Source organism: Lepidochelys kempii, chromosome 2 (genome assembly GCF_965140285.1).
Source record: "Lepidochelys kempii isolate rLepKem1 chromosome 2, rLepKem1.hap1, whole genome shotgun sequence".
NCBI lineage: Eukaryota > Metazoa > Chordata > Testudines > Cheloniidae > Lepidochelys > Lepidochelys kempii.
Genome location: NC_136381.1, coordinates 261590273 through 262124819, shown reverse-complemented (window position 1 = coordinate 262124819; position 534547 = coordinate 261590273). Strand labels below are relative to the sequence as shown.

Sequence of the window (534547 nt, the reverse complement as noted above, 5' to 3'; positions counted from 1 at the left end):
GGCGCTCTTCCATTTTCAAGATGAATGGAACATAGTCCCTTCAGAGGGAAGAAGAAAGAGAGGGGGAAATACAGTTGATTATTCCTTATTGGGAGCCTTAGTTAGAAAACAAATCTTTATGGACACAAGCCCTTCAAACCTGATATTTAAATAATGTTATAATTTGTTCAGGGAATGTCCTATCAGTTGTAAATAAATTAAAATAAAGCCACTGCTTAACCACAGGAAAATAATAGGGGTTATCTGGGACCTACAATGGCTTTGCAGCAGTTCACTAAATTCATTGAGTTCTATGCTGCTGTCTCTTTCTGTGTGTGTACAGGACCTAGGGCAATTGGCCCCTGTCCTTGACCAGTCCCTAGGCACGACCATAATATCAAAGCAGGGGCCTATTCTAGTTTTATGTTGGTAGAGGTTCCATCTGAAGAACCCAAGGTTAGATGCATATTCTCATCACTATTTAAGTGTAGGACAATTTTAGCACAAAGTATTTGCAACAGTGGTGACAACCCTGACATCCTCCACTAGAAAGATCTAAGTTGGATTTCCTGCCTCCTAATACTTGTTCTTCTGCACACAGGGGAAAGTATGATCCTAAATCATTAAACAATATTTATTGGTTCTCTTTTGACCAATCTAGTTTTTGCTATTTAATTGTCTCTGTAAAAACAATTGTAAAAACAGAACAGTTGAAGAGTTGAAATGTACCTAATGAACACTGAGTTTTTAGTATCCAAGTCTGTATTCACTTGGGCTCCAAAAACTGCTAAAAGTGTTTGCTTGCAAATAAAAAATTCAGAACATAGACTAAAAGCCCTTAGAATCTGTGCTCCAAGTGACAACGTCTATTACTTCACCAAAATGGAAAATAATAGTGATGGGGCAGGAACTTGATTGTTAATTGTTACTAAAAGTAGACTGCATTAGGGATACAGCCAACAAAACATTTCAAGCCACTTAGGTCATTAAAGATCCCATTGCAATTTTTGTAAAAGCAGAGGTGTTTACCTCAGTGTATTGGCCATATTCCAGTTGCTGGGTAAAATGAAAAAAAAGTGCTATGACAAAGAGGATTACAGGTAAGCAATCTTCACTTATTTTTACATTTTCACATTTACAAATTGTAATCCTGATCTGCTGTCAACCTTGGGGCTGAAGTCATCAAAGAGGTCTGTGGACAACCTGCAGTATCCATAAAGATGACATCTCTGGTGTGTTTCCTTGGAATCTCTTATGTCAGATTATTGACAGTGATTCTAAAAGAGATATAAACCCACATGCATTAACTATAGCAGGTTACACTTCTCCAGGAACAGATTATCTCGTAACTGCCTACATCTGGGCTTTGTGCACCGTCCTCTGAAGCATCTTTTTGGTGTTGGCAGCTGTCAGATTGGATATTGGACTAGTTGGACCAGGGTCTGATCCAATAGAATCATAGAATCATAGAATATCAGGGTTGGAAGGGACCCCAGAAGGTCATCTAGTCCAACCCCCTGCTCGAAGCAGGACCAATTCCCAGTTAAATCATCCCAGCCAGGGCTTTGTCAAGCCTGACCTTAAAAACCTCTAAGGAAGGAGATTCTACCTTAGGTCTCTGAACCTATATGCACAGAGATGTTAAATCTTCCCCTTGTTATAGATGTGCATATTGGGAGCGTAGGGAGCAGCACCTTGTTCCGGTCTAATTATCACTAACCCTAAGATTTGGTCATGGGTAGTTTTAGTAAAAGTCACGGACAGGTCACGGGCAATAAACAAAAATTCAGGGAGTCCGTGACCTGCCCGTGACTATACTAAAATTAACCGGGAGCACGGCTAAGTATGGGGAGAGGAATGGAGTCCCATGGGGGGGGGGGGCAGGGCATGATTGACAGGCCGAGACCCCCACCATGGTGGGTGGCACAGCCCCAGTTCCAGCCGGGGGCACAACCACGGGGGGTGCACAGCCCCCAGTCCAGAGCTGGCCGCAGCTGCAGGACAGGGGTGCACAGCCCAGCTGTAGCCCTTGCCAAGCCTGGGCGGCAGCCGGGACAAAGGCACAGGGCTCTGGGAAGCTGAGAATGGGGCACACAGCACCCACTGCAGCCCTACAATACACAGACTCAGCTCCAGCCCCTGGCAGAATCTGCAGGACTGGGGCATATGGCCAGGCTGCAGCACGGCCCCAGCTGCAGCCCCCGGCCAAAGTGCAGGGCTGGGGCGCAGCAGGGGATGCAGCCATGGGAGGGACGCACAATCCCCGCTCCAGAGCTGGCCGCAGCTGCGGGACAGGGGCGCCCAGCCTGGCTGCAGTCCCCCCGCCTGCAAGCTGCAGGGCAGCAGCTGCAGGGTCCTGGTTCCAGCCATCCAGCCCCAGTTGCAGCAGGGCAGGGGCGCACAGTCCCGCCTCCTGCCCCAGCTTCAGCTGCTGAAAGCTGAAGCGGAAGAAGTCACCGAGGGGTCCAGTAAATGCACAGAATCTGTGACTGCCATGACCAAATCGTAGGGTTAATGATCACTTCCACCAGGTAGTAGCACAGGGCTTTCAACCACCCCTCTGCCTTTGGAGACTTATAGATCTTGCTGGACTCCCAAATTCTCTAGGGCAGCCACTGCACCAGTGAATTGATGGACTGGAAGGGCATTAGAAACATCTGTTGTCATCAAAGCATTAGCTCTCAGATGTCCCCTGCCTTGATGTGGTCTTCACAAGACACCATGATTTATGGATGCCAAGACAGATACAGCACAAGAGGAAGCAGGGTCTAGTGTCCTTGCCTGGGACTTGGACAAACCTGGTTTCAATTCCTTGCTCTTCCACAGGCTGTGTGAACATGGGGTATGTGACACAATGTGTCTCTGCCTCAGTATCTTCTCTGTAAAAAGGGAACAATAAATAGCACTTCTCTACCTCACAGGGGTGTTGTGAAGTCGAATACATTAAAGATTGTGCAGATACTATGGTAATGGAGGCCACATTGACAGAGAGAGGGAAGGGGACAGGAACAGCGGCAGGGAGCACCGATTGCAGAACTGAGAGATTTTACAGTTGAAGGCCAGGGCTCTGGTGAGGATTTGGAGGTCTCGTCTCTCCTCTGTTACATAACAGCTGTGAATTCCCTATCACCAGAACAGCCACAGACAGGGAGCCATCTGATTAAGCTGAGCTGTCTTCCCCAGGGCTCAGTCTAATGTTTCCTGCCATCAGGAGCTTTCATCTTACTTTGCAGAGAAGATGGTCCGGATTCATGACAGGGTCCCTATTGTCACTGTGAGGCAGCTCGAGGAGCCCTTAACTCATACGAGTGAGCACTTGGTTGGAATGGACTGACACCCATCAGTAAGTGATGATCACCAACACAAAGGTTTCACAATTCAGCCGTTCAAGCAAACTAGAGCAAGCGCATTTAACAATTCAGGGGGAGTTGCAATCCTAAACCCTAGCAGCTCCTTTAATAATCCCAGCCACAGGTCCATCCCATTTCACAACAGGGTATGCAGGGGAAATCTGCTCTACTGGGTGTGATGATCTATTGCTCCATGACTGATGAAAGCTAATGAGAAATGCCTAGATCTACTGCTGATGCGGGGGGAATCATTAACATTTCCCTTAAATATGGTTTAAAACTTTTAAACTCTTTTTTGGGGGGGTGAACTTTAATTTCAGTGACAATTAACCCTTTGGTTACTCACTCTATGCATTAACTGAGGTTCTTTGAGATGGTTGTCCAGTGGGTGCTCCTGCACTTGTAAACAGAGATTTGTAGTAGCAGTGCCTGGCTGGGTATCACATGTGCTGATCCCCTCTCACACCATCTCTGGCGGGTACATAGCGCTGTGACACCAACTCCTACTCAGTTCCTTCTCTACTGCAGAGTCACTAGCATGAAAACTCCGAAGTTGAGGGGAGGAGGGAGGGTAGTGCAGCACCCACAGGGACAACCATCTCAAAGAATCTCAGTTACTGCACATGGTGAGTGATCTTCTCTTCTTCTTCAAGGGATGTCCCTGGGGATGCTCCACTTTAGGTGACGGTAGAGCCGTGTCCCTCAGTGGAAGGGAGGGGCTTCGGCGTTGCAGTCGTGGCAGATGATAAAACCACTGATGTCGAGTGCTGCTCTGTGGCATAGTGCTGTGTGAACATACGAGCTGGTGCCTAGGTTGCTGCTCTGAAGATGTCCACAATGGGCACATTGTTGAGGAAGGTGACTGATGTAGAGAGAGCTCTGGTGGAACGTGTCCAGGTCCCCAGGGAGGGTTGGAGCCATTGATGGCGATAGCAAAAGTCAATGCAGCTGGAGATCCATTTCAACAGCCTTTGTCTGGATACAGCGTCTCCCTTAGATTGTTCTGTGATGGAAAGAAGTAAACTTTGGTGACTTTCTGAAAGACTTTGTCCTTTCAATGTAAAAAGCTAGTGCCCTTCGGATGTCCAGAATATGAAGCATTGCGTTTGTTCCCGTGAGGATTTGGGAAGAACGATGGGAGATGGATGGGTTGATTCAAATGGAATGATGGAACTATTTTAGGTAGGAACTTGGAATGTAGTCATAGGGTAACTTTGTTTTTGAAAAAAATTGTGTATGGGGGATATGCCATGAGGGCCCCCAGTTCTCCCACTTGTCAGGCGTAGAGTTGCCAACTTTCTAAATGCACAAAACCAAATATGCTAGCCCCGCCCCTTCAGAGGCCTTGCCCCTTCCCCAAGTTCCTGCCTGCACTCACTCCAGCCCCCCTCCCTCTGTTGCTCACTCTCCCCAACCCTCACTCACTTTCACTGGGATGGGACAGGGGGTTGGGGTGCGGGAGGTGAGGGCTTAACTGGGGGTGCAGGCTCTGAGATAGGGCCAGAAATGAGGGGTTCAGGATGTGGGAGGGGGCTCCAGGCTGAGGCAGCGGGTTGGGGTGCGGGCTCTGGGGCAGAGGGGTTTGGGGTGTAGGAGGGGGCTCCCGGCTGGGGTAGAGGGGTTCAGTGTGTGGGAGGGGGCTCTGGGCTGGGGCAGCGGATTGGGGTGCAGGGGGGGTGAGGGCTCCGTCTGGGGATGCAAACTCTGCGGTGGGGCTGGGGATGAGAGGCTTGGGGTGGAGGGGGCTCTGGGTTTGAGGGGGGTGCTCAGGACTGGGGCTTGGGCTTACCTCTTTGGTGGTTTATATAAAACATACAAGTGGCATTGTCTGTCAGCACCTTTATGACCTTGTCCCTTATCATGGGTAGGAAATGTGAACATGCACTGAGGACTGCCCAGAGCTCCAGGAGCTTTATGTGTAATGTTGCTTCCAAGGGGACCAACAGCCTTGGATCACGTGGTTGCACAGGTGTGGCCGCCCCTCCCCACCAGCAGAGAGGCGTCTGTTGTGAGTATCATCGCTGGATGGGTCTGTGCGAAGGGAACTCCTGTATAGACGTTATGTGGTTGAGTCCACCAATGGAGAGATGATTTTTTATTTTTATTTTTTTTACCTTGCTTGCCATTGTAAGATGCTTGTTTGTACTGTGTCTATGTGGAACATATACTGTCCTGAGCCATGCTTGCATTGCATGTGTAGTCTAGTATGCTTGATGACAAATGTCGTTCCTGACATATGGTCTAAGAGGTGGAGGAAGATCCTGGCCAGTGTCTGTGGGCTGCTTGTGTTATAGCAATTAGGTTGACTAGAGTGGGCAATCTGTGCTGGGGCAGAGAGGCTGTAGCTTCCAGAGAGTCGAGGTAGGCCCCAGTGAACTGCAGTCTCGGCACAGGTGTGACCACTGATTTTTGTTGGTTTATCTTTAGATCCAGCTGTATGAAGAGAGCTACTGTCTTTTGGGTAGCTTCTAGGGTCTCTTCCTGAGTTGAGGCTTTGAGTAAGTAATCGTCCAGATAGAGGAATATTATGACCCCTTGTATGTGGAGGTGAACCGCCACCATCGTGAGGATTTTCGAGAATACCTGTGGAGCTGTAGACAAGTCAAATGGAAATAAGTTGTAGTGGTAGCGATCTTTGCCAGAACAAATTTGAGAAATCACCTGTGTGAAGAATGTATCATTATGTGGAAATATACATCCTGTAGACCGAGGGCCGAGAACCAGTCTCCTTGTTACAGTACTGGAGTTATTATTGCTAGTGTGACCATCCTGAATTGCTGGGTCTTCAGGAATTTGTTGAGTCTTCTTAAGTCGAGAATGAGCCTCCATCCTCTGGTTTTTTTCTGGGTGAGAAAATAATGGGAGTAGAAACCCTTCCCTCTGTGTTATGTTGGTACTGGTTCTACTATGCCCAGGCATTTGAGATGGTTTACCTCCTGTCGTAGTAGATGTAGAGAAGAGTCCCTGGAGAGGGACGGGGAGGGATGATGGGTTGCGGGGATGGAGGTAAATTGGATGGAATAATCAGTCTCGATGATTTCTAGTACCCATTTATCTGATGTGATGTTTCGCCACATTGGGTGGATGGAGTCAGACAGTCTCTGAATGGGTGGATGGTATCGGATGATTCCAGCAATAGAAGATGTGGGAGATGTTTCAGGTCCTTGGCCAAACCCTCAAAACTGTTGTTTAGAGGGAGGCTGTTGGGATGTCGAGGGCTGAGAAGGGAGTGGTCTCCTCTATTGGATCTCTGCCTCTGCAGGTCATATTGCCTCTGAGGTTGGGGGTAGGGCACAGATTAGGTTCTTTACGCTGAGTAATATTTCCCCCGTTTTTTCCTTTTGAGTAGGTTTGTCAATACCCAAGGATCTGAGGGAAGCCCTGGAGTCCTTTAAAGTGAAGCAACTCATCCGTCTTGGCCGCGAATAGCTTCGGGCCCTCAAACAGAAGATCCTTGAAGGTAGATTGTACCAATTTTGGGAAACCCAGAGATGGAGCCAGGAAGCTTGTTGCATAACTATAGCCCTGGCAATGGAACGTGCTGCTGTGTCTACAGAGTCCAGTGAGGCTTGTAAGGCTGTTCAAGCAAGAAGGTGGGCCTCCAAGACGGTTGCTTTGAATTGCTCTTTTTTGTTCTCAGGTAGAAAAACCAATACATTCAGACATTTTTGAATAATTTGTGTAATTATATTTGGCGATCAATGCCTTGCAATTGGCAATCCTAAATTGTAGGCTGCTGACAAGCAGGCCTTATGTCCAAAAAGGTCCAACTGCTTCCAGTCCCCGTCATGTGGGGTGGTTCAGGAGTGTTGTTGTCTGACCCTTTCTTTCATGGCCTCTACCACCAGAGAGTTTGGTTTGGGATGTGAACAAAAATTCCATGCCAGAGTCTGCCAGATGGTCTTGGTCAGGTCCACGAGAGCCTCACATATTGGTAGGGCAATCTTGGAAGAAGTTGAAGTCTGGAGGATGTCCAACAGCTTTTGTTGGGACTCTGCAACTTCTCCCAACATAAACTCTAATGAATCAGTGATCCTCAAACAATTCTGGAACTGTTTAAAGTCATTCCCCGTCATGGGTGGTGAGGGCATAATAGCTTCATCCGGAGAAGGAGGAGGAAAAATTGGTACCTGGGGTTACCTTCTTGATCCAAAGTCAACCCAGTTCCTCAACTGCCTCTTCTGGAGGTTCAAAGGGTCCAGGTACAGAGGGTGATGGGGAATACCTTACCCTCTCTCTCTCTCTCTCTCTGTGAATTGGGAGGCTTAGCACAGAGTTGGTGGTATGCTGCCCATGGGCCGCAGTAAGGCCACTGTGATGGGAATGGCATTGGTGGTGGCATCGATGGGTGTCTGCAACATCCTGGAATTTCAGGTCTGGGGTGGTATTTGTGGTGCTCTAGTGGACCTGGTCTGGTAGTTGTGTGGATAGACAAGGACTGATGTGAGGAGTAGATTTCCCCTTCGTCATGATCATCCTCGTTGCTGGATAAAGGAAAGCCCGTCAGAAACCAGGATTGATGACCAGCAAATGAAGCAATATTTAAAACCTGGGGAGCTGGCCATGCCCCTTAGAATATGGTTTCTCCCATGAGGGAGGGTAACTTTTCTATACTATCGGGTGTCCTAATAACTGAAACTTAAATTCCTAAAGTTAAGAGGTTTTTTTTAAATAAACGGGGAAGAGGTAGGGTAGTAAACTAAATTACTAATTAACAAACTAGTATTCCAAAGTCAAACGAGGATAAAGATAAAGCGCAGAGGCGCTGCCAAATGCCCCGTCTCAAACCAAGGGCGGGAGAGAAGGAACTGAGGCGGGGTTGGTCACAGAGCACTATGTAACTGTCAGGGGGCGGCGCTAGACGGGGACAGCGCCTCTGTGACTCAGCTAGGTGCTGCTGCTAAAAATCTCCGATTACAAGTGCAGATTCTCCTAAAGTGGAGCACCCACAGGGACCTTCCTAGAAGAACAAGCCTTTGTTAAAGAGTAGCCGTACTACACGTAAGGTGCAAGTGCCAACAGCCTACATTCTCCAACAAGTCTTCCAGCAAAGCCAGGGAAGACCAGAGCTGCCGATCCTGATGCCCTTAAAGGGCAAATTAAACAGACCAAAACCAAAACACACTTTAATAAACCCTGACTAGAATTTTCTACATCATGGGAAACACAAAAAGGGCCACTGACCTGTCCCCTCCATGTGCTTGTTTGCCTCAGCCACCTATTATGTCTTGTCTTTTAGATTATAAGCATTTTGGGGCAGGGACTTTCATTTTATATTTTTTACGCAGCGCTTAGCATAACGGGGGCTCAACATGGCTTGCCCCTGGGTACTATCAATGTTAAATAAGTGCAATTAAAAAAAAACATTTGCAGATCACCTTTAAGGGCTTTAAATATGACAGATTGCAAAACAGTAAGGAATTATATTTATATATATATATATATATATATATATATATATACACATACACCCCCTCCCCCCACCCAAGTACCAGTGTTTTAGCTTTATAAAACACTAGTACACATTCTAGCTGGTTATACCCATGCAATTCCATTGACTTCAGGTTGAATGGGTATAATTAAAGGCAGAAATTGGTCCCTTTAATTAACAGTTTATAAAATTTTAATATGAGATTTAACCTCCTATAAATAAATAAAAACTATCCTAAAATGCAGGTGGATAAGTGTGTTTCACAACCATATTAGTGCAAAAAGTTGTTGGTACTGGTGTATGACTGGAGGAAAATTTGATGCTTTATCTTCTTGTGATTAAATCCTAGGCAGCATTCATGTTGGAAATTACACCAGATGGGTTCCAGCACACTGCAGCTCAAGGTCATCTAAATGCTGCGTTCTGCTCCAAATGGTAAGCATGATCATGATGAACCACGTAAGGCCATCAACAGAAATTTAATACACTGTCAGACAGTGGATGATCCTCAGCTAGAGCATTTTAAAATGCTGCTTACCACCCAGAACAAGGACACAAATAGCCCTCATGTAAAGGTGATACTGGAGGAACTAAAGACCTCTTCATGTGCAAATCTATTTAAAAAAGAAAAACTGCATTTATGTTGCTGCTCCTTAAACTGTTTATAGCACAAGAGCTAGTTATTCATGTGATGGATTCCATTATGCCCAAAGTTGTTATTTTCCTCCCTTAGGCATATTAAAAAGGAAATTGCTTACCTGTAATTGTATATTCCTGAAGATAGTATCCTCTACAGAGCTACATTGCTAGAGCAGTCTGGATGCCATGTAGTTGATCATCTAATAAAAACAGCCAGAAATATGAAGACATAACCCACTGAACCAAATTTAGCTTTCTTTAAAATGGGGTTCTACTATATTTGAACATAGGTACTTACAAAGTACTTTGTAAGAGTGTTCTAGGGTTTTATATTTCAATTTTATGGAATGATGCCCTAAACTAACAATAAGAAAAGGAGTACTTGTGGCACCTTAGAGACTAACCAATTTATTTGAGCATGAGCTTTCGTGAGCTACAGCTCACTTCATCGGATGCATACTGTGGAAAGTTTAGAAGATCTTATTATATACACACAAAGCATGAAAAAAATACCTCCTCCCACCCCACTCTCCTGCTGGTAATAGCTTATCTAAAGTGATCACTCTCCTTACAATGTGTATGATAATCAAGGTGGGCCATTTCCAACACAAATCCAGGGTTTAACAAGAACGTCTGGGGGGGGGGGTAGGAAAAAACAAGGGGAAATAGGCTACCTTGCATAATGACTAAGCCATTCCCAGTCTCTATTCAAACCTAAGTTAATTGTATCCAATTTGCAAATGAATTCCAATTCAATCGTCAAGAATTATAACATTCAAAAACCAGTCGGAGAACACTTCAATCTCTCTGGTCACGTGATTACAGACATTAAAGTCGCTATTTTACAACAAAAAAACTTCAAATCCAGACTCCAGCGAGAAACTGCTGAATTGGAATTCATTTGCAAATTGGATACAATTAACTTAGGCTTGAATAGAGACTGGGAATGGCTTAGTCATTATGCAAGGTAGCCTATTTCCCCTTGTTTTTTCCTACCCCCCCCCCCCCCCCCCGACGTTCTTGTTAAACCCTGGATTTGTGTTGGAAATGGCCCACCTTGATTATCATACACAATGTAAGGAGAGTGGTCACTTTGGATAAGCTATTACCAGCAGGAGAGTGGGGTGGGAGGAGGTATTTTTTTCATGCTTTGTGTGTATATAATAAGATCTTCTAAACTTTCCACAGTATGCATCCGATGAAGTGAGCTGTAGCTCACGAAAGCTTATGATCAAATAAATTGGTTAGTCTCTAAGGTGCCACAAGTACTCCTTTTCTTTTTGTGAATACAGACTAACACGGCTGTTACTCTGTAAACTAACAATGCATCCCTGGATGACAACTACATTATTTTTTTAAGCTGTAAAACCTACTCTGTCCACTGTTTATCTCCAGGTACCATTCTAATTTTATAAACAGTGATTAAAGAGAAATAAATATGCAGGGCTGGATTCTGGTCTTATAGTAGTATACTTTTCAGAGTGGAAACAAAATGTAAATTTTTAACAGTGAGAGTAATTAATTGGTGGAACAATTTACCTAGGGTCATGAGGGATCTTCAATCACTAAATTTTCAAATCAAGATTGGATGTTTTTTGTAAAAGATCTACTCTTGGAATTATTTTGGGGAACTTCTATGGCCTGTGTTATATAGGAGGTGAGATTAGATGATCACAGTGGTCCCGCCTGGCCACAGGATCTATGGATTCCATTGACTTTTGCTTGCAGTTTATACCAAAAGACAGAGATCATGTTTTGGCCCACAATGTAGAAAATACAGGTCTGCCAGCTTGTGCCAGAGACTAGATCTAACACCACAGATGCATGCTATTATTTGCCACTCCCTGCAGGAAATCCATTTTTACTATATACAGTGGCAATTAGCCTTTCCATTAAGACAAAGCTGATATTTCCAGTAAAATCTAGTTTTTCTGGAACAGAAGTTCTAAAAGACTAATGGCTTAGCAAACTAAGACATTATATCTGCTGACTACAGCTAATCCTCACGTTTCGAGTATTACACAAATGATGTGGCAATGTGTATTTGGGAAAGAATATTTAGCTCAGCATTTAAAGTGAGACAATTTCAGCGAAGATCTGTTAAGTGTATTCTTTCACAAAGAATATGCACATTTTACATATCTTGATTTGGTGACTGACCACTTCCTCACTTCAAAACTTTTCAAAATATTTGTTCCTCATGCAGTTATTATGTAAATTCACTACACAGATGTAAGAATCCTTTCCTATATAGATCAGGAAGAGAAAAGACAACTTGTAGTCTTTTAGAGAGAAAAAACCACACAGATGGATATAGAACTTGAAGTATACGTTTAATTTCTTTAAGTTCCCCTCTTAAGTACTAGAGGAATTTTTTCAAATGTAAAGAAATCAGTGTTTGCATATATGTACAAAAATTCTATTGATATTTTTGACCACCACCTGCTTCTGAATAACAAATTTGCAGTAAGTAAACAGAACATTATAAAAACGCTCAATAGTGCATTTTCTATTAGGACAATTCGACATAATACCATATTTAAAATAAAAATCCTAAAATACAGAGTGAATCCCTTTATAAAGCTGACAATTGCTGATGTGAACCATAAAAATATAACGTTCTAGCAGTATGCTTTGGACTGGTATAATTATTAGTTGACAGTATTTCTACTGCACCCCGTTTTTCTAGCTTTAAAAGTCAACTCTAGCGTGAAACGTGACAAAAGTTATAGCCTGGGAACACTTTTTGTTTTTACCCCATGTGATATGGCAGTGTTTAAGATTTTGGATGCCTTATTTCATGTTTAGCACTCAAAATAAAGTGAAAATTTAATATGAATTAATCCCTTGCAAATAAGGTGACATATTCACTTACTTTTGCATTTAAAATGATGGATCTGCACCAAATAACGTTGTTGTTTTGAATTAGCAATGACATATTCATTCATGATTCTGATTAGCAGGTTGCAACTTTATTAGAAAAATTTCTGTAAACCTGCATGACCTGCTAGAACACAACTATTTTTAGCTTCAGTTGAATGTATATTTCAAGAACTTACAAAATATGGATTTAAAAGACTGTGGGTGTGCTTTTTCTTTTAAAGCTACCATAAGTGTTAGAAGGGCTTAATCTTAACTTTTGGGATTAAGAACCTCATTTGAACCTATGTTTGAAAACTGGATATTCAGATCTCAATTAGTTCAGTTCTAGGTATCCCAGGACCTTGCAAACTAAATGCCCCCTCTTATCTATGCACAGAGGGTAAGTGGAGTATGACATTCAATTTTCAAGCTTCTTTTTGAATTTCCTTTGCATGTTTCAGTTGAGCGCCTGAAGACTAATTTTTAGTAATTTAATACTATCAAAAATTATTGTATTAACTAAGAAAAAAAGACAACTTTTTACAGTTCAAAGCTCCTGATGAGATAAAAAAAAATAATTTTCACTATTGCAAAACATTTGAGAAAAGTAAACAATCTCAAAATATTACAGAAAGTTAATAAAGCAAGCTACTATAGTACATTGCAGTACTCATTAGCACTGCTAAAGCTATATTTGTCAGCTTTTCCATTATAAACCCAGAGTTTATTACTGCCATTTCAATAAAAAAAATCATTTCTTAGTATACAAATTCTTAAACAATGAAAAATGTATTTATTTACAAGTAATTTTAAATCAGTTGAACCAGAGTTTCGCAAAAATTATTCAACATAACTTTTGCAAACCACTTGTCCATAATGTGGACTTACTTTTGGTATTAAACTTCCAAAGTACTGTGGATACTTTTTATTAAGCATATCACTTTTATAGCAATGCCATATTACAGATTAATAAATAGTCCAAGAACCACACAATGATATCTCCCGAAGATAGAAGAGATACATCCTAACTTAGAAGACAATGTTTTACCCACAAACATTTTGGAATGGGCCATTATGATTTAATCTGTCAAAACTAATTTTCATGTCTATTTTCATGGACTCGTAATGTGACTCAAAGATTTATAATGTTCAACTTCAAAGACAAACTGATGTGCTCCACGCACAGCAGCATGAATTGAAATAGGACTGCCTAGAAGCAATTTTTTTCCTGGGGTCTTAAACATTGGGCTAATTATCACAAAGAAAATCACTTAAAAACATTTAAGTTCTTAGACAACAAGTTGGATATTAAGAATGAACTCTGATTCATCACCCTTTTCTTTGCACATTGTGCCTAATTATTACAATCGGCATGGTATACAATATCTCACCCGTTTCCTCATACCTCTGCAATAGCAAGGTACAAACGGGTTGAGTGTTAAGACAGTGTGGCAGTCTGTTTTCATCACCTTGCTACTGTTAATCAAATCTATGGTTTATAAGAAGTATGTACAAGACACCACTGAACTGACAGCCAGCTTTTAAAAATTAGCATTTTAATAAAATATACAGATGGCAGCCTTTACAAATATTTTTCTTCAAAGTTTTATAGTTATCAGCATTTATTTCAAAATAATAGGCTGAGAGCCCTCCGGTATTTATAGGGATATTTTGAGACAGTACAGATTGCTGCACTCAGAAAAGGAATAACAGCAAATGTATATAAATGTAATTTCATGGCTTGGAAAATGTGATTCAATCAAATAAAGTTAGTCTTCATAGTTTGTTACAGTAGCATTTGACATAAGGGAAAAAACCCAAAACCTTAGTGAGTTGTGCTCAAAATGTCCATTCCTCAATGCAGCCAGTCAAATGAATCCACTGCTAATAAGGAAGTTTCACCTCACTCAGTAAACATCCTTCACTTTCACTTGTGACACTGACAGAACAAAGGTATTACAACATTTACATAGAATTACTAAATACAATCTACATTGCTCAGGAGACATTTTCAGCTAGATCTGCTGCTTTCACTGGGGCTTCGGTTGTTAGAGTAACTGCGATCACTTTCACTGTCAGAGCCATAAGACCTACAATTTAAAAAAAAAGAAAAGAAAAAAGATTAAAACTCCTTACAAATCAGATTTCAATCTTTTTGTTTCAAGTTCAAAACTGTGGCAATCCAAATCTTAGGAGATGAGTGTAGGTGAGGAGAAAAAAATATCTCTGGAAACTTCTACAGGAACACAATGTATATCCATTCTGAAGCACTTGGAGGAGAGGAAGGTGATCAGGAACAGTCAACATGGATTCACCAAGGGCAAGTCATGCCTGACCAACCTGATTGCCTTCTATGATGAGATAATTAGCTCTGTGGATATGGGGAAAGAGGTGGACATGATAGATCTTGACTTTAGCAAAGCTTTTGATATGGTCTCCCACAGTATTCTTGCCAGCAAGTTACAAAAGTATGGATTGGATGAACGGACTATAAGGTGGATAGAAACCTGGCTAGATTGTTGGGCTCAACAGGTAGTGATCAACGGCTCGATGTCTAGTTGGCAGCTGGTATCAAGCGAAGTGTCCCATGGGTTGGTACTGGGGCCTGTTTTGTTCAACATTTTAATTAATGATCTGGATGATAGGATGGATTGCACCCTCAGCAAGTTTGCAAATTACACTAAACTGGGAGGAGTGATAGATACGGGGGAAGGTAGGGATAGGATACAGAGGGACGTAGGCAAATTAGAGGATTGGGCCAAAAGAAATCTGATGAAGTTCCACAAAGGACAAGTGCAGAGTCCTGCACTTAGGACAGAAGAATCACATGCACTGTTACAGGCTGGGGACTGACTGGCTACGCGGCAGTTCTTCAGAAAAGGACCTGGGGATTACAGTGGATGAGAAGCTGGATACGAGTCAAAACAAGTGCCCTGTGTTCAAGAAGGCTAGCGGCATATTGGACTGCATTCGTAGGAGGACTGCCAGTAGATCAAGGGAAGTGATTATTCCCCTCTATTCGGCACTCGTGAGGCCACATCTGGAATACTGCATCCAGTTTTGGGCCCCCACTACAGAAAGGATGTGGACAAACTAGAGAGTCCAGCGGAGGGCAACAAAAATTATTAGGGGGCTGGGGCACATGACTTACCAGGAGAGGCTGAAGGAACTGGGCTTATTTAGTCTGCAGAAAACAAGAGCGAGGGGGAGATTTGATAGCAGCCTTCAAGTATCTGAAGGGGGGTTCCAAAGAGGATGGAGCTTGGCTGTTCTCAGTGGTGGCAGATGACAGAACAAGGAGCAATGGTCTCAAGTTGGAGTGGGGGAGGTCGAGATTGGATATTAGGAAACACTATTTCACTCGGACGGTGGTGAAGCATTGGAATGGGTTACCTAAGGAGGTGGTAGAATCCCCATCCTTAGAGGTTTTTAAGGCCCAGCTTGACAAAACCCTGGCTGGGATGATTTAGTTGGGGTTGGTCCTGCTTTGAGCAGGGGGTTGGACTAGATGACCTCCTGAGGTCTCTTCCAACTCTAATCTTCTATGATTCCATTGAAAATGTGATCATTTTGATAGAGCTTCATCATTTCTAAGCCTATTTGTTACATCCAAAACGTTGCTAAATTTCCACAGTGAAATCCTGTTTGCGGTGAGGTCAACAGGGCATTTGCCATTAACTTCAGTGTGGCCAGGATATCATGCACAGTAACTAAATTTTGGAAGCAGAACTAAAAAATATATTTTGTTTTGCTTCAGTTCAGTGAGCTAGCACAGGCTGAACAGGCAGAGTCTTTTTGAATGGATCCTTACAGTTCTTTTACTTGTGTTTTCTCCAAGGGCCTAATCCTGCAAAACCCTTACCTCATGTGAGCAGTATCAAATCAACAAGTGAGTAGGGGTTTGCAAGACTGGGCCCCCTGAAATGATAAAACTAGGTTTTGGAAATATCAGCATATCAAAATGAGAATAGGCACTTCCGGGCTGTATAAACCAGAAGTGTTGAATACTTGGCCAGTGGCCAGGATGCAACTTGCTTGATGTTCTTTTTTGGCCCTTTTGGTTGTGAAGAAAACCTTCCAAATGCAAGTAAATGTACCCTGATCCAATGTTGTCTTCCTGATGTTTGCAGGCAGCCTGAAACAATGATTCAGAGGGGTCTACTTCCCACTCTCCATTATCCTCATGAGGATATCAACATTAATGCATAATGAAACTTAACTTTAACAGTGTGGTAATGCACACCAGTGGGGTGTCAATTCTAGTGTTGTGCACTAACTGACTGAGGTAGACCCTGTTGATGTGCACTAAAAGTTCTCTAGTGCACAGTAGGAAACTTTGAGCTCACACCAGCAGGGTCTACACAGGCCAGTTAGCATGCAACACACTGGTGAATGTTAGAATTCATACCTCACTGGTGTGCATTACTGCACCGTGTAGACAAGCCCTATGTCACCAATGGTTGGGATGGGGAAGGGGTGGGAGTAATGTCCACAGGCTAGAAACGGAATTGTTACAAGTAGAGAAATACAGAGGAAACAAGAAAATTGGGGAATGAAAATGAAAGGAGAATGCAGAAAGAAGAGAAACAGTGATAATACTAAACACTGACACATTTTCCCACCAAGTGATGCTGGTTGAGAGAACAACTAAAACTTAAGTTACTACCAAAAGATCATATTCCACCCTTGATCTTTGTGCAAACCTCCCAAGGAATTCCATTGTGGATTGAGGGTGCTATATAGTCCCAAATTTATACCATGGACCACACTGTACAGACAGCAATACCAGCAAAGCACTAGGCTTGTAGACAACGGTTCTTTTTTAAACATGTGCTAGGAATGTCACCTTTAACAGCAATTGGACTGTGAAGAATGTAGCCGAAGTCTATAGAAGTGTAACTGTAATTACACTCACAGTTACTTTAATTGTAGCTGTAATTACATTGCAGGAAGCATCATTTCGATTGTCATTCCTGTTAGCATAGTTATTTTTCATCTCCCATTCACAAGTTTTTTGTACTGACATTGAGGTCTAGCTAAAAAAGATCTACCATCCAGTAGAATCTTGACACTCAGGGTAGTTTTCAGTCCTTTATACCTATGGCGTTTAAGCACAAGCATGGTTAAATTTAAATCCTGCAATTACTATTCCTGATTTAGCCAATGGGAATTAAGTGACAGATTTTTAAAAAATATGTATATGCATGTGTAGAGATGAACATACCCACACATACACACAATGGATTACATATAATAGTACAATGATTTATCTCTTCTCTTAAATTCCTCTGTGCTCCTCTTTCCTTTGGAATTCTTGAAGTAGGGATTGTGTGTGTTTGTGTTATCTTTTTATATTTCTGGTTCTTAATTTACCATAAAACAAATTTGCTAGTAACAGTACATTTTATACTTGAAAAAGACTGCATCTGTTGAAAGGTTGTTCCTTATAAACTTCCAATAAAGCACCTAAGGAAATTAATTGTGTACAGTTAAGTTTATGAAGTTGTGGCACTGAAAAATTACGTACCTGGACCGTCTGTCATAACTTCGAGATCTGCGGTAGCTGTCACTCCTCTGACTTCTACTTCGACTTCTGCTATAGTAACTATCATAAGTATATGACCTACTTTAACAGGAAAAAAATAATTGAAGACTTTGGAAAGTTCTTTTCTAAAATGATAAAAATTAGAATTTCGGATGTTTCTTGTGATGACATTTATATAAGGAAAGATTTTTGTTGCTACATTTCTATTACTACTTGAAAGATTTGGCAAATAAGCCAAAATAATTGTAAATGTAATAAAATGTTTATCAGGAAGAGTATAAAGTTTCTTCACAACGCAGTGGTTTACCCAAATAAGTGGTTTACTTTTAAAAAATAATTCAATATATTTTAAAACAAAATAAAGTATTTTACAAACCTGTCTACAAATTTTGCACAAAGTATCAAGAATATCAAGCCTTGACTTCCCTCCTTGACCATACTCTTGTAAAATAAACAACAGAAAAATTTGGGGGGGATTTAAAACGGAGGACAAAAGAGTAGAAAACAGCAGTAAAGGGCACCAATCAATTAAATTCTTTTCAGGGCCTAATACCATGCCCATGCCTGTGATATCTGGACACTCTGATTGCTCTTTTCCTCTTTTAAAACAACCTGATTTAATTTCAGGAAATTAAGTTTGCTATATTATGGCTTACTATAAAGATGTACTTTGAACAATATCACTGTCTTAATATATTTGCTCATTATAAAAATTACTTTGTTCCCAGTGGTTGTGTAGTATCATAATCCATACCTGGATCGACCGTGATGATCATATGAACTGCTTCTGGATCGACTTCTACTATAAGTTCGACTGTGACACAATCAAAGAAATACATTTTAATCATTAAATTCAGACCAAGTACTGAATTAGAAAAAAATTTTAAGTGACTTGCTTGGATATTCCTTGTCCACATTGCATGACATTTAAACATATTCTTCAAAAATAAGCAGTTACAGTCTGTTTCTATTCTTAAAAAGCATACATATTTCAGAGTAGATAGCTTCCAGGATGCACTTGCATAGCTACAACTCAGCATCAAAAAAAGTAATTTAACTTACTAGGATGTGTCTGATTTGTAGTTTGTGATAAACACATACTCAGGGCGTTCTTATCTCGATCACAGAAACTTACCTATGATTAAGGTTAAGATTTTGTCACAGGAATTTTTCAAAGTCATGGACAGGTCATGGGCAATAAACAAAAATTCACAGAAGCCTGTGACCTGCTGGTGGGTGGGGAACTGACAGCCCAAGCTCCGCTGCAGGGGGTGGGGCTGAGAGCCGCTTCAGCCGCGAGACTCCAAGAGGGGGGCAAAGAGCTGAAAGCCACACTACTCCAGACCAGGGGCGTGGGGAAAGAGAAGAGGGGCCTGATAAACGTTCCAGCCCTGCTGTTGCAGCAGGGCTGAAGCCAAAGATGTCACTGACATCCATTGAAGTCACAGAATCCATGACTTCTGTGACCTTCCTGACAAAATCGTATCCTTACCTATGACTCTTGTAAGTGTGGTAAGATCTACTTCGACTTCTTGACCGATCTCTACTGTACCATCCTCTGCTTCGGCTTCTTGTATAGCTTCTTGATCTATAATTGATAAACAACTTTGAAAAGCATATACTGAATTATTATTAAAATGAATAGTGACGGAAACAGAATTAACACTTCAAAATAAACTTGAAAAATAAAATGCTTTACTGAAAATTAGCGAAGAGATATATTGCTAGTTTCTAGTTAGCACATTACTGTTGGAAAATGAGAGATCCTGTCAACACAGAACTTGCACTTTTATCTCAAATTTGTTTGCTTACTGTTTAAGTAAAACTGTAGATTACTAAAACAGAGATTCATAACAAATTGCTAACCTATATGAGTAAGTGGAACTTCGTGATCGACTTCTTGAGTGACTGTAGGATAGAGATCTTGTTCGATGTCTGGATTTAGATTCAGATTTACTTCGTGACCTACTTAGACTCCTGGATTGGCTGTTGTCATCTCTACTTGGAGGAGACTGTTCATCACTTGAACTCTCTTGGTTCCTTGGTCTCCGATTTAACCGTGCTGTCTTTCTAACTTCATCAAACAGAGATCCGGGCCTCACTTTATTTTTACTTTTTATTTCTATTCTTAAACCTTGTGGCTTAGAGTCAGGTGCTGACGTACTGTTTGTAACTTCTGCAGCACTACTAGTAGTAGCAGACTGTAGATTACCTACACCCTGTAACGGTTTCCATTTATTATCTATCATACTGCTTTGTATATTTTCAGTTATTTCAGTTTTCAAAGTGTTTTCCACAGTAGCGACCATGGTGACGGAGCTACTGTCTTGTATTCCTATTTTTTTGACTTCTTTAACATTGATCAGTTGTTTAATACGGTTTCCTTGTTTGGCTGTATCTGGTCCAGGGTTCTCATTCTGTAAATCTTTGTTTGCATTAATATTTAAATTTTGAGATTTAGCACTCAGGATGACAGGAGACAAAACGTCCACAACTACCTTCCCAGGAGAGTTACGATCTGGAGTACAAATCTCCATGTTATCATCTGTCTGCATAACATCCTCTGATCCATTTTGTTTACTTTCTTCACTATGTTTAACACCTTTCTTTGAAGTAGCCACATTTATTTCTGAATTTAATGTACTGGCTGAATAGTTGTGATCACTGTTGTCTTTATTAAGGTGACTATGATCTGGCGATGTATCGCACGTAGTGTTTTTATTTGAGAGGTTCTCATCTTCACAAGACTTTTCACCATTTCCAGTTTTATCTTTGCACATTTTGTTGTTTTCATAAGCTTTTTGGTTTTTATCTTTACTGTCCCTGGTAAGTTGCTTTTGTTTTTTATCATCTCTGGTAACAGGCTTTTCATTCATGTCCTCATCTTCCTCCTCCCCAAACTCCAGTGGAGGCTGCCAGTGAAAAAGCTCTTTTTGTTTCTGAACCTTATGCTTCTTCTCTTTTTTATCCTTTGATTTCTCTTTGGCTTTTTTGGAATGTGACTTTTTGAGGTTCTTTTTGGACCCATGTTTGTGTTTTTTTGACTTTCCTTTAATATTTGGCAAACTGGAGTGGGATTTCTCAGATGCAGAAGAGGAGGACTGTTGCTTGCTTGTTTTCCAAGTATGGTCAGAAGAATCCAGAAAACCTTCTGAAGAATTTGATTTAGTTTTCACCCTGCTTTTGGTAAGACTGAGCGCTGTATCAGATCCTGATGTGGCCTCACCTTCCTCTTTACTGGATGAGGGCCTAGAATCTTCTCTACTATTTCTAGTCTCGCCTCTTTCTGAATTAGATTCCGAGTCCCATTTACTGCCTGAATAAGTCTTTCTTTTTGTCTTTGAACCACTTCTATGCTGTTCAGAAGTTTTCTCCCTCGAAGATTTCTTTTTTGAATGGTCACTGTCCCATTCAGACTTAGATTTCTCCTCACTTCTGTCAGCAGTCAAATTGTTTTTATTCTCTTTCTGGTTGTCTCCTTCTGGTTGAGAATGTCCTCCTTTTTCCTGGACTGGCTGTATTTTAACAGAATGCTCGCTATCTGTAGAAAAGTCTAAAGATGATCTTCTCTCACTTTCTTTTCGTCCTTGAGAAGACTCATCATAGGCTTTACTCTTCCTGACAACTGTGCTACTTTCAGAGCTACTCTCTTGCCTTTTCTTCAATGATTGGAAATTTTGCTCACTGGATTCAGATTTCCTTTTGCTTCCATGTCTATCGTCATCACTAAGAGAGTAATAAGATGATGACCCACTATAACCTGACTGGTCACTGCGGTATCTATTTGGTGACTGAGATCTACCAGTTGACCGAGATCTTGATCTTGAACTAGATGGACTCCTTGATCTTGAATAAGATCTAGAGTAGGATCTGCTTCGGGAAGACCTGCTCCTTGATCTTAGCCAACTATCCGAACTTCTCTCACTATGAGACCTTGAATAATCACTTCGATCACTATCTGAACTCTTTTGTCGCTTACGGGAGGAGGAGGAGGAGGAAGGATTAACTTCTTTAATATTTGTTAAATTGTAGCTACTTTGGGTAGGCATTACATGGGTTGTTTTAGCTTTCATTTCCTGAATTCGCTCATAGGATGGTTTCCAGGGCTTTTGTCCAGGTTTCCACCTAGAAGGTGGAGGACTGTCACTTAAAGGTATAACTGGAATATTTTCAGCTACAACAGGCTGTACTACAACTTTATCACTCTGTGGTATTACTGCTCTTACAGGTTCAGTCTTGTTTGGCTTATTTTCATTCAATTCTGCCGTAGTATTTCGTGGTGAATTTGAAACTGTCCTGTGGTGCCTGGAGTTAGTGCTAGATCTTGATCTGCTTCGAGAATGAGACAGTTTAGATGCTGTTCTTGATCTAGAACTTCTTCTGGAATAAGACCTTGATCTTGATCTAGATCTGGATCTACACCTGGACCTGTAATATGATCGAGAGTCTCTGCTTGACAGAGTTGATGAACTCCGGTCATCTTTGTCAGATTTAGACCAGTCTCTTCTGGATGAGCGTCTAGAAGATAATGAGGAAGGAGACCTCCTCTCACGATCCCGAGATGACTTTGTCCTCCTGATAGAAGAACGAGAGGATTCTACCTCTGATGAGGGTGAGGGTCTCTTTTTTTTAGTTTGTTTATGTTTCTTGAAATGCTTTTGCTTTTTGGCTTTCTTTCTGTGTTTTGTCTTCTTTTTCTCTTTTCGGTGCTTTTTGTGGTGGCTGGTATACCTCAGGGTACTGAGATCAGAATAGCCATTATGTGACCAAGACCTTGATCGCTGGGACAAACTTCTTTCATCCCATCTGCTTGAGCATGGGTCACTCAACCTTAAAAAAAAAAAAAGTACACAATATTAAAGGAAATTCCCTAAAAATTAGTTTGCTTATTTTCTACATCCAATATAGAATATCAATACAATTGGGTCTTCAGAGTGCTGAATGAAACTAGGTACAGGAGAATGTTATATTTGGTAATAAATAAGGGTTTCTGTCACAAGAGTACATATACATCTTTAAAAAAGCCTATTATACTATAAAAAATTCCCTTTCACATATGAAATGGCTTTATTAATTATGAAGTTATTAGATAGCTATCATCTCCCAGATGAGAAGTAGCTATCAAATATCAGTTAAAATAATTAGTTTTACAGCATGCAGATAAACTAAATGATGTAAATGGCTTATATAGTGCACAATCTCACCATCCAAAAAAAAAATATGGTAGCTTACCAGTACAGTAACTGTTGTTTTTTTAAATGTATTGTGCCTATATACACTGCATGTGTTTGTGCACCCAGTGCACTCGAGTCAGACTTTTGTGAGGAGTATCACCAGGTGGAGCACGTGCTCTGCTCTCCTCGTGCTCTAGGGTGAGGGCATGAAACAGGTATGGCTACTGCCTCCCTCTTTGTACAACAATGTGAAGGAACAGAATGTCCAAAGTAACAGAGAAAGTGGCAGGGTCCTAGAATGTATATGTGCACAACACATCTCAAAGAAGAATTGTTTTTTCTCTTTTGTGTGATTGTGCACATATACATTCCACTACAGGTGATGCATAAGCAGTTCCCTTACAGGTGGAGGGACTTCAGATAATCTGAACAGAGATTGCAACATTGGCTTGCCAAAGTTGGCATTGTCACGAGATGCTTGAGAGATGGTGTAATGAGCACAAAAAATATGGACAGACAACCACATTGCTGCCTTGTAGACATCAGCAAATGCAACACTGCTCAGAAATGTTGATGAAGTAGACATGGAGTGAAGTCATTCCTGGTGGAGGAGAGACTTCAGCAAGATTGCAGTAGAACTTAATGCAGTCAAAAATGCAATGTGAGATTCACTCAGTTGACACTGATTAACCCTTAACTTGCTCAGCATAAGCTGTGAAAAGCCTGGGAGAACTCTAGTGAAATCCAAGTAGAACACCAAAGCTCTACGAACATCCAATGTACAAAGTGTTCTCAGCTTTAAAAGAGAGGTTTCAGGAAAAACTCTGGCAAATGAATAGATTGACTCAAATGGAAATCTGACACGATCTTAGGGTGTGATCTAAAGGAAACTGTCTTAATGGAAGTCCATGAAAAGAGGATCAGCAAGAAAATGATGATGTTCTACAACCCTCTTAGCAGAAGTGACTGCCACCAGAAAGGCTACTTTCATACACTGTAACGGTAATGAGGTGGTAGCCAGAGACTCAAGGGGGGAAGGGGGGTAGGGGCTTATGAATTTGGAGAGGACTAGACTGAGATCTCGTACAGGTACAGGATCAGGCATAGGAGGGTAAACACTGAATAGACCTTTCAAAAAAATTATGTCCAAGCCAGCTGCTCTCCCCATTACTTTAAACAAGACTAAACTGAAATCCTGCCCCCACTTTAGTCAATGAAAAGCTTTCCTTGCCTTTAGTGGGGCAAGAATTGTACCCTAAGGTTTTCCAGTATTATTCACAAAAACTTTGAAGATGCCTCCCAGCCCATGCCACTAGACTAGCACCCCTCAGCAGGAATCTTTCCAGCTGGGGAAGGAAAAGGGGGGAAGGGGGAATGTCAAAAAGCTGCCTCTGTGCATGTGCCAGTAAGCAGAGCTCCTCTATCAATCCAGATTCTGGATTGGTGAATGCACTTCTGACCGAAGCAATATACAGTAAGAGAAATTTTATTGCTGTTTTTTTCATCATATGCTTTAAGCTTCTGTTTGGTTGATTGTAACACTAGCTGTTCTTGGGCTTGGAAGTGAAGACAGGCTGTGGCTCTTTGTACAAAACATTTTTCTTCTGAAGGCGTATTTCCGCAACTCTTTGGTAACTTTCCTTGGCATACTAAGGAACAGTGCTGTATTCACATATGGATTAGTTCAGTCATCTCTATTATGCAAGGACTGAGAATACCAAAATAGCTTCTGAATTACAAGTTCTTTCAGAAAACTGCTATGCCCAGTTTTCTTAATTTAAAAAACTTTTTAAATTTTATAACAAACATACAATTTTTAACTGATGTTTACTAGGGATGTACATAGCATGTAAAAATCCTACTCATGTAGCTGATTAAAATTCTATCGGTTAAACGTTTTACTGGAGAACTAGGGGGGATCCCGGCTGCTGGCCCCGCGCTCAGGGATCCCATGCACCGCTACAGACTAGGGACCGAATGGCTAGGCAGCAGTTCTGCAGAAAAGGACCTAGGGGTTACAGTGGACGAGAAGCTGGATATGAGTCAACAGTGTGCCCTTGTTGCCAAGAAGGCCAATGGCATTTTGGGCTGTATAAAAGTAGGGGCATTGCCTGCAGATCGAGGGACGTGATCATTCACTTCTATCCGACACTGGTGAGGCCTCATGTGGAGTACTGTGTCCAGTTGTGGGCCCCACTCTACAAGAAGGATGTGAAAAAATTGGAAAGCGTTCAGTGGAGGGCAACAAAAATGATTAAGGGACTGGAACACATGACTTATGAGGAGAGGCTGAGGGAACTGGGATTGTTTAGTCTGCAGAAGAGAAGAATGAGGGGGGATTTGATAGCTGCTTTCAACTACCTGAAAGGGGGTTCCAAAGAGGATGGATCTAGACTGTTCTCAGTGGTAGCAGATGACAGGACAAGGAGTAATGGTCTCAACTTGCAGTGGGAGAGGTTTAGGTTGGATATTAGGAAAAACTTTTTCACTAGGAGGGTGGTGAAGCACTGGAATGCGTTGCCTAGGGAGGTGGTGGAATCTCCTTCCTTTGAAGTTTTTAAGGTCAGGCTTGACAAAGTCCTGGCTGGGATGATTTAGTTGGGTATTGGTCCTGCTTTGAGCAGGGGATTGGACTAGATGACCTCTTGAGGTCCCTTCCAACCCTAATATTCTATGATTCTATGATTCTAAAAGCAGGAAATGAGAGGGTTAGAGAAAATGGAACCCCCATCTACTGGTGGATATAGTGAAGAAACAGAAGCAGGCGAACTCTCACAGAACTAACTGAAAGCCTGACCATTTTGGGGCAACAAGTACTCCAGTACATATGTAGCCTCTGTGTGAAGGGTGATAAATGTTAAGATTGTGCCCAAATCAAAAACCTCTTCCATTTTCCTGCATATGTGGCTCTAGTGAATTCCTTTTTGCTGTTCACAAAGATGGTCTGAACCTCTTAAGAGCACAATTTCTCATGAGAATTCAACCAGAGATCATCCATGTCATGAGATTGAGAGATTGGAGGTTTGGATGTAGAGACTTACCTTGGTTCTGAGACAACAGATCCTCAACTAGAGGCAAAGTTAACGGAGGTCAAACAGAGAGCTGATGAAGGGCTGTGAACCAATGCTAACTTGGACATGCTGGTGCATCAAGACTGAAGTTACTTTTCAGTTTTCTGAATACTCTCGGAATAAGAGAAATTGAAGGGAATGCACATAGAAGACAACTGGACCATGGAAAAAGAACAGAATCTGTGATGGAATCTGGGTTGCAGCCCATCCTGAAGCAAAATCTCATACACTTGTTGTTCAGGTTGGTTACAAACAAATGTGTTACTGGTGAAAAAATCTGGAAGAGAACATCTTTCCTGATTGACCACTTATGTTGGTCTATGAAGGAATCTGCAAGTGTGTTTCTTAATCCTGGATGGTGAAAGGCCTCTAGGGAAACATCATGATGAATGCATAAATTCCATAGGAGCATAGCCTCCTGGCACAGTTGGGACAATCTTCCACCTCCCTGCTTCTTCAGCTAAAATATGGCGATGGTGCTGTATGTAAAATCTTGTACCACCTGGTTCTCGATGGTGGACATAAACATCTTGTAGGCAAATGAATAGCTTGTAGCTCTACACATCTATGTGGAGTGAAACTTCCCGGAGTGACCAAAGAGTTTGTGTCCAGAGTTGACCGAGATGGGCTCTCCAACCTTCAGCAGATGCATCTGTTATCAGAGTCATAGTCAGTTCTGGGGACAAGAATAGAATAATTTTGCACTCATTGTGGGGATCCAACAACCAAACGATAGACTGAAGCACTCACAGCAGGTACGCAAATCCGTATGTCCAGAGGGTTCTGGGAAGGACTATATATTGAATGGAGCCAGGCCTGCAGATAGGTAAGGTGAATTCTGGCATGCAGAGTTACGTACATGCATGAAGCCATGTGGCCCAGAGCTGAAGGCAGGCATACACTGTTGTCATTGGGTAGGAGGAATTCAGGGTTTTGGAAAAGAAGGCTAAAGACTGATATCTTTTATGTGGAAGATAAAACTTGGCTGTCCTGGCATTAAAGTCTGCTCCTATGAAGGATATGCGTTGATTATAATTGTGATTTGTCCAAATTTAGTTTCAGACCCAGATGGGAGAACAACTGCCTGATTAGAATGCTGTTTTGGACCTGGTCGCTTGATGCTCCACGAACTAGCCAATCATCATGGTAAGAAAATATCTGAACACCCCAGCACTAGAGATGGGCTGCTACAACTGCCATGCACTTGAAGACCCTTGGAGCTGATGACAGTTCGAAGGGAAGCATTGCATACTGGTAATGATTGATGTCTGCTAAGAATCAAAGGTACTTCCTGTTAGGAATTTATCGCAACGTGGAAGTAAGTGTCTTGTAAACTGAGTGCTGCATACCAATCTCCAGGGAAGGGATAAAAGCAGTGAGGGTAAACAGCCTGATCTTGATTTTTTTTTTTTTTTTTTAAGATGAAATGGTTCAGCTTTCTTAGATCTAAAACGGGGTGAAGGCCACCAGATCTCTTTGGGACCATGAAGTACCAGGAATAGAAACCTTTTCTTCTGTGTTGGTAAGGAACTTCTGTCACTCAATTCTAGAAGAGACTGGCGTTCTTGAAGTAACAGTCTTGTGAGACGAGTCACTGAAAAGGTACGGGGAAGGTGGGTTGGGAAAAGGAAGGGAGGTAAATTGGAGAACATATCCCTCCTTCACTCTGCTGAGCACCCACTTGTCTGAGGTGATGCTTTCCCAAGCACACTGAAAGCCGGACAGGTGCGATCCAGGGAGGAGATGTAGTTGGTGTGCTGTCCTCGACTAAGAAGTCAAAATGATTGCTTGGAGGATGAAGCTGCCTCGTGAGAAGGGTCTCCCACCGATTAAGATGGCTACTTATGTCGGGAAGGGCTTGACCTTCTCTTGAACGCATACTATGACCTCTGTTGGAAAGAGGATCTGGAGTAAGATTGGGGCCTAAACAGTTTCCTCTTGGAAACCAGAGTATAAATGCTTAATAAACCAAGTGTTGCATGACAGTCCCTGAGTGTGTGCATAGCGTCATCTGTTTTAGCAACAAACAGTTCAGAACTCTCCAAAGGCAAGTCCTCTATTGTGTTCTGCAGCAACCTTGAAATGCCAGAAACCTGTAGCAAGAAAGAACACAGCATGGAGATTGCAATGCCTTTGGAACACAAAGCTGTATCAGCAGCATCCTGTAAGATGCCCCTGAAACCAGCACTAAAAACCATTCCTTATATTCCTCTGACAGCTTGTCAGCAAATTTAGAAATTGCAAAGAAATTAATAAAGTTATATTTTGACAAAACAGCCTGATAATTAGCAACTCTTATTTGAAGTGTGGCAGCGGAAGAAATATTTGGGCTGTATAAATCCAGCCTCTCATATTCTTTATCCTTGGGAGTAGCCTAAGGGTGAGACTGATGGGACTGTTCATTAGCACCTGTGAACACCAAAGACTCAGGAACTGGATGGGTAAAGAAACAGTCAAAATCTTGTTGAGGGATTTGGTATTGTCTGTCCACTAGCTTGCCCATAAGTGGTATAGAGGCTGGAGTTTCCCAGAGAGTTCTCGCTACCTACAGTAATGCTTCATTGATGGGAAGTGCAACTCTTCCCAGGGGAGGGGGATGTAAAGTAACTAGGACAGTGTGGTGGATTCTCTTATACAAGTTTCTACTGCACCCCCCGCCAGAGAAGTGTCAACCCTCCTAATCAGGTCGTGAAAAACTCTGAAGTCCTTGGAGGGGAGATGAAGTCTCTGGTGTGACTGCCTTATCTGGAGAAGATGAAGAAATAGGAGAAGAAAGATCTAAGGATTCTTCCATTAATTCCTCCTCTTCTTCCATGGGATTCAGCACAGCAGGTTGAGGGATGGTAGCAGGACGATGAGTAGAGGTTTTTGGCAGCAAGGGAGTAGGAGACTTCTTTCTAGAGTGAGGAAAATCTAGAGTCTCTTGGAGCAGCACAAGACCAGTAAGGGGGACCCCAAGCAGGGATTTCCTTATAGGACAACAGATTCTTCCAAAGGTGAGACAGATTCTTCTCTTTTTGAGTCAGAAGAAATGTAAGCCATCTCAGAATATGGAGGAGCAGTTCTCATTGGTGTTCTAGGTGGCCTGGATATGAGAGACATTGGGCTCCAAAGAAAGCAAGGGTTGGCAGAATGTAGATGAAGTGATCCATGCCAATGATGCCAGCATAACTCGTAAGAACATAAGAATGGCCACACTGCGTCAGACCAATGGTCCATCTAGCCCAGTATCCTGTCTTCCGACAGTGACCAATGCTAGCTGCCCCAGAGGGAAAGAACAGAACAGTTAATCATCAGCTGATCCATCCCCTGTCGCCCATTCCCAGCTTCTGGCAAACAGAGGCTAGGGACATTTCAGAGTATGGTTTTGCATACAGTCATCATACAGATGACTGAAACAGAGATAGTGCCCACAGTGCCAGGTACGCTGATGGCCCTGAAGACAGTGTCACTGGTTGTAGAAGAGGAGAGTCTGGCAGGGAAAAACAAAGGAGATCGCCTGAGGACAACAAGGCCTACATGGTGGAAGGTACCTCAGGTAAGTGTGTCAATAGTGCCAGTGGAGCACAGGCAGACTGAAACAGCTGAAAAGAGCTGATAAATTGTATAGTCAATTGCATGACCACATTTTGGTTCATTATGAAATATACTCAAGAAACCAAATAACCAATCTTAGTCAAAGTTTAACAACATGGTACAGGAAAAAGGTCCTATAGGATACCAGTCTCTGAAGAGCAGTCCTATGAAGCAATGTTATATTCATCTTATGCAGAAGGTGTGCCCCCCAAGTTACACATTTCAGCTGGTATTATTTATATGATTTTACAAGTTACACATTCTTACTACACGTCACCAAAATCCAACCCATCACTTTCTTCCACGTCCCTAACTTGTTATTCTGTTCCCTCCTTACTTTGGTTTTGGGTACTAGCATTCCAGGTACTGATCTGTGAAGGTATTTCCATAGCTTGTACTGAAACACAGAACCAATGTATCTTGATTTTGACAAGTTCCCTATCTGCTTGTGACAAATGCTGATTTCAGCAAATGCAAAGTGTTATGGGACACTTAGCATAGGAAGTGAACAAGATTATGGTAAAGGCCTGTTTAGGTTATATCACTGTTACAGTATTTGTGCTTAATGCATACCACACACACAATATTTACATGCTAACCAATATATATTAGTCAGCGAGAACAAAAGACCCATCATGGGTGAAGACACTGGACTTGACCGTGCTCCCTCATATGGAACTGGTGAGCACTTACATTTGTGAAGCCTCAAATGGGTACCAGAGGACTTACCAGAAGATTTTCTGGGGAAAGACCAAAACTTTGAGGTCTTATTAGCATTGGAATGCCCAGGTCGCTTTGTTGAAGCTGACAGAGAAGACAAAGCATGATGTTTGTCAGCGGACTTGCGTTTTGAAACAGGAGGAGCTGGAGGGGCACTTCTGCTTGAATCTGAGTCCCCTGCCTCATGGTCAGGGCTCAACTATGATGCAAGATGCATGGCCTCTTTCACAAGGTGGACCTTAAGTCAAAAGTTCCTCTGTTTTTGGTCCTGGTGGGGAAGGAGGTACAAATAGAGCATTTGTCCCTCATCTAAACCAGACAAATCAAGCAGCTCTTGTGCCTATCTGTGACCGGGATAACGGCTCCACAGGTTCCACACCTGGGGATTTTTTCCGTATCTTTTAGAGATGCTGGCTAATTGAAGCAAATACTACAGGGAGTTCCAATGCTTACTGTGAGCAGTGAGAAGGAACTGAGAGGGAGGTGGCCAGGCCCCTTTTATGTCTTTGCCTGAGAGAACAAGAACAGAGACACATGCACTGCATAGTGGGACTGCTGGCAAAAGTCTCTGACTCAAGTGCACTGCATGCATGAACACGTGGATTGGAATGTAAGTGTGCACAATCATTTGAAGGAGAACTATAGATTCATAAGCTATGTTGAAATCCAAGCTTAACCATTTTCTCATACTTTTTTTGTGCTTCTCTACCAAACAATCTTACAATATATTAACAGGCCGAAGGAATTCATAGCAATTGGGATGTTTTGTTTATGACGAATATGTTACTATTATTCAATAACCATCAGATACATAAATGCAGAAAACCGAATATTCTGATGGTATAACAAGATTCACACCACAGTTACCAAGTCATCAGAATTTTTTCATAGAGCTGCTTCTGTTGAAACATTTATAACTGTATAAGGACTGTTTACAAGATCTGATATATTTCTTTTTGACTGTGCTTCCAAGAGAGACCATGGCATAGTAACAATACGGAAAGGTTATGGAATAAGTCTTTTCTATTTTTATTATTCTGAACTTGAAGAGAGTATCTTCTCATTTTACAAGACAAATAACACATATAACAACTTAAAATTTGTAGTAAAGATCTTACTTATCTCCTTTACTCCACTTCTCCCCACTGGGTGGTCTGTATGTTCTTAACCTCTGCATCTCCTCTTTCCAATGAGGAGGGGTTTCACTGCTCTCATCATCATCTGATTCAGAACAGGATCGTGATCGAGGTGGTGTGTGGTATCGCTGGAAGAGTACAAAAGCAGGCTTAAACAAAGGCAAAAAGGAAACCAAGTACCCTGCAGGAGAGAACTGAGGCAAAAGTATCATTCAGCAGGTCTCAATAACACAAGCAAAATCAGGAGTCTCTTCCATAAATTCATAGATTTTAAGGCCACAAGCGACCATGGTGATCATTTAGGCCTTGTCTACACTACTGCGGTAAGTCGACCTAAGTTATGCTACTCCAGCTACATGAATAAAGTAGCTGGACTCAACGTAGCCTAGGTCGACTTCCTGCAGTGTCTACACCGTGCTGCATCGACGGGAGATGCTCTCCTGTTGACTTACATTAATCTTCTTTTTCCGGTGGAGTACCAGAATCGACGGAGAGCACTCTGCGGTCAATTTAGCAGGTCTCTGCTAGACCCTGTAAATCGACCCCCGCTGCATCGATCGCAGCAGCGTAGACATGGCCTTAGTCTCACCTCCTCAATAACACAGGACAGACAACTTCACCCAGTAATCTCTGCATCATAAAGCCCATAAAGAACAGTTACTTACCGTATAGTAAGTGTCGTTCTTAAACGTATGTTGTGCAGCAAAAGTGGAACCCATGTGGATATGTGTCCCTTGTGCATAAGATCTGATTTGCTTGGTCAGCAGTATTCACTTGAGGGCCCCCAATCGAACGGCATAATGGATTAAGCTAATCCAACTCTCTCAGTTTCTTTGCCAAAACAGAACCCAGAGCAATAGGATTCCATAAGATCAGAGAAGGAGGAAAGGTTGTGGAATCCATGCAGACAACACATCTCAAAGAACCACAGTTACTGCAGGATAACAAACCTTTCTTCTTTGAGTCTACATGTATTTCACTAACAAAGCAGTTGTCTGTTTGCTTGGAGGAGGGTGGTAGAAGTCCTATTTAAATTTGACTGCAGTACATCTCTTCTAAAATGAGTATCCAATCTGGAAGCCTATATTAAGGAATAGCATCTTGTAAATATGCAGACCAAGCTCAATGTAGCTGTTCTACAAATTACAGACATAGGGCCATTTGTCAGATAGTCTGAGCTCTAGTGCAATGAGCTCCAATATGGCTAGCTAGATCAAACCGGACTAACTCATAACGTGTCTTTATACAGCCGGAGACCTCCTTAGATAACATGAGTGTATATAGGTTACTCCCCAGCTCTATCAGCAAAGGCCACAAATGATCTGGGCGGTGCTCCTGAACAATTTTATCTTGTCATTGTAAAGAGACAGTGCCCTTTCTGTGTGAAGTTTAGCTTCTCCCACAGTTAAGTGAGACTTGGGAAAGAAAACTGGGAGATGAATGCAGTAGTTTATTTAAAACTCTGAGACAATCTTCCATTTAGCTTTGTAAGTCTGTCTGGTTGAAAATTTGAATCCACACTTGTGAACAATGTTCTACAGGATGAAGTCTGATAGAACGCCCTGGTTATCTGAGGATGCCTGCTGAATTGATCTGCCAAGGTGTTCTGAAAGTTGAAAAGGTGGAGAGCCACCAGTTTGATCTGAGTCAGAATGCACCAATTACAGAGTCAAATGGTCTCCTGACAGAGCACAGACACAGTCTTTCTCCTTCTTGTCTGGATATATAATGCATAGCTATGGTGTTGTCTATAAGTACTACTATTGTGGCTCTCCAGAGTAGAGAAAGGAATATTCTGCATGTGAGATGGACAGCTTTGAGCGTTAAGATATTTAAATGGAAGCAAGCTTCCAAAGAGGACAATAGGTCCTGAATTTTAAGGTGACCTCGACAAGCTGCCCATCTCTGAGTGATGGAGTCTGCCATCAGAGTCATGGTAGAGAGAAGTATAGATAGGATACTCTGTTGCAAACCTGAAGAGAGTCTCTTTCCACGAGCTTAACAAACAGTCTTGTGGGACTGTAATCACTATGTCCATTCAGTGTCTCTTGGGTAGATACAACGAGCATAGAACATAGGTGAAGTCTGGCAATCACTTCACATGGGTACATGAGACTGCATGTTCTAGAAGCCTGAGGCAGGTTTCCACTGATATTCTGGGTGATCCTGAAGTTGGCTCATGATACCTACTATTGCTTGGAATCTATTTTGTGGAAGGTACACTCTCCACTGATCTGGAGTCTACCAGTCCTCCTATTAACTCTATGCTCTGAGTCCAAATCATTGTAGATTTTTGTCTGTTGACCTTGAGGCACAGTGAGGCAAAGAGGTGTGAATTACTTGAACTGAAAAGATGACCAGTTGGAGTGATCTGCCTCGAATTAGCCTGTCATTGAGGTAAAGGTAGAGTTGGATTCCTTGTCTTCTTAGGTGAGCTCCTATAACTGCCAAACACTTGGAGAACACCCATAGTACGGAAAGACCAGAGGGCCGGACTCTGTACTGGTAATTAAATGTCCCATAGGAAATATCCCAGATTTCTTGTAGGGCTTGCTGGCTATATGTAAATAGGCAGCTTGCAGGCCACGAGCTCCAAACCAGTCTTGAAGACCTAATGAAGGAATTATGGAGGGTAGAATCACCATCCTGGACTTGAAATGATGGATATAGATGTTGAGATATCAAAGGTCCAGGAGGGACCACCAACCTCCTTTCTTCTTTAGGATAAGAAAGTAATGGAAATCAAAACCCCAGCCCTGAACTCCAAGGGCAACTCCCTCCACTGGTCTGAGTTGAAAAAGGGAGTCTCTTACAACATTCAGGACCCACAGGTTCCAAGTAATCCCAGCCCAAGCTTCCTGAAAAAAAGAGGCACTTTCCAAAGGGGTGGGGAATCTTAGAAAGTAAAAAATCCTTTAGTGGTTCTATTAGGCTCTCAACATTGGCATCAAACTTGATGTCTGGGGGAAGCCCAAGACTGTGAGGCAACAGATGAGGAGGCAGAGGGTCATCTGCGATGGCCTCTCTGGCCAATGGTAATACTGGGCAGAAGAATGCTGTCTGAAGGACGGCTGCAGCTGCGGCTACTTCATTCTTGGAGCTGAGTCATAAAGACTCAAAGTATACTCAGTTACCTTTGAATCTTTCAAGGAGTAGAGGGCCTCAACAATTCCAAGGTTAAAAAGTTTGTTTGCCTCAAATGGGAGGATCCACAAGGGCGGACGCATGCTGACGGCCTCATAGATATTACCGTGATCATAATATGCACCATGGTGCCATTCAAAGAACTTCTGTCTGAGTGACAGTATAACTTCTAGAAAAATATCCAGTATTGATTTAGAGATTTACTGATGGAGAATCCAACATATCCCTATGCAAATTGCTGCAGTGGCTAATTACCTTCACTTAAAAATCTGCACCTGATTTCTAGTGTAAATTTGTCTAGCTTCAGTTCTAACAAACTTCTTATGCCTTTTTCTGCTAGATTAAAGAGCTCTCTATCATACCACTCTTTCCCCACATAGGCTCTTGTAGACTGTGATCAAGTCACCTAAAACTTTTCTTGGATAAATAATGTATTTTGAGCTTCTGTGTCTCATTATAAAACATGTTTTTCCTAGACCTCAAACCATTCTTTCAGCTCTCCTCTGAACCCCCTTCTAATTTTTCAACTTTCATGACTAAATTATAGGTGAATGTGACTATGAGATATTGACCTTGCATTAAACAACATTAAACTTCCCTTGTGGCTCATGTAACTCATTGCACAGTGGAGCTAAGATGAGACCTATATTGACCAACTGACCTACAACTACATATGTCTCTTACTTTGGCTACCCAAACCCATCAAAACAGAGACTGAAAGGCTAATACATCCAAAGATCCCTCCCCCATACCACTGAATCCTCAGACCCCAACAATGTCACTCTACTTTCTCGACTACGTATATACAGTAATCAGAAGAGCACAGTTACTACGACTGGAGACATGATCAACAGCCATCATAACAAAAGGCAAAAGAGACAGTACTTCCTTATCTCTGCACCTTACAATCCTGGGGTTCAACTAAGGCTATTGTGGGGCACCCTGACAAATGGAGAAAAGTAGCAGCTATTGTCATTGTGTCTGGCTGCTTCTGTAGTCTATTGTCCAGGGTGCCATAAGTTGGGATCCAGCGGCGATTATGGGATGAATCTAGCGGGCATTATTTACCCTCTAAGTATTTCATCCTTAAGTGATTTTAATACCCACTCATGACGAAGGGGCAAACATCCTGCTTTTCCCATCAATCTAATAGGTAAGCCTGTTTTTAGTGTAAGAGCTATAAAAATGTGAGGGTTTTACAAATACAGTTTTAATTTTGCTGCAACATTTCAACACATCAACCAAGTAAGCTATGGTCCTTCAACCTCAGTTACAATAAAATCACATGCAAACCATACGAGTTATTTAAAACTCTGGGAAGAAAGGGTGGGTAGGGGAAAGGGTGAAAGAAATATAAACATACGATTGTTCCTCTTCCTTTAATTTTTCTTCCAGATTTAGAGACTGACGGCTTCTGGTCAGTCAAAACTGGTGCAACATCAAGAAGTTTCCTAAAATAAGAAGAAAAAATGGGTTTAATGTAACCCAGTAATAAAAATATGAATTTGTTCCTCATAGATCATTGTTAAGCTAATAATGTACAAAATATTTAACAAGAGGTCCAATAAAACAAATAGAGAAAGACTGAAAGTCAGTGTACTGAGAAAGCAATATTATGAGGAGAGAAAGAAAAAATAAGTGAATAGATAGCTTCCCTATGAAAGGTGGATCACTACCATATAGTAATTTTCACCTAGCTAACAAGATTAGACTATCTACAGTAAATAATGCTGACTTACTAATGAACTTGCAAAATGATGTTAGAACAGTGCACCCTTTTTCTAGGATGCAGTCATTTTTATCTCCTGTCTGCTAACCGTATGTGCACTGAGTAATGCCTGGATCTCCGCGTCCACAAATATATTACTTTAAGGGCTTGTCTACACAGACATTTAGTTCACAGCAAATTGGGGTGTAACTCTAACCCACACTGCACCTGCCACACACTGAGGTCCATGTGTACCTTGACAATGCACACCGACTAGAGAACTGTAAGTGCATATCAGGATGGTCCACACTGACCCTTATCGTGCAGCAAGCTAGCATGGGATAGAATTACACCCCAGCTTGCCACAAACTAAATATTCATGTACACAAGCCCTAAGGGGCATCACTAGTTTGCCACCTATGGACAACTGACCAGTTCTAATGGTTTTTAGCAATGAAAGGCAATTCAACATTCCTGTAAATACACTTCAGTATGCTCAGTAGAAATGAATAGTTGTCAAAGCTTGAAGAAATGATTTATCATTTCAAGCAGGGACTTACTGTCAACTTTTTTATGTCCATGAACATTGTTTGAATGTAAACAGGCTCTGTAGATGATTGACTAGTATTGTATATTAAGCAATTCAGCCCATTACACAGAGTATGCTATAGAAAGAGCATTTGAACTTTGTATAATATTTCTTTTATATTTAATTTGAAACTATTTTACAAATTCATGATTATTTGGTTTCTCTAGAAAGATAGCGTTTTTGGAAAATAGGGAGAAGCATATTAACATCAGGGTCTTGACCAAATTCCAACTGATCACAAGACTGAAATCAAATTCCTCTTACTGTTTAAATTGGAAAGGTAATACTTCATTTTCCCTCTTAAACTACTCTGTTATATTGCTATGCACTGCTAAACAATTACTGCATTTTATCCTGGGGTTTCATACAGAAGCAGTGGATGAAGTAATCTATTTGTATTGTTTATATTTCAATTTAGGTTTGTAACACATTTGGGATCCTTCACAAGTGGCACAATGTAAAGTTATTACTAGGGCTGTCAAGCAATTAAAAAATTAATCTTGATTAATCAAGTGATTAATCGTGCTGTTGAACAATAATAGAATACCATTTATTTAAATATTTTGGATGTTTTCTACATTTTCATATACACTGATTTCAATTACAACACAGAATACGAGGTGTACAGTGCTCACTTTATTTTTTATTACAAATACACTGTAAAAAACAAAAGAAATTGTATTTTTTAATTCACTTAGTACGAGCTCTGTAGTGCAATCTCTATCATGAAAGTTGAACTTATAAATGTAGAATTATGTACAATAAAATAACTGCATTCAAAAATAAAACAGTATAAAACTTTAGCACCTACAAGTCCACTCAGTCCCACTTCAGCCAATCACTCACTCAAACAAGTTTGGTTACAATTTGCAGGTGTTAACACTGCCCGCTTCTCGGTTACATCACCTAAAAGTGAAAACAGGTGTTCACAAGGCACTGTTGTAACCGGTATCACAAGATATTTACTTGCCAGATGTGCTAAAGATTCACATGTCCCTTCATGTTTCAACCACCCTTCCAGAGGACGTGTCCATGCTGATGATGGGTTCTGCTCAATAACAATCCAAAGCAGTGCGGACTGACGCATGTTCATTTTCATCATCTGACACAGAGGCGACCAGCAGAAGGTTGATTTTCTTTTTTGGTGTTTCAGGTTCTGTAGTTTCCACAACTTGAGTGTTGCTCTTTTAAGACTTCTGAAAACATGCTCCACACCTCGTTCCTCTCAGATTTTGGACGGCACTTCAGATTCTTAAACCTTGGGTTGTGTGCTGTAGCTATCTTTAGAAATCTCACATTGCTACTTTCTTTGCATTTTGTCATATCTGCTGTGAAAGTGTTCTTAAAACAAATATGTGCTGGGTCATTATCCGAGACTGCTATAATATGAAATATATGGCAGAATGTGGGTAAAACAGAACAGGAGATATAAAATTCTCCCCCAAGGAGCTCAGTCACAAATTTAACTAGTGCATTAATTTTTTTAACAAGCATTATCAGCATGGAAGCATGTCCTTTGGAATGGTGGCCGAAGCATGAAGAGGCATACGAATGTTTACCATATCTGGCACGTAAATACCTTGCAATGCTGGCTACAAAAGTGCCATGCGAACACCTGTTTTCACTTTCAGGTGACACTGTAAATAAGAAGCAGGCAGCAGTATCTCCTGTAAATGTAAACAAACTTGTTTGTCTTAGGGATTGGCTAAACAACATGTAGGACTGAGTGGACTTTTAGGCTCTGAAGTTTTATATTGTTTTGGTTTTGAGTGTAGTTATATAACAACAAAAAATCTACATTTGTAAGTTACAGTTTCCCGATAAAAAGATTGCACTACAGTACTTGTATGAGGTGAATTGAAAAATAGTATTTCTGTATCATTTTTACAGTGCAAATATTTGTAATAAAAATAATATAAAGTGAGCACTGTACAATTTGTATTCGGTGTTATAATAGAAATAAATATATTTGAAAAGGTAGAAAAACATTCAAAAATATTTAATACATTTCAATTGGTATTCTATCATTTAACAGTGCAATTAATCATGATTAATTTTATTAATCACGATTAATTTTTTTGAGTTAATCATATGAATAAACTGCGATTAATCGACAGCCCAAGTTATTACATAAGATTCGATCTGATGAGATTAGAGACACAGGCTGAAGTGGAAATTCCAGTGGAAAATGTTACAAGCAGCTAAGTTACTTAATGTTAAGAACCTTACTTTCACCACTGGGTGGCCCTCCGAGAGTCAGTACAGAAAATCCTTTATTAATGGAAAGAACATCCCCACTAAGTTAATACCATAGTGTAACAAAAAAGGTTAAATCTACAGCTTACGGCTCAGGTTCTACTTTGACAACAGGCACATCTCTTCTCAGCAAAAATCTATTTTCAGGCACTGGGGGAATTTCTTCAGGTCGAACCACAGGTTTGTCCCTTTTTGTGCTCAAGTCAACTGATTTTCTCTCATTTACATCACTCTTGTCAGAATGGCTGCTGGGTGGTGGGAGGGGGGAGAAAGCAATTTACAAAGCAAAACTATTATCTAAACCTAGGCTGAAAGACGTACATATTCTCAAAACTGATTTAAAAAAAATAACCGTAAGTGACATATCCAACACTAAGGATATGTCACATTGTTAACTCATCACATTGTTAACTCATTTAATTTTATGCCAACATCTACAAGTCAAGCTATCAAAGAACTAGAGAAACAAGGCTCCTTTCACATTTAACAGACAAAAGTTATATTTCCTTCTTGGATCATCAGTTAACTTATTACAGTGTCAACAGGTATCTTAATATTCTAAAATATAGTAAATCATAATTGAAAATAAATATCACATTTTAATATGAGCATCCTTAATACAGTACAGTAAATTTTCCTCTACTTTAAAAATGATCCCAAATAATTAAATGTTGTCTCCATGCATTAGTTTCTCCTTCCCAATGTATGTAAATATATTATGTCCCAAATGGCTGTCAGTGTGCAGAGATGCAGTTTATTAGTTAAGTTACTAATAGCTTCTCTATATTTAGTAAAAAATCTTTAATTAAATCTACAGTAAACTTTAATTTTAAAGGACGAACAAAATCAAACTTCCAGAATTAAATACATCTTAATAATGTTTTCCATAAAGCACCTATATAATTAACATGGTAATTTCACACATGATTTCTTTGGGATTCTTAACAGATTAGTCACCCTCTTTGGTTTGATATCCGTTTGCACCTTGGCTCCTCTTTCTTTCTCTCTTCCCGTCTTCGCTTTCTTGATTGTTTTATTTTAGTTCTTCTCTTGCGCTTTCTTCTTCTACTTTTCTCATTTTCAGCTTCACTTTCCGATGAAGATTCTGAAGAGGTTGATGAGCTAGAGGAGGAATCTGAAGCTTCTGAGTGAGTAGACGCTTTCCTCTTTTTCTCTAAAACTTAAGATGACACTATTATAGAAACATGGTTCTCCAAAAGAGCAGAGTGTAAACTATAAACAATCATCAGCTTCCTTATTTCCCGATTAGCCACAACAGAAAAGAAACAGGACACTTAAATGTGCAATTACATTAAGTAAGTGTTCGGACCATACATATTAAATGAATGAAATATCAATGAAATGATTAACCTGAAGTATAATAATTTTTATATCAGAGTAAGGATGAGTGTGGTAAAATTCTTCAGTTTCTACCAAGTGAACTATACAGCTCTCCAATTTACATCTCTCTACCCTAAAAAACAGAGTGTACCACTTTATAACCAACATTTCAATTATACATAACACAGGAGGATTTTTTAATATTTCAATAAACAAATTATAGTATATGAACAAGATGAAAAGCTTGCCATATTAACAAATAAATGTTTGATAAAGAAATGTTAATAAGTAAATGTGTGGATATTTGGTCATATGAACAGAACAGTTAACTCATGCGATTAACTCAAAAAATTAATTGCGATTAATAACATTTATAATAGAATACCAATTGAAATTTATTAAATATTTTTTGAATGTTTTTCTACATTTTCAATATTGATTTCAATTACGACACAGAATACAAAGTGCACAGTTCTCACTTTATATTATTATTTTTATTATAACTATATGCACTGTAAAAATGATAAACCAAATAGTATTTTTCAATTCACCTCATACAAGTATTGAAGTGCAATCTCTTTATCGTAAAAGTGTGCAGCATGCTTTCAGATTTCTTAAAAGAGCAACACTCTGATATGGAAACTATAGAACCCGAACCACAACCAAAAAAAAAAAAAAAAAAAAAAATCAACCTTCTGCTGTTGGCATCTGACTCAGAGGATGAAAATGAGCATGCATCAGTCCACACCACTTTGGCTCATTATAAAGCAGAATCCATCATCAGCCTGGACACATGTCCTCTGGAATGGTGGTTGAAGCATGAAGGGACACATGAATCTTTATCGCATCTGGCATGTAAATATCTTGCAACACCAGCTACAACAGTGTCATGCGAACACCTGTTGTCACTTTCAGGTGACATTGTAAACATGAAGCAGGCAGCATTATCTCCCACAAATTGTAACCAGCCTTGTTTGTCTGAGTGATTGGCTGACCAAGAAGTAGGACTGAGTGTACTTCTAGGCTCTAAAGTTTCACATTGCATTCAAAAGTAAAACAGTTTTTGTTTTAACATAATTCTACATTTGTAAGTTCAACTTTCATGATAAAGAGATTGCACTATAGTACTTGTATGAGGTGAACTGAAAACTTTTGTTTTTTTAGTGTAAATATTTGTAATAAAAAATAAATATAAAGTGAGCACTGTACACTTTGTATTCTGTGTTGTAACTGAAATTAATATATTTGAAAATGTAGTAAACATCCAAAATTATTTAAAATAAATGGAGGACTTGTGGCATCTTAGAGACTAACAAGTTTATTTGAGCATAAGCTTTCGTGAGCTACAGCTCACTTCATCGGATGCATTCAGTGGAAAATACAGTGGGGAGATTTATATACACAGAGAACATGAAACAATGGGTGTTACCATACACACTGTAACGAGAGTGATTAGGTAAAGTGAGCTATTACCAGCAGGAGGGAGCGGGGGGAGGGCTTTTGTAGTGATAATCAAGGTGGGCCATTTCCAGCAGTTGACAAGAACGTCTGAGGAACAGCGGGGGGGGAATAAACATGGGGAAATAGTTTTACTTTGTGTAATGACCCATCCACTCCCCGTTTTTATTCGAGCCTAAGTTAATTGTATCCAGTTTGCAAATTAATTCCAATTCAGCAGTCTCTCCTTGGAGTCTGTTTTTGAAGTTTTTTTGTTGAAGAATTGCCACTTTTAGGTCTGTAATTGAGTGACCTAAAAGTGGCAATTCTTCAACAAAAAAACTTCAAAAACAGACTCCAAGGAGAGACTGCTGAATTGGAATTAATTTGCAAACTGGATACAATTAACTTAGGCTCGAATAAAGACGGGGAGTGGATGGGTCATTATACAAAGTAAAACTATTTCCCAATGTTTATTCCCCTTCCCCCCCGCTGTTCCTCAGACGTTCTTGTCAACTGCTGGAAATGGCCTACCTTGATTATCACTACAAAAGCCTTCGGCTCTCCTGCTGGTAATAGCTCACCTTACCTGATCACTCTCGTTACAGCGTGCATGGTAACACCCATTGTTTCATGTTCTCTGTGTATATAAATCTCCCGCATGTATTTTCCACTGAATGCATCCGATGAAGTGAGCTGTAGCTCACAAAAGCTTATGCTCAAATAAATTTGTTAGTCTCTAAGGTGCCACAAGTCCTCCTGTTCTTTTTGCAGATACAGACTAACACGGCTGCTACTCTGAAACTTAGAATAAATGGTATTCTATTGTTGTTTAATTGCACGATTCATTTTTTTAATCACCTGACTACTTTAAAATAAATTTTAGCTTGCAATACTGTGACTTCATCTCATTGGTTCTTCCTAGGACAAAAGAGAAAGATGAACAAGCACCATCCACATTCATCTTTTTTTTGTGACTCAAACATCTTAGATGATCAACGCACAAGTTACACTTAAAATCAATATCAAGACTCTCAGAGTCAGTCCCAATATCCACCTCTTCTCGTAGAAACCACATCAGTCTGCTCTATCATTCATCTTCATACTTGTATAGAATTTGTCCATTACCCTCTAGGACAGGGGTGGGCAAACTTTTTGGCCCAAGGGCCACATCAGGGTGCAAAACTGTATGGAGGGCCAGGTAGGGAAGGCTGTGCCCCCCAAACAGCCCCCCTGCCCCCTATTCGCCCCCTCCCACTTCCTGCCCCCTTACTGTCCCCCTCAGAACCCCCGACACATCCAACCCCCGCTGCTCCTTGTCCCGACTGCCCCCTCCTGGGACCCCCTGCCCCAAACCTCCCCCTGGGACCCCACACCCTATCCAACCTCCCTACTCCCTGACTGCCCCGACCTATCCATATCCCTGCCCCCTAACAGGCCCCCCGGGACTCCCACGCCCTGTCCAACTCCCCGTGTTCCCTGAACCCTAACTGCCCCAGAACCTCTGCCCCATTCAACCTCCCCTGCTCCCTGTCCCCTAACCGCCCCCTTGGGATCCCCTACCCAACCCCCCCACTGCCGCCCCCTTACCATGCCGCTCAGAGCAGCAGGATCTCACAGCCATTGCCTGCGCAGCAGCCTGGCTGCGGGGTAGGGGAAGAACAGCGGGGGGAGGGGCCAGGGGCTAGACTCCTGGGCCAGGAGCTCAGGAGCTGGATGTGGCCCATGGGCCATAGTTTGCCCACCTCTGCTCTCAGACCACACCCAATCAACTAGGGGGAAACGTTCACAAATGGGAATGTCACCCTCCTCTCCTCCTGCAGGAATACTGTAAGCTGTCCCTCACGCAACAAGACCAAAAGTCTCTTTGTTCTAACCCTTTGAAAATGAAACTTCAAGAGAGAGTGTTTTTCCTCTCTCTCAGACCTGGTGTTCATTTTCCCAACCAAGCCAGGAAGGCTCAACAAATCTCTGCTAATCTTCACAAGATGACAGAAGGAAGTCACTGAACCAGCAGTCAGATAAGAAAGACTTTCCCTTCAATTCAAAAATCCCTCCATCTTTCTTCCTGGGGTCAGTATCATGTGAAATATTTTTTTGCTATATTGTCTGCCCATCTGTAGTCTCTCATTCCATAACTCTTCACAATTTTAAACGTTTGCACCATTTTAAAAAAAACAACAAAATCTTATATTTCACTCAAAATTTAAAGGGACTCAGTTTAAACACACAAAATCAATTTTGTCCTTTTTCAATTTGGCAAGCTTATTATTGTAGTTTATTCCACGTAATTCAGAAACCTATGCTGTCTTTAGTTTATTTGGCATGTAAAAACAATTTCATCGACACCAGCAAGAACGTATTTTGCACAAGTGTTTTGCAGAGCATTGAGGAAGCCTGCCTATCATATTTGGGTGTACTGTCACTAAAAGGGTAAGTGGTTTTGGTTAAGTTCAATTAAGTTGTGGAGAATTGGTTGTGGGAGAGGAAGGGGATGGATGGATGGGAAAATATTTAGAAGCCGTAGGCCTACCCCCATCTTTTAACAGTTTTCAGAAAGGTCAAATCTCGGCCTATACAAATTTCCAGTGATGCTTTGGATATAATTTTTACAAGTTATGGGATACCCAGTAAAGTTTGGTCCTCATACATTTTCCTCCGATGATTTAAGGGGAAAAAAATTCTGTTAACATTAATTTCATGACTAGTTTTATGTTAACAGCTCAGATATCCTGAAAGGTCTATAGTTTGTGCAGTACCAAGGAATATATTTAGAGCTCCACCCCTCAAATACTGGGAAAGAAATCTGCGTTCAAGTTCAGTATGGCAGTTCACAAAAATAAATGTCAACATTGCTTACAAGAAATGGGCATGCCCTTTTTCAAGTGAGAGAATCTTCAGTTTAGAAAAAAGTATCTAATTCTCAGACATCTTTAAATGCAAATTAAAATGCCAGAGAACCACTAAGTTTTTAGAAATAAGTAAATTTTGTAATCTTTGCATAAGACAATTTTCAATACGTTTCAAGCAACATGTTTGCTTACCATTTTTTGCTGATTTTGTAACAAGCACCCCACAGTCAATAACTCGCACGTCTGCATATGGCCTACTTGCAGTATCAGTTTTCAGATTTTCTATTTGTTCTATCACTTCAAAACCAGAAATAACCAGTCCAAAGACAACATGTACACTGCAGAAATACAAGATTCAGAAAGTACAACTGTTTAGGTATAGCTGGGATTCTTCTCCACTGACTTCTTCATAGACTGAAAGTCATATTCTTACATGGAATAATTCGGTTCCATCTGTATTACCGGGTTGTTCATGTCCAAAATTTAGCGTTAGTAAAACCATCTTTCAAAAAAAACCAAAAAAAAACCCCAAAAAACAAAACAAAACCAAAAACACCCCAACATCATGTTATCAAAAATGTAAGGATTTCATGCACTATTTAAAAAAAAAAAAGAGGGTCATGTCGTGCATAGCTTCTTCTGGAAGTCAACAGCAGCTTTGGAAGACAAATCCACCTTTGCATGTGCACTTTATTAGGCCAGAATTTGGCTCCTAATCACAATCAGGGGCAGCACCAGCCTCTTCTCACCGGAGGGGCTGAGATGGGCTGGATAGAAAATTGGGGGTGGGGGGGAGGAATGCACCCTCCCTCGCCACAAGATTCCGCCCCCTCTTGTGAACCGACCCCCGGCTCCTCCTCAATTAAGTGCTGGCACTGCCTCCTCCTCCACCCCCCTGCAAGGTCTTGCCCCTGGCCAGGTCAGAGACCAGAAGCCAAAGCTAGGCAGCTGCTGCCATGATGCAGGTGACTATGGCACTCCCCTCTTCTCCTGCTGCTCAGGGCCCTGGGGCTGAAGCTGCTCCTCAGCTCCCCATTGTCCTTTGATGGGGTGGGGATGAGTCAGGGTTTAGTCCAGGGTTGAGGTGCTGCCAGACTATGGCAGAGGGCAGATCCTTGGCACAAGGAGGGGCGGGGGGAGAACAGTTATCCTGATGGAGTGAGCCTCCTGCTGTGTTTGCAAAAATAGGGTGGTTGGCAGAGGGCCTTTTTTATTTCCCCTCTCATAGGGCCATACGTCTAAGCACCCACTGCCCAGGGCTGTGTCCTTAAAGACACAGGGCATCCCAATGCCTAGAAACAGCAGCTCTTCTCTATCTGATATAACATACTGAGGTGCTAAAGGAGACCCGATTCAGTGAAATATTTTACATATACCCCTCAAAAATTGCATGTCACACATTGAGTGTTTAAAAGAGGCCTTTATTAGATCCCAGTCTGCCTGGCAAAAGGGTATAATGGCTCAGGAAGGTAGGGAAGGCACAGCCTGCTGAAAGAAGAGCACAATGACATCCCAGCAGACAGCTGTGTGGGTCGCCCTTGTCACTGACAAGTCAAGGAAGAGTGGCATCATGGAGGCAGCCTGTGGAGTGTTCGCAGGGCTCTAAATTGCCTTTATTGAGAGAACTATTCAGTTTAGGTATTTGATATCTCAAGGCATTGACAAACTTATTTCTCACCGCATATCAGTAAGGTAGGTAATCATTATTACCATTTTAGACAGGAAACTAAAACAGAAGTTAAAGGACTTGCCCAAAGACACATAGTAAATCAGCAATATAGATGGGATTATTCTTTACTCGCTATTCATTAGAGCGCAACGACTTCTAAATTCTTCCTCCCATTTTCTAGTCCCATAATTAATATTTGCAGTGACTCTAAAGTATTTGGGGATACTATCTATATTGAAGACACTACAAGAAAATAAGATTATTATAATTTTATTTTTATATTTTTAAACCCAGAGGCCCAAGGGTTAACAACAAAAGCTGGAAGTTTAAAAAAACAAAAAAAAACAAAAAAAACAAACCCTAAGTTAAAAATAAAGCATTTGATTACATTCATGACTATGTAGGTTTTTTTTTAAAGATCGTCAAAAAAGCTGAAATGGCAACCCCCCGCCACATTTTTTTATCAAACCAACCAATTATTTTTTGTTTCTAAGTTCTGTCCACCTTTAAATTGAGATGTGAACTAATTATTCCTGAATATTAGAATTTTATTAACAGTACAAGTTAAAAATAGAAGACTTACCCATCAAGATGAGGAGCAGGCTTTGTTGTTCTAATTTGACATACATCAACATGGATATGATGGTAAAAAATCAGGAATTCAGATGAAGAGGTAAAAAGCAGAATGGCAGAGGAAACAAAAAAGTGAAGGTAAAAGACAAAAAACAGTGAAAAAATCCAGTTAAAAATTTGATAAAAGTCTAAATAAAGATTAAAATCATACTAAGTACAGGGAATTGTGAACATTAGTATAAAAAAATAATTTACATTAACGAGTACAACATTTACAAGTCCTATTTTAAAAAAATCATTAAATGCATGCAATAAACAATTTTTTCATGTATTAATGTCTGTATAAATATATACTCCAAGACATCTCATGGTAATATTTTTAAGGATAAAAAACTATACCATTTGGCAATAAAAAAAGAGTGGGTGAAGTACTTCTGAAATTATTACAGTACAAGAATGTAACTATTATTTTTAAGTGAGTTCTATTAAGCAACACACAAACCAAACCAAACCCAACACCCCTCCCCCCCGCCCGGCAAAAAACAAAACAAAAACAGGAGTTACAATACAGGAAAGCACATTTTTCCTACTTTCTCATTCTCCTTCTATTTTGCTGGCTCCATGAATCAGCTTCCAAAACAATACATCTATATATAACATCAAGACTACAATACTGCCTCTCACATATTAAGTTTGCAGTCCTCCCTACAGCAGCAGATTGCTCTGCTGGGTAGGGAATCAGCTGTATAGTAACAGATGCTAACATGGTCCATGATTAATGCCTCATATAGATACCTCCATTCATTTAAGTTAGAAAGAGCTGGGTGTGTAGGAGCCAGTAGAGAAACAGTCACTGCACTACATCTAGTACAACAGAGCTACGTCTGTCACATTTCTTATTTCCCTTCAAGATCAGAATATTAATTTAAGAAGATGTGACTCAAACAATTTTGTAAAAGAGATTTAATTTATCATAAAGGATTGGAGTCACTCTTTAAATTCTCTCCCAGTGAGGAAAGGAAATTACTTCCAAGTTGCAAAACACTAGCATGACATAATACTTGCATCCAAGTTCAGTCTGTTCAAAGCAAGGCTGCATTAAAAGATGCAAGAGGAACTGCGCTATTTAGACACAGAAATTCAACTAGGGACATCATTTAAAACAAACAACAACCCACCATCACATTAATTTTACTCATCAGAGTATCAACATGACCTGTACGTGAATTTCTTTTCTCAAATTATTCCCTGAACCCACAGAAATCATGATTTTCCTTTTCTATGCCCCCTCCACCAATTCTTTTCAAATCCTGGGGGGTCCACAATAGATGTTCCATTTGAGGTTTCATTAAAGCAGACTTGGTATCAAGGATTCAGTACTTAAACTATCATTGAAAAGTTACTTTTAATCAGACAGTTCAAAACTAGATTGGCGGCCATGATTCCGTCCAATAAAATCAATGGGGTGTTGCAGCACTGGATCACATCTGCCAAAAGATGGAACTACAAAAAATATTCATGCCTCACCTTTATTTTTGTCCAAACACCACCACTACCCTCTTTCCCCACATTACATAGTGCAGGAAATCATTCTAGTGTAACTACAAGACAAGAGCTGCTTACATGGAAGGCATTTAATTTATTTTCCTGTTTTGTGTGTCCCTTCTGTTCGTTCATAAAATAAATCTTACTTTCTTGATGAAATATATTACTATGGATAAGCAATCTCTTATGGCCATTGTAGTTTGATAAACAAAAAAAATTAATTACATTAACAATCTACATTCAAGTAAATATTTTATTTTAACCAAGTTTAATTATAAAACTGTTCTAAAAGATTGAAATTGAAACAAGCGGTTACTTTAGTGAAACCAGCACTGAAATGTATACTTTTAGTTTTTAGAAGTCAAGAAAATAATATGCAACAGTTTAAAACACAATGAATATACTAGTGACTACTGACTGACAAGAAAGACTTAGATACTGATTTGGCAAAGCACTAAGATGGGCTCAGGTACTTTGTTGAACTGGGGCTTTAGAGTCTTGGATTAACAAAGAAAAGGGCAGCCATTGTGGCAAAACCTATCTAGGGTTTTTCTCCCTTATTTCACTGGCAGTTTGAGCCTGATGAAATGGATAAACGGTTTTCTTCATTTGCTTGCTCATGAAACGAAAAGAGGAAAAAGTCAAGGGGGAGATTTTCAAATGCACAAATGAAAGTCAGGTGAACAACACATATGCCTTTAATGAAAGCTGGGTGCCTGTTCATTGTGCCATTGAATATCTCCTCACAAGACTACTTCAGATTAGATTTATTATATTTCAGTTAATTTTTTAAGGTCGGCTAATATTTCCATAGAAAGAATACTCTGAAATTTCATCTGTCTCATTTCTTGCACTATCACTTTTCAAGAGCAAGAAGTAGGCTCTGTCTATCCACAGCTGTGAACAGAATTCATTCCCCAAGAAACATTTAATTTCATATAGAGAACTGTATTTTTACATAACTTCATTTTACTAACAATTAAACAAATTTCAAAAACTGCCATATAAGAGACAGTATTATCCAAGTTAATATTTACAGAAAAAAGTAACCATAGTCAGTGAAGATAACTAGTAAATAGATTAAAAATATTACTGCCACACAGAAGAGAATCTTTCTGATAAAGCAAGTTTATTTGTATTCTTAAAAGGACTTCAGCACTAACACAGGATTCAATGCATGTAATAACATGGTCAGAAAAAGACAAGAAAGAAAGAGAAAAACAAGAAGAGAAGAAAAGAAGAAAGGACAGAGCCTTAGAGGAATGAGACATTACCTTTGGAGCGCACGATGTAACACTGTTTCTGTAAATTTTACACAAAAATGGCAAGAAATAAATTGTAATACATTTTCAAACAAAATGGAGTCTGTTTTATTAAAATACAAATTTAAAGTATGCAAAACAAGGATGCTTTAAAAATAGAGGGCTCTAAATTTTCTATAGAACAAAAAGGTATTTGGAAAGCTAGAACAAGTTTTGTTTTTAAACACTAAAGAAATGCTCTGCTTGAGCACTGAATTACAAAGATAAACCATTGTGAAAATGGAATCCACTCATACCCTTAATTAAATCCTCAATCCAGCAAAGCACCTGAAAACAAGCATAATTTAGCAAATGAGTAGCTAATTTCAATGGGACTTCTCAGATGCTTATAGTTCCACAGGTGTTTAAGAGGTTTACTGAAGCAAGTCCTAATTCTATACTTTATAGGATGCCATACTACTACATTTCTTATATAAATATGATACTGAAAACTACTGATTTACCAGTAAAACACATTAGAAATCTGTTAATCTACACTTTCACAAGTTCCAGCAACTGGCTAAGACCTCTCTCATGTTAATAAGTTTCCCTTAAAAAGGGAAAATAGACACTGTCATTAAAAAGCAAGGGAGGGCTATCATTTAACTAGAAATCTAACAAGGAAATCAAGATTGAAGATGCAAACGGAGGAAGTATTTTTACCCTATGACTTTACATTTTTGTTTTGATATACTTCTAAAACTGCAACATTATTTCAGTAATACAATTAACCTATTTGGAATAAAGAAGATATATTGAACAGCTAAATATTGCTTCATTAAATTAATCTACAAATTAACAACTAAACAAAGAGCAGGTTTTTTTTACTCTGCCTTTACGCACATAGGCTACGATCCTGCAGTGCTTAGGTATGTGCTTAACTTTACTCATGTGAGTCGTGCAAGTCAATGGGATTATTCATGTGTTAAAATTAAGCACGTATAAGCATTTTGAAGGACTGTGGTCAAAAACACTGAAATACTGAATCCCCTTTGATCTATTTAGTAATTTAATATATTACTGTAAAATAGTACAAATAAAATTAAATAGAAAATTTTACTTCAAAGTAGTAATAATGGAAAAATTCTGAATGTTATTTGGGACACTCACATTATAAGACCTTAACTGAAAAGCTTAGTAATTAACTGTTTCCAATTAGTCATTAGTAATATACAGAAGTGGCTGTAACAGTGGTCATATAGCACAACCCTCAAAATGAGTTTTCTTCTTCACTCAGGAGTTCAAAGATGTCTATTTATTCTATTTTTGTCACAAAACATGGCATTGTGCTTCTGAAATGTTAAAATTCTACCAGGAATTAATTTGTCAGCATGAAAAAGTAGACATGTAATTCCGTGGCTCACAGCATTAAACTGATACTAAGTAAGAGTTTTTCCTCAAATGATGTTTAGTGCAGAAATGAATGGCTTCAAAACTTCATAAACTAGCTCTAAGATATAAATGCAAAAATTCCAAACACTCAAAATAATGGGGAATAATATTTAGGACTTTTCACACATCTTCAAGAAGCTTTGGAAAAAAAAGTCACCTGAATTCTCAGTAGGCTAACTGGTTAGTTTAAAGAAATACTGACCAGATCACAATATGAAAAATGTGTACCTATTATTGTTACAAATAGTATCTAGACTACGATAACGAAGAGAAAATGTGTTTTCTAGCTTTTCAGTTTGGGATTTTTTTTTTTTTTTTACTTTGGGCCTGATCCTGCAATCAAACATGTGCTTATCATACTATTTCAAGTAGTCCCACCAAAATTAATCAATAAGGTCTGTCTTTGGATTCTTGAACTCTCCCTTCCCCCCTCCCCCAACTGTGTATGAGAAAGGTAATGTTGCCAACAAGTGTTTGAAGGATCAGAGCCTTTGTGAATTTTATAACATTTTGTATGTACTCAGTTTCACTGTTTTGTTGATGGTCAGTTACACTTGTAGTCTCAAGTATTATTAATATAATTATTACCACATTATGCCCATGCACCACTCTAGGAGGGCTCACACATGTTCTTCCCCAGGCGTTGCAAGAAGATATTTACCAGTAACAGCAGCAGCACAGCTAAAACTGAGCAGGCACTGGGCCATGAGGAGAAAGACGGGTAAGCCTAGTATATCCACTATTGATTTCTGTCCCATCCAAAAAACACTTCTGAATATCAGCATGGGATCAGGAAAATCTTTATTTGTTTTTTTCAAGGTTTAAAAAAAAGTCAGGACATACTATATTTAAAGGGTGTTCTCCCAGAACCCTGAATTATCTGAAAGTGGTTAATATAAAAAAATGAAGTTGGCAGTGGTCCTTTATGAGAAAAATATCAATGGGTAATTTTTAGCTTTACACTATTGCTTTATAATTTGTTTTCAACTTGTAACAGCCAAATCTAAGAACCTGCACCATAGTCTCATGAAATATTAGGAGTAACACCTTGAATATTTAAAATCAAATGGTATAGAAAGACTTCTTGAACATTTTCTTAATTAAGCAACAACGTGCTTCAGTAACACTGGTGAACAGAATAACTCCTTTTAGTACATTTAAAGATTGGTTATTCCAATAAATGTGATCTTGTCTTCAGCTAAGTATTTTCAATTCATCCCAAATCATTCCCTGCATTTAATAATCATAATACAAAGTTAAATGGCAGAAAATTGTCTAACAATAAAAACCTTTTATTACCACTTGTGACACAGAGCACACTTCATTACGCTTCTGTGACCATGTCTTATTCTCTACTAAAGGGTTTTTTTGCCCTGTTTGTTCTTCTCTCAAATTGATCCTTAATTTTCCCCCCTAACCTATTTCTTCAGTCTTTTCCATTTAAACTTCTCTAGCAGTACTTGATAAGAGACCAGTTTCTCTGCCCTACTCATTCACACCCATGACATTCCAGATCAATAAACTACAACTGAAGTGGTCTGAAATTAGTAAAATTCTGTGCTTAAAAGATCAGAGCATTGGTGTCCAGTATAATCAATTTCAAGTAACTCACAATATAATAATTCAACTTAAATTTGTTTTTCATTGGGCATTTGATGGAGCATCATACTGGACAGTAGCAACTGTGCGTTAATCCAGTCTACCTGCCAAGAGAATATTCACAGCCTAATAGGTTATTGAAAAGTCCACAGTTATACCAAACAGCACTAATGCCTGATAAGAGGAAAGGCCCTCTTAAAATGAGGCCAACAAATAAGTCATTTTGAACAACCATGTCTTTAAAGTTGTGCAATCCTTTATTTCTACTTAGGCTTCAGTCCTGCAAACACTTCTGCTTAACTCCAAGCACTAATCCATGGTTTTAGAGTTCAGCACGTGCATAAACACTTGACAGACTGGGGCCTCAGTTTGTCTGGAGAAACAGGGTGGATAAAAGTTTAAAAAAAAAAAAAAAAAAATCAGATTTTTTTTTTAATATAAATTGGATTTTTTTTTTATAAAATGCTTTTTGAGGAAAAAACCTATCTAAAGATAATTTTAATTTAGATACATTATAGCTCAAAGATATCTCATCATGGAATAGGGATTATTAATTCTAATTCTATAGTATGAGACAATATATTCATGTAATGTTTAAGAAAAACTTTGTAAATGAGTTCCTGGATTAGGGACCCAATCTTATGGGGTTCCACAGGCTTCTGTATAGATTATTTAGGTTAATCTTTCTATTTACTCGGTGCTGAGTCTAGAAGATACCATCAGAGATGCTTAGTTTTGCAGTTCTCAGACTGTGGATTTGTGTCTCCAGAGGTAACATGCTTGTTAACAGCAAAAATGGTTTTAAATAATATATAGAGGTGAGAATAGTTAAATAAAACAATTGAAATGTCTGTCTGGTGATGGTCTCCTCCTAATACAACATGGCAAGAAAATCCTGCAAATATTAATGATTAACCTGTTGAACTGGAGATAGTTCACCTCCCAATGACTTCATAAATATCTGCTTCAATTACTTTTGGTAAATGAAATAACCAATCATTCATTTTCTGATATAGCTATAAAATTAATCTGAAAAGTTTTCAAAATAAATCACTGTTTAAAAATGTGTGTACCTTCAAAAAATGAAACCTGCTTCTAATCTCTGAGCTGTGAAGAATATATATTTAGGTTGTAACAACCAACAAGAGTGCACTTTTACGTAGAAAACCATGATTAAATCAAGTCTTCCTGACCAGTGATTTAAATCATGATTGAAAATCAATTTGATTTAAATCAAATCCACCCTATGGAGAAATATAAAGCTCTTGACATCAATACAAATATGTGCAATATCAGAATATGCTATCCAATCATGCACCAAACCCTGTATGTGCAGGACTGAAAACAAAAATTAAGGAAGAGTTGACATATATCTCCTTCTATAAATCCAACAAGTTGGATGTATAATTTCAAAAAGGTATGACTGTGTTTTATTTAAAGTCTGAAAATGTCCTTTAAAACCTACCCAATAATCTTTGATTTGTCATCTTTGAAGAATTTAAAACCTTTTAGCTATATAAATGGAATTATAGATTTTAAAACAAACATTCTATTTAATATTTAATATTAAGATTTTATTATATTATATTAATTTTGCCACTCAAACAGCTTAAAGGATGAGGCCAGGAAAGGACTATTTTGGGTTTCAAGAATTGTATACTTTAATAAGGGTAAATCAGGCTGTACAAACTTAATGGCATTAAGCCTGGAGGAATACTGTAAGTTGAGGTAACTTTGCTGAGCAAGAGCAACTACTTTCATATATTACATTTTTAACTTTTAAACGATGAAATCATTGGGAGTGAAATCTGGAAACAATTACTTTTACGAGCTATCTAAATCTGAAACTGTGCATGTTAGAAGCTATCTTATGAGCAGTTGCTATGATTTGTGAGTTTATACCCATAAAGGAGAGTTTGCATGAAAAGAAAGCCATGGTTGTAGTCTGTGGTCTTTCATGACCCATTCTTGCCCAACCACAAATCAAATTACGAAAGACGACCCCGCCTCTGCAACTGATCATGCATAGCCATACTGCTGCACCTGTGTAGTGTTTCAATGCAACTTGTATGGTTGCAGCCATCCCGCCCTGTGAGCTATCAGTTGCAGGATTCACGCTTAACTGTAAAACTTTTTCTCTGAGAGAGAAACAAAAGTGATATCAATTAATGCAGTTTTTAAAATACACGTGCTCTTAAAAACATTTCATATGTTTGAAAAATATAATAGAAACATTTCTTTAAATATTTATCTTTCAGTGATTAAATCAAATAATTTAAATTTTGTATTCAATGTTACCTTAATGTTCTTTTTTATTTAAAAAAAGTTAACCTAAACACACCAAACACTCAGCTTGTTTATTTAAGAAAATTTGATACACATATCTAAATATAATATAGGAAAGATAAAAGAAACTTTAGAGCCCTCAGATGGTAGCTTCTTGATTGATGTAGCTTATTAAATTTCCAAGTTTACAGTTCAGATAAACTCAAAAATGGAAAATTATGACTTGAGAATCAAAAAGCAAGTCACTATATATTACACTTAAAAGGAACAGTGAACTAATCTGTTTTAAATACTTATTTGTAAGTTATGTAATTTTATATATATGTAACATATGTTATATATACACACAGCTAAATGTATAAAACGTACTGTACTCAGTAATACACAGCCATCTTCCAGCCAAACTGACAGAGATAACAGCAGGCGGCACCACAAAGCTGCAGCTCTTTGAGAAGCAGAGGGTTTGAGTGCAAAATCAGAAGTAAATCAATTTCCAAAGATTGCCTCTTGTGCTTCTGTTTTCCATTTTTAGGACATTCTTTAGGAAGTGACCTAAAAATGTCTCTTATCTGAACCTTATCAGATTACATTGAAGAACTCTTTTCAGGCAAAGAAAATGGGCATCCTTTTGGACAATTTACGTTTTTATTGAAGACAGTGAAGCGCCATTCATTCTTATCCATCAAGAAAGATGGCAAAGTAAACAAAGTTTTAATGTAGCAAACTATATGACTATTTAATTTCTGAAGAATAACAATGTAAAGATACTTCACAATGAAAACCTCCTCCCCAACATAAACCCAAAGTTAGAAACCACATTTTTTTCAGATATGCATAGCTCAGTGGTTTGATCACTGGCCTGCTAAACCCAAGGTTGAGAGTTCAATCCTTGAGGGGGCCATTTAGGGATCTGGGGCAAAAATTGGCGATTGGTCCTGCTTTGAGCAGGGGGTTGGACTAGAGGATCTCCTGAGGTCCCTTCCCACCCTGATATTCTATGAAATGTTAAAAAGGGGGACAATTTTTAAAAGATAGTGAAGTAGATGCATAGTCAAACATTAGCAAATTTTAAAAGAGATATTAGTGAGCCTAAAATTTGATATCAGCCAAAACGTTAGTTATTTCTTTCAGTATAGAACAGTTATTCCTGTTAGAGCTGTACTTTAGTCAAATATCTTGTATATTGTAACAGAAGCATGCTTATAAACTGGGGTGTTTTATAATAGAAATAACTGTACGAGAAGGGATCTTCTACAGTTCCTTCAACAAACACCCTTAATTTAAATCCAGTTTAACCAGTGTTGGCAGAAAAGCCATTTGTACACAGATATGTACAGTACTATGCAGCAACACAGAAGGAAGGTACTTCAGGGATAGACTAGAATAGTAAGTACGAATACCCCATAAAAACAGACCACATTTTGAAAACACATGCAACTGTTGACATTAAACTATCTATATATTAGACATCTTGTCCTTTTTCACAGAAAATTTTGAAGTTTGGAGTTTACAGTTGCTCAATTATAATTTATTTCATGTGCATGATATTGAAGAAGAACACAAAGCAAAAACAATCTACCCCAGGGACACTAATGAACACAAAAGTCTAGGCCAATGTTACTTTAGAAAAACAAGCAATAAACAAGTAACATTCATATATGATCAATTCTCGTGCTCCAGGAAAACACAAATAAATTGAGACTATCATATTTAATGTTTCCTAATTACAACAGCTCACAAACAGCAGGTACTCATTGGATTCTAGTCAAACATCCATATATATATTTAATTTAGCAATACCATCTTTCTCATGAACAGCGCTTCTCTGTTTAAGAAAAGTTCAACTCTCAAACTACATCTACTTACATGAAAAATTGGGAACCATTGGTATGTTTCCCTCGGTTTGCCATTGACAAAAGGAATGCTCTGTCATGTTTGAGAACAAAGTTTTCATCTGTTTGAAGAAAAAAAACCATGTTAGTCAGTTTCCCCCATAAATGAATACAAGTATAATTTTCTTAGCAGCACATGGACAGTACAATGAGAAATTCTTCTTCTGCTCACTAAGGAAACTTGAACACTTAAAAAAAAAAGAATTCTATGCAAAATCTCTCAAAAATTAAGAGCGGAGACAGATTTATATTTGTTAAGTCAGAAATACCGAGAAAAGAACACAGGAGTTTGCTTTTTTTTTTTTTTCTAAGTCACAACTGCTTTAGAAACAGTCTGAACCATATTGCTAAGAATAAATGTATTTAAAATGTTTTGTTATTGTCTTCCAAACAACTTGAACTCATCATACGCTTCCAAAAACTTAAACCCAACAGTGTCTCCTGAAAGAAAGCCACTTTGATAACAGACTCTCCCTCTCCCATCCTAAAACATGGCTGAACATATTCAATGCTATCATTTACACATAATGTTGAGTATTACTTAGGTAGGAAGACACAGTTAAACAACTTTTTCCCTGCCAGAGTGTTAACTTGTGCACTACATCAATCTGCGGAACTCAAACTTGAAGTTTCAAAATCCGAAAGGAAATTAATTTAATAGCGACACTTGCATGAGAGGAGTAAAACACGTCCTCCTCTTCAACCCAACTGTAAAAGACAGATTAGAGGTTGAAAAATAAGAATGTATTATTTAATCCAATAAACTAAGTAAAGAGGACCCATAGTTGTGCAGTCAAAATATTTTCAATCAGCAAAATGAAATAACTACACAACTAATTTACCACAGACAAAATCGTATTAGACTTAAGATTGTACCATTAATGTTTAAAAATGCAGACAAATATACAGTACCAGATTTTTAGCACTTACCAATCCAAGTGTATTCTTTAGAAACAAGAGCTCAACTTTTTAGAGTAGGGATCTGTTCATATAGCTGCTTCTGATTAACAGCTGTAATATTCTGACATCTAACTATGCTTCCTTATTACATATTAAAGAAACTTCACAGCATGCACCTAACTACAAAGAATTGTTCACAGCACACAATACATGAAACACCCAACAGCTTATGTACAGGCTTGTGTCAAGACTGGAATAGCACAGTAACTTCCCATTTTTTACACTTAAAAATTATACTGTACCTTGTCTCCTAAAAGCACTGATTACCATTACAAACTCTCACACCTCTTTCTTTCCAAAAAAGCTTTAGAAAGAAGGTGAATGGTGTACATTTATCCATTCTGTGCAAATAAATTACTTGCACAGAGTATAAATACAGCCACATATTTTTAGAAACCAACACTAAATATACAAACCTCGGAGGGAAAAAATGGACAGTGTTTTTAAAGAAATAAGAACGGTTTTGAACTGGGAATAATTCCAAGTATTTATTCTCCAAATAATTAATTTTCCCTCAAAAAAGTTAGATACAGAATTCTCCACGTCTCCAAGCAATACAGATATCCATCCACAAACTGATACATTATCAGTTGTCCATATATTTACTAGGGAGGGTGCAAGGGAACAGAGTTTGAATTTGTGTTACTGAGCTTGTGTCTCTTACCTTTTCATTTTGCAAAAGACCACATTCTCTATAAACAAAAGAATATGTTGACAGTTTTAGGCAGGAAGATAGGAGTTTTCATGAATCAAGTTGCCTAACCTCCATGCTGAAAGTCATGTTTAACCAGTAAAGTTAGCCTTAATTAATTTTGTCAGTTAACATTAAATATCTCAATAAATGTATCTGAAATCCATGCATATAAAAATAACTGTCATGCAATATTAGTTTCATGCAAAAGGTGACCTATAAGTAGACCTTTCCACATTAAATATCTTGGGAATCAAAACTTCTTTTATCTCCGAAATGAAGCAACAGACCATAAAGACATATTAGCCCTTACCTTTAAAATATCCACCATAAATAGATTCACCTCCTTTTCCATTACCTATGTAGTAAAAGCATGCATTAAATCTTATCAGAAGATTTTAAGTTTGCTTTATAAACAAACAGTTTTAGAATAGTAAGTAACAAATTATTTTTAAAAGGTACTATTTGCAAATACACCTCTACCCCGATATAACGTGGTCCACGGGAGCCAAAAAAATCTTACCGCGTTGCATTATATTGAACTTGCTTTGGCCTGGAGCATTTCTGTTATTAATACAGTATTTGACACAAGAAGTTTTATTCTTAGCATTGTTTTTAGAACGGGCGCATCTGATGTCATCCTTCACATCAAGCCCAGGGTTGGGGCTCGCAGCCCCGCAGCTCCACACGGGGTCGGGGCTCGCAGCCATGCGTCACAGTTGGGGCTCACAGGCCAGCGCAGGGGTCAGGGCTTGCGACCCCCAAAGGGGTCGCGACCCCCAAAGGGGTCACGAACCCCAGTTTGAGAACCAATGTTGTAGACAAGACAGAAAATCACTTTTGCTTTATCGCGTTATATCCGAATTCGTGTTATATCGGGGTAGAGGTGTAATATGAATTAAAGGGATACACTCAAGTATATCAAATACCCAACATTTAGATTTTGTACAAAAGTTTTATGAAGTCTTACATGAAGAGTTTCTTTTAATTTCATGAAATATTTTTGTTTGGCTTTAAATATTCCACTATGGAGTCTGCAACCCAGACATTTGCACCAGTGATGTAGTTCACAGTCCAATAAAGCTTGCCCTGGGGATGGAGAGGACTGGAAAAAACTCAAGTGAGGCTCCAAAGCAGTGGTGGGTAACCTGCGGCCTGTCAGGGTAATCCGCTGGCGGGCCGCGAGACAATTTGTTTACATTGACCACCCACGGGCACGGACGCCGGCAGCTCCCAGTGGCCACGGTTTGCCGTTCCCGGACAATGAGAGCTGCAGGAAGTGATGCAGGCTGCAGAGACGTGCTGGCCGCTGTTTCCCACAGCTCCCATTGACTGGGAACAGTGAGGCGCGGCCGCTGGGGGCCATGCTTGCGGACAGTCAATGTAAAACTGTCTCGCGGCTGGCCTGCCACTGGATTACCATGACGGGCTGCAGGTTGCGCACCACTGCTCAAAAGGCTACTCCTCTCCCTTAGTACTTAAGGATCTCCAAACAGGAGGAAATAGGAAAAATGTAGCAGCAGGTATCAGAGAAGAGAAACAAACAAGGTTGACAGCTTTCCACGCTCACAGAAACCCAGCTGTGGCTCAGATGCCACAAAAGTGAAAAAGTAGCTACCAGTTCTTTCAGAGCAACCCTGCTCTATATCTGTCCCCTAGCTTCTTCGTTGGTACAACGTACCTGCAGAGGCAGCCTTTTACCAGTTGAGAGAGTTCAATCTGCAAGGCCAGTAAGTAAGAGTGCAGCGGTAAAGAAAAATCCACTTTGGGGAGGGCAAACATTTTAAGGAAGGGCTGAGGGAGGGACCCTAAGTTGTGTGTATATTGGGGGAAAAGAAGCAGAACAAGTCCTTGTTGCTTTGAATTTACATTTGGAGGCTCATCCAATACGTATTTTCAATGCACCTATCACCATTGTACTTATTCACACAGTTACATCCCTTTAATGCAGTATTGTACCAGCACAAAAGAATCAGAGTTAACATTACCAGCATTGTCCACACTACGTAAAATGCAATAAGGAAAAGATTTAAAGTAAATTAGATTTAAGGTGTTTTCTTTAAACAACAAAAGATAGCGTTAGCAACTCAGGCAAGGAAATCTGTGTTTTAATACTATATATTTTTAACATCTAACAAGAACAATTTAGAACCTCAGTATCAAAAAATACCTAAAGGGATTCTTATGGTATTCCAAAGACTCCACAATATGTGCAATTCTAAATGTAATCTTAATAATAATATATAAGAATGAAAAATAATGTAATATTTGGTTTTAATATCTACAAAGTATAAAAACATTTAAGGAATTTTCTGGCAGTAATTTTAACTTTGTAAATTAGAACTGCAATTAAATCTCTTAGCACAGAGAAAGAATTTTCTGTTTTACCTTCACTGAAGTCTCCACCCTGAATCATGAAGTTTTTAACCACACGATGGAAAGTAGAGCCTTTGTAACACAGCTTTTTTCCAGTTGTTTTTCCAATTCCTTTTTCACCTGGTAAAAGGAAATGTAAAAAATAACCACCACCAATTTATTTGCTAAAAAAGTCAAATTACTGCCAAGCCCTTAAGCAGGGATATTTTTTTTCTGGGAAACTCAGAGCTTAAGAGAAGCCATCAAAATGGGGAACGTAAGACAGCCTCATACAGATAAGGAAAAAGGGATGAAGCCCCAGATACTACGACAATGCCCACAGCATCTGGTCACAGCACAGACAGTGCACCAAAGAGTATTTTAAGGAGGCAGACCGAGGAGGACAGCAGCAGTGAGCACTGCTGCAGACAGGAACTATCTGCAAAAAGGTGATCATCTCCAGAGAGTTCAGAACGGCCTTTGTAACAAAGAAAGGCAGTTTATAGGCAAAGCAGCTTTACAGAAGGCAGTTCAAGCAAGTACCGGTGCATTGGGCCCCTACTGTAAAATGGGGCCTCCTCCCAGCACCCTGCAAAACCACAACAGGGCAGGGGAAACTCTCCTCTTGGGGTCCAAGGACCCATGGGAAAGAAATTGCAGGATGAATCCAGTCAGAGTCTGAAGCCTGCACAGCAGCTGCAGAATGCAGGGACCAATGGACACTGATGTCAAACTGCTTTCTGCGGTTCTTTCTGAACATTATCTTCCTGTGCCGATTCCCTGTTTGCTCCAGTTCCCTCCCAACTGCCTTCCTCCTGGTCTCCAACCCATTAATCTCCTCCTAACATAATCCCAAAGAATTTAAACACAAAACAAAACAAAAAAACTGCAGAACAAATATGATAGTAGTAGCCATAGTATTGCTCACTCTGCTTGTATATTTTATCCCTTTTCACTTACCCTTTGTCTGTCTTGTTTGGTCTCACTATAAGATATTCGAGGCAGGGACTGCCCCTTATTCTGTTTGTACAGTGTCTAGCATAATGAGTTCCTATTCTCAGTTGGTCCCAATGCACTACCATAACGATGATGATGAAATAAATAAATAAATAAATAATAGGAACTGGAGGGAGAAATACATGGGGCATCACTATGGATGGCTCAAAAAATTAAAGTTTTAAAGCTATCAGTTCCCCACCGGGCCATATGTTGGAAGAATGAACCCAAGAGGAACAGAGATGGGTATTTTTGAAGAAAACAATTTTCTCAGCAGAAAACTATTCTAATCCAGGGTTTACTGTAAAAGATTAGAGTATAATCATGCCCTACCAAAGAGAGAAAAAAAGTGTGAAAAGTAATGCACAAATATGAAAATTAAAGACCATGTTCCAGTTTCCCCACCACCTTTGGATAGGTGATTATGGACCTCCCCTAAAGCATTTAACAATTCTAGATAACAACTGGCGTTTCTGGAGAATGTGCTAACCTCTAATATTAATAATAATGCTGGAGTTTCCCTATTGAGAGGGCATGCAAAGATGTCCCACTGAGGGGAAAAACCTGGTCAACAGAGTAGGTGTGCATGGCTAGGGCTCAACTCTATGCTCTGAAATGAATTTGTCTAATGGAAGCAAGTAAGTCTTCAACAAGACACTGTGTCTCAGGTTAACTAATCCGCTGTCTATTTAATTCCAAAACAAAAAAAGGCAACTGAATCCAATCGTGTGAATGAAAAATTCTACACTGCCGGCCAAATGAATACTCTTCTTGGTTAAAAGAAAAAAAAAAGCAGTTAAATGCACAGTAATCAGAAAAGCAGAAAAAGAGATGATAAAATACTAGAGGATTGCACACTTTACTGCTTACGTAGGACGAGCTGCACACCCAATGAGACAGCAGCATTTACACTGCTTCCTGTGATATGTACATGCATTGGGAGGGGGCACCAGAGAGATTCCTCTGTCTGCAGCACCAAATGGATACACTGGGGCCTGATTTTCTTTTCACAGCAGTGGAAATTGGGCTTTCATTGACTTTGGTCAAAATCAACAGGGTTATGCCTACTGATGCCTAGAACATCCCCTAACATTTCAAAATTGATCTGATGTTCAGCACCACAACCCTTCAGGCCATGTTACTGCTAAGGAGTCAGCAGAATTGTATGTTACAGGCAGGTGGTGGGAGGGGCAGAAACAGAGTCTATCCCTGAACCCGAATGCCCTACCCTTAACCTTGTAGATCTCCACCCACATGAGAACCTAAAAGCACTTTATAGGGCTGAGGAAATTCACCTTCCTGCCTCCTTGGGCCAAGAGGAGAGAATGTAATAACACTTAATTTCTTGTCAGTTCCTGACACTTTGACCCCCTTCTGTTCCCCCAGACTTGTAACCCAGACTTGTAACCTCAATGTTGCCTTTTACTCTCACACACATTCTCACCCCAAACATCCTGGCTGCCACTGAATCATCTTTATTCTCCATCACAAACGCAATCCCAACAAATCCTGACAGTTCTGCTTATATAGGCCAAGCTGTATACCCAACAAGAAAGAGCAGCCTATTAAGCTGCTGCCGGTGATGTGTGTACACAAGAAGCAGGGAGTGACAGAGATTTATGTCTGCAGCACCACATGGGCATTCTGTGGTACTGACTAGTGGAAATCCGGCTTTTCCAATTTTCACCAAACTCAGAGTTCTGCCCATTGATGCCTACAACATTCCCTGAAATTTTAAAATTGATTGGATGTGGTGTTCAAAAGTCATCACATTATATACACAGAAGGACATGCCCCTGAGCTGAGTACAGGGTCTCACTTTACTTAGCCAATAGGCCATACAGATAAACATACTGTTAGCGAGAAAAAAGCTGATAGTTAATGTTAAAACACTGTCTTAAAATCTTCTTAGGAGGTTTATATATTCAAATATGTGAAAAATATCTATGTATTTCACACAGTGGGATGAGATTTCAGAATACACCTTTTGTCAATTGCTCCACTCAAGTTAGCTTTTCAACCCTCAAAAGCTGGATCAGGAGTATATGCAGTCTCAACTAAACAGCAATGAGTTACTGAAAATGAGTAATTCATCTATGCTGCCATTCCCACCATAAAATAAATGTGAGTAATGCTACATTGCTAGTGCTCTGATCTCCATTTTCAGCTGTCAAACCCATGCATAACCTTCCTATAGTCCCCAATCCATTCTCTGGTACCAAACCCTCACAATCTTTTATTCCCCTAACAAGCACCAGGCAATAACCCATCCGCAAACCCCCCTTACCAATCTAGTATTCTGAATGTCCTTGAAAACTTCTAAAAACACACCTGTTCCACAAAACCTACCAGCAATAATATCCACCACTGTCTGTTCTCTGTGTGGTATGCATTTATGCATTTAGATTCTTAAATTTTGGGGGCTGGAATTGTGCTCTTTGTTCACGGTATTCTGCACATTACATACTACCAAACCAATTATGGTGCTGTAGTTAATACTAAGAAACAACTGTAATGATAATTAACAATAAATGATTGATAATAATGGGGAAAATTACTTACCTGAACATAAGCAAAGAAAGTTTTTGCAAGTTTTTGGACATACATCTGAGAACAGCTGAAACATAATTCGACCAACTGGAAGAAAATAAAAGTATATGGTGTTACAAAGTTTTCAGTTTGCCAATTTTTTGTCATAATAAACAAGTAAGCATGATTTTTATTTACCATTTCACTGAAAATGTATTTTAACAAGCAGACTGAGAACTGAGCAAGTTCTGAAAATGTGGTATTAAAATAAGTGGCTGGAAAGAGAACAGTGACTGGAAAAATTTACCTGAAATTAAAAATTAAATAACTTCACCATATGTAATTTATGAAAAATCCTAATCACTTAATATTGGCTTGAAATTAAGAAATAAAGGTCAAATTATATCTACAAAAATATTTTATCTTGTTTATAACAACGGTTTTGAAACAAGGCACCTAAATTGCTTTATGCCTTAGATAAATATTTTCAGTATCACAGGGGCTGTGGGAATATTTTTTAAGGTAGCACACTTTGTACAAGGATAGATAAATTTGAAGCTGTAAAGGTTATTTATATTTCGTTATCACCCAGAGGCCTCAACTAGATCAGGGCCCCACTGCATGAACTACTGTACAGATGTAAATCACAATCTCTGGCCCAAAAAGCTGAGTGCAACACCTAACTAGCTGCTTTGAGACAGCTTTTCTCTTTTTGCAAAGAGAGCTGCACAACTTCCATTAACAATAATGGAAGAATCATGGAAACAGAATAGGACTTGAAGAGACCTTAAGATGTCATCTAGTTCAGTGTTTCTCAACAACCAGTCTGTGGAGCAGCAACGGTCCGTGGAAGCCTCCTTGCCGGTCCCTGAGATTTCCCTGACACAGTTTAGGAAGGCAGCAAGCTGGTCTCTGGTAACAAAAAGGCTGAGAAACACTGATCTAGTCCATCCCCCTATTCAGGCACAGGCCAGTCACACGCATTCTTAGAATTAGGGCTCAGAATAAGTGGTAACTTATGGTGCCTTATATCATTACTTTATCTAGGCACATATTAATATGTTCGAAGGCACAAAAAGTTTTTTTAAAAGAAGTTTTCATATTTCATTTTGTATATTCCAAGCTACCTGAAACTGCATTCTGTAAACCAAAGATCTGCAAACATTGTTTATGAACAGTATAGTGAAACGCACAATTTGCGAAACAAAATTCACTTGATAGACTTTATTATAGCTTGTGAAATAAAAACCACAAAAACTAAATCATTGTCAAATGTTATACAGATCTTTGTGATAACCTATTAAAGAGTACCCTCTAGTGGTATAAAACAGTAACACTTCAACACTGACTGTAAAAGCAGCAAAAGATTGTATTGCTCCTAGTTTGCTGAAAAGTTACTATGGAATTAGTTCTACTGTCCTGCCATGAAAAAAGTCTCTTGAAATTGACACTGAAATTATTCTATACTGTGGCATCTAGGAATATTTTCAGATAACTTCCTTTCTAAGAAATTCATTAAGTTTTAATTCTGATTGTCAGAAAGTCTTCCCAATAATTTACTGGTTTGGAAAGTCAGGAGATTCTCTACCTTAGTGTGGGCACAATGGTTCATCCAAGACAGACTGGAATGCCCCACCTCCCTCCCTTCTCCCACCAGCAGTCAAGGAAGAGAGGAGGGGAAAAAAGAAAGATGAGCTCACACTTCAGCAGAATTTCCCTCCCATTTGCTTGAAGTTCCCTTCACAGGACCAGAAGCTGCTCCTGAACCTGGTTAAGCGCCCTTTTTTTAATATTAATCCTAGCTAGAATGTTTTTAGCAATTTTTATTAACATTAGTTAATAAACTATTTTGCTTAGTTAAGAACACTTGTAAAAGTCTTGTATGTAAGATTTACTGGTTAGTTTAATCTTAACCATCATTATGCATTATCATTATTTTTAATTCCACGTCCTTCGTGAGAACTGTCTCCCTTACGGCATCATGACAAGGGCCAAGGAGATGTGTAAAAGAATTTGTTTAACACATTAAACTGTAAAAAGAAAAGGAGTACTTGTGGCACCTTAGAGACTAACCAATTTATTTGAGCATGAGCAGTCTCTAAGGTGCCACAAGTACTCCTTTTCTTTTTGCGAATACAGACTAACACGGCTGTTACTCTGAAACCTGACATTAAACTGTGGAACTCATCATCACAAGACACCACGGAGGTCAAGAGTTTAAATGGATTTGGAAAAAAAAAAATCAACATCCATAGTTACATTTGATAGTATAAATAAAATATTTCTAGAAGAAAAACACTTCCTATGGAGGTAAATTATTCCATTATTGTCCACAACAGCATTTTTTCCATCTTGAATCATCTGGTACTGACCACTGTTAGAAACAAGATACTGGACTAGATGGACCATTGGTCTGATGTGGTGTGGTAATTCTATGAATATTAGAGCTCAAAACTGAGAATTTATAATAGAATAAAAAGACTACCCATCCTCATAGTACCACTAGAATATATGTTAATGAATCTAACTCAACTACTGTATATCCCAAATTTTGAACATTTTTCTTCATCAGCTTCCAATATTACACCATGATTTTACTTTGTTTGGAACACCTACAGTCAGACCAGTGGCTCTTCATAGTTGTAGACAGATATTAAAAAGTACTTAAATAACTAAAGATAGAAAAAAACTGCATGGTTTGTAGCAGCATAGATGTAAATGGTACCCAGCAAGGAAACAGTTTCATTCAAGCAGCATTTCAAACATAAAGGCAAAAACAAATATTGCACATTTCCCCTACCAGATAAAATGTTAAGATGCTCTTAAATGTTGAAGTAACTCTGTCCCAATAATTGTTTTTTTAAAAGAGTGCATAACAAGGGTATAATTAAAGACACATGGGGGAAGAATTGGGACATAAGTAAGTCTCCTCCTTAGATGAGCCCTGTTCTAGGAGCTAAAAAGTCACGATGTTGGGCATAGTATAACAAAGCCTTGTACTGATTTGAACAAAACTTTAAAAAGCATCTGTCACGGAGTCCCCGGGCGATGCTCTGGAACTGCTCCCTACGAAGCCAGTCAGGACTCTGGGGAAGTCTCCTTTCTGTGAGCAGACTGCAGGACACATAGCTCACATAACTTCCAGCTTCCTGGGTCTGACCTCGGAGCATTCACCATCCTCTGCCGCTCCGTGTGCTTCCCACAGCGAGTCCGCCCAGGCGGGCTCCTGGGGAAGCCAGAGGGTCCTGCACCCCAACTTCGCAGTCAGATGTGACTCTCAGCCAGCCAAGGTTTATTAGACGACAGGAACATGGTCTAACACAGAGCTTGTAGGTGCAGAGAACAGGACCCCTCAGCTGGGTCCATTTTGGTGGGCAGTGAGCCAGACAACCATGTCTGCACTTCACTCCATGTCCCCAGCCAGCCCCAAACTCAAACTCTCTCCAGCCCCTCCTCCTCCGGGCTTTGTCCCTTTCCCGGGCCAGGAGGTCACCTGATTCCTTTGTTCTCCAACCCCTTTAGCTGTAACCTTGCAGGGGGGAAGGGCCAGGCCATCAGTTGCCAGGAAACAGGGTGTCGGCCATTCTTTGTGTCCAGACCCCTGCACACACCTGCCCTGCAACGATCATACACCCTTATCCCACCACCTAGATACTCAAGAACTGCATAGGGGAAACCGAGGCACCCCCACACTATTCAGAGGAAACATTAAGAACAGTCCCGCTTCGTCACATCATCTGTTATCTGGTTTAAGTGCCCTGCCACAAATTAAAAATTCATTTCTTAAAACAAACAGTCTCACGTCCATCCACAACACTGGACCAACCAAAACTATGGCAAACAAAGACAGCCCTCTTTCCCCATAAACACAATTCTCCCTGTATCTCCCCCAAAGCTAGTGAAAATAGCTGGGGATAGGAACAGGATGCAGTCAACTTGAAACAGCCAGGATGGGCAACTGTGATGGAAGGATATCTGCTCCAGGGCTCCCTGGGTATGTCTACACTGCAATAAAATACCCACAGCAGAGTCGCGGCTGGTCCAGGCCCGCTGACTTGGGCTTTTGGGGTTTGGGCTGCGGAGCTTAACACTTCAGGCTTGGGCTGAAGTCTGGTCTCTGAAATCCAGCAAGGAGGGTCTCAGAGCCCAGGCTCCAGCAAGAGGGGAAATGTTGACACTGCAATTTTCAGCCCAGCAGCCCAAGCCCCTGAGTCAGCTGACCCAGGTTCTGAGACTCGGTGCTGTGAGTTTTTTATTGCAGTGTAGAACACACCCCGAGGCCAGAAGGAGATCTGGGTCAAGGGCAAGCATCTTCTCTACCCTTCTAGGAATTCAACATTAATATTGGGAGATGGAAGAAAGACATACAAACTTTCCTTACCCTGCCAGTAACCCACTGAGGTTCACCAGCTAATGACTCAAGGAGCCAGAGCCAGAGGAGGGCATAGTTGAGGGATACTGCGAAGAGCAGAGAGAGCAGGGGTGTTGAAACTGTCTCAACCAGCAAACTAAAGGAGATTCAACAAGAACAAAGCTGGTAGCAGTATTTTTAACACGCTCCTGTACTGTGAGGTCAATCTGAACAGTGTGTGCAGCATCTCTGTCCATACTCACAAACAAGTGACTGAGTCTGGAATGACTGAAGCTCAGCTGTTCCAAGCCCTGCAAAACTAAGGAGTTTCTGGAACATTACAGTACTTAGTCCTGCAAAATTCTCTACTGTAGGTAATGCTAAAGGTGTCTTTGATGTCAATACCACAAACCAATCCCATGGATTTAGAGCTCCTATAGCTGAGGCTGTCATAATACCCAATTTGCATTTTCAGATAAATTATTGAGAGCTCTCCAGAATAGGACAAAGCCCTCCAGTTCTCTTACCTATAAGAAGATAATGAAAGCATAACAACTCCCTTCTTCAATGCTTCTGAAGGACCATTTCTGTTGTAGAAGAAGTTTGAATTTGTCCCCTAGCAGATTCTTTATCAAATAGAGATCCTTGAAAAAGGAGTATGTATTAATCTGGTGGTATGCAGTGGAACTGTATAGAATAGCCTCTCTGAATGATTTCAATTACGCACTTATCAGAGATCAGGCTAATCCAGGGATGGGCAAACTACGGCCCGCAGGCCACATCCAACCCACGGGACTGTCCTGCCCAGCCCCTGAGCTCCCGGCCCCTACTGTCCCCCCTCCCCCGCAGCAACACTGCCACGCAGGCAGCACAGCTTGCGCCCACCCACCTCCCAGGCTTTCAAATAAGCCTGTCCTGCCGCTGAGCAGTATGGTAAGGGTAAGGGTAAAAGGGGGGGGGGTTTGGATAAGGGGCAGGAGGCCCCAGGGGGCAGTCAGGGGACAGGGGGCGGTTGGATGGGGCAGAGGTTCTGGGGGGAGAGGGGTGGTCAGAAGACAGGGAACAGGGGTGGTTTGTATAGGGGGTGGGGCCCCAGGGGGGACAGGGAGCAAAGGGGTTGGATGGGGTGGGGTCCTGGGGGGGGGCAGTCAGGTGACAGGGAGCGTTGGATAGGCGTGGGAGTCCCAGGGGGCCTGTCAGGGGGCAGAGGTGTGAATAGGGTTCGGGGCAGTCAGGGGACGGCGGGGGGTTGGATAGCGTCCGGGGGCGATGGTTGGGGAAGGGGGGCCCGGGAGGGGGCAGGGCCAGGCTGTTTGGAGAGACACAGCCTTCCCTACCCAGCCCTCCATACCATTTTGCAACCCCGATGTGGCCCTCGGGCCAAAAAGTTTACCTACCCCTGGGCTAATCCATAATGCAGTAGAACCCCATTTATCCAACCCTCCATAATCCGGCTCTGTATTAAATGAACAATGAGCACACATAGGTCCAGAAGTGGGTGATCTCTCCTGTGACCTCTAGATGGCATTGCAGCTTCGTGCTTTCCCATTCTCTGGATTATTTGAATTTTTGATTATCTGTTCTGGCCTGGTCTCAATTAGATTGGATAAATGGAGTTCTGACATACCAAAATCAAGACAAAGGGTCCCCAAAAAGGGGGCAGATGGAGAAAATAAAGGGAAAAATGCAATGGTTGGTTCAGGGTTTTCAAGTGCATTTTCAAAGGTTTTGTTTGGAGATGGCTCTAAGGTCACAAAAGACGACAACCTGTGGGTCTGTTTACTGAATTTCAATTTTTGCCTTCTGAATTCTTTTCTGACAGTCCAGTGCTGGAGAAAGCTGACATGAACTGTGGTAAATAAAGGGTGCTCTTCTTTTAGAGGATTGTTTACACAGGTGCACACATTTCAAAGTTGATCCAGGGTCCCTTGCTTTCTCCCAAGTCTGACTGTACAAGTTCTGAAGAAGCCAGATTCCTCTACTTCCACCTGTGTGTCCAGTGACTAACTGATGTGCACCAGTCTGTCAGCTCATTTTATGATGATAGCTCCAGAATAAACAGCTACGTGTCTGATGCAATGTAAACTGCTCTTAGAAGAATGCCTCACTGCTTTCTGACCTTCCAGATATTATCTCCTTTACCTCTTCCTGTAGTTCTTCCAGAATACAGCTTGACAGATTGCCACACAACAGATAAATGGTAGCTGAATATGGCTTTTACTGTAGAAGATCCTTCTTTCTGACACCACTGTAGCCTGTGGTGGTTTTGATCTTGTTTTTTTCATTTGCCAGGGACATCAGAAGAAAAGGAGTCTGGGTGTTGGGGGGAGGGGGAGAAGGGGGAATCCAATCCTCAAAGAAGGACTTGCTATAACAAGTCTGTCTTCTGCTAAACTAGTGGGATGGACAGTGTTATCCATAAACCCTTGTTAGGATCCATAAGGACTGCATTGAAAGGCAGGGTCAGTCTGCTGGTTGATGAAGTTTCAAGATCTTAAACTTATGAGCCTTTTCTTCAACTGTGGAAAATTTGAAATCCAATGGACCTTGTGAGCAGATCTTAGAAGGATTTAAATCTGCCATGATTGACGCTGATATCATCTCCAGCATAACACTCTCTAGAGAAGAAGAGGCCATTAAGATTATGGTTTACAACCTTGTCCTTAGGACAATTTCTTTGCCTATGGATTCTGAACGCATCCTCGACAAGATGCATAGGTGCTTTGGCAGGGTTCGAGGCTGACCTTACAAGTGCTGATGCAGCATGCAGGAAGATACTCAAGAGCAATTATTTGTTACTGCACTGATTCTTAGGTTGCTGACCTTATAACTGCAAATGCCATAAAGAGCCAAGTGACTCATAAAGAACAGCCTCCCCATAAGGATAAGAATGGAACAAATGATCCCAACTCTGCAAAAGCGCTCAGCGTGCTGAACAATTATTCATTAATAAAAGAACATCCCTCCCTCAAAAAAATTATAGACACAGTAGTTAAACAAAACAAAAAACAATAAATCAGTGGTCAGAAATCTTGTTCCTATATCTGCAAACTAAGTACAACCAACTGTGCTCCAGATCATTAGAAATCCATGTCTGGAGGTTCCTGTTATCAACTTGGTTTTATTATGCAAAATAATAAGTGATAATACTTAGCTTTTATAGAGCACTTTACAAATATCATTACCCCCATTTTGCAGAAAGGCAAACCAAAATACAGAGAAATGAGGTGAGTTGCTCAAGGTCGCAGAGCAGGTCAATAGTAGATCCAAGCTAGAATCCAGCTCACCTGACTCACAGTCCAACACCAATGCTGACTGCTTTTTGAAAAACATCCTACCCTCAGCCACAAACTGAGATGGTGTTTCACATTGCAAACCACTGCACTACATAGAGAAAAGTGGTCTAGTGGCTTAAAAGTCCCTGCTGTGACTATGAATCCCTGTGGCCCTTGGCAAGTCAACTATGCCAAAATTTTCAAACCTGACTGCATAACTTTAGGCATCTAAATGCACATTTGAAAATGCTGGCCTTAAGGACTATTTGCTTCAGACTATCCATAAAATGAGCACAGAAATTTACCTGCCCACTTCACAGAGCCATTGGGAAAATACTCCTGGGGGAATTCTGTGCCAAAAAATTAAAAATTCTGCACATGATATTTTAAAATTCTGCATATTTTATTTGTCAAAATAACACAATATAATCATACCAGTTTCAATTATTGTTGGTAATTTATTTCAAAATATGTCAGCAAGTATGTCTGTAACAATACAGACAGCTAAAAAGATTCAGGAAATGCGTTTTGACAAATATATTTCTTACTAGGCATATTAATTTAACAGAACTCTGAGTAATAACTCATTTAAACTACAATACAGAACCATATTTCCCATACCCTTCAGAAGCAGTGCAAAGGCTTGGGGGAGTCAGGGGTAATGGAGGAGCTGAGAGAGAGGGAAGTAATTGCTGGGAAGGAGCCTGGGTGTGAACTTTGAAGGTTGTTGGGTATGGGTGAGAAAAGTATGGAACAGGTTTTTGGGGGGTGGGGAGGGATTGTTAGGGAGCTTCCCCCATGCAGACCCTGGCTGACCCATAGCCTCTCCCATTCAGTAAAGCACATGTGCCCCTGTCCCCATGTGTCTCTCCACCCCCATGTGTCCTTGCACCCCCATCCATGTGTCTCTCCACCCCCAGACACCCCTTCCCCATGTGTCCCTGCACCCCCTATCCATGTGTCTCTGTGCCCTCACTAAGCCACCCCCTTGTCCTCATGTGGCCCTGCACCTCCTTCCCCCTGTGCCTCCACTCCCATTCAGCCTCTGCCCCAGTCTGTCCTCCCCCACTAGCCCCGGTCTGTCACACTCTCCCCTCCCTCCCCCAGCATTCCCATGCTGTCTTCTCTCCCCACCCCTCCGCTATAGCCCGTCTCCTGACCTGGCCCAACAGGCACTGCGAAGAAGGCACTGCAGGCTCTCTCTCTTCCCTTGCTGGCCAGGAGCTACTGCTCTGTTCTATTGCCACAATGCCCTCTGGTGGGCAGAAGGCAGAACTTTAGCAACTTTCCAGCAGAAGCTATTTTCTGCGCAAAAAATTAAAAGTATGCACAGCTCATTAATTATTTGTGAGCGCAATGGTACAGAATTCCCCCAGGAGTAGGAAAATAAGAACGTTTACAAAGTTCTTTAAACAAAACTACTTCACAGATGTATTGTTGTCTTTAGCCCACAACCCAATTGAAAAAGTATATCAATTGCCTACATACAATTTAATGGTGTAGCCAATGCTGTGACCAAAAAAGCCTGTTTTTAACTATTAAAGTCCAACCTACACTAACTAGAGAAAACACATTTTCTGCTGGGATCCATGTAGATGAGTACGTACAGCTTCTTTCACAGCCTGTTCTATTCCTATGTTGCCATTTTCCTAATTGTACGGCTCAGCAACAAAGCTGACACTTTTCCTTTTAGGGCTTGTCTATACGATGAGTTAGTGTGTGCAGCAAGCTGGAGTGAAAACTTACAGAGCTCCAGTGTGCCATGCAATTACTATCTGTGTGGACCCTGCTACTGCACACTGAAAGTTCCCTCATGTATTTTGATAGACTGCAGTACATGAAGCACATGAGGGAACTTTTAGTGTACAGCAGCAGGGTTCATGCAAGAGTTAGTGCCCAGCATGCTATAGCACTGTAGATTTAAACCCGTTTGCCATGCACTAACTCATTGTATAGACATGCCTACAGGCAGCTGAATACAAAGAGGTATTTAATAGCTGTGCAATCCCCACTAGTGAGCCTCACAGCCTGAAGGAATTTCAGGATATCACAGAGTTCTTAGCAGCAGCAAGATGTTGCAAAGTGCTGTCTTTCTGGGCATGACTGGAATTGTGCAGGAAAAAAACATATATGGTAGCATGCTGCCCACAAAACATGTTCAATATGTGGAGAGTGGCATTTTAGTGCGTGACCACTTTGTGACAGTGCCCCCCATAAGACTTTATGGGAATATGCTTATGAATATATATATGAGAGAGACATATGTTCCATGTTACATATATAGGACATAACTGGAATATGTTCTATGTTACATATGCCATGTAACATATTGCTGTAAAGGTTATGATCTACTGAATCTATTAATCCTATTTGTATGTATGTATCATTTTTGTATTCAAAGTTATGAATATTGGCAGTGTACTGGCTTGATTTTATACAGGGTAAAACGGATTTATTCAGGGTTTGGCCCTCATTGGGAATTGGGCAACTGAGTGTCAAGGACAAGACTACTTCTGATCCTGCTTTCCTCCCCAGTCAGCTTAGGACTTCAGTGCCCTGCCTCATTTGAGCCAGACCCGCTAGCCTGCTGCAAACCCAGACCCAGGTCTGAACCACATCCCCTAACAGCTGTAGACTTAACCGAAAGCAGGTTACAGAAGTGTGCCTGTCCTTGACACTCAGATGCCCAACTCCCAATGGGGTCCAAACGCTGAATCAGGGTCCCCAACGCAGCATGCCCCCGGGGCAGTTCTGTGTGCCTGCAGGACATAGCACTGCTGAAATGGCTGCGGCCGCCAGAGAACTGCCCGCCGAAATTCCGCCAAGAAGCGTTGCCATTTCTCGGTACTATTTCGGCTGAGCCGCTTCTTTACGCTTCTGCTTATCAGCAGCATTTCAGTGGCGGAGTATATGGCACCCACCACAGTCTTCTGGGAATAGGAATGTGCTATTCCCACAGAAAGGTTGGGGACCACTGCCCTGAATAAATCTGTTTTACCCTATATAAAGCTTATACAGGGAAAACTCATAAATTGTTCGCCCTCTATAACACTGATAGAGAGAAATGCACAGCTGTTTCCCCCTCCCCGGTATTAACAGATACTCTGAGTTAATTAATAATTAAAAAGTGATTTTATTAAATACAGAAACTAGGATTTAAGTGGTTCCAAGTAGTAACAGACAGAACAAAGTGAATTACCAAGCAAAATAAAATAGAACACACAAGTCTCTGTCTAATAAAACTGAAGACAGATAAAACCTCACCAGTTACAGTAAGCTTCCTTTTAGAGACTAATCTCCTTCTAATCTGGGTCCAGCAACCACTCTCACCCCCTGTAGTTACTGTCTTTTGTTCCAGTTATCCTTGGGGGTGGAGAGGCTATCTCCTTAGCCAGCTGAAGACAAAATGGAGGGGTCCCCCACAGGCTTAAACAGATTCTCTCTTGTGGGTGGAGACCTCTCTCCTATGCAAAGTCCAGCTCCAGGATGGAGTTCTGGAGTCACCTGGGCAAATCACATGTCCATGCATAATTCACAGTTTCTTACAGGCAGAAGTCATTGCCCACGTGGTATCTTGAATGTCTCCAGGAAGACTTATGTGGATTGGAGCATTCCAAGATGCATTGTTCCTTAAGTGCTTCTTGATTGGGCACTTAACTTTGCGAATTCCTTTCTCCAGGAACTGACCAAATGCTCTACTAATGTTATTTAGAAATCAAGCCAGCACACGGTCAATATTCATAACTTCGAATACAAACATGATACATGCATACAAATAGGATTAATAGATTCAGTAGATCATAACCTTTACATAGATATGTTACATGGCATATGTAATATAGAACATATTCCATATATATTCATAAGCATATTTCCATAAAGCCTTATGGGGGCACTGTCACACCCTCCTCCTGAGCTTACTGACAGAGACTTGGACATTGTCCATGGCGGAGGCAGTACACGTAAAATCCGTTTGTCTTTGGTCACATTCCTTTTCAGTACCTTTAAACCATACGATGTCATTCCTAAGGGTCCTAGCCAGTTTTGGGGTTCCTGGTCCCCAGATGCCTGAAAACAGTTGGCGTGTAGTACTGTTAACAGAATGCGGACAGCAATATCTGTTAAAGTGTGGGTGTCTTGGCATTTAGCCACCAATGCCATGAGGCAGTGTACCTCAGTTTCCCCTTCTACATAGCAGCATGGGCCTGTTATACTTTTGCAGCTGTGCCAAGCTTCCAGGCTGTTTATAGGTATAGGCTGAAAAGTAACATGCTTGTGAGGCTGTCCTGTCACCATCCCTAGCGTGTACAACAATTTCTTCCACAAATCAGGTATGTCCCACATCTTTGAAGGGTTAACCACTAATATGAATTCCTTTGTTTTATCCCATAGCTGAATTAGCAGAAGACACAAGGTTAACAGCAAATCTAAGGTGGACAGATTTTGTTCACTCAGTTTGGCTTGTTTACTGTCTACTGCATTTTCCCAGTTCTCTGTGCCCTCTGATAGACACTCTGATGCAGATTCATCTGCCTCTTTGGAGAAGGCTTTTAATTCAGGCCTGTGTTTGAGGCTTTGTCAAGGAAGGGGTGTACTGCAACCATGCCTGCCCTCTGCCCCTCCCTCTGGAATTTCTCTGGGCTGGACCCCACTCCCTTGTGAAGTTTCACCCATGCAGAGATTTTTCCCTTCCTGTCTTGGAGAGACAATTTTATCTCTTACAAGCGTTGCAAGAACATCATCTTTCAATGGGGTACCTTGGATTGGTAAAACCCCTTTGGGCACCCTACTTGCTGTTCCCAACAGGTCAATTGGATGGACTCCCTCCTCCAGGAGATCTGACCCCTTTTTCCCTTAAAACCTGATCCAGAATAGAGGGGTCTAGCATTTTAAAAGCAGATTTTTCACCCTCCTCCTGGGCAAGATCCTCCCTACAAAAGGTGGGTGGGCTCTCCGGCTCCCCCGCACCTTCCGTCTGGGCTTCACCCTCTGGGCTCACCTTTGGGCCAGACACTCCTGTGTTCCCCAGAAGGGAAGGTGACTCTGGTCCAGCTGTGGGCTCACAGCTACCAGCTAAGACAGACCCTTCACTGGCCAGTAAAATTCCCCCCTTTTCACTCAGGTTGGGCTTGGTTCCAGCTACAGAACCCTTGGGGTCTGTACCCACCACAGCGGTCACCAGGACCCCAAGTCCCACTTTCAAGACACATATCTCTGTGCACCCCAAGGCAGGTCCTTCCCCCTGCTGACCTGCAACTTTCTGGCAGGCAGCAACTGGGGTGGCCACCCTTTACAAAGTGGTACTTTCCCCTCCTCTGGGGAGATGATTACAGGACAAGAGCTGGCTTCCTTCAGCCCCTCCCTCTGGGACTTGCCTAGAGCCCCGGGGCTACAGGAGCTGGTTAGGACAATTCCTGCCCCTACAGCTGCATTCTTTACTGCTACAGAGGAATCTAAGAGACACCCTCCTATTCCCCCCAGCAGTCCACGTGACTTCACGCTCTCCCCCACCGGGGCTTTTAGCACAAGATTCCTTCTCACTGCTAACCAACTTTGGGACAGATTCTGCCACATTAAAGAAATCATTCCCCAGGAGAAATGGTGCAAAATTGCGTACTACCGTTGCAACAGTCAGTTCAGCCTGCAAATGACTAGTGTGCATGTGAACTTTAGCTAAAGGTGCAAGGACTTTGTAACCCCCCACCAGTTCTAATTCTGCCATTTTTTCTGGCAACAAATGCTTCTCCTAGATCAGGTCCCTCCTGACCACAGAAATCTCAGCAGCTGTGTCCCTCAAACCAACAATTACTTCCCCATTGATTTTAACAGCATGCATATGCTCATTGATTGATTGTGTGGAAGCAAGCTTTACAAATCCTTTGTGGAAAGAGGCCACAGCCTAGGTCTGAGAAGTAGCAGGTTCATGTGTTTCTTGCTGCTTGTTTCCACTCAGCAAGGGACACTTATTCCTCAGGTGCTCAGTGGACTTACAATGACAGCACCTCTTGGGCTCCTCCGCTTGTACAGGAAATTTGGGACAAGTAACAGGGGAATGAGGAGGCGAACGCCCAGCCTCCTTTTTCCCCGGGGCAAAGTAACCAGAGTTACCAGATCACATATTCCTTCAAAGCTTGTAATGCCTTTCCCCTTCACCCACTTATCCACCAAATCTCTCATTTCATTTACATAAGCCATATTACTCAATCCAGATCCCCTCTTAAGACTCCTGAATTTAACCCTGTAGGTTTCAGGTGTAACCTGAAACTGTTCAGAACCAGTTCCTTAAATTTACCATAGTTTGAAGCATCATCAGTAGGCATCTTATTGAATATGTCCAGAGCTCTGCCAGTCAATTTTGTTATCAATGTGGTCATCTTTTGGTCTTCAGGGATCGCACGGAGGGTGCAGAGTCTCTCAAAGGTGATGAAATATTCAGCAATATTGCTGAATTCATCATACTGGGGACATAGTCGCTCCCATTTGTGGATTTTTGGGGAAGTGGAGCCAGCAGATGGAGGGATTTGTCTCTTAAACTCCATAACAGCCAGTTGATGCTTCTGGGCCTCCATAGCTCTCTTGTGGGCAGCCTCTTCTGCCTCGATAGCCCTCTTGTGAGCAGCTTCCACCCTGGCTGTTTCTGCCTCCGCAGCATTAATTTCTAATTGTCTTAATTCTATCTGTCTCTTATGGTCAATTTCTTTCTCTTTTGCTTCCAGTCTAGCCAGCTCTAGTTTATTAGCTACTTCACTGGCAGTTATTTTCCTGCTTCCTTGTGCTGGGCCACATCCCTCTCCAGTTCACTGAAACTGGGTTGCACTCAGCTCAGGGGATTCTTAGTTAACAGAGACTTTCACAGTGCCCAGTGTTCAGCCTTTCTGGGTAATTTGCAACCTTTGCGGCTCTAGCTTGTTCTGATCTTCATTCTTTACTTATTTTGCTTCCTTTTCGGTCCCTACTTCCCTTACCCAAAATAAGCAAACAGAAAATAACAAACCAGTAACCACTTTGTCTGTTCTCCAGCCACCACACTTAAAACTCAGTACCAGTATCTCAAAGCAATCAGCCGTGCACAGACCTTACTCGCTGCGCCACTGTGATGGGTTGGTTCACAGAAACCCCCTGGGAGCTGCTACCTGATGTGCCAAGACTACTTCTGATCCTGCTTTCCTGCCCAGTCAGCTTAGGACTTCAGTGCCCTGCTTGGTTTGAGCCAGACCCGGCTGGCCTGCTGCAAACCCAGACCCAGGTCTGAACCACGTCCCCTAACAGCTGTAGGCTTAACTGAAAGCAGCTTACAGAAGTGTGCCTGTCCTTGACACTCAGATGCCCAACTCCCAATGGGGTCCAAACCCTGAAAAAATCCGTTTTACCCTGTATAAAGCTTATGCAGGGTAAACTCATAAATTGTTTGCCCTCTATAATGCTGATAGAGATATATGCGCAGCTGTTTCTCCCCCCACAGGTATTAATACATACTCTGGGTTAATTAATAAGTAAAAAAGTGATCATCTGGTGTCAGGAAAACTTTTGCTTTACCTGAAGCTCTTGCATATTATAATGTATAATTTAAAACCGACATTCAGAATTAGGGTAAGGTGATCCCAGCAGTACTTTTAGCCACATACCCTTCCAAAAGCATTGCTTGCTGGATTGCCATGACTTTGAGGACTAGATTCACAAAGGAACTTACCCAGCATCGCTAGGCTTATCACCAGGCCTAACTTTTAATGGGCCAGAAAATCACTGGGATTCACAAAACCCGAGTTAGGTGCCTAGGCTCCATATATAATGGATGGAAAGGGCTAGGTCCCTCAGAATAGGATTCACAAAAATGAGCATTCTAGGTGGCTCCCCGCCTAAGTTAGCCAATGGGAGATGCAAAGGCAAGGTGTGGGTCTTAAGCCCCACCCTTCCCAAGGAGTTTGGCTCCTAAATCCAGGCTGTAGGGAGGTGCCTCCCTCTGCTGGAGATTCTCAGCGGCAAAACCTGTCTTGGAGTTAGGTGCCCGTGCAGTTTTGAGGAGAAGCAGCTTCTTCATAATTTTTAGCGGTTAGGGTACTCACTTGGTATGTGGGAGATCCCTGGTTTAAGCCCCCCTTCATCTGAGACACACCTTCACCACAGTGGATAAATACACTTCTAACCCCGATATAACACAGTCCTCGGGAGACAAAAAAATCTCATTGTGTTACAGGTGAGACCACGTTATATCGAACTTGCTTTGGCCCCCCATTCCTTGTTCCCTGACCGCCCCCTCCAAAGACCCCCGTCCCTAATCGACCCCACCCCCTAAGCAGCCCCCCTGCTCCCTGACTGCTCTGACCCCTATCCACGCTCCCCTCTCCCTCACAGGCACTCACCGGCTCCAGCCCAGTCCACTCCGCCACCTCCCAACCACGGCGCTCCGCTTCCTGCCGCCGGTGAGTGAGGGGAGGTTGGGGAAAGGATGCCCTCCTCGCTCACTGGCGGCAGGAAGCGGAGCGACACGGCCCCAGCCCGCTCCGCTTTCCTTGCCCCGGCCCCAGCTGTGTCGCTTGGGGGAGGAGGGGGATTTGGGGAAAGGTCCCACACTCACCGGCGGCGGGAACTGGAGTGCTGCTGCTGGGAGCTGGCGGAGTGGAGCGGGCTGGGGTCGGGCTGCTCTGCTTCCGCCGCTGCTGCTGGTGAGCACGGGGGGAATCCCTTCCCCCAAGCCCCCTCCTCCAAGCGACACGGCTGGGGCCGGGGCAAGGGAGGCGGAGTGGGCCGCTCCTGGCCCCCCACTAATCCCCCGGGCCACTCTGGGACTGCGGGGCCCCCAAAAGTGCCCCCCCCCACAGCTCCTGCCTCCCAGACCCGGGGGGGGGGAGAGGAGCCCCTGACCGCCCCCGAGACCCTCTACCCCTTATCCAACCCCTCTGCCCCAGCCCGGCCCCCTTAACATGTTGCTCAGAGCAGCGTGTCGGAGCTTTACCACGTTGTATGCGAACCCGCGTTATATCGAGTCACGTTATATCGGGGTAGTGGTGTAATTTAAAAAGTCATTGGGCCAGAGAGAGTGCGAGCAAGCACAAACATGAGACTGACTCTGTAGTCTGGTGGCTTGATACTCACTTGGGAAGTGGGACACCCAGGATCGAGTCCTCCTGCTCCACTGGCTTTTTAATTATTTATCCACAGCAGAACAGCTTCAACAAGAGAGATTGAGGGATCACCCACAACAAAATATCTGCTATCCAAAGGCTAGACCACTCACCTGAGAGGTGACAGATCCCAGTTCAAATCCCTTCTCCACCTCGGACAGAGGGGGACTTGAACCGGGAGTCTCCCACATCCCAGATGTGTACCCTAACTACTAGGCTAAAAGTTCTCCTCGCTCCCCCTGTATGTTTTGTACAAATTCACCTACGAGGGCCTGATCTGGTAAGCGTACTCTGAGTGAGTTAGGCATTCCGCCACCTATCTTCCCCTAGTTCTTGCATCACACTGGGGCTTAGGTGTCTGGATGTCGAGAATGAGGCTGCAGTGTACATATCCAGAGGCAAAAAACATAGTTGCCTAGGGAACGTCTACTTGCAAAAATGTATACGCTGAGCAAATGTAGGCACCTGCAGGGTTTGGCAGCAGCTGAGCAGGGGTTTTGTGAATCCCAAAGGAGCCTGATTGTGGGATTTAGACACCTAACTCCTTTTGTGAAGGTAGCTCTGGGAGTCATACAGACACAGGTGAGTGTGCTCATAGTACATCTTTTCTATGTCAAAGGATAAGCTTGACCTAACACAACGTACAGTGACAATGAAAAAGGCTCTTGTCATAAACATACAGCTAAGGGTAGCATAAAATCCCTCCTTTACCTGTAAAGGGTTAAGAAGCTCAGATAACCTGGTTGGCACCTGACCAAAAGGACCAAAAAGGAGAGAAGATACTTTCAAATCTGTGGAGGAAGGTTTTTGTTTTGTAGTTTTTGTGTGTGTTTTCTAGGGAGGCAGAGAGGCACCCGGTCAGGGAAATCCATCTCCTCCACACAATCCTGAAACGAGTCTCTGATATTACAAAAAGTGTAAGTAAACAAGGCAAGGCGCGTTAGGTTATCTTTTGTTTTAGCTTGTCAATTTTCCCTTTGCTAGAGAGAAGTGTATTCCTGTTTTTTGAAACTTTGAAGTTAAACCTAGAGGGGAATTCTCTGTGTTTTAAATCTTTTGTTACCCTGTAAAGTTACCTTCCATCCTGATTTTACAAAGGTGATTCTTTTACTTTTTTTTTTTAAATAAAATTCTTTTAAGAATCCGATTGGTTTTTAGTGTCCTAAAAACCCAAGGGTCTGGTCTGTGCTCACCTGGTTTACCTATTTGGTTGGTAGATTATTCTCAAGCCTCCCCAGAAAAGGGGGTGAAGGGACTTGGGGGGATATTTTAGGGAAAGAGGAACTCCAAGTGGTCCTTTTCCTGAATCTTTGTCTAACTCACTTGGTGGTGGCAGCAGTACCCATCCAAGGACAATGAAAGATTTGTGCCTTAGGGAAGTTTTTAACCTATGCTGGTAGAAATAAGCTTAGGGGGTCTTTCATGCGGGTCCCCACATCTGTATCCTAGAGTTCAGAGTGGGGAGGGGACCCTGACAGCTCTCTTCCACATAAGCTATGCTACAATTCACCCTGCTTTATCTAAATATATACTTTACTCTGATTGTGCATCATGCAGTTTTGTATACATCTAGGTATCCATCGGGGGGCGGATGGGGGTCCTCAGCACTCATCTGTCTGGTAACATATCATACAAGCTGCACAGGTTTTACCACTTGTCAATGTGAAAAAAAGAGCCCCCACCAATGCAGGCAAATAAGTGAGTCAGACAAGGATCTTACAGCAACCTTCACAGCTAGGACAATACACATAAATGTACACACAATTACTGGTATGAATTTAACAAGCGAAAATTGTACGTGAAATCTGTTTGATAGCTAATAAACTTAGCTTTTATCTTTCTCTCTCCCTGAGACAGGAAGGAACCCATTTTAAACCTAGAGTCCACAGCCATATACAAGGCTCTCTCTCTTGCAAAATAGGTAAGAAAATGTTTAGTGTCCTCAATTTTCCTAGGCCTATCAACTTTCTGAAGTGCTCCCTCCTTCTTTCGGACTGAATTAACACCCCAAAAATGTATTTAACTTCTCTTCTTGTTATAAATATTAGATCATCCAATTAGAGAACAGAAAACATGCCACGACTCTGGGGACTAACCACAGAGTTGAATAGCAAATTATCGATATTGAAGGATTATTTACTATGAACAGTTTGTGAACAACATATAAAGCCTATCTGAACAAGTAAAAATAAGTTAGCTAAATATGAACTGTTTACAAAAAAAATCTGCAATGAATATTTCAGCCAGTTTTAGTTAGGTGGTCCTTCAGACCTTTCACTTGATACCTACAGCACAATGGGGGTCATTGTCCATCACTAGGGCTCCTAGGTGCTATAGTAATATAAATACATAAGAAAGAATGTTGAGGATCTAGTTGCTTTTTTCTCCAAGTGAACTCCCTCATCCAATCTAAGCTGCAAATCTCCCTGTTACCCACCTTTCAAAACCTTCTTGGACCAAACAGAGTACTGGGAAAATTACAGCACACTCATACTACCATTAATAGGAGGCTCATAATAAAGTACAGGCTCCTAATGTTAAGACAGTGGTATACAACCTCTGCTGCATTGAGTGTGTAATGATGCCAGAAGCCTGAGGACCACACACAATTTGAAGCTAAGTTTAAATTATTTAATAAAAAAAAGATGCATGATCACAAATTCACAGTTTGAAATTCATGGGAATAAAAGTTTAACCAAAACAAAAAATTTTAAACTGCAATAAAAGTGAAAGGGTGGCTACTTTTCTTTTTACACAATAATTTATTCTATTAAGAGAAATGAATAGCTTTGTTATTTAAATTATTAGTTAAAAAAAATTGTCTCCCTCAAGCCCCACAAAAACTTCTTCCTTCCTCAGCGCTAACCCCATCCCCAATAAATGTGTCTGTCTTCTGTGCTGCCCACAAACATAAATGTATTTGAGTACTACCTGAAGGTGATTAGGACTGTCAATAATTACTCTTTTGCTGAATAACTGAATAAATTAGGTGGGAGACCATAGTAATCAATCTTCTCCAAGCCCTAGTTTCTGCTTAAACCTCTGATTAATTTGGTGCCTTCAGTCTGCTGTGTTCCTAACCACAATTTGCTTTAGGCTTCATTTCAAATCTCTATGGTCTTTCACTAAACACTAACAGTGAGCAAAGCTCTATATAAAACAATGAAAGATATCGTGCTTGCCCCAAAGATTTATCAAGTCAGCTCGTAAAGGAGACCGCCCCATCCCATCTCTTTCATACTATACTATGAGTGAGGGAATGAATGAAGAGAAAACACATGGGAGAGAGATTGAGAAAAGAGAACATTAATAAGGAAAGTTCAGTAGAATTTAAGGGAGAGAGCAGAAGTGAGACAGAGCAAATAAGAATAGCAAATACAGTATGTTTTCTTGAGGATGAAGGGATTGTGGTCATAAGTATTAAGTTTGGGCTTATTCAGCTTTAAATTCACCACTCGGGGGAAAAATAAATCAGAGGAAACATTGCTCTGCCCTGCCATATAAGTTACTGAAACCTGTGAGTGTATAAAAAAAGAAAAACCTCACCACACACACACTCCTTTCCAGAGCTTTGCAAACCTTTGACATGTTTAAAACACAATCTAGAACACCACAATGTTAAATGGAGTTATTCAACTGTGCATGTGCTGGTATTCCAGACTATTTGAGAAAACAGGTACCAGACTATTTGGGAAAACAGGTATTGCAACTAGTCTGTCCCTATAAATACATATTTTGCACTATTTAAAAAGTGTTTTTTCCATGACATTTGCAAAAAAGGTGAAAAGTATACCAAGAACAAATACACTACACCATTAACAGCTCTCTGTGCTGTCAAATGCAAATTTCTCAAACTTGCTTATATTTCCAATTTATTTTGCAATTAGTACTGAAAAAAAGAAATACATACCAGAGAAAACTTACTCTGAGTAACTACAGTTTCAGGTTGTACTGAAAAAACACTAATTTCCAAAGCATGCTAATAAAGTCCACCACACAGCACAATACAAATAAATGGATTAAAAAGCTGCGTTTCAAGATCCTGTAGCTAAAATAAAAATAGGACATAGCTACTTGTACAGAGCCATACTATCTATCTAAATAGGAGATCAAGGCCCTCCCACCAATGTACTGCGTACTATAATAGATCTAATAGCGTGGCAGAGAACCCCACTCAAATTCTATCCCCACCACATTGCCTTCCAGACTAATCAATACAGTATCCTTTATTTTTATATTAAACTCAATTTTTGTTTTATACTGTTCCCATATCTTAAACTGCTGCAGTTATCATGACAATAAGTAACTGCCTTGTAGTATATGTCAGGGGAAAGCTGAAGGTTTCGAATGTGTGGACAGTTTGGGGCTTTGGGTACCCAGGAAAGCTTGGGAAGTTATTATAGGTTTTAGTACCCAGAAGGCAACCAAGACTTCTGGTACCATGCAAAGGATGCTTCTCATCCTATCCTCCCTGTTTTCAGCAAAGGCAGAGATCACTTTAAAATGTCTATATATGTTTGTGGGTAGGGAGTGATTTCTTGCTCTCCACCACAGCAACCTTTGACAATAATTAGGTGTGTCACTACACCCTGCTCCAACATCTCTGCTATATCCGATAATGATGAATAAGCACACTAACCTGATATTTTTCTAAAATCATCCACAGCTAAGCAGATAATGTTGACGTTTAAACAGTCATCAAATTTCTGAATTACTATCTCACTGATATGAACAAGGCAGGGCAGTGCATATCTCTGAGAGCCATTGTTTCAAGCCATCTGCAGATTCAGGCAGACATCACTGTGTAGTTTACATTTAATTCAGATTCTGAATGTCATAAAAAGGGGTACAGAGAATAAATAGGTACTGGATTTCTAAGGGTGACATGGTATTAGAAATAAATGCAATATTTATCTAATCTCAAATAATAGCCCATAACAGTCTCACACACCAATACTGCAATTGGGATCTTCACTGCTAGGAAGCACTAGTGTCGTTCATTTTTATAAGGGTGTTGCGTATGGTTGAATGGTTTAGAGCAGGAGTCCCCAATGCGGTGCCCGTGGGCTCAATGGCGCCCGCCGGGGCAGTTGTGGGCACCCGCAGGACACCACGCTGCTGAAATGCCGCCGCTGAGCGTGGCCGCTGGAGAACCGCCAGCCGAAATGCCGCCAAGAAGCGTTGCCGTCTCTCTGCGGCGACACTTCTTGCCGCAGCCGCTTCTCGGCGGCATTTCAGCAGCAAGGTGTCTGGCGCCCGCCACAGTCTTCTGGAAATAGGAATATGCTATTCCCACAGAAAGGTTGGGGACCACTGGTTTAGAGAGACAACAAATCTTGCATCTTGGCAGGGGGTTAGAATAGATGACCTTTTTGGTCTCTTCTAACCCTATGGGTCTATGACTTAGCTTTCATTTTAAAAGGTTAACATTCTGAAGTACAATTAAGTGATAAATTCAAAAAGAATAATTACGTACCAATATATAGTGCAGACTAATCACATTATACATCATTCCTGATCTTAATGTTAGCACAATTTATAAGTCAGCATGGTTTGCATTTGCACAGGAAAATATTAACCAATCGCAATAAATACAGCAGAGCTTTAAAATTGTTGTGCAGTTGTGAGGATTGTTCAACTTTAAAGATGGAACAAGTTACATCATACCACTCAAAGAGGTCAAAGCCCCACCTCTGCTCAGTGCAGCCAAACATCTGAGTTGAATGAGAATGGATTAATACCTAACCTTCCTCCATTTGCACCAGCAATATGAAGTAATCTCTACGAGAGGAGCAGCAGTTTAGGTCTCCATTAGCTTGACAGCCACATTGGCAGTCTGCCTCCTCTTGTGGATGCAAACAAATGGCTGAGGACGAGGCCAGAAAGCAAACAAGAGACAGGTGGAGTTGGGATCAGAAGACTGAACAAGGTAGGGGAAATTAGGGGAAGGGATCAAAAACAAAACACACAAGATGAGGTCCAAAATAAAATCCCAGGATAGGAGAAATGAAGAGGGAAGAGAACTTAGAATCAATAAGCAAAAGTTTTTGGGTGGAAATTGCATCGTGTTTCTTTCTTGTGCAAATCCATTTAACTAACGCATTTAGACTGCAAAAAGAAAAGGAGTGCTTGTGGCACCTTAGAGACTAACAAATTTATTTGAGCATAAGCTTTCGTAAGCTACAGCTCACTTCATCGGATGCTGTAGCTCACGAAAGCTTATGCTCAAATAAATTTGTTAGTCTCTAAGGTGCCACAAGTACTCCTTTTCTTTTTGTGGATACAGAGTAACACGGCTGCTACTCTGAAACCTGGCATTTAGACTGGAAACCAAAGATGCAGAATTGTAACCTTCCCGCCACAATCTATTTCTGAGTTTGATTTTTTGAATGCTCCCATCCTATGACAAGAGCGGTTTTAAAGTTGTGGAGAATTGTGACTTTTGTATTACCACTGAAGCTCTGTTTTTTATTTCTATTCAGACACAGAGTTTAGAAAATGTACAGTAGTATAAACTTCTAACAATACAGCTGTGAGTTATGTTGCAGTGAGCTTATTCTTGTAACAAGCTATTGAAAACAGTTAATCTTTGCTCCTGAAGAACCATAGAATATCAGGGTTGGAAGGGACCTTAGGAGGTCATCTAGTCCAACCCCCTGCTCAAAGCAGGACCAATCCCCAGTTTTTTCCCCAGAACCCTAAATAGCCCCCTCAAGGATTGAACTCACAACCCTGGGTTTAGCAGGCCAAGGCTCAAACCACTGAGCTATCCCTCCCCCGCAAGAGTTTATGGAAGAGTGAAAGCAAGCAAAATGGCTTCAATATACACCCGAGTATGGCAGAAATTTGACAGTATAAACAGAGAAACTTTTATTTCAGTGATACGTCTAAACTTGAAAGTAAAAGGAGCCATCGCCCTCTAAAATGTTTATTTTTCGGTGTGTGTTGGGGCAGTGAACAGTAGTAACACAACATTTGAACAGCACTTTACAAGTTCAAAGTGCTTTACAAACATTAATTCTCATAATAGTGAGGTAGACACAAATACTACCACTTTACAGATCAGGAAATTGAGACAGACGGTGAAGACTGTGCAGCAACTCACATAGCATAACTGGGACTGGAACTCAGACCTCCCAATACTGGCAGACTATACTGCTTCTCATAGGGAACCATGAGCTAGGTATGGAAGAGATGTTTTAGACCATCCACTAATGGCACTTACATATAAGTGATAAGTGCCTTTAAGAACTGTAACAAATAAAGCTCCATCATCCTGCCCAATCCCCTCATCAGTTTTATCCATTTTCTATAGTTTGTTTTGTTTGTACAAACAATCTTGAAGATACAACAAAACACACATGATGCTATATTTGTATTCATTTCAACTGGTTAGCACTTATACCATACAGTCCTTTTCACCTTCCAAGTACTGAGCATTTATTAACCCTACCAAACCCTTGTAGGGAAAAACCTGGTTAAAGAAAAATTCCACAGTACTATGAAAGACATTCTAAACACAACATCAAATTTCAAAGAATATTAAACTACTAGAAATATTAAGTATTTTAGGTACAATTGATCAAACCCACAAGAAACATGCCGATTGCCTAAATCAGTGGTAAGAGCCTATCCAATATCTAAAGCAGAAAACTGAGCAAACATAAATAAATAAATAGTTGTCACACAAAGCCCCCAAATCTTACCTGGTTCCCGATTTATTTCTATATCAAAGAAGCATTGAGGCCGGTCCTGAGCCCCCATGGCAGCAGGAAGCTCCAGCCCCCCTCCTCCTTGCCACCTTGACACAGAAGAGAAAGAATAAACCAGGAGACATGCAGTACATCTTAAGATCCCGCCCCAGTGAGGGACTCTACCCTATTCTAGTCAAGTCCTTGTATTACAGTCCCCAAACTGAGCCAGGGCTCCCTCCCATCCCAAGAAGGGACAGAAACAACAACATTGTATCATTTCCAATCCTGAAAACAACAGCACCCCACATCTCCCATCCTCCAAAAGCAGCCAATAATGATTCGTGCTTTAACGAGATGAGACAAAATGAAATAAAGGTTTATTATTATTAATAATGATGAGTATCTCTCACTGACAAGTAGGGAGCGAAGTGGGCCCTTGCCCTCTTACCCACCCCAGAGAACTGGAATGGAAGAACAGACTCCTTTTTGATCACTGGAAATTCGGAGGAGCAAAGAATGTAAACTCCTGCCCCCAAATCATTCAGAACTAAGGGCAAGTTTGGGAAACTGGCTCCACTTTGGTATAAATATTGCAAAAGATGGGTGAGAACTCTGCTTACTGCCCCTTCCTCGGAAATTTGGGGTGGGGAAGCGAGGAATCTGGGTACATGGGGATGCTAAGTCCTTCCCTGCTGCTTCCCATACTTTAGGGGGAATCTGGGTGTGTGTGGGGTTAAGATCTTTCCCTATCCCCCTCTTTTTTGGTGAATTTGGAGGGAGAGTTCAACTCCTACCCTGCTGCACCCTTTTGGGGGAAATCTGGAGGGGAGTTAAGATCATTCCCTGCTGCCCCAACTCTGTAGGAGGTATGATGGTGAGTTAGGTCCCTCCCACACACACCTTTTAGGGGAATTTGAGAGGAGTGAGCCCCCTGCCTTGCTGTCCCCCCTTATAGGAATGTGTATGGAGCTTAGGGAATACACTGCCCCACTTGGGAATGTGTCATTGAAGAGTTGGGGAGGCCCTTTCCTGCTGCCTCCCCCTTACAGAAATGCAGGGATATGCACAGGGGAAGGAGGAGGGAAGAAGGGACACGCCCCTGCCCCAATAATCATCAGCGGCACAGAACTTCTCCAGCCCCATGGTGGCGGCCTGGGCTGCTGGGAGGAGAGCAAGCGCCTCCTGGAGCAAGGGGGAGCAGAGGAGGGAAAAGCGAGCTCCTATGTACCGGAGCTGGGGGCAGCAGGGGAGGGAAGAGTGAGCTCCTGCTGGAGGTGGAGGGGGTTCTACAGAAAGGGGTCGAAGTTAAATTTCTCTGCATGCCCCTGCAGGAAGGTGGGGGTGATGACCGCACCAACCCTCAGTTTTGGCTGAAATGGTCACATTGCCTCACTGAGAATTTGGGGTGACCCCATAGGAACTAGTAGGCCTCCCTCCACCACCGGGCAAAATTAGCAGTAGCTGCATCGTTCCATGGCAGCTCCTGCACTTTATTCCCATCTCCCCCCTCCCCCCCATGAGGAGCTGCAGCTCCAGCCACTAGCCCCAAACACCATTAACTGGATGACTTAACCCCCTGTCCTCCTTCCACCTCCCACTCCTGTGTGTCCCCACTGTTCCACACACACTCTCCTCTCATCACAGGCACTGGGCTCACCACCACACCCTGCACCTGTACCCAGGAGGGACGTGCCGTGCCCTCCACTCCCTCCTCCTTGAGCACACCAGGAGAGGAGAGAGCAGATTCCAACTGTAATCCTGTGAGAATACCCATCTCATGTTTTCCACCCTCACCATGATGTGGCAGTAAAAGGGAAGGGGTAATAAATGGATATTGCTGGTGCAGGTTTCAACTCAGCACTCCCCCATTCACACACACACTGCCCCCTCTAGTGCCCTGCATGCTCCCCCTGGCACGGGCTCATTCTCCTCATGTACAAACACCCCCGTCTCCTGTGCTGTCCCACCTGACATCACTCAAGGTCAGCGCCTCTCCCCCACACAAGCACCACCCTTCCCCCAGCAGGCTGGACCCCTCCCACTCCAAGAAGGGATAGAAACAATCACACTGTCTCACTGCCAACCCCAGGCACAGCAACACCCTTCTTTGCCCCACAGCAATCACTAGTGCTGTACACAGATAAGACACAGCATCAGATAAAGGTTTACTATTCTGAACAGAAAAGAGCACCTCTCCCTGGCAAATAGGCGCCAAGAGGGCCCCTGCCCTCTGACCCACCCCAGTGAATTAGAAGTGGGGAGCAGACACCACTTAGATCACTGGGAATTGGGGGTGGAACAAAGACCCTAGACTCCTGTCCCCACATCAGTGGCAATAGGGGGCAAGTCTGGGAACCCTGCTCCCACTTTGGTAAAGACACTGCGGAGGAAGAGCGAAGGTTCTGCTTGCCGACCCCTCCTCCTTCTCCCTTAGGAATGGGGGGGGGGAGCAAGGAATCTGGGTTTCTGGGGAGGTTATGCTTTGTCCTCGCTGCCCCCTTTGAGGGATTAAATATGTTGGGAGTTAATATCTTCCCCTACTGCTGTCCTTCTCCCCCCATTTTGAATAATTTGGATGGTGGAAAGGGGGATACAGCAGAGTCCTTGATTGTTCCTTACTCAGGGAACCTGACCATACCCAGTTATCTACATGTGTGGTCACACCACCAGCCCCACTTCCCTATTATTCACAAAGGGGGGGAGCGGGAGTGTCCCTTTGTTAGCCTCCTTAACTCTCTCCCGCTTGGGATCAAAATGGAAGTCACAAACACCCCACACTTTTCGGGATACTCTCTCCCTAGGGTCTCAGAAGAAGGGAGGTAGCGAGTCTACAGTGCTGCCAACAACCCAGTCACTTAAGTTATGGGTTTGGGGGGCAAATCGCTCTGACTGGGTCTCTGTGGCAAGCTCAGCCTACCTGTCTTACCCTGGGAATCCACTGTACTCTTCTTGGGGTCATGGAGAAGGTCTCCTGCCTAAGTCTTCCTTCTGCACCATCGGCAACAGCTCCTGCAGTCTGATGCTTTAGGGCGATCTTGCTCCTCCCTGTCCCCACTGCAGTTTCCCCTCTTTCATGCATGATTGACAAGGCAGGAGATGTGGGGCGAGACCTACCAAGGTCTCTCTGGCCTCTTCCTCACCCCTAGGGACTACATCCTGTCACAAGGGGGTTAAAATAATTTCTTGCTGCTCCTACCTTGTGGGAGTTGGAGGGAGAGTCAGGACTCTTCTCCACACACCCTTCAGGGGAATTTAGGAGGGAGGGAGTGCCCTGCCCTACTGCCCCTCCCCTTATAGGAGCACATATGGAGCTAGGGGAAGACACTACCTCCTATGAAAAAAGAACGAGGAGTACTTGTGGCACCTTAGAGACTAACAAATTTAGTGTTTTCGGTGCCAAAAGTACTCCTCCTTCTTTTTGCTGATACAGACTAACAGGGCTACCACTCTGAAACTACCTCCTATGGGAATGTGTCATGTGGGGGGAGGAAGGAGGGCCTTTTCCCAATACCTCTTCCATAGGACTCCCACCCTCCCTCTGTGTGGTGACTGGAGGGGTGACCCCCAATCGGAATTAGGGGGTGACCCCGTGGGAACGAACAGGCCTCCCCACTGGGAAAAAGGGGGTGACCCCGTGGGCCCCATCTAGCTGACATGAACTGGCTGGCTGGCCCCACTCCGCCGCGTCCCCTCGGGGTCACAGGCACTGCGCTCGCCCCCGCGCGCGCGCGCGCCCCCACTCCCGCCCCCGCCCGGATTCCACGCTGTAATCCCGCGAGAACACGCCCGCGTCCCGTTTGCCGCCCGGCCCGTGATGTGGCAGCGCGAGGGCAGGGGCGAGGAAGGGAGGTGGCTCGGGTGGCTGTCTCCCGAGCAGCGCTCCTTCCACGCACGCCCTGCCCCCGCAGGGCTCGTTTTCCTCCTCGACCAACACCCGGCCCGACAGCGCCCCCCGCCCCCAGAAGGGACGGAAACAACGACAGTGTCACCGCCGCACGCCCCCTCCCCTCCCCTCCCCTCCCAGCAGTGGGGACCCGCCCCTCGGTAAAGGTTTACTGGGAACCACAACGAGCACCTCCCCCTGGCGAGGGCGGGGGGGGGGAGGCCCCTGAGCCCTGCCCCAGCCCACCCCAGTGAATGAGAAGCGGGGAGCAGGCACCGCTTGGCCAATGGGAATTGGGGGGGGGGGAGGAGGGTGGCGGCGAAGACCCTCGACTCCTGCCCCCACGTCACGGGAAGTAGTTTGGGGGGGGGGGGTCCTGCTCCCACGTCGGCGCTGACATTGTGGAGGAAGAGTGAGGGGCTCCGGCTGCTGCCCCCGCCTCCTTCCCCGGGAGTTGGGGATGGGGGGAGAGCGAGGAAGCTGGGGGCCGAGAGGGGGGACGGTCTGCCCCTGCTGCCCCACCCCCACTTCGGGGAAGTTTGGGGGTGTGTGTGTGTCGGGGAGGGGGGGGGCAGGGGAAGCTCTTCCCCGGCTGCTCCCTCCGGGGGAGTGAAGAACCAGACCCTGTCCTGCCCTCACACCCCTTAGGGGGATCCGGGGGGAGCGAGCCCCTGCCTTGCTGCCCCCCCCCCCCCGGCCATGGGAACATGTGTGGAGCTGGAGAAGACCCCGCCCCCGACAGTAATGGGGGGGCACTTTCCTGCTGTCTCCCCCTCACAAGAAGGGGGAGCGAGGACCCCACCCTCCGTGGCGACTAGAAGGGCGACCCCGTGGGAACTAACAGGCCGCCCGAGCCCCGCCAGCAATTAGGGGGGTGACCCCGTGGGAACTAGGAGGTCTCCCCTCCCCATTAGGGGGAGATTAGCCGCAGCTGCGTCCTTACCTGGCCTCTCCTTCGCTTTGTTTCCCTTCCCCGGTTCCTCCCCCCGCCCGTGTGAGGAGCCACAGCCGGAGCCACCGGCCCCAAACGTCATTAACGGGCTGACTCCCCTCCCCTCTCCCGCGCGTCCCCGCCCCCTTCCTTCTTCACGGGCGCGGCGCTCGCTCCCGCGCCCGGCCTGCCTGCGCACGCGCCCGGGGCCAGAGGCAAGCTCGCGCTTCGCCCCCCCCCCCCCGGGCCCCGCCCCTCGCCGCGCGCGCGCGCGCGCCTCTGCCCAAGGGTCGCTCCCGCCCCCTGCGGGGAGCAGTGGCAGGGCCGGGGGCGAGATGCAGTAAAGGGAGATGGCGTGGCTGGGGGCAGGTTTCCTAAGCGCCCCTCCCCTGGTGCAGACTCGCCGCCCCTTCTCGTGCCCCACCTCTTCCCCCGGCCTGGGCTCGTTCTCCTCGCCTACAAACACAACCCCTTCTTTCCACCCCCACTTTTGGGGGAAATTGGGGGGCAGTGAGCTTATGATCCTTCTCTGCGCCCCCCCCCCTTGGGGGGAAATTTGGATGTGGGGGGTAAGATTCTTCCCTGTTGCCCCTTCTCTGTGGGAGCGAGGGTGGAGGGCCCACACCCTTTATGGGCATTTGGGGGGAGTGATCGCCCTGCCCTGCTGCCCCCTCCTTCCGGGAAGGTGCAGGGGGTGGCCCCCGCCTCCCCCTCAGTGGTGGCTGGAAGGGCGCATCACCCCCACTGGGAACTTGGGGGTGCCTGGGGAACTGGCAGGCCATCCTCCCCTTGCCCATTGGGTGGGGGTAGCAATAGCTGCGATCTTACCTGGCAGCCCCTATCATTTTGTTCCCTTTCCTCCTCCCCCTCCCCTCACCCCCAAAGCGGCCCCATAAACGCCAGTAACTGCTTGATGGATCAGCAAAGCAGGGACTGCAAATCCCCTCAGCAAAGGAGGGTCTGTGTTTCCTGCCAGCCTAGGGTGACCAGATGTCCCGTTTTTATAGGGACAGTCCTGTTTTTGGGGACTTTTTCTTATATAGGTGCCTATTGCCCCCTGTCCCTTTTTTTCACAGTTGCTATCTGGTCAACCTACACCAGCCCCTTCCCTGTTACACATCCCTTTCCCCTGGCCAAGGGAAGGGTAAGGTCCTGAACCCTGGCGCAGCTAGGCTCTGTTGGGTGTGAGAGCCATAGGGCAGCATGGAGCTGTAGAGAAACCCTGGGGACTGTGGACAAAGCTGCATGTGGACCAGGGTGTGTGTGACTGCAGGCCATCACAGCCACGTACAGGTCTGTGTGGGTCTTATGGGGGAGCAGCAGCAGCTGGGCAGGGAAGCACTGCAAAGGACCCAAAGCAGAGACACTAAAGCCTGGCTTGGAAACCCACAAACGTTGAATAGAGACTGGACTGGAGAGGATACCCCAAGCTCTAGGCCTGGAGAGCCCTGACTCTCCCTTGGGCTGGCCTGAGCCCAGTCTGGAATTGTTCTTGCTCACTTTGAACTGTAGCTGTTTAAACCTCTGTATCTGGGGTGTCTGCAACGTTCCCTGTCCTGCCACCCCTAGTAAAAACCTTTCCTTCAGCCATGTGTCTGAGTGATAATTGGGATCCACCAGGTCTAGTGTCTGTAAGACCAAGCTGCTGAACCACCTGCAGTGTTTGCCTCCAAGATGCAATACACTGGGCATACTACTGACACTCTAGGGGGTTGGGGTACAGAGTAACCCCAATAATTACAGCTGGCTGACTTACTGTCCTCTTCCCATTCCCATGCAACCCTGCACTGCCAGGCTCACCCCTCCCTCCCTCCCCCCGCTGGTCCAGCCTTCTGTCTCGGGCACTGCACTAGCTACTTTGCCTAGCAGCCCTCCCCCGCCCATGAGACACATGTACATAGAGACAGAGTAAAGCCTGTACTTTGCCCCCCTCTCCCTCCATTTTGTCCGTGCCCCAGGCCAAGGGTCAGTCCTGTATACCCAGCTATTACCACTCTGTTTCAATTCACACTAATGGTGGGGAGGGGAGAGGAGGGAGAGTGTGACGTTCCCCTCTGGTTCTATCTGGCCTGGTGATCTGCTAGGTCACTCCAATTCTTGACTCTGGGAGCTAGCCTTACCCTGCTCTGCTATGAGAACCCCCACTCCTGGGCTGGTCACGCACAGCCTCTGGCATGTAAGCTGCTCCCAGCTACTTGCAACTGAATGACACTAGCCAATATCTCCGGTCCCAGACACAACCCTAGGAACTTCCATCTTGCAGTGTCCAGTTATGTCTGCTGGACACTGCAAGCTTATGAGTTTGTGAATTCAACAAAGAAATTGATATGTACCAGGCTTGTTATCCCCAGGGGAGTCTCTACCATGCTTCAAACCAAACACACGGCTTCAGGTAGAATAAACAAATTTATTAACTATGAAAGATAGATTTTAAGTTATTATAAGTCAAAGAATAACAAGTCAGATTTGGTCAAATGAAATAAAAACAAAATGCATTCTAAGCTGATCTTAACACTTTCAGTGTCCTTACAAACTTAGATGCTTCTCACCACAGGCTGGCTGGTTGCTCTTTAGTCAGGCTCTCCCCTTTGATCAGCACTTCAGTTGCTTGGTGTGGTCCAGCCTGTAGATGGAGGTGGAAGAGAGAGGAAGAGCACAGCAAACATCTCTTCCTTTTATCAGGTCCTTTCCTCCCTCTTGGCTTTGCCCCACAACCCGTTCAGAGTCAGGTGAGCATTACTGAGTCTCTCCAAGTAAGGTTGAGCAATTCCCCTGGTATGGCCTCATGCAGGTGAGCCATTGCATTGTAGCTCCCTTGCTGGACAATGGCTGTTGATGGGTTGTTTGACACCTGGCCTGGGCTTTGGTTACTTTCCTTGCTGTTGCCTTTGGGGACCTAATATCTGGCTGATTCCCCCAATTTACAGCATGTTTTAGTGATAACCATACTACACAATTCTCATAACTTCATATGCATTAATGATATACATCTATGGATAGAGAAATGACTTTTAGCAGATCATAACCTTTCCCATGATACCTTACAAGGCGTGCTTTATACGTAAGATCAAGATTATATGAAAATGAGGAATAGGGAGATTACAGCATGCTCCCCCAAGGTATAGAATGTCCCAGGGAGTTCTTCAGATTATTAAACAGGTTCCTAGCTAGTTCCCCTCCCCCCTTCCCCGCCATCCTCAAGGGAGGCCAGGAAGCACATGGGATTGTCTTTCCTTCTTGAACTTATTAGCAAATTAAGTACCACCACAAATCTCCCTGAAATTAATTTGAAAACGTTGGTCAATATGATGCTCACTAGGGAATTAATAGTAGATCTGGGAAGAGGACACATGCATGCAGTGTCATGAAACGTGTCATTTCCTCTCATCCATTGCAAGGGGCTTTTCCCCTAAATGAGTGGGCTGCCACTGTTGCCTGCGTGAGGATCATGCCTTGTTGGTGTAAAATAGAGCCAGTTGAGTCCCTTATTCTTTGTCTATGGCTGTTTATTTGGGAAGAATAAGCACTTTTACAAATCATTACCATCCATGCACCAAAAATACAGCATGCCCTGAATGTATCATTGCTTGTATTGTTCCTAATGTTTTCCTATGAGATCTATGATCTTGTCAATGTGGGGAGAGGGGAGGGTGAGTTGTACCAACATAGCTGTACATGTGCAAAGCCCTGTGTAAGTGCTCTGCACAAGTACAAGATGAAGCTTCTACTGATGCACCTTATTCCAGTAGGTTACAAGCCCTGTTTTATACCAAAAACACTGTGTTCACGTTAGGGATTTGACTGGTGTAGTTACACCAGTGCAAGTTTCCCGAGTCTAGACAGGCCCTACGTTTATATACTATGCTGTTACTAAACCCCACTGCCAACTCTTATCTTCTTAGTCCTCTCTTTGTGTGTTCCCGTATCAGCCCACTCATACGTCCAGAAAGAGCTGCTTCATAATGGGAATGCTCAGAGACTAAATGTAGGTATAAGCATAGACTCCCATATTTATTCCATCATTTCATCTGTACAGTCACATGCATCACAGTATCTTGATTCCTATTCTTACAGTGACCAACACCTTGTATTGCACCCAGAAAGAAGTAACCAGGGCAGAGCTCTGAGCACTGATGAAATATACTCACAGTAATAACCACACCATCTGAGAGATGAGCTTTTGCCTTCGCACTTGGTGACCCCCTTCCATATGCTCTTCAAAGGTAGCACAAATGAGAGCCCATTGTAGAATCTAGCCTGAAGATGAGAACTGTTTTGAAGTTCACATTGGAGAGGAGGGTTCAGAAATCTCCTAGCAACTTTAGATAACAAACATACTAGGAGTGAACAGTGGCAAGATGGAAACAAAAAGATACTTTAGAAGTCAAAAATAAAAGTGTGACAGAATTTGTTGGATTTTGGTTATGTACAGGCTTTATGGCCTTCACCACTATTTCTGAGCACCTCACTAAACAAAAAATCAGATTTTTTCATCTTGACTCATGTTTAGTGATACATTACTATGCACTGTAGTCCCACTGGGGATTCAATTGTTGTGTACTTTTACAGGTTTGTAAGACCATTGGGGCTACTTGCAAAGTATCATTTCACTAAACATGAGTAAATATGATAAATCTGGCCCTAATGGATCTATCTGCACAACAATCCCAGTGAGGTAGGGAAGCAATATTACCCCAGTATTATAGATGGAGAACTGAGATACAGAGTGATTAAATGCCTTGCCCCAGGTCACACAGGAAATCTGTGGCTGAACCAGGATCGGAACCCCGATCACTTTGCTTTCCTTTATCTTCCTAAAGTAACAAACATCACTGGGTATTATTCTTTTCTTCATAACTGAAGTACATCTGTACTAATTCATTTCTCCCTTCCTACATTATCTGATCTTCCAATTTTATTCGAACTTGAAGTCTTGGCTAAGAGCAAACAAACAAATTAAAAACACACACATAAAAGACTTGGAAATATGCTAATTATTCTTAATGCAGGTAGCAAAGGATTTCCAGCCATTAAAAAAAAAAAATGTCAAGCCCCAATTACTTGAATAAAGAACTAAATTAAGAAGGTCTGGTGCTCTGAGAAATGAACTCTCATAATCAAATCTAGGACAGAAGCTGATAAATATGCAGCTCAGTGGAGGAAAATATGTTACATGAAGAAAAAAGTTTGCTAAGCAGTTTTGAGGCCATTCTTTTGAACCAGATCATGAAATATGTACACCAGTTGCAAATAATTATTTGTTCATGTTATTCCAATGCTAGATGCTACTGCAGATGCTGCTTTAGTTGAATTAGGGTCTGATCCTGTGCCCACTGAAATTAGTAACAAAGCCCGGGGCCCTATTGATTTCAATGGGCACAGGGCCAGGCTCCTAGAGGAAGAGAGTACACTCAGTGGTTCATCTCTACAGATAAGGCTGCATAATTGTCTGTGCTATAAATCTTGTTTTTGTTTGTCATAAATTCCTGAAACATTAAATTTCTGGTTGAAATTTTCCAGGCTTAGGCCCCAGTCCTGCAAACACCCATGCACAAGAGTAGTCCCACTGGCAAATGTGCTTGAAGGTGAATTTTTTTGAGAGATTGAACAAACTCGGTTCAGCTATTTTTGAGAAAAGGAGGGTGCAAAAATTACACTTTCCCCATTATAATACATACCTTTCCACCATTTATTGAACAGCTGTGCAGCCAAAACAGCTGGGGTTAGTAGGTTTAAATTTGAAAGCTATTCCTCATTGTAGGAAGTGCCTTTGATCTGGTGACCATTGATTTAGATATGACCGCAGGAGGGTAGCTAAATAGTTTTAGTTTCTGGAATTTTTTCCATCTTTTTGGAAATTTTGTACAAAAAAAGCATTGTGTTAAATTTAAAAAGAACAGCAACTTGTCAAATAGTGCTTGCTCTTAAATTTTCCATTGCAGTTAGATAACTTTACTGAATTATATGTGGTATTACACAGACTTCTCTGAGCCTACTGTGCTTGTGGTTTGTTTATTGGATGCCGCATAATGATCCATATAGAATTTGCACTTGGAGTGCTTCTTAGCTACATAGGGCAGACAAGGAAATGTTTGGACATGGCCTTACAATACCTGAAATGTATCTGTGTAGGGCCCAAATCATGTATATGAGGCTGGTTCATAACTGCATATTCTGTAGCTGCTCTACACATAAAAGGCCAGATCCTCATCTGATATCAATCAATATAGCTTCATTGAATTCAGTGGAACTAAGTCGATCTGCACCAAGTGAGGAACTGACCTAGAACTCTCAGTGAGGCCCAGTGAAAGTACAGAATACCAAGGAGAGAACATACCGGACAATAGGAGTAGAAGTTTCATAGCTAAATCTGAAAACTTGCATAACAAAGAAGATCAAAGCAGAATTCAGTGTGTTGCCCTTAATTGTTTAGTCATGCAAAACCAGTTTTTTAATTTCTTCTTTCTGGAATGATAATATTGCAGTGCAGAATAACTTAAAAAGTACTTTAATTAGCAAATGCTTCGCTACTGAGCAAACAAGCAGTTAAGAGCAAAAAGCCAGCAGGCAGTTATCCATTAAGCAAATTCAAATAATGAAAAGGAACTTAATTAAAAATATCCTTGCCAGCTCTTGTTTTAGGAGTTCAGAATTTTAAAGGAAACTAAATGACTTTGGGGTTGGCTCTTTCTTTCTTTCATACGGCAATTTGAAAAGCAACATTAAAAGTCAACATCCAGGTTTATCATCTAATCTGTTTCAGAGTAGCAGCCGTGTTAGTCTGTATTCGCAAAAAGAAAAGGAGTACTTGTGGCAATGAAGTGAGCTGTAGCTCACGAAAGCTTATGCTCAAATAAATTTGTTAGTCTCTAAGGTGCCACAAGTACTCCTTTTCTTTCATCTAATCTGCGGTTTCTGTTGACATGGAATGAATCAAGGCTGTCCATCCAGACAAGGATCTTAGAGTTCACTAGATGTTCCATGGTTTGGATGTCTTCTCCACATTGTCATATTCAGTTGTCCTTCATTTTCCATTTGTGTAGTAGGTAATTATATTGGCTATCCTCACCTGGTTTAGCCCACTCATTGAAGCAGTTTACCAGGGTGTGGCCACTGTCCTATGCAAACAGCTACTTGGAGCCACAGGTGAGAGCTGGGTGTAGGTGAGGGCCAAAGCAGATGAACTAATCCCTAAGGAGCATGACAGGTTCCTCCAACAGAGGTGCTACCTTTCCCACATATCCCCCATATACCTCATACACCATGAGGGCAGCTGATGGGTCTTTTGCCCTTAGCGAGATAGGGAAACTGCCTTTTTCTAGCATGTGAAGACTGTTCTGGTAGACAGGGTGGGGGAAATCAATTTGTGATTCAATGGCCATGTAGGTGGTTCAGCAACATGCTGTGGCGCGTGTAGAGCATGACAAGGCATGGAAGATGTCCTGGTTACCCACTGCAGCTAAGGAAGTCCCCAGCCATAACGATTCTTCATGCTGCTGGAATCTGACTTCCACAGCCGAGAGAGTGTGCAACGGTTTTCTCACTCAAAAGTTTCCTGCACAGATTTTCTCCCAACTCTCATCCTATTAACATCTTATCAAATCTCATCATCATCATCATTTTATCATTAATTCAAGTCCTGTGGCGATGGGGGCCTGGAAAAGCAACAGATGAAGATGAACTGGCAGTTGTAGCCACAATCCTGCACATAGGCGGCCTTAGGCCATTCAGCTCTGTCCCCGGGGCAGCAGAGACGTTCATCAGCATCCTAGATTACTGAGCAGCCCTTTTTAGGATAGCACTGCTCACCCTTTTTAAGGGACGGGCCTAGAAAAGGTGCCCAAAACATTGCCTGCCCCATAACATCTGGCCAGACTACCATGGCTGGCAGATCATCCTACAGCGGTTGAAAAACAATAAAGAAGAACGGTTTCAGAGTAACAGCCGTGTTAGTCTGTATTCGCAAAAAGAAAAGGAGTACTTGTGGCACCTTAGAGACTAACCAATTTATTTGAGCATGAGCTTTCGTGAGCTACAGCTCACTTCATCGGATGCATACTGTGGAAACTGCAGAAGACATTATATACACAGAGACCATGAAACAATACCTCCTCCCACCCCACTCTCCTGCTGGTAATAGCTTATCTAAGGGAGAGTGATCACTTTAGATAAGCTATTACCAGCAGGAGAGTGGGGTGGGAGGAGGTATTGTTTCATGGTCTCTGTTTATATAATGTCTTCTGCAGTTTCCACAGTATGCATCCGATGAAGTGAGCTGTAGCTCACGAAAGCTTATGCTCAAATAAATTGGTTAGTCTCTAAGGTGCCACAAGTACTCCTTTTCTTTTTTTAATAAAGAAGGAAAGACTCACTCTGGGAGCATGGAATGTCCACACTCTTGTGGATGGAGGCAATGCACAAAGGCCTGAGAGAAGAACAGCTCTTGTCTCCAGAGAACTTGTCCACTATAATATTGATATTGCTGCACTGCAAGAGACTAGATTGGCTAGAGAAGTTTCCATCAGTGAGCTAGGAAGCAATTAAAATTTCTTTTGGAAAGAAAAAGCAGAGGATGAAGAAAGGATCCATGGAGTCAGATTTTCAATAAGACCTTCACTTCTGAAACAACTTCCTGACCTGTCTATTGGCCTGAACGAATGGCTCATGAAACTTCGATTTCCCCTGAATCCTCTACGGCATGTCACTATCATCAGTGCCTGTGCACCTACACTGTCCAGCACAGAGGAAAGCAAGGAGCAATTCTACTCTGACCTGGACTCCATCATCAGATCAACTCCTGCATATGACAAGCTCATCCTGCTGGGAGACTTTAACACTAGGATTGGTAGAGACAGTAGTGACTGGAGAGGCGTGATAGGATGAAATGGAGTGGGAGAGATAAACAGCAATGGACTCCTCCTCTTGCGTAAATGTGTAGAACACAGTCTGCTCATCACTAACACTATCTTTAGGCAAAATTATAAATATAAAATGACATGGATGCACCCACACTCCAACCAATGGCACTTGATTGACTATGTTATCACCTGCCAATGAGACATCCGCGATGTCAGAATTACCAGAGCTATATTTGGTGTGGAATGCTGGACAGACCACAAATTGGTAAGAGCAATGCTGAACCTGCATATAGACTCTTCACAGCACATGTGTCCCAAACTTAATAGAACAGCCTTCAGCATAGCAAAGCTCAAGCACTCCAACTATCAGGCACACTTTCAGCAGTCACTTGATGACAAGCTTCTTTCATGCCTGCCAATCACCGGCAACCCAACAGAAAAATGGAAACAGCTGAAACGCGATTATTGACACAGCTAAATCAGTTCTGGGGCCAAAGAAAAGGATACACCAGGATGGTTTGATGAGAACAACAAGGACATCTCCAAACTCCTAAGTGACAAGAAGAAAGCATTTGGTGAATAGCAGAATAAACTCACTTCCATCTCACAGAAAGATAGGTTTAAGTACTACAGTGCAAAGCCTAGTCTGAACTAAGGAGAATGCAGTTTGAGTGGTGGAAGAGAAAAGCTGCAGAAGTCCAGCATTACACAGAAAAAAACAATGCAAAGATGTTCTTTGACTCTCTCAAAGCAGCCTACGGACCATCTAATTCTGGCACAGCCCTCTTGAAGTCAGCAGATGACACAACCCTCATCAAAGACAAGGAGGGAATCATATGGAGATGGGCTGAACACTTCAATAGTCTACTCAATAGATATCCACGGTCGATCAACATGTCCTTGATCATTTACCTGAGAAACCCATCAAAGAGGATCTTGATCTCCCTCCATCAGTTGAAGAAGTTATAAAAGCCATCAAAAAACTGAACTCTGGCAAAGCATCTGGAAAGGATGATATTCCAGCAGAATTGTATAAAGGATCAGGCCCAAAGGCTATTGAGGTGTTTCATGACATCTTGAGTAGCATTTAGGAGGAAGAAGAAATGCCACAGGACTTCAAAGATGTTATTATTGTATCACTGTTCAAAAACAAATGCAGCAAAGCTAACTGTGGAAAGTACAGAGGCATTGTTCTCCTCTGTACAGCAGGCAAAATTCTAGCTCACATTCTACTGAACAGACTCATCGCAAACATATCTGAGGAGATTCTGCCAGAAGTGCAGTGTGGTTTCAGACCAGGTCATAGTACTATGGACATGATCTTTGTCATAAGGGAGGTCCAGAAAAAATGTTTAGAGCAGAACATGGACCTCTATGCAGTTTTCATCGATTTGACCAAAGCTTTTGATATGGTCAACAGAGAGGGTCTATGGGCTATTCTACATAAACTGGGCTGCCCAAGAAGATTCATACAAATCATCCATCTGTTCCACAGTGACTTTTCTGATGCATTCAAAATCTTGAATGGAGAGAAGCAAGGCTGCATACTTGCTCCAGTGCTGTTCAACTTGTTCTTTGCCTGTGTCCTCAGACACGCAACAAGGGACTTGGATCAGGGGATATACATCCACTACCGACTCAATGGCTCCCTCTTTGAGCTTCAAAGACTCAGTGCTAAGACCAAGACACTGGAGAGATTTCTCGTCGAGGCACTTTTTGCGGATGACTGCACCTTGATGGCCCATAGACATGACGACCTTCAGGTCATCGTTGATAGATTTTCTAAAGTATCTCAGCTCTTTGGCCTCACCATCAGTCTTGGGAAGACAGAGGTCTTGTTCCAACCAGTACCTCATTCCAATGCCCCAGTGCCAGCCCTCTTCATCCAAGGCACACAGTTTAAAATGTAAATCAGTTCAAGTATTTGGGCAGTACCATCTCGAGTGATGGTTCCCTTGATAAGGAAATTTCCTCCAGAATTAGTAAAGCCAGCCAGGCCCTTGGCCGACTCCGAACAAAAGTTCTTAACTGACACAACATCTGTCTCTCCACCAAATTGAAGATCTACAGTGCTGTGCTTCTAAGTTCTCTCCTGTATGGATCTGAGATGTGGACTTTTTATAGATGTCACACTAAACAGCTTGAGCAATTTCACATGCGCTCCCCTCCGCTCAGTAACGAGCATTCGTTGGCAGGACAGAGTGACCAATATTAAGGTCCTTGAGAGAGGAAACTCAACAAAATGTTATGGAGAGCACAACTTACGTGGACCTGACATGTCATCAGAATGGAAGACCACCATCTCCTAAAATAGATCCTGTATGGGGAGCTGAGTCAGGGCAAAAGAAAGAAGGGTTGTCCATATAAGCACTTCAAAGATAATCTGAAGAGCAGTCTCCAGTGGCCTGGCATCAATCTGAAAGAACTTGAGCAAATGGCTCAGAACAGGACTCACTGGCGGTCTCTGACAAGATCAGCATGTGACAAGTTTGAGCAGGATCGACAAAATCATCTCCAGGCTGCACGTGGAAGGCACCACAGATCTGCATCCTCAAACATCATAGATACAGACTGCCCATGCCCTCAGTGCGGCTGACTCTGTGCATCAGGGTTCGGACTGCGGAATCATTTGCGTAGCCATATATGAGAACTGCGACAATATCAGCAGCAGCAGCAGCAGCAGCGATGGACTACCAACAACAGTAGGTAATTGCAGCATCTGTACGAGGTTCTGATGTGGTTCTCTATGATCCATATTTTACATGGCTTGGTGAAGCCAGGTGGTTGGTCTATAGGATCTGTGATCAGGTCTTGATTCTTGACCCTGCTGTTTTCCTGCAGTCTCCATCTCTTGTCTTTTGATAGTTGTTCTAAGGTTTTAAGAGCTCTGGCTGCTAACTAGACTGGACTTAAGGTGGCATCACAGAAGTGGTCAGATATCTTTGTAGATGGGCACGTCCTGGTTCATTATCTCACAGTCATATTCTCATATTATTGCTGCTTCTCTTCTGAGGGATGGTTGTAAGATATGTATGAGGATGGGAAGTCAAATTGCTAGTATAGACCATGTCATATACAATTGTCATAGTAGTGTCCAGTTGGATGTGGACAAGTTTAATACGTATGCTACCTGCTCATACTGGCATGCAATATTCATCTACTGAGAAGACGAGGCCAATGTGGTTGTCCACAAGGTGTGAGTATCTGGTCCTCAACTGGTACGAGCTAATTTGTGGATAATATTGTTCCTAACCTTTATGTTGGTGGTGGTCTTCGTTATATGTTGGCTACAAGCCAACCTTTCCAAGATATTTTTGGAAATCCTCATGCCCACATCCCTAAAGAGCAATCCAGGTTTAGACCAGAACAAAGCACCTGTGATTAGATAATTGCACTGATGACCCATACCAAAACCGGCTATCAAGGTGGGCTCAAAACAGTTGCAGCGTATGTGGACCTGTCCTTGGCATATGACTCAGTTTGGCAAAACAGCCTGTTTCTGAAGGTGTTGAAAATAGTGTGGTGCAGAACAACATTGCTCCTACTGACAGTTATGCTCACCAACCACAAGTTTTGTGTACATTTAACAGACCTGCAAGTCTTGTCTATTGAATAATGGGCTCCCACAGGGATCTGTCTTGGCACCATCACTATTTAATATTTATATCAGCGAGCTGGGAATGGAAACTTGGATATGCAGATGATTTTATGCTCGCCATCCCAGCGAGCACTTTCACCCAAGAGGAATGCATCATCACAGAAGATCTGAAAAAAACTGGAGGAATGCGTTGGTTATTGTGATTCCAACCAAACCCTCAAAAAACAGCTGTCTCCACATTCCACCTGAGCAACCAAGATGCAGAAAGGCACTTGAATGTCACCTTCAGTGACACCAAACTTGGGGTTGGTAAGAGAAAATAAAATCTGTCAACCCTAGGCAGCTGATTCAAATCAAGCTCAAGTGTCTGTAAGTTATTACTGACAACTATTCAGTGGACTGTATAACATGAGTTTGCTGGTCTTTCCCCAGATCTTAGTGGACAATTGTCCATGTCACAAAAACCATTACCACCATGGCCACTAATTGGGAATCACAGAAGAGAGAGAGAATAGAAACAATAATGCTATCTGATATCAGGAGGCTATGTCAGGGCTGAAGCACTTTTATGGGGGAAGCTCGCATTGTTGTTGCCCTTGCTTTTACTGTCCTGTGGATGAACAGATCAAAAGAGAGATTATTTTATACCATATATAATTAACCTGTGAAACTCAGTGCCACAGGATATTATGAAGATTAATAACTTTAAACCTGTGGGAGTGATGTGTGCCACAGAGCGACAACACAAGTGAGCATTAATTTATTCTCAAAACAGGATTAGACAGTTTGTCTCATTGTTTCCTTGAATTCCCCAGTCTGTCTCTTTATGTCCAGCTGTTGTCTCTTTTCTTATATTTAGAATGTAAGATTTTTGAGCAAGGGACCATCTTTTGGTTCTCTGTTTGTACAGCACCTAGCACAATGGGGTCCGGGTTCATGTAAAGACAGAAGACAACTTTGGTTCCTATCCAAGTCAGGGACATGAGGTTCAGACAAAATCCATCCAGACTTCCCTATCATGGTGTTTTTCCCCACTGAAAAGTTGTGGTATCCCAGAACACATACTTTGTTTCTGAGCCTTACCACCTTTTCACTCTCTTTGACTAGTCGAACCCAATCTCTCTTGCTTGTGGTCAAGTTCATCTTGCCAAGAATTCACAGAACCATCTGTAAACCATTTGTTTACAGCAGGCTGTGTTTATTTTATTTCCTCCTTGTGTTGCCATCTTCACTCTGGGATACTGCTGTTTATATGTCCCACTCTCTATTGTATGCATGCTTTTAACATACACCAACTCTTTAGGAATCCCTGTCCATCTAGGAATAGCAGTTATAATTGGCACAGTTGAATTATTAATTCACGTGGTGCCTAGTGTCCAGGACCTTTAGCTTTGCACATTTTCTTCTCCATTATTATCAATTATTAATCAGTGTGATGTGTAACAGTCTTGTCCATTCCCCCCCTCTTTATTTCTCCTATTCCCTGAGTTAATTGCAAAACAAATTTAGCGCCATATATGCTGCAAGCAATTTATTGAGAAACATTATTATTATTCAGTGAATCAAGTACAGTATTTACAGATATATTAATAATGTCTGCAGGATTCCATAGGGAGATTCCCAGCTCCAGTGCCACCCAGTACGGTTCCCACTGGGTCCCTCTTGCCTCTACAGTTTCTGTGTCTATGAAATATGCCTCCCACCAGATCCTGGCATAATCAAATGTGTGCCTTATAATTTAACTGAATCATTTCTTACATGGGGCCAGGCAGGTTGCAAGCAATATGTAGTTTGTAAAATTTAAAATATGTGGGAGGTGTATCCATTTTACATCTTCCACCCCTGTTTCCTGGATGTATAAAAATAACACGTTCTGGCCATGGAGTCACTGGACATAAAGGAAGTGTGTAATATTTATGGTGGTCAATGGCAGGGGTACTCATTTCAGGTTGGGACGTGAGATGGGCCTACAAGGAGAGAGCTTGCCCAAGAAGTAGGGGAGAGACTGGCAGGCCCTCAGGGAAGATGGGGCTATGCCCAGTTGAAACTGGGGTGAAGACTGCATGAGTTTGTGTTTTGTTTTGAAAGACTTTGTGTTGCACTACTGGGAGAGACACTGAACTAGAGGGCCATTAGGCACCTGAGGAATAAATAAATGAGACCCTTCTGGGCATTGTTTGAATTGCTTTTTGAGTCTGAGTTTGCTTGAGGAGCCACATGGCTCCACAGAGATGTCTGGTCATGAGGGGGCGCTCTGATGGCAGCCAACCCTGCTACAAGTCCAAAAAGAGGTGGCTGAAGAGATCTCCAGCCCGCTGATGTTAATTTTTAATAAACCTTCGAATACAGGAGAAATTCCAACAGACTGGAAGAGTTCTAATGTTGTGCTTATATTCAAAAAGAGCAAGCAAGATGACCTGGATAACTATTGGTTGGCTAGGTTGACATCAATCACAGACACAATAATGGAAGAACTGATACAGGATCCAAGTGATAAAGAGTTAAAGGATAGGAATATAATTAATGCCAGTCAACATGGTTTTATGAAAAATAGATTTTGTCACACAAACCTGATTTCATTCTTTGGTGAGATTACAAGTTTGATTGAAAAAGAACAGCACAGATGTGATATACTTAGAGTTTTGTAAGTCATTTGACTTAGTATTGCATGACATTCTGATACAAAAGTTAGCCCTATACAATATCAGTAAAGTTAAATGGATTAAAAATGGGCTAACTGACAGCTCAGAAAGTAGTCCTCAGTGGGGAATCATAATCGAATGAGGGTGTTTTTAGTGGCGTTCCACAGGTATTGTGGAAGGTATTTAGTGGCGTTCCACTAGGTCAAAGACTGGCAGAATGGTAAGTAATGATGAATACAGGTCAGTCATACAGAGCGATCTGAATCACTTGATAAGCTGGGCCCATTCAAACAAAATGCATTTTCATAAACCCAGTGCAAACCTATACATCTAGGAACAAGGAAAGCAGGTCATATCTACAGAATGGGTGACTGTATCCCGTAAAGCAGAAACTATTAAAAGGATTTAGGGTTCATAGTGGACAAGCAACTGAACATGAGCACCCGGTGTTATACTGTGGCAAAAAGGGCTAATGCAATCCTTGGATGTATAAGCAGGGGATCAGGGAGTAGAAACGGGGATGTGATTGTACCTCTGTAGATGGCATGGGTGAGACTGATACTGGATTACTGCGTACCATTCTGGAGTCCACATTTTAAAAAGGATGTTGAGAAATTAGAGATGGTACAGAAAACAGCCACAAAAACGATTCAAAGGCTGTAGAAGAAGACTTACTGTGAGATGCTTAAAGAGCTTAACCTACAGGTCATCAGAAAGAAGACTGAGATGTGACTTGATGGCATACCTTCAGGGGGAAAGTACTGGGTACTAAAGAGCAATTTAACATAGCAGAGAAAGGCAGAACAAGAACTGATGGCTGGGAGATGAAGCCAGACAAATTCAAATCAGAAATAAAGCACCATTTTTTAACAGTGAGGATGATTAACCATTGAAACAAACTCCTAAGGGAAGTGATGGTTTCTCCATTCTTGATATCTTGAAGTCAAGCCTGGATTCCTTTCTGGGAGATATGCTTTAGCCAAACACAAGTTATTGGGCTCAATATAGGGGTAACTGAGCAAAAGTTGTTAGCCTGTGATAGGAGGTCAAACTAGATGACCTATTAGACTCTTCTGGCCTTGTACATTCGTAGATGCATAGAGTTTGACTGGCACTACTGCAATAAATAAATAATAATTGGATGTAATTATCCACAGATCAAAGAACAAGTTGATATCCGCCAGCAATACCTTCCAGCATAACAATACCCTGCCCCATCTCAAGTTCTGTCCATCCTACCAAGACAGTTTCAAATGTTGGCACCAGAGTGACATCTCCCAGACAGGAAAAAAATAATAATAATGATGCATGAGGGGGGAGACACATACATGCAAGAGCCCCTGGCATGATGGATCAGGGGAAAAGAGTTGCAGGGAGACTCTGAACTAGAGAAGGAGGGGAGGGTCGCATACAGAGAGCTTCTGGGGGGAATGGAGGAATACTAGAAGCCCATGGCATGTGCAGTGAACTTGTCCAACAGAAGCAGTGAAGTGTGCAACCATTTGACAGTAGTAGTTATCATTATTAATAATAATAATATGAATAAATAAGACTAGTGTTTAATTATAATCAGTTTGTTGTATGCTCCTATTGTTGTTTGTTGTATGATCCCATTGTTTGGGAGTGAACAATTGTAAGCAGAGTGCGTGTGTGTGTGTTCATGCAGGCGACTGGACTAGATGACCTATCAGGGTCCCTTCCAGTCCTTCGTTTCTATGATTCTGCACAGTGTGTGTGTGTTCTCCTCCATTGTTTTGGAGTGAACAATTAGATATGGAGAGAGAGAGAGCGTGTGTGTGTATGCGCCTATTCTCCTCCATTGTTTGGGAGTGAACAATCAGATGGTTTCAGAGGAGCAGCCGTGTTAGTCTGTATCTGCAAAAAGAACAGGAGGACTTGTGGCACCTTAGAGACGAACACATTTATTTGAGCATAAGCTTTCGTGAGCTACAGCTCACTTCATCGGATGGTTGGTGTTGGTCCTGCTTTGAGCAGGGGTTGGACTAGATGACCTCCTGATGTCTCTTCCAACCCTAATCTTCTATGATTCTATGGGGTGTGTGTGTTTTCCATTGTTTGGGAGTGGAGCGGGCTGGTCACCCCGCTCCGGCCCTGAAGGGGTTAAAACAGCCTGGGAGAGCCAATAGTAAAAGCAGCCCTGGAGAGGGCTGTGGTTGGGAAAAGGGATTAAGAACAGCTGGGGGAAGCTGACTATGTACCTGACCACAGGTGTGGCTGGCTTAATCAGGGCCCTGCTGGCCCTTATAAGAAGGCTGTGGGCCAAAAGCTGTAGGAGCTTTATTCTAGCTTTGGAGTGGGAAGGGCTAGCTGTTGGGGGAAGCAAGGTGCTAAAGTGAAGCAAAGCTGGGCAAGGGCTGGGGAGCTCCAGCCTGGAAAATGTCCTAGGCTGCAGGCCTTGCTAAAGGCCAGAAAAGGTACTAGGGCTACAAAGGTGTAGCCTGGGAATAGGCAGAGGCAGCTGGTCCTACCCCATTGCCAATGATGTGTGGCCATTACAGACTGCAGTCTGCCCCAGGGAGTGGGGGTTAGATGATGACTGGCAGTAGCCACTGAGGCAAGGTGGGTTTAGAGGGTTGGGGGTTCCCCTGGGGAGGGGAGACCCAGAGTGTGGGGGCACTGCCAGGGGTTAGCACCTCAAGGTAAAGGGGGACTGGAGTCTGGGAGGGACATGGGGGGGCTAGTGACAGGTGAGACACTGGCCTGCAGAGGGTGCTTTGGGTTGGAAGAGCTAATTCCCAAGACAACCAGCAGGAGGTGCTGCACTGGTGAGTCTTTGTTTTGCTATAGGGAGTGAACACAATTAGGTGTGGAAAGTGTGTGTGCAGGGAGGCTATTGGGCAGTGGTTCTCAAACTTTTGTACTGGTGACCCCTTTCACGTAGCAAGCCTCTGAGTGTGATGCCCCCCCTTATAAATTAAAACCACTTTTAAATATATTTAACACCATTATAAATGCTGGAGGCAAAGCAGGGTTGGGGTGGAGGCTGACAGCTTGTGACCCCCCTATGTGATAACCTGGTGACCCCCTGAGGGGTCCTGACCCCCAGTTTGAGAACCCCTGTTATAGGGTCTTCTGAAGCATTCAACAATGGCCACTGTCAGAGGCAGGATACTGTATTGATCTGTTTGGGAATGAAAATTTCTATATTTTGCAGCAATAGCAAAATACTCATTCAGGGAGTTCAGAAGCCTTGACTGCACTTAATTTGATACTAAAAGATCCTTTTGGGGGGCAGAAAAACATAAAATTGGCAACATGCTCTAGTGAGAACCTGTTTATGTCCGTGCATAGGAACAATTTGTCTGATTAAGCAGAAGCTGAAAATAAAATCTAAATGGGAAGATAAGATGACTGGTATTTACTTGACACTGTAAATTCTGGATCCCAAAATATATGCAACCAACTTAAGAGTCAGCATCTGAAATGTAGTCTGGGCTTCTGTGGGTTTGTTCCAACATAGCGCAATGCTAATAATGCCAAAGAAATTGTAATCAATCCTGCCAGTCTCCTTCCGCAGACTGCATTTGTTATAAATGAGCAATAATTGCTAAGGCTTTTAAAATCTATTGCAAATGTACTTTTTACATAGAATTGCATTTTCTATGGCAGTAGCTACAGCATCTTTCACTCTAATCAAATTACAGTATGGAGGCAATTTTCTAAGTAATGAGGTTTCTAATTGTAACTATTTTTTTGCACTATGCACATAGATCTGATTCTGCTCCCACTGAAGTTAATGATAAAACTCCCTTTGACTTCAGTAGGATGAGGATTTGCCACATATGGAGCAGGACTGGACCTTTGATATTGCAAGAAGGGACTTTCAGTTTCCTTGGTGTAAATCCAGGTATACACTGGTGTAACTGAGGAAAGATATTGGCCCTAACCATGTGTTAACCCACGGGTTTATCATAATTCAGCTGGTAATAAGTGAAAAATCCCATGGCCTGGATCCTTTATTTGGCTATAATTTCTGTAGCATCAATAAGAGCTAGTGACTCAAGTATAAACACAGAGCTGAAGGTAACCTGTGCCTTTTGCATACACTTCAAAAAGGTATCCTGATTGAGTAGTGTGCCTCTGTCAGTCAAAGATAAATGCTGCTATTCTGTAAAGGTGATTATAGATCAATTGAGATATTAGCTGCGTTATAGTCCCCTACAGGCAGTCTTGGTTATGCTGGAAAACATTTATCTGGAGGTACCCACTAGTCCTTGTGAGAGGAATAATGAATAAATAGACTTTTTACTATTACCAGTGATAAATGAAGTGCTAACGGTGTATTAAAGAACAAACCGTGTGGAAATTCAGTCATCTAGTTATCAGTGTCAACTGGAATCATACTATATAGCCAGATCTGTAAAACTTGATGTCACTAGATGTGTCTGAATGATATAATGGTGGAACAGCAATAAAAATAAATACAATATCAGACTGTATATATCCTGAAGTTGAATAGACTTTGCCTCTATGGTGTTTCATTTATTCAAGTGAACAATGTCCCAAAGCCTTAATCACATATTCTAAACATGTTCCGATATCTTTCTGTTGCAGAGACTTCACCAACTTCTAAGTTATGTGCATTTATTTTAGGAGTGGGAGACATGTTTGCTGTACCAAGGCTAAGATAAATAGCTTCCCTACGTGCAAAAAAAGTCCAAATTTAAATTATCTAGCCAGTGATTTATTTGTAGGAGGAAGCCAGGAATATTCAGTTCCTTGGCTATTTTCCCCACATTCTTTTAAACTGAGCTTGAATGTCAGTAGCCAGCATCTGCATTCAGTACAAGAGAAGCAGGTTTAAAGTATGTTTTCAGAATCGGATGTTGTCATGGCTAAGTCTGATCTAAACATCCTGGTCAAAGTTTTGATCAACACTCACTGAGGTCAACCGGAGTCTTTCCATCAACTTCAATAATCCTTGGATCGGGCCCATTATTTGTTCAGATTCGGATGTTTTCCAGATAGGACTCAGCCTCCTGGAGTTGACAAGGCACCAGATTCCCTGGTGGTGGCACACCATTGGGTCAAATTCCTACTGCAATGTAAATGAGAGAATATGTCCCATAATTGACACCAATGTATGTACTAAAAACAATTGCTCACCCACTAAAACATCTGCCTATACCTCACTTTGTATCCTCTTTCTGGTTTATCCTACCAGTTTCTTCCCACTCTCTCCTTTGCCAGAGTACTAAATCAATCTTTCTGCTTCCTCAAAGGCTCCCTCCATAGGAGATTTGTCCCCTAACAGCTGCATGATGACACTTACTATTAGAGAAGATTTTCTGCTTCCTTGCATTTGTTGAACTGGAACTGTGCCACAGACTCACTAAACTTCTCTCTGCACATCATTTCTCTGTCCCAGTTACAGCAAAATAAAGGATCAAACAAATGATTGTGCACCTTTGCAGCATCCTTAGGGAACAAACCACTCAAAGGAAGAGTCCTGAACAAGCACAATCAAACGGGAGAACTCCAGAACTAATATGAAAACTTAGTGTGGGACACATGGTAATTAGGGCAGCACATAGAAAAGTTTGAGCAAAGCAAATGCTGAATTCAATGGGTGTATTCTCATTTTCTATTTGTGGGGCTTTGAGATTTTTTTTCCATTTTGCTTTGTTTGAAATGATTGGGAGAAGATTTTCTGAAAATCAGTCTCAGGCTGTATATTGCTCATGAACAGCTAATTGTTGGTATTTGATATCCAAACACTGAACTAGGTTGGCTGGTTTTGATTAGACATACAGGTCAGAGGTATTGGGTCTGTACCTTGACTGTGTGACCTCGACTCTTATTTCTGGATGCGCAGCTTAGAGGGAACTTAGGTCCCAAATACCTGGGCTCTGTGCAGGAAGACTGAGGAGTCCTCCACTGCTGTTCCAGCTCACAGGAACTGCATGCTTGCATGTGATGCTGAAGCTGCATGAGCCATGTAAGTGTAGATTTGTGGTCATTTCCTTGGCCCATCCCAGCCTAGTACCCACAAAGTGGCCTTCTGTTAGGTGTAGGCATGGAGAACACTTCTGTAGCATGCAGAGGGTGTGCACGTTCCCCTGTGTGGCTACTCAGCAGGCAGATCTTCCAAGGAGCCCTTACATAAGTGATATGGGGAGTCTTGAGCCACGAAAATTTCACTCTGTGCATAGTCTGTTTGTTGATTCCATGAGCATTTGCGTCAGGAAACTCATTTGCTAGAGTATTGTGGGTAACGCGTGTAGGGTGTAAATGCCCAGCTCCCAGGAACTAGTTCCTTTCACATCGTCTTATTAAGATGTCACTTTGTGCAGATGGTAAAACCTGCTGTAAAGCTGCTCCTTTTTTCCCCCCAGCAAAGAAGGTGGCAAACTGATTCTCATAAAAGAGATGAGTCCCCTGAACTCTGCATACCCTCTCCCAATGTTCACTGTCAGTATTGACAGCCCCAAGTGTTTAAAACTCACAAGACAGATCCCAGTAAATCGTGAGATTGGCTTAAAAATCATGACACTTTAACAATGATAAATGCTGGGTTCTTTTTTTTCATATCTGTTTTTGAGCACTTAGGATTCAAATTTTCGAGCTTAAGTCCAGGAATGAGCCACGTAACCCCCTCTTTTCTCTCCCTGACAGCTGGAGCATGGTCTAATTTCAGACACCTTATCTGGAAATTGTAAAAATGACACACCTATTCCATAAGGGTAACAGTAGTTGTAAACTGGACTGCAATTCAGTTGATCAGTCAGAGCGGCCACTGCAATTGTTAAACTAAAGCTTTTTCCTTTAAGGGGCTGCTGCACTGGGAGTTGAGAGTACTTTGCAGGATTGAGCTAAAGTCTGCTGAACTGCTGTTGAAAAGACCCATGTGTCTGACAGCCTGTGTATGTTTACTTCCTGCAATGCTTCAGATAAAAGCACCACACATTGATTCTTGAGTGAAACGTAGATAAAAGGCTGCAAGAGGATTTTGTCTTTTCACTGCGTCAAATCATTTCTATTATTTAGAGACATTCCAGCATAGGCAGGGACTCTGTTAACTTGTACAAGCTAACAAACAAGGATGGTGCTTGTAAAGCAGACCTCCAAGGAAACTCAAAGGGGGGTTGATGATTCAACAGGGGGATGCTCTTCTCAATGAGTCTCTACTGAAGCAGTGCCCCAGCATGGTGTCAGGGGGAGCAGCCAGAGGTGCCATCTTTCAGATGGGATGCACAAGTTAATGAATGCTTATGTTTGTCAAATAGCCTCAGACAGATAGGGATGCTTGCTCTGGTGTCCTTGCCAGATTCCAATGTGAGTAACAACATTCTGCTTATTGGAATTCCCTCCGCAATTTTAACTGGACATGTTTGTTTGTTCACTTCCAGTCCTAAAGTGTTTTTTGTGCACTGTTGTATTACAAATGAGACTGTATTTAAGAGAAGTTGTTTCTCTCCAGGAGATCTAAGCGCTAAGATCTTTTAGGAAGGAAGGTGCTAAATGAGTGTAAAATCTGTAGAGCTGTGTAGAAGAAGATTATAAGAACACTGGTTTTGTACTATTAGCGTCGCCAGTTTGAGTCTTTCTGGAGACGAGTGGGAACAGATTGCCCTGAGTCCAGGTGGAGGAAAGTTAACATTAGAAACAGACAGCTTTCTGAAACCAACTGAGAGAGCTTTTTGGCTGTGGAGGAGACAGATAATGTCTAAATGCATTCGGTCAGTAGAGAGCTATCTAACAGTGCTGCGGGGGACACTCGGATGCCTGGGAACCAAGGTCACTGCAACCTCCTTTTAATTATAGTGTTCCATGCTGGTACAAAGTAGCAAAGTGTACATGCTTTAGGCCTTCCAAAAAGCCAGATCAGGAAGCAATCATGGTCAGAAGTGTGTAAGAAGCAAAAATACCAGTACTATAACAGAAGGCACCATCTGTCATGAACCTGGCTGTGGGCAGTGACACCCAGTGGTTGGCACAGAAGGCAAGATTACCAGTTGGGGTAGGAGCCAGGCCTAGTGTGTGTAGCATGATTTGGGCAACGGAGGAAAGAAAAATCCCCATCCACGGTGGACAAAGAAGCAGAGCTTCAAAGAGTCCTAGCAATGGTTGCTGCTCTGCATCGTGAAAACTGGACAAGAGCCATTTTAGGCATCTGTTTTTCACCCTGGTTGTTACGACATCACTTTCCAGGTCATAGTATGGACTGGGCCATTCCTCCCAGAGGTGTTACCTCTGCTGAGAGATGCTTCAAGGCACCTTGGAAAAATCTTGAGGTTTTCGTGGGGAAAGAATGAGGCACATTCTTCTTTTCTTCAAACAAGTCATAGAGATCCCTAGATGTCTGGTGACTCAAGATTTTTTTTTCAGACTAACTTCACACAAAGCCTCAAAAACCAATATTACAGCTTGTTGATGCTGATAAAGCTAACTGACATAGCATGCTTGATTTTATTATACTGCAGTTAACCAAGCTGGTAAACGTAACTTATGTTCACTTAAACTGCCAGGGAAACCTGTTTGTTCTGTGCCCTTACATTGTAACAAACAATGTAATTTATTGCGGAAGATAAATGTGATTTTTGGTTGGGAGTCAAACCCTTCTAAAAGGGCCAACCAGTAGAGGAACTGGATTTAGTCCTTTACCCCTAGATCAGAGGACTTTGCCACTGTCAGATGGGAAGAGAGGAGTTGGGTCTGGGCTGGAAAGCAGAGATTTCTATATTTTGCTGTTTCCTCTGTCTTCCATATGGCATTGTGTTCACAAACTAAGTAACTTCGAATTGGATGATCAATACTAACAAACGATGGCTGGGTCATTGCTCACAAGTATGTATTTTTAAAATGTAGTGCATACAGTGCTCACAGCTGCTAAAATATTCCAAACAGATGTTCATCTGAGAGTCCTAGCATAAATGTAACCCTTCTGCCCGTCAGAGTTGGCAGCAACAAGGGCCGGGTTCAATATCTAGGGGTTCCATTCCAATAACACAATGCAAACCGGCTCGAGCCCCCACCCAGTGACCTGGGACCAATATATACCACCCCCGCTGGGCGCCTCCAAGAGGCAATACTTCCCTCTCGCAAGCACATAGTCTGAGTGTAGCAAAAGTCTTTTAATAACAGAGAGAAACAATGTGGCATTATGTTGGGGAAACACCACCAACAGGATTCATAACACAACCCATGAGCAAAAACAACCCCACCCCAGGCAAATTGGGGCATGCCCTTTTCCCTTTGGTTCTTGAGTCCAGCAACCCCAAATCACCCAAAGTCCCAAAAGTCCAATGCCCCAAAAGTCTCTGTCCCTGGTCAGGGCAGCCCCAGAGTTCGAAAGTTTATCGGCGGAGCTTTACCTCCCAATCTGGGTGGAAATGGGACAGGGGTAAGAGGCACCTTACGTGATCTGAAGCTGACCGCCCCATAGCTCCATAGCGGCGCTCCGCTCCGCCAGCCGCCCCACGAACTCCTTCGCTCAGCTGCGCTCCACTCCGCCAGCCGCCCCACGAACTCCTTCACTCAGCTGCGCTCCACGGCCCACAAGCCGCTCCTGCCATCCACACACTGCTCCGCGTCGAACTGCTTCACCAGCCGTCCCGCAAATTGCTCCACAATATATCTTCAGGCTCCCCCACTACTTAACACAACACTCAGTGATTTCAGCTCTTAGGTGAATTCAGCTTATAGTAGGGGAGCCCCAGTGCTGGTGCACTGTCAGCCCAAAGTGAGCTCAGCAGCCTATAACTAGACTTCTAATGAAATCAAAATTAGCTCTGATATTCCACAGTGGAGAGAGGAGGAAGTGCAATCAGCATGTAAGGCCCTCACCAAGGGGCCCATGCCACCAAGTATTAATACTTGTCCCCAGCCTCTCTCCATTCACACAGTTTTGGAACCCATGACCCTTGCCTAGCGAGTGCTACTTAGTTGATGGTGAATCCCTCCATCATAACAAAAGGCCACGTACAGTTCCAAGCACAGTTCCCATAATCAGGGTAATAGCAATTTATTCTTCCTGCCCCAATAACAGAGACACTGGGGATCCCACAGCAGCCAAAGTGACCATTTGGGCAGCTATGGTCTCATTCTAGGCGTGGTGGGTGTGCCTATGCAAATGAGATCGGCCCCTGAAGTTCTTTTCCACAACTTGCCACACCTCACCACCAGATGTCAGGGTGGAGCTCATCCTGACACTGCTTACATCCTCCCCCCAGCCGAGACTTTGTCGTCCCGACAAATCACACTCCCTTTATACCAACTCATTGGTTTCCTCCAAAGGGCCTCAGGAAGCCCACTTTAGCTTCCACAAGCCTGTGTGCTAAATGTATTGGCTCCTCACTAGTCACCCCAGGTGCATCATAAGTTAACCGTTTCACTGGTCTTATCACCCTGTCTCGTCTATTGAGAATCTCTGTTGCCGAAGTAAGGGGAACATCCTCTTGAGTGACGGATGGAGAGGCTTCCCTGGAGGGTCCCTCGGCTACTGGCGTAGGCCCCTGCACTCCTAGTTCTAACGCTGGAGGGTCCAAGGTGCCCAGGACATCCTCTACCTGTCTGTCCCCATTGTCCAATAACCTGTGTTTGTCATCACAGGGGGGTCTCATCAGCAGCACCGGGGTATCAGAAAGGGGCCTAAATAGTTCCGCCAATGGGTTTAGGGCGGAAAAGGGAGAACTCTCGTTTGGTTCAGCTGATCGAGACTGAAATCTTGTCTCCATCCCAGGATACACCAGGGTTGTGTCTTCCTCCTCAGACTCACTCTCAGATGTGCAGAATAGGGGTAAGTTAGCTGCAGGGGGCCCACTGTCTGTGTTGGATGGCGGCTTTGGTCTAGCACCTCTGTTCTGCCCGGCGGCCCTGCCGTGGCCCATCTCACAAGGGGTGCTTACCAATTCCCCCACAGGGAGCAAAAGGTTTCTATGCACCGTCTTTATTTGCCCTGGACCGTCTTCAGGTTTGATCTTGTAGACCGGCAGATCTCCCAGCTTTTCCATCACCAGGTAAGGTATTGCCTTCCATCTGTCAGCTATCTTGTGTTTGCCAGCAATACCCAAATTTCGCAGCAGGACTCTGTCCCCCGGCTGGAGCTCCTGCGAACGCACTCTAGCATCATATCGATGTTTGTTGCGGTCTGCGTTCTTCCGAGCCGCAGCGGTAGCTAAGCGATAAGCATCCCGCAGCTTTTCTCTTAGTCGGGATACATATTGCTGATGAGTTTCATAGCTATCTCCATCCTCTGATACACCAAAGCACAAGTCTATGGGTAATCTTGGTTCTCGCCCAAACATCAAGAGATATGGGGTGACTCCCGTAGCATCGTTCTTTGTGGCATTGTAGGCATGCACCAGAAATGCGACATGCTGGCTCCAGGTTGCCTTCTGCTCTGGTCGCAAAGTTCCCAACATATCTAATAGGGTTCGATTGAACCTCTCTGGCTGAGGATCACCTTGGGGGTGATAAGGCGTTGTCCTAGACTTTTTAATTCCTGCTATCTTCAGCACCTCCTTCAGAAGGTGACTCTCAAAATCCCGCCCCTGATCAGAGTGTATCCGAGCCGGGAATCCATAGACTGAGAAATATTTGTCCCACAATACTCGAGCAACGGTGGTGGCCCTCTGATCACGTGTGGGATATGCTTGTGCATACCGTGTAAAATGGTCAGTCACTACTAGAATGTTTCCAACATTCCTCTTGTCTACCTCTACAGACAAGAAATCAATGCATACCAACTCCAAAGGTTTGTTGCTGGTGATGTTCTTGAGATATGCAGCCCTCATGGGCAGAGTTTTCCTTTGAACACATCGAGCGCAAGTCTCACATTTCCTGCGAACATCTTCAGCCATTCGGGGCCAATAGAACCTACTACGAATAAGTTCCAGGGTCCTCTCCATCCCTAAATGCCCAAAGTCATCATGCAGGGCCCTCATGGCCAGGGCTCTGTACTTTTTTGGCAGTACTAGTTGTGCTCGTTGTTTTTGTAAAGGGTCAGTGGTCATTCGGTGTAGCACTCCCTGAATCAGTTTTAGTTTGGTCCATTCTCTCAATAGTAGTTTACCCTCCGGGTTAGGTGGGACAACCGCAGTTGGGCTTCGCCCCTCCCTTTTGGCAAGTAGTGTATCACGAATGTCAATATCTTGCCGCTGGGCTTCTTGCCAGTCAGCCGCATTGAGCATGGGCAAAGGAGATTGGTCTAATGCAATATAGTTCACCGAAGCAGAAGGCATGCATTCAGGGGGCAGGCCCAAAGCTTCTGCAACACATCCCTGAAAGTCTTCACGGGCCTCTGGCTCTCGGCGACTCACACTGCAAATAGCTCTCACTCCATCTGTGGGTATCACAGCAACTTCTGGAGCCTGCGGACGCCTGGACAATGCATCTGCATCTACATTGCTTCTCCCTGATCGGTACTGAATGCTGAACTCATAGCTAGCCAAGGCGGCCACCCATCTCTGCCCTGTAGCATCCAGCTTAGCACTTGTTAACACATAAGTCAGTGGATTGTTATCTGTCCACACCTGGAACTGAGCACCATACAAGTAGTCTCGAAATTTCTCAGTGATGGCCCATTTCAAGGCCAAAAACTCCAGCTTGTGGGTGGGATAGCGAGTTTCACTATCAGACAATCCTCGGCTGGCAAAGGCTACAGGTTTACATTTGCCTTCCACTTCCTGGTACAGGACTGCTCCCAGACCCTCCAAACTGGCATCAGTATGCAGGATAAATGGTTTGCTTGGGTCAGCAAAAACTAGGACTGGAGCATGAGTTAGGCAAGTAATGATTTCTTGAAAAGCCCTTTCACATCTCTCATCCCACCGTGGCCCAAATGGTGCAAAGGGGCCATTGTGTCTCTGCACAGGAGGCTTTGGGGACCTCCCCTTATTCTTGGACTTAGATTTGTTCTTGCTGAACTGATGTCCCCTGGTAAGATCATTCAGAGGCTTTACAATCGTAGCATAGTTTTTCACAAATCTGCGGTAGTAGCCACTAAATCCCGTCAGAGTTGGCAGCAACAAGGGCCGGGTTCAATATCTAGGGGTTCCATTCCAATAACACAATGCAAACCGGCTCGAGCCCCCACCCAGTGACCTGGGACCAATATATACCACCCCCGCTGGGCGCCTCCAAGAGGCAATACTTCCCTCTCGCAAGCACATAGTCTGAGTGTAGCAAAAGTCTTTTAATAACAGAGAGAAACAATGTGGCATTATGTTGGGGAAACACCACCAACAGGATTCATAACACAACCCATGAGCAAAAACAACCCCACCCCAGGCAAATTGGGGCATGCCCTTTTCCCTTTGGTTCTTGAGTCCAGCAACCCCAAATCACCCAAAGTCCCAAAAGTCCAATGCCCCAAAAGTCTCTGTCCCTGGTCAGGGCAGCCCCAGAGTTCGAAAGTTTATCGGCGGAGCTTTACCTCCCAATCTGGGTGGAAATGGGACAGGGGTAAGAGGCACCTTACGTGATCTGAAGCTGACCGCCCCATAGCTCCATAGCGGCGCTCCGCTCCGCCAGCCGCCCCACGAACTCCTTCGCTCAGCTGCGCTCCACTCCGCCAGCCGCCCCACGAACTCCTTCACTCAGCTGCGCTCCACGGCCCACAAGCCGCTCCTGCCATCCACACACTGCTCCGCGTCGAACTGCTTCACCAGCCGTCCCGCAAATTGCTCCACAATATATCTTCAGGCTCCCCCACTACTTAACACAACACTCAGTGATTTCAGCTCTTAGGTGAATTCAGCTTATAGTAGGGGAGCCCCAGTGCTGGTGCACTGTCAGCCCAAAGTGAGCTCAGCAGCCTATAACTAGACTTCTAATGAAATCAAAATTAGCTCTGATATTCCACAGTGGAGAGAGGAGGAAGTGCAATCAGCATGTAAGGCCCTCACCAAGGGGCCCATGCCACCAAGTATTAATACTTGTCCCCAGCCTCTCTCCATTCACACAGTTTTGGAACCCATGACCCTTGCCTAGCGAGTGCTACTTAGTTGATGGTGAATCCCTCCATCATAACAAAAGGCCACGTACAGTTCCAAGCACAGTTCCCATAATCAGGGTAATAGCAATTTATTCTTCCTGCCCCAATAACAGAGACACTGGGGATCCCACAGCAGCCAAAGTGACCATTTGGGCAGCTATGGTCTCATTCTAGGCGTGGTGGGTGTGCCTATGCAAATGAGATCGGCCCCTGAAGTTCTTTTCCACAACTTGCCACACCTCACCACCAGATGTCAGGGTGGAGCTCATCCTGACACTGCTTACATAAATGAGATGGTAGAGGGTTAAAAATAAGGGGGTGTACTGAGAAGTAAGTTGATATAGGTGGTGTGTGTCTAGTCTCACTTCGTTAAATGGGAAGTGGAAGAACAAACAGGGAGCACAGAGTGTCTGCATTTGCTGTTCACGAATGAAAAGTTAGAATGAATCCTTCATGGGAGACAGGTTATCCCACATCTGCCTACTATGGATCACCCTTGAAGCATTTGGTACTGGCCACTGTTGAAGACAGGATATGGGACTATATGGACCATGGATCTGATCCAGTCCACTAACTAGACTTTTACATTGGTCCAAGATGCATCGGCAGGTGACTAGTACGTCTTTCCAAATCAGTAATATGGAATACCTAACTTTCTGTTTGAAAGAACCATCACATAAAATGGGGAAGGAGAGGGGAAATGAGCTGTAAGGTAACATCCTGTATCAATGGGACAAATTTCTCATTAAATCAGAGATGAGAGATTCACAAAATATCCCGGATATGGACATTGTATAGGCTTTGCAGCAGCAGGGTTTAAATAATATGTTGTGATAGTTTGAGGAACAGGCAGGGCTTAATTTGTGCCAGGGCTGAGCCCTGCTACCTCTAGACTTGGCACTTCATAGCCCTGGCATCTCTGGGCTTGCTGTATCAGTTATGAACATAAAAAAAAATTGCTTGAGCCATGGCATCTCTTTAATTACAAATTAAGCACTGGGAATAGGCTCATGGAAACAATCCAGGTAAATCCAGAAAACAAACCATATGCAAGAAGATCTAGCATATATTTAATTTCTTACTCAACATGCCTCAGTGGATCAAGTAACTGCAGAACTTATTAATTTTACTTGCTGCATCCTGTCTAAAATTAGCCCCTGATTCTGTAAATGCTTATGCACATAAGTAACTTTATTCTGTCTGTGAATAGATCCATTGACTTCAGTGTGACTACTCAAATAAATAAAGTTAAGCGAGTTTGTAAGTGTTTGCAGGATTAAGGCCTTAGGTTAAATTTTTGGGACAAGGATTGGGTCTGTCTCTGTGTTCCATAGAGCACCTAGAAAACTTTTGGTTGCTGTAAAAATAATAAAATAACAAATGGCTATCCAACAGGTTAAGAAACTGATATGCCAAATCTCCAGATTGTGGAAAATACGCAGATCCAGCTCCTTTATTTTGTGGTTGGTCTCAAACGATGTTTTGGGAAGTAATGGTGAAGGGAATATGACCAGAAATGATCATTGTAATACGATCAGGCACTGGCCTCGGTATTTGTGCTTGTCTGTCAGACCACAGCACTCAACAAATGTCTCCTGCATCCAATGTATGCACGCTTCCAGTCTCTTAATCCTTTTTCTTACAATAGCCTTAGCTCTGGGTATCTCAAATGGCAGCATGGGAAAGAAAGATGGGAGCTGCTGAAAGACCTGTTGAAGACCTAGAACCTGAATTTACCCTAGCTCCTCCAGGAGGTCAGACTAGATCACAATGGTCCCTTCTGATCTTAGAATTTATGAATGCTCCATCATTACTAGGAGAACATCAGCACAAAGTATCAGGTAAGGTCAGTAATGCACACTTTCAACATCATGTCATTTCTGAAAGACCTAGAATTAGGTCCTAATCCCGCAAAGCCTGACACATGCTTAACTTTACACACCGTGAGTAGTCCGAGTGATTTGAAGAGAACTATTTTCAATGCATAACATTAAGCTTGTGTGCAAGTCTTTGTGGGATTGAGGCCTTACATACTGTGACAGGGTCAGGCCAGATGGCTACAGGAGAGTAATAGAAGGCAGATATATTAGCCCCAGGTTAAGTAGGTACCTTACCCAGGGAACCTTCAGGAGACAAGTAAGACAGACTGGCTGCAGGTGTTCTAATTAGCCTATCAAGAAGCTGTTAGAATCAATTAAGGCAGGCTAATCAGGGCACCTGGGTTTAAAAAGGAGCTCACTTCAGTTTGTGGTGCGCATGTGAGGAGCTGGGAGCAAGAGGCACTAAGAACTGAAAGTGAGAACACAGACTGTTGGAGGACTGAGGAGTACAAGCATTATCAGACACCAGGAGGAAGGTCCTATGGTGAGAATAAAGGTGTTGGGAGGAGGCCATGGGGAAGTAGCCCAGGGAGTTGTAACTGTCACACAGCTGTTCTAGGAGGCACTCTAGACAGCTGCATTTCACAGGGCCCTGGGCTAGAACCCTGAGTAGAGGGCGGGCCTGGGTTTCCCCCACCCCCACCCCAAACCTCCCAACTCCTGGTCAGACACAGTCGTCAAACTGGATTGTGGGTTCAGAAAAACGGCCAAGCTGAGGGCTGCTGTGAAGCTCCAAGGCGAGCAAATCTGCCAATAAGCGCAAGACCCACCAAAGTAGAGGAGGAACTTTGTCACAATGCTTTGATATATTTGAAATTATTATGTCTACTACCTAGCTACCTATGTAATATACAGAGATGATATCCATGTGATAAATACATTTATCACTAATCTTTGACTGTCTCACCTGAACTCTACCTGTTAATCCATCTTCCAGCCACTTGTTCTAATGCTCAAAGCCCATGAGGAGCTTCAAATAGGTGCCCTTTTAAAAAACCTAAAAGCTGCCGAAGTGGGTCAGACCATGGTCCTTACCCAGTAGCCTGTCTTTGACAGTGGCCAGTATCAGCACTTCAGAGATAGTAGACAAATCAGGGCAATTTTGGAGTGATCCATCCCGGTCTTCTATTCCAGGCTTCTGGCAGTCAGTGGTTTAGGGTTGCATCCCTGACCATCTTGACTAATAGCCATTGATGGACTACCCTTTAACTTATCTAGTTCTTTTCTGAAGCCAGTTATACTCTTGCTCTCCTTCTCACACCTATGGAATTTCCTCCCAAAATTACACCTGTTCAAGGACCAAGACAGGCAAGAATCAGTCCTGGGCCAGAGACAGGTGTTCCCTACATCAATGTCATGCTTTTGAAGTCTAATATTTCATGGCTCTGCAGGGCTAGAAATAGGGACTTTATGCCATTTGTAAGGGGGAATTCCCATTTTCCTATTGGCACCCACAGCACTTGCTTCTCTCCTTAGAGGGAACTGAGATAATATACCATAAGGGCCTAATCCAACACCCACTGAGTCAATAGGACACTGTCCATTGACTTCATTGGGCTTTGGATTAGGTTTATAAAACATAACGTCTTAACTAAACTTTACAGAAGAAAGAAATAGCCTGCACTGGGTCAGATTCTATGCTGGTGTAAATTGGTGTAGCTCTAGGCACTATGCTGATTTACATTATCAGAACTATAACATTTGCATGTCTTGACTTTTTAGTAAATTTAACTGAATATACTTAATGATGTATGAACACAATCTCTTTTAAAGAAAGATTGGGGGGAAAAAAGGTAAAAGAAAATATCTGGAACTACGTAGCCTGTGGAGTGTAGAAGATATTGCCTTCATGCAATTTCTAACTATTGTAATTGTGTTAAATCAAAACTAATTTGTTTTTCAAACAAAGCAAAACCACTAGTCAATGAGGATTATGTCGATGGCTCATATTCAAACTTCAGTCATTTTTATTATAGCCAAGTCTAAAAGTGTGGTTAGTGTCAAGGTGTCCTGCAGTGATTCAAGAATGTAAGTACCAACCTCAGGTCAGACTGTTATGGACAAGGGCACAAACCCCAAATTGGTTGTGAGCTCTACTTAGATTTCACCAATCAATTATTAAGTGTAAACTCCTCAGGCACTATAACTGCCTAAACATGGAGTCACAGACAGTCCCCTTGGGTACTCTGATTAGGCTCACCTGTATGGTGAGAATCTTTGTGATAGATGGTCCCTTACACCAAGAGCAAGTCTAAACTACAAAATTAAGCTGACCTAAGTTACATAGACTTACAGCTACCACAGTAATTAAACTGCTTTTGCATGTCTACGCTATACTCCTTGTGTCAGCAGTGCGGGTCCTCACCGGGAGTGCTTGCACTGATTTAACTGTCAGTGTGGGGCATTGTGGGATGGCACTGTGAGTAATGAGGAGTTGCCTCCTTTTCAAATCATGATGACATACTGTTAGGGGAAAAAGGGAATTAAAGGGAGGGTATTAAAGGACCCCTGCTAATGATGGAAATTCAGATTATCCCTGATTAAGGTCTGTCACCTATAGTCTCAGTGAAACAGAACAACAAGATTAAAGGTGAACAAAAAGACAGTTTATTAGGTACAGGTAAGTAAAGAATACTCGGTGGTTTGGAATCAAGGGCATGAAACCTAGGCCCTCTAGCCTTTACAGATGTCATGGACTAACAGTCAAGAAATCTAGACTTTACAGATGAAACCTCAGTCATGGAGGGAGGGTCGTGTCTGACCACTTACCTCAGCTCTAGTGCAATGGAGCAACCAGACCTTCTGCTGTGCCTGGTGATGTGCACAGGAGGAACATGGATCAGATCGGCTGCTGAACCACAATCCCTCAATCTCAGGTAAGTAGAGATGAGTTGATGTGTTGCCTCTGGGAGACTGCTCACGACTACTGATGACCGATGTGGACACTGCTGCCACCATGATGGACAGCACCCTATAGGCTGTGAGGAACTTATATACTCTCTTGTCTCTGGGCAGAACTGCCGGATTACGTGACCAGTCGTTTCCCACCTTACAGAAAAAGATAATCCCCAGCCCATTAACACCAGACCTAGAGTCTGTTCAGGCCCTTTCTTCAGGGAACCATTTACTGGTTGCACAAATGATCTTCAGGAAATCCCAAAATTCAACAGTTCAGCATAAATCCAACAGCTACTTTTCCCTGGAGCTTCCTTGCCGGAGCCTCTCTGCTTCTCGTAGTTCTTCCCCAATCATCCCACAGTCTATCCACTTGGGAGACCAAGTCTTCTCTCAAACTCTGCTACAGGGCCTGTCACAGGAGCCAACCTGCACTGTAGCTGTAGCTCTCCCTTCCCCACCAGCTGAGTTCTGACCCCTTCTCAGCTGGGTCTGATGATCCCCCTCTACTAAACCTAAACACCTGTTCTTAAAAGGGTTCCACCTTAAGGACAGGGCTGCCTGACTCAAGTCCACCTGGCTTATAAAGGAGCAGACCTCTCTGTCACACATGCATTCCAAATAATTTCAATAGACATGTATATGGCCCCCACTGCAGCACGAGTAGTTCACTCTCCTTTTCCGTAGCACTCCTAGAGGCACCTTCAAAACATGCTGTATTTGCTCAGGGAAATCAGGGAAGTAAATAACTTTCTTTCTCAACAACAGTCAGGATTTCATAGACCTCTATTGTATTCCCCTTTTAGTTTTCCAAGTTGGAAAGTCCTAGTCTTGTTAATCTTTTCTTATATAAAGTTGTTCCAGACCCTTGATTATTTTTTTCCTGTAGTGTTTTTTTAGTTATGGCTGTTTTTAGGGATCTATACACAATGATTCCAGAACCTCTTTTCTTTTGGATGCTAGCAGCTAATTTAGACCCCATTCTTTTATATGTATAGTTGGAATTATGTTTTTTCAATATTCATTACTTTGCATTTGTCAGTATTGAATTTCATCTGCTTAGTCACCTAGTTTTGTAAGATTCCTTTGCAACTCGTTAAAGTCTGTTTTGGACTGGACTATCTTAAAATTTTAAATCATTGGCAAAAATTTGCCACTTCATTGTTTGCCTTTTTATATGTAGATCATTTAACAGTACTGCCTTTTCCCAGTACAGACGCCCTGGAAATACCACTGTTTAACTCTCTCCATTCTGAAAATTAATAAGTTATTTTTGCCTTTTGTCTCCTCTCTTGATCAGTTATTGATCCATAAAGGACTTTCTCTCTCATCCTATAACAGCTCACCTTGCCTAAAAACCTTCAATAAGGGTTCTATATCCTTGTTAGTCCTTTGAAAGAATTCTAGTAAACTAATCTTTACTAGAATTTCTTACCTGTAAAGATGAATGCAAATTTCTTTAGTTCTTCTATATTGGCTTCATTCTTCTTGGGTGTTCCAAGGTGCTAAGGAAACCTTAATTACCCAGTGGCCTCACAGGTTGTGTAGTAGGCTTCCTGCTTTTGATATACTATCAGTATAGGAAAATCTCATAATCTGAAAGTGGCCTCCAGGCTTAATTCTCTGAGGACGGGAAAGTTTTTAAAGAGACTTTTGGAAAGTCTAAATTCACCAGACCCTCACTAGAATGTGGGGTTCAGGATCCATGTGCAGTACTGCATTAACACGGGGACCATGCTATAGCAGGGGCCAGGTTACCAGGGATCCCAATTTAAACTTGGGATCCATCGCCACAACCACACTATAAGCAAATGCGTGCTATAGCGATGTGTGCTCTAGCGAGGGTCCGCTGTTCCAGTATTGGGATAGATAACAGTGCAGATTTAATCAAATTCCTAGCCAGAGTAAGTTTTACTGTGGGCAACAACTTGAAGCCAACCTGTGAAAGTCCTGTACAAAAGTCATGTTAGAGTTGTTTCCCTGATTACTCTAGCAACATTTATTTCACTAGGATCAAAGGGGGGAAAAGGCTAAAAGAAAGCAAAGTAAAAGAATAAAAAAATTGTATCCAGGTAACTTATTTTCCAGTATAAAAACTCTCCACAACTCAAAGGAATATCAAGTTGCTCAACTCAGTAAAGGGGATAAGAAGGAAAACTGTAGAAGATGGGGAAACCTGGAACTCTGTGGTAACAGAATCTGTCATTCCCTTGGAGGCCATAAAAAACACTGGGGGGAATGTGGACACTTCATGTACCAATAAGGCATGTATTTCTGTGTGGGTACAGGGATTAACATCTAAGATGTTCTTGCAAAACGGTGGCAAGAACCTTCAGGAAAACCCTCTTTAGTAGTTAAGAGGGAATATAATCCACTAACAAAAGGTGTTTGGGACCTCAAGTGTAATAAATGGTGCATATGCATTGGGGGACAACATATCCCAAGCAATTAACAAAATTGGGGATTTGTGGGACCCACATAAAGAAACCCCTAAGACACACCATCAGGAAAAAGCACCCCAAGAATATAGAATTCAAGGGGTTTAGTTTAAAAATAAAATTAAAATTCCAGCCATAAATACAGAATCAACTGTAAAATTGTATGATATCACTAAGCATACGAAAATGTGTCAATAAAAATGTAACTGGTGCACATAACACATGTTTACTGGGGTATGGTAATACATCTGTATTTAAAGTGTCCAAACAAAAGTACCCTAACATAAATGTGCTTTAAGATGCTATACCTCATATGTTTATCCTTCCATGTATTACATATTGTCCCCATGAGTTAATGTCACCAAATCAACACACAAACATCACAATGTTCCTAAACATATAAAATGGTTAATTCCAGATTGTAATCTCTCAGTGTGTATACATACAACAAATCTAAATTTAAGATTTCTGTAATCTTAGTCCCTAAGGAGTAGATAATCAACAGTCTGTCACAGTCATCAGGCTAATGCTCTCTAAAAAGCCAGTCAAAACCCTGGTAAGATATGCCTCCCCTCACACTGTTGCCAGGGCAAAAAAGCCTAAGTGCTCTTGGCATTCCTGTGTCTGACCTCTGGGCATTTGGCATCCTTGCAGTGAGTCTGCCTGGGTGTGGCTCCTGGGGAAGCTAACTGGCCCTGAGCTTCAACTCCATAGTCAGCCCTAACTCTCAGCCAACATTGTGAAACGAGGGGGTTATTTAACAGGTACACAAGGTGGAACAGACGGGTTGGCATGGGAATTGGTAACTTTTAGCCAAATCCATCTTGGACTCCCTGCCTCTTTCCCAACCACAGACTGTCCAGCTTCTAGTGACCCGACCTCCAACATTGCTCCTCCTCCTGGTCTTTGGCTCCCTTCCCAGGGAAAGTGTCACCTGGTCACATCCCCCCTCCTAGGTTTTAGGTTATGAAGAGCACCTTCTATAGCTTACATGCAGGCAACTGGAGTAGCTTAACCTGTCCTCAAGGGCCTTAGCAAGTCACACGCCCTTGTTCCTACCACCTAAGCATTGGTGCAACATGTAGGAAAACTAAGGCATCACACAGTATTAATGCAAAACACTCACAACAAAGTGTACCAGGTAATATATGCCTGCACCTGGAAAATAAAACCAGAAGGAAATAGATTTTGGTGAATACCCAAAGTGAAATGGAAACAGAAAGAACAGGGCACCTTTATCACAGAAGGAAATGGAAATTTGGATTAAAAAGGAGGTAACCTCACCATAAATTTACAATTTTTTTAAAAAAAGGGTTGGTAGGAATTAAACCAACGCATGCAGGTATCGAAAGAAAAAGGGTCATACAGTAATAACCTGGCCTATGGACCAAGGAATGTAATAGACTCGTGAAGATATAACTCATTTCCAGTACAAACAATATCAATGCCACCCTCAGATAACTAAAACCTTTGACTTACCCTAGATCAACATTGCCAAATTTGAGGAAAATAAAGTGAAATGATATAGATTGGGATATGAAAATACAAATGAATCAAGGCACGCTAGACCAAATAGAACAGTTAACTAGACTGTAAAAGGTATGCTTGCGCAAAAGTGTAAAATTGTTTTAGTAAAAGTATAAAAGGCTGTAGAAAAAAGATTTCAAATGTGTGCTTGGTATAATGTTGTATGTCAGGTAACAGCATAAAATGGAGTTAAATGGGCAATGTTGTTTTGGGTTTGTAAAACTGCAGTGTTACTACTTTTGTTTCTATTTTGGATGCCAAATGTGTAAGCAATATTAAAAAAAAAACCTTATAAGATTGAGTTGTTGAATTATGCTACTAATAATCGTAAGATAATGCTTTAAGTTTTATAAAACCCCAGAAAGGAGACACATGATCTAATAGTTAGTGAGGCATGATTTCCCTTTCGAAAAACTGAGTTGACTCTTGCCAACATATGTTCATCTATGTGTCTGATTACTTAAAGCTGGAAATCCAGGGCGCCCCATCACTTCAGGCATTGGCACCCTGACAGCAGGATTGTCTGGCTATGTAGACTCCCTCCTCAGGCCCTACGCTACCAGCATTCCCAGCTATCTTTGAGACCCCCCACTGACTTCCTGAGGAAACTACAATCCATTGGTGATCTTCCAGAAAACACCATCCTAGGCATTATGGATGTAGAAGCCCCCTACACCAACATTCCACACAAAGATGGACTACAAGCCGTCAGAAACAGTATCCCCGATAACGTCATGGCAAACCTGGTGGCTGAGCTTTGTGACATTTTGTCCTCACCCACAACTATTTCAGATTTGGGGACCATTCTATCTTCAAGTCAGCAGCACTGCTATGGGTACCCGCATGACCCTACAGTATGCCAACATTTTTATGGCTAACTTAGAACAACACTTCCTCAGCTCTAGTGCCCCTACTCTACTTGTGCTACATTGACATCTTCATTATCTGGACTCATGGAAAGGGGGCCCTTGTTGAAATCCTGGTGGATTTCCTCAATTTCCACCCCACTATCAACCTCAGCCTGGACCAGTCCACTCAAGAGATCCACTTCCTGGACACTACAGTGCAAATAAGCAATGGTCACATAAACACTACCCTATACCAGAAACCTACTGACCGCTATACTTACCTACATGCCTCCAGCTTTCATCCAGACCACACCACATGATCCATTGTCTACAGCCAAGCCCTAAGATACAACCGTATTTGCTCCAATCCCTCAGAGAGAGACCAATACCCCCAGGATCTCTGTCAAGCGTTCTTAAAATTACAATACCCACTTGGGGAAGTGAAGGAACAGATTGACAGAGCCAGAAGGGTACCCAGATGTCATCTACTACAGGACAGGCCCAACAAAAAGTAACAGAGCGCCACTAGCCATTGCCTACAGCCCCCAACTAAAACCTCTCCAACGCATCATCAAGGATCTACAACCTATCCTGAAAGACAATCCCTCGCTCTCAGATCTTGGGAGACAGGCCAGCCCTTATTTGCTTCAGGTTGAGGGGCTGTCTGTAAGCACTCACCAGCAGCTACACAACAAACACTAACCCAGGAACCAAGCCCTACAACAAACCCCACTGCCAACTGTCTGCATATCTATTCAAGGGACACCATCATAGGATCTAACCACATCAGCTACACCAAGAGGGGCTTGTTCACCTGCACATCTACCAATGTGATATGCCAGCAGTGCCCCTCTGCCACGTACATTGGCCAAACCAGACAGTCTCTATGCAAAAGAATAAATGGACATAAATCGGACATCAAGAATTGTAACCTTCAAAAACCAGTAGGAGAGCACTTCGATCTCCCTGGACACTCAGTAACAGACTTAAAAGTGGCCATTCTTCAACAAAAAAAAAAACCTTCAAAAACAGACTTCAATGAAACTGCAGAACTGGAATTAATTTGTAAACTTCACACTATCAAATTAGGCCTGAATAAAGACTGGGAGTGGCTGGGTCACTACAAAAACTTTTCCCTCTGATACTCAACCTCCTTGTCAACTGTTGGGAATGGGCTACATCCACCATGATTGAATTGGCCTTGTTACCACTGACCACCCCGCATGGTAAGGCAACTCCCATCTTTTCATGTGCTGTATATTTATACCTACCTACTTTTTTTTTTCCACTCCACGAATCTGATGAAGTGGGTTATAGCCCACAAAAGCTTATGACCAAATTTGTTAGTCTCTCTAAGGTGCCACAACGACTCCTCATTGTGTGTGTGGGGGTTCTCCCCCCCCCCTTTACTATAGTTTCAACCAATTTGCCTGGGCCTGAAGTTAGGTTTACCAGGCTGTAATTGCCAGGATTGCCTCTGTAGTATTTTTTTTTTTAAATCAGCATTACATTAGCTACCCTCCAGTCATCTGTTACAAAGGCTAATTTAAGCAATAGATTACATATGACCGCTCATAATTCTGCAATGTAATTTGAGTTCCTTCAGAACTCTTGGGTGAATACCCTCTGGTCCTGGTAACTTATTACTGTTTGTTTAATCAGTTTTATCCAGAACCTCCTCTACTGACACCTCAAGTCAATTTGGGGCAGTTCCTCAGGTTTGTTACCTAAAATGAATGGCTTGAATATGGAGATCACTGCAGCAGATGTGGGGGAGAAAACCAATGCAAATAATTCATTTAGGTTTTTTTTTTCACAATACCTTTGTCTTCCTTGAGTGCTCCTTTAGCACCTAAGTGGCCAATGTAGTCCAATGCCCCCACTGATTGTTTGGCAGGCATCCTGCTTCTGATGTACTTAAAACATTTTTTGCTGTGGTGTTTGTTTTTGTTTTTCCCTTTGGTGTGTCTTTGGGTAGTTGCTCTTCAAATTCTTTCTTGGCCTCCCTTATACTTTTACACTTGACTTGCCAGAGTTTGTGCTCCTATTTTCCTCTCTTGGATTTGACTTTTTGCCTCTAATCACATTTTACTCTGTTTAGCTATGGTATTTTTTTTGGTCCTCTGCTTTTTTTTTTTTAATTTGGAATATACATTTAGTTTGAACTTCTATTTTGATGTTTTTTAATAGTTTCCATGCAGCTTGCAGGCATTTTACTCTTGTGACTGTTCCTTTTAATTTCTGTTTAACTAGCTTCCTCATTTTTGTGTAGTTCCCCTTTTTAGAAGATAAATGCTACTGTGTTGGGTTACTTTCGTATTCCTCCCCACCAAGGACATTAAATTTAATTTAATGATGGTCACTATTACCAAGTGGTTCAGTTATATTCACCTCTTGAACCAAATCCTGTGTTCCACTTAGGACTAAATAAAAAATTGCCTCTCCCCTTGTGGGCTCCAGGACTAGCTGCTCAAAGAAGCAGTCATTACTGGTGTCTAGAAATTATACCTCTGAATCCCTTCTGAGGTGACATGTGTCCACTCAATATGAGGATAGTTGAAATCCCCCATTATTATTGCATTGTCCGCTTTGGTAGCCTCTCATATCTCCCTGAGGATTTCACAACCACCATCAGTCAGGTGGTCAGTAGTATATTCCTACTGCTATACTCTTATTGTTCAAGGATGGAATTTCTATCCATAGAGACTCTATGGCAAAGTTTGATTCATTTAAGATTTTTACTTTATTTGATTCTATGCTTTCTTTATGCCACTCCTCCACCAGCACAACCTTCTGTCATTCCTATATATTTTGTACCCTGGTATTACTGTGCCCCATTGATTATCTTTATTCCACCAAGTTTTCATGATGCCTGTTATATTAATATCCTCCTTTTAATCTTCAATTCTCATTGATCTTGATGGCAGGGGTGGGGACACAGCCCTTCTCAAGATGTGGTTCAATTTATGTAGAAATTACTCTTACCCACTAGTGAAATACAGTTACTCGTAATAGAGCACAGCAAAAGGTACGCATAGCTTAAAATTGAAATTGAGGAATGCAATAGCCAGTTAAAACAGTCACAGTTTACCCCTCTTTTGGAATAAAGTGCTGTGTGATCTTCAGTGACCACAAGTGATCATGACATTAGTTTTAAGGTTTCATCTAAATACATGCCATTTCCAGTAGCACTGCACCCTCTAACATCTCCCTGGGGCATTGCTTCAGTATGGACTCAGAGCAGGGACTGCTGCTACCTATTATATCATCAGCACTTGTGTCTGCTGTTGAGTCTTGCTTTTTAGGGTACTGTCAGATTCCTAACTAACATCTATGATGGAATAAAATATATACAACATATTATAAATGTCTCTGTTTATTTCTGTTTGATGTTGGCAGATTGGGAAACATTCACGTTAAAGGCGAATGTAGTGCACTGAAGAAGACTACCTGAGCCCTGCAAATAATGTACATTATCGATGATTTCCAATGCAATAGATGAACACAGACTTGGAAACACTTTGGGCAAAATTCAGCCTTCATGAAAGTGAGTGTCCCAATCGTTCTCAGGATTTGCCTGAGAAAGAACTGACTTGAGTAGGGATTCTTAAAGTCAGTGGACAAGATCAGAAAGTACAGTTATTTCTAATATTTTACATTGTCATGATCAGTCAGGGAATAAAGCCACATTATTTTTCACCCTATTATGTTTACATGTAGGGGTTATTGAATTTGGTCTTTAAATGGTCTCATTTAAGCAGCACTAATGGATGGAAGGAGGCAATTTTTATAAGCCAAAAAGTCACTAAAGCCCCATCTAAAAGGGCTTGTTTTGTTATCTTCAGTGGTTTTTTGTATTTGACACCCATGATGAATTGCTGCATGAAGAGTTTACCTGATGCAGCCTGTACCACAGGGGTTCTCAAACTGGGAGTTGGGACCCTCAGAGGGTCATGAGGTTATTACATGGGGGGTCACAAGCTGTCAGCCTCCACCCCAAACCCTGCTGTGCACTCAGCATTTATAATGGTGTTAAATATATTAAAAGTGTTTTTAATTCATAAGGGGGTCGCACTCAGAGTCTTGCTGTGTGAAAGGGGTCACCAGTAAAAAAGTTTGAGAGCCACTGCTGTAGCACTTTGGGTCTGCAAGTTCCAACTGCCTTGCCGACTTCCTGCCCCAAGAAGGGACGAATGTGCTATGGCCAGAATGTTTTGCCTTTGTCTTTGAGTCCAGGTCTAGACACTTTTCTGATGCTGACAGGTCTTCTATCAAAGACCTCATTGGCCTCTGCTTCTCTGGTCCCCCTGGGCCTGATACAGGATTGAAGTAGGAATGCTCCAGTTGGGGGCATTAGCCACCACATCCCTGTCATTGCCCTAGAGACCCTTGGGGGAAACTTTCTAAAGTGTCCCTCTGGACCTGCTGACCCACACAAAGTTCTAATTAGAACTGGGGGAAGTTTTTCATCCAAAACATTTTTGGGGGCAAAAAAGGAAGCTTGGCAACACCGAAATGCTTCATGAATTTGTGTCCACTTCACTGAATTGTTCATCTCATTTTCCCCCCCTACAAATCAAAACATGTCATTTTGACATTTTTAAAACAATGTTTGGATTTTTTGGGTCAAAACCACTTTTTGTTTTGGATTTTCCTTCCATTTAAAAAAAAATCATAAAAATGTAAAAAAACCCACTCAAAAACAAACAAAATGTTTGAGACCCAAAATGACATTTAAAATTTTTTCAATTTGCCAAAAATTCTGAAAAACATTGTTTTCAAGTTGACCCAGTTTTTTTTAAACAAACAAAAGAAATCATTATTTACATAGCTCTAGTTCTAATCTGATTCAGGGATATGCTTAAAATAGGATAAAGTTGTGTCTGCATTAGAAGAGTCAATTTGTTCCTCTGACATGGTTAAAACAATCTTATAACCAGGGTCTCCTCAGAAATTGGAAACTGCACAGTATATCAGAGTGAACAACAAAGCTCTAGCAAAAAATTGCCTTGGAATCTTTAATTACGCCAAATGATCACGCACTCAATTTTACACATCCCACGAATGCCCTTACCACTATGTTCTACAACTGGTTCAGTGTTGACTCTCAGGGGAAAAGGACTACCTGCTGAAATCCTACCAGTTTCCTTGAACACCTTTCTTTTGATCTGTCCCCTTCAAGCACTGATCCAATCTTACTCTGATTAGTTTATGAAGATTAAGGACATAGTCCATGATAGTATGGCTTGATCTTTTTCTATCAATAACATAATGTGCTCGTCAGTAATAAGATAAAGCAATCAGTTCAGCTTTTAATCTTAGCTGTTGGATGGATTTTGATTATGCTGTTCAGCCACTCTTTGTTAATTTTTCTTCCACAGCTACAAAATATGGGATCATCAGCTGCTGATCATGGTGCCAGATATTTCCTATGCCATTTTTCTCCGATTTTAAATGGCCTGACCATAGTAAATGCCACAACAATTTTGGGGTTTGTGGCCTGACTCAGTAAGCCTGCTTGACTTCTTTGGGAGCTTTCTCTCCTAAAGCTATCTGCAGAGCACCTCGCACAATGGGGTCCCGATCCACGACTAGGCCTCCTATGCGGTAAAGTAATACAGTAAAATAATAATATCATTTAAGCATGAGAATTGCTAGAATTTTAGACTGACACACCCCCTCCCCCAATAGTCCTGAATGCAAAATTGTATCTGGTGTGTATGAAATTTACCTTTTTAAATAGACACATTTTTAAAAATTAGATTCACTTTCATTCAAATCACGCTTATTCCTCAGATCTCATTTTGCTCTACGGACCAAGTCGCATGTGACGTTTCTACCTTCAACGATGTTTGATTTATCCATGCCCAGAACGTCTGATGGAGCACACCACTAATGCTGAAGGGTGAGTATTTTCAGGCATATGTTTCAGAGTAACAGCCCTGTTAGTCTGTATTCGCTAAAAGAAAAGGAGGACTTGTGGCACCTTAGAGACTAACCAATTTATTTGAGCATGAGCTCAAAAATAAATAAATAAGCATGAGCTCATAAATAAGCTTTAAGCTCATGCTCAAATAAATTGGTTAGTCTCTAAGGTGCCGCAAGTCCTCCTTTTCTTTCAGGCATATGCAACTCCAATAATAATTGAACCCCTTTTGCTGAAAACTTTCCTGAATAATTCACCTCTGGGCTGAGACCGAACATGGAAAAAGTCACCCCTTAAGAAGTCTGGCTCCAGCCCTCACAGGTATTTAGGCACCTGACTCCATCACCCTCAGTCCAATGAGCTGCTGGCCCGACTTAATGGGACCCCGAAAATGACACTGAGGACTTCTAGGGATCAGCATCCCCAGGACTGGGACAAATGCTTACCCTACCGGCTGTCCATTTGCAGGGAAGTGCCCTAGGTATGTACAGGGTTCTCCCCTTTTGAACGGTATTGTAGGACAGGGAGGGCACCCCTGGACTCGATGCGGGCTGAGTGGGAAGGGGCGGCCTCCCGTGGGAATGTGCGGTCCCTGCGAGAGAGGCTCCCAGGGGTTGTGTCAGGGGGAGGCCCCAGGGGCCACGGGCGGTGGGGGAGTCGGGCGCCTCGGCGCGGCCCCAGGGGCCACGGGCGGTGGGGGAGTCGGGCGCCTCGGCGCGGCCCCGGGGCCACGGGCGGTGGGGGGGTCGGGCGCCTCGGCGCGGCCCCAGGGGCCACGGGCGGTGGGGGGGTCGGGCGCCTCGGCGCGGCCCCAGGGGCCACGGGCGGTGGGGGGGTCGGGCGCCTCGGCGCGGCCCCAGGGGCCACGGGCGGTGGGGGGGGGGGGTCAGGACGGGGCCGAGACAGAGGGGGCTGGGCGAGGGCTGCCCCCGGCCAGGTGCGACCAGCGTCGTCGTCCCGTGGCTGAGGGAGCTGCCCGAAGCGATCCGGCCCGGGAGGCGCGGCCGGGCCGGGGGCTCGGGGGATCTGCGGCGGGGGGTGTGTGTCCCACGCGGGCCAAGCTGGAAGCCTTTGGGCCAGGGCCTGGCCCTTTAAGAGCCGAGCCTCCACAGGAGGACCCCCCAGTTCCCGGCGTGCTCCGGGGTGGGGGTGGCCGCTCTAGCCGCCGTCTCGGCGGGCGGGTTTGTTGTTGTTGTGGGGCCGCCTCCTGGGGGCTGCGACGGGGCCCGCGGTGGGGAAGGTAAGAGCCCTGCAGCCGCCAGCGCGGGGGCGGGGGGCGGCTGAGGAGGCGGCTGGGGGCGGGGGGCAGGTTAGTGGCGAGGTTGTGAGGGGCAGGCTGGTGCGGGGGGGGCAGGCTGGGGGCGAGGCTGTGAGGAGGGCGGGGGGCAGGTTAGTGGTGAAGCGGTGGGGGCTGGAGAGGGTGGTCGGGGGGAGACTGTTCCGGGGGGGCAGGCTAGTGGCGAGGCTGGTTGGTGGTGGGGGGGGGCAGGCTGGTGGCGAGGCTGGTAGGGAGACTGAGGGGGGTGGGGGGCAGGCTGGTGGGTGCTGGGGATACAGAACCTATACTGTCAACCCCAAATCTTCAAAATTCATGTGTCATTCTCATCAAAAACCATGAGATTGATTTTAACCTCATGTTTTTATGTAAAAACAGTAGATTTGGTGTTTTTATTTGCCTTCTGCATTTTGAGCCTTTAGGGTGCCCTGGGCTCACATTTTGAAGCTTTCTCCACAGCCATGAGGGTTAGACACTTACTTTTTCCTCTAAGAATGAAGGCTGAAATAATCACATATCCACTTGATTCCAGGAGCTGGGGCTTTAAGGAAAACAATAATTATCATGAAACTCATGACAAAATCCTGAGAGTTGGCAACACTGCTGAGTGGATGTGCATGGAGGAGATGCCCTTGTTGGTAGCTCACTGCTGGAGAAACGCCTGGTTACGGAAAGGCAATGTGTTGGGCACTAGATCTTGTCTATATTATAAAATTGGATAGTCAGTTTTTTTTTGTCAAGGTCCAGACTCCAGAAAAAATAATAATAAAAAAATGAGTACATCGATTTTGGGGTCCATTCAACAGTGTCCGGTGGTCTGGGTTTGGCCTGCAGTCTGCCTGTTGACTACCTGTTATAAAAACAACTGTGTTGGGACACTTGGAAGCAGCACTACATGCCCCTGATGTCTTGAAGACTTCGTTTGTGGATGGGATTGTATTGTGCTCCCAAACTGCAAAAATCCTGCTAGGTCTGGAATTTAGCTCTTCCTGTGCTGCGAGAACAATTTTTGTTCTAGTTGTTCACAGTATAGGTGTGATTGTGGAAAAGGGGGCAAGTAAAGGGCCAATAGGTGTAGTTGCTGGATGCTTTGGGAGACTGGTCCCTATGTAACTCAAGTCAACAAGACTCTATTTGCATGAAAAACTGTAACAGTATTACAGGTTTCAGAGTAACAGCCGTGTTAGTCTGTATTCGCAAAAAGAAAAGGAGTACCTGAGGAAGTGAGCTGTAGCTCACGAAAGCTTATGCTCTAATAAATTGGTTAGTCACTAAGGTGCCACAAGTACTCCTTTTCTTTTTGTAACAGTATTAGAGAGACAAGGTGGGTGAGGGAATATATTTTATTGGACCAATTTCTATGGTGAGGGAGACCAGCTTTTGAGCCACACAGAGCTCTTCTTTAGGTCTGGTAAAGGAACTCAAAGTGGCACAGCACAATGCACAGTGGAACATATTGTAACGGACCATTCAAGGTAGAAAGGTCTGTTAACACCTCTGCAGTCATAGGACCAAAAAAAAAAGGGGGTTTCCTGGGTTACAGATTGTTGTAAAATAAGACATAAATCCAGTGTCTGTGTTCAGTCCATGATTTTTGTTGTTTAGCAAAGTAAAAAATGTAAGCTCTCTGGCTCTTGTGTTGGTTTCCGTTAAGGGTGAGGACTGATAGTCAGATATCGGTCATTTTGTGAAAAGTGTTCACCCACAGGTGATGGGTCTTTTATCATTTTGTCTTTTATCATTTTCCTGTGTGAGTTCATTTGAGAGTGTAGTGATTGTCTGGTTTCACCCACATAGCTATTGGGGAATTGAGTGCACTGGATGAGGTATACCACATGTTGTGACTGGCATGTGTAGGATCCATTGATCTTGAAAGATGTGTTGTCGGGGGTGTTATGTCTGCATGTTTGCTTTGAATTGGTGTGTCCTGGTCTGTGGGGAGCTTGCTTCTGGTGATGAGCTTGGAGAGGTTGGGGGTTGTTTGAAGGCCAGAAGAGGGGGTTCAGGAAAGATTTCTTTCAGGATGGGGTCCCTATTGAATATGGGTGGTAGTTGTTTGATGATACCCAGTGTGGGTTCCAGTGTGGGGTGGTGATAGGTAATAACAAGGGGGGTAGGGTCAGAGGGGGTTTTATTTCCGTATTGAAGCAGATTCGTTCAGGGTATTTGGGTGGCCAATTGCATGATGCAATTTACTTCTCTGGTGGAGTATCCTTGTTTGGTGAAGACGGTTTTAAATGTGTTAAGGTGTATATCCTGGATTCTGTGCTATCCGAGTGCCTGCCTATAGATAACAGGTTTCTTGGAGTGTTTGGGGTGGTTATTGGCTCTATGAAGGTTGGTGTGGTGATCCGTGTATTTCTTGTATATGGTTGTCTGCAGGATTCCATGGTTGACGCTGACTGTGGTGTCCAGGAAGCTGATGCTAGCGTGGGATTGTTCCAGAGAGAGTTTAAAGCAGAGAGTCTCAACCTTTTTCTTTCTGAGGCCTCCTCAACATGCTATAAAAACTCCACGGCCCACCTGTGCCACAGTAACTGGTTTTCTGCATATAAAAGCCAGGGCTGGTGTTAGGGTATAGCAAGCAGGACAATTTCCTGGGGCCTCATGCCACAGGGCCCCTGCGAAACTATATTTCTCAGGCTTCGGCCCCAAGTGGCGGGGCTCAGAACCCAGGCTTCAGCTCCATGCAGTGGGGCTTTGGCTTTCTACCGTGGGCCCCAGCGAGTCTAATGCTGGCCCTGGTTGGTGGCCTCCCTGAAACCTGCTCGCGGCTCCCCAGGGGGCTTTGGACCCCTTGTTGAGAACCACTGGTTTAAAGAATGTATCGTGGTTGTTGAAGTTGTAGTGGAAATTTATAAGGGATTTTAGGTTGCCTGTCCGAGATTGAAAATATCATTGAGGTATGTTATTGGTTTCATGGTGCATTTTTGCTATCTATGTGCTAAACAATCTGTTCCACCTTGCCTTTCACCATGATGCTGGGAGTTCCTTTCGCACATCTGAAGAAGAGCTCTGTGTGGCTCAAAAACTTGTCTCAACAACAGAAGCTGGTCCAATACAAGATATTACCTCACCCACCTTGCCTCTCTAATATCCTAGGACTGACCTGGCTACGATTATACTACATATAACGGTGTTATCGAAGTGTAAGGAAAGACAGACTCTTTATGTATGGCAGGGGGCGGGAATGCTGATGAAGCTGCATACTTCCTTTATGTTTGTTTAGACTGTTCTGAGCCTAATAGGCCTATAAAGGTTTTGAGCACCCACAGGTCCCTCTGCAGTCAGTGGAAGCTGTGGGTGTTTGGTCCATCTGAAAAGGAGATCAAAGGTGCATTACATGTAGCAAAACACAAATTTTAATCAAATGCACAGTCAAAAACCCTCAACTTCCTCTAAAGCTTTCCTGAGCACTGATGTAACTTTTATCAGCTCTCCCACAGTCTTCAGTGGGATTGTGTGGGTATGGCCTAGGGCACAACTTGGCCCAGTAACCGGAAGTTAGTAAATTATTGGGCTGAAATCGACCTAAATGCAGCTTTTCCATAGGTAAAAGGTGACTCAAATGAGCAATGAGAAGGAGAACAGATACTCGAGTCAGGACACTCCTGCTTCCTGAATGCTACCAACCATCCCATTCTGACTAAACAAAGACAAACTTTTTCAACAGTAGAGGAATTTTTTGCTTAAAAGGACACCCAGGCAGCTTTCTGCATCTGTGCTCAGAGTCTTTTGGGTGGATACATTTTCTAAATTGCAAAATATGAAAAAAATGTAATGGAAAATGTCTGGCCTGTCTGATAAATAGGTCTAATTTACCCATGAAGGGGGTGCAATAATACTACAGTAAATGTCTAATTCAGTCATACACAATACACTGACTAATCTTTACATGAGCCTTAGGTTAAAAAGCATATCCTTGGAATGTTATTAGATATACAAGTGTATTTCATTCATGTTGAAATTTGACGTACCTTGTTTGTTATGTAAGTTCCCATCTATTCTGTTGAAACGTCCCTTTAAAAAAAGTTTGTGACGTTATGTCCAGTCTATACTAGTAGTATAGCTGGACTGGCAAAATATTTTTTATTAAATGTGTTTCAGTAGAGTGTGTGGGGGCTATAAATTAAAATACTGTGAGCACGTTATTGCTTTCTTAATTTTGAGCACCAAAATGTATGATAGGTGTTTAACAGAAACAGTAATGACATCTTTCAGAGTAGCAGCCGTGTTAGTCTGTATTCGCAAAAAGAAAAGGAGTACTTGTGGCACCTTAGAGACTAACACATTTGTTTGAGCATAAGCTTTCATGAGCTACAACTCACTTCATCGGATGCATTCAGTGGAAAATACAGTGGGGAAATTTATATACACAGAGAACATGAAACAATGGATGTTACCATACACACTGTAACAAGAGTGATCAGGTAAGGTGAGCTATTACTAGCGGGTGGTGGGGGGGAACCTTTTGTAGTGATAATCAAGGTGGGTCATTTCCAGCAGTTGACAAGAATGTCTGCGGGGGGGGGGGGGGGAATAAACATGGGGAAATAGTTTTACTTTGTGTAATGACCCATCCACTCCCAGTCTTTATTCAAGCCTAAGTTAATTGTATGCAGTTTGCAAATTAATTCCAGTTCAGCAGTCTCTTGTTGGATGACATCGTCCCTGGCACAAATATGTTGTATTACCAGGCTTCAATTTCGCAACTGGATCTTTGAATGTAGTTGGCTTCAGTGAGGCTCTGCATGTGTGCAAGGGTCTGCTACACAGATCCAACCACTGGATTGGGGCCTAAATTCAGACAAGTGATCACAGACAGAAAAGGGGACTGGGGAAGAAGAGAGGTAGACAAGGGTTAGAGTAATAAGATCGTGCAGTTACTCAGGCAAGTACACATCCTGATGAGTCCATTGATCTCTCTTAAGAATTAACTTTATCATGACACCTGCAAGTAAATACATGCCATGATAATTTAAACAAGCAGAAAGGAGGTGGGTTGGGAAACAGGTTTATGGAAGGCATTCTGTGCCTGTGGGGCAGCATGGAATGAACAAAGGTGAAAGTGAGAGCAGAAAAACGAATGGGGTGTGAGGCTGGTTTTGTGGGCAGAGTAGATGGAGAGAGCCTGCTTATTTTGCAGCCTTGTTTGGCAATGTAGGTGGGTCTAAGTGTTTCAGTGTCTTGATGACAAGCTGTTGCCTCTCTGTGTATGGAACAAACTTGTGAGTTAAATCTTAAGATTTGCCCTGTATTTTATGGGGTGACATTAGCGCTAACCTCTAATCCAGGCCCAAGCAGATTTCTAACAAAACCCCAAATCAATCAAGAATACGTAAGTCTCTCTCTTCTGCTCATGAATAGATGCTTTTAAAAGTTGTACACAATTCCTTAGAAAATGATGAAAAGTGGTTCATTCTAGGTAATGTAGCTGTCCATGTTCTCAGTATCCATACACATGTCTAATCCCTTTTTGAATCCTAATATCTTGGCAACGCTGATTTATTGAGGCAAAGAGATCTACAGGTTAATTATGTGATGTGTTAAAAGGGTTTTTGTTTTAAATTTGTTGCCTTTCCATTTAACTGAATGTCCCCTTGCTCTTCTATTACAAGAGGGTAAGTAGAAGCGTCCGATGTACCTCATCTATATCATTCATTGTTTTATATAGATCTGAAACAGTTTTAGATAAATTCATCTTAATCTGTTAGGAATAGCACCCAGTAACTGAGAGAATTTTGCAGTTTTGAGGAGCTGATCTCAGTTGAAAGTTAACCGTGCTAATATTTATACTTCTTCTGAACCAACAAACTTTTTTCAGTAGGTTAAAGTCTGGGCGTGTTTGTGCACTGTTTGTTTTAAACATTGATATTATGAGAGCAGATGGAAGGTCAGTGTGATGTTTCACTCTCATGTATCTTGTATTTTGGAGCTTAGTTTGATTTTTTTTTTTTAAACAAAATCATTTATTTTAAACACAAGCTGTGAGACAAATAGTGTCAAGAAACATTAACTGCTTTAACTTTTTTTACTCTCCATCTTAAAAGCTCAGCAGTAACACTTTTGTAGTGTTGTTCAATTTAACAAATGACTATTTTTCTCTTTTTAATGGCATGCAAGCCCTATGTGGTTCTTTCTTTGTTTACTGTGACCAGGGTCCCAGTGGGGACCAGCTGTGGTCTCTCAATTAGGGTGAACTGCAAAGAATGGGGCAGACAAACCCCAAAAAGCTGGTGGATATTCCAATACTTAGATTTACCAAGCCAGCATAAAACAGCTTCTTATTTACCTTGCTGGTTACTCAGAAGTCCAAACAATACAGTTCCCTTAAAGTGATCCAGCCTCAGGCCTCCATCCATGTATCTAAGTCAAATATGATGTTTTCTGAAAATCTTATTTCATCATATAAAAGAAAAGATTCTACCAATCCCAAAGTATTGGACGCATTACCTCCCAGGTTATTGAATATTCCAGATTTTACCCAGATACACGCGACAGCCAATTCTTATGAACTAAACTAAAATTTATTAAAAAACAAGAGTATGGTTAAAAGATCAATATACATACAGATATGAGTTCAATCCATTGAGGTTCAGATTCCTAGCAGAGATGGTGAACTTTGTAGTTGCGAAGAGTTCCTTTAGAATTCAGTTCATAGGTTATAGTCTAATGTCCAAATATCATAGTTAAGATGTACCAGCATAACTGGGACCTCACTCTTGCGACTCAAACTTCCTCTGATGAAGCTTAAGCAGATCTGAGATAACAGAATCAGGACCAACGGGTCTTTTTATACAGTGTTCTAGCATCCACTTGACCATGCAGACCAGGTTAGTAAACAGTAGGCTTTTGATGTAACCTTTTGTTTAAGCACCACCAGTAATTAGTTACACAACTTAACATAAGCAAAAAGAGGACAGGAGGACTTGTGGCACCTTAGAGACTAACCAATTTATTTGAGCATAAGCTTTTTTGAGCTACAGCTCACTTCATCGGATGCATTCAGTGGAAAATACAGTGGAGAGATTTATATACATAGAGAACATGAAACAATGGGTGTTACCATACACACTGTAACCAGAGTGATCACTTAAGGTGAGCTAATACTAGCAGGAGAGGGGGGCGGGGGCGGGGAGCCTTTTGTAGTGATAATCAAGGTGGGCCATTTCCAGCTGTTGACAAGAACGTGTGAGGAACAGTGGGGAGTGGAGGGGGAATAAACATGGGGAAATAGTTTTACTTTGTGTAATGACCCATCCACACCCAGTCTCTATTCAAGCCTAAGTTAATTGTATGCAGTTTGCAAATTAATTCCAATTCAGCAGTCTCTCGTTGGAGTCTGTTATTGAAGTTTTTTGTTGAAGAATTGCCACTTTTAGGTCTGTAATCGAGTGACCAAAGAGATTGAAGTGTTCTCTGACTGGTTTTTGAATATTATAATTCTTGACGTCTGATTTGTGTCCATTTATTCTTTTACGTAGAGACTGTCCAGTTTGACCAATGTACATGGCAGAGGGGCATTGCTGGCACATGATGGCATATATCACATTGGTAGATGTGCAGGTGAACAAGCCTCTGAAACCTATCAGAGGCAACAGCCATGTTAGTCTGTATTCGCAAAAAGAAGAGGAGTACTTGTGGCACCTTAGAGACTAACCAATTTATTTGAGCATAAGCTTTCGTGAGCTATAGCTCACTTCATCGGATAGTGTGGCTGATGTGATTAGGCCCTATGACGGTGTCCCCTGAATAGATATGTGGGCACAGTTGGCTACGGGCTTTATTGCAAGGATAGGTTCCTGGGTTAGTGGTTCTGTTGTGTGGTTGCTGGTGAGTATTTGTTTCAGGTTGGGGGGCTGTCTGTAAGCAAGGACTGGCCTGTCTCCCAAGATCTGTGAGAGCTATGGGTCGTCCTTTAGGATAGGTTGTAGATCCTTGATGATGCGTTGGAGAGGTTTTAGTTGAGGGCTGAAGGTGATGGCTAGTGGTGTTCTGTTATTTTCTTTGTTGGGCCTGTCCTGTAGTAGGTGACTTCTGGGTACTCTTCTGGCTCTGTCAATCTGTTTCTTCACTTCAGCAGGTGGGTATTATAAGAATGCTTGATAGAGATCTTGTAGGTGTTTGTCTCTGAGGGGTTGGAGCAAATGCGGTTGTATCGTAGAGCTTGGCTGTAGACAATGGATTGTGTGGTGTAGTCTGGATGAAACTTTCCCCATGTTTATTCCCCCCCCCTTCCTCAGACGTTCTTGTCAACTGCTGGAAATGGCCCATCTTGATTCACTACAAAAGGTTCCCTCCCCCTCCCCCACTCTCCTGCTGCTAATATCTCATCTTCAGTGATCACTCTTGTTACAGTGTGTATGGTAACACCCATTGTTTCATGGTCTCTGTGTATAGAAATCTCCTCACTGTATTTTCCACTGAATGCACCTGATGAAGTGAGCAGTAGCTCACGAAAGCTTATGCTCAAATAAATCTGTTAGTACTTCTGGCACCTTAGAGACTCCTTTTCTTTTTGCGAATACAGACTAACACGGCTGCTACTCTGAAACCTAAAATTAACATACGGCAATTTATCCATTAGGCAGTCTGTCACAAACTTTAAAGAGACGTATAGACAATGACATTATTTTACCAAAGATTCATATAAATGTTAATATTCCATTTTGATCTCTGAATAAATAGTTATAGTGACAGACAGGAACTGTCCAGATTACACGGGTTGCATCTAAGATACACACAATATTACCTCCAACTTCTAACAACATAGGTTTGCATTTCAAAGTTCTAGCCTATTTAGCATGCAGTGGCCCTAATTAACATTTCTAACGACTTTAAAGGTCGGCTTTGCGTCATTCAGCTTGCAAGCTGTTTAACACTTTCTGGTCATGAGTTATAAGGTTTGCTGCAATTCTATAGCAGTGGTAGCAACAATGGTTTGCATGGTTATATTTTAATTAGGTAACATCATAACTTCTCAGTGGTTTGAACATTGGCCTGCTAAACCCAGGGTTGTGAGTTCAATCCTTGAGGGGGCCATTTAGGGACCTGGGGCAAAAATTGGGAACTGGTCCTGCTTTGAGTATGGGTTTGGACTAGATGACCTCCTGAGGTCCCTTCCAACCTTGATATTCTATGATACACACAGTCTATGATAGTTCTGATACATATAATCATATCACAAACGCCAGCAGTATTCTAAGAATGGAGGATTTGCTCCCTCTGGTTGTCTAGTTTCATAACAACAAAAAAAGGTTGAATTATGTGTAATTGGGTTGCTTACTGTTTTTTGATATTGTGGCCAGTTCGCATGCCAAACCCCATAGTTATACAGTGTAATTCTGACTATGATTGAGAGTTTATTGCCCTCTCCACATTAACTGCTTTTGCCTACGATGCTGAGTAATTTTTTTAATATGAATTGGATGGAGAAAATACCTTTTTAAGTTCTCTGAATTTTGTCTTTTTTTTTTCCTACTGTAAAACAAAGTTTAAATACAATTTGGGCATTAGATGTACTTTACATCATCTTTACAATTCTGATTTCACACTAGATGATCCTTTATGTCTAGGAACACTAATATCCATTGACTAGAAGGAGTGCTGCAGAAAGGGATCTGGGCATCATAGTGGATCACAAGCAAAAAATAAGTGAACAATGTTTCTTTTTCTTTTCTTTTTCTTTGCAAAAGTGGTACGCTCTGGGATGTATTAGCAGGAATGTTGGAAGCAAGACAAAAGAAGTTATTCTTCCCCTCTACTCTGCATTGATTAGGCCTCAACTGGAATGTTGTGTCCACTTCTGGGCGCCGCATTTCAGGAAAGATGTCAACAAATTGGAGAAAGTCCAGAGAAGAGTAACTAAAATGTTTGAAGGTCTGGAAAACATGACCTCTCAGGGTCCCTTCCAGTCCTGTGATTCTATTGTACAAAGCGTTTGTCCTGAAGCAAACTAATTTTACTAGGCAAGCATACCTCCTAGAATATTGAAGTATGCTGATCAGCTCACTGACAAGCTTTTTCACATGATCCATTGAGTTCTCTATTTCTGAGATGATGTGTAAGTTGATGCCTTAGTCTTCTAGCATTTTGCTGCTGAACTCTCATGGTACATTTTTGAGGGACATATCTGCTGTTCTTCTTGAATGTACCAGGTAGCACTTGACACTTAATTGGCTTCCATGGGATATTAAGTGGCCTGATAAGGAAGAATAATAGAACTGGAAGGGACCTCGAAAGGTCATCTAGTCCAGTCCCCTGCACTCATGGCAGGACTAAGTATTGTCTAGATCATCCCTGACAGGTGCTTGTCTAACCTGCTCTTAAAAATTCCCAATGATGGAGTTTCCAGAACCTCCCTAGACAATTCATTCCAGTGCTTAACCACTCTGACAGGAAGTTTTCCCTAATGTCCAACCTAAACCACCCTTGCTGCAATTTAAGGCCATTGCTTCTTGTCCTATCCTCGGAGGTTAAGAAGAACAATTTTTCTTCCACCTACTTGTAACAACCTTTTATGTACTTGAAAACTGTTACCATGTCTCCCCTCACTCTTCTCTTCTCCAGACTAAACAAACCCAACTTTTTCAATCTTCCCTCATAGGTCTTGTTTTCTAGACCTTTCATTATTTTTGTTGCTCTTCTCTGGACTTTCTCCAATTTGTCTATATCTTTCCTGAAATGTGGCACGCAGAACTGCACACTACTCCAGTTTAGGCCTAATCAGTGTGGAGTAGAGTAGAAGAATTACTTCTCGTGTCTTGGTTACAATACTCCTGCTAATACATCCCAGAATGATGTTTGCTTTTTTTGCAACAGTGTTACAGTGTTGACTCATATTTAGGTTGTGGTCCACTATGATCCCCAGATCCCTTTCCACAAGAAGAATTAGGGTTGTCCTCTCTTTTGATTTTTATATAATATATAAAAAAAAGTCTTAAAAGTTTTTGGACAAAAAAATTATTTCCTGTTTGTTTTTTACATTAGGAATTTAGGACTTGTCTGTGACAGTAAGAATATGTCTGCAGTACAGATTGAGGTGTTGTTTAAGTTAGCTTGTGTGAGTAATAGCAGCGAAGTTGTGGCAGCATGGACCCTGGCCAGAGATAGCAACCCAAGTATGTACTTAGAATCCCTGGCGGGCTGGTACTGAGTTGGCTAGCCTGTGCTGAAACTCGAAGCACCGTGTCCTCACTACTACTGTTACTTGCACCAGCTAGATTAAAGCTAGCATGGTTATGTCTAGCTGCACTGCAAACACACCATCAATTGGGGTGTAGATGAACCGTTTGACTGACAGGAAGACTAATAGAAATGACAACTAATCAATGTGAGTTAATGTCCAAGTGCTATTTTTGTCTTTCAAAATCTCTTCCAGTGTTCCTGATATTTCTAAAGTAAAATGCTATCGGGAAGAAATTGGTGAATTCTTTCAGGGAGAGAACATTTTCTGGTCGTCATTATACATCAGCAAGAAGCAGAAAAAGGGACAGTTCTAATTTAAAAAAGCAAAAAAACCTCACATTTCTTGGTCATCTTTAAAAGATGATGGCAGTACAAGAAGTATTGTTGAGAAGCAGCAATGAAAGAATTAAATCTGTGCTTTAACACAATATATCCTTGCATAGTAGCTTATTATGTAAATGGATGCAATCTTAATTTAATACATTTATTTCCAGGTTGTCCTCATGAATACTCTTGTGGAGGATGTCCATGATCCTCTTTGCTTGTGTGGTGAGAGTGAGGGACGGACTTCCACTTTCAGCCTCCACGGATTTTCATCTCAACCAGGACTTTCTGGAATGCAGGAAGAGACTAAAGGCATTATCCTTAATTCTGGCACAGTATCCTGATCGAGGCACAGCAACAGGACGTGGCTTCAGCATACAGTAAGCTACCACGTTTATTTGGTCTTAATTTCACAGAATTGTTTATCCTGCTGGGATTAATTTAACTTCAAGGGTTGGCTATCATATTTATTGGGTTTTTTTTCATCCTATAATATAACTGCAACTTGAACATGTGCTACAGATATAACATGAACTTTCAGTATTATGTGAAAATGAGTGTTTGCATTGTCATGTTGTTATATAGACTTTAGTACTAATTTCCTCCTGCTATCATTTTGCTTCCAACCTGCATCTCTTCTCCACTCCCCCTCCTTCATGTTGGTGTTTCCGCTTCTTTATGGGAATGAAACTCCTTCTGTTTTAAGCATTTCTAAAACAGCCACCACTGTAACGTCTAGATGAGTTTTCTCCCTCTCAAGTTCCTCATTCGCAGTCATGTCAGTTGTATTACCTTTAAATTGTACATTTAAAAAGGTAATCTTGTCAAGACAAATATATTTATTAAATTAGATTTTTAAAATGGTTTTAATAGGCTCTTCAGCTTTTTTTTTCTCATTCCACTTAGCTTGATCTGCAAGACTACTCAGGCCTGTTGATAATCAAAATTCCCTTCCTATTGAATCACGGGAAGCTACTTTTTTCTTAGGCTTAAGAACCGGTCCAGGTCATTCATGAATGAAAGTTAGCATCTGGTAGTTGCTTGGTCTCGATACAGGACAGAACTCAGAGGACAGGAAAACCCCCTTCATTGTGTCTGACCCATGTGAGCCATCCAGACTAGTGAATGCCCATGTCTGAGAAATAATACTTCAAGGATCCTAGGCTTGACCACATATTACAAAGTTCCTTTTCTCACTCCATGTGTCTGAATTTTAAATTGCTACCAACATTCCTGGATGGGACCTGTGATTATCCAGTATTTTGATTTGTACCACAGCCTTGCAATTCCTACCTAACACAGCAAGAGTGATATGATGAAAATTCACTTCTTTAAAATAGTGCCAGTTGTTTTATGCACGAATGTGGGTGCTTCCTAGGATCAGAAATCACTCCGTGAACAGGGCCATTTGGCTCAGACTTACAACAATGGATTTTCAGTGGGAGTCTCGCGCAACTTCCTTAACCATGTCTGAAAATCCTACTTGTGAGAGAAGAACTGGGGAGACTCCTTGCAATAGGATCCCATAACCCCTCCAGATAAATATGCCATGACACACACTGGCTGCAATTAGATATCTAGCAGTTTAATAAGACCCGAAGAACAACAACAAATTCCCCTGCCAGGCGCAAGAAATGTTGTCTCACAAAACTTAAATTGTAGATTGTTGGGTCTTAAAAATTATGGACAAGAAATTGAGGAACCAGTTTTACAGAAAAATCCTTTCTCGTTTAGTGCACAGCGGCTTATTCTCTAAAACCTATAGACTTAACATCTGCTTCCATTTCTAGAAAAAGCATAGCTTTAATTTGTAAGAAAAATATAAATCTCACGCTCTAGATATTTGCAAAAGGGAATATTAATGCATTGTTTAATTTTGTATACTCTAAATTGATTGGATTTTATTTCTTAAGTGATCAGAGCTCACATCTGAGACTGCATTCCTGGTTAGAGATTGTAAGGGCTGGTTACTGGAGACCTGAGCTATAAGTGATTGTATGTATGTGTATAATTATTTTTGTGGCATGGAGCGGGGGGGTGGGGCTATGAACTTAGATTGAATACATGAATTGAGAAAGGAAAGATTAGAGTTTTAGTTGGTTTTCCTTCAAATCCAGTGTTACAAGGCATGAATTTCATGTTATGTTTAATCTTCAGCATTGTCAGCGGAAGGTGATAGCTTTAGATCTAGTACCCTTTGTACAGAAGAGACCATAAACAGGTAATGGGGATAAAGGATATGAAGAAATAGCTGCTGTATACAGAGATTGGTATGTTTTCTATAAATAGAACTACAACTGGGATGAAAACCAGATGTTTTTTTCAGTACTCTTTCCCAACTAATGCAGCCAAGATAAAAATATTTTTGAGACCGTACAGTCTAATGCTGATGTCCAGCATAACTCTTCTACCTCTTAACTGTGATTTAAAATGGATGTTTTCTTTTCAGTTTTCATTCTTCTGGGGACATCACCTGCATGGGGATCTGCACCAGCAGTTGCCCAACCGTCATGGCATTTTGTTTCCTGGAGGAGCTCCAGTGGAAATTTTCTGCTTCATATGACTCTACGAGCATAAGCTTGGCTACCAGACCCTATGCTTTTCTTGAATTTGGTTTGTAGATTTACTTTCTTAATGTTAGAATCCTTTGCACAGAGCATCATATCTGAATAATTAAACTAGCAGACAGGTTGGTAATGACAAGGAACCATGCCAATTCCTGATCATACAAGGTGGCTTTATGTGGCAGGAGAATGGTGTACGAAAAACATATATATATAATAATATCAAACTGTATATTATTATTGTGGTATTTCTTAGGAGTCTTAGTTATAGACCTGGGCCCTGTTGTGCTAGGTGCTGTTCAAAAACAGAACAAAAAGACAGTCCCTGCCCCAAAAAGTTTACAATCTAAGTATAATGACAGGTTTCAGAGTAGCAGCCGTGTTAGTCTGTATTCGCAAAAAGAAAAGGAGTACTTGTGGCACCTTAGAGACTAACCAATTTATTTGAGCATAAGCTTTCGTGAGCTACAGCTCACTTCATCGGATGCATACTGTGGAAAGTGTAGAAGATCTTTTTATACACACAAAGCATGGAAAAAATACCTCCCCCCACCCCACTCTCCTGCTGGTAATAGCTTATATGGAAATGGCCCAACTTGATTATCATACACATTGTAAGGAGAGTGATCACTTTAGATAAGCTATTACCAGCAGGAGAGTGGGGTGGGGGGAGGTATTTTTTTCATGCTTTGTGTGTATAAAAAGATCTTCTACACTTTCCACAGTATGCATCCGATGAAGTGAGCTGTAGCTCACGAAAGCTTATGCTCAAATAAATTGGTTAGTCTCTAAGGTGCCACAAGTACTCCTTTTCTTTTTGCGAATCTAAGTATAAGACAAGATTGTGAAAAAGACAGTGTGAGCAGCACAGAAAACCGTGAGAGCAGGTCAGCGTGGTAGACATTTTCACTTCCCACGTAGCTTAGGTTCATGTAGCACTTCGTGATCATACAGGGAGTCCTCTCTCACCTGTGATTCCTGACATAAATAAATGGCTTTTTTTTTCCACCTACCAACTAAGGTCCCTTGTGAACATCACATCTCAGGGAAAAATATGACTAGCTCTGTAGGATTAGTTCCATTAGTGAGATATCTATACCCTGAGAGGGGTAGGGTGGTGAAATGGGTTAATACACTAACATCCAGCTCTGAACAAGACATTTCAGATCCTGCTTAGAAGAAAGAGATGCTTATAGGGAAACTACAGTATGCAGCAGTTCTTGCATTGTGCGTGAATTGACTGCCAGCCACATTCTAATTTCTTCATAAATCTGTGTTGAAATTTGCATTTTGTTGTTTCTCCTGCATTTTGGCTAGGGATTTCTAGCTTATTTTAATCATACATTGGCCATGTACTAAGAAAACAAGATGCAGAAGTTTGGGTTCCTTGCATTTTTTCATTTTCAATATGATGTTTCCCTCTCCTCTTACGCTGTTGCATGGTCTTTTATACATTCTCTTAGATCTAAGTTGCACTGAGTAAATTGCAAGATCTGAACTATTGCCTCAGTAGTTATTGATCTTTGTAGCTGTTTAACTCTTGGCATATTGCAGCATTAATATGATCCCCATAGTTGTTGCTTGAAATCCCCTATTCTTGCCTGATGGTGTCTGTGTACTGTGGGTCATAAAGCACTCTGTAGTCTTGCTGTTCAGTAGGAGCTGCCATCAACCTAAATGATACGTTGTAAGTTACTGTTTGGATGTAACTTACTGTTTTGGATGTATTGCATTTTAAGTTAGGACTTTTTTTTTTTTTACTTCACTTAAAAAGCAGATCTCTTTATAAATATGCTTCTACATTTAATTTGCTTCATTACTCATGATTATTATAAAAAATAATATAGCAAAACCTCCACCCTTCATAGCACAGAGATAAGCAAGTGAGCTAGGTTAGAGAACAATTAGCAATATCCGTAATGGGGATCTCTGACTCTGGAGATGTGGATGATTGTTACTGAGACGCTGCTGTAGGTTGTAGTTTTAGTGGTCTGCAACTTGACTCAAACCTGTGGAGAGGGATATTTTTGTATGAGAACGCAGTTATAAAATCTACCTATGGAATATTTGTCTGAGTCATTTGTAGCACAAGTCTCAGGAAAATCCCTGTGCATCCTGGTCTGAGAAGTTGTTGCTGCTAGTGCAGTTTGAGTAGTAGGTCCCATCTTGCACTGTAAAACTAAAATCCCTGGCACTGTTAAAATACAATTCTGTCTTGCGGAGTAGATGGGACCTAACAGCATTCAAGGCTTCATTGTGATTTATAGACCTTGCTAAACCATGGTTAGGTCATCTTTACTACGCAGAGTAAAGCTGTGTTTTAAGCATATCTGGGATGGCGAGTGTGTGTGTTACAGCATCCAGAAGTGTGATAGGTACTTTACACAACAAATAGAAAGCAAAGAATTTGACCCAAATAGTAAATAATATTTTAGATATATTAAAAAAAATGGGATAGGAAGGTCCAGGATATCAGTTAGCTCATTAACAATCCAGTGTTTTAATTAAAATATTTCTTGATACCCTCTTATAGATAATATTATTCAGAAAGTGAAATACCATTTCAACTACACAAGCTGCTGTCAAATGAAGAACCGCCTGGAGAAAATTCAGGAAGAGCTGAAGTTCCATCCTCCTGTGCTTCTGAAACTAGAGGATACAGAGCTGATGAATGGGCTAATTAACGGGCACACAGAAGTGCACATGGGGTCTGGTAAGTTATTGGTATGCAAAGTTTTTTAGTGTCAACAATACAGATTTCCTCTGATAACTCCTTTTTAACCTATGGTGAATAGTTAAAAATCCCAGTTGTGTTTTTCTGAAATGAGAAACCCATGTTAACATATATAAACCTCAGACAAATAGTTCTTGTTCAAGGCTACCTTTTTCATCATGATGAAGAGGACATAAACCCTTGTGTTATGGCAGATACATAAAGAAACCAATGAAGTACTTATAGTAGTTCATCTTTAACCATCAATCATTTTCTCTATGGAAGTTCGTTATAACTGGAATTACGAATTGCACATTCCCCTGCATTTAAGCAAGTGGAGGCTTTAATTTTCTTTAAGAGAAAGAGCTTCCTTATATCATGTGTTCCATAAACAAAGACCCAAAATATACTTCCAGCCTAGAAGATTTATTTTGGCTTAAGGAAGAAAATGATTCAAAGAATAAATATCTCTGAGACTGCAGGGTGATGTCTCACTTAAGATTATCCATCTTGAATTGTTTCACAGCATTTCACCTCTTCCCCAGTAGCCAGGCAAGATAACAGATTACATTTAAAGTTGTTGTACATAAAAACCAGAATTAAACCTGTCTTACAGTTATGATAAACATCTACATAAATATCATATTGAGAGGTTTCACATAGCTAATATTGTATAACAAACACTGAAAAACAAATAGATACTTTTTAAAGTATCATCTTACTATGCGAAAACTCAGAACACAGCTTGACTTGCCTATTTCAGGGTGAATCTGTAGGGCTAACAAAAATCCCATTGTTTTGTAAATAAACCAAACAGATATGATTGGCAAGTTATATTAGTGATCAGTTTTCTGAACCACATGTGAAGGGACAATATCTTACGACCTGACAGGCTTAGAAATACTTTGAACTAGTACAGATGGTTTCAAGACCAGAAAATATTTCCAAGCTATACCTGAACAAATGATAAGAACTAAATATTCAGTTCTCATAACCTCAGTATTCTTTATTACTTTCTTCCATTTTCCATCTAGGTTTGTGCCTCTGGCTCTTTTCAGTGGTCTAACCCCGGTGCTCATGCATGTTCTTTCATCCTTATTGTAAGAACCATTTTCAGCCTCATCTGTCTACCACTGCTTCACTCAGCTTTTCTGGCTTTTTGTCTGTATCTCAGTCTTTCGTTTTCTGTCATTAACAGAAGCAGTGGCTGAATCCCATTCTACTGCCTCCAAAATTTCTTTGTTTTATCTTAGAAAGAAACAAAGGCTTTATCTACACTACAACTATACTAGTCAGGAAACTTGGTTACAACACAAAGCCCTTGTTAAACCCTGGATTTGTGCTGGAAATGGCCCACCTTGATTATGATTCACATTGTAAGGAGAGTGATCACTTTAGATTAGATAAGCTATTACCAACAGGAGAGTGGGTTTGTTTGGGGGCGAGGTTCATAGAATCATAGAATATCAGGGTTGGAAGGGACCCCAGAAGGTCATCTAGTCTAACCCCCTGCTCGAAGCAGGACCAATTCCCAGTTAAATCATCTCAGCCAGGGCTTTGTCAAGCCTGACCTTAAAAACCTCTAAGGAAGGAGATTCTACCACCTCCCTAGGTAACACATTCCAGTGTTTCACCACCCTCTTAGTGAAAAAGTTTTTCCTAATATCCAATCTAAACCTCCCCCACTGCAACTTGAGACCATTACTCCTCATTCTGTCATCTGCTACCATTGAGAACAGTCTAGAGCCATCCTCTTTGGAACCCCCTTTCAGGTAGTTGAAAGCAGCTATCAAATCTCCCCTCATTCTTCTCTTCTGCAGGCTAAACAATCCCAGCTCCCTCAGCCTCTCCTCATAACTCATGTGTTCCAGACCCCTAATCATTTTTGTTGCCCTTCGCTGGACTCTCTCCAATTTATCCACATCCTTCTTGTAGTGTGGGGCCCAAAACTGGACACAGTACTCCAGATGAGGCCTCACCAATGTCGAATAGAGGGGAACGATCACGTCCCTCGATCTGCTCGCTATGCCCCTACTTATACATCCCAAAATGCCATTGGCCTTCTTGGCAACAAGGGCACACTGCTGACTCATATCCAGCTTCTCGTCCACTGTCACCCCTAGGTCCTTTTCCACAGAACTGCTGCCTAGCCATTCGGTCCCTAGTCTGTAGCTGTGCATTGGGTTCTTCCGTCCTAAGTGCAGGACCCTGCACTTATCCTTATTGAACCTCATCAGATTTCTTTTGGCCCAATCCTCCAATTTGTCTAGGTCCTTCTGTATCCTATCCCTCCCCTCCAGCGTATCTACCACTCCTCCCAGTTTAGTATCATCCGCAAATTTGCTGAGAGTGCAATCCACACCATCCTCCAGATCATTTATGAAGATATTGAACAAAACCGGCCCCAGGACCGACCCTTGGGGCACTCCACTCGATACCGGCTGCCAACTAGACATGGAGCCATTGATCACTACCCGTTGAGCCCGACAATCTAGCCAGCTTTCTACCCACCTTATAGTGTATTCATCCAGCCCATACTACCTTAACTTGCTGACAAGAATACTGTGGGAGACCGTGTCAAAAGCTTTGCTAAAGTCGAGAAACAATACATCCACTGCTTTCCCTTCATCCACAGAACCAGTAATCTCATCATAAAAGGCGATTAGATTAGTCAGGCATGACCTTCCCTTGGTGAATCCATGCTGGCTGTTCCTGATCACTTTCCTCTCATGCAAGTGCTTCAGGACTGATTCTTTGAGGACCTGCTTCATGATTTTTCCAGGGACTGAGGTGAGGCTGACTGGCCTGTAGTTCCCAGGATCCTCCTCCTTCCCTTTTTTAAAGATTGGCACTACATTAGCCTTTTTCCAGTCATCCGGGACTTCCCCGGTTCGCCACGTGTTTTCAAAGATAATGGCCAATGGCTCTGCAATCACAGCCGCCAGTTCCTTCAGCACTCTCGGATGCAACTCGTCCGGCCCCATGGACTTGTGCACGTCCAGCTTTTCTAAATAGTCCCTAACCACCTCTATCTCCACAGAGGGCTGGCCATCTCTTCCCCATTTTGTGATGCCCAGCGCAGCAGTCTGGGAGCTGACCTTTTTCGTGAAGACAGAGGCAAAAAAAGCATTGAGTACATTAGCTTTTTCCACATCCTCTGTCACTAGGTTGCCTCCCTCATTCAGTAAGGGGCCCACACTTTCCTTGGCTTTCTTCTTGTTGCCAACATACCTGAAGAAACCCTTCTTGTTACTCTTGACATCTCTGGCTAGCTGCAGCTCCAGGTGCGATTTGGCCCTCCTGATATCATTCCTACATGCCCGAGCAATATTTTTATACTCTTCCCTGGTCATATGTCTAACCTTCCACTTCTTGTAAGCTTCTTTTTTATGTTTAAGATCTGCTCGGATTTCACCATTAAGCCAAGCTGGTCGCCTGCCATATTTACTATTCTTTCGACTCATCGGGATGGTTTGTCCCTGTAAACTCAACAGGGATTCCTTGAAATACAGCCAGCTCTCCTGGACTCCTTTCCCCTTCAAGTTAGTCGCCCAGGGGATCCTGGCCATCCGTTCCCTGAGGGAGTCGAAGTCTGCTTTTCTGAAGTCCAGGGTCCGTATCCTGCTGCTTACCTTTCTTCCCTGCGTCAGGATCCTGAACTCAACCAACTCATGGTCACTGCCTCCCAGATTCCCATCCACTTTTGCTTCCCCCACTAATTCTTCCCTGTTTGTGAGCAGCAGGTCAAGAAAAGCTCCTCCCCAGTTGGCTCCTCTAGCACTTGCACCAGGAAATTGTCCCCTACGCTTTCCAAAAACTTCCTGGATTGTCTATGCACCGCTGTATTGCTCTCCCAGCAGATATCAGGAAAATTAAAGTCACCCATGAGAATCAGGGCATGCGATCTAGTAGCTTCCGTGAGCTGCTGGAAGAAAGCCTCATCTACCTCATCCCCCTGGTCCGGTGGTCTATAGCAGACTCCCACCACTACATCACTCTTGTTGCACACAAGGTTGGAGGGGGGGAGGGGAGAAGGCCCACCTTGATTATCATACACATTGTAAGGAGAGTGATCGCTTTACATAAGCTATTACCAGCAGGAGAGTGGGGTGTGGGGAGAGAAAACCTTTTGTAGTGATAAACACCCATTTTTTCATGATTTGTGTGTATAAAAACAAACATCTTCTGTATTTTCCACAGTATGCATCCGACGAAGTGAGCTGTAGCTCACGAAAGCTTATGCTTAAATAAATTGGTTAGTCTCTAAGGTGCCACAAGTACTCCTTTTCTTTTTGCGAATACAGTCTAACACGGATGTTACTCTGAAACGCAAAGCCAGGGGATCTGATTTCAATAAGGTTGAAAGATATAGTATAAGACAAGACCTAATCATGTCCTCGTAAACAGGTAAAAACGTGTACTGTCCAAGGTTTTAGTCTTGTCACAGGGAGGTGGTTATCTACACTTTGTAACCATGTTGTGACCAGATCTTCTGACGTCTTATTTCTAATGTTGGAAAGGTGAGTGTAGTCTAGCCATTTACTTCCAATCTGCTCTGGCCAGAGGGAACCCCTTTTGTACTGTGCTAAAGAACAGTGCTTGAACTCAGTTCTTGCTAGCAAGGTGCTAGCATTGTTCCCTTGGTCAGTGTGGTCGCCATTGTCTTACTGGAAAGCTTAACTCCTATCTTGATGGTGTTTGTTGTAGCCGGTGGAGTTCTGGAAGAAACTGGGCACACAGGAAATGTTGTAAATAGATGATGTGGAGAGGAGAGAACATTTCCATCTTAGACAGATACTGAAATAGTACTTATGAAATGGAAAAAGCATCTTGTCCTAATTGTCTGGTAAACATGCTAATTAGTGGTGTTCATTTGGGAGAACACAATGCTGCATCGCTTGTCTCCTGAACAGCTTTACAGGTCATATTTAAAGCATAATTGTATTTTCTTAAGATGAGATCTTAATATAAATGGTTTTCAGATTTAAAATACCTCACTTATTTTTAAATGGAAATGTCTGAGTCTAATTTCATACTGCTAAAGATTGTGCATTGACTTGGAGCTGCCTTATTTCTCTGCTTGGCTCCTTGGCAGCCAACTATTTTGTACAATGCCCTGAGGAAATAGACATTACTGTTTGCTGAAAATTCCATTCGATCTCCAGTTAAATAGGCTGAGGGAATCAGTTTGGAAAAATCTTAATTGAAACTTCTACCTATTACTTAGTGAATGGATTTGCAGGATTGTATGTCTCCTCGAGATATGCACGAACTGCTGCTGATAAGCACGGAAGAGACTCTCATTCCCCAAGGCCGGGTCCACACAATTTATGTACCGACTTAACTATTTCTGTTATGGGTGTGCTTTTATTTTTTTTTCCTACTGAAATAGTTACATCAGTACTACCCCTAATGTGGTTGTAGTTATACTGGTATAACGGTACTTATACTGGCGTGGTTTATTCTCTTAAATATGGAAATAAGCCATACCACTGTAATTGGTACAACTTTTATGAGTGGGTAATGCCTAAGACATATATAGGAATAAAATGAAAACTTTTGTCTTGGGGTATAAAGATCAGTTCCTAGTCAGAAATAAACCAACCCCACGTGATCAGGCATAGCAGTCTCCACTCTTTTTTTCTCCCATGATATTAATGCTTATTGCCTCCTGTATAGAAAGTCTAATTTGTAAATTTTCTAAACTAGATTCTTCATCATATTCAAGTCTCAATATGTTGCCTCCATAGTTTCTCACTGGGGCATGGAAGTTGGTGATATGCTTGCTTCAAGCTGGGAAGAATTACTCTTATATTAGTTACTGACAATTCCTGTTTGTTTTAAAGTGAAACACTGATTGGCTCTGAAGTGAATCTTGGCAACGTATTTATTTGGCGCATGCAGTCCAGTCAAGCCAAGCCACAGCATTCTTATCAACAATGCTCAAGGCACGAAGACCTCCAGGAAGTTGAGTCACTTTGCGGTCCTCAACAATATGTGTCATAGTTTGTGGCTGCCCATACTGACATAGTGGACTGTCTGTAAAATTTCACTGCAGCACAAATTCCATGTCCAGTACGAAACTGGTTCATAAGGCTCTATTGCCTTCATGGTAAATCAAACCCAGGATGACACTGAGTGGGGTCCGAGACAAGATAATTATTTGTCACTTTCTCTGAGGACCATAGAGCTCACCACGTGTCCTCTACCGTAAATCCCTCTCCTGGTAAACTTATCTACAATGGGCAATGTGAGTGCAGACGATCATGTGGTGGATTAAACAATCTTTAATTAACAGTGACTGTGGCATTATCGTGCAGTGTTGTCATGACCTTTGCTATGCTTTCCTCTCTGCAAACACTGAGTGAAGCAATATTGCAGAGAACCAGTAACTATGGTAGAGGAGTAGATTTAAGTGTGCCTGAAATAATATGCATGGTGGAATTAAATTGTATGTCAGTCATCTTTGTGTGAGACAAGTAAGCCCATACTGGAGTGCAATACTCTACCGAATAACAGAGTGCCATGGCTAAAGCGTGTAACTTTTGGGCTTTGGCTCCCCATGTCATTCCAGCCAGTTTTCTGAGCAGGTTTGTGTATTTTGACCTTAGTCGCTGTCTTTATAAAATGGTCGTGATATGTGAGAGTTCCATCCAATGTCATGCCTAGATAGACCAGGTGTGAATCACACTTTATTCGCTGACCATTGAGAACTATATTCAGCTGTCTGCCCACTTGTTCATGATGTAAGTGGGAAACACTCAATGCAGTCTCTTCCACTTGGTATCAGGCGCAGCCAACGACAATCCGTCATAGCCACCATATCTGCGTTTAGAACACTCAGGTACGTCAAAGGCATGTGACTGAGTGCCAAGGCATATGTCGTCTGCATGAACAAACTTGGCAACTTGAAATCAAGGGATAGCTAGACGAGGGAGGGAGAATCAATGCTCTTTTCTGGAAAATTGTGTCGGGAGGAATATGCACTATTGCTTATTTTAGTAAAACTTAATCCATCAAGAGTAATGTACAGTGAACTGTGTGTGCAGATCATTGAGAAAATAAAACATGCTGGTGCTGCTTATCTGACTAAACACTGTTCAGTGAGTCACTTCGATGTTAAATTTCATTGCTGTTTTTTATTAGGCAAAGTCATATTTAAGTGACTGAGATACCTACACCATTGATTTCAGTGGAAACTTGTGTCCAGTAATGTTGCATGATGCTGGCATATTGCATCACAAAATTAATGTGGCTGCTGCCACAGCAGTGTCTGAGATGAAAACAGGTGTGTGGGTGAGTGCCAGATGAGTTAATTGCATAGCCATTTATTAGCACTGATTTACACCACTGTATTCAAATAGCATTGAAGCTTTCTGTAAGCCCACATTGTCAAGGAAACCTCAGTTATAGGACAAGACTTTAATAAAAAAAAAAAGTGAGTGAGTGAAATTCCTACTTTAAACTGTTCAGTATCACTGTATTAAACAGCTGCTGCATTTCACTAAAGAGCGAAATGTGATGATATGCATTTATCTTATAGGGGAGCTCCTGACCTGGGGAGGCATAATATTTATACTGCTTTTTGAGACAGCGAGATTAAAGGTGCTATAAAACATACATAATCGGTTTTTTGCATTCCTATATTGCTACTAGTGTGTATTTTTGAGGTGGAGTAAGATCACTTCTGGTTCTGAGGCCCTTCCAATAAAGGAATTGCTGCCTCTTAACTCTTTGCTCTTGTGTGTTTAAGTCTGATATTAACTAAGTTAATATTTAAATGTATTGTTTGTATCGATTTATATAATGCTCAAATACGTGAATTGGGTATTCTGTGTTTTCATGATTGCAGTTCCATACTCTGCTGTTTTTTATAAATAAGTTTCTAGCCCTTATGGGTGTAAGGAAAACCTTTACTATTTTGTTTAGTCTTCTTGAAGCTACAATGAGCATAAAATGGTGCTGCACATTGTCTTCCCTGCTTGCAGGCTCTTTGCTACCTTAGCAATGCAAAGATGATGGAATCCAGCTACAACTGCTGAACTGAGACCCGAGCTGGTGGAGAGGAATTCTCAGTTGGCATAAAAGCCAGTGGAGCTACCTCCTGTGCCATCTGCCCCTTTCCCCAGGCATGAATGGTTGGTGAGGGTGCAAAGTGGACCTCCTCTATGCTCCACAGTTTGGGGATACCAGCCAGCTACTGGCTATAGCTGGGCTGAGGCCCGAACATCGTAAGAACTGGGGTGGCTCCTTGATGACCCGTCTCTTCTTTCTTGTATCTTGTGCATCTTGGTGTAAGAGAGAATTGGAGCCCAGTATCTGAGGTGTGAATTAGCCTGCTCAGCTCAGTGCTGGAGTTCCTTCAGAAGCCTAAGTGCAGGTTAATGTTGGCAGATAAGGTGCTTAAACCATCGATGATGGATGTGGGTACCAGCAGTGCAGCTGTTGAGGGTTTGTTGGGGTCAGGAACTAAAGCTACGTCTACACATCACACCACTTTCGGTGAAGCTGTGCGGTGCAGAGTGGACACGGTGTGCTTTTCACTGTGGTGAAGGTCTCTGGCAGAGGGCAGGTAGTGTGGAAAGGCTTCAGTTGCTCCCTGCTGCCAGAGCCTTTCACTGCCAGGAGGAAGGACTCTGGAAAGGGGGAGCAGTGGGGAAATGCTGAGCCTTTTCCGTTCTGCTGGTGCCTTTCTCTGCTGTACGGAAAGGCTTCAGCAGCGGAGAGCTACTGGAGCCTTTCCCTGCACTGTGGAAGGGCTTCGCAGTGGGACACTACACTGTTAAAAATAGCAGTGTAGGGGAGGCACAGCATGGGCCAGTAGAGAACATGTCTACGCTGCTATAGATACCTGTGCTGGAAGGCCTATGCACATATAAATACTACACGCCGCCAAAAGAATCCTGTGGTGTAGCTGCCCCCTAAGAGTTAAAGCCCCTTTCAGTCCCTATGTGTAAAGTCATCTCTGCCCACAAGGAGCAGCAAAGAGGAGATACTTCCCCTCTCCAGTGTCAAAAGCTGTAACTGCTTCTTGGGTGCAAGAACTGTAAGCCACCTCCCATGACTTCTGGATGCCAAAACCTCCAGCTTTTCTGCTGACAAGGAAGTGAAGTGTCTTCAATACAAAAATCTGTAGCATGCTGACAACTGAAAATTTAGGTGTGGCATAAAATAAGCGACACTTAATATCCAAATACATAATGCAAGTGCTAATGGACTGATCGTATCATTCAGTCCATTAAAAATCACTTCAGTTTATTGGTAGCTGCTGTAGAATGTCCAGGTACCCTGAGAATTCAGCAATGAAGTGCAACAGAAACTGTGTGCCTTGCCACAAAATTAAAGTCCATCTTGCCAGAGAGTACACAAGGCCTTGAATATGCAACCCATAATTAGACTGAATTTGAGTTTCCTTATGAAAAAGGAATGAAGTAATTAGAATGAATTTTCAATAGTCTGTTTTTTTTTTTTTTTTTTTTAAATTGTCTGAAGCCCCTACCTACAGAATGCAACCTGTGACTCCTTTGGGGATTCTGTCTCTTGTTCTCAACATCATGTGTGGGGCTTTGAACCTCATTCGAGGAGTTCATCTAGCAGAGTATTCTTTTCAGGTAACCTTTTATTGACTTTTGAGTTGTAATGTGGGGAAAGGAGAGGAGGATTAGAGTTATACAGGTATCAGATCATCGGTGGCTATTGCACACCATAACTTTTCAAGTTATAATTTGTTTATCCGGAGAGCTTTATTCAGATCAATTAATATACTTCATGCACTCTGATCTGTCAGAGCCTGAGTTTTTTGAGCTTCAGGGCATGTTGAAAAATCTTTTTTCCCTGGAGGGAGTGGAGTGATATAGTTCATTTGAAAGGTGGAGGCGAATCTTTATTTTTGACATCCTGGAAGGATTTTATGTGGACATATTGTCCCACTTTAAAATGTCTGTTTTGATAAATTGCATGTGTTTCTTCGGATAGTGCACTTTTATATCTTTTAGAAAATACATTGTGGAATCAGCATAAAGTACCTCTTTAAAAAAAGTCTAAATCGTTTAGTGTTTCGCAGTTTTTATTTTGTGGCCTAAATTGATCCATACATCTCAATTTCCAGTATTTTGTTCAATGAATATTGATTTAACTCCAGTCTGACTTTGTATTCTGAGATTATGATGGTACCACAGTAGAATGAGAATAAGTATTTCTATAGAATGCACCTGTATAAAATGTCAAGCAGCACTTGGCATCAACTAAAACTCAGTAACTCTTAAAATATTCTTCTTTATCTTCCCCAAACAGGAAGACCACGAGGGACCTGGAAATGTAATAGCATTTCTCCTTTCTTTTCTAGCCTGCATTTTTCAGGTATGTTAAATTTAGCTATTGTGCTCTGGCACTCTTCCTGCATTTTTCATCTACTGCGCTGCATCTAACAAACATTTGTCGAGTGTGATCAATGTGCAGAATAGGAGACTTCGAAGCACATTGTCTGTTCGCTGGCTGAAATTCTGTGCTTGGATGCATACGTGACACAGGAGCAAAAGTTGGGCATTGGGTAGATGCGGTCTACAAATGGAGCCTTCACACTTCTAACCCATTAGGCACCTATTGACTTATAGCTCCTCTCAACCCCTCAGCTGTAAGTTTATCTATCCCTTTCATTGTACATATATCTCAAGAACTATTCTGGTTTAAAATAGCCCACACATAAACCACTAGTTAAATGAAAACTCCCCAAAGTAGCAATAGGTATGTTTTGTGCTATTCCAGCATTGTAGCGTTTTCTTTAAACCACTTGAAAAAGCAGGGTCATACAAACTTCAAAAGCCTTGAGCCATAATTTTAATTATATTAACTAGTTTTAAAACTCTTTCACACTTTAACATTTTCTAAAGAGAATCCTTAAGATACTGTAGCACAAACCTTGTTTTTCCATTGTTTCCCTGTCATGATATATGAATCACCAAAATTGTTTGTGAATCTGAGACAAATCCAGGGCCTGCTAGGTTTTATTCTAACACTGCCATTGACTCAGTGCAGCCTTGAATAAATCTCGTAACTTCTCAGCCTTGGTCTTTCTATCTGTAAAATGACAATTATGCGCTGCAGGGCCCTCTTGGCTCCTACCCCTGCTGTGCTGACAAAGTCACTCCGAGACCCTGGGCTTCAGTAACCACTGGTGCTGTTGATTTACAGGCTGTGCTCCCACCATCTTCTCACCATCCACCGCTGGGGTGCTAGTGTCTGCACCCGGAGGGAAGAGCTGTCCCTCTGCTTCCACTCCCTCGCTGCTCCCCCCCCCCCCCGCCTTCCTCCGCATCCTTCCTCCCAGCCTTTTATATAGCCCCAGGATAATTGGGTGGGCAGCTGTCTCCCAATTAGTTGCAGGTTTTCTCTAGCCAGCTCCAATTTACTTACCTTAATAGGGGCTGGCGTGACAGAGGGCTGAGTCAGCAGTTCTTGCCCAGCACCCTGTCACATGCACATCTGTTTACTTTACAGAATAGCTTTTTTTGTCCCCTATCTGCCAGTAAACAATCCTGAGGTCATATATGAAGATCCTTTTGCATTGCAGTCATGTTGGATATTGCAACAGACTCCTAGTCAGTAGGCAAAAGGCGTTGCTGATGTTAATGGTGTAACTTACACATCAGCTGTGAGTGGTAAAGTAATAAGAAAAGGAGGACTTGTGGCACCTTAGAGACTAACCAATTTATTTGAGCATAAACTTTCGTGAGCTACAGCTCGCTTCATCGGATGCATACTGTGGAAACTGCAGAAGACATTATATACACAGAGACCATAAAACAATACCTCCTCCCACCCCACTCTCCTGCTGGTAATAGCTTATCTAAAGTGATCACTCTCCTTACAATGTGTATGATAATCAAGGTGGGCCATTTCCAGCACAAATCCAAGTTTAACTAGAACGTCCGGGGGGGGGGTAGGAAAAAACAAGGGGAAATAGGCTACCTTGCATAATGACTTAAGGAGTCATTAATGACTGGGAGTGGCTATTTCCCCTTGTTTTTTCCAACCCCCCCCCCCACGTTCTAGTTAAACTTGGATTTGTGCTGGAAATGGCCCACCTTGATTATCATAGACATTGTAAGGAGAGTGATCACTTTAGATAAGCTATTACCAGTAGGAGAGTGGGGTGGGAGGAGGTATTGTTTCATGGTCTCTGTGTATATAATGTCTTCTGCAGTTTCCACAGTATACATCCGATGAAGTGAGCTGTAGCTCACGAAAGCTTATGCTCAAATAAATTGGTTAGTCTCTAAGGTGCCACAAGTACTCCTTTTCTTTTTGCGAATACAGACTAACACGGCTGTTACTCTGAAACCTGGTAAAGTAATGTAACTTACATTGATCTGGCATTTGATGGAGTGCAAAAATATGTTATGGGCAATTTAATACTACCTGTGGACCAGTTCTGGCATAAACAGGTGCAACTCACACAAAGATCTGTAACTTACGTTATACACATGACTGCTGAATTTAGCTTAAGAGACAAATCTCTGTGGGAGCTGGTCCTGTTTTCAGGCTGTTTTAGCATGAGCTTGGCCCAATATCCAGTCTACTTCTTTAATAGCATGTACAGCCCTCTTCCTCATTCTTTTAAGGTAGCTGCCAGATAATTATTTCTTCTTGCATTATTTCAAATGGTAACCGAAAACCCCTTCTCCTCTTCTCTGAGAGCTTTGCAAGAATTTGAGTAATCTTTTGTGCGGTATAGTGGAAGAACAAGCATTCATATTTGGCATTCCTTAGAGCTTTTGCATATTCATTTTCCAAATTATGTTCTTGGTTTTCTGATTCACATGGGTATAATGGATGAATGCTCACGTCTAAACAAGCCAACCTACAAATGAACAGCCGTCATCCTGATTTCAGGGTCAGGTGGTGCTTGAATTGAGCTCAATTATTTGAGGAACTTGGACTTTGCATAACTGGTAAAATGGACTGAAAATGGGCAAAACTACATGCTCTAATTTATTTAAAAATAAGTCTGGAAACTTTAAACTTTAACTGTATTTAAATTCAACATTAGTATTTAGTCTTATCTTTGGACACTAACCTTCAGTGCTAAAATAGAGAAATTCTAGCCTATAACAAATTAACATTTCAAATATTAAATGCTTTAAAAACCTTGCTGTTTGACCAGCTCAGCCTTTCTTCAAATGAGTGAATTACTTTGGACACGTTCTCAAATCTACAGCGGAAAGAGCCAATATATTTATTGTGTATAGAATGCCACGTTGGTTTCTGCATCATCTAAGGTTTAGTCGGAAGACCAAGTTATGTTCTGTCATTACAGCCACTCAGTTCCACTGACTTAAGTGAAGTAGCACGAATGTGAGGGCAGAATTTGACCCTTGTTAAATAGCAATGACAGGCTTGATACAGTGCATCTTTACAGTAAAGTGCCAGATGCGGCTCTGTGATAAATGAGGCTTGGCACAGAGATGACGGTTTCCAAGAGGGATGAAGTAGTATTTCTTCAGGAGCTGAGGTCTTGGATTTAGGCTTGTGCATTATTGCCCTTTGAAAACCTGGCCAAATGTAAAATAGCAGAATTGCAATAAGTGTTTGTAATCGGCATAAATATAAAGTTCTAAGTGTGAATACAACTCCAGACCTCTTTCAAAGAACACCTTGCAAAAATGTAAATTAGTGAAGTATCACTTTCAGTATTTCTGTGTGGTGATTAATATGCTAGAAATATTTAGAAAACTATTTGCCATGATAGGTTAACCTAGGCTGATAATGAAATGTACCTTTTTAATATCTGATTTGTGTTTTGTCCAATCACAGAATTTCAGAAACTTAGTATTCTGGGCTTAGTCCTTTATTGTACCATATGGCTTCTAGCTTGGCTTGATTCTCTAACTGTGATTGAAGTTTTTTGCCCTTTAAATTCATTGGACTTTTCTGCCAAAATAAGGGGAGAGACAGTTAAGGTGAAACAACTCTTTGCTCTGGTACATGTGTAACCCATTTTTACTGTGGTTCTCTGTCTACTCTAATGGCTGGACCACTTAGAGGTGTGGATCTGCTGCTGGCTTTGAGATAACAAGGTCTGGGTCTCTTTAGCTCAGGCAGTAGAGTCTAATGCTTATAGATCCAGAGGTCCTACCTTTGGTCCTTACTGCTGGTGATCCATCCCGGGGTGGTACATATACATACAGTAAGAGAAGTAATTGCGTAGCTTCTACTAATTTTTTGGGCCAGTATTTCACATAGTAGAAACTTCGTATTTTTTGGGTGACGTGAAGTGATCTGCTCCTAAAACTTGATGCCAGTCAGTTTCACCTTTTTACACAGAGTAGCTCTTTCTTGACTTTCCCATCTTCTTGGCTGAGAGTGGAAAATGCTAACAAACATTGTATTTTGGGCTCTTTGCCCTCTTAGATTATGGTAGGACAGAGTCATGAAGTGACCCTGCATACTCATACTCAGTGCAAAGTGCTGCGTATATAGCAATCCCACTTGTGTCACCAGCAAGGTTTGAACCCAGGACCTCCAGCAGACTAAAGCCCGAGTCTTGACTGCTTGAGCTAAACAAGTAACTCCTTTAGCTGGCACGCGTAATAGGCTCTTACCATGTTATGTGGACCAGCCACTAGAGGAGAACACTTAAAACACACTGAACCAGTGGACTGTACCTGCACTGGGAATTTTTTGTTTTGTTCTGTTTAAATCTTGCTCTGAGTCTCTTGTTAGAAATTATATCCTCTAATATTTAAGTGAATTCTGGGATAAAATCACTGTTAATGTAGCCCTTTTATTTTTGCCCAGAATAGGTACAGCAGAAGTGAGTAGAGGTTTGCCTCGTATCTCCCTGCCGTTGATTTTCAGCCTTAACCTACAAGGTTCACATCTGAGTCTTAGAATGTAGTTTAGCTTTCATACTTGTTTACTTCTTGCTAATCCTTTTTCGACTACCAACAAGGGTGCCAATTGCTCTGGTGGGTTTCTTTGTTGTGGATATGGTACCTGTTCAGTAGGATCTGGATTGAGGCCACCAATTCACTTCTGTTGGATGGATGGTCTTGTAATAGATAAGACTTGAAAAGAGCTTTAAGCTTTTTGTGTGCGTTTTAGTAGCAGGTGAATCCCTAAATCATAGGTGCCAGTAATTGTAAGCTGTGATCCTTGTCTGTGTATATTCAGTTTGCTAACATTGTTTCTCTGATGCTATTCCAGTGTTATTTGTACTTGTTCCATGGTTCATCAAGGAAGATGAAGGCATTTGTACTGTTTTTCTCCATTTGTTTATGCAACATTTACTTGTATGGATTAAGAAACATCTGGCAAATACTCTTTCACATAGGAGTGGCTTCTCTTTCTTCATATCAGATACTGACAAGGCAACTGATGGAGAAACAGCTTGATATTGGAGTATGAAAACACACATGGGATTCATCGCTCATATTTTAAAAAAACTTTTATTTACTTACACTAGCCAAAAATACTTTGGGGCATATTTTAAAACTGTACAACGATGGTTATCACCAGGGAGAGATTTTGAAATGAAACAACTCGAAATAAACTGTGCTCTTCTAATTAGTGTCAAATAGACATTCAGGGGATTAGTTGTACTTCAGCTGTGCATTGCAGACTATTTGCAAGCATTCGTAATGGAGGTTCTCACTGCCATTGAGAATCTTCAGTACTCAATCTTTCCAAAGACTGATTAAAATTGTGGATAATAATGCTTAGCACTTTCATCTATAGATCCTAAGTTGCTCGACAGATGTAAACTAAGGAGGCATTTGCCATAATTAGTCAGTAATTGGTGGAAAAAATGCTTTTAGTGGGATTTTCAGGGTAATCCTACTAAGGTGAAATAGAATGATAGGGGTCTGAAGAAAAGAAAAGGTCAGGGGCCCTTTTAAAAACCATAAAGGATGTAAAATGTCTCTTGAGTAAACTGTACATCTTAATTGTTGGTATGGTGTGAGCTTATTGAGAAATTGTCAGTAAGTTTTTGAAGCTGCATAAACGAAACCAAAAAAACACACAACTGACCTTTCAGCCCAAGTGGCCTTTATTTCCCTGTTGAAGGTCACATTTTTTGAAAGGGTAATTATATGTTTGTTTGGGTTATACAGATAAATAAGTTTGGAAGATGTATTTTGTGACAACCCAGTGAGATTTTCAACCTTTCAAAAGATATGTTGTTAGCGATTAGAAATCCATTCCCCATCCTGGAAAGCAAGAGCAGGTTCTCTTTATTTTACATTTAAGCTCTCATCCTAAGGTTAATTTATGAGCATGCACTTTTGAATATAGTCATTAGGAGCTGAATTTCTCCACCTCTGCTGCAGTGTATATTCTGGTATTTAATGTGCTGAAGTATACACTGAGATATAAAATGTATCTGAACACTTTTTTGATAAGTTTTCTCTGTATAAAGAATGTCCAACGTTTTGACACAGCTGTCTTTTGGAGGGTTAGTGGAGAATCATGAAACCTGAGAAATTACAGGAAGCTTGTAGTTGTAATACTGTGGAGGTAACCTCTTAATTTTTTCTCACTTAACCGTTTTATGGTAGTCCCATGTATTATGTAGAATTTCATCCCCTTGCTGAGGAATTGTTCTTTCACTTAATGTCTCTACCTTTCATGTTTGCAGAGATTAAATTGATGGAGAGTTACCTTCCTGACTCTGTAGGCAGCTTAAATGTTAGTCAATATTATCTATTTCACTACTGACTATTATAGCAGAAACATCCAGCTAATATTTTAAACCAGACCCACACATTGTGTGCTAAAAGCCCTAACAACTGACTATCCAGCTGCTGAAACCTGCACCTTCCTCTGACAACTTGTGCAATGCAACTCTGTGCAGCCAATGCATAAATCTGTGCATAAAGATTTAAGTGACTGGATATTGTTTGTCTGCTGTTCTAATAGTACAGCCTTTACTGTACCTAGTCCCATGCACTGCTACAGTGAAATAGAAGTATCAGGAGGTAGCTGTGTTAGTCTGTATCCACAAAAACAACAAGGAGTTTGGTGGCACCTTAAAGACTAACAGATTTATTTGCCACCGGACTCCTTGTTGTTTTAGAGAAATAGCAAAAGATTCTTCTATGTTTTTGGTCCATGGAAAGGCACTGTGTAGTAAAGAAAACTGAGCTGAAATTCCAGGAGTAAATAAACTTTAAAAAGGGAAAAATATATCAGAAGGAAAGGGCTAAAATGAAACATCAGAAACAGTGGTGGGTAGAAACTTAGAGACCAGTGGAAACTTTAGCTTGATAGGAGACAGTAAATTGGATGTCAAATTGTAAGATATGACCGCCAAAAAGACCCTATGGTTGTAGGCTGCATGGGGTGAGGCATGTGTCGGAGCAGGGAAGGATCATTATCCTTTATGCAGCTCAGATGCAAGCACTCCTAGAATTATTTCATTCAGTTCCAGGTATCCTTAATGAAGACAGACATGCTGAAGGGTGTCCACAGAAGACTGTCCAGGTATTGATATTTGAAGAGAGAAGAGAAAGTCACTGCTTAGCATAGAAACTAAAGGGGTCAGCCTTTCTTGATGTTTGTCCTTCAGATATCTGGTCAGATGAGAAAGAAGTTAAGGCACAAGGAGGCACAACTAAGCCTAATAGAATGAAACTGAAAAGGAACATTTAGGTTGACTGTCGGGGAAAACGGCTTGATACTAAGGGCTTGTCTGCACTACCGCGTGGGGTCGATCTAAGACACACAACTTCAGCTACGTGAATAGCGTAGTTGAAGTAGACTTACTTAGATCTACTTACCACGGTGTCTTCACTGCAGTAAGTTGATGGCTGACGCTCTCCTGTCGACTCCGCTTGCGCTTCTCGTTCTGGTGGAGTACCAGAGTCGACAGGAGAGTGCTCAATGGTCAATTTATCGCATCTATACTAGATGCGATAAATCGACCCCCGCTGGATCGATCTCTGCCCGCCGATCCAGCGGGTAGTATAGACGAGCCCTGAGATCTATTAAACTGTGTGGAATAGGCTAAGGTAGCTGTTCCCAGACTTCATGAATAACATAACATTTGCTTAAAAATTTGATGTTTGAAGTATCACTTGCAAATGTTTCCTTTTTTATTTTAGGACTTAACTGGTTTTTACTATTTCTGAACTCATAGTAAAATAAATGCCTAAGGAAGCCAGAAATTATAACCTCCTTTTTTAAACATTTCAAGTTCTTTATCGGTGTATCAAAAAGCACAATGAAGCAGCAATTGTTGATCTGTTTTATATTACTCAAATTACAAGGAACAATTAAATGTCAAGAGACATGTTGACATATCTCTATATGCTGCTAAGCTATGTCAAGGCCTGACTTTTTAATATATCAATTCAAAGTTCCTCCTCATTCTTATCTGGACTATTGAAGAACATGAGCCAAAGTTCTTTACTTACATTTTGACAATATTTTTAAATTAAGAGCCAATTTCTCTGATAAAAATATAAAAGTACCATTAATGAGAAGGGTGTTCTTGCTTCACATATCAGGGTTGCTTTGTGTTAGGTAAGATTTTGCTGAGCTTCAGCTGAAGGTCTGGTCCTGCAGACCTAAGTTTCATCTTGTAGGTTTTTTTTTTAATGGTGATCAGGGCAGAAATCCAGTTCTGTCAGGGAAACCTTTCTTAACATTCAGCCTAGTAGCACTTGTAACATGTTCTATTCATATGAATGGAGGCCTTATTAGAAAATAAGGCATGAAGATGACTAAGAGTAAACTTTTTTTAATAATCTGTTTTCTAAATTTCCATACTAGGGTCTGCCTTGCTGATGTTACAGGACATGGTGCTCATACCTCTGGCTAGTCTTAACCAGGTGGCAGTGCATTGACTTAAATAGGGAAAGCTGTTTCTGCTAGGAAAAGGGGTAGGAGATTTACTTTGTACATGGACAAAACATTGTGGGGAATAACCTTAATGACAGGATCTGATTTCTGTGTCTCCCCTGATCCTGTTAGTGTTGTACTTGTCTCCACTAAATGTATTTGAGTAAAACTAGTCTTGCATAGACTTTGGGCACCTAGAACGCTTAGGTATGTCAACACTGCTGTCTGGAGATGTGAATTCCAGCTACCTGCACTAGCTCTCATTCAGCTGGCGTACGTAGCCACGGTGTTACAAGTGGCCCACTGCCTTGAGTACATATGGTCCAAAATGTTAGGTTTAAGCATAATGAAATGAATCACTGGATTTGCCTACTGGAAGGATCATCCAACTCAAGAATCTTTAGGAAAACAATACAGCAAAATCTCTCAATACAACGTTCTGCTTTCCCAGTGGACCCTATGTCTGATGAATGGACAAACGCCTAGTAGCGATTTGTTACAAAGGAAGTAGAATTGGCAGGGAACTATTCACAGGGAGATCTGGTTCTATAATGTGGGTAAGCCTGCCTTCAAAATCCATATTAGGGAACATACATTTAGCAATGTGTGTCCATTAATAGCTGAACACTTCTTCCAGCTTGGGTTGTGATTCAGGGACCAAGGAGAGGTCAAGTTAAGCATTGACTGTCCTAATTTTTTTTCTGTGTTGTTTACACTGGCTTCTTGGTATGTTAATTCTGTGCCCTGTGTGTGTGTGTATAATATATGTTTAAACTTTCTTTTGCTAAAACAGGAAAAGAGAGAACCTAGTTTTACATTTATATGAGTCCTTCAAGATTTAATAAAACAAGCGTTTTACTGTTTGAGAACAGAAAATCTGGATCAGAACACCAGGATTGTGCTTGTATTGAATCAGATCTTTAAAAGGAATCAAATTTTTGTCAGAACCTTGGACCATTTAAAATAATTTGATTATTTATCCACTTAATTCTCATTTTCACTTTTCACATTAAGTCTCTTGGAAACTCTGTTGTTCATCTAGAAACACAACACAAGAAAATAGGCCAAGAGTAAACCTTCCTTCCAGTTAAAATATTTAGAGTGCTTTGCCAACTTATGAAATATTGACCCGTTCTCCCCCTGCCTTTTTTAACCAAAGATCTGTTAAGGTTTCTTGAAAGGCTGGCTGGTACCTTTTTAAAAAAAAAAACAAACTTTTGCACTGCATTAACAATTGAACCTGTGTATATGTATGTAAAGTCATTTTTTGCATGTGTGTGTATATATGTACATATTTATGAAAATAAATGACTTTTTGTAATGGCTGTGTTCATTTATATCTTCAGAAATTAGTGAAACACATCAGAAACAGGATAAACAAGCTTTTCATCAATGTTGCATCCTAAAATATAAATATACATACCAAACTCTTGACATACATAGTGAAGGCTGGAAAATATATCATGAGACTAACTTGAAGAGATAAGTTGAGCTTATTTAACAAATACATTTTAAAGCCAGTCTGGTTCAAATGTTGCCCTAACACTCACTGGGCAATCTGTGTGGGCTCTCTGTTTTTCATAGAGAGAAATGTATGCATGTGATCATGATGGGGTGCTTCAGTGACATGTTTCACCCTCTAAAACCTGCCCTTTAAAGTAATGGATGCTCATCCCTGGGGCTGTTTAAAATTGGACTGCACAAAGCACTAACAAGATCTATCTGATCTTGTTACCTATTCTGTTGTTTAGGACCCAAAGCTACTAGTTGGAGCTGCTGTGGTGCGAAGGTCACATCAAAATAAGTTTATTTTTTAAAAGACAAAGTTCAATGGAATTGTTAAAGTCCACACACAGGAGATTTAAAAAAATAAAAAAGTCCAAGTCTCATTAGAAAGATGTGCCCATAAAAAAATGAAATCCAGTATACAAAATTAAAAGGCAAGTCAGACTCCTTTTAGATCCACTTGGTGATTGTGTAAGGGAGTTGGGGTGATGTAATTTATGAGCCAAAGGTGTAAGTATAACTTGCATTTTCTTATACTCTCCTGTTAGCTTTTCATCCTACACTCCTCTCTTCCATCCCCTCAGCCAGAACCTTACATCAACCTAGGTTTCCTTAGAAGCAGTGATCCAAACCCAAAGGTGGATTACTGAGCCCTGTGCCCATTTTCCTATGTGTAAATATAAGGTGCTTTCTAAATTCCAAGGCCTTACCTTCGCTAGGAGAAAAGGTGTGTTTAACCCTTTAAAAGCCTAGTGTGGACAAAGTTGTAGTTTTACAACTACAGTAATCTTAGCTTGTCCAGGTAAACCCTAGGTTTCCTGACAGCGTTTTCTGTGATCAGCTAACAATTTGTTAAAATACAACTGCCTTTTCTACTCTAAATGCATGTTAAAAATCTGCCCTTTTCCTACTGTAAACATGACCCAAGTTGATGTGGGATACCATGTGGTTGACTGGGCAACAAAATGGCTGATGAAATTCAGTGTTGATAAATACAAAGTAATGCATATTGGAAAACATAATAACTATACATATAAAATGATGGGGTCTGAATTAGCTGTTACCACTCGAGAGAGATCTTGGAGTCATTGTGGATAGTTCACTGAAAACATCCACTCAATGTGCAGCGGCAGTCCAAAAAAAAAAAAAAAAAAAGCCAACAATGTTGAGAATCATTAGGCAAGGGATAGATAAGACAGAAAATATCATATTGCCTCTACATAAATCCTTGGTACACCTACATCATGAATACTGCGTGCAGATCTGGTCTCCCGCATCTCAAAAGAGATTGGAATTGGAAAAGGTAAAGAAAAAAGCAACAAAAATGTTTAGGGGTATGGGATAGCTTACATATGAAGAGAGATTAATAAGGCTGGGGCTCATCAGCTTGGAAAAGAGACGACTAAGGGGGTATATGATAGAGGTGTATAAAATCATGACTGATGTGGAGACAGTAAATAAGGAAGTGTTATTTACTCATATAACACAAGAACTAGGGGTCACCAAATGAAATTAATAGGCAGCAGATTTAAAACATACCAAAGGAAGTATTTTTTCACACAACGCACAGGCAACCTGTGGAACTCTTTGCCAGAGGATGTTGTGAAGGCCAAGACTATACCAGGGTTCAAAAAAGAACTAGGTAAGTTCAAGGAGGATAGGTCCATCAATGGTGATGGGCAGGGATGGTGTCCCTAGCCACTGCCAGAAGCTGGGAATGAGTGACAGGTGATGAATCACTCGATTACCTGTTCTGTTCATTCCGTGTGAAGCACCTGGCACTGACCACTGTCAGAAGATGAGATACTGGGCTAGATGGGCCTTTGGTCTGACCCAGTAGGGCCATTCTTACGTTGTTATACCATAAATTCACTGAAAGCCAGGTTACAGTAACGAAGGGTTTCTTTAGGTATGTTAGCAACAAGAAGAAGGTCAAGGAGAGCGTAGGCCCCTTAGTGAATGAGGGAGGCAACCTAGTGACCGAGGATGTGGAAAAAGCTAATGTACTCAATGCCTTTTTTGCCTCGGTCTTCACAGACAAGGTTAGCTCCCAGACTGCTGCACTGGGCAGCACAGTATGGGGAGGAGGTGGCCAGCCCTCTGTGGAGAAAGAAGTGGTTCAGGACTATTTGGAAAAGCTGGATGTGCTACATCTGAGGGTGCTAAAGGGGTTGGCTGATGTGATTGCAGAGCCATTGGCCATTATTTTTGAAAACTCATGGCAATTGGGAGAGGCCCCGGATGACTGGAAAAAGGCTAATGTAGTGCCCTTCTTTAAAAAAGGGAAGGAGGAGGATCCTGGGAACTACAGGCCATTCAGCCTCACCTCAGTCCCTGGAAAAGTCATGGAGTAGGTCCTCAAGGAATCAGTTCTGAAGCACTTGGAGGAGAGGAAAGTGATCAGGAACAGCATGGCTTCACCAAGGGCAAGTCAGGCCTGACTAATCTAATTGCCTTCTATGAGGAGATAACTGGCTCTGGATGAGGGGAAAGCAGTGGATGTGTTATTCCTTGACTTTAGCAAAGCTTTTGATACAGTCTCCCACAGTATTCTTGCCAGCAAGTTAAAGAAGTATGGGCTGGATGAATGGACAATAAGGTGGATAGAAAGCTGGCTAGATCATCGGGCTCAATGGGTAGTGATCAATGGCTTCCCGTCTAGTTGGCAGCTGGTATCAAGCGGAATGCCCCATGGGTCGGTCCTGGTGCCGATTTTGTTCAATATCTTCACTAACGATCTGGAGGATGGCATGGATTGCACCCTCAGCAAGTTGTCAGATGACACTAAACTGGGAGGAGTGGTAGATATGCTGGAAGGTAGGGATAGGATACAGAGGGACGTAGGCAAATTAGAGGATTGGGCCAAAAGAAATCTGATGAGGTTCAACCAGAACAAGTACAGAGTCCTGCACTTAGGATGGAAGAATCCCATGCACTGCTACAGACTAGGAACCGAATGGCTAGGCAACAGTTCTGCAGAAAAGGACCTAGGAGTTACAGTGGACGAGAAGCTGGATATGAGTCAGCAGTGTGCCCTTGTTGCTAAGAAGGCTGATGGCATTTTGGGCTGTATAAGTAGGAGCATTGCCAGCAGATCGAGGGATGTGATTATTCTCCTCTGTTCGGCATTGGTGAGCACTTACCTGGAATACTGTGTCCAGTTTTGGGCCCCACACTTCAAGAAGGATGTGGAAAAATTGGAAAGAGTCCAGTGAAGGGCAACAAAAATGATCAGGGGCTGGAGCACATGACTTATGAGGAGAGGCTGAGGGAACTGAGATTATTTAGTCTGCAGAAGAGAAGAATGAGGGGGGATTTGATAGCTGCTTTCAACTACCTGAAGGGGGGTTCCAAAGAAGATGGATCTAGACTGTTCTGAGTGGTAGCAGATGACAGAACGAGGAGTAATGGTCTCAAATTGCAGTGTGGGAGGTTTTGGTTGCATATTAGGAAAAACTTTTTCGCAAGGAGGGTGGTGAAGCACTGGAATGGGTTACCTAGGGAGGTGGTGGAATCTCCTTCCTTAGAGGTTTTTAAGGTCAGGCTTGACAAAGCCCTGGCTGGGATGACTTAGTTGGGGATTGGTCCTGCTTTTGACAGGAGACTAGACGACCTCCTGAGGTCCCTTTCAACCCTGATATTATATGATACAGCAATTTCAACGCTAGCTTCACTTTTGAATGTGTCCTAGTGTATCTACCTTCAAAAGTTGAAGGGCTGAGTCAGCCTTGCTGAGATGCTAACTAGCGGTGCTGGAATGTGTATATATTTCCAACCTGAAGCTTAAACTACTGTGCTTACCCCTGCAGCCTTCAAAAGACACAACTAATGGAAGTGTTTCTGCTGTAACAAGGTACAATGTGGTAAAATGTAGATGGTAACAAATGAGAGCCTTATTCTTCTGAACTGCTCGGCCCTTAGAATTCTATATTTCTTGTAAATAAAGGACTGCTCAAAGCATGTTTCTTCTTGGGATGCTAACTGGAAAAGAGCAGCTGCTTTACCCTTTTTTCTTTTCCCTTGATGTTAGGGGAGAAAGCAATTACTGCTTCATTTTCTTTTGAAGATTCTGAGGAGAGGGGGCAGGAGGATGAGAGGAGTGTCATGCCAAAGGAGGAACAATTCCTGTGGTGATGAAAGAGTGCGATTTCACGAGAGAGCCTGCACATCTAGGCCGTGCCCTGGGCATTTGGCAACTCGACTTTTGTGCTGATGCTTTCCTTTGGATGTGACCCAGTTACATCTAGAACTACATTTGGACCAATAATGGTCACTAGGAAAAGAAAAGCTTGGAATGCATTATTTGCTCCTGAGGCAGGTTTGATGAGTGTCCTGGTTAAAAGTGAAAGAATCCTGCCATTATAACAGCCACTGGTCCTTAAACGGATCACACACATAGTGGCAGGCAGTCTGTTTAGGCCCCCAAATTTGTTTTCCTTAAGGGCAATCCTCAGTGGATACCATTTTAAGAATTCATCAGTCACTCTGCCATATACCTGCAGTACTCACAGTGTGTGCCTGGGGCTAGAAGAGCAGAGAAGATGTTATGCTCCCTGTGGAATAGCCAATGAGTTTTTAATGGTGACTACTATTTACAGCATTTCAGATGGTGCCTTTTAATATATATCAGAAATGAAAACAGCACGATCGCCGGGAAAGTTGGTTATTATTGAAGAGGAACAGTGATTGGAATGTGGTAGTACTAGCGTTTTCCATTCCGAATTTTGTTTTCATGCTTAGGTTTTTCATATCGGATTCTTAGACCCAAAAGCTGCTTTTGCCACACTTTAAATTTTCACTGTGTTTTTTTAAAATGTCTTTCGTACATTTGCTTTTCACGTAAAGAGGAGCACTAGTTTTGGATACTTGAAACAGACAATTTTGAATCATTAAATGGTGAAAACTCTGATTTCTGCTACTACTAAGAATAAAAAGTAATTATATTTGGTAGAATAAAAGTCATTCTGTATAAGAGGAGGTGAGAAGGAACAGAGAAGATAAAGGGACTGAAATAATGGCTATTAAAATGTAAAGCAGTAGTCCACATAGCACGGCACAAGTCTAGAGAGAGCGGCTGAGATTCATTCTTTCATTACACAATGAAATATATTAACATACAAAATCCTTTCTTTCAAGGGCTCTGGTATGAAACGGTTTAAAAAAAAAAAAGAAAGCGATTATGCAAAAAGTTCAGCTATGCAATACATTAGCGCTCATAAATATGCATTAGGAAAGGCAATCAAAGAGTCCTGTCCTGTGCAGTGCTGAACACTGTCAACTCCCACTTACTTGACTGAAAGTTGGGCATGCTGAGTCCCAGGCAGGATTGGATCTGAACAATCCACACTTGCCTGATGGCGAAGGCCAAAAAGTCTTTCAGTTCATGCAGCTCATTCAGATGTGGGAAGTGCAGGACACGTGACCTGCCATTCCCCATTGCTTCTAGAACTCAAGACCCACAGGTTGCTGGGATGGGCATCTCCTCTGGGTGTGGAATTCCCATTAATTCCAATTGCAGATGGAGGCTGTGCTTAGCAGAATGGACCCTATATATTCTAAATAAGCATCTGTTTTACATGTTCAGCCATCTCTTAAAGGTATATAACCATTATTCATGTAATATCCATCCAGGTACTTCTATGGCTCTTATCACCAGTGTCTGAGCACCTACGTATATGTGAGGGTAACGTCCAGAGTCCCCAGTCAAATCTGCAGTCCCATGCTGCTAGGTATTGTAGAAATGTTGAGGCAGACTCTGCGGAGCTTAAATCTGCGAAGGAGGAAAAAGTAAATATATATTAGGCCACTCAGTGAGAGAGATTTTGGTCTGAGAAGTTTGTGTCTTAACAGCATGGAATTCCCTTCCAGAGGTGGAATCCCTCACTCAGAGTATTGTCCTATAAACTTATTTACTTAATTTTTGTGCTGCTTTATGATGATCCAATTTGCAGTTGTGTATTCCCATCCCCTGGGGCAGTGTATTCTTTGTCTTTGGCCCTTTGGAGGTAAGGACCACTGTTTCCTCTATAACCTGGCTAGGGCAGAACAGTCAGTATTTGACAAATGATATGATGCCCATTCCATGTGATCTCTGTGGGTACTGACCATATCCAACTATAATCCACTGGGATGCAGACCCCTGTATGGCTTCAGCCCTGCTGCAACTTTGGAAAAGCTCTTCCTGTGACTTGCTAATGCAGAAGTGAGTCCATCACGCTGTCTGCAGTGTTGTTGGTTGTTCCCAAGACATTAGACAAGGTGGGTGAGGTAATATCTTTAATTGTACCAATTTCTGTGGGTGAGAGAGACAAGCTTACTGTCCAATTCAAGATACTACCTCACCCACCTTGTCTCCCTAATCCAGCAAGCTGTTAGACCTGGGAGCCTTATTTATTCCGGCTGGTCTTGCAGCACCTAAAGTTCTATTTCTCATTAGCTCTCCACACAGTCTTCTGCCCTGATTTGCATAACCAAGCCTTTGCACTCACATGGAGCCCATGATGTCAGTGATTTCCACAGAGGGGCTCTCCTGCATGGAGCTCATTCCTGCATCAGTGTCACAAATTGTGTAGTGGGGATTGGGCTCATTAGAGGGCCGACTTCCAGGGCACCTTTCTGCTAATAACTGCAGTCAAGGACACAAACTGTGTTGCTTGATGCAGTGATTCAGGCAGGCATTGGCCAGGCAGCGCAGATAAAGTCTCAGATTTTTAGGAATTCCTGCAGTATTTCCTTTAGTTTATTGTCCATCTCCTTAACTTCCTGAAGGACATTGTATCTGTGTGATGGCGCAGTACCACACTGCACACAGGTCTGAGAGGAAGGGAAGAAAAAATACCCTAATCATTGGAAATTGCAGTGGGAATGCGATGAAATTTGAGACAAAGCACAACTAAAGAGTAGGGGCAAAATTCTCAAAAGTGCCACAGTGTCTTGGAAACTTGTCCCATTTTCAGAAGCGACTTATTCCCAGATCCACAGAGGCACACAGGTGTCTAACTTGTAATGATTTCAGTGGCAAGTAAGCACTTAGATACCTTTGAGGATCTTGGCCCTACGGCCAGCTTTTCTGAAGTATTTTTAGGTGCCTAAAACTGTAGATAAGCGCCTGGTGGGCTTTTCAAGAGAGGGAGTCAGGCACTTTTGAAAATTCCCAGTGGGTGCTTCTCTGCACCTTTAAACTACTTTTGAAAATCTGGCCCTGAGGCTCCGAAGCTCCCTGAAAGTCAATGGCACTTAGGCACCTATCTGTCACTTTTGCAAATGGGACTTTGGTCCCGAGTCACGTAGGTATGTTTTGGTATTTTCTCCCTCATTCCAGCTCTAGTATAGAAGTTCTTAAAGGATTGAGGCAGCTGAACTCTTCCTTACATCGCCTCATTTTCTAATGAAAGTTTCATGTATATCTATTTCCTTCCTTAAGGAGAACAAATGCCATAAACACCCCCCCTCCCCCCGCTTATTGCTAAAAAGACTTAATCCTGCTCTTGCTGGGTTCATTAGGGAGGTTTCCATTGACTTCATTAGGAGTAGGGTCACCTGAGATGACTATTAGCCGGTTCCATTGTATTTAACTCCTTGGTTACAGAGACGGTTTCACTAGGAAACAGGGTGCATTTTAAAATGTTAACACTACAACTTGCTTGTCAAGGCTAGGATTTTAACACCTGTGTAAAACCCCTCTTTCCTAGTGTAGAAGTGGCGAAAGTGAAATGTGTTTTGAAGATCTCTCTAGTTGTGTTTCAAGCCTTTTTTACTTGCCAGTCTCTGTTGCAACCACTAAGAGGCATCAGCGTACAAGCTAATGCTGCATTTCTCAAGCCACTGGTTAATCAGACAGATGGAGAGTCAGCAATGGGTCTTTTTAAAAAAACCCAACCTTGCTATAACCTGCTATATAAGAGCAAGGTATTTCTAGTTCATTACTATTCCTATCAGTCTGTATGAGGTACTGTCTTAGCTGTTTGTAGAGAGACTTGCGATACTCAGGAGAAAGGCACTAGGAGTGAAATCCTGGCCCTGTGAAGTCAGTGGGAATTTTGCCTTTGATTTTAGTGGGGCCGGGATGTCACCCAATAAACTTGCAAATGATTACAAATAAAGTTAATGTGAGCGTTAGATAATGAGTCAATTTTCACGGGTTTATAGCCCAATCCTTCTGCCACTGAAGATAACGGCAAAACTCCCATTGACGTAGAAGAGAGCCAGACTGGCCACACACAATCTCCCAGATTGTGAGGTGGGAACTCACACCAGCAGAGCAAACACGGCTATAGAAAATACAAGGAGGTGAGAAAATCCATTTGCCTCTTGGAGGGGCTAAAAGGATCCTTCCATCTTCAGAGACAGAGTGAGAGCCCCAACCCTTTAATGGAGACCTGTCTATTAATGCTGGGTGTCTGAGAGAGAACTTCAGGGCTTGGCAATGAAACACGGTTTGGCTGCCGTCCAGCTCTTGGATCCTCTCCACCTGCTGCTAGTGAAACTCAGGAGCAAGGACTTTTTGTCTTCCTCCAAAAATATTAGGCTTTTATGGAGATTTCTATATATTTTCCTCCCCATGTTTTAAATGAATGAGTGTGTCTTTCTGCCACATTCGATTGTTTCTAGAGTAAAGAACTGGTATTCAGCAGGCCTCGAAACTCCTGTTCTGATACTGTGGAAAATGCTCTTGTGACTCCAAACTCTAAAGTGGGCTCAGAAAGATCCCATTCACCATCAATGCCTTTGCAGGCTAAGGGTGTGTGTATGTTGCAGTCATAAACCTGCCGCTGGCCTGTGCAGGGCTTGCGGGGCGGAGGCTAAGGTGCTGTTTAATTGCAGTGTAGGCATTGAGGCTTAGGTTGGAGCCTGGCTCTAGGACCCGTCCCGGAACAGGGGCTGCACCCAAGCCCAAACATCTACACCGCTGTTAAGCCCTTAGCCCAAGCCCATGTCAGCTGGCACAGGCCCAGTCATGGGGGTCTCATTGCAGAGTGGACATTCTCTAAAGAACTGATCCAAATTCCGCTGACTTCAGCAGGCTTTGGATTAGGTGCCACAGCCCAGATCCTGCAAGGAGGTCCCTGGGGAGCTGATTGCAGGAAAAACTACTCTGCTATTCTGCTTGGGATAGCAACATGCTGAGAAATCCAGTGACCCTTTAGAGGGGGCTGCTGCTTTTCAGGGGGTCACTAGGCCCAACATGACCCGGAAGAAGGAGACACGTGTCCTGGCAGCCCACATTCTAAGTACCTTATGCTGCTCTCCCTTACACTGGTGCAACTCCCCTGGTTCCACTGGTGTTACTACTGTTTGACATCAGTGTAAATGAGCCTCATGGAAGTGTAGGACTGGAAGGAACCGCAGTAGGTCACCTAGTCCGGTCCCCTGCACTCTCGGCAGGGCTACATAATCACTAGACCATTCCTGCCAGCTGCTTGTCTAACTGTTCTTAAAAACCTCCAATGATGGAGATTCTGCAGCCTCCCTATGCAATTCATTCCAGTACTTAGCCACCCTGACAGGAAGTTTTTCCTAACGTCCATCCTAAACTGCCCCGGCTGCCATGTAAATTCATTGCTTCTTTTCCTATCCTCTGAAGTTAATGAGAACAATTTTTCACCGTCCTCCTTGTAACAACAAGAGAAGAGACTCACGCTGCCTAATAGGAAGTTAGTCCCATCCCGAATAGGATCTGTAGGTATCTTCTGGATTTTAAGAGCTGGATTCTTTGCCTCTGTTCCAGCCCCAGTTGTCAAACTGATAAATCTCCCTGGTGGGGGGGAATTTCTCCACTGGCATTTAGCTGGCAGCACTGATTTCTGTGCCAGCCTGTCTACCACCGGGTGTAGGGGGTATTTTGGGAATGGGAGGGGTGTGCCAGGGCCTGTAGGGGCAGAACTCTACTAAGCTAAGCCAATTTGCTATTGGCATATGGTCTCCTACAGACCATAGCTAGCTGTTGTGGGTTAGAGCAGTGCTTAGGCTGCTCTAACTTTTCTTGAGGCTGGGGCAGCTTGAGAACCCAGGTCTGACCCTCTCCTGTCCTGTGCTGAGTAGATCTTGGTGCAGGAGGAAAGCTGGACCTAAATATATGTATTTTTAAAATGTACCCTTCACTGAGAAATAGGCATAATTAAAAATTCTCCATTTTGGGTGTGACACACCAACCCCTCCCCCCTCCCCGCCCCCGACATAGGCTAAATGTCCAGAAAGATGCATTAATGTCGCACATGTAAAACCAGCAACTGTACGTCTGGTATGTCTGTTTATCCACAGAAATGAGACTGGTTGATAATATCATGCCAAAAATCCATACAAGGGATGCAGCAAATAGGAGTACTGCAAGCCCTGTTTTATTTTTAATTGCAATTAATTCATTTCCCTCTGCAGAATCAATTCATGTTTTTAACAGTTTTCAAGTATATAAACGTTTGTTACAAGGCAGAGGGAGAAATATTGTTCTCATTAACCTCTGAGGAGAGGACAAGAAGCAATGGGCTTAAATTGCAGCAAGGGAGGTTTAGGTTGGACATTAGGAAAAACTTCCTAACTGTCAGGGTGGTTAAGCACTGGAATAAATTGCCTAGGGAGGTTATGGAATCTCTGTCACTGGAGATTTTTAAGAGCAGGTCAAACAAACACCTGTCAGGGATGGTCTAGATAGCACTTAGTCCTGGCTTAAGTGCAGGGGACTAGACTAGAAGACCTCTCAAGGTCCCTTCCAGTCATTTGATTCTATGTTCTTTGGGCTCCGTCCACCAAGGTGACACCCTAACAAACCTAATTGAACCCTAAAAGACCACCTCACCACCCCAGGCTTCCACCTAGGAACTGATTGGGGGAGGGATAGCTCAGTGGTTTGAATATTGGCCTGCTAAACCCAGGGTTGTGAGTTCAATCCTTGAGGGGTCCATTTGGGATCGGGGCAAAAATTGGGGATTGGTCCTGCTTTGAGCAGGGGGTTGGACTAGATGACCTCCTGAGATCCCTTCCAAAACTGGTATTCTATGATCCGAAGTCCATGCTAGTGCTCCTAGTGACTTCAGTGGATTTTGGATCAGGCCCATGGTGACTCCCTGGCTACTTTATGGTATCTTGTGGGGGCAGTCTGTGACTCGAGTTCTGTGGGAAATGAGTGTCTTCCCTTTGGCTCATGCAGTTCAGTCCAAATCTTGTTACAATAAATTAAGTAGTTTCTAACTCTCCTCTGGGCTTCTAGGTGCAGTTTGACAAAGGTATTTAGGCTCCAAACTTCCATTGAAATCACTACATGCTCTGAACACAGCCCCGCTCCCCATCCTGTCCCGCCAGCACAGAGGTGCTGTCATGGTGCAGTTAGCCAGTGGGACTCCTTGCCCGGTCTTCCGTGGGATTGTAGTGAAGATTAATCAGTGCTGCAGACCTGCACTTGGAGCTTGTCTTCACTAGGAAAAACGATGTGTTCTTACCATGTGTTAGCAAGCATGTGGTAACTAACCCCAGGTAAAAGCCTAGTGAAGTTGAGACGGTTGTAGTTTTAACACATCAGCAAGTAAACCCTAGGGCAGGGCTTCTCAACCAGGAATACCCAGAGGTCTTCTGGGAGGTACATATACTCATCAAGATATTTGCCTAGTTTCACAACAGGCTACATAAAAAGCACTAGTGAAGTCAGTACAAACTAAAATGTCAAATAAACAATGACTTGTTTATATTGCTCTGTATACTGTACACTGAACTGTAAGTACAATATTTACATTCCAATTGATTTATAATTACATGGTAAAAACGAGAAAGTCAGCAATTTTCCAGTGCTGTAACACTTGTGTTTTTATGTCTGATTTTGTAAGCAAGTAGTTTTTAAGTGAGGTGAAACTTGGGGGTGTGCAAGATGAATCAGACTCCTGGAAGAGGGACAGTTGTCTGGAAAGGTTGAGAGCCACCGCCCTAGGGACTCCCCATTAGAGAACAGCCCTAGGCTTTTCCTCCCCCTGATGCTCACACGGACTATGAAGTATGAGTTGCACATGCACCCTTGAACATCTTCCTTAGAAACTTGGCACATCAGCCTGTTCTAAAACGAGTGCCGTTGTAATTAAAAAAAGGGAGACATTATTGCTGGCCTAAGCAGCTGTGAGTCAGTGGATCACACGGGACTCATTTATGTTTTGGCAATGCCAGTATTGAAATAACAAGTCATCAAAGTAATGGAAAAGTTATCAGAGTGAGTGATTCATCTGCAGAATCTGCTCGAAGGGCTTCAGCTGGGTGATAATTAAATAAACCGGACAAGCCCTAATTAATTCTGGACATGGTTTGGTTTCGGGTGGATCATTGCAAGAGCGGTAGGTCGTTCTTGTTCGTCCACCAGCATGCAGGGGTGTGTCTTCCAGGACTTAGCCCAGATCTTTAAATGTACTTTGGCATTGCTCCATCAGCATTGCAACGCCTAACCCCTCTGAGTAAGTCAACACAGCCCGGGGCGACGGATTTGGGCTCGCAGGGCGTGTGCTGCGGCACTAAAAACATCAGTGTAGATGTTGCAGCTCTGGCTGTGAAGCCTAGTGAGTGGGGGTGAGCTCAGCTCTGGCTCTGAGATCTGCTGCCACTCGCTGTGTAGAAGTACCTCCCTTTCCCCCCTCCAGGGCTGCCACTCAGAGGAATTTTCAGCCCCAAGGAAGGTGTCCAAGTTCCCTATACAATGGATGGGGAGAGCTAGGCACTTAAGGAAGGGATTTTCAGAAGCTGCCCAGCTGAGCAGGAGCTAGCCAGGGGTGAAATGCCAATGAGAGGGGCTTTGGTGTCTATGCAGTTTACCCGGAGTGCCTGGCTGATGGGCCAGAGATAGATGTCTCCTGCCACGTGGGCTCCTTTCGGGGTTGGCTCTTCAGTGCCTGATCCAAAGCCCACTGAAGGCAAAGGAGGCCTTCCAGCGACGTCAGCTTTCGCTCAAGCTGTAGCAGTTCATGGTTTAGTGCTGGCGTTCCCCTATTTGATCTCCGGCATGTTGGCTTTGAAGAGGGGTGTCTGTCACACTTAGTCTAGAAGAGACAGCGAAGGGCTGCGGTGGGATGAGGCGTGTGCGGAGGGTAGCTGCTGAGGATGTGTGACTGTTTACACTTCATAAAGGATCAGGTTCTGATTGTTGTTATGTTAGTTGCTTGGGGGAGATGAGACGTGATCTGTACAGGAGAGGGGAGAGGCAGCAGGAGCCCCAAAGACCATTTGTATTCTGATTTATTTCTCATATTGTTATAACATCTAAAGGCCCCTGACAGATCAGGGCCCCGTGGTGTGTGCACAAACTCATAGTGAAAAAGAACCTAGACCCCAAAGAACTTACCATCTAAATAGATAAACAGACCCAGGTAATATCCTAAGCTCCATTTTACAGATGGAGAATCGAGGAACACAGAGATTAGTGACTCTGCCCAAGTCTACTCTACAAAATTGTCGACCTAACGTACGTCGGCATACAACCGCTGTAGTAATTACATCACTTGTGCCTGTCCACGCTACGCTCCTTGTGTCGGTGGTGGGCATCCTCATCAGGAGCGCTTGTATCGATTGTACTGTCCATGCAGGGCATTGTGGGATGGCTCCTGAAAGCCAGTAACAGTCAATGTAAGCAACGCAGTGTCTGCTTTGACACCGTGTCAATCTAACTACATTGACCTCGGCTCTATGCCGCTCATGGAGGGGGAGTTATTAAGTTGGTGTAGCTGTGCCGTTACGTTGGCAGGAGCAAAATGTAAGTGTAGACGCTTCCATGGTTAGGTTGATGTAAGCTGCCTTGGGTTGACCTCACTCTGTAGTGTCGACCAGGCCCCTCACAATGAATCTGTGGCAAAACTGGGTACCGAGCCCCGATCTTAGGAGTCTCAGCCTGCCATTTCAACCACAAGGCCAGCCTTTCTCAGGCTGAATGCTTTGAAAATAATTGGCTTATTGTATAGCAGAAAAGAATATTTCCTGCTTAGAAAACTGATGTCTGAACCATGTCTACAAAAAGAAAGTCATTGTAGGCAATAATAAACACCATACAGCTGCGAAGACAGGGACTCAGTGGAAGCAGGGGTATATGCTATCCACCTTCATAGACAGACACCTCTGGAGCTTGGAAAATTACTCACCCAGAAAGCTGTTGAACGGTCAGCTTTCCTTAACAGCTTTGTTATGATGTGTGGGGTAATGTGCCGAGCTGGATAACAGCTCTGGAGGGGCTGTGGCTTTAATCTCTTCTGTGCTTGCTTCAGTGCACTATTTTGTTAATAAAAAGCCTCTCCTGTCTCTTGTCTTCTGTTCCCCTCGGCTCACCAGTTCCTGTTTACTTTGGGTCGACTGAAAAAGAATCTGATGAGGCCACAGGAGGTGGATAGGTGCTCCAGTGGTCTTGGCTTGCCAGAGAAAGCAAACAATCTGAAACCCGTGTGTGTGAGAGAATAAAGTAGCATGATCGTCAGCCTGGCTCCCTTTCAGAAGGTTGTCAGGTAGTTCAGGCCCCGAATGTAGGGTTTATGGTAAAAACCAAACAGGTTTTAGGGACTGATTCAGTTAGGCCACGCCCACACTGCCACTTACGTCAGCAAAACGTACGTCACCCAGGGGTGGGAAACAAACACCCCCGGGAGCGACCCAAGCTGCACTGGTGTAAGCGGTAGCATGCACCGCATTATGGCGGCTGGAGAGCGTCTCCCACTGACGTAGCTACCGCCGCTCGTCGGGGGTGGTGTAATTATCTTGACTGGAGAGAGCTCTCTCCCGCCGGCATAGGGCGGCCACATGGGAGATCTTACAATGGCGCAGCTGCCCCGGTACAGCGGTGCTGCTGTCAGGTCTCTAGTGTAGACGCAGCCCTGGTTACGCGGAAGCCCCTTCACACCACTCTGGCTTGTGAAGGGCTATTGAAGTAAGTGTGATCTGCGTTTACATTTGTGGTCACTTTAAGGCTCATTGATGGTATCAGTGCAGCAGAAATGGTAGCTGAGACTCAAGCCCTTAGGCTGTATCTACACTTAAACAGCTACCACGTAGGCGCTTACTGCAGCAACTGGAGAGGTTCTCCCTTTGCGGTAGTTAATCCACCCCTCTGGGAGGCAGTACTACGAGGTGTTCCATCCACCTAGCGCTGTCTACCCGGGGGTGGGTTGGGCCGGTTTAATAATGTCGCTCAGGGGTCTGGATTTATCATTAGAGATTAACCAAACCTCATGTTAATCAACATGTTTTCATTAATTAAAAAAAAAAGCCCACCTTTCTAATGCCTGGAATTATCCATTCCCCGGCATTTTTAGCACGATTGGAATAGTGCATGAGAGCCAGAAATAAAGAGAAACTGACTACTCTATTGTTGTTGTCCATCTACCTAAGCTACTTATATGGCCCTCATGATTGTAATATCAGAATGCCTCACCATTTTTAATGTAATGCGCTTCCTAACACCCCTCTGGGGTAGGGAAGTGCTACAGAAGCCTTTTATAAAAGAGAAATGGAGAGACTAGCCAGAGGTTACATAAGAAGCCCTAGAAGAAGAGGAACTTGAACCCATTACCCACATCTGAGGCTAGCACACAAACCACAAGACAATCTTTCCTTTTGCCTCTAGGTTTGGTGAAATACAAATCTGTAGGAATGGAGGAATGAACATCCTGGATCTGAGCAGTGGCCCATCTTGTCCAATATCCTATCTCCTATAGTGGCTAGTACTAGTGAACATGTAACCCACAGTTGCACAGTGTGGGTCTTTGTCCCCCTCTAGTGGCAAGTCCATAGAAGTGGATAAGCGACAACTGCTACAATCCATAAGCTCAAGTGACAAAGACTTATGCTTTCAGCACTGAGAGTCTCAGGTTCAAACCTTACTGGTGATTTAATGTGGCAAGGGTCCCTCTATATGCAATCAAGCTAAATATTTTTGGATCTGCTTGTATCTGGTGCTAACCCTGTGTATTTTTGTGTATGCCCTGGCCAGTGGCACTGGTTCCATTAAAGCCCTGATTAGAGCCAGGTATTTAGAGTACATGATGTTTGCCTGATTTCCCTGCACTTCTCAGGCACAGGCTGGTTTCAGGGCACTTGCTTAGATCGCAGCAATTCACCCAAACACAGAGAAATGTGCACCGTGGAATTTGGAGGGAGCCACGTGTGATTGACTCTCAAGGACGGGAAGGAAAAGGAAGAGTAGAAATTAACCTGAAGAGGGATTTGATTTCAATTTAAACTCCCTGCAAAACTCATATGTGGGAGGATCATCCAGGAGAACTACCCAAATTAATGACAGGTTTCAGAGTAGCAGCCGAGTTAGTCTGTACCCGCAAAAAGAAAAGGAGGACTTGTGGCACCTTAGAGACTAACCAATTTATTTGAGCGTAAGCTTTCGTGAGCTACAGCTCACTTCATCGGATACATTCAGTGGAAAATACAGTGGGGATGCAGCCGATGAAGTGAGCTGTAGCTCACGAAAGCTTATGCTCAAATAAATTGGTTAGTCTCTAAGGTGCCACAAGTCCTCCTTTTCTTTTTACCCAAATTAATGTTTGCCGTTTCACCCACCCATGAGTAACTTCTGAGCATTTGCTCTATCTGCCTTATTTGGTGTGTGGTTGCCTTGAGTGCTGTGAAACATTCAGCCTCCAGTCAGCTTCATTTTTCCCAAGTGCCACCTGCCCATTAGAGGGGCTCTGGAGTTCTAGACACATCACTAGCTGCAAAAATCAAAAAAGGTACCCAGCTGCCTTCTGCTAAGGCTAGAGGCTACAATTCACCCCTGTACAGGGTCTATGCATCACTTACATACACAAGCTGTAGGCCAAGGTTTTCCAGCATGACTACTGATGTTTGGAGCCTCCATTTTTGGGTGTCCAACGTGAGGCATGTTTAAAAAGGCCTGGTTTTCAGAGGGCCAGTGCTCAGCACTCTCTGAACATCAGGCCCCTTTCAAGTGTCTCAAGGTGAGTTCCCAAAAATTCACTAATCACCTCGGAAAAGCTTGGCCATTGGTTTAGTTTGAAATGAATGCTGGGTGTTAGAAGACTTCTGATAGATGCCCTTCCTGCACGGATGTGACGGTCTATACTATTATGTTCACCACTTTTACAAGACTATGATAAATTGTGTGCAAAGTATGCCTTGTGACGCATACTTTGAAACATCATAATCTGCTGAACATTACTGTCCTGGTAAAATATGTGTATCAACACTGTATGTGAAGTTATAAGATTCTTCTATGTATCATTGCTGTACCATGCTCCAAGTTTAAGAAAAGCAGGCCCAAACCATGTTTCTCAGAAACAAAGGACAGACCAACACCCAGCCAGGTGTTAAAAGACTATCACCTACTTAAGTGTCCAGTCTCTGGTGGGGGAAGGTGTGAATAAGAAATTTACATTCACAGGGATGGGTCAGACCTCATGTCCACAAGAAACTACTTGTCATAAAAACATAAGAATGGCCATACTGGGTCAGACCAAAGGTCCATCTAGCCCAGTATCCTGTCTTCCGACAGTGGCCCATGCCAGGTGCTCCAGAGGGAATGAACAGAACAGGTCATCATCTAGTGATCCATCCCCTGTCGCCCATTCCCAGCTTCTGGCAAACAGAGGCTCAGGACACCATCCCTGCCCATCCTGGCTAATAGCCATTGATGGACTTATCCTCTGCGAATGTATCTAGTTCTTTTCACCTATATCCCAGCTGGGGGTAATCCTTAAAGAGGGGAGAGTGGTATAAGAATGAGAGACATTGGCCTCCAAATCACCTCTCTCTCCTCCATCTCTACTCATGGCGGCTACAACGCTTGAAAGACACTGAAAACATCATTGAGCTAGGGGAGGGCTGATCCTGGCAGTACAGACTGCTGTAAACATATGAGACAAAACCTTTTTCCTTTAAAGTTCGTTTAGCTATTAGCTTGTGTTTAACTTTTTTATTTCTTTTGTAACTGACTTTTATGCATCGTTACTGGTAATCACTTTAAAAATAACTTTCTGTAGTTAATAAACATATCTTATTGTTTTAGCTTAACCAAAGTGTTTGGTTAAAGTGTGTGGGGAAACTCCATTTGAGATAATGAGGCTGGTTCATATCAACTTCCTTTGATGAAATGATGGACTTTCTGTGAACTTGTACTGTTCAGATGGGTACTGAGCAGTACAAGATGCACATTTCTGGGGACAAGGCTGGGACTGGGAATTTGCTGGTGTTGCCCTATATTTAATTCATGAATGGCTGCCAGGGCACTCATGTAACGTAGCTGGGAGTGATTTTGCATGTTAGAGGCTGTGTGTGAACAGGCCAGGAGTGGATGTTCTTACAGCACAGCAGTGTAAAAGGCAACCCCAGGCTAGAGAATTGAGGGGACACAGCTGTTCAGTAGTCCAGATTGTACCCTGGGTAATGTCACAAGTGGAAGTGAATGGATGTCTCGCAGTAGAGGCTACCAGTGATACAAGGACATAAATGTATTTGCTGGATGCCCCAAGTTAAAACTAAAAGTGGCCCCCACATCCCTTCAAAGTTATTAAATTAATGAAAAACCCTCCCTTCTGCTCCTCTGATTGTGTCACTTCCAAGCACCATGCACAGCTTGCCATGTTCATGAACTAGTTAACTCTGTTGGAAAGACTCACTGAGCCAATCCCAAAGAGCTTTAGTTACTGACAGACATTACACTGGAGTTTCCACAGAGCTGATAATCAACCCTATCAAACCATCTTCCTTGCATGTGATCTTCAGACCGTACTTGATATGCTATGAATGGGACTGTGCAAACTCCATGGGACTGCATTTGCAGAGGACAAATCTTTCCTTTAGGCTGGCCGGCCTGTGTCCACCAGCACACTATGGCCATGCCTCTGGGTGCACGTTGTATTCAGGGTAAGTGGCAGGATCTAGAGGTGCCATCAGCACAAATTCAAAGCAGTAGATTAGATTGTGTTCAAACAAGAGTGAGAGAGGGATGGATTCCATCAGACTCAGACCCATCTCCTGGCATTGTTGGGGTGGGAAAGGGTTAGTCAGGAAGAGGTTAAAGAACAGCTATGGGCTCAGTGAGCCCTGCTGCACCTGTGAAGCATGCCAGACTTGAGATGTGATTATGTTGCAGCTGGGGGTGTGATTTGCAGCTTATGTAGATGTACCCACGTACTTGCTAGCTTGCTAAAAATAGAAGTGAGGATTCCATGGGACAGGCGTCAGGAGAAGGTGGGGTGGTGTAGGAAGTGGTCCAGGGAAGAAGCAAGAAGTCTGCGAGACAGACCTTGACCACTTGCTGCAGGGTCCCTGGGCTGGAACCCAGGATAGAGGGAGGGAGTGGGAAATTGCCTCACCGAGGGGGATAACATGAAGGCCCCAAACATGAGGGCAGAAGGACCATAAAGCCTGGACCTGTGCTGATGACCTGAGGTGAGGTGATGGGACTATCACTGAGTTGAAATTTGGTTTACCCCGAAAGGGGCAAGCCTAAACGTGACTGGGCCAGTCACAAGATGAAGGGGACCAGCAGCAGAGCTGAGTGGCCAGTCAGTGGGGCTACAGAGAGGGAAAACACAGCAGCCAACCACTAGGGGACACCTGGCGGGTGAGTCACTTTGTCACAAATGGCCACTTTGTAGTGATAGAACACCTGCTCTCCACTAGTTAACTGTGAGTTGGGCTGAACAACAACTAGCAGGCCCCAGCTAGAGCAGTCTGTGTGTGAGAGAGAGAGGGTGAGTCGCTGGGGCTGGGTGGGAGACGTTGATAAGTAGCCATGGCCTAAACAGTTTGTTACACAACAGCACTGAAAATTTGAACTAGCTCTTTGACTTCTAACTGTAAGGAGAGAAGGGCCTCGAATGTAAATAGGCTTGGTACAATCCAGTTTTTATAGATTCAATGGATAACACCACTATTCATTTTTAAGCGTATTTTCCAACCTTTATCGATTTAAATTTTCACGGTGGTGGGAAATTATGTGGAGGTGTCAGACAATTATTTAATGACAGAAGATGTTGAAATTCAAAAAGCTAATGCTTTATAACCATTAAAACACAAACTGCCAACACCACATATCAAAATATACGAATCCTGAAATCAAACTCTATTAAGTTCTCAAGCAGCGTTTTTCTCATTTTGCCTATCTGTGCATTTCAATTACTGAGAGAAATATTTTTTTCATTGGTTTGTGTGTGTGCGGTGAAATCGACGCTTACCAACATTTACCTATAAAAACTGAATTCTTCCAAGTCTAGATATACAGGAGCATAATACCCTGTTTTCCTCTCTTCTGCCATTCCTACTGCACTGAGGTTCTGGAAGGTTGCTTCTGTAGGAAGCAACTGATAGGAGGGTGTAAAGCTTGGTGCTGGGGCCCTGTGCTTCATGTTTCCAGCTGCTAGATTGCATTCAAAGAAGCTAACTATATATTCAGTGCTCTCTTGGTCCCCCGAGGGGGTGGTCCAGGGGATTGTTAGTATGTGGGGAGACACTCCATGCTATTGCAAAGGGGAGAGGAGGTTCTGATGATTATTATTTGCTATTTACATTGCAATAGGAATAGTGCATAAGACCCCCAGACATGGACCACGACCCCGTTGTGCTTGGTGGTGTACAAACACAGAACAAAGGCGGTGTCTACTCTGCAGTCAGGAAGTGTGACTGCAGCATGTGTAGACAAGCCCAACCTAGCTCTGCTCTAGCTGAAGCTGTGGTAGCAGAGGTGGTAGCCACTCACGTATGTAGCCAGAGTCTGGGGCGGGTGGGGCTACCCCTTGCAGGGATCCTGGCACTAGCTTTGTTCTAAACTGGATCAAAGTTAGCTCAGCTGTGTCTACACACCCTGCAATCACACTTCCCGACTGCACTGGGACATCTTGCTCCACGGAGATGTGGTCCACACTATGAAACTTTGAAAACTCCTGTTCTAAGGGTTAATCCAGCAATGAGGCTGTGGTGGTGGGGATAGTATTCACATCCCTTCAAAGATTGGATATTGAGTGAGATTTCACCCTTCTGGAAACAGGCAGAACTGCATTGACTTTAATGAAGCTACACTGGCTTACAGTGTGGGTAAATTCAGCCCAAAGGATCTGATCTAACTGCCATGGAGATAAATGGAAAGACGCTCGTTGACTTCAATGGGTGTTGGATCAGGCTTGTAGCCTTTATTTTTATTTAAAGTTAATTTTTGTGATGTTATATTACACCAGCGAGGGTTCAGCTCTGGTAGCTATCATCTCAAGTTCAAGAGAGTTATCTCTGTCTGTTTTAGATCTAGAGCTCATAGGAACACATGAAACCACAAGCCAGTGACACGTACAATCACAAGAACAAGGTCTGTTATCTTTTATCAATTTTATTCAAGTTACCAAGAAAGTTATGTATGTCACAGCATAAACAACTCCTAGGTATAGCCATGCACCGGTTATAGCTACAGACATACTCACATCCTCCTAGACAATGTTAGGGTCTGACGGGTTTCTCATGGATTGATCGTCAGTAGAGGGATGGTTCCTGCTGGAGTTTTCCTGTAGGAAAGCTCAATTTTCCCAATCTGGGCACCCCCTTTTTATGTGATTCTACCTATACCCACATTCTGTGCATGAACATGGAAATGTCAACCCTCCTTTTCCTTATTGGTCTGGTGTCCCTTGGAAACTCAAGGTACCCCCATTCCTATAGGTTGTGTATAGTTCCTGTTATTTTCATTAGCATTGATGCATGACCTATATCCTGTTGTTAAGACACATGTTAGAGACAGATGTGCCTCCAAAGCATTTTTTGTGATTTAAAACCAATCTTCCGGCTATTTTTTTTCAATATTATCCCTTGGTGCCTCTTTTCCCATAATCTTATGGCATCGGGTTATTCTTCGGTCACTCACTTCTGTCAGCTTTTCTTATCTCCAAGACCTAAAATAGCTAAGCTAAAATCTTACAGTCCTCAGCCTTCCTTACTTAGATATCTAATACATTATTCCTTCTAAATACGGGTCACTCCTATACTTCTATAATCCTACAACTTAACTCTATTTAACATACAATGATTATATATGAGATAACATGTTAATTAATCATAACATCGCACAATAATGGAATAATAAACTAAAATAATTGGCTACGGGCCCTAAATAGTTTCTTTCCCTCGATAAAATATGGTGTGAGATGCTTACGAAAGGGTTCGGTGGGAGTAACAGTAGCACCATGATTAGCAGTATGCTTGCCCTTGTGTTTCTCCTTCTAGGTTTTTGCAATTTCTTTGTCTGGCATGTACATTATTTTTAATCCAGTTGTCAAATTGGGCAGACAGATGCTAGAGAGACTAGAAAGCTGGCTTTTTCCATGCAGCACACAGCAATGACGGATGCTGGGTTATTAGAGATTCATTTGTCACTGGGGGTTCTCGGAAACGGCCTTGCTGGTTCATAAGAAGTTCCCCTTCGCTTTCCTGTTGTTGTCACCCTTGCTGCATTGTGCAAGGAGGAAGAAACAGCAGGTGGTGTGAGGTTGTTTAGCTTTCCTCAGAGCAGGCATTGAACAGGCTGGCTAACGCTTGTGACGCTTTCAAAATGCCTGGGGGTGGGGGGTGGCTTAAAAATCCATTTAGACTCTCCAACCATAATTTTCATTGTGCCACTGTAAATAATCAGGCAATAAAGGGGGAACAAAGATGCATTATTCTTGTGTAATGCGATCTTTCACGGACGCAGAGGCAGGCTGTCTCCCTTTCATGCCCTGCTGGACTAGGAGCAAACAATGAAGTTGTCAATGGAAACAAGCGCCTCTCCTCATACATGTGTGACGGCCACCATCTTGGCTGAACCATGGGGGGATTGGCCTGGGGGCCTCTGGAGGTAGAATCACACACTGCTACAGCTTGATCTCAAGCTCTGTAGGTGGGGGTTGTAACACACTCATAGCTGCTGCGGATTGTGCACAAAGTGGGGATCTATAACACACGCTCACCAATAGATTCCACATGTCCTCTCACGCCCGAGGTATAGAGGCCTCAATGACCATGTTACCTCTCCTCACCATGTGTTCATGTTAGAAAGGAGCCCTTAGAGAGGAGATTCTGCAGCATTCACCGCAGAGATCAAGAACAAGACCATGTGGTGGTGCCCCGGGGTTTGCTACTTGCTGTTGTGGCTGCATCTGGGGATTAGCTCTCGACCAGTCTGACGCCCCCTCCTTCAGTTGCTTGCCCCTTGTCCCATGCTTTGAGCAGGGGGTTGGACTAGATGACCTGAGGTCTCTTCCAACCCTAGTCTTCTATGATTCTTCTATGTCTTTCCCTCCAGATTTGATTGCTCTCTCTTCATAACTCAGGGTGATCTCTCTTCGTGGCTTGCTGCTCCGGCCAGCTCACTATAGTTTTCCCCTTCCAGGGTAACAAAGTCTCTCTGGACAAACTGTCTCAGGCAGTCTTAGAATCATAGAATCATAGGACTGGAAGAGACCTCAAGAGGTCATTTTGTCCAGTCTTCTGCACTCAGGGCAGGACTAAGTATTATGTAGACCATCCCTGACAGGTGTTTGTCCAACCTGATCTTAAAAATCCCCAAAGATGGAGATTCCACAACCTCCCTAGGCAATTTATTCCAGTGCTAAACCATTCTGACAGTTAGGAATTTTTTCCTAATGTCCAATCTAAACTGCCCTTGCTGCAATTTAAGCCTATTGCTTCTTGTCCTATCCTCAGAGGTTAAGAAGAACATTTTTTCTCCCTCCTCCTTGTAACAATCTATTATGTACTTGAAAACTGTTATCAAGTCCCCTCTCAGTCTTCTCTTGTCCAGACTAAACAAACCCAATTTTTTCAATCTTCCCTCATAGGTCACGTTTTCTAGACCTTTAATTATTTTTGTTGCTCTTCTCTGGACTTTCTCCAATTTGTCCACATCTTTCCTGAAATATGGCGCCCAGAACTGGACACAATACTCCAGCTGAGGCCTAATCAGTGCGGAGTAGAGCAGAAGAATTGCTTCTCGTGTCTTGGCTACAATACTCCTGCTAATACATCCCAGAATGATGTTTGCTTTTTTTGCAACAGTGTTACACTGTTGACTCATATTTAGCTTTTGGTCCACTATGACCCCCAGATCCCTTTCCTCAGTACTCCTTCCTAGGCAATCATTTCCCATTTTGTATGTGTGAAACTGGTTGTTCCTTCCTAAGTGGAGTACTTTGCATTTGTCCTTATTGAATTTTATCCGATTTACTTCAGACCATTTCTCCAGTTTGTCCAGATCATTTTGAATTTTAATCCTATCCTCCAAAGTACTTGCAACCCCTCCCAGCTTGGTATCGTCCGCATGCTTTGTAAGTGTACTCTCTATGCCGTTATCTGAATCGTTGATGAAGATATTGAACAGAACCGGACCCAGAACTGATCCCTGTGGGACCTCACTCGTTATGCCCTTCCAGCATGACTGTGAACCACTGATGATTACTCTCTGGGAACAATTTTCCAACCAGTTATGCACCCATCTTATAGTAGCTTCATCTAGTTTGTATTTCCCTAGTTTGTTTATGAGAAGGTCATGCGAGACAGTATCAAAAGCCTTACTAAAGTCAAGATATACCATGTATACTGCTTCCCCCCATCCACAAGGCTTGTTACCCTGTCAAAGAAAGCTATCAGTTTGGTCTGACATGATTTGTTCTTGACAAAGCCATGCTGACTGTTATTTATCACCTTATTATCTTCTAGGTGTTTGCATATTGATTGCTTAATTATTTGCTCCATTATCTTTCCTGGTACAGAGGTTAAGCTGACTGGTCTATAATTCCCCAGGTTGTCCTTATTTCCATTTTTATAGATGGGCACAATATTTGCCCTTTTCCAGTCTCCTGGAATGTCTCCTGTCTTCCATGACTTTCCAAAGATAATTGCTAATGGCTCAGATATCTCTTCAGTCAGCTCCTTGAGTATTCTAGGATGCATTTAATCAGGCCCTGGAGACTTGAAGACATCTAATTTATCTAAGTAATTTTTGACTTGTTTGTTCCCTATTTTAGACTCTGATCCTATCTCATTTTCACTGGCATTCACTATGTTAGATGTGCAAGTGCCACCAACCTTCTTGGTGAAAACCGAAACAAAGAAGTCATTAAGCACCTCTGCCATTTCCACATTTTCTGTTATTGTCTTTCCCCCCTCACTGAGTAATGGGCCTACTCTGTCCTTGGGTCTTCCTCTTGCTTCTAATGTATTTGTAGAATGTTTTCTTGTTTCCTTTTATGGTGCTCCACTGCCCAGATTGTGCCACTTCGCCAGTGGTTGGCAGGGAAACCCAGGCTTGCCCGTACTCTGCGTTCCAACCCGGGGACCCGATGCCCAGCAGCTATGGTCTAGTCAAGCTCCGCTCTTGTTGCTGTTTCCTTGGGTTTGTTCCTATCTTTCTTTTCTGGCTCTGCCCCACCCACTGGGTTACCACTGGAGCTTCCCTGTGGCTATTTCAGAACCTCTCAGGTTCTTGGTAGAGTCTGCATTCCAGGGCAGGATTTCAGGGCTTATTCCTGATAGAACTCCCCCTTGGCTCTTTCCATTTTCCCTCCTGTCTAGGGAGGGACTGCGGAGTTCCTTCCAGCAGCCCCCTCTTTTCACCAGCTTCCTCTCTTTATGCCTGTCCCAGCTCGGCTTCATCAGCCATTAGGCTTTATTACTGCTGACTGTCCACCAGGTGCAGCCTGTCCCAGGGTTATTTGGCCCTTCCTACCTTCTCAGACCTAGTGTGGGGCAGACACTCCCTCCCAGCTGAGAAAGAGAGCCCTTGTTACAGGCATGCATGCAGGTTTGCATTTTGGGAGAAGGGCTCATTGATGCATAGTTGTAACAGTCTGTACCCCCACGTTCACCCCTTGTACCAGACTATGTTACATTTTGTACAAAGCAGACTGTATATGCTGTCATTTGAAAACTCATGAATCGCTGATCATTATTGTCCTGGTAAAAGATGTGTGGCAACATTGTATGTAAAGATATAGGATTCCACTGTATAATATTACCAAGACATGTGCCAACATGTTCTGGAGGGCAATCACAAACAAGTGCCCCAGAGACAAAAGGCTAGCCAATGCCTCAGCCAGATGTCAATGAGATCAAACGGACCACCACCTGGTTAAGTGGCCTCTCTTTGACAGGAGAGAGAGTATGGGCAAAAAAATCTACATTTTGACAAAGAAGCAGCTTAAGGTTCCTGACACACAGACTTGATGTCTCCTGAACAACATCTGGAGATGATTCTTGTGCAAGAGAAAGGGCTATAAGCAGTGATGAGCTGCCAAAATCTTAACAACGGGTTCCCTCCTCACCCCACGAGGGGGTCATTGCCCACCCCCGACCCCTGGGACTCCTTCCCCTTCCAACCCCTCTGTTCCTTGACACCCCCCCAGGACCCCTACCCCATCCACCCCCCTCCCCTGTCCCCTGACTGCCCCCAGAACTGGGCAGGAGGGTCTTGTAGGCCACTATAGTGGGTGCCCAACCCGTCCTGCCCCCTAAGAGCCAGAGGCACCTGCCGGGAGGCGAGGGGGGGAGTCCTGGAGGTGCTAACCTGGGGCAGCTCCCAGGAAGCATCCGGCAGGTCCCTCTGGCTAGTAGGGGCGGGGAAACGTAGCTGGGGGGAAGCAGGGGAAGCGGCCGCTCCCCCCACTGATCACATCAAAAGTGGCGCCTTAGGCGCCGACATCCTGTGTGCTCCGGGGCTGGAGCACCCACGGGGAAAATTTAGTAGGTGCAGAGCACCCACCGGCAGCTCCCCGCCCCGCGCCTAGCCCCAGCTCACCTCACCTCCGCTCTGCCTCCTCCCCGGAATGCGCTGCCCCGCTCTGCTTCTCTGCCCCCCGCCCCCCTGGCTTCCCGCGAATCAGCTGTTCGTGCGGGAAGCCGGGGAGGGCGGAGAAGCAAGTGGCGGCTTCACGCTCAGGCCCAGGGAGGCGGAGGTGAGCTGGGATGGGGAGCAGTTCCTCTGCATGCCCCCCAGGTTACTTGCTGTGGTGCGGGCGGCCCTCCTTGTGCCTCCCGACCCCAGCTCACCTCTGCTCACCTCTGCTCACCTCTGCTCCGTCTCCTTCGGCCTGAGCGCGAAGTCGCTGCTTGCTTCTCAGCCCCCCCGCCAGCTTCCCATGCGAACAGCTGATTCGCGGGAAGCCGTGGGGCGGAGAAGCAGAGTAGGGCAGAGTGTAACTCAGGGGCGGAGGCGGAGCAGAAGTGAGCTGGGGACGGGGACGGGGAGGGGAGGGGAGCTGCCAGTGGGTGCTCTGCACCTGCCAAATTTTCACCGTGGGTGCTCCAGTCCCGGAGCACCCACGGAGTCGGTGCCTAAGGCTCCACTTTTGGCCGGTTGTTAAATTTAGAAGCCCTTTTAGAACCAGTTGTCCCGCGAGGTTCTAAAAGGGCTTCTAAATTTAACCGATTCCAGCAAACTGGTGCCAACCGGCTCCAGCTCACCACTGTCTATCTCCCTGGCTGGTCATTTGTGTATTGTGGGCCTCACACCGTAGGCCCATTTGCATACTGAGTCACAGGAGAAGAAGAGAAAGGAAATCTACAAGATGTAACAACCAGCAGGGGGCGTCCTGTTCGCCAGTTAAGGCAAAGGCTGGAACTGGTATATCTGGGCAGAGCAAAGAAACACACTGAATCCTTCACCTAGGAGGCAAGCTGACAGCGCGTCTGTCTCATGAAAGGAGGGTAACAACTAAGCCGGGCTGTAAAGTGCTGCAGGGATTTTGGGTGAGCAATACGCCACGAGATGTGAGAGTATCTAGTGAATTAAACTGAGGCTCTAGAATGTGTGTTATGATTTTATTCCATATTTAACCATTTGTTTCCAATACTTCTACTTGCTATCACTGGAATCTCTGTGCTTTGTTAAACGTATGCTTTATTTCACTATAAACATATCTATGTGCTGTGTGTTGAACTGTGCGTTGAGCACATATCTACCTGCTGTGAAATGGTAAGCTGGGGTGTGACGGGGTATATAAACCCCTCACGGGACAGCAATGGGTTAAAGAGCAACTCTGGGCTCAGGAGACCCCACCCCTCTGCCCTTTCTGAGCATGCTCCAATTGGAGGCGGGCTTGGACAGGGCAGGAAGAAGGACCTGCTCTGGAAGCAGGATGCAGCCAGAGCCAGGCCAGGAGAAGGAATGTCGGTGAGTGGCAGCTTCTATGGGTTGGAGGCAGGTAGGCAACCAACGAATTGGTGCTTACGTGGACACCTTGCAGCCCAATGCAGGAAAAGGGGAGGCAGGAAGTGAGCGAGGGAGGCTGACTTGAGGCCCTTCAGGGTGCAAGGTGCTGGACAAGCCTCACCAGGCCCTGAATCAGAACCGGGTGGAGCAGGAGTGTCTGGGGTTTCTTCCTCCTCCTGAGACTGATCACGGGGCAGAGCGGCTGCCAAAGGACCACATGGTTGTGGACCATGGACCCGTTCACATGGGGTGTACTATTTCTTTGGAAGCAGCAAATCTGGGACTTTCCAATGCACATGTCCAGTGGATGAGGGACTGAACACTCCAGCGAGATGCCCACAAGGCTTGGTGGTTGGAGTATGCCTATCACTAACCTCCAGAGAGAGACAGCGAGGCTTAGAAGGCAGTGCTTGTGTTGCCGATGGCCGGTGGCATTGGAGAGCTGACCCCTGCAGAAACAGACAAGACTTATTCATGCTAAGGGCAGCTGGTAGCGAGGTATCTCACAGCCCTGAGCACTCCCAGGAAGCGTCACAGTCAGCAATGTTAGGCTGAGTGAAAATAGCAAGTTCTAAGGAGGCCGGTGATGCTGTGTGGTAGCCAGGAGTGTCAGATAGTGGCTGTTTGGAGGGCTGTGTGAAATGAACTGTTTCAGTCCAGTTACTTAAAGTGAGCAGTATTTTTTTTTGCAGTATATTATTCAGCCACTAGACGGATGCTATGTGATGTGTAGGATTCCAGGTAGGGCATCGTCCCTGGTAAACAATGGATACAAAGCTGGAACACGAGCTGTGTAGAATCCTGTTTGCACCTCTCGTTTGTTGCTGTTTTCTTTAATAAACACATCCTGTTTAAGAAGGTCTGAGATTCCATATATCACAACAGCAAACAGCTGCCTACATCAATAACTACTTGAGGCTAATTGGCTGCCTTGCTGGCATTCTGAGCAGAGACCAAAGTTTGAGAAGGCCATGGAGAAAGAAACAGCCCTCTCATTAGTAGAAGTCCCTTGAGGACAGGGTCAAGGCCGTACTGCTGCTGCCTTGCTGTACACATTCCATCAATAAAGAGCCTTTCGGTCTCCAGCACTAGCAATCAAGAACAAGAGGTGAATTACTCTAAAAAATACACTGCGAAATCAGGATGAGACCTGACACCCCACTTAAACAACTGATTAGTTGGTTTTCTCAGGTTGTCAAGAAGCCATTCAGCTGCATTTGCTACAGCATTATTTTCTAGCGTGAAGGACACGTTCTAGCATGAAGCCACCAGCTAATTCACTTTAATGTATGCAGTGTAGCTGTAACCGTGTCAGTCCCAGGATATTACAGAGACAAGGTGGGTGAGGGGATATCTTTTATTGGATCAACTTCTGTCGGTGAGAGAGACAAGCTTTCGAGCCACACAGAGCTCTTCCTCATGTCTGGGAAAGGAACTCCCAGCATGACAGCAAAATACAAGATGGAACAGGGTGTTTAGCAAAAGTAGTTAGCCCATATTGTCAGGAACCAGTCTAAGTAGAGTGGCCCATTAACACCTCTGCAGTCATAGGGCAAAAAAAGGCGGTTAGTGGGTTACAGATTGTTGTAATAAACCATAAATAAATCCCGTGTCTCTGTTCCACCCATGACTTTTGGTGTCAGCAGAGTAATGAATTTAAGCTCCCAGGCTCATCTTTTGAAAGCATTGTGCAGGTCTCCTTTGAGGATGAGGACAGAGAGGTCAGATATAGAGTGATCACTTTGTGAAAATTGTTCACCCACAGATGATGGGGTGTTTTTGTCTTTTATCATTTTCCTGTGTGAGTTCATTTGAAAGCATAGTGATTGTCTGGTTTCACCCACATAGTTGTTATGGGGGAATTTAGTCCACTGGGTGAAGTACAACACATGTTGCAATAGGCATATGCAGGACTCATGGATCTTAAAAAGTGTGTTGTGGGGGGGTGTTGATCACTGTAGCTGTGGAGATAGTCTGCAGGTTTTGTATCTGGTGCTCTGGCAGGGTCTGGTGCCGCTTTGAGTTGGTGTGTCCTCGTCTGTGAGGAGCTTGCTTCTGATGAGCTTGTAGAGGTTTGGGGTTGTTTGAAGGCCAGAAGAGGGCATTCAGGAAAGATTTCTTTCAGGGTGGGATTCTCTATCGAGTATGGGTTGTAGTTGTTTGATGATACCCCATACAGGTTCCAATGTGGAGTGGTAGGTGATAACTCTGTGCAGTCAGAAGTGGTTTTATTTCTATATTGAAGCAGGTTCTCTTGGGGTATTTGGGTGGCCTGTTCCATGATGTGATCTACTTCTCTGGTGGAGTGTCCTTGTTTGGTGAAGCCAGTTTTAAGTGTGTTAAGGTGTATAGCCCAGACTTTCTCCTTAGAGCATATTCTATGGTCTCTGGGTGCCTGGCTGTAGATAACAGAGTTCTGGGTGTGTTTGGGGTGGTTTCTGGATCGGCTACGTCTACACTGCACAGCTTACAATGGCGCAGCTGTGTGGCCGCTCTTTGTTGCTGGGAGAGAGTTCTCCTGGGAACAAAGTAAAACCACCTCCAACAGGGGCAATAGCTTCATCACTGGAAACGTGGCTCCTGCCATCGAAGAGCTGTCCACACCGGTGCTTTTTGTCGCTAAACCTTTTCTCATTTGGGGGGTGGTTTTTCACACCCCTGAATGACAAAAGCTTTAGTGAGGAAAGTGCCAGTGTAGACATAGCCTATGAAGGTAGGTTATCCGTAAACCACTAACCCCCATTTTTTGTCCTATGACTGCAGAGGTGTTAATGGGCCACTCTACTTAGACTGGTCCCTGACAATATGGGCTAACTGCTTATGCTAAACAATCTGTGCCCCCTTGCATTTTGCTGTGATGCTGAGAGTTCCTTTCCCAGCCCGGAAAAAGAGCTCTGTGTGGCTCGAAAGCTTGTCTCTCTCACCAACAGAAGTTGGTCCAATAAAAGATATCCCCTCACCCACCTTGTCTCTCTCATTTAGTTTAATGTTATACAGCACTTTTCCTACAGGGGGTTGTACAAAGCTGATACCAACTGCACTGCAGTTCCTAGTTAAGCCTGCAATGAAAATGGATCAGAAAAGGAAACAGAATGCCCTGCTAAACAAGTGGCTTTTACAAGTGGATTTAAAGCTGTTCAGGTTGTTTAGGGAACAAGTGGGTTTGTTTTAGTAAAAGTGTTCCAGGAAGTCACACGGCTCAAAAATGCGACGGAGGCAGGTTATTCGTGAGACTCCAGCTGGGCTTGGGGATGAACATGCGTGAAGCAACCCGAGGGTAATGATGCAATCTGCAGTATGGAGAAGCAAGGGCTCCATGGCATCATGGAGAGATGTCTATGACATACTGAACCTACATGGCACCCTTGTTGGGCTGAGCAGAGGCACCAAAGACAATGTGGTGTGGAAACGAAAACTGTCCTCTTATCTACCCAAGGCGGTCCCTCCAGCTCAGGGCACATTGGCAGAGCCCTGTGGGAGAAGATCACACAATTATTTTCCATCTGCTTTCACTCATCATTGTAGTGTCTGCATGCCACACAAACAGCCCTAGATCAAGTATTAGAATCACCACCCCTGTTTTACTGAGGAAAGCTGAGGCAGAGCTGGGATTGAACCCAGGTTTCCTAAATCTTAAACTAACACCCTAACCATCCTTCATCTGCTGTGTCCCAAGCCAGTGTCTTAAACACAAGCCTATTCTTCTCCGTCCGCTACCCCTGGGTACCTGATCTATGGATAGATGGCATCCGTATGCACACATACCTGGCATCAGGTGGAGTAACGAGATCAGGCCCCTGGCTAAGCATAACAGACTCAGGCCAGTCTTCTCTCCTCATGCACAGCCGTAGTGTTTTCACCATCATTCACCATCACACTTAAAGGTTTGGAAGCTCTTGTGTAGACAGTGCATTCTCAGCAGGGGGCCCTCTGCTCTGTCACAGCACATTCCCGAGTTGACATTGCCAGCCAAGGCTTGTTCAATATACTTGGCATTACTGAGAAACATAAAATCACTTTGCCATTAAAACACCGACTGAAAAGGGGTCCTCAGAGAACAACAAATAACCACGTCCCAGCAAGAAGCCAGTTCATGTGCAAGGAACCTTGGGCCAGATTCCCAGCTGGTATAAGTCACAGTGGTTCCACTGACTTTAATGGAGCAACACTGATTGACACCAGCTGAGGACCTGGCCCTGTACTATGACCCACAGATGTATGCTAATAAAAGGCATCTGTAGAGGCAGCAGAATCAAAAGAGCCCCCCCCTTTCAGAGGGGACACCACGGCTTAGGGAGGTCTGCTGCAGCAACAGGCCACCTGATTAGAAGTCCCATGACCTCTAGGAGCCCATCCCCAAAGCAAGCTGTAGGAGGTGCCTCTACCTTCCAGCCTGGCGAAGCATGGACGCAGGACGTGCAAGACAAAGGAGCAGATTCTCCATTGCCTTGCACCATCATTACACCTGTGTCATGGTAGTTGGTTTATCGTTGAGAATACTGACTTTCGGCTTTGAGAGAGGGATGGTGTCCCACTGGAGGAAAGCAGGTTTCTGGCCAGATCAGACAATAGCACCAAAGCTACAGCCGCAGAGGAGCCCAGTGGTCAATGCGGCCCCACTCAGGACGAGGCAGATTGAAGTGATAGCAGAACGTGTGCCATTCGTGCTCCAGTCCCAGCTGGTCCGGGGTACAAGCTGCTTCATGGCAAATAGGGGTTCAGAGACGGCAACTTGAACCCTCTGGGGAAAAACACATACACATTCCACTATCTTATAGACTATGTGGCCCTTATTACCCTAATATGTGAGCACCTCACAGTCTTCAGTGTATTTGTCCCACAACAGCCCAGTACCGCATTTTACAGATGGGGAACTGAGGCACAGGGAGGCCACGTGACTTGCCCAAGGTCACACAGGGAGTCCGTGGTAGAGCAGAAACTTGAACTCAGGTCAGCACTGGGCCACCCATCCTGTCTGGCAGTGGACACCTTCTCTGATGGCCCCCACCCTCTGCTCTGAATCCTCCTGTCTGCTGGCAGGGCAGAGCCGTTTGACTGAGGCTGCGGGGAGAAAGGAATGCTTCTTGGGCCTTGCACAAGGGGCCTCATTAAAGGTATTGCAGGTGGGCTCCTGCTTACTTGGCTTGGTGGAGTGACACCCTTCGCATTGGCCGGATGCTGAGGGGGAAAGAACGTCGCCTCTGCTCCTCAGAAACCCAATGGTACAGGGGCTTCACTCCTTCGCTCTGTCCTTTGCCAGCAGCGTGACATCCCCACTGGGTCAGCTCAGCAGCAGCAGGGCTGGGTTTTCTGGCAGTTACGCTCATGGTTGAACATGTGCTGAACTGCCCAAGGGAGAGGCAGAGCCCAGCGCAGTGCAGCCATGGCTTGTCCAGCTACTCTGCTACCTGTTCCACTGTGGACATTTAAACCAAATTGGCATCACGGCTTTACTGATGGCCTCTGACCAGATCCCCAGCTGGTGTAAATCAGTGTAACTCCATTGACTTTAAGGGTGCATTGCCCCCAGCTAAGGATCTGGCCCATCATGGACCTTTTGTTTGCACAGTGGTTTTATGTTCTTTGAGGGCTCCCCTCTCACTCCCCTCCTTTTCTCCCACACACACTCTCTGCATGATGGAAAACCAAAAGAAAATAGATGGTGATTCCTCACATGCTCAATGTGCCAATGAAAGCTAAAATGATTTGACTGCAAATGATACACAAAGGCTACATAAAATGTAATTACTCAGAGTTTGATCATAAATACTACGTAGAATTTAATAACTCAGTTGTGCACAGATCTGATCACCCCATCTCAGAAAAACATACAGCCAAAGCAGAAGGGTTCACTAATGTGCATTAAAAACAATTAGAGACCCCCAAATGGAGACAAATTTGAAAGACCAGTTTAGTTTTGGGGGGAGGAGATGAAGAACAGGGGATGCAAAAGAGGTTTGCAACCTAGTAAATGGTCTAGAGAAGGGAAATTGGGAGCAAAATATTTAAAAGCAATTGAAGAAAATACTTGTATTTATTTATTTTAAACCAGGTCATCTTGTGGAACACATCGCCACTAGATACTATCATGGCAAAGAGCTTAGTAGGAATCAAAAAAGAATTGGCCTTTCATATTGATAATGAGTAAGTCCACATCTCCCACTGCTGTCACCCTCATCCTCTCACCCTCTCTTTGTTCCGCTGTTCATCATCCCTTGCCATACTCTGACAATGTAGATTGGAATCTCCTTTTGTTTGCACAGTGATTGGAGCAGGGACCTGTCAGTCTAGCTGGCTGATGAGTAAAGGAAGACGTGGAAGCCCCATACTGTAAAACATTTAAAGCTTCACTGTGTAAAACATTAGCAAATGTACATCAGGAAAGACTCTTGCATTGCTAGGAAAATAGATCAGATGACCAAATAGGTCTCTTACAGCTCTCCTTTCTATGATTCATAGGAGTAGCCCCATGTGACTGCATATAATACATCATTACTGGGGTTCAAAAGGGGGGTAGATAGATTCATGGAAGGTAGGTCCATCAATGACTATTAGCCAGGATGGGCAGGGACAGTGTCCCTAGCCTCTGTTTGCCAGAAGCTGGGACTGGGTGACAGGGGATGGATCACTTCATGATAACCTGTGTGTTCATTCCCTTTGGGGCACCTGACACTGGCCACTGTCAGAGGACAGGATACTCGGCTTGATGGACCTTTGGTCTGACCCATTATGGCCGTTCTTATTGTCCTCCAGTGAAATTCAAAATGGCACTAAAACCAGAAAGTCCCAGCATGTAGGCTTTAAAGGTTTACCAGTCTTAAAAGGCACTAACTGACTGGAGATGTTTGCCTGAAACAACCTCTCCCTGTTAGCAGTTGATACTGCTGGTGAGTTCTACAGACTCTGAGATAAGCAATTAATTTCCCTACTGAGATAAGTGCGAGTAGCTGCCTGAGGAGAGAGGATCTAGGGTATGGGCTGAGCAGTCCTGGGTGAGGAACCCTAGGATCAGCCAAGCCTGAACTTTGTTGTTGCTGATTTCAAAAAAGCCAAACCCTAGGAAAGGGGTGAATTAGGGCTCTGCATAGTGTGTGTGTGGGTTTTGTGCACAGGTTGGTGTCTACACACAGCTCCTAGACATACCTGTACAACCCTATCAGAGTCACAATAATATGCATCCATTTATCACCTCATGCTTATTACCAATCACTCCCTTTTGGGCTGCTGCTTTTTGTATCTTGAGAAATCTCACATTAGAAGAAAAATGACAATTATGCTAAGTTTTATCTCTGCCTTTTAAGCCCCTATCTGTCCGGTTCAAGTGACTGCGTCTCTATGGTGGGAGCTCACACCAATAGATATGCTTTGCTGCAGTATCACCTTCTGCGTGAATTTCATTAATCCCATGAGAAATCTCGATATTAAAAGGCACTGACTAAATTGCTTGACACCGCTGCAGTGCAAGAATGCTGGCAAAGGGCCTGTTCCATGCTGGATGGTAGCAAGATTATCAACCATGTTTTAAATTAAAAATGCAAAGGACAGAGTCGCCCTTAACAGAGAAAACCAGACTCTTATAACAGAATGCTTCCTTTCTGGCTACTTTCATGGCTCCCACCACCATCAATCCAGGCATCCCAAAGCATTTTACAACCTACAATAGGGTAGTGGCCTCACAGAGGAAGGATGTCCCAATGGTTACAGAGCTAGCTGGAACTCAGGGGTCCTGGGTACCATTCTCTCCTCTGCCACAGGCTTCCGAGGTGACCTGGGACTTAGGTGCATGAGCAGATGAGGAGCTTTTGAAAATTCCACCTGGCACCTCTCTGCATCTCTAAGCTGCTTTGTCAACCTGGCCCTTTGTTCATCTGCAAAATGGGTGGGGATACTGCTTCCCTACCTCACTGGAGAAATACATTAAAAACTGTGAGATGCAGGGATGCTCTGGGAATAGGGGCCAAGTACATCCCGCTGCTGGTATATTGGTACAGAGGAAGCAGTGGCTGCAGTACAGTAGGGCCGACAGCGGGATGTCCTGTTCTGCTGGAAACACTGGAGAATACTTGTGGTTAAGATCCCATGGCCTTTTTCTTAGGAGTTGTTAATGCTGGTGTCCTGGACTAGTCCCAGTGCAGATCATTGCATTCTCCCTGCAGAGCGGCGATGCTCAAGCTGTGGTTTGCAGGCCACTGACTGTCTCTGGAGAGCCAGCTGGTCACATGGTACTGGCTCCTCCTCCTCGTTTCCAGCTGTTACGTTGCTTAATGGATTTTTAGCTGCCTTTGACACAATTTCCAGGCTAGCAAAGACTGTAATTACCGGGGGATGTTAGGAGACTCTGCATGGGAAGGGAGCTGGGCTGCGTGATGGTGAATGGGCAGCAACCATGCAACAATTTCTCCAGTAAGATGAAAGGAGAAAGTCTGAAAGCCCCTGGTAGATAACATTTTCTTTACTTGCTCATCTAACCTGTGGTGAAGCCTAGCTTTGGCTATAGGCTATGTCTCCACTTCAAGAGAGATGAGTTTTTACATGGCAATAGCTCCCTCTGTGTGAAATCCTAGTAGGAACGAGACATTGTCATTTTTACTTGGGTGGTGCTAGGCGATCCAAACCCCCGGCGGGGTACAGGGTTGGCTTCCCCATGTCAGGTCAAGGTAGAAGCCACCTATGCCTTGTCTGCACTATGATTTTCCCCTGAGATTGCTACCCTGATATAAAAACCACACCCTTTCTGCCGTGAAGACAAAGCCAGGACCAGCTGCTCCCTATAGATGGTGGAAGTCATGTAATTCCATACTAACGTCGTAGGGTTGTTGTGATTTATTAGGCTTCATTGGGTAATGTTTGTCCAGGGCATTGAGACCCCAGCTAAAAGCTGCTACAGCATAGCATGGAATACCCTCTCCTCCCAGACTGCTGGCCTGGATCCTTCTTAACTTTCAAAACTCAGATGAGCAGACATGGAGGAAGAATTACAGGCCAAAGGAAGCAATTGAGCCCTGGCTGCATGTTTCATTTGCCTTCTCCACTTTACGAATCCAACTCTCTAGTGGCTCTTCATTTTATTTTAGCAGCTGGTGAATGAATACCTGATCCAAGAGCATTTGCAGTAAATGTAATTACGCCTCTGTTTGCAACAAACATGGCCCCGCTACATTTTATCTAGAAAAAAAAGAGAGAGAAAGAGAAGAAATGAAATGAGGCTATTCTCATAAGATTTCCAATTAAACCCTGTGCTGACTGGGTCAAGAAAACTATAGGCTAGATCCTCAGCTGGTGTAAATCAACATAGGCCACTGACTTCAGTCAAATGTGACCTCAACAGAGCTACTCTCATTTACAGCTGCTGAGGATCTGGCCTTGTAGGGTATGTCTACACGGCAGCTGGGAGCAAGTCTACCAACCCAGGAGACAGACTCATGCTAGAGGGTGCTAGTGAACACACTAAAAATAGCAGTGTAGACATTGTGGCTAGGGCGGTAGCTTGGGCTAGCCAGACGAGCTCAGACCCATGGGCTTGGGTAGGCTTGAGAGCTACACGGCTATTATTAATGCGCTAGCTCAAGCCGGACTCGTATGAGTCTGCCTACGTAGGCTGGGAGGCTCCCTGCCAACTGCGGTGATGCCATACCCACGGGATAGTTAATTATTTGCATTACAATAATATTTAGTGGCCCAAACTGAAATCAGGGCACCATGGTGCTCAGAGATGTACATACACAGGGTAAAAATGCCCCTGTCTCAAGAGCTTACAGTTAAGAGCACAGTTCAGAATTCCACCTTTAAATAGACAAGTGGGAGAAAGGAAGGATTCGATTTGGTTTATAGGTGGAGCACTGAAGCCCAGAGAGACTAAGGCTCAGATTTTTAAAGGCATTTATCCATTGCTCAGCTCTGCATTGCAACACCTGACTTAGGATCCTAAGTGTCCTTATCAGAAGTAACCTAAGCACTTAGGAGCATAAGTGTTATTGAAAGTCAGTGGGACTTCGGTGCCTCAATGCATAAATATCCATAAAAAATCTGGGCCTAAGTGACTTGCCCAGGTCTCACAGGGAGTCTGTGGCAAAGGCGGCAACTGAACCCAGATCCTTTGTATCCCGGGATTTAACCCCAGCCCCATCCATCCCCTCTTCTTATGGAGTCCATACATGAATCCAATAGAGAACTTCCAAAAGTTTTCAGACTTGGAGAAAGTTCGTGCAATCATTATGGCCAATAGTTTGTAAAACAAATGCCTGGATTCCAGCTCCTAAATCCATAATTATTCACTGAGTACTCTGAAGAATCTGGCATTTTACTCAGGTACCTAGATATGGACTTTGGAGCCTGACTTCAGAGCTCCATTTTTAAACTCTTGCCTTGGGTTCAATTTTTATTTAATTTGAACTTTCAGGCCTTCTTGTCAACAAGGGCTAGTGATGCAGAGGGAGCGTAGTCTTGAAGCAAGCAGCCGGGGGTCAGAGTTCCTCACTTCTATCCTCTGCCATTGACTGGGTGAGACCTGGGACAATTCCCCTGATCCAGGTGTTCCTTAGGTGGCCTATCTACCTGTACAGTGCTCTGAAAGGGCTGTTGTGATGGTTCCTAACATGAAGTGCTCAGAGGTCCTTGGATGAATAGTGCTATCAGTAATACAGAGCTGTTGCTGTCACTGTAGCTGGGAGCTGCCTCTTCTGAAGCCGGTCTCACAGGGTTGACACTTGTAGCTGGAAACGAGGAGGAGGAGCCAGTACCATGGGACTAGCTGGCTCTCCAGAGACAGCCAGTGGCCTGCAGACCACAGCTTGAGCATCGCCGCTCTGCAGGGGGAATGTAGGAAGGCAGAATGTAGTGACCTGCACTGCGATTAATCCAGGACACCAGCATTAACAACTTTCCTCTGAAGAGAAAGGCCAGGGGATCTTAACAACCACAACCATCTGCCGGTATTTCCAGCAGAACAGTACATCATGCTGTCAGTCCTACCGAACTGCAGCCATCGCTTCCTCTGTATCAACACACCAGCCGTGGAACGTACCTGGCCGCCATTTCCATGGTATCGGAGCATCTCACGGTTTTTAATGTATTTCTCCTGTGAGGGAGGGGAGTATCTGAAAGGGTGTCCAGGATGTACCTTTCCCTTTGCTTACAGCCTCGTAAAGTGGCTTAGGTTTACATCTGAGCCCCTTTTTATTGGGTCATTTATAGAGATCAGGAACAGCAGAAGTCCGAGTAGCAGCTCCCAGGGACTTTCACTAAATATCTGTTCCTAAGCGGGACACATCTCCTCACGCAGACACTAGCTCAGGTTTTGTATACACCCATAGTTAGTTCTGCCTTTACTGCAGGTTAGAAACGTTAAGTACTTATATGAGCCCCATCCAGGGCTGGATTAACGCGAACAGCTGATTCGCGGGAAGCAGGGGGCGGGGTGGGGGGAAGCAGAACGGGGCGGTGCATTCAGGGGCAGAGGCGGAGTGGAGGTGAGCTGGGGCCGGTCGCGGGGTGGGGAGCTGCCGTTTTTTTTCCCATGGGTGCTCCAGCCCCGGAGCACCCATGGAGTCAGCGCCTAAGGCGCCACTTTTGATGTGATCAGTGGGGGGAGAAGCCACTCCCCCTGCTCCGCCCCTAGCTTCGCTCCCCCATCCCTAGGAGCCAGAGGGACCTGCCAGATGCTTCCTGGGAGCTGCCCCAGGTAAGCACCACTGGGACTCTCCCCACATCCCCCGACAGGTCCCTCTGGCTCTTAGGGGCGGGGGGAGTGGGCACCCACTATGGTGGCCCACGAGACCCTCCTGCCCGGTTCCGGGGGCAGTCGGGGGGGGGGGGGGGAGGAATGGCGCCAGGGTCCCGGGGTTGGGGTATGACCCCCCTCGTGGGGTGAGGAGGGAACTGGTTGTTAAGATTTTGGCAGCTCATCACTGGAGACAGAGATAGACACCTGTTATTGCCTGCCTGAAGGAAACCTTTCAGAGGTACGTCACCTCCTGGTGACCTGCCTTAATTGCAAGACCTTAAGAACATAATATTTAGTATAGATACATAACTCCTTAAATATTATCTTTACTCACATCACAGTGCTCACAATGATTGTGATGATCAGTGGGCTATGGGCCCTCAATAGCGACCTCACGTGCCAGCCTTGGTGAGCTGTTATGCATATGTATGACCCAGGGAATCCTGTAAAACTCTCTTCCCGTTAGCAACAAAGGGATCCCTGAGTCACACCGACCTCATCTCCTCCTAACTTTTGTCTGAACTTTCCCTCAAATTATGATGTATGATCATTAAAAACAGATAACCAACAAGATGTGCAAAGTATATCTAGATTCTACTATACCCCTTATCCTTCCTCTTCAACTTCCATTGAGGGTGCTTAGCACCTCACCAGATAAGACCCTGGGGCCTGATTCTACCATCTCCACTCTGAGTACTATCTTACCCTGTGAGTCAACCCATTGATTTCAATGGGATAAGGTACTACTTACAAGAACAAAGAACAGGAGGACTTGTGGCAGCTTAGAGACTAACAAATTTATTTGAGCATAAGCTTTCGTGGGCTACAGCCCACTTCATTGGATGCATAGAATGGAACATATAGTAAAGTATAGTATTAGTTACAGTGAGTAAGAGTCTCAGGATCTGTTCCAGAGGGCCTGATCCTGCAAACACACATAGTAACTTTACTCATCTCAAAGCTGTCCCATTGAGTTCAATGGGTCTGCACATGGGAATAAAGTCAGTCACATACAGGAGTAAGCTTTTAGATCATGTTTTTACTTGCCTGTAAAGTGCCATGTACACCTATGGTGCTAGTTAAAGACAGTAACAACTTTTGGTCTCTGCTGATGTTTGCTGAATTTGGACCAGTGTCCCACCACAGTAAAAGGTTCTATCCGCCAATTGTAACTTCTTGAGCAAGACATTCCAGCTTTTATGCATTATTATTATTCAGGCATGCTAGCATCTCGCTATTGAAGCAGGGTTCAATTTGTCACATAGAGCAGGGATTTCTCAACCTCTTTGCTCTGTATCACAACTATGATGTCACAATTCAAAGAAATTGCACCTCATTTCCCCCCTCTGTGGTCCAGGCTTCCAGCTCCCCAGCTACCACCTCTCTTGGTCAGAGACCTACGTCTCTCTCCCTCCTGACTGGGTCATTTCCAGGCTGCATAGTTCATGGCCTTCACTGTGAATTCCCCAGCAAGTCAGACTGCCTGAGCAGGGCTGCTTTGGGTTTCTTCTCAGAGGCTGTAAACAGTGTAATTGCCAGCAGTGATAAGTTAGGTTTCAGAGTAACAGCCGTGTTAGTCTGTATTCGCAAAAAGAAAAGGAGTACTTGTGGCACCTTAGAGACTAACCAATTTATTTGAGCATGAGCTTTCGTCTTCATCATCTGGACCCATGGAAAAGAAGCCCTTGAGGAATTCCACCATGATTTCAACAATTTCCATCCCACCACCAACCTCAGCCTGGTCCAGTCCACACAAGAGATCCACTTCCTGGACACTACAGTGCTAATAAACAATGGTCACATAAACACCACCCTATACCGGAAACCTACTGACCGCTATTCCTACCTGCATGCCTCCAGCTTTCACCCTGACCACACCACACGATCCATCGTCTACAGCCAAGCTCTGCGATACAACCGCATTTGCTCCAACCCCTTCAGACAGAGACAAACACCTACAGGATCTCTGTCAAGCTTTCTTACAACTACAATACCCACCTGCAGAAGTAAAGAAACAGATTGATAGAGCCAGAAGAGTTCCCAGAAGTTACCTACTACAGGACAGGCCTAACAAAGAAAATAACAGAACGCCACTAGCCGTCACCTTCAGCCCCCAACTAAAACCCCTCCAACGCATTATTAAGGATCTACAACCTATCCTAAAGGATGACCCAGCACTCTCACAAATCTTGGGAGACAGGCCAGTCCTTGCCTACAGACAGCCCCGCAACCTGAAGCAAATACTCACCAACAACCACATACCACACAACAGAACCACTAACCCAGGAACTTATCCTTGCAACAAAGCCCGTTGCCAACTGTGTCCACATATCTATTCAGGGGACACCATCACAGGGCCTAATAACATCAGCCACACTATCAGAGGCTCGTTCACCTGCACATCCACCAATGTGATATGTGCCAGCAATGCCCCTCTGCCATGTACATTGGTCAAACTGGACAGTCTCTATGTAAAAGAATAAATGGACACAAATCAGACATCAAGAATTATAACATTCAAAAACCAGTCGGAGAACACTTCAATCTCTCTGGTCACGCGATTACAGACATGAAAGTTGCGATATTACAACAAAAAAACTTCAAATCCAGACTCCAGCGAGAAACTGCTGAATTGGAATTCATTTGCAAATTGGACACTATTACGTTTGGCTTAAATAGAGACTGGGAGTGGCTAAGTCATTATGCAAGGTAGCCTATTTCCCCTTGTTTTTTCCTACCCCCCTCCCCCGATGTTCTGGTTTAACTTGGATTTAAACTTGGAGAGTGGTCAGTTTGGATGAGCTATTACCAGCAGGAGAGTGAGTTTGTGTGTGTATGGGGGTGGGGGGGATGTGAGAAAACCTGGATTTGTGCAGGAAATAGCCCAACTTGTTTATCATGCACATTGTGTAAAGAGTTGTCACTTTGGATGGGCTATCACCAGCAGGAGAGTGAATTTGTGTGGGGGGGTGGAGGGTGAGAAAACCTGGATTTGTGCTGGAAATGGCCCACCTGATGATCACTTTAGATAAGCTATTACCAGCAGGACAGTGGGGTGGGAAGAGGTATTGTTTCATATTCTCTGTGTATATATAAAGTCTGCTGCAGTTTCCACGGTATGCATCCGATGAAGTGAGCTGTAGCTCACGAAAGCTCATGCTCAGATAAATTGGTTAGTCTCTAAGGTGCCACAAGTCCTCCTTTTCTTTTTAGTGATAAGTTAGTAACTCTCTAACTTTTTACATCCATGTGTGGAATGAATTTTGTTATGTGCACCAATATGGAGTTGATATGTGGCGGGGGTGGGCCTGAGGGGTTCAGAGTGTGGGAGGGGGCTCAGGGTTGCAGCAGAGGGTTGGGGTCGGGGAGGGGTCGGGGGGGTGAGGGCTCTGGCTGGGGGTGTGGGCTCTGGGGTGGGGCTGGGGATGAGGGGTTCGGGGTGCAGGCTGCCCTGGGGCTGTGGCAAAGAGAGAGGACTCCCCCCTGCCCTCTCTTGCCACATCAGCCCGGGGCTGGGGGCTGGGGAGAGGTGCCTCTCCTCGCTGCAGCCCTGCTCGCTTCCTACCTCTCTCCTCTCCATTCCAGGCCCCTGTGCTTGTGTGCCTGCATGGTTCTTGATAGCCTGGTGCGTGGCCACCCAGCCGCCCATCTTAGAGGGATCTTAGATTACCACACAGATCTTTTTAAGCAAGCACATTTATGCTTAAGGTGAAAGCATTACAGAAAAAACATTAAAAATAAAAGAACCTACATTCATGCTAATAAGCTTACCAGAGATCACCCTGGCTCCAGCAAGGACTCTGGTAGGTAGCCAGTCCTTCAAGTCCTACCCTTGGGTTTTTCTGCAGTTACAAGTTCATAACCTTTGCTCGTAACGAGCACCCACACATAGATCAAGTCCTTCCAAACTTTCCAAGGAAGGATGGGGCCCTCCCTTGTGGAGAATGACCTGTCTGCTTACTGGATCAGAAAGCAGGCCCTGCATCAGTTTAAATTCAGGCTATTTATACAAAACTCCTTTCTTTGCCGGATGGTCTCTGGAGAATCCAGTTTGAACCAGTCTATGTGAGCCTCTTGGGAGCCGTTAAAACCTGAATGTATTTGGCTAATCTCCCCCCTCTGTTCTTAGTTCCTGGAAGGCTGTGGTCACCCTGCCCATGGAATTACAGACAGTCCCTGGTCCACTGTGATGCAGGCACTTAATGCAGTGACATCTCCCAAAGATACTGCCAGAAATTGCCACCTGTGTCACAGGCATATCCTCCTCACATTTATAGCACATTATCTGAGAACAAAGACTACATTCTCTGGGGATTTGAAAAGAAATGTGTTAATAAGTTTATGCTTTACAATGACTATGAGAAGGGGACGACAACAGGGTGGCCTGGCCCCTCTAAGGCGTCAGAGGCCTTGGGGTCAGCCTACCCTTTCCATGACACTGCCCCTTTAAGGAAGAGGTGTTAAAGGGAGCAGCAGGTAAGCTCTCTAAGTGTAAGTGTGTGTGTGGGTGGGTCGGTGGGTGGGTGGGGAGGGAGGGGGAGGCAGGTGGTATCTCATGACCAGGATAAAAACCCAGCTCTTGGCTGAGCCTGGTTTTGGGCCTCAAGGGCTAAAGGAAGCTTTAGCTACTTTTTCAAACTGGACGCTGGAAGGAGAATATTACTTTAAGTGAGCTGGACAACAAACAAAGTATTTGGGAGAAACAAGAGGGAGCTGAGGGTGGTGTGTCTGCAGCAGTGCCTTGCTGTGTCACTGGGGGGTGATCTGGGTCGGCACTCTGCCAAGGGGGCACTTAGTTTCCAATGTCTGACCTTTCATTTGGTGCCCTCTCGATAACACATCCCTGGGTTGTTATCTTTCCGATTTTTCATCTAAATGAAACTCAGAGCCCACAAACAGTTAAGTTACAACCTCAACCTCTCCCCTAAATTTATAACACCCCATGCTCTCAACTTGGGCAGATATGGCGACACCTAATACCGGCTCATGTGGCTAAGGCTGTAATTGGGATTTTGCAATTGCACTGTATTGTGGGAGGTGTGAATGTGTATTGTGTTTCCTTGTATGTGGTGGGCAAGAGACATTTTTTTGTGATAAGCCAGAGTCTGTTACTGCCAGTATGAACTTGCTGTGTGGATCTCAAAAAAGATATATTGGAATTGGAAAAGATTCAGAAAAAGGCAACAAAAATTATTAGGGGTATGGAACGGCTTCCATATGAGGAGAGAGAAAAAAGATTTGGACTTTTCAGTTTGGAAAAGAGATGACTAAGGGGGATATGATATAAAACCATGACTGGTGTGGAGAAAGTAAATTAGGAAGTGTTATTTACTCCTTCTCATAACACAAGAACTATAGGGGTGACCAAATGAAATTAACAGTCAGCAGGTTTAAAACAAACAAAAGTTAGTATTTCTTCACATAACACACAGTCAACCTGTGGAACTCTTTGCCAGAGGATGTTGTGAAGGCCAAGACTATAACAAGATTCAAAAAAGAACTAGATAAGTTCATGGAGGACAGGTCCATCAATGGCTATTAGCCAGGATGGGCAGGGATGGTGTCCCTAGCCTCTATTTGCCAGAAGCTGGGAATGGACAACAGGGAATGGATCACTTGTTCTGTTCATTCCTTCTGAAGCACCTGGCATTGGCCACTGTTGGAAGACAGGATAGTGGGCTAGATGAATCTCTAGGTCTGACCTAGTATGGCCATTCCTATGTTCTTATGTTCAAATGTATAGTTAAGAGCCAGTATTGTTAAGCCTATGCATTCAAAAATCATGAGCCAGACCCCCCAAAAATCCTGAAAATGGCTTTAAAAATCATGATTTTAAAGTAATACATTGTTCTTTTGTTTTGGTTTTTATTTGCTTTCTGGGTTTTGAGCCTTTAGGATTTTTGGTTTCACTCTCTTCTCTACAACAAAAAGATAGATTTATGAATGGGATTATATGACTAGGTACTTGTGATATCAGGAGACTGAAGTTGATGAACCTGGAAGTCCCGTCCAGTCCTCTGCTCCCAGGAGGGCTTTTTAAAGTGAAAGCTGAGATTCTTGTGTAATCATGTGGCTCCAAGAGCTGAGTTAGTAGCACTGAAGAGGTCTGGTCTATAATTTGGTATTTCCTTGCTTATTGGGGTTTGTCTTTTGGCATGTTGCACTTAGTCAACCTCAATTTTTTTTAAGGTTTTGTCTGTGGAATTTATATGAAGTGTTTTAAAAAAATCAATAAAACTCATCTCACTTTCAAAAGTGAGAGCTGCAAAAGTCAATATTGTATTATGCTCTGCACTGTTCGTTCTTGGTTTTTAATTACATCCATTATCTTTTTAACAGTCTGAAAATTGCTTGTAAAAAGCCAAAACAAACAACTATGTTCTAATAAAGTTTCTCATATTCTGAAGAAATTGTATTGACTCTGAAATGCCCCATCCCATCTAGTAAATATTGATTTCAGGGAAAAAAAACATGGTCAGCTGAGGTTCTGGTCTGTTATGTCTGCATACATCCAGAGTAACCACTATAGAAGTCAGTGAAGGAACACTGATGTTGGTGCATCTTAAATTAGATGGGATGAAGGAAGTATTTGAAAAAAAGTAATTTGGTCAAATAGATGAGCTGAGAAGATGACTTTAGGAGCTGTATTTTCACGGATAGACAAGTAGTTCTGTGTGTGTGGCCAGAAAGGAAGGCTCTGTAGTCAAGGGGGGATAGAATGCGTACAGCTGGTAGAAAATGGACTTTTTAGTGGAAACTTTCAGTTTTGAGCTGGAAACTGAAATGCTGCTATTATGCCTCGTGGAAATTGTAGTCCAGATGCCTCATGCTCCTGTTCTCCTCCATAGGCCAGACTCTCTGGTTGGACTACATCTCCCGTGATGCACCACACTCTCCCCCATTGGGGAAGTTAGGTTGTATTATAGCAGTTGCATGGCTGTGTTGCATCATGGGAGATGAAGTATGGCAGGGGAATCCAGTCTATAGAGGAGAACGGAGTCATGAGTTGTGTGTGAGCTACAACTCCTTTCAGGCACTGCAGCAGCATTTCAGAATTAAAATATTTCATTTTTGGCTAAAACCTGATTTTTGGGTGTTTGTTTTTCAACAACAACAAAAAGGCATTTTCCATGGAAAGGCGGAATTCTGCCCCCCAAAAATAGTGAAACCCAATTTTCCAGCAAGACTGTTTTGATGGAAAACTTTCGACCAGCCCTAATAGGAAGGGCCGGAATGAACAATTTGGCTGCGGGGGGCTGTCAGAAGGTAGAGCACAGGGAGTTGTTTGAAAGGGCATGTTCAGATAGTTTCTGAGCTGGGATCATTCTCTTGGCATTTGCTCTGTTGTATCTGCCGCAGAACGTGCCAATGTTCTGCTTTATCCCCCTATTGGCAGACTCCTTCCTGTGTCACAAGTGGCGGGGCTGGCCTATAGGGGACTAGAGGACTGGAAGGACTTCAAGAATCAGTTGCAAAAGCTTTTCGAATCCCCTCACACAAACAAAAAGCACTGAAAGCCCCACACTTAGGCCATGTCTACACGCACAGCGCTGCAGCTCTCCTGTCAGCATAATAAAACCACCTCCACGAACGGCAGAAGCTCTCCTGCCAGCATAGTGCTATGCACACGAATGCTGATGTCAGTGTAACTTATGTTGCTCAGGGGGGTGGAATATTCAACCCCCTGAGTGACATATGTTTTGCTGACAGTGGTAGTGTAGACACTGCGAATAAAAGGTAGGCACTAAGGCTGAGAATTTTTAAAGCAGTTAATGTAGTTAGGCACTGAACTCCCATTGCTTTTCAATGGGGAATGTGCTCCTGACTCACTTTTGAAGATTCCTCCCTAAATAACTCTCACCTTGATTAACTTGAAAGGAGTTCATTGCAATTCAGGTCGTTCTAAATAGTCAGCTAGCTCCGACTTAAAGGCTGCATGGTCAGTAAAGCTTCCACGATTCACATCTTCCAGGAGTAAGGTTGCCAACTTTCTATTTGCAGAAAACGGAACTCCCTTGCCCCACCTGGTGGCCCTGCCCCGCCCCTTCTTTGAGGCCCCACCCCCACTCATGCCATCCCCCCTCCCTCCCTCGCTCTACCCCCACCCTCGCTCACTCGCTCATTTTCACCGGACTGGGGCAGGGGATTGGGGTACGGGAGGGGGTGAGGGCTCCGGCTGGAGCTGTGGGCTCTGAGGTGGGGCCGGAGATGAGGGGTTTGGGGTGCAGGAGGAGGCTCTGGGCTGGGGCTGAGGGGTTTGGAGCATGGGAGGGGACTCTGGGCTGGGGCAGGGGCTTGGGGTGTGGGAGGGGGTACAGTCTCTGGGCCGGGGGTGTGGGCTCTGGGGGTGTGGCTGGGGATGAGGGGTTTGAGGTGCAGGAGGGGGCTCGGGGTTGGGGGTTGGGGTATGGGCTATGGGAGGGGGCTCGGGTGATCCCTGACTGAGGAAATAGACCCTTGGGGGCTATTACTAGGTAGCCTAATTTAGAGCAGCCCTGAAGCAGTTTGAGGGCAGCATCATTGTGTGCAAGGAGGTGGAACCAGCCCCTGGCAGTCAGGGATTGGGGGAATGTAAAGGTGATAAACAGCAGCCTTTGCACCTTCACCTCACATCTTTGGTCAGAGCCATTGTGCTTTACCAAGCTACCTAGTTAATCCTCCTAACCCTTCAGCCAGGCAGGGAAGTGCGAGCTCCATTTTACAGATGGCACGACCGGCACTGAGGGTACATCTACAGGGCAATTAAACACCCGCGACTGGCCCAGGTGAGTGGGCTCAGGCTGCCGGGCTCTGAAATTGCTGTGTAGAGGTTCTGGCTCGGGCTGGAGCCTGAGCTGTGGGACCCCACAGTGGGGGAGAGGTCCCTGAGCCCAGGCTCTATCCCGAGGCCTAACACCTACACTGCAATGTTTAGCCCCATGAGCCTGAGTCAGCTGACCTGGGCCATGTTCGGCTGTGCAACAGGTATCTTATTTCAGTATAGATGTACCCTGAGATGCTAGGGAAATCACTTTAGATAAGCTATTACCAGCAGGACAGTGGGGTGGGAGGAGGTATTGTTTCATATTCTCTGTGTATATATAAAGCCTGCTGCAGTTTCCACGATATGCATCTGAGGAAGTGAGCTGTAGCTCACGAAAGCTCATGCTCTAATAAATTGGTTAGTCTCTAAGGTGCCACAAGTCCTCCTTTTCTTTTTGCGAATACAGACTAACACGGCTGTTACTCTGAAACTAGGGCTAGACTGTGTCTCTAGGCACAGCCCTGAGGCCCAATTCCCTCTCTCCTTGGGTTGGAGGGGGTATTCTTTGCTCCTGGCATATACCAGCAGCAAATAACACCCCCATGCACCAGTTCAGCTGTGCTGACTAATTGTGGTGATGGTGGGGGGCGGGGTGGAGCCAAAGCTCCACACTTTGCTACTCACTCCTTCTCTAAGGTGAATGGGGGACATGCTGCCCCTGCTTCTTCCTGTATGCCTGAATCCAAGGTCTCTGGACCAGCGCAGGGTATATGTCCATGCCTTGCACCCAGTGCCTGCATTGCCATGCCATACTGGGGCTGCTCCAATGGAGCGGTGCAGTTATATATTGTAATCACATTTCCTTCTGGCTCTTTTTTTTTTTTGGTCACACTAGGAGAGCATTAAAGGTCCCCCGGCCCTTCCACCAAAGGGCAAACTTTGTGCCTCAGCCAACACCTCCTTTCTCAGTTACACGCATTCCCGTGTGCCGTGGTTTGAGGGCAGCATCATTGTGTGCTACCAGAACCTGGCTCATGACTCTGAAGCCCTAGAGCTGGGAGACCCTGAAACAAGACAAGGCAATCTATAAAGGCCAAGCCTGCTCTGGTCAGTGCTGCTCTCAACCCCTTATCAAACCCCTGCTCGTAGTAGAAGGAAGCCAAGTCGCACAGCATGTGTACCTTCACTGTGAGGATAACAGAGGCAGGTGCATTGGAAACTCACTTGAGAGAGCTGCAGTAGGATAGCTTGAGGCATGAATTTAGACCGATTCAGTGAAAGCGGGGCTAGAAGCTGTGTAGACAATCTTATTTCACTTTACAAGTGGCTTATTGGTTTAGCTTAAACATGTTCCTGTCTGACTTCAACTAAACTGAACTGAGCCTGGCTTGACACAAAGTGAGTCCATGCATCTTTTATCACTGCTTTAAAATAGCACCTTACCCTGGTGCACCTTTCTTGTGTATACAAGATCTTAGAGTTGGTTTTACGGTAGCCATGGATACCGATCTGAATGCAGGTGGGACTGAGTTAGGTAGCAAAGGCTGGATTTTGGGCCCCGCTAGACTGGCCCAACTGGTCAGCTGGGGATTTCCCTCATGTGGGGGAATTCCTGGGCAGGGAAGCCTAGAGCTGCCTAAGGGGAATTCGGCAGTGGTCAGGCCACATCTGGAGTATTGCGTCCAGTTTTGGGCCCCCCCCACTACAGAAAGTATGTGAACAAATTGGAGAGAGTCCAGCAGAGGGCAATGAAAATGATTAGGGGCTAGGGCACATGACTTATGAGGAGAGGCTGAGGGAACTGGGCTTGTTTAGTCCGCAGAAGAGAAGAGTGAGGGGGGATTTGATAGCAGCCTTCAACTACCTGATGGGGGGTTCCAAAGAGGTTGGAGTTCGGCTGTTCTCAGTGGTGGCAGATGACAGAACAAAGAGCAGTGGTCTCAAGTTGCAGTGGGGGAGGTCAAGGTTGGATATTAGGAAAAACTTTTTCACTAGGAGTGTGGTGAAGCACTGGAATGGGTTACCTAGGGAGGTGGTGGAATCTCCATCCTTAGAAGTTTTTAAGGTCAGGCTTGACAAAGCCCTGGCTGGGATGATTTAATTGGGGATTGGTCCTGCTTTGAGCAGGGGGTTGGACTAGATGACCTCCTGAGGTCCCTTCAAACCCTGATATTCTATGATTCTATGACAGCGTAGAATGGGCCTTGGAGCTGCAGCGGTTCCTTTGCAGCTCACCTCCCTCAGCTATGGTGAATTCTCAGTGGGTGCAGTGGCCTGGGAAGTCTAGCATCTAGACTTCTCTAGTGCGTAGTGCGATCTAGAGGCTGGGGTCTCTGTACATCACAGAGCCTTGACACCGACAAGAAAGACAGCACAAAACTACTGCCCCAAGGAAAGGCAACATTAAAAAAAGAGTGATAAAAGGAGCAGGAAGGCAGGTGTACATTTTCTCTGGGTCCCTGGTGTCCTGCCCCCACTCACCCCGCAGGAAGTTGCTTAGTAACAGACAGCCCCGTTGTATCACCAATGCCATTTGATTTTCCAGTGTAACTTTTTATAAAAGTGTTCTCCAAGCAAATAACTTGCAACTCACTGCCTTACTGCTATTGTACAAAAACAGGTGGGGCTGATGTTCCGCTGACATCGATGCCAGCCTGTTTAGCTGGTTCTTGATGGAGGAAAGTGATGGCAGAATCTTATTGCTAAGAGATAGGAGAACTGAGGTGGCCCAGTGGTTAGGGCATGAGCCTAGGAGTTGGTATACCAGGGGTCAGTTTTGTGCTCTGCCACAGACTTCCCGTGGGACCTTGGGCAAGTCGTTTAGCCTCTCTGTGCCTCCACTTCCCATCTGTAATGTGGGAATAATAGCACTGCCCAGCCTCCCAGGGAAGTGGTGAGGATTGATAATTACAGGTTACGAGGTGCTGAGATACCATTGTAAAGGGGGCTAGAGAAGTACAAATAATATCGACAGAAATGAGGTTCTGACATCCCCACACTCGTAGAATCATAGAATATCAGGGTTGGAAGGGACCTCAGGAGGTCGTCTAGTCCAACCCCCTGCTCGAAGCAGGAGTTTTGTCACCTCCTGTTATGAGAATCAATAGCTGTCCCAGCAGTAAAAAAGTAATTACACTGGGCCCTCAGTACTCTGACCAACAAATATAAAGGAGAAACAAAGCAGATGAAGAGACAGCCGGTTCTAAAAGGGCTTCTAAATTTAACAGCCGGTTCCAGCGAACCAGTGCGAACCAGCTCCAGCTCATCACTGGTTAGGAGAACATAGTGTAGCCTTGGGTCAAGGGACAGGAGGCGTTCAGAAGGGAGGAGTATCATAAAATGTACTTTATCCTGATGGCTCGCCCATCCTTAGGGTTTTCAGTATCAAATGCAGGGCTGGCTGAATTGCATTGCACATAACTCAGGGGATGGATTTAGCCCCTGTGGTGCAAGCTGGCGTGAGTGAGTAGCTGTTAGGGAATCCTTACACAGTGTAGGTATGGTGGGTGAAATCCTGGCCTTGCTGAAGTCAGTGGGAGTCATGTCATTGACTTCAATAGTGCCAGGATTTCACCTCCGACAATCCTCAATCACCACAATGTCCTCTTGCAGCACCCTTGCAAGGGGTTATAGATTAGAGCAGCAATGAGGCTGCTCTGGAATGTATCAGGAGCTGAGCCAGCCCCCAGTAGCCTCAGGAGATACAGCTACTTTCTCCTGCCCTTCTGCCACTTGGATCTTGTAGCAAATGCAGCTGAGCTGGTCCCAAGGATCAGGCTCCTTGAGGAGAAGAAAAATCTATATTCTGTAACCAAATCCCTGAGAGCCAGACCTTGTTTTTTTTCCCATTGCCCTGAACATTGTTGTCACTTGCATCTGTGCAAAGTGGGTATAAAATGCTACCATTACAATTTGATGTCATTTGCCGCTGTGTAACATGCTTATACAATGTACAAGGAAAGGGAGGATCAACCACCACTTAATTGACAGAGTGTCATTAAATTGACACTTAATTTATTGCTTGTTTTGCTCTGTGTTCAGAACAAGCAAGGAGTAATCAAATGGCAAAGGCTGCTCCTCCCAGTCTAAGAAACCCAACCTGTTCTAATTCATGTCCTCATGAAAAGCTAAACAGAGCTGTTAAACAATAAACCGAGCCGTGTGTTTAAACAGGGCTCATCTCGTTCCTGGGTTCACATGAGACTGTTGCATTGGCCAGAGTGTGTCTTCTGAGAATCCAAAGGCTCCTGCATGAATTGTTTAAGGCCAAAGCTTGTGATGCTCATTTGAGGCTGGTATCCTGCAGGCCGCTGAGCACCCTTTGTTCTCTTTGACCTTAGCGAGTGTTGAGAATGTTCAGTGTTACTCAGGATCGCTTGATACCTTGCAGGATTGAACCTCAGTCCCCACCCAGGCACAACTCCCATGGAAGGCCCGTTTTGCCTGAAGGAGGACAGCAGAAAGGGACCTTTTGTGATTACAAAGCATGGGAGGAAAGGTGCGCTATAATTGCCCCGTATTACTGAGCAGAATCTCGAAGCTCTTGGGAGCAGTTCTTTAATCACCAGAAAGAGATGGTATTATTCTGTGTCTTCACAGCTTCGGATAACAGCCCAGAGGATTAACTCTGGATTAAGTGGCCAGTCCCATTCACCCAGCCGTCTCCCCATCCCAATCTAAAGCACCTGGGGAGCTGTAATGTTCTGATTAAATGAAAGGCACTGGTAAGAGCTCCCTGTTTCCAAACAGTCACCAATTTCTGCCACGTTGCTAACCTTACGAGCTGTGATTCAGACCCAGGCACAGGTCAGTGGCACAGGTCCCGCTGTGTGCTAATACACAGAGAAGGTCTGTAACAGGCTTCTATCGGTGGAGCTTTAGCTCAAGTAGCTTGTGCTTTTTACATCTGAAGTTTCCTGGTTCAGTCCCGTGTGTTGGCCCGGAGGGTGGACAGCACACTCCCATACTGTGGTGAGGGAGCCATACAAGTGTCGTGCGAGAGACAGCAGATCAGCGGGCTGACAACTGCAGTATTTTCCTTACAGTGGGAGAACTCCATTCCTTGCTGCTGAATTGCAGGGGCTACTTTGGTTGCTGTTGTGGGACTGAAAGCTCTTTCCTGCAATGCACCCCTCAATGGCTGGGTGAAATTCTTCAGTCCTTAGGGGTGGAGCATGTAGAATGTTGCAGGTTTCCCCCTTGACTTTATCCTGCTCTGTTACTTGCTAAGTACGTTAAGGTGCATTATTTTCTCTGGCCCACAGGAGCTGAAGCTCTACCGCTTGAGAGGGGGAGGAGTGAAAGGAGAGCTCAATGCTTGAACAGAACTCCCGTGGGCTTGGAAGTAGCACGAGCTGAAGCAGGTAGCTGGTCCTTGGATTTAGATTGTAATCTGTTTGGGGCAGGGGCTTTCAGTTCTGTTTGTACAGTGCCTAGCACAGTGGGGTCCTGGTCCATGACTGAAGCTCCTAGGCACTGCTATCAGTAAATAGTAATAAGTCTGAGATGAAACAAGGAGCCTTCAATGTAGTCTAGATTGTAAGGTCTGTAGGACAGTGACTCCTAACGTTTGTTTGTACAGCACTTTGCACAAAGGGGGCCCAATTCTGGGGGCCTCTGGGTGCTGGTGGAATAGAAATAATAAACTAATGTTCCAACTGGCGGTAGAGTTTAGTCAAAAATCTGTCGTAGTCTGCAGAGTTGTGGTGTGCATGGGTCCTTCCTGGGGATGGCCTTGGACTTCACCTCTGAAGTGATCTGTTCTAAGTGCTAAGTGTCTCAAGCGTGAGCGACCCTCCTCTTGGGCAGCAACTCACCCATTTCCCCTCTGTAAACCAAGGGCAGATCCGTGTGATTCCTCCAGCTTCAGACCATGTCTGCCCTGCCCCAGGTACAGCATGCATCGCCGAACCTCCTGGCAGGTGAACAGCAGGCAGGTGCAGCCCTTCGGGAGCAGAGGCTGCTAGTGATATGCCAGCAGCTTGGGCAAACACCTGTCAGGGATGGTCTAGATAATACTTAGTCCTGTCCTGAGTGCAGGGGACTGGACTAGATGACCTCTTGAGGTCCCTTCCAGTCCTATGATTCTATGATTCTAAGCCAGGCACATAAAACCAGCCCATTGCCGGACAGCAGCAAACACGGGTGGCTTGGATACCAGTATGTGATTTCTCTGTCCCTCCATGGGGGCAGTGTTCGGATCACATGCACTGATCCTGGCCTCAGAGGGAGGGATTCTTGCCTCTCTACTCGCTGAAGCCAAGGTCTGAAATAATCCCACACCCTCCATCAGCAAAACGGTCTGTTCCCATTTAAAATGGCAAAATATTAAAAATCTTGGTCCAGTTCCGCTCATTACGCTGGTGTCAGTGGCGGGTTCTCTCCATTGCAATCACACTATGGCGCTGCTGGTGTGAGAGGAGAATCCGTCCAACTTCTGTCCTGGTTGTACAAAGCTTGTGCCCAGAGTCCCCTCCTCTTGCTCTGTGGCTATGTGAGCTCTTCCTGGGGGATCAGCATGTGGCTCTCCAGGGTTTGGTCAAAGCTGCTGGGACCATAGGGTGAAGTTCCATCCTCCTGCTCATATGGCTTCTCATCGCTGCAGTGTGTGAACGCCTCGCTGTCATTAGAATATTTTATACCCCCAATGCCCCGCTGAGGTAGGGAGAAGCGGTGTAGCTCAGCATGGAAATTTGCGTGGGCTCCAACGTACGGTGGACAGGCAATCACCAAAGGTTTGATGTCACAGCAAATCATCTAAATGGCCTATATTTGAATGCCAGGGGCAGGCATGTAGGCGGGATAACGGGGATAGAAGGGATTTGAGTGCAGGAAGCCTGCAGGCTGGGCTGGCCAGAGAAGAGGGTTGATCGCTGCAGGCAGGTATGGGTTAAGCCAAAAGTAGAGGACAGGTCAGCAGCTGTGAGGGACCAGGCTCTCGCTGAAGTTGTCAGGGGCTGGGAGAAGTTTGCAGCTCAGGCTGCTCCACTCCCTGCTGGCCATGGCATTCTGCAGATGGGCCAATAGTCACCTGCTCTTCAGCCAGGACTTCCACATGGTGTGGATCGGGTCACCAGCTTTTGCATTCACACAAGTTCAGATATAGGTGGACTGGGCTCACCTGTGGCTGTGCCCCAGGTCAGGAAGTGCTATCCCCATTTTATAGACAGAGAAACACAGAGGCATAGAGTACATTGTGGGGTGTCCAAGGTCACCTGGTTCGAGTCCCAGCTCTGTGGCAGAGCTGGGACTTGAACCAAGGCCTTCTGAGCCCCAGTCCAGTGCCCTAGGCACTGGCTTATCCTATGGCAAACCGCAGCATAAAGCTCTGTTTCCTTGTTGACTAATAAGTAACATGCAGCTGTTAGTGCTGTACTGGGATGTAAAAGTAGGGACAGGGCTACCTTCTTCTGGCTAGGACTGTAGCATCCTATCCTGAGGGCAGGGTTTACTCAGGCCTAGCTTGGGGGTATGTGTAATTATTTCTCTGCCCCTCCCAGAAGTCAGGATTTCTAGGAAGAGGGGTTCCTCTCTCTGAGCCGGCTGAACAGAGCCATAGGTTAGACCAATGGTCCCAAAAGTCTGGGGCGTGCCCCCCTAGGGGGTGTGGAGGAATGTATTTTGGGGGGGGGGTGCATGCAGCAGGGCCTGGGCCAGCCCCCACGAGGTCTGGACCAGCCCCCACGCAGCTCAGGTCTGGCCCCCGCCACAGCTCTGCTCCCAGACCAACTCCAACTCTAGCTCCAGCTCCTCCCCCATCCCCAGTTCTGCACCCAGCTTTGCCTTCAGCCTCCGCTCCTCTGCTGAGCCATCTGTGCAGTAATGGGCTTGCTGCTCTGGTGGCCTGTCTGGGTCTCTCTCTACCATGCCTACCAGTGTCCAGGGGTGCTTGCATTCTTCTTAATCCCATGCAATATTGAGGTGAACCTGCTTTTACCCAGGTGTGCTCTCTAATTAGCTTATTTCCATTTGGATAAGAGAGAAACAGAGAGACACAACATAACACTCAGTGGGGATGTCAAAACAGTTCATAGCCCCTTCTACGCAGCATGGCCCCGAATGTTGATGAAGGCAACTGGGCTACCTGCCAGCGGAAGCAATCTGTCCCCAGGCTTTCCTGTTAATAGAGATCCCAATCAATCATGTCAGACTTGTATCTGGGCTGCCTGAGCATGAGCATAGTGCATTAAAAAAAATGAAAGGGTTAGACATTTCTATAAGTAAGACTGGCCCATACTAGTAACTAGGATAAACATTAGGGTTAGCCACAGATAGGATGCTTCCTGGCATCAGCTGACCATCAACAGGGATTAGGAAGAAATGTAATCTCAATATGAAGGCCCATATATTGTCCTTCTGTGTAACTTGTGTGGTGCTGTGCACTAGGCAGACAAAGTTTCCCAGTCCCCTGAATCCAACATTTAGTTCTACAGACTGTTGCTTCCCTTGGATTAGTTTTGATCCTTTATGCTGTCTTCACTGCTAACAGTTATGCTTTTTTACATTGCAGTAACCTTCTCTCAGAGGAGATTAGGGACAGGTTACTTCTACCCTGGGGGGAGGGATAGCTCAGTGGTTTGAGCATTGGCCTGCTAAACCCAGGGTTGTGAGTTCAATCCTTGAGGGGGCCATTTGGGATCTGGGGCAAAAATTGGGGATCGGTCCTGCTTTGAGCAGGGGGTTGGACTAGATGACCTCCTGAGGTCCCTTCCAACCCTGATATTCTATGATTCTACCCATGGGTGTGCACATGGGGGGAGGAGGAAGGAAAGCAGGGGCAAGGTCCCCCCCCCATAATCGGCAGAGGCACAGAACTCCTCTGGCTCTGGGGCCACGGTGAGGGCACAGAACATGCCCCTCCAAAAGTGATAACATTTAAATTCCCGTGCACGTCCCTGCTTCTACCTCAGTGTGGCCTTGCGGGCAGACCACCAATGGGGGTTTGGAAGATTTGGGATCTGTTCCCAGCTCTGCTGTTGGCCTGCCAGGTGACCTTGGGCAAGTGGCTTCATTTTTTGAGTGACAAAATGCAACATGGATGAGTGAAGAATAAGACATATGGGCGGGGTGGAGTAGGAAATAATCTTAACTATACGTATACAATGGTGGGGTCTCATTTAGCTGTTACCACCCAAGAAAGATCTTGGAGTTGCTGTGGTTAGTTTGCTCAGCTCAGCGTGCAGCAGTGGTCAAATAAAATAACAATGTTGGGAACTATTAGGAAAGGGATGGAAAATAAGACTCAAAATATCAAATGCTGCTATATAAATCCATTGTGCACCCACACCTTGAATACCATGTGCAGTTCTGGTTGCCCCATCTCAAAAACGATAGAGTGGAACTGGAAAAGGTTCAGAGAAGGGCAACAAAACCAGGAAAGGGTGTGGAATGGCTTTCATATGAGGAGAGACTAAAAGCGTTAGGTGTGATCAGCTTAGAAACAAGATGACTGAGGAGGGAGAGATCTATAAAATCATGACTGGTGTGGAAAAAGTGAATAGAAGAGTGGTTATACTTTCCCACACTACAAAAACCAGGAGTCACCCAATGACACTAACAGGCAGCAGGTTTAATACAAACAAGAGGAAGTACTCTTTCACACAGAGCACAGTTAACTCGTGGAACTCATTGCCATGGGATGTTGTGATGGCCAAAAGTATAACTGAGTTCATGGACAATAGGTCCCGCAATGGCTATTAGCCATGATGGTCAGGGACAAAACCCAATATTTGGGGTTACCCTAAACTTCTGACTGCCAAAAGCAGGGAAGGGAAAATAGGGGTGGATCCCTCCAACTGACCTGCTCTGTACACTCCTTCTGAAGTTCTGGCACAGGCCACTGCTAGAGACAGGATGCGGGGCTAGATGGTTCTCAAAGTTTTAAATTGGCGACCCCTTTCACACAGCAAGCCTCTGATTGTGACACCACCCCCTTATAAATTAAAAACACTTTTTTATATTTAACACTATTGTAAATGCTGGCAGTGAAGTGGGGTTTCGGGGTGGAGGTTGACAGCTCACAACTCCTCACGTAATAACCTCGTGACCCTCTGAGGAGTCATGACCCCCTGTTTGAGATCCCGAGGCTAAATGCACTAAGGGTCTAAGCAAGTATGGTAGTTCTTAAGTTCTGTGCCTCCATTTCCTCATCTGTAAAATGGGGATAACCTCCTTTTGTAAAGTGCTTTGGAATCTACTGATAAGTTCTATAAAAGCAAAAACATGCTGAGGAGCTCTGTGTGGCTCAAAAGCTTGTCTCACCAACAGAAGTTATTCCAATAAAAGATCTTACCTCACCCACCTTGTATCCCTAATAGAAGACAGAGGCATTATTGTTTATTAATTAAGGTCAAATGTACAGTAGAACCTCAGAGTTATGAACACCTTGGGAATGGAGGTTGTTCGTAACTCTGAAATATTTGTAACTCCAAAAGTTTACAGATGAACATTGACTTAATACAGCTTTGCAACTTTACTATGCAGAAGAAAAATGCTACTTTCCCTTAATTTTTTAGTAGTTTAACACAGTACTGTACTGTATTTGTTTCCCCCTGGCTGCTGCCTGATTGCGTACTTCCGGTTCCAAATGAGGTGTGTGGTTGACTGCTCAGTTTGTAATTCTGGTGCTCGTAACTCTGAGATGCTACTGTATGCCTTCTACCTGGGGTTGCCCTTGACTAGCGACACCAAGGTAAATACAGTGTCTTGTCTCTAACTAGGATTTTATATTGAGATAGCTAACTGGAGTTAGCTCTTGATATAAATACATCCCTACAGTTTGCAGGGAAGACACACAGCCTTAGAAAGCATCAGGTAGTAAATATCTGAGATGTTACAAACAAAAATCCCAGTTTGCTTAAATGAATGAGCAAACAGGATTTATTGACATATTACAGGATAGAGAGAGCGTATACATCAAATACTGTAAATTCATGCTTCTCTACATGAACACACCTGAAAGCATCTTTAGACTGTCTCTCAACTTGAAAGTACAGGGTTCTTGACAAATCCATGCTGACTGTTATTTATCACCTTATTATCTTCTAGGTGTTTGCAAATTGATTGCTTAATTATTTGCTCCATTATCTTGCCTGGTACAGAAGTTAAGCTGACGGGTCTGTAATTCCCTGGGTTGTTCTTATTCCCCTTTTTATAGATTGGCACTATATTTGCCCTTTTCCAGTCTTCTGGAAACTCTCCCATCTTCCATGACTTTTCAAAGATAATCGCTAATGGCTCAGATATCTCCTCAGTCCGCTCCTTGAGTATTCTAGGATGCATTTCATCAGGCCCTGGTGATTTAAAAACATCTAACTTGTCTAAGTAATTTTTGATTTGTTTTTTCCCTATTTTAGACTCTGATCCTACCTCATTTTCACTGGCATTCACTATGTTAGATGTGCAGGTGCCACCAACCTTCTTGGTGAAAACCGAAACAAAGAAGTCATTAAGCACCTCTGCCATTTCCACATTTTCTGTTATTGTCTTTCCCCCATCATTGAGTAACGGACCTACTCTGTCCTTGGGTCTTCTTCTTGCTTCTAATGTATTTGTAGAATGTTTTCTTGTTTCCTTTTATGTCCCTAGCTAGTTTGATCTTGTTTTGTGCCTTGGTCTTTCTAATTTTGTCCCTACATACTTTTGTTATTTGTTTATATTCATCCTTTGTAATTTGACCTGTATCTGATTTATATGCTCTCTCTATCTGGTAATATGTCAATATATCCTGTTCATTCACTTGTGTTTGTACAGCACCTAGCACTTTGCGGTCCGTGGTCCATGACTGGGGCTCTTGGTCACTATGGGAATACTGCCACTAATATCTAGTTCCTATAGCTATTTCACAACTGAGTACACCATAGACTTTTTTATGCCCTCCTTTGAAGCCCTTGGCTGTGGCTGAAGCCAGTGGAGTGATGCACAGATGTCAGTGTGAGCCCTTGTGCCCCTAGCTACAAGATCAGGGCCATATGCAGCAATAATCTGTTGACACTGGTGCTTGATATTAACAGATATTAGCATGCTGCTCAGGGAGTAAGCCATGCAGCTTTCATCGGGAAGAGCGAGTGGCTGTGTTGCCTTTAAAATGGAAAGATGAGCTTGTGATTAGGTTCATGGACTGGGGGTCAGGAGCTCTGCATTCAGTTCTCAGCTCTCTGCCAGACTCCCCTGTGTGACTTTGCTCAAGTCACTTTGTGCCTCTGTTCCTCTCTGTGATATAATATTCCCTGACTCCCACCTTGTGTCTCTTTGGAGCGTTAGCTTCTGCTGGTAGCGACTGCCTGTCAATTAAGCACCTGCAGTTGGCCAGTGTCAGCTGACTTGAGCTATGGGGCTGTGTAATTGCACTGGGCTCTGGGATCCTCCCCCCTCACAGGGGACTGGGCTCCAGCCCGAGCCTGAACGTCTACACAGCAGATTTACAGCCCGAGCCAGTTGATGCAGGCCAGCTGTGGGCGGTTAATGGCAGTGTAGACACACCCATATTGTCTGTACAGTGCTTGGCACAATGGGGCCCTGATCTTTGTTGGGGACTCTGAAGATCTATCTATACTGCAGTCCACAGTGTGACTGCATCTCAGGTAGACGTAGCCCGTGTCAGCTTTACCTGCACTAGTGTTAAAAACCATATTGTACAAGCCTGCCTGGAACCCTAGATACCTACTCGCCTTGCTGAAGCCCACCCCACTGCATCTACACTGCTCCTTTTATCCAGGCTAGTGGGGGGAAAGCTAGGATGGGTATGTCTACCCAAGGTGCAAGCACACCTTGGATATCCATGTAGACGTAGGCCTTGTCTACACAACTGCTTAAGTTGAGGTAAGTTATGTTGCTCAGGGTTGTAAAAAACCACCCCAGGAGCGACTTAACGCGGTGTCTACAGCACACGATGTCAGTGGGAAATGGATGCTCTTCCATTGACATAGCTTCTGTCTCTCACTGAGGATTAATTAAGTCGATGGGAGAACGCTCGATCGCAGCGGCACCGATTTGGCGCCATAGTGAAGACAAGCCCATAGTCTGAGAGCTACCAGCACCCTGACCTCTAGGTAACAGTTTGGCAGAACCTTAGTGCAGTTTTCTTTCTGCCATTAGGTGGCACTAGAGGAAACAGAATGAATACAGACTGGAAACTTCACATGGTGATTTCTGAAAGCTTCCTGGAACAAATTTTCCTTTGCTGGGCCTGTGAAACCAAATAACGAAAGAGATTTGGCAGGGATCATGATGCTCTGTGTGTGTGTGCGCGCCTCAGAGGGAGAGAGACCGTCAAAGCGCATAGTATCAGGGGGTAGCCGTGTTAGTCTGTATCCACAAAAGCAACAAGGAGTCCGGTGGCACCTTAAAGACTAACAGATATATTTGAGCATAAGCTTTCGTGGGTAAAAACCTTACTTCTTCAGATGCATCAAAGCGCATAGGATTCAATCAAATCGAAACTGTCAAGATAAGTCATCAGTGTCTGGAAAATGAAGTGGCTGCTGGCCTAATTGTCCTAGACAGCAGGGAGCATATGATAACGAGTGCTCCTGAACACAGATAAACTTATAAATGGTGGGATGTGAGGGGGAGGGGGAACGGGAGAAAAGGCCGTCTTTGCCAGCAATGCGATCAGAAAACTTGCAAGTGCAGGTGTTTGCGTAGGAGGAAGGATAGCACCAGGAAGACTAAAGGAGGGTAAGAGAAGGAGGAGATTCTGCGGCTGCATCTTGGGAACCAAATGTTTCCAGCTGAACAAAACACCCTTAGACTGATGTGTAAAGACTCCTGGTTAAAAGCAGTTGTGCATGGATCTCTGCAAATGTATGTTATACTGATGGTGTGCTAGGGAAAGTAAGGTAAATCCTGTATTTACCCTCCTGGATGTGCCGTTTGGAGCTGCTCTGCCCTGGCTTCAAAACACTCGTTTGATCCGGACTGCCAACCCTCCACCAATGTTTGAGGCTGTTTTGGATGTGGCTTGTTGGTTAGGCCCTAACTGGACTTAAAATGGTACCAAACAGATGGTGTGGAAAGAGACCCTTCTGCTCACCCCCATTTCTTTGACTGAAATGGTTTGGCTTAGTTGCTGGGAAGGAGAAGATGTCAGGAGCTTTCTGTAAAGGCTGGTGAAAAGCAGCTCTCTGAAAATGGTATTGTGGCGTCCCGTGTTCGTTGTGTCTCCCGTAACTGCCAAAGCAAATGGGCTTCGGTCTCTAAAGTGAAAATAAGGGGGCTTTGCTCCTACATGCCAGTTCTTCAAGCTCCCGCTGCCATCTGAGAGTCAAGCTGGGTTCTTTGCTTCTTGTGCCATCACCATCAGTGCTAAAGATTCTGCTAGCTAGACTGGGGCCTCAGGAGCATTTGTGCTGCCCCATTGTTTTTAGAGGGTTTGCATGAATGCAACTGAGTAGAAGTTACTGAATAATCCTGTTGGTGATGCACCCGAAGGAATAGATTCCTGCCTGTGCAGAAATCTATTCCTTTGGGTGCATCACCACAGCTGTTTGGTGGGGCCACTTGATCAGCTGTTTGGCAGCTGGCCGGAGGTGCTCGGGGGAGGACAGATAGCAGCAAGGGGCTGGCAGGTGGGGAGCCTCAGGGGAGGGGGCGGAGCAGGGGCAGGAAGAGGTGGAGCAAGGGAGGCTTCGGGGGAGGGACGGGGAGAGGTGGAGCGAGGGTGGGGCCTCAAGGGAAGGAGCAGAGTGGGGACTGGACCTTGGGGGAGAGTGGGGGTGGAACACCTGCCTGGAAAAATAAAAGTCAGCTCCTGTGGACTCCTGTGCTCTTTCCCCTAGCCATGGGGCTCTGCAGGGCCAGCACACGTAGAAAGAAATAAATCTTCCTTTGATGTTCAGATCTGTAGAGATTTGAAACGGACTTTTTACAGTCATAGAATCATAGAATATCAGGGTTGAAAGGGATCTCAGGAGGTCATCTAGTCCAACCCCCTGCTCGAAGGAGGACCAATCCCTAACTAAATCATCCCAGCCAGGGCTTTGTGAAGCTGGGCCTTAAAAACCTCCAAGGATGGAGATTCCACCACCTCCCTAGGTAACCCATTCCAGGGCTTCACCACCCTCCTAGTGAAAAAGTTTTTCCTAATATCCAACTTAGACCTTCCCCACTGCAAGCTGGCCCAAACTTGGGGAGAGCTGTTAGAGTTTGAGAAAGAAACAGGCCTCTCTTATGGGACTGCAACTTCATCAGTGTCTAGGTGCATTTCATTGTTTCCTAGCTGTCAATGTGCTTTTTCTGTGGCTTCTGCCCTCTTTTTTAATAAGGGCTTTCTAGGTGAGGGAATAAAAGTTCCTCCCAGCTTGTGAAGGATGCCATTTTTCAGGAGCCCTTGGTGGCTGCTTGGAAGGCTTTCTAAGCTGTTCTGTGCAAATGTGAAGTGCCTTAGCATTAGACCGTAAGACTTGAATCCCAGAAAGAGATCAGAGCACTGCTAACAAATAGAATGAGGGGAATTCACGCAGAGTAGGGAGAAATAAAAGCCTGTGACTGAAGAGGAATGATGGGAGAAAAGCAGCGTTGGAGACCAGTCTCCAGAACCAGATAAGGTCCTGGCTTTCATGTAGTCTGATGCTTTGAATTGCCTGTGGTCTTTGGGTGGTTTTTAACCTGCTTCAGTGAGAGCTCTCTGGTGAATAACTGAGCCCCTTTCATTGTGTCTGACCGCTTGTCATGAGAAACATGGAGGCTCCATTTTGAACCACGCTGTCCTTGGGCTTCTTCAACACTGATAGAAAAGCCTTTCAAGTAGAAGAGACCCCCAAAACCTCTGAGACTGGGCAGGGGTGGTAACAAGATGTGTTAGACCTTTTTATTTCAGCAATAACTGGATGCTGTTTTACTTCCCCACCCCTCCCCCACGCCCAAACTGTGGTGCACTGTGCCTTTAAAGAGCCCTACACCAGCAAGTGCAGCTGTCTGGGTGCGGGGGTGGTGTATGCATTGTGATCGGAGAGGCTGCAATAAATATTGGTTTGCTGAAACATCCTGACTTGTCTGTTAGCTGACCCCCAGTGTTTGTCTACCCTGCAATCAGCAGTGACCACAGCACTTGTAGACATTCCTGAGGTAGCTTTGATCTAGCCACCACAAATAACAGCTTGTGCGGCTAAATTTGCACTGGTGCACAAGTCTACCTGGGACCAGGGGTACATGCTCAAGCACTTAGCCCAGGCTGTTGCCCTGGCTTGCTGCTGCTGTTCAAGCTAGCTAGATCAACGCTAGCTTGGATAGGTGCTGGAGTCACACCTCTGATTGCCGTGTAGACATACCCTAAGTCTGATACCAAACCAGGGGTTGTTAGTTCAGACCCTTTTCTCTGAGTCAGTGTTGTACCGATGTCCCCAGAGTGGTCTGAAGGAGTCTGGAGGAGTAAAATGGAATTCTTGGCCAACTGTGATCATTAAAAGGCCTGCTACTCTTTCCAAGAGTCACTGGTGTCCTGGTCCAAATGACGTCCTTGTACTAAGTTCCCCCTTTCGTGCACTTAGACTTGCTCCATCTAAGAGTGGGAATTAAAGAAGGGGGTGCTCATGTAGTCCAGCAATGGCCATATAAGCACCTGGATAGACAGCTGCCTCCCTTTGCAAGGAAAGTGGGTAAGGAATGTTTGTGTGTATGATGAGTGAAAAGGATCGGTAAGGACTGAGAATACTGCTAGTTGCTAGCAATACAGAGCTTATAAGTAGGGCGGGTTTGGAAAAAAGTAGGAACTTTTTTTTCTAAAAGTTTGAACAAAAGTTCCAGTGGCAAAAAGCGGAGCAGAGGGGGCGGAGGGGAGGGGAGTGGGGAAGGGAATGTGGTTGAAGCACATTTGGTTTTGAGTTGTTTCATTGAAAAACTGGAGAACTATGAACAGAATGCAAAACTATCCGGAAACGTTGACAAATGTTTGACCACCCTTACCTGGGACACATAACTTAGCTTTGTAAGCTGTTTGGGGCAGGGACTGTCCTTTTGTGCTGTCTCTTTGTACAGCGCCTAGCACAACTGGGGCTCCAAGGAACAATGATAATACAAATGATAAAGCAGCTATGATTCAGTCCAGCAACTGGCAGTAGTAGAAATACACACTAGCCGGCTCATTATAGTACAACGGTTGTATCCTTTCTGCTGAAGTCCATAGCTACTCTTGTGACTGTGGTGTACATAGGGTCTGTTGTTTTTCTCTTCATTGCACCCCCACGTTTCTAGGAGCCCACTGGGGACTGACAATTTGTGCTCTCACATGCAGCATGTAAGAGGGTGCACAAACACGCCAGAGACTTTACTTGTTTCATTTGTCTCTTAGTCCGGAGTAAAAGCCCCTGACACCAAAGTATGACTGCAATAGCTGCCATCTTGGCTGGTGCTGGGGATTGGGCCAGGCACCTCCATATCTAAGAGCTGGAGCAGCCCAATATAAACAGCTGGTGCTATAACTCCCAAATCCTCTGTGGATTGGGCTTAGCGGGGGACTTGTATCAGACAGTCACCAGTGGGTCACAGCTGCTCTCTGTGGGCCTGATCTAATGTCCATTAAAGTCCATGGAAAAGCTCCCACGGGTGTCTGATTCTAAGGCCCGAAGGGACCTCTGTGATCAGGATTGCATCCCGTGTGTTTAAAAACAGAAAGTGCATTTACACGTAGGATGAAAATTCAACTGCGCCACTGCATCTTTTTTTGGCAAAACCAGCCAAAAGGCAGAAGTCCAGTGGTTTCCCTTTGTCTGAAACATATCGTGCCAAGCCATTTCCACTCCAAGTACACAAAACAGTGACATTTTTCCTTTCTGTTATTGCTACAGCCTAGAGGCAAAAAACATTGAGTTGGCACTTTCGGGCCAGAGAAATTCATTAGAGTGTCACGTCTCAAAACAGCTTGTTGTATCAAGCAGTGGAGCGATTCAGCAACAGGCCATGTACAGTGGAGATAACCACAGGGTTATCGTGGGCAGCTGTGAAGCCAGAAATCTCACTCAGTCATAACCATTATAGATAGGCCGGCCCCCTGCCAGGGCTTGGAAAGAGGACGAATAAGGAATGGAATGATGGGCGTGACCATATGGACTGAGCGCTGCAAGTTGGCGTTTCATGCTTGGAAGGAAGGTTGAGGCATTCTAGTTTCCCATGAGCTGGGGAAAAGCCATTTTGAAAGCATTTGTTAAAAAGCCCCTCGGTATGTCATTGTGTCTTCTCCCTTAATTGGTTTGTTTATTTATTTATTTGCATTCTGGGTTAACTCCGAGGAAAACCTGCTCGATAGAACATGCTAATAAGCGAGCCACCCTGTGGCAAGCTACAGTCTGGGAGCTAAGATGAATCCTCTGGCACTATTTCCACTTGGGGCCGTCTGCACAAAGGGGATTTCTGCTCGTGTCTTGACTCAGCAAATTGCATGGTGCCTGAGTGGTGGAGTAAATGCGGTCTGTGAAAACATTCTATCACAACAGGTGAAGAATGAATTTAGGAAATGAGGGCCAGTTCCCCCACTCTAGCAAGTCCTTAGCTACACAGGCAGAGGCCCCTGACTGCTATAATTTTGCTTGTTTCGGATGCTGCACTGACTTGGTGGTTGTAACCAGTCACTGTGTTTGTCTAGGTTTACATTCAGCTAGGACAGCGGTGGGCAAACCTTTTGGCCTGAGGGCCACATCGCGGTTGCAAAACTGTATGGAGGGCCGGGTAGGGAAGTCTGTGCCTTCCCAAAAAGCCTGCCCCCTATCTACCCCCTGACTGGCCCCCTCAGAACCCCCAACCCATCCAACCCCTGCTCCTTGTCCCCTGACCGCCCCCTCCTGGGACCCCTCCACCCCAAACCGGCCCCCCCAGACTCCACACCCTATCCAACCGCACCCTGCTCCCTGTCCCCTGACTACCCCACCCCCTATCCACACCCCCACCCCCTGACAGGCCCCCCAGGACACCCACACCTATCCGCCTCCCCTGTTCCCCATCCCCGACCGCCTCCCCCCAGAACATCCGCCCCATCCAACCATCCCCTACTCCCCTGGCTGCCAGATAAGCAGGACCTCCTGCCCCTTATCCAACCCCCCCGCTCCACGCCCCCTTACCATGCCCCTCAGAACAGCAGGACTGGCTTATTGGAAAGCCTGGGAGGTGGGTGTGGCGGCATGGCTGCGGGGGAGGCGGGACAGCAGGGGAGGGGTCGGGGATAGCCTCCCCGGCCAGCAGCTCAAGGGCCGGGTAGGACAGTCCCACAGGCTGGATGTACCAAAGTAGAGGGGGCTGGCAAATGGAGGAAGCATGGCCCAGGGGTTAGGGACCTCGTCTATGATTTTGGAGATGCAGGTTCCATTCCCTCTTCCACCACACACTTCCTATGTGATCTTGGACAAGTCACTTAGTCCTTCTGTGCCTCAGTTGCCCATCTGTAAAATGCAGCTAATAGTGCTGCCCTACCTGAAGATAAGATACTGGAAGGAAGCCTGCTCTTGTGAGACTTTCTGTCCAATTTTCTCAGCTAGGTTCAAAAAGGGACTGGATGGCTCAGAAGATTGTTAATGACCTCCAGAGCCATTTGACTCTGTATTTCCAGTTCAAATCCAGCCAACCTGCAGTTGTTGTTACTATTTGGCAGCTTCCTGGTGTCCTGTAGGGAAAAGAATTTGGTGGCAAATATCGCGGTCACCAGACCACCACAACCACAACTCCAGCCTCAGCACAGAGTCGAGGACTGAACGCGCTGTGGAGATGCTAACCTCGGGAGGTGGTTCCTCCAGGTTGGAAATGAGCCATAATGACAGGGCAATGTGCAGAGCACCTGCCTTTTTGAACCTGATCATTCAGTCTCTCTGGCTGTCAATCCAGCAGCTTTAATGAGCACTAAATTCATACTTACATAAATGTTCCATTCCCTTTGTTTCCTTCCCTGAACTCTTCAAGGAAACTGCAAACTGATGGCACCTTGTTCTGTGAAAATGGTAAATAATTAGTTTCCTACTGAACCAGGAACTTTATGGAATAAGGAAAACAGTATATTCTGTAAAGTTATCCTCTTTGCTTTGCTATGGGTATGTCTACACTGGGGCTGGGGGGGTCTAATTTCCAGGTCAAGGAGACGCACCGTGCTAACTTTGATCAAGTGAGTGCACTAAAAACACAAGTGTAGCACGGCAGGGTGAATGGTGGGAGGTGTTAGCCACCCTGAGTGCAATCCTGTCTGAGACCCTAGGTATGTTCTTGGGGCACCTAGTCTCACCAAGTGGTGATACTCTCCATTTTTAGCACACTAGATTGGTCAAAGCTAGTGCAAGTATGTCTCCAGCTCTAAGTTTAGACATATCCTGCATGGTTTCTGCTTAGAACGCTGCTATGTTGTAAGAGACAGTACACATAACCCTACACCATTAGGTATAACTGGGACCTCTCATGAGGCACGTCTTTAACCTTGGGGGGCTAGTTCTGCCACCCTTATTCATGCCTACTAGCTCCTTGCTTCCAACAGGATACAATCGGAAGCAAAAACTAAAATAGGAAATAAGACAGCTAGAACTGGTTCTGAAGAAATGCCTTATGTGGGAAGTTGCAATCTGGATAGGAATCCAGGTTTGGAGCTCAGGTCCACTTCTAGTGACATCCAGAGACTTCCAGCTCAATTCCACTGCCCCAACAGGTTCATTGGTTTCACATCAGCCTTTGAATTACTGGTTGCTTATCAAAGTCAGTCAGCATCTTTGAATCCTTGGAAGTTGGCTCTAACATGTCTCATAGGGCATTTCAAGCCTGTGGGCCAGGTCACTGGCTTGTGTAGAACAGAATAAGTCCATTGATTCCAGTGGATACAAGCAGATTATACCCATGGCTGACCTGTCCCAATAGTTATTTTGAAATACAGTAATCCTTGCATTCTGAGGCTTGGGGGGGTATTGATCTGGTCATATTTCCTGAGCCTCTGCATGGATTTTTCTACCTGCTTAGCTCTAGTGTCGATCGTTAGTATTTTACCAGTGGGATTTTCCCTGCCACACGCCGGGCGAGATGAACTACAGAAGCAGCAATACCCTAAGGATTCTATATAGGAAACATGAGCATGATCATAAGGGTCTGATTCTGATATCACAGGGGTGTAATTCTGGAGTAACTCTACTGAATTCCAGTGGATTTACCTTGATGTAAAATCAGTGTCAAGGAAAGAGAATCAGATCCCAAAAACTTAGTTTGATTTGACTGTAGCTTAAAGTTTATGCACAGCGCAGCAGAACTTAAAGGCATTTAGTGTCGGTAGGTGGAAGAAGCCTGGATTTAGGATGTGGAGCAACATGAGAAATATTGCCAGCATTTGAAGAGAGGAAGAAAACACAGAATAGTAAAGGACAGACAAATGGACCTGTACATGGCTGTGTAAGTACTACTAAACTACAACACCTAGGAGCTAAATCCTTATGTTCTCTGTAATGGAATGAATAGTGAGTATATCCTAGTGATAGAGAGCCACAGTGGGCTGAAACCATCTTTCCTTATTGGCCCAAAGGAACAACATAGAACTGTATCTGTAGGTTTACTAGTGACCTGGGGTGTTATCTAGAGGGCTTTCCCTCAACCCTCCCACTTCCTGGTTCTTGTCATGCAGACATCAAGCAGCAAAAGACCAGAAGTCCGAAGCGCAGACAATGCGATGTTTATTGGGGTTAGTTTCCAAACAAGCATATTCCGAAGCCCTTCACACCAGTTGGGCTTATCTCTATATACGCCGATAGAGTCTGTTCCCCAGTGTTCCCTTCCCAGCTCTGACGCCGCAGAGTATTTACCCTGTGTCCCTCTTCCCAGCTCTGACGCCGCAGAGCCTTGCCTATGTCCCTGTTCCCCATTCCCTGTTCCCATTCCCCCCCTTAGCAAGCATGATTCCAATTTCCCTTCCTCCCCACTTCCTGTTTGACCCCAGTTGATATAGTAATATTCTCAGCTATCCCTTAGCCAATCATTTTATTGAAATTTAACTAACCAATCCTAACATATTGTAGCATAATTCTCTAACCAATTATATCCCATTACCCTAATTAACTTACACCTAGCAAAATTCGTTATACAGCAGACAGAAGCAATTAGAGAACCAGACAGATTAACAATAGAAAAGTGTCAAGCATCAGAGGGGTAGCCGTGTTAGTCTGGATCTGTAAAAGCGGCAAAGAGTCCTGTGGCACCTTATAGACTAAGAGATGTATTGGAGCATAAGGTTTCGTGGGTGAATACCCACTTCGCCGGATGCATGACAAAAAGTGAGGGCCATAAAGATAAAACAATACAGAAATGAGGGTTTCACAACCACAACCATTGATAAGTGATTTCTTGCCAGACAGGATGCTATCAAACTAAGTTTTCTTTAACCATCTTAAGATCTGTTTCTCTATCTGGTGGGGGTGGGCACTATCAGGACAGGATCGTCTTCCTAACAGCCCAAAGCCACCTTATTTCAGTATGACTGGTTTCAAATGTGAGGATATGACCTTACGTTTCCCAGCTTACGGCTGCACCAGCTGCTTAGCCAAAGCCTTAGACTAAGAACAAGACCTCAGACTATCCTAGTGAGAGAAGGCCCATGCACAGGTGGACTGTGATTTTGATTCTTTGTTTTTATACCCCTGTAATTAGCTAAGTGATAAAAATACACCTAAGTTCTTAAAGTATAGGCCTTTACAGGGAGGCCAGCATATCTATATTCTAACAACCTTCTCTGTGGATGATAACATTCTTGGCCCTGATCCTGTGATTGGACCCTTGTTATCCACATGGAGCTCTGCACAGCCACAGCGGTCCAACCAGGTGGAATCAGGGCCTTGCTAGAAGATGCTGAGAGATATTCAGGTTCTTATACTGTGCCCATCACCTTGGTATCTAACCACCTGGCTAATCTACATGGCATTCATTCCCTTGGGATGCCCTGTATGCACTAAGTGAAACTGTAGTAATCTTAGGGGGGGAACAAGCCATATGTGCCTGTGAGCTTATACAGCTTGGAATAGCCTCAGTGACCTGCGAAAAGGGCATTTCTTATGGATTACAGATGGGAGGGAGGCTAATGGGCCTGTGGCCGCACTTCCCAGCTGATTACTAATCCCCAGGAAATGCCCCATCTTGTCTCTCTCAAACAGGAGACGAATGTCAAATGTTCTCTTCTATGTTCTGTTATTAGCCACCCAAATCCTCGCGTCAGGTCTGCCCGGGGAGGTGGGCTCAGTCCATGGGAGTTGCTGGTTCTCAGCATCTCTCAGGATCAGCCTCTTATTCGCAGTACATGAATGCATTGGAATAAGTAGGGAACGGGATGGCTCAGGGTTGGTTTGGGTTATGGATTCTCTTCCTACTAGGTAACACATTCCAGTCCAAGTAAGGGTGGGCTGGACTGACAGTTGTTATCATCTATGACGGGGATGGCAAACTACAGCCCACAGGCCGCATCCGGCCTGTGAGGGCTTTCAATCCAGCCTCTGGGATTGGCAGCCTCATGGCGCAGGGGCTCAGGGCAGGGGGTTAGGGGGCTCAGGGCAGGGGGTTGGGGGGCTCAGGGCAGGGGGTGCAGAGTGCAGGAGGGTTTCAGGGTGTGGGTTCTGGCCTGGCGCCACTTACCTCGAGCAGCTCCAGGGTGGCAGCAGCGTGCAGCGGGGTTAAGGCAGGCTCCCTGTCTGCCCTGGCCCCATGCGGCTCCCAGAAGCGGCTGACACCATGTCCCTGCAGCCCCTGGGGGAGGGGGAAGGGGCAGAGGACTCTGCACGCTGCCTTCACCTGCAGGCACTGCCCCCTCCCCGCAGCTCCCATTGGCCAGGAACGGGGAACCATGGCCAATGGGAGCTTCGGAGGTGGTGCCCACAGGCGAGGGCAGCGCGCGTGGACCCGCCTGCCCCACACCACCCCCAGGAACCACTGCTGGACATGCTGGCCACTTTTGGGAGCAGCGCGGGACCAGGGCAGGCAGAGAGCCTGCCTTAACCCTGCTGCACGCTGCTGCCATCCCAGAGCTGCTCGAGGTAAGTGGCGCCAGGCCGGAACCCACACACTGAACCCCTCCTGCACTCTGCACTCCCTGCCCTGAGCTCCCTCCCACACTCCGAACCCCCTCCTGCACCCCAGCCCCCTGCCCTGAGACCCCTAACCCCCTGCCTTGACCTCCTCCTGCACCCTAACCCTGAGCCACCTCCTGCACTCAGCACCCCAATCCCCTGCCCCGAGCCACCTCCTGCACTCCAATCCCCTGCCCTGAGCCCCCTCCTGCACCCTGCATCTCTCCTGCACCCTGCATCCCTTGCCCTAAGCCCCTTCCTGCACACTGCACCCCTTCCCGCACCCCACACTCCCTCCCACACCCCAACCCCCTTCTCCAGCCCTACATTCATGGCCCTGCATACAATTTCCCCACCCAGATGTGGCCCTCAGGCCAAAAAGTTTGCTCACCCCTGGTCTATGATGTCACCGATGCTGTACTGAGACCCATGCAGTTCTTTTGTCCTGGGCCATTTTCTAGTGGCAGTAATTGGCTTCCTTGCTGGCAGTTATGGCAGAAAGGAAGGATGATTCAATTGTTAGGGCATTACCCTAGACTTGGGAAGACCCAGACTCCAGTCCCTGGTTTTCCACACACTTTCTGTGTGACTTTGGGTAACTCTCTAGGCTTCTTTCTGACTCCATTCCCCATCTGTGAAAAAGGGCTGATAGTATTTTCCTGCCTCACAGGGGCATTGTGAGGATAACTGTATTAAAATTTGAGGTGATGGCTACTGTAGTGACAGGGACCATATAAGTACCCATTCTCTCATTGTCAAGGCTGATTCCCCACTCTGGCATTGAGAGTGCAGAAGATGGGGGCCTGCAAGGATTCAAAAAAATTAATACTGGCCACTCCAGGCTTGTATTAAATTCCCAAGGTTACAGCTTCTCTCTGACCTTGGATGGGTAGTTGCTGCCACCACCCAAAATGCAAACCCCTTGGAACCCAGGAAGGCGCACTTGGGAATTCCTTCCTGTGAGGTACCCTCAAGCCGTTTCAGCCCCGCTCCAGGGAAGCCCTGAGAAAGAAAACAAAATAAATTAGCTGTTGCCCCCAGCTAATTAAACAACATGTGCACAAACCTCAGAGGACACCAAAAATCTAATCCTGTTAAAAAAGGTAAATTTTATTAAAAACAAAAAGAAAGAAAATACATCTGGAACTTAAGGCTTTTGCTAGATTTTAAAAGAGCAATTCCAAAAAACAAGCACCCAAAATAGCTTTCTTGGGGGTTCAGCTTAAAGGTTACAAGCAAACAAAAACATCTGGGGTTAGCACAGAGGAGTCCACAAGCCATCAGAAATAAGCCTAATTGCATTTTTCTAAGCATTCCTGATCTACTTACACATCTGGGGGTTCCAAATAAGTAGTTCTAGGGATGATCTGATGCTCTCTGATCATACCTGGCTTAAAGTTTTTTATAGCATAACTGCTCTTTTCCCCTCTTTCCCAGAGAACAAAAACAACAGAGACAAAGGGGAAGTCCCCCCCCATTTTAAAAAGTTCTAGACTTCCCAGTGGCTCTTTTGGTCAGGTGCCCACTCCTTTTCCTTTACCTGGGGGACTTTTTAACTCTTTATAAGTAAAGCAAGCAGAGAACAGCCACCAAGAGGGACTTTATAGCTAACTGGCTGTCCATAAAAGGGAGCTACACGCCCTCCCCCTTTATTTATCACACTCATCCTTAGCTGTGCTCCTTCACAGGCAATGATTGCAGCAGCGTCCATGTTGTACTTGTTCTGTGGCTAAATGGAGGACTTCATCCACCACAGCTGTCATCTTTTTCTGAGCACAAAGTGTCCGGCCCAATGAAGTTAATAGACTCCTATTGTCTATGATGGGCTGTGAATGGGGCCCCAAATTATATATATATATATATAACACAAAACCCACAAGCAGATGACCCAACCAATTACAACTGTTGCAAACTACAGCTAAAATACCCCAGCTTTGGAAGCCAGCCTGTAGCTCACGTCCTCGCCAGCCGAGGTTAGTGACCTCACGTTCTCACCAAACGGGCTTTTAGGATGTGGGTTTTTAAGCCTTCAAAGCGACAGTCTTTCCTCTATTGCAAGAGGAGGTCTGGTTAGTGAATGGGGCTCTGGGCTTCTTAGGGAAACGGAACAGAGTCAGAGTGCGGAACCGTAGCATCCTGATAGGATTTGGCTCTGAACACTTACTGAGCAGCTGGTTTGAAATGTGGTAGACGCTGTCCTCACCTGACGGCGTGCTGTGATATATGTTTCTCGCTGCATAGCTGCTTTTGTGGTCAGCTTGCTCAGCTATATGCCTGGGCTGCTTTGTACAGCTACAGAACTAGTAATTGCCCAATGTGGAATGTCTTTCTAATGAATTTGCTGTGTGAGTCATCCCAGAGAGCCAATGGCAGTTATATATAGTCTTGTCCTGCTGAGACAGGTGCACGTACTTAACTCAGACTACTCGTTGCATTGGTACCTGGCACCACTCCCATGCATTAAGTTAAGCAGGTGTGTAAGTCTTTGCAGGATCAGGGCCATGGAGAAGAAAGTAGCCCCCCATTGGCCTCTGTTCGCTCTTCCCCGCAATTTTGCCAGCACTCGTGTGGGAGCCTTCTCCTCTGATGCTCTCCTTCTTTCTGTCGAAGCCTGAATCTGTCTCATCAGCTCTTCATTTACTCTCAAATTGCATCTGAAAACATACCTCTTCTCTTCTTCCTTGTATTGTCTCTCTCTGTCTCTCTCTCTCCTGAAGTTTATTCTAGGCTTCTCTCTACCATTTTGTTTCATCCTGTAAAACAGGATGGGACTGCATCGTTGCACAAATCTAGGGCTATGTCTCCATCCGCTTTTCAGCACAGCTCCCTCTTCATTTCCATGGGGAGTTATCCTTAAAAATCAGTGCCACCACATGACCCAAAGATATGGGGCCACTCGATTCTGCTCTTATATATGCTGGTGCAAATCCAGAGTAGCTCCACAGAGAGCAACAGAAGTCTGGATTTACATCAGAGGAACAGAGCACAATATTGTATATACTGGTGCGAGAAATCATATGGATTAAATGTACCTGAAAAAGATCAGTAACTGTACCACAGAAATGTAATAATGTCGAGTGCTTTTCATTAGTAGATCTCAAAGTGCTTTACAAAGGTCAGTACCATTACCCCCATGTCACAGAGGGGGAAACTGAGGCACAGAGCCGTGATGCCCCCAAGGTCACCCCCAGTTGGTCAGTGCCAGAGCCAGGAACGGCTATGTTTTAATACAGTCATGACCTATTCAGTGCAACTGTGCCCTAGGAGCACAAAACCGGTAGAACCAGGCTATTTGTTGACATGCTGTGTGTGAGAATTTAGTACGTGCATGACAGAGGGACGGAGGCTGATTTTTATCTCTTGCTCTCTGCATGTGGAAAGTACCATGTGAGAAAATCTAAAAGGCTGAGCAGGGTTGTTTCCTGGCAGGGAAACCCAAATATACTTCACAGGAGAAACAACGTTAGCTTTTAAAAGAACCATATGACAGATACTACTCCGGCTGGCTGGCTGAGTTCTTGTGGACAGGGGTCACAAAAGGCTCCTTCCAAGCTCCTGGCATGAACTGCTGTCTTTGTTGGCAGTCTCAACAGAAAGGCCAAGGACTGGAGGGACATGGGACTGAACTGCCATCTGTTCCAGAGCTGGTCCCCCCAGGTCAGGGTTGAGGCATGTGGACGAGAAAGAGTGCATTGCCACTGCCTGGTACCCTTCCTGTTCTCTGTCTAAACAGAGGACTTCAATTTCCAGAGCTGTCCATCTCAATGGGGCCCCTCTGACTGCTTCCCCAGATGAGGGTCTTTTGTCGGTTTGGTAGGCTATGCCCAGTAATACCAGGCTTTAAATAGGCTGCCCTCGCCCTTATTGGAGAGGGGGATCTTTTGTTGCTCTGCTGGGCTCTACTCACCAGCTGAGGATTTAAATAGAGGAAGATTATAGCACTGGGCTGTGGGAGACCTGGATTTGAGTCCTTGCTCTGCCACAGACTTCCTGTGTGACTGTTGGGCAAGTCACTTAGCCCTTCTGTGTTGTAGTTCCTCATCTGCACAATGGGGAGGACCGCACTCCCCTACCGCACATGGGTGTTGAGGATAACCCTATGAGAGTGTGAGGCGGTCACACACTATACAGTCACAGATATGTAGGACTGGAATTCATCAAGGCCAGCCCCCTGCGCTGAGGCAGGACCAAGTACGCCTACACTCTCCCGACGGTCCCTATGACGGGCGGGGTCTCAGCTGTGCTTAGACGAATGAAAGGCCACATTATTGCTTTTATTGTGTGAAAATAACGGAGGATAGAAATGGCCGCTATCAAGTACCTGCTATCAGCACTGATAAGATGTATTGGCTGGCGGTCTCGGATTATGCTGCATGAACAAGCGTTGGAGGAGAAATTGGGATCTTACTAGCTGAGGTGCAGAAGCTTGGCTTTTCTTGCAGTGCTTTGGTTTGATTGCATCCACCTGTAGCCAGGTAGTGATGGAACTGCTGGTATTCAGCTCATCCAGATGTTTATTAGGGACAGCAGATACCTTGCATTAGAATAGCATAATCCCCAGTCAATTGGCTTAATTTTTTTTTCTGTTTAAGTACCTTTGTTCCTCATATTATTGGCATTTTTCATGGCTGATGGTTTGCTGTCTACAAGTCCCTGCTTGAATACAATATGTATTGGGGTGGTCAAATTGTGGCAGTCAAGCCAAACATGGACCAAGGAATTCTGTAATGTGCTACGATGCCAGCTGAATTTTTCACATAGTGGAGAGGGCCCAGTTTGCAATGCTCCATTTGCGGGGAGGGATAGCTCAGTGGTTTGAGCATTGGCCTGCTAAACCCAGCATTGTGAGTTCAAACCTTGAAGGGGGCCATTTAGGGATCTGGGGCAAAAATTGGGGATTGGTCCTGCTTTGAGCAGGGGGTTGGACTAGATGACCTCCTGAGGTCCCTTCCAACTCTGATATTCTATGATTCTATGATTTTGATCAGAGCAGCTTTCGCCTGCTCCCACCTACAAAGAATCATAGAACCATAGGACTGGAAGGGACCGTCATAGGTCATCTAGTCCAGTCCAGTCCCCTGCATTCAAAGCAGAGCTAAGTATTATCTAGACCAGCCTTGACAGGTGTCTGTCTAACCTGCTCTTAAAAATCTCCAGTGATGGAGATTCCCCAGTCTCCCTAGGCAATTTATTCCAGGGCTTAACCACCCTGACAGTTAGGAAGTTTTTCTTAATGTCCAACCTAAACAGCTCTTGCTACAATTTAAGCCCACTGCTTCTTGTCTTATGTTCAGAGGTTAAGGAAAAGAATTTACCACCCTCCTCCTGGTAACAGCCTTTTATGTACTTGAAAACTGTTATCATGTCCCCTCTCAGTCTTCTCTTGTCCAGACTAAACAAACCCAGTTTTTTCAACCTTCCCTCATAGATCATGTTTTCTACACCTTTAATCATTTTTATTGCTCTTCTCTGGACTTTCTCCAGTTTGTTCACATCTTTCCTGAAATGTGGCACCCAGAACTGGACACAATACTCCGGTTGAGGCCTAATCAGTGCGGAGTAGAGAGGAAGAATTACTTCTCGTGTCTTGCTAACAACACTGCTGCTAATACATCCCAGAATGAGGTTGTTTTTTTTTTTTTTGGCAACAGTGTTATACTGTTGACTCCTGTTTAGCTTATGATCCACTATGACCCCCCAATCCCTTCCCGCAGTACTTCCTAGGCAGTCATTTCCCATTTTGTATGTGTAAAAAATGTCCACTCCCTAAGTGGAGTACTTTGCATTTGTCCTTATTGAATTTCATCATATCTACTTCAGACTATTTCTCTAGTTTGTCCAGATCATTTTGAACTTTAATCCTAACCTCCAAAGCACTTGTAACCCCTCCCAGTTTGGTATTCTCCTCAAACCTTATAAGTATACTCTCTATGCCATTATCTAAATCATTGATGAAGATATGGAACAAAACCAGACTCAGAACTTATCCCTGTGGGACCCCAATTGATATGCCCTTCCAGCTTGACTGTGAACCACTGATAACTACTCTCTGGGAACGATTTTCCAACCAGTTATGCACCCACCTTACAGTAGCTCCATCTAGGTTTTATTTCCCTAATTTGTTTATGGGACGGTCATGCGAGACAGTATCAAAAGCCTTACTAAAGTCAAAATATATCACATCTACTGCTTCCTCCCTGTCCACAAGGCTTGTTACCCTGTCAAAGAAAGCTATCAGGTTGATTTGACACAATTTGTTCTTGACAAATCCATGCTGACTGTTACTCATCACCTTATTATCTTCTAGGTGTTTGCAAATTGTTTGCTTAATTGTTTGCCCCATTATCTTTCTGGGTACTGAAGTTAAACTGACTAGTCTGTAATTCCCTGGGTTGTCCTTATTCCACTTTTTATAGATGGGCACTATATTTGCCCTTTTCCAGTCCTCTGGAATCTCTCCCGTCTTTCATGACTTTTTGAAGATAATCACTAATGGCTCAGATATCTCCTCAGTCAGCTCCTTGAGTATTCTAGGATGTATTTCATCAGGACCTGGTGACTTGAAGACATCTAAGTAATTTTTAACATGTTCTTTCCCTATTTTAGCCTCTAATCCTACCTCATTTTCACTGGCATTCACTATGGTAGACGTCCAATCGCTGCTAACCTTTTTGGTGGAAACCGAAACAAAATAGTCATTTAGCACTTCTGCCATTTCCACATTTTCTGTTATTTGTTCCCCCCCACCTCCAATTTTTCAGGAAGTGGTGCCCTTGCACCTCCTGTCTGAAATGTCTGGAAGAAACAATGGGGTTCCACTTAGAGGGACGGAATGGGACTTGGGAGAGCCCGGTTAAATTATTGGCTCTGCTGCAGATTCCCTCTGTAACTGAGGGCAAGTCACTTTCTCTTTCTACCTCAGTTCGCCACCATCTGTAACATGGGGACAGTACTTCCTTTCTCTGTGCTGTCTGTTTGGTGTGGGAGATCTCTGGGGCAGGGACTTACCCGTACTCTATGCAGTGCCTAGGACACCGGTGCCCTGATGTCAGTTGGGGTCTCTAGGTGCTTGTGTAATAGAAATTATCTGTTGAATCCAGCATCATATAGTGAACACTAGCTTTCATTAAGAGGCATGTGATTTCCAGGCCCTCCTAGACAGGTGTGTGTGCAACAGCTCAGCATGCTCCTCATGCAAGTGGTGACAACGCCCACGGGGCGGGGCATTGTCCTCCAGTGGGACAAGAAGTTAACGACTGTGAATGGTCTATCAAAGCAGCTGCTGTGGCTCTGTGAGGTTGCCCTCTTCCCAGGCAGTTTGGCCATGATGAGGCACAGTTGCTCATTGAATGTTCTGTGGCTGACTCTATATATCTGCTTTCTCCAGAACCAGTGAGCTGAGCAGCATGTTGAGGCAAGGGCTTCAGACAACCATGGCAGCTGGTGCAAGGCACACTGGTAACCACAAAATGCCCTAGATTGTCCTCATTAGGAAGATCCACCCCCCACCCACTCTGCCTCTTTTCTTCCTGACCCCAGCTAACAATCAGCTCGTGCCTTGATGCATGAGGGTTCATTACACACTCCCATAGAACGTACCACAATGCCCATGTTCTTCAAAAGTGAGGATGCATTCACCAAGGATCCATCATATTCAAGTGCCAAAATATCAATGAACATCTGCTTGCCATAATGAGTGATCATGAGTAGTTTTGTTTTCAATTTTTCTACTTACTACTTAACTGCCGACTCAGATGACTGTAAAACCAATATTAACACAAAACCTGCATAAAATTCAACCAGAAAAGCCATCCACTTCCCCTCCTTGTCTAGAGAAAACACCACTTAGTCCAGAACTTCTGCTCCGATCTTATGCTAGAAATCTGTTCTGAGTGCTTTATAGCAGGGGTTCTCAATCTTTTTTTCTTTCTGAGGACCCCAGACATGCTATAACACTTCTATGGCCCACCGGTGCCACAACAGCTGTGTTTCAGTCGATTAAACACCAGGACTGGTATTAGGGGGGCAGCAAGCAGGGCAATTGCCCAGGGTCCCGTGCCAGAGGGGGCCCCCCAAAGCTAAGTTGCTCGGGCTTCGGCTTCAGCCCCAGGCGGCAGGCTTCAGCTTTCTGCCTTAGGCCCCACTGAGTCTAATGCTGGCCCTGCTCTCTGATTTATTTTGGCGGATCCCCTGAAACCTGCTCATGGCCCCTTCAGCGGGCCCCAGACTCCTGGTTGAGAACCGCTGCTTTATAGCTGCTTTTGTCACTTGGCAGAAGCTGATGTTTGGATTGTTTATACCTCTGAGTTTGCTTGTAAAGCCTCGCTGACCCCAATATAATTGATTGTTTTTCCCCACTGCTAATAGTAAACCAGTAAAGCAGGTCTCCGCTCTGCAGCCCAAGTGATGGTAACTTACTGTTGGTGCTGAAGCTTGCCAGGCTGGGCTCAGAGAATGCTCTGCCTTGTCAGTCTTCGTTTGCATTGTAAGAGTGCTTGGTTTCTTTGAAAGAGCCTTCTGATGTGTGTTGAGTATCAATGTGTCAGAGCAGCTGGCTTAGGAATAATAAAGCATGGCGCATTCATTAGCGATGCACGCCAAACCCGCTAGGGAGAAGAAGGACCAGCTTGTATTGTTTCCTCCGATGGGTTGTGTGTGTCATGTTCATACACAAATGCTACAGTGTGAGTCGCTAAGGCTACAGTAGAGAGCTAACAGTGACGCAGCTGCTCTGTGTAGCTGTAACCCACACACCTCCTGGGTGTGGGGTTCTGTCCCGTCTAGTGGCACCGAGACCATGTAGAGAGAGAGAAAATGAGTCTGCTCTACAGCCTTCGCTAACAGGCAGTTGGCTTTTAGCTCATGTGGTAGAGGCTTATGCACTGAGCTCCAGAGGTCTGCGGTTTGATCCCGCCGACCGGTGTTACATAGCCACTCTAAGCCGACAGGAGAAACTCTCCCACCAATATAGCGCCGTCCACTCCGTCACTTAAGTTGGCATAAGTTATGTCGCTCGGTGTTATGTGTGTGGGGCTAATTCACACCCCTGCGCGACATAATTTATGCCAATTTAAGCAGTACAATAGCCATAGCCTTAGAGCTGGTCTATACGACAGGTGAAATCTTGGCCCTGCTGCAGTCAATGGCAAAATGCCTACGGACTTTAGTGGAGCCGGGATTGTGCACAGCTCACCTACTACAAAAGCAAGGATGTGGAAAGTGAAGGCCTCTAACACAGCATCCTCACCCAGACTCCTCTCCTTGCCGCTAGAACAGCCGTAGGCCACAGACAATGTGCCATGATCTTAATTGCTCCTCCAGGAGGAATCGTGGGGGAAGAGAGGCGGCAAGAGATGGGGACTCATCTGGAAGGACTCGCCTCATGGACTCAGAACTGGGTGCGGATGATCTTCCTCTCTCAGCTGGGGGCACCAGGACCTAGTATTTGTGCTGATACAACTACTGGGATTAGAGGGGTTTTTTTTGTACTGGGATCATTCTACTGGTCCAACACCTGGTGTGCATGCAGTTATACTGGTGTAAAAGCATTCGTATTGGTACAGCTGATTCCTTTATGGGAAGCGGACTAAGCTATACCCGTGTCAGCCCTTTTACACCAGTACAACTATATCCACCCACAGGCTGTTGGAACCCACACACCGCCTAGGCGTGGTGCTTTGTCCCCTCCAACGGCACCGAGACCACATAGAGATGAATGAGTCTGCTACAGCTTTAACTAAGTGCCACGTAGCTTTTAGCGCGTGTATCAGAAGCTTGTGCGTTTAGCTCCAGAGATTCCCAGGTTCAATCCTGCCCGCTGGCAACTGGGATTTATCCGCGTTCCATTGTACCACTTTAATTATGCCAGAGTAGTTAAAGCCGCATCACTTTTGTATGCAGACAAAGCCTAGGTGGCTAGTTAGTCACATCAAGAAATACACCAGGTTGGCTGAAATTCTCTGCCGTTGCCTCAGTTTTACACTTTTATATGTGGGTACAAAGTCCTAGCTGTGAAGGACACAGCTTTCTGGCTTTAATTGCCTCTGGGCCAGGGTTCTGTGGTTTTTTTTTTTTGGCAATGCTGCCCTCTGCTCTCTCGCAGTGTCCTCTATGCAATATACTGGTCTTTCCTGCTCATTGGCACACAATGAAGAGAGAGTTACAGCAGCAGCAGCTCGAGATGTTTGTCTGCCAAACGGGCATATTTATGCCCCAGGCAAATGCAGGCAGCCAGTCCTCACGTGGGTAGCACACCCCAGGACCAGAGCTAGCATCAGCAGGGAAACATTAGTCTGTTTTGCCTACTTTGAGTGTGTCGAGCAGGTTCTCAGGACCTGGGAGTTACCATCAGAGTCCAGAGCTGATCAGGAACGGATTAGTTAAACATTTCCATGTCAAAAGTTTCAGTTTTCTGTTTTGACAAAAACTTTCTTTGGGAAGCGATATCTGAAAGTGGAGGAAGGTGAAGGGAAGGAGACCTAGAATAGCCAATAGCAGGGTTGTTAGGGCCCTCAGCAGGGAAGTAGGAGACCTGGGTCAAGTCTCCACTGTGCCGGATTTAGAGCTATGCAATAACTTGAACCCAGGTCTTCCAAATCCCACCTAAGGGCCTTGTCCATCAGGCTGAGTGGGTCTCTTTATTTTTCCATGAAAAAATATCAAGCGTTCTTTGGGTTTCTGCCTGATGCGGAATGAAACCAAATATCCAAAACTCAATTTTTTGCTAAACTAAATTCTTGTTTTCCAGCCAGCCGTGGTTGAGAGGATGTGACCTGTTCCTCTAATCAGAGGCTCATCCAAATGGGGTCGGTGTATTGTCTGGAGTGGGGTGTCTGGGGCTGACCTATGTCCAGGTTATTCTCTGAGGGGTCAGGGTGCGGTTATGAATCCCATTGCTCACAAGGGCTCTAGAGGAAGAGAAGGAACGGAGGCTGCCAATATACATGTGCCTCTCTCCCCTGATGATCACATGTTTGCATGGGGAAAACTAACAGCTCTTCCATGAGCAGACACTCTCCAGACAGGACAGTGCTCCTTGATGGGGAAAGGCCTTACTGCGTCCATAGCTTAATTTAAAGAACAGGGGCACAGCAGAGTCTGTTCCAGGAGGATTTTTCCAAAAGTACCTAAGGGAATCAATGGGACATGCTCCTTAACCCCCTTAGGTATGATTAGAAACTCTGCGTTAGTTGGGCGAGATGTGAACTGCCATGGGTGGCGTGTGAACTGCCGGCTGAGGGAGGCTAGCCCCCAGCTCCACCCGAGGCCACACCCCTTGTGTGCTCCCTCTCTCCCCCCCTCCCCCCCCACCCCGCTGGAGCCCAGAGCACCCTGCACCGTAGCCACCGGCCCCAGCCCTGGAGGGAGGGTTGGGGGGCATGCATGGGCACAGCCCCCCCCGCGGCCCAGAGCGCTGGGAGGGTGGGTGGCACAGCCCCAGCCGTGGCCAGCAATGGCTGGGGGCCTGGAGCCGCGCACACAGAGCGGTGGGAAGCAGGGGGGGAGGAGGGGGTCTGGGGGCGGGGCATGGGCGGGGCAACGTCTGGCTGTTCGGGGAGGCATAGCCTCCCCCAGGCTATGGTACCTGCTGCCCATGGCTACTCCTCTTTGGAAAGGCTCACAGGGTGGGGCCCAGAGATCCAGTGCAATGCCACTGGAACTGTTTGACCCCCCCCCGCCCCTTCGCACGGCCCTGCGCAGGTTGAATGTGCTGCTAAAATGCACTCAGACACATTGTGCTATTAATTCCACTGCCTTATACTCTCAGCTTTGTGCTTGTCATTAGCCTAATTACTTCCCCACATATCAGATACAAAGGATTTTGATTCCCACTTGACATTACCTGATTCCAGTAGTAAATCTCTGTTCATCCTGCTGAAACGTATAGAGGTGGATGGCGTGTTAATAAGAGCCAACAGCACTGGTGATTTAATGGATTACTTTCGTTTGCGTTTGCAGAGCCCTGATGCGGTTAGACACACCTCACCTCCCATGTTGGAGCTGATGAGTTCATGAGGCAACAATGTTCTCTAACATAGAAGGAGCTAGAGCTGAGCTCATCCTGACTGTCTTGTAATGGCTACCAGTGGCCAGCGGGTACGATGAAGGAATCTGTGTTACCTCAAGCGTGCTTAATGCTGAAAGGCTAGAATGTGAAGTCTTGGAATTTTGTTTTAACAGACTTTAACTGATGCTTGCAATTCTGAATCACGTGAATTACATGTAGGGTATGTCTACACTGCAATTGGGAGATGTGATTGCTGCTTCACCGCTATTTTTAGGGAGCTAGCTCAGTTAGACGTATGCTGCAATCACACCTCATTGCAGTGCAAACGTACGCATAGATAGTGAGTGCCAGCTTGCATTCAAGGAGTTTTCCTGTCCTACTTTGCCTTTTACCATCACCCACAAAAATGAAACTGGGAAACGTGCCTTATGGCGAGAGACTTAAGGAGCTCAGTCAGTTTAGACTGTCAAAAAGAAGATCAAGTGTTGGATAGATTATGATGGATAAGTGCCTTCAAGGGAGAAAGTTCTGGATATTAATGGGCTCTTTAATCTCAGCCACTGATTCTTGTTGTGCCTTTCTCCACTAGGTTAAAGCCAGACCAATTCAAATTAGAAAGAAGGCACAAATGTTTAACAGTGAGAGTGATTAACCAGTGGAACAAGTTACCAAGGAAAGTGATGGATTCTCCATCTTCAGATCAAGGCTGAATGCCTTTATGAAAGACGTGCTTTAGTCAAACACAAGTTATTGGGCTCAATACAGGGATAGCAAGGTGAAATTATATGGCCTGTCTTATACAGAAAGCCAGACTAGATATCCAATGGTCCCTTCTGGCCTAAGAATCTTTGAATTAATTGCAACATGCTTCACATATTGTTACATTTTGAATATCAACAGAAAAAGGCAAGAAGTCTAGGATTTTTTTTTTTACCGTTCCATTGAACACATATTTTTTAACCCCTTGTATTGTGCTGTTGTCTCTTTTTCAAAAGGTGCAGATCAGCATTTTTGTGGCTCCCTTTGTATAATTTATAAATAGGCTATTCATAAATTCCAAAGCCAGAAGGGATCGCCGCGATCATCCACCATGATGATCATCCACCATGATCATCCATTTAAAAAATGGTCAGTGATGGAGAATCCACCATGGCCCTTGGTAAATTGTTCCATTGGTTAATTACCCTCACTGTTAAAACTTACACTTTATGTCCAGTCTGATGTACTAAGGCCCCAGTGATATATAAAGGGTTAAAAATGATTAATAGATGTTATAAGCATGTTGCAGACATGAGTAATGTTATAGATAATTATAAGCACATCAGTAGAAGCTGATTAAAAAGCTACTGACTGACTGGTCCGATTCAAACAATTGATTAATCACTTATTAAAACATGAACTAACCCTTTATTGTAGGCGGAGCTAGATAGTGCCACCTCAACTTAAGTTTGCCTGATGCTTCCCATTACGAGACCCTGATTTAATTTCTTATAACTTTGCCAAACTTTTACCATTTGGGCTGAAATTTTCCATGATGGGTGTCTGCTTCAGGTTAAATATTAGTGGAAAGTTTCAACTCAACAGTTCCAAGAATGAGATTAAGGAAAAATACATTGTTTCGCTCAGGTTAAAAAAACAACAACCCAACAAACCTTTTTTGAGAAGCGTTAGCACCTTCATGTTCTGTAGCAACGATGTGAAATTTGGCAGGAAGTTGCCTCGTGTCAGGCATGTGCCCCTTACTGCCCCTGTGAAAAATCCACACAAATTTGGCCAATTTACATGCATCTGAAAAACCTCAGTTTGCACGTGTTCAAGAGAGACTTGTTTCAGCAGCTAAATTCTTTGAAGGTGCTGTCTGCCCTGAGCATGCTGCAGCCCCTTGCAGCTCCTATCTACCAAGCAGACTGTGCACGAACCATCCCAGAAGAACAGGAGTACTCCTGTTCTTTTTGCGGATACAGACTGACACGGCTTCTACTCTGAAACCTGTCACCCCAAAAGAGAAAATTGAGCATGCTGCAGCCCAGGGCTGTCAGGACTGAACAAGTTGTCCCTGCAATTGCTCCTCCCAGCTGTCAGAGAAATGGGGTAGCAGGAATTAATAACTTTGTATGCAGAGCAAGGGTTGGCTGGTGTCCAGAAACTAAGCCCTGGGGCTACTCATTGAAGGGGGAGGGGAAAAAGAAATACTGAATAAACCATGCATTGAATGAGGCAGGGGTTTAGGGGGGTGGGGAATAGTATGTGATCATATAATTAGAGACTGTTTCATAATGCGTACGCAGGTGGGGGAGGGCGGGGGGAGGGATTAAGGCCCCTTAAGTCTGACATTTCCTAACCATTGAGTGCTTGACTTTTTGCAGTCTTAATTATGCTCTTTGAATGTTATTTCTTTTATATGTAATAAACATATGACAAACAATCCTCTGAAGTGAAAGGCCCCATTCTCTGAGGTGTGTACATACACTTAATAAGACAGTCCCTGGATCAGAGAGCTTCCAGTCTAAGTAGCCAAGCCAGATAAACAGCAGGGGAAAGGAAGTCGTGTTGCAATTTTCCAGATGGTGAGGGATTGTGTGACCTTGGAAAAGTTCCTTCAATTCCCAGCTCTTCCACAGGCTTGAAGTGGGTCTCCTGTGTTCCACTTCAGTACCTTAGCCACAAGACTGTCCTTTAAGAACAGCCCATGATGACTGTTTTTTTTAAAAACTCATCAAAGCAGTGGTTCTGAACTGTGGTCCACTGCTTGTTCAGGGAAAGCCCCTGGCATGCCGGGCCGGTTTGTTTACCTGCCGCATCCGCAGGTTCGGCCGATCGCGGCTCCACTGGCCGCGGTTCGCCGCTCCAGGCCAATGGGGGCTGTGGGACGGGCGGCCAGCACATCCCTTGGTCTGCGCCACTTCCTGCAGCCCCCATTGGCCTGCAGGGGTGAACCGCAGCCAATGGGAGCCGTGATCGGCCAAACCTGTGGACATGGCAGGTAAACAAACCGGCTTGGCCCACCAGGGGCTTTCCCTGAACAAGCGGACCACAGTTGAGAACCACTGCCTTAAAGGTTGCAGTTGATTATCCTCTGTATCAGTGATACTCAGACTGAGGCTCATGAGCTGCAAGTGAATCTTTAATGTGTCTCCTGCCGCTCTTTGCAGCAGATGGTTGCACTCCATATGCTTTATAAAAATACGTTTATAAGAGTGGATATGATGTAACTAGAATATGCTTTATGCAAAAGGTCTCTTGTAAGGTATCATTACAAAGCTTATAATCTACTGAGTGTGGTCATCCTATCTGTATGAATGTATCATTCTTATACCTGGAATTAGGAATATGAAATATAACTCTGACGTCCTATTGTAGTTATGCAAAGTGTGGGCCATTAATGGTGATTTAGAATCTTGATGGCTCGCATTGACTAGGACAATTGGTTGTAAATGGCTCTGTTTACTTGTAAGCCTTCCTGTATACTTGTGTGCCAGCCAGTGGGTAATGAAGTCTCACAGGACATGTGAACATGTCACATGATTCTGGAATCTATCTTAAACCTGGTGCTTTTCCATTTAGAAGGAGGGGTAGGAACCCAGAGAGAGACAAAGGATTGCCACCTTGTGCCAAAGCTATAAAAGGGTGTGGAACAGAACAAAGGAGGCTGCCAGTCATGAGAAATCCCCTAGTTACCACCTGAGCTGGAACTAACAAGGACTGTACCACAGGAATGGATTGGGCCCAGACTAGGAAGGTGTCTAGTCTGTGAAAGAAGCATATTGGAACATCTCTGAGGGTGACATTTACCTGTATTCAGTTTCTTAATGTATTAGGCTTAGACTTGCATATTTTGTTTTATTTTGCTTGGTACCTTACTTTGTTCTGTCTGTTATTACTTGGAACCACTTAAATCCTACTTTTTATACTTAATAAAATCACTTTTGTTTATTAATTAACCCAGAGTAAGTGATTGATTAATACCTGGGGGAGCAAACAGCTGTGCAGATCTCTCTATCAGTGTTATAGAGGGCAGACAATTTATGAGTTTATCCTGTATAGGCTTTATACAAAGTAAAACTGATTTATTTGGGGTTTGGATCCCATTGGGAGCTGGGTGTCTGCGTGCTGGAGACAGGAGGACTTGCTGAGCTGTTTTCAGTTTAGTCTGCAGATGTAGGGGCATCGTTCAGACCCTGGCTCTGTGTTGCAGCTGGCTAGCATGTCTGGCTCAACAAGGTAGGGTTCTGGAGCCCCAAGCTGGCAAAGAAAGCAGGCTCAGAGGTAGTTTCAGCACATCAGGTGACAGTCCCAAGGGGGTCTCTGTGACCGAACCCATCACATATGGTATTAAAACATTGTGTGATTTAATTATTAACCAATCAGGATGTTTTATCTACGTTATTAACCAATGGTAGTTGATAAAATAATAATACTTGGTCAGTCATTTTGCTGTGAGAATTATAAAATGTTAAAAACCTAAATATTTCCCCTGCATGCCACCCACTATGCATCAGCCCCGACTCTGTCGAGCAAGAGCGTAGTTTGTTCACACCCAGTTCTGTCTTTGGACTTTGCTGTGTTGCATTTGTAACGATTTATTGGGCATGAACACCTGTCTCCTGGAAACAAGAGTGAGACCAACATATGGCTACTGAAATTGCGTCCAGGTTGAAATGACTTTTAGTCATGGCAGACGTAGAATTAGAGCCGAACCAGCGACCTGCTGACGAAAGACTTTTTGTCCATTTGCCGCTTTATTTTAGCTCTCCGCTCTCCCATTTTAAAAATTGCAAAGGACTCAGACTTGAATGTCTGATCTAATGGACTCAAAAACGCGTGAAATGCCCTGGTCTGCAGAGATAGCGTGCGAAAGCAAGAGAACCAAAGAGCAACTGCCTAGGAAATAATAAAGCTGTTGGTCCCTGCAGCAGGCAGTACAAATCTTGACCCGGGACAGGTCTTATGGTAAATCGGAAAGGCTCTGATGAGTCCTGTCTCTATAACAAATGAAAGGATTTGCCAGTATTTGGAAGGGAGCTGTGCTTCCCATCCCGCAAATAAATGAATGCCCAACAAAGAAGCTGCTCTGCCTTCATAATTAAACCGGGTCTAGCTGAAATCATTCTAACGTGGAGTTAGAAGTCTGGAAGACTTAGCATTGTTTTAGTCCGACAATACACCCATACTGCACCATGCAGTGTTTGGTGGGGGAGTCTTTGACCAAGATTTGACTAGTGCAATGCTATGAAACACTTCCCAAGGGATGGAAGGGGAGTGAGTGAGTTGGTAGAGGGCTGCCCAGCCTGTTCTGGTCCCTAAGCCCCACCACCAGGCCACCATCCTGCCCAGGGTCTGTGGGCCAGCATACATCTCCCCATTATCAATCCTTTAAACTCCCCCATGGAAATGTTGTCACTTTAATTTCTTTACTGGGGTCTTGAGGAACTTCCTTAGGCATCTGCAGCCTCTGTTGCCCACAGGGGGGAGAACCTTGAAATGATGCCAGGCCACCCCAAGGTCCCATGAGGCAGGTGTGGAATTTCAAACTGACCCCACTGAGAGACTGAAATTTAGTTAAGGGCCCCACACCTGGAGGGCCCTGCCTTTCACACACTGTTGACCTGGGTCCAGCAGACACCAGGCCTGGCCTCTTCATTCCCTGTGCCACCCTGGAGGTATAATGGCCCCGAGCCACCTTTGAACCCCTTCCTCCTCCAACCTGCCTGACCCACTTGTCCAGGCTGAGCCAGGCGGTCAGTACAGAACTTCTACTTGCCCTCACTGGGACTTATATTTTCAAGCCCCAGTTGCCTGGGATCCTGGCCATCGCAGAACCCTCTCAGGAATTTGCCACTTGCCCAGCTGAGAGAGCTGCTGGCGGGATTGCATTGTCTCCTCATCAGTCTCTTTCAACACTGTTTCTCATGCACCGTCCAATGTAAACAAATAGCTTTGAAATCTCCTGGCTGTCGGAAGCTTAAGAATGCATTTTCAGCTCTAGGCGCACAGCTTGGCAATGGGGGCTGAAAGATCTGATGCTTTGAGGAGCCACTGCATTTCCCACCCAGCCCTTTCCAAATGCAGGGCTTAAACCAAGATGCTCTGGAAGATGTGGGAGATCTATGTTCCTTCCCCACACACCTGCTGGGCTAAGGCCCTAGGCCGGTGGATTGAGCATGGAGACATCTATCCAACCGCACACTGATTCCCTCTTCTGGAATCCTCTGCCTGACATGCTCCCACTTTGCTCCTCGTGCACCAAGGGCATTAAGTCAAGGCAGCCCCCTTAGACACAGAGCTAGCTTTTGCCCTCTCCTGTGACCTGGACATCACAAGGCTAGGTCCTTTATCATGCTGCACGGCACGGCCGCTCCCCACCTGCTGCCTCCAAGAGACCGGACACTGCGATCTGTCCTCTGTAAGGAAGTGTGCCCTTTTCCCTTCTCCCTCTCTCTGTTGATTTATTGGTACAGATTGGGCAGTCGCCGGAGGGTGAACTTTCTGTCTAGATTCAACACAGCAACTAGCCCCACTGAGAACCATCCATCGGTTTTACTTTACTGAATTCAGCCCTTAACTACTCACCCTATTGCAGTCACTAGTAGGCTGAGAACATTGAATGTGAGGCAATTCAGTGCAGCTTAGAGTTACTGATTCCCATCTCAATTTGGTGTGTTTGGGGTTTTGTGTGTGTGGTTCACACTCATTTCACTCCCTGCTGAAATTTCAGTGGAACTGTTCTGCCTGGTGTCTCCCCAGGGCTCTGTCTGTCAGCTTTGTGGGAGTAGAAGATAGCTCTCTCTAAGTTCAGAGGTGCCCTAACTTAGTTCTTGCTTCCTGGCGGAGGAGGACAATGGTCCAGTGTGGTTATGACAATGCAGAGCACCATACAGGCAGACTCAGTCAAGTCCTCAACACAGGCTTCAGCAAGCTCCCTAAGCCAAGCTCGGTGGGACTCAGGACAGGCCCCTACTTAGCACCAATCCAATCCTTCCCAGCCAAATCCGCACTGTGATGCAATCGCTCTCAGTCAATCTTTCTAAGAACCCCAAGATTCCTCTGAACCAGAACAGGGAGGCACTTGTATATATGCTCTAGACTCCCTTCATATATTGTCCCCCCCCCAGGCCTCCCAAAACAATTAGAACAAAATCCCAGAGCTACATTTCTAACACTAGAAGAATTCCAGGATCCAGGGAGCTCCCAGCCCCATCTTTCCAGCTCAGCCATGGGGCAAATCTTCACAGCTTTCCGAACTCATTCCCCTGGTTGCATCCTTACCTCTACCCATTCCCACGCTGTCTTGTCAGTCAAGAAAGTTACCTGCTCCTAGGGACTTCTGTGGGTTCCTCTTTTTTGCTTCTTACCATGTTGCTTGGGTTAAATCACTTTGTATTTTTTTTATTTGTTTGCTCTCCTTGACTTTTCCCAGTGAGTGTCTATGGCCATGAGCCTTTGCTCAGTTACATGGCTCCCGTACTGTGGAGTCCCTTGCGGAGAGGCAGGTCAGTCTTCCTCTCCTCCTGACGTCACGGTGCGAGGCTTTGTGCTGAGGACATGGCATTGTGGTGCAGAGCTCAGATCTCCCTGCTGTCTCTTTCCTTTCCTTTCTACTTCCCCCCCCCTCACTTTTTGAGTCTTTTTGCGAATGGAGAGTCAGGAAGTCACTGCATCACAACAGCGAGCGGAGCTGAAATTGTCTCTCACTTTTTGTCTCCTTTGTGCAACTCACATGACAGTGTCATCTCTGGGTCTCCACTGTGCATTGTCTCTTCCCATTGGTGATCACCTAGCCTCTATTTTGTAGGGCTTTGCTTTGTTTTCCAGATCTCAGCATGAAGAGCTTCTGGTTAGGGATGGGTGGGCAATGTTGTGTCTTCTGATTTCTCACCTTTTCCGCAGTGGTTAATTGTCCTTTTCAAGCTTTGATGAGTGTTTTGAAGATTGTGCCGTTTTGAGGTCAGCCATGGTAGGATCTGGAAGTGCTGCAGAATCGGTGCGCTTTCCACCATCAATCCCATCACCTTGTCCTCAATGCTCAGTGCTGCGGCAGATCTCCATAGGTTGGCTGGCAAGGATTTCCTGAGTCTGGTTCCCTTGTTTGTACACAGATACTTTCCCTTGTCCTTTGCTGAGAATCCCACGTCAGTCGCACGGCATGGGAAATGGTGGTTACTGTATCTGTTCTCAGGGACTCATCAGGGTTTCCCTTCTTTTCTTCCTATGTTGCCTTTGAATCTTTCCATTTGTTTTCCTGGTTTTGCTTTGCCATGGGTCTCCCTTGCCCCCCATGTGCCCCTGGGGCTGTAAGGCTGTAACTAGCTGCTCTGCTCCTAATGTGAACATGGAACAGTCCCTTTTGGAAAGGTAATTTGGCTTCATCTCCCGCTTTGACCTCAGCACTGACTTCACAGTGCTGGGCTTTTGTGCTGAATGGATGACCTGATGGGGCAGCTCTGAGATGCTGTCTAGTTCCCTTCTCTTAGATTTCAGCAGTAGTGTATGTTGTGAGTTTAGGGATCAAATCAGTGCTCTCAGAGTCTTCCTTGTGTGCCTGGTTTGAGGTGTTCCCTGTATGTGGAATGGGAATCCTGCTAGTACTGGCAATATCCCACTGGTAAAAAGGTTTAAATCCCCAAACTTAACTGAACTCCATGTGCAACTAATTGGTACAATTCTGTCATCATAGAATCATAGAATATCAGGGTTGGAAGGGACCTCAGGAGGTCATCTCGTCCAACCCCCTGCTCAAAGCAGGACCAATCCCCAATTAAATCATCCCAGCCAGGGCTTTGTCAAGCCTGACTTTAAAAACTTCTAAGGAAGGAGATACTACCACCTCCCTAGGTAACGCATTCCAGTGTTTCACCACCTTCCTAGTGAAAACGTTTTTCCTAATATCCAACCTAAACCTCCCCCACTGCAACTTGAGACCATTACTCCTTGTCCTGTCCTCTTCTACCACTGAGAAAAGTCTAGAACCATCCTCTCTGGAACCACCTCTCAGGTAGTTGAAAGCAGCTATCAAATCCCCCCTCATTCTTCTCTTCTGCAGACTAAACAATCCCAGTTCCCTCAGCCTCTCCTCATAAGTCATGTGTTCCAGACCCCTAATCATTTTTGTTGCCCTTCGCTGGACTCTCTCCAATTTATCCACATCCTTCTTGTAGTGTGGGGCCCAAAACTGGACACAGTACTCCAGATGAGGCCTCACCAATGTCGAATAGAGGGGGACGATCACGTCCCTCGATCTGCTCGCTATGCCCCTACTTATACATCCCAAAATGCCATTGGCCTTCTTGGCAACAAGGGCACACTGCTGACTCATACCCAGCTTCTCGTCCACTGTCACCCCTAGGTTCTTTTCCGCAGAACTGCTGCCTAGCCATTCGGTCCCTAGTCTGCAGCTGTGCATTGGGTTCTTCCGTCCTAAGTGCAGGACCCTGCACTTATCCTTATTGAACCTCATCAGATTTCTTTTGGCCCAATCCTCCAATTTCTCTAGGTCCTTCTGTATCCTATCCCTGCCCTCCAGCATATCTACCACTCCTCCCAGTTTAGTATCATCCGCAAATTTGCTGAGAGTGCAATCCACACCATCCTCCAGATCATTTATGAAGATATTGAACAAAACCGGCCCCAGGACCGACCCCTGGGGCACTCCACTTGACACCGGCTGCCAGCTAGACATGGAGCCATTGATCACTACCCGTTGAGCCCGACAATCTAGCCAACTTTCTACCCACCTTATAGTGCATTCATCCAGCCTGTACTTCTTTAACTTGCTGACAAGAATACTGTGGGAGACTGTCAAAAGCTTTGCTAAAGTCAAGATACAATACATCCACTGCTTTCCCTTCATCCACAGAACCAGTAATCTCATCGTAGAAGGCGATTAGATTAGTCAGGCATGACCTTCCCTTGGTGAATCCATGCTGACTGTTCCTGATCACTTTCCTCTCATGTAAGTGCTTCAGGATTGATTCTTTGAGGACCTGCTCCATGATTTTTCCAGGGACTGAGGTGAGGCTGACTGGCCTGTAGTTCCCAGGATCCTCCTTCTTCCCTTTTTAAAAGATTGGCACTACATTAGCCTTTTTCCAGTCATCCGGGACTTCCCCGGTTCGCCACGAGTTTTCAAAGATAATGGCCAACGGCTCTGCAATCACAGCCGCCAATTCCTTTAGCACTCTCGGATGCAACTCGTCTGACCCCATGGACTTGTGCACGTCCAGCTTTTCTAAATAGTCCCTAACCACCTCTTTCTCCACAGAGGGCTGGCCATCTATTCCCCATGTTGTGATGCCCAGCGCAGCAGTCTGGGAGCTGACCTTGTTCGTGAAGACAGAGGCAAAAAAAGCATTGAGTACATTAGCTTTTTCCACATCCTCTGTCACTAGGTTGCCTCCCTCATTCAGTAAGGGGCCCACACTTTCCTTGGCTTTCTTCTTGTTGCCAACATACCTGAAGAAACCCATCTTGTTACTCTTGACCTCTCTCGCTAGCTGCAGCTCCAGGTGCGATTTGTCCCTCCTGATTTCATTCCTACATGCCCAAGCAATATTTTTATACTCTTCCCTGGTCATATGTCCAACCTTCCACTTCTTGTAAGCTTCTTTTTTATGTTTAAGATCCGCTAGGATTTCACCGTTAAGCCCAGCTGGTCGCCTGCCATATTTACTATTCTTTCGACACATCGGGATGGTTTGTCCCTGTAACCTCAACAGGGATTCCTTGAAATACAGCCAGCTCTCCTGGACTCTTTTCCCCTTCATGTTAGTCCCCCAGGGGATCCTACCCATCTGTTTCCTGAGGGAGTCGAAGTCTGCTTTCCTGAAGTCCAGGGTCCGTATCCTGCTGTATCATCGAAAGGTCAGTTCCTATGTCTGTCTTCAGACACTCTCGCTAGACAGGTTAGGCCTGATTCTTCTTTCATTTACACTGGCATAAACACTAAGTAACTGTATGGAAGTACATGAAGTTATGCTGGTGTAAAATACACATGAAGGAAGAATCTGGCTTTTAATGTCTTTATTTAAATCAAGCATTTTGTGTCACCTGGAGGGTTACAAAACCAGACAAATCTGTAGGATAAGAGTGTTTGTCTTGCCCTCTGTATATGGTTTGGCAGAGGTGAGTTAACGTCTCCCACAGATGTTGATGAGATGAGCCATGATAGCAGAACCCAAATATTTAGAAAAGGCATGACAGTGACAGATAACGATTGAAATGAGGGGTGTTAAAGTCTTAAACCATCCACGTGTGGGAACTAACCAGGGAAAATGTCGTCTTGCTCTCTCTATGTATATGCATATATGACATCTAATCCTACCCCACAAAAACCCTATGTCAGAAGAACATTAAGGTTGCAAAGTCAAATACTCAAAAGGTAAAGTTGCATGTGCAACTGTAATTTGGCCCTGTTGTGTGTTTGCATCATGATTCTTTCCATTTCCCTCCCTGCTTTTTCCCTTTCACTCTCCGGTTATCTCAGTAGCAAAATTGAAAAAGGAAAAAGGGGCAAAAAAGGTAGGAGAATATTTGACAATGACTTAACTCGTTCCTGGATATTACAGGTTTTGATTGACCACCTACCTGTGTGTCTTGCTTCAATTTCCCTGTGTTTTGGGATGGCTGTTCTGGAGTGCATCAGAGCATAACACCTTTGTTCTCGGTAGTCTGGGCCAGTCATAGGTAACATGTACCTGTAACCCTTCTGCCCGTCAGAGTTGGCAGCAACAAGGGCCAGGTTCAATATCTAGGGGATCCATTCCAATAACACAATGCAAACCGGCTCAAGCCCCCACCCAGTGACCTGGGACAAATATATACCACCCCCGCTGGGCGCCTCCAAGAGGCAATACTTCCCCTCTCGCAAGCACAGAGTCTGAGTGTAGCAAAAAGCCTTTTAATAACAGAGAGAAACAATGTGGCATTATCCTGGGGAAACACCACCAACAGGATTCATAACCCAACCCATGAGCAAAAAAAACCCACCCCAAGCAAATTGGGGCATGCCCCTTTCCCTTTGGTTCTTGAGTCCAGCAACCCCAAATCACCCAAAGTCCCAAAAGTCCAGCGACCAAAAAGTCTCTGTTCCTGGTCAAGACAGCCCCAGAGTTCGAAAGTTTATCTGCAGAGCTTTACCTCCCAACCTGGGTGGAGATGGGACGGGGGTAAGAGGCACCTTACATGATCTGAAGCTGACCGCCCCACAGCTCCATAGGGCTCCGCTCCGCCAGCCGCCCCACGAACTCCTTCGCTCAGCTCCGCGGCCCACACGGAGCTCCCACCGTCCCAGAAACTGCTCCACAATATATCTTCAGGCTCCCCCACTACTTAACACAACGCTCAGTGATTTCAGCTCTTAGTCAGTTCAGCTCTTTGGTGAATTCAGCTTGTAGTAGGGGAGCCTCAGTGCTGGTGCACCATTGGCCCAAAGTGAGCTCAGCAGCCTATAACTAGACTTCTAATGAAATCAAAATTAGCTCTGATATTCCACAGTGGAGAGAGGAGGAAGTGCAATTAGCATGTAAGGCCCTCACCAAGGGGCCCATGCCACCAAGTATTAATACTTGTCCCCAGCCTCTCTCAATTCACAGAGTTTTGGAACCCATGACCCTTGCCTAGCGAGTGCTACTTTGTTGATGGTGAGTCCCTCCATCATAACAGAAGGCCAAGTACAGTTCCAAGCACAGTTCCCATAATCAGGGTAATAACAATTTATTCTTCCTGCCCCAATAACAGAGACACTGGGGATCCCAGAGCAGCCAAAGTGACCACTTGGGCAGCTATGGCCTCATTCTAGGCAGGGTGGGTGTGCCTATGCAAATGAGATCGGCCCCTGAAGTTCTTTTCCACAACTTGCCACACCTCACCACCAGATGTCAGGGTGGAGCTCATCCTGACACTGCTTACATACCCTCTGGTAAATAATCTCTCGTTGTGAAGAAAAACATGAATATGCCACTGCCAGGGTTTCTGGGACAGGGATGTAGGAATAAAATACTGTATAAACCAGATGAGTTGCACGCGGACCTTGATTTGACTTCCGGAGTTGCTGTGAATCCTGGTGGAGAGACAATCAGAGGGATCTCGTTACTCTCCTGTTGATTGTGCTGGAATCAGGGGCCCCACTGAGCCAGTGTTCTGAACAGTGATCCGAGGCTTTTGTGTCTCTTTTGATTGTGTCAGGGCAAGACGACAGAAAACTCGGGGCGAACGAGGAGCCGGAGGAACGATGTTACATCTCTTGGCTTCCGATAAATTATTCAGATGTAGCAAAACTGAAATTCCCTGTGGCAAACGAGACTGCTTTGATTAGGCTGCAAGTGCCCAGCAGCTGAGTGCCCCAGAGAGAGAGAGCAAGCTGCCAGGCACCACTGCCAAGACCCAACCTCATAGGTTTGCCCAGAAAAGGGAATATACGACAGTATATGCCCTCCTTTCGAAATGCATCAAGTTCTGCTAGACGCTGAGGACTCAGTACATGCAAGATCGTTGTATTAATAGATGGCGGGCTAGAGTATGACTGACTCCTGTAGTAAGGGGCAATGGTGAAACTGTACGACCCCAGGTGCAGCCCTGGCAAGGAACTTGGGACTGACTCACATTTCCATCCCAGATCCCTGTGCTCCTGGGGGAAAGGAGTTACAGCTGGCCTGACAGGATGCAGCACGCTTCCCTCTTGTGATAGCTCAGTTCTGGGGAGGTGGGTGGAGCCTACTCCTTGCCCTCTTAGTCCTTGCTTGTTGGGGTTGGGGATGAGGGAAACAGCAGCCCTGTGGCGCGTGCTCCTTCCCCACCCAATATTGCAATCCGGACTGGCCACGAAGGGATGTCTGTGTCTTTCTTCCCACTCCGCAGCCACATAAGGAGAGTTGTTCCTGACCACAAGGAATAATTGCAGGGGTTCCAGAGCTGCTTACTCAGCCTGGGAGCTGGGGGGAAAGGAGGCTGGATGAAACAGGTTTGTACTTTTAATGCTCTGCCCGTCAGGCTCCCACGCAAGTTCGGTAATAACAAGAAAAGGCACCTTAGGTCCAGGGGCTGTGCAATTACTGAGTCTTAGAAGTTGGGGCTTTGTGCTCCCCTGTCATCTGAGGCGATCACTGTACCTGAGCTCAGGTGTTTGTAGAGCCCTGGGCACAGTCAGTGTTTTGTGCAGGAGACCTTGAAGGAGACGTTTGATGGTGCTGTAGGGAGCAGTGCTGGCTATTTATCTCCTCTCTAAGTCCAGGAGTTGTGGTGCTGTTGGACTTGCTCCCTTTTTCTGATCAGATTTAAAACCCAAGGCTCTGAGTGCTTGCAATTCCAGGGCATGCTTGCCAAGGCTAGGGATACATGCTCTAACATCCCGGCTACATTCCAGTTTGCTTATCGACCCCCTGCCTCCCCTACCATCTACCCCTGCTGTTTCATTTGTACGTTGCGTTCATCCTTACCTCGTCTTTCTCGCCACTTGCATGTTCGGGCGTGGTGACTTTTATAGCCTTCTTCCAAAACTCCTGCTTGTACCCCTGGCTGTTGTGCAAACTGGTCTTTACGTTCTGCTTATATCTGATCCATGTACCAAGTTTCTGGCCTCCCCCTTGGTCATCTTCTGGCTGTGATAATTGCAAGGGACACCTTGCCAATATAACCCATGTAGCTTAGCCTCCCTCCACTTGTTGTCAAGCCACTGTAGGCCCTTCACAATCTCATTTTATTACACTCCTCTTCACTTCCCACCCTAAATTGAGGGGGAGTAGTGCTGAGATAACAGGGTGATTATAAATACAACAGAGAGCTGCACTGTTATGTGTGTGTTGCTGGGCACCATGATCCCTGCATCCTGGTTTTAGGCACTCTTAACTATATGTTCTAATCCTCTCATTTGCTACTTGTCTTTCCTATTCGAAAAGACCCCAGAGCAGAACCCCAGACTGGCAGTGGGCTGAGCTGCTCAGCCCACTGCTGGTCTGGGATACCGGCCGCCAGCCCCACTCAGCCCGCTGCTGGTCTGGGGTTCTGGCTGCCGGCCCCTTGCCAGCCGGGGTCCCGGCTGCAGGCCCCGCTCAGTCCGCTGCCGGCCTGGGTGAACGGAACCCCAGGCCAGCAACGGGCTGAGTGGGCCGGTGGCATAAGATCAGCATTTTAATTTAATTTTAAATGAAGCTTCTTAAACATTTTGAAAACATTGTTTACATACAACAACAGTTTAGTTCTATAATATATAGACTTATAGAGAGAGACCTTCTAAAAATGTTAAAATGTAGTGTTGGCACGCGAAACCTTAAATTAAAGTGAATAAATGAAGACTTGGCACAGCACTTCTAAAAGGTTGCTGACCCCTGATTTAGCCTTAAGATAGTTAAGGGTCAAATTCCAGCCCCCAAATGTACACAAAGCTGCCTGCGACTTCTATTCCTGTCTCCGCCATTGACCTGCTGGGTGACTTCGTGCAAGTCACCTCACCTTCTCATGCCTCAGTTTCCCTATCTGTAGAATGGGGAGAATGACACTGACCTCCTTCGTAAAGCAATTTGAGATCTACAGATGAAAAGCACTACATAAAAGCTATGTATTATTGTATTATTACCAATCTTATGATTGTATTTCTTCCCAATGGCAGGCATATTTCACATACTTCTGGCCAAAATTCAGGTTTAAGAACTAGAGAAGAGAAAAATGTTCACAAGAGAAATCAAAATCACTGAAAACTAGCTTGGCTACAGGTTACTTATTCATAGTACGGTGGCACTTAGAGGGCTAACCAAGACACATAGTAAGGAAATATCCCTGTCCTAATGATCTCATAGTCTATATAGAAAAGACAGGCAGAGAGTGAGAGAAAGGAATTACATTATTTACAGATGGGGAAATAAGGATGAGAGAAATGAAGCAATTTGTCCAAGATCACACGGGGAGTCTATTGCAAAACTAGGAATTAAACCCAAGTCTCCTGAATCCCAGTCCAGTGCTTTACCTATAAGGCCATCCTTCCTCTCAAGCTACACACTCAAGCAGGTTTGATGGAAGCTACTGAGTGATTCTTGGACCTTTTGAGGAAGTCTGAGCATGAAGCCCTGGCTTGACTTCGGGTCTTATAGAGAGATCAAGGGAAATGTGTGTTTTCAACCTAAAACCAAGGGAACCTCAGTGGCTTCCTCTTAATTCCACTGTGAGGTTTTGGTTTTCTTCAAACCCAAAACAGAGTGGGGAGAGTGTGAGGGGATACAACCCGCATGGACTGAAACCCAAAGAAAGGAATTGCATGAATCTCTGCAAAGCCAGACAGACACGTCTTGTAGAGATTGACTGGGGGGGAAGAAAAAAAAAAGAGAGAGATTTCACCCTGCTTCCACTTCAAGCAATGGGAATTTTATGATCAATTTCACCAACAAAAAGATCAGACTAGTCATTAGAACAGGGCAAATCTACTTTCCCAGATGAATGCGACACTGAAGCAATGAAGGGGCAAAAATTACTTTTAAGCTTGAAAATCTTGTATTTTGGAAGAACTTTAAATGATTTTAATACAGTTTTTTTTCCTGATGGGTCCCATAGCACCTTATTAATCTTAACTCCCTATACCATTCTCTGCATAGGAATCATTTAACCCAGCACTTAAGTAGAGTTGCTTCTTGGGTACAACACAGCACTTGGGAGTATTTTCAAATGGGTTTGCTTAACAAAGAATACTTTCTGCAACTGGAAGCGAGATGGAAGTAGGTCAGCAGAAGGTGGTGTCATTAAGATCTTGACATTTACTGCAGCCTGGTATCTGCATTATTGCCCAGAACAATGGACATCATCAAAAATACCATGGGTAAATTTAACTGCTAGCAGTAGTTAATGTTAGTAGCCTAATGGCATTCACTGTAATTACCCTCACTAGAACTCAGTCAAACACCCCTACCCTTATGAAAAAGGACATAGGAGTTTTAATGACCAGTGATCAGGGCTCCAAGATTTATGTCTAGGGCCCTACCAAATTCACAGCCATGAAAAACACATCATGGACCATGAAATCTGGTCTCCTACCCATGAAATCTGGTTTTATGTGTGCTTGTACCCTGTACTATACAGATTTTATGGGGGAGACCAGCGTTTCTCAAACTGGGGGTCCTGACCCAAAAGGGAGCTACGGGGTGGGGGGGGTTGCAAGGTTATTTTAGGGGTTTGAGGTATTGCCACCCTGACTTCTGCGCTGCCTTCAGAGTGGGGTGGCCGGAGAGCAGTGGCTGGTAGCTCCAAAGGCAACACCCCAGCAGCAGCAGTACAGAAGGGTGGCAATACCAGATCATGCCATCCTCACTTCTGCCCTGCTGCTACCCCGCTCTGAAGGAGCAGTACCACAACCCCCCCCCGCCCCATAATAACCTTGTGACCCCCACCACACATCTCCTTTTTGGGACAGGACCCCTACAATTACAACACCTTGAAATTTCAGATTGAAATAGCTGAAATCTTGAAATTTACGATTTTTAAAATCCTATGACTGTGAAATTGACCCAAATGCACTGTGAATTTGGTAGGACCCTATTTATATCTGATCTGAAGGAGGGCATGCCTGACAGAGTGTTCTCTAATGCTATGCAGGTTCAGTATTGATCACAGCGAAGAGCCAGCCATCTACTCATGCCCTAACACCAAACGCCACCCCATGTTGGACCCCACATTGTAGGGGTCCATCAGGGTTGGGACCACCTCGACCTATAACATCTGTTGGTGAGGGCTATGGATGGATACTGAGCTTTCTGATCAGGATACAGCCAAATCCTGTGGAAATTCCATTGAAATCAGCAATAGTTCCATATGTGGAAGGCTTTCAGGATTGGATTATCAGTAAATAATTAGGGGTAGACCTTCATCCGGTGTTAATCGACAGAGCTCTGTTTACTTCAGTAGAGCTATGCCAGGTTACACCAGCTCAGGAAAGGTTTAATAACTCTCCCTGAATTTGGAATGAGAACAACATACGAGATCTCTCTGCAAACTGAATATTTCTTTAATTGCATGCCACTGCGGCTATAATTACTACACATACCTTACAAACCTTGCACTTTTCTTTTTTTAATGTTTTAAGTTCAGTATCTAATTGTGGGCAGAACTGATCTGCTTATGCCAGAAATTAAAACCACTGCCATGCAAGTGAACTACATTAGTCCATAAATCATGTTCATGTATTTTTAACTCAAAGTCGGGTAACAGAGGAAGAAGTAATTAGCTTCCAGCATCAGGCATCTCTGAATTACAGGCTGCTGACAACTGACAGATAGTAGAGCACAGTAATTGGGTCAAATGCACAGATGCTCAGAATAACCAAAGCATTCTGTTCTTGCCTGCAGCATTGTGGAGGAAGAGCAGGGAATTTCATGTTAAAGGAGGACCCGGCCCAGATGTCTACATACTTCCTTAAGGATGCTTGAGATCTTTCTCAACATTAAGTATTTATTAAAAAATTTACAACAGATTCATTATTGCAATAATTTTGCAGAGACATGGCTATGCCAAAGGATCTCAAATATGTAGCTCACGAAAGCTTATGCTCAAATAAATTGGTTAGTCTCTAAGGTGCCACAGGTCCTCCTGTTCTTTAAACTCGAGAGAGAAATCATTTTCCCCACCAACAAAATTCAGCCACCACTTGGGTGGAGCACAGTGATTGTTTAACACGCAGCAGCACTGCACAATAGTTTAGGGCAAGAATTCAAGAAAAGCCAGCTCCTCAGCCAGTGCCAATCAGAGTGGTGCCAATGAGCTCTTAATTATTTTTACTATCGTCGCACCAGGGACCTCCAATCATGGACCAGGAACCCCATGGTGCTGGGCGCTGTATAAACACGGAACAAAGAGACATTTGTATTAATTTTGATGGAATAAAGTTGCAGTGGGGGAGGTTTAGGTTGGATATTAGGAAAAACGTTTTCACTAGGAGGGTGGTGAAACACTGGAATGCGTTGCCTAGGGAGGTGGTGGAATCTCCTTCCTTAGAGGTTTTTAAGGTCAGACTTGACAAAGCCCTGGCTGGGATGATTTAATTGGGGATGGGTCCTGCTTTTGAGCAGGGGGTTGGACTAGATGACCTCCTGAGGTCCCTTCCAACCCTGATATTCTATGATTCTATGATTCTATGAATACATGGGCCCAAAGAGTCAAAGGTGCTACCATGACCTTGAAGCTGTCCAACGTTCCACAGTTTTAACCAAGATTTGAGGTTTGGTAGAGAGCCCTCCCCTGCTTAGTACCGTGGCAAACGCACCATGAAACATTTTTTTAGCCTTTAATTAAAGATACAGAAAAAGAAAAACAGTTCAAGCATTTGAAAAAATATTAAATACGGCTTCCATTTTAATAACCCTTGCTCTTGCCCTTTAGCTGAAGGGGAGTATTGACAAAGGGAAAACCCTTGTTTGATAATTTTTTTGATGGTATTAAAGATAGTGATAACTGTCCTTTTGGGGGGAAAGAGACGACAAAACGAGACACCCACACACGAAAGGGGAAATGAACAGCAAAGAGAGAATGCAGCTTCTGTCTCTGGCTCACTTGCAACCTCAGGGCTGGAGAAACACAGGCACAACCCACAGTCTGATCAGCTGCTCCGAGACCTGGCAAACCTGGCATGGCTTTTAGGTGTCTCTCTGGTCACAGGCTTCCAGCACAGTCGCAAAATATGCAGTCTTGGTTGGCTACGCCGAACTCTGATTAGACAGAGGGGGAAAGGAAAATGAAGAAATAAGGTAAGGAAGGAAAAGGACACACAAGGTGTGTGAGACAAAGTGCCAAACTGTGTTTGGAATTCAGCCCGAGCCAGTAGGGGTGGTGATGTCTCTGGCCTGGTCTGGTCAGGCCATTTCTGGAATCAGGACGATGATGGGTTAAGGTAGATCCTCTTTGCATTTGCTTTTTCTGAGCTGCTCAGCTTGCTCATTGTACTCTATCATTCCCAGTCTTGGAAGGGTGCATTTGCCCTCCAGGCATACCATTTTAGCTGACTGGAAAGGACCTGTGATCCTAAAGTAAGTGCCCTTGTATTCTACAGAGGTTTGATAGTCAAGGCATGAGGAACCAAGCTTCAAAGAGCAATCCACTATTATCTGCATAGCAATCTGTGTTTGACTGGCTTTGGAAGTGCCCAGCAAAAGAGTCCATCACTAGTTAAGGACCTGTTTTAATGGGGTCCCCAGGGCTGGCATTAGACTTGCTGAGGTCTGGAGCTGAAGCCGAAGCCTGAGCCCCAGCACTTCAGGCCAAAGCCCAAGGGCGTTAGCCCTGCACGGCAGGGCTCAGGTTAGAGCCCCCTGCCAGGGACTGAAGCCCCGGGGCTTTCCCCTCCTTCCCCCCTGCCCAGGGTGGCGGGGCTTAGGCGGGCTCAGGCTTCGGTCCTCCCTCCTGGGTTCGTGTAGCAATTTGTGTTGTCAGAAGGGGGTCATGGTGCAATGAAGTTTGAGAACCCCTGATCTAGATAGCTGCTTTCTTTGCTGACCAGAATCAAAGTTAGCGCTGGGAGAACCCAGAAAGGTGCCATGGTTCTGGATGCTTAACATTTTAGAAACAGAAAGATCCCAAACCATTTTTCAGCAGAGCTGTTTGTAATGCAGCCACCTCTGGGGTAAGGAGAGCAACCCACACAACGCGGGGTGCGGGGGAGGGGAGACAATTTCTGGATCAGCATGGCCCTACAAACCCTTACTCTGGTTAAGAGTGCCATGGGATCTCTAATAGACATGCTGAGCATAGAGGATCATGGATCATTTTTTTCCAGATCTTCACACATTGAACATGGACAGCACAATGGGCTAGATCAGTGGTGGGCAACCTGCTGCCCATGGGCTGCATGCGGCCCATCAGGGTAATCTAATAGCGGACCACGAGATAATTTGCTGGCGTTGATTGTCTGCAGGCACGGCCCCCCGCAGCTCCCAGTGGCTGAGGTTCGCCGTTCCCGGCCAAGGGGAGCTGGGGGAAGTGGCGGGCCGCAGGGATGTGCTGGCCACCGCTTCCCACAGCTCCCCTTGGACAGGAACAGCAAACCACGGCCACTGGGAGCTGTGGGGGGGCCGAGCCTGTGGACAATCAGCACCAGCACCACTGGGCTAGATCCTGAACTGTAGTAGAGGCCTATCTAGCGCAGCTGAGGAGCGGGGAAGAACGGAGGGGACTGTATGCCACTCTGGCCTCCTCTGCTCCCAGGCGCTGCTTGAACCGGTTCAATCCCTGGTGTAACTCAGAGCAGCCTCAAAGCAGCTCTAAGTTACACTGGTGTATGATAGCCTCCTTGGGACTGGAGCAGGAATTGCTAAAGGGCTTTCCCCTGTTGTGTCCCTTGTGCTTGGGAGGCCAAAAGGGGTGACAGGGAGCTGACTATGCCAGCCAGGGATTTCACCACACCAGGGAAATCTTCATCTCTTAGTTTAGGGCACCTCTATGCCAGTAGTGCAGTAAAAGGGGGCCACAGAATAGGCCACAGTCCAGCTCAATCCGTCTCCTTTGGAAGGACGAAGGGCTGAGCTAACGCTGTTGGGACAGCATCCAATGGTTGGAAAGATTCTAAGTTTTGCAAGCCTGGTGTTTAGGTCACTCAGCCATCCGCCACTTAACCCATTCCACCCGGCCACTGTAGAAAGCAGGATGTGAGTCAGGTGAGAAGATGCTGTCTCAGGATACCCAGGACTGCCAAATACTGAGACTCCCACAAGAACATTTTTGGTGCATCTCTTCACTGACTGATTTTAACCTGGATCAGAAATACAGAAGAGGCAATCCCTGAAAACTTAACTTTTCTGTTCAAACAACATGCACCAGCTTCTCTCAAATGTTTATTCTGAAGGTCATGTTTTCAGAGAAATTCAGAGATTTTAAGGCCAGAAGGGACCATTATGATCTGGTCTGGCTTTCCATACACCACAGGCCAGAAAATTTTATCCAGTTACCTCTGCACTGAGCCCAATAACTTGTGCCTGACAAAAGTGTATCTTCCAGAGAGGCATCCAGTCTTGAAGACCTCAAGAAATGGAGAATCCTCCACTTCCCTTGCTCATTTGTTTCAATGGTGAATCACTCTCACTGTTAAAAATTTGCGCCTTATTTCTCATTTGCATTTGTCTGGCTTTAACTGCCAGCCATTGGCTCTTGTTCTGCCTTTTTCCACTCAGAGGTTCCTAAAGTGTGGGGCATGCCCCACTTGGGGATGTGGAGGGCCATCCAGGAGGCACAGCAGGATCTGGGCCAACCCCCAAGGGGGGTGGGAAAAGAGAGCCACCCAGCCTCTCCCCACCCCCAGCTCTGATCTGTCCGGTCCCCAGCCGCGTCCCCCAGCTCCTGGCCCCATGCACGCCTGACCCCGGCCCCAGCCTCAGCCACTGTGTGTGGCTCCATTTCTGGCCCGGGGCCGAGGCTGGGGGCAAGGCCAGGAGTGAAGCTGCACCTGGCTGTGGGCCCAGCTGCCGGCCCCCACCGCAGCCCAGCTGTGGCTCCTCCACTCCCGGCCCCACCTCCAGACCCAGACCCAGACCCAGCCTCGGCCCCCTTACTCCTGTCCGTGTGTCCTCCCCCCTCCTCCCCGGGCCCAACCATGCCCCTGCTCCCATCACTGGCTCGGGAGGGGGGGCATGGGGGGAAGAGGGTGGACAAGGGTAAGGAGGAGCATGACCCTCAAAAGTTTGGGGACCACTGCGCTAGATTGAAGAGGCCTTTACCTTCATAGGGAGAAAATATTAGATGCTTCTTATACACTAATCAAATCACTGCTTGATCTGCTTTTTCATAAGCTAAACAGATTGAGCCCCTAAGTCTCTTATTGTAAGACATTTTCCAGCCCTGGGGTCATTTTTGTGGGTCTTTTCTGTACCCTCAACCCAGACTTCCTCTCACTACTTTGTGAGAACGTAGCAGAATTTGGTCCGTTATGCATACAAAACTGTAGGATTTCTTAAACGCTTCCATACTCATCTGCTCGATCAGCAATGCCCGCAGCCCATTGTCACGGGCAGCCATATACAAGGCAACCCTGGTTTTATGGCCTCCAGTTTTACAAAACTTTCTTGAAAGCAAAGTGCCTTTGGATTCCCCCACAATTTTCCCTGATTTTACAATCCACTTCATTGATTAAAGCTTGGCGCAGCTCCCAATAGGCATCCATAAAAATCAAAGATCATCTGTAATAAACCAAGATGTCCATGGATGTTAAGGAGAAATAAGGATTTGCTACAAATATAACAAATTTGTTTATTTTTGTCACTGGATTCTAATTGACAGAGGGGATTAAAAATGGTGTCGAAGTGTCTTCACAATGTATATTTTAACTAAACACCCATCAAAATTGCTCTGGAAATCTGATATCTTCTTAATTAGGGAAGGTTTTTGAAAACATTGTGGTCCTTAACAAAGAGCAGAAATGGAAGGATTCCAAGCCTTGTATTGTATACAATTATTCCAAAAGAAAAAACCTCAGAAATCCAAGATCTGCTTCTCTTCAGTGGAGATTAACTCAAATAATAACGCTCTCAGATGTGGACTCCTCAGTGAACATCATTTTCAGTGGCAGAGGTGGACATAAAAATTCTCCATCTACAGTTATCTGGGAGGTGTTCATTTAGAAACCTCGATTGTTTGATCAGCATCCTGTTTCAATTCAGCTCCCATTGAGAGGAAGCCACCTGCATTAGAGAAGCAATAAGCACCAAGAGTTGAACATTCCCCGGGAAATTAATGACTGGCTGGAAAGAAAAGGTGGCCCAAATCACAGCCAATGGCCATTAACAAAAACAACATCAGCCAGTCCCCATACAACAGTTTGTGCTGAAGCATCTGTTGCTATGGTACGCTGACTGGTGTAAACTGGATACATTAGTCTTTTTTCTATTTCCTGTTGTGCGGGGTTATAGGGGCTGCTAAACAGATTGCACGCAGCTAGGATCAGAGCAAGCTGAGTGTTGTTTACGCACACACACACACTTGTGTTATGATAGCATGCAGAAGTCCCAACCAGGATTAGTAGATTTAGGTAATATACAGAGACAGACCCTATCCCAAAGAGATTAAAGACTAAAGAGACAAGACACAGGATGGAAGAAAGGAATTATCCATATTTTACAGCTAGGGACCCAAGGCCCTGAGAGATTAAATAACTTGCCCAAGGTCACACAGGAAGTCTGTGGCAGAACCACGAATAGAACCCAGCTCTTCTGAGACCCTGTCCAGTGACGCGCACAAGACCATCTTTCCTTCCATAGGCCTTGCTCCTGCAAGGTGGGGCTACCCTCCTGCTGCTTTCAGCAGGAGTGGAGAGTGCCTGGCTCCTCGTAGTATCAGGTCCACAGCCTCTCAAATTCTGTGTCCTCAAAATCTCCCTATTATTCGTAAAAGCAGGGAAGCTGAGAACAATAAGGGCAGGTGTGAGGTGATGCCAATTCTCAGTGTCTGACAGCACTACCCCTTCTGCACCTTTGACTGCCTGGTTGTGGACCCTACATGAATGGCATGATCCATTGTACATTTATTTGATCACTTGATCTCCCCTGTTCTGTTCATTACCTTGGAAGCGTCTGGCATTGGCCATTGTCGGGAGGCAGGATACTGGGCAAGATGGACCATTGGTCTGACCCAGTAGGGCCATTCTTATGTTCTTACAAAGAGACTAAGATACTGAAGATATTGTTCGAAAGAAGTGCCAGAGACCGGTGGAAATAAAGACATGAAAATACTATGTGCACAACCATAGTAGTGTGGGGGGAGGGATAGCTCAGTGGTTTGAACATTGGCCTGCTAAACCCAGGGTTGTGAGTTCAATCCTTGAGGGGGCCATTTAGGGTTCTGGGGCAAAAACTGGGGATTAGTCCTGCTTTGAGCAGGGGGTTGGACTAGATGACCTCCTGAGGTCCCTTCCAACCCTGAGATTCTATGAATAATATTAGAATGAAACATAGTGTATATGGGGATATCACTGCTCTAGATAGAATCTGGACTGCTGGGGGGGGGTCATAGCTACTCTACTGCCAATGGAGATTCTCCTTGGGGTAAGAGAATGTGCCTTTTGGAGCAGCGGGAGATGTGTTCTATCCCTGCTGTTCTAAGTGGCAGATCATTCTAAAGATGCTGGATTCCTTTAAAATCTCCTTGCGTTCTGCCTTGAACAGAGAGCTCTTTTGAAGCCGTTGTGTGGTACAGCATGGCTGGTTTAATGCAAAGCATGCATTTCTCACAACCACTCCTGTCTTCAGCAGCAATGTTGCCCGCGGTGACGAGAGAAATGAGTCGGGGATTTTCATTTCTAATCCCCAGTAGAAGTGTGTTTAAAAATTGATGGGATGGAGCATTGCATGGAAAGTCTGGCCTGGAAAAGCACTTCCAGAGCTGGAGGGATGAGACTGGGAGCATATGCAGAACACGCTTGGATATAGCCACCGCTCTGGTCCTGGCTGCCGGCCCCGCTCAGCCCGCTGCTGGTCTGGGGTCCCGGCCCTGTCCACATAGAGTAGGTACCTACTTTCTCCCTGATTCTGGCCCATTCTCTCTCTCTCTCTCTGCACTGAGGTGAGGGTGGGAGTGCACTGAGAACAGGGCTGGGGGTGAAAGAGCAGGCTGGGGGTTGGGGTGCAGGGTCTGGCCAGGAGCTAGAATGAGGGAGGGGGTTCAGGGTTGGGGCAGGAGGTTTGGGTGTGGAGTGCTTACCTGGGCAGCTCCCATTTGGTGCGAGGGGTGCAGGTGGGAATGTGGGTGTGTGTGTGCAGGAGCTCCCGTTTGGTGCTCAGGGTGGGGGCGGGGATGTGGATGTGGGAGTGCAAGAGTCAGGGCATGGGGTGTGGGGGGGCTGGGTACGTGTGGGGGGTGCAGGAGTCAGGGCAGGGGGCTGGGGTGTGTGGGTTGGGGTTGTGGGGATGCTCCCAGCCCCCTGCCCTGAGCGGCTCACAGCAGGGGGCTGGAGGGGATATGCCGATTCCTCCCCCTTCCGCAACGTCCCCGGAGCAGATAGCACACTGCGGCTCTGCTTTTCCCTCTCCTGCTCGCGCCGTAGCAAGGGCTGTCAGCTGATCGGCTGCAGGGAGGGAGAGGCGGAGGGGCAGGAACCCTGCACGCTGATGGAAGAGGCGGGGGGAGGGCTTGCCCGCCCTGCAAAGAGAGAGCGGTGGGCGGAGAAGAGTGGACCGGGCCGGGCCAGATTTTTAATTGCACGCTGCTGTCCCCAGCAGACAGAAGCGTGCCATTAAAAATTGGCTCGCGGGCCGTCTTTGGCACGCGTGCCATAGGTTGCCGACCCCTGGGCTAAATGATGACGCTCAGTGATACTTTTTTTCTATTATTCTCACTTATCTGCAGGGTTAAAGTGTTTCTTGCCTTGTCTGTGACCCCATGCGACCCCTTCATTCCCACCTCACTTTAAGTGCTGCCAACATATCTGTAGAAAGAAACTTGAGTGCTACAATCACAGGGTGTCTTTTTAAATGCTGAATCTAACTTAATTACATGTCAGCTTCTACTACTCCCAACTTAATTATTCCTATCTAAAGAGAATATTGTGAAAACAAGAGCTCAATACCGTTTTACAGATCCCCTTCAAACACTGACTCATTACACTAAATGGCACTTAATCTTTTGATCTTCTGAGGACATGTAGACACACACGCTAGATTTACACATCTGCCCTGGGATATTCTCATTGAAAAGAAGCCTTGAGTGACACAAAAATAAAGTGGTAGGTGGGGATATTCCCAGCACCAACAGCCCTGTTTCTATTGGGGTCAACCACCCTGGACTCTTTTATTAAGTTTGAGGGGAAGTGGAGAGGATTAATAGATCCCTGTCTTCATACTCTGCCATGTACAAGAGAAAGTGGTTGCATGCTGGTGACACTCTGTACCTCGGGGGAACCCCCTGCACTCCCATGTTCATCCTTATAATATGATTGTGTGGGTATCCAATGCAAAGTTTGTCATGTCGGGGGTCTTCGGAAGGCTCATGATTCACTGATCATTGTTGTTATAGTAATGTTATAGGTTGTAATTTCATGTATATAGTTATGAGGCTGAAAATGTGTCCTCGTGGTTTAAAACAAGCCCAGGAAAAACTCTCCAGGAGCAGAGGGGAAGTTCACACCTCATCAGGGCATGTATGGGACAAACACAGCCCAGCCTTACAGGAACAAGGGACACTGGCCTAGGCACCAACAAAGGATCTGTTTGACTCTGGAGTGAGTCACCCCCCTTCGCTTGGTCAGTTGGGGAGTACGATGAGGTAATGCTCACCTGACTCTGAAGGGTGGGGGGAAGCCAAGAGGGAAGAAAGAACATGATAAAAGGGAGAGACATTTGCAATGCTCTCTCTCTTCCACCTCCATCTACAGACACCACCACCGAGCAACTGAAGCACTCATCAAAGGGGAGAGCCTGGCTGAAGGCCAACCAGGCAGCCTGTGGTGAGAAGCATCTAAGTTTGTAAGGGCATAGAAAGTGCCTCTACAGGCTGGCCTATTTGGTTGAACTACATCTCCCATGGTGCAGCACAGCCTCCACACTTGGAAAGGGGACCTGGTGCATCATGGGAGATGGAATCTGACTGGGAAGCCCACCCCATGCAGGAGAATGGTGATGTGAGGAAACCAAACTACAACTGCTGTAAGGCACTGTGGTAGCATTGCCAAACTGAAATATTTAGGGTTTGGGGATGTTCTGTTTTTGATTGAAGCATTGTAATTTTCCACAGAAATCAGAGACCTTTTTATGAAAAATCTTGTTTAGATTAAAACGAATTTTTCCATTGAACAGTTTAGATGGAAAATTTGTGATCTATTCTACTTATGGTATAGAAGATTTGTGAGTCTTCTAGGGGGTCACCAAATGAAATGAATAGGCAGCAGATTTAAACCAAACAAAAGGAAGTATTCCTTCATCAACGCACAATCAACCTGTGGAACGTCTTTCCAGAGGATGTTGTGAAGGCCAAGACTATAACAGGGTTCAAAAAAGAGCTAGATAAATTCATGGAGGACAGGACCATTAATGGCTATTAGCCAGGATGGGCAGGGATGGTGTTCCGAGGCTCTGTTTGCCAGAAGCTGGGAATGGGTGATAGAGTAGGGATCACATGATGATTATCTATTCTGTTCATTCCCTCTGGGTACCGGGCATTGGCCACTGTCAGAAGACAGGATACTGGGCTAGATGGACCTTTGGTCTGACCCAGGAGGGCCGTTCTCATGAGTGTTTAGTGTAGTAACCCTGGCCCTAGCACTAGAACCTGCTGCAGTTTTGACCAAGAGGAGAAATGCCAGGGTCTGCCGCCGTGATGCAATAGCACAGAATGTTGTCCGGGGGAGAGAGACTGCCAAGGAGCTGGGAGCTGGAGATGGGGCTCAGAATCTGCCCGAAGGAGGTTGTGGGATGGTGATTAGAGAAGGAGGTGAAAAGAGACTGCACGAGGTGTAAGGGGGGATTGGATTTGCTGAGGAAGCTGGACCTTGAAGGGCCGGTGTGCAAGGAGTCCACCCTGAGGGCCATAGAGTGTGTGAATGGTGAGGTTGACCACTGGGACACTGACAGTGGGAATACAGCTTGGGCCCCGGGGAAACAGATGTAGGCCTTTGTGTGAGGAGCTGCCGTTTGTGGGGGAACCTGTTGGAAAGGGGGCGCCCATCGCAGCGTCAGACTGAAGGAGCTTCACAAGCTGGAGAGGGGCGAAGGCAAGACAACATGAGGGAGGCTGGACTTTGCAGACAGGGAGAGGAGGAGTTGATTCCTTCTTGGGCTGACACAGCAGGTTGTTGAAAAACTCCTTAGTGTGATGGTAATTTGCAGTTTATTTTCCGAACCAGCTATTTAACGTTGTTCTCTAGTTTCTAGTGTATTATTGTTCCTGCCAAATTTCTGGGCTTTTCCTTTAAAGTTTAAAGCTTCAGGTTATCTCCATTGCACCAATTTGCCGCTGCCTCTCCCACAGCAGGCATAGCCTAGCTGAGGCCTAGATCACTGCATTAGCACCTTAGAGCTTGGCCAGGCCCTGAGGCCTTCAAGGAACTTTTTAAACACTAAGTCCACATCGACCCTACCACTTATGTCGGTATAACTGCCGTCGCTCTGGGGTGTGAACAAGCCACCCCTCTGAGCGACATAAGTGACACCGACCTAAGCTCTGGTGCAGACTGAGCTGTGACAGCGGACATGGCTGCTGCCACTCGTTGGGGGTGGATTAATGAAGTCGATGGGAGAAGTCTCTCCTGTCCGTTGGAGCGGCTAGAGGAGCGGGCTGGTAGCCGTGTAGCTGCGTCAGTGCTCTTGAGCGTAGCCATAGCCTAAGTCTCACAACACACATTATAACTTACGTAAATCTTGCGGGGTCCACAGAAATCAGAACTGTGTTTTCTCAGCACTGCACAGAGAGTCCCTGCACCACAGATCTCAGAAGACAAGCGAGCCAAAGTGATGAAACATGCCCAAAGTCACACGGCAAATCAGTGGCAGAGCTGGCATTAGATCCCTGGTCTCCAGAATCCCACGCCTGCAGCTTATAACCACCAGATCACACGCCCTCTCCTGGAGATAGCTAGATACTATTCCCATTGGGCAAACGAAGAAAGGGAGGCACAGAGATTGAGTAATTTGCTGAAGGTCCTGTGTGGCAAGCCAGTGTCAGAAGGTGGGTCCTGACGTCTACTTCCCTGCTCTAAGCACCAGACATACAGCATAACGCAAACCTCAGAAAAGTTGGGTTATCTCTGCGTTGGCCACAATAAATTCCTTTTGATTCAAGCAATAAAAGGGATACTTGTGACAAGAAAATCCACTTGCTGTATGTTAAAGAAAGTGTGTTTACGCACCAGGAATACTGGATAATGATTCTAAGAGCACCGCATCCCCATGTAGAGGGTTGCCAGGGGATTACACTGAGATCTCTTCTTGACTGGGCTAAGAAATGCTCAAGTGATAGCTCAGAGAGATTTTTCAAATACACCTTTGTGTGTTCTTATCAGTTCCTTCCTCTTTGCCTGCTGCTAGACTTTTGCACACTCTTCTGCAGGCCAGGAGAGCATCTTCCTCCTCATTCATTTAATAATAAGGTTTTAGATCCCCCAGGCTGGGTTTCTGAAATATGAGATGCTTTCCTTAGAGCTATCTTTGCAGTAGCAAAAGGTTCCAGGTGGTCTTCAGAGTGCTGCTGTAATCTGTCTGAATGGGGTGAGACCACAGGAACACACACCACCCATCCTCTGATCTGCACTGGTTGCAATTCAGCAAGTGGCTCATGGCCTTTAAAAGTTTGGGTGATAGCCACTGTATAATCTCTCTCTAAAGGGCGTGGCTATGGTGGCACTTGGAATGCTGCATTCAGATCTGAGCAGCTCATCGCAAAGCTATGGATGGCACGGAAGGGCATTCAGAGAAGAGAAACAACAAAGATGAGAAGGCTGAGAGGACTGATTCAGGGGAAAGATTAAAAAAAGCAGGCAATGTACAGCTTGGCTGAGTGGTGACTAAAGCAGGAGGTATGTTACAAGTGAAGGCAGGATGTTTAATACCAAGAATGGAGGGGAATTCTGAGTGTGTTACAAGAAGGTATAAATAGGAGTAACAGGATGAAATTCAGAAAGGGGAGATTCAGGCTGCCTAAGTGGAAATTCCAGCTGAAAAGTTTCAGCAGCTTCTTACTAGTTCCAGTCGGTAACTAGGTTTTGGAACAGAGTAATGGGTCTGTTGGTCTATTGTCTTCTGGTGTTGTTTACTGGTCCCCCAACTGGGTCTAGGATGGAAGGCAGGTGGCTTTCATAGAGCCATTTGCTGCTTTGCCTATGGCTGCAGAAGCATATCTGCATGACGGGTGGATGGAGGTGGGAGGGAGAATCTTGGAATAGGCAACTTTCTCTCCTTTCTGTTTTTCTCTTCTGCCTCGCATCCCCCTCAAGACTAGTTTACCCTTTTGTCTCCACCGGTTGGGAAGAACTGAGCTAATAAACCCTTGGGGGGTTTGCTCCTGAGTTTTCCCTTTTTGGAAGCCGTTTCCTAACCTACTTTCTCTCATTAGATTTGCCTGAATAAAGGATTTGTCTTCTTAGCCTTCCACATTTAATCTCAACAAAAGTGTACCATGGAGGCTTTCAAAGGCTCTGTCGCGTACTTCACCAGGGCTATGTTCTACAATGTGAAACTCGCATCTCCTACTCCAAGTTCTCTTCTCTAAGGCCCCCAAGAAGCAAAAGACATAAAAATTAATCCTATAGGTACATATATTTGTAACAGTAATAAAATAACAATAAAGCCATTGTGGGAGTCATCTGGTAGTGGTGTTACATATAACCTTCCAAATTCTTATTCTTGGCGTGAAAGCAATGTTAGTCCTTGAAGTACCCTACTGTTAACAGATTCTTTGGCAGAGCTGTTGCAAACAGCAGGGGAGTTTGCTCTCTGCTCTAATTCCTCTCATCAGCGTCATTTAATGGGGCAGAACTGCTTCCTGGGAAGCAGGTGTTCATGTGGGGCAGAGATTCCTCAACGAGACTTTGCGTTCCGGACAGTGCCATGCTGTGTCAGGAATGACGAACAAGTTGTCAAGAGTACAGTTTACTTCACAAAGTATTTTTAAAGGATAACACTTTTATTTGAAGGCCTATGGGGTGTTCTGCAGTGGGAGACTTTGTGATACAACCATTTTTTGTAACGTATTTGAAAACAACTAAAACCTGAGAGAATTGATTGCGTTTGAAAGGCACCAAACTGAAAGGCCCCTGGAGGCTGGAGGTCTCTGTGTAGCCATAGGCAGAGTTGGGCAAGCTTCACCAAGCAGTAAGAGGGTAGCCTAGGTTGTGTCTACACTGCAAAAACAAAACAAAAACAAAAACAAAAAGCCACACCCCAACAACCCACAGCAGTGAGTCTCAGAGCCTGGGTCTAAAAATATCAATGTACACGTTCCTGCTCAGGCTTCAAGACCCACCCCCTTGCCGGGTTTGGTCACAGAGGCTACGAATCTGCTAATGCTCCCACCTCGGGAGCTTGCTCTTCTAGCTCAAACTGTAGCTGCTCAGGTTTGCAGCTCTCCTGGGCCTGAGTTCACCAAGATGGCTATTATCCAGGCCCATTTGATTCTTGGCCTGGCTGCTGATATGGGGCCAGGTCTGGTGATGAGTTTCTGCTATGCACACTTGTCTAAGAGGAACTGGACAGAATGTCACCTTGTTTCCCATAACCAGCCCCAGAGCGATTAGGCTAATGTGCTGGATTTGAACCAGCCACAGCCTCCGTATCAACTAGCTGTCCCTTAAGCTATCTTGACTTCCTGTATTTTGGCATTTTGAGCCTTAGTGCCGGGAAGTGAGGAATTACAATTTGCCTAAGGATTTACAGTGCAGATGAGCCAATCTACTGTAATGAGAGCATTTTGATTCAGAGCACTGCTTTGTGTTTTAAGGGTACATGAGGACTAGGAGTGTGGAGGCCAAAGGAACATTTATAATCTACAGAGACTGAGGAATTGGTGAGGAATTAGCAGACATGCGATTTATTGAGAGGATACATTTTGCTGTAGGATCAGGGGAGATCAGTCTGTATTTCACAGACACCCTCCCTTATAATAACTAGAATAACATGGCTGCTACTCTGAAACGTGTCATTATGCAAGGCACTGAATTTAGCTGTATGGAGTGGAAATCTATCAACTTCATGAAAAAACTCGTACAGATACAGACAGACATCATCTTCCTTTCCAAATGCAAACAGATGGACATCATACCAAAAGGACTGAAGGTAAAAAATCCATTACAATGTACATTCCACACAGATTATGCTGATGGCTTGTGCCACACACTGTCAAAGAAACTGCGGAACCACTTGATCAACATCCTCTACAGCAAACAGGGAAAGATTAAGAATGAGCTCTCCAAACTGGATACTCGCATAAAATACCAACCTTCCACACAAACTTCCTCGTGCCTGGACTTTACAAAAACTAGACAAGCCATTTACAACACACACTTTGCTTCTCTACAAAAGAAAAAGGACACTAGACTATCTAAACTACTACATGCCACAAGGGGCCACAACAGTGGTTCTCTTAATCCACCCAGCAATATTGTTAATTTATCCAACTATACTCTTAGCCCAGCAGAAGAATCTGTCTTATCTTGGGGTCTCTCCTTCTGCCCCTCCACCCCCACGAACATGATACAGTTCTGTGGTGACCTAGAATCCTATTTTCGACGTCTCCGACTCAAGGAATATTTCCAACACACCTCTGAACAACATACTAACCCACAGAGACCTTCCTACCAAGACTACAAAAAGAAGGATTCTGGGTGGACTCCTCCTGAAGGTCGAAACAACAGACTGGACTTCTACAGAGAGTGCTTCCGCCAACGTGCATGGGCTGAAATTGTGGAAAAGCAGCATCACTTGCCCCATAACCTCAGCCGTGCAGAACACAATGCCATCCACAGCCTCAGAAAGAACTCTGACATCATAATCAAAAAGGCTGACAAAGGAGGTGCTGTCGTCATCATGAATTGGTCAGAATATGAACAAGAGGCTGCTAGGCAGCTCTCCAACACCATTTTCTACAAGCCATTACCCTCTGATCCCACTGAGAGTTATCAAAAGAAACTACAGCATTTGGTCAAGAAACTCTCTGAAAAAACACAAGAACAAATCCGCACAGACACACCCCTGGAACCCCGACCTGGGATATTCCATCTACTACCCAAGATCCATAAACCTGGAAATCCTGGAAACCCCATCATCTCAGGCATTGGCACCTTGACAGCAGGATTGTCTGGCTATGTAGACTCCCTCCTCAGGCCCTAGGCTACCAGCACTCCCAGCTATCTTTGAGACACCACTGACTTCCTGAGAGAACTACAATCTATCGGTGATCTTCCTGAAAACACCATCCTAGCCACTATGGATGTAGAAGCCCTCTACACCAACATTCCACACAAAGATGGACTACAAGCCATCAGGAACAATATCCCCGATAATGTCATGGCAAACCTGGTGGCTGAACTTTGTGACTTTGTCCTCACTCATAACTATTTCACATTTGGGGCAATGTCTACCTTCAAATCAGCGGCACTGCTATGGGTACCCGCATGGTCCCACAGCATGCCAACATTTTTATGGCTGACTTAGAACAACGCTTCCTCAGCTCTTGTCCCCTAATGCCCCTACTCTACTTGCACTACATTGATGACATCTTCATCATCTGGACCCATGGAAAAGAAGCCCTTGAGGAATTCCACCATGATTTCAACAATTTCCATCCTACCACCAACCTCAGCCTGGACCAGTCCACACAAGAGATCCACTTCCTGGACACTATGGTGCTAATAAGCGATGGTCACATAAACACCACCCTATACCGGAAACCTACTGACTGCTATACTTACCTACATGCCTCCAGCTTTCATCCAGACCACACCACACGATCCATTGTCTACAGCCAAGCTCTTCGATACAACCGCATTTGCTCCAACCCCTCAGACAGACACAAACACCTAAAAGATCTCTATCAAGCGTTCTTACAACTACAATACCCACTTGCTGAAGTGAAGAAACAGATTGACAGAGCCAGAAGAGTACCCAGAAGTTACCTACTACAAGACAGGCCCAAGAAAGAAAATAACAGAACGCCACTAGCCATCACCTTCAGCCCCCAACTAAAACCTCTCCAACGCATCATCAAGGATCTACAACCTATCCTGAAGGACGGCCCATCACTTTCACAGATCTTGGGAGACAGGCCAGTCCTTGCTTACAGACAGCCCCCCAACCTGAAGCAAATGCTCACCAGCAACCACACACCACACAACAGAACCACTAACTCAGGAACCTATCCTTGCAGCAAAGCCCGTTGCCAACTGTGTCCACATATCTATTCAGGGGACACCATCATAGGGCCTAATGACATCAGCCACACTATCAGAGGCTCGTTCACCTGCACATCTACCAATGTGATATATGCCATCATGTGCCAGCAATGCCCCTCTGCCATGCACATTGGCCAAACCGGACAGTTGCTACCTAAAAGAATAAATGGACACAAATCAGACGTCAAGAATTATAACATTCAAAAACCAGTCAGAGAACACTTCAATCTCTCTGGTCACTCGATTACAGACCTAAAAGTTGCAATTCTTCAACAAAAAAACTTCAAAAACAGACTCCAACAAGAGACTGCTGAATTGGAATTAATTTGCAAACTGGATACAATTAACTTAGGCTTGAATAGAGACGGGGAGTGGATGGGTCATTACACAAAGTAAAACTATTTCCCCATGTTTATTCCTCCCTTCCCCGTTCCTCAGACGTTCTTGTCAACTGCTGGAAATGGCCCACCTTGATTATCACTACAAAAGGTCCCCCCTCTCTCCCCGCTCTCCTGCTGGTAATAGCTCACCTTACCTGATCACTCTGGTTACAGTGTGTATGGTAACACCCATTGTTTCATGTTCTCTGTGTACGTAAATCTCCCCACTGTATTGTCCACTGCATGTGTCCGATGAAGTGAGCTGTAGCTCACGAAAGCTTATGCTCAAATAAGTTTGTTAGTCTCTAAGGTGCCACAAGTCCTCCTGTTCTTATTGTGGAAAACTGATGTCAGACAGAGAGATTCCTTTTTTAACCTTTCTCCATTTTAAGGAAACTGTCACCCAGGATTGCCAGTGGCTGTGACACAATTTCAGCAAGAGAACAGTGGTAGCATAAGGTCCGGCTGCAACACCAGAAGCAACAGTCAGGTAATTTGAAGTGAAGCCTGGTGTTCTGGGGTGTCACCTGGCCTTCATTTCCTCTCCTCTCACTTCTGGGCTCTTACAACAGTGCAATTTCCATGCACAGTTCCCACCTTACCACGGATGTCTGTCTCAGCACCTGGTATCTCAAGGCTGTTTAAACATATTTTATCCTGCTCTGGATTAATCTAAGCACTGACTAGGGATGATGCTAGGCCCTGAACTCCCAGGGCTGAGCCCAGAGAGGCACTGAGCACCTGATAGAAATGCCCACTGGATTCAACAGGAGTTGCAAGTGTGCAGCCCCACTCTGGATCAGTTTTTACGGCCCCATGCTTCGTTCCATAGAAGTCCGTGGGAGATTTGCATTATGACTTCACTGGCAGCAGACTGGGCCCCTATATTAAGCGCTTGAAGAGTTTAGACACCTTGCCCATTGTGATCAGCCTAATCACAATTTGGGCAGGTGATCTGGCTAAATCGGTGATGCACAGAATAAAGACAAAGTAGATCAAACCCACCACACCCTCTACAGCCAAAGTAATTTGTTCTGTGTTTGTACAGGGCCTAGCACAATGGGGTCCTGGTCCTTGACGAGGGCTCTTAGGTGCTACAATAATACAAACAATAGTTGGAAAAGGCACTGATCTCTCTAGATAGATATGAAATTAGCCGTAGTAGGAGTAGATGCTATAGTGAGGATAACCCTTCCCTTCTACCTCTAGGATCTGGGCTTGAAATTCCTTCAGAAGCTATTATATGGTATGTAAGTTATTTCTTGTTCAAGTCAGTTTAGTGCCAGTGGAAGTGTTATCTTGCCACCCTGGAGAAGGAAATCTAAGTACAGAACAGTCAGCAGCTGTGTCCCACTGGGTCGTCGGAGTCCACGTGCATTGACCTTCGGAGCACACCGGGCCGTGCATCGTCACCGCAGCATTAACTGCAGTGATCTGCACTTGTGCTACTTCTCTCACGCTAGCCTCGCACGGGTGAGAACGGTGATGCTGCAGAAGTAACCCTTGAGTTGCTGTAATGCCCTGTGTGCGCTCTCTCCCGTGTGGTGTGTGGCTACGTTTGCTGGTGGGCAGTAAAGCGGAGCTGTTTCACAGCATGTCGTGGGAGAACTTGTCCGTCTTTCATGGGCGCATGTGTGGAAGTGGCATTAGCCCCACAACTCATTATAATAGAGAAGTTCCAGCTTGGCATGCTCTAGATTTGACTGAAGGCTTTGTTCCAATGGGTGGCAAGGCATAGCTTGAACTCAGGGCAATATACGGTCCAGGTTATCTTGCTATCTGTTTGCACCATTTTTCCTCTTAGGGAATATAACGAGGGTCTGAAATTGATTTTTCCTAAAGGGGAGGACTTGATCTTTCAATGGCATGGAATGACTGGCTAGTGCTGGCTGTAGACATTGACAGATTGTGCTGAATGGTGTATTTTAGAAATGGAAATAAAGACCGGCATTCTAATCCCTTGCCCACCCCACCAATGGGCTTCAAACCTTGAACCCTGTATAGCGGGGGTGGGTGGTAAACATCTTTCTAGGGGCATTTACTGCTTGATCCTTCTTCTAACAAATATGCTTTTACCTCTGGTTCTGGTGGTGGTTTGGTGACTAGGAACTGGGATGAGATCCACCCAATTCCCTTCTCTGAGCAGTCATTGAGTGGTGACAGCTTTCCGGCTATCTCAGGCTGGATGCAAATCAGTGACCCAGTGGTGAAAGGGGTAAGTAAGTCTGTTCCTTTAGCAGAGTAAAGTTATGGAGCTGATAGCAACTTCAGCTGGGATGAGCGTGTTACACAACTGAGTTTTAATCCATGAATCTAAGCGGCTGGAGCAGCGACACTAGTCACAACACACAGAGCACCCCTACGGTGACTGTTCCTGCCGGGATATTTCACTCCGAGGCATAAATGAAGCCCCGATTCACCAAAGCACTTCAGCACATGTTTAACTCCAAGCATGTTCTTAAATACCAATGACTTCAGTGGCACGAAAGCACATATTTAAGGGGTTGTTTGAATCAGGGCTTTAACAAGTAACTATCAATAGTCCAGCTTCCTGAGCATCCAAAATACCTTCTGTGCATGAGACAAGCATTGCAGCAGCCAGGGGGTTGGCTGGTTCAGGGGATTCCTGATTTGGCTCTGGCCCCTTTCATTTCTAGATCACCAGCTCAAGGTGTGACTAGGTTGGAAGAAGTAAAGAGTTCCTGTAGTCTGGATGATGCCTGTTAAGTGACCTACATAAAACAAGCTAGGGGGTCTGACTCCTATATACGACATCCTAAAAATCACCATTGCAAATGACACCACTTGATCATAATATTGGCACCGAGTCCAACGGAGATCAGGGCTTGACTGTGCTGTACAGACACATAATAAGACAGCCCCTGCTCTGTAGAATTTACAATTTAAACAAGAAGAGGAGAAGCAGAGCTGAAGGCCCAGATTTTTAAAGGTATTAGATGGTGTTCCACTCGGTGCTGCAACACATAAATGACTTAGATGCCACAGTCTCCCTTTGAAAAGTGACTCAGGCATGAAGGAGCCTAAATCCCATGACCTTGCAATGTAACTGAGGCTCCCAAGTGCCTATTTCACTTTTGAAAGGCTTAGCAGGCTCCTATGGCAGTTAGGTTTTGCAATGCGGAATGGAGCAGTGCTTCAATACCTTTCAGAATCTGGGCCAAAGTGACTTGTCCTCTGTCACCCAGAAGGGTAGTTGCAGAACCAAGCCTAGAGTGGACGTCTCATGACCCCTAGTCACTTACCTGACGCCCTGGACCACTCTACCTTGCTTAACATATTTGGGGCATTCTACTGAATAGAGTTTATGAGGCATACGGGTGGGTGAAATAGCTTTCATTACCTCTGCCTTTTCAGTGGCCTGGCAGTATAGCGTGCTTTCAAACCGTTCCTAATTCACTGACTTCCCCCCCCACACCACTCAGCGCACTAGTTTTCCTGAATGCTGATTTATATACCAAGCAACAGCAGACTTCTTTGCAGCTTTTCTCTGAAAATAAAAATGTTTGCAAAACTTGACTTCTGTCCAGAACAGCACGGACTGATGATTAGCCAGAGAAGAGAAATCCAGGTAGACTCAAATACGTGGAGTCATGGAGCTGACTACACTTACAAAAGCAGAGGAAGGATAAAGGCTTAACAAGGGAGAGTTAGAATGCATTGATTTATTCAAAATTATTCCATTTCTCTCTGGATCTGTGTTTAAAAAAAATCATCTGGTCTCCTCTAGCCTCTCTTTCATATTAGAGCCAGGGTTGGCCTAAGGTATGTGAATAAAGAGCCTTTGTGGCAGCTGCATATTGATGCCTCGAGCAGTGGAAATTTAATATATGCACCTCATTTGTAAGAAGCTTTTAAAAACACTTCCCCATCGGGGAACATCTAAAAAAGACTAGATAAGCTGCTTGGAGCAGAGGTTTTCTCTGGGCCTGATCCAAAACCTAGCAAAGTCAATGGGAAAAACTCCCATCAGAAATTCGTCCCCGATATCTGCAAAGAATGACTGGAGCAGTGCAGCCTGGTGTAGCATACTCCACACTGGGACTGAGAACCGAGTCCCAGTCCTGGCTCCGCCACTGACTGGCTGAGTGATCTTGGACAAGTCACTCAGTGCTCTGCCCCTCAGTTTCCCTCCTCTATAAAATGGGGATACTGAGCCTGACCTCCTTTGTAAAGTGCTTTTTAAGAGCTATCTGCCAGGTCCCCCTTTCAGTCTCTTGGTCTATGGCCCCTGTGTAAGTAGACAATAGAGGCTGGGGACTTGGGTCTCACATTCAATGGAAATCATTAGTCCTGGATTCCCATCAGGCCCCTTACTCTTTTGTAACTTGTACAGCACCAACCACAGCCTCCGTCTTCCAGAACTAAAATGTTATCTTTTTATTAGTGTTCAACATGGCAAAGCCCCAGTCAAGCTCAGGGCCGTGCTATGCTGGATGTTGTACCAACATAGAGGCAGACATGGCTGTCAATAAACCTTCAGCCTCCCCTTCTGAAAACTTGGCCCTTTATGACTCTTAATTAAGGAGAGAAAAACTCTGCTCTGATTTAGCAAATCACTGAAGCATGTGAGTAATCTCATTGGTAGTCAATGGGGCTACTCATTTGCTTAAAGTTACTTACCTGCTTTTAGAAAAGGAGTACTTGTGGCACCTTAGAGACTAACAAATTTATTTGAGCATAAGCTTTCGTGAGCTACAGCTCACTTCATCGGATGCATTACATACTTTACTGGAGCAGGCCTTGGTTTGAAAAGGAATTAGACTATTTGGCTCTCTCCAAACTTTCATCCATTTTTAGAAGTGGCCCCAAAGGGATGTGATTTTGGTTCTTTGCTGGAAACTGTTTCTAGCAGGGATCGGTTTAAGATTGCTCTTGTGATATTGATTCACCCAGTGCTGGAAATAGAATTGAGTAAATCTCACGTGAAGGCTTCTTCTGGGGAGACCTCCAGCCCAGCTTTTCAGACCCATAAGCGGTAGAGAAATATCCCCAAACCCTGAGCTCTTAAGGATGGGTCTGATCCAGCCTTCAGTGGAATTGGATCCACCCTTTTTTTAGACTTGCCACTTGGGACAAATCTAGTCTTGTTGCAGTTTACCTCCTCTGCTGTGACTGCAATGACTGCTAATTCAGTAAAAAGAACAGGAGGACTTGTGGCACCTTAGAGACGAACAAATTTATTTGAGCATAAGCTTTCGTGAGCTACAGCTCACTTCATCGGATGCATTCAATGGAAAATACAGTGGGGAGATTTATATACATAGAGAACATGAAACAATGGGTGTTATCATACACACTGTAACCAGAGTGATCACTTAAGGTGAGCTATTACCAGCAGGAGAGTGGGGGGCGGGGGGAACCTTTTATAGTGGGCTTCCAGTGGATGACCGTTCTCCAGATACGCTGCAAGTCCTGGGGGCGGGGCAAGGGTTGATTGAGATGTAGAAGAAAGAACAGGAATTAGATTTTCCCCCCTGCTCTTCTGCTGGTAATAGCTCACCTTAAGTGATCACTCTGGTTACAGTGTGTATGGTAACACCCATTGTTTCATGTTCTCTATGTATATAAATCTCCCCACTGTATTTTCCACTGAATGCATCCGATGAAGTGAGCTGTAGCTCACGAAAGCTCATGCTCAAATAAATTTGTTAGTCTCTAAGGTGCCACAAGTCCTCCTTTTCTTTTTGCGAATACAGACTAACACGGCTGCTACTCTGAAACCTGCTAATTTTGTCTCAATCTCTTTTAATTAGCAGTGGATGAGGCTGCAGAGTTGAATCTTTGAGAACAAAGTAAGCAAACAAGCTCATAAGAACTGTGAAGCTATATTAGCTCAGAAGGGATGCCTTTTGTAGCAATGGGAAAGTAATCTATTGTAGGTTTAATTTGATGATGACAAAAGCATATGGAATGAAGCTAACATCCCTTTTCTGAAAGTTCTGAGGGCTTGTTGCCATATATAGATCTGGATGCTTTAAAACTGGGTGGAAGATTATTAAGCCATTGCAGGTATGGAAATAAAAAACGGGATTTATTGCAAGTAATATTTCTTGCTCACAGTCCTCTAACCAAATGAAGGAGATCCTGTTAGTTTAATGAATGAAGTAGTAAATAGCAGAAGGACACAACACCTTGATATTACAAAGCAGCAACTGCTTACCCAGACTCGGCTCTGCCCTTTGAGCTGCATGAGACTTTCCCTTAGCTGTGAGTAGCATCAGGGCTAATATTCCCTGCACACCTGGCACTCCCGAGAGGAAGAGAGAGACACAAAGCCAGAGCCAGTTCAGGAGGTTTCATGTACCGCCTGTTAAGAGGACAGTGCCCCATTAGGATACAAACTAAGCACCTTCCAGGGTGACCTGTGTTTATTATTTCTATTCACCTGGGGGGTTTCTGTAGCGTCCATCCCCATAGTATCTGAGCACTTCCCAGGCACCTTGCATGATGAGCTCTGTAGTGGACTTTGAGAAGAGGAGGCTTGGCCTGCATTTAACATGCAGGGTTGGGGGATCTAATTCCTCGTTCTTTCTTCTACATCTCAATCATCCCTTGCCCCCCCCAGCCCACTCCCCACCAAAACTGGCTGTGGTAGTGAAGCTCTGTCAAGGGGCAGGACTTGCAGTGTATCCAGAGAACGGTCATCCACTGGAAGCCCATTTTGCAGCTGAACACCTTTAGCCAGGGATGGATAACCTGTAGCTTGCCTGTGCTTTGTCCTGGGGTTTGTTGGGCTCTAGCCATGTTACCTGGGGCTTGAACACATCAGCTCCCCTACAGTAAACGAGGCTGCTCTAATTTACACAGGGGAGCTGGCCTGCTGTTATATCCATATAATGAGCTGGGATCACATAACGGCTCAAAACCACCTTTGTACACCTCCAAGCTAAGTGTTCCTTGGCCTTCACTTCTTGTCCTGAACAACTGGGCAGTGATACTATGTGCTATTAACCACAATTAACACCAGAAGTGGCTGCATTTTGATGGCGGATGAAGCATTTGCAAAGAGTTTTAAAGCTCCTCCGAGCTGAAAGGGACTTTGTAAATGCCAGTCGTTGCTGGGGACAGCCTTTGCAGCAGCGCTGATTAAAGCCAGGCCTGCAGCCAGGCCTCTCTGAATGGTCCTTTTGGATTAAATATGTTAAAGATCAATGACCTGTAATGTTTTACATGAAATCAGTGAGGCAGTGGTTAAAAAAATAAAGTGGGCAAACTAGCCTAAACTAAGCTCCATATTCCCCAAATGAAAAGTGGATAAACCCCTTACACCCTTGTTTATCCTCGACTTCACCAGTGGAGGAAATCACAGGGAAAGACTATAACAGGGTTCAAAACAGAACTAGATAAGTTCGAGCATAGAGTCCATCAATGGCTATCAGCCAGGATGGGCAGGGATGGTGGCCCTAGCCTCTGTTTACCAGAAGCTGGGAATGTCGTGGACCCTCCACCTGCCTGAGGTGGGAGTGGAGGGGACCGAGAGCAACCCCCAGCCCATGTCCCCGCCCTGGAGGGTCCGCGGTTCCCTACAGTGGCCCGCGCAGCTCTTACCCTGATCTGACTCTGGCCAAGGGGTGGGGACTCAAAGCCGCAGCCCAGCCATGGTAAAAGCCATGCAGGCAGGTGCGGGGAGCTGCTCGAACCCCCCACCCCCAGCAGGTGGAGGCTCCGCAGTGCCCCACCATGGCCCGGGCTCCCCAGCCAGGCTCCAGCTGCTGGCCTGGTGGCAGGGGGGAGGGTTCGGGGGAAGAGAAGGAGCAGGGGCCATGGTGAAAAGTGGACAGGTCAGACCCATCCACTTTCAAAAAGTGGGAGGGCCATGACCCCCTGCCTGCCCCCCCTTTTCCAGTGGCCCTGGCCTAACTTCCATTGATCTCAAAGCTCAAAAGCGTGTTTTTCTTACCAACAGAAGCTGGTCCAATAAAAGATATTACCTCACCCATCTTGTCTCTCTAATATCCTGGGCCTTGTTGGATCATATTAAAGAAGTTCTGTATTAAAATCACAAATGAGTTTGATTCCCCAGAGTTTAAATTCCAGGGTATTACTAATTAAGAGGTCTCTTGGTTTTTGGTACTGTTTCTCTCCCTCTATGTGTGAAACTTGCAAGCTGCTAATTGTGTTAGTACATTCTAAGACAGAGTCTGTTCTCAAAGCAATTCACAAGAGAGAGAGACTCAAAGCAATACTCTGTAACAACAGAAACAGCACCCAGAGACTCCCCACCCTTTTGTTGTATTAACCATTGTGATTAAAATAGAGATAGAGGATGTGTGTGGATGGATGCTTGGTGTGGATAATAACTGAATGATCAGGGAGGTGCCAGCCTAAGAATCCAGTGTCCATCGACTGAAGAAGGCGTCAAGTGGAAATAACCAGAGGACCCCCCCTGGAGGGCAGACTGGAATCCACCCAACAGCCTCAAGAATGGGAGAACCAAAGAACAAGATAACATCTTGGAGCCGTCAGGAATGTGCTATCTGCTGATTGATTCAGCAACAGCATGATGAAGCAATTCCCATAGACTGGCATAGGAAGAAATTCCTATAAAAATAGACTCTAAAAAGTGAGAACTTTGGGGTCTGATTCTGCAAACCAACTTCCAGGAGCATCAGATGAGCATCTGACAAGGCCCTGCTCCCTCCTCATGTCCAGGCCACCTGGCCAGTGGCTTGGCATGAGCAACTCTAAGGCTGGTAACTATGATAACAACCTTGCAGAACCTGTGTGTGTGTGTGTTTGTATGAATGAATGTGTGACTAAATATGAGATTGAATGGAATGTTATAACTATAACTAACTGCTTACTATGATTCTTTCTGTATTCACAATAAATGTGGTATTTTGCCTTTTTCCCTTTAATAAGATCCTGCTGGTTTTTATTTTATTGGTACAACAGCCTGACCTTAAAAACCTCCAGCAACACTGCATACAACAATGGTGTCAAGGCTGATTCCCCACTCTGGCACTTCGAGTGCAGAAGGTGGGGGCCCGCAAGGATTCTAAAATTAATACTGGCTACTCCAGGCTTGTATTAAACGCCCAAGGCTACAGCTTCTCTCTGACCTTGGCTTGGTAGATGCTGCCACCACCGAAGTGCCGAACCCCTTTGAGAGCCCAGGAAGGCGCACTTGGGAATTCCTTCCAGTGGGGTACCCTCAAGCCCTTTCACACCCCCTCTGGGGAAGAGCTGAGAAAGAAAAGAAAAAAAAAGGAAAGCAGCTGTTGCCACCAGCTAATTAACCAACGTGCACAAACCTCTTAAGACACAAAAATCTCTTGAATAGCTTTCTTGACGTCCAGCTTAAAGGTTACAAGCAAAACAAAAGCACCTGGGGTTAGCACAGAGGAAGCCACAAGCCCTAACGAAATAAAAGGGATAAACCTAATCACGTCTTCCTAGACATTTCCTGATCTACTTACATATCTGGGGTTTTAAATGAGTAGTTTCTAGGTATGATACTGATGATTTTTCATACCTGGCCCAAGCTTCTGCTCTGCTCTGCTCTGCTCTGCTCTGCTCTGCCCTGCCCTGCCCTGCTCTGCTCTGCTCTGCTCTGCCCTGCCCTGCCCTGCCCTGCCCTGCCCTGCCCTGCCCTGCCCACCTCTCCCTGTGAGAACAACCACAGACAGACCAAAGGGGAGTCTTTTATTCAATTTTAAAAAGGTCTAGCCTTCCCATTGGCTCTTTTGGTCAGGTGCCCACTCACTTCCTTTTACCTATACATAGCAGTGAGACTTTTTAACCCTTTACAGGTAGAGCAATTAGAGAACAGCTACTAAGAGGGATTTTATAGCTACTGGCTGGCTGGGTGTCCATAAAAGGAAGCTTCCCCTCGTCCTTGATTTATCACAAACGGATTGATTTCTATGGGCACCTAAATACCTTTAAGGATCTGGACCGTTGTCCTCTTGATAGATCGTGAACCGAAATGGTGGCATCTGTGCACAGCAAACCAGCCTTTAAGATTCGACTCTTGTTGCTGCAGGGAAATTTGATGTAACGAGGTGACCTGTAGCCACATGGAGTGAGGGATTAATAACAAAAATCGGGGTTGGCTTTCCCCACCGTCCTCCCTTCTGTCTGACATTTCAAGCAATAAAATGTCTTTTTTAATGCAGGAGCATAACGATTAAACCGGTTCTTTTGGGAAGAAAAATATGTTTCATAGTCTCATGACCTATTTCTTGAAGCTTGTTGTACATAGTTCAGCGCTGTAGAACTACAGTTGAAAAGTGTTCAGCTGACAGCCGTGCTTTTAGCAGTCTTCGAAGGGAGAAGTTTATATTTTGTAATCTTTTTCCATACATTCCAACCCACGGGCTCTCCAGCCTGGCATGCACCAGCCTTCATCAACAACCCAGTCAGAAAGCAGTGATCACTCCCTCGAATAAAGAAAAGCTATATTAATTTATTGTTGTGTGGAAAGGCAATTTGCTTTTTTAGTGGTGTGGTTAGGGGAAATAACTAGGTAAATGTTATGGTCAAAAGTTCACTCCTGCTGCAGAACATTTTTCTTTGTGTGACTCAGAAGTTGTGGAAAGCCGTACAGAGTACCAGAATATAAAACTACAACCCTAATCCATTTATTTAATCACAGGGGAGTTAGCAAGATAATACCTGGGAGAGGTAATTGGGCTCCTCTTTTCTCAAAGGATCAGTGCTTGTGTGAGAATAGAAGATTGCCCTGTCCTGCATGCATCCTATTAGCAGTCCCGTTTGCTAAGTTTTGGACTGCTTTTCATTGAAACCTATGGTACCTTAGGATCATAGAGTCATAGAAGATTAGGGTTGGAAGAGACCTCAGGCGGTCATCTAGTCCAGTGGTTCCCAAACTTGGGACGCCCCTTGTTCAGGGAAAGCCCCTGGCGGGCCGGGCTGGTTTGTTTACCTGCCGCGTCAGCAGGTTCGGCTGATCGCGGCTCCCACTGGCCACAGTTCGCTGTGCCCGGCCAATGGGGGCTGCGGGTAGCGGCGTGGGCCGCGGGACATACTGGCCGCCACTTCCCGCAGCCCCCATTGGCCGGGCACAGCGAACTGCGGCCAGTGGGAGCCGCGATCAGCCAAATCTGCGGACGCGGCATGTAAACTAACTGGCCCGGCCTGCCAGGGGCTTTCCTTGAACAAGCGGTAGACCAAGTTTGGGAACCACTGATCTAGTCCAACACCCTGCTCAAAGCAGGACTAACACCAGCTAAGTCATCCCAGCCAAGGCTTTGTCAAGCCTGACCTTAAAAACCTCTAAGGAAGGAGATTCCATCACCTCTCTAGGTAACCCATTCCAGTGCTTCACCACCCTCCTAGTGAAATAGTGTTTCCTAATATCCAACCTAGACCTCCCCCACTGCAACTTGAGACCATTGCTTCTTGTTCCATCATCTGCCACCACTGAGAACAGCCTAGCTCCATCCTCTTTGGACTCCCCCTTCAGGTAGTTGAAGGCTGCTATCAAATCCCCCCTCACTCTTCTCTTCTGCGGACTAAACAAGCCCAGTTCCCTCAGCCTCTCCTCTTAAGTTATGTGCCCTAGCCCCCCTAATAATTTTTGTTGCCCTCTGCTGGACTGTCTCCAATTTGTCCACATTCTTTCTGTAGTGGGGGGCCCAAAACTGGACGCAATACTCCAGATGTGGCCTCACCAGTGCCGAATAGAGGGGAATAATCACTTCCCTCGATCTGCTGGCAGTGCTCCTACTAATACAGCCCAATATGCCATTAGCCTTCTTGGCAACAAGGGCACACTGCTGACTCATATCCACCTTCTCATGCATTGTAGTCCCCAGGTCCTTTTCTGTAGAACTGCTGCTTAGCCAGTCGGTCCCCAGCCTGTAGCAGAGCATGGGATTCTTCCATCCTAAGCGCAGGACTCTGCACTTGTCGTTGTTGAACTTCATCAGATTTCTTTTGGCCTAATCCTCCAATTTGCTTAGGTCACTCTGGACCCTGTCCCTAACCTCCAGCATATCTACTGCTCCCCCCAGCCTAGTGTCATCTGCAAACTTGCTGAGGGTGCAATCTATCCCATTGTCCATACCATTAGTAAAGATGTTGAACAAAACTGGACCCAGGACCGACCCCTGGGACACTTCGCTTGATAGCGGCTGCCAACTAAACATCGAGCCGTTGATCACTACTCATTGAGCCCAACAATCTAGCCTGCTTTCTATCCACCTTTTAGTCCATTCATCCAATCCATACTTCTTTAACTTGCTGGCAAGAATACTTCATACCTTCAATACCTTCACCCATAACAATTTATGAATAGGCAGGAGTAGGTTCTCAAGTCCACGAAAGTTACTTTTACAGTAACAAGAAAAGGAGGACTTGTGGCACCTTAGAGACTAACAAATTTATCTGAGCAAAAGCTTTCGTGAGCTACAGCTCACTTCATTGGATGCATGATCTCTTAAATCTTGAGCTTTGATGATAAGCTAGTGATTGTTCCTACTATAAACATATCTCAGTGCTGATCCTGAGTTGACTCAAGTAAGCTGGCGTGTACATGAGGGGGTGGGAGGTGGGCAGGCCTGGTAATGCTAGGCGTGTTCAGTGGATAAGGGGCTGGACCCTACAGGGGGATGCTCTGAAGGGGCTTGGGGCCTGGGGTACACCTCCTGTTAACTTGCAAGGCAAAGCAGGGACTGGCATAGCCCAGAGGAGATTGTTTGCATGGCTAACAGGCTGGAGGTATCAGGGAGCTGACAGCAGGTCAAGCACAAGCAAGTCTGTCTCTTTCTGGATGCCGGTGGGGGTGGGGTAACCAGGTGACTCACAGTCCTGGGCTCTTCAAGAAGCACCAATTTAAAGCTCTGTCTCTCTCTCTCATGCGTCTCTTCCCTGTGCATAGCTGGACAGGACTGACTGGCCCTTTGTAGGATGCAGTAGGCTAGGGAAGAATGGTTGGGTGGCTAGTGCCCTGGGCTGTGATGCGAGAACCAGGTTCAGTTCCCAGCTCAACCATGGACTCCATGTGTGACCATGGGCTTGCCACTCGGGGACCTGGGGCCCCAGGTGGACGATCTGTAGAAGGGGATGTACTACTTTCCTACCTCACCGGGGTGCTGTGAAGGTAAATCCATTAATGATTGTGAGGTATTATGGTGAGGTTGGACACAGAAGTACCTGGATTGATAGGGAGCATCCATACTAATCACACTTAGGGCCAAATTCTTCCCTCAGTTATATCTAGCCCCATTGGGGTTGCATGGGGCATGATGTAAGCCATCATTTGGCTCTGCACCCGATCCAAAACCCATATTGAGGCCAACAGGAGTCTCTCCACTGACTTCAGTTGGCTCTGGAGCAGGCCCAAGCAACATTTCACATTTCCACGGCATTTTCACTCTTGGAGTAATCTGGCAGTAGGCCTGTGTGATGAGTCTCATGACCCCCATTTTATAGCTGGGCGAGGCACTTCCTGCACAGAGTGGAGTGCCCTCCTGTAAGGTGCTGAGCATTGTCAACTCGCAAGGAAGCTGTGAGGGGTAGAGGGTACTCAGCACTGGGGCCAGAACAGGGCCAAGTTGTTGTCCCTCGTGTAAGTTGAGACTTATTGCGTTGTATGAGTAAGTGTAGCAGTGAAGGACCAACAAGTCACTATAATAGCTGGCCCAGTCCTCCAAGTCCATCTTAGGAGGGACTCGGTGTTAGGGGGCTTATTCCTTCACCCACTTACTTCCCTGGTCCTTCTCGCATGAACAGAGAGCAACAATACCCTAAGTCCAAAGGTGCAAACAATTCGATGTTTATTGGGGTGAACTTCCAGCAAGCATGATTCCAGTTTCCTTCCTTAGTATCCTTCTTCCCAGCTCTGACACCACAGAGCCTTACACCTGTGTCCTTGTTCCCATTCCCCCCCTTAGCCAAACATGATTCCAATTTCCTTATCCCCATGCCCTGTTCCCATCTCCCCCCCCACCCCACCCCCACCCCCTCACTTCCTGATTGACTGCAGACTATATAGTAAAACTTGAGTTCGGCTTAGCTATATCTTAACCAATCATTTTCCTGAAATTTAACTAACCAATCCTAACATATTGTAACTATGATTATGTAACCAATTATATCCCACCACCTTAATTAGTTTACACCCAGCAAAATTAATTATACAGCAGACAGGAACAATCACAGAACCAGACAGAGATTTTACAGACAAACAATAGCAAAGTGGGAACTATAATGACAAGACAATACAGAAGTGAGGATTTCACATCCCAGCTATTGATAAGTGAGTTCTTGCCAGACAGGATGCTATCAAACTAAGTTTCCTTTTACATTTTCTAGGCACTTCCCTTTCTCTGGAGGTGCTAGGCATTATCAGGTTAGGATTGTATTCCTAACAGCCCCATAGCACCTTCTTTCAGTGTGACTAGTTTGGAATGTGAGGATGTGACCGGTCGCTTCCCAGCTTATGGCTGCCTCTGCTGCTTAGCCAAAGGCCTTAGCCTAAGAACAGGGCCCCAGACTGTCACAGTAAGAGAAGGCCCTTACACCAGCAGATAGTGATTTTGGTTCTTTCTTTTATACCTGTAACTAGCCAAGTGATAAGAATACACCTAAATTCTTAAAGTACAGGCCTTTGCAGACAGGCCTGAATATCTATATCCTAACACTCGGTACCTCACAGGTTCAGGGCAGATCTTGTACCTAGCAAATACACACTTTTTTTGCAATTAATCTTTGTTGATTTTTTTTATATATAAAACAAACAATAAAAAATACAAAAAAGAGAAATGACTGACAGCTTGTATATGTTTCTGAGCACTGTGTGCTTATGGGATCTCCAGGAGACTTACGCAATTATACAACTTGTCAAAGCTTCCAGACCAGACAATATAAAAGCAAACTGTACTCCTGAGCCAGAACACATTAGGGTGGGGGCTGCTGCAGGAAGATGGGAGAAGTTAAGACGTACATAAACAGGAAAAAGAGGGGAGGGAAAAGGAGAAGGCGTTCGGTGGAAAGGAGGTCTGGTATTCTTTGAGCTGTCTCACCAATCTTGGTATACATTATCCTTTTTTTCAATTTCCCAATTCTCTGTTCTTCCCATTCCTCACACTTCACACCCCATCGCTGGAAAGAAAAACAGCTGACTGGCTCAGGGAGTAATAACCATTTTTGCGCTTAGATTGTGGTGCCTGGGGTTTAGTGGAAGACCAGTACTTCCCACCTCAGCAATACTGTCATTTCTCTAGCTACCGAGTCCATTGGCCCCCCTCGCTTCAGCTTTCACTTATGAATGGCTTGCAAAACGCTGATATCTCAAAGCCTTTCTCACCCTTATCCCAGTGCCGGAAAAGATCGGATGGTGATGGTCTTTCTAAGTGTGTTCTTGAGTTCTTCATCTCTCACGATAATGAACCAAGCATGGTGAAGATGGCATTAGACAGGACTGCAGGGAAGCAAATAAGTGTGAAAATTGGGGCCTGTGGCAATCCTTATCTTTGGGAATATTGTCTGGTGAATGGTAAGTGATCATTTGTACCACTGCCTTTGGAAGTTAGGCACGTTTCCAATGACAGGAAAAGTACTCAAAGGGACACATCCCTTGTGATGCTGTCTAGCAGGTTGCCAGCTCTAATCAGAGCCAGAGGCCAATTCACTTGTGTGTGTGAATATCAAATAAACGTTAAGTGGGCTAGTAGGCCTAGGCCAATTCACTTGTTAGAATAGAACAAAGGGGGATGTTATCACATTATATTTACATGGCATATGCCCTGGTAATTACATTTGCTCTAAATTCATGAAAACTAGTGAAATGCAAATATTATTATCTGTAACCGGTCGTTGGCTTATACCTTATGTATACTCTGTAATTAGATAACCCTAGATTACTGCGTGTGTTAGTGTTAAAGTTTGATGTGTAAACTTCATGAAAAGTCATGAAAGATTGTTGTTTGCTGTTGCTTCTCAGAGAAACCTTGTGTCTGATCATGAAGGACTTAAGGGCTGTAAATGAAGAAGGTTGTTAACTTCAAAGCAAGGGCCGTTAAGCAACAATAAGAAAAGGAGTACTTGTGGCACCTTAGAGACTAACCAATTTATTTGAGCATGAGCTTTCGTGAGCTACAGCTCACTTCATCAGATGTTTACCGTGGAAACTGCAGCAGACTTTATATACACACAGAAATCATGAAACAATACCTCCTCCCACCCCACTGTCCTGCTGGTAATAGCTTATCTAAAGTGATCAACAGGTGGGCCATTTCCAGCACAAATCCAGGTTTTCTCACCCTCCACCCCCCCACACAAATTCACTCTCCTGCTGGTGCTAGCCCATCCAAAGTGACAACTCTTTACATAATCAAGTCGGGCTATTTCCTGCATAGATCAAGGTTTTCTCACATCCCCCCCACCCCCATACACACACAAACTCACTCTCCTGCTGGTAATAGCTCATCTAAACTGACCATTCTCCAGGTTTAAATCCAAGTTAAACCAGAACATCTGGGGGGGGGGGTAGGAAAAAACAAGAGGAAACAGGCTACCTTGCATAATGACTTAGCCACTCCCAGTCTCTATTTAAGCCTAAATTAATAGTATCCAATTTGCAAATGAATTCCAATTCAGCAGTTTCTCGCTGGAGTCTGGATTTGAAGTTTTTTTGTTTTAAGATAGCGACCTTCATGTCTGTGATTGCGTGACCAGAGAGATTGAAGTGTTCTCCGACTGGTTTATGAATGTTTATGGTTTATGAACCTCAGCCTGGTCCAGTCCACACAAGAGATCCACTTCCTGGACACTACAGTGCTAATAAACAATGGCCACATAAACACCACCCTATACCGTAAACCTACTGACCGCTATTCCTACCTGCATGCCTCCAGCTTTCACCCTGACCACACCACACGATCCATCGTCTACAGCCAAGCTCTGCGATACAACCACATTTGCTCCAACCCCTCAGACAGAGACAAACACCTACAAGATCTCTGTCAAGCTTTCTTACAACTACAATACCCACCTGCAGAAGTAAAGAAACAGATTGATAGAGCCAGAAGAGTTCCCAGAAGTTACCTACTACAGGACAGGCCTAACAAAGAAAATAACAGAACGCCACTAGCCGTCACCTTCAGCCCCCAACTAAAACCCCTCCAACGCATTATTAAGGATCTACAACCTATCCTAAAGGATGACCCAACACTCTCACAAGTCTTGGGAGACAGGCCAGTCCTTGCCTACAGACAGCCCCGCAACCTGAAGCAAATACTCACCAACAACCACATACCACACAACAGAACCACTAACCCAGGAACTTATCCTTGCAACAAAGCCCGTTGCCAATTGTGCCCACATATCTATTCAGGGGACACCATCACAGGGCCTAATAACATCAGCCACACTATCAGAGGCTCGTTCACCTGCACATCCACCAATGTGATCTATGCCATCATGTGCCAGCAATGCCCCTCTGCCATGTACATTGGTCAAACTGGACAGTCTCTACGTAAAAGAATAAATGGACACAAATCAGATGTCAAGAATTATAACATTCATAAACCAGTCGGAGAACACTTCAATCTCTCTGGTCACGCAATCACAGACATGAAGGTCGCTATCTTAAAACAAAAAAACTTCAAATCCAGACTCCAGCGAGAAACTGCTGAATTGGAATTCATTTGCAAATTGGATACTATTAATTTAGGCTTAAATAGAGACTGGGAGTGGCTAAGTCATTATGCAAGGTAGCCTGTTTCCTCTTGTTTTTTCCTACCCCCCCCCCCCCCCCAGATGTTCTGGTTTAACTTGGATTTAAACCTGGAGAATGGTCAGTTTAGATGAGCTATTACCAGCAGGAGAGTGAGTTTGTGTGTGTATGGGGGTGGGGGGGATGTGAGAAAACCTTGATCTATGCAGGAAATAGCCCGACTTGATTATGTAAAGAGTTGTCACTTTGGATGGGCTAGCACCAGCAGGAGAGTGAATTTGTGTGGGGGGGTGGAGGGTGAGAAAACCTGGATTTGTGCTGGAAATGGCCCACCTGTTGATCACTTTAGATAAGCTATTACCAGCAGGACAGTGGGGTGGGAGGAGGTATTGTTTCATGATTTCTGTGTGTATATAAAGTCTGCTGCAGTTTCCACGGTAAACATCTGATGAAGTGAGCTGTAGCTCACGAAAGCTCATGCTCAAATAAATTGGTTAGTCTCTAAGGTGCCACAAGTACTCCTTTTCTTTTTGCGAATACAGACTAACACGGCTGTTCCTCTGAAACCTAAGCAACAATGGGAATTCATAGACTGTCTGCATTACTTATTCTTCATCAAAGAAGGATCTATGCAGGTGACAACACCTGTCAGCTTATCTTTTGTGAGCAGGGTCTACAAATACTGTTTTAAGAGAAGGACCCAACATCTTGGAACTGGTTTGGATTCTAACAGTGAGGCATACAGAACACATGGACAGAGATCCTCAAAATAACCGTGGGGAATCCTGAGAAACTTGCTACAACTCTGTCAACATTTTGGACTTACAAACTTGGATTCACCTATTAGTGCCTTTTTACCTTTTTAACCCCTCAATAACTCTCATTCCTTTTTTTTAGCTAATGAACCTTCAGTTAGTTTACTAGTGAAATTGGCCTTCAGCATTGTCTTTGGTGAGATCCAGAGTACCAATTTGACCTGGGGTAAGTGACTGGCCTGTTGGGGTTGGGAGTAACCTAATGTGATGTAATATTTGGTATAGTGACCAACATCACAAAGCATAGGTGCCGACTTCTGCTTGCGCCGGTGGGTGCTGGACCCACCTCTGCTCCCGCCCCCATTCCAACCCCTTCCCCAAAGTCCCCACCCCAACTTTGCCTCCTCCTTGCCCCTATTCTGACTCTTTCCCCAAGTCCCTGCCCCGGCCCCGCCTCTTCCCTGCCTCCTCCCCTGAGCGCACCACGTTCCTGCTCCTCCCCCCTCCCTCTCGGAGCTTGCTAACACCGCCAAACAGCTGTTTGGTGGCAGCAAGCCCTGGGAGGTAGGCGGAGGAGTGGGGATGTGGCACGCTCAGGAGAGGAAGCAGAGGAGGAGGTGAGGGGGGGGCGGGGAGCTTGACTGCCAGTGGGTACAGAGCAACCACTAATTTTTCCCCATGGGTGCTCCAGCTCCGGAGCCTCCACAGAGTTGGCGCCTATGTTATAAAGTCTGGGAGAGAAGATGTGCTGGAGAGCCTAAAGTGACTGTTTGTGACTCCATGGTAGGACTAATATAGTAATCTAGGAGTACACATTTGTTACTGGCTTGGTGAAATCTAACTATAGATTATACCAGCCAGTTTTGGGTGTCTGATCTGTTTTCTGATCTTCTGCCCTGAGATTGGCACGCTCAGTTGTGAGCTACTTCAGACAGTGTGACAGACATGTAAAGGTGTGTGCAAGTTGCAATACAGCACATGGGCATGGGCCTAAACGAATTGGAGCTGGTACAATGTGTCTGGGGTATGCTGTGGGAACCAGAAGGTTTAAGCTTCACCAACTTAGACTCTCCTCTGAATTTAGCCTAGGGTGTCTGAGATGATGGCTGTGACAAAGGCCCATACTTTTAGGGCTAACCCTGATTGCAATCCCGAAATGTACATGTTTGTAAAGAAGAAAGTCAGCCTCTATCCACATGCTCAGAGGCACGCAGGAGCACTTCTACATTTCAGCTGTGAGGGGCAGACATACCAGCACTAGCTCTGCTCGGGCTACAACGCTAAAAAGAGCTGTGTAGCTGGGGGTAGTGTGGGGAGTGGCTTAGACTAGCTGCACATGTCTGTACCCCGCAAGTCCAGGGCAGCTACGGCCCCTCAGTTGTCCCTAAGAACAGCCTTTGTACAGCATGGCTATCATCCTAGCAAACCCCAGGGATGTGGCAGACAAGTTTCTTTCATTTCATCGTGACCCCCCTGAAAGACGCAATAGAGCAAATATGTGCTTTGAAGATGCAGCTGGACTTGCCACGTCAGCTAAGCCCGGTGGTCCATTGAGCTCAGTGGGATGTCTGCTTAAGAGAAAGGTGCAAGAAATCCCATAGTGGGAGCTATGGAATAACCTGCAAGCTTCTACCAAACTTCAGGCAGTGAGCAGTTGACTTGTGCCTTGAAGCATTAAGCTTCATATCCCTTGTAGATGTTTAATACTCTGACGTAAGTAAGGTTGTGCTCGTTATCCATGTGGCTGTGTGGGTGAACGGTGTGAAGGTGTTGCCTTTTATCAGTCGGAAATGGGTTGCCACTACAAACTTCACTGAGTCCCTCTGGTTCTTGTGTTATGAACAGGGAGCACCCTGCCCGGAGCAGCGGAAGGGAGCACCAGGTCCACAGCTTTTGCAGCAGTTTGGAGTTTGGATCAGTTTTTTAGGCCATAGGTCCCAAGCCAGTTAGGTCAAAAGCAACACCTAGGCCTGGTCTACACTAGAAGATTACGCTGGCTTAACTGTCGCTCAGGGGTGTGAAAAATCCATACCCCTGAGTGGTGTAGTTAAACCCGACTTCATCCCCTGTGTAGGCAACGCTAGGTCGATGGGAGAATTCTTCCCATTGCCTCTTGGGGCAGTAGGGTGGATTAACTACAGTGATGGGAGAACACTTCCTACTGACATAGGTAGTGTCTACACTGAAGCATTTCCAGTGTAGACGAGCCCTTAGACTGTGGGACTTACTCTGCCTCTTGCTTCAATGAACTTGGATTTGATGATCATCTGAGCGTATTACAAAGTGTATCTGTGCTTTTTCAAAGGGGATACTCATGGGCGGTAATGATGGGCTAGTGGATAAGGTCCTGGATTGAGAGTTGGGGGTCAGTTCCTGGGTCTGCTACTGATTTCCCATGTGACCTTCAGTGAGTCACTTAATGTACCCTGTGCCTTCTGTAAATGGGGGGTAATCCTTCCCTAACTTCTGGGCACGTGGGAGGATAAAAGCCATTAATGATTGTGAGGTGCTCAGGTGCTATGGTTGTCATGGAGTCACAGTCTCGGTGCTATGGGACTGCTCTGAATGAAGCTCAACCAGGACTCTGGTGCAGTGTGTCTCCCCTCAGGGCACACTCACCAGGGCAAGAAGCCTGCTCGGCTTTGGCGTTTCCTGGGTCTGACCTCAGAGCGTTAAGCCCCCCTGTTCACACCATCAGCTCCCCGCAGCCAGTCCACCTGAATGGGACACCCGGGGAAGCCTTACCTGCCCCCACAGGGCCATGCACCCCAACTTCGAAGTCAGCGGTGACTCAGCCGGCATTGTAAAACAGAAGAGTTTATTAGTTGACAGGAACACAGCCTCGAACAGATCTTATTAGCACAGAAATCAGGAACTTTCAGCAAAGTCCATCTTGGGGGCCGGGAAATCCAGAGTTCCAAGGCCCTGGCCCTCCCCCCGGAGACTCCTGCCAGCAGATTGACTCGCTTCCCACAGCCCAGCCTAAGGCACGACTGTTGCCCCTCCTCCATCCTTTGTCCTTTCCTGGGCAAGCAGGTCACCTGGTCTGCACCAACATCTGCGGCTGATTCTTGCAGAGGAGGGGGCCCGGCCATCAGTTGCCAGGCTACAGATTGTCGGATGTTCTCTGCAGCCAGTCAGCAGTCACACATACCCTCTAAAGGTCTCTACAATGATCACATACCCTTATCCCACAACCTAGATACTTAACGTAAGAATGACCATACTGGGTCAGACCAAAGGTCCCTCTAGCCCAGTATCCTGTCTTCCAAAAAACTTGTAATGGGGGAAAAAAATCAAAGCTGCAGATATGCCCACTGGAGCATACTTCATACGTACATTACTGCAGATCGGGTCTGATCCTGCCAGTTGCAGAGAAGTTCTTACATAATGCTGAGCACCCCTTTGACTTTGAAATAAGTGGTGGGTGCTCTGCAGGTTCCAGGATGGACACATGCTATATAAACCACATCTGAGTTCAGTGCTCTGAACGCAGCTCACGGGCTCTCTCAAGAGCAGAGCTGTGCGATAATGGATCGTTCCATTGGTTGGCAATTTTCAAAAGTCAAGAAGAAAAATGCTTTTGGCTAGAAAGAGATCTTGGTGTCATTGTGGGTAGTTCTCTGAAAACATCCACTTGATGTGCAGCAGCTGTCAAAAAAGCGAACAGAATGTTGGGAATCATTAAGAAAGGGATGAATAAGACAGAAAATATCATGTTGCCTCTATATAAATCCATGGTACGCCCACATCTTGAATACTGCATGCAGATGTGATTGCCCCATCTCAAAAAAGATATATTGGAACTGGAAAAGGTTCAGAAAAGGGCAACAAAAATGATTAGGGCTATGGAACACATTCCGTATCAGGAGAGATTAATAAGAAAGACTGGGACTTTTCAGTTTGGAAAAGAGACAACTAAGGGGGGGATATGATAGAAGTCGATAAAATCATGACTGGTGTGGAGAAAGTAAATAAGGAAGTGTTATTTACTCCTTCTGATATAGCATCCACAGCAGCTTTTAACTTGGGGTCATGTGGTTCTTTCAAAACTATATTAGTATTTTGTTTGGAATTCAACAATCAAACTGCAGATGATTTACCAACTCCTGAGACTAAGGGAAGAGAGGAGCAATTTAAGGAAGAGCTTAAATCCTGTTTACGGGGGCCAAGGTCAGCTCAGTGGTTTGTCCCTCGTTATAGGAAATGCCTTAAATCGAGGTACTGCAACTCAACAATGAGATGCATAATTCAGGGTCAGTCTCTGCCACCCAGACTTAAATGTCAAACCGGTGGCAATTTTCAGTCAGTGGTTTCTTCAACAGCAAATGCAGTTTCTGCAAAATTGAAATTTCCTCTGGGAAGACGTCAGTTTTGCAGAATTTCTTTTGCTTTTCCAACAGGAAAATCGAAACTAAATATTTCACTTTGGGTTGGCTTGAGCTGAATTGAAACAAAACCGATTGTTGAACTGAACTGAACTGTTTTGCTCTGAGTCAGCTCAACATTAAACTATGTCTGCCTATGGAAGTTATAGTCCACGGGCCTCTTGTTTCCACTCTCCCCTATGGGCTGGGCTCCTTAGCCAGACTACATCTGCCATGATGCATTGTGGTCCCCGCTCTGACCAAGCTATGTCGTGCATTCTGGGAGTCACATGGCTGTGGGAGTATCCTAGGAGATGCAGTCCAGCTGGGGAGCCTGGCCTGTAGGGAAAATGGGGTCAAGAAACAACTGAACTACACCTCTTCTGAGGCACCACAGCAGATGCAGCTTAATGCCAGCCCAACTTGAAAGGAGATATTTTGGGGTCAGTTTGAGAGACCAAAATGAAAAGATTTCCACTGGGCAAACTGAGAACACTTTATTTCGATCGAAAATATTGAAGCTTAACTTTTCTACATTTCCGAATCAAAGTGTTTTGGGACTTTTCGTTCTGTGAGAAATTTTGCTAGTTTATCTTTGAATCCTGGGTCCATATGACCACAAACATTTAAATATTGGAATGTACGAGGGGATGGACATTCCGATTTGTGCGCTGCTTGCACCTTATCAGTGCGTAGTTCCATTGCGTGGCGGCTTGCCGCGTAAGATACTACTTGATTTGAGTAACGGGATCAGACTCTAGTCCTTACTGGCCATTCATCTCTTTACTGGGCAGTTGCTAAACTCTCTGAGCTGTGTTAGAGCAGCACCAGGCTCACTATGAATCCTGCTTGGGCGAGCTGGGAACTGCCTTTTCTTTGATCCTGACAAAGCACTGGTCAGGAACTGGATGCCCGCAGGACCATCCCCCCTGCAACTTTCTTGAAGGCAATGGAGTAGTCAACATCTGCTAATCCCAGGACTGCACATGCCCCCTGAGGACAGGCCCTGTTTGCAATAGAATGGGTGACGTTAGCATGAACAGAACACATCCAGAGAGCGCAATGCACCTGCACCTCCTAATGGAGCGGTCACCCTACCCTTGGCCACGTCTGCCATAGTCTTCAGTTGACCCTTTGGGCAGTGCCTAGGTGAGCTGGGAAACACCTGGAGAATACACTCAAGAAATTGATGTCAAGATCAGTGTCCGGGCAGCTCAGAGCATGCAGAGAAGGAGCCTCTGTCTCAGACAATGCAGCCACGTGGGCCATGACATTATTTACCAGAACAACACTAAATGATGCTTTCCTCCCAACAAATCACATCAAAGAGGCTTTGGAGGCTGTATCAAGAGACTCCTTTGCCTTTGCCAGGACTCACGCCTGCTCCATCTCATTGGGAGCTACGCAGCCATAAATTGGTTTCTAAATGACCCGTCATTAAGCCGCTCAATAAAGGTAATAAGTGAGACAGATTTATTTTACATCCCCGGCCAACAAATGCGTTCGAGGGAATGAGTAAACACTGCAAGCCATTGTTCAGTGCGGATGGCAGCACACACCAGGAGAGTGTCTGGTAGTACTGAAAACAGAGCTAGATAGAGCCTTTCCCCCTGTGATCACAGAGTGCCCTATTCATCATTATTAAGCTTTGCAACAATCTTTGTAAAGAAATAATGTGTAAACTAAAACCCAGGCAATTGAAGTGACTTGGACAGTGTCAGCATCACAAAAACAAGCCAGGGGAAAGATGGCCTCGCGGTTACGGCACTGATCTGGGTTCAAATCCTGAATCTGCTCCCTGTATGATCTTGAGTAAACTGCTTAATCTCTCTAGTTCTTAGTTCCCCACCTGTAAAATGGCATAATCTGTCCTACCTCCAACCCTTTCTCAGCCTGGTCTATATAGACTGCAAGCTTTTTGTCTCCTACTCTAGGTTTACACAGCATCTAGCACAATATGGCCCTGAACTGGATTGGCACTACTACTGGTGTAATACAACTAAGAATAAAAGGATCCCTGACTTATAGTCTCTTGTTCTTTCCATTTGCGTCAGCCTTGCTAGAGGTTCAGCTTTAACAGGAATTTATACTGGATACTTTGTTCAATTTCAGCCACCATGGTAGAGAGGTAGTAAGATGCTTCCAGCTAAAATCCTTGCTAATGAAATCTTAGAAGGAAGTAAAATCAGTGACACATCACTCTTTTTTCTTTTTTTTGTAAAGAAATAATAATTAAAGAAACATCAGCCCTTCGGGAGAAATGTGGATCCTTAAAGGTTAAACTCTTTTTATTTGACTCCGCAGAGAGCCGAGATACGTCATCCAGCCATTTTACTCATCGCTGCGTGCAAACAGCACAAACAAGTTGCGAAATGTATTTGAGAAAAAATATTTGACTTACAGTGGTTCCTTGTCCCTGTCTCTATGGTGGCAGCAAGCCTGATGACATGGGACATTGTTTGTGGCCAGTGCCAGCCTGGGTGCCTGTGGTCAGAGCTTGGGAACTTCCATTTTGTATCCTGCTTTAGACATCAAATTGATCCGGAGTGGGCCATGCTTAATCATGCTGAGCAGTACTTTACTCCAGGAGCTGGCTTGTTGCTTTCCATGGGATTTACTGGTGGTTTAAGGTCCTAAGCGGCATGAGTAAAAGTCACAGAATCTGGCAAATGACTAATTCCAAAAAAATGTCCATCTCCCCAGACTCTGGCCTGTGCCAGTTACCGCTGTTCGCCTTCTCCTATGTACCAAAGGATACACCTGTATCACTTAGATCTTTAACCACTTCCCCCTGGGTCCTCACATGCTGCAGGGTCCAGTCCAACGTTGTTCTCCCTCACCTGAATTCTCACCACTGGGTGTCCAGAATAATGCTCTGAAATTGAAGTCAAGTCCAGGGACCTCGGTGTCATTACTATGGAACTACGTTGGTATAACTGAAACACGGCCCTTTATCCATTTCTTGCCCCAGCCGACTTAATAGGCTGCAAGGGCTGAGCTGACTCTGCTGGGATGTGAACTTTTGATTCGAAGGAGTTGATCTGGACTTTTTCGAGCTTGCCTTGGCAAACTAAGGGGGTGTGTGCACAGCCCATGGCAGTGAGCCGCCGAGCCCGGGTTGATAGACTCAGGCTTACACGACTGTGCTAAAACACCTCTGTAGACCCTGTGGCTTGGGCTGGAGCTTGGGCTCTGAAGCCTGGGATAGAGCTAGTATGAGTGTGATAATGCTAGACCCATGAACCTGAGTCTGTTCTGAGGCTCCCTGCCACGGGCTGTGCAGACGTACTCCAAAATCCCAACCTCATATCCACTGAAGTGACCGGAAAGACTTCCTTTGATTTCACTGGGGAGCTGGACTGGCCCATGAACCGTGAGAGCAGAGTCTGTGTTTGGAGCCTCTCTGTAGCACGGATCAAAAGTGAAAAGCTCTTGGGTGATCGCTGTGTGAGCTCTTGTTTGTGTTGGAAGGAAAGTGTTTCTTTAATGCTGGCAGGCTCCCACACCAACCCTTTCGTCCTTTAAATAAACCAGACCTGAAAGGTATTGACATAACTACAAAACAATAAACCAGCATTAATCACACTCATAGATGAGTTTTGAGTAAATATTGCTACTGATCCTGCCAACCGGGGTATTTTCCAAGACACAACAGCATCCTGCTCCAACTGAGAGGACCAAGGGCCCGATCCAGAGGCCACTGAAGTCAACTGGAGGGTTTGCATTGTCTTCAGTGGGCATTGGATTGGGGCCTACATGCTCCTATCAACATATAGCTGATCTCATAAGGGTGAGCTGATTCATCTTTCTGGGACTGACGTCCTATTCACATCTAGCTTTGTGATCATCTAATCTGACTTGCATAACACAGGCTGTAGAATTTCACCTTGTAATCCTTGCATCAAGCCCATATCTTGTGGTTGAGCTACAGCATAGAATTTGTTCCAATGGTTAATTGTCTTTGCTGTTAAAAATTTGCCCTTTACTGATAGCCTAAATTTATCTAGCTTCAGCTTCCTTTGGGTTTTTTTCAGCCCACCACACCTTTTTTTATTTAGGAGCTATAGCCTACGTCATCAAAGGTATCCCCCTGTGTTTGAGTCTTTGGCTGGTCAGATAGGCCGAGGAAGGTTTGGAATGGGCATGATAAAGCACTTTGGCCGGATTCTCATTTTAGTCACTGCATTGTAAGTCTGCAGTAACTCCACTGGATTTGCATCACGATCATGGAGAGCAGAATTTGATCCACAGAGGGAAGACTCATCTTCGAAATTGGACTCATTTCACAAATGATTGCTGAGACTTTAGCACTGGGAAGTGCAGATTAGAGGCACACACATGAATCTTTGTTGCCAGCATTTGCTGTTGATGAGACCCTGGCCCAGTGCAAAGCCAAGCAGGTGTGCCGCTGGTGGTAATTACAGTTACTGGGAAGCGTGCTATGTGAGACAGCACTTCTAACCAGCAATATTTGTGAATGCTGGGCACATGCCAAGCTCACTTCCGACATTGGAAGGACCCAAAGGAATCTCACTGAATTCACAACCAAGGCAACAGGCAGAGGTCAATTAAGTCATTGCTATTTTTTATGGAGATGGCATAACAAAAATGACCAAGAGCCGGGACATTGGCTCAGAGCCTCAGAGGTATTTAGGAACCTTACTCCCATTTAAATCAATGGGGATTAGGCCCCTAAATTCCTTTGAGGATCTGGCCCCGTGTCCCCACCCTGAAGGATTGCCCGGAGGCAGCAGAATGCATTGGTTCTGCATTGCTGACTGATCCAAGGGCAAGTCAGCATTATCTGAAGATTAAATATAGCTACTTTGACTTTGAATAAAGCCTGTTCTCCAGGGAATTTCAGGTCTAAGATGAAGCCTGGTCCCACAGCTTATTTCTTGCAGGTAGATCCTGGAAGGGCAATGCCAACTTGTCTGGGGGCCTTCATGATTGCTCAGGTTGCTTCTCTTAAGTAGGGCTGACAAAGTATATCCACCTTAGCTCCGAGATCATGTATGCCCTGTGAAGAGCTTGCTTTGTTTAGTTGGAAATCTCAGCATGAGGTGAAAGCCTCATCCAGTTACGAACACCCCTTGGAAATTCACCGTGCTGTAACTCCTCCCAAGTCCATTGGAGCTACACCACGAATGAATATATGTGGCCTTTCATTTTCAAAAAATGGGGAGCAGAGATGGGAAAGCACAGATGACACATTACAGAGAACCATAAGTGTGGCTTGGGGATCTAATGCACACACACTTATCGATAGATCATTCTCACCAGGTGCTAAAATACTATACATTGGTCAGTTCTAAACATACCCTTCTGGAACCCTTGATGATAACAAAGCCCAATCAAGTCACCTCTTTATAATGGATGAGATTCACCCCTGGGAAGACAGCTATGCACAGCTTAAGTCCCATTTGAGGTCTTAAGTGAAGCCTAAATGATGCACAGGGCGTATGCAACTTTGCAAAGAGGGTGGTTTTTTGTTTTTTTTTATCAGCACACCACTGTTGCCCATTTCCATTTCATTCATGCTCCGTCAAGGGGTCTTCTCCATAGTAGGCTAGAGAAGACATAGCTGAAAGGGACGCAGTAGGCCGATGTCAGTAGAGCGAAGAACCTATGTGTGATCCTCATCTGGAGTAAATCAGTATAGCTCCTTTGAGCTGACAAGGTGGGGAGTCACTGCTGTAAGCCATGAGATGTGCTTATCATGGAGAGAGAACAGGAAGATCGGTCTCCATTTTTGAATGACACCTTGTGCAATCTCTTGGTGTTTTTGTTTCTTTTAACATCTTGGCTTCCATCCTCAAAAATTTCCATCTGCCTGTCAGGAAACAGGTGTGGAGAGATAAGATAACAGCATCACCCAAAATATTCAAGGTGAATTGTCATCCTTGGCAGTATTTTTGTTGTTGTCATATTCTTTTCAGACTCAGTGGAAAAGGCAGAACATGCAGGGACAGGGATATTTGCTTATCTCCTGGCTGTTTTCTTTTATAGGCAGTACAAGGGGGTAGAAATGGAAATCTGTACTTTCTGGAGGCAATGGAAAGCTTGCTTCATTCTTAAACAGGCTGAAAAGCTATAGCTTCTTAGCTCTTTGGCTAAAACTCCCGCACTCCGATCTGGGTCTATGCTGGTTATGTACTATGTATGTATCTTGTGAACCTTGTAACCGGTACTTGTAATCTCTCATAACTCAAGCCTGACGCCAGATGTACAGCACCTTCCTTCTTAACTTGTGTAAATTTGATTTTAAAAAGTAGCTTTAATAAAAATTTTAAATCTGTTAAGAGGCTGAAAGGCTTAGGAGACAAGCCTATAGTTTCCCTCCCCTGGTCAATGGGATCTGAGGATAGGTGGAGTACAGCTGGTTGAAAGAGGCAAAAAAATATGTCATGAAATTTGAAATTTTGATGATAAAATATTGAAAAATCTAGTTTCTGAAAATTTCAACCCGCTCTAGTTGGACGTAGATGTGATGAACCGCAGAGCCCTCGGAATCAGAACTCCAGGGTTTTCCTGAGTCACTTGGGGCAAGTCACAATTTTCACGCTTGAGCTTAAAGGTAGACACCTAAATCCCTATGAAGGAGTATAAATAAGTGTCCTGATTTTCAAATCATTGGGAGCTGGCTGCAGGTATTCAGCTGGGTCTGAGAATCACATCAGCAGTTAGGTGCCTTCTTTAGTCACCCATGTTGGGAAAATATTCATCTTCACCCACAGGTGCTGACTTTTGTTTTTGCTGACGGGTGCTCCACCCCCGCTCTGCTCCAATGCCCTGATCCCGCTCGGTCTCTTCCCTTGAGGCCCTGCCCCCCCACTCTGCCCCCTCCTCCGAGACCCCCCGCCTGCTGCTTGCTCCTCTCTGACCCCCACAAGCGCCTCCTGCCCGCTGTTCTCCACCCCCTACTCTGAGGCTCCCTCCACCAGTCACCGCTCGCTCCTCTCTGCCCCCTCCCCAAAGCACCTCCCGCCCACCGCTCGCTCCGCTCTGCCCCCCTCCTGCCTGAAGGGCAAGTAACGGGGGGAGGGGGCAGAGAGAAGCGAGTGGCGGAGGGCTGGGGAAGGAAGAGACACAGCATGGGTGGGGTCATGGGGGAAGAGGCTGAGCTGGGGTGGGGTTTAAGGGTGGAATGTGGGCAGGGCCACAGTCTGTGGGTACTGAGCACCCCCTTTTTTCCCATGTGTACTTGTGCCCAGAAGCACCCACAGAGTCGACGCCGATGCCGTCACCTTTCCGTGCCTCGGTTTCCCCATTTGTAAAAATGGGATATTAGAGCTGTGTGGAGGATGCAAATTCCACTTCACAAACGTTTTTGCAATGTGGCTTTGTTCTGAATTGGAACGCAACCCAGAAATTTGCAAATTCTCTGCTGAAGGGAATTCAGAAACAAAATTAGTTTGGGATCAACTGAAATGTTCCATTTTAAAATGAAAAATCATGTCAAAGTGAAAAATTGAAATGGTTCAGTCCGAAAATGTTGCCATGGGATGTTTAGATATTGTTGGAATCCCCACCCCGCAGGTTTTCGCCAAAACAAAATTTCAGCAAAATTGACTCCATTTTGTGGAGCATTTAGCTTTCAATGGAACGGAATTATCTGATGGAAAATTACTGTCGGCCTTAGCCATGGGCCAGGTCCCCGCTGTGGTTCCAATCATCTCTAAGGATAATAGTTCAGCGTGCAAGAGTGTTGAGAAACAGTTCATGAATATTGTTAAAGCATGTTGAGATTCTTGGGGAAAGGTGTTAGCAGGGCAAAGATGGTGGCTTTAGCAGCACAGTACCATGGTGTTAAATTGCTAATGATGATTACGCTGATCATAGACTAGGCTTCTCTTGATTGTGCTGTGGGTGGATCTGAGCAGTTAGTTTTGTCTGTCATGATTAGCCATTATTTTGCTATGGAGATGAGGAAATGTGGTCTCGTGGCTGAAGCTGAAAGCTGGATTCTGGTGGGCTGGCTTCTGTTGCCATGTGATCTCAGGCATTGCACTTGAAGGGCCAATATAAACTTCAAAACTGTGGCCAGGATTTTAAAGAATGGAGGCTTAAAGTTAGCTCCTAAATCCTGGTTTACAGGTCATAAATCAGTGACCTGGTTTTCAAAAGAGCGGGACACTCAGCAGCTCCCAATGAAGTCATATGCCGGTGCCTTTGGTTCAGGGTCTGTGTTTTTTTCTGTGTTTGTACAGTGCCGAGCACACTTCGCTCCTGGTCAATGACTGGGGCTCCTAGGCGCTATGATAATACAAGTAATAAATAATCACTCATATCATTTAGGAGATTAACTTCAGGCACCTGATTTTTTAAACTCTTCCCTCATGTCTTGACCTCACTTAGGACTGCGATAGTGCATTTGAAATGTTCGGGCACAGTTTGTTTGTCAATCAGACCTGACTTTCTTCGTGTTTCTAGCTCATCTCCATGTGCTGATCCTCGTGCAAACTCAAGAGAGTTTGTTGACACATCCTAGTGCTTGCTCATCACACGCACTAGCCAGGTGACACTATCATGCCTGTGCACTGCTCAGAAGCCACCTGTGCTCTCCCACATTCCCGCTCCAGGAGCAGGATGTCTGGAGAATGCTCCCATCTGCATCTTACAGACACGAATGGGAGGAAAATATCCTTACAGGTAGCATTTGCAGGCTCTAGAAAGCAGTCTCTGATCTGCAGGATTTTTCTGGGGGGATCTCTGAGACATAATGTTTGTGGCGCTCCCCTGAAGAAGCTGCATATGGAGATGGGGTGCATCAAGCTGGAATGTTTCCTACTCTCTATGGATTCCAGCAGGAGCAGCTGCTCTTGTCTTTTAGGAGCTGTAGGTGTCAGCAGCTCAGGCCTGTGTTCATGTGGGTCACTTTCCACATAAACATGCTCATCCCTATGACGGGTGCTTCAGGACCCTCCTGAAATAGCCACCTGCCCGAAAACACAGTGTGCGGCCAAATATAACAATGGAACGACTGCACATAGGACAGTATGGCGCTTTAAAATAGCGGGCCCAATTTTTCTCTCACACCAGCTTCACACTGGGGTATCTCCATCAACTTCAGCAGGGCTCCTCCAGACGTACACCCGTGTAAGGGAGAAGAGAATCTGGCCCAGTGCTTTTGAGCTGACACAGTCCTTCTAATAAGAAGAAAAGGAGGACTTGTGGCACCTTAGAGACTAACCAATTTATTTGAGCATAAGCTTTCATGCGCTACAGCTCAGTTCATCGGATGCTGTAGCTCACGAAAGCTCATGCTCAAATAAATTGGTTAGTCTCTAAGGTGCCACAAGTCCTCCTTTTCTTTTTGCGAATACAGACTAACACGGCTGTTACTCTGAAAACAGTCCTTCTAATGTCACTGTGCCCCCCAGATTCCTCATCTGTGAAAAAGGGATGACACTTTACGGGGCGTGTTGTGTGGCTGAGTGAATGGCTGTTTGTAAAGTACTCATGTGTGATGTTGTACATGGGTGATGTTATAGATGGGTGATGTTGTGAGGACATGTGATGGTATCAGTGACAAAATACCTGTTGCACCTAAACTTGGAAAAGCTCCTTTTCAGTTCTGTGACATCCTGAGACGATCCCCTCTAAATTCTGTACCAGGATTTAGGGAGAACTGGAAAAGAAACCACTCTTTGAGAAATCCATCTCGGCATTTACCTTGGACCCAATATAAACTAGGACAGGACTTTGGCAGTGTTAGCAGTGTGTGGATGCCTGGACAATACACATAAGGTCTCTAAAGGCAAAGTTGACTTGTTGCAATAGAGAATCCTAGCAATTTAATTCAAGTAACTTCTTGGAACCTGGACACGTGGACTTGATGGATGATGAGTCCCACTCAGATTAATTTAAACTGCTCCGCAGATCTTTGGGGCAAAAACTCCACAGGATGGATTATGGGCAGATTACATTCCTGAGCTAGAATCAAAAGCCATGGAGCTCTTCAAATCACCATATTTTGCTAGCCAAGTGACCTTAGCACAATTCCGCTTCTCCAAATCTTATTGTTACCCCTAGCCAGAAAAACAATGAATATAGAACAAATAATATCTTCTTAGTGGCACATTAATGCTGTCCCAATTGAATGGTTGTACCTGTCCAGATATGGGCTCAAATTCCTAATTCTGGCGATGATAGTTTCTTAACATTAATGGGTATGAAATGAATAGGGCTTCTGTTTTTGAGGGTTTATTAATTTTATTTTTGGGGTTTATTTTTGGTATTTTTTGAGTTTTATGTAGATGACCAAAAATTGGGATTTTGCGGGGCTTTCTCTTTTTGTAGACTGTATTAATATATATTATATACATTACCCATTATAGTAGTATACACTCTAACAAGTAATCTCTTTGTAATGTTCCCTAGTGCACTTAAATGTAGGCCTATTTCAAACAGTACGAAGTTTAAGTGCACTAGGGAACATTTAGCACACACCAGCAGGTCTACACAGACAAGTTAATGTGTGACATGCGAGTGCGCTTGAGAAATCACACCCCTGTTAAAGTCCCCATTACTGCTCCCCGTAGATAGGCCCTTAGATACAAGTAGCTCTTTCCAGTGTTTTTCTGATATGTATTGGATAAATACTAATTTCATTTATTTTTTGAGTCTGGAGGTGTTTATTTGGTAAAACCTGAAATCAGAAGCCCTCCACATGAATTAGTCATAAGTAAGGCTATGATTATGTCACGGAGGTCACAGACAGCATGGAATCTGTGACTTCCTTTGACCTCCATGACGTTTTCTGCCCCAGGGCTGGACCTCCCAGCCAGCCCCCTGGTAGCTCCCATTTGGGGTGTGGGGGACCTCTCTGAGCTCCCAGCTGCTGTGGGGGGGCGAGGGGACCCCACAGCAGCCCCAGTCCCTGCAGGCAGGGGAACCCCAAAGCTCCCATTCGCTGAAGGTGGCTGGGCCCCCCCAGAGCTGCTCAGCCACCGTGCGGGGAGGACCCCGGAGCTTCCACTCGCCGCAGGTGGTGAGGAACCCACTGGAGCTCCCTCCTGCTGCTGGCAGCGTTCCCCCCACCCTCCCCGAGCTAGAATCAAGGGGTCCATGTCAGAAACTTAGCCTTAGTCATAAGAACAGCAGAGTATTATTGTGCCTCCCCAATTATCCCAGTAATAAGGATCCTGAGTTCTTCAGCTGGAGCAAAGCTGCATTCAGTGTGGTTTCTAAAAACACGAAGCCACGATAAATGCCAACGTTAGGCCCTCAGCGCAGATCTGAACAAACTGCCCTGATTTAGACAAATGGTGGATCCAGTTGTTTGCACAAAATGCAGCATTGGCATGAGCAGCTGGTCAGCCTCCTTAAAAGTCTTAACTGGTGCACGTCTGCTCCAGATAACACATTGATACAAACCGGGAGCCGCCCTGCTTATCTCAGAAATAAATGATGGGAGTAGTGAATGGCGTAGCTTGGCCCTGAGTGTACAATTCCTTAATCTTCTTGTGTGTCAGAAGAGCGTCTTTTTAGATTCCTGAAAGGTGCTGTGAAAGATACGGAGCCTGAGTCTCCCCTCCCTGGCACCGGTGTGAATCAGGAGTAACTCCAACCAAGTCCCTGGAGTTAGAGTGGTGGGAAACTAGTGAAAGTGGTGGAAGGCTCAGGCCCCAGTATTTCAAAGTCAGTGACAACGGCGACCACGCTGGGCTTGAGGTACCTTTTTATTGTGCTATACTTCAGAGGTCAAGAGCCATAATGCATAAGCAGCGGCTGGTGCCAACCAAAGGTGTTCAGCCTGCAGAGGACACAGTAGCATTACCTGGAAGAGGGGTGAGGATTTTAAAATCTACAGTTTCTTATTTGCAAAAAGAAAAGGAGTGCTTGTGGCACCTTAGAGACTAACCAATTTGAGCATAAGCTTTCGTGAGCTACCTGGGGGCTGCTCTAAATTGCACCAGCTAGTGACAGTGACAAAGGGACTGTCTGTCAGTTGACAGCCGGAGCACACAGTGATCTGGCCAGGCCTCTGACACACACCTTGCATGCAGGGGCTGGCTAGGCCATGTCTGTGCCTGCTGGGGACACTCCGGCAGGGCAGATGGGGCCAGATTAAGGCTGGAGCAAGGGGTTGGGTGGTTCAAGGAATAAGTCGGGCCCTACCAAATCCACAGTCCATTTTGGTCAATTTCATGGTCATAGAATTTTAAAAATCATAAATTTCATGGTTTCAGCTGTTTCAATCTGTAATTGCTCGGTGTTGTAATTGTGGGGGTCCTGACCCAGTAAGGAGTTGTGTGTGTGTGTGTGTGTGGGTGGGTTTGCAAGGTTACAGTAGGGGGGTTTGTGGTGCAGCTACCCTTATTTCTGCGCTGCTGCTGGAGGTGGCTCTGCTGTCAGAGCTGGGTGGCCGGAGAGCGGCGGCTGCTGGCCAGGAGCCCAGCTCTGAAGGCAGCGCCGCCTTCAGCAGCAGCGCAGAAGGAAGGATGGCAGGGTCTGGGATTGCCACCCTTACTTCATTATTGCCACCCTTCAGAGCTGGGCATCTGGCGACCAGCCACCGCTCTCTGGCCTCCCAGGTCTCAAGGCAGCGCAGAAGTGAGGGTGGCAATAATGCGACCACCCTAATATAACCTGGTAACTCCCCTGCAACTCCCTTTTGGGGCAGGACCCCCAGTTTGAGAAACACTGGGCTCCCCCGTGAAATCTGTACAGTACAGGGTAAAAGCACACAAAAGACCAGATTTCACTGGGGAAGACCAGATTTCACAGTCCGTGATGCATTTTTTCATGGCTGTACATTTGATAGGGCCCTAGGAATAAGCAATGGGCTGCAGCCCCCTCTACCTTATAGCCAGTGGTTCAAATCCAAGCTAATTTAGCGGTGATTGGAAGGTGTTATTTGCTGACCTGTGTGAAATGGATTCAGTCTTACTATAGGTACTAAGGCCCAGATGCTCAAAGGCCTTTAGGTGCCTTATGTCCCTTGAAATCAACAGGCATCAGGTGCCTCGAGATTGTGGTCTAATGGCCAAGTGTCCATATCGTAGACATACACCTCTGTCCAAGGACTGCGAGGCACTTTGCCATCTGTGATGAGTTAATCCTCACAACCTCGCTGTGAAGTGGACAAGTCTGATTTATCCCTGTTCCTCAGAGGGAGGTGCAGAAGTTTAAGGTCATGCCGCAGAACTGTGGCAAAGCAGAAGGTCTCTACCACAGTCCTCTGACTTAACCCCCGGGCCATCCTCCTTCTGTCTGTGTGTCCTGCTTTACGTGATTTGTATCTGTACTCTGGTGCTGATAGTGTGTGATGGCTAGAAAGGAGAGGTGTGTATATGCCACTCAGCCTAGTTTGAAAATAAAGAGATCAAACTCTTGCTTGTGCTTTGAGGACCTCAAGCAAAAGGAGCTGTAAAGGGGCAGTGTGTTATTTATTATTAGCAATTATTTTAATTGACAAGAGTGCCCATCCCAGCCTCTAGGTGCCCTTGAAAATAAAATGCAGCTAAATTGCAATTCCAGCAGTGTCACTTAACCACCTCGATTGCAGTGAACAAGCAAAGAATAAACTAAATTCCCCCAAACTCCAGTCACTGACCTCAGGGTTTGACCTTCCCCTAAAGCTTTGGGACATAGATCGCGTTGGTACACCTGTCAGAAAACAGGGGACTGCTCCCAGGTGGAATGGGAAGATTATGGTCTGTTTGCCAATCATTGCCCCTCTAGATTGGAGCTGTCTACGCTGATTAAAGTCAACAATTCCTATTAACTCCCCTTCCAGGACAGCCACAAACCAGAGGAAGGAGCTTGGCTGCTCAGGGATGGAGGAGGTGGGGAGTCACATGTTGGGGCAGCTGTTCCATATGGATGTCCCACGATGCATGGGGCTTGGCCAAGCATTTCATTTGACTCTGCAACTAGCAGGCCACACCCCTGCCTCTCCCTCAATAGCAGAGCATCCCCGGACCCCATGGAGTGTTTGAAGTAAGCTTTCCCCATTCGTGGGCTTGGAAAGCCATGATATAGCTCTCAGGTTGTACATACTTATTATTAATTATTGGTATTCTAGTCGTGCCTAGGGGCCCTAACTGAGTTCAGAGCCCTATTGTGGTAGGCAATCTACATACCCATGGTAAGAGACAGTCCTTCCCCCATAGAGGTGGCAGACTAAATAGATAAAGGCCAACAAGAGACACAGAATGTTGAAGAGATGCACCCAGAGTCACACAGCAAATTAATAGCAACGCTGGGAATAGCATCTATGTCTTTTGATGCCCTGTCCAGAGCCCTAACCAGTAGACACACTGCCCTTCCTATAGTAATCTATATGTTGCCCATCCACTGCAAAGGTGAAAAAGCTCCGCAAATGTTTGTCAAGGCTGAATCCCCACTCTGGCACTCCGAGTGCAGAAGGTGGGGGCCAGCAAGGATTCTAAAAATTAATACTGGCCACGGCAGGCTGGTATTAAACTTCCAAGGTTACAGCTTCTCTCTGACCTTGGCTTGGTAAATGCTGCCACCACCCAAGTGCAATAAAAACCCTTTGACCCAGGAAGGAGCACTTGGGAATTCCTCCCTTTGGGGTACCCTCAAGCCCTTTCACCCCCAGCCCCTCCTGGGAAGAGCTGAGAAGAAAACAAAGGAAATTAGCTGTTGCCATCAGCTAATCAAACAGCATAGGCATAAACCTCTTAGGACACAACAATCCAAATTCTGTTCTTAAAAATGGTAAATTTTATTAAAAACAAAAAGAGAGAAAATACATCTGGAACTTAGGCTTTTGCTCGATTTTAAAAGAGCAATTCCAAAAATTAAGCACCCAAAAATAGCTTTCTTGGGGGATCAGCTTAAAGGTTACAAGCAAACAAAAGCATTAGGGGTTAGCACAGAGGAGATTCACAAGCCAAAATAAAGAAATAAACCTGATTGTGTTTATCTAAACAGTTCCTATCCAAATGATTCCTTCTTGGTATGGAAGATAATTTTTCATACCTGGTTCAAACCTTACACAGCATTCCTGCTTATAGCATTGCTGCTCCCTGTTCCTGCAGCCCAGAGAGAGCAACAGACAATGGGAAAGTTTTTTCCCCAATTTTAAAAAGTTCTAGCCTTCCCGTTGGTTCTTTTGGTCGGGTGCCCACTTTTTTTTCTTTACCTGGGGGACTTTTTAACCCTTTACAGGTAAGCAAGTAGAAAACAGCTACCAAGAGGGATTTTACAGCTAACTGGCTGGCTGGGTGTCCATCAAAGGGAGCAACCCCCTCCCCCCACTTAATTATCACACTGTTGTTGAAATGCACTCTCAAGACCTAGCAGCAGAAACTCACATCTCTCACCCCATGCGCAAAATGGAGCGAGCAAAGGTCTAATTTGCATTTGCTCCCGGCGGGAGGGTGTACGTTACATTTCTGTCTGCCAGGAGCAATTTATTGCAAAGCAGGGAGACTTTCTTCATGCTGAATCGACTAGCAAAAGAAATGAGTTTGGTGTTGCAACGAAATGGCAAGCTCAGTCGTTCCAAATAGCCGCACTGAGGAAATTGTTCCAATATACTCAGCAGCGTCAATACTTTAAACCAGAAAACGAACCAAGAACAAACTCAAGGCCCCAACTATCGAAAAAGCTGAATCTGACCAAAAGCAGCCTTGCAAAATTCACCCCACCTTCGAGGAGGGAAAGAATATTTTGTGACCCACAAGCAAAACTAGCTGCTTTAATTAGCGTCCTGGTAGGAACAGCCTGGACAGGAGAGTAGATTTTGGATGATTTTGCAAGGCTGGTCTAAAACACATCAGTGTGGGGCAGTTCTCCTCACCTGTTCAGTCTTCGGTGGAAATACAAACATTTTGGTTGTGAAGATGTAAATTGCATTGATGCCCCCAAATTTATTAATATTATTATTTCAACTGTGGGAGATCAAAAAGGCCTCAGCTGAGATCGGGGCCCCATTGTACTGTGGCTGAGATTTTCAAAGGTATTTAGGCACTTCCCTCTTATTGATTTCAGTGGGAGCGAAGGGCCTCAGTACTTTTAAGGCTCCAGGCCCAGGTAAATACATAGGGAGGGTATGTCTACATCGCAATCGAAAGGGCGGGTTGCAGTGTGTGAGGCATGAGCTTTAACCTCGTTAGCATGGCTCAGGCGAGCCGTGAAGACGTGGCAGCACGGACCTGGTGCAGGCGAGTGCCGTGCACAGGCACCCAGGATCCAAACTGACTTGTGCAGCCTATGCCACCTTCCGTGCTAGCTGGATTAAAGCTAGTGGTATGCCTACCTGAGCTGCAATCGTATCTCCATTTGCAGTGCAGCCATACCCCGAGAGACAGGCCCGGCCCTGAAGAGCTTACTGTCTATGTAGATGCAGAGTGGGAGAGGAAAGGTCTTGGCCAAGATCATGCAACAGGTCATTGGCCAAGCAGGTGGTAGATCCCACAGCTCTGCACATCCAGGTCTTTGCCCTACCCACTGGCCTACATAGCCTCCCCAGGAAATCATCTGCTTTGCATGTACGACTATCACTGGCATACGAGTATCCTGTTGCTGGGGTGGCCTAACCTGTAGGCATGCGAAATTATTTGCCTAAAAATTGGGGGTACGACACTGGGTTTGTGATGTCACTAAAGTCTGTGTACTTATGTCATTTTTTATCTCTATTAGTAATGGACCAGCCCAGAGCATCAAATCTGAGCCCCCTCAAATGCGTTACTGGTTTTCCCCTGGAAATGTACTTGACAGAACGCTGTACTTTCATTTGGAGCTGGAGATGACATGGGATGCTGGATCCTATAATAAATGCCTCCCTAGATGCAGAAAGGAGGTATTTTCCCATCAAATAGCATAATTTATTGTGTGGAAGTAGGCTGCATGTAATGAAGGGTATTGGCGTCTAGCAGTTCTATGCTGAAGAGCTGTAAATCAATGCTTTGACAAGAAGCCTGCTATTGATTATGCAACCCTGCAGGGTTGGCTATTTGCATGAATAATTTGCATCTGTAAGGGGTAAAGGAAGCAGGACCCAGCCAGCACTAGGCAGCCTCCTTACTAAACGTCTTTCATTGCTACCGTCATTCCTCGCTAGAAGTTTGCAATCGGAAGTTCAATGGTTTGCATGCGATTTGGAAAGGTCTAAAGCGACAATCAGCGATGTGCACAGTGTGTGTTGGCAGAAGCTGTCGGAGGCAGGGCCGGGGGATTGAGTACATGTGAGTTATTTTGCCAAGTGTTGCTAGTTATAGTGTGATCCTGTCCTCTCAGACCGTGTCCCCTCTCTTATCCGTTAGCAGATAATTGTGCAAGTAGTCCCACCGACTTCCAATAATGTCTGTGGGACTCCTCGCATGAATAACTGTTCAGTTAGGGCTGCACAAGCAAACCCTTCGGGTGGGATTTTCATAGGTGCCTAAGAAAGTTACGTGTCCAACTTCCGTTGAATTGAAATAGGTGTCCTAACTCATTTGGGACCCTGTGACAATCCAAAGTTATCTTAACTTGCTTTGAGGTTAATGGGACTCTTTCCATGGGCTGCAATGGTCTTTGGATCATGCCCTGTGTTCCCCATAGCAAACAGAAGGCAAATGCTGCCAGTCAGCTGGTTATACATACAGCAAATGTGGATTGACAAAGGATTCCCTTCTGGGGCAGGGAACGTGCAATCATTCTTTGTCCATTTTATTCACAGCTCAACTGGGAAAAGCCACTTTCTCACCAAACTGGGACATCAGAACTGAGCTGTAAAGCCTGTTTCTGAAGCCTCTGCTGTGTGTTATCTCAAATTCTATGGAACTGCATCCAGCGGTCAAAGAAAGCCTCACTCCCCTCAGTGAATTGACGTGCTGGCTCTCCACATAACAGGTTGAGATGGTCTGGTACTTAAGGCACAGGACTGGGAATCAGAAGATGTGGATTTTATTGCTGACTTGGCTGCAGACTTTCCTGGGTGCCCTCAGGCAAAGCCACTCAAGTTACTTCATGTCTGGGTGGTGCATAGAGATCATGAAAGGGAAGATGGTTTATACAAGTACAGTATTATTGCTGAGGACAGACTGAATGAGTTTTGCTGATCTCTTCTCAGCCTTTGGGCCTGTGATACCTTTCCTTGTGATGAACAGTCTGTCACGCCGCATAATGACTGCACTCAACTCAAGAGGACCCACCTGCTCTACTCCACCTAAGCGCTGGCCCTTAAGTTTTCTGCGATCAGGAAACAGGGACAGCTGCAGCAGAATGTCGCAATGAAATCTGCCATCTGTGGTTACAGAGTTCACTCCATTTCACGGGTCATATTCCCAGCTGGTGTGAAGGGGCATAGCTCTGTGGGGGACATCCATGAGCGGAAGATCTGGCCCCATGAAAAAGAAGGCCTGGTGATCACTTCCCATGATCTGTTTTCACCACTTCATATTGCACGTATTACTGTTCACTACTTCCATTGCCAATCACATGCTAGGTGTTTTATAAACCCAGAGGAAGACACAGACCTTGTGCTGAGAAGCATGTAGTCTGAAAGGAAAGGGGAGACGACACAGTGTATAAGCAAAGGCTTTTGTTTTGCACTGGAATCCACTGGTGCAGATCCCTGCATCCATAGGGGATCCCAATCAAATGGACAGCCCGTATGAGGACTAGGGCATAGTATTCTAAATTAGAAGCCTAAAGTTAGTCTCTGAAATCCTTGTTTAAGTACATAAATAAATGGGCTGATTTTCAGTTCATGCTGAATATCCAACAGCCCCTACTGCACTCGGTGGCAAATCAAGGTGCTTTTTCAGGTGGCTAAATATACATTGAGAAGCCATACTTGGCCTAGAATTATGACTGATATGCAAGCTCAAGTGGCAAATTTTTAGCAAGGTGCTTAATCCCAAATGCCTCTGCTGCTCTGACAAACCCCATAATGTAACTGACAATTCTAGCCATCATAGAACGGAACCCAGCTGCATTATACCTGCATTGCACTACAGCCCAGCAAGTGACAAAGACAATAATATCCACCTGACATTGAAGGGGAGATCTTACATAGGGAGAATTACTCCATCGGGAATTTGCCAGTCAGTTAATTTACCGGTCTTATAATTAGTTGTGCCAACCAGGGGTCAGCTTTTTGTTAGAACTTTGCCATTTCCAGTGATTGCGGACGGAAGCGAGGGCCTTTGTGAGCAAAGATCGCCATTTAGCTTCACTGGCCATTTGTGTGCTTAGTTAATACCATTGTGTGCAGTTGCAATAATGGTGTATGAATTCTGCGTGCACAGCGACAAAGCTGCCCCTGTTAGTGCTAAGTGTTACCAGAACCTGTTTGTGTATTTCTTTAAAAATGCACTATATCTGCCTGCACAAATGTGGGTTTTTGCAGGTGAAACATATCCTTTGTGCCCTAACCCTAACCCTAACCCTAACCTTTTTATCACTATGAGGGCAGGGTACTCTTGCCTGGCTGAGCTGTGTTCACTGGAGAACCATGGGATAGGGGAAGAACAAGTAAAGGTGGGTTTAAGCAACTGGTGTGAGCACACAGTCCTGTGGGTCAGCCAGGGACTGGTTTATTCCATAGCGTAAGTTAGAGTAGCCTTAGGACTGCTCTAACCTAAGCCCAGCTGCCCATTCCCCATGGGAATCCTCATGGGACTGAATCCACTAGCTTTCTTTTTGCAACAGCAAGGCAGGGCAGCTACAGCAGGAGCTAACATCTGGCCCCATAGCAGTAAATATATAGGTACCTGCCTGCATATGTACAGGAATCCCTTCATGTGTTACTGACATGTCTGGGATGAAACGCAGCCATTGCAGAACAGAACCTAGCTGCATTACACATCAGTACAGGGCAGCAAGTGGAAAAGAAAACAGCACTGAAGGAGAGATGTTGGATAGGTAGAATTACTCAGTTGGGAATTTGTCCAGGACCCCTGGGTTCAATACCCCTAGCTCTTGGGAAAGATGTCATGAGATCTTAATAACCACAAGGGGTCAAGAGCTGGGACACTGGTTTTATAGTTCATCCAAAAGACACAACCTCCAGTTGCACAGTGGCCCAGGGTTAGACTCCTAATGATATGCAGAGGCCAAGCTCCCCGTGATAACCTGGAGCATGGCTTGTGCTGAGATTGCCACCACTTCTTTTGTTACCGTGAGTTTTCTTGTGGGATGGGTCCCAGGCTGACAATGGCCAGGCCCATCCGGCAAGGTATAACCGAATTACCCCGTGTAGTGGTGTGACTACAGACAGCTGGGCATCTATTGCCTTCAGCAGTTGCGTTGCTGAATCAGTTCCTCATAAATGGAGAATTTGCCCTCTCTCTGTACATCCCAAAGATGGAGAGAAATCAGTTCACAAACAACATGTGCAGACTCCTGGACACAATGCCTTTACGATGGTTTATTGCTTGTTTTCAGCAGTGGTAGCCACAGAGAAGGAGCCCCTTGGAAACAAAGAGGTGCTTCTGAGATGAACCAAACACAAGGGAAAAGAGCTAGGGTACAAGCCACTGAGTATTTACAGTACAGAGTTGGAACTTAATAAATAACACCGGGTAAAAGGTCATAAAATGAGGCAGAGTTTATGACTGCGCCAACTGAAAGGGCTGATTCTCAAGGTCATGATGAATAACAAGTCAGGAATGTCTTAATGTAGGTAAATATCAAGTCCTTAGAGGAGACTTTGCGGAGTCTCTGTTCACAGTCAGCACCACTTTCAGCCAGCAATCTTTATATTTAAAGCCTATTTACAGGAGAGAAGAGCAGAGACGCCGACAGCGTGCGCAAGGCAGATAAAGATCACATAATACCAGCTACTGAACAAGTTGAGTTTTGACTTGAACGCTGTGTTTGGAAACGCCACTGGGGAGAGGCTCTCAAATCCCAAACAGCTTTTTCAATGTATATTTCAAATCCAGGTGGTATCAAAAAATGTACATTCTTTTTTATGTGCCCTTCCGAGTGCCTTTATATACATGTTTAAAGTACGAACAAACTGGGCCTAATCCTCAGCTGGTGTGACTCTGTGTTGCTCTATTTAAGTCCATTTACATCTGTTGAAGATCTAACCTGCAGAATCCAGGTAATGGTTCCCCCTAGAGATCATCTGAAGGTATTTCTAGTCCCCTTGCCTCTGTTTTGGTTATTTTGGTTTCTCTATTCCTGCCCTTTAGAGTTTTGTGTTATGCCTGGTATTTAAAATAACAAGGCTTTGAAAAATAGGGTTCTTAAGTATTTGGGGAACCATCACAGCTGGATATTACATGTAAATGAAGAGTTAGCTCTTTCAGCCGGTAGGAAGTGGAAGAGACACTCTGTTGGCTCTTGACACGCCCTCTCCCTAGGACCATGATACAGATCTGTAGAGAACTCTAAACAAACAGGTCATGCCAATTTAATTTCAGCGGGTTGTCACAAGGCTGCGGGTTAAATACTATTTCTGGAGTGGTGAGGAGAAGCGGTCATTGAGGTTGGAAGAAGAGACGGGTAAAACCAATCCTCCCAGATCACTTTGAGATGTCTGAACCAGAATATGGGTCTGGGACTCACTTCTCTTGACTGCTTTAGTCTAATTGTGGAGTGAAGCCAGTAGAGTCACTCCATATTTACACCAGTGTAAATGAGAACAAGAATTTGAAATTTGGAGCCCATCTGCAATGGAAAGGAACTATAGTCCTTTGCTCCCAAGCAGGGCTGAACACCTTTACATGAGAAGAGTCAGGTAGCACTGGGAAGCAAGGAGCTCTGAATTTTACTCCTTGGTCTCCAGAAAGCATAGCACATTCGTGATCAGTGCTGAGATGCTTTGGGAGGGGAGCAGAGCTCCACTACACACTCTAGAGACAGAGGTTCTTCATGCACATGTGGATTTTGTGGGCATAGTCCTACTCAGAAGCATTCTCTCATGCTCAGAGCCAAGCTGATAATGATGTGACCTAAAAGCTGGGAATTGGAGTGGTGGGAAGGACCATGTTTTGTTCCAGTCTGTAGTTTTAAATCTGGGATCAGTCCTTTGGGGTTGCAGAGAACATCACAGCTCAGAAGTGTTGCTTCTGATACAAAAGGCACAGAGGTGAGTACACTTCAACGGTAAACCCTCCAAACAGATGCCAACATGAACCAGCGGTAAAGTAATAAAATGGGCCTAACAAAGAAGAATGCAGACGTTTCCAGGTTTGCAGAATGTTCTTCAGGTCAGATCATAACAGGAAGAGATTTTATACAAATCTCCAAAACTTGCCAGTTTTTGCCTCAGCTAAATACTTACTCCCCCTACTTTCGTTAATGTGCCGCTGTGATATTACGTATCGCTGTTTGCTATGGGGAAGCATAGACATGGAGGGGTGGAAGGGATCTCAAGAGGTGATCTAGTCCAGCCTGCTGTGGTGAGGCAGGACCAAATACTCCTTCATTTTTACCTCAGGCAACTGGCAAGTTTTAAAGCTTGGCCTCTATGTGTATGGGTTGACTGTTTGGCCGCTCCACACACAGACCTGCCACTGCACTCAGCGGGTGCTTGTAGGAGCTGAAGAATCAGGTGTCTAGATGGTGAAAGGGCTGGGGGTGGAAAAGGAGGAATGGAGGTGAGGATTCACCTCATCAAAACCATGTGGAAGGTCACTGCCCCTCTTGCAGTGGAGAAAAGGGAAATCAGTTCCTCAGTCCTGCTTGTTATTTTATCCAGCTTGTAAATATCACACTCAATAAAATGAAATGCAGTCTTTCACCTGTCTACACGTACGTATCCCTCTTTGGGTTTTCCGAGTCACCTGTCAACATGGGATTTAGGTACTGACCTAGGATTGTTCTCTTCTCATGGCTTAATGACCGGCACACCATCTTGCCTGTTGGCTATTCAATGGAATTGTAAATTAAATGGAATGTTCAGACCTAACTCAAGAGTTCTGATTGGCTGACCTACAAGGTGTTAATTTCACTAGTACCAACTTAATTTACAGGTACCAATTGCAGCTGCATCCATGCAAAAAACCTTTGTATGTTTATACTTGTTTGGGTTTAGCCCCCCGTTTTCATATTTCCCCACAGAGTAGTTTAGGGGCTTAAGGACCAGTTAAAGGTTTGATGTTTCTCGCTAGACTATGATTTCCTCACAGACAATTATTAATCCTAGGACATGCCCATCTCCTCAATTGTTACTGCCTGAGAGAGGGGTATAGTCTAATGGTTACCACTCAGGGCTGGGAGCTCGCAATACCTGGATTCTAATGATAGCATTGACAATAACTGGCTTTGTGGCTTTGGGCAAATCACTTAACCTTTAGGTCGTGCCGATTGGAGAATCAGGGTAATATCTGCTTAATCATGGTGACGTCTGGAGAATTAATTAATTGGAATGAGTCTGATTGCACACTGATATGCAGAAGAAAGAATGCATCTAAAGTCAGTGGAGTTACAGTGAGGTCAGCGTCTAAGCTTACTTAAGCGGTGTAAATCAGGAGTAACTCCACTGAATTCACTGCTCCAAGTGAGCTCAGGATTTGACCCAGTGTTTGCAAAGGGCCTTGAAGACTGAGTCCGATACTTGTCCTATTTACAGCCGTGCTACTTGATTGACGTCAGTGGAGTTATTCTTGATTTACACCAAAGTAAATGAGCTGAGAATTGGGCCCTCTAAGGGGTAATTATAGTTAAGAAAATTGGATTGCATCATAATTCTGTATTTGTGCAGGATAACGCTGTTCAGATGGTACATCCAGGTTTCACGGCGGAGCCTGATTTTGCCCCATTTTCTCGTTTCATTAACAGAAATGCACAGTCTGAATGACTGAAGAAGGCAAAGCTGTTGTCGTGGTGGTCCCAGGATATGAGAGCCACAAGGTAGGTGAGGTCATAGCTTTTATTGGATGAACCTTTGCTGGTAAAAGAGACAAGCTTTCGAGTTCTACAGAGCTCATCTTCAGACCTGAAGTTGGTCCAGTAAAAGCTATGACCTCACCCACCTTGTCTCTCTGAAGAAGGCAAAGTCAACTCTCCAAGGTCCCATGATGAGTCAATGACTCAGCCTAAATTAGGGCCTGATCCAAAGCCCATTGCTGTCAATGAGCATCTTTCCATTGGTTTTAACGTCCATTGGATCATGCCCTCCTTGTTCATGTACTTGAACATAACCACTGTATATTAAGTCCTCCTTTAAAATGAAGCAAACACAGCTAATGTGACAGCTTTACATTGTCTGCACCACAAATATTGCTATTTCTGCCAAAGGAGACATGCAGGCACCAATCCTTTCTTTTCAGAATATTATTGTTGGACAACCTAATGGGGACATGCAGTGCTACTGTAGCTATGTTGGTCCCAGGACCTAACGGGGATGCACTTGTGCATGACACGTGGGCTTGAAAGGATACGATTTTTATCACTAAATATTGGTAAACGTCAATTTCACCAGACACACGCAAACTGACACAAATATTTCCGTCGATAATAATCTAAAGGTTGCTGGCATTCTTTCATCTGTCAGAGACGGTGGGAATTGCAGCCTATGATGTGATCTGACAGATAGGCAAAGTAACAAAGATGCTGCTTGAGAACTTTTTTAGAGTTTGATTTAAGGATATTTACTTTGTTGAGTTTGATAAGTGATGTTGACAATTTGTGCTTTAACGGTTATGAAGACTTTAACATTTTGAATCTCAATGTTGGCTGTCATTAAATAATTATTGTCTGACCCCTCAATAATTTCCCACAACTGAGAAAATGTAAATGAATAAAATTGAAAAAAATGCTTAAGAATAAACATTGATATTATCCATCAAAATAATTTAAAAACCTGAATTCCACCAAACCTAATTATATGATGAAACCATTTCAAATAAGACTTTTTCAGGCATTGTATGGCTGGTACGATAACGCTTCCAGAACTGAACTGTCATGGAGTACCTGACATCAAGCCATGTCCTGTCATCAGTTTTTCATGCAGAGCTCCCCAGCAATTAGTATTGGGAATCCTGTGTGCAGATCAGGGTCTGGCTATGGGCCTTTGGCCCTGGTCCATAACTAACATCTTGCTTATTGCCTCTGCTCCGGGCAAGCCCATTCCCGCTGCCCTAGTCATAGCAGTAGTGCCAGTGAAGATCAATTTCTGAGGTTGAAACTGTAGCTTACAGAGATTCTGCAGATCCAGAGCAGAATTAATTTGCTTGTTGATTTGCCTTGGTACAAACATGTTTAAAAAAAAAAGAATCATAGAATCATAGAATATCAGGGTTGGAAGGGACCCCAGAAGGTCATCTAGTCCAACCCCCTGCTCGAAGCAGGACCAATTCCCAGTTAAATAATCCCAGCCAGGGCTTTGTCAAGCCTGACCTTAAAAACCTCTAAGGAAGGAGATTCCACCACCTCCCTAGGTAACGCATTCCAGTGTTTCACCACCCTCGTAGTGAAAAAGTTTTTCCTAATATCCAATCTAAACCTCCCCCACTGCAACTTGAGACCATTACTCCTCGTTCTGTCATCTGCTACCATTGAGAACAGTCTAGAGCCATCCTCTTTGGAACCCCCTTTCAGGTAGTTGAAAGCAGCTATCAAATCCCCCCTCATTCTTCTCTTCTGCAGGCTAAACAATCCCAGCTCCCTCAGCCTCTCCTCATAAGTCATGTGTTCTAGACCCCTAATCATTTTTGTTGCCCTTCGCTGGACTCTCTCCAATTTATCCACATCCTTCTTGTAGTGTGGGGCCCAAAACTGGACACAGTACTCCAGATGAGGCCTCACCAATGTCGAATAGAGGGGAACTATCACGTCCCTCGATCTGCTCGCTATGCCCCTACTTATACATCCCAAAATGCCATTGGCCTTCTTGGCAACAAGGGCACACTGCTGACTCATATCCAGCTTCTCGTCCACTGTCACCCCTAGGTCCTTTTCCGCAGAAGAGTTGAAGGGGCCAGAAATGAAAATGCATGAGTCCTGCAGTCATGATGATAGGGGCATCAACGAGGTAATAAAATGTTGGAAGGGCAATGGGTCACATCTGCAAACATCCCCCGTGGTTGCCCCTCTGGGTAAGTCCGTCTGGGAGTGATTGCAACGTGTGTGGACATACCTGTGTTGGCTTTAATCTGGCTAGCTCAGGTTGTGGTAGCAGTGAAGCCTAGCAGCATGGACTAGAGTGCCTGCCAGCTGCCTGAGTAAGTACCCAGGGATCGGGGCGGGCTTGTGCAGCCCGCACTGCTGCGGCTTCACTGTTATCGGTACCTGAGCTCACTCGCTTAGAGCTAGCTTGTGCATGCCGACACGTGCTGCAATCACACCTCGATTGCAGTGTCGCCATACCCTGTGCTGCAAAACTCTCCTCTCCATTGCGTTTTCTGTGCTTTCCCCACAGCCTGTCGTCATCAGTGGAAGGGCCATGCGTGGAATGAGTGCGGGATGCGGCACAGAAATCTGCTTATGCGGGTAAGCGATCAGCTCCTCAGCTGGGGTAAGCTACTCCTAGCTAGTATAAACTGGGGTAGTCATTGATCCACGTACTCCATTGATTTAAAGAGCGATGCCAATTTGCAGCAGCTGAGGATCTGGCCCATGAGGTCTATAGCCTGGACCCCAGCCACAGTACTTTACACAAACATGGGTTTTGTTTAAATTCCAGTCCCTGTCCCCCCATCCCCGCCCGCCTCCCTTTTCTGTTCTCTGTGAATGAACAAGCATAAAAAGCTGAGCCTATCCTTGTTGGTATTTTTCTCCCTCTCAGATCTGAACACTAGGGGAACACAGATGCCGGGGAAATTCCACGTAAATGACTAAGTTGTGCCCACAGTTTCTCCCTTGGAGAAATCCATGGACCCAGCACAGGCATAAGCGGGCACAACTCTGGCATTAATTTGCTCCAGTATGGTGCCACCCACCAAACTGGAGGCAGAATCTGGCCCAGTGACTAGGATTTTCAGGTCTACTACTGGAAATGGGGCGATTGCCTGGCACAGAATTGCAACTGCTTCCAGACAAAGCTTAAAGGTGGGATTCCCCTTTAATAACGAAGCCCAGTGATGCAGCATCCCATGCGTGAACCGAAGCCATTTTTTCATATACAGCTGGAGCTCTCTTTTTCTCAGCCTCCCGGTAAGCAAAACATTTAAGGACAATTATATCTTCCCCTCTATGTGCATGAATCATTCTTATTACTCCGAGCAGGCAGGAGGGTCCTTCCCAATCAGTCACTCCCTTTAAAAAAAAATACTGCAGCATGCTGAATTAAACCCCCAAAGGACATTATCGGTATTGTAAGCTATACAATAGGATCTGATTCTCATCTCACAGACATTGATGTAAAATCAGGAGTAACTCTATTCCCGTCAATTGTGTTTCACCAGTGAAAAAACGGGGTAAGTGAGGGCTTGTCTGCACTACCGGCGGGATCGACAGTTAGCGATCGATTTATCGGGTCTAGTGTAGACGCGATAAATCGACTGCCGATTGCTCTGGTGTCAACTCTGGGACTCCACCTCAACGAGAAGCACAAGGGGAATCGACAGGAGAGTGTCTCTCATCAACTCACCGCAGTGAAGACACCGCGGTAAGTAGATCTAAGTTCGTTGACTTCAGCTACGCTATTCACGTAGCTGAAGTTGTGTAACTTAGATCGATTTCCCCCTCTTCCCGCCCGGTAGTGTAGACCAGCCCTGAGTTTGGAATGATACACCTTACAACAGTGATGGCCGTAGCATTTTAGGGTTACTGCAAGTGTTTCTTTGTAAGGGGATGGTTGGGGCAAGTAGCACGGCAGAGGAAGCCTCTTGTGCCAGATCCCATGCAGAAGGTTCAGGGGTTCAACCTTCCACAGTCATCTTGGTCAACTCCGAACCAACCATGGGAGATGTGGACGTCTAATGCTCATATGGCAAATCAAGGACTCCGCACTGGGCGAATGTGTTCCCCATGACAGGCCATCAAACAGATCAGCACCGACTGCCCAATTTATAAATATGAAGGAGGCCTCACTGTAATAAATTCCGCTACTCCTGAAGTAGCCCTTTGGCTCGATCAACTTAAGGTGAGATTGCGGTTGCTGCTCGACACCAGTCATAGGGAAGAATAAGGGGGAGGAAGCCGGCACTGTCCTTGCTGCTGTTGCTCTGAGAGGGGAGCTAAGATGGAGCAGAATGGTTCTCTCTCCCCACAGAGAGCAGGACAAGAGGCAATAGGTTCAAACTACAGCAGAACAGATTTAGATTAAATCTCAAGGAAAAAAAACTTCCTAACTGTAAGAACAGGAGGACAATGGAGCAGACGCCTAGGGAAGTCATGGGAGTTCCTTCATTTGAGCTCCTTCATTTGCTTATCCATATCAAGGTTTTCAAGAAGAGGTAGAGATCCCATCTTGCATAGTTTAGTCCAGGGATCGGCAACCTTTGGCACGTGGCCCATCAGGGAAATCCGCTGGTGGGCTGGGACAGTTTGTTTACCTGAAGCATCCACAGGTTTGGCCGATCGCAGCTCCCACTGGCCGCGGTTCGCCATTCTTGGCCAATGGGGGCTGTGGGAAGTGGCGCGGGCCGAGGGATGTGCTGGCTGCTGCTTCCTGCGGCCCCCATTGGCCTGGAATGGCAAACCAGTGGGAGCTGCGATCGGCCGAACCTGCGGACGTTACAGGTAAACAAACTGTCCTGGCCCGTCAGTGGATTTCCCTGACGGGCTGCGTGGCAAAGGTTGCCGATTCCTAGTTTAGGCACAACAAATCCTGCATCTTGGCTGAGGGTTAGACTAGCTGACCCTTGCGGTTCCTTCTAACCCTATGGTTCTATGAGTCTAAGTAGAGGACTTCAGGTCTCCACAGCTGTCGATCTGGTATTCTGGAGCAGCATTAAATTCACCCCAAAAATGTAAAGAAAAATAAAATTCCCACTGGTGTTAATGGGAGCTATGTACACACTTCAAATGGGGCTCACGCCCTGATATGTACATGTCAAGGTTGTTAGAAAGTAGACAGAAGGTATGGTATCACGCTTATTGAAGATCTAATGATTTTCTTTGCAATACCTTCATCGGAGGTTAAAAGCTGTTTGGAATAATTGAAGTAGGGATCAATTTCATAGCCCCACTGTTCCCCCTTTCCTTTTTCAAACCCCTACAGTGCCAGTTTACTTGTGGATCTAAGCTTGTTTTGCCAAGGCCAATTCTGCCTACTGCTATTAAGTTAATTCTTCATTCTGGGTAGTGGCTCCTGACAGAGGGTCTGATTCAATCAAGCACTACGTGAGCTCTAACTCTCCCCTTCCCCGCAGTGTGCATTATTCAGGTACAAACTTACTATAAACCAATATCTTTCCCATAAATCCCCAAAGATTCCTGCTGCAAAAATATGCCAAGACTTAGAGCAAGCTTAATCAGAGAGGGTTTCTTTTGTGGAAAACACAGCCATGCAACTGAATTGGCACCTGTACCTTGTTTTTATACATTAGCCATGCAAGTCTATTATATCCTGGTTTTTTTTAAAAAAAAACAATGAGTATAGTGCAGAAAAGGGCATTTACATTTTAGCTCCTCAGCAAGCTACATTTCGGAGGCATCATCGACGGTGGAACACAGATTGTTGGAGAGCTGCAGATTCCACTCTGGTTCTGGAGCCAATGAGATGACTTTCTGGTCTTTCAGCTTATTTTTAGAAAAGTGAAATGCATCTGGATGCGCACAAGTGCTGTGCCCTGCTACAATTTGTCCCCTGCTTGTTGGTCCTTCCTTGTCTCACTGCCATCCTTTCCCGATCAGACTCTTGGCACATTAAAAGCAATTATTTTTTCTCATTGGCTCATTTTAAAAAGTGCATCGTTTCGATCGGTTTCCGAGAAGCCGGCTCAGGTGAAGCCATTAATTATCCCCCACCCCCTATTTGCGAGCCTTTCAGAATCTCCTGGGCCCTCCCCAGGCAAGCTGGAGTCGTGCGACAAGTGTAATAGTCGGTTTGTGAGTTTCTCCATCGCCCAGGGACAAGCCTGTAGTTATAGGTCTGGAAAGAAGAAAAAAAGATCTCTATGTCCTGACTTGTCGCTTGTCGTTCAGGACGTCAGCGGCTTTTCCAGTTTCATGCTCTTTGTTTAACTCATGGGGAGCGTCCTGTTTAAAAACAACTCTTCAGCTTTAAACAAATTCCAGGGTGGTTTCTCTCTCTCTCTCTCTCTCTCTCTCTCAAGTGTTCTGTTCTGGGGCGTTTCTCCCCCTCAGACCAGAGAGAAGTCTGCCTGGAAGCTGGAGCACCTGCGAGTCTTAGGCGAGCACTTGGTGAGCATGGAGATCTGAGTGCTGAAGTTGGTGCCGTTGCTCCCGACGGACGGGTGGTGATATTTCATGTCGGAGCCCAGGAACCTCTCCAGGTGCCACCTGCGCCACTTCCGCTTCAGCTCGGCTTGGACCTAAGCGGGGACGGAGAAGCGCGTTAGCGGACGGGGCTCCTTTCTGCCGCTCTGGTTTGGTTTTGGGAGCGGCAATGAGGGAGCCGGCTTAATTAAATTCCGACGGGAAGCTGCTAACTGGCTCTGGTTCCAGGGCCGTGGTGGAAGTGGGAACAAGCAACCCCCCCTTCCCCGGGAAGTCAAGGACAGTCCCTTGGAGAAGGAAATGGGTGTTGAGTTGGACAAGGAGAATCACTCTCTATGGTAAGGCCAGCAGGGACCAATTCACAAAGGCCACTGAACTGATATCTGCAGGTAAGAACTTCATAGCTCGGGGGCAGGCAGTGAAGGGATGCACCAGTGAGGGATGTAGCTGTCTTTGAGCCACTTGGCTGATACAAAGAAGGAGCTATAATGACCTCGACTGTGGACACATTTTTTCTCCTTTGCGAGGGTAATTAGGGAACGTCTTTCATTCACAAGCTCCTTTCACCAAAGAAATGTTTCCTTGGTTTTTTGTTTTGTTTTGCAGGGCAGCGTGTTTTGCGGAGCGGTGACACTGTTTCGTGTACAGAGGGCGTTGGTCTTCCTGAGCCCTGCAGCGGGATTCAAACCGTCAGCAAACATGGGCTAACACATACAAAGCGCTACTGCACAGCCACTTAGCCCTCCGGGGAGAGGTCACAGGCCCGGGGCGGGCAAACTTTTTGGCCTGAGGGCCACATCGGGGTGGCAAAACTGTATGGAGGGCCGGGCAGGGAAGGCGGTGTCTCTCCAAACAGCCTGGCCCCGCCCCCTATCTGTCCCCTTCCCCTTCCCGCCCCCCACAGAACCCCTGACCCATCCAACCCCCCCTGCTCCTTGTCCCCTGACCACTCCCTTCCGGGACCCCACCCCTAACTGCCCCCCTGGGACCCCACCCCCATCCAACCCCCCTGTTCCCTATCCCGACTGCCCTGCCCCTATCCACACCCCCGCCCCCTGACAGGCTCTCCGGGACTCCCATGCCTATCCAACCCCCCCTGTTCCCTGTCCCCTGACTGCCCTGCCCCCGTCCACACCCCTGCCCCTAACTGCCCCCCAGGACCACACCCCCTATCCAACCCCACCTGCTCCCTGTCCCCTGACCACCCCGCCCCCTATCCACATCCCCGCATCCTGACAGCCCCCCCCGGGACTCCCACGCCTATCCAACCCCCCCATTCCCTGTCCCCTGACTGCCCCTCGCCAGAACCTCTGCCCCATCCAACTGCCCCCTGTCTCCTGACTGCCCCCCAGGGAACCTCTGCCCCTTATCCAACCCCCCCGCTCCCCGGCCCCTTACCATGCTGCTCAGAGCAGCGGGACTGGCAGCCACGCCCCCTGGCAGGAGCTCGCCGCCCCGCTGCCCAGAGCGCTGGCAGCATGGCGAGCTGAAGCTGCGGGGGACGGGGGACAGCAGGGGAGGGGCTGGGGGTGAGCCTCCCCGGCCGAGAGCTCAAGGGCCAGGCAGGACAGTCCCGTGGCTCAGATTTGGCCTGCAGGCTGTAGTTTGCCCACCTCTGTTGTAGGCTATGGTATGAATTATAGGGTGCTTTCAGCACACCCAGGTCAGAAATCATAGCACAAACTATACGGGGAGGATCCCCTTGGAGATGGAGCAGGAGTAAAACCTGATTCTGAACATCCCTGAGCTTATGGAGAGGCCGGGATACAAACCCAGAACTGAATTACACAGCTGCCCCCATCTCTTCACTGCTCGCTTTATTGGCTTGAATGCTGCCCTAGTTAGTATGGGGCTAAACGTTCTTCCCAGCTCACATCTGCTCAGTGGCTTTTGTGAAGTGAATCTGGTGGATTTCAGACCCGTTTCCAATGGACACGTGGCTCCACAGTACAAAACTCACTGCATTCACCGGCCTGTACGCTGCCGTGGGTCTGATCCTGCTGCTCTGAAGTCAAGGGCAAAAGCCTGCTTGGCTTCAACAGGATCAGGGCCAGGCTCAGCAAAGAGGCCAAAGAGTGAGTGGGCTGGAGATTGGCTGAACCTTCACCACCAAACGTGGCCACTCCAGGTCAGGACTGAGGCACGCTGGCGGTGGGGGGGACGAACGGACAGGGGGGATGACCCTCTGCTTGCTGCCTGTTCTGTGAATACAACACTGTACAGCACAGCCCTCAGCACGGTGAGTACTAAAATTCACATGCAAAGCCAGTATCTGAGGACCACGGCAGCCCCAATGGGCTGATGTCAGGAATGGAACATTGCTCAGTCTTCCCTTCTCCGTCATTCACTTCATCCTAGTGACAAGCACTGCCCAAACAAAACTGTGGATCTTACCTCCCCATTGAGGAAACAGTATAGAACGGCCCCCACAAAGCCCTGGGAGGAGGAAGAGAGAACAGGCATTTAGAACCTCACCATCAGAAAGGCTACATTTAACTTAGTCAGAAAACCCAGCTGCAACCACAGCCTTGGACACAGGGACCATAGCCAGGAAACTTCTAACAGTCCTCCTGGTACAGATAAAGGCTGCTTGATTTTAGCTCCCTTACTAAAGTGCAGGATTTGAATTGGGCTGAGACCGGTGTGACTTTTTTTTTTTTTTACGATGCCACCTTATTCTTCAGAATCTCGGCTTTCTTTAAAAAAAAAAAAAAGTCAGTCTCTGGCCCTTACAGTTGGGCAGATAACACTGAAGATGTGAACGGGTGGCAAACCAGTTCAGTGATGTCTGCCTGAGTCTGCAGGCAGCCTGAAATGATAGCTCTGAACTGCCCCATCCATCTCTGTATGGTGCTAATTCAGCTGCCAAATGACGATTTAAATGTCAGCATTGCTAGCTATTTCACTGCCGACCAAAGCACGTAAGTGGACAGTATGTGATAAAACACATACTCAATTCTCAAGTAAGCAGACTGGCTCAAACTGACTGTACAACAGGAGGAAGTGCATCACTGAGTGCTAATCACTGTGCAGAACCGGGGACTGCGTTAAGAGTGGACCATTGATTGAAGTGAAGTGTGTATGAAGTACGAAGTGTGTATGAAGTGAAGTATGTATCTAACGGTTGAAATAACCCCTAGCATTTTTCATCCCTATCTCAAAGCAGCATCATACCTCAAAGGAAGGCTGTATCATTATCCCCATTTTACAGCTGGGGAGACTGAGGCATAGGGAGGGACATGACATGCCCAAAGTCATCCTGCAGAAGAACAGTGACTAGAGCATGGGTCTCCTGAGTCCCAGGTCAGTCTTATCCACTAGGTCACGCTGCCACCCCCAGGTCTCATTCTGGATGAACTCATGCAACAAGCCCCACTGGGGTCAACAGAAATTCTGCCTCCCACTGCAGTTAACAGAATGCTGTCTGTGTGGCATCTGCGTACAGACCATAGGATTTAGCTGATTGTTGGTAAGACATATTGGGATGCCAGGAGGTGAAAGGCAGAATGAGAATGCACAACAGTAACCCACCCATGCCTTCACCGAAGTCAATGGCAACCCCCTAAAGACTCCCGTGGGAGCAGGATTGGGCATCTGCTGGTGAAACCACCTTCACGCATTTCCTTATTTCCCACCATCGTTCCTACGAAGCACTGCAGTTCTGAAAGACTCGCCCTGCGTTTTGGTGGCCGTGGCCCAGGCCTAAGGGGTGACACACCTGGAAGGAGCCGAGCACGAGCTCGAAGACGAGCTTTATCTCCATTTTGAAGTTGTCGGGGAAGAAGGCGAACACGATGTAGTGGACGCCAAAGAGCGGGATCAGCAGCAGGGTGGACTTAGCCAGTCTCCTGTCAGAAAGAAAAACATGAGCTGTAAAGGGAAAGGGGGCAACCACCAAAGGCATGAGAGGGCGTGAAATTCGGCTGCTGATGCGCCTACAGCCCCAATGACCCACCTACAGTGCAGGGAGGGCGGGTCAGTGCGATGCCAGGGAATCCACTCTGTGCCAGAGGTGGAATTTTAAAGCTCTGAAAGCATAAGCAGCGGGTAGTAATAAAAGAAGGGGAATTAAACCCAGATCCTCACGGGTATGTAGGCTCCTGACGTTCACTGAAAAAAACCAGTGGACGTTAGGAGCCTAAATACCTTTGAGGATCTGGGCGTTAGTGCTTCAGAGATTTGGAGCCACATCCTCCGCCGGTGTAAATCAGCAAGCCTCCACTGACATCCATCCAGCTACACCGCTTCACCTTAACTGAAGATCTGGCCCATGGTGATTGCTACACTGGATTTCAGAGACGTAATTCCCCCCCTTATTAACAGAAACCATTGTGGTGCATGTCCTGGCAGATGAGTCTCGGCAATAAGCCAGCTGTCGTTCCCCTTTGCCCGGGGCTCACAGATGGCTGGTTGCTTCAGGGACAGAGATGCTCTAACGCGTGACATTTTTATGCCCATCCACTCTTGTGGAGATATTTCCTCCACTCCTGCCAGAGACTGTTTTTCGTCTCCACAAGCCAAACGGAGCCCACGACTGCCTTTGTTGCCTGGGACTGCAGAAAAGTCGGGGTGCTGGAGGAGAAATCGTATGTAGAGCTGCAAATGATGATACCGTATAGAGCGGCAGGAGCGGCCCGTGTGTTCCAAAGCAGGAGGACAAGCAGCGTTGGAGCCTAATGGCCCGCAAGAGGATAATCAGAGCTCTCATTAGGAATGGCAGATCATTTCTGACATCTAATTACAGACGGAAATCAAATTCAACTGACTGAAATAAAATGAAATGTAAAACTTCAGTGAGCTTAAGGGGCATTTGACACCATCGATCTCTGAGGACTCCAGTCCCACCTCACCGAGGCTAGCGTGGGGAATGGAAATGCCCTGAAATGGCTCAGGTCTGTCCCCTCCGACCAAGGCCATTAGGGTGTTATGGGCAACTGTTCCTCCCTTGCCAAGGCCCTCACCTGCACAGACCTATGAGGCACGGTCTTCCTCCCCACCTCCCTCTAGTCACCATCTGTAGAAGCTTCTGGTAGGGTGGAGAGGGATGACATGCCAGTAGTACACAGATGACACCCATAGCTGCATCTCCATTGGATCAAACGCCGCCTCCCAGCAGAATTTCCCAGCTTTCACAGGACGTGATCCAAAGCCTATTCCATGGCCAGATTCCAGCCAGCTTCTACGGGCTTCTGTCTGGCCCCTAATGCCGAGCTGAAGTCAGCACCCGGGTGTAAAGCAGCTGGCTAGAGTTGATCCCAATCTAGACTGATGCCTGTAGGAAGAGGGAGGCATTCGGAAAGCTTCCCCCTGCTATCACTTCCCCCACCACCAGGGCGGCTGTCCTCAGAGTAAGTCGAGCCACAACCTGGGTCATTCTGGATTCTTTGCTGCCATAGGGTGGCCAAATGCAAATACCCCCTTTCATGTGCCACTGACCAGAAGACCATGCCCCCTGTCTGTGGCACCCTGGCCCTGTCACTGTGGTCCATGCAATCATGATTTCCAGATCTGGCCACTGCAACTTGTTATATCTGAAAAAGCTGCAGCTACAAAAGGCAGGAACTCATCGGCTGAACAAGGCAGGTGCTGTGAACACATCACCCTGATGCTCTGCTGTCTGCACTGGTTGCTGGAGGACTGCCGGCAGCTGGCATAAGACAGAGCAGTCCCGCCTTTGCCTCCCACCTCCCTGTGCCATAAAGCTCAAACGGGTGTAACTCCACGGACATCAATCACCATGAATAACACTTTCTACCATCTCCACGATGACGTGGCCTTGGTTACACACACATTGGTCACTTTCTGGCTGGACTATAGCAATGGACTATACTTGGCCATGAGGCCATCCGCTCTTGAGAAACTCCAACAGTACAGCTATCCCTGATATCATGTCCCTTCTTCTTGTGAGAATGTTTTGTACCTTGCTGCTGATGATCCATCTGTCTTTTTCCCCCTTTACCAAACCATTTGAGCTGGTTTGTGTGTCTTCTACTAGTAATTCACAGCTGCACATCTGCTCAGTAAGATGTGCCAACGGCAGCCACCAAACCTGTCCTCTGCTCCCTACGCTGGCTTCCCATAGAATAATGAGTCACGCTCTAGGTCTCAATCCTTCTCTTCAAGGCAATGAACGGCCTGGATCCAGGATATCTAAAAGCTTGACTAACGCCCCATGATAAAGACAGTGGCTGAGTCTTCTGGCACAATGGCACTTCCTACCATAAGGGTAAAACATGGGTGTGGGAGACAGAGTTTTCTCAGGGGCTGGTCCCAGCATGTGGAATGAACTCCCCAAGGAACTAACGGCCATCGCAAAGCTCACCGCCTTCCACTCCAAATGCAAGGAGCTCTTCTTCCACCTGCCTTGTCTAGCACACACATAGCAGTGTATACATTAACCCCGCCCCCCAGCCCTACCAACACACAACACTGTAGACACAATTCCCTCACCCTTGGGAGAGGAGGAGAAAAAGAATGACCCACACATGCCAGATGTTAGTTACGTTGCTTAGTGCATGAATGGTGGTGGTCTAAGAACCTATGTAGAATAGCATGTTGATGGAATTAATTAAGCGCAAAGTTCTTGTTTCAGAAAACATGGGGTTTTATCCTCTGTCTTGCGTGAAATACTGTTGTCCCCATGCTGCTTGATTGTCCGAAATTTCAAAAGGCTTTTTCATGAGGAGTTCCTTCATGTTTTATAATAAAGTAAAGCTTCATGGCTGTACCATTAATGAATGAGTCAGCAGCGCACCTGAGTTTTGAGACTTGGACTCAGATGGAACTGGCAAGCATTGAAAGATACTGTCAATGTGTCAACAAATTCTTTCTTCAATAAACAGTGTTGGGTTGGGGCAGAGAAAGAGGGGGCGGGAGGGTGAGATCTCAGATTCTTTTAGACTAAAACAAATTCTTATCTCAGATTTGGCAGGAATAACTGAGAGGTATGATGAACAGCTCTCTTGGGTCATCCAGACCATACCTCTGCAATTGGCAGGAGCTTTCTGGATGCTGAGGGCCAAATCCTGCCATCAGTTGCACTCATGCAACTCCCTTGATGTCAATCAGGTTGCACCAATGTAACTGAGGGTCACATTTGGTCCCAAGGGCCAAATTCAGCATGGTGTAAGCAGGCACAAATCCAGTGACTTGGCTGGGAGTGACATCCACTTATACCAATGCAGACTGGCCAAAAGGACATGGATCGAGCACGGAATTTAAAAGACTGAGTAATTCAGTGCAAGGACGTTTCAGGTATGAAGCAAAATCATTCTTGCAAGCTTAACAAATGCAAGACATGAACTTTTGTACTTTCAGTAGGTTCCCAGATACCAAAAAGTGATGGGCCCAGCATAAGTACCTGCACAGAATAGCACAGAAGTGTTGAGACCCAAGAAGAATGCAATACCAGATTTTTCTTGGATAACCCTTGCAGTTTCACTTTGCAGCACAGATGGGCCTTCTGTGCCCAGCTGCTTTGTGGATGTCTGAAGTGGGAGTGAGCCGAAGGTCACATGCAGCAGCCAAGCATGACCATAGTCTTTGCACGCCTGAGTGTAGGGACTGCTCCCTGCTATTGCCTGCAGAAAGCAGGGCAGGTGCCCCGAGTTTCCTGCATACTTTCAGGGGTGTGGCAGAGGGAGAGTTTCCCCTGTGCACCTGGTAGCCCAGGGTGGAATTCTGCCCGGGGGCAGTGGAGGGTTTGATGGTTTAGGAACAGGCTGAACAACGCAAGGTTTATACTGTTATATTGCTGGTTCTAATCTACCCCACATCAGCAGTGACTGAGAGCTTGTCTACACTACCGTGCGGGGTTGATCTAAGATACGTAACTTCAGCTACGTGAATAGCGCAGCTGAAGTCGACGTACTTAGACCTACTTACTGTGGTGTCTTCACCATGGTAAGTCGACACTGCGGTAAGTCGACAGCTGACGCTCTCCCGTCGACCCTGCTTGCGTTTCTTGTTCTGGTGGAGTACCGGAGTCGACGGGAGAGCGCTCAGAGGTCGATTTCTCACGTCTAGACTAGACACGATAAATCGACCCCCACTGGATCGATCGCTGCCCGCCGATCTGGCGGGTAGTGTAGACAAGCCCTGAGAGTTGTTACCATATGATGGATGTTTGGTGGCTGTGACTGGGTGCTGAGCAGAACGACTGCAGAATGAGGCCCCTGGACCGCCAGCCCCATTTAGGTGAATAAAGTGGAGCTGGCTGGAAAGAACCTGCCCTAATTGGGGAATGAGAGCCAGCTGCTAGCCCAATGAGTCCAGGGCTATATAAGAGGCTGGGAAGAAGGAAGCCAGGGAGGTGGGACAGAGGAGAGCGAGGGAGTGCAGGCAGGCAGGGAGAAAGCCCTTCGGCTTCTGAGTTCGGACACTAGGAACCCGGCCCTATGTAAGCTGTATGGTGAGAAGATGGTGGGAGCTCAACCCGGTCAATAAAAAGCACCAATAGTTATTGAACCCCAGGGTCTCCGAGTGACTTTCTCAGTCTAGCAGAGGCGGGAGCCAAGAGGGCCCTGCCGCAAACTGCTACAGTGGCCTAAGTGCAGTGAGTCTGGGCTGGGATTTTCAAAGGCATCTCAGGATATGAGGTGTTCAGTTTGATGGGATTTTGGCACTTAACTCCCTTGGGCTCCTTTGGAAATTCTAGCCCTGAGGGGCTCAGTCTATTCCCCACCATGTGAGTCAACATCAAACAAAAGCACATAGTACAACTGCCCCCCTGGTTGGCAGCAGAAAAAGCAAGGACTGAACGAGCACTGAGCCTAAACTCCCCTTGCTTGACCAGGGGCCTGTCTATCCATCCAGCTCAAGGCTCTGCATTGCCACTCATCACCGTAGTGCGTGATCCCCTTCCACGTAACCGAGACTGGCAACAGCAAGATGCCTCTGGGTCACCAGGGACTCCTGGGCTCTTCTCCCTGTTTGAGTCTGCTTGGGCTAGTGGAGTTTTTGCAGAGGGAAGTGTAGGGAGAGGGGTGGTAGATATGGGGAAGGCTATGCTTGCCCATGAGGCAGTCCTTCTAGGGGCACACTGGCAGTGCAGCGTGGGGAAGCTTGGATTACTGCCTCTTGTGCCATATCTTGGTCTGTGGGTATAGCAAGGTAGCTTTTTCCAGGATTAATTCACTGGAAACGTTTTTAAAAAGACGAAGTCCACCTCCTAGATCACTGGGACCTAATCCTTCCCTTGGCTGCCTGTGTACGCACACAGAACTTTCATTGAGATTAATGGGAGCCAGTTACCCAATGAAGGCAAGGATCTGACCCCAGGACAACACTGTTCGTTCTAGAACATAGTTCAATATGCTGATTTAATCTCAGCACATCAACAGGGATGTTGTAATCGGAGGGGGAGACACGACATCTGACTACAGATACATAAAGGGATGTAATAGAAAAGGCAGGGACCAATAACGCATACTGGTCGGTGAGAACAAAACAAGAAGGAACAGGCTTTAGTGAGCTGCAGCAGGGAAATGGTAAGATCAAATACCGTTTCCTTTCTACGTCTAAGAACAGTTCAAGTGGAGAAAGTGGAATCATCATCACAAGAGATTTTCAAGGCTCTGGGAGACACCCAAATTTAAGGGCAGAGTAAGGATGCTGAAATTGGTCCCTTCCATCATATAGGAGGATGAACTAAATGACCCACTGGAAATCCTTTCCAATACAAATCTTTCTAGGAATCCCTCCATAAAGATCTAGATTGTTACAAATGCTGATTCAGGATAGCAGCAAGATGCAAAGATGGGTCGGTGTCTGATCTTGGTTCTATATAGGCCCTACCAAATCGACGGCCATGAAAAACACGTCATGGGCCGTGAAATCTGCTCTCCCTCCCTGAAATCTGTACAGTACAGGGTAAAAGCACGCAAAAGACCAGATTTCACAGGAGGAGACCAGTGTTTCTGAAATTGGGGGTCCTAACCCAAAAGGGAGTTGTGTGTGTGTGTGGGGGGGAGGGAGGAATCACAAGGTTATTTTGGGGGGGGGCAGGTCGCAGTATTGCCACCCTTACTTCCACACTGCCTTGAGAGCTGGGTGGCTGGAGGGCGGTGACTGTTGGCCGGGCACCCAGCTCTGAAGGCAGCATTCCGCCAGCAGCAGTGCAGAAGTAAGGGTGGCAACACCAGACCGTGCCGCCCTACACTTCTGCCTGGTGCCTTCAGAGCTGGGCGGCCGGAGAGCGGCGGCTGCTGACTGAGGCCATCCTTTCTTCTGCACCGCTGCTGGTGGTGGCTCTGCCTTCAGAGCTGGGCTCCCGGCCAGCAGCTGCTGCTCTCCAGCTTCCCAGCTCTGAAGGCAGCGCTGCTGCCAGCAGCATCGCAGTGCCGCACCCCCCTCACAATAACCTTGTGACCCCCGTACAACTCCTTTTAGGGACAGGACCCCCCACAATTACCACACCGTACAATTTCAGGTTTAAATAGCTGAAATCGTGAAATTTACAATTTTTAAAATCCTATGACCATGAAATTGACCAAAATGGACTGTGAATTTGGTAGGGCCCTAGTTATATACCATTAAGCTGGACTGAATCCGTGGAGCTGTGTAGACTTACTCCAGATTTACACTGATCTAATTGAGACCAGAATCTTGCCCACTGAGACTGACTTTGATCTCACATACACTGGTGTAAATCAGAAGTGGCTCTGCTGAAGTCAGTCACATGCCGTTAGTACAGGAGTGCTATATTATGTAGGTCATTTGAACACACAGCGATAGCGCCTCTGAATGCCACTGCCCTTCCATATTTGTGCAACAGGAAGTGTTATTATTATGATCATAGGGTTCAGCACACAGCCCTTTAAATGTGGAATCCAGGGCTTCTCCTGTAGCTCCACCCTTTGGGGTGGAGCCAGAAAGTGCCCTAACACAACAGAGTCTGGAGCCTGCGGGGGGACAGAAGCCATTCTGCATCTGCCTATGGGGGACATGGAACAGGTTGAACTTTCCTATCCGTTATCCCACACCACTCCCCTTCCCCCAGGCTTGCTTTCTGCCATCTGGACAAATGACTGACAGTAAATCCATCTGATTTTTCATTAAATCATGAACGTAACATACCCCCAACTGTACAGGATTCCAGACAGCTGTGCCCACTGTGATCTGCGGTCACCTCTCTAGTCCTCACTCTGTTCTTTTCAGTGTCACTTCATGCAGGGCCGGCTCTACCGTTTTTGCCGCCCCAAGCACCGGAAAAACCTGTCGCCGCCGAATTGCCACAGCGGACGGCAGGAGAGAGAAGCTGCCGCCGAATTGCCACCGAATTGTATCTGCTTGGAACGTTGGTACCTAGAGCCGGCCCTGATGTCATGGCTGCGGTGCCTTGGGACACAGCACTACCAGGTAAGACTATGGTTCTGGAGACAGTACCGAGGACCTGATGAGTTCCCCCAAAAGTCTTACCAAGAGCCTGATTAAGCAGGTACTGGCGAAGCAGGCCCCTGCTGGGCAGCACATAGTGAGCTTGGGGTCTGGCCGAACCCCAAAGACTTCATGATGGATGAGGATTCCAAGAACGTGGCTAGATCTAGTTACCCTGGATGTGAAATTGCTGGACCAAGTTCTCTGCTGATGTAAAATGGTGCAGCTCCACTGAATGCAAAGAGACTTCAATGGAGCTGTGAAGGTTTGCACCAGGGGAGGCTTTGGCCCGTTCTTTCTGAGCCTCAGGAAACTTTTAGCCACCTATGTCAACTGAACCCAGTAAATGATGAATGTACAAATCAAGCACCTGTTTGTCTTATAATGAAGCATCATCGTGGAGCTCACCTGTTCATTGCTATTCCTAGGAGCAAGACTCCTGACCCATCTATAAACAGTTTGACAGCCACATGCTTGATTATTTTAGCACATCTCCCAACCCCCTAATCTCAGATACCTTTGATCGACTCAAAACATTTTGGAGTGGGATCAATCAAATGTAGACAGGGAGGATGGTTCTGGGTAAGCAAACAGCCTTGCCTGACAGGTCTCATCAACACTGCATGGTTCAGGTGAAAACAGTCTAGGACTTACAAGTACTGGCTGGTTTCATTGCGCCCAACATCAGGGGAATGCAGCTTCTGGAATAGGATCCGGATAATACAAATGAAGAGGATGAAGTTTACCTAATGGGAAACAGAGAAAGGAGAGCGAGAGAGAGAGAGAAAAAAGGGGGTTAAACTCCCATGATCCCTTTCTGCAGTGAAAAGAGCTAGTTGTTAGAGGGTATTTCTTTTGCCTCAATGATCTGTTCATGGAATGAGCCGTTGTTAAAAAGCCACAGGCAGAAAACCCCACTCTGTGAGCACATGGTAAACTGAGACAGAATGGCAGCCATCTTGGGCCTGACATCAGCCTGCTTGGGACTTTGTGTCATACATCTCAAGTATGATGATGTCAAACCCATAGAGCACAGCTCTGCACGACGTCCTGCTGCATGGGGGGGGGGGGGGGGGGGCTGGCGACAGGGCAGAATTAGAGCTTTTCGGTTAGTTGAGCAGCGGAGGTCACGGCCCACAGTAGATGGCGATACGGGGCTCGCTGCCGGGCACGTCACAGACTGGGATGGGGGCCGTGCGCCAAAAAATAGATACATGGAACGGTGTCAGAGAGAACTGCAAAACAGACTCCTATCCTGCCTCACCAGGCATGCCTTCTTCACACACACGCCGGCGAGCTAGGGCAGCAGGGAATTAACATCACAGGTAAACATTGGCACATTGCCTCTGCTTCCAGACTAGGCCAAACCATAAAACCATTGGTGCCCTGGAGCTATTTTTATTATCCTTAGCTCTGCTTTTCGTCTGAGGATCTCAAAGTGCTCCAGGTACGATCATCCTCTTTTTACAGATGGAATTGAGGCACGGGGAGGTGACAAAGGGGACTGCCCAAAGTCACACAGCAGCTGGCAGGACTAGAACTCAGGTCTCCCCAACTCCCACAGCAATGCTCTAACCTCTGACGAATGCTGCTGCTTGGCACAACTGAGAAGCAGGAGATGATCAACACCAGAGAAGACTTGAAACCCTGGTGTGAATTTAGACCAGTCTGGGCACAAAATCTCCTTCCTTATCCTTTACCATTAATGACCTCTCAAGCGATTCTTATTTTACATTGTCATAGATGTAAAGGCCAGAAGGAACCATTATGATCATCTCGTCTGACCTTCTGCACAGCTCAGGCTAGAGAGCTTCATCGAGCGATTCCTACATCTAGCCCAAGAACTTGTGGATGAGCCAGAACACCTCTCCTTTAGACAGTTATCCACTCTTAACTGAAAGACTCTAAGGGATGGAGAATTTACCACAGACCTTGGTCAAGCTGTGCCAGTGCTTAATTACCCTCATCTTAGCTCTCCCACTTTGCTCGCCATAGTTTCTGATTGTGTTTATTAGCCTAGAAAAAAAAAAGAGACTTGCCCCGACACAGGCAACTAGACATAGGGGGCAGATTCTAATCAGCATCGGTAACATGCGAGTTGTAGTAAGTGAACATAAGATCTGAGTTGCTTCCCAAGCATCTGTGCAGTGTGCAGCATTGACTGTGTCAAGCCCAGGTGGCTGAGAGTGCGAACAGGGAAGGTTAAATGGGAGTGGACTGTGCTCGGGCAGACGGGCAAAGGGGACAGGCTTTAGCGATGGATTTCTTTGAGGCATGCAGAAGAAAATCGTAATTACTGGACAGCGTCTGTTCTGTGCTGAGAAAAAAGTTTAGACTTATTTTATTGAACAACAGCAAAAGATATTAGGCCTTCCATCCCAGGAGAATGAGGTGCATTTCTTTCTAAAAAAGGTTACATCGGGAAAGAGAAAATCTGATCTACCGGTCTTTCTGAAAGACAAACATTTTGACATGTCAGATAAGGATTTCATTTCAGTTTAGTAAGGTTAATAAAATACAAAGTGGTTATTAAAAATGTTTGTTCTTGAGATTAGCTCTGTGACAGGTGATGCAGGCAGATTGCTTCACGCAAAGGGTAATATACATTGGCAATAAGGAGAACTTATGTGCAAGATAGAGATCTCAGGTTGGGGTGGGCTCTACAAATCTTGTTTTGTGGATGTTGCTTTCTCTGTCCTTCCTCTCCCGCATGTTTGCCCTGAGTTTGGGGAACAAACTCAAAGCTGAATTCAACTGAAGTTCATCTGATTTCCGGTCCTTGCTCACAAATGGACCCAGGTTTGCTGAACATCCAAATGGGGAAGTTGTATAGAATCAATAGGGATGGAACCAACTGGTGTCTTTAGAAACATCATGGGGCTCTATGGTCTCTTTTATCTCCCACAGAAAGCTCGATATCAGACACTCCCATTGACTTCAGTGGGAACTAGATCAAGAATCTTGAGAAATTACTCTAAAAACCTATAGCAAGGATGTAATTATCTATTAGATTCTATAGGATGATGCAAAACACCTATGGAAAAGTGATAATTTTGTATTAAAACCTTTAGGACATTTCCATCAGGGAAGGTTTAAATACCTCAGGATGAGCCTGGGCTGAATTTTGCATTTGAAACAACATGGCAACCAGAGAGGACTATTTATGTGTTCAAGAGAAAATTGAGAATTGGTTGGAGGCAAATGCAGGGAAGAGATGAAAACGAGGGGTCTGATGAAAACCAAGGAGGTGATATGGGGCCAAAAAATGGGTAGGTACGCTGGGTCAGAGAATCTGCTTATAACATTCCTTGGTCCAGTTGTGTTGCCAGATGTGTGGGAGTACCACCTGCTGATGGGGGAGTTACTTGTGTACAACTGAAGATGACTCATGTATGGGTATCAATAATAGAGCTGTTTAACCCCATGTAACAGGGGGCAGACTCTAGGATTCTGCACTGAGAAGCAGGGATCCTCCGGTGGGTTGGGTCTGGAACCATGCATGAAGGTGCAGTTTAATTAATAATGAATCCTATTAGCAGGTGGCTCTGATTTAACCAGAGTACAAGAGGAGATGGATCCTCTCTGGGGCAAAGGAAACTAGGGTCTGAGACAGAGGGGTCCGGCAGAGAAAACCCTAATGCTGGAAGAGAAAGTTGGAGCATTGTTTTTGAAACGGAGTTAGGGTATGTGTACACTAGAAACGCTGCAGTGACACAGCTGCAGCATAGACACTTACTACAGCGACAGAAGAAGTTCTTCTATTGCGATAGTAAATCCACCTCTCAGAGAATTGGTAGCTAGGTTGATGGAAGAATTCTTCCATCGACTTAGTGGTGTCTACATCGGGGCTTAGGTCAGCTTAACTATGTCTGAGAATTTTTCACATCCCTGAGTGACGTAGCTAGGTCAACCTAACTTGGGTAGAGTTCACCACCCCTTAGATTTATCTATTTGCTACTGTGAATCAATATGTTCTTCAACATCTGTGTCCTCCTTTTCCAGAGTAGAGGTAAAGTGCTTGTAACGCTCATTGGTGCCTCTTTCTTGGAGATCGCTTCCACCAACTTTCCAGGTTGGGCAACTCAACCTCCTTTCCTACATGGTCCTCCATTTATCAGAGGTTTCTTTATACCACCGCTCACCACTGTAGTATCCAAGCACTCACCCTTTCCTCCCAGATGCTTCAGGATGAAGTGTTAAGGGAACTTGAGGACTGAGGACCTGATCCTACGAGGTGTAGTGCGCCTCTGAGCCTTGCCAAGCGTCCTCAGCTCTTACTGAAGTCTAACTTACCCAAAGTCAAACCTCCTTTGGGAAGGACGTCAGCACCTCACAGGAACAGGTCCTGAGCATTCTAATCCATGACTTATTTCTTAAAAGGTGGAAAGGTTTTGCAAATGGGATTCTAATAAGGAAACATCTGCTCTTCTCACATTAGTTACAGTAGAACACAGGAAATGCCAGACTGGATCAGACCTGCAGTACAACTAATCCAGTATCCTGGCTCTGAGAATGGCCAGCACCAGCTGCTTCAGGGTACAACAAGCCCTTCCATAGGCAGTTCTGGATAACCTGCCCTCCAAGGGAAGTTACTTTAACATCAGTTAGTTAGGTTGGCCCATGCTGTGAAGACAATTCACCCACATCAGAGAAATGCTTGGCAAAGACTGTTTTCTAGTCAGTCTGTCTATCCACTTACATCTGTCTGCCTGCATATGCCATTTATGGAACACTCATCCATGCATAACCTAGGGTCTGAGCTTTCACTAACAAGGGCTGTTGCAGCCAGTGGAGATTGCTGATACTTTACCAAAATAGAAACCGCAATAGGAGCTCTGATGATCAACCAGTACCGGGACTCGCCTATGTCCTCCCAACACCTGCAAATAAACAAAGGAAAATAACAACCAAATCGGAGCAAACAGGCTGTTATGCAGAAATCTGACGAAAGCGCCAGTCTGGGGCGGCTACCAGTATTTCAGATGCAAAGCTTCACAAAGAGAGATTCCAGAGAGCAAAGAGCACTGACTACCTGCTGGGTGAAACCCTGGCCCAGCTGAAGTTAATGACAAAACTTCCACTGGCTTTAATGGGATGAAGGATTTCATCCCATGTGTTGTGATATGGGTTGTCTTTAACTGGTCAACATTTGGTTGGAAATTAGAAATGTCAATTATAAAATTTTAAAAGTAAACAGGAATATTTTGGACAATGTTCACAACCATTTTTCCTTTCCCCCTCCCGTATGGAACTAATTGGTTTTGTTATTAACAGAGGGACACATTCACAATTTTGTTCCCTTTTTTTTTTTATCAGCTCTAGTCATTGTAATAAACATCTTACTTACGAATGAGGGGCATAGTGATAAGATACAGTATACGCTAAAGAGAACCAATTTTATCACCGTTTTGAAAGCCCACGTGCCCAGCGCTGGAGCATAAAGGCACCAACTAAAATACTTATTTTATTACACACATTTTTAGGTTCATTTAGGGATGCTCAATAAATGGGCACATCTGGTTGTTAGAGGAACTCCTTTAATTCTTGCAAAATGTATGCTGCCGGGAATAAAAATCATAAAATCCCAGATTGGTTTATGAGACATTCAAATGACAGTTGCTGCCCTGCAGACAAATTCAAGCCAGCAAGCCTCTCAAAACTTAGACTCTCAGATTTTAAAGCCAGAAAGGACCATTATGATCACCATCATAATTGCATGTTGCAAATGTTAGAAGGAAGGGCATACCCAACATGTACGTAACTAAAGCCTGATTCTGCAACCCTGAGTAGTAGTTACCATACGAGCAGCCCTACTGGCTTCAGGAGGACTGCTTGTCTAAGTGTTACTCTACATGAGTACAGATTGCAGGATAGGGTCATAATTACTCACATGTCATTTGTTACTTGTAAAACTTCATAGAATCATAGAATATCAGGGTTGGAAGGGACCTCAGGAGCCAGGTGAGCCTCAAATGGGCCTGACTGTATAAAAGCCAGTCAGCTGTGAACCAGCTGAGCAGCGAACAGCAGAGCGGCTAACAGAGGGAGTTTGCCTGGGAGTTCACCTGGGGAGAGCCTGCCGAGGCTTACATCTGGCCGACTTCTCTGAGTAGTTACTACAACTCCTGAGTGAGCTCGTAGAAGGAAGATATTATGGATGAGGGGTGTTCAGCTGTTGTGACCTGCACTGGATGTGCCATGTTTGTCTTTCTTCCACAGGACAGAAGCGACTTTGTCTGTACAAAGTGCAAGCTGGTCTCCATATTGGAAGAGAAGGTTCAAGGTCTGGAGCAACAGGTATCGACCCTGCATTGCATAAGAGAAACCGAAGATTTCCCGGACAGACGTCAGGATATGCTTCTACGGGCACAAGGTTCTGAAGATTCAGAGCAGGCTGCGCAGCGGGGACAGGACGGTGAAGAGATTTGGCAGCATGTGACCTCCAGAAGAAGAAAGGGGAGCGTCCATGTACCAGCAACGCAGATACAGGTAAGTAACCATTTTCATGTTCTCTCCACAGGTACTAATGCAGAGAGTGGACTACATGATACATCTGAGGGAAGGGAGCAGAAAAAGACTCTGCTGATTGGAAGGCATGAGATGCACTGTCCTAGGGTTGGGGGTTCCACGACCACCGCTCCCAAGAGAAGGAGGCGGGTGGTTGTGGTCGGGGACTCTCTCCTCAGGGGGACTGAGTCATCTATCTGCCGCCCCAACCGGGAAAACCGAGAAGTCTGCTGCTTGCCAGGAGCTAGGATTCACGATGTGACGGCGAGACTCATCAAGCGCTACCCCTTCCTGCTTCTCCACATGGGCACCAATGATACTGCCAAGGATGACCTTGAGCGGATCACTGCAGACTACATGGTTCTGGGAAGAAGGATAAAAGAGTTTGAGGCACAAGTGGTCTTCTCGTCCATCCTGCCCGTGGAAGGAAAAGGCCTGGGTAGAGACCGTCGAATCGTGGAAGTCAACAAATGGCTACGCAGGTGGTGTCGGAGAGAAGGCTTTGGATTCTTTGACCATGGGATGGTGTTCCAAGAAGGAGGAGTGCTAGGCAGAGACAGGCTCCACCTAACGAAGACAGGGAAGAACATCTTCGCAGGCAGGCTGGCTAACCTAGTGAGGAGGGCTTTAAACTAGGTTCACCGGGGGAAGGAGACCAAAGCCCTGAGGTAAGTGGGGAAGTGGGATACCGGGAGGAAGCACGAGCAGGAGCACGCGAGAGGACAGGGCTCCTGCCTCATACTGAGAAAGAGGGACAATCAGCGAGTTATCTCAAGTGCCTATACACAAATGGAAGAAGCCTGGGAAATAAGCAGGGAGAACTGGAAGTCCTGGCATAGTCAAGGAATTATGATGTGATTGGAATAACAGAGACTTGGTGGGATAACTCACATGACTGGAGTACTGTCATGGATGGATATAAACTGTTCAGGAAGGACAGGCAGGGCAGAAGGTGGGGGAGTTGCACTGTATGTAAGGGAGCAGTATGACTGCTCAGAGCTCAAGTATGAAACTGCAGAAAAACCTGAGTGTCTCTGGATTAAGTTTAGAAGTGTGAGCAACAAGGGTGATGTCGTGGTGGGAGTTTGCTATAGACCACTGGACCAGGGGGATGAGGTGGACAAGGCTTTCTTCCGGCGACTCACGGAAGTTACTAGATCGCAGGCCCTGGTTCTCATGGGAGACTTCAATCACCCTGATATCCGCTGGGACAGCAATACAGCGGTGCACAGACAATCCAGGAAGTTTTTGGAAAGTGTAGGGGACAATTTCCTGGTGCAAGTGCTGGAGGAACCAACTAGGGGCAGAGCTCTTCTTGACCTGCTGCTCACAAACTGGGAAGAATTAGTAGGGGAAGCAAAAGTGGATGGGAACCTGGGAGGCAGTGACCATGAGATGGTCGAGTTCAGGATCTTGACACAGTGAAGAAAGGAGAGCAGCAGAATACGGACCCTGGACTTCAGAAAAGCTGACTTTGACTCCCTCAGGGAACTGATGGGCAGGATCCCCTGGGAGAATAATATGAGGGGAAAAGGAGTCCAGGAGAGATGGCTGTATTTTAAAAAATCCTTATTGAGGTCACAGGGACAAACCATCCCGATGTGTAGAAAGAATAGTAAATATGGCAGGCGACCAGCTTGGCTTAACGGTGAAATCCTTGCTGATCTTGAACCCAAAAAAGAAGCTTACAAGAAGTGGAAGATTGGACAAATGACCAGGGAAGAGTATAAAAATATTGCTCGGGGATGCAGGAGTGAAATCAGGAAGGCCAAATCACACCTGCAGTTGCAGCTAGCAAGAGATGTTAAGAGTAACAAGAAGGGTTTCTTCAGGTATGTTAGTAACAAGAAGAAAGTCAAGGAAAGTGTGGGCCCCTTACTGAATGAGGGAGGCAACCTAGTGACAGAAGATGTGGAAAAAGCTAATGTACTCAATGCTTTTTTTGCTTCTGTCTTCATGAACAAGGTCAGCTCCCAGACTGCTGCACTGGGCAGCACAGCATGGGGAGGAGATGACCAGCCCTCTGTGGAGAAAGAAATGGTTCGGGACTATTTAGAAAAGCTGAACATGCACAAGTCCATGGGGCCGGATGCACTGCATCTGAGGATGCTAAAGGGAGTTGGCTGATGTGATTGCAGAGCCATTGGCCATTATCTTTGAAAACTCATGGCGATCGGGGAAAGTCCCGGACGACTGGAAAAAGGCTAATGTAGTGCCCATCTTTAAAAAAGGGAAGAAGGAGGATCCTGGGAACTACAGGCCAGCCAGCCTCACCTCAGTCCCTGGAAAAACCATGGAGCAGGTCCTCAAGGAATCAATTCTGAAGCACTTAGAGGAGAGAAAAGTGATCAGGAACAGCCAGCATGGATTCAGCAAGGGCAAGTCATGCCTGGCTAATCTAATTGCCTTCTATGACGAGATAACTGGCTCTGTGGATGAGGGGAAAGCGGTGAACGTGTTTTTCCTTGACTTTAGCTAAGCTTTTGACACGGTCTCCCACAGTATTCTTGCCAGTAAGTTAAAGAAGTATGGGCTGGATGAATGGACTATAAGGTGGATAGAAAGTTGGCTAGATTGTCGGGCTCAATGGGTAGTGATCAATGGCTCCATGTCTAGTTGGCAGCCGGTATCAAGTGGAGTGCCCCAAGCCTTGGTCCTCGGGCCAGTTTTGTTCAATATCTTAAAAAATGATCTGGAGGATGGCGTGGATTGCACCCTCAGCAAGTTTGCAGATGACACTAAACTGGGAGGAGAGGTAGATACGCTGGAGGGTAGGGATTGGATACAGAGGGCCCTAGACAAATTAGAGGATTGGGCCAAAAGAAATCTGAGGAGGTTCAACAAGGACAAGTGCAGAGTCCTGCACTTAGGACGGAAGAATCCCATGCACCGCTACAGACTAGGGACCGTATGGCTAGGCAGCAGTTCTGCAGAAAAGGACCTAGGGGTTACAGTGGACGAGAAGCTGGATATGAGTCAACAGTGTGCCCTTGTTGCCAAGAAGGCCAATGGCATTTTGGGATGTATAGGTAGGGGCATTGCCAACAGATCGAGGGACGTGATCGTTCCCCTCTATTCGACATTGGTGAGGCCTTATCTGGAGTACTGTGTCCAGTTTTGGGCCCCACACTACAAGAAGGATGTGGAAAAATGGGAAAGAGTCCAGCGGAGGGCAAAAAAAATGATTAGGGGACTGGAACACATGACTTATGAGGAGAGGCTGAGGGAACTGGGATTGTTTAGTCTGCAGAAGAGAAGAATGAGGGGGGATTTGATAGCTGCTTTCAACTACCTGAAAGGGGGTTCCAAAGAGGATGGATCTAGACTGTTCTCAGTGCTGGCAGATGACAGAACAAGGAGTAATGGACTGAAGTTGCAGTGGGGGAGGTTTAGGTTGGATATTAGGAAAAACTTTTTCACTAGGAGGGTGGTGAAACACTGGAATGCGTTACCTAGGGAGGTGGTAGAATCTCCTTCCTTAGAGGTTTTTAAGGTCAGGCTTGACAAAGCCCTGGCTGGGATGATTTAGTTGGGGATGGGTCCTGCTTTGAGCAGGGGGTTGGACTAGATGACCTCCTGAGGTCCCTTCCAACCCTGATATTCTATGATTCTATGATTCTAACCCCCTGCTCAAAGCAGGACCAATCCCCGACTAAATGAACTTGCCCCATCTTGTTAGCTACAATTGATCTGATCCAGATTTAAAGAAGAAGAACATAAGCATTGGTCCAGGAGGATGGGGGTGGAGTTTGAAGGGTTTTGAAGGGTTTGGCTGGGAAAAGGTCACTGGAGACTATGGTGGGAGAGGCATGGGGTGGTTATTCAGCTACTGTGGCACTCACAAATATAGCGCTCACTCCAGCAAGCTGGCCCCCTCCCATTGAGATGGACAGCGAGAGCGCTCTGCCCCCTCACAGGATCCATCCCCAAAGTGGCATCTTTGGCAGGTTTGGACCTTCGTGTAACTTTCTATGGAGTCACAAAAAGCCCAACATCTGAACAGAACTGTGCTGTTATCAGAGATCCCGGGCTACAGCAGGGTCACCAGACGGAAATGGGAAGAGTACTCTGTTGCTGTCAGCTTTGTACAGTAATTTGCAAGTGAAAGGGGAAGTGAGACATGAGCCCTACATTAGCACAGCAGCAATGATAATGACATGGTCACTTCTTGGTGGCCACCATTACTTGTGACATGGGTGGAAGGGCCCATTTCGGAGACTCGAAGGCAGTTCCCTACTGCTTTAATCTTGGATTAAAATAATCGACAATAAACATGAACCCATAGAGCCAAACTGTACACTAAGATATGCAAGTGCAACTCCCATTGGCTCCTTTCGGAATTTTACAATGGGTCAAATGGGCACACAATGGGCCAAATGCATTCCTGGGTAACTGCACTGATCTCAATTTAGTTAGCATTAGTGGTGTTATGCCACAGATGAATTTGGCCAATATGTTTTATAATACTTTCCATTTTCAAAGCAGCTGCCATCCAAGCATGCCAAAGACCTTTAGAAGCATTAATGAATTAGCCATGGTCTCACAAATCCCTTGGGAATCAGGTTAATATTATTACCTCTGTGCACAGATCGGGAAAGTGAATCAGAGAGGGAGTAAATTCCATGTGGCAGAACCAGGATTAGAACTGAGATCTTGGGGCTCCTGGCCTTGTGCTCGAAAAACAAGCCCATCCTTTCGCTCATTAGATTTAAAAGTGAATGTTCTTCATTTTAACTTGTTAAGACAGTTCTTTTTATGCTGGTTAAACTGGTCTCACCTCTCAGAAAGGCCAATTCTAAAGGAAACATTTGATTTTCAAAGACTTTTTACAGTTCATTCTTGCAGAGCAGAGTTTTGAGCTAGCTGATGATACATTTCCCTTTAAGGTGTCTTAAATTCGAAGAAATTAAGATGACTTCAGAGACTTACCCAATGTTGTCATAGTGAACCTTGATGATAGTCCAGGCTGTGATGAAAACTGATGGAGCACCTATCAGAAGAGAAAGAGGGATCAGTGTCACAGTTGCTACTTGTTTTTGCTGTCAAGGCCCTTCCAGGCCTATCTCCACCCACCATCTCAATCTCATTCACTATTGAGACGTTGACTCCAATTGTGACAATGTTGTGGGTAGGTGAGGATTGTTTTACAAACCAGAGTTCTGGGCCCTTGCCAAGCTGGGCACGTACGAACCTAGACTGCGGGGTTGGTTCATACTTTGTCTGAAAGGGATAGATTATAAGATAGAAAATATCATATTGCCTCTATCTAAATCCATGGTACGCCTACATCTTGAATACTGCGTGCAGATGTGGTTGCCCCATCTCAGAAAAGATCTATTGGAATTGGAAAGGTTCAGAAAAGGGCAACAAAAGTGATTAGGGGTATGGAACAGCAGCCACATGAGGAGCAATTAATAAGACCTGGACTTTTCAGCTTGGAAAAGAGACGACTGAGGGGGGATATAATAGAGGTTTATTAAATCATGACTGGTGTGGAGAAAGTAAATAAGGAAGTGCTATTTACTTCTTCTCATCACACAAGAACTAGCTTTCATTTCACCAAATGAAATTAATAGGCAGCAGGTTTAAAACAAACAAGGAAGTATTTTTTCCACACAATGCACAGTCAACCTGTGGAACTCCTTGCCAGAGGATGTTGTGAAGGCCCAGACTATAACAGGGCTCAAAAAAGAACTAGGTAAGTTCTTGGAGGGTAGGCCCATCAATGGCTGTTAGCTAGGATGGGCAGGGATGGTGTCCCTAGCCTCTGTTTGCCAGAAGCTGAGAATGGACGACAGGGGCTGGATCACTTGATGATGACCTGTTCTGTTCATTCCCTCTGGGGCACCTGGCACTGGCCGCTGTAGGAAGACAGGATACTGGGTAGATGGACCTTTGGTCTGACCCAGTATGGCCGTTTTTATGTCTGGATTTTGCTCATTCATTTCACTGTACAAATAGATGGTTTATTTGCTTTCTCATATATGGGCTACTTGTGGTTTCAGATTCCCAAGGCCTCCTGTGTGCATCGGAGTGTGGAAAAAACACCTCCAGATGCTTCACATTTTAAGTGCCTGAAATATGGGACAGAATAAGGTTTCCGGGGGTGGGGGGCACTCAAGCCAACCATTTGGTTTATTTTAAACAGAACCCTGAGACACCCTCATCTGAGTCTGATGCTACCACCACTAACGCCATCTGGCAGAGAGGTAATGCACACATATCACCTCTCCTGTCTGATCCCACATGCAAAGGGGTTAAGTCCCTGCTTGAGACAGCTCCAGGTCACCTTGAGTTCATTTTCCTACCATTCATATTCAAGGCGCTAATGCATACCCCAACCAATCAGGATATACCACCAGAAGTACTTCCTCTCTGAGAAGAAAGAGATGACCAGAAGGGTGTGCAGGTACAAGCCTTCCACCAGCAGCCAGAAGAAGTTGGCCATGATGCAGTACTGAAAGAAAACCATCGCGGCCTTGCAGCCCACCTGGAAGAGAAGAAAATAACAGAGGTGAACCGAGGAGGTGTTTTTATTGTAAGAGATTCAGAGGAAACAAACACATTTGCTGGTAATGCTTGTTTTCTACCTAGCCCAGTAGCTGGAATCTGTAGAGTCTGTATTCACTATGGGCTAGATTGTTCCTGGAACTGCACTGCGTGGCTGTGTCATAAGGGAGACCAAGACAGCTCTGCTCTGTTTATGCCTGTCTGGCCTGTCCAGTGGATTTGGGCATGCAGGGGTAAACGGGTGCTTGTACTTGCTGTTCCCCACTGTGGTGCAAATGGGTGAGACATGGGCCTGCTCCCAACACACAATCCCGAGCCAGTATGGGGAAGGTGGTGATTTTCTGCTGAGATAGACGGGCAGCAAATTACTACCCCCATGGGCTACATCATACTGACAGTCTACAAGCTAGCCTTGTCTAAATCAGCTGTCAACCCTGTGTCCAGTTCTGGTCCTCCCAGCACCTAAGCGATGGAGCAGAAATAGAGGGGGTTCAGCGATGAGTGACAAAAAAGGGTGGGGGAATGGAAAGTCTTCCGAATATGAGATCTTAAAATGATTGCGACTGTTTGGTTTGGAACAGAGATGACTAGGAGGGGCTGTGATAGATGTATATGAAATAAAGCCTGGTATAAAGCAGGATAAGAGGGTGAACAGAACACCCTCTGTCATAATGCCAGAACAAGGGAACAGTCAATGAAATTTAAAGGCAGCAGATTTGAAACTGAAGGGACTTTTTTTGTCCTGACACACATCAAAATTAGCCTGTGGAACTCACTGCCACAAGATGTCACTGAAGCAAAGAGATTGGCTGTATATCTGGACAATGAGCTCAGCTATGTAAGATAAGATAAAAAATGTAAGCAATATCGACACTTGGGCTCGGAGTATATGTCAACTGCTAACTGCCCAGGGTTAGGCAGAACTGCCCAGATAGGCAGGTTATTATAGAGCTCTTGCCATGAAGCATCTGGTACTGGCCATTGTTGGAAAAAGTATATCAAACTTCACTGACCACTGGGCAGCACTGGCAGGCAGCTCCTGGCTTCCTATAGCAAGGAACTTGCAACCCTCCAGCCTGCATTTTACAGTCAATCACCATTTCTTTCTTGATTAGATTTCTAGCAATGCTAAAAAGGGCATTGATCGACATGCTCTAGGCACCCTTGGCATACTTTAGAAGTACATCCACTAGCGTCCAGGAGGCTACTCACAGCCTACAGTTCTACTCAGGAATAAGAGGCGCAGACTCTGGAGCTGGGTATTGACACCCTTCAGATACTTGTAGACAATTGTCCCTTAGTCGCCGTATTGGCAAGCTGGAAGTACATAGGGCCAGATCCTCAGCGGGTGTAAATCTTCCTTTCCCTGACATCAATGGAGCTCTACATCAGCTGAGGGGACCTGGCCCTTTGTTCTTTCATTGTCTTCTTTAAATCTCATGCTAAGAACAACTGATTGGCACATCGGCGCCCTCCTGGGATCCAGGTGGTGCCAGCAGCATCTCGCTGCGGGGGGCGGGCGGGGAGAGAAGCAGGCAACTGGCAATGCAGCTAACGCCAACAAAAGGGAAGGTGATGAAGAGCTGATGTGACAAGGCACCGTCCACGGCCGCCAAAGCACCGTGTGGGCTCCTGACATCTGTTCGCTTCTCCGCCATCTCGGCGCACACCTGGCGGGTTGGCACCAAGGCAGCTTGATTGCTTCACACCCAGCACAGCGGAACGGTAGGGCCATGCCCTGCTCGCCTCGCTCGGCTGAGTAGCCAGTGTGGATTACCAGCGGGAGTAAAGCAAGCCAGATTCGGCCCTTCTGCGGCAGCTGGCACATGACCGGGAGCCGTTGGGTTCCAGGAAGCATGGGGAGCGATTCTGATGCTGTCAGGCTTTATCAGATGGCACCAAAACCCAATCTGCTCTGCTTTAACCTTGGCGCATCCTCTCTGGAGAGATTGCTTTTAAGCCCTGCCATCTTCCTGAGCTTTTCTGTTCTGAGTATCTAAAGAGCACATGCCAGATGCTGCATGTAACCAGGAACGGGAATGCTTTCAAGCAGCCCAGGTGGATGCTCAATCACTGCTCTACTGGGGTTTGTTGCTCTGCAAAAATTATGTTAGTTCTGCAGTAAACAGCCTGCCTGCTAGGGGATCTCTCTGCTCTTAAGGGCTACCTCTGTCCCCAGGGACTCTTCCTCTCCAGGCCGATTTGAGGACTTAAACCACGATTTGAGGACTTCAATAGTTCAGACATAGGTGAGAGGTTTTTCGCAGGAGTGGTGGGTGAAATTCTGTGGCCTGCACTGTGCAGGAGGTCAGACTAGATGATCATAATGGTCCCTTCTGACCTAAATATCAAATATCTATGAATCTATGATTCAAATATCTATGAATCTATGTGGTTGGGGGAGCAGGGCCAGCTTGAAGCCTGAGGTCCCCTGCTGGGGGTGGAGGATGGGGTCTGCCGGTCTAGTCTGGGTGCGAGGAAGGGGAGGGGGGACCTGGCCAGTCACCCTCTGCCCTGTTGGCACTCAGCTACTCCAGTTCCTGCCAGGATGGACTCCCCAGGACTCTGGCCCAGCCCTGAGAGCTCCTGCTCTTTCAGGAGCTCTTTGATATTTCTTTCGGACTCCAGACTCTAATGCACTGCCGCCCCCGCCCCGCCCCGGGCGACGCGGCATGGCTCAGACAGCAGGAAGAAGCGCCCCGGCCATTTTAAGAGCCTCTTGACTTGTTTACAGAAGGTGGGTGCGTGATAGATCACAGAGCTGCCTGACGTGAATACGCAGCGCCTGATGACTCATGTGCCCGTCACTGGGAAACCGTGTCTCCCCAGAGGGTGCTTCCTCCAAGGAAGCACTGTAAGAGCAGACTCTGTAACCCACCATCCTAGGTGATTACTCCACCCCTGGCCATAGGACCAGAAGGGGAGTAAAAATCGCCAGGCACCCTTGAAATGGAAGGAACAGGAAACACATTGTATTTACCTAGCTCTGGCAGCCCAGGGCATTGCTGTGAAAATGATTTGGTCTTGGTGGGGCTTTGGTTTAGTTTGCAAGCAGCACTAGGTTTGAGCTCTCTGGTTTATTCGGTGGAATCGTGGTGGCCGCCAGTTTGGCGAGGTTTGAACTGGGGCCCTCCCAGGCTGGGAGGCCTAAGAACCTACCTGAAATGGACCAGGAGACTCTCCACCGCTTGAGCGGAGAAGCCAGGCTCTGTGGATGGGGCTGTAACAGCCTCACAGCCTCTGTGGGCTGGGCACAGAGGGAGGCATGTACCACGTTCACCAGTGGGTTGCACACTGGTTAAAGGAGCGCAGAACCGGAACATAAGAACGGCCCTACTGGGTCAGACTAGAGGTCCATTTAGCCCAGTATCCTGTCTTCCGACAGTGTCCAGGAGGGGAAGCTCTGAACATTGGCGAGGAGGGAGCTCTCCCTATAACTTGAGCAGCCCCAGCTGAAGAGGAGCGGGCTGTCTCTGTCTTGCTGCCTGAATTTTGAGCAGCAATTCTGAGGATGGGTGGGCCGTTTCTTTAAAACCGTGCCAGGAAATGAATTGGGAAGGGGAAGTTGTTGGCCAGACATAGTGAGAAAGAGGCGGGGTACTTTAGGGATGATCTGGTTTTCCTTATTCCAATGAAGTTCCTTGTTCAGTGTTAGAAGAAAGCAACTCTGAGATTCTTTGTCACTGACACAGGGCAGCAACCAACAACAGGAAGTGCAAGGGGGATTCTGTGTTTGGTAGCAGGAGGAAGGAAAGCAGCGATGCTAGTGATTTGGTGCTGGCACCGGGGATTCAATAGGTAGCTCATATTTCCCTCCGAGACATTACGGTTCTGGTGCTGAGGGATACTGTGCTGCTGGATGACACATAAAACCTAGGTCCTGTCTTGTGTTCATAAAGATCCCACGGCACTTTTCACAAGACGAGGTTTTTGCCTCGGTGTCTGGAGAAACAACTTGGGCTGCTCAGAAACATTTCAAGGGAACACTTTTTTCCCCATTGACTTCAGGGTGAACAGGATCGGGTCTTCAATTTATACCTCTTGAGACAGCAGCTGTTTAAGGAAGGACTGTTTAAAGAAGGGATACTATAGGGAGGATAGCTAGTGCTAGCTGAAAGGTGACGAGGGTAGCAAGGAGGGAAACAAATGAACATTTCATGCTGCACGAAAGGGATGACAAGGAGTAAATGACTAACAATGTGAAAGGAGCTATGTTACTGGGCTACCAGAAAATGTCTGATGATCAGGAACAATGAAATAGTGGAGCAAACTCTGTTGTGAGGTAATTACAGCATATCCCCCAGATGTGTTTTCAGTGAGGCTAGATATGTTGATGGCAATTAATGTTGGGTGCTTCCCCGCTGGAAGCAGAGGATTGGGATTGGCAATCGGAGTGGTCCTTCTCAACCCCTACACCAACCAGCCTGGGGTTCTGCCCCCTGGGAAGTTTTCTGAACTCCAACAGTGATGTTTGGGAGAGCAGTTATAGCTGAATAGCGTGTTTCAGTGCTAAACATGAAGGCACCCCCGTGGCATGACAAAGAAGGAGCACAATTTCCTCATCTTCATAATAAAACTTCCCTATCCATTGTAAGGCTCAGCTAGTTTTATCAAGCAGTATGGGAATGCAAAGTGATACTACATCAGTATTGGACCAGTAAGTAATCTATCCATTTTAGGATTTTATACTGATGCCCATCACCACCGTATCTGAGCACCTTCCCTGTGAAATCACTTGCAATAGTGAGATCCCTAGAGGTCTTAGAATCATAGAATATCAGGGTTGGAAGGGACCTCAGGAGGTCATCTAGTCCAACCCCCTGCTCAAAGCAGGGTGATCAGGGAGTTATCTTAAGTGCCTATACACAAATGCAAGAAGCCTGGGAAACTTTCCAAGCAGGGAGAACTGGAAGTCCTGGCACAGTCAAGGAATTATGCTGTGATTGGAATAACAGAGACCTTGTGGGGTAACTCACATGACTGGAGCACTGTCATGGATGGGTATAAACTGTTCAGGAAGGACAGGCAGGGCAGAAAAGGTGGGGGAGTTGCATTGTACATAAGAGAGCAGTATGACTGCTCAGAGCTTCAGTATGAAATGGCAGAAAAACCTGAGAGTCTCTGGATTAGGTTTAGAAGTGAGTCTTCTTGATGCAAATATCCCCATACACATCTGATGCATGACATTATAATTATATAAGCCACACCTACTTCCACTTCTTCACGGAAGACAGGAGATGGAAGTAAACACTGCCTAGACTTCAGCTGCAGATGTTCATCGTACCCTAGCGTGAGGTTGCAGAGGTGATGTGAGTTAGGGTTAACACCGATACATGTTTTTTATTGAGCCAACCAGCCCTGACTGGAGGACTATTCTGAGCAGCGTTACTGAATTTGGTGGGTTGATTTCATCAGCCATGGTCATCTCTTGGGCTTGATTCCCCACCGCCTTGCATCTTGTGTAGACGCTCACACCTGGGGCAAGTGAGTGTAAAAGACGGCCCGTCCGACGAGCGGGCGTTTTACAATCACTGTGTGGTGGGTGTCAATCACAACACACGGCAGGGCAGAATCAGGCCTGTCACAGCCAAGGCACTGTTCAAACTTCGTGAACGCATCTACAGCACATCCCCCAGACGTGTTTTCGGTGAGGCTAGATATGCTGATGGCAATTAATATTGGGCGCTTTCCCGCTGGAAGCAGAGGATTGGGATTGGAAATCTGAGAGGTCCTTCTCAACCCCTACACTGACCAGCCTGGGGTTCTGGCCCCTGGGAAATTTTGTGACGCAGCCGTCCTTGGGAGCATTCAGATTTAAAGGCAGGCACGGAGAAGGGCCCCCAGGAGAACAGGGGCATAGAAAAGGTAGAAGTTGCGTTAATTTGCATGGGAAGAAAAGGGGACATTTCACAATCCTCTGGGGGTCAGTGACTGAAGTGGTTTTGATAGCGAGCTGGGCAGGACGCAAACATTTCCTCAGACAACAAGGGGCCAGAGCCTCAGCTGCTGTAACTCATCACAGCTCTGTTGATGTCAGTGGACCGCTGACACATTACACCAACAGAGGATCTGGCCCAGAATCTAAGAAACAGGGAGCAAACAAGGCCAAATTCAGAGCTGGTGTAAACAGGTGCATCACTATTGAAATCAATGGAGTTGCACCCGATCTGCATTTGGGCCAAAGTATTTAAGCAACCACGTGCTGAGTCAGCTGAATAGAGCTCATGCCCAGGGTGTCAGACGGCAGCGAAGGTACATTGAGGATGAACCACCGGAGGAGATTTTTAGACCGGGACGGGGTGAAGGGCCATGAGGAGGGGCAAAGCTGGGAACTGGTGAGGAGGAAAGGCTGCTGGGCTGGTATGCGGAAGCTAGTAACACTTATTGTTCTTTTCTAAGTCAGGTGGATTAGCCCAACCTCTCCCTGAGAGAAGTTTCTTTCCCACCATGAGAGGCTTTGGGCCAGATGTCTTATGCAGTGACATGCAGTCACCACACTGCAGGCAATTAGTCACTTGCAGACTGACTGAATACTGTGACACACTAAAAGCTCCTGCATCATAATCCCCCATGACTAATGACTCTGGGTATTCCCACATAATCATAAACACGGGAACGCTCCAAAAGCGGGAGCTGCAAAGTTTATGGATGGCACAGCCAATCTGCAGTGCCAAAGAGTGCTGTACCTCCGTGCATCTCTCGGTGTCCCTTTCAGAAGTACAGCGTAAAAGAAGGTTTCAGAGTAGCAGCTGTGTTAGTCTGTGGAAAAAGGACAGGAGGACTTGTGGCACCTTAGAGACTAACCAATTCTTATGCTCAAAGAAATTTGTTAGTCTCTAAGGTGCCACAAGTCCTCCTGTTCTTTTAGCGTGAAAGAAGTGGCACTAGGTCATTATTCAAATGCCCCTAAGGGTGGAGAAGGGATAGCTGAAATTGGGGTATATTGCACATTTAGCCTGTATAAAGAGCAAGCGTCAGACTCTGCTCTCTTTGAAGCAACAGTGGATCATAGTCTGTCCTGCACGTCTCAGGGATGCTGCACAGAACTTGCAGCCCATTGGGAGGAAGCCTAAGGTGGCTTTAAGCTGCTTTTGTGACCTCCCAACCCTTGGCCGCTCTGGGGCTCCTGGTGAAATTCAGACAGCCCTGGGGGCCTGTCTAAGTTATGGCAGTGTCCCTGGGCTGTAGCACTGCCTGGAAACTCTGCCGCGCTGTGTTCTGGAGCCCCCATCCTGACATACCCCTCCCACCCCTAACCCTGCCCCAATGCACCCCCGACCCCAGGGCTTGTGAGGAGGTCATCGGAACACAGCTTTACAGCTGCCTACAACAGTACTTTTGCCTGGAGAATCCTTCCAAGGCCAGATCCAGATTCTTTAGGGTCTGTTTAAGCTGCTCCAGTCCTTTCACATGGCATACGGGAGCCGGAGCAGAAGTGAGGATCACACCTGGTAAGCTTTGCCAGTGACTTCAACAGAAGCAGGACTGAGTCCTAAACTTGTGATAGCCCTAAAACAATAGCATCTATACAGCATTTTTCACCTGCAGAGCGCGTGCCAGACATGAACTAACTCATCTGCATAACACTTCTGGGAGGTCAGTCACTGTGTTACTCTACTCATTTTACAAATGGGGGAACTGAGGCACAGAAGGGGAAGCCCAAATTTTCAAAAGTGGCCTTTAATTTTTGGTGCCCCAGTTTTTAGGTACCTGATTTTAGTTAACTAGACGCGTGATCGTCAGAGGTGCTGAGCACGCCTGGCTCCGAACCACGTGAGTGGAAGCTGTGGATGCTCAGCTTGCCTGAAAACCAGGCCCTCAGGTTATTTAGGGGCTTAACTCCCATTGTTTTCAATGAGCTCGACACCTCAGTATCTTTGTGAATCCTACCGTTATTGCTGGGTGCATCTCCCAAACCAACAGCCGCGATCGACGTGTGCGTCACTCAAACCCTTTTCCCTGGATGCAACTACCATGATAGCTGTGTCCAGAGCAGGCACCCAGTAACTGAGACACAAGCTGAGTCTACTTTGAAAATGTGGGCATTAGGTGACTTCCCAAAGGCCACAGATGGAGTCAGTGCTGGAGTCCAGATTAGAATTTAGGATTTCCTGATTCCTAATCATGCTCTATGAATAGTACTTAATGCTCATGGACTAAGATTTATAAGAACAGAGCCACATTCAGTCTGCGCTGAAAGCTCTTTTCCTTCTAGCAGGCTCATTCCACCTATACCTAGAAGTCCCAATCCATAGGGGTCCTAATCCATGATTGGGACTTCTAGATATATTCTAGGTCGCTAATTGCAAGCTGGATGTACCTGAATCATTTGACAGCACGGCAGGTGAGTTCTACCCAAGATATAGGCAGCAGTAGGGCAGGTGGGGTCAACCTGGAAGTGCCTAGTGCATGCATAACTGCATGTTCCACCTAAAAGACTGGGAGATACTCTAATGGAGGTCTCCAAGAGCAGGCAAACAGTTAACTTGCTTTCCAGCTAGGAGAACAGCTGGAGCCTTATTTGCCGATTTCTCTGCGTGCCTGCAATGCAAGCTATTTTGTGAACTGCTGCCAGGAGCAATCAGGTAAGTGCAGGGAGAAATGCTCTGGCTCAGCCAGTTCTTTGATTCCAGAGTCTGATTCAGCAGGCACTTGGCATTTTGTAATTGCGGATATTGAACAAGGCAGCGTCCCAGCGGGGAAGAGATGATGCTCTTCTCCTCGGAACATGAAGAGCTCTCACAGCACCAGCCTCGGCTCTAAACCTTCCCCACAAGATGAACTGATGCCTTTGAGAGGGGCTTTGTGATTCACACCTTCCCGATGGCTTTTCGCAGACCACTTTCGCTTTCATCTGACAAGCCATCCCTTTGGACCTAGCTGTTTAAGCTGCTGCCTTCTGAATGAACCTGATCAATCAGCAAGCCAAGAATGGATTTCTACAATATTGGCAATTCAAATGCAAGGCTCGAGATAAAAAAAAGATTAAAAAGGCAGATTTAACGAACAGATTGCTGTCAAATGGGAAGACAGTAGACTCCTCCACCTCTGCCAACATCCTGGGTAGGGCAGAGTTGGAGAGATTCTAGTTCATTTCAAGCCAACACTGCTGATGTATGCTTAGGAGAGCAGGAAATGGGTGGTGGATCTGGAGTGTAACAATATGTAATTATTAGTCTTTGCATTTCAAGGATTATATTGCAGTGCATTTGGGCTTGCACATTCTTGGCATGTCCAAATGCAGCAGGGGAACATTTATGGGTTCGCTGTTATCTTTTCTCCTCTGCCTCCTCCCTATTGTATCCACTTGTTGACTCTCGTCTTACGTTTGTATTATATGCTGTTTGAGACAGAGAGTATCTTTTCACGGTGTGTGTGTCCTAGTACAACGGGGTCCTAATCCATGATTGGGACTTCTAGGTATATTGCACTAAATAGTAATAGGGCTGTAATAACTGGAGAGCTATGTTGCTCATCCAATTTCATGGTATGATGAAGCCCTGATCTCATTATTTCAGCCTCATGTCTCATGACTCTATATACCAATAAAGCACCAATCACCGTATAATCTAAATGCCCAAGGGCCCCATATTGTATTCAGCTACACAATGCATCTTCCACTGATTTCAGCAGGGGTTGCACCAGGCATCAGATCAGAATTAGGCTCCAAATACAGATTTTTTTCCCCTCCTAATAGGACAACACTCTCTGCTTGGCGCTTGGTGGGGTTGTATTCCATAGGATGGCTTGTCTTTTGAACGAGGTACTTATGGGGGAATATAGCTTATTAGCCGGGGCGTCACTGTCTGTACTGAGGGATGGTTGATGGGGGCAGATGAGTCTTGCATTATGTTCTACCAATTTTCCTGTCTCCTTTCTGAAAACACCTAGGAGCAGGTCCTCTCCTTTCAGTCCATTCTCTGTGCATAAGACCCAGAGGAAGTGTAAACATCTCCTCTGGCACAGAACCCGTGTAACCGGCTCCTAAGCCAACCTCCAGCATAAGAGGCGCGTCCGGAGTGGGGAGGAGCCAGGGGTGGAGTTTGCTGTGCTCTGGCTATGGTCATCTAGCAGATAGGCCCTTGGGGGCTCTTAGCAATGGGTGGATGTTAGAGCAGCTCTCATCTGCAAACCCCCAGTGTGCCGTTACTGGGAGACATGCGATGGATTTCCAGCAGAGATTGCGGACTCTGGTTTGGACCTCCCTTGAAAAGGTAGCATACAAAGACCCCTGTTGAATCTATACAATCTCAGGCAACATTCCCTTCTCATCTCCTTTCCTTAGGGGCGGCTGACTGTTCACTTTTATCTCCTAACCCTTGGGTGTTTGACTTGGGAGGATGGGCGGCAAAGCTCAGTCACTGCTCATGCAGTGGAAGTGAGAGAGCAGGACGCGTTTCCAGAATCTAGTGAGCGCATCTGAAAATGTGGCTGTAAACATTTTTGCTGACCCCCCCCGCCCAATCTGTTGCTCCCATGGGCCCCTTGTTTACCCTGCCCTTTGTGGAAGAACCAAGCCTGGCTGCTAGGGATGAAATCCTGCTCCCACTAAAGCCAGGAGCAAAACTCCCATTGACTTCAACAGGCCAAGATTCCACCCCCAGGGACTCATTTTCAGAAACTCCAGATGATGTTGATGGGAGCTGAGGGTGTTCAGTTCCTGAGACAGTCAGTCCCTGGGTGCTGCCACTTTGCTTATCTTTGTCCCACCCCACCCAGGCTCTTAGATATCAGCAGAGAAAGCAAATTACAAATCCGAGCAAACTAGACAGAGCTGGTGAAAGCCCATCTCTTTATTCCCTATTTTCCTTTATTGCAGCTGTAACCTGTATTCAAGTGGGTTTGCACCTCTCCCCGCCCCTTTAACTTCCTTTGTTCTACAATAAAGAGGAAACCAGGTCCAGTTCAATGGGACTCATGCTTCTAAATCTCCTGGGTGCTTGTGAAAACTCCCTCTTGGCATTTTAAGGTCATGAAACAAAGTGCTGAATTGCAAAACTAGCTGAATTCTCAGCCGGTTCACCTGCTCAGGGCCCAGACCTGTAGGCTGCTGAGGAGTGCAGCTTAGCACCTGTGCATATCCACTGAGCTTCCAGAGGCCCTTAATATGGGGTGCTGATAGAAAAGAAGTGGCTTCTAACTGAGTCAGTTAAGCTGCAGCTCCCATGGGCTCAAAATGTAATGCATCTCGGTTTAAGTGAGACGAGGAGCTGAAATTCTTCAGTGTCTCTATTAGAAGGAATTTGGCATCTACCATGAAAAAAAACTCAGTGGGACGAGGAGTTCCCGTTAGGTCTTGGTGCACCAGGGAGATGTTCTACTACATGGTTCTTCAGCTTTCGCTGCCCCATGGAGTTCCAAAGCTACTCAGCCATAGATGAGATGCATCTGAGATGGGTTTGCGCCACAGCATTCAGACGGAGGCCCACACTGAGGACCATCTCTAATGCAGAGATACAGGTTAGTTACAGCTGTCATGAAGACGAGATATACAGGATGTCTACAGACACACACACTGAGTAGGCCAAATCCTGCCCTCTGCTACACTTGTGTGTCACGCTGGGGACTGGGGAGGCTGGGAAGAGGCTACCAGGCTCAATCCTGGTCCTGCTAAAGTCAATGGGAGTTTTGCCATTGATTTCATTTGTAACAGGATTGGGCCCATAGTGATTCATAACAAGCTTTAGGCAGCAGCCTGACCCAAATGGATCCCCAGGCCCCATCGTGTAACCGTGCCCTTTCTTTCTGATTTAACCCTACTCATATCAGCTGAAAGGATTTAAATGTCAAGACATTTAAAATCCATCTCTATTAATACACAGGTCACACAAGGTGTGGCTTCTGGTATTATACGAACATGCAATGCATAAACCAGTGTCAGAGTCAGATCCTCAACTGGTGTAAAGCTGCTGGACTCTATTAAAGTCAGCGAGGCTATGCAATTTGCATCAGCTAAGGATTTAGTCCTAGGAGGTTCTTTGCCCTCACCTACTTGGGCACAGTTAACTTCACACAGTAGTTTTACACTGGGGTTACTCATTCCACTGACTTCTGTGAAGTTAGTTTCTCCTAAATCACACCATGATGAGAAGAGAATTAGGCCTTGTAGGTTTGGGCTGTTATGAATGCTGGCCTGGGTTTCTCTTACATGACTGTACCCAAGATGGTGGCCAGAGCTAGCAGGCCCTTTGGCTGATTGGACCAACATAAAGATGAGTTTAGAAACTGAAATAAAAATAGAATGGCCTCCTTAGTCAACTGCATGAATGGGGCTGACGGTCCTTCATTCATTACTAGAACAAATCAATCACATATTTATAATGAGCTTCTTGCCCAATATTTTTGTCAAGTGAAAGCTTTTAAAATAATCAAGGGACTAGAAAACCTTGGAAGTTCCTGACTCTAATTTCCACAAGAGAAAGCCAAGTTGTGACACTGATTAACTCTTGCTGGTACCGGTAGAATTAGAACTTATGGTAGAATGGCCAGAGAAATACAAGACTGAGGTTCTAATGGGGAAGATGGTCAAGATCTTAAGGATGGGTCTCTACATAATCCGTGTCTTTTCCTTTGGTCTCTCATTCTCCCTCTTGCCTTTATTATTATCAATTATTTACAATACAGTAATGCCCAGCAAGGATCAGGGGCCCTCGGCGCTAGATGTTGTACAAACACTTATTACAAAGACAAGCCCTGCCTCAAATTAGCACAATCTAGTTTCCTGTTTCTCATTCACTGGATCAAAGCAGCAGGAAGGGAAAAAAAAAAACAAATGGTTCGGAACCCGTGAGGACATGTACAATGTGTTATTCTCCCTGGGTTCCAGTGCACCCTTACAATCTGTCTGGAGTCAGGGATGGTCGGGAGCTGTGCGGTCCAGCGACCACACAGCAGCGCAAAATGCAACTCGGACTCCCAGCTCCTCCATTGTGCTGGGGAAGGAGGAAGTTGCTTCACCCACTGTGGCAAAGCAGCTTGCTCCCTGCGTTGTGCACCTGACCAGTGACTCTGGCCCGCGAATGGGAAGAAGACAAAGCTAGGGCCTCCTTCATTCCCTGCTCTCTCCATCCATCCCCGTCCATTGGCTCATGCCGAATAGCCCCTCTTCTTCCTCACCCCAAGAGCGGGCGTGGCAAATTGAGCAGGGGAGCAAGAGCAGTGACAATCCAGCCCCTTCTTTTCTGTAGGTGCTTGTGGCCTCATGTGTGCTTCACCCGCAAAAGTCACCTGTGATAACTCGGAAAACGCCCCCTCGCTTAACCCAGACACTGAAACAGGAATTTGCACACAGGGCAGTCACCTTTTTTTTAAACAATGGTCGATGTTTTGATCATTAGGGACTCCGTTAATTAAGGGCTCTGGTCTGAGCCTGTTTCTTTGTCTCTCACTGGTCGTTTCTATAGCCTCGCAGTGACTCCAGTGAAGTGAACCTCGAAGTGCTAGCATGAGATTGAAAGGAAATTGGCAACCGCGCCATGTCTTCCTCTCCACCCCCCCCTTCACTTTGCTGGGTTTGTCCTCCTGATGTTATTTATGAGATCTCTCTCTCTCTCTCTTTCCGTCCTTCTCCTGACAGACACGGACTGTGCCTGTGGGTTTGTTACTGTTACTCAGGAAATCGGCAGTGGTGTAATTCGATGTTATTAGAACCATAGGGTTAGAAAAGACCGCAAGGGTCAACTAGTCTAATCCCCTGCCAAGAGGCAGGTTTTGTTGTGTCTAACAAACCCTGCTTGTTCAAATCAAATTTGTTGCGTGCAGGATTTGTTGTGTGGGATATTCCACACCGGAGACCCTGGAAAGGCAGCGGGGACTTTCTTGATGTAGCCTGAAGAAGGGGGGATATTCTGAGCAGCGAAATTATCACCTCCGCTGAGCCCGTTCTATTCAGGATGTCATATCAGGCTCAGCAGACTCACACAGGCCCCCTCCACCGAGCGCAGATACAGCCAAATGTGTCCATTAAGCATGGAAGGGGGAAGTGAAGGCAAGGCAGCGCAACCCCCTCCTTCCTGAGTCGATGGGAGCAGTTTGGTCAGTGTTGTGCAGGGTTTGGGGGTTCAGAGCGGATCGGGGCAGCTCGACCCGGCATCATCTTGGGGAAATCGCTGCTCTGTATTTGCAGTGGATTTCTGCTCCGTGCTAATGATGCTCCCTGCAACAGTGACTCCCCAACCATGGCTGCGCCCCATCCGATTTGCAGAGAAGGGCAGGGCAGCAAGGGCAGGCCGACCAATGAGAGCATGGCTGTAGAGCGAGGCGAGGTACAAATGGCTCTAAGGGGCTGGGGAGACAGGAGTTACTGCACCCCTTGAAAAGGGGCAGCTTTCTTCCCCCTTTGCCAGCGAGCAGGAAATCTCTGCACCTCTCAATCACTTGCTAATGGGGGGGGGGAGGAGTATCCAGAGCAGGGGTTGTGCGCCACAACAGACCCAAGATCCAGGATTGCCAAACAAGTGGGCGCGTGAGGGCCTCACTCCTCCCTCCTCCTTACTCAGTTGATTAAAACGAGGCCAGAGTGCAGCTCATTGATTTCACAGAGCTAGATTCTTGCTAGTTTTAAAGTGCGGTCAGATTATTTTTAAAATATAACATGTATTTTCCGCCCAGACTTCACAATGACCAAACAGATTTGGCTCCGAATTAACTCATGGGTGGGGAGAATGTGAACGTGAAGTGTTCAAACCCAGTGACCATTTCAGAAGACAAGAGAACACATGAAAACAGGAGCCCACTAGAATATTAAAGGGCCCAACCCTTACGTCCTTATTCGGTTTTAACTCCACGCTGAACTCGTCTATATGGACAGATAACACGTGGCATTCTACAGCCTGACACACAGACACTGCCAGTGGGCACACACAGACACTCCCACGTTAGTGAGCTTTGACCTATTCCTGTTTCAAAGTGGAGTAGGTCACAGTGCACAATGAGTGTGTGGTAACAGGGTCCACAGGGCTAGTTAGCGCATGGCCGGCTACTGCACTGTAGCTTTACATCCCAGACTGCCGCGCACTAACTGTCCATATAGACAGGCCCCCTGGCAGAGTCCAAACTCAGTCATCCAAGTCAGTTTGGCCTGGGAAAAGGCCAAGTAAACACCGAGGAAAAGTTCTGAGATTGTTTTTCTTTTCAAACAAAACCTAACACTGGGACCGAAGTTATCTCCCGCTGTCCTGGCAAAGGCTAAATGTAAGCAGTTTGGGCCAGCTTTACAAAGGTAAAGCACCTAAGTGGGCTTTCAGTGAGAGTTAGGTGCCTTACACACTTAGGGTGCTTTTGAAAATCCCACTGGCCCTGTCTTCATCGTTGTACACCTGGCTCTTGGATGATGATCCCGCATGAATTCAATAGGTGTTTGACTATTAATGACTTCAATGCATAATCGCGTTGGATTTTGACCCGCTTTTCTGGTTTTGATTTAATTAAGTATTCAGGGTGCTGATCAAGCGAGTCACCCATATCTTGTCAGGTGTCTCTCCTTATTTAGCCCTCAGCTTCTCCACACAGTCTATAATCTCCTGTTCTCCAGGGAGCTACAGAAACATTTGCTTTAGCGAACACAAGCCACCCCCTAAACCTAAGCTAATGTCTGTTCTAAAAATTATAGGGACAGGTTTCTTTACAGTTTCTTGAGTAAGATCTTGCTGAACTAACAGAAATACCTGTTCACATTCTTAAAATAGAAGATCAGAGGGTGCATTCTTCGCAGTTGGGCTGTATATAGCTTGCCTTCCTTTGTAAAGAGGAATTGCTGTCTGGAGTGAACCAACTAGTCTTTCTGGAACTCAAAAAGTTGAAGAGAAACTATGTACCCTCGACCACATCCTCACCTCATGTAAAACTGCATAGTTCCATTGTCTTTTAGCTGTGGATCTAGTCCTCTATCTATCTATCTATCTGCCTTTCTGTCTCCATCTAACCTGGATGTCTAATCTGCCAATTCCCATAGCATCTAGGTGCCACATTAATGAAGCTGATCAAAGTCCTGCTCTTTTAAAAAACAACCCAAAATTTCAGCTCAATTCTTCTGCCAGGTTAGTGGCTTTGGTGATTGGGTTTCACACAGTGGCTTCCAGAAAAAGAGAGACAGAGAAAGACAAAAACAACGTGCGTAGGGTGGAATGTTGAAGTGGGGGTGTCTGTAAGTACCTAAACAAGGAACAGAAATTTGATAATAAAGGCATCTTCAATCTAGCAGTCAGAGGTATAACAAGCTCCAATGGGTGGAAGTTGAGCTCAGCAAACTCAGACTGGAAATATTTAACAGTGAGTATAATTAACCACCGGAACAATTTACCAAGGAGTGTGGTGGTGTGGTTCTCTAATCCTGGCAATTTTAAAACAAAGACTGGATATTCTTCTAGAAGATCTGTGCTCCAGTTCAAAGAGAAATTAACTTCAGGGAAGTTCTATGGCCTGTATTATACAGGAAGCCAGACTAGGTGATCACTATGGTCACCTTCAGGTCTTAGAGTCTATGAATCTAGCAGGTTCAGGCCCAGATTCAGCAAGGTGCTTCAGCATATGTGTAACCCACACACCTCTTGGGTGTGGTGCATCTAATGGCACTGAGACCACTTAGAGAGAGATATAAAATGAGTCTGCTCTACAGCCTTAGCTAACAGCCAGTTGGCTTTAGCTCATGGACTAAGCTCCAGAGGTCCCCAGTTCAATCCTGCCCACCAACGACTGGGGTCTGTTGATGTTACATATGCACATCTTCAAACATGCGAGTAACCCCACTGAGATGACTCAGAGGCTTAAAATTACATGCAGGCTTAAATAACGAGAAAAACTGGGGCCTAGGAGAAAAAAGCGTGTTCACTTGCAGCGTCTAAAGGAACTAGAATTTGAGTAGCTTAGGCAATAAGTTGTGGGTTTACTCAGTCATTATTCATAGATTTCAGGGCCAGAAGGGACCACTGTGGTCACCTGCTCTGACCTCCTGTATAACACAGCCCGTAGGACTCCCCACTCCAAGTAATTTCGAGATCAGATCTTTCGATTTCTTCACTGACCACCCAACGCCACTGAAGAAAGCAAGCCTTCCGCCGTGCTAGTTCTTCCCCTGGGAAACCCAGCTGAGAATCCCTGGACAGCAAAGCCCGCTACTAAAGGTCAAGCCTCCTGTTTCTGTGTGTGCCAGGAGAGCTCATCACCGTTGTCTTTAGTGATGTGCTTAATTGCTTTGGCCGGCGGGCAAAGAAACGTTTGTAAAGCTTTTCATTATTGAATCTTCTTCACGCAGGACAAAGGGTCTGCGCTCCTTTACACAAGCGCTGCAAGCCATGGTCAATTTCGCCTGCAACATTTACTTATGACAATAAGCCTTGTTTGCCAAGTCATGAGTGCACTGGGGTGCATTGAGCTGGGAATACTTTTCTCTTCCCCACCCTCCAAAATTCTTTTAACCTTAGCAACAGCTATTGTCACGTGGGGAAAAGACCAACAAACCAGCGCCCCGGCAGCTTCGCGACAACACACATGGAAAGCCATTTGCCTCTCACCACTGGTTTTCTTAACTATCTGGTTCTACTAGATGAGAAGCTTTGCAATTTGGTTAATGCTGTAATTTTGAGGTTTCCTGCTGTTGGCTAAATAATCAACACAACCCCACTGCAGCAAACCAAATGGGCTTTTAAAAAATGGCATACGCATCTAAAGGGTCGTTCACACTTCTTGCAGAATTTGGATTTGTTTATGCTGAGGCTAGTGGGCCCTAAAGACGTCCTGTTTTCATGGGTGTACGAACTGCCAGTTTAGTAATGCCCAGGGACTGAACCTTCAGAGCTAGGATCTACATCTTGAGACAGGATGAAGGCCCAGAGCCCTCAAGGTATTCAGGCACCTAAATGCCATTAAAATCAACAGGAATTAGTCATTACTTTTGAGGATTGGGGCCTAATTCCGACTCAGGTAACGTGCTGAACAGTGAGTTGCCCTGGGAGTTAGGTCTGCTGAGTACAGGGCTTTGGAGGGGCTGATTTTCAATATAATTTACATTAAAAATAGTTTTTTCCACTTTTCCCCCCCCAAGAATCAGAGTTTACAACTGGGTGAACAGTGGGAAAATACGTTCACCGAATCCAAATCCCCCCATCCATCCAATAGTACTTGTACCCCTTTTGATTTGATTCTCCACAAGGTGGCCAGAGGAACGTTTGGAAAGAACTTTTTATCCATGTAGGTTGGGTGGTTATTTGCGTGTGAACTTTCTTGCCGGGGGTTGCACAAGAAGTGGTGGCAGGACGGGTGCAGAATTTGCAACAGGAAGGTGCAGTCCAGTAGAGCAAGAAGAATTATGCTCCACATGTCTTTAAAATATTGGTGGACCATCTAGCCATTCACTTGGTTGCGCTGAGCATTGACTTTACTCTGGATAAAACACCCAACAGCAATAGCCAAGGGATTGGGGTGAAAAGTTGGTGTACTAGCAGGTGCAACGATCTTCTCTCGTGGTTCATTCACATTTGTAAAGGCGCCAAGCTAAGAGCTCAGCAGGCTAACGTCCTTCCTTTAGCTACAGAATGGTTATCGGAGGGGTAGCTGCAATGGAAGCTTTCCATCAACGGGCCTCAGTCATGACCTAGAGGGAACCCTCTTAGGGGTGAGAGGTTAGTTCAATCTCCATGGCTCATTGACTTCTTGGCTTCTTTTCCAATTAACATTGGCAGCTATTTGTGGCACAAGTCTCTGGCCAGTTATTTATTACTGTTGATATATCACTCTAATCACTCACGGTGCTTTACAATAAACCCCCCCCACCCTGAAGAGCCTGGAGCACTGAGGCAGAAATGGGTAACAACCTAGGGAACAAACAGAAAGAGCAACGTGGTCATGACATCTGTAATGAGTCATGGAACAGATGGGTCTCAGGGTGGTCTGGGAGGGAGATTGCTTGGCAAATATTAATTGAGAGGCTGTTCCAAGCATGAAGGGGACCATGTGAAAGAAGCCATGGAGCTAGGGTGGACAATGGAAGCAGTGGGTGGGTGGACCATTTTCATGGTCACAGTGTTTAAGACCAGAAGGGACCCCTAGATCTATATCACAAGCCACAAACACCATGCAGCAACCACACACTAAACCCAACAATGGAAATGAGACCAAAGTAAATGAGACCTACAGAAGACTAGACTATTAAGTGCCACAGGCAGAGGATAGGAGCTGCTTTCCTCTGCTCCAGGGCGGTTGGCCAGTAAACTATTTTTCAGTAGCCTGATTTTGTAAGGTATAGAAGATCCCAAACTCTTCTCATCATTTATCACCCCAGCTTCATCATCGCAGCTGAGAGACCGAGGCACTGACAATTAAAAAGCAACATCTGCTGAGTGAGGAATTTCTGCTGCAATCTCTTTCTCAACGTTAGGCTGAAGCCAGCGGGTTTTTTGCTTCCTTTCCAATACAGCGCAACAACAACTAAAAGCTTCCCCCAGCATTTCCCTGCCTGCCTTTCCGTGTTCATTATTTTGTTCCCCAATTAAGGGGGCTGAACCAAACCAGCTGGCATCCGAAAACGTCAGCTGGTCGCTGCTACTTACTGAGCTCGCAGAGCAGTGGTCAGACTCGCCGCTCTCAAAGAGGATGAAGTCCTTTATGAAAACTGCAATGGCTCTCATGATGAAAGACATGAAGAGATGCATGTGGATGTAATTTCGAGTGCAGTGCAGTTTTCTGTTGTGGAGTGGGAGAGAGAGAAAAATAGCATTTTTAAACATCAGGACTTCATCTCAATACATTACTCTTCTGGCCAGAATGTGTTGTGAAAAACTTCTGCTTTATCCAGAATATTTCTGATTTGAGTGTTTTGCCAAAAAGTTGACATTGTCAGCAGGATAAACTCCATTTTCTGAACAGCTCAAGCCAAAATTAATAAATATTTGCATACTTTATACAGCAATGTGGCTTATATTTTAACTTTAAAAGATATAAGTTAGGGTAACTGACATTAAGAGCAACACTGGGCTTATTCCATCCCATAGGCTTTAGCAGATTATGACGATCTATCTGGATCAAGGAACTCTGGGGTTTTCAAGTGACATTTCCCAGCAATTAAAAGCAAGAGGTCTAATATCCTGGAGATGCGCAAGTTTTACAGGCATAAATAACATAATGGGCCTGATTCTCAGTCACTCTGTTCCTGCGCTGGGGACTGGGATGACGTGAGTGTGGGGCAAAGATCGTTCTCCATATGCTGGAGCCGTGAAGGTATCTGTCCAGCCCAGGTGTAAGTTACATCAGCCTCAGGGCTGCTCTAATTTATGCCCTGCTTCTTCCAGCTCCTTGTAGGCTCTAGTGCAGTGCAGTGTGGCCACAGTCACAATCCACCCCCAAAGCAGGGGGCTGGGAGCAGTGGTGGCGTAGAGCCCCTGTACCCATTCTGGGCTTGTCAGGGAGGCATTGTGAGTGGCGGTATTCTCCAGGGGTTGTTTCTGCTTGCTTTAATGTCATTTTGTGCTGCCGCAGATGCATAAACAGGTCTTAGTTTAACTAAGAATCAGGACTAATCAACCAACCTTAAACAAACCTCTTAAGGAACATCTGTTAAGATCAGATGGATCGTTGCAGGGCATACCTTGCCATACACTTCTGTCATACACTTGTCTTCTAGTACTGTGCAAGGTCAACTGGAGCCGGTGGACAGACTACTCTGGAGCATTAAAATATCTCATTTCATACAAGGAGTCTCTTAGCTTGTGGAATACTCTCCCTAGGGAAATGGTGGAAGCCCTGTTGCTTGGTACAAGATTGGGGAAAAGCATTAGAACTAGATACCCTTCTGCATTGGCTTTAGGGGATGGACTACAGAATCTAGCAAGTCTTTTTCATCTCCAGGTTGTTTGGTTCTCCGCTATTCTCTCTATTCAGTAAAAGCTCATCAGACATCGCAAGCCTCTAAGATCTCTGCCCATTGTCCTACGGGAAACAGCTGCAAATCAGACACCAAAACTGGCCCTTGGGCTTCCAAAAGCAGCCCCCAGCCTTGAGTCCTCCATGGTAGGCATATTGCACCATCACCATAATATTGTGTGGTTGCTCTATATCCAGCGGTTAAAATAGGTCAGAAGACGCTGGAGGACAGATCTGCCTGTTTCTAAGGCACAGGTGGCATTCTGCTTAACTGAGCTATGTGGTGCCCAAGATTGGGCTTGCATGTTCCAATGCCAATGGCGCAGTTCAAATGCCACACAGATGAGTCACCCCAAAATGTGTGACTGCGTCCTTCTTGGAGAAAACTTCAACCATATGTGTCCCTCCACTGCCACCAGCCACCCTTGCTCTGGAAAGGGGTTGCCGGGCATTCCAAATGCAAGGCACTCGCAGCCTATAGCCAAGAATCTGCTCAGGTCCTCGGAATTAAACAATCTGTTTCCCCACCCCTGCACATTCCCTTCCCCTCCATGCCCAGGTTCTCACCTGAAGAGGCACAAAATAATCATAGCTGCAGTGAGAGCAATGAGAGATAAACTATATCCGATGGTGTAACCGGTCTTCACTGTGTCATAGAACGTCGGCTGCCAACATAGAGAAAAGAGGCAATGATTAGGTCTTTTAGGAGCCATCAAAGATTCCTCCTTAATAAACACTTCATACAATATCCCTCACTAATTCCTAGCTTACCATAGTGAAAACACCCTTTTCAGGTGTAAAATGGCAGAAGGCATGATCTAAAACCCATTGAAGCAAATGGAAACAATGGCATTGACCCCAAGAGGTCTTTGATCAGGCCCTATTTATGCAGTGATTTGACAAGGAAAAGGACCCTACAGAATGCAGTATTTATTTATTTAACCATAGAAGTGGCTACATGGTGATATTAATGCAGAAGGGGAATGCTGCACACTTAGTAATACAGGGCATTGGCAACAGATCACTTTGGTTCATCCACTAACACAGGGTGTGAGATGGTTTAATTTAATCAACACAGTCTGGGGATAGAGCTGGGATGAAAATGGGTTTTATTTCTACAGAAAAAAGACTATGACTTTTTGGCAAAAAATCAAACCCCAAAATATGTTGGCTGAAAACACAAATATTTTGATTCAGAAATGCTCGTGTGGTGCTTCATTGGAGTTGTAGTTTGGTTGCTTCATGTTTCCATTCTCCTCTAGAGGCTGGGCTCCCCAAATGTACTACATCTTCCATGATGCACCACCGTCTCCCCTCCTGGAGAGGGGAGGTGGCACATCCTGGGAGTCTCTGATCCTGGGGCATAATGGAAGATGTTGGCCAGGTAAGGAGATGTGTCGGCATTCTAGCCCCCGACTCTACAGATCGGGAAACTAAGACAGAGTTAACATGATCTACCCCAGGCCACAGAGGGAATTGGGAACTTGGCTGAGTCCTGTGCTTGGGTCACTAAACCATTACTCAGACTAAAAGAGAAAGGGATTATGTTCTGTTAATAAAAGCTAGGGATTGCACGTCAGGACTCCGGGGTTCTGACTCTAGCTCTGCCATTGACTCTCTGTTGGATGTTAGGCAATTTGTTTAATCTCTCCATGTCTCCAGTTCCTTAGGAACACCACCACTTATATCACAGGGGGGTTGTGAGATTAATTAGCGTGGACCAGATTCTGATCTCTATTACGCCAGGGTAATTGCAGAGATAACTACATTGACTTCAACTGAGTAACTTCCACATTTACCCCAGTGTAACTGAGATCAGAGCGAGTCCATTGATGTTTGTAAAGAGCCCGGAGGACATCAGATGAAATGTGATATAACGCAGTGTTAGTAGTATTAACTCTATGAGCACCATTGCTCTGAAAAAGCATTCAGCAATTGTAGCGATTCTGTAGAACACCAGGGGACTGATTTGCTCTACATTTGTAGGCCACATTTACACACACATTCAAGGCAGTTAACAGTTTGCACACTTAGGCCTTTATCCAATAGTGAGCGTGATTAATCACTGGAACAATTCACCAAGGGTTATGGTGGATTCTCCATCATTGGCAATTTTTAGATCAAGACTGGATTTTTTTTTAAATAGATGCTCTGGTTCAAAAGGAATTATTTTGGGGAAGTTTTATGGCCTGTGTGATACGGGAGGTCAGACTAGATCAGGGGTCTCAAACTCAAATGACCATGAGGGCCACATGAGGACTAGTACATTGGCCTGAGGGCTGCACCACTGACCACCCCTCACCCCCCGCTGGCTGCCCTGGCCACGCCCCCACTCCACTCCTTCTGTGAGGCCCCGCCCCGCCTCTTCCCACCTCTTCTCTGCCCCCATTCCAACCCCTTCCCTGGGCTGCCAGAGTTCAGGAACAAAGTCTTCCAAAAAGCGCTTATGCATATTTCATACTTTTCATGTTGTTTTTGAGTTGTGCTTAGTAGACATTAAAAATTCAGGAGATGTTCAAGCCTGGATGACATCACCCTAGGGTGGACCTCACATCTCACTGGCTGATACACTCCGTCTTCCTCCCTCTTTCGAATCCTCCCTCTCCCTGCCCCCAAAAGTGATAACTAACTCAACAAATCACTTCTATTCATCTTCACAGTTGGGTAACGTACAGCATATTAGCGGCTAAGCCGCATTTGGGCTCAAGCGGCATCACAAAGCAGTGTGAGTCAAAAGAAAATAATTAAGAGCGAATTAAAAGAACACAATGTGTGTTCTCTTGGTAACGAAACATTTATGCAATGCTGCAATCCTTTGGGTCTTCAAAGCCGGTAACAGGAATTCCCAAATCCCCTTGTGGTCAGAACACAAACTAGAGTTCTTAAAGGAGGCCTTTCGCATTCCTGAGCCGTAACAATGGGTTTCCAAACTTGGAGCCCGGGCCTTAAGTTTTGATCCTAGAAACAAGACACTTGAAGAGGTGAAGCTGTGGTGGGCCCCAGCAGCTGACTAAAGCTCCCTCTTCAATAGGGCACTGATGTTCTTTGTGCAAGTCTCCTTTAGCGTTTTCTGTCGGATTTGGCCGTTATTAAGGCTCGCTAAGCCCTCTTGAGATTTTCCATGTAATCACTTGATTCTCTCAGTAATGTGGGAGTACTGGGAGAGACTTAGGAGCCATAAGGGCTAGATACAAGTGTCTGTTAATATAGAGATACTTTTATTACTAGGCCTCCTGTTGCCTAGCAATCACTTATGCTGACACAGGCAGTAATGCAGGGAAAGACATGCATACAGTGGCGCTGTGTTTATGGGAGACAAAAGCATGGATCCAGTCACGTCTCACGCTTCACTAGTACAGCCTACCGGCCGACTCCAAAGCTAAGATTTTCAAAGTTGACTAGGGGATTTAGGCACACAGCTCCCATGAATTTCAATGGGAGTTAGGCGGCTAAATTTCCTAGTCAGCTTTGAAAATCTCAATCCAGGTCTCCTTGTGTCAGCTGGCTATGATTGGGAACCCTCTTAGGGGTGAGAGGTTAGTTCAATCTCCATGGCCCATTGACTTCTTGGCTTCTTTTCCCATTAACATCGGCAGCTATTTGTGGCATAAGCCTCTGGCCAGTTATTTATTACTGTTGATATGTCACTCTAATCACTCACGCTGCTTTACAATAAACCCCCCGCCCTGAAGAGCCTGGAGCACCGAGGCAGAAATGGGTAACGACCCAGGGAACAGACAGACAGAGCCATGTGGTCCTGACATCCGTGGCCAAGTTCCAGTGAGGGACCAAGTTCAACCCTCTGGCTAAATGCTGCGCATGGACGTCTGCTATACATTACGTGACCACCCCCATTTTTAATACAGAGGTGGGGCATGTAGAGACCGTATGTCCCAACATATAACGTGCAATGCTCCATCTTGTTCTGTTACCGATATCATTCCTATGTTATATATATATATATACATGGACACGCACATTGATAGCTCAGTGGTTTGAGCATTGGCCTGCTCAACCCAGGGTTGTGAGTTCAGTCCTTGAGGGGGCCATTTAGGGATCTGGGGCAAAAACTGGGGATTGGTCCTGCTTTGAGCAGGGGATTGGACTAGATGACCTCCTGAGGTCCCTTCCAACCCTGATATTCTATGATTCCGTGATATTAATGATATCTGCACCATTAATTACGCACACAGAAACACTCCTAAACACTTGACAGTTTTCTTAGAAAACTGAATAACGTTACTTGAGTATTTGCCATGCCCCAGGTATTCCCTACAGCTTTCTAGATTCTCAGCGTCACTCCACTGATGCGAATAGACCTGTGCCAATGTACCCCTTCAGCAGACCCTGTAACTATAGGACATTTAGGTAACACTGCAAATACTGAGGTCACCGTATCTACTTAACGAAGGTAAAGCTGGCAAGTGGACTCTGTCTAGAGGGTGACCGTAGTTTGCCAAGAACTTTGGAAATTCTTTAGGGGGAAAAGGCATTATGGCTGAAAATGTTCAAACTTGGATATCTAAAGTGAGGCAGCTATATCTATACATAAGCAGATGCCCTATTTCCAGAGGTGCTGAGTACCTGCAATTCCCATTGAAGTCAATGGGTTTTTGCAGGTGCTTAACACCTGGCTCTTTGGTGTCAATGCTGACTAGCAGGAATGCTTGAGCTCTATTTCCAGGTGAACTCGGTCAGAAAGACAATGACTTAATGATTTAATTGGGGATTGGTCCTGCTTTGAGCAGGGGGTTGGACTAGATGACCTCCTGAGGTCCCTTCCAACCCTGATATTCTATGATTCTATGACTTTCTTGTTAGACCTTGAGGATCAGGGGGTGAAAGGGAAAAAAGAGGTGAAGCGGTCAGGGGATTGAGGAAAGAGCCATATTGAATTCTACTCATCAGGGCTTTACAGACCTCTACTCCTGGAGTGCTGTTGGTATCGTACCCACAAGCTGCTGCATAGGGGGCAGGATACATGTCTGCCCAGCCTTGGCTTGTGCAGTTCCTGGTCACATTACCTAGAAGGAAAAGAGCAGGATGATTAAACAATGGGCACATTGATTCTATGTTCAAAAAACCAGGCATCACTTGCAGATTTAAATTCCAGATCATGAATTTTACAACACTCAGGGCCAAATCCCGACCTCCTTAGTTATTATTTAGTACTGGTATTATAATAGCGCCTGTAGACCGGGCCCCATTGTGCAAGGCACTGTACAGACACATAGTTTGTGACAGTCCCTGCCCCGGGAGCGTTTCTCTATCTAAACAGACAAGAGAAGCATTATTGTCCCCATATTACAGGTGAGGCGCTAAAGGAGGAGAACTATGAAATCACTTGCCCAAGGTGACAGTTACACAAGAGGTTTGTGGCATTGCACCCAGCTTCCCCGTGTCTCTTTCAGGGCCTCACCCCCACACCCAGCCTCTCTGTTCTACTCAAGCAAAAGCCATTGAAGTCAATGGGAGTGTTGTTTGAGTGAGGACTAAGGACCTCCGATTTGGCTGTAGGAAAACAACAGATGTCCACAGGCTGTCCCGCATGTCATGTGGCGCCGACTTCCCCTCTTTCCCGTGGGTGCTCGACCACCCCCTCTGCCCCCAGCCCTGCCCCCACTCCACCCCTTCCACGAGGCCCCTCCCCTGCCTCGTCTCTTCCCACCCCTTCCCCAAAGTCCCCGCCCCAACTCCGCCCCCTCCCTGCCAATATTCCAACTCCTTCCCCAAATCCCTGCCCCGGTCCCGCCTCCTCCCCTGAGCGTGCCACGTTCCCGCTTCTCCCCCGAGCCCGGAGCTTGCCAACAGCTGTTTGGCGGCAGCTGGGGGGGAAGCGTTGGGAGGTAGGCAGAGGAGCGGGGATGTGGCGTGCTCACGGGTGGAGGAGGAGGAGGAGGTGGTGGTGGGGTGGTGGGGAGGGGAGCTTGGCAGCCCTGGAGCACGCACGGAGTCAACGCCTACGCCGCATACTTTAACACGTGTTCTGGAGGAGTAAGAATTCTTGGCCCTCCTAGCACTGGCAAACCAACTAACCTGTGTATGACCCACAACAACTTAACAAGAAGCATTGCAGTTGTAATCAAGACAATCCACTTATGTGTGGGTATCAATGAATTGTTAATTAGGCTAGCAAACCCCAACTCATTCACTTTGCATTGATAAGAAGCAAAGAATAGTAGCTAAGTGTATTTGTCTGTGTTTACCTATATTTACCAATCTAATCAAATTAGCTTTTAGATGCTAAATCCTTTTCATGTCTTAATTGCTTATTTCGTTCGGTGGCTTGCTTGGGTCATTTCTCCACACCTTCGAGTTTCTAATTTCTCGTTCGTTTGTTATTCTTCATTACCATCGAACAATAACATCTGGCTCTCAGACAATGCTTCCCATTGAAAGGATCTTAGAGCACTATACTGAGAAATCTTTTTTTCCATTTTAACAGAGGGAAACTGAGGCAGAGTGGCACTCTCTAGCACAATGGAGCTGCAAGCTAAGACGGGGCCTTAAGTGGATACTGTAATACAAATACACTGTAAATTTAGTAAATAAATAAAGAACTAATGAGGCAACTGGGGAATGTGGCATACTTATTCAACTCCGGTTTTCCCTCCGCACAGTGACCTGTGGCTCACCACACTCAGTTCACGTTCACACTTCTGAGCTAAGCTTTTATCAAGCTTTGCCTACTAGTATGCACACAGGAGGCCTGAATGCAGGGCTTTTACTTCCGGAGAAGCTCTCAGATGTAGGCTGGAGGTGAACATGTAAAAGAAAAGTTTATTTTTATCACTTTGTTCTGGTGCTGGAAGTGCAAGTGCATTGATGTTGTTGTGATGAGAAGCGAAAAGAACAAAGTGGTCTGCAAGAAGCTGCTGCTGCTTGGAGGTGAGCCTCTGAGTCAGACATCGGACTCTGAGGTCTTGGTATAGATGTTGAAGGCCAAAATTTCTCTCTCTTCGTTTACAGGATTCTTAGACATTTTCTCTACATCCTTTTGTAGTTCACATGTTTTTGGAATTCACAAAGCCAAGAACGTAATCCCTCGAGAATCTAAGCTCCCTTTTTCTGTAATGGCAACTTGGGTTGCAAAAGAAATACACAATTTTAGGGACCTAGGTCTGGAGGTGGATTAAGCTTTTGTGGGGCTGTGGGCCAGAGCAAGTGGAGGTCCCCCCCCTCCCCCTGTGTGCCTGTTGGGAAGTGGGGTCGGGGCACAAGGGTTTCCCCTGCTCCCCAGCAGGAGCGCTGGGCGGAAAGAGCAGATCGGGGTACAGGGGCACGCATTTTTCAGGGGTGCCCCAATTGGCCAGGGCCTCTGGGCATGGGCCCCATTAGCTCAGTGGCTAATCTGCCACTGCCCAGGTCCTATCTCACGTCTGTAGTCCTGCAGACTAAAGGCGATGGACAAAGTCAGTCCCTGAAGTAGACACCAATTCAAACCAATATTTGCTAGGAGGGTGACCTTATAGCAATGGATTTTTGGGTCTTCTAAAGATTCAAAATTGAGGTTCAGTTTGGATAAAGAACCCCAAAATCTCAATGTTTATCCTTAACTTCACCCCAGGAGAGGAAGAATGGTCTGGTGGTTAAAGCACTGGACTGGAATTTAGGAGGTCTGGGCGGACTTTCTATGTGGCCAATTCATCTGTCTGTGCCTCAGTTCCCCACCCTCTGTACACCCACCCTCTGTTTAGTTACATTGTAAACTATTCAGGGCAGGGATTAATCTGTTTATACAGTGCCTCACCCAATGGGGCTCTGGTATGGGTTAGTGTCACCCCTGGTGCCAGGGTAATTCAAGTATTACCAATAGTGGCAAACTAACGGAACTTCATCTCTCATAAGGAGAGGTTGAGGTTTCCGGTATGTCTGGCCTCACTGAACCACAACATCTCTTGCAATAGTTCAGCTTCCTATCTTGGCCAGAGTCACAAAATGCAAATACAGCACAGACATAAGTACCATAAGATTATTGGCAGTGCTTATTTTTGCAGTGCAGAAGCACCTACGACCCCCCGTCACGGATGAGGACCCCACTGTCTTAGGTGCTGCACAAAACACAGAACAAAAAGCGGGTCACTGCCCCCAAAGAAAAGGAGGACTTGTGGCACCTTAGAGACTAACCAATTTATCTGAGCATGAGCTTTCGTGAGCTGTAGCTCACGAAAGCTCATGCTCAAATATATTGGTTAGTCTCTAAGGTGCCACAAGTACTCCTTTTCTTTTTGCAAATACAGACTAACACAGCTGTTACTCTGAAACCTGCCCCCAAAGAGGTTGCAATCTAAGTATACGACAAGAGACAACAGATGGATACAGACCGATGGCGGAGCTCAAGGAAACCATGAGACAATATTGGTCAGCATTAGGGTGACCATATGTCCTGATTTTATAGGGACAGTCCCGATTTTTGGGTCTTTTTCTTATATAGGCTCCTATTACCCACCACTCCCTGTCCTGATTTTTCACATTTGCTGTCTGGTCACCCTAGTCAGTGTGTGGTCTCAACACACCAGCAGCCTAATTGTTGTCAAGTTTTTTGGTAGGCAAATGAGTTTTAAGAAGGGATTTGAAGGAGGACAATGTATTCTGCAAGCTTACATTAAGATGATAAAAAGGTCATAGAATAGGAATATTAGGCAGAAATGCAAGAGACCTATAGGCCTAGACCTATAAGTAGTAGCTTAAGCAGACAGCGTAAGTAGGAGGGCTAACAGCCTGAGCAGAAGTAAGTAGCTTCATAGAGTTCACCAAAGTACGTAAACTAACAGTGACCTTAAGTCGCAAGAAGGCATATGACTTTGTTTTGCAATAATTGTAAGTGCTGAAATTAAGGGGAAACTGCTGACAGGTGGTCACAAGAAGACAGTTTGTACCAATTTTAGGATATTTGTGGAGAAAAACATCAGCAGATGCCTAATTGCAGGTAGTTATGGGAACTGATTAATGTATATGTTCATGAGGGTAACTTAATGAATATACTAGGGTTTAGGATGAGGACACCCCATGCATATGCACACCAAGGCCTGCAAAATGCTCAGCCATGGGTTAAGCCTTTGGAGTTCTCTATCGGCATGCTGGATTCACACTAGGATCTGTCCCTTTGAGTCCTCCCCAAGGATAGAATGAGTATACACATGTAATGGTGCAGGACATTATTACAGGATGATATTACTCCACCTTATTTGTTTGGATCTTTTTACTCATAGGACTGATCATAGGGATAATGACAATTTTCCAATTATGAAAGGCTTTCTCAGAGCCTGAATGGTGGTGTCACTTCTATGCCCCTGAGGGCTTCCAGGTATTTAGTCATCCTGAAAATACGGGGCCTGGTCTTGAGGCAAGAACCTACCAAATTTCAGAGTGTTACCTGCAAACCCTAAAGAATGGGAATAATCAATATTTAATTAAAAGGCCTGGCAACAACAAAGAGGTGATTTTGCAGATGTTTACCAAGTGCTCCTCCCATGCAGGAGAGGATGGAAGAACAACTAAAACTACGGAACATTTCAGGACTTTCCAAAAATGTTTGCCTCTGTTTTGGTTCTGTAGTGTGCAGAGGGGGTTCAAGACACAACTAGCTCTGAACTAATGCATGGGAATCAGTCTACAAAAAGACCAGAAGGACTTGTGGCACCTTAGAGACTAATACATTTATTAGAGTATAAGCTTTCGTGGGCTACAGCCCACTTCATCAGATGCACAGAATGGAACATATAGTAAGATATATATATACACATACAGATAAGTTGGAGGTTACCATACAAACTGCAAGAGGCTAATTAGTTAAGGTGAGCTATTATCAGCAGGAGAAAAAAACTTTTGTAATGATAATCAAGATGGCCCATTTAAGACAGTTGAATCATAGAATCACAGAATATCAGGGTTGGAAGAGACCTCAGGAGGTCATCTAGTCCAACTCCCTGCTCAAAGCAGGACCGATCCCCAATTAAATCATCCCAGCCAGGGCTTTGTCAAGTCTGGCCTTAAAAAAGATTCCACCACCTTCCTAGGTAACACATTCCAGTGTTTCACCACCCTCCTAGTGAAAAAGTTTTTCCTAATATGCAACCTAAATCTCCCCCACTGCAACTTGAGACCATTACTCCTTGTTCTGTCATCTGCTACCACTGAGAACAGTCTAGAGCCATCCTCTTTGGAACCCCTTTTCAGGTAGTTGAAAGCAGCTATCAAATCCCCCCTCATTCTTCTCTTCCGTAGACTAAACATCCCCAGTTCCCTCAGCCTCTCCTCATAAGTCATGTGTTCCGGTCCCCTAATCATTTTTGTTGCCCTCCGCTGGACACTTTTCACATCCTTCTTGTAGTCTGGGGCCCAAAACTGGACACAGTACTCAAGATGAGGCCTCACCAGTGTCGAATAGAGGGGAACGATCACGTCCCTCGATCTGCTGGCAATGCCCCTACTTATACATCCCAAAATGCCATTGGCCTTCTTGGCAACAAAGGTACACTGTTGACTCATATCCAGCTTCTCGTCCACTGTAACCCCTAGGTCCTTTACTGCAGAACTGCTGCCTAGCCATACGGTCCCTAGTCTGTAGCGGTGCATGGGATTCTTCCGTCCTAAGTGCAGGACTCTGCACTTGTCCTTGTTGAACCTCATCAGATTTCTTTTGGCCCAATCCTCCAATTTGTCTAGGTCCCTCTGTATCCTATCCCTCCCCTCCAGCGTATCTACCTCTCCTCCTAGTTTAGTGTCATCTGCAAACTTGCTGAGGGTGCAATCCACACTATCCTCCAGATCATTTATGAAGATATTGAACAAAACCGGCCTCAGAACCGACCCTTGTGGCATTCCACTTGATACCGGCTGCCAACTAGACATGGAGCCATTGATCATTACCCATTGAACCCAACAATCTAGCCAGCTTTTTATCCACCTTATAGTCCATTCATCCAGCCCATACTACTTTAACTTGCTGGCAAGAATACTATGGGAGACTGTCAAAAGCTTTGCTAAAGTCAAGGAACAACACGTCCACCACTTTCCCCTCATCCACAGAGCCAGTTATCTCGTCATAGAAGGCAATTAGATTAATCAGGCATGACTTGCCCTTGGTGAATCCATGCTGACTGTTCCTGATCACTTTCCTCTCCTCTAAGTGCTTCAGAATTGATTCCTTGAGGACCTGCTCCATGATTTTTCCAGGGACTGAGGTGAGGCTGACTGGCCTGTAGTTCCCAGGATCCTCCTCCTTCCCTTTTTTAAAGATGGGCACTACATTAGCCTTTTTCCAGTCGTCCGGGACTTCCCCCGATCGCCATGAGTTTTCAAAGATAATGGCCAATGGCTCTGCAATCACATTCGCCAACTCCTTTAGCACTCCCGGATGCAACGCATCCGGCCCCAAGGACTTGTGTACGTCCAGCTTTTCTAAATAGTCCCGAACTACTTCTTTCTTCACAGAGGGCTGGTCACCTCCTCCCCATGCTGTGCTGCCCAGTGCAGTAGTCTGGGAGCTGACCTTTTTCGTGAAGACAGAGGCAAAAAAAGCATTGAGTACATTGAGTACATCCTCTGTCACTAGGTTGCCTTCCTCATTCAGTAAGGGGCCCACACTTTCCTTGACTTTCTTCTTGTTGCTATCATACCTGAAGAAACCCTTCTTGTTACTCTTAACATCTCTTGCTAGCTGCAACTGCAGGTGTGATTTGACCTTCCTGATTTCACTCCTGCATGCCCGAGCAATATTTTTATACTCATCCCTGGTCATTTGTCCAATTTTCCATTCAAAAACTGATAGGAGAACACTTCAACCTCTCTGACCACTCAGTAAATGATTTAAGGGTGGCAATTTTGCAACAGAAAAGCTTCAAAAATAGACTCCAAAGAGCAACTGCTGAGCTTGAATTAATATGCAAACTAGATAACATTAACTTGGGTTTGAATAGAGACTGGGAGTGGCGGGGTCATTACACATATTGAATCTACTTGCTTAAGTTAAGTATCCTCACACCTTCTTGTCAACTGTCTAAATGGGCCATCTTGATTATCAATACAAAAGTTTTTTCTCCTGCTGATAATAGCTCACCCTAACTAATTAGCCTCTTGCAGTTTGTATGGTAACTTCCAACTTATCTGTATGTGTGTGTGTGTGTATATATATATATATCTTACTATATGTTCCAGTCTGTGCATCTGATGAAATGGGCTGCAGCCCACGAAAGCTTATGCTCTGATAAATTTGCTAGTCTCTAAGGTGCCACAAGTACTCCTGTTCTTTTTGCGGATACAGACTAACACGGCTACTACTCTGTGACCAGTCTACGTTCAGCATCCAAGCAAAGGGGCCATGGTTAAAGGTTAAGATCTTGTCACAGGTATCTTTAGTAAAAGTCACAGACCGGTCACAGGCAAAAAACACAAATTCATGGAAGCTGATGACCTGTCCCTGACTTTTACTAAAAATACTCAGTATGGGAGTCAGAGCCCCACTGAGGACTGCTCCAGCCCTGCTCCTGCTCTCTAGGCAGGCTGAAGCCAAAGAAGTCACAGAGGTCCATTAAAGGAACGGAATCTGTGACCTCTGTGACAAAATCGCATCCTTAGCTACGGTTAACGAAGGTAAGGAATAGCTGATGAAAACATGGGGCCAGATCGTCAACTGGAATAAATCAGTGAAGTCCATCACGGTCAATGGTACTCTGCTGATTTATACCAGCTGGGGCTTTTGCCCCATGATTATTAATCTTGACAGCGTTCCATGAAACAATGTCTCCAGTGTGTCATGACAGCCCCTGGACATGACACAAAAGGCATTGACAGAGATTGTGCTTCTTGTCTGTAACATGCGTCTAGGGTACAGCAGTGCTAGGGTTTTAAACAAATAATCCTTGAGCGTTCATAAACCCCTAACTATTCGATAATGTAAATGGTTTTATGACCCCTACGCTTAGGAAAACGTAACCAACCGGTTACAGATAGTTCGCATAGCACTGACAGCGTGGCTTCTGATCAGCTTGCAATGCTGTTCACAGTGTGAAACCCAGCTCAGGCACACCCAGCTTTCCTAGGCTGTAGGATAATTTGGAAGCTGACTGTGCTGGGTAGTGCGGGTGGAAGGGGGGAAATCCCAACAAATAATTTGGACTGGTCAAAATTTTCCTTCAAAAGCGGTTTTCAGTAGAAAACTGGATTTACAACTTAAACATCTGTGCAAAAAGTGCTCGCTTTCGGCAGAAAAACTTTGATTTTTCCTGGAAAAACCAAAAGCCCCAAATCAGAAACATTGTCTGAAAACGGCAATATTTGGGTTTTTGCTGAAATTATTTGGTACTAAAATTTCTGCCGGGTGGGGGGGGGCAGACTTTTCCATTGAAAACCCTCTCCTTTTATGACCTACAAATAATACCTTGTGCTGATGTCAGTCATGTTGAGCTAGGTGGAAAAGAAAGAGGAAGAAAGATATATGTTTGTTCCTTGTCATTTTTATTAATAACTGGAGAGGCACTCGGCTACTATTATGCTAAGGGCCACATAAGTACCTAGATAGATAAATTGGTTAATGGTGGCCATGTAGGACTGGAGAATAGTTAATTATTGTGTGCCGGCGTGGTCAAGTCCAGACTAGGCAGATATTAACCCAGTTGTTACTATTGATTATTTCATAGCAAAGTTTGGCAATTTTGTCAAAAAGATGAACAAATCCCACCTTGGACTGCTTCCATTTATTCAAAATGCTGCTGCAAAGATCTTCCTGGCTCACTGCTTTGAGCACATCCCCTCTCCCTGTTCTTCCTCTTTTTCAACACGCCGAGCACAAGCTACTTAGCTTCACTTTTAAGGCCAATCCATCTGGTGAGCTGAGAGCTTTGGGAGCTGGTTGGTGATCTTTCCAATAGGCTTTGCTCCAAAGCTTATATTGGGGGTGGAAGAGAAGTAGATGCTTTGTGAATAAATACAAGTGAGGAGCTGGGACTGAGCCAGGCACAGTAGCTGAAGCCCACTGAACCTGTTGAGTAGGGGGACAGCAAAAAGACAATTTTCGGAGGGAGTTCAGAGATGTAGAAGTATCAGTGACAGGCTGCCCCAGGAAAATAGGTCCTTATGAGACAGAAGCAGCATCAGTTAGTCGAATGGATACTGGAAGGACCAATGTCATTTGGTGCTGAAGACTATTATTATTAATTATTTGTATTATTATAGCGCATAAGACCCCCAGGCATAGACCAGGACCCCACTGTGCTAGGAGCTGTAGACACATACAACAAAAAAAAGACAGTCCCTGTCCCAAAGAGTTTATAATCTAAGTATGAGACAACAGACAGATATGGACCGATGGGAGAGTACAAGGAATCAATGAGACAGTATTTGTCAGTTTGGTAGGCTGTGGTCTCAGCACACCAGCAACCTAAGCCTTGTCAAGGTGTTGTAGGCCTCACTGCAAAGGAGAGTTTTAAAGAGGAGGAGGACAATGAGTTAGTTTTGTAGATGTTTACGGGAAGCTTCTCCCAGGCGAGTGGAGCAGCTTGGGAGAAATCAAGAAAGAGCTTGATCTTGATATCAATCAATTGATATCCGTGGTTAAGCACTGGAATAAATTGCCTAGGGACACTGTGGAATCTCCATCACTGGGGATTTTTAAGAGCAGGTTGGACAAACACCTGTCAGGGATGGTCTAGATAATACTTAGTCCTGCCTTGAGTGCAGGGGACCAGACTAGATAGCCTCTCGAGGTCCCTTCCAGTCCTATGATTCTATGATAATTACAGACTAAATTTCATTTGGACATTTCTTTTCTTGATTTAAATGACTCTTTGCTCTGATATGCTAATTTTGCGTTCTGTGAATATTCATATGAGCAACAAATATTCCCAAAAAGCAAACGTAATGCCATGCAAATGTGCCCAGATTAAAACAAGACTCAACATTTGCAAAAATAGCTGCAAAATAATTTTTCACTATTCGCTCAGTTCTATCAGAAACCCTTTTGTACGAAAAAATCATCCAACATTACATGCAATGGGATAGATTAACTAACCAGCATTTTCCATCTTCTTTTCATTCTCCAATTCCTACATTTTAACTCATCAGTTACACCTTAAAAGCATTGGCACACAGCAGAGTGATGAGTGATCAGCTCTTCTGGCTCACAGAGAACCCTCCCCAGGAGGTTCCAGTTCCTCATTATATAGATCAGGGATAGGCAACCGGTGGCCCAAGGCTCGCCACAACCCAGCTCAGGACAGGTGATTGGCGTCGCCAGGGGCAGGAAGGGGGCAGGACGGGGCAATGCCAGGGGAGTGCCTTGCCTGTCATGTACATGACACTGTGGCACGAGCCAACAGGAGGGCGTGGGGAGCTGCCGCTGTGGGGTGAGTGCAGGGTGGGTCACCCCCGACCATCCTTACGTCACACCCCCAGGGACTAGGATCCATCCCCTGGTGCCCCCTCCTGAGCCAAAGGGTTTTAGTTGGGTTTGTGGCCCCCTAGTGCCTTAAAATTGCCCATCCCTGAATTAGGACGTGTGTCCCTTCTATGGTACCATGGTTCTTCAGAATACAGCGCTGGTGAAAGGGCGGTGGAAAGGCCTGAAGAATTAAGGTCCCCAGGTCATCTACTGCAGAGATCCAGCAGAGCTACAATGCACACCTCCCTGCAGGGAGCACTGGGCCTCGCCCATGCTGGTCAGTGGGCAGTTACTACCAAGCAGATGGGTGGGTACTTCACAGCCGGCACCCTTGATGGCAGCTTCATCAGAGAGGGGCAAAGAGCAATGGGCAAAGTGGTGTGAAGAATTCCTCAGCTGTATTTTCCCGGCTACCAAGAGGAATGCTGCTACTGAAATGGTCTTTCATCGCTGCTGCTGGTTAGTGAGGTTTCACAGGACAAAGGAAATGGGACTGGATGGCCGATGCCATTGATACACTCCCCTTTCCTGGACTTGACCCCACTGAGTATTATTGTTATTATTAGGATTGTTTCCATTGTTGCTATGGCAATGTGCATCCAGCACAGGTCCTGGTACTCCAGGGACAGGCTGCTCCAGCTCCACCACCCATCTCATATGGCCAACTGGACACCTTTTCCTCCACTTGGACACAGACAAATACTTCAACAATCATAATCCAACTTGGGAGGAACTGCCCAAGGGAACGGCAAAGATGGCTTAAGAAACTAGATACTCTACATCTACTACCTCTCCACTGCAACAGGATCATTGTCTAGGCGTGGCCCCAGCAGGCAACGCGAACTAAACCGGAGGCTGAGCAATGAGAGATCTGAGTCCAGCAAACAATACATGACTATGAAGCATCCTGACGCCCCGGCCCTGCAGGCTCATCGGCCCATTCCAGACCCAGACAGGGCAAGAAGGCAGGCAGCTCAGCATTCGTCTTCTCTGCAAACTGCCAATCCAAAAGAGGTGACTCAGATGAGGCAACTTCATTCGAGTCCATTCGTCTGGCCATAGAAACCAGAGGCAAAGCTCACTGATTTTATGCTCATTTACAGACCTACACAGGCTAATGGGGTCATAAAGGAGCTCACAGAGACTTTGTCAGTGACGGTGGTGAAATACCCCAGACTGGTTGTCTCGGAGATTTCAACATTCATGTTGACAAGGGCACAGATGCAAAAACCCAGCTCCACACTCGCCTCCCTAGGACTTTGACAGGCCATCTCTGGTTCAGCCCACACAGCTGGTCACACCTGAGACTGGATCTTTGGATTAGATGTCAGTATCGAAGATACCACAACCCAGCCATTCTCTTGAACAGACGGTCACCTCCAGCACCTAAGCAACAAGGCAGACCCACAACCCCTGATCCAACCACAAAGCCTCAGATGCCACCAGATTCCAAAGCCTGCTAAAGGACAGCAGCAATCCACCCACAGGAGGTGGACTCATGGATCTGGTGAAGCTTTATCATTGTATCCTGGGTCTTGATCATCGACATACTGGTCTTCCTCCCTATCACTTCTTTCTCACATAGCAGTACCAGTGAGCATCACTTTCTGCCACCTCCCATTGGCAAGGAGACTCCCTCCCATCCTGGTGGATGATGACAGGGCCTCAATTATACACGCTGTGGCGTTACACCCCATATTCTTCATAGAAATATGGTTATGATATGAATATGGCATAACTAACATATACTTTATGCAAGATGGCTCATGTAAGATATCATGGGAAAGGTTATGATCTACTGAATGTGATTATCCAATTTGTATGCTTGTATCATTTCTGTATCTAAAGTTAGGAATATTGACTATGTAACAACTACACCTGTGTGTGTATTTGGGAGACACCCACCAGACAACCCGCCATCACAGCTGTGATGGGCCATTAAGAAGAAACAATAAGACTGAACATACTTATCTCTCTCCTTCCTGAGAGGCATCCTGGGATGTAGCTCTGACATGACCAGGTCAGGTGGTCCTGTCACTTGATACAAAACACGATCTTGGACACTGCTGGTACTTTTCCATTGTAGGGGGATGGGGATCTGCTCCTCTGGCACAATGGAGCTTTCTACCAGAAGGAGACAGAGCTTTCTTGGAGGGTGGTCCCAGACTCCGGAATGAACTCCTCCAGCCTTAAGTACAATCACAAACCCCGCTATTTTCCGCTCCATGTGCAAGGGACACTTCAACTTGCCTTCTCCAACAAACTCAGAGCAGTGTGCAAATTTAAAAAAAAAAATAAAACCCTACACTAAAACAAAACACTGCACATACAGTTCTCTCCTGGGGCAGGAGATGTGAGAGACAAAGGACCACAGGTGAAGATGTAATCAGGTCACTTAATGCACTAGCCTAGAGAATAGAATAGAATACAGAATGCTAATAGAAAGAGGCATTTCTCAGTTGTGTTTCACCTCTAATTTATCTTGATCTCTGAGAAGCCAGTCTGGAATGAGGCAGTGGCAGAATGAAGGAAAAAGAGTAAATCCTGTTCCTAGGGAATTTGATTGGAATAGGAGGTTGATGAATTAAGCATTGGCGAATAGTGTCACTTTATTATTGAGAGCAAAGGCTTCCTGGGACAGAAACTCGAGTGCAAAAGTTGTAACTGAATTTCTTGGGAGTGAATGTGAAAGATGTGCATTGAAGTGGCTGTGCTGACTGGCTTATGCAGACTGTGCTGGCTATTAAAGAGCATGAGGCAGGAGCTAAGTGATTTGCTGAAGGCGTAATGGAAAGATGGTAGAAGGAAAGCCAGCTAGCAAGATGCCAGTGAAAGTGGGATGATGACAGGGAGGGTTCTGTTTGAGCTAAGTGGGAGTTGGATGCTGAGCAGATGAAGACAGGGAAAGTGGGTAAGACAATAGTTGAGAGTTAAAAACAATTCATTATATATGTATGTCAGACTCTTTTACAGCTTTCCTCATTCCTAATTTTTTTTCGGTCTCTCAGCTATTGCAAATACTGGTTCAGCCCTACTAGAAGGTCTAAGAAAGTCCTCACCACACCACAGGTGAAATCCTGGCTCCACTGAAGTTAAAGGCAAAACTCCCAATAACTTCAATGGAGCCAAGATTTTACCCCATGAAGACAGTTTAAGTCAGCCATGGCTCTGGTAAGTTTCTCTCTTCTTACTCCTCCTGGTCCTTTCTGTAGTGGCCTCTGAATAACAGTGGAGGTCCTGTCTTAACTGGTTGTCTCTGTTGCTTCCCTATCATTGCATTCCCCTTAGTGGAAATGTATCTCTCCATCCAGTTGCACCCACATCATTGACTCTTGCAGATTCTTTGGATTATATTGAGTCCCTTGCAATCTTTATAGCTGGAATTTTATCACCAGGGAGTTGTAATATTACTAGGAGTCACCAGATAGCACTCGCAGATAGTTTTACAAGTTCTGCTTAACTGAGTGTATAGGTGTTTAGGTCTTGGAAACATGCTTATGGTTAGATGTGGTGAAGTTATTTTCAGAAGCGGTACATCTTACCAGTCACACTGGGTCTATCAGCCTGTGTCTCACTCTTACTGTAACATTCCTTTCATGTAACTGATGCAAGAAAAAAAAACTGTATGTCGGCGTGGAAGGCAGTTTTTTTTACTGGTAAATGTCCGTAAATGTTGTTTTCACTATACACCCCAAATTAACAAAAAATATTTCCACGAATAATCATCCAAATGTCAAAATTACATTTATAGATTCATAGATTCATAGATATTTAGGTCAGAAGGGACCATTATGATCATCTAGTCTGACCTCCTGCACAATGCAGGCCACAGAATTTCACCCACCACTCCTAAAAAAGACCTCACACCTATATCTGTGCTATTGAAGTCCTCAAATTGTAGTTTGAAGACCTCAAGGAGCAGAGAATCCTTACAGCAAGGCAAAGTAACAAAAACATGCTTGAAAACTTATTAGAGTTCGGTTTCAGGATATTTACTTTGTATATTTTGACAAGTGATAAACTTGTGTTTCGACAGCTTTAAAGCTTGAACTTTTTGAATCCCGATGTCTACGGTCATTAAATAATTATTGTCCGACCCCGGCTGAGAACTTCCACCACTGTGAACGTTTAAAACAGATAAACGCCTAAAAGTAGGCTTAAAAAATGAAACATCAATATTATCTGTCAAAATTATACAAAAATAAAAATCACATTCTGCCAAGCCTAACTATATGGTATCAAACCACTGCAGGACATACAGACTTCTTCAGTTTCTCATGGTTGTTTAACATCAGTTTGGTCTCCACTCGTCACCATCACAGTCATGCTGCATTGTACTGACCTTAACCAGACACACAGTTACTTTCCTGCTCCATTCTTGCTTTGCTTGAATTTGCAGCTGTTTGTTTGCTTCCTCTTTCCTTCCTACAATGTGCTGCTTGCTCATGGAAGAGATCTCTGCTCTCTTAATAAATATGCATAACTCTTCCTCTCCCCGCCCAAACTTGTTTTCTTTAATTGGGCATTGCCTACAGGAGTAGTTCTCAACCTTTTGGACTGGTGACCCCTTTCACATAGCAAGCCTCTGAGTGTGACCCCCGGCATAAATTAAAAAACACTTTTTTGTATATTTAACACCATTATAAATGCTGGAGGCAAAGAAGGGTCTGGGGGTGAGGCTGACAGCTCATGACCCCCCCCCCATATAATAACTGTCCCGACCCCCAGTTTGAGAACCACTGGCCTAGGGTGTCCAGAGAGCAAGTGTGCAAAATCGGGATGGGGGTGGGGAGTAATAGGTGCCTATAAAAGAAAAAGTCCTGAATATCGGGACTGTCCCTATAAAATTGGGACATCTGGTCACCCTAGCACCACCTGCTAACCGCACTATTGCTTCATATTAAATTACCGCACTGTAAAACTTCAATCCACGTTTCTCCTGGGTTTGAAGGGACTTAATGGCGACTAGCCAATGGTGCCACAATTTTGACTGAATCTCTTTAAACTCTAATGCAGCGGTTCCCCAAGATCACTTTTGGAATTTAAGGACAACCCAGGATCTACCCCGCCCCTTCCCTGAGCCCCACCCCACTCCCCACCCCACTACCCCGCCCACTTCCCCAAAGCCCCACCCCACTCACTCCATCCCCCCCCCCTCCGTCTCTCACTCTCCCCCACCTTCACTGGGCTGGGGTAGGCGTTTAGGGTTTGGGAGGGGGTGCGGGCTCTGGGCTGGGGCCGAGGGGTTTGCAGTGCGGGAGGCGGTTCTGGGCTGAGCCTGGGGCAGGGGATTGGAGTGCAGGAGGGGGTGAGGAATGCAAGCTCTGGGAAGGAGTTTGGGTGCAGAAGGGGTGAGGGGTGCAAGCTCTGGGGAGAAGTTTGGGTGCAGGAGGGGGCTCCGGGCTGGGGCAGACTGTTGGGTGCAGGAGGCGGTGGGGATGCTGGCTCTGGGACAGGGGTCAGGGCTGGGGCTTTGGGTGCAGGAGGTGGTTCAGGGTGCTGACTCCGGGAGGGGGCTGAGGGTAGGGGTGCAGCCTCCTGCCGGGCAGCACTTACCTCCAGCAGCTCCCGGTCAGTGGTACAGCGAGGCTAAGGCAGGCTCCCTCCCTACCCCAGCCCCACGCTGCTCCCAGAAGGGGCCAATGTGCCTCTGCAGCCCCTGGGAGGGGGCAGGCAGCACATGGCTTCACGCGCTGCCCCTCTCTGCAAGCACTGCCCCCGCAGCTCCCATTGGCCACAGCTCCCCGTTCCCAGCCAATAGGAGCTATAGGGGCGGTGCTTGCAGGCAGGAGCAGCGCATGGAGGGAGACCCCTGCTCCCCCCATGGCCGCTTCCGGGAGCAGCGTGGGGCCTGGGCAGCCCCACTGCGCTGCCGGAGACCGACCTGTTGGTGACCACTGCTCCAACGTAATAAGATAATCAAGAATAATATTTAAAAGTACAAAGTCCTGAAAGTTGTTAACTGGAAGTGTGACAAGTTCCTCCTCATGGGTGTCAACAGGATTTGAATCCAGGACTTTCACATGGAAAAGCATCCATGTCTTTCATTTGATCGAAGAGCAAATCCAGGAGCTGGTGGTAGATATAGGCTGTTATTTTCATGTGGGTCACCCACGGGATGGCAATCCTTAGCTCAGTCTACAAGCATGTCATAGAGGCACTATACAAATGCATTTAACAAAACAATGGGCATTTTGCTTGCCAAAGTTTCCAAGACGTCTGACAAATGCAGCGTGACGGGCTTGTTACAAACAAATTGCAAAGGTCTGAGGCCACAACACACTTTAAGCACCCAAAGCCACCTATCTCCTCAATTACACTGTGTGGTGTGGGAGCAGCTGGTCACAGGTGTGGGTGTAATGCGGATATAGGATAAAAATGAGAAGATACAAATCAGCATTCATCTAAAGATCTGGGGTCTGATTCTGCACTGCCTCGAGCCTTCTGTAGTCATTTCTACCTGTGCAAAGCGAGTGCATCCCTTGCGTTACAGCGGGTCGCAATTTCTCAATTGAAATATTTTTTCCACCAAAAATTACTTCCCCTCCGCAATGAAAACGTTACCAAACGAATTATTTTTTAATATGTCTGGTTTTTTTTCTGACAGTGAAATTTTTTTTTTTGCTAAGTTTCCCTTTCTTTCTCCCTCCATCTCACCCGTTTCCCTTCGCCCCCTCTCCTATTTCAGTGGCAAAATAGGAGGGAAATGAAAAGAAAGAGTAATCATCATCATCATCATCTGCCCCCGAAATGATAATTATTTAAATCAACATTTTTTCAAGTAAAAGAAAAAAATGGAAAAAGTTTTCAAATATATGAAAAATTCTCCCTTTTGCAAGGCTGGGAATGCACATGATTCTGCAAATAAAATAATAATCTTTACCATGTTTTGACTATATCAATTTTACACCCACTTTACACAAGCGTAAACAGCTAAGCACTTGGAAAACAATGGAGACACAGACTCTTGAGACCCTGATACTGTCACGAGTTATTCAAACACTTACATTTTACTACCTTGAGCAGCTCCTTTGATTTCATAAGCCAATTCACAGTAGTAAAGTTAAACACATGCCTAAGTGGTTGTAGGATCAGGGCCTTAATCTCATGCTAGGTCCTTTGCTTTGCATAGACACTTGTAAGTGTGGTGTGTGTGGGGATAGCCACTAACAATAACTGACTCATATCTGATGGGTCTTCTCACATGATGTTCAACTTGGCAAAGTTCTCTCTGGTATAATGAAGACGGATAATGATATGCGGGAGTAATCAGCTCTGCAGTACAAACAGACGTGCAGGGAGAGGATGCAGTTTCCAAAGAAGTGCCATGCTGCAGGTGTGTTATGACAGATTGAGTTACTTCCTGTCAATCATTCTAGGCTTGCTTAAAAGCGCTTAGGAAGAGGCACAAAATAATACGGTGTGTGGCTTGAAGACAGGCTCCCAGGACAACTGGGCTGAATGCACTGAAAATGACTTCGGGCACATCGTCAAATAAAAAGGGATGACAAAAAGATGTCATAAGGCTCTTCAGTTACTTCTATTGGGCTAAAAAAAATCAAGGGGTATGGAGGAAAGATCTATTTGAAACCCAAAACAGAACAGTACAGCCAGGTTTGGAGAGATTTTACATTGAAACAAATATTTCATATCTTAGAGGTGACTTACTGGGATTTAAAAGGTCCATGATTCTCTCAGGTAAGGTCTGTGCCCTCCTGTCTCTGCTAATTTAAAGCACTGCCAAATAACTATTTTCTTTGCCCTCCTGGATAATTTAAAGCCACAGGGCCAGATTCTGATTTCTGTTACACTGGTGTAAAACTGAAATATGTCTACACTGCATCCCGCTCATGTTGGTGTGTAGGGTATATGTGGTTACTTGCCCCAACGAATAGCAGGCTGCATCCACACCAGTTAATCGTGTGAGTTAACTGTGATTAATCGACAGCCCTACTCCAGACACCAAAACCAGCACAGACTATGGGGCAGTACAAGGAAGATGTTTGAGGAATGATCACGATTCAACAGGTTACCTGCCATAACACTTTGGTGAGAATGCAATGAGTAATCTCGCAAAATTCAGGGTGGGTCAGAGAACATATCAAAGTGGTGTTTGCTGGTCAGATTGTCTATGACAGATCAGGCTAGCCTCCCGATCAATTTCCCAACTACCTTCTTGTGTAATTTCTCTTTCTTGCAAAGAATGTGTTTCTTTGTGCAATGGTGTCGGTCACCAGTGTGACTGGTCACCTTGTTGTGACATTGCCTATGGAACCACCACCCACTGGACAAAGTACTTCTAGATACGATGTGAAATTGGTAGCACGTTGGCCCTCACTGGTTGGTTGTGCTCTCTAGAACCTGTTACTTGGTGGTTGCCCACCTACACCCAAGAATATTGGGGATCACCGGTACAATGGAGAGAGCTACCATGAACAAATTGGCTAATAGCATTAATTATTTTATTTTCCACTATCTATTATTCCAATTTTAATTTACCGGTTCCCCCAGTGGTAAAATTCTCCCCTTCCCCCACGCAGATCTAGGACCTAGAACCACTCATGACCAATGTGAAGTATCATATTTCAGGGAGGTCAATGAGATCATCGGAAAGGGCTAGGAATGAGCAACAGGAATAAGAGAAGAGGGACACTGCATACTTATAATGAGAAGGAGGAAAAACAGGGGTTGCACTTATTGTGGTGAGAGAAAGGGACATGACCGAAGTCTCCCAGAGGCTCTCTAGAGCAGTGCTACTCAAAGTGGCGGTCCGCGGACCAATGCCAGTCCCCCATCGCACATTGGAAAAAAAAACTGCCGGTCCCCTACATCAGATAGCTTGAGAAGCGCTGGCCAAGAGGATAATGTGAGTGGAGAGAGCTAAACCATTAGAGCTAATGATAATGTACAGGACTTGGAGGGCCAATATAGTACAAGCAAAGAGCAGCTGAAAAGATCATTTAGCAGCTGAAAAGGTATAGTATTTTTAGATGGAGAGAGGTCAGTTTAGGGTACCAGCAGTAGGAACTAAGGTAACCAAGAAGAAGACATAGTAGACAGGCCTTATTTACATATATATGTAAATAAGAGAGAGAGAGAGAAGCATGAGAATGACTCTACAATAGAATGGGTAGAGCACTTCCCTGGGTGTGGGAGACTCGGGATCCAGTCGTGTTTCTCCTATGGCTCTTTAATTACTTATCCAGAGTGCAACAACATGAACGTGGAGACAGCTGAGTATCACCCCAGAATACACGTATCCCAGTGGTTAGAGCACTTAGCAGAGAGGCGGCAGATCCCAGTTCAAATCTCTTCTCTTCCTCAGGTGCAGGGGGGTGTCTCTCATATCCCAGGTGAGTACTTTAACCACTGGGCTGGAAGTTATGAGGGAGGCCCTCCTCCACTTCCTCCCGCCCCCATTGCTTGTGTGATCTCACCTGAGGGGCTGATTCAGTAGGAGGCCTGTGAGCATGCTTCCTGGATCAGGCCCCGCACATGACATAGGCAGTCGAACACCTATCTTCCCCTGGTTTATGAAATGCCCCAGAGCTTAGGCATCTGGATGCCTAGAAGGAGGCACTACTCCCAGTGCACATATATTGTAAAATGTATAATGTAAATGCAAAGTAATGCACATTGGAAAACACAATCCCAACTATACATATATAACTGGGGCTCTAAATTAGCTGTTACCACTCAAGAAAGAGATCTTGGAGTCATTGTGGATAGTTCTCCGAAAACATCCGCTCAAGTGTGCAGCAGCAGTCAAAAAAGCGAACAGAATGTTGAGAATTATTAAGAAAGGGATGGATAATAAAGACAGAAAATATCATGTTGCCTCTGTATAAATCCATGGTATGCCCACATCCTGAATACTGCGTGCAGATGTGGTCGCCCCATCTCAAAAAAGATCTATTGGAATTGGAAAAGGTTCAGAAAAGGGCAACAAAAATTATTAGGGGTATGGAACGGCTTCCGTGTGAGGAGAGATGAATAAGACTGGGACTTTTCACCTTGGAAAAGAGACGACTGAGGGGGGATATGATAGAGGTCTATAAAATCATGACTGGTGTGGAGAAAGTAAATAAGGAAGTGTTATTTATTCCTTCTCATCACACAAGAACTAGGGGGTCACCCAATGAAATTAATAGGCAGCAGGTTTAAAACAAACAAAAGGAAGTATTTCTTCACACAATGCACAGTCAACCTGTGGAACTCCTGGCCAAAGGATGTTGTGAAGGCCCAGACTATAACAGGGTTCAAAAAAACTAGATAAGTTCATGGAGGACAGGTCTACCAGTGGCCATTAGCCAGGATGGGCAGGTCTCCACCACGAATGCTGCATTGGCACAGCTGCACTGATGCAGTGCTTTGATGAAGATGCTCTAAGCCGTCAGCTTAGTTACTCCACCTCCGTGAGAGGCGGTAGCTTTATGGGCAGGAGAAGCTTTCCCAGCGACATAGCACTGTCTAAACAGGGGTTACAGGTCACTACAACTACGCTGCTCAGGGGTGTGGATTTTTCACACCCCGGAGTGACGTGGTTATACTGAAGTCAGTGTGCAGTATAGATCTTAATATGTACAGTATTGGCTATGTCTACATTGTTGTAATTCCCAGCTCGGGTAGCCCTACCTGTGCTAGCTCTGATTGGGCCAGCGGGCTACAACCAGAAGTCTCACTGTGGCGATGCAAGTGGTGGGATAGAGTGCCCACCCTGCATGTGTCCTGTCTGAGGCCCTAGGTACATTTCCTCAAGCTGGAAATGATAGCTCTAATTCCAGCGTAGCCAGACTCACTGATGATTTCCTATTTGAGAAACTGCACGAAGAAGTTTGTGGTTGGTGTCAGGGACTTTTGGATTACAGACATAAAGAAAGCTAGAATATTCTAGTGCCATGAAAGTGAGTAATGCTCTTTAATACAGGAATGTGCCAAATTATATTTTTATCCATCCTTTCCAAGTGCTAATGACGAATATCATGAAATAATGAAGCTCTACTGAATTTGTGAATGGCGTAAGACCGTAGTGTCAGATGAGATAAATGTAGTGCGAGGCATTTTCTGGTTTCCATCTTTTATCTGACAGAAGCTAGGATATGAGACAGTGGAAGAAAAGTTTTCTTTATCAAGGAGGAAATTTCATGCACTAAATCTTTGCTTCATAACATTTCCATTCTAACTATAAACACAGATGGCTCTGATTCTCCACTGCCCTGCACCGTGTGTTAGCATTCATATCACTGCAAAGGGATTCCAGAACGGACATAAAATGCTACCAAGTTATTAATTTCCTCATGGGCTTTTCTATAGCACTCAACACTGTGCTGTGAGTGCTTCACAATCATCCACAACATATTTAGCTTCACAACACACCTGGACTCAGGAGATATGCATTCAATTCCTGGCTCTGCTACAGGATTCCTTTGTCATCTTGGGCAAGTCATTTAATCTCTTCAGTTAACCACCTGTAAAATGGGGATAATATTGCTTCCTTTCTCGTACCCTTAGTCTGTCTTGTCCATTTAGACTGTATGCCTTTAATGCCAGGGACTGTCACTTACTAAATGTATGTGCAACCTCCAGCATAACTCATCATCTCAAATGAGGCCTGCAGGGTTTCCTGTAATGAAAATAATCAACAACAATGCAACCGGCAGACTCATTATTACTTTGCCCACGAGTCAAGATTTAAACTCTGCTTTCCAGAACTGCTAGACCAGTGAATTAACCCACTTTCCCTTTTGGCCTTCTTGTGCTTATTACTTATCAGGTTACCACCTCTGCTGGGGATGAACTTTTCTATCTGATATGAAAGATTTTATTACATACAACAGAAGCTTGTCTATTTTATAGATCAGATAATTAATTAACTAGAGGCCCAGATTGTCTGTCTTGTGTAACAAAGATTTTATTACATACGCTGATTTAATTTTCATGGCATAATTGTAATACTAGAGGGTTTTACTGAAAGCCATTTTGGATCCCTAATCTAGAGTAGTTTTTCCCAGATGAGAGAAAAGATGAAGTATGATCTAGGGGTTCGGGTACTTCCTTGTTACGTGGGAAATGTGGGTCCAAGTGCCTGATCTGCCACAGACTTCCTGCTATGGCATGTGACATAGCTTCTCTGTGGCTCACTTCCGTATCTGTGAAATGGAGATAATAACTGCCCAACCTCACAGTGGTGTTGTGAGGATAAATACATTAAAGACTGTGACACCTCAGAGACTAACAAATTTATTTGAGCATAAGCTTTTGTGAGCTCACTTCATCACTGTAGCTCACAAAAGCTTATGCGCAAATAAATTTGTTCGTCTCTAAGGTGCCACAAGTCCTCCTTTTCTTTTTGCGGATACAGACTAACACGGCTGCTACTCCGAAACTTGTCATTAAAGACTGTGAGGCACTCAGATATTAGAGTCGTGGGGATCTCGTAAGTACCAGAGATAGATAGTTGGTGAATGCCTACTGAGTGAATATCAATACATTTGTTTCCCTTCAGTAGAGAGACGTCGTCCTAGTGATGCAATGACATTTATGCTGCAGCCAGGCAGAGTTGGATCCAGAAAAGTCCCATTACCCCAAAACACAGACATAGGAGTTAGTTAATGGAAATCAGGAATTTCCCCACCTATTTATGCATGTCCTTATATTAGCATCCAACAGCGCAGTATCCCAGCATCTATCTGACCCTTCTTCCAAATCAATAGCTGGTACCATCTTGAAATTATGTTATCTATAGACATGCAGATCTCTCTGACAATATAAGTTCGTATACAGGCGCCCGCCACCACGACATCTGAGTACCTAAGTCCCCAGATAGTGGAAAAAAACCCAATCTTTGCAAATGGTTGCTGCAGTTACAGCATTCTTTGAACTATTACTGTTTGGAAACAGTGGCCCAGTTCTCCTCACTGATGTCAGTGCAGTTCCTAGAGAAACAGAGAGCAGAATCTGGCTCAGTGATTGTATGTATATCATCCAGCAGCCTCCAATCCATATAAACTACAGCTGCTAAGATGATCTTGCCTACGTGTTACTGCAAGCACATCACCTCCTTTGAGCCCCTGCAGAGGCTCCTAAGTTTCATTGCATCAAGGTCAAGTTTCTCATCTTCACCTTCAAGGCCTGTCATCAACTCTAACTGTCCACTCTTGCCTCTGACTGCATCCTCCTCAGTACTTTCTCGGATCCAGCAATGGTGCCAGTCATAGCTGCTCGTTTGTCAACTTTGTGCACCAACAACTCCCACTGTGCCTTCTTCCACACTGGCCCTCACACAGGAATGCCCAACCTGGCAGGCCACTCCTCCTTCAACTCTCTCCTCCCTGCCACAACGTCGCTGCGAAATCAGGCTATTAACTGTCTGAGGGGCATCTGGGACAGTTGGCACTTACTTCATTTGTTTACAGTGATGGTGGGGGGAGTCTGGGGAGGGATTGCAAGTATGTCTACAACTTGTGTGTATTTCAAAGTATGCATCCTCTCTAGACCATTATCGAACCTTTGTGTCAGGGCTTTGTCACAGGATGGGCTCCTATACACTGGATTCCTCTTTTCAGGCAGTCCTCATGCTTTCTTATGTAAGTTCACCACAGTGTACTTTGTTTACGTCTTATGCAGCTTCACGGCCCATCACCATAAGGCTTTCCTTAAGCTTCAACGTACGCGCTAGGTGCTGGGTGGGGAGGTAAAGGTGAAGGGAGGTCTCACCTCCCTGAGGTTCTGGTCTTCTTTGCCCTTCCTCCCAGCTTCCCTCTCTGCCTCTCTGTCTCCCAATTAACAATCCCCAGCTGATGAGCTGAATAAGCTTGTTAACTAGTTTATCACCCAGACCTAATCAATTATCTCCCTTTTTGGCCCAGGTGGGAATGCATACAAAGTACACAGAGTGGTGAGCCAGCCATAAGCTACTCCCACTCTGTCACAGGCTGGTTGAAAAATTTTCAGAAAAAGGGCTTTTCAATGGAAAGCTGGGTTTTCAATTAAACACAATTTTCACAAAAGGCATCTGCTTTCTGTGGAGAATTAAGATTTTAGTCAAAAAACCAAATGTTTAAAGCCCAAATATTTCTTTCAAAACCAGAAATATTTTGATTTGAATATGCTGCTGCAGTGTCTTCTGGAAGTTGTAGTTCAACTGTCTCATGTCCCCCACCTCTTCTCTGGGCCAGGCTCCTTGGCGGGACTACATCTCCCATGATGCATTATTGCCAAGAACTCAGATGATCCATTGCCTCCCCCTCTACGAGAGAAGATTGTGGAGCACCATGGGAGATGAAGTCTGACCAGGGACTCTGGGCTTAAGAGGATAATGGGAGCATGAGGTACCCAGGCTACAACTCTCATGAAGTACTACAGCAATATTTCTGAATTGAAGTTGTTCAGTTTTTGGATAGAATTTTTTGGTTTTCAAATTTTCACTTAACTCCCCACCTCCCCCAACCCAAACCCCACAAAACAAATCTCCCCCCCCCCAAACAAAAAAACCCTCAACGTTTTCTGTGGAAAGTTTAATTTAGAGGGAAACTCTATTTTCCCATTTTTGTCAAAATTTTCTACGGGGGGGGGGGGACATTTTTCTACTAGCTCCTCTTTGTATGCAACTTCGTAGAATGGAATCTTCAAAGTGAACAGCATTGGCTTAACTCTGTTCTCGTTGAAGTCACTGGTTAAACTCACATTGACTTCAATGGGAGCAGAGTTAGGCCAATGTTCAGAGATAATCCCACACATGGTGTGCAAGGTGCGGGGACTCTATCTTTGTATGTTTTATATAGGACCTAGCAAAATAGGATGCCAACTGTGACTAGTGTCTCTGGTCTCTACTGTAATGTAAAGAAACAATGAAAAATAATAAGTGTGAATCCATGTCGGTAGGCTGGGGATTTGGGCATACCAGTGAGGAGATAGATACAAGAGTGTAGTCAAGCAGGTTAGCTACTCAACTACTTACTCACTTCTACCGGATAAAGAATCATAGAGTTTAAGGCCAGAAGGGACCACCAGGTCAGCTAGCCTGACCTCCTCCGTGTCCTTGGCTATTAAACTCCACCCAGTTACCAATAACCTCTCTTAGATTAAAAGCATTACAGCCCTCGATTGGCTATAATGTCTCATTTTCAGACGGGCTGAGCACCCAGAACTCCAGCTGACATCATTGGGGAGTAGCACATGTCCATTACCTCTGAACAGCCATCATGGAGTGTTTCAACTTTACTTTTCAAACAGAAAGCTGATGCTCAAATAAATTTGTTAGTCTCTAAGGTGCCACAAGTCCTCCTTTTCTTAGTTCACCAGAAGGAAGGCGGAGTGAATCAAATTAGAAAACACCAAGTGACATTTATAGTAAACGAACTGTCTAGTTTCACTTACCCAGAGAAGTGGAGAAGTAGATAAAATATATTGGACATGGCATCACCACAACTTCTCCCACTGCTGCTGAGGGCCAGCAGGTTATGTTGTCCCACATCATTCCACAACCTACAGAAAGAGAAGAGAAAGAGGTGACCATATTAGAACGTTTAGAGACTACTTTGTCTGTGCTGTATGGAAAGTATGCAGAGAAACCCAATGCAGGGCATGATTCATGGCTACCTTGTGAGCAACCAGCTCTATCCAGGTTTCCAACTCTCTCAATCAAATCCGAAACCTGGATCAGAGGATTACACAAGTTAGAAGTGAAAAAGACTATTTAGATCCCTGAGACCACCCCCACATTAGTGTACTATATACTGCTCTAAATGGAGGTTGGCACCCAAAACTACACTTTATCCTAAAAATATGTGCTGAAGACCCAGAATGAGGGATTTAATTCTCACAAACGGAGAGGAAAGAGTGAAATAATATGGGATTATTTTCTTTAAACACAATTCTCAATAACCTCAGTTTCAAGATTCAGCATTTGTGGCATCAAACATTTTCTGGAATTGACCAGGGAGACACAGGCCAGATCTGTGTAGGACTGAGACACATCTGGGTTAATAGTGAACAGTGGATTTTATAGAAGGAAACACTAGAGATTCTCAGATTAAATCTCTTGCTCCTCCTCCAAATTAAAGTACCTGATCTGAACACAGCAAACTGTGCACAAGATGCGACTGCTTCTGTTCCTTTGTAATTCCCCCATCCCTCATGCCACTGAAACTGCCACCCACACAGGTGCAAAATTATGGTTGATGCTGTGGATGCATTGGGTGGAAGGAGTAAATTATGCCCAAGAAGATTTTTTTAACCCCTCCCAAAACAGAGAGACATGCAAGAGACTCCATGAAGTCCATTTAGGACTTTCCTACTGCTTCTGCGGTTTCAACGAAACTGAAATGTTTCGCGGGAATAAGTTGATTTCAACAAAATTTTGATAGAACGTTTCATTTCTCTGTGGAAATGTTTCACTTTGATGCGATCAATTCAACTCAATTTGTTTTGACATATATTAAAATATTGTTTTTAATGTGTTCTATACTGATTATATTTAATTTATAGATGTTATATTTAATTTTTAATATAAATATAAAAACTAAATTAGAATAAGTGTTTTGACACTATTGAAACAAGATATCTTGAAGATCCTGAATTGAACTTTTTCGGAATTTGTTTCCCTGGAAATTTCAAAATTTTCAGGTTTTGTTCTGATTTTGAATGAAAAAAAAATCAGAATTTCATACAGAATGCAAATAATAACAACGATAGATGGATCGATAGATACTGCAGCCATTTCCCTCTAGCAATCCTGTTCAAGAGTCACCCATGATGTGGCATAGAACAATTCCCCAAAGGTTAGGAAAAGGCTGTGGTTATATCCAATGTCCCAGAAGGTGGAACTGGATTGTAAAGAAAAAAAGCACTTAGTAAAACATGTTTCTGATAGTAGTAAAAGGAACTCAGAAAACCACTGCCAGGGCATATTTCTTCAGTAAATATTACTGATGTGAAACAGACCAAACTTTTTCACTCATGCTACCCAAGAGCCTAACTCCACAATCAATTTGCCAAGACTGCATCAGCACCTTTGATACCTCAGATCAATAAGGAGAAAGCAAACAACAATGCTTTGAACAACCAGAAAGCCGAAAAGCAACCTCAACTCCCTTTGGAAGTTATAATCAAAGCTTTATCTTTGTTTTTACTGGGGTAAATGGAAATTTTTAAATGCAGCTTTGAAGTGGGATTATTTGAGATTGCAAAGAAAACAACTGAGAATATCTTCTTGTAACCTCCGCTTTTAGATTCATTAAAATACAATTTTCCAACTTTTAACATTAGCTACAAAGCTCAGTTTTCAGAGGCTCATATTTAATTCCCACGAAGTTGTGACCAGTAGGGCCAAAGATAAAGACATCAGAATTCTACCCATGGAAAATAGATGGTTTCACAACAGGACCTCTTAACATCTAGAACTCTGGGCCTATCAACCTAGGTACTTACAATGTATTCACAACCACAGGACATATTATCTGAAACTCTGGACCAAGATGGAATCCAATATAAAATACAAGACAAAAGTACTGGATGGCTTCCTAAAGGAGAACATTTTTGTTTTGAGCTTAGTTTAAACGTCTGCATCTAATACTTACATTACAGTTCATTTGTTCTTGTTTGAAATGCAAGGAATAGAAAGAACCACTGCCTACATCCTTCAGTAAACAGATTTTGAGCTATACAGAGATAAGATATAGCTATAATGGATATCCATGTGATAGCTTGCACTTTTCGTCAGACATCTTACCACCTCACCTGCACTCTGTCCACAAACCCATCTCCCTTGGGACTGCTTATGTCATTCCGAAGCTCTGAGCAGCTTCTAATGTGCATTAAGCTTTCATAAAAAGACGAAGGTAAAACAAATCCAATGGCTGGAAGCTGAAGCTAGACAAATTCAGACTAGAAATAAGGTACACATTTTTAATAGCTAGGGTAGTTTACCAAGAGTTGTGGTGGATTCTCCACCACTGGACATTTTAAAATCAAGACTGGATGTTTTTCTAAAAAGATACGCTTTAGTTCAAACAGGAATTAATACAGAGAAGCCCTATGGCCTGTGCTGTACAGGAGGTAAGACTAGATGATCACAATGGGCTCTTCTGGTCTTATAATCTATGAAAGCAGCCTGTCAGAAAAAATGTTTCCTCCTTTCCCCAAGAAAGAATTTTGCCCCAAGAATACAGTGATCTGAAGCCTGCAGCATTGTGTTCAGTTCTGCATCAGTGACAGGTATAACTAGACAGCCCATAAGCCGTCAGGGCTAGAAATAGGTGCTAAGACACTTTGGAAAGATTTCCCATCTTCCCTATGGGATACACAGCACAGGGTTTTCACCTGGCGAGGTCCTGAGATGCTGTACTGAAGATCCATATCATTGTTATGCATGGAAAAGTGGTTTTAGGCAATTTCTAGAGGTTTTAAAATGCTTCTCTCTTCCTCCAAAGCCTGTCCAGGTGGACTTGCGATAATATTTGCCCCAAAGCCCACTAAAGTCAATGGGGAGACACCTTTTGACTTCAATGAGTTCTGGATCAGGCCATTTGGGAGCCAACCTATACAAGGAGGAGATGGAACCTACTTATTTTCATACTCTACTTATTTGTTAATCAAAATGTTGCTAAACAAGGTATACAGCTAAAATTGTTTTTTTCCTGCCACACGTGTGGCAAGTATGCAATTCATGCTGGGGAGATGCAAAGTTTTTATCAGCACTTGCTGGAGGTTATTTGCATCCATCAGCCACGGCTTCACCTTTCATGAATAACGTGACCCTATTAAATTCGTACTGACAAAACTCTTTCATAGCCTGAAGGTCAAAGGAAACCACTACGATCATCTTGTCCGACCTCTGGCAAAACCGTGGTCAGGGAATTTCATCTAGTGATTCCTGTAGGGGAGGGAAATATTCCTTCCTAATGTAAATGCACACTATAAATACATCAGACAGATAAACACCAGGGAGGGAGAGGAGTCATTTAAGTTAAGGGCCAATTTTGGCACAAGAACAAATGGATAGAAACTGGCCATCAGTAAGTTTAGGTTTGAAATTAGATGAAGGTTTCTAACCATCAGAGTTTCAGAGTAACAGCCGTGTTAGTCTGTATTCGCAAAAAGAAAAGGAGTACTTGTGGCACCTTAGAAACTAACCAAGTTATCTGAGCATAAGCTTTCGTGAGCTACAGCTCACATCCGATGAAGTGAGCTGTAGCTCACGAAAGCTTATACTCAAACAAATTGGTTAGTCTCTAAGGTGCCACAAGTACTCCTTTTCTTTTAACCATCAGAGTGAAATTCTGGAGCAGCCTTCCAAGGGGAGTAGTGGGGGCAGAAAATCTAACTAGCTTTAAGACTGATCTTGATAAATTTATGGAGGGGATGGAATGATGAAATTGCCTACAATGGCAAATGGCCCATCCATGACTGCTATTAGCACTTATCTCCAACAGTCGGAGATGAGACACAAGATAGGCAGGGCTTTGAGTTACTATTGACAATTCTTTCCAAGGTGTCTGGCTGGTAGGTCTTGCCCACATGCTCAGGGTTTAACTGATTGCCATATCTGGGATTGGAAAGGAATTTTCCTCCAGGTCAGACTGGCAGAGACCCCGCGGGTTTTTCACTTCCCTCTGCAATGTGGGGCATGGGTCACTTGCGGGTCTGAACTAGAGTAAATGGATTCTCTGTCACCTGAAGTCTTGAAATAAAGATTTGAGGACTTCAGTAACTCAGCCAGAGGTTATGGGCCTATTACAGGAGTGGGTGGGTGAGATTCTGTGGCCTGCAGCATGCAGGAGGTCAGACTAGATGATCATGTTGGTCCTTTCTGGCCTTAAAGTTTATGAGTCCCAATAACTTGGGGTTGAAAACCAGGGCGTAATTTGTAGAATGATATCAACTATTGACACAGGGCCTAGCATGATGGGGTCTTGTTCAATGTCTGGGGCTCCTGGGTGCTACAGTAAAACAAATAAGTAATCATTTAAATGCTCCATGTGATGGAGAATTTACCACATCCCCTGATAATCTGTTCCAACGACTAACTACTCTAGCCTATAAAAGTGATGTGACAATACCCTCACGGTTAAAAACTGCCTCTTATTTAAAACGCTCTAACACCAACTTGCAGCCATTGGATCTTGTGATGCGTTGGTCCACTGTGTCTTGGTCTCCAAGGCGATGGCTACACTGTGCAGCTTTTAGTGCCATGCTGTGAAAAGCGCTGTTTGTCGGCAGAAGAGAGCTCTCCTGCTGACAAAAAACTTCCACCCCCAACGAGTGGCATTACCTTTGTCTCTTGCCGACAAAGTGCTGCTCACACCCAGTAAAACTTTTGTCTTTCGGGGGCGGTTTTTTAAAAACTCCTCTGAACAGCAGAAGTTTTGTCTTTCACTTCCCAGTGTAGACAGAGCCTTAGGGCATGGCTACCCTGGATACTTCAAAGCACTGTCGCTGGCAATCCACCTCCCCGAGGGGATTAGCTCCAAGCACTGGGAGCGCAACTCCCAGCGCTCAGAGCCTGTCTACACTTGCGCTTTAAAGCGCTCAGACTTGCTATGCTCAGAAGGGTGATTTTTCACACCCCTGAGCCAGCAAGTTAGAGCGCTATAAAATGTAAGTGTAGACAAGCCCTTAGACTAACGGGCCCCCTACAGTCAGATATGTTCCCCCTGGGTGATTACATATAGATGGCGCCTCTTAACCTTCCCTTTGATAAATAAGTAGATTAAGCTCCTTAAGTCTCTCATTGTAAGGCAGGCAACTTTATATCACATTACAGCAGAAGGTTTCTCTCTCTAGCTCTCTGTTGTGGTTGTTTTTTCAAAGTTTGTAATAGGTTAAAAAATTAGACAACACACATGTCAGTTCATATGGGACACTGTCTTTTGCTCTGGTTTACATACCTGGCAGATTGAACCCGATAGATGGCCGTTTGAGAAGTGTCTGCATTTAAAAATATACAGATGGAGCTTAACGAGGAAGCATCAGAAATAACCTACAGAAGTTGGGCATGCTCCTGTGATGTTAATGGGTTTGATTAAGAAGCGGGGGAGGGTGGAGGGCAGTATCACATGGCTGTGAATATAGTAAATTTTTAAATTGTTGGAGCTATTTGAGGTACTGATTCAAGAACGCATTTCAGCATGTGCTTAGGTCTCATTTAAGTGCTTCCGAATGAGGGTTGTCATTCCCGGTGTGCCTCCATAGAAATCAGTGCACTTACACCAAGGAAGAATTTAGCTCTTTATATCCTTGTTTATTCTGAGGTCTGGAACTCTTCTACATGGGGATTTAGTGCATAGCAAGTGGGGCGTAAATCTACAGTGCACCAGTTTGCCAGGCACTACCAGCCATGTGGATCCTGTTACTGCACACCAAAAGTTCCCGAGGGGGCTTTCAAACAGCAGTAGGTCAAAGTGCACTAGGGAATTTTTAGTGCATGTTAGCAGGGTTCAAACAGCCAGTTAGTGGGTGGCAAACTGTATGCTACAGATTCACACCCCAGCTTGCTACACACTAAGTCTCTGTGTAGACAAGTCCATAGTAATACAATTTCTCTAGTACCCCTGGATTTCAATATACTCCTCAATATCTGCTAGTGGGTTAGACGCCAAAGGAAAGTTGCATTTTACTCAGCTCCTATGGAGGGGCGAAGATACGCAGTCATGAACATTTTTCCGAGTAGCAGCCGTGTTAGTCTGTATCCGCAAAAAGAACAGGAGGAATTGTGGCACCTTAGAGACGAACCAATTTATTCGAGCATAAGCTTTCGTGAGCTACATTTCTACTATTTGCAACAGAAGCTCATTTTTGCTCTGGTTTGACATCAGCTGGCAGTTTTCAGAACTACCCAACGGAGTCAATAGCCATAGGAGTCAGGGATGCCAAAGATCTGTTGTGTCACATTTATTACATCCCCTGTTAGCACTGCAGCAATTTTGCCTATGGTGTATTCTCCAGTGGTTTGCCCCGTCTGGTTATAAATTATCATTACTGCTTGCATTGCCTTATCAGATTTTTAAAAGACAGTTAGGCATATAGTGGAATTTTACAGTAGTGCCTGCGATCGCCAATCATGGACCAGGGCCCCATGGTGCTCGGTGCTGTACGAACACAGAACAGAAATATGGTCCCTGCCTCAAAGTGCTTGCTGCTCTTAGTGGCAGAGTCAGTCAAACTCTAATTCAGTCAAACCATCCAATAGAAAACCACCATGGGCCACATTGTTAAAAAGAGATGCCTGCAAATATATATATTTGCAAACAAGCACCTACAAATTCCAGCCAGATGGGCATGGGCATCCGCAAAGAGGCGATTAATATAATTTTCTGCAGGCAGTAGAAATAGAGCCTCGTGAAATCAGTGGGAGCTACAGGTAATCACCACATCTGGGAATCAGTCCACTTTTATAGAGGGGCCTAATTTGAAGGATACAGGTTTGAAAATTTTGGCTTTAGCGTCTTTCATGGGAGAAGACGGACGACATGGCAGAACGGAAACTGTGAAAGGAAATTAATAGCAGCTCCTTGCAAGAGATCAAAGCACCATGGGCCATCAGGAGATGGGAAGAGCTGCATCCCAGTTTGGAACGATCCAAGTTCCGGCCTCACGCTCTACTTGAGATGTGCCCTGGAGACCTCACTGTGAAAGGATGTACCATCATAATAATTATGATCTAAGTTTGAGAGGTGAAAAAACACAGGAGCAGCTTCAGTGTTACAGCCCCGCTCTGTGCAAAGCAGCCTTTGAGTCGTCAGTTGAGGGTTAGGGTTGCTCTGTGTAACCCGCACTGACGCACAGTGACTCTCTGTCCCACTCTAGTGGCCAGACCACATACAGAGGCATATGAGTCTGCTACCGCTTCTGCACTAATGGCCCTGGCCCTTTAGCTTAAACTGTACAGGCTTGTGGCTTGAGATCCCAGGTTCAGTCCCGGCAGACGACTCTGCATGAGGGCCCCACCTGAGTGGAGCAGCTGGACTGCCCCTGTGAATTTGGACCACAGACTCCTGACATTGTAAAGACTTCCTAAAGCTAGAGCAAGACCGTGGCCATATGGGATCAGCACTCAGGCATCCTAGTCCTATAAGACCCCGGTACAAGCACCAGATTTGTGTACATGAGCTCCCCTTTCCTAGCCAGCTCTGCAGTTTCCTACCTGGAAGCTGCAGGTTAAGGTTTATTTTGGCCTTCTGTGACAAACTGGGTTTGCCCTTGGCTAGCTCAGATTGCAGCAGTTCTTTGCTGAAATCCCTTCCTCCCCGAACAGCAAAATTCAAATGATTCACTTCCATTTTCACTATTGTTTCCAGTGTCCCTGGATGCATCGTCAAGGCTAGTGGCTGCCGACCTGCCCTGCCTTCGTCTCATTATTCTTTTGATCTCATTGGCACCAACTCTGATCCAAAGCAAATACATCAGTCCAGAGGTTTGCATTGCAACTCTGCATGGCCTCACATTCCCTTCATGTGCTTTCGCCTGTCGCGTTGGCTTGCATCACCCCGGTGCTATAGGCAATGGAGGGATGGGGCAGGGACAGTGGTCTGCCACAGGAAAACAAGAATGTCATTAGAGCATGTAAGGTACCAGCTACTACAGGGCTTTACTTCCACCAATAATTAGCTCTTCGCAGCATGAAGATGCCAATTATTTCTTCTTGCAAGCCACCTCCGACATCCACATTCTGCAGGAAATTAACTCAGCCACTCAGAGCAAGCGAAAAGGATTCCCAGGCTGATCTTAATGATAGGATGCTTTCTTAGACAGTGCATTACCATGCTTCCCCTCAATTCAGCCAGACATTGATTTTTTCCACTTTATGTGTTGGCAACACTTACTAATAAAAAATGGTTTTGATTTGCATCTCTGCAATAGCTTTCATCAGAAGTTCCCAAGGCACTTTACAAACACTGCAAAGGAAAAGAAATAGAAGATTTTTGCTTCTTTATGATGCATAAAGATAGCTTCATTTTTTTCACCTGAGTAATATCAAGAACTTCAAGTTTTCTCTTCCTTGTTTTTGATGGTGGTCTCTGTGGAAGATCAGAGAACTGAAGAGGGAAACTTGCAGGTCCTTTATGGAGAGGGTGTTGACTCTTTAACAAAGAGATCTTTTCTCCCAACTGTCTTTCAGACATTTGAGTTAAATATGCATTATGAGAAAGAAACAAAGCCAGATAGCTGTAAACAAATAAGCCCCCCCTCCTGTTTTCAGTGGATACTTTTTACACATTAGGATTCCATGAGTTTCCCTATCATCAATAGAGTCTTCCAAGAAAAGCAGGGTAGACAACACCTGAACTGCTAAGGCTTTCTTTATACATCAGAACAAAGATTTAAAAAAAAAAAAAGTATTTCCCCCACCTTTGCAGGTCATTTTTAATGAATTAAGCTTTAAAACATTCCTGCAAGGTCAGTGTTTGCACCTAATTTAGAAACGGGTAAATTGAAGCAAAGAGATGTTGACGCTAAAGGCCAAGATTTGCAAAAAAAAAAAAAAAAAAAAAAAATTGCCCAAAGTTAAGCTCCTCAACTCTTGCCCAAGCACCTTCATGGGTCATTTTCAAAAGCTCTGAGCATCTACCAGCTCCCACTGACTTCACTGGGAGTCACGGTCTGAAAATCAGGCAGTTTATCCAGATTTCCAACGGTAGGTTCTTATGTCTGAAAAACCTGGCGTATGCCAAACGTGCACGACAAGTTAATGGTGGAGCTCTGAGCAGAACTTGGGAGTCCTGGCTCCCCATAGAACGACTCGCCTGACTTCCCACTGAGAGCTCAGCTGACTTGCTCTTCTGTAGCAACAATGCAAGTTACTGCATCTTAGCAAAGCAGGGCAGAGTTAGACTTGGACTCTGAGGCCAGACGGGACCGTCACGATCATCTAGTCTGACCTCCTGCATGTTGCAGGCCACAGAACCTTGCCCACCCGCTCCTGTAACAGACCCCTAACCTCTGGCTGAGTTACGGAAGTCCTCAAATCATGGTTTAAAGACTTCGAGTTACAGAGAATCCACTATTTACACTAGTTTAAACCTCCAAGCGACCCGTGCCCCCTGCTGCAGAGGAAGGAGAAAATCCCCCAGAGTTCCTGCCAATCTGACCCAGGGGAAAATTCCTTCTCAATCCCAAATATGGTGATCAGTTACACCCTGAGCATGTGGGCCAGCTGGACCCCTGGAAAAGAATTATTGTGCGCCATGCGTATTGGCAAAACCAGCCTCGCATAGAGGCGCAGTACCATGCTTTGGAGAGCCTTAGCAATGGCATTATTGAGAGGAGGGCTGATTTTGCAATGTCTGACTTGTTCCTATTCCAGAGACACACACAACATTCTGAGCCAGCCTTTCCACTGCACGCAAACTGAGGTGATTGCAATCACACCTGTTTAACATTCTCTCAAGGACTGCGCAAACAACAGGCCAAGCAAAGGACCACGGAGGTAAAGATCAATTTGCTTGATCTTGACGGTTTCTTTATATAGATGTGCCAGCCAAACCAACCAACCGAACTTGCAATATGTGCTTACAGCAGGTATGGTCTATGCATTAGGTACAAAGGAGCTGTCACACTGAATCAGAGCACAGACCCCTCTACGCTTGCATTCTGCCTCTGGCTGTGGCTATGACCGGACGCCTCAGAAAAAGGGATAAATAGTGCACACTGTCTATTAAAGTGATGGTGGGAGGGAGGTACACCGGGGTGAAGAATTCCTTCCGGATGCTGCAGACAACCAGCTGAGGCCCACTGGGTGGAATGCATAAAGGTATTTAGGAACCTCACCCCCCATTTAAATCAATGGGAGTTAGATGCCCAACCTGAATGCATGGGGATCTGATTAGCCTCAGCCCATTTCCCTAATACACATAGTTTCCAATTGACATTAGTAGTCATCAGATTATCCAATCCTGCTCTTTTCAGTTTGTCTTAGTGGCTTCTGCTGTAACAGGAGAAATCAAGACTGAGAATGGGGCAAAACGCAGGAGGTATTTCTGAGCATGCTTATCTTCTGGTCCAGAGGTGGCCAAACTGTGGCTCGTGAGCCACATGTGGCTCTTTTACGATTAAAGTGCGGCTCACAGACCCCCCCAACGCCCCCATTCTCCACCTACCAGACTGGGGAGTGGGGCAGAAAGCTCAGGACCTCCGCCTTGCAGCGAGGTGGTGCGGTAGGGGCTTCTACCTAGTGGGAAGGGAGGTCTTGAGGCGTTTGCCCAGCGGGGAGGGGGTCTTGAGCCCTGCGGGGAGCACCTGCCAGGGCTCGGGGCTTCAGCAGGAGCAGGACTGAAGCCCCAACCCACAGTTCTTGGCAGGTGTGCCCTGGCTCTCGAACTTCTGAAGATTGTCATATTTGGCTCTGAGGGCCAGTAAGTTTGGCCACCCCGGCTCTGGTCAATGTTACAGAGGGAAGGCACTGCTGCTGTGGAGATATACATGAATAAAGAGAGACAGGCAGACAGGAGGAATAGGACTCGGAGTTTCCTGTTTCCCCATTCCTATGTTCAGACCACCCTTCTCTTTCCATGTCATTGTGATACATCCCCATGGGAGAATTCTTCCACCTCAGTCACGTAAAAGCAGCCCTATCTACTAAGCAAGCTGAAGCATGCAGTTTACACCCTTTTCATCGGGTTGACAAGACCAACATTTTCAGGAGTGACTAGAGATTTGGGGTGCCTACAAGGGTGAAAGTAACATAGAAGACTTACCGTTACGGGGGCCCGGCTCTGGGCCACCGGAAGGGGTGGGGCCTCAAGCAGAAGGGGCGGGGCTGGGGGGGGTCGGCCTCCCCCAGCCAGCCCGTCCGCGCTGCCCAGGGTTGCGGTGCTGATTTAAAAGGGCCCGGGGCTCTCATCCCCTTTTAAATCGCTGCCAGAGCCACTGCCCCTTTCACTTCCTGCCTCCGTGCCCCCGTTGGCGGCCCTGCCAGCAGGGACCCTACCGGCAGGGCCGCCGTTAGGAGGGGGACAAAGGGGGCAGTGACGTTAAAGCGCGTGGCAGCATTTTAATGTCAGCTGCGTACGGGCTGGTACCAGCGGCCACTTCTTACTAGTACGCCATACCAGCCTGTACTGGCTTACTTTCATCCTTGGGTGCCTCCCTTTTTGGATGCTCAATGGGAGACACTTTGAAGGGGTGTGATTTTCATAGCGTGGGTGCTTAGGCATAAATAAACAACACGAATAAAGGATCCCAACTCCTTGTGTGCCCCTCGATCCATTCTACGACAGTGGTGCAGAGTTCAGTCAACAAGAGGCTGTTAAAAATCTCAGGGGCCAGAAAAAGTACTGCCCTCTCAGTGGGCACCTATAACTGCAGGACACTGATGAGAGATGATTCGATCAGCCGTCTAGTGGAGGAGAAGGCAAGGACAGCCTGCGGCATCCTTGGTCTCTGCGAAACACAACGAAGCAAGGAGATGGAAGCGAACCGGAGAGACGAAAGTATCATCGTGTTGGAAAAAGGAGACTGTGCAAGAACCATTGGAGGAATTGGCTTCAACATCAACAGGGAATGGTCTTCAGAAATCATCTCTTGCAAGTTCAAGTCATTGCGCATTTGGACTGCTACACCTCCAACTGAACAAGAACAGAGCCCTCATGATTATTCATGTAGTGGGGGCAGTTACCTCGCTCCGATGGAAAAGGCTAGGCTGATTGGGGAAGTAGCTACAGCTGGGGCCATGCCCAAGCAGGCCACAGGTGGCCCGATAAAAGCTGAGGAATCTCCCTTCAACCTTGGAGGGAGAAGGACCTATCTGCCTGGGAGAAAAGGGTACCTGAAGCGGAGCAGGGCTGGGGAAAGGGAAGAGGAGCTGGGGAGCTCCAGCCTGGCAACTCCCCAGGCTGAGGCCCTGTTAAAGGCCCAAGGCAGGTACTGGGGCCAAAGAGGGATAGCCCAGGGACAGGCAGAGGCAGCTGGTCCAATCCTCTTGCTGATGATGAGTGGCCATTACAGACTGCAGTTTGCCCCAGTGAGAGGGGGGCTAGCTGATGACTGGCAGTAGCCACTGAGGCAAGGTGGGTTTAGAGGATTGGGGGTTCCCCATGGAGGGGAAACCCAGAGTAAGGGGGTACTGCTGGGTAGAACCCTGAGGTAAAGGGACACGGGGGCCTGCGGCAGGTGAGACACCAGCCAGCAAAGAAAAGAGCTAATTCCCAGGAGATGCTGCACTGGTGAGTCCACGATCTGCTACAATTCGAATCTATGCTCCCACAAGCAAAAATGACAATGTGGAAGAATTCTATCAGGAGCTCGAGGAAACCCTTGCTCAAAAATCCACATATACAATCGCGATGGGAGATTTCAATGCCAAAATTGGAAGAGGAAAAGAAGGTGAAAAGTTCATTGGAAGGTACGGCATCGGTGAACGAAATCCATGAGGAGAGTGACTGGCAACTCTGGCGGAGGTGAAAGGAATGTTCATTGGTAACACCTGGTTTAAGAAGGCGGCCAAGAGGAGGTGGACATTGATCGCGCCCAATGAGAAGAAGAACAAGAACGAGATTGACTATAGTATGATCGATAAGTGATGCATTGTACAAGACATCTTAGTACTTCAACTTCAAAGAAAAGGTGGAGATGAAAGCGTTAAAGATGGCAAATCAGAGACAGTGGCCAAAAGTATTCGATGAGGCAATCTTGAAATCGAACATTTCCAAAGAAGACTGGAGTCCTATAGATAACTGTTATGAGGATCATAAAAACTTCACTGATAAATTGACGCAACGTGTGAAATTAGCTGAGAAAGAAAGAGCGAAAAGAGTGAGGAGGGGAAGAATCTTGGAGGAACCACGGAACTTGCTAGAGAAGCAGAGGCATATGAAGTGAAATTATGGTGACAAACTTGAGTACTCCCTCCTCTGCAAGTTGATAAGATGACGACTAAAGGAGGACTTCAAGAAGTACCGAAATGAAAGGCTCTTAAAGATGGCTGACGATCGCAGAAGCCTCAAAAAATGCAAGAGGGAACTGACACTGCACAGGTCAACAATAATGGTGCTGAAGAACAGGGATGGAAAACCAGTAATTGACAGAACAGGGACAGAAATGATCTGAACTGTTCGCGTCTCAGATAAATGTCCCAGTACCAACACTTCAACAGACCAACGGGCACATAGCTCCCAATCCTCTTCAGTGAGGTTCGACATGCAGTTCCCCAAATGAAGGAAGGAAAAGCCCTAGATAAAGATGGACTGGCAATCAAAATGATAAGAGCTGGAGGCCAAGACCTCTGGGAAACCCTTGCTCAGAGGTTTAGCCATTACTTGGAAATGCAGACGATACCATGTAGCTGGAAGGAGTCCAACACCATTCTGCCGTACAAGAAGGGCGATTGTGAAGATCTCAAGAACTATCGTCCAGTTTGCCTGCTCTCATGTCTACAAGCTGTTCACTAAAATAATAACAAACCGACTCTCACAGAGTCTGGACGAGTAGCAGCCGAGAGAGCAGGCAGGCTTTTGAAGGAATTTCAGCACAATGGACCATATTTTCACTAGAAACCAGTTATTGTAACGCTCAAGTGAATACAAATTCCCTTTATGTATTGCCTTCGTTGACTTTAAAAAAGCGTTTGACAGCGTAGAGATCAATGTAGTGTTGAAAGCTCTTGCAGAGCAGGGCATTGACACAAACTATATCAAACTATTAAAGAAAGCAAATTCTGACTGCACTACAGATATAACTTTGATACCCACCTTCACATTCCAGTTAAGAAAGGTGTCAAATAAGGAGACACAGTTTCACCGAAACTCTTCACAGCGTGCCTTGAAAGGTAATGAGGCAGATGAATTGGAAGGGTGGAATCAACATCAACGGGGAGCAGTTAAACCATCTCAGATTCGTGGACGATCTTGTGTTGATCGCTGAAAATACTATCAAATTACAGAAAATGCTGCGAGAATTCAACACAAAAAGTAGCCGGAGTCAGAAGCCAGGCAAGGGAGCAGGGCTGGAGCAGATTTGAGTGAGATAGGAGCAGGTCTGGAACAAGGCTGGGAACGAGGCGGGTACAGGAGACATCGCAGCTGCAGGTGTATGCATTGAGCAGCTGGTGACCTGCCACTGCTGCTGAGCTTAAAGCACGCCTGTTGGCTCCTTGCAGCCAATGGGGTGGGCCAGCCAATCAGGCGATTCTGCTGCAGCTCAGCTGGGCTCATTAACTGACCTGAGCCAGCTAGCCCCAGGCTCAGCTAAGGGAACACAAACCCATTGTTCCATCTTCTGACCCTGGGGCTAAGGCCAACGAGCCTCCTCTCCAAGTTCAGGACTCTCCTGCCCTACTTCTGGAGCAGGATTATGCTTCAGGCCAGCTATAACCCTCAGTCAGCTTCTCCCCAGCTGGCTCCTTTTTTACTCTCTCCTTTCACCTGTTGGCTGGCAGAGGTCACCATGTGGACACCCTCTTCCTGCTAGCTCCTCTGGGAGCACCTCTCCTTAAAAGCCTCCTCTCTTTTGGAGCACAGCCCTCCAACAGAGCAGTGGTAGCCTCCTATCAGGTCCAGGCACTCATTAGTCAATTAGCTGCCAGCCAGCCACCTCAGCAGTTAATTATTTGCAGGTGGGCCAAGCTGGCTTGTTCTCCTTAAAGAAGCCATCACAAATAGATTGGACCCTGATTCCCCTTCAAGGGGCCGTCCATCCTACGACGAGACCAATAACAAGTGGTTACCCAAGTATAGGACATTTTAGCAGGGTTATAGCCTGCCTAATATATAGATTGATTTCTTGTATGCTGATAAAAGTGTCATTCTTAAGGAATGTTTCTACTAGCCCCTACTTAATATGAATTGCTTCCTATGGCATATAAATGGCCAGGCTAGAAATTTCATGACCTTTCAGAGTGAGAAACTATATCAACTTTCATATGAATCTCTTCCCCGAAACCTCAGTGGGCTTAGAAAAGCAGCATTCAGACCCAACGGAAGATTGAAATATCTGAGCTTTTATGGCTGCACGAGCATAGATTCCCAGCCAACATTGCAATCTTTCTTTTCTCCATAAGTCAAATATTTCTATTGCACTATGAAGTGACATACCCATCAATTTATATAAATGGAACACATTTCCAGGAACTGCTGTTACAGACTCCTCTTCCAATAACAAGAGCGGGGCGGCTGACCTTGGGTCTGATCCTAGAGTCCTTATGCCTGTTAAATCCCAACTGGCTACAGCGAGAGTTTTGCCTAAGCAAAGACTTCAGGATCTGGTTCTCGCTTATTATAACCACTGTGCAGGCTGGTATTCCAGTCCATGGAGCAGAACAGCGGAAAGACTAACGAATGTCTCTCCCCCAGCTCTGTCACCTGGTGCTCAGCATCCTGCTTGTATGAAGGCCAAATATTTACTGGCAAGTAAAGATGACATTACAGCTGATGTTCTGCAAGACATCCCTCATTCATAAATCTCCTTGAATACACGTCTCAATTAGATCATCAGCTTGAAAGCTCTTTCCCCCACCTGCACCCTCCACAGCTTTTTGCCCCCATCTCTGCATACCAAGTTCTCTAGACACCAGGGCATGCTGACACTGTGTTTTAAACTCAGAGCCCAGGTTTTCCAACTTAGCTCGTGGGGCTCGTGCTATGGTGCTAAAACCAGCTTGCAACTCTGCGTGGAGTTCAAGCTCTGAAACCCAGAGAGGCAGGGGTGGGCTTGAGAACCGGAGCTCCAGCCCGAGTCGAGTGTTTACATGGTTGCTTTTAGCGCGGTCGTGCGAACCCAAGTCTGCAGACCTGGGCTCCGAGACTCGTTTCTGCACGTTTTAAAACACAGTGTAGACTTACCCACGATAGACTCCTTAGACACTGAAAGGCTTGATTCAATGCCCACTGACTTCAGCGGGCTTTGGATCAGGCCCAGAGCTCTCAACGGGGTTTTGATGCAGCCTGTGGGATGCCTGGGAGTTGCCAGTGCAGACATCAGTTGGCACAAAGCAGAGAGATCCTTGCTCTGTTAAATCATCAGTCAGAATCAAAAAGGGGGTTTCTTAACCATACATCTGATAAGGGGAAAAATGCATGCAAATCATTATAGAAAACAAATTAAAGCTTTTCATCTGGGGATTACATTTGAGCAACTATCCTGTGCCTCTAACATGCTATTAGTCTGTAGCAATGGTATTCTCTCCTGTTTATTTTTATAACCTTTGCATAACTAACTCTGTGCATATTTGCATATTATCCTATTGGAAAAAAAAACACAAAACCCAGCACAAGAACCAAAAGGGCATTTCCAAATGTTACATGTCTCCAAATGAAAATGCCTTTTTCGGGACGAGATTTGTTTTCATTAAATGGTTTTTAATTCTGAAAGTGAGAAGACAGCTGTTCCCAAGTTGAATAAACACTGCTGTTTGCTAGAAAGGCTGCAACCTGAAAATTTCTACAACACTCAAGACAAAATTAAAGCTTCAAACCCAATGATGCAGTGAGGCACAAAATGGATGGAACTGGAATCCAAGACTATAAACATGGTTCAAAAAAGAACTAGATAAGTTCCTGGACGATAGGTCCCTCAATGGCTATTAGCCAGGATGGGCAGGGACAGTGTCCCTAGCCTCCGGTTGCCAGAAGCTGGAAACGGGTAACAGGGGATGGATCACTTGAAGATTACCTGTTCTGTTCATTCTCTCTGGGGTACCTAGCATTGGCCACTGTTGGAAGACAAGATAGTGGGCTAGCTGGACCTTTGGTCTGACCCAGCATGGACGTTCTTATCTTCTTATGGATTCGCTCTTCCCACTCAAGGTTCTCATGGGGAAACCTCAAAAGGCACAGATGCCGACCAGAATCTTAAGACAATTCCACAGGATACTTTACATATTCCCTGTTATGCCTTTCTGAGGGCAAGTTCAGAGCAAAATCCAGGTCTTTTCTGTACATCTCAGATTGCTTACGTGCAATACAGAGCTTCATCAGTACTTGGTTCCTATGCAAATCTCCCATTACCAGCAATGGGAGTTCTACTCTAGAACAGGCAAGAGGGGGACGAAAAGCTGGATCTTAGACTAGGAATTTGTACTTTATGGGGTAAGGAACATTTTTCAAGTCCTTCAGGCCAAAAGTAATTGCAAGCTACCTTTAAAAGGTAGGAAGAATGGCTCTCATTGTCAGGACCTTTTAATTAACATTCAAGAAAACTGCCCAGCTAAGTCCTGTCTCTTGCCTCCACGTTGGACATCAGTTGTCCATGTGTCATTTCTTTTTAATTTGACAATTTTGTGTACCAGCATTTTCACCAGAACCTCGGAGAATGGGATATGTTGCTTAAGACAATGCAAACTTTGGATCTGGAATTCAAATGCTCCAAAGGTTGGGGGTGTTCAAATCTGGGGCTATAGATTGGAACCATCTCTAGGAAAACATGTGCTTCCCTTTTATTACTATTATTATTCATTATTATCTACATAAAAGATTCCAGGATTGTCCCTCTGAAGCCTAGAATGTCTGCTGAGTCAGTGTGAAGCAATGGAAACAGCATGGCTGAGAGCTCATTTTGTTTAGAATATCACCAGCTTCAATGATCACTGGGATTCAAGGATTGTTGCTGCCCAATTTTAGAGCCGTCAGCACTTGGTCTTTTCAAATTACATCTGTGCAGCATGGGCTTTCAGCTACAATAAGGCACGTACTTATGCTGTGCCAAGAGTCCTAGACCATTGTGATATCAGAGATAACTCAACCAACCCAATACCTTTACTCTCCAGCTAATTTGCATGCAACAATTTCATTGGCTGTATGAGGGAGGCTGCACAGATGGTGGATTACTTGGCCCAACTACTACAGTTCACCCGGTTCAATCATCCCCAGGATTCACGGTTTGCGAAGGTTCAAGTTTTAAAGTTCTTGGCTATTTTCAGCTTTTTTGCACATACGACTTTACGACAGCGTGAGCTTTCGACGACTAGTTAGTTTGTTTTACTGTAGCACCTAGGAGCCCTACTCACAGACCAGGGCTCCACTACGGTAGGTGCTGTACAAGCAAAACAAAAAGCTAGCTCCTGCCCCAAAGAGCTTTCAGATGCCTGCTCCTGCAACACAACAATATTAGGGAAGGCCACTCTGAAAGAGGGGCTCACTTTAATGTCTTTGAATTTCTTGACAACCAATCCACTCCAGTCTCCCAACTTGAGAGAGAGATTTTTGGGGACTGGATAGGTTAGAGGACTATTAAGCGCTCCAGATTCCAGGTTCCAATATGACACAGGTCAGCAGTGACTGAGGGCAGTCGCCATTTTGATAAGCTGGGAAGTCTAATTCCCAATGGACTGTTCTACAGAGCCACCCTCACTGTTGGCCCACTTTTGTTGACAGTCTCGGCCAACAGGCCAACAGCTGAGGGGTTATGATTTTGTTTGAGCATTGCTGAAATTTTCAGGCTGAAGCATTCAGTGTTCATCTGACTTAGGAACACCTGTCTTTAATGGAGGAGATCCCTTCAGGCCAGGGGGGAAGCACATTGATAGGACAGATATGCAAGGAGCATACTGGCCCTGTTCTGGTGATGGAGGACAACAGCCTCAGGGCTGTCAATCCACCACCAACCCCTTTCAAAAAAGCCCAGATCTGACCGCTTTATACACTCGGAGGCCTTAGCCCGTTCAGAGGGTGAGAATTCACTTCACTCTTTACAGGAAAAGAGCTATTAATTATCTCTTATCTTGCTGCACTATAAACAGAGAGTGATGTATAAACAGACTCCTCATTTAAACTGCATTAAACTTTTTCCCTGTTGGATTTTTAATTTCCATATGTTTGCTGCCTTTTCTCTTGAAAAACACGTCTTGATCGCTTCAAAATGTGACAAAGCAGCTCAGGCCCCAAATCTGGCCTTGGAAGCCAACATCGGTTATATGCACATGGAGCTGGAAACAAGAGTTGTCTTCACTGAGGTTAAACTTTGTACGTCCCACACACCAAGATTACATATATAATGGGCGAAATGGGTTTCCATGCCATGATGCCGTATGCAACTGCCCAGATGAGCCTGCAAATCCTGACTTGGATGCATACATCACAGTGTATTGCCCGAGTGAGTAAGCACATGGGAGTTTGAAATCTGGGCCACTATTTCCCCTTGGGCTTTAACAGAAGTAGCACCAATCACATTTCCTATTGTGACAGGGTGGGGCAAGACGGCTATAGGAGAGTAATAGAAGGCAGATATATTAGCCCCAGGTTAAGTAGGTCCCTTTTCCCTGGGTAAGGTAACAGGGAAGGTTCCAGAACAATCTGGAACCTTCTGGAGACAATTAAGACAGACAGGCTGATTAGAACACCTGCAGCCAATCAAGAAGCTGCTAGAATCAATTAAGGCAGGCTAATCAGGGCACCTGGGTTTTAAAAAGGAGCTCACTTCAGTTTGTGGTGTGTGTGTGAGGAGCTGGGAGCAAGAGGCACTAGGAGCTGAGAGTGAGAACACGGACTGTTGGAGGTCTGAGGAGTACAAGCATTATCAGACACCAGGAGGAAGGTCCTATGGTGAGGATAAAGAAGGTGTTGGGAGGAGGCCATGGGGAAGTAGCCCAGGGAGTTGTAGCTGTCGCACAGCTGTTCCAGTAGGCACTCGAGACAGCTGCATTCCACAGGGCCCTGGGCTGGAACGTGGAGTAGAAGGCGGGCCCGGGTTCCCCCCAAATCCTCTCAACTCCTGGTCAGACACAGAAGGAGTTGACCTGGACTGTGGGTTCTGAAAAACGGCCAAGCTGAGGGCTGCTGTGAAGCTCCAAGGCGAGCAAATCCGCCAATAAGCACAAGACCCACCAAGGTAGAGCAGGAACTTTGTCACACTATGAAACAACTGAGTCTCAAAATATTGGTTGCCATGATGAAAAATGGAAACCAGTGGTCTGGTCCTGTGAGGTACTGAGCACCGGCAGTCGGATTCTGAACTCACTTAACTCCCACTGAAGTGAACAGGAGCCAAGTATCCTCACAACCAGGCATTTGGCACCTGGCAGACTCAACACCTAAAAGCTATAAGCAGGGGATGCCGTGGAATCCTGTCAGTGCAGAAAATCATATTCCCCTTGCTCTGGTCATTAGTCCAGATCTTCAGCTAATCTCAGAGCTTTAATGGTGCCCTCTGTCTTCTTGCTGACTTCATTCATACCCAAGTATGTGCTTTCCAGGCCATTAAAGCAATCTCCAAGCTGTGGGCAAGCTTTCTAAGACTTCCACCCCTCTCTAATAAGCTCTGTTTATGATGCTGGGTCTTGCTGCTCAGCACCGTAGACCAGAGAGCAGCTTGTCTGAATGCACATTGCACAGAAGCCTGTCAAATTACTTACAACAGATTTCACAGCTCAGTCGCTAATTCTCATGTTGCTTAAGGAATGAATGATTAGAAAGGGAATTGATTAGCAGTAATGAGATAATCAGATTAGGAACACAGTCAACTGACCTAGTCATGCTTGCTTTGGCTTGCCTCACTGGTAAATCCCCTCCGTTTTTTTGCTCCGTTATTTCAATTAAACCAAGCGGTTTGTAAGCTGCAGCGGAGGAGGGGGGAATCGCTTTGCTGGGAACGTTACATAACGAACACAAGTCAGTGAGCAGCGATTTGCTAAAGGCTTTGCAGTGTGCCTCCTGGCACGCCCTCAGGGGCTCCAGAGCGCTCCACTTGGAAAGACATTTGCCAGCATCTGTAGGCTCTGAAAGCAAAATGAGGACAAAACCTTTCCTCTTGTGCTACTGTGAGAAAGTTCGTTGCTGCTGTGGGTAATGTTATTACTAGCTACACAAGCTGTAGAGTCACAATTTATGAGGCCATAAGGGACTATTTGTGATTATCTAGTCTGCGCTCCTGTCTAACCCAGGCCATAGGACTGCTCTTTACCCATTCCTGTTTGAGACAGAGCATGTATCATCTAGGAAAACATCCCATCTTTATTTTAAAATTGCCAGTGGTGAAGAATCCACTGTACCTTTGGTCAATTGTTTCAGTGGTTAATTACCCTCACTGTTAAAAAATTGCACCTTGTTTCTAGTCTGAATTTTTCTAGCTTCAACTTCCAGCCATTGGATTTTGTTATACGTTGGTCTGCTAGACTGGAAAGCCCTCTGTTATCAAATTTCTGTTCCCTGTACAGGTACCATAGACTGTGATCAAGTCGCTCCTTAACCTTCTCTTTGTTAAGCTAAACACATTGAGCTCTTAGAGTCTATCACTAGAAGGCATGTTTTTCTAATCGTTCAGTCATTAATGTGGCTCCTCCCAGAACCATCTTTAATATATCAACATCCTTTTTGAACTGCAGACACCAGAACTAGTCACAATATTTCAGCAGTGGTCTCCCCAGTGCCAATTACATAGTGTGACAGGGTCGGGCCGGATGGCTACAGGAGAGTAATAGAAGGCAGATATACTAGCCCCAGGTTAAGTAGGTCCCTTTTCCCTGGGTAAGGTAACAGAGAAGGTTCCAGAACAATCAGGAACCTTCTGGAGACAATTAAGACAGACAGGCTGATTAGAACACCTGCAGCCAATCAAGAAGCAGCTAGAATCAATTAAGGCAGGCCAATCAGGGCACCTGGGTTTTAAAAAGGAGCTCACTTCAGTTTGTGGTGTGTGTGTGAGGAGCTGGGAGCAAGAGGCACTAGGAGCTGAGAGTGAGAACATGGACTGTTGGAGGACTGAGGAGTACAAGCATTATCAGACACCAGGAGGAAGGTCCTATGGTGAGGATAAAGAAGGTGTTGGAAGGAGGCCATGGGGAAGTAGCCCAGGGAGTTGTAGCTGTCACACAGCTGTTCCAGGAGGCACTCGAGACAGCTGCATTCCACAGAGCCCTGGGCTGGAACCCGGAGTAGAGGGCGGGCCCGGGTTCCCCCCAAATCCTCCCAACTCCTGGTCAGACACAGGAGGAGTTGACCTGGACTGTGGGTTCACGAAAAGGGCCAAGCTGAGGGCTGCTGTGAAGCTCCAAGGCAAGCAAATCTGCCAATAAACACAGGACCCACCAAGGTAGAGGAGGAACTTTGTCACAATAGGTAATAACAACTTCCTCTTCTCCTGTTTCTACATCCAAGGATTGCATGAGCTCTTTTGGCTGCTGCATCGCACAGGATGCTCATGTTCAGCTGATTATCCACAATGATCACCTGGGTCTTTTTCAGAGTCATTGTTCCCAGGAGAGAGACCCCCATCAGCAATGTGATACATGCTAATATCATTCTGGGGTGTATTAGGAGGAGGGTCGAATGTACGACACAGGAGGTAATTGTCCTGCTCTCCTCAGCACTGGTGAGGCCTCAGCTGGAAAACGGTGTCCAGCTCTGGGTCTCACACTTTAAGAAAGATGTGGACAAAATGGAGAAAGTCCAGAGAGAGCAACAAAAACTATCAAAGGTTTAGAAAACTTGACTTATTGGGAAAACGGATATTTTTGAGAAAAGACGACTGAGAGGGGACCCAATAACAGTCTTCACATATGTTAAGGGCTGTTATAAAGAGAACAATGATCAATTGTCTCCATGTCTTTAAAAGGGGTACAAAGAGGACCTGGGGAATTATACACCAGTCAGCCTACCTTCAATACCTGGATTTTATTTAGCGTGTGCATAGTCATCTAGCCCAGCAATGGCATCTTCAGTGGGGTGATGCAGTTCTTCGCGGCCACCGCTGAACCTAGTCAGCAGGCATTTCTCGACAATGTGTGTCATCGTCGGTGTTGCACCGCAGCTGCACAAAGGGCTGTCATGAAGGCCACAGCGATACTGGCTGGCTGCACAGAGACTTTGCCCGGTCCGGAATCTGTTCAACAGGGACCATTGGAGACAGGGCAGGTCAAAACCAGGCGGGCAAATTTTGGGGTCAGCGACGAGGGACTGGTTGGGGATTATAACAGATAGCCATTCCTCTTGCCAGAGTGCTTCTGCCCTAACATCCTGGCAGGGTGGATGAGACCATAATGGGCGATGTGACGGCAAACGTGCAGCTGGTGGTATAAAAAGGTCATTGTGCAGCAGTAGGCTTGAGTAGGTGCGTACTTTCTCCAGTAACTTGCAAGTGGCAATCTCTCATCTGATAGGAGGAGGAGCAATATTGCTCAGAACTGGGAGCCGTGGAAGTGGAGTCGGACACAGGGTACCGGAGATGATACGCATGGAGGCATGTAACTGCGTATTCACCAGTTTGGTGTGTAACGATTGGCTCCAAACTGGTGCACAGGACTCCACCACCGAATACGCGGTGGCAAGAGCTGACGTCCATGGAGCTGGAGCACGAGCACCCCATGACAAACCTGCCAGTTTGCTAAGAAGATTGTTGTGCATCTTAACTTTAGCCTAGAAAGATACCTACAAAGATACTTATAAACAATCAGTTTGTAAGCATTTAGAGGATAATAGGGTAATAAGGAACAGCCTGCATGGATTTGTGAAGAACAAATTATGCCAAACCAACCTCATTTCCTTCTTTGACAGGTTACTGGCCTAGTGGATAGGGGGAAGCAGTAGATGTGATATATCTTGATTTTAGTAAGGCTTTTGACACTGTATCACAAACTAGGGAAATGTGGTGTACACGGTATTACTATAAGGTTAGGTGCACAACTGACTGAAAGGCCATACTCAAAGACTATGCTGCCAGACTGCAAGGGCTTAGCTAGTGGAGTCCCTTAGGAGTCAGTCCTTGGTCCGGTACTATTCAATAGTTTCACTAATGACTTGAATAATCATTCAAGTGGATGGAGAGTATGTGTATAACCTTTGCAGAGGACACCAGGCTGGGAGGGGTTGCAAGCACTTTGGGGGACAGGATTAGAATTCAAAATGACCTTGACAAACTGGAGAATTGGGCTGAAATCAACAAGATTAAATTCAATAAAGATAAGTGCTAAGTACTTCACTTAGCAAGGAAAAATCAAATGCAAAACCACAAAATGGGGAATAACTGGCCAGGTGGTGTACTCCTGAAAGGGATCTGGGGGCTATCGTGGATCACAAACTGAATACAAGTCAACAGTGTTGTGCAGCTGCTAAAAATGCGAATATCATTTTGGGATGCATCAACAGAAGTGTCATATGTAAGACATGGGAGGTAACTGTCCCGCTCTACTCAGCATTGCTAAGGCCTGAGCTGAAGAACTGTGTCCAGTTCTGGGCTCCTCACTTTACAAAAGCAGGGGCCCACTGGAAAGAGTCCAGAGGAGCGCTACAGCAATGAAAAAAGATTTAGAAAACCTGACCCATGAGGAAAGGTTAAAAAACAAAAAACGGGATATGTTTAGTCTTGAGAAAAAGAGACTGGGGCGTGGGGAGAGCTGATAACAGTCTTCAAATATGTTAACGGCTCTTATAAGGAGGACAGGGACCAATTGTTTTTCCATGTCCACTGATGGTAGGACAAGAAGTAATGGTCTTAGTCTGCAGCAAGGGAGATTTAGGTTGAATATTAGGAAAAACTCTCTCACTATAAGGGTAGTTAAGCTCTGGACCAGGCTTCCAAGGGAGGTCGTGGAATCCCCGTCATGGGAGGTTTTTCAGAACAGGCTGGACAAATGCCTGTCAGGGATGGTCCAGGTTTACTTGGTGCTGCCTCAGCACAGGGGGCTGGACTTGATGACTTCTTGGGGTCTCTCCCAGCCCGACATTCCCAAGATTCTAGGATACCTGCACTTGAAGGGCAGAGTGGGAATCAGTATGGGGCCAGCTTTCATTCTCAAGCTCCTAAAGGGATTTCTAAAATGATGAAAAGTGACTTCAAAGTGATGCCTCAGGAAATTGAGCTGCGAAGTTTAAAAGGATACTGTCAAAGACTTGTTAGGAAATCTCTCTTAATAACAAGAGTCGACGTAGGACATATTAGCATAAGGAGCTACTTTCCATCCCCCAGGGTAGATGAACATTTTGCTTTGTATTAAACAGCAACAACATTGAGTATTATTATTTGCCTTGACGAAAAACAAACTGAAGCATTTCCTGGAGAAAAGGACAGTAGGACAACTTCACCTTGAGTAGCTTCTGCGCAGAGAAGCTGGGAATGGGCGACAGGGGATGGACCACTTGATGATGGCCTGTTCTGTTCATTCCCTCTGGGGCACCTGGCACTGGCCACTGTTGGAAGACAGGACACTGGGCTAGATGGACCTTTGGTCTGACCCAGTTCGGCCGGTCTTATATGTTCTTATGTTGCACACAAAGCACTGGCAGGCCACCCCCTGTGGGTCAAGTGCAGTGCTGCATTCGCAGCACCTGGTTTCCCGTTCACCATCAGAACCTAACGCCCGAGCACCACAGTGGCACACGAACCACCTTCTGCAGCCCGAGACTGACCTATAAATAAATCAGCAGGATTAAAATGTGTCTGTGATGGCGCATTAAGGCAATAGAACAGCAGGCGGGTGACTCACGCTGCATGCAGCAGTAATAGCCAGAGCTCAGCGGAATCGTTATCAATAGCCTATAGATCTGGTCTGTTGCCTCACAGTCAGACCTCCCATGTAACAGCGACTTCGAAGGAGAGAAATTATGCTCCTGGGCGGAAAACCAGGAAGACTCCTAATCACCTCAGAGATAACAAAGGAAGGCAGGCTTTATTGCCAGACAGCTGGGATGGGACAGCACATTCAGTGGAACTCAACAGCATTTCCTCCTTAGCTAAGAGACAGCAGGAGCCGTGGCCAAAACCCATTTCCTAGTGTATTCATACCCAACAAAGAGCCTTTTAAATGACACAAGAAAAAAAAAAAGCCAGAAAACATCAGTGACTTGAATTTTCAGAGGTTCAGAGCACTGACTGGTTCTTACCTAGCCGGTATGGGCTACAGGTGCTCAGTGTTGCATCAGAAGAAAATAATAAAGGTACAGAGGTTATGGGGCCTTAAGGCCTCTTTACACAGCTCTGGAAGTGTAATGAGGGCATAGCGTGGGTTATACCTGTGTTCCCACCTTTACTCTGCTAGAATCATAGACTATTATGGTTGGAAGAGACCTCAGGAGGTCATCTAGTCCAACCCCCTGCTCAAAGCAGGACCAACCCCAACTAAATCATCCCAGCCAGGGCTTTGTCAAGCCAGGCCTTAAAAACCTCTAAGGATGGAGATTCCACCACCTCCCTAGGTAACCCATTCCAGTGCTTCACCACCCTCCTAGTGAAACAGCGTTTCCTAATATCCAACCTAGACCTCCCCCACTGCAACTTGAGACCATTGCTTCTTGTTCTGTCATCTGCCACCACTGAAAACGGCTGAGCTCCATCCTCTTTGGAACCCCCTTCAGGTAGTTGAAGGCTGCTATCAAATCCCCCCTCACTCTTCTCTTCTGCAGACTAAATACCTCTAGTTCCCTCAGCCTCTCCTCGTAAGTCATGTGCCCCAGCCCCCTGATCATTTTCATGAGGTGCAGTAACCTTGCTGTAAATGGTTTCAGAGTGGTAGCCATGTTAGGCTGTATCAGCAGAAAGAACTAGGCGTACTTGTGGCACCTTAGAGACTAACAAATTTATCTGAGCATAAGCTTTTGTGGGCTAAAGCCCACTTCATCAGATGCATCCACATCTAAAAAAAGATATTTTAGAATTGGAAAAAGTACAGAGAAGGGCAACTAAAGTGATTAAGGGTATGGAACAGCTTCTGTATGAGGAGAGATTAAAAAGACTGGGAGTGTTTAGCTTGGCCAAGAGATGATTGAGGGGGGATATGATAGATGTCTATACAATCATGAACGGTGTGAGGAAAGTGAATCAGGAAGTGCTATTTATTCCTTCACAGAACACAAGAACCAGGGGTCCCCCAAAGAAATGAACACGCAGCCAGTTTAAAACAAAGAAAAGGAAGTTCTTCTCCATACAACGCAGAGTCAACTTTTGGAACTCATTGCCGGGGATGTTGTTAAGGCCAAAGGTATTACTGGGTTCAAAAAAGAATTAGATTTGTTCCTGGAGGATAGGCTATTAGCCAAGATAGTCAGGCATGCAACCCCATGGTCTCAGTGTTCCGGAACCTCTGACTGCCTAGAAGCTGGGACTGGATGACAGGGGAGGGATCACTCAATGAATTCCCCTGTTCTGTTCATTCCCTCTGAAGCGTCTGACACTGGCCACTGTGGGAAGACAGGATGCTGGGCTAGGAGGACCATTGGTCTGACCCAGTATGGCCATTCTTGTGACCTGTTTTTTTTTGCACACACTGAACCTGGTAGCAACTACTGGTGCTTCTTGGGCTGTGGTGGCTAAGTGCTCTGCATTAAGCAATGCTACACCCCAAAAAGAGTGCTGAGATTGTGAGTGACACCGTTGGAAAAACAAACGCTCTCCAAATCTACCTCTATGCAACGGAATTCAGAGGTTGATGGCTTTCGCCGCGTTTATGGCATGTGTGATAGGATTAATATGGTGATGGAGCGTCTCCAGCTGCCAACATTCTCCAACCCAGAGCTGAAATTTTTAGGTTAGTGCTGGGAAATGATGTCCCCAATTGCCACTGCACTTGACAAACTTTGGGAGGTTGGGGCAGGGGTGTGTGTGTGTGTGTGTGAACATCGAATCTTTCTGTGGTGTGGTTCTGCCTAGTGTGCTTGTGCTAAAATCCAGGCTTGAGTCATTTTCTCCAAAATACAGTTCTTCCTCAGTAGATAATTCGAAGGAAGGATTTAGAAGACAGGTTGGGCATATTTTCACCATTGACGCAGCTGAGAGTAACCAAAGTACAAAGTCATTCGCTGTTGCTTCTGCGTCGCACCCATTTTTAAATTTGCACTGGCTGCCAGCTCAGGATGAGAGAAAGATTTCAGAGGAACTTTTTTTTTTTTTTAAAAAAGATCTGGTTTGTTGCGACACCCTCTGATGGGGTGTACGAACTCCACATTGGTGCGGCGAGGGTGAGGGCGTTGCTCTGGACTCAGGAAGCCATGCCCCGCCACCTCTGCTGGCCCTGCTCCCAGTGGACGGGGAGTTCCAAAGGGAGCAGTCTAGGCTGACCAAGCAGGAGAGAAGTTGGGTGCTGCAACCTCCTGCAGAGAAGTAGCTGAGGCTCTCAGTGGCCGGGGCTGGGACTCACAGTCAAGCCACCGCAGACCTTTCAACCGCGGGTGCCAAGGATGACGAGCTGCTGCCGATCGAGGAAGACACTCGGAATCTGCCTCTCAGGTCATTCTCCAAAGACAGACGTATGGTGCAGACGGAGGAACAGAAGCAGAGGTAGGAAGTGACCCAGGGAAGAGGCGTAAGGGCACCCGTTCCTAGCCACGTAGCTGGACCATCATTTGGATGGGTCTTGGGGTTGGAACCTGGTGGAGTGGGGCGGCCCAGGTTACCCTACCCTCAGCCACTGACTTACACTACTAGAGGACACTACCAGAGACTCTAGCTGCTATGCAAGGCAGCCACTGATTCTCGCCATTGGGCCACATAGTCCTGAGTATTGCCACTAGGAGACACCGCTGGCCTTAGACACAACCCCCCCCACCCAGCACACCCTGCCAATGGCTATAGATCAAGCGACATCCAAAGCCGCCACTAATTTCTATGACTTGGATGATCAGGCGGCATCTGCATTAGACTCAGACTTAAGAATTGTTGGGGGACAATTTCTCAGTGATCCATTGCCTGAACTGGATCAACTGGACAGATACCCAGCAGTTGCTAAGCTCTTCATCTAATTTAATACTACACTGCCAAGCCCTGCTCCTGTGGAAAGACGATTCCGTAGCACTGGACAAATCCTTCTGCCAAGACGGAACCAATATCAGGATATGTTCAAGATTATGCTGTTATTGAAGTAAAATGCCCATTTTATGGAATGATATGCTGTCTGTACACACACACACACACACACACAAGAAAGGAAATGTATACGTTTATTTACATTTTAAGAGATTTTTTTCCTTAATTAATTGTTGCTCTCTTCCTTCTCTTCCACTCTGTGCTTATATTATTTAAGTAGCTGACCATATACGGAGCAGACAATTGCAGTGAATATGGGAGTTGAAAGTACTTGAGCTTACAGCGGGACTTTTATGTATAAATACTGTGGTTGTCAAGAGATTAAAAAAAAATTGTGATTAAAAAAATTAACCTCAATGAATCACACGATGAGTCACACTGTTAAAGAATAACAGAATACCAATTGAAATGTATTAAATATTTTTGGATGTTTTTCTACCTTTTCAAATATATTGATTTCAATTACAACATAGAATACAAAGTGTACAGTGCTCACTATATTTGATCATTTTTTATTACAAACATTTGCACTGTAAAAATGATGAACAAAGAAATCCTATTTTTCAATTCACCTCGTACAAGTACTGTAGTCCAATCTCTATTGTGAAAGTGCAACTTACAAATGTAGGTTTTTTTGCACTCAAAAAAACCAAAACAATGTTAAACTTTGGAGCCTACAAGTCCACTCAGTCCTACTTCTTGTTCAGCCAATCGCTCAGACAAACAAGTTTGTTTACATTTACAGGAGATAATGCTGCCTGCGTCTTGTTTACAATGTCACCTGAAAGTGACAACAGGTGTTTGCTTGGCACTGTTGTACCCAGCGTCGCAAGGTATTCACGTGCCAGATGCACTAAAGATTCGTATGCATTGGTATTCATATTAAATCTATATTCTATTGCTTAAGACTGTGATCAAAAGTCTGTTTAATCGTGATTAATTTTTTTGAGTTAATCGCGTAAGTTAACTGCGATTAATCGACAGCCCTAATAAATACTTAATTACTATTTCTGGCACACTTGTACTTGTAAGTACTTCTGTAATGGTGCACTTGGCACTTATATGTAAGTCCTTTTTAAATAAGCCTCAGGTTACAATCACAATTAGCTCTATGCACCTTTACAAGTCAGCAGTGGGACTTGGGGTGTGTCTGCGCTGCAATCAGGAGGTGTGACACACCTGAGCTAGCTTGGATCAGTTCCTAGAGGACCAGCAAGTGTAACATGGGAAGCCTCATAAAGTTGGGAATGTTTTCCTAGGAGGTGTATGGAAAAAAAATCTCTCAGGTGTGTCTACCCATGCTGCAGTCACACTTTCCAACTGCAGTGTAGACTTACCCATAATGAAAACTGATTGGTTCTGTCCATTTTTAGGGTGGTCTTTCCACTCAGGAATGAGGGACATTGGTGCTCTGCTCTGGCCCATTCTGTACCTGTTCTCTGGAAACCTAGAGGACTTTTGCTGCCGGGCCTGACAATTAGGCACCTGCCACCAGCTCTGAAAATACAGGGGCGGGGGAATTTGAACAGAAACCCAGCTGTCACTTGACTTCTACCAATACAAACCCCTCCAGCATAATGCCTGGCCATCCAGCAGCACGTTAATGCAGCCCAGATTGTTTCTTAGTGGAAAACTACGTGTACATCTAGAGGTAAAAGGTAACGATCGACAAAAGTGCCACCGCAGGGTGTTCTTGATTAATCATTTGCCACTGGCTTAATGTAACAAATCAAACAGATTCATCCTCTTTCACCAATACGCTGATAATGGCTCTGACATCCACTGTTATTTCCAGTTTCCTACGGATCATCTGTGTTTTTAATTCCACTCATTTAATTAGAAAGAATTATAAATTAGTTGTTTAACCACAGTAGATTTTCTTTCTGCCAAGAGGATGCAGTGTGCGCGGAAGATAGATAACACACAAACACACTCATAAATCAGCGTATTCTATTAAAGGTGGCAGGGGGCCTTATTCACTTTTTGTTCTCCCTTTCCCGTGTGCCAAAATCCTGCTCGTTAAGGATCCATCTCATGACGGGTTTAACAGAGATGTTATGCGCTAGGATTTTTCTGGCAGCTTTGTTTAGTTGAAACGGTGATCATTTTAATATATGGGAGTGCTGTTCTACTTAGTGGCAGCTGCTGTTTCAGATCTCTCTCCCCATCTCTCTCTCTCATACACACACAGCCAATTTTGCGCAGCACTGCTTTCAGTTACATGACTGATGCAATAGTTTAGCACCAATCTAGGAGAGTCGCTTTTTTGCCACCTGTGCTCTCACACTGCACGCTAAACCCTGAAATGCCCACACGCAAGGACAGACACTTGACAGGGATACATAAGCTGCACGGAAGCACACGGGCACTCGCTGCATGCTTAAATGTTCAGTGGCAAAGGGACAGGGATTAGGATTGCTGGTAGGTTATAGAGGCATTCCCTTGCTTGCTCTTTTTGGCCCAATGGCTACAAATATTTCATACCAAGTGGAACAGCTTCAACAGGAAAAAATGAGAGGGCTTCACTGCCCCCACCTCAGAGTAGCCTATAGCCCGGTGTGTAGGGTACTTATTTACAAAATAGAACAGTGGTTCTCAACCAGGGATATGCGTACCCCTGGGGGTACTCAGGGTACATCAACCCATCTAGAGATTTGCCTAGTTTTCCAACAGGCTACGTAACAAGCACTGGCAAAGTCAGTACAAACTAAAATTTCATACAGACAATTACTTGTTTATCCTGCTCTATATACTATACGCTGAAGTACAAGCACAATATTTATATTCCAGTTGATTTACTTTATAATTATATGGTAAAAATGAGAAAGTCAGCAATTGTTCAGTACTAGTGTGCTGTGACACTTTTCGATTTTTATGTCTGATTTTGCAAGCAAGTAGTTTTTAAGTGAGGTGAAACGTGGGGTACGCAAGACAAATCAGACTCCTGCAAGGAGTACATTAGTCTGGAAAGGTTGAGAGCCACTGGGAGGCCCAAGTTCAAATCCCTGCTGTATAGTACAGACTTGAACCAACGTTTCTCTACTCCCAGGCTACAATCCCAGAGCCAAAGGTGCAGGAGTATTTTGGGAATCTAGCCCTTCATTTCCTTTGCTTTTATTAAAAACACCTGGAGCATTTTGTTCAACCTGACCCAAAACGTTTTCGGATTTTTCAGTCCAGGCAGCAAAGCAGGAAAATCAGTTCCTTGCCCAGCTTTCCTGGTCAGTGGGTGTGGCAACATTGCAGGTGTATACATACACAAAGACGCCGCACACCGGACTCCTGCCAACACCCACATGCTACCTAGGCAAAGGCTCTACGGACTGCACATGCCCTGCGATCTCAGAAGCCGTCCCACTTAATTAAATCAGCTGAAGTCCCTGCAGAAATATCGATTTGTTTCAAGCCAACAGTTTCACGTGGCACCATGAAAAATCAGAATTCATTTAGACACTTGCTAATAACGATGGACATTAATGGGGCGCAATGCGGTCCATGTACCATGCTCAATATGGACCTTACTTAGGTTGTGGGTATTGTAACACCGACAGACCCCGGTTAGCAGGTGGGATTGAACCTGGGACCTCTGAAGCTTAATGCAGGAGCTTCTACTGAATGAGCTAAAAGCCACGTGGCATTTAGCTAAGGCTCTAGCAGACTCATTAATCTCCAAGTGGTATTGGTGTGTAGCGGGGTGGTCATCCGCTCTGGGCCTGAAAGGGTTGCAGCCAGCCCTGGGAAAGGGCTGGGGCTGTGAGCTAAAGGCTAGGCTGACCGGGAAGCAGCCACAGCTGGGGCCATGCTCCAATCAGGCCACAGCAGGCCTTACATAAGGCTGTGAGCCAGGAGCTCAGGCAATCTCTCCCTAGCTGTTGAGAGAGACCGGCCTGGCTGCTGGGGAGCTCACCAGGGTACCTGGGGTGGAGCAGTGCTGGGGAAGGGCAGAGGGAGCTGGGGAGCTTCAGCCTAGCAAAGCCCCAGGCTGCAGGCTGAGTTAAGGGCCCACGCAAGGGTACTAGGGATGCAGAGGGGCAGCCCAGATCTAGGCAGAGACAGCTGGTCTGACCCCCCCCTTGCCGATGATGAGCGATTTACAGACTGCAGTCTGCCCCAGTGAGCGGGGGCCAGAGGGTGACTGGCAGTAGCCACTGAGACAAGGATGGGATAGAGGGCTGAGGGTTCCCCTGGGAGGGGAGACCCAGAGTGAGGGGGCACTGCCAGGGGGCAGCACCCCAAGGTAAAGGGGCACCAGGGTCTGGGAGGGACACTGGGGCCAGCGGCAGGCAAGACACCGGCCTGCAGAGGGCGCTCCGGGCTGGAAGAGCTAATTCCCGAGACAACCAGCAGGAGGCGCCACACTGGTGAGTCATCACCTCGCTGCATGGTGCCACTAGAGGGAACACAACCCGACACTCTGGAGGTGCGTGGGTTACAAAAACCTGAGCGGGTGTCAGCAGACTCCAAATCCCTCCCTGAATTAAATAGGGCTATGCCAGGGATGACCTTGGCATTTGTACATGATTATATAAGTAGCAAATCAATGTGCAGAATGCCACATTCTGGTCTTTAGCCTAACTAAGGGCCGTGCCCAGAGAGCGAGACAGAAAGGAGTTTTCAGAAGGTACAGCAGAGTTTGGTCGGCAACCCCAGGGGCAAAGCACAGTGAGCCCGGCACATTACTGACACAGATGAGTTCACGGGCTCCGACAGACACACGACAGGAGGTGGGAAGTGAATTCCATGCCCCGTGTGCTCCTTTCCACTCCCCATCCCTCCACAATGATCGGATTGTTCATTGCCATTGTGGGCATGTATATCACTGCTCCTTAAGCCTCCTTTAATCATGAGAACAGGTTCTGTGACTTGAGAGAGGCACTCCAGGAGGGCAAGTTAAACACACTCAACCGGACTCCTGCTGCTTTAAGGATACTGCTAGTGTACTAGGTGAGGCCAATATAATCAAACTCCACACCACAACGTATTTCACTGTGTGCATGATTTCTAGACCAGGCTGATCTATGCTCAGGGCATACAAGAAATTGCACGGCTGCCAGAGGTGACACGTAACTGTGGATGGTGGGCGGGCATTGAAAGGCTCTGGGTGGGCATGTGACCACTCCACGCATTGCCTCTGCCTCCAGTCCTTGGCTCACCTCAGTGGGTGGTCTGCAAAGCAGGCCACGGGAAGCACCAGGACGCTAGCAGCAGGGACGGAGAAGCAGCCCCATGTAGCGGGATGAGGGGGAGGAGCTCAACCAGCCGCCCTGTCGCTTCCTCCCTCCTTGTGCTTCACAGATGCGTGGCCAGTGCCACCACCAGGGGGAGCCACTGCCGGGTGTCCCGGCGGGGGGCAGCCTGAGAAATCTAGGGGGGCATGTGACTCTGCGTGCCTCGCAATGTGTCGCCTCTGATGGCTGCACAGGGATCACTTGGAATAGCAGTTCCGGCATTTTCTGCACCCTGGGAGCACGGGGGCTGCTCCCTCCAGCACCCGCCAGAGAGGAGGATACCAAAAAAGGGGAGTACTCATACCCCTGCCTCTCCCCTTCCCCCTGAGGTGGGGTGGGGGGAGCAAGCTAACAGATGCAGCAAATTGCCAAGACTCAGCCCAGCATAAATGTGGAAGTTGTGGAATTGAGTTGAACTCAAGAGTTTGGGGTCTTCCAGCTCTCAGAGAGGAGTACGATATGTGGTAGGAAGGACTCAGTGAGCAGGTCACTGCCCAGCTCTCTGTATGTGGAGTCTGCAAAGAGCCATCCCTTACCTACTGTCTGATTGTCCAGGCTGGAGTCTGCCAGGCATTTCTCACGCTCATGTTCGATCGCCAGCATGATGGTGCACTCAGGAGGTGTGCTTGACACCTACAGAAAGGGCAGAGAGAGAGAGATTGACCGTCAGTAAATTATCAGCCCATCCATTCTCCCTGGCACATGTATAGCTAAAGATGCTCCCCTGGGCCAAGTAAAAAAGATAAAACAGATTGAACCAAGTGTCTTTTTATGACTGTTTAGGAGAAATAACCAAGTAACCTAATGACGGCCAAAGGAATATGGCTTCACTCAGGCAGCTTCTCTCCTGTCTGCCTTAAACAGCCCTAGTTATCTGCTTATGCTCCACTGCCAATTGACAGCACTTATGTTTTCTTGTTCACTCCGGGTACGTCTCTACAGCAGCTAAACACCCATGGCTGGTCAAGGTCAGCTGACTTGGGCTCGTGGGTCTTGGGCTGTGGGGCTGTACAGTTGCCGCGTAGATGTTCAGGCTTGGGCTGGAGTCCAAGCTCTGGGACCCTGCAATGGGGGAGGGTCCCAGAGCCCCGAGCCTGAACGTCTACACAGCAGTTTTTAGCCCCGCTAGCCCAAGCCCCGGTAGCATGAGTCAGCTGACCCTTACCAGCTGCGAGTCTTTTATTCCAGTGTAGATGCACCATCAAGAGCCCCGCTGGACTGGCTTGACACAAACAACGGTACCGAGACGTTTCAGATGGGAGGCTAAAAATTCACACTGAGCCTGTCCCTACCAAGATGCTTTCCCCATATTTACATAGCTTGCTTAGCAAATGACAATTTGCTGCCCCAGCACCCCAGAATTACAGTTGTGAGCTCAAGCAACTAAAAAAATAATAAAATAATAATAATAAAAATGCCTAATGTTGAGATTATTCCAGCATTTTTTACTTGGCCAGACTTTGTACTAGGATTTATATTATAGTAGGGTCTAATGGATTAGGTAAAGAATCAAAGACCCTTTGTCCTGTATATTTTATAAGATACAGTAATAGCTAAGTATAGTGCATGAAGGTTTACATTTAACAAAGGAATAAGGAATTGGATGGACACACACACACACACAGAGTTGTGTTAACATTACCAGCACCTTATTGATTTAGGTGAAATTCCTAACTTTGTTTATTATTTCTATTGCTGCAGCACCTCCTAGCCTCAGTGGGGGATTGGGGTCTCATTGTGCAAGGTGCTGTACAAACACATAACAAAAGACAGAAAGAGAGAAAACAACTGATCACAACACACAAGCTGGGAATAGCCAGTGTGGCAAGGAGAGGATGACCACAGAAGTGTAATGAGCAGCAGTCATCTCCCACCAGCTGCCTAACTATTGTCAAGTGTTTTGTAGGCAAAAGGAGAATGGTGAGACTTGAAGGTGGGAAGAGCCGTTTAGTAGCTGACCTCACCATCTTAACGAGCCAATGAAGTATTTTTAAAAAGTAAAAATCTTTATTTGTAGAAAAACAAAGAAAAAAATCTGGAGGTCAAATTGTCTTATGCTGTTTACTGACTCCCCTGGCAAAGTTTGTCAATTATTTTCCCACATCACTGGTTTCCAGCACAGTTTATAAACTGGGAGAACCAGTGAATTCTTTGGGCTAACAACTGCTTTCTGTGTATGGTATTGTAAGTGCAGTTCTTTGGGGGTAAATTAGCACATCGCTTTCTCGGGTTAACTCCCTTTTTCTCATCATCACTGATCCTCTCATCCTCTTTCACCTAAACTCTTATCTAATGTCTTCTCTTGTGTACGGCTTGGGCCTGGTCTACACTATAGAGTTAGGTTGACATCAGGCAGCTTATGTCAGCCTAACCCTGTAAGCATCTACTTGAAAAAGTAGCTCCCACCTCTGTAACTCACCCACTACACTGACTTAACTCCACTTTCACGAGAGGCATTGCGCTTATGTTGATGTAGTTATGTTGACGCAGTCTCCGTGCAGACACTGTGTTGCTTACATCGACGGTTGCTGCCTTTCAGAAACTGTCCCACAATGCCCCACACTGGCAATTAAATCGGTGCAAGCGCTCACTCCTGGTGAGGATGCACACGGTGGACACTAGGAGCATAGTGTGTACGTGTAAATCCGATTCAATTGCTTCAATGGCTGTACATTGATGAAACTTAGGTTGACTTCATTTTGTAGTGTAGACTTGCCCTTTGTCTACACTTAAAAATTAGATGGATCTAGCTGCACCACTGGGGGATGTAAAAAAATGTCACCACCATAGTTAGGTCAAACTAACCCTTGGTGTAGACACGTCCAAGTCGGTGCAAGAATTCATCTGTCAACCTAGCAACAACTTCTCGGAGCGGTGGATTAACTATATCGATGGGAAAACCTGTTCCATCGATGTAGGACAGCTGCAGCCCCGGACCTGTGCCACAATCGCAGCTATGGTGTAGATACACCCATATTCCTGTTATCGTTTCTTTGGGGCAGGGAATGGCCCTTGAGTTGAGATCTTAAAATACTGTGTACATTTACGAAGCTACAGAAATGATTTTTTTTTTAACAGTAACCTATGCTGCCTGCAAGCTAGAGATCACAGTATTTAATTGTCATGTTTTTCCTTTTCCTTTATTGAAAGCTGATACACATACCTAAATTTGTGGCTTGCATGTTTACCTAGTGTGCCATGATATTTCCTTTAGATGAATACTTCATTTCCACTTGAAAAAATTAGGTCAATATATACTTAGGATTCTGAAGGGCAGACTATTGACAGAATTAGGTAAATATGTAAAAAGGGAGTTTTAAAACATGCTCTCTTTCCGAGTGGCCAGCTGTACCTTAAAAACACTACACAGAGGAAGCATGACTCACGGCTAATGCACATGTGTGAGAATCAGGTGCTTTTTCCAGCTCTGCCACTGAATTTCTGTGTGATCTTAAACAACTCATTTTGGCCCAGATTTTTAAAGATATTTAGACATTGCTGCCCTCAGTGTGGCAATACCCAACTGATTGAGGACCCCAAGTCCCATTTCCAAAAGGGATTTAGGCACTTAGGAGATTAACTCCCACTAATTTAAGTATTTAACTCCCTTTTAAAAATGAGACTTAGGCACTGCAAATATCTAAATACCTTTAAAAATCTGGACTTTAGGGCCCAATCCAACACTCGCCGAGGTCAACAAAGATTCCCATGGTCTTCAGGCCTTTCCCCGGTCTTTCACTCAGTCTCCCCTATCTGTAAAATATCAGTAATACTCTTGACTGTGTGTGTCAGGTTTGACTGTTAGTAAAAACAAAAGACTACAGCAAGGACCAGATAGCTCAGGGGATGAGTAAATGGATGTTCAGCCTTTCATCTCTAACCAGCTGGTTAAGTCAGCCATGAGTGAAAGCTGCTGCTAAGCAAGGGACGCTCGGTGGCAAAATGAACTGGGTTATCGCCAACCATTTCCCAGTTGACCGGCGTTCCCAGCTCAAATGCCACCGCTACTACAATTGATGGCCTTGGCAGGCAGGCCAGGCTTTCAGTGGCTTTGGAGGCTGAACGATCTTCTCCCCTAGCTACAGTCCCTCCAGAAGAGGTTTGAAACATATCAGTGGGATGGTGGGGTGGGACACTGATTGCTTCCAGAAGTGTTACCGCTCTGTTATCACTCGGGCACCTGGCACAAAAACAGGGAGCCCGAGGAGCCAGGGACCTCACCAGGAGGGGAGCTGGGCAATCAGCATTCTCCATCACAAAATTGTCAGCCCGCTCCAGTTAGTTTACACAAAGGGCTTACAGAGCTATACTCTTTAGCGAAGATGCTCCCTGTGCCGATGGGAGAACTTCTCCCATTGGCATAGGCACTCCACCTAGCCGAGAGACGGTAGCTATGATGATGAGACAAGCCTGCCCAGTGGGAGTAGCGTTATCTTCACTGGGAATTCGGTCGGTATAACTGCATCGCTCAGCAGTGTGGATTTCCGCGAGGGACGTAGTTATACCAGCATAAATTTGTAGTGTAGACCAGGGCTTAGATTTATGGTTAAACAATAATCCAGTTTCTTGGATAAATCCAGCGTGAATGGTCATCTACCAGAAACTCACTCCAGGTATGTTGAACCTGGCGCTGGAAGGTGTAATTGGACTGAGCCATCACCCTAAAAGTAGGAGTGTAGACCTGGCAGAATGAGTGGTGGGAGGGGCAAGCCACCCGGAGTACAATCCCATCTGAAACCTTTGGTATGTACCCAGTCAGCTAGCCCCTCCAGCTGCTTGCACTCCCTAGGTGTCCTGTCCCAGCACCTGCGTGTGGTCTGATGTAAAACTTGGGATGGATTCATTGTTGACTGCTTCTTCTGCAGCCACTGCAAAATCCTGGGCAGGAGAATGGAGCGGATCTTTTTCAGACATCCGGTAGCTCAGAATTCAGCTCTCGCTCCACCTCTCCTCCAGGGAGGGTGGATAGCTCAGTGGTTTGAGCATTGGCCTGCTAAACCCAGGGTTGTGAGTTCAATCCTTGAGGGTGCCATTTAGGGATGGGGCAAAAATTGGGGATTGGTCCTGCTTTGAGCAGGGGGTTGGACTAGATGACCTCCTGAGGTCCCTTCCAACCCTGATATTCTATGATTCCATGATTCCAGTACAGTCAATGTGAAATAATCCCATGACGGCTCTGTGTAATGAGGGTATTCCTTCCCTTTGGGTCCCATCAGCTGTCAGAAGATTACCGTGCAGGCTGCTACTTGCGGCAAGAAAAACCACGTGTACATGTGCTTGCAATTAAATACACCCACAGGATCATCATGGTCTGGGAAACTAGTGGGACATGCAGTGATGTGGCCAGGGGTCAGCTAAAGAGGAGAAGAAAAGAGGAGCAAATCTGAAAAGACTAAAAATATCAGCCTGCAGTCCCTTCCCCCATTCTTGTTTGGCTGCCTGTTGCCAGAGCCACAGTCCACAAATGCAGATTTGCTTGTTTTCTTGGTAAGCATCTTCTGGCTGATCCTCCTCTAGACCATGACAACAGAATCGGAAGACGGTATTAAAAGGCAATAAGATAAGAGTGGCCGCAGCCTCTGAATAGTTCAAATGTCACGTTTTTAATCGGCATTTCTGTCTGTGGTGGGGGGAGTCTTTCTTGAGTCTTTCGCATTCAGGGGGCCGAGGAATCCACTATTTTAACAGGCATGGTTTCGTATTGAGTTCTTCGGCTACCAATCTAGTTAACAGCTGTAACCAATGGAACAATGTGAACACCTGCTGGGAGCCAGGGCCCAAAACAGGAGATGATCCAAAGCCCATGGACATCTGAGTTTTGGATCAGCCTCTTAGAAACTGGGAGGCCAGATTCTCCACTGCTGTATAGTAGCATAGTCCAGTGGAGCTATGCTGATTTACAGCAGTGAGGATCCGGCCCTAGGTTTCCCTCCAGCCTGTCCATACTGCGTTATCATTCCTTGTTCATGGACATACTCAGAATCTCAGTTTTACTTTATGAACTTCTGAATTAGCCAAACTTTATTCTGGGCAGCATCAAGAGTAAGCAAGAGTATCAAGAAGGGGTCCCAGTGGATGGTCTCCCACCAGGATTTACACCTTTGCCAAGGATTAATACCAACAACAACACTGTCCATTCTAATGTCTCCAAAAGCGTTTGGTGTCTTGATAAAAATAGGTACCAATAGAATGATCGAGATGGATCCTAACATTTGGCTCTTCTGAAGCACCCTTCATCCAAGGATTTCAAAACGCTTTATACATTGCAAGTTAATGAAGCCTCACAACAGCCTGAGAAGGGGTTCTTATTGCACACCAGTCATACAGGGATAAGTTGAGACCCAGTGGGCCAAATTCTGGATGGATCTAACACCCTGAGTGGCCTCCTTGAAATCAACAAATGTACTCTAGATTTATAATACTATAGGAGAACAAAATTTTAGCAGAAAGAGTAAGGGCTTTATTCTGCTATTACCTTTACTCACATTGAGTAAGTAAGTACTCTGTCAATAGTACAACTCTCAGAGTAAGGGTAGTGGAGTCTGGCCATCCGTGACTTGCTCAAAGTAACACAGCAAGAGCCAGGCACAAACCCAGGCGTCCTGATTCCTAGGCTGCTGCTCCTATCACTGCATTTTATGCCCTTCCAAACTATAACCGTTACACAGCACTGATCTCCTCTCCTTTGACACAAAGGACAGACTAATCTAAGTGCTTGTTGAAGAGAGGCAGCTTGCCCAAACTGACCCGCAGCTTTGAGGAACGCAACTTCTTTTCACCCGGATCATCCCCCATTCCGTTGGCAGGTCAAGGAAACTAGCACAGAGCGTTCTGCAAAGTGGTCAGGGGACCAAAAGAAGGGGAAGTGGTGTGATTGCGGTGCCTCATTCATCAGCTGCACGCATGCAAACCCTCCTGAGCTGCAAGGTGGAGGCAAACAAGAGACTTCTCCAGGATGTGCTAGAGCTGGGAAGTGCTATCCCCAGGGGCTGCTATAAGGACAAAAAAAATGAAAGGCAAGGAAAGGAGACAAATTTCCAAAAAGTTGCTATCAAGCTCGAGAGACCTATTGCACTTCATGGTGTAATAGGAACACTGGCAAATAAACACCCTTAGCTCCTGTTTAGCGTTTTCCATCCTTGGATCTCAAAAGCACACGACAAAAGAACCATTATCCCTATTTTACAGATGGGGGAAAACAGGTATAGAGTGGGGAAGTGACTTGCCCTGGGTCACACAGAGGGTCAGCAGCCCATCCAGGAAGAAGAGAAGTGAGAAGTCCTGGTTCCCAGTCCAAGCCCCTATCCACTTGAGCACACTGGCTCCCCTTCCTGTGGTCTAAGACTCTAGCTCTTCCTTAGGAGTTAGAGGGCAGCTAAGAGGCTGTCAGGAGCACCAATAGGGATGTGTATCTCACATAATTTTGCTTTGCCCTTTGAGTCTAACCAGAATAGCCTGTTAAACAAACACTGAGCTGGTGAACATGCATTTCCTCAAACCTCCTCTAGGAAGTTAGGATGTAGGATTTTGGTTCAGCCCGTTGTAGAAACAGGGAGTAGGCCCAATGGTCAGATCCCCGCCTCTGAAGCCACTCAAAATTCAAGAGTCTTTGAATCCAAAAATCCACAATTCAGACGCATGGATTCAGGCCCATCTCGATCCTGAGTGGCTGCCTCTCCAGCCCCCCTGCAGTGCCTGGAGTGATTGTTCATGCTAAGGAATAACTAAGGGCTGATCAAAAACCCATGGGAATCTTTCCATTCGCTTCACTGTATTTTGAATCAGGCTCACCATTATTACAATACTACTTAGCAGCTGGCTAGTGTTCTGCATATGTAAAGCACTTTACAGACATTAGCTAATTAAGCCCTGCAACCCTCCTATCAAGTAGGTAAATGAAGATTATTATGATCCCCATTTTATAGAGAAGGAAACAGAGACTGAAAGGCTGAAGCCAGCTTTGTCAGAAGGACCCTCTTGTTTTGGTTGCCCAGTTTGAGACATCTTGGGCCTGAGTTTCAGAAGTATTCAACCCCTGCAGCTTCCATTAACTTCGACAGGCATTGTGAGTGCTCCATACTTTCTGAAAATCAGATCGGAAGTGTCTGAGGTCCGGCACCCAAACGTGTAGCCTCCCAACCCTATACGGACACTTGAAAATGTTGCAGTTTTCCCACGACTATCCAAGACGTCAGGAGCAGGAATAAGTCTGGCGCCCAATTTCCCAATCCCGTGCTCTAGCAGCTACATTATACTGCTTCTCAATAGAGTGGTTATTGACAATATTTTAACATTGCTGGCTCTCAACACCATTAACATGTCTTGACAGAGCAAGCCTATGAGGAAAGCCAAGGACCTTCCTATACATTTTCACCTTCAATGACCTGCAAAATGACCTGTGGCTGTTTGTGCCTTTCCCATTAAAAATAACATTTCCAAATTCAGACACATGCCTGGCACAATCCATAAATGAAGGTAATTTGAAATAGCTTCACATTCTTTGAAAAGGTTTGATTCCAAAGATGTGATTAACTCCAAAAGAGAGGCCAAGACATACAAAGCTGTTGGCAAGAGATAAGGTACAGTTGATACATTCCTATTCTAAGATCAGAAAGAAATTAATCTCCTCTTTCTTTCTAGCTGAACAAAACTCGCTTAATCTACATGGCTACGTGATTCCATTATTAACTGAAGATTCCTCTTTTGATTCTTTATAAAGCAGCAAAATTCTTTAGAGAGGCAAGTCAGAGCCCAAATAATCTTCCAGTCTCTTCTTTCAATGTGGTGCCAAAGATACGCAAAAAGTCCCCAGCTATCCTATATTTAAAACTGGAATTTGTAGAACCACTTAGCATCAGGCTTCATGTGAAATGATTCTAAGTCATTCTGAAGACAAAGTGGGATCTTTAAGGGACCAGGAATCTGGAACTCCTCACTCTTCATTGACGTGTGTGTGTGTGTGTGCATACACATATGTCACAAGCCACCTGTGAGGCAATTTATGTTAGAACAGCCACAGAAAATGTATGTTGCAGACAGATAATTCAAAGCCCAGGAAACACGTGCTGATTGCACTCAGTGAGATCCTTGCCAAAGACAGTGCATGTGTAATGCCAACAGACCCCGGTCGTCAGTGGGTGGGATCGAACCTGGGACCTCTGGAGCTCAGTGCATGAGCCTCTACCACACGAGCTAAAAGCCAACTGGCTCTTAGTTAAAGCTGTAGAGCAGATTGATTGATCGATCTCTCTCTCTCTCTGTCAAGTGCCACTAGATTGGACAGAACACCACACCCAGGAGGTGTGTGGGTTATACATGCTGGGTTTTGATTGGGGGTGAAGAGACCCACTAGATATAGGGATCTACCCCAGAGAATTTACAGAGCTCTTGTAGACTCTGAACACTAACTTTGTCTTCACTTGGGACATCTGGATTCAGCTCTTCTCTTCCATCACAAGTCGAAAGACGTGAATCAACCCAATTTACCGTGTAGCCCCTCAACTAATCTATGCAGCGTGTGTATCTCAGAGAAGTTAACCATGAGCAAGGAGAAAGGGGTGGATTTGCCAGCAGGATTTAAAGGACAGAGAGAAAGAAGGCTTTAGGAAGGTTGAATTTATTGGAAGATAGCAGCAAGATACATCTTGAATCAACCACAACCCAGTGATTTTCCAGTGTGTTTTTGGGAGACAGGGCTACAACAGCTTAAATGGATTCATAAAAATATTTTCCATTGCAACGACACTCTTCTGTGTTGACAGACATTGAGGAATTTAAAGTTAGAGGCGAAGAAGGTTGTTACACTAACCTAAAAGCCTCAAGACACACAGGATTCCTAATAACACAGTATGATGCCCACCCCGCCTAGATCAGGGAGGCATAAAGCTTAAGCAACTGAGAGGGGCATTGGCAATTTGCTAGCAACCTGAGGGGCACACCTAGTTTGAAGCAGTGTGCTGCAACCACTCTCATCTTTATAATAACCTGGGAAGGCTCCAGGTCCCAGGATGCAATGCTCCAGTGACCCATGCTGCATCATAATTCTCGCCACCACTGTTGAAACCCGAGATGGAACAATCAATGGAACGTCCACCAAAATGGAACATCGCATGCTAGAAGCGGCATGAGAATTTTGCCATTGATTTCAATGGGGCAAATATTTCGCTGCTCAACTTCTTGTGAGGCACAAGCAATGTCCGTTCCCAGTGGGATCCCACAGGGATTGGTTATGGTCCTACGCTATTTAACATTTTTATCAATGACCTGGTAGAAAATATAAAATCATCACTAATCAAATGTGCAGATGACACAAAATTGGGGGAGTGGTAAATAATGAGGACAGGTCATTGATTCAGAGTCACGTGGATTGCTTGGAAGGCTGGGCGCAACCAAACAATGTGTGTTTTAATATGGCTAAATGTAAATGTATACGCCTGGGAAGAAAGAACGTAGGCCATGCTTACAGAGCAGGGGACTCTGTCCTGGGAAGCAGTGAGTCTGAAAAAGATTTGGGGGTCATGGTGAATAATCAGCTGAATATGAGCTCTTAGTGTGACATACGAATGTCCTTACTGGGTCAGACCAACGGTCCTTCTACCCCAGTATCCTGTCTTCTGACAAAAGGAAAAAGAGAACCTGTGGCACCTTAGAGACTAACAAATTTATTTGCGCATAAGCTTTCGTGAGCTACAGCTCACTTCATCGGATGTGCCAGATGCTTCAGAGGGAATGAACAGAACAGGGCAATTATCAAGTGATCCATCCCCTGTCATCCGGTCCCAGCTTCAGGCAGTCAAAGGTTCTGGGATACCCAGTGCATGGGTTTGCGCCCCTGATCATCTTGGCAAAGGGCCATTGATGGATCTAGCCTCCATGGATTTATCTAGTTCTTTTTTTAGCCCAATTATATTTGTAGACTTCACAACATCCCCTGGCAACGAGTTTGATGATTGATTGTGTGCAGTATGAAGCAGTTCTTCCCTTTGTTTGTTTTAAACCCGCTTCCTATTAATTTCATGGGGTGTCCCCTGGTTCCTGGGTTATGGGAAGGGGTAAGTCACACTTTGTTATTCATTTTCTCCGCACCAGTCATGATTTTATAGACCTCCCTCGTCTCCCTCAGTTTACTTCCCAAGCTGAACTGTCCCAGTCTTTTTAATCTCTCCTCATCTGGAAATTGTTCCATGCCCCTTAAATCTTTTGTTGCCCTTCTCTGCACTTTTTCTAAATTTTAAAATATCTTTTCTCAGACGGGGCGAACAGAACAGCCCGCAGTATTCAAGATATGGGCGTATCATTGATTTATATAGAGGTATTATGATATTTTCGGTCTTATTTATCCCTTTCCTATTGGTTCCTAATATTCTGTTCACTTTTTTGACTCCCACTGCAGATTGAGCAGATGTTTTCAGAGAACTCTCCACAATGGCTCCAAGATCTCTTTCTTGAGTGGTAACAGTCAATTTTAGACCCCATCATTTTGTATGTATGGTTGGGATTATAATTTTACAATGTGCATTACTCTGCATTTATCAACATTGAATTCCATCTGCCATTTTGCTGCCCAGTCACCCAGTTTTGTGAGATCCCTTTGTAACTCTTTGCAGTCAGCTTTGGACTTAAGCATCTTGAGTAATTCTGTATTGTCTGCAAACTTTGCCACCTCACTGTTTACTCCTTTTTCCAGATCATTTATGAATATGTTGAACAGTACTTGTCCCAGTACAGACCCCTGGGGGACACCATTATTTACCTGTCTCCATTCTGAAAACTGACCATTTATTCCTACCCCTTGTTTCCTATCTTTTAACCAGTTACTGATTCATAAGAGGACTTTCCCTCTTATCCAATGACAGTTTACTTTGCCTAAGAGCCTTTGGCAAGGGACCTTGTAAAAGCTTTCTGAAAGTCCAAGTCTTTTGATACTGTGGCCAAAGGAGCTAATGCGATCCTGAGATGGATAAACTGGGGAATCTTGAGTAGGAGTAGAGACGTTATTTTACCTCTGTATATGGCACTGGTGAGACCACTGCTGGAATACTGTGTCCAGTTTTGGTGCCCACAATTCAAGAAGGATGTTGATAAATTGGTTCAGAGAAGAGCCACGAGAATGATTAAAGGATTAGAAAACCTGCCTTACAGAGATAGGCTCAAGGAGCTCAATCTATTTAGTTTAACAAAGGGAAGGTTAAGAGGTGACTTGATTACAGTCTATAAGTATCTATGTGGTGAAAAAATATTTAATAATGAGCTCTTCAGTCTAGCAGAGAAAGGTTTAACATGATCCAATGGCTGGAAGTTGAAGCTAGACACATTCAGACTGGAAATAAGGCATACATTTTTAACAGTGAAGGTAATTAACCATGGGAACAATTTACCAAGGATCATGGCAGATTCTTCATAACTGACAATTTTTAAAGCAAGATTGGATGTTTTTCTAAAAGATCTGCTGTAGGAATTATTGTAGGAAAGTTCCCCGGCCTGTGTTATACAGGAAGTCAGACTAGATGATCACAAGGGACCCTTTTGGCCTTGGGATCTATGAATTATTGTCTCAGTTAGGCTGCTAGTTATAGGAACCACCCTGGCATTCATCTGAGCACACAAACCTGCCAATAGCTGCTTTCCCCTGTATTCAGAAGAGCTGGCCACTCAGGCAGAAAATCCACTCTGGTTTTATAGTGCTGTGTCTGTCCTCTTATTATTCCTTGCCTGCTAAAACACCACTGGGGAAAAGCACAGATTTGTGCTTTGATCAATCAAATGACAAGCTCATGAGGATGTAATTGACACAATAAATTATATGGGAGCTCAGCGGATTCTACAGTACCGTGACTATTTAAAAACAGGCAGGTACCTTCCCAGCACCCACTACATAAAGAAGAGCTTAGGATCACTTTGCTATCCTGAGAAGTCAGTCCCCTTTTGGTCTACATGAAGCACATCATTTGCCTCACTTCAGTTCCTAGTGGCATCAGCACTTAGCCATCCTCCTTGTTGGGAGCTGATGACACCTTTGACAGTCTCTGATGGGAGGCCAATGACTGAATGCACAGTAAATCAGATGCCTAGGGGAAAGAAATGGAAGTGCTAAAAATACAAGTGAAGGTAGTGGGGGAAGGTGCTTCTTGTGGACATGTTTCAATAAGATGCTCGTGGTAAATGATGGTACATTGGATGGCTTTTGTGCACTGAAGCTCTTGCTCTTCCAAGGATCACACATCCCTACTCTCCAATGTTGCTCTGTCTAAATGTCTATGCTATGCCCATCCCTGTGACATGCAAGGGCCTTGCACGTATTTGCTGCACTGTAACCCACAGGCTTGTTTTGCAGCGTTTGATTATTATTTTTTTGGCCCAAGGAACAGGAGAGAAGCCTTGGAGAGGGGACATAGACTTTAGTGGGACTAGTCTGTGCTTCTGCGCTTGTGCCTGGCAACTCAGCGAGAAGGGGCCAGAAGCATCCAGAAAAAGGATGTGGTGGTTATTAGACATGCTCAGTAGCCGTTTATTAAGCTCTGTAACAGGGGTGGCCAACCTGAGCCTGAGAAGGAGCCAGAATTTACCAATGTGCATTGCCACAGAGCCCCAGTAATACATCAGCAGCCCCCCCCGTCAGCTCCCCCACCCTGCTCCCAGTGCCTCCCGCCCCGCACCTCCTGATCAGCTGTTTTGTGGCGTACAGGAGGCTTGGGGGGGGGAAGGGGAGGAGTGGGGGCACAGCAGGCTCAGGGGAGGGGGCGGGAAGGGGTGGAGTGGGGGCAGGGTCTGTGGCAGAGCCAGGGGTTGAGCAGTAGCACCCCCCTGCACCCTGGAAAGTTGGCGCCTGTAGCTCCAGGAGCCACATATTAACTTCTGAAGAGCCGCGTGTGGTTCCGGACCCACAGGTTTATAGGAAGGTTTCATTGTGGGCAAGGAGTCTTGCAGGTCCCCCACATATTCACCATTTGAGAGCTGAGCCAATCAGAACTTGGGGGGAGTGGAGAAAGCATGATAAATACAGGAGTTACAGATAGCCCTTAAATCAAAAGTGGATATTGTTCTAAAAGATCTGCTCCAGGAATTATTTGGGTGGAGTTTTATGAGCTGTGTCGCACAGGAGGTCACACAAGATGATCACAGTGGTCACTTCTGGCCTTGGAATCGGTTAATCTATGACTTTCAGGGCTCGTTGTCTGTGCTGGGGCTTGTAGGGCTGGCTGCTGAGAGAACTGAATTAGCGTCAAATGGAACAGCCATGGAGCACAAAGGAGACTTGTGCTGGGCCAGCCAGCCAGCGACGGTTCTGTCCCGCTGTCAGTACATAACTCAGGAACATCAATCATCCTCGGCAACACAGCGACAAGCCAGGTGATGCAACCGGAGCCATCACACAGTGTGGAGACCGACAGGCTGAGCAGCTGGATTTCACCTGCCCGCATGAGATGCCACAGAACAAAATATAGCACCCAGATCGAGAACAATGGGAAAGGACCGATGCAAAACGGCCCAGGACAGAGTTTGGAAACTCAAGTTTTAGCAACTTTGGAGATGCCAAAAGATCAGATCAAGAAACAAGCTAGGCTGGGACAACAAAGATGACGGCTGCTATAGAAAAACCGTAACAGAGATAGAAACCCAAGGTTTCTCAGTCACTACAGCAAAAGGGAGGCAAATAGCCCTCTGCGCAGATATGGACACAACACTACGTTGGAGCTTGCTCAGGGGCTTTAGCTATCTTTCCTGACCAGGCATGCAGCAATGTGCACCACAAAGAGCTACTCCAGAGTTTACTGCCTGTTGTCACACAACAGCCCAGCCCTAGCCCTTGCTAGATATGAATGAGGAGAGTCTCCTGGCTCAGGTTTTCAGGAATGAGGTTCCATTCCAAGCAGGCACACACCTCCGTGTGCTCTTTTCAAGTGCTAACGACTGTAGGGGATGATCTTGCTTGGTCACCTACATGCAGGGGTGATGGGATCCACCAGGAGACTGGTGCTGAGACAGGGCCCAGGCAGATGCGTCGGTGTGCGTGGAGACCTGGGTGAGGCCCCGTGACCCAGCGCACCCATCTTCACACGCTCCACACTACTGTAATCTTTGTACAAAATATGCCTCGTGATGCATCATTTGAAAACGAATAACTCAATGGTCATGAACATCATGGGGAAAGGTACGTAGCAACATTATATGTAAAGTTATTAACCCCCCCGTCAGATGTTACTAGCATACGTTCAAGACCAGACAGCCTTGCTGAGGTAAAGGTGTTAAACAGGTCTATCCTAAACAAAGTATCAAGTGGAGTATCAAGTGGAGTGCCCCAAGGGTCGGTCCTGGGGCCGGTTTTGTTCAATATCTTCATAAATGATCTGGAGGATGGTGTGGATTGCACTCTCAGCAAATTTGCGGATGATACTAAACTGGGAGGAGTGGTAGATATCCTGGAGGGGAGGGATAGGATACAGAAGGACCTAGACAAATTGGAGGATTGGGCCAAAAGAAATCTGAGGAGGTTCAATAAGGATAAGTGCAGGATCCTGCACTTAGGACGGAAGAACCCAATGCACAGCTACAGACTAGGGACCGAATGGCTAGGCAGCAGTTCTGCGGAAAAGGACCTAGGGGTGACAGTGGACGAGAAGCTGGATATGAGTCAGCAGTGTGCCCTTGTTGCCAAGAAGGCCAATGGCATTTTGGGATGTATAAGTAGGGGCATAGCGAGCAGATCGAGGGACGTGATCATTCCCCTCTATTCGACATTGGTGAGGCGTCATCTGGAGTACTGTGTCCAGTTTTGGGCCCCACACTACAACAAGGATGTGGATAAATTGGAGAGAGTCCAGCGAAGGGCAACAAAAATGATTAGGGGTCTGGAACACATGACTTATGAGGAGAGGCTGAGGGAGCTGGGATTGTTTAGCCTACAGAAGAGAAGAATGAGGGGGGATTTGATAGCTGCTTTCAACTACCTGAAAGGGGGTTCCAAAGAGGATGGCTCTAGACTGTTCTCAATGGTAGCAGATGACAGAACGAGGAGTAATGGTCTCAAGTTGCAGTGGGGGAGGTTTAGGTTGGATATTAGGAAAAACTTTCTCACTAAGATGGTGGTGAAACACTGGAATGCGTTACCTAGGGAGGTGGTAGAATCTCCTTCCTTAGAGGTTTTTAAGGTCAGGCTTGACAAAGCCCTGGCTGGGATGATTTAACTGGGAATTGGCCCTACTTCGAGCAGGGGGTTGGACTAGATGACCTCCTGAGGTCCCTTCCAACCCTGATATTCTATGATTCTATGATAGGAATGCGGGTTGACCTCAGATGACATATAAGCAGTAAACAGGGCCATCAAACTAACAAGGGGAAGAAACTGTTGGACAGTTCAGGACTGAGGGTGTATTGGGGTCCCCTGCTAACATTAACCCAGATGGGTAAAGGCAAGAGTGTGTGTGTGGTAACGGCTGGCGGGCTGTTAGATTCCAAGTAGTTGAACTGGAGCTGCAAAGCGTGCAGAACACAGTGCCCATGCCGGCTGCATGTGTGTCCCCTACGCAGTGAGCACAAACAGCAGCACGTTTTGGGGCACTCGGGGTTACGATACAAGCGGTGACACAACCGGTTCCTGGTCTGAATTGTATTCCGAAGTGCGGCAGGCCCCTTTAAAAGAGATGAACAGGGAGAACAAAAAGGAATGACAGAAACACAGAAATGTAGGGCTGGAAGGGACCTCAACATGTCGTCTAGTCCAGCTCTCCATGCTGTAGCAGGATTAAGTCTAGACCATCCCTGACAGATGTTGGTCTAATCAGGGATGGTGTAGGTATGCTTAACCCTGCCTCAACATGGCGTGGGGGGGTGGATTAGTTGACCTTTTGAGGTCCCTTCCACCCGCACTGTGCCTCTTGGGTCACCACCAAGCCAACTAGTGAATTTTTTCACTTGCACCAAGAATTAACGCTAGAAACATGCTTTAACAGAATGTCACTAGCCATCACCTTCAGCCCCCAACTAAAGCATCTCCAATGCATCATCAAGGATCTACAACCTATCCTGAAGGACGACCCATCACTCTCACAGATCTTGGGAGACAGGCCAGTCCTTACTTACAGACTGCCCCCCAACCTGAAGCAAATACTCACCAGCAACCACACACCATACAACAGAACCACTAACCCAGGAACCTATCCTTGCAACAAAGCCCGTTGCCAACTGTGTCCACATATCTATTCAGGGGACACCATCATAGGGCCTAATCACATCAGCCACACTATCAGAGGCTCGTTCACCTGCACATCTACTAATGTGATATGTGCCAGCAATGCTCCTCTGCCATGTACATTGGCCAAACTGGACAGTCTCTACGTAAAAGAATAAATAGACACAAATCAGACGTCAAGAATTATAACATTCAAAAACCAGTCGGAGAACACTTCAATCTCTTTGGTCACTCGATTACAGATCTAAACGTGGAAATTCTTCAACAAAAAAGCTTTAAAACCAGACTCCAACGAGAGTCTGCTGAATTGGAATTAATTTGCAAATTGGATACAATTAACTTAGGCTTGAATGAAGACTGGGAGTGGATGGGTCATTACACAAAGTAAAACTATTTCCCCATGTTTATTCTCCCCCCCGCTGTTCCTCAGACGTTCTTGTCAACTGCTGGAAATGGCCCACCTTGATTATCACTACAAAAGGTTCCCCCCACCCCCGCTCTTCTGCTGGTAATAGCTCACCTTAAGTGATCACTCTGGTTACAGTGTGTATGGTAACACCCATTGTTTCATTTTCTCTATGTATATAAATCTCCCCACTGTATTTTCCACTGAATGCATCCGATGAAGTGAGCTGTAGCTCACGAAAGCTTATGCTCAAATAAATTGGTTAGTCTCTAAGGTGCCACAAGTCCTCCTTTTTTTTTTGCGGATACAGACTAACACGGCTGCTACTCAGAAACCATGCTTTAAAATGGTTTCACTATGCATAGGCAGGGGAATTAACAGGCCCAGGCAGGGAAAATCGAGAGGGGATTGATGGGTGGGAGACACACTCCCTGATGAATTAATCAGTCCTTCAAAGCAAGTAAACAAATCGGTCTGGATTTACATACCCCCTCCATTCCTCTGCAGTACCTGTCTGCTCTGTTACTTCTCATTCCGATCCTGATCTCGCCTGGCTCCATTCCAGCCTCCCTCAGTGCTGGATGCTTGTTCACAGCAAATCAATTTAGGGCGATGATACCAGACACATGCCCTATAAGGTGCAGCGTTGCAGATTAGCTACTGTTAGAGACAGTTGTGCTAGTGAATTTAAAAAACAAAACACCCACCTTGTTCCAGGACAGAAAACATGCAGCAAAGGAGGAAACAGACACGTGGACTCATAATGGCTTCTGCAAATATTTGATAAGTCTAATCAGAGGAGAAACAACAGATTTCAGAGGGATATAAACATGAGTGAGGACCACGGGAAACATCCCAGTAGCTGGGTCAAGAGCACTTGTTTTTAGAGAGGTAAATAGTGAGGGAGAGGAGGTCATGGTTATGAAATCAACCACCAATGTAAAAGCCAATGTTTGTTCTGACCCTTTCACATTCATAAGCCAAATGCAGTTCGGGCTAAAAGGTAGCAAATATTGCATGGAAATACCCCTACCACATGCATTCCCTTTGGATTGTTCTCAAGCCATCTCGCTCTATGTGGCAACAACAGGAGTCCTGCGACACATTTTGCAGGGACATCAGTACTTCAGTCACTGTGTGAGGAATCATTGCTCTGCATAGGAACATAAGGAAGTCCATACTGGGTCAGACCAATAGTCCCTCTAGCCCAGAATCCTGTCTTCCGAAAGTGGCCAATGCCAGGTGCTTCAGCAGGAATGAACAGAACAGGTGATCATCAAGTGATCCATTCCCTGTCGCCCATTCCCAGCTTCTGACAAACAGAAGCTAGGGACATTCAGAGCATGGGATTACATCACTGCCCACCTTGGCTAATAGCCATTGATGGACCTATCATCCATGAACTTATTTAGTTCTTTTTTGAGCCCAGTGATACTTTCGGCCTTCACAGCATCCCCTGGCAATGAGTTCCATAGGTTGACTATGCATGGTGTGAAGTAGTACTTCCTTCTGTTTGTTTTCAACCTGCTGCCTATTAATTTAATTAGGTGACTTTTCAGAGTAACCAACAACCACATACCACACAACAGAACCACTAACCCAGGAACCTATCCTTGCAACAAAGCCCGTTGCCAACTGTGCCCACATATCTATTCAGTGGCTTATAACATCAGCCACACTATCAGAGGCTCGTTCACCTGCACATCCACCAATGTGATATATGCCATCATGTGCCAGCAGTGCCCCTATGCCATGTACATTGGTCAAACTGGACAATCTCTACGTAAAAGAATAAATGGACACAAATCAGATGTCAAGAATTATAACATTCATAAACCAGTCGGAGAACACTTCAATCTCTCTGGTCACGCAATCACAGACATGAAGGTCGCTATCTTACAACAAAAAAACTTCAAATCCAGACTCCAGCGAGAAACTGCTGAATTGGAATTCATTTGCAAATTGGATACTATTAATTTAGGCTTAAATAGAGACTAGAGTGGCTTAAATAGAGTGGCTAAGTCATTATGCAAGGTAGCCTATTTCCCCTCGTTTTTTTCTACCCCCGCCCCCCGACGTTCTGGTTAAACTTGGATTTATGCTGGAAATGGCCCATCTTGATTATCATGCACATTGTAGGGAGAGTGGTCACTTTGGATGAGCTATTACCAGCAGGAGAGTGAGTTTGTGTGTGTATGGGGGTGGCGGGGTGAGAAAACCTGTATTTGTGCTGGAAATGGCCCACCTTGATTATCATGCACATTGTAGGGAGAGTGGTCGCTTTGGATGAGCTATTACCAGCAGGAGAGTGAGTTTGTGTGTGTGGTTTTGGGAGGAGGATAGGGGGGTGAGAAAACCTGGATTTGTGCTGGAAATGGCCCACCTTGATTATCATACACATTTTAAAGAGAGTGGTCACTTTGGATGGGCTATTACCAGCAGGAGAGTGAGTTTGTGCGTGGGGGGGCGGAGGGTGAGAAAACCTGGATTTGTGCTGGAAATGGCCCAACTTGATGATCACTTTAGATAAGCTATTACCAGCAGGAGAGTGGGATGGGAGGAGGTATTGTTTCATGGTCTCTGTATATATAATGTCTTCTGCAGTTTCCACAGTATGCATCCGATGAAGTAAGCTGTAGCTCACGAAAGCTCATGCTCAAATAAATTGGTTAGTCTCTAAGGTGCCACAAGTACTCCTTTTCTATTGGGTGACTTCTGGTTCTTGTATTAAGTAAAGGAGTAAATAACAGTTCCTTATTCATTTTCTCCACACCAGTCATGATTTCATAGACCTCTATCATATCCCCCCCCCCATTGTCTCTTTTCTAAACTGAAAAATCTCAGTCTTTTTAATCTCTCCTCATATAGAAGCTGTTCCATACCTCTAAAAATTTTTGTTGCCCTTCTCTGTACCTTTTCCAATTCCAATGTATCTTTTTTTGAGATGGAGCGACCAGAATTGCATGCAGTATTCAAGGTGTGGGTGTACCATGGATTTATATAGAAAATATCATAATGCCTCTATCTAATTATCTATCCCTTTCCAAATGTTTCCTAACATTCTGTTAGCTTTTTTGACTGCCACTTCACATTGAGCAAATGTTTTCAGAGAACTATCCATGATGACTCTAAGAGCTATTTCTTGAGTGATAACAGCTCATCTAGACCCCTTCATTTTGTATGTATAGTTGGGATTATATTTTCCAATGTACGTTATTTTGCATTTATCAACATTGAATTCCATCTACCATTTTGTTGCCCAGTCACCCAGTTTTCTGATATCCCTTTGTAACTCTTCACAGTCTGCTTTGGACTTGACTATCTTGACTAATTTAGTATCATCTGCAAATTTTGCCACCTCACTGTTTACCCATTTTTCCAAATCATTTATGAATATGTTGAACAGCACTGGCCCCAGTACAGACCCCTGGGGGACACCACTATTTATCTCTCTCCTCTCTGAAAACTGATCATTTATTCCTATCCTTTGTTTTCTGCCTTTTAACCAGTTACCGATTCACGAGAGGACCTTCCCTCTTATCCCAGGACTACTTACTTTGCTTAAGAGCTGTTGGTGAGGGAACTTGTCAAAAGTTTCTGAAAGTCCAAGTACACTATATCCACTGGATCACCCTAGTCCACATGCTTGTTGATCCCCTCAAAGAATTTTAATAAATTGGTGAGGCATGATTTCCATTTATAAAAACCATGTTGACTCTTCCCCAATAAACTGTGTTCATCTGTGTGTCTGACAATTATGTTCTTTACTATTGTTTCAACCTATTTGCCTGATACTGAAGTTAGGGCTTACCAGCCTGTAATTGCCAGGACTGCCTCTGGAGCGTTTTTTAAACGCATTAGCTATCAGCCAGTCATCTGGTACAGAAGCTGATTTAAATGATAGGTTACAAACCACAATTAGTAATTCTGCAATTTCACATTTGAGTTCCTTCAGGACTCTTGGGTGAATACCATCTGGTCCTGGTGACTTATTACTGTTTAATTTATCAATTTGTTTCCAAACCTCCTCTACTGACGCCTCAATCTGAGACATTTCCTCAGATCTGTCACCTAAAAAGAATAGCTCAGGTGTGGAAATCTCCCCCGCATCTACTGCGGCGAAGACTGAAGCAAAGAATTTATTTAGTTTCTCCACAATGGCCTTATCTTCTTTATGCGCTCCTTTAGCACCTCAATTGTACAGTGGCCCCACTGATTATTTAGCAGGCTTTCTGCTTCTGATGTACTTTATTATTAATTATTATTATTATTATTATTTTGCTTTTAGTTTTTGAGTCTTTGGCTGGCTGCTCTTCAAATTCTTTTTTGGCCTGCCAATTATACTTGTATACTTGACTTGCCAGAAATTATGCTCCTTTCTATTTTCCTCAGTAGAATTTAACTTCCATTTTTAAAAGGATGCCTTTTTTGCCTTTAACCACTTCTTTTACTTTGTTGTTTAGCCATGGTGGCAATTTTTTGGTCCTCTTACTATGTTTTTAAATTTGGGGCATACATTTAATTTGAGCCTCTATTATGGTGTTTTTAAAAAGTTTCCATGCACCTTGCAGGCATTTCACTTTTGGGACTTGTAGCTTTTAATTTCCATTTAACTAGCATCCTCATTTTTGCGTAATTCCCCTTTCTGAAGTTAAATGCTACTCTGGTGGGCTTCTCTGTTTTTTTCCCTACCTCAAGGATGTTAAATTTAATTATATTATGGTCGTTATTACCAATCAGTTCAGCTCTATTCACCTCTTGGATCAGATCCTATGCTCCACTTAGGACTAAATCAAGAATTGCCTCTCCTTTTGTGGGTTCAAAGACTAGCTGCTCCAAGGAGCAGTCATCTAAGGTGTCAAGAAACTTTAGGTCTGCATCCTGGCCTGAGGTGACATGTACCCAGTCAATATAGGGATAGTTGAAATCTTCCCTTATTATTGAGTTTTCTATTTTTGTACCCCCTCTAATCTCCTGGAACATTTCACAGTCGCCTTCACCATCCTGATCAGGTGGTCGGTAGTATATCCCTACTGCTATACTCTTATTATTCAAGCATGGAATTTCTATCCATAGAGAAACCATGGTACAGTTTGATTCATTTAAGATTTTTACTATATTTGACTCTATGCTTTCTTTCAAATAGAACAACAACAATACATTCCCCAAGACCTGGCATTCTCATGGACATTATTTATTTGTGACCTTTTCTTTTTAACCAAGGCACGTCTCATGCAGTCAAATGCTCTGGCAGGCTGTAAATGATGCTTCCAATTGCCCATCAAGGATTGATCTCTCATTCGTGCCAATGATATATCACACTCAGAAGTTAATTAATAATAATAATGGCCTGATTCACCAGTGTTCTGCCAATTTTAAACTGGTGGGACTCCATTCGGTGGACTATCAGCACAATATAATTATGATCCAAGCCCCATAACTTATTGACAACCTGAACTTAAAAACAGAATAGCACCTTTCATCAGAGGAGACCAAAGCAATTTACCGATGTAAGCCTTGGGTGGCCTGAATCTCTGGAGAGTAAAGAGCAATCTGCTCCCATCTATTGGTGATCAGGGGAAGGAATGGCCACAGAACTGCTTTCATAAGCGTTCCACCCAGAATTCCACAATTGACACTGCACGTCACCATAATTGTACACAAAATCAGAATTGGTTGGGCAGTGGAACTAATGTGAAAGGAGAATGGGAAAAATGACAAGGAGTCTGCTCAAAAGGTCCTAAATGCTACTGGTTTTCCCCCAATGTGGCTCCTGAACCACTGGGGGGTCTTTTCAAGAAGAGATGATGCAGGGGTGGCTCTTTGCTGAAGCCACAGATCTGAGTGAACTCTATTCTATATAATGACAGGTTTCAGAGTAACAGCCGTGTTAGTCTGTCTTTGCAAAAAGAAAAGGAGTACTTGTGGCACCTTAGAGACTAACCAATTTATTTGAGCATGAGCTTTCGTGAGCTACTGCTCACTTCATCAGATGCATACTGTGGAAACTGCAGTAGACATTATATACACACAGAGACCATGAAACAATACCTCCTCCCACCCCACTGTCCTGCTGGTAATAGCTTATCTAAAGTGATCATCAAGTTGGGCCATTTCCAGCACAAATCCAGGTTTTCTCACCCTCCGCCCCCCCCAACTCACTCTCCTGCTGGTCTCCACACTGGTTCGATAGTGTGTCTTTTTAAATGTGTGTATATATAAAATTTATAGTAAAATATATAATTTAATTTAATATAAATAAACTCTGGTGAGGACCCTCCTTCATGGCACATTAATAAAGCTGAATTCACAATGGCGAGGTTAGGTGGTGGAGCCTTAGTGGACCACGCAGCACATCCCAAGCAGTAGGACACAGGCCCGGCCCAGTGCACCTCAGATTCTGGAACTAAGCTACACAGAGACACCAAGCTATGAATGGGGTTTAGCAGGCAGAGAAAGGGGAAGAGATATGGTAAAGGGGCATTTGCCTATTGGATGTTCACATCAGCAGCTGGGGAACTGAGGTAATGGACTGCTGTCAAAACTACCACGCAGTGCTTAGCTTTTTCATATAGCTAGATTGTGGGTGTGTTTCCCCACATTCATGCTGTGTTTCTTTCTCCCTCAAACTTTTCCTTGTTTCATAAACACACTCAGTGCTCATGAGCAGGGATGCAATGCCTATTAAAGATGCTCTTGGAAGGTATTTAGTGATTCCAGAAATTTTGGGGGAGGCTTGAGCTGGTGGTGTTTATTAGATTTAAGAGGGACTGCGTAGGTATTTGAACCCAGCTCTTGTTGCTGCTGATAATAGCTGGAAGAAGAGTTGTACACAATCAAGTACCCTCACAAAGTAAGTAGTTATTGTCCCATTTTACAGATAGGTCAGCTGACATAAAAGAGATCAATTTATCTAAGACCATTCAGCAAGGCAGTAGCAGAGCTGAAATACACTCAAGAAGTTCCGATTCCATGTCTCCCACCAGGCCCTGCTAACAATTTGTAGGCAAAAATATGGGGCCTGATTTTCAGAGATGGTGAGCACTTGCCACTCCCATTGGTTTTTACTGAGTGACACCTTCTGCGTGGCTTGCTGCAGTTATATAGTGGTTAGTACTCTGCATCGTGACCACAGCAACTTCAGTTTCAATACAAATCATGGTATTTCCTGGTGCTTTACAGGAGGTCTAGATGATTGTGATTGTCCCTTCTGGCCTTAAAAATATATGAATCTGAGGGCTTGTCTATAGGAGCACTTGGTTCGTGGCAAGCCAGGTTGTGAATCTACCCCACTTTGAAATGGGAGTCGATCAAAGCACACGAAGGAGCTGTTAGTGTACAGCAGCAGGGTCCACAAGGACATGTGGTGCGGCAGGCTAGCTCAGGGTAGATTTACACCCTGGCTTGCTGGTAACTAAATGTTTATGTAGACAAGCCCTGAGTGGTGGGCTGTCAGCACTTCTGCAGATCAGACGAATAGGCTGCAGTCCTGGCCCTACTGAAGTCAATGGGAATGTTGCCATTGACTTCAGCAGAGCCAGGATTTCACCCATAATAAACCTGCCTTATGGTGAGAGATAAAAGAAGCTCAATCTAGTTTATTCAACAGAAGGGTAAGCAGTGAATTGATCATGGTCTACAAGTAGCTATACAAGGAAGAGATTTAGGATAGCAGATGGCTCCGTAATCTGGTCGAAAAAGGCATAAGAAGATTCAGTGGTTGGTAGCTGAAGCCTGACCAATACAGACTAGAAACAACGTACAATTTTTTAAACAGTGAGGATAATTAATTATTGGAACAATTTACTAGGGATGTGGTGGGTTCACCATCATTTGGAATCTTTAAATCAAGACTGGGTGTCTTTCTCAAAGATATGCTATAGCTTTTGTTGGCCATCCTACTGGGGACTGAACTGGGAATCTCCACAGCTAAAAGTAAACTGCTATAGCTTGAGCTAAAGAGCCAGGCTTTGGGCTGTAACAAACCTTTATGCTTATGTGTCCTTTGAACCCACCTCCACTCACACATCTGGGGGTATGGATTCCCTTTAAGGTGGGCTCCTTTCCACCCACTAAAGCACATGTAGCTGATCTTATGTTTGGATAGTCCTCCAATCCCATCCCACAATTCCTGGGGCCTGTATGTTCTAGCCTTTATGTCTATTTGTCCAAGTCACGCAGGATGTCTGTAATAGAACGCAGACGTCCCGAGGCCCAATTCAGTGTCATGACCACAAGGCCACGTTGCATTTCAACTTGGAGCTGTAAATAGGGTGACCAGATAGCAATTGTGAAAAAAATGGGACAGGGGGTGGGGGGTAATAGGCACCTATATAAGAAAAAGTCCCCCAAAACAGGATTGTCCCTATAAAAACAGGACATCTAGTCACCCTACCTGTAACTGCTGGTATAACTGCTGAATAGCACAAACAAAAAAGTCATTTTCTGGACTGTATCATTCACTTTCATTTAAAACTGAACAGGAAAAAAAATCAATGGAAAATTATACTTCACTTGACGAGCTAGGGCTGAGTTGTCAGAACAGATCCTTCCCACTGCTAATTTCCAACATTCTAATAATCGTAATTGTTCTGATACTTATTTTATTTATTCTGAATTCAAAATATAAACATAAAACTAATATTCATCCAAGACTCTGGGCATCCTTGCCAGATAATTAAATAAATTACCCAATTAAGACAAAAGCAGCAGTCGCTAACACAAATGGCAGTCCACAAAACCAGAATTTTCTCATCTCAGTTCCTTCAAAACTCCAGTCCTTCCAACCCCGCCCCCCCCACACACACTGAACCCCAAAACCCCAAACCTCCCCAATATGATAAACCGAAAGGAAAATAAATCGAAGCTTTGTATATGAAGAGAGGTGGAGTTCTTACCTTACCACTTACCATTTTTATCACCCTTCCCTGAACTCCTCCTCTAGTTCTTCTCTATCCTTTTCAAAATGGGGTGACCAGAACTAAACACACTATTCCAGGTGAGGGGGGCACCATTTATTTACAATATGGCATTAAGCATTCTCAGTATTACAGTCCATCCCATCTCTTAAGCATCCTACCTAAGTTGCTTCTTTGAGCACCGCTGAACACTGAGCACACAATAGCATTCAAGACCTATTCAGAGTGGTTACAGTCAATTTGGAACCCAGCGAAGTATATCAATAGTTTCCCCATGTTTACCCTCCCTGTTCCTCAGATGTTCTTATCAACTGCTGGAAATGGCCCACCTTGATCATCACTACAAAAGGTCCCCCCCCCCCCCGCTCCCTGCTAGTAATAGCTCACTTTACCTGATCACTCTCATTACAGTGTGTATGGTAACACCCATTGTTTCATGTTCTCTGTGTATATAAATCTCCCCACTGTATTTTCCACTGAATGCATCCGATGAAGCGAGCTGTAGCTCACAAAAGCTTATGCTCAAATAAATTGGTTAGTCTCTAAGGTGCCACAAGTCCTCCTTTTCTTTTTGCGAATACAGACTAACACGGCTGCTACTCTGAAACCTGTCATTATGCAAGGCACTGCATTTAGCCGTATGGAGTGGAAATCTATCAACTTCATGAAAAAACTCATACAGATACAGACAGACATCATCTTCCTTTCCAAATGCAAACAGATGGACATCATACCAAAAGGACTGAAGGTAAAAAATCCATTACAATCTACATACCACACAGACTATGCCGACAGCTTGTGCCACACGCTCTCAAAGAAACTGCGGAATCACCTGATCAACATCCTCTACAGCAAACAGGGAAAGATTAAGAATGAGCTCTCAGAACTGGATACTCTCATAAAAAACCAACCTTCCACACAAACTTCCTCGTGCCTGGACTTTACAAAAATTAGCCAAGCCATTTACAACACACACTTTGCTTTTCTACAAAAGAAAAAGGACACTAAACTATCTAAACTACTACATGCCACAAGGGGCCACAGCAGTGGTTCCCTTAACCCACCAGGCAATATTGTTAATCTATCCAACTATACTCTTAGGACAGATTCTTCTGCTGGACTATCTCGGGGCCTCTCCTTCTGCCCCTCCACCCCCACGAACATGATACTGTTCTGTGGTGACCTAGAATCCTATTTTCGACGTCTCCGACTCAAGGAATATTGCCAACACACCTCTGAACAACATACTAATCCACAGAGACCTCCCTACCAACACTACAAAAAGAAGGATTCTGGGTGGATTCCTCCTGAAGGTCGAAACAACAGACTGGACTTCTACAGAGAGTGCTTCTGCCGACGTGCACGGGCTGAAATTGTGGAAAAGCAGCATCACTTGTCGTCATCATGAATAGGTTGGAATAAGAACAAGAGGCTGCTAGGCAGCTCTCCAACACCACTTTCTACAAGCCATTACCCTCTGATCCCACTGAGGATTCTCAAAAGAAACTACAGCATTTGGTCAAGAAACTCCCTGAAAAAGCACAAGAACAAATCCACACAGACACACCCCTGGAACCCCAACCTGGGGTATTCTATCTGCTACCCAAGATCCATAAACCTGGAAATCCTGGATGCCCCATCATCTCAGGCATTGGCACCCTGACAGCAGGATTGTCTGACTATGTAGACTCCCTCCTCAGGCTCTACGCTACCAGCAGTCCCAGGTATCTTTGAGACACCACTGACTTCCTGAGGAAACTACAATCCATCGGTGATCTTCCTGAAAACACCATCCTGGCTACTATGGATGTAGAAGCCCTCTACACCAACATTCCACACAAAGATGAACTACAAGCCGTCAGGAACAGTATCCCCGATAATGTCACGGCAAATCTGGTGGCTGAACTTTGTCCTCATCCATAACTATTTCACATTGGGGGACAATGTCTACCTTCAAATCAGCGGCACTGCTATGGGTACCCGCATGGCCCCACAGTATGCCAACATTTTTATGGCTGACTTAGAACAACGCTTCCTCAGCTCTCGTCCCCTAATGCCTCTACTTTACTTACGCTATATTGATGACATCTTCATCATCTGGACCCATGGAAAAGAAGCCCTTGAGGAATTCCACCATGATTTCAACAATTTCCATCCCATCATCAACCTCAGCCTGGACCAGTCCACACAAGAGATCCACTTCCTGGACACTACGGTGCTAATAAGCGATGGTCACATAAACACCACCCTATACCGGAAACCTACTGACCACTATGCTTACCTACATGCCTCCAGCTTTCATACAGACCACACCACACAATCCATTGTCTACAGTCAAGCTCTACGATAAAACCACATTTGCTCCAACCCCTCAGACAGAGACAAACACCTACAAGATCTCTATCAAGCATTCTTACAACTACAATACCCACCTGCTGAAGTGAAGAAACAGATTGACAGAGCCAGAAGAGTACCCAGAAGTCACCTACTACAGGACAGGCCCAAGAAAGAAAATAACAGAAAACCACTAGCCATCACCTTCAGCCCCCAACTAAAACCTCTCCAACGCATCATCAAGGATCTACAACCTATCCTGAAGGATGACCCATCACTCTCACAGATCTTGGGAGACAGGCCAGTCCTTGCTTACAGACAGCCCCCCAACCTGAAGCAAATACTCACCAGCAACCACACACCACACAACAGAACAACTAACCCAGGAACCTATCCTTGCAACAAAGCCCGTTGCCAACTGTGTCCATCATATCTATTCAGGGGACACCATCATAGAGCCTAATCACATCAGCCACACTATCAGAGGCTCGTTCACCTGCGCATCTACCAATGTGATATATGCCATCATGTGCCAGCAATGCCCCTCTGCCATGTACATTGGCCAAACTGGACAGTCTCTACGTAAAAGAATAAATGGACACAAATCAAGCGTCAAGAATTATAACATTCAAAAATCAGTCAGAGAACACTTCAATCTCTCTGGTCACTCAATTACAGACCTAAAAAAGTGTTTTTGTAGTTTTTTTGTTGAAGTATTACCAGACTCCAACGAGAGACTGCTGAATTGGAATTAATTTGCAAATTGGATACAATTAACTTAGGCTTGAATAGAGACTGGGAGTGGATGGGTCATTACACAAAATAAAACTATTTCCCCATGTTTATCATCTCCCCCCCCCCACTGTTCCTCAGACGTTCTTGTCAACTGCTGGAAACGGGCCACCTTGATTATCACTACAAAAGGTTCCCCCCACCCCCGCTCTTCTGCTGGTAATAGCTCACCTTAAGTGATCACTCTCATTACAGTGTGTATGGTAACACCCATTGTTTCATTTTCTCTATGTATATAAATCTCCCCACTGTATTTTCCACTGAATGCATCCGATGAAGTGAGCTGTAGCTCATGAAAGTTTATGCTCAAATAAATTTGTTAGTCTCTAAGATGCCACAAGTCCTCCTTTCCTTTTTGCGAATAGTTCTAATGATCCATTCCAAGGTGCAGTCGCTTGGCATTGGTCAACACTGGATTTCATCTGTCATCATGCTGCCCATTCAAAGCCCAAGCTCCACCCTGAGCCACAAGATCTACACAGCTATTTTTAGCACAGTAGCGCAAGCCCTAGTCTGTTGACCCGGGCTAGGAAACTCTCCACTGCAGGCTGTGTAGACGTAACCTTTGAAGTTCCTCACAGTTTTGACTCACCTACAAACATTTTTTTATCCAGTGTTGTAGCCCTGTTGGTCCCAGGATATGAGAGAGACAAGATGGATGAGGTAATATCTTTTATCGGACCAACTTCAGTTGGTGAGAGAGACAAGCTTTCAAGCCACACAGAGCTCTTCTTCAGGTCTGGGAAATGTACTTAGGGTGTCACAGTTAAATACAAAGTGGAACCGATTATTTAGCATAAGTAGTTAACACATATTTCAACAGACTATTCAAGGTAAAGTGGCCATTAGCACCCTTCCAGTCATAGCAGGGGAAAGAAAGGGAGGAAGGGAAAGGCACCTGTGGGGGTGGGTTGTTGGTGGATTGTTAGTGGGTTATAGATTGTTGTAATAAGCCATAAATCCAGTGTATCTATTCAGTCCATGATTATTAGTGTCTAGCAAAGTTATGAATTTAAGCCCCGACTTGTCTTTTGAAAGTGTTGTGTAGGTTTCCTTTGAGGATGAGGACTGAGAGGTCAGATATAGAGTGATCACTTTGTGAAAAATGTTCACAACAGGTGATAGGGTGTTTTTGTCTTTCATCAATTTCCTGTGTGAGTTCATTCGAAAGAGTAGTGATTGTTGGGTTTTGCCCACACAGTTGTTATTGTGGCATTTAGTGCACTGGATGAAGTACACCACACGTTGGAATAGGCATGGGTACAACCCATGGATCTTGAAAGATGTGTTGTGGTGGATGTTGATCATTGTAGCAGTGGAGATATGTCTGCAGGTTTTGCAACTGTTGTTCTGGCAGGATCAGGTGCCGCTTTGAGCTGGTGTGTCCTGGACTGAGGGGAGCTTGCTACTTCTCTGGTGGAGTGTCTTTATTTGGTGAAGGCAGTTTTGAATGTGTTAAGGCGTATATCCAAGACTTTCTCCTCAGAGCATATTCTGTGGTATCAAAAGACAAGCCTGGGAACTTAAATTCATAACTTTACTAGAAACAAAAAATCATGGACTGAATGGAGACACTGGAGTTATGGCTTATTACAACAATCTATAACTCAATCTATAACACTCCTACCAAGTGCCTTTCCCCCCATCCATTCCTTTCCTCATATGACTGGAATGGTCCCTTGAAATATATGTTAACTATTTATGCTAAACAATCCTTGTATTTAACTGACATTGAGTACATTTCCCACACCTGAAGACCTCCATGTAAGCTTGAAAGCTTGGCCTTCTCACCAACAGTAGTTGGGCCAATAAAAGATATTTCCTTGCCCGCCTCGTCTAGCTGTATAAATTGGTGCCATCTGCAAATGTTGCTGCCTCACTGCTTGCTCCCTTTTCCACATCAGCTGCCATACGGAACCCTGGGGCTTCCCACTGGTAACCTTGACCATGCTGAAAAGCAACCATCTGGTCCTACCCTTTTCTGACTTTTACTAATCCAGGACGATATTTTACCTTTCACCCATGGCAGTTTAGCGCCCTTAGTAGCTACTTGTAGGATAAGATTTTTGAAAGTCAGTTTTATATTTCATCTAGAAGACCTCTAGCCTCACAGCACCCATGAGAACCTCACTGACTGATGGGATCCAGGATGGGATTAGATGCGAAGAGGATCACCTAGTTGATCCAGGATGGAATTAGATGGGAAGAGGGCCACCTAATGAACCAGCTAAACCCACCTTCTGCAGTATCTGGGTGTCTGCAGTATCTTTGGAGGTCTCTAATGCAATTACTGACCTCATTGAATGCAGTTCAGTTTAGGAGACAGGACAGAAGTCACCACCCAAGGAGTTCTGGCTGTATGTCATTATTAAGCTCAAAGATGTAATACTAGAGGCTCAACATCAAATCATTCCAATGCACAGGAAAGATAAGAAGAGCCACGGAAGGCAAATGTGGCTGCACAAGCAGGTTTTTTGCTATCTAAAAACCAAAAGGGATACAGGCAGGACATGGAAGGAGGGGCAGGTCACCAAAGAAGTATACATGGGAATAGCGCAAGCATGTAGGGACAAAATTAGGAAAGCCAAGGGGGGTTTCAGCGTTACCGCTGAAAGAAATTCGAGGGAATTAAGGGGGGACATGATAGCACTCTTCAAACACTTGAAATAGACAAAGTTGTTCTCTCTTGCCACAGAGGGCAGGAGAAGCGGCATTGGGTTCTAACTGCAGCATAGCAGCTTGAGATTCAATCTCAGAAAAAACTTCCTAACTGTAAGAACAGCAGGACAATAGAACAGATGTCTAGGGAGGTCATGGAAGCTCCTTCACTGGAGGTTTTCAAAAGGAGGCTGGAAATCTATTTGTCTTGGGTGGTTTAGACACAACAAATCCTGCACCTTGGTGGGCATTTAGATTAGATGACCCCTGTGGTCCCTTCTAACCCTGTGGTCAGAGGCAGATTAAGGTTTGGTGGCACCCTGGGGTACAGCAAGCAGGAGCACCCCTCCCCAGCCCTTCTAACTACGGTCCTGCCCCTGTTCTGCCCCTTCTGCCTGCAGCCCTGCCCACGGCCCCACCCTGTTTTGCCCCTTCCCCACGTGGCCCTACCCCTGTTCCACCCATGGTCCTGGCCCATTCTGCCCCACCACTGTAGCCCTGCAACCCATTTACCCCTTTCTGTCTCCCCCACAAGACCAAAGAAGCTCCCTCACCACCAGGGCCTGGGGGCTGCAGCAGGGAATGAGAGCTCTCCCAGCCCTGAGGCCATGGCAGGGAGGTGAAGCTCCTCCAGTCCTGGGGCTGCAGCCAGGTCATAGAATCATAGAATATCAGGGTTGGAAGGGACCTCAGGAGGTCATCTAGTACAACCCCCTGCTCAAAGCAGGACCGATCCCCAACTAAATCGTCCCAGCCAGGGCTTTGTCAAGCCTGACCTTAAAAACTTCTAAAGAAGGAGATTCCACCACCTCCCTAGGTAACGCATTCCAGTGCTTCACCACCCTTCTAGTGAAAAAGTTTTTCATAATATCCAACCTAAACCTCCCCCACTGCAACTTGAGACCATTACTCCTCGTTCTGTCATCTGTTACCACTGAGAACAGTCTAGATCCATCCTCTTTGGAACCCCCTTTCAGGTAGTTGAAAGCAGCTATCAAATCACCCCTATTCTTCTATTCTGCAGACTAAACAATCCCAGTTCCCTCAGCCTCTCCTCATAACTCATGTGTTCCAGTCCCCTAATCATTTTTGTTGCCCTCCGCTGGATGCTTTCCAATTTTTCCACATCCTTCTTGTAGTGTGGGGCCCAAAACTGGACACAGTACTCCAGATGAGGCCTCACCAATGTCGAATAGAGTGGAACAATCACGTCTCTTGATCTGCTGGCAATGCTTCTACTTATACAGCCCAAAATGCCATTGGCCTTCTTGGCAACAAGGGCACACTGTTGACTCATATCCAGCTTCTCGTCCATTGTAACCCCTAGGTCCTTTTCTGCAGAACTGCTGCCTAGCTATTCGGTCCCTAGTCTGTAGCGGTGCATGGGATTTTTCTGTCCGAAGTGCAGGACTCTGCACTTGTCCTTGTTGAACCTCATCAGATTTCTTTTGGCCCAATCCTCCAATTTGTCTAGGTCCCTCTGTATCCTATCCCTACCCTCTAGCGTATCTACCTCTCCTCCCAGTTTAGTGTCATCTGCAAACTTGCTGAGGGTGCAGTCCACACCATCCTCCACATCATTAATGAAGATATTGAACAAAACCGGCCTCAGGACTGACCCTTGGGGCACTCCACTTGACACCGGCTGCCAACTAGACATGGAGCCATTGATCACTACCCATTGAGCCTGACAATCTAAGCCAGCTTTCTATCCACCTTATAGTCCATTCATCCAGGCCATACTTCTTTAACTTGCTGGCAAGAATACTGTGGGAGACTGTGTCAAAAGCTTTGCTAAAGTCAAGGAACAACACATCCACTGCTTTCCCTTCATCCACAGAACCACTTATCTCGTCATAGAAGGCAATTAGATTAGTCAGGCATGACTTGCCCTTGGTGAATTCATGCTGACTGTTCCTGATCATTTCCTCTCCTCTAAGTGCTTCAGGATTGATTCTTTGAGGACCTGCTCCATGATTTTTCCAGGGACTGAGGTGAGGCTGACTGCCCTGTAGTTCCCAGGATCCTCCTCCTTCCCTTTTTTAAAGATGGGCACTACATTAGCCTTTTTCCAGTCGTTTGGGACCTCCCCCAATCACCATGAGTTTTCAAAGATAATGGGCAATGGCTCTGCAATCACATCAGCCAACTCCATTAGCACTCACTGAAGCAGCGCATCCGGCCCCATGGACTTGCCCAGCTTTTCTAAATAGTCCCGAACCACTTCTTTCTCCACAGAGGGCTGGTCACCTCCTCCCCATGCTGTGCTGCCCAGTGCAGTAGTCTGGGGGCTGATCTCGTCCGTGAAGACAGAGGCAAAAAAAGCATTGAGTACATTAGCTTTTTCCACATCCTCTGTCACTAGGTTGCCTCCCTCATTCAGTAAGGGGCCCACACTTTCCCTGACTTTCTTTTTGTTGCTAACATACCTGAAGAAACCCTTCTTGTTACTCTTAACATCTCTTGCTAGCTGCAAATCCAGGTGTGATTTGGCCTTCCTGGTTTCACTCCTGCATGCCTGAGCAATATTTTTATACTCCTCCTTGGTTATTTGTCCAATCTTCCACTTCTTGTAAGCTTCTTTTTTGTGTTTAAGATCAGCAAAGATTTCACTGTTAAGCCAAGCTGGTCTCCTGCCATATTTACTATTCTTTCTACACATCGGGATGGTTTGTCCCTGTAACCTCAATAAGGATTCTTTAAAATACAGCCAGCTCTCCTGGACTCCTTTCCCCCTCATGTTATTCTCCCAGGGGATCCTGCCCATCAGATCCTGAGGGAGTCAAAGTCAGCTTTTCTGAAGTCCAGTGTCCGTATTCTGCTGCTCTCCTTTCTTCCCTGTGTCAGGATCCTGAACTCAACCATCTCATGGTCACTGCCTCCCAGGTTCCCATCCACTTTTGTTTCCCCTACTAATTCTTCCCAGTTTGTGAGCAGCAGGTCAAGAAGAGCTCTGCCCCTAGTTGGTTCCTCCAGCACTTGCACCAGGAAATTGTCTCCTACCCTTTCCAAAAACTTCCTGGGTTGTCTGTGCACCGCTGTACTTACACTGGGGCTTACCCCGCTCCACCCTGCCCAGCCCTGCTACTGGGGTTGGGGCACTGGGGCTTTCCCCGCCCACCTGGTGCTTCTGCTGGGGTCGGGGTACTAGGGCCTCTCCCACCCCGCCCACCCAGTGCTTCCACCAGGGCTCCAGGCTTCCGCCACCCAGAAGCGGATTTTTTCCAGGGCCCCCCAGTTGGGCTGGGGCCCCTGGTCACAGGCCCCATTAGCCCACTGGCTAATTCCCCACTGCCTGTAGTTCGATGATTTTATGATTCCAAGCTGTAAATGCTGTTTTACATGACTTCCCCAAAATCCTTCAGGAAGAGAAAGGGCTGCTATAGAACTTTGAAGCCAAGAGATTTCTTTGGGGGAAAACACCACAAACCAAAGCCAACTTAAAACAATTCATTCCTGAGCTAAAAAAAGGTTTCTCCAGAACAGTTTCACAGGTCAGGTTACAAACTCCCGGAAGTTATGAGTTTATAGCAGAAGTGCTGACAAAGCATTAAACTACCACGGAGCACAAGAAGAGCCCTAGAGTTATATATACACATTATAAAAAAAATTAACCCTTAGAAACTTAGCATTTGTTTTCAGCCTGCCAACCAAGCAAATGCATAGGAATATCTGTACTCCATTCTACCTATAAATACAGCCATGTCTCTAGAATCAAAGATAGGTATCTAAGGATCTACATATGTGTATATTCTTCCACAATTAAGCTAGTGCTTCCTGAATATTTGGAAGCTGAGCTGACCCCAGCCTCAGGAAAATGAAAGCAAGTTCCCTTCCAACTCCATCGTGTGTTGTTAAAGGCTTACCCAGAAAAGAGCAGTCACACCTCCTGTGCATTTATTGATGTGCAGGGAAATAGTTAACAAGACTGACCTTTAACATATCATCATCACTGGCATCTGAGTTAGCCCCCATGGAAATGAATGGGGCAGTTCACACCTCTCAGAGCTATTGTTTCAGACTCTCTGCAAACTCAGGCAAACTTCCCTGCATTGGTTACCTTGAACAACCGAGAGATGTGTGTGTGCCCCTGCATTAGTCTTGCATGTCTCCTCAGGGGAGGAGTGCCCAGAGTTCAGGAAATGCTGGCTTATGGAATTATTACTTTATTATTCCTCTGCTCTCTGCTTGGGGGTATGGGTTCAAATCCCACCAGCGCAAACATCAGTCTTTTGTGGTGTCTCCAATGTGCGTGGTACCAAGCCTTGTTGTGATAGTCCCTGGTAGCTGGGTGTACCATGGCTCAGACAAGCCCTGCAAGGAGTGGGCTGCTGAGGATTTATGTGCCCTAACATCTGGCAGGTCCCATTATACAGCCTGCTTCCTCCCCCGCCCCCAACTGCCATGGATTCCTCATCATCTCCCCACTAGCATCTCATGACTTGTCCCAGTCACAGGGAAAGCGCAACCTCAGATTCACCCATAGCAGATTCATCACATGGCCCTCTGCTGACCCAGCACTGTTCTGCCAATTCACAATGCATACTGAAGTGTTTTGGGCTCAGGCCCATACTGATGCATGGACACTGAAATCCTTCTCAGTGGATAGAGGAGGGGTGAGTAGGTTTAACCCATATGTGGGATTGGGCGTCACAAGGAGAAGAACAATAAGATAACAGAGGGGTAACATATATGAGCGTTGGCTTGAACAAAGAAGCCAGTCTAACTCTACGAAGGTACTTGGCAGTCAGAAAGACAACACATAGGCAAGGGAGAGCATTTTCAGACAGGATCTGATAATAGAGGGAGCGTCCATGAGACACCAGAGGGAAGGATCTACAGGGGGTGATGAGAATCATTAAGGAAATGAAAGAATCGTACTTGTCAGTATTATCAGGACATACTACTCATGGGTAATGAATGGAGGAGCGAGGTAACCTGGAAAGAACAAGGGAGTCAAGAACTAAAGCTTGTATGACTCTACAGAGTAGGATCTTGGCAAAATGTAGGAGGTCACTCTGCATGGTACGGATAGAGAAGATGAACTGTGACCAAGGAGGATTGGGTACCATGTGAAAACACTTTAACAGGATCCTTGTAAAAGCAAATAATGCTCCAAATTCAACCCCCATAAACCAAGAGTTCAGACAGGTGCTGCATCCTTAAACATGACCTTTGAATCTCTTCAGTCCAGCCAGGGAATCTGGTCATTCTTCTAATGTCATTTCTATTCCATACACAGATGATGGCAAATATCTACTCAGGCAAACGCCTTGAAGAACATCCAAAAGCCATTGGCTAAGTATGGATGCATACTGATGCATGGCAAGCACATGATGCTCAAGCTAATTGGGAGTAACAGAAATAGGGAAATATTACTCCTATTTTAGAGAGGTGAAACATGCAGGGAAGTTTGGCCACTGGCCCACCATCATGCAGCGACTCAGCAGTGGATCTGGGATTAGAATGCAGAGATTCCTGGGTCCCTGTCACATTATCAAGCCACTATATTACACGTCTCTGAGGAAGTGCTGTTGAACAGGGCTCTGTCGGGCCAGCATCTGCATTGCTGTCTTATGAACTGCTCTGCAGAGGGACAAACTGACGTAGTACGGCGGTCTGACTCATGCGTCAGGTCGGTCTGTTGCTGATTGTTTCCCAGATTTCCAGCGTTAAAAACAAATATGACAGAGGCGTTGGCTGACTTTCAGAAGCACCAGCAGCTGAGGGCATGGCTTGGGTGGTTCTGAACCTAGTGTAAGTAGCTGTTACATAAGACCTTTGCCCTCATATCTTAATTTAACTATATTTGCGCACTCCTTGGCTTCTTGTCATTTCAGAGGTCTGATCTCAGCCTTGGTGTTGAGAAACACATTTAAATACCATCACAATGTAATTGGCTTTATTTATATAGCTGCCAGTCTCCAACCACAGAGTCCTAAGCTGGTGTGGTACTTGTCCTGGCCGGTGTGTGTCTGGGAACAAACACAAATAAAAGAGAATTCCTTCCTGACTGATGCTGTGAACTCAAAGCTGAGGAAATGACGACATGGATGATGCTCCCAAACCACACCTTAGGATCCTAATTGTTTGACTAACATCCTTACGCAAACAGCAACCTGCTGTATCAGACAAGATGAGCGTGCAAGGCAGAACAGAGAGTTCACATTTTACATGGCAGGGACCAACTGACAGAGAGTGAGAGAGAAGTAACGTCACCTCAACTCTGTTAGGAGCTGCTGCATGTTGCCAACACCTGAGAATTCATCAGACATTTTGCAATACTTGGTGCTTTCCTTAAAGCACCAGCAGCTGGAGTCCTAGGATTATTTGGGAATCTCCGGTTTCATTTAAAAGAGTTTACAGCCCTTCTGGTTGTGGAGAAAAGCTTGAAAGCATGCATCATAACTAAGGCTAAGATTTTGCCATGGATATTTTAAGTAAAAGTCACAGACAGGTCACAGGCAATAAAGAAAAATTCCTAGAAGCCCATGAATTGTCCATGACTTTTACTAAAAATATCCATGGCAAAATGGGGAGCTCAGCTGTGGGGTCCACATGCCTCCCGCAGCAGATATGCAGCTGTGGGAGCGTGCTCAGAGCTCTGGGGGCCCCCACCACCTGTGGAGGCTCAGAGCTCCCAGGTCCCCCCCGCAGCAGCCAAGAGCTCTGGGGTACCCCCGCTATCTGCGGCAGCTCACAGCTCCAGGGTACCCCCACCAGGTGGAAGCGATATCCCGCAACTCCCAGCTGCCGTGGGGATACCCCACAGCTCCCAGCCACCGTGGGCTGAAGTCACGGAGGGCATTGGAAGTCACGGATTCTGAGACTTTCACGACCTCCGTGACAAAAACTGTAGCCTTAATCGTAACTGTTCAAAAACCAGAAGGCAACTAAAAAGAATCCAACATGTATTATTAAACAAACAAAAACATGATTTTTTTTTAGACCTGACTCATGATTTTTGCACTCTTGGTGTTTGCTATAATGTGACTGTTTCTTATCTATATTTCAGTAGCACCCAATCAAGATTGCAGCCCGTTGTGGTAGGTGCTGTACAAACACACAAAGACACTGGGGGCGGGGCACGCGGCAGGGGAGATCACTGGAAGGCACAAAGGGCAGTCAGACATGCAATCCTCATTGAAAGACAATAGGAATAGGGCACCTAACTGTCCTCTGTCCAGGGAGCTAGACCCAAGCCATGACTAAAGAAGCTGTTGTAATAATTGGGGCCTAGCACGCCAACCCCAAGTATAAGCCTAATTGTGGGAAACTAGATCTTTAATACCACCTAAGAGACTGTCAAACAGGAGTTTTTTCCCTCAGAAAAAACTCTCTACAGCTAAGGGGAAAAGGAATAAGGGATATTGTTAAGCTGAGAGCTTTACTTAGTACTTTACATTTCAAATACTTGACCTGTTTTCCCTTGTCTCTATCTTTAAAAAAAGGTTGAAAAGATGTTTTAATGATGTGTTTGCTTAACTGTTTTGTGTTGTACCTGTGGGCCCATTTACTCAATCAAAAATTAACACAACATAGCTGCCTGGCAGTTACTGAGAACAGGGAGAGGGAATCCTGGGATTTTATGGTATCTTCCAGTGACCAGAGCCTGGGATGGCATTAGAGCTAGTTGCAGGGTTTCAGGATACAAAAGCCCAGGCTTTGCCGTACACAGACACAGTGAACAGTGACTGCTTCTGCAGATTACTAACTACTTGGATAGACTCTGAGTGGATTGTGAAATCCCAGGACTGCAGATGTGCTCTGGAACTGCTTTCCCAGTTTAACACCCACACTTTTCTATCAATCATAGGTACTTCTGCGGTCCCCATTCCTGGGATTTCACAATCCCTTTGATTTACATTTCCTGTAAAAACAGAACTTCTTCCCAACCAAATGACTGGCAGATCCACAAGGCAACGAGTGACACAACGCAGCCTTTGCTTCTCATTGAAGCGATAAGACACGGAAATGCCATACACCTCCGGATGATCTTCATTACAGTGGCAGGGGATGCAGTCAAGGAAGAATCCTGTGTCATGCAGGGCATGGACTGATAACTGAAGGGTAGAGCTGAGCGAATAATTGATTTTGGTTCACCAGCCATTCTGAAAAAAATATTGGTTTGAGTCAAACCAAGTCCCAAAATGGTGAAAAATTTCAGTCTCCCCTGGTGCTGCACTAATTACGTATGCAAAGTGGAACAGCTTCACAGGAGTTGGCAGGAACCCTGCCCCAGAATACCCAGTGGCCAGGGCATGCTCCTGCAATGTAGGAGACAGACCTAAGCTCAAACCCCATCCCACCCCCACGGTCAGGCAGAGAGGGGAATTGAATCCGGGTATCCCACATCTTAAGTAAATGCCCTAATCCCAGGGCTAAAGGGTAGAACATAAGAGCTGTCACACTGGCTCAGACCATTATGCCCAGTATTAGCTCTCTGATAATGGCCTGTATCAGAGCTTTAGGGGGAGTGTACAGAACAGGACATTTATGGAGTGATCCATCCCTGCCTTTTACTTCTGGTAGTCAGAGGTTTAGGGTTGCACTGAGCATGGAGTTGTGTTCTCTGACCAGCTTGGCTAATGGCCATTGATGGACCTATCCTCCATGAACTCATCCAGTTCTTTTTAGAATCCATTTATACTTTTGGCCATCACAATATCCCATGGCAATGAGTTCCACAGGTTAGCTGCACATTGTGTGGAAAAGTACATCCTCTTGTTTGTATTAAATCTGTTGCTTATTAATTTCATCAGGTGACCCCTGGTTTTTGTATCATGGGAAAGGGTAAACAGTACATCTCTATTCACTTTTTCCACATCATTCATGATTTCATATCTCTCTATCATACCCACCCCTCCCCCCCGCCCTTAATCGGCTCTTTTCTAAGCTGAACAGATTATAAGGGAGGCTGCCACTGCCCTTCATCTAAGGGTTTGTCTACACTGCAGATAGACACCTGCGGCTGGCCCAGGCACTGTAAACTTCTGGGCTCCAGATTAATCCCGGTTTTTAGGGCCCAACAAGGTGGGAGAGTCCCAGAGTTCAGGCTCCAGCCCAAGCCCGGAAGCCTACTTGGCAATGAAACAGGCCCACAGCCTGAGCCCCGTGAGACCAAGTCAGCTGGCACAGGCCAGCCGCAGATTTTTCGTTGCGGTGTAGACACACTCTACGTCCTCAGACACCATTTTTTTCCCCACTAAAACTATTTGGAAAATTAATTTCAAATTTGAGAATAGTTTTGGGTCGACCAAAATTGCATTTCTCAGCCAATAAGCTGTTAGCCAATAAAATATGTCCCCCAGCATGACTTAAAAGGTTTTTTTCATCTCTATATCCTACGATTGTATGGGGCTGAAACAATTTAGATGGCAGAAGAGTAGAGTCTCTGTAGTAATATTAATTATTTTAGGCATTTATTAATTATAATTGTAACCATTTATCTGGTGCCCACCAACATGGTTACAGATGATGGATGGTGGTGACCACAGTCCATTTCCTACTGTCAAGTTCCTTGAGCTCTACTTCCCGGTCAGAGGATTTGTTTCCTGTAAACATCATCCCACCTACAGCCCCATGCATGGGGCAATTCAGAGTTAACAATAAAGATGAATAAGGCTAGAACAATGAATAGTGAAGAGCTTGGTCTTTAAACTTGGGCTGCTGGATGCTCATAGGAAACTCAGAGTTAAGATGTGCTTCTCTTGCACACATCTCCTAGGGGTTCATCAAGATAGCAGCATTTCTGAAAGGAAGAGGAAGTGGCTTAACTGAGAGCTGACTTTTCTGCTTACACAATTATTCTCCCTCTTTTTTCGGGTCCTAATTCTCAGAATGAACAATCGAGACACATGCAAAAACTGACAGATTGTGAAGATTGTGGTGAAGGGTGGGAGGAGTGGTTTAAGGGACTGAAAAGAATATCAAGCTTACTATAATAATTAATAAATTATTAATAATAATAATATCAAGCTTACTATGTCAACATTAGCGGTCATCCACATATACCATGAGTCTGGTCCTGCAGCTGCTGGGCATGGAACTCCCATGAATTTGCTCTCAATCAGACCATGTTGACACAAGAACTTTGTGAGAACAGGGCCTATAATTTTTGCTTGCTTGGGAACCAACTGTGAAAAGTAGGTCAAGTTATTTTCAAGAATGAATGTTACAAACTAGCATAGGAGAACCAGACAGAGATACTGAACTAGTCCAAACGAAAAGGCCTACTGATATGGCTCAAGGACCATGTTGAGATTGGACTCAATAAATGAGAAAATGTGGGAATGAAGTTGGCCTGGAGAACCTATCTACACCACTGCTGTTTTACAGGTGCTTCACGTTTGACATTCTGATAGTTAGGAACCCATCAAGTCTGGCCATAGTGAACTAGATGGTCTATGCCAGTGATACGCAAACCTCAGTGGTTCAGGATACAAATTAGCAATCGGCATTGCCCAAAAGAACCACAGTGGTGTGAATTCATTGTTTGATTTACTACAGTAATAGTATGATAGGAAATATATTATATTTAATATATATATTGACTGACCAAGTATTATTCTTTTATCAACTACAATATATATAAAAATATTTCCTATCATAGTGTTCTATAATTCTCAAAGCAAAATGACTGGCCAAGTATTATTATTTTATCCACTACAATTGGTTAATAACATAGCAAAAATATTCTGATTGCTTAACAACTTAGACTGGTTAATAATTAAATCACACAGTGTTTTATATCATGGGCTGCAAAGAGCTGCAGGAGACCCATTAAAGAGCCACTTGCAACTTGCGAACCTCAGTCTAAGTATCATTGGTCTACGCAAAGCCACGGAAGGTCAGGGTCCTTGCTTCTTATTGGCCAACAAGGGAGACTTGGCTGAACCTGTGATACAATGTCAAAAATGCAACTCACGAAGGAGAGCAGAGACGCTATGGCCCCTGACTGCGGGGATCAAACGCCAACGGACTAAGAACCTTTGGAATGACAGGATTGTCATATTTCTTATATCGACAGAAAGATTTGCTTCTTCTGTGGCGTAAGATTTAAATCCAGCTAAATGTTTTTTTAATTAAAATCATACCTCAAATATAGGAATAACAACACTAATGGATTACAAGGGAACTGTCTAAGCTCTGGCATCCCGCTCCTAATTCCTGAGCCAGACTGCATGCCAGCCCATCCCCACTAAAATATGCCTTAACCCTTCGTAGAACACTCATCAGCAGCTCCTCTGGCCCCATGCACAAACTGGACAAAGCAGACGTGACCTTCTAGGTTCCTATTGAAAAAAATCTTGTTTGGAACCAGGTCTCACTCCTGCCCTCTCTCGTCAAACCTTTGCGTTGATCTCTAAGAAACAAATCAAGAGAGTTCCATTCCCAATGGACCAGTGAACTTCACTCTCACACGTACCATAATCCAAACCACCACCATACTAACTACCTTTGTTGCCAGGGTGGGCAGAGGTCAAGGGCTGACTGGATAGACTGCACTACCCTCTCATCCCCAAAAGTGGCCCCTCCAGGTCAGAGGTTAGGCAAACCGGTCAGGTGGCGTTTCCTGTTGCCTTTGCTGTACTTGTGCATGAAGCTTCAACCTCCCAGGGTTGCTGCCATGACATCTTTCCTGAGCACCAAACTCACACAAAGGGCCAGATTCATTCAGATGGTGTGGCATAGTTCCTTTAATATCGATGGATCTAAGCTTATTTAAAACAGCAGCTGATGGTGGTAATTTCAGGGCAGTTATTTCCAAGTACAATGAGGAGTTAAATCTGAAAGGCTGAACTAATATATGACCAAGCACCTACTTGGTGCTTCCCCCATCCATTTTTAGTGTTAGCTCTCACTAGAAAAAGAAATGAGTTTGTGAGATGTTAAAACTGAGGTCTTGAGCCCTGGCAGTCATTGGCAACCTTATGGGACTTTAGCCGGGACCAGGGAAATATTCAGTGCCATTCCTGCCTGCTTTAAATAAAGCTCTGATGCTGTGCCCATTGGCTACATTTTCCCATTCTCTGCTTTAGCACGTTTGGTGCTGGTGCAAGATGCTGGATTCACGGCCCTGCAGACCAATATCTTCTTCCGATAAACAAAACGGGTCTAGGAAGGGGAACAGCCATATACATTTCCACACATTGCTCCAAGAAAGTCACTGAGCCCAGATCTGGCATGGCCCCATCTAGTGATGATAGGGTTATTTTGGCTTGGTAACACATACAGGCCTCTCCATCATATGAGATTAGCTGGTGCCAGTTTTAGTGATGGGGACTTAAACCACTAACTTTAGCACCTTCCACTACCAACTGATTCCACATAACATACCAACCTACTACTTCGCCTCCTGTCCTGAACCTGCAGAGTGGTGTTGCTCATGCCATTGTATGGTGGCCAGATACTACTGTCTTGGTGGCTCTATAAGTGCTAGAACTAGGGATGCTGGGCATGCTGCCACACCCCGTGGTTTGAAGTGGTTTCCATTATAGAGAGAATTTACAGTTTGGTTCAATGGCTTTCAGAACCCGCACTATGAAAATTGTTCCAGCACCTCTGGGTAAGTAGTAGAATCATAGAATTTCAGGGTTGGAAAGGACCTCAGGAGGTCATCTAGTCCAACCCCCCTGCTCAAAGCAGGGCCAATCCCCAGCTAAATCATCCCAGCCAGGGCTTTGTCAAGCCTGACCTTAAAAACCTCTAAGGAAGGAGATTCCACCACCTCCCTAGGTAACTTACATTTCAGTGCTTCACCACCCTCCTCGTGAGAAAGATTTTCCTAATATCCAACCTAAACCTCCCCCACTGCAACTTGAAAGCATTACTCCTTGTTCTGTCATCTGCTACCACTGAGAACAGTCTAGATCCATCCTCTTTGGAACTCCCTTTCAGGTAGTTGAAAGCAGCTATCAAATCACCCCTCATTCTTCTCTTCTGCAGACTAAACAATCCCAGTTCCCTCAGCCTCTCCTCGTAAGTCATGTGTTCCAGACCCTTAATCATTTTTGTTGCCCTCCGCTGGATTCTTTCCAATTTTTCCACATCCTTCTTGTAGTGTGGGGCCCAAAATTGGACACAGTACTCCAGATGAGGCCTCACCAATGTCGAATAGAGGGGAATGATCACGTCCCTCAATCTCCTGGCAATGCTCCTACTTATACAGTCCAAAATGCTGTTAGCCTTCTTGGCAACATGGGCACACTGTTGACTCATATCCAGCTTCTCATTCACTGTAACCCCTAGGTCCTTTTCTGCAGAATGGCTGCCTAGGATCTATATAGACTGTCAAGACCTGATTTGAAGAGGCATCCAGTACTCCACAGTTCCAGCTGAAGTCAATGGGAGACGTTGGTGCTCTGTAACCCTGAAAATCAAGGGCTAATTCTGTAATGCACTGGGGGGGGGTATGCACAAAGCACTTGGTTAATCTCTAATAATGTAGTTCTCCCCGCCCCCCAGCAATTACAATTCTGTTTAATGTCACTATATTGTCTATTTAGGAGCCATGTTCTTTAATCTCCCACCTTAGATCAAAATGGTTTTTAAAATGTCCTTCCCAACCCCATTAAGAGAGGGATGAGGGCACACAAAATTGCAGCTAAGCGTCCTCCGGGAGGGCACAGTACAGTTTGAGAAAGCACAATGTACTTACATAATTGAAAATGAGGAAGGTTGCTTAGAGAAAGAGGAAGTTGTACACCGCCACCTGCTGAACACAGAGCTTGGATTTCAGAACAAATCACTCAGGGTTTGCCATTTGTGCTGTACTCTGTGGCCACTTAGAACTTCCCAACATATGTGGGGATAGAGCCAAACTCCTCCTGCTCCTAAAGCACAGCCCCCCACTACTGAGCTAAAGGAGAGTCTCCCTTGGGTCTCAGCAGTGTAAGGCCTATGATACATTGTTCTCTGGATGTAATCAGAACTACTGAACTTATACACACCAGCTAGTTCACAGCACTATGCAGCAGATACATCTGTTTGGCGCGCCAACGCACCTTCCAAATCTCTTTGCTACGTTACCAACTTTGGGCAAACGCTGGCTATGTTTTGAAAGGTTGTTTCTGAAAGGGCAGAGCCAGCCAACAGCTTTATTGTCACACCTTTCCGGATGCATGTGTGCTATCTAGGCAACTAAAGCGTTGTTACCCTTGTTGTGTGAACTGATGGCAGCAGAAGTGTACCTGGCATACCCTGATAGAGGGAATCACCCTCAACTGCATGGCACTTGCTAGGCAGGGGACATGGGTTCCAAAGTCCAGTGAGTTGACAAACACACACACACGCACGCACCTACCTACCTGGTGGTGCAGGTCCTGTTTAAGTGTCTTAGACACCATTTGACCTTCTCTCTCTCTCCATGGTATAATAAAAGAGCTAATTTAGACTCAGTTGTGAGTCTTGTTATGTGCTGCAGAGCTGAAATCACTGATACATTGGTGAGGCCTCATCTGGAGTACTGTGTCCAGTTTTGGCCCCACACTACAAGAAGGATGTGGAAAAATTGGAAAGCATCCAGTGGAGGGCAACAAAAACAGTTAGAGGACTGGAAAACATGACTTATGAGGAGAGGCTGAGGGAACTGGGATTGTTTAGTCTGCAGAAGAGAAGAGTGACGGAGGATTTGATAGCAGCCTTCAACTACCTGAAGGGGGGTTTCAAAGAGGATGGATCTAGATTGTTCTCAGTGGTAGCAGATGACAGAATAAGGAGTAATGGTCTCAAGTTGCAGTGGGGGAGGTTTAGGTTGGATATTAGGAAAAACTTTTTCACTAGGAGGGTGGTGAAGCACTGGAATGGGTTACCTAGGGAGATGGTGGAATCTCCACCCTTAGAGGTTTTTAAGCTCAGGCTTGACAAAGCCCTGGCTGGGATGATTTAGTTGGGGATTGGTCCTGCTTTGAGCAGGGGGTTGGATTAGATGACCTCTTGAGGTCCCTTCCAACCCTGATATTCTATGATTCTATGATACCTAGGTCTAAGTATTAGACCTATTTTGATACAATGTCTCTATTCAAGAGACTGCCCAGTGTCCACTAGCAGTGAAGGTCCCCCACTAACAGCTGAATCACTGAGAGCTGAAAGCTGTGTTAAGTGGTGGGCCCTGAAGACATCTTGGTGAGTGGCCAGCTGGGCGGTTGGTGGAGAGGCACGACCAGCACGGTGGCTGTGGGGAAGGCACGGCAAGTGGCCAGCAGGGAGGCTGGCAGAGAGGTGCGCCGATTGGCTGGCAGGGCGACAAACGAGTGCCCGAGCAGTGGTTCCAGTAAGGTGCCTCCTTACCTGCCCCCTTTCACCCAGAGTGGGAGGTGAACTCTGCGGATGAACCTCTGAGCTCTGGGGCTGCACTGGCCAAGGACAGCAACTGTGAGTGGGGTGCAGAGAAGGGACGGGCACGTTAAAGGGACTTTTGGGTTGCTGGACTTAAGAACCTGAGGGAAAAGGACACTGCCCACTTACTTGGGAGTGGGTCTTTTGCTCATGGTTTATGTTTATGAATCTAGTTGTGGTGTTTTCCCAAATTAATGCTGAGTAACTTCCCTACTTTTAGTAAAAGTTTTTGGTACACTCAGACTCTGTGCTTGCGCAGGGGAATTATTGCCTCTTAGAGGTGCCCAGGGCGTGGTGTGTAATTGTCCCAGGTCACTGGGTGGGGGCTCGAGCCGGTTGTGTGTTGTTTTGTTGAAAAGGAACCCCTAGGTACAGAACCCAGTCTTTGTTGCTGCCTACTCTGACTGGCAGAAGGGTTACACACTAAAGAACTGATTTCACAATAACACTGTTAGAAGAAAAAGAGCAGGTTGACCCAGAGGTGGATTTGAGTACAGGCTTCTTTATTGCGATACTTGTTCCCCTCGATCCAATTGTCAAGTAAGCACTGAATTAGTTACAGCACATTCTTTATTGAAGTTAGTATGTAAATTCCTACATTTACTACAAACACCCCCAAAACCCTTACGGAGTAATAAGAATGCCCATACAATGAATATTAATAGCTCTATACTGAATATAATTATCCCTGCCCCGATCACTATTTACAGCTTTAGCATATTCCACAGATTATTTTTACTTTGAAGATACATTTCTTTGCTATAATTTCAGTCATGAACTCCCTGGATCAGCAGTTTGCAGAGAAGGGAGGAAGGGGCCATGACCCCCAACTTGCCTGTGTAGCTGGGAAAGGAAGTGGGGGGAAGATAACACTACTTTACCCCAGAAGGTATTCTTTAGATGCCCACATTCCTCAGGTAGCTGCAACCTTATCAAACCCTTAACAAGGAGAAGGGAATGGAGATTTAGGGTAGCCCTAAATCTATCAAGCACAGAGAGGTGTCTGCACTTTATCTATCAAGTGCAGAAGCAGTGCTCGCCTGTTCCTCTACTCCTTATAACCATCTCTGTTCACCAGCAGTCTCCCAGTTTTCTGCTTAACCCTTACGTATCCCAACAAACACCACCTCTTTGTCAAGCTCGGAAGCAGAGGACTTTTCTGCCTCTGCAGATTTGTTTGAGGGAAAGACAGGAAATGCCTGTTTCTCTAGAGGAAAGCTCTTTTTAATTGGACTGCGGTTGTTTTGGAACAACTTGAAGAAGTTGGAAGAGTATGGAGGAAATCAATAAGATTCATATTTTCTTTCCAGAAATGCAAGGATTACAAGACACAGAGCCCTTCTGCTCAGTAGCATTGGTGATTTGGGGTGACGTTCCCAACATCCTCTCTCTGCACTGATAACTCATTGAAGACAGTCCAAAGCCAAGGTCATTCTCTTGATATTCAAAGCTCTGTATGTCCTTGGACCTAGCTACCCGAGATCGCTTCTCCTTCTATGACCATGACCACCCTTCACAGCTACGATCCACTGGAACTGCCAACCAACAGAGGAAGAGCTCTGTCCACTGGAGATGGAACACCCATAGGAGCAGGTTCCAGATTATGACAGCTGAGCTAAGAATTAGAGCGGGGTGAAGTTTTTTGGATGGGAATTTCTTGACCAAAAAAAAAAAAAAATGCAGATTCGGGTTGATCAAAACATTTTGTAAATTTATTTTAAATTTGCCAAAATGTTTCGGTTGAAGAAAAGCCCCCAAAACATTCAGAGAGTTGAAATGTTTCATGTTGACATTTTGTCATCAAAACGTTTAGATTTTTCTTTTTAAAATTTCACTCCAATTTTAGTACTTAAAAAAAAAAACAGATTAAAAAAAACCTCTCAAAACCAAAGTGAAACGTTTCATTCAACCCAAAATTAAATGTTTTGATGGTTTAGGTTTGCTGAAAAATTCCTGCTGTGTGTCAAACCAAAACAATCCCCCTCCACACAAATCTTCAATTCAGCCACCAAAAGGAAAAACTGGTTGTTTGCTCAGGTCTAATAAGAATGACTCTGCCTGCATTCAGAATTAAATACAAAACAAATCTCTTTGCCTCCTCTTTCCCCACAATAGCACCTTCATCCTCATACCCGTGTGTATGTGAGATATATATATCTCCAGAGAGAGATGTATCTTTGACTAGGTGTACTTGGTTCTGCCTCAGCACAAGGGGATGGATAGATGACCTCTCAAGGTCCCTTCAAGCCTTACATTTCTATGATTGTTTCTGCTTTTACTCAAGAGAGATCCTCAGATACTGCAGCACTGGGGGGCCATATAAGAAACTAGAGAAATGGAACACTGCCCTTCTCCAAACAGGGAGCTTTCTACAGTCACTGAAGCCCAAAACAGACACCTACAGGAGCAGATAGATAGACTCGGTGACCTCTTGAGATCTCTTCCAGCCCTACTTTTCTTTGATTCTATGATTCATGCCTAACAACAAAAGCAATGGAGTTGGACAACAAGAAACACTCGCACTTAAAGGAATTAGACTTCAAGCAGCCAGGGGAAGACAGAGTTTGGAAAACTGCAGGAGCACATTTATTCTATTAGCTGCAAGGAAACAATGTGCATTAGCCATGCTACAGAGTGCAGTATCTTATCCATGAGCACTTGTTGATTTGAAATAGACCAAGCTGCTTGACTGATTCATGTCTGCACAGGCAAAAGAATGTTAATTATGACAAAATGGTCCTGGTCTCTAAAAGGCCTGGAGATACATTACAAAGGCCCCATGAATCCTATCGATCTATGGCACTTCAGTACAGAAGAGGTGGAAAAGGACATTGGTTCAATCATGGACTTGCTCTTCTGTCTTCAGTGTCTCATTAATGAATGGGTCCTAAACAAACCTCACCCCTACTGGAAATGAAACAATGCTATGTGTTAAAACCTGAAAACCCATTGAGTAATGGCTGAGATTTTAGATCATATTTGTCAGTCATATTTATTTATTTCCTGGCACAGCACAATAGATCTGAAGAGAGTTCCTGCCCTGGAGAAATTACAGTCTATCAAACAGACATGGAAAGAGATGACTCCCTGTCATCAGCTGACCAGCTGAAACAAGCAAACCGTGAATGAAGCAAACAATCCATCTCGATTTAACCAGCAGAACATCAGCAGCAATGCACTGTGCATTTGGTGACCCGAGTTCAAGTGGACAGGACACCGATGGAATGATTGTGATAAGGAGACACAGGCCTTCAAAGTAAATGGTGACTGACGGAAAGGCTGCCACTAACATCACCTCCCATCCCGCTATATTGAACTTGTCAATTTATGTTGATCGAAAAACAGAATTTCCATCCCAAGTGAATATCAGATGCTTTCACGTTTGTTTGCATCCTGAATCAGGATGAAAAGTCAAAATATTGAAATTTGCCGCAAAATGAAAAGCTCTGAAAAAAAAATGTCCATTTGGAAATACTGAAACATGTGGGTGAGCCCCCAGACATCATGGAAGATGTAGTCCACCTGTGGAGCCCAGCCCAGATGAGAGAATGGGGACATGAGCCACTTGAACTACAACCTCCATGAGGTACCACAGCAGCTCAGGCTGATGCAGAGATTAATGATGGCAGGGTCCAAAATGTTTCACATCTCCTGACAGGGAAAAAAAATAAATCAGAAAGATCAGCATTTTCACCATTGAAAATGTCCATTTTGCAAAAACCACGTTTTGTCTGTTGAAGAAACGTTTTGATGGAAAATTCCCAACCAACTCTCTTGTCAACCCACCTCTCCTCTTGTAATACCTCCATGGGCTTTCCACTGCATTGAGGTGAAGGAGCTGGAACTTAAAGCCCTATATCACTTGACCTCAGCCTGGATCTCTAACCTTGTTTCCTTCAGCATCCCCCTTCCTGTTCTGCCAATTCCCAGCAAGAGTGGTAACTCTGGAGCTGGAGTATTTGAGTGAAGCTCATCCCTGGACGGAGCGCCACACCAATGGCCAGGCACTAGTTTGGTGAGCTGGGGAGTAAATGGTTTGTGCAGGATGTGAAACTTTGAGATTTCAAAAAAATTTCCTTCTTCCATTAACACCAAACCAAACCAAAAAAATACAAATAAAATAAAACAATCTTCAGAAGGTTTTGGTTATGAAAAACCAAACTCAACAGCCCTGAATAGTCGATAGTCATCTGGTTCTGGCATGAACCCCAAAATGTGGGGTTGAACCCAAGTTCAAGTCACCACTGTGACTCAGGGTAGAAGAGGGAACTGAACTTCAACTTCGGTCTCTTGTATCTTCGTTGCGTTACCAGGCTGGGCAGCATTCTGGGATGTGCTGTGCATGCTCTCTCTTGCTTTGATCAGAAATTCCATCCCGGACCTGAGAAAACATTGCCAACAAAAGCTTTGTCAAAGCTGGTCCATTCCCACATCCTGTTGGTTTCTGCTTCAGTGAATCAGCATTTTCTAATGAAAAACTATTTTGTTGAAAAATTCCCGATCAGCTCTGCTGATGAGTCCCTGCTCAGTCTTATTTTGAGGACTAAGGCGGTGTCTAGATGCACAGGGCTGAATACCACCCTTAGGGGAGGGCAGTTTTGGTCTAGGAAGCTCTCCCTTTGGAGGACACTGAGCTCTGCAGAAACAGTAAATGACAAACTGGGCATCATCACTGGCAAGACCGTAGTTAACATGGCAGCTAAATGCTCTTGACATGTGGACGGTAATAACCAAGGGAGTGGTGTTAAAGTTATACTTGATCTGGGTGCCCTCTTGCTGTGCGGAGTGGCCATGCTCATTACAGGACCCTCTAGGCGTATGTGTACATTGCCTGAAGCAGCGACCCTCCCAGCCTGGGTCAACAGGCTTGGCCTCGAACTAGTGCCTTAAAAAAATAGCTCTGGAGACAGCACTCACCCCTCTCCCTAGGCTTCAGAGCCCAAGCTCTTATATTACACTTGCAGATCCTTGAGGAAAGAGTTGAATAGTGTCAGGCCCTGTACTGATCCCTGTGGGCCACCACCAGACTCCCCCATTTAAGGATGGTTCCCCCACTGACAACTACTTCTTCAGATCTCTCACTTAGCCCAGTGTTAGTCCATTTAACATGAGAACGGCCATACTGGGTCAGACCAAAGGTCCATCTAGCCCTGTATCCGGTCTTCCGACAGTGGCCAATGCCAGGTGCCCCACCCCAAACTCCAATGTCTACATAGCTATTTTTAGCACAACAGTGTGAGCCCGAGTCTGTTGACCCAGGCTGGGAGGCTTGCTGCCATGGGCTAGACGTCCCCTAGACATCCCAGTGCAGATTGGGGCCCCATTGTGCTAGGTGCTCTACATACAGTCCCTGCCCCAAAGACCTTGCCGTCTAACCAAAGAGCAGGAGAAAGGCAGCCTCGTTATCCCTCTCTTACAGCTGGGGAACTGCAGCGCAGACAGATGAAGGGACATGCCCAACGTCAGAGTTTGTGTTGCAGAGCCAGGAATTGAACCCACGGCTCCTGAGTCCCGGTCCTGTGCCCCCTACAGCGGCTGAGCGTAGGGTTTGACCTCTCTCTGTTAATTAAAGCCCCACGCCAAGTAGATGCCGGATTTCTGGCTGTTGGCTGCTTTGCAGGGCATGTGGGCATTTATTTTTAGTTGCATCATCCTCCCGCTGGCTGGGCTGCATCCAATGGCTGTGTTATATATTTTGGGTTTGTGTTCACAGCCGATAGCTGAGGAAGCCTGAGTGGTATATTGGCAGAGAGGAAATAATTACAAAACACAGGAACTCCAAGATGCCAGGGGTGTAACACCCAATCCAGGCAGCTACAGTGAAATGTGTCATTGATTTGTCATCAAACAGAGGGAGTGGAAGGGAACTGGAGTCAAACACACAGTTGCCTTTTTGTTTGTCCATAACAAATCCTGCCAGCGCCTCTGGGGTAGACGGATAAAAGGCAAGACTTTACTGCTGCCTTGTTATACGAGAAGGTGGCCGGGACACAAACCCATTCAATCAGGTGGCTGCAGCCTCACTTTCCCCATACACTAGTGCTGCTTCTCCAAAGCTAAGCTGTCCTTAAGGCGGCAGATCTGGCTATGGAAAGATTCCTGTGGGGCACCAATCCAGCACCAGGATGGCCTGAGAATCAGGGGAGCACAGAAGGTGTTGCAAAGCTATTTGTGCATCCCTTTTCAGCTCAGGACCTGGTCCCGTGTAGCTAGAGCTGACAGGGTTCCCGTTAGATACTCTCAGATGAGTTACAGCTTTGCCCTTCTGGAGGAAGATTTCATTCCACAGTCATAACAAACGGAGACACTAAATACCAACCTGGCACCTTGCGGATACGTGCACAGATCTTATCAACAGTATCTAATTCACTGCAACGCCAGTTGCCTGCTGTGTTCATTGGCTGGTAGGATCTGAAATCCCACAAAGAATCTCTCCTTGGAGTCATTACAAGCCCCACCCCTCTCTCTTTTCTGTCCCCATTTTCGGTTGTTTTCCATTCTGCATATGTTGGCGTTCCAGAGTTAATAAGTCCCTGTGAATTGCCTGAGGCTTATTTCCTTTTGAACATTATAATCCATGAGTCTGTCATTTAACTATTTTCCCACAAGAGAATTTTGTGCTTCTGGAAGATCGTGCAGCAATAAGTCCTTGGGTTTGTCTTATCCTTGTCGTGAGGCTGCAGGATTTAAAAAAAAGTCAGCTCTGTGTCATCCAGAAGATGATGCCTCTGGCAGTATAGTGTTCCCCTAGCAGTATTCGGGGGGCAGGGGTCATTTGAGACTCAAAGGAAAGAGAGCGACCTGCTGAAGTGCCAACATCACTGCCTTCTGCATCTGGATGTCCCCTGGGGATTTCCCATCCACAACACTGACCAAGCTTGTATGTTCCGGTAAGGGAGTTAGGGCTCAAAATAATAATAAGTGAACACCATGGACCAGATCCTCAGCTGGCGTATGTCTGTAGACGATGGACTTTATTGGAGCTCCGCTGATTCACATCCCGTAAGAGTTGGCCCACTGTCCCTGCAAAAAGTATCCCAAGTATTGCTCCCAAGATCAATGCACACTAAGAATGACGCTGTACAGAGTGAGGCTGGAGACAAGCTAGAATATATTTGTTGCTAAAAGAAGGGCACAAACGCTCATTTCCCTGACAGGACTCATGAGTGAGGGGTCATATGGAAAGAATTCCTCGGCAAGCAGACGCACAGTGCTTGCCCTATCCGTGGAGTAGAGATGCTGAAAGGGAAAAGCCTTGTAGGGAGAAATTTTGCAAGCTACGGGAATCTGCCATCCCAGGCATTGCATCTGGAAACAAGAGGATCCCAGAGAACTGACAGCAAAATACAGTTGAGGGGATCATTTCAGCAATGGAATTAGATGCATGGCATAGCTAGGCCACACACAGCACTGCAGAACTGTTTAATATCATGCCTGAAAAATGCAGGCAGCATAGCTGGAGACTCCTCGGCATGGCAGTAATTCTTCACGTGATTTCTGACCTCCGTCCAAACTCCGGTGAAACCAGGAATGGCTTCAACAGAGACTTTTTTGTGCTGCTGATTTTTCCAGGTGGAAAAAGACCATACGTCTGCTGTGCGGACATCCTATGGTCCTATAATGCTTAGGCCGCAAAGGCTAAAATCAAGGACAACCTAAATAGTGGTTGCATATTGGGTGCGAGCGAGACAGAAAATGGTGTAAGCAGCATAGAAGAGTAACTAGCACTGATTTGGTGTTCAATAATAATGCCTAGGTCTTTTCAGCAGTGGATCTCAAAGCGCTTCCCAAAGGAGATCATTACTGCCATTTTACACATGGGGAAACTGAGGCACAGAGGGGCAGTGATTTGCCCAACATCACCCAGCAGCATGACCAGGAATAGAACCCATGTCTCCAGAGTCCCAGTCCAATGCTGTAGCCACGATGAATAAACCACTGGCCTCTGTTAGCTCAGTGTGGATTCAGTCGAGCCCTGTTCTGCTGTGTACCACAAAGGGGTGGAGCTCCCGAGCTGGGGATTCTCCCATCAGAGGAGACTAACAGACCTAGCTCCAACACTACCCCTGCAATCCTCAGCATGAGGGCATCGGGATTATTGAAGGGAAGGGAGCCTGGCTGGACAACACTGCTCCAGCAATCCCTAGCTGGCAGATCCTCCCTAGGAGCCATACCTAGACCCAAGTAGTTCAGTGCAGCCCTCTGAGAAATAGCTTTCACACACCCCCTCTCCAACATCTCAGTTGTACTCCGTAGATATGGCCACAGCTGAGGTTGAGGCCTGGGTATGCAAAGCAAGTATAAGGATGCTCTCTGTGGGGACCAGACTCAGTCCTTCATACAAGCAGGTGCAACTCCCAGTGAATTCAATGGAAGTTGCATTTAGGCCAGGGGCTGAATTTAGTCACAGGTGTACCGAGGATGGTGCAGGCTTATGATAAATGATGGTGCACCTGATCTATATCCTATTCCAAGCTAAACGTGTAAGGATGTCTAGAGTCAACGTCACACAAGATTTTTTCTTCTAAATGGTCATTTTCAGATGCTCAACAGATCTTCAACAGATTTTTATCCTTTGGGTTCAAACTTGGCACGTTTTTTCTTGGCCCGGGAATGGATTTATTTGTACATAAACTTTGAGCCAAAATGGTCTGGCTGTTTTCAAGAAATAGTGGAAACAAAGTCCACTTTTGACTCTATGCACTGAATAAATCAGGGGCCCAGCCAAAACAAAACATTATGTGAGCATGTCATTAAAGTCTGTTGTAATGCACGTAATAAAGAGGTAGATTTAAGGTTGCATGGGCTGCCTTAATTTTTTGACATTTCCTCACTTTTCAGTGCTTTGTAACCTTAATGCTCTTCTAATGTAGTTAGTTGTATGGAATTTCTTAGATTGCTTACATTAGACAGATGAGGACATTTATTATGGACACAGTAACAATAGAATAACAGCAAATCTGTAATTGTTGGTTATGATATAGACTATGCATTAAAAACATCTCTTAAATACAGAATAATGTTTGCGACCCAAAGAAATATATTTTAAAGGGATATTCTGCACATTCAGGTTTTACAGATGAGACACAAAATTCTTGATATTTTTATCTCCAGTGTGTTCTAGATGTATGCTTTCCAGGTAACATTTTTAAATGTGTGATGATTCCTATGTTTAGGGTCTGATTTTATAGCGAATTACACGTGACTATCAGGAGTAATAATTCCCGCAGAGTCCCTGGAATTATACCACTGTAAAACTAGAAGAAGAGAATCAGGCTCATAAAATTGAACAAAGAAACTTTGCGAATAAGGCATGAGAGCTTGAGCCAATGTAAATCGGTGTTGCAGCTAATGGGACTATGCCAATTTCCACCAGCTGAAGTACTGGCCTGATATATTCAGTTCCAGAAAGGAAGAGGGGAGTCTATAGGTCTGATTCTGTTCTCACTTACATGGAAGTAAATTAAGAGTCACTCTGTTAGAGTTAATGGAGTTACGCCAGTTAAGACTGGCATAAGATCAAAATGCGTGCGCATGAGAGCTATGTGAATGACTCAGTTTGCTGTTTGTTTGCAGCACACACACAAAAATTGTCTTGGGTTGATCCTGAAATGTGAACTTGGCAGCCAATGAAACAATTGAAAAAAAAAAAAAAAAAGAAAATTGTCTCAGGTCAAATCCCAAAACATTTCATTTTTGAATTTTTAAAAACTTTGAGTTTAAAATAAACTTGAAGTTAATTTGTTTGTAATAAAAAAATCAAAATGTTTTGTTTCAAAAGTAATGAAACAAAATGTTTAGATTTCTTTTAGCTGCCTTTAGGTCTTTTTTTTTTTTTTTTTTACCAAAACCAATCTGGTGAAATTGACACAAATTCATGACATGTTTCGGTCAACCTGATCTGCATTGTTCAGCAAATAAAACTTTCATCTGAAACGTTTCACCCCACTCTACCCCGATGACACTTTCTTCTCTGATCCTGTTCCTATCCTGAAGTTCACAGCAATTTGCTATCAAAGTAGAATTAGGGTCTCCATGTCGATCTTTCATTCCATCTGTGAAATCTATTAGAAGAAAAAAAAATCCCACACGAATCAGATTTCATTCGGCTACCTGAATGCGAATCCAAATAAAAAGCTCTGTCTGCCCGGGACAGATGTGGTGAACATGGAAGGATAGGTAACTCCCTGGGCATAAGAAAATGCATGCAATGTGACTTATGACACAGTTTAGTAATGTTTACAATAACCATGTTGAGTTGATTGGGTATGGTGTTTTTTTCTAGCATAAAATACGTGTGGGTTTTTAAAATACATATAGCGCATACGGGCCAAAATACGTCTGGGTCCTGGAGATACAGTAGGTATAAAATGCTATCCCTGCACTGCCCTAGTATTCCAGTTTAAACCAGCCCTACACCCACAGACACATAGACAGTTCCTTGCACATTAACTGCGTCCCTGAAAGCACTTCATAAAACCAACAGCCTGAAAATTACAGGACCTAATTTCACGACATTAACTTTTCACCACTGTCACTTCACTGATTTCGAGGGAATGGCTCCTGATTTACACCAACGTGACTGAAAGGCAAAATAGGACAGGGAGGAGTGAATATCAGCTGCATGCAGTACTAGACCTTCACAGAATTCCTGTATGCGTAGCCACATCTCAAACCAAGATTGCTTCCCGCAGTTTAATAAATGTTCTGATGGGCCATTTACATCAGATCAGGCTGGCATTTATTGTAATGTAATTGTTATCGTGATTGTGGCTCCTCTTCCACTGTACAGTTTTAGTTACAGGACTAAGCAGTTTAAAAGTAATTTGCGACACAGATAGGAGGCTGTAGAGCGCTTGAATCATGTTCTAGTTTCAGTAACGGGAACTCTAATGCCTTTATTATTATTAACGTCCTTATTAGAATAAAACTTAGCACTTATTTATATCTACCATTCTAGATGCTTTTAGAACATTTAAAACACAATCCTGATCCAATCCAATTTTATCTAGTTAAGTGAATAAAGGGACTGCCCAGGGATTAAGGAAGCATTTGGCAAAGCAATCAATCAATTAGCAGTTCATAGAATATCAGGGTTGGAAGGGACCTCCAGAGGTATCTAGTACAACCCCCTGCTCAAAGCTGGACCAGTCCCCAGTTTTTGCCCCAGATCCCTAAATGGCCCCCTCAAGGATTGAACTCACAACTCTGGGTTTAGCAGGCCAATGCTCAAACCACTGAGCTATCCCTCTCCCCAACACCACTCCACACCTCAAACTCCCACCTCCCACCAAAGCACTCTGTGAACACTAATGAATTAGTCCTCCCTGTGTGCGAGAGAAGTATTATCCTGATTACACAGAAGGGAAAACTGAGGCGAAGGAAACCATCCAGGGATCTGTGGCAGTCAAGCATAAAACCAAGTGAACCAGCAGCACGTTGCAGGCAAAGAGGGGTGAGGAACAGAAGATTGCTTAACCTATAAACAGAGGTCCACACCTGCCATACTTCTCTGCTGTGCAAATAACCACTTTAATATTGGATGAGGGCTAATGTAATCATCACTATCATTTGTCTTCCTAGGTCCTAGTTCAATACCTTGGATCAGATCCTGCTTCCAATGAAGTCAACCAAGGCCTCATTTTCAGAGTACTCACAGCTCCCATTTACTTTGACTGACATTATGGGCAGTCAGTACTTTTGAAGATCAGGCCCTCTGAGTTTGAGTGCATGGAGAATGCAAGATCAGGGAAATATTACGAGGAAAAATGTTCACCTAACAGTGAAAGAACTCCCCTAAACTGATGTAGGGCAGATGTACAAGCACTGGGATGATGGTACAATGGTCAGAACTTTCCTCCCCCCTCTCCCTCTTTGCAATCACCCTTTTCCTGGTGATCATGGCATGCACCAGAGGATTTGTTGCCAAGTAGTTTCAGTTCTGCTAACCAGAAGAGAGATTTCTGTAGTCACAAAGCACTTTCCTCTGCATGAAAAACCTTCTCATCATGAGTCAGACAGATAGTGAATAGGGCCACCCAGCCTCAGAATGAGTTGGGCTACACATTTCGCTTCCACACTTTTAAGGCTACATTTACCACATTTCCCTTTTTAAAGCAAAATGACTGGGCCCTGGATTCGGATTTCCCTGACACCAATGCTGGTCAGGAGTGATTCCATTCAAGTCAACAGAATTACAATAGCGTGAAGCTGGCATGACAGTGGCATTGGACCCGTTGCGTTTGGAAAGTGGGCTTGCCTCTGACACTCGTCGCACAATGAGTTAAAGATTCTCCAATCTGAGGTTCAGAACATATACAGCACTAAAGGTTGGAAGTGGCTTTTCATTACTGCAGCTGCGACCTAGAGAAACCCAAGACGAAGAGGTTCTCACTGGCCCATTCTGTACTTGGCCGCTCCTTCTAAGAATGTCAAGAAGAGGGCCAAGTACCAATTGCAATGTGATATTTTCTCCCTCTGTGGACATTTGCCCACTGTTCCATTGTAATGGACAGAAATGAAAGAAATTCAGATCCTGTTCTGCAAAGTTTACAGGCTAAGTATTGAGAATACAGACCACTCATAGTGTTTCTTATATGTACAGGTCTATATAGATCATGTATGAGGCCTGGGTGCAAGAACATCTTCTCGGATGTAGCTGGAAGATCACATATGCCACTAATGTGATCTTAGCTAGCTCTGAAGTTTGGTCACTAATTGTATGGGCTGATCTGAACCAGTAGCCCAGGGGTAAAGTCTCCATGGTCCATCACCAGAGCCCTTTTCTACCCATTCTGTTCACTTATTGGGTCTCATTTTCCTCTCACTTACAATGGTGAAAATCAGAAGTAACTTCACAGGAGGGTAGGAAAGATGACCTAGAGGAGGCATACTAGACTGGGCCTCAGGAAACCTTGGGGTCCATTTCTGACTCCAACACGGAGTTCCTATATGGCACTGAGGATCTGGACCTTAAAGTGGCATGACCAAAGGTATTTAGGCACCTAATTCATGTTAATTCCCATGGGAGTTAGGTGCCTAAATACTTTTGAGGACCTGGGTCATAGTTTACCCCAGGCCTCAGTTCCCAATCTGTCAAATGAGGATAATACCTTTCTACTTTAAATCCATTAATGCCTGTGAGACACTCAGGCAGGTCTTCACTACCTGCCAATCCGCCAGGTAGTGATGGATCTATCGGGGATCGATTTATCGCGTCTTGTCTAGATGTGATAAATCTATCGCTGAACGCACTCCCCCTCGACTCCGGAACTCCAGCTCACGAGAGGAGGAAGCGGAGTCAACGGGGGAGCGGCAGCGGTCGACTCGCCGCCGTCCTCACCTAAGATATGCTGACTTCAGCTACGCTATTCACGTATCTTAGGTCGACACCCCCCCCTGTGTAGACTGGGGCTCAGATACTGCAGTGATAAGGACTTTATACCTAGACAGAAGTCAATAGAGTTATACCAGTGTGAACTGGTTTAAGAGAGAGAGGAAGGCCTGTTAAATCTGTTCGTTTTTGTTAATCATTTGATTTGCATAGTTAGTACTCAAGGGAGGGTTACCAGGTAGCAACTGTGGAAAAAACAGGACACGGGGTGGGGGGTAATAGGCGCCTAGAGAAGAAAAAGTCCCAAAAAATGGGACTGTCCCTTTAAAAAGGGGACATCTGGTCACCGTAACTCAAGGCAAAAAAATTCCTGTCGGATTAGATTCATCTCCGGTGCAACGGAGTTGAAGTTACACTAGTTTGGCTCATAATGTTTTAAAAATGATTGTACAAAGAAACTGAGGCGGAAACACACACACAACCTGCCTGCCAGAGTATCAGGCAAGATTCTCTGTCCATGGTCCCATCTGACTCCAGATGCCAGTGGTATCTGGCACAGTAATATATTGCAATTCAGCAGTCCTCTCTCTTTCTCCATTCCGCAGACCACTTCATGGGAGAAAGACCCTCGCATGGACCCATTCCCCTCCCAGTATGCTCCGACCACCCCACCCACCCTCTCCCCCTATTTGGCTCTCAGTATTTTTCATGCTGCTGACCAAAAAATAGGACTCGCGATCCCTGGTGGTTGATGATCATCTTTTGAAAACCAGGGCTGAAGTGCCTGTGGACTAGAGTAACATTCTGCTAATGTTCATTCCAAGTACGACCCCTACCACTCCATTTTGCATTTAATTTTCTCTAGCTCTGTTAACCTCTAACCATAATGTTCTAAAAAGCATATATATGATGTAAACAGAATTCAGTGCATGTACCTATAGGCTGAAATAGTCAAAGGAACCTAGTTAATTGAACTGGGTGTTCAATTATCTTTGAAAAACTTCAACCACACACTGTGTATGATCAATGTTTACATACATATAATACCTCTTAGAGCAGCTTTGTAGCACGGCCAGCAAAAATCAAGGATTTTAAGTTTTATAAAGGGTTCTGTTATCATGAGGAGTTGCAACGTGTGTGCGGCAGATGGTAATAGCAACCTTCAGAAAGATGCTGGAATTACAATAAAGGTTTCTAAGGACAGTGAATACAATGGATCTTCTTTGAAAGAGTCGGTTTCTTTATATACATTTTCATCAACCCCCCTACCAATGAGTAGTGGAATGAAAGAGTCAGAAGTTGGCCAGTGGTTTTCACACAAGTCTAAATGGGTGCGGGTTACAGATGTATGGAATCATCCTGGGTCACTTAATTTGCAATTTGAGCACTGGAAAAACATAGAGCCTGATTTGGCATTCACTTACATCAATTTTACTCTGGTTTAACTACATTTCTGTAGGTGAAACAGGCCCAACACAGTTTATACTACACTGGCCAATTTGGCCAGCCCAGACTGATCTTTGAATCTGGAAGAAAGTGGAATTTGCAGAGCGATTTGAATGACTGAAATCTCATTCGACGCGTACATGCCAAAATACTTTCCACTAGTCATGTTCATGGCTCAGTTGACCAGATTCTTATTTTAGTTACACCACTGGAAAGTTGAAGTCAGTGACATTACCCTGGTTTTAAATCAAAGGTAAATGAAAAGATATCTATTGCTTTTCTCTGAAGCCTTCGGCACTGGCTGCTGCAAGAGGCAGGATAGCAGACAGTCAATCAACAGTTTGAAGTTATATATCCTGGTTTTCCTGTCTGAGTGTCTGAGTTATGTAGCAGCAAGGGGAAAGTTTACAAGAGCAGTTAAAACACCTGGCTACAATAGTTTTATGACACTGAACTTTTTGTTTCATACTGACCAGAGCAGGACTGCTATTTAAAACTTTTCAAGGACAGACCAATTAATCATCACAGTGAAATTAAAAGGAAAACTGCACTAAGCAATCCCAGATCCCATGGCAAAATTATCGCTGTTTCAGCTTTGGTTCTGAAATGCATTGCAACTCTTTGGATCTCTGGAGTTCTCCTTAGCATTCAAACACTGAGATCACCCCTTCTACAGCAATAGGCTCAGCATTCATATGTTAGCGAAGGCGTTTGGAAAAGCTGATCTCGGGCACTATTCTGTCTGCCCCATCAATAGAAGCTGAGGTCTAGCAAAGTCTGGTAAATATCATGAAAGTAACATAGGGGAAAAAATCAATGATCATTGCACTACAATGAGAAAATAAACAGTGATGTAGCAAAACAAGGAAACAGACAGTTAAAAGGAAGTCAAGGTTGACCCAGAAGAGCCGCTAGTTTATGGTTTGTTCTTATTAATCACAGAGCACCAGGAGGTTAGTGCTTGTAGGAAACACAGATAAAGACCCTGTCTCCACCCACAGGGTTTACAGTCTAAGGGCCCAATCCTGCAAACGCTTGCACAAGTAACTGGGGTAGCCTCCATAGGAGCTAAGGGTGCGGGGGGTGCTGCTGCTCCCCCTGGCTTGAAGTGGCTTCCATGATATCCAGAGTTTACAGTTTGGTTCAATGGCTCTCAGCACCCCCCACTATACAAATTGTTCCAGCACCCCCGGCAGCCTCTTTGACTGCTCACAGGAGTGAAGTTGCTACTGTGCCTATGTGTTTCCAAGACCGGGCCCCAGATGATTTCCTCACGCCTCTGGGATTGAAGTCAATGAGAATTTTGCCATAGATTTCAGTGGGAGCAGGATCTGGCTCGGATCCCTGTGCTTACATGAATTCCCCGTTTCCCCTCATCGTTTGCTCCCCAGCTCAAGTGCAGGACACCAGCTGTTTATGTCCTTCTCCAAAAGGAAAGCACCGACTTTAATTTATTCTGAAAATCTAACCCACCTGGGCTTTGGAACGGAAGATGCTGGATATTCCAAGCTGACCAAAAACAGAACTTGTTTCACTGTCTCATTTCACAGGCTTGGAGGAGAGGGGACATGGGAGAGCCATATGACAGAGGAAAGAAGCAAAAGCCAGGGTTGGGTGGCTCTGCCCATGCTGTGAAATTCCATTGAATTGGGCATAATGTGGGTTCTAGCCCACGAAAGCTTATGCCCAAATAAATTTGTTAGTCTCTAAGGTGCCACAAGGACTCCTCTTTTTTGCTGACACAGACTAACACGGCTACCCCTCTGAAACCTGTCTCCATTGAATTGGGTTGACTTTGTCCATGGGAGATCAGACTGGCTTCTAGGGGAAAACTCGGTCATGGAACTGAAGGGACAGCGAGCAAATGAAACCGACTCCCGTCCAGCAAACAAGGGCTAACCCCAGTCACCCCGAGCAACCTCACCACCACAACAGGGTGCCGCTGAAGGAATGTTGCGGGTTTATTGGTTATGAGAGGGAATGAATGCAAGCCAGGGTTTGAATTAAGGGGGCAAATGCAGCCTCAGCTGCCTCTCAATCCTCCTCAGTAAAATACAGCAATTAGCTTCATTGAATACGGTGCAAGGAGAGAAGCTTTAAGGAGCAGCCCCCCGGTTAAATATTCCAATAAGACCCGGTTTCCTACTGACAGTGAAATAACACAAATAATCAAACACTTGGAGAAGTAACTTCCCGGGTGGCTTCTGCATTGTCCTGCGGGGGCGGAGGGAGCCGGGCAAGCCTAGAGGCTTGATCCTGAAACGGGGATGGTGGACATCAGACAGACAGACAAGCCCCACTAGGCTATCAGGGGCACCCAGTTCCAGGCACTGGCGTACCCACCCGGTACATACCCGAGTGCTTTGCCCCGTTGAGAGTCAAATGACCTGAAAGCTGCAGCTTGCACCCAAGTGTATTCCACAACCAAACCGATCTGCCCCAACATTCAGAGTCCTCCGAGTTTCATCCCATTATTCGCAGCTCTCTAGCCGATTTCCCCCTCCCTGAGCTCTTTTCCAGGTCAAGGCACTTTCCAAGAAGCAAATGCTGCAGAAGAGGAAACAGCCTCCTCGGGCAGCCCCCCGCCAAAAAAACCCAACTAAACTAAGGTGACCCTCAGAGCCCCTTTCCCTGCAGGTTCCGCAGGACAAGCCCCGTGCCTGCGCGTCCCGAGACTGATCGGGCAGAAAGACGGGACGAACCTGCCCCTTCGCACGTCCAGGCACAACATTCGGAAGTCGGCGAAAGTTTCTCCCCGCAAAATCCCGGAATGAATGATCCGGCTCGGAGCAGGAAGACGAGCGCTCAGCTGCGCCCGGGCACACCGGGAAGGCACCGGGCGAGCGGAGCGGAGCACCACGGAGGCGCTCCGGGGCCGTGCACTTACCCAGGCGAGGAGGCAGCTGAAGACCGAGAGCCAAAGGCAGGCGGCTGGCGGCTCCATGCCGGCTGGGGTGGAGGGGAAAAGATGCCCCCCAGGACCGGTGCGCCCCCACGCCTGCCGCGGGGCGTTCAGGCCAGGTCCCCCGGGAGACGGATCCCGGCCCGGGCTGAAGTTGGGTGTTTCCTTCCCCGGGATCCCGGGGGCGGAACGCACCTGGCGCGGCTCAGCGCTGCCAAGCCCGAGCCATCCCCGCTCCTCCGCGCTGCCCCGGTGCCACTGGGAGCCTCCCCCCGCGCTCCGCGCAGCGAATCCCGGGCCGGAGGAGGAGGAGGCTCACGCCGCAGCCGGGCTGGGGCCAGCCCTGCGGCTCCGCCCTCCGGCTGGGGCGGACGGGCGCTGGGGGGCTCCCCGCGCCGGCCAATGGGAGCAGGCAGGTGCCCCGGGGGGTGGCTGCGGGGATCCGGCGGGGCGCGGGCCGACCGCAGGCAGCGCGGCAGGGGGAGGCGAGGGGGCGCAGCGGGGCTGGAGCGATGGATCCGGGGCAGCGGAACCGGGCCAGGGGATGTTCAGACGATTCGGTCCCGGCTTGATGCTGAGCTGGGCGCGTCCCTGGGCATTTGCGGACCCGGCCGTGTGGACAGGGACAGGGGCGCTGCCTGTTTGCGCCTTCCCCCCTGCAGAGCTCCAAGAAACGAGCCCCGCTTCGGCCTCCACCTAACGCTAATCCCAGCGCGTCGGGGAGCGAGCTCATTAAACCTCCCCTCTCCCGCTGCCTAGAGGGGGCGTGTCGGCCCATTTTATAGCTGGGTAAACTGAGGCAGGGAGGTCGGGTGTGCATCTTGGCGGGGTGTTAGACTAGATGACCCCGGCAGTCTGATGAAGTGGGTTCCGGCCCACGAAAGCTTATGCCCAAATAAATGTGTTAGTCTCTAAGGTGCCACAAGGGCTCCTGGTTGTTTTGCTGATACAGATTAATAGGGCTGCCCCTCTGAAAGCCTTCTAACCCTATGATTCTGTGAGCTGAGCGAGAGACTGGGCCTCAGAGCTGGATTTCTAGGCTTGCCCACAGTGGGTTGGTCCGGTCTGGCATGGGCCCATGTGGGGGGTGCCCTCTTGGCTGACACACTGGGGGTGAAATTGGGGGGACCCCAGCAGAGCAAAAACCAGGAGCTGCTACAGTTTGAGCTGATGAGCCAAGGTGCTGCAGAAACTCCTAGGACTTGTGGTTCTGGCTCAGCAGTGGGACCTGCAACACAGACGCCCCAGCAGGTCACGCTCCGGGTTTGGAGAATCAACAAAGGGCTATTGAGTGGAGCTTCCCGATAGAGGGATTAAATGCCCTGGTGAAAGGAAGAGTGTGGTGGTCAAGAGACAACCTGTCTGCTACTCCAAGCTCTGCCAATGGTTTGTGTGACCTTGGAACAACTACATAGAGCCCATTTACTCATCTATGAAATAGGAAGCATACCTTGGTTTCACCACCCAAAAGCATTTTGTGAGACAGACTCTCCCCGCCCCCCGCAAATCCTGAGATTTTACTTAAAAATCCTGAGATTAAAAAAACATGGGGGATTCTCTTTATTTGCCTTCTAAATTCTGAGCCTGTACAATTCACAGTGTCAGCTTTTTCTCCACAAACAGGAGGGCTACAAACTTCCTTAAAAAATGGAAGCTGAGAGTCTCACCTAATCACATGACTCCATGAGCTGGGGCTTTAAGAAAAACCACCAGGAGTCCTGGGTTACTTCCAATGATGCTGGGGAAATCAACTAACATTTGTAAAGTACTTTGAGAGCCTTGAATACAAGCTACACTGCTCCAAGAGGAAGCCTGGAGCAATCTGCTATGCAGGGGGCATATACCCACTGCATGGACGATGCAACTTTTTCACACACACACCCCCAGTGCAATCAGCAAACTTCATGGGCATGTTCAGAGAGACGGGGTCAGTGTAATGGCCACTCCTTGTTTCATCCCCTGCCCCTTGGGGTGATTTGCATTTCAGAAGGGGCTAGGAGGAAGGAGACCTCGGTGAGTGCAGGGATGATTAGCTGTCGCGGCAAGTCTTGCATCTTCTTCCCTCCCACCCGCCTCCCAATCTAGGGCCAGGCACTATTTGATCCTTGCTGTTGCTTCAATCTTACATTGTTTCTTTTTTCTTATGTTACTGGCTGCGCCAGTTCAGGCTAATGGATAGACCTCGGCCTTCCTATAAACATACACCACAGACAGAAACAGGAGTCATGCTTTCCATGCACTCAGGAAACTCTGAAGCCTGGCACCTTAGCACCATTCAGTTAAACATTCTAAAGCTACCACTCCCAGCGTAATTTATTGGGGAAGCGCTTTGGTGGATCAGGGCTCTCCTTCGGCCGAGTGCTTTGGCAAATGAAATGAAGAAAGAGCTTCCCTGGCTCCGATGGACTTGTTTTGTTTTTTTAATTGCTTTTACTCACTGTGACTGACATGCTAGGGAAAACAATCTCTTTTCTCTTTGAAGATGACTAGCTAAGGGGGAAACAATATTGTTTGTGCTGTTTTCCCCTCTTCCGTTTCTGCTGCATGAATAAGGTTTGAAATGTTAGGGGGGCTTTCTAAGAGTTTTTTTCATTTGCCCTTTTTGGTTTTGACATGACAAATTCCAGTCTCATTGGCTTTGTTTTTCCTGGAGGGTAACAGTCACCGGCATCGCAAAGAGAGACGAGAAGGTATTTGCATCCATTAATTGCACAGTTCTTTGAATATGTAACAATAAGGCCTTGTTATAAAATGACAAGGGAATGGCCTATTAGCTCGTAAATGGATCTCAAAGTTAGTAATAAACTTTTCCACTTGAATGCACCCATCCAACCATGCTAAGTGAAGGGTTTTATGCATCTGCTAAAGCTGTGCCCCTGGAGGGTAGAACTGGGGAGGTGCTGGCAAAGGTGACTCTTTGGACCTCACCAGGAGAGGATGTCCGAACCTTAAGCCACATCATGACACTGATTTTTAAGCAGAACGCCCCACTGGTTGCAATGGGGCATTTTTGAAGTAGGTGGGTTTAGTGAGCTAGGCTGGCCTTTTTCATCTCTCTCCGCTATGAATCTTTCAGTGAGGGCCTGATCCAACACCTGTTCAGGTCAAAGGAAGGCTTTCCACTGACTTCAGCTCGTCTTGGATCAGGCCTTTATGCCTGGTCCAGTGCTAGCTTCCCTCAGTGCTGTTTCTTAGCTCAACCTTCTTTCCTTCCCTAGGACAGACCCTAGGGTCCTACTGGGAGGAAGTCCCCAACATGTAATAGCTTTCTATCCAGACAAATACTGCTTAAACTGTTTGGTTTGGGGGATATTGCTTGAAAAAAATGAAGTGTTCTGCTGCTAATAGCTAGAAAGAAGACCGCACAAGAAGTTTTAGAAACAACAGAATCATGCCTAAAACCAGCATTCGATTGCTGAAGATTGTGTTGTCTGTTCCATGCACCCTTTGGCTGTGCTTCCAGAGCAGACACGTTGCCCAGGCAAGCATTGTGCGTCTGGGCTACCATCCCCACAGCATTTTTACTGGTGCATATAAATACCGAATAGCATAACATTCCATAGGATAACCATGAAATGCATTTCACGTTGTTCTACGCATGGAGATTAGAGACAGACAAATATCAGTCAATATCATTTATCAATTTATTCATTTATCAATTCAATATCAACAGAATTGCACAATTGGCTAGCAGTACTATAAACGGGAGGCCTTCTTCTAAGGCTTACGTATTGTCAAAGACTTGATGGACATAAGGGGGCCATACATTTTAGTTCTCTCCAGTGGGTTTTTCTAGATATGCCCACTGTCTTTTATTATAAAGATTTGGGGCCAGACCCTTAGCTGGTGTACATTGATTTACACCAGCTGCAGATCAGGCCCATAATTTCCTGATCAGATGACATATTAACTTTGGTGGCAGAAACCTACAGATCTTTGCACGCATTTTTATCACAAAGTAGAGCATAGAAGGGATTGGTAAAATCAAATAGGACATCTTGACAGAACAAGAAGCAATGGATTCAAGTTGCAGTGGGGGAGGTCTAGGCTGGATATTAGGAAAAACTATTTCACTAGGAGGGTGGTGAAGCACTGGAATGGGTTACGTAGGGAGGTGGTGGAATTTCCATCCTTAGAGGTTTTTAAGGCCCGGCTTGACAAAGCCCTGGCTGGGATGATTTAGTTGGTGTTGGTCCTGCTTTGAGCAGGGGTTTGGGCTAGATGACCTCCTGAGGTCTCTTCCAACCCTAATCTTCTATGATCTTGTCTGTAACCCTGTTGGGATGCTCAGCTAGAGATACCCTCTGATCCATTTGAAGTTCACTAGTTTCATAGGGCCAGATGCTAATACCTTACTCACATGGAGTAATACCTTAGCCACAAAAGTGATGTGAAGGGTGGAGGAAATGCATTACAATCAGAGACTACTGATCTCAATCTGTTCAGTTTACCAAAAGAAGATTAAGAGGTGACTTGATCATGGTATATAAGTACCTTAATGAGGAGAAAATACAGGCTACAAAGGGGCTCTTTAATAGAGCAGAGACTGACAGAACCACCAGCAAAGGCAGGAAGCTGGAGCCTGACAAATTTAAATTAGAAATAAGGGCCAAAGTTTTAATAGGGAGGTTGTTTAACTACTGGAACAAGCTACCAAGGGAAATTCTTCATCTCTTAATGTCTCCAAATCAAGCGTGGATGCCTTTCTGGAAGAGACACACACAGGCTTGTCAAACACAAGTTATTGGGCTCAATACAAGGGTAACAGGTGAAGTGTAATGGCCCGAGATGTGCAAGAGGTAAGATTACATGATCTAATGATCCCTTCTGGCCTTAAACTCTGTGAGTCTGTGAGGGCTTGTTTACACAGAGCAGCAAAGTGCACTATTCGGGTGTGAGTTCTAAAGCACACTGACATGTTGTACTGTCACCGGTCCGTGTAGACTCTGCTGGCGTGTATTAAACGTTCCCTAGTGCTGCTTGAAACAGAGATTCTTTAAAGTGCACTAGAGAGCTTTTAATAAGTATCGGTCGGCTCCACACAGACCAATTAGTGGGCAACGTGTTAGTGTGCTCCAGAAATCACACTCCCGTAGTTCACATTGTTACGCTGTATAGACAAGCCTGGAAATATCCTCACTGGAAATATACTCATTTTTGAAGTAGGTGGGTTTAGTGAGCTAGGCTGGCCTTTTTCATCTCTCTCCGCTATGAATCTTTCAGTGAGGGCCTGATCCAACACCTGTTCAGGTCAAAGGAAGGCTTTCCACTGACTTCAGCTCGTCTTGGATCAGGCCTTTATGCCTGGTCCAGTGCTAGCTTCCCTCAGTGCTGTTTCTTAGCTCAACCTTCTTTCCTTCCCTAGGACAGACCCTAGGGTCCTACTGGGAGGAAGTCCCCAACATGTAATAGCTTTCTATCCAGACAAATACTGCTTAAACTGTTTGGTTTGGGGGATATTGCTTGAAAAAATGAAGTGGTCCTATTGATTTTGGTCCATGAATGGTCCTATTGATTTTGATGGGACCCTTTGAGGAGCTGTTACTCAGTGGAACAAATGACACCAGCATCTGACCCAAGGTGAATTACCTGCCGTTTCCATTCTAACCATAGGTTGTCATTTGTAAAGAGCAAATGGAAGTGGTTGGGTCTCAAGGCTATGGGACTTGAGTGAGAATGTTTTATGAACCTATGGGTAAGTGGCAGTGTTATGCTAAATAAGCTGTTAAGAATAAGGAAAGAGTATACAAGCCATTAAAATGAAATTAGCTGTCTAGTGTTCTTGTAAACAAGTGTCAAGGTGTATGGACGGGCTATAAAATACCCACCGAGAGCCTTTTCGTAGGGTATGTATAGCAATCAACACCACACAAGGGAAGGAAGCTCAAACATCTACCAGTTGTTTCAATGACTGAATAATAAACCCTGGGTTTGAACTAACAAATTCACTGCTGATTAATGGTTCCCAATGAGCAATTGTACCAAACAACAATAAGGAGAAAAATCAGGCCAGCTTCTTAGCTGGTTTAAATCACCTAGCTCTGTAGGCTTTAATGGAGTTTTGCCAGTTTACACCAGCTAGGAATCTGGTCTCCTGAATCTAGATTGAACTTTCTTTTTTTCCCTCATGCACTGTTACAGAACAATAATGATTATTATTTCTTATTTGTATTGTAGTGGCATATAGGGGCCACAGTCATGGACCAGGGCTCCATTGTGCTAGGCACTGCACAAAGAAACAAGCCAGTCCTGAAGAGCTTATAGTCTAAGACAAGACCCAGATGCATACAGAGAGACAGGGAGCACAAAGAAATAACAAGACAGGACTGATGGGCTCAGTATACCAGTAGCTGATCCATTGTCCAGTGTTTTGAAGGTATAGTGTCTAGGAATAGGGTTCAGAGTAGCAGCCGTGTTAGTCTGTATTCGCAAAAAGAAAAGGAGGACTTGTGGCACCTTAGAGACTAACCAATTTATTAGTGAGCTGTAGCTCACGAAAGCTTATGCTCTAATAAATTGGTTAGTCTCTAAGGTGCCACAAGTCCTCCTTTTCTTTTTAGGAATAGGGTAGTGTCCCTTTAAATAATTGTGAGCCCTCTAGTGGTGCTCACCATGTGTTATATTGAGCAGCTAGGCCTTGCATGTTAGTGTACAGTTAATAAACATGGTTAATAAACACGGTTACCTGGGCCCCGGTTGTGCCCATGTGCTTTCTTTTTGATATGTAAAGAGCAAATGACACAATAGCAGGCATCTTGGCAAAGGAGAGTTTTAAGTAGGACAATGAGGTGGCTTCGAATAAGAGAGAAAACATCTTTTTACAGTGCACAGAAATCTGCTAAACACAGAACTCCAGAAACAGAACATTCACCACAAGAGGGAGCACCAGGGAAGGCTCTGGTCTTTCAAGAGCATGTGCTCTAGACTAGATCCTCCTGTCTCCTGATCATCAGGCTGACTGCGCTGCTCAATAAGCTGAAATCACCCACAATTCCCAGATGGGGTCTCCATCCACAAAGAACCAGCACAATGGGGTCCTGGTCCGTGACTGGGGCTCCTACGTACTCCTGTACTACAAAGTATCTCTATAGTAGGATTCCAGGACTGTCACCTGTCTCTGTGTTCCTCTGAAGCCTAGAATGTCTGTTGTGTCAGTGTGATGTCCTGGGAACCAAAGGCGCTGAGTCTGCAGGTGCTCCAGGGCTGGAGCACCCATGGGGGAAAAATGGTGGATGCTTAGCACCCCCCGATCAGCACCTCGCCCTGCCCCCAGCACCTCCTGCCCACCGGCGCACCCCACTGATCAGCACCTCCCCCTCTGTCCCCACGCCTCCCACCCACCGCGAACAGCTGTTTCACGATGTGCAGGAGGCTGGGAGGGAGCGGGGAGGAGCGAGGACGCGGTGTGCTCAGGGGAGGGCGGGGGTGTGGCTTTGGGGGAAGGAGTGGAGTGGGGGTGGGGACTGGGGCGGAGCCAGGGGTTGAACACCCCCCAGCATTTTGAAAAGTCGGTGCCTGTGCTGGGAACTGCTACAAACCTGGGTCAGGGCTCTTTTTGTTCCAGGGTCAATCATCACTGGGTTCGTGGTCCATTGCCGTCCAATTTTTAGGTTCTCAGCCATGTAGACATGTACGAATTTCATTTGTGAGACAGCAAGACATGTATCTACGCCATGCCAAGAGTCCTACCCCATTGTGATATCAGAGAAAACTCATCCAATCACCACTCAGCCTCTACAGTTAATTTGCATGCAGCAGTTTCATTGGTTGCATGAGGCAGAGGGTGCATTACTTGGCCTGACTGCCACACCTGTGCAAGGGCCTGGGCTTTCAGCTGCTAGTAAATAAGAACATCGTGTACTGCTCCCAACTTATGGAATCCACTTCCATTCAAGGTCCATTAACTCTCAGTGCCAGAAGAAAGAAGTTCCCTGAAAACAGCCAGTATATAAAGATACACAACGAAACAACATCAAACCAATCATGCTGGAGAGTATGGACACAACAGTTCAATAGAAAAGGTCGTATAGAGATCTGCCCCACAAGTGTGCGTGGAAGGGAATACTGCATTCTAGTTCTGGATCTCTGTGGTGGTGGTAGGATGACCAGATAGAAAATGTGAAAAATCGGGACAGGAGGTGGGGGGGGTAATAGGAGCCTATATAAGAAAAAGACCCAAAAATCGGGACTGTCCCTATAAAATCAGGACATCTGGTCACCCTAGGTGGTGGGCAGGCCACTCAACTTCTCTGGCTCAATTTCCCGACCTGTAATCTAGGAATAATAATAATTACTGACCCTACCTCTGAGGGCGGTGAAGATTAATCACTGAATGTTCCTGTTGCACTATATTTATCTTCACATAGTCAATGCCAACTGTAGCAGGAATCAGCTTACAACGATCATGCATTCCCTGGAGACTATCCCTTTGCACTGTACTTTGCCAAAGCCATTTTCTGAAAAATAACTTAAAAAAACCCCCAACCTCCCCCCACCCCCACCCTAACGATTTGGGTTCTGGCCCCAAACTACTGTTCTCTTTAGGGCTTTTAAAAAAAGGTGTCAAGAGTAGCAGCCGTGTTAGTCTGTATCCACAAAAAGAACAAGAGGACTTCTGGCACCTTAGAGACTAACACATTTATCTGAGCGTAAGCTTTCGTGAGCTACAGCTCACTTCATCGATGAAGTGAGCTGTAGCTCACGAAAGCTCATGCTCACATAAATTGGTTAGTCTCTAAGGTGCCACAAGTCCTCCTGTTCTTTTTTTAAAAAAAGTGTTAGAGTTATCTAAATCACATACCTCAGCCAGCATGACTGACTTAATACAGCAGCAATAACTCCCTCTCAGCACAACATCTCAATCTGTTTGAAATTAAACAGATCAAGCAAAGTAGCTAAAGATTTGTTCTTGGCATTATTTATATTCTTGGCACCGGTGCATATCCCTTGGTGTGCATGGTGCTGTACAGATAAGGAAGAAAACAAAGTCCTCGCCCCCGCCTCTCCAAATCTTACAGCGTGAAATGAGACAAAGTACAAACAAGGGTTGTGTTATGTCAACAGCCACAGAACATCTAGGTGTAGGCAGCACTAGTTA

At 45.2% G+C, this 534547-nt stretch overlaps 3 protein-coding genes across 24 annotated transcripts; 1 reads left to right on the top strand and 2 right to left on the bottom strand.

Moving 5' to 3' along the window:
* Nucleotides 1-13800: 13800 nt before the first annotated feature.
* NKTR (natural killer cell triggering receptor) lies at nt 13801-93969 on the bottom strand. 12 transcript variants are annotated; one of them, XM_073334787.2, is made up of 17 exons: nt 93867-93931; nt 89053-89147; nt 64632-64706; nt 61107-61214; nt 59032-59076; nt 57042-57129; nt 47063-47092; nt 45003-45148; nt 40138-40360; nt 39270-39428; nt 35991-36078; nt 31466-31611; nt 19673-22636; nt 19299-19394; nt 18561-18620; nt 17789-17887; nt 13801-14351 (listed from the first exon to the last, which is right to left on the bottom strand). In XM_073334787.2, exons 2-17 carry the CDS (start codon nt 89108-89110, stop codon nt 14273-14275), a joined length of 4464 nt encoding a protein of 1487 aa, XP_073190888.1. In that variant the 5' UTR covers nt 89111-89147; nt 93867-93931; the 3' UTR covers nt 13801-14272. The 12 variants fall into 12 exon arrangements, with proteins under 12 accessions (XP_073190888.1, XP_073190889.1, XP_073190887.1 ...); XM_073334788.2 differs by lacking the exon at nt 93867-93931 and adding an exon at nt 91958-92400; XM_073334786.2 differs by lacking the exon at nt 89053-89147 and having other exon boundaries at nt 93867-93969.
* Nucleotides 93970-139569: 45600 nt separating this feature from the next.
* SEC22C (SEC22 homolog C, vesicle trafficking protein) lies at nt 139570-367354 on the top strand. Of its 10 annotated transcripts, XM_073334772.2 has the most exons (8): nt 139570-139663; nt 151381-151590; nt 153660-153823; nt 156308-156487; nt 165980-166098; nt 166781-166846; nt 345704-345774; nt 367225-367354. In XM_073334772.2, exons 2-8 carry the CDS (start codon nt 151409-151411, stop codon nt 367322-367324), a joined length of 882 nt encoding a protein of 293 aa, XP_073190873.2. In that variant the 5' UTR covers nt 139570-139663; nt 151381-151408; the 3' UTR covers nt 367325-367354. The 10 variants fall into 10 exon arrangements, with proteins under 10 accessions (XP_073190873.2, XP_073190879.2, XP_073190881.2 ...); XM_073334778.2 differs by lacking the exons at nt 345704-345774; nt 367225-367354 and adding an exon at nt 345235-345405; XM_073334780.2 differs by lacking the exons at nt 345704-345774; nt 367225-367354 and adding an exon at nt 336043-336082.
* Nucleotides 348692-525724, bottom strand: LOC140907855 (vasoactive intestinal polypeptide receptor). Of its 2 annotated transcripts, XM_073334767.1 has the most exons (13): nt 525436-525724; nt 460671-460767; nt 425633-425740; nt 399796-399899; nt 395443-395540; nt 393567-393699; nt 373849-374002; nt 372442-372502; nt 365816-365885; nt 361660-361751; nt 353348-353477; nt 352024-352065; nt 348692-349724 (listed from the first exon to the last, which is right to left on the bottom strand). In XM_073334767.1, exons 1-13 carry the CDS (start codon nt 525490-525492, stop codon nt 349533-349535), a joined length of 1338 nt encoding a protein of 445 aa, XP_073190868.1. In that variant the 5' UTR covers nt 525493-525724; the 3' UTR covers nt 348692-349532. The 2 variants fall into 2 exon arrangements, with proteins under 2 accessions (XP_073190868.1, XP_073190870.1); XM_073334769.1 differs by lacking the exon at nt 460671-460767 and having other exon boundaries at nt 525436-525489.
* Nucleotides 525725-534547: the final 8823 nt, after the last annotated feature.

Excerpts from the sequence above, each read along its gene's own strand:
- LOC140907855 (XM_073334767.1), bottom strand. The coding sequence starts at position 525,492 with ATGGAGCCGCCAGCCGCCTGCCTTTGGCTCTCGGTCTTCAGCTGCCTC. Across the intron at positions 425,741-460,670 it reads CCTGGACAATCAGACAGTAG|GTTGTGGAATGATGTGGGAC; the intron begins GTAAGGGATGGC and ends CTCTTTCTGTAG. Across the intron at positions 365,886-372,441 it reads GTTCACTATGACAACATTGG|GTGTTGGGAGGACATAGGCG; the intron begins GTAAGTCTCTGA and ends GTTTATTTGCAG.
- NKTR (XM_073334786.2), bottom strand. The coding sequence starts at position 93,957 with ATGACGTTTGGGGCCGGTGGCTCCGGCTGTGGCTCCTCACACGGGCGG. Across the intron at positions 61,215-64,631 it reads CTTTCTTTGCTTATGTTCAG|GTGAAAAAGGAATTGGAAAA; the intron begins GTAAGTAATTTT and ends TCCTTTTACCAG. Across the intron at positions 31,612-35,990 it reads TTAAAGGAAGAGGAACAATC|CGATACCACACACCACCTCG; the intron begins GTATGTTTATAT and ends GTACTCTTCCAG.
- SEC22C (XM_073334770.2), top strand. The coding sequence starts at position 151,409 with ATGTCCATGATCCTCTTTGCTTGTGTGGTGAGAGTGAGGGACGGACTT. Across the intron at positions 153,824-156,307 it reads CTATGCTTTTCTTGAATTTG|ATAATATTATTCAGAAAGTG; the intron begins GTTTGTAGATTT and ends ACCCTCTTATAG. Across the intron at positions 156,488-166,780 it reads AGAAGTGCACATGGGGTCTG|GAAGACCACGAGGGACCTGG; the intron begins GTAAGTTATTGG and ends TTCCCCAAACAG.